The 460,147-nt window shown below is 39.3% G+C and overlaps 1 protein-coding gene and 2 long non-coding RNA genes across 5 annotated transcripts; 1 reads left to right on the top strand and 2 right to left on the bottom strand.

The window, feature by feature from the left end:
- Positions 1-47,833: 47,833 nt before the first annotated feature.
- DPYD (dihydropyrimidine dehydrogenase) lies at positions 47,834-380,120 on the bottom strand. Of its 3 annotated transcripts, none has more exons than XM_036387649.2 (23): positions 380,038-380,120; positions 357,725-357,835; positions 334,309-334,391; positions 289,479-289,566; positions 279,789-279,950; positions 270,510-270,706; positions 266,590-266,671; positions 264,093-264,180; positions 227,406-227,513; positions 224,210-224,379; positions 222,349-222,559; positions 214,091-214,275; positions 206,596-206,811; positions 175,848-176,012; positions 155,410-155,478; positions 152,899-152,982; positions 135,362-135,482; positions 134,378-134,497; positions 110,277-110,419; positions 91,613-91,792; positions 60,444-60,587; positions 51,919-52,059; positions 47,834-49,234 (listed from the first exon to the last, which is right to left on the bottom strand). In XM_036387649.2, the coding sequence occupies exons 1-23, from the start codon at positions 380,074-380,076 to the stop codon at positions 49,064-49,066; spliced, it is 3,078 nt and encodes a 1,025-aa protein (XP_036243542.1). In that variant the 5' UTR covers positions 380,077-380,120; the 3' UTR covers positions 47,834-49,063. The 3 variants fall into 3 exon arrangements, 2 of the variants coding, with proteins under 2 accessions (XP_036243542.1, XP_036243543.1); XM_036387650.1 differs by lacking the exon at positions 380,038-380,120 and adding an exon at positions 373,941-374,007; XR_004980615.2 differs by lacking the exons at positions 47,834-49,234; positions 51,919-52,059; positions 60,444-60,587; ... (1 more) ...; positions 110,277-110,419; positions 134,378-134,497 and adding an exon at positions 146,959-147,077 and having other exon boundaries at positions 135,395-135,482.
- On the top strand, positions 323,030-330,620 carry LOC118689402 (uncharacterized). Its single transcript, XR_004980616.1, has 3 exons — positions 323,030-323,157; positions 324,512-324,579; positions 330,416-330,620. It is a non-coding gene; the product is annotated as an uncharacterized LOC118689402 (long non-coding RNA).
- Positions 380,121-392,155: 12,035 nt separating the features above from the next.
- LOC118689317 (uncharacterized) lies at positions 392,156-424,465 on the bottom strand. The gene is made up of 2 exons (XR_004980597.2): positions 395,250-424,465; positions 392,156-394,649 (listed from the first exon to the last, which is right to left on the bottom strand). It is a non-coding gene; the product is annotated as an uncharacterized LOC118689317 (long non-coding RNA).
- Positions 424,466-460,147: the final 35,682 nt, after the last annotated feature.

Below are 460,147 nucleotides of genomic sequence, written 5' to 3'. Positions count from 1 at the left end.
TCTTTTGTGAGGGCAGAGCCTTTGGCCAGTTTGTTGTATGTCTAATGGGTTCAGAGCAAGGACCATACTGCATGACTTGTGGGGCAGTGTAGAAACAGGCAAAGTTTTTCGCTGATTACCAAAAAAACCCTTTGGGGGCATTGAGAAGACTCTTGCTCTGGAGGATTAATATATTTTCTTGGTGGTGCATCAGTGTTTTCTGACTGAAATGACTCTAAACCAATAATTCTTTAGGTAGTGCAGGTTAAGAGCAGGAAGGATACAGGTAAACCTGAAGGAGGTGAACTTTAGGGCTTCCCCCCTAAATCTGAAATGTGGCACCAAAGCACCCAGGTAAGCACTCACCAGGCTGCTTCACTTACAACACAAAGATGCAGCTTAGCCCAGGGCCCTTGCTCAGAGCTCTTTTCCACTTGAGCTGAATTGTATCCACCACCTGATCCCACCTGTGCAAAGGGGGCATGGCTATTGATGGCATGGCTTGCATTGACCTTAAACTGAGATATTTGAATTCATATTTAGTGTGAGGAAGAAGCAAGACCTTTGGTGTTCACATGGCACACCTTCTGTGCCCGTGCAACCCAGTCTAAGGTCTGCCCCTAAATTCTAGCTGATTGCAGGAGTTCACGATTTTTCTGGAGTGTCAGGTTGGGAGTCTGAGTCTTGTTTTCAGAGAGAACTTTTGAAATATTTGTGGTTGGTGGAGAAGTTAACTCAGGCTGAGATGTTTTCTTTTTCTGTTACTCCTTCCAGTCAGATAACTAAATTGATTAAAAAGCTGTTTTTAAAACAGAGAATTACTCAGTCTTTTGTAGTTCCTTTTACAACACAAACGTGCTCAATAGAAAGGAGCCTAAGGTTTGCAGCAGAGAGAGATAGCCCTGTAATCTTTGTGTCTATGTGTGGGAAGTACTTGAAAATTGCCTCCTACAGACAGATTAGTGAATTGTTGGTAGAGGAAAGTTTCTTAAAAATTACGCTTTGCATAAACTTTAAATTGCAGAAAACATCTACTTTCCTGTTATCTCCATTATTTATGTACTATCTGAAACAAATGTCAGGCTGACACCTCACAAATTGTTTGCTACTGATTCTCCTATTACTTTACAGATGTTCCAAAAGTTTTCACACCAGCTTCTCAGAAAATATCCAAAGATGAGAGCAGGTTTCATTCTGTAGCATAATTGTTTTGGCAGGTATGAAGAAAGTTGAGTGGGCTGATCATGTGCTTCCCATCTGTCAGCTCATCACTGTTAATAGGTGCTTGAAGGAAAATTGCAGTTATTTCACACAGCACTGGAAGCTGAAAGTTCATATGTCAAGAAAAGATGGACATGGAAATAACAGACTTTTTTATCTACAAAAGACATCCCTGTGCTGCCCTGTTGGGGGTAGTTACCTTTTGTGCACTTGTGATCTTGGTCTAATATGGATTTGCTGATGCTCACTGAAAAGGACAGTGCCCTCAGTCTGGGCCTGTCTTCCTCAAGACATTGGAATGTAGAGCAGGATTTTTCCAGTAGTGCTGAGGTCCCCCTAAAGGCTGACAGAGAACTACAGTGCAGTGGTTTTCCTGATTCCTGGAACTATAGCTCATTCCTGAGTGCCAGCTATTGCCACCCCTCTCCCAGCTGCTGTGTGTATTGCTGTTTCTTACCCACAGAGGTAAGGGTACAGCAGTTTCACAGGATAAAAGTTCCTCCCAATGCATGTTGGACTCCATACCTTTAGTGGTTTTAATAACTAAAACATAAAATTTCCATCTCTTGCTTGTCTGAAAGCCATTCTAACAACCCAGTCAAACTGCCCACATCTGTGGCTTCCTGGGCTGCAATTTATCTCAGATGATAAATACAGAAAGCTGTGCTTAACCTGGATTAGAGGCATCCTGCAGTGCTGGAAACAGCTCAGTGCCTGCAGGTCTGGGTACAGTATGTTACAGCGAGACAGGGGCATGGCTGAGTTGTTAAAATGGCCAGTTTGCCATTCATGGTGCACCTGTCAAATGATACTTGTCTTGCTATTGGTTGTTAACAGCACCTAAGCAAGCTCTTCAGTGTGATTCACCTCCCCTAAATTTAGCTGCCTAAATATTAGGCATCTCATCTGAACCAGTCATCTACCCTAGTCTCAAAATTAGTCATCAGAGATAAGCAGCTCAACAGTACCTGTGTCAAGGGAGGTTTCTGGCAGAGATAGGGAGTTAAGTCATCTCTGGAGGTAACTGTTTTTCTCCATTCTTTCTGACTTCATTTAGTGACTTTTGACAGCAAGGCAAGGGAAGCTCTCTTCTTTGTTCTGTTTTCCAAAAGTATCTTTTCCATTTCAGCTATCAATATCCTTCTTTTTAATTATGAAAAAAAAAGTCTTTGTGTGTAAAGCATCACCTGGATTTGCTGCCCTGATTTTAAGTTATTGCCTTTTATTTTCTTGTTGTTTCTCCTGATTGTGAATTAGAATAATTTCCAAGGCTGGGTGAAAATGAAATGTTCTTTATTCTTTACTTAAACACATTTTTTTCCAGTAATCAATAGCACAACTGGAACTCTGGGTTTCAATGCTTTCTCCTTAAAAACATACCTCAGAGTGTTGTGAAGCTATACATCTTCCCTGTCAAACATTTAATTTATTGTGCTGTTCATTTATAGCTAGAGACTAGAGAACTACTGGTTGACAAAAGAGGATGGATGACTCTTTTATTGAGTCCTTATACAGCTGGCAGAAGATAGCAAATGGAGGAAGATGTGCAACACTCATTTCCAAACTTCTAATAAATTGTGGATGGATCACAAGGAATTTATGCTAAGTTAAATATCTTTCCAAAGGATCAGGAATTGACAAGCATTTGTCTCCTTCACTGTGGTTAAACTCAAGCATCAGAAAGCAGGTTAAGAAGAAACTTCAGTAGTGGTACACAACAGCTAATGTGGACATAGACAAATAAACAGCAGGATCCATTCCTAACTCACTTATGGGAGCTATTGCTTTATCCCTCTGAAGCTAAAGCAATTTTAGCATTCAAGCAGTTCTTATTTAGTGTTCTTTACCCCATTATATGTCAGTGCTCCTTGTCAAGTGAGGGTTTTATGGTGGTGGCCAGGTGGTCTCGGTGCTGCTCTGGGCTCAGGTTGTTGCTGTGTGCCCAGGAGGGCCCTGCTGGGGAGCGCTCAGAGCCCCAACACCTCTCGGGTATGAGGCACTGGGCAGCCCTCAGCCTCCGCTCCTGCAAGGCTCTTCCTCTGATCATTTTGATGCACACAGAAATCTTACCATGGCAGAAAAATACAGAAGCTTATTGGTTTGAACTAATAATTTCCTGGGTTTAATATCTGTCTGGGTTTCTGCAGTATCAAGTTGTAGGTTTTATCTTCAGTTTTGGGGACCTTTGTCACTCTGCTCCTTTACTTTTTCTTACCATATCTGAGCCCATCTTTCTCTGTATCTCTAATGATGTTCCACAAGAATTCTTTATTATTTCTTAACTGTGATATTTTCTTCTTGAGGGAAGTTCTGCTATAACATTTAAAATACATCTTTTTTTTTTTTATGATCTCTTGACTGCATATTATCAGTGGGTATGAGCCATGCAATCTGAGCTTCAATCTGCTTTGTTATCTAGTAGCAGTAGAAGTCTTATATCCTCCCTCTCAATCACTAGAGGGGAATGAATCCTATTTAGCCATAGCAATTAAAATGATTGTGATTGGTTTCAGGTCAGAAATCCTAATGGGTTGGTTGGAATAAGGAGCTGCATTCTACAACTCTCTAACCTTCCCGAATTCCTTGTGTTTCACTTTTCTTCAATTGATCTTTCATTTGTGTGTTTTAAGGTTAGTATTACAGTTTATGCACATGTGTGTAGTGTGTAAACCACTGGATAACCACTGGCAAAGAGGATTGCAGAGGCCATTATGCTCATAGGAGCTAAACAGAGGTGAATGAGTGCATTCTATAATAATTCTCTTCAGAATTTCAAACAGTGTATATGTGAAGTAAATGCAAGGAAAGTGTTCGCTGAGCTTTTTAAAACGAAGTGAAATTCCTGCTTGCAACATCTTAATAAACAGAAACAGGCTAAGACACATTTATTTTGGCTGCACAAAAATGAATGGCATTTCAATCAATAAACACAATAGTGCAGAGTAACTGAATGTACGTATGTAGCTACAAATGTCAAATACAGTAAGTATTTAGAAAGAAATTGAAAAAACTGGGATTAATGCATTTTTTTATTTTTTAGAAAATATACTTACATGGGTATCAATACTGACCATCAAATTAACATGCAGAATTAATAATGTGTGATTTGTTTTTGAAATGAAGGATACTTTATATATCACAACTTCCTTATTAAAGAGTCAGCCTGATAAAGTCATCCAAAAAGGCTCATAAATGGGACAGCACAAATCAAAATAATTACATTTAGTTCTATTATATTCAGAAAGGTTCCTGTGTAGAATAGGTAGAAGAAAGGAAAAGGAATGCATGGATGTGATATGATGTAACAGAACTCCCCAGACTTCCATTCTACCTGCACATCTGAGTACCTTTCAGGGAAAGTACTGGGTCAGACTCTGCTATTTAAAAGCTTTTAAATACCTTGTATTAAAAATATTTTGCACAGAAGGAGAAGGCTATGGCACTTTTAAGAATTAACACTTCAAAATATCTGCCTGCATACATCCCTGTGTGGAACACTTCTCCCATCCTGTCTTAAGAAGCCTTTTTACAGGAACAGTGTTTTCCAGCACAGATTTCTCTCCTCCAAGCTTCATGAAACCTTACATATAGATACATTTGTAGAAACAAAGCTCTAGCCTATTATCCAGAGACAACCTTTGAGTTTGTGGAAATACTCTCTGAAAAATATTTTCACTCTTATTCCCCAAAAACGTACCCTGCTAGTCTGTTCTCCATAGCTTTCTCAACAGAACAGCTTGCAAAGCCATTCTCATCCAGCAGTAATTCTGACCCAAACCAGCAGTTTTCAGTTTCCAGCGCAGCAAGGTTTGAGGTGAGGAATCAAAGTGGCCCTCCTGTGGCTGTGCCCAGCACACTTGCTGCAGTGTTGGCTGAACTGCTCAGAGGGGCTTTGCTGGCGTGGCCCAAGGGGAGGCCAGGCAGTGCTGGGGCACACGGAGCACTCAGAGAGCTCAGTTTTTGAATGTGCATGAGCACTCAGCAGGGCTCAGTTCCCATTCCTGCATGGCAGCAGCCTCCTGCTCCTCTGCCAGGGGCAGGGAGGTCAGCTGTGAAACATGGCCTGTGATGAGCAAGTGCAGCAAAGAACTGACACCTTGATTCCTCACAGATTCCTCATATCAAAGAACTGACACCTTGATTCCTCATATCAAAGAACTGATACCTTGATTCCTCACCAGACCTTGGCCAATATCATAGCAACAGGTCCCCAGCTGGGTAATAATTGGCATAGACTCCACGTATTACAGAAGGCTGATCAATAATCTTTATTAAGAAACCCGTTGCTCTTAAGGACTAGTTTGCTACAGGTGTAATTGATTGGTCCTTTTCTAAAACACCATCACCATTGGCTAATTAATTAATTAATTAGTTTGGTAAACAAATCTCCATAACACATTCCACATGTTCACAAGAACAGGTGCAGCAAGTTAAGATAAGAATTGTTTCTCACTCTTTTCTCTGATCTTCTCACAGCCTGGGTGATGCCTGGGAAAGTTGTGTTTCTCTCTGTGGCCAGAGAGCTGCTGCCACAGGCCAGCCCCACAGGGCTGTCAGCAGCACTTACTGCAGTGTTAATGAGTGCTCTGGTAATTAACTGCAAATTAGTCCTGCAGGTAAGAAGTCTCCAAAGGGGCAGGATGGTCTGCACTTACTCCTGTAAGGACTGGGTTTGTGCACTGTGAATTTATCAATGGGCATCATTGCAATAGCCTTAGGTACCCTGGATCTACCAGCACAATCTGAGGCCTCCACTATTCTACATTTTATGAAACTTGGTGCATTCAACATCTTTGCAAGGAAATTTCAGAAAAAAAGCAAAGCAGACCCTAGTTACTTCATAGATGCATGTTTGCACCTTTTCTTTCCATTTTTGAAGAACTGTGTTGAGTATATGGTTGCGAGAAGATCTGTTAGAATTAAACTGCAATCATTGTAAACAACAGTAAAACTTCCAGTATTTCTACTTTCCCTTTTCTGTTCCTTTTATTTTCTCAATAAATAACAGACTTGTTCAATAAGTGAAATAGACTGTTTCAGTAGACCATCATGGATTTTATTTTGGTCGTGCTTTTTATATCATGCTACTTTAAAAAAATCCATTTTGCCAGGCTGTTTTTCATTTAAGCTTATTGCAAATTATTTGTTTGTCCCAAGTACACCTTGCATTTAGTGCAATAGCTACCACTGAGTTCTTGATGGCATGGGGAGATAAAACATAGGATGGCTAGAAACTCAACATTAGTTCCTGAAATTCCTGTTACATCCTCCCCTACACTACCTCCCTTTTAGCCAGGTTTATATGCATTCTCGTATTTTTTCCCACAAGATAAAGTAAAAAAACAAACTTCCCCTCCTAAATTTCCAAGATGCACACCAGGGAAACACAGGAGGAGGTTTTGTTTACAGTGACATTGAGGCAACTGATGTTTTATTATGTTCTTGGTGAAGTCGCTATTTATCAAATCTATCCTAACTGCAGAAATATGCCTAAAAAAAAAAAGTGTTCAGTGATTTACACAGAGAAAACCTATAAGGTGTTCATTACCTTTTCATGAAGTTTCCTTGCTTGTCCTACGTGTGAGCAAAAAAACCTAACTTTATTTTTCTACCTATCTCAGTATTTCAGAGGCTCTCCTGCTGCACCCTTTCTGGTTTGATTTCCAGCCTCCAGCTGGCATGCAGAGCCAGGTCTTTATGAAGTTCAAGACCTTACATGTTGCTTTGGTGTCACAGCCATTTCCCGGAGTGGGTGATAAAGCAAGTCTGTGTCCATACACCAGTTATTGCACCCAGCAATGAAATTGTAGCATGTTGTTGAGTCTCAAGTAGAAGAAACAGAATAACTTCCCTTTGAGATGTTTTATCAACCACCCTTATCACACAAAACAATCTTTTCATTATTATAGCTTTTTTCGTTATTAATATCTTACTTTCCCACCAAATATCCACTGTGGTCTTTTTGATAATTCCATGTATTTGTCTCTCCTCCAGCAATACAAAATAACAAGAAAATTATATTTTCTGAAGGTAAGAGGAATACTTAAGTTTGCTACATGTGTTTTAACCTTGACTTAAATTTAAAAGCTTTGTTGCATGCATTTAGAATATTCACTTTTTGTTTAAATGGTTTTAAACTTTTAAAGGGTGAGATGGATTGTGCTTTTTTCCATTGCTGTCTTTTTGGTGCTTCTTCACATAGGGATGTATTTGCCTTTTGGGAAGTTGACAGTGTAAGTGGCTGACAAACTAGCTAATAAATCTGAGGTTAATAGGGTTGTAGACAGCCAAGTACATGGGCGTAGGAAGGATCACCAGCCACAGAATGCTGCACATCTCGAAGCTGTCAATACAGAGTATGAAAAATGCAAAGGACAAAGCAAAAGTAGAAGTTCCAGCTCATTTTTCTGCTTGCTGAAGCAATCTCTCACATCAGCATATGCTGGTCCTCTAGGGAAGGCATGTATTTAGGGTTTGATCTTGATTCTACTCATGCCAGGAAAAAAAGTCTCTTTTTTAACCCTAAGTGGAGAGGATCAGATTGCTAATAATTTCCCCCCCCCCAAAAAATAAAACCAGATAAAGTAAAAAGGCCTCAGGTTATACCAATATGACATGTCTCTGTAAGAAGTAGTACTCTCCACTGCTTGTGTAGAAATTAGTTTGAAATCATTTAGAGGTATTTAGAGATGGGTATTAGAGCCTTAAAGCTGATTATTCTAGTTCTCTTAATTAGTGGACCAAATGTTTGATACAGCTGCTGTGCACTCATGGTATTGAGGACAGTTTCCATCCCGAGGAAAAAAAAATCTTTTGAAGAAATTTTCTGTGCAGTAAATTAAATCCCTTGAAGTAGCTTGTGGCCAGAAATTTGAGTAAGTCAGCATGGGGCTCTTGGATTCAGCAGAGCTGCACTGATGGCTGTCACCTGTGATTGTCATTGAATTATGCAATGGAATTCTCTTAATGCCTGAACACAAGTATGAAATAGGAAAGGTGACAAGATGTTACCATTGCACCAAAACTCTTCAAAGAAACGACAGTTGCTAGAGCACTGCATCTTCAATACACTCTCCACTTGTCTGAAGCCACCATAAAAATAGCTGGCTGGAGACTGAAAGGTGTGCACATCACAGATCTGCCAGGGAAGCCCTCCCTGCTCTAGGCAGACTGCCAGGCTGCTCAGCTGGGTTCTTTGAAGGCATGATGCCCTGAAGGCTCCATTTTTCCATCTTCTTCCCTGTGAGATGTCTCAGATGTTTTTTGATCACAGAAAGACCTTGCCAAGGGGTTATCATTTCAAAGGGAGCCAGGATGCCACACACCAGCTGGTCTGGGGTAGCCTGCCTCTGTTCTCAGAGGTGCTGTGGACACCATCCCATCTCACAGCCTCCCACTTGTGGCAGAGCAGCAGCAGATCCTGCTGGCAGCTGCTTACAGCTGGGGAATGGCACAGAGGAGCAGGCAATGGGATCTGAGCTGGCCAAAAGGGAAGGCCTGGGAGAGCTCTGCTCTGGCTTGTCTTTTTCACAGGGTGGCCACCTGGCCATGGCTGAGCCACCACAAAGCCCATCCTCTGTGCCTTTGTGCTGCAAGGTTGAACTGGTGCCCTGAGCTGGGATTTCATCTGCTTTAAATAACTTTTTTTTAATACATATTAGCCTCATAAAGCCACAAGTTCTTATACAAAACTCTTGGTCTTTTAGAAGGGTGTGCTGCAGGAAGGTGCTGTTGGGAGGTGTCATGTAAACACATGTAAGAACGAGCTTGTGGTTTAAGTGCCAGCTTGGGGGCACTGAGGAATGACAGCAAATCTCAACTCACAGTGTTACCTGAAACAACACCTTGCCCAAAGTGCTTGGATGTGCCATTGACTGTGGCAAGGGTTTTTAGAAACCATCCAAGATCAGCTTATAGATGAATAAAATCAGGTGAAATTAAAGTCAGGCAAAGAAATGTGCTTGGAAGTGTTTCTCTCTGGCCCACAGGAAAAGGAGTGTTAATAAGCACAATAGTTGTATTTTCAATGAAACTTGGTTTGATGCTTAAAGGGGAGATAGATAATTAAGACTTCATCTTCCAAAATATTAAATATTGATTTGTAGACATTTAGCAGCAGGCATAAAGCTCTTCTGAGAACTGGCTGTAACTGTCTAAAAGATTATAAAAGATTTTACTTCTCCATGTAGAATTTAGCATTTATTTTTTTTATTTAAAATTTATGAAATGAAAGTAAAACAAATCAGGAGATAAACTTCTAGCCCTCTGAGTGTGTTTCAGTTCTCTTTGTGTGGCCTTGCACAGTCAAAATGGATATATGATTTTTTTTAAAGTTTGTATTGGCTTTTGGCTTATTGGAGTGTCAGGAGGTTTATAAGCTCCTCAACTCCAATTTTGATTGTTTTATCCAACTACTGTCACTTCTTATCAGTATTAAAGGCAGAAATCAAAAGCATGGGACCCATGGGAAGAAGTGTTTCAGATGTACACTGCTGCTCTTTTTTTGTCACTGTTCTGCACTGTGCCCCTCTGCTCCTGACAGCAAACTCACAATGAGATAAGGAGGTGAGTTTCATACCTCATTAATTCATTTGTGAATTAAACAAAGGTGTTTTTAGCTCAAGTGTGTATCTTTCCACCTGCCTTGTCCTTTCTTTATGACTTGTGAAAATTAGTCAAGTCCAGCATGTCCCATATCACACAGGGCAGCTTTGCTCTGGGAACCCATTTGCCTCCAGCCTTTCACTAATTGTACATTGGGAATCAAGACAATTTGTTTAAACAGGAGAAGAAAGAGCATTCCAGCTCAGCAACATCTTGCAGATGTTTCTCCCAGAGAGAAGGTAAGCCAGATTCACTGCCTGGGCTTGAGAGCTTAGCCCTGAGCGTGGCACTTGCTGCTCTGAGCAAAGGGCACCAGGTGCTGAGCTCCCTGCAGGGGCTGGGCACAGCCTGCCCCAGGATGCTGCTCTGCTCCCAAGGAGGGAGGTGTAGAAAGAAAACACCCCACAGGAAAGGGAAAGAAGAGTTAATTCTCACTAGGCAGTTCTGGGTGGAGTCTTTCCTTATCAGCTCAGCTATAAAGATATCTTCACTAAGTAAAACGAGTATTTTTAACTATATGCTCATGGCTCCATGGTCAATCTGTGTAGTGATAGCCAGGCTTGAAAATCAAGGACTTTATTCATGGTAAAAGCACTTGTGCAGTAACTTCTCTTTTTCTTTTTCTTTTTTTTTTTTTGAGATGTCTGTGCACTAGACATGAATTTTCACAGTCATTTTGTTAGATTTAACAAGTGTATTGAATTTAAGAAACTACATTTTCTGTGCTTTATTTGCAGTAGTTTCAAGTTGATCAAACCTATTTCAGAATGTTCTCTATTTTATGCAAACTCACTTTAAAGAAGTGTAAGCAAAATGCGTTCATTTCACCACTGGGTCAATTTATTAGGTTTTAAAAGTGCATTTCCATTCTACCATCGACACCAGTAAAGGGGAAAAGGAAGGAGCAATGACAGAAAATCTATTTGACAGAATAAATAGTTTCTTTGCACATATGTATGTATAGGTGTGTGGGTTTATATGGGTAAAGTAATGGTGATGGCACTGATGAAGCAGATGTGTTTTAGCATCATAATGACAAATTGTAAAAGATGACACATGTTAAAAAAAAAAGATGATGTTTATTGGAGACTTGATTATTTCCTACCTTCACCAAACAGAAAATTGACTGAGACAATAGAATCCAGCAAGTTAGAGCCCAAATTGAAACACTAAGTCATGTCTCCATGGCAAGTAAAAAGTAATTAAAAAAGGAATCACCAGTTTTAGAGGAGGGAAAAGAGAGAGGAAACACAATTAGAAGTCAATACTTAAATCTTACTTAAGCACTGCAATTGCAGAAAAGCAGATATTTCATAAATAAGATTTTGCAGTGGCACAAGCAGGGGGGAACGACACTAGAGTGAAGCATGCAAATTGTACATTTGCACATTTCTAGGTAAGCATAGAGACCAGATATTTTTGTGTCCTTGGGTGTTTATTACATTCCTTACCTTCTTTGACCATTTCAGCGGGGCTACAGACCCAGGAGGGACATACATTTTATGTTCTTTTCATTTTGACATTTTTATGGTTAGATGTTGTGCAGACTTAAATTTTTTTGTGCTCAACTTTAGCTACTTGGATCCTGAAGTCCTCTTATTTATCCTGTCATCTGTCATTGATGTAACTGACTTCTGTGACAATGTTGACAGAATTTATCTAAGAGTTTGCTGGATGGCACATTTTACAGAGTCAAATATGAATAAAAGGGTCCATCACCTGGGGGATATGGGACTGGAAGTCAATGGGTGTTGAAGGTGCTTAGTTTCACAAAGACCTATTCAAGAACTCACACAATCCCCTCTTACAGATTTATCTCTTTATATATGACCATGTTCATATTCCCTTCAGGTCAGGTAACAATATGTTGTTCTTCTTTTTTTCTTTCCTAAGACCTGGCAGATTATCAAATATGTACCTACATTTCTTTCTGACATTTCAGAAATGCTAAATATTGTATTCTGGTGATAATGCTTTCTGAAGAAGGAAGGAATGGCCCATTTAATAATGTATACTTCATTTACAGTTTGGAGTGTTAGCCAACTACTTGTGATGATACTTCTTCCAGTCATAATACTGATATATGCAGAGTTCTAACTACATTTTTAAATAGAAAAACAACTGAATGATACATTCAAAATAATTCATGGAGAGGAAATAGATGTATTTCAGCATGGGAGAATATTTATGCATTATTTAACAGCAATAATGTTTGAATTCATACATTATGCAAATGCCATTATAATCAGGAAAATGAAAGAACTTGGACTGCTGCAATATCTTTAAATCTACCATTAGGTACTTATTTGTGCATATCATTTAATACTGCACAATGTTACAGTATGTCACTTGAAGAGAGAAGTTATCAGAGACTAACAGGTTATAAAAAAAGTAAAGCTGATGAATCCTGATTGCTACCTTGATGCTAATGTCTATAAATTTATCAGCAAACAAGAGTAAAGGCTTTAATGGTGATTTACATAAACTTCTCTTCTGGAGATGAGTTACTGTGGTTTAACACATGGTTCCCATTTTGCATTGTGATCCTTCTCCATCCCCACCCCCACATGACAGACCGGCACACAGCGTGGGCTGACACTGCCAAATTGTATTTTCTAAATGGATCAGCAGCTATGTTCCAAAACTATCAAAAGCAGCAAGCCTGACCATATAAAACCAAAACTGCTTCTGTTTCCTCTTATTTTCAAGACAAAACATTAAAAAAAAAACCAGAAAAAAATAAAAAGAAAAAGCCTGTGATTTGGAGAAGAGCATTAATAGACCTGCCCTTAGTATTTAGTTCTGTTTACGCCTCTGCTTAACCAGATCCATAACCCCACACATTTGTTTATCTGTAAGTACCCATGCACTTCATTGCAGCAGTTTTGTGCCCTGTTTCCAGGCAGTGTGAGCTGTGGCAGGGGAAGCAGGGAGCCAGCCCAGCCCAGTCCTGCTGGTGGGCACTGCTCTCCCTGTCCCGTGCTGGTGTCTCCTGGTCTCTCCCTGGCACTCCTACTTTTGTTTCCTTAGTCTTTCTGTTCTCATCAATGGTTTCTTTTCCTCCTGTTTCTAAATAGCTCTGCCATTTCTTTCTCTTGCTCCCTTCAGACAGGCTGTCCCAGCCACATGGTCCTTACAGCCTGCCCCCTTCAGTAGTTCACAGGTAAATGAATTCATCCTCCAAATGACACATGAGATATCTGTGGCACACACTACTCTCATGCTATGAAGCAGAAACATGGCTAGTCAGACTTCTGTCCTCAAAAGTGTCTGGTGTATTTTCTCCCAATTTGAGCCTAAGGAGCTGAGGGTTCAGCTGTGTTCAAGTCATTCTTTGGAGCAGTAATCTCATGCTACACTTACAAGAATGTTCTCTCACAGTCAAAGGTGTGCATGGTGATGAAGCGAGAGCTAGACTTCCCCCCGTAGTTGATGAGTGAACAGCATTTCTTCAGAATTACTCATATTGCCAAACTCTTCATTTGGTAACTAATATTTCTGTTAATCATAAAAATGAGAGCAAATAGAACTGAGGAACAACTGTATTGGGAAAGTGATCTATTTTCTTAAATCATTAAATAAAGCTGGTCCATCACTTGTCCAGGAGGTATTTACAGATAAGGACAGCAGAGGAAAATTTTTAGTCTGATTTCCATGTGTATTTGTTGTGTGACAAGCAAAAAAGAATTTACATGCTGATGCAATCAATCTGGCACATCTCATAAACACTACTTTCCCCTAATAGCTCAGGAATTCAGAACAGATCTTGCAAATGGGTGGCATTTGGGCATAGTTTGGGTGCTCACCAATTTGAATCCAGTCAACAGCCTGGAATTTTCACAGTGATGGAGTCTTCCAGAAATGTTTACTTTTTATGTCAGAGTGGATGCAGTAGTGTTTGCTCCTCCATCATAAAGATTGCCAGGGCCTCTGCCATAAAATCTCTATTGCTAACAAGAAAACACAATTCAACCAATATATTGTGCTCCTGGCTAAGAACTGGCATGCAAGAATTCATCCTGGAAATTTTTATTTGCAGAGAATGATACTAATTTCTCTGAATGCAAAATAATGCATGAATTTCCTTTTGTTGAATATTAACTACTTTTTTTTTTTATGGCATTGTAGCAATCAGTTGTTGTAAAGCTGGTTGGGAAGAGAAGGGGATGTAGGATGCAGCAGTCACCACGGGTGCAGTAACCTGTGCCCACTCCAGTGCCAACTGCAGATCACCAGCTGATGATGAGGGAAAGAGGACTGCTCAAACTGGAGTAAGTATGTCCTGCCATGGCAAGTCAATTAATGAGATATTAACTTTTGAGTGGTTATAAGAGTTAAGGCAGACCTCCTGTTTTACTTGGTTTTGACAGTGCCAGCTGATGCTGGCTATACAAGAAGAAAGTGGGAGATGGTTATCACTGCAATTATTTTATGGCACCCTTGGATGGCTGCTGTGTTTGTGCCTAGGTGAAATGAAGTTTAAGTTCACCTCAGGTGGATTTCTGTGTCCACAGTGCCTGAACACAGTGACAAAGCCCAGCCTTAGACTGGACAAGGTTTGCATCACTTCAGTGCTTTCTCCTGGCTGGTGTGCTCCTTTTTGCCAAGCAGATGGTGCAGCAGTTTGCAGAGGCTGTCCAGTGTGTCTGTGTTTTCTCTGTCATTACAGGTCCTGAGATGAAATTCCAGAAAGTGCCAAATCCAGCCAGGCCTCTGCATGCCTAACAAGGATGCCATCCCCATCACAGAGGAGTGTAAGAACTGTGGCAACCCCTCAGCAGAGGAGCTTGGAGAGAGCAAGGGAGCCAGTGGTATGGTTAATTCTGAACCTGTCATGCTGTAGAAATCATCTCTTCTGCCTGAGGCAGCCCTGTTGTGTTGGCAGTGTAGCCAAACTGCAGCTGGAGGGAGTGCCTGCTTGGCTGAGACAATGCAGCCGCCTTCTGCAAAGTTACCAGAAAGTAACAGCAGAGCTTCACATTTCTACAGACTTGGGAGAAGGTCTTCTCAATTATGACCATAAACTCAATTCAACCAAAAAATGACAAAGTAACTTGTTTGGCATGTGGAAAAGCATCTCTGGGCTATCTCCTTTTCCCAGCATTTCCTCCTTTGGAGTAGGATTATTGCTGCCATTATTCCTAATAGTTTTTGATTGCACTGAGGACATGCTCCAAAAACCACTGAAGTCAACAGAAAAATTTCCTGAGAGCCCAAATCACAAATTTGTGTGGTTTTCTCAATTCAAGATTGTCCATTGTCTGGCCCCAATGTGCCAGAATAGGTCCAAAACACTATTTTTTCAAAACAGATAAATGAATTTCAACATTAAATTTGGCACTGCACTGACTTCAAAAGGATTATCCTAGTCACCTATGGTTCTGGCAATCCTCGCTTACAGCACAGTTTTACCATATGTTAAATTTTATGCTGATAGTTTGCATATCCTTATACTAAACAAATATGTACATTTATGTACAGTGTGATGCAGCAGTGATTTACATCTCATATGACTGTCTGACACTGTTTCTCCTAGGAGTGGCTGTACCTCCCCACCATGATGAGGAAAATGCTGTTTCAACCTAACAGAATATCTTAATTTCAGGTAGTCAAAATGTTTTATCTTTAACATAATGTTGTCTGCAGTTTGTGGCATGGCTTTCATAGCTTTGCTAATTCCTTTGGGTTTTAATTAAAAACATTCAGCTATATTTCCCTAAAACATGCAAATGCTGGGGCCCTCACAAACAGTATTAGTAAGATGGTTTCTTAATCGATTTTTCTTTTCGGTTCACTCCCATTTTATTGTGGCAAACACTGGCATTTGTCACTTCTTCCAGTAACTGATGCTTTCTCCTTTAAAAAATGCACATGTTGGATGCCATTCCCCTTCTCTGTTTGATAGGTGCATGGTGTCAGGAAGAGGAAGGTCGCAATGATGTTAAGTTTTCTGCTAAGCAAAGGATCAGAGCGTAAATGAAATCTTGAAAGCTGGGAAATGAGAATGTGCAAGTGTAAATAATGTATTAATTATTGACAGCTAGGAGACTGAAAAGTCCTGTTTAGTAGTGACATCTTCATTGTCACACTGCCTGACACTATCTCAGGTATTTTTTTTTTTAATAACAGGTTTTCCGCCCAAGATAGTAAATGTTTCAATTTACCAGTATAACTATTTATATTTTTCATTTTCTTTGGTTTTTCTTTATCTTACTGCAGTCTAGGTGCTTGGTGCAGGAGGGGATGGGGGAGAAGTTAATCCTTGTTTTTTATTGTGGCAAGTGATATTATTATGGTACAAAATAGATTTTTTTTTTTTTGTAATAAAAGAACAAAATACTGAGGTGCAAAAGGAGATTCCACTTCATTGGTTATTTATGGAAGTTAAGATATAGTTTAAGGAAAGAATTATGATAGCTAAAGGCTCAGTTTTGCCAACAGGCCTTCCAAGCAATGACTACTGCTTTTAATATATGCCAGAAGCAGAATTGGTTTCACCATGACTTTTTGAGTGAGACATTAGTTATAATAAGGAAAGGTATTTCTGAGTTAAAAGGCTTTTAATACTCTGCACTTTCCAGTCATTGCATAAAGTCTAAGAGTAGTAGTGAATTCCTTAGTATTTAAATTATTTTTGCTACAAATTAGGGCAGAAAAAATTCCCGTGATCCCAGAAAGGTCTGTGTACATTAACTGTTTGCATAAGGCTGCTAGATGTAAATAGCCAGGAGCTTTCAAATACTGAGATTTAAATTGGAAAGGAAAAAAACCCACCACAAATCACCAAACAAAAATAACAACAAAACACCTCCACCACCACCACAAATATCTCCTGATCCTTCTTTGCCAAATGACCTGTGAACTTTCCTCCCCTCAGCCCCCAGGCAAGGGGCTCCATTGCCCTTTGGCAACTCTGTGCCATCTCCAGGCCTCCTCCTGCTTAACCCCCCCTCATTGGCTTTGTCCACAATTAGATTTTGTTCCATCTGTGGATGGAGCACACACTGGATTGAGGAGGCTCCAGGCTTGGGCAGGAGCTGAGGAAAGCCATGGATCCCCACTCTGGGATGTCCCTGGGGCAGAAGGTGCTGCTGAGGGCTGGGGCTTAAAGAAAAGAAGAGGCAGCTACTTCAGATGCTCTCCACACCGTGACACTGTCTTTGCTTTCACCTTAATGAAGAGAACTGGGAGGCAGCTTTCAGTCAAATCCTCTTTCTCCTAAAAAATGCAGGTTCTGATCTGTGGAATTGCTTAGCAAATTTCTCTCAGCCCTAGTGAATTGATAGCGTTGATAAATCCTGTTATGTGGAGAACTGGAAAAAGTGGAAACATTTAATTTCACTGTTTTCAAAGCACTGTTTTATCACATTGAAAATATCTTCCATTTAAAAAGTTTGATTTCTTTGTTTAACAAACATTAATATTTTTACACAAGTTAAGATTAATGCACCATTTCACCTGCAATTCCCCACTTTCCAGCTGACTCAAGCCCTGCTGGTTTGGCCATTGGTTCCTGGAGCAGGGATGGCCGGACCAGGCAGGGTCGGTGGGAGCTCGGGAGCTGCTCCTGCATCCCTGCCCCGCTCCCTGCTGGGGCTCCCTGCACACGGCAGGGCCCGGGCAGGGATGGGTGTTCCCAGCTCCCTGCACAGAGCAGGGCTCCAGGCAGGGATGGGTGTTCCCAGCTGGGATGTTCCCAGCTCCCTGCACAGAGCAGGGCCCGGGCAGGGATGGGTGTTCCCAGCTGGGATGTTCCCAGCTCCCTGCACAGAGCAGGGCTCCAGCAGGGATGGGTGTTCCCAGCTGGGATGTTCCCAGCTCCCTGCACAGAGCAGGGCTCCAGGCAGGGATGCTCCCAGCTGCACCACCAGCTCCAAGGGGATCTTTTCAGGTGCTGGCATCAGGAGGGAAAATGCAATTTGCTCTTCGAGTCTGTTGTTGTTTACAGAACTTGTGTCTCAAACATTAAAAAATGCCATATGTGATGCTGAAAATAGAGCCTTCTTCCTCTGCCCAAGAATAGAACTTTATCAAAATGAAATTTCCTGCTCATTTGAGCCTGTCTCCATAGCAACAGTACCGTACACCTGTGATGTACAGGCAGAAGCTGCTACAACCTCTGAACCAGGCAGAACGAGCCTGCTCCATCCCCTGTGGAAGGCAGAAGTACATCTCTGATGTAGCCATGGCATGTTTTGCTATATGCTACCTATGCCTGGTCCCTATGTACAATCATTTTATTCAGGATTACCCTACTTACATTTGGTAAATAAATACAAATGTGCTACTTACATGAAGTTGTACACTAGCAAAAATTCAATCTATTCTTGTCCTGAGGGAAGACTTTACCATGCAAACATTACAAGAAATAAAGGCTTGTGCTCACATTTGTAAGAATTTCCTAATTCAAAAAATTCACAAAATGCTTCACTCTTGCAAATCTGCCAACCTGTTAATAGTACATCATTAGAAGAAAAAGCAACTGCATGCTGAATTATTTAAATATTATTTTAATAGTAAACTGGAAATAATTATGCACCTTTGGCTATTCAATATTGCAAATTGCTGCTCACTCCATAACTTTTAGTGAAATTGAACTCACCAATAAGAAACAAATGGTTGCATTTTAAAGCAACCTGAAATTATTTCCCCAGGTCATTCATAAGGTAGATCATTACAGAGAAACGTTTTCTTATGCAAATAAAAAATAGCCTGCTAATGCAATGTAAATTATATTTTAAGCTTCCTACATTTATTAGCTTATTTAAGAAGAAGCAAACTTCAAAGAAGGATTTTATTTGAAATACATGCAGAGTGAAAATCTCTGTAATGATGGCTATTGCTCACAGATATACTATATAACATATAGATGAATTGTCTTTTTCTGTCTCCTGACGTTTGTGTGTTCTTGTCTTTGCTTTCAGACCTGCCTCTCTTCCCCCCTTAGCTCAGCATTTCCCATTACTGAATGCAGGGCAGGCTGCAAGCAAAAGGAGTGAAATATGATAGATGATACATGCATCTTGGCAAAGTTCATTGCATCAGGTTGCCTGAATTTGTAATACTACTCCTTGAGACAGTGGGCTTGACTTTTTTCCCCCAGTGTTATTATAACCCTCATTTCTATACCAGCAAAAATGGGGCTTCTGCTCTCTGAGCAAAATTTCTCATCCTTTTTCAGCAGATGGGTGGACAATGCTGTTTTTCTTTTGCAGGGCACAGAGAAGCCAGGGTGTGGGGACTCCCCCTCATGCAGGCTGCAGCCAGCACAGGGCTTTGGTACAGCTGGTGACTGGATGAACAGGGAACTGATCTTTTATCCACACCTTAAGGACAGGAGGCAATGATCCCAAGTTTTTTGTGGTATTTGTAACAGCTATTTATTTTCTCTTTCACAACTGTGGCTGTTTTCAGATTTTCTACTAGGAAATATCTGTCTTATATAAGCTGCTAATACTCTGCTCTAGGCAGAACATGGTGCTTGGAGCTTATGTAGGCTGATTTCAGGGAAACTAGCAGCATTATTGATTTTCATTGGGCTTATTAGGATCAGTGTAACATGCACTTTTGCTATACTAGATTGTATTTGACTTTCATCATGAAATCTCATTACACTAAAAAGAAATGGAAACAAGCTATGCAAATAAAAGATTTTGCAGGGTACTCTAATGAAATTACTCTGTATCTGCAAAAACACACTTTGTATGTAGGTCATTCAAACCCTGAATGCTGCTGGTCAGACTGTTCTCATTTGCTTTTGAAAATTAAGAATAGATTCTCCAGCCTTAGCAGAATTATCTCAGATTTATGCTAACATAACTGAAGTTATAGCTTGATCCTTGAAGTAGCTGTGCTGTCTGAATTCTGATGTTGAGTCAGTGATTTACTAGGAAGGGGAACTTCAATTGTTTGTCTGCTTGCAGCTGGTACAGATGATGCTACAGCATTATAAAGGTGTGAAATCCACGTGGCTGTGGGCACACTCCCAAGCCCCCAGCCAGGATGAGGAATGAGCAAGGAGCTTGTTTGCACTCATCTGGCTCCTGTGGGACATCATCTCCTCGTGTTTCGCCTGTTGGCATCAGTGGAGGCAGCACAGCAGATCTTAGTGCAGCATCAGAGGCATAAAGTCCTCCCTCCTGAAGCTCAGAGGAGATCTGGTTGCCACCTCAGCTGCCCTCTTCCAAGAACAATTCACTGCCAAAGCTCACAAGTCCAAACCCAGGCTCTTCACCAGTATTGCTGTAGCTGCAGACAGTGCTCAGACTTTCTCATGTTCTGCTGGCAGGAGAAGGTAAGGTTGCTTGTGTGGCTCCTGCCCTGGGAGTGCCTGGACTGTTTGGGAGAGCAAAACTCCCCTGCTGTGGCTGTCCTGGTGCCACTGCAGCGGTGTGCTCAGGGCTGAGGATGGCAGCAGTGCCTGGGCCCTTCTCCATGGGGCCTGCACCTCCTCTCGTGGCTGCTCACTTGCAGGGCTGAGGAGGGGGAGGTGTTTGGTTTTGTGTTTTGTCGTCTCATTTTCTTGTCACTTGAAATTGGCAGTAGGGAAAAACATTCCTCCAAGGCCTCTATGTACTCTGTAAGAATGGATCAAGACTTCGGAGCTGTCAGGAAAAAATATCCTCCTTTGGCACGTTTTGATGGCGCCTCTAAGAACAGCACATCTCCTAATGGTCAGGATGCTTTTATTTTCATAGATGTTCTGCATCTGGAGACAGCAACATTCTTTTGAGAAAGAGAAAATGAATTTTGAAGAAGTCTGAGAAGTAACTCTCAGGCTTCCCTTCCTAATACATTAGTGTGTTTCTGATCCTAGAGGGTGAGCTACATGAGGTACCCAAATTAGCAGAAAGCACCCAGTTAAAAAACAACCTACAGGATAGATGCTGGGAAGAACAAATTCAAGATACAAAGCTGCAACTGCAGAGTTACTTGGGGAGTACAAATTTGGCATTAGTGATAGTCTGTGATTTAATGATATTGCACAGTCAGCTCTTAGGCAGTCTTGAGTCATTCCCTGTTGATGAAATGAAACTGTACCCTCTGCTTGGAATTGCCTCCTGTATTGTGGGGTTTTATGGTGAAATTTTGGTGTGGACTTTTTTTCAGGATTTTTCAAAGTCAGCAGCAAAATCCTAAAGGGGAAGCTCGCCTAATATACATGTGACAGTCTTATTTATTTGTCTCAAACTGCTGAACACAGAGGTTTATGGAAAAGAGCTCTCCTGTGTTGCTGACAATTAGTATATTTTTCACTTGCAAAATGGTGCTTTCTGCTAATGCTATGGTATAGTAATCAAAAGCACCTAATCCAGCTGATTAAAAATTCCCTGTTGGGTTGTGCTGACCAAATGAATACAGTTAGTAAGACATTTCAAGTAGGGAATTTCCTGCAAATACTGATATTTGTAGACCTTAAATTAAAATTATGATATGTAAAATTACATATCAAATAAAGGGAGATCTTATTCCTTGGTGCATCTAACTGAGGCACATTGTTGATGTGTGGCAGGAGAGATTTTATTCTATAAGTGCACGTAAGCTTTTCACTCAGACCTCAGCTTTAGAATCAAATTAATTGTGTGATCAAAGCATTTCTTTTTTACATCCTCCCAAAGAAACCTAGCAAAAAATAAGTCCCTTAAGTAAGTTAGTTCATGTAGGCAGTGGTAACAGGTGCTATGGGTTGTTGTGGAGATGTTGTTTGTTTAATATTAATCTAAAATAATTTAAATGGCATCTTAATAGCCTTATTTTATGTCTCTTATTCTGATTTTAAAAATCAGCGCATTCCCCTTAGTGCAGTTAATAGGGTCAGCCTGTGAGCCTGTGCTGGTTACCATGCCTTCAGTCATGTGGAATCCAAACAGCCATTATAATTTGTTTCTAAACAGATCAAGAGCTATTTACCATCTCAATGTTTTGTGCACAGCTGGGTGTCTGGCAAACATCCAATATCCATTAACATTTAAAAATTAGTCCCATAATGCATCTTTTCCGTGGCTTGAGGAGTATACACACTGACACATGTTGGGAACCAATTATATTTGCACCACCATTAGTCTGGCTGCATTCAACTTCCCAGTAAATGAGGGCTAATTTAGTTTCCAGAATGGTGTATCTTAAATTCATGCAATGACCTTAGCAAAAGCAGAGTATCTGAAGATATAAAGAGGAAGGAAATGTTCAGAAAGAATAATGCTTCCTTTTTTTCTGCCTAAACCATAAGAGTAGATTATTATGTGACTGTTTCCAGTATCCATGCCTGGCCTTAAAACCAGATTCCTTTAATTCAATACTGCTGAAATTCAGGAGCAGACTTTGGTTGGGAAGAAATCACACTAATATGGTAAACTAGCACACCCTCCTTGCTCAGATCAAACCTGCTAATGGACCTTTTTATAATAGCAATTTAGACCTGCCTGTAGCAGGTCTAACTCTTCAGGTTCCCAACTGATTTTAAGTGTTCTATTTTCCTACCAGCAGGAAAATAAGAAATACAGATTTCACAGTAAGTGCTGTCTACACTGCTTGTGAGATATATTCTAACAATGCCATGGAAGTGAAATGACCCTCACAATTGGCAGTTTGGCATAGAATCTTAATGAAAATGGAGAAACACAAACATATTTTGAGAAGTATATTTGCCAAACCTCTGCTGCCATGAGAAATCCCTTCAATAATATCAGAGGTGAAATGGGATGTCTGGCTTGGGGGCTGAGTGTGTGACACCCTTCCATGAGTGTGTCAGCTCAGCTCTCAGTGATGGGTTCTAGACTGACTTCTGCTGCTGCACGAGGCTTCTCTGAGCTCACCCAGCCCGTGGCAGGCTGCTTAATAAAGCTAAATTGCTCCTCCTAACACAACACTCTTCAGCAGCCTTTTAGAATTAAGAGCTGGGTTAAAAATAGTGTTTTTCCTTAACATTTATCTGAACCAGTTCGAAACTCAAGAAGGCGGGAATTTTCTAAATGGGAATTGTCTGAATTGCTGTATACAGCAATAGGTGCAGTGAGCCTCCAGGTGAGGGGTCTGCTTCCTCCTCCAGCTGTGCACATCTGCAATAACTCTGGCCTCTTGGCACAGTTGTTTGAAAGGAGTTAGCTGTAGGATTCTGTCTGGAGTGAGGCTGCAGCTTTAGAAACAGCTTTAAAGTTTAATGTATTGAAATAGTTATTTACATATGTTTAAGATGCAGTATTCAATATAAAAAACTAGTTCTCTTACATCAATGTAGTTCAGAGCTGGCCTTTGTCAAGTATTTCTTTATTGTATCAGCACCTTTTTCCTTTTACTTTCTGTGCAAGAAAGTATCTTTCAGTGAAAGGGCCTATTCTTGAAGCTGCCCTTTTGGAAAAGTTCATTGTACAGTCAGTATTTACAGATGCTGTTTATACTGTCTTCCTCTCAAAAGACATGGCTTTTTATTTTATTGCTTTCAGTGAAACCCATGCTTGTAGTCCCTGACAATAATACATTTTCATGCATCATTGGCAATACAAGGCTTCATTTAGACTATTGATTTACATTCTTATTGTATTAGGACTTGTTAGTGTTTCATACCTTCTTATTGTTTGGTGATTGACCTTTGCAGATTTATATTACATAAGCAATTAGCCAGTAATAGGTTAAATTAATAAAGAAGATTCCTATCAAATTTGGGGGATTCACAAATCTATCATGTGGTATAGTCCATTTCTTTATTTATATTCCACACAGCTGTAGTTATAAGCTGAATTCCAAGTGCAGTAAATCCTGCTGAAGACTGCTGAGTTACATGCAGGAAGAAGATGATGTGTGGTGTGTGTACAATTTGCTGGGTAAGTGTGTAGGGATGGGAACTGGCAGGAAGGTTGGACTGTTTTCTCTTTCTGTCTTGACAGTCTCTTTTGTTTTACAGCTGTGGATTTAACAAATAAAACTAGAGCTAATTTTAATTTTTAATTAAAGTCAATAGCTTATGTTCATTCTGACATATCTGGTACAAAGAAGAATAAAAGAAAATACAGAGAGAAACTTGAAAGAGAAATGCATTTCTTCAGCTTAATTATTTAGTTTCCAACTAAGAAACAGCTCTGCAGACATCGATTATCCTTCAGGGATATCTCAGAAGAAGTGAGCAATTAGCTTGATTTTCTGTTGAATATGTAGCTTGCGACTCAGTATGTGATCTATTAAAAAGATGATCATTCCTTTTAAACTGTGTCCTGATATACATGGAGCCTGTTGCTGAAGATAAAAGTCAGTGCAGTGATCCAGTGCCTCACCATGTGAGACACAGCTTTTCTGTCTCACTACACCACAGACAGTGGCAATTTCAGGTGTTCTCAGGACTGTAAGGGAAGGGTGAAAGAGGAAGGTAATGCTCTCCTGTTAAAAGGTAACCTGGGATACTGCTTAACACTTTTTACAGCTTCAAGCATGCTTTCCCATAGAAGCAGAGTCTAAAAAAAGGGCAACATTTCTCTGGTGGAAAAAAAGTCTCCTTGCACCCATTTCTGTAGGAAAGCAGCGACTGTTCATCAGCCTGGAGTCATGGATGGGGCTGTGAACGGAGATCAGCAGCTTGGGAAGTTCAGGCAAGGCTGCATGGGAAGGGCTGTGGAGAGGGGAAACAGAGGATGTGGCCCATCCTGCTGCCATCCAGCCTGCCCAGGGAGCTCTGGGCCTCACAGGATCAGCGCTGGGGCACCAGCCACACACAGCACCGTGTCCTGGCACAGACTGCACCAGGCACACAGGTAAGAAGAAAGTGGGAACTGGAAGGGATATTTGAAAGAGTTGTATGATAAGCACATTTTCTGAATACCATCAGTGGTGCAAACTTGTCTGTGAGTGCACGGACCCTGCTGCCATTCCCTGCTTCCAGATTGCTGCTGTGGGGTTGAGAATGCCCAGCCTGGGGAGCTGGGGTTGTGTGTCTGCTGGCACTTCTGCTGCACAGCTGGCTGGAGCATGTAAACTCACAAAGTGCCCAGATTTCACACAGGAAAAGCAGAGTGCACATTTCTGCAGTTCATGTGTTCAGAGATTTTTGGTTGCGTTTCTTTTGGTTGGTTTATTTAGTTTGGTTTGTGTGTCTTATTACAATTATGACATTCAAATTCTACTACAGGGAGATACTGGAGGGTTTGAGCTTAAAAATGAACTTTAAGTAAGTGACTTGCACAAGGCTGAAGTTTGCAGATGTACTGCCAGATTTCCTGTACACCTCAGCCCCACTTTGAGCACCTCCACCTGTCAAACTGTGCTCCTCCAAATGCACACAGAGCAGAAGCTCAGCCCTTGATGGGACTAAATTAGGAGGCACCTGTATTTCTGACATTGAAACTTCCATGGTATCTGAAATCTTGCTTCTGGTCATGTTTAAAAGTGCCACAGTCCTGTCAGGACTGAGCAGTGTGGTACCTAACATGTACCTTCATCTGCAACAGGAGCCCGATGCTTTAATGTGGCATGACAGCAAAACCTGGGTCTCATCCCTTCAAGGCCAGGCTGCTCTGAGCCCTTTCTGCACCTTCCCAGCATACTAATGGAAGGGAGGAGCAGACCTGAATTGGGCTCTCTTTCCCAGAATTGTGGCAGGATGTTGAATAATCCCCCGTTTGCCTTTCTGCAGCTAATTTCAAGGCCATATAAAAGAGGGCCCTGAACACTGGTGTGGCTGTCACTGGTGTGGGTGCCAGTGGGCTCCCTGGGGCACAGCCCCTCTGCTCCTGGCTGGGTTTCTCCAGCCCACAGCAGCCTGGCCTTCTCTGCCCCTGGTCCTGTGGAGCATCCTTCTTTAACCTCCAGTGCTCCTCCCCTCCAGCCTGGGATGGGCTGTGCATGGGGAGCCATGCTATCCAGCTGTTTGTCAGGCTGGACACAGCTCTTTTTGCAGGATTACAGCTAAAGTACAGCTCATCTATGCAAGAATAAATGTAAGAAATGCTTGCCCACCTCATCCTTTATTTATCTGCACTAATTATGCATCATGAAACCTGCTGGTGCAAAACAGCCTGGCCTGCTTAAAGATATATATAACAGAGGATAATCAAGGTGACATCTGCTCACTGCTTACATGTAGCCCAGCAAAAACCTCCTGTGTGGTTCCCAGGGCTAGATGCAGTCCAGAAGCAAATTAGGTATTTTCTTGTGGCCAGAAGCCCAGACTAATAAACTCTGCAGACCTAACTTTTCATACAGATGGGTTGTGGCTTCCTGCATTGTGTTCCCATTTGTATTGAAAATTACCCTGGATCTGGCATCACTGGATCTGTGCCAAGGCTAATCAGCCCATCCAGCCACACACTGGCTCCTGAACAGCTCCTTAAATCCTTCTTGCATTGCTGTCCCCAGGGCTGAGGAGCAGCCCAACCCAGGACCCTGAGCTTTTTTTTTTTTTGTTTGTTTGTTTTTTTTTTTTAATATAGTTTTATTTGTATTTGTATTTGGTTTATTATTTTAGAACCTTTGTGGCTCTGCTGGCTTTGGGAAGGTGCTGTGCTCCATGAATGTGGGGTAATGCAAGCATGATGGTCATGCCACAGGTTTAACCAGCTGAGCAGAGACTCAAGGAAAGGCTTTGTACTGGCCAGGAAATCCTTCCATCCATCCAGCCACCCTGGCACTGGACAAGGCTGAAGGGATTGCCTGTGCTGGGCAGCAGCAGGGAGAGGCACATTGCCATGGAGAGCCATGGCCAGGCAGGCAGTGCTGGGCTTCACTGGGGGTTTGAAGCTCACTAGGTGCATTGCTTCTGCAAGTCTTGCTTTCACATCTTAAACAAGGAACCAAATTAGTATGTAAGCCATTGCTCTGTGTTTATGTGAAGTGTTACAGTGGAAATGTTCTGACCCAGAGAAGCTGGAGTATTCATTTTTCTTGAATGCTTTTGTAGGGAAATAAAACTGTAGGTTATTTCTTATTGTATGTCTGAGAGGCTGCACAAGAGAGTTAAAATTGAAGGGGAGGAAGAATTTAAAGGAATAGGACCTCTGTCTGCTCAGAATGATTCCAGCTTAAAGATAGGACACTGCTACATTTTCACTTCAAGCATCACTTCATTGATATTTCTGACATTTTGGAGAAGCAGAGTGAAAAATACCCCAGAGACCTTTTCAGTCCATTGGAAAATATCTTCCTGCTGTTTTACCAGAGTACTGAAAGACATTTCATAGAAACATGTGTATGTGCAAACACATATATAAATATTAATCTTTATTACTGACAAAATGAGGAAAACAATATGGCAAACACAAGTACTCCAAATGGCACAAATCCATGGAAGAGAGTGAGTACCAGGAGGCTGCTTTTGTGTTGAATGGAAGTTCACTCATCTTAAGGCTGCCTCCAAATACAGAACTAACCCAAGAGTTTGGATTTAACACTGACTGGACAAGTTATATTTCTCCTTAATGAGGCTCAGCTCTGAAGATGAGGAGGAAAAGAAAAGGGCCAGTGTGATAAGCTGTGCAATGCAGTAATTGGATCAAGCAGAGACACTGCTGGCCTTTAGGAGAGGAGATCTGTAAGCAGGTTGGCATATGCAAATTGTTTTCTGCATAGGATTGCTTCCAAACAGTTTTTAGTTTTCTTCAAAAACAGGACAGGCAGAAAAACTGGTTAGTGGCTTCTGAAAATTTTTCATATTTTACTTCTCAACCTAGTAGGATGTGGGAGGTTTTTTACCCAAAACCAGCATTTTCATGCCTAAAAATTTATGATGAAATTTTGGAGCCATCCAAAGCCATTGGGAGCCATTTTCAGTGTTACATAGTAGCCTAAGGAGGTTTAGAGGCTTTGAGTTTTGAAGTTAAATACCTCCAAGAGGAGTCAGGTGGCAGCTCACAGGTTTAATCCTGGTAAGTCCAGAGCAGATGGGGGTCAGTGTAATATTTGAAGCACAAGTGTCCTCTGAGGGTCTTTTCTAGCTCTTGTCCAGAATTTGTGGAGAATATCTTTATGTGTAATAGAAGCCACGAATCCTTGTGCAAATATGAATTTTAATGATGTTGATGCCATGTATCCCTGCACTGTCTGTGGGAAGGAGGGAGGGGCTGGGGGGGAAAAAAAGCCTTTTTTGAAAGGCTTATTTTACTTCTTGTTATCCTTCTCTGACTCTGATAATAATAACTTAATACCTGTAAATTTGAACCCTTAGAGGTTTTTTTCCCCCCCAATTCTTCACTAACTTCATGAGCCCTTTGTTAATATTTTTTCCCTCTCTTCTGCCCAGCTGTGGCAGGAGAGAGCAAGGGAAGGACTCTCGTGGGTGTCTGGCATTTGGCCAGTGTCCAACCATGATGCTGATGATTATTTTTTTCCCCTTCATTACATATTAATTCGATTTCAGGAATAAATTTCATTGTGAAAACAGGATAAATTTAGTTTATAAACAAAACTGTTTGGGATAGACAGCTCTAATCCAGGTGAGACAGTGCAACTCTTTCCTAGGTTAACTTCAGTTCAGACCAGATACATATCAGTAAAAATCTGGAAGATAAGTGTCTTGTCCTGTTCATTTTATGTGGTAGATGAAAGAACTTACCTTAAAGGTTTGAATTTGACACCCATTTTTCTACTTGCAGCGTACTTCTAAGGCTGTGTCCTGCCTCTTGGCCTTCCTTTTATAGCTCAGCATCCAAAAGACTACAAGCTGGCCAAGGCAGAGTGATTGTTAAGAACATCAGGAAATCAAAAAAGTGATCACATTTTAGATTGGCAATATTGTAAGGTTGGTTTTTGTTTTTTTGGTCAGCAATTAGGAAAGCAGATTTTAGTGATAAAATTAGTGTTATGCTTGTTTAGTATGCCTATGATATTGTGGAAGAAAGTTTGGGACTGGTCAAACTGCAGCTATGCAGGGAATACATCACAAGCACATTGCTGGGCACTGCAAAACCTGCAGCTCAGAGCAAGAAATAGTAAGAAAGACCTCACCAAATGTCTGTGGCAAAATCAATCAAGTCAGCTCTGGCAGAAGGCTCAGGAACTTCTGCTGGGACTGGCCAATTCATCTGCTGCTTCTTACTGGTTGTTTATAGATTGCAAGGTTGCATCAGCTTTCTTAGCTCTCCATGCACTAAGAACTTTAAACATATCACAGAAAATTTTCTCAAAGCGCTGACAGTGTCATTCATTTTTTTTTTTTCATTCACCCACTAAATATAATATCCACTGGATAAAAATGACTGATATTTCTCAAGTTGCCACCAGCAAAATTCTTGAATCCCCAAATACCTTAACATAATTAAGTTATCTTCATACAATTTCCTCAGGGATCAGAATGGTACTACTACTGAATTTCCCAAGGAAACTCAAGCTAGATACTCATGCTACAGATGTGCTAACTCACAGCTTTTCCTCCTTTTGGGCTTTTCAACTATACCAACCAATTTCAAATAAGTTTGACAGTAAAATACCTCAAAGATATCAAATTACCACAGGCTCTGCAGCAATCTTTGATGCCATCACTCAGGGACACGTGTTTTACCATGTTTTACCATGTTTACCATGTCCCTGCAGCAGCAGGGCCTGTGGAAGGGGAAAAGGCCATGCTCAGCTCTGGGACAGGCTCTAGCTGGAGCACAAGCAGTGCCACAGCATCCTGGGATAAGATGTCAGCTCAGTGCATGGCTCCTGCTCCTGGAATGGCTTGTTCATGCATGAAAACCTATTTTCCAAAGAGACCTTAGTGACTTCCAGAAGAGCAGAACATGTCCATGGCTACCTCTGGATGCTGGTGTTGCCTCAGTATTTGTCTGGATACAAGTAGGCCCCAGCAAGGAGTCCAGGTTGTTCTGCAGTGTCTTCTCAGGTGATTCATGATGTCTTTGTAAAGGCCCTTGGCACTGAAGTCCTGCACAGGACTTAGTAGTGTTTCCAAATTCTTTTGGAAAAGAGAGGATGCATTATAATAAAGTCACCAGCTGGAAATATCTAGAAAACAGAGCTGGTTCAGATTAGGTTTTTTATAAACTCCAAGTTTTTATCAGTGGTTCAGTTCAGTCATGATGGTTTTTTTTTTTTTAATCATATGCAGTGATGCCATGCCTGATGCATGTAGTTAAGCAAGAACAAGGCTCTGTTAGAGTTTATTTATTAATGAGAAATAGCCAGATTGGCCCAAAACAAGGCGTCTCAGTAGAATTGTTGTGACACCAGCTATAGCTGTGTGTATCTACCTTGCCTAGATGTGGCAAACTGTTCTTGTATATGGACTTTAGTATACATATATGCAGAAGTGTTTGTGTGTAAAGCAATTGGGGATGCAAATCTCCACATGCTACTATAAATACCAAACAATGTATTACAAAAAGGTTTTTCCAATTAAAACCCTGTAAGAATCTTTTATTATTACTTTTTTTTTTTTTTTTTAATCTTACAGGGGGTATTGTCTCTGATAGAACACCTGGGATAGGGCTGCTTCAGCTTCCATTGTGATCCCCAGCCCGGATCTGCAGGACTCGGGATGGGAGGGCTGGCTCTGCCCCCCTCACGTGCCTCATGTTGCTCCTGCCTCTTGGCTTTTTCAGAAATGTGCCTTTCCTACATAGGTAGGGCTGATGTGCCATCTGTTGGGGGGATCAGCATCCCCACGCCACAGCCCTGCAATGCTCCCAGACAATGTAGGAAATGTATGACTGGAATGTAGTGGCTTGCATTTGCATTTCACACATTCAGCTTTGCTTCACACATTCCCCTCTCTCAGACACGATAAAGGCAGGGAAGGCTCTATTTCTTGTCAGCATGGATGGATGGCACCCCTAGAAGAGGATGCATTTGAAGCAATATGTTCTGCATCACTGACGTAAGCCAAGATGCTGCTGGGGCCGGGCAGGTTTGTTTTCCTATTCAGCGCTAGCGAGAGGGGCACTCGGGGACCTCGTGTCCTTGAATTTAAAGAAGATTGAAGTGTTGTATTGTTCAGAATGAAGGGGAAGAGGATGGGAGCAGAATGATGCTGCAGTAGACGGTAAACACTTGATTGCAAGAGCTGAATAGGCTTGGCCTACATTTTGAGTCTCATCATGGTCTCTTTTATTTCACTCATTTGTACCCCCGGCTCTGCAGTCAGTCCCAGGTTTACTCCTGCTGTTTCTCTCACAGTTTTCTTCAAATCTGCAGTGCTGAGAGGGCAGCTTGGCAGAAGAGCAGCACATGCCCAGACATTGTTTATGAATGAGGGATGCCAGGGTAGTAGTGTACATAAGATAATTTCTCCCTGTCTGTGTTGAGTCCTTTTAAGATTAAAAGTTGTCCTTGTGAGATTCACCTAGTAATCTCTAAGCCTTCATTTCATATCACCTGGCAGGGCTGCAATGGTCAGTGTGCAGAAACATTTCTGAATTTCTAAAAGAAAAAATGTATCTGTAGCAAGCCCTGTCCTTTCCCTTGCCCTACCCACGAAACAAATCCATCACTCTCTCTTCATTTCCCATTCCACCTGGGGAAGGCATCAATGTCGTGAATGCTAAGTACTGAACTCATTTGCAACTTGCCAGAGCTACTTCTGTTATTGTTTATTTTCTGCTTACCTTGGAATAGCTAACAAACAGGGAGTGAATGGAGGGGGGATGTGGGGGCAACACTTGCAGAGAAAAGGCATAGTAGTTCCCAGCCTAATTCCTTTAAATACCCAGATTTTTTTCAAATCAGTCAAGGGAGACCAGACATATGTAAAATTATAGTTAAAGTTAAGATGGGAAAAGAAAAATACTGGTGTATCATATCTAGCTGATATTTGACAGGAATGACTAATACTGATTCTATGCAAATCTGAGTTCCTTGCTGGAGATGAAGGAAAGAAATGGAGACAAATTTGATGCAATGCATTTGTAATAGAGAAAACAACTTTTTGATATATTCACAGGACTTGTTATATTTTTCTCTAGCAAAGAAGTCTCTAGAACTTCAAATTATAGCTGGGTTTTCAGATACTTTGAGGGAGTTTGAACTTTGTCTCTCTGTCTCCTGTCTCCATTGCATGGATTATTAGAATAGTAGCAAACAATTGTCATTTACACACCCTTTCACCCTTTATATACAAACCAAAATATTTTTTGTCAATTTATTCAATACCTTACAGTTGATTTGCAAGGTATCTGGTAGATACATCCTTGGTTCTGATCATCCTTTAGAATGCCATCTTAAAAATATATTAACTATGTTACTGTTTGATGTGTATAAGTGCATAAGCAACAGCATGTGTCAAACCAATTTAAATTTAATTTTCAAACTAAATTACTAAACAAAACTAAAAACTAAACTAATTTCAAACTAAATTTCAATCCACAAGTTCTGTAGGGATGGGTTTACAGCTAAACTTCCAACACGAATTCCTACAAATATTTCCCTGGTAACCACTGCCCCAATCACCCTTGCCATTTGTTTGCATTATATGCAGAATTTTGGAAAAAATTAAAAATATCTCAGTATAGAGGCTAATAATTCAAGTGCTCTCTGATTTCGTCTGTCCTTCAGGGAGTGAAGGCACTGCAGCATTTGCCTTTGGAAAGCTGGAGAAACTCCGAGATACGATTGTGTCTCTGTCAGTGAATTAAAAACTGAGAGGCTTCAGGCAATGGCTGGGTGGGATCTGGTTTGTGGATGTGATCCCTGGCTCTGCTTACCCCCTGGACATATCCTTCTTGTGCCTGTTTGGAGAAATGTTCAAGTCTGCATCAAACAGTGTGACAATGAGCAGGCCTGGAGGATGGACCCAAGGTGTGTGTGAGTGCCACCTTTCCTCCCTGCAGCGTGCCCCCTGAGATAGAGACTGCAGCCCACTGTGTGACATTCCTTCTGTGCCCTTCAGTGCCCCCTGTAACTGTGATCAGGGAGGGGAGGCCTTGAGGAAGGTAGCATGAGGCCCAAGTGGGACATGAGCTAGAGAAACAAAGGAGAGCTGATGGGCTGTAACTGGGATTGCTACCCTTGGCACTCATCCTGGACAAAACATCCACACGTGCCCCATGGCACAGATTGCTCAGCTGGCTTCTCGGTGCTCTGGGTTTCGTGTGTGCTTCCAGCCCTGGCGCTGCAGTGGGTTATCCTGCATGGCATCACATCTGGGGGTGATCCCCCTGCAGAGAGCAGGAAGGGCTGGGCGGTGCTCAGGGACCAGCAGCAGAGCAGGCCGGGGCAGGGAGAGGCAGGGCTGAAGCACTTCTTCATGGGCAATGTTAGAAATAACCAAATCTATAGCTTAAGATCAGACCTTGTCCCAAAGAGACAGGACCTTTCCCTCCTCCCTTTGCTCTGGAAGGCAGCCTTCCAAAGGCCTCACATTTTTTTCACTCTGTGTGCTCATTACTGCTCTTTAATGACCAAATTCTCACTCAACCATGAAATAATTTAGAAAAAATTGCATTAACAAGCAGACTTGCTAAGTTCATAATTAAGGTATTTTCAAATATTATGGGTGGAAATTAACTTACTGTGCTGTCTGTGGAAACAGTGCAGAAGGCAGCAGGTTGCCTTGTGGAATATTTATGAAATACTGGCTGGAATTGGCCAAGGACCTGGACAAGTCCAAGGCAAATGGGCACTGAGGGTGGAGCAGTGGCTGGGGCTGATGTCACTCACACAGTGCTGGCAGTGACATCTCCTGAACTGATGGCTTTCTCTTTTTCCTGTTTAATCATGTCTCCCCTTGATTGTGTGTCTTATAAGAGGAAAGAGCACCCTCTTTCCCTTTTTTAAAGGGAAACTGGTGGCAGCTGTGCTAGAAGGTCCTTCAACATCAGTACCAAATGTCTTGTTCCTCTGCAGCCTAAATATTGGGGCAGCTCACTTTCTTTATTCCCTCTGTCAGGAAAACTGGGAGTGGGGCTGGTCAGGACATGGATGAGGGAAAGGTTTTGGCAAGAAAAAAGGTGTTTTGGTGAGAGTAAATTGTTTAACGGAAATGGCAGGCTTTTGATACGTTTATGTTGGATAAAGACAAGAAAAGCCTAACTTAATGTTTTGTTTGGGTTATTTTTTTTCAGAAAAGGAAATGAAAATTTCACTTTTGAGTGCTTATTTAAAAATGACTTCTCAATTCAATATTGACTACTGTCATTTTAGGAATGGGAAATAATTTAAATAATCATAAGGAAAACATTAAAAAAACCCGAACAGATGTTAACAAACTGTATTGGTTTTGCATGGCCTGGTTTTTGGTAGCAGGAGGGCCACAAAATAGCTTCTGTGAGAAGCTGTTGGAAGCTTCCACCATGTCCTGCAGAGCCAATCCCTGATGGCTCTGAAGATGGACATGCTGCTGGCCAAAACTGGGCCCATGAGAGAGGCAGATAAAGCCTCTGAGATCACATATTTGAGAAGAAAATCAAAACAAAGTCACAAGCTCTGCTTGAGAGGCTGAAGAGTCACAGCACTGAGGGCATCTCCCCACTTGGAGCTGTATGGACACTTCCAGCAGACTTGCAGTGCCTGTGACCGGATGTGTGTGTGCATGTGGTCCATGGATACACCAGCAGGGAGTGGGAAATCTCACTGAAGGGGCTGGGACAGCAGCCATGTGGGGCCATCCCCTCACATCCCTGCTGCATCAGTCCATGGAAGCTGAGTGGGGAAGGCATTAGGGAGAGGGGTTTTAGGTGTATTTTTAAGATGTCAGTAGAAAAAAGTCTTTCATGTGAGGCTGTGCTGAGCCTATAGCAGGGTTAACCTTAATCACAAAAGGCACCCACACTGGGAGTGAAGATGCTGACAACATGTCAGTGAGATGTGATGTCAGGATGTGAAAGTTAGGAATGGACATGTGCTAGGTGACTACAGGCACTCATCTGGTTGTGTTTCTGTCAGGCTGGTTTGTGGGGAGAGCAAGAGTTAACAGCTAAAATTGTTTTATGGCCAGTACATGGGGTAAATAAGATTACTTATAATGAGATTAGCCTTGGACAGACTAAACCACTGATGAGTTCATCTTGGTCTGAGGCAATCCTGAGGCAATTGTAGCACCAGAGAGGATGTAAGTGGTTCTGGCTGTCCCAGTGTGCCAGGGCCATGCCAGGAGGTGGTGGCTCCTCCTTTTTGGGTGGAAAGAGAACTGCTGCAGGGAAGGGGTGGCTGTGAGCAATGCATCTTGCTGTGGGAATGTGATGCCAATGGATGTAAGGAGCTTCAAAGGATCATCTCTGGTGAAAACAGTGTGGTTAGAGCTGGAAATATTTGTGAGGTGCCCTGTGCTGTGCCCAGCAATGGGAGGTTTGTCAGCAATGCTCCCAGTGCTGGGCAGCAGGGCACACGAGTGGACAGAGGTGGGAGCTTTGGCTTTTGCCCAGAGGTGGGGCAGGGTGTGTGGAGCCCCTCCTGTGACCCAAGGGGCTCAGGCAGTGACCAGCACACTGGGATGCTGTGTCCCAGGGGGTGTTGGCTGGAATGGATGTTTCCAGGGGCAGGGAAGGGAATTAATGCAGCCTGAAATAAATGTAGCTGGAATGAGACACCTGACAGCATGTGTTTGTGCTATCCTTGAACAAACAGATTTTGTCTGGGATGGATTAAATTAGTTATGAGTTTAAGTAAAAGTATACAGGGAATAGGAAAAAAACCAACCTGGTAGCAAAGTCATTGCATATGCAGGAATAGTCCTGCATTTGCACATTATTTTCTCAGTGTGCTGCATACAGCTTCTCTAGAGGGGCGTCCCATAGAGAACAGCACCAAAAGGCATAAACCCAAACAAGGATTTAGGAGAGCAGGCCCAAACCTCTGCAGGGCAGACCTGGGGTGTTCCCACTGAAGGCACAGTACCACTGGGGAGAGGTGGACATGAACTGTGCAGACCTGGCCCCAGACAGGCTTGCATTTGCTGATGTATTCTAAGTCACCAATTCGGATAGCCCACACACTTGAACCATCCATTAGATCTCTGTGGTCTTATCTTGGTGTAAATTAAATTAAAATCTGTCCATGTAGTGCTGTTGCAATGCAGAACTGATATGGTGGTGGTTTCATGCCAGCTCAGTGTGATCCATCCAGTCTCTCCCACTGGGAATAGCTCAGATGTCTCCCTTAGTCCAAGGTCTCTGCTACAGTAATGCACAAGGCAATGGCAAATTACCATCATTTTAGCAGACACAAATTACATTCCTGCCCCTTGGACCCTTTGTTTCCTTGGCCAGATCTCACTGTCACCCATCAGCTTTTGGTATTCAAAATCTAAATAAATTTGCTAATTTTTTCCAATCAAATATGAAATGGTTATTCTACTTTCAGTAATCATTCTTTTTAACACATTTAAATGATCTTTTAACAGAAGAAAATATGACCTAGAAGTCTTTGAAGCCAACCTACTCTTTTCTTTTCCTGTTGCTTTTCACTAAACACAATGTCTGTAGTGCCAGACTAAAATTATGCTGCTTAAACTTGATAAAGTACTGCATCAACAACAAAAAAGGAAACTATGACAGAGAAATGAACAGAAAGCAAAAAAAAATTCATTGTATGCCAGGCAGTCTTTTCTTTTCCATCTCACATTATGCAGTGTGCAATGTGAAAAACTGACTCAGAGCAAACTGCTAGTGAGAGAGCAGGAGTGGAGGCAGACACAAAACTGCTCACAGACCAGATTAAGTGAGTTCACTGCCAGCACATCAGAGGTTTAAGCAAGCTGTGTCCCCCAGGGCAGGGAGGCCTGGCCAGGGTTCCCCCAGCCCCAGCCTTGCCCAGAGCATGGGGCCCCCTCAGCTGTACCTGCTCAGCCCAGGGCTGGGTGGGCATCGCTGCTTTGAGGGCTGCCAGAAATAGAGATGAACTAGATGGAACAGTTCAGCATATTAAATTGTCTCTGTGCAAATTGAGAGTGAGCATACAAAGAGGGAGATTGGTATTTGCTGTATTTCTCTTTCTCAGAAACACTATTAGTGATCTCCCACTTCAGCACTTCACTTGTTGGTTAGTCCCCATTCTCCAAATGCCACTATGTCACAGAGGGAACATCAGCCCAGAAATAATTAGTATGGCAATTTGGCACTCACTCTTCAAATTACATCTAGCAGTTGCATGTAAAATTGTCTGTAGAAATCATCTGGCTCTTACCAAGAGTTAGTTTAATAATGGAGTTTGTTTTGCTACTGCCACTGTTATGTTGAAGCCTGGTGGTTAATAATTGTTTTCCTCTCTTGCTGATGGAAACATCTTCTAGCAAAAGCAAGAGAAATGAAGCCTTTTCTGCTTTGCTGGAGTGAGGAGTCCTGACCTAATCTCTCTTTAAAATATAAGTGCTGATTGTGGCTCTCTGGGGAGAGCCACCCAAATGCTGGATTTCATGTACATTATGGACTATTGCACCTCTTCCTCTTACCACTAATTAACTATTAATTGGTGCAGAGACAATAGTAAGACCTCCTACTTCTTATGTGACTACTAAGCCTAAACTGGGCTATAATTTTTCCTGGTACAGAGGAGGAAAGGTAGCAGGAAAGACTGAAATACAACGCTCCAAACCTAGAGAGGAACCAGCTTTTCATTCAAGAAGATCCAATGCCCTCAACTTGAATGTTACTCATCTCTATCCTTAATGGATATTTCCATTACACTTACGAGAGAAATGTAGAGTATATTTTTCTTTCTGCCAAAAACCCCATCCTGAACCTGAGAAAACTTCTTCAGCAAAGGGGGTGGTTTGCCCCAGCAGGCACAGTCCCCTGAAAATGTCCCTGTCCAGCATGGCAGCATCATCCCAGCAGCAATATTTTGTCCAGCCTTCAGCAGATTACTAAGTGACTTAGCAATCAGCCTTTCCCAGGACAGCAGGAGGTTCTACAGCAGACCTTGCAGGTGGGATTTTAAGAGCAGGAATAATAGATAATGATGGGGCTATGTCAAAGGAAAATACAACATCCCTATAATGTGGACATTACAGGATTTCTGAAGCTGCTTTCAAAATGGGTCCAAAGAATATATCCAGCAGTGCAGGGCCTCTGGAAAAAGAAAACAGGCAGCCAGTGTACTAGATGGAGAACAGTAAACCAAAAAGAACAGGGTGGTTTGTGTGTGCATGTGTGTTTGTGCTTGTGCCTCTTGGGCTTTGCACACCCCCAGGAGCTTTTAGAGGATAGCAGGGACTGCCCATCAGCTGATTCTCTGCAGCTGAACATCACCACTGAATGCCAGGCAGTGCAGGTTGGTTTGGACACCTTTCCTTGACTCAGTCATTGGTTTAGTCTGTGACTATGCCCTTGGTGACACAGATGTGGTTTTGAACGTGTGGAATGATGAAAAGCTATAAATGCACACTGTGACTGTCTTCACATGGCAGGTTCTTTGGCTGTGTGCTCTGTGGCTACTCCTTAGATTTCATGTGTTGCATTTTTCCTCTGAATTAAAAGTAATTGAGCCTGATATCATGAGAGCTGTGTGGCCAAGGAGCTGGGTGGGGAGGGACAGAGGAAGTTGTGATTTTCACTGTCCTTGGTGTTAGTGTTTGCTTTAACTAGAGTGCAATTAACCAAACACCTGATGCTTATGCATTAGGGCACCTGATGGTGTTTATAATGGTACTAAGTTATGAGCACTCATGGAATGGGGTGTTGTTCTAATTGTCATACTTTTCTTCTGGCAGCCTTTAGGTCCCATTGGGTTAGTAGCTCCTATAATGATTATGACTGTCAAATTAAGCCATCTGTAAACACTAAAACTTGCAAGCTCTTACCAAATTCACAGCACTCATGTCTGGGAAAGAAGTTCTGCATCTTTTCAGCTGGCTGTCAGGAAAATTCTTAAATGGTTGGCATGTGTCTCAGTCCCTTTCTCCCAGAGCATCCTCTCGCTGTTGTCCCAGCCAGTGCCTCCACCCTGCTGCTCTGGGGGAGGTGGCAGGCATGGGGCTCCTGCCCTGCCACACATGGCTGGAGTGTGCTGTGCCTGCAGGGTGTCAAGAGGCTACCCTGAGTGGCAGTGCCTAATTTATGGCTCTAAGCAAGTCACAATGAGTTACAGCCTTCCCAGCAGTGAGGCAGCCCCCTTGGAACACACATATTTAACAACTTGAACACCAAGGAGTGACTTGTGCCTTAAGGCAGGCTGAATCCCGTGTCGGAAACCAAACAGGAGTGAAAGGCTGGGCTCACAGGGTTCTGCTCATCCTTATGCCTTGCAGCAGCCATGGAAGATGCTGCAGAGGCTGCTGAGAGTGGTGTCACCAAGCAAAGCTCCTTGTAGCTGTCTGCAGGCAGCCCTGGGCACTGTCCTTGGTGCCCTGCAGCAGTGACCAAGCTTCCCTGCTCATCCCCAGTGCCAGCCCACCTTCATCTAGACAGGTAAGCATGATGTGTAACCCACTGTGCAAACCAAAGGTGTAGTGTAATAACACCTGGTGTGTTGCTCACACCATACCAGCATTGTTAAATGCCTCCAGGCTGCTCTTCAAGTGCACAGACAGGCCAGGACAGAACTGCTGAGCAGAGGAGGGACAAACCCAACCTCACAGATGGGCTGTTGGAGCTTCCTTGGTTTCTGCCACGTTTAAAGGATCAGCTGGCTGATGTCATGGGCTTCCCTGTGCCAAAGCTGGGTCAGAGAAATCTGGGATGTGTCACAGGAACTGTAAGTGGTGAGACTTTTGCTTGCTTGTCACCATGGCATGGCTGGCTGAGCAGCTCAGAGCCTGCTGTGAGACAGGGCTGGGGCTTGGCTGGAAAGAAGCAGAGCTCGGGCCAGGGGTGTTGGCTGCTTGCTGAGGTTTAGCAGAACAGAGGAGTCATTGAGATATCCTGCCCTGAGACAGCTCAGGGCTTTGAAAATGCTTTAGGTGACCTTAATTTTGATTTGGGGTGTGCAGTAATGAGCAAGTGGAGTGATGAATGTGTAAAGCTGACAGAAGGCACTGGTGTCTGTAAAGAAATAGGATGTGCAAGGTCAGGAAAGGTGTGCAGGGTGATGTTTCAGAGGCAGTGAGCATGCCAGGCTGACTCATGAGCTGAGCTGTGCAATAATCACAGGTAATTATTGCACACCAGCCAGGAGAAGGATTTGCATACACACCACGCTGACCACAGGGCCCATTTGGGCTCTGGCACACTCCACTCTCAGCTCAGAGCAGACAGGCAGAGAGATGAGGAGCCATTTCCAAACAGAGCCAATATTCTGTTTGTTTCCTCATCCAGCTTCCAGACATGACACTGAGCCACGATGTGCAAAAGTGAAGAGACAGGGAGCCACTGTCTTCAGAGCAATGAAGGGCAGATGAGTGCCTGTATTCACCCCCTCAAAACATGTCTGCACTACAGGAATGAGCTTTTGAATCTACAGTGGGGAATTCTCCTTTAAGCCAATGTATTTTTTACTGAAATAAAAACAATGGAAATCCTGAAAAATAAGGAAGCCCTGTTGGACAAGACCTCTCAGGTTGTGGCTTACCAGCTAAGGGGCAAGGTAACACACCTGCCTGGGTCTCCTGTAAGAGAGAAATCCAAGGGATTCTCATTGTCCCAGGGGGCAGGTTTTGAGGCTATGTCCTTGCAATAGGAAAATAACCATAGTACCTCCATTCTGGTGCCATTAGGGCCCCTGTGTGACTTGGGTTTAATGTCACCTTCCTCTCCCTTGTCCTTGCCCAGGTATGTGGCTGGGTTGGTGCTGATGGCAGTGAGGGTATGTGTCGGTGTGTAAAGACACAGCACAGACAAATTATATATGAATGCAGAGAAGAGCACAGATTTTCTGTGTGCCTGTGAACAGACTCTTTGAAAGCAGGGCAGATGTACAAGCCTCGTGGTGAAGAGCAGGTAAATGTTCTCATGCCCTGGTAGGGGCTGCAGGACCCTCCTGCCTGCCCTTCCCTGTGCCCCACAGTGCAGCTGCCAAACCCAGCAGCTACAAGCAGCTCTGGCTGTGCATCTTAGGGATGCATCCATCAGTACCTCTGACACATTTCTCTCCCCAGCTAGGCTTTGAGATCTGTCTGCTGCAGACATGTTCATTGGAGATAGTTTTGGAGGTAACCAGCCTTTATCACTGTCTCACATGACTTGATTAGAAACTTAACTGTAAGCAATAATCACTCCATCCCATTTGTTGAATGTATAAAGTACCCAGCTGCCATTTTTAATGCATGCCAAGTTCTAGCAAAGGATAGAAAATTTTTGGGAAAAAAAAGAGTAATGTATATTAATTCCTGTACCAGTATTAACCTCTGTGTGGGGGAAAAAGTGTTGGATGCAGGGTTTTTGAAGCCACAGACTCTGTTAGCCAATATATGGAATGATGTTCTGGCTAAACTTACACCAGATGACAAGTTGCCCAAAACCAAAAGATGCAAAGGCTAAAAATCACCATAACATGTAGTAGTCCAGACTCTTAGCCTACAGCATCATAGTATATGAAATAAACATTGTTGCTGCTGGATTACTTCTAGAGAGCTCGGAGGATGCTTTGCATATACAAAGAGAAACAAAGGCATGAGGAGAATATGGCATCAGCACAATCTGCAGTGTGCACAGAGCCTCTGTGCTCAGGCTTTTTCTGTCCAGGGTAGGCCTTTCACCTTGCCAGCTACATAACTCTCTCCTTCTGGGTCTATGGGCATTTCTGAGACAATGATTGCCTAGGAGGCAGCACTTAAAATTTAATTCAGGTAGGGAAGGCAGCGCACATGAATGATACTGACTCTACTAGCCCTTGTAGACTATATGATTTATACATTCACTCAAGCAGCAGTGAATGAACAATATTATAGCAGGCAATATGCTATTGTGCTGTTACTTCTATGCCTTGTCTTTTTAATGAAGGGATTTATACCTTCAAAGTTAATTAACTAATTTCTCAAAATCATTTACACATCTGCTCTGTTTCCAGTAAAACTTAGTTTCTTAACTTCTGAGTTACATTTAAAAAAACAAAACAAAACAAAACTGAGTCCCCCTTTGTATCAGACAGGTTACTTCATTTGTAATGAGTTCAGATGTGGAACTGCTAATAATGATAGATTTCCTTGGGCTGAAATTTGGTGTGTAATTTTGCTGGAAGGACAGCAGATAAACAATGGCCATGAGCCTGTTGTAGTCAGTGTCCCATCACTGCTGCGAAGCAGGCTCAGTTTGGGGTGTCTGGTGTGTGCCAGGCTCTCCTGTCACTGGCAGACAGCAAGCTGGAGCCGGGGGATCTCCAGCTCCTGGCTACACCTCTGTCACCACAGCGCCCATGGCCACCTGGCACAGCATGCCACAAAGCGCGTTTCCAGCTGACTGTGGGGCCTGTTTTGGTCACTGCTGGCCAAACCCCGGCTGCCAAGGGAGTGCTGGGTGCTGTGGGGGCTCAGCCAAGCCCCACCTCACCCCAGGCCTCGGCAGAGTTGTGGAGTGAGCACAGCCCGGGGAATGGCAGCGCTTCAGAAGAGCAATGCGGGCAGGGCTGTCACTGCCCTGCTCTGCCACACTCAGGGAGCAGCCCTGCTTCTTTCTCCTGATGGGCGGACATCTTATTTTAATTAAACTATTATTTCAATAACCCTTACAGTGTGTGGGCATGGCTTGGGCAGCATTAAACCCAAAGTAAACAAAGAGTGTAGCACTCCATCTGCTTTTAACAGCAACCTGACTGTTTGGGCAGCACACAGAGCTGAGCACTGTTAGTATTTACTGTAGAACACCTTATGCCAAATTTAGCCTACAAGCTGATTGCAGGTTTCATTATTTCAAGCGATTTATTCTTTTCTGATGCAAAGAACACCTCTTCTCTGCACCAAATGCTGCTTGTGAAGTCTGCTTTTCCACTTAAGGGATGCTAAGCAGAAGCTAACCAATGAAATGAAGGTAAATTTAATTACAAAACCCATAACGTTCTTCAAAACCAACAGCTCACTCTCTCTCCAACAAGGAAAAATACAAATAGAAACCCTTTGGCAATGCTGAAGAAATATCTGGGGCTGAGGTGAAAGGGGCACAGCTTGACAAGTATGCTGAAAGCTGAATGTGGATTACCCGTGAGTGCAAAAATGAATAAATGTGTTTTATTCCATTATATTAATGAAATGGTTAATTCGGTTGCTATAGCAACAAGAAACAGCCATGCTAAAAAGCTAAAGGGCCATACATAATGCCAGATACAAGGTCTCTCTAATTCTAAAGCTGATTTTCTTAGCCACAATAGAAGTGATGTGTATTTTCAATATCATCAGCTTTTGCATCAAATCCTCAAGCTAATCCAATAAATAGGCTAGTAGCATAAAATAGCATATATGTTGGCACCTCATAAACTTACGAAAGGGGTTTACCTCTGCACAGTTCTCCAGAAGGATCCACAGAGTGCAGTGTGGGATGCTTTAAGAGCCTGCTCTGTGTGTGATGGTGAGGCAGCAAATGTCTTACAATGGGCAGCTCCTACACCCAGGGAGCAGGTGCCTGCAGGGGTAACCACTGCAGCACCAGCCCAGACACCCTCCTGATAGCTATTTCACCTTATGGAAAATAGACTTTATGTTCTTTTCACCTGCATTTCATGTGATTTTGTTAAATAATAATTCTGTAAAGTTTCAATGAGGAATCCTGCAGCACTTACTTTTGTTTAACATGAAAGCCATGGACAGGGTGACCCATGGTCTTGCCAACAGCCAGAGAACAGACTATAATTACTGAAGCCTATGCAAAGGAAAGAGGAGTGCCCACACTGCCCTTCAGAGGAGCCTGCACAACCAGGGCACCCTGGGACAGGAGGTGCTGGGGAGGGTCATGGCACTGCCCACCCCAGGGCTTCCACCAGGCTGGAGCCCTTCACCAAGCACGGGAGCACTTCACTCCTTTGGCTCCCTGCTGTTACAGTGAGATTTATCAAACACCATGTCACTCACTCAGCCTGTAACAAATGAAAGTCAATACAGCACACTCACAGGAGAAACAGAATTCACTGGCTCCCCTTGTTGAACTCAGACAGAAAATTTGGCCTCCTACACCTGCACAAGCAACATGGGTGACTTTTATCTGCAAGCCATCTGGTTTGCATGAGATTGGCAGTAATGTTCCTGAGAAACATAATTTCTCAACAATTGAATATAAAGCTTTCAGTACTGAGGCCTAAAACTGTCTGCAACAGGCAGAAGTAAAAGCTGTGATGATAAGTAGTCTCTAGTCTAAACAGGTGAGAACAATGTCCTTTAGGATGATAATTAGCTCCAGTCAGTGGCATGTGATTCTAATCAGCAATTGTGAGTGTGAGCTGGCCACTGGAGGCATTTGATACTGCTTGCCTCTTGCTGAAATGCAATAAAAGAGAGCTCACCACTGGAGGCAGAAACACTGAGGAGCAATGTTAACTGTATGACTATGCTGCAGTAAAAGGTTAGGTCTTACAAAAATACAAGGCAGATCAATGGTTGCCACTATTTTAGTCAACTTGTAGGAAAATCATTTATTAAGATTCTCCTGAACCTTACAGAATACCTCAAAACTAGATGAGAAACAGCTTTAAACTGCTGCCCTGAAGGGTCCTGGTTGCAGTATGTGTGGAAAGGGCCATGCAGTGCAGGCAGATGGGCTCTGTGTGACCTCCACCTCTAGAAGGTGATGCTGCAGTGGCCCTGCAGAGGAAGCCCTGCCGTGGGGTGCAAAGGCAGCTCCCTGCAGAGCACAGGGAATCTTCCTGCACCCACTACACTGCAGTGCTGAGGGTACATGGGCAGGTTGGTATTTCTGCAGCACCACAGGAAACCCTGGTAGTTCAGAGGTTGTTAGCATTTGTCAAGGGATAGATAAACTGAAGGGCTACAGTGTTCAGCTGCTGAGCAGAAAGAACTTTGCTCTGCTCAGGGCTGCCCAAGCTAATTCCCATACACTGCCCCACCATCCAGGTAGGTGTGCAATGGGAAAGCTTAATAACTTGCAGTTCTTTAATAGAAAAGGAACAATTGCATTTCCTTGTGGTAACTTTAATGTGCTTAAGCTAGAAATGGGGAGAGTGGCTTTCTTTGTGCAGAGGTGGTAAGTGTTCACTTGCCAGGCTGATCTCCAGCTTCACTGCTTGATAGCAATGAGATCTGCTCCCACATCACAAAAATCATGATGGGCAGATTCAGACTCTGAGAAAGGAGGGATAAAAGCAGGATCTCTACTCCTGGGCAAGGCAGCGTGGTCGTTCGCACAAGATCCGCAGACTAACCTGAAGAAGAATTATTAAAAATTGATCTCCCAGAGTAACAACTGCAAAGATTAGTTTCTCAGAAAAGAAAGGAAATGGCAACAGCGGAAACAAAGCAACCCAGATGGCCCATAAGCAGACTAATTATATGAAAGACCCAGAAGCAACTCTGAAGTTACCAATCCAGCTGCCGAGAGCGTCTGCCAGGTTGCCAGATGTTGCCAATGAAAACCTATCTTCCACAGTTCATCAAAGAACTGGAGCTGCCTGGTGAAGTGAAACCTCTGCCAATAAAATTAATATTTTATCTAAAAAATATTTTCTACTAGGAATCGTTGAAAAGTATAAAATTTTAACAACATGTCCAACCTGATGTTACAGTAGATAAATAATGAAACATACTTACAGAATGCATTGGCACGATCTTATTGACAGGAAATCTCCATGATTAGCAATTTTTTTTTTTCTGAGGCTAGAATCTTGGATTGTATTAAACAAAGTGGTTTTATGAGGCATGAGGTTGATGGAACTCAGCTGGGGTTTGGATAATTTGCCTTGACTCTAGCAGTCACTTTTGCCACCTTGAGATAAAAGGCTTAAAGACAACAAAGCTGGAGGAGCCAAAGGTGACAGCAGTGGGCACTGTAAGGTGGGGAGGCTGCAGAAATGACAGTGAGCCACTCTGTGGCTGCCAGGTCACCTCTCCCAGAGCTCTGTGTCCTCCAGGACACAACAAAGAGCAGCAGTTCTAGGTGTGTAACTTACATTGTGCTCCTGCTAAATTTTATGAACTGAACAAATGGATGGCTGCTAAAAAAAGCTTCCTCTAGCAACTGGTAAAGGATCTGAGCAAGCAGCAGTATACACATGCAGGGCTGCAGCACTGGACACACAGGCTGCCCAACAGATTCATACAAAGACTAGTTTTAATTTTGCTATGAGATCAAATGAATATTCCATTTTAAATCAGGAAATTATGTATTTTAAAAATCCTGTGTGATTTTTTAAATGTGTCTATATGTTGCCAATCCAGTGTCTTGGAAATATTAAGTCAGCTCATCCTAGAGGCCAAAACCCAAACTGCCTGTATAGTCCGTTAGTGAGGCAAAACATCTCTTTTTTCCAGTGAACATGGGTGCTTTGGGATTCACACAAGCATATTTGGCAGCTTTTTCAAGTAATTTTTGGCCTGCAGAGCATCCACTAAACATGGGGAGCATTTTCTGTTGAGGAATATGACATGAATAAGAATGTGCTACCAGAAGATGAGCACTTCTCTCATAATTTAATTTGTCAAATATATTTCACAGTATTTTATAATAATAATCAATAGCACAACATATCTAAAACCTGCAAGGGCTAGGGTTGGAGGATGTCAACCATCACGTCTTTAATAATACATAATTCCTTAAATGTGCAACTAAATCACTGAAATATATGAGCTTAATTTGGAACCTCTTACACTTTGAAAATTTATATCTCTTTTTTATTAACTGGCTACAGAATTTCCAGACCAGACCAGATTTCTCTAATTTGTTTCCTTGGCTCTTAAATGGGATGATTCCCTGACCAATGTGAAAAACATATAAACCCCAGGAATATGTCCTTTGTGGCTCTCTCCCCTGTCTGTTTACACCTTGCCTTACCCTGATGACTTAAGACATTCCTGCAGGAGACCTAAATGTGGCTATTCTCTGAGTTCCTGCAACACACAGATTTATTGCTGACTGTCAGAGTCAGAAACAAATGCATTTGGGAATGCATTTCCTGAAACTGTTAACTGACCTGACAGAACAAGAGTGGGGCAGAGGGTGGGTAGTAAGAAAGAGGCCTCTATAACATCAGTCCTTCTTCAGTAAACAAATTATAGCCTTGATTTTAGTCTTGATTCACAAAGAACGCCTTTACCTCTCCAAAGATTACTTCACAGCCACTGAGGAACACTGAATGTCCTGTGACTACTGAATATTCTTGGAAAAGCTCTGATTCTGCTGCTACATTCATCAGGTACCTGTGCTCAGATACTTAAATTAGGTCTCTTGGCATTGTCCTGTATTTCAAAGAAACCAAACACTAGCAGATGTGATATCTTCAGGACAGTAAGATAATTAGGTCTGGGGATGCAGGAACCTGCAGAGGCTGCCCTGCTCAGGCACAGGTCACACAGCACCTCTCAGCCACAGGGCTCGTGGCAGGCAGGATGGAGAATGGGAAGTACATGGTCACAGCCTGGCAGAAGACAGAAGATGCTACCTTTCCTTGCATCTGCTGTCTCAGAAGATAAAATGTTATTTGCAGACCATCTGATTTTGATGTCTCTTTCTGCCCCACTCAAGGGCATGGTGCTTCTTAGGCAGTTCCTCAGCAGAGGGACAAGCAGTACATGCAGAGACTCTCCAGACTTTGTCACCAACATTCACAAAACAACTTGTTCTTCCTGTGAGTCCACAGTAGCTCATGTAAGATAAGAAACTACTGCAAGACTAGGAGCTTTAAAGAAGTTGCAAGCAAATATTTTCTAAGCTGTATGACTGTCTGTTCCTGTTTCATCTGAGTCTGAAAAATCCACAATGATAAATAGGAAAATTAAAATTACAAAGAGAAAACTGTTAGTGGAGACACTGGACTTGAGCCTGCCAGCAAGTCCAGAGCACCAGCAAAACAGTGTTGGTGGAGCAAGGACACTAAATGAAATGACACTTGAAAATGTTCAAATTTACATTGTGTGTGTGGGGAGAGAAGGCAAAAGGAAGGCAAGTCAAAGGCAGACAAAGAGGTGCCAGAGAGGGGCAAAGAGCATGATACATTCTGCACTCTAGGCAATCAATGGAATAATGTACATGTGAGTTAACTCATTAATGGCTCCTGGAGTGAATCTTAGAGATTATGAAACACCAACTGACAAGGCTCTACAAGGAAAATCTGTTTAGTAAATGCAAAAAGAAAAATCACAAACACACCCAAGCTGGTTTCAACGTTTACTTATAATTCAGCGTTCAATTCATAAATCAAGAAACAGAAGCCAGGGTATCTTTTTAATCAAAGCTTTTGCTGCTCACAATATATGGTATAAGAAATTGAACTGATAGATCATTTATTATTGTTATGAAACGAAAGGCTTTATATTCTTAAGTGGAGTAAAGCAGACAGCAATATGTTCATATTAGAAAGTTCCTACTGTGAGTGAAAAATGGATCAAAATTGAGATACTGTTTAGTAAGGCAGCTAAATCTGTATTTATTTTTGGCTGTGAAACTGCTAGAACTATACACAGCACTGGCAGAAATCACCTTGCCAGTTTACCCTGTGTGTCTGTGTTTGGCAAACACAGCCTGCAGGGTGTGTAGTCCGTTTGTAGGCAATCAGATCTCTGACCTGAAACGTGTACATTCTGGAACATTAATTGGCACAATTAAAAAGTTATTTAGAGGATGAGCTTGGAGCAAAAAATGTTGCTGCTTGTCAGAATCCTGAAACGCAACCTGGATTTCCTAATAAGCCATTTTAACTGTTTGCAGAGATGATGTAAGTGTTCACTGAGGGGGGGAAAGTAAGATCAAGCCACCCATACAACACACAAATCTGAAGAGTCCAGCATGTGTCAGTGCAAAGCAAATTTATTCTATAAAGTGACTAGTGTGAAAAAGAATTAGAAAGGATTATAAAAATACACTACCATATGTTGTAGTAGTTGAAAGTGATTAATCCAGTTCTTAAATCCTATTTTAAACTCTCTTTCATTTCTGTCTATAGAAAAATAGAAGCCACATTGCTTTGTTTGCATGCTATGTAGTTAATTACATCTTCTAAGAAACTCTTTTAAAACTAAATGTAATGTTTAATTACAAAATGCTCTCCTTGAAAACAGTTAGCTTGTACATTGATTTGTAGTTCATTAAAAATGCTTTCTTAATTATATTTCCAGCCAGAAAATGCACAGAGATTAAAGAGACTATAGAGAAGTTTTGAAATCACAGCATGAATTGAAACAAGAAAGTTACACTTCAAATAGCGGACAACTGACAGCCACGACCACCTTTCTGTAATTTCAAAACTTAAATGTTGCAAAAATAATAATTGGAAAGCAGTTTTCACTGTACCATCTATCGGGATAACACGTTATATAGGAGAAGATTTGCAAGGGCTAATTAGAAAGCAAATCAATGGCATCAAAGCAGGGCGAGGCTGCCCTGGCTCAGCGCGCGGGGCTCACGGCCAAGGGCAGCCCGCGCTGGGGCTCATAGGGGGTTGTCCTGGAAACCATGCGGATGCAGTCGATGACAGGGCACACGCTGAGACACAGGGTGCAGCCCGTGCAGCTGTCACTCACCGTGGGCAGGTGGGTCTCGGGATCAAACTGGATAGCCTGCAAGCAGGAATGAACATTATTGATGGCACGCGCGGGAAAGGTCAGAGCTGCTCCCATCCTTGGGTCGGCATCTCCTGCGCTGCAGCACTTGGAGACACCTCGGTGTGACTCTGCACTGCAGCTATAGCAACTGCTCCACTGGCAGGGAACAAAACAAGCCCTCTCCAGACACTGGAATTAGAGAGGTGGGCCAAATTACACCTCGGCAAAAGCTCACGGGCCACAGGGACTGGTTACAAAAGGAGGAGTTTGCTCCACAATATTTAAACTCCCAGAGGGTATTTCTCCTTGATGGAAAGGAAGTATTTCCCAAGCTAGCAATGTGCTGGGGTCATTGGTTTAGAGGAGACACCAGACCACACCTGCACAGCTTCAGTACAATGCCCACCACAAGGCATTCTTTTGACTTTTATTCTCAGCACAGCATAAACAATCTAATTAATAAACAGCAGAGAAAAACACAGCTTATTGTGTCTCATGTGATTACTTTTCTTTGCAAATCTTTGAACGGAATATCAGAGTTTGGGGCAGGCAGAGCTTGCTTTAGTTCTCACGTTCCATGCAGTGAATCCTCATTACCAATTAGGGTGATAAGTGTATTTGAATGTGAAATAACAGTTGCAGTCTCAATGATATAAGTTCCTGGTTATAATGGAAATGGCAACTAAAAGGAAAAAAAAGCTTCACGAAACCACAAAATGTCAATATCTAAGAAGCAAGACTAGAAAAGTAAAAAATTTTAAAAAGCACCAGAAAGACTGAATATCCACTTTGAAGAGTTTAGGAGGGAAAATGAGACCTGAAAGTTGAACTCTGGCAAACAAGCAGTGCCTTAGCAAATCTCCCTGACCACTGTCAGCATCTGGGGGAGGCAGGGGAGTGATGGGATGTACTAGTGCTGCTGTGGGTTGGCTCCTAAGGCAGATTTGAGGCATTTGGGGTTTCATTTACTAGGAAGGCACAGAAGTTGCTGTAGCAACCAGCAAGGGCACAAAGTCTGTAGTAACTGCTCTGGATCTCTGAGTTTTACTTTAGCTTGAGCACAAAGAGAGCTCTGGCTTGTGAGTATTTAAGGAGGACTCCTTTCTTTCTCTCTCCCTAACAACAATGCACATCTTGAAAGGGAGTTCAAAGAGGGAGAGCAAGTCAGGACTACAGTGCTGACTTTAAATTAAGGAAAGCTTTTCTGCTGGAGTCATACAAGGTGACAGCTGCGTAGAGCAGCATGGATATTTCTGAAACAAAGGGAAGCATATAGCAGATGCTGTTTTGAAGGTGAGGGGGGTTGTTTTTGATTTATTTGCAATTAAGAATTCCTTTGCAATTCTGTTCAAGTAATTTCTTTTCAATTTCCTTAATTAAATAAGGAAAAAGCATTTTTCTTTAATTTTTCTTTTGTGCTTAGAAAACATTCTTGGGGTTTAAACTTTGGTTCTTTTGGTGCTGATTTTTATTTCCAGTTATAGAAAATAAAATCTACTAAATCTAAATCCAATATTTTGCTCTCTAAGGGCTATATGAAAAATATAATTCTTATGATAAATCTGATGTAAGGGGAAAGGTGAAGATTGCAATGTCAAGAAGAAATTTAGACAGTTAAAAGGCTACTGTAGTAATCTATTTTTGGAAAAAAACACCATTAATTTTCTTGTATCAGCGGAAAAAACCTTTGCTCTGACATACTTCTTTCAAAATGCAGTTGATTTACAATGGAAGACTTCTTTCTGTGACTTTATGTAGTTCAAGTCATCAGACCTATAATTGGTTAGACTGAATTCAAGACAAACAAAAACTCACAGCGTCCAGAGAATACTTCGTGCTCAATTAAAGTATTTGTTTTTGACAAGCTCATCTCAGACTAAGATGTATGGAAACACCCATGTAGAAATGACTGTTTGCTGCATATTGGATTCCATGAAAGTTATGCTAGACCATATTTTGATTTTCTTAAAGAGAATAATCCTCCTGTACTGTCTTTTCTACTGCAGACCAGTCCATCAGCTCCAGTGGACATGGCATGGAATGGCACCTAGACATGCTGATTTGTTTCATACAACTTGCTACCATATTGAGCAATCAGAAATACTTTGCTGCAAATAGGAGTCTCAGCTAAAAATTGGGCCATTTTCTGGTCACAATGATTTCTGCAAGCTTCAACCTGCTGCTCAAAAAACCCTGGCAGTTATCCTGGAGAAAGGATTTGTAACTCAATCAAGATCAAAACAAAACCCCATCTGCCTGAAACCTGAATTAGTTTGGTTACTCTGAGGGAACAAGAACTGGGTTTCTTAAAAAACATTTGGCAATAAGACCAGCCCATGTCTCCCCACAGCCCCTTGGTGGGAAGGGATGTGTTCTTCCTTTCTCTCTCATGAACCTGAAAACGATCAAGAGCTGTATTTACTGCCATTCAACTTGGGGCTTCTTCATTTCTTCCCCTTACAAAGAGCCCCAGTTGCAGTCAGGGCCCTGTGACAGTGACGTGATCTGTGCAGCCCCCAGGACCAGCCCTGCTTGGGCAGGGCTCGTGAGCCAGAGCCTGGGAGCATGATGGGCTCTGAATTCAACATTTTGGGCATCTGTTTGTACCACCTGCTCATTAACAGAAGGTGAATTCTTTCTTCCCAGCAGCAGAAAGATAACTCATCGTGCCTTTCTGCTAATTACAGCTGTGCTCTTACCTGGTAGCCAGAATCATTACAGGTCATGTAGCATTTGCCACAGTTGATACACATTTCCTCGTCAATCAGAGCCACAACTTGCTCTGTGTTGCACAGATCACCATATGTTCCAATATACTGCAGTGCTTTTCCAATTACATCCTAGGGGGAAAAAAAAAGTTATTGACTCGTTTATAAGGTACCTAGGCAGTCTCCACAGCTGCACTGGAGAGCTAGCTCTCTAGTACTTCAACAAGGAAGATTTGGCCATGCATTTTGATGATGGTTAGGATTTTTCTTATAAATTTCCAAATGGCTGACCTTCATACCCCCTCAAAAATACAAAGCATTTTCCATACAGGCACATTTTGAACAGTACTAGAAGCACACGTTGTGTACAAACATGTTCTACAAATAGGTTACATATTTAGTACATGATTTTGCATGTGCTGTCGTTTTGCCATGATTCGGTGAAACTTCAAGGAACAAAATGGAATGTAAACAGGAGTGACATGCTCTAATCAGATCATCTTTGGTCATTTCTCACTAGCACAGATTTAAGAACTCACAGCAAGGAAAAAAAAAAAACTGAGAGAGAACAACAATAGCTCTTCTCTCTTTACCAAGGTGCACAAATGACATGATCATCAATTTATTGCAAATACTGCACAGAAGTAAGCTCTGGGTCTAATCCTGCAAGATCAGTTAACTTCACAAGTAGGAACTTGCTGCATCAACCTTACACATCAGTGCTGCAAAAGGTGTATGCCAGCACAGCATACACCAAAAAGGAAAGCTCTGCTACATAAATTAAATGCAGAAATGAGTCCAACCTTGTCTTCCTAGTCTGCTAAGAACTTGAAAACCCAGCACTACTTTGAAAGAATAAGGTCTACCTGGTCTTCAGCACTTGTACAATAGTATCTTTATGCAAAGAGACGAACTTCTTTGTTCACTGGATGCAGTATTAGCATCTATGGAGTTTCTCCTAGTGACTGTTGAGTTAGAAAATTCAACCAAATCCTGTGCCCAGGAAGAAAGACTGGCAAATTGTACTATTTCTTGTTCCAGAAACACTCAAATGTTTTCTCTCTGCCAAACCCCACAGTTGCTGCCATGTGAAATACCTTGGTTGCATTCATTCAATACTAAAAGCCTTCAGTTCTTCTCAGCAACCTGCAGAGAACATTAATGCTCTTTCAGCATAAAACAGCTATGGCACATTGCTAAAGGCAGCATGATGAGTGTGGACAGATGACTGTGAGCAAGTTATCACAGCTTAATGAGTTAACACTCCTCACTCGAGCTGTGCAAGCTGATTTTGTGCATGGTCCAAAATCACTGCAAATTTGAAGTAAAATCTGTTTGCTTAAACTACTGTAAAAGGTCAATTAACTACTATGAAAGTGTTTCAGCTAATGCATTTTACTAGAAGCAGACTTGAACTCGAAGCCCTTTACTGACTCTACTGATGAACTATGGTAACTAAATAAAATGTGATCTCCTAGGAACTGCTTACACCCCCATCTTTTCATGTCCCGTTCTTAATCAGAAACATTAATGGATTTACTGGATTTACAACAGTTTTCAGGTGTTTGCAGTCTTCTGTGTCAGCTGAAATACTATAGTGGTAGACTTCAGCTCCAGTTTGTTTCAGCTCTCATGTAGGCTTGTCTGTCACCAAGCCTTGAATTTTGAATCTGCTACAGGTTTCAAAATACACATGTTTTTGTGTGATCTGCTGGCCCCAGCAATGCTAACTATTCTTGAGCCTCTCTTGTGTGTATACAGCCCCCAAACATTCCACTGCCACAAATCCACATTGCCTGCAAGTATGAGCTATGTGCTCAAGAATGTAAAGAAATTATGTAAAACCTGCACAAGATACAATGGAGTAGCTTTCCACTGCCTGCTTGTGTTGCAAAAGTATAAACAGGGGGAGATTCCTGATAGTGAAGAGCTTTTCAGTCTAAAAAGCCATATGTTTAAAAAGCATAGGTCATTTTCTCAGGGAGGTTCTGGATTCATATTTATATTCTTTAAATATTGTTTGGATGTTAACAAAACCCACAGAGCTCAAGTGGGTTGCAGAGATGTACTACTCCAGTAACCACGGAATGGAGTGTGTTGCTTATGAGAGAAGACAACAAGAACCTTAGAAGATGTTTAGCCTGGGAAGCTGATGGCAGAGCAGGAATATAATGTCTCTCTCTATATATACATCAGGGAGGAAAAAGGGCTATTTAAGTTAAATGAAAATGTTGGCACAAGAACACACAGTTGTACACCAGCCATGAATAAACTCAAAGCTAGAAATTAGAAGAGGCTTTTTAAATGGGAAAGGAGTGAGGTGGTTAATGCCCTTCTAGGGAAACAGTTGGAGGAGATGGGGAAGACAGTCCAAGGTTTAGGGTAGCATTAGATAGCTCAGGAAATTGTTGCTTGAAACAACATGATCAAAATTGATTTTTCCAACTACAAACTTACAAAGGGAATAACAAAAACAATGCATAAGGCATGGTGATTTCTGCATTTTTGACCAAGCCTCACTTCTCACAGCACACAAAAATACACTTTTGGGGACTTAGAATCCCAAATAGGGAGCATGATGGCACTTTAGAGGCCTGAAAGTGATTTCAAAAGACTGTGTCAATGATTTACTACTCATTTACACTCATTGGTGTTGTGTCTTTTAATCACTTCTTTCTCTCAAACAAAGACTGCAAAGTTTCAAGACATTATTGGCTAAAAAAGCAATGGTACTTAGATGTTCTGCAGGTGCACTCTTTTACAGCATCTCAGAGCTTCTTGTTTTCTCAAATCATAAATGCTTGGAACAAAATAAACAGTGCAGCAAGAAATAATTGGCTTTCACTGTTTAAAGCAGTTTACTCCAAACAGGAACTGTCTAAAATGGCACTATGGGACTCCACACTTGGTATATCTCAATGGCCTCCAGATCAAATTTGCACCGTTTACAGATTAATTTTTTTTTTGCCAACTGCCAGACCTGCAAACAGAAGCCAGGTACTGAAAGTCAAGCTGTGTTCTTTCTGGGCTTATGCATTAGCAGCAGCAATTTAAAAGAAAAAACAAACACCAAAACAAAACAACCCGAAAAACCTCCAAAACTGGAAGTTAAATCTGCACCTCTGTGACAGCAGGGACCTAGAGTACTCTTTTTAATGACTGTTGTGCTCTCCTCCTCTTCTCAACATAACTGAAAAAACTGGGAAAGGAATCTAGTCCTGCAACTGGAACTGTCAGGGAATTCAGTTGCTATGGAGAGAATCAGAGCAGAATCCATTAGTTTTATGTTACTAATGAATACAGAAAAAACATTCTTTTTGTCACTAAGCTAAGCAGATGTGGGTTTGAGTATAAACAAGGAGAAGATCTGTTCAGCAGGATATTAGTTTTGCAATTCTGCAATAGGTGCATTTTAATGTTAATGTATCAACCATTTTATGATGATTAGCTTTTCATTAGTCATCATATTAGTGAACCTCTATTTGTAAATACAATTCGTGGTTCAGCTCTGGTCCTTGTAGACCTGCTGTGTCCATGTTCATGCAGATGCTTTTGTAAAAGACCATGCTGTGTTCTAGAGATGATGAACATCACAGGCCTCTGATTAGAAAGCAATGCACAGTGCAGGTACTGCATGCCATGGAGCAAGTCAAAGGGAACACACATTAGGGAGGTACCTGCCTTCCACCTGATCTTTTTTGGCAATAAAGGTGAGACATGGCCAGAGAGCAAGAGATGAAAAGAAGAAACGTTAGAAATAAAGCTATGGATTAAAAAATAAAAAGTCACTAGAATCTGAGGGTACATGACCAAGGTCAATTTACAGTAAAGTAGCTTAAAAAATACATAAAACTAACTTTTCTTGAAAGATTACAGACACTTTGCCAATACTTAAAAAAGGCTACAAAAGGTACTCTGGGCTTTAGGGACCTCTAAGCCTTGTTTTCAGTATTACAGCTGCAATGCTACCTAAAGTGGGCCTTAAAAAATAATTCAAATCATAAAATCATACCATATCACGCAATATCCTGAGTTGGAAGGGACCCACATCATTGAGTCCAATTACTGGCTGTGCACAGGACAATCCCAAAAAAATCACACTGCTTGCCTTTGAGTCCACTTGTCCACTTAAATAAACCTTTGTGACACAATTCAATATGGTTTCTATAATGAAAATTATGCTTCTTGTATTGATCACAATTATTTATGAAGACTGTGAAGTAATAAATTAAAAAAGAAAAGTCTTAAAAAACCAAAACCCTAGTAATTTTAATGTTTGACAAGGCATCTGACAGAGGCCTGTGACACAAGAGAGCTCTGAAATTAACTAGCCATGAAGTGGCTAAACAGAGCAAAATGTTCAGAAAGGGTAAAGCATTAGCAAAACAAAGTGTCTCAATTTTCTGGTTTAGCTATGATGTTGTTTAATATGCTTGAGTGTGTTTCAGGAAAAGCTTTGAACCAGAAGACTGTAAGGCTGATAAATCCAAGGAACCTGTAGATATTTTATAGCACTAGATGAACAGGTACTATCACAGTGAAAAAATGCAGTTCGACAAGCAGCTTATTCAGCAAAAGTAAGTAACTTTTGCTGAACTTGCCAACAGATACATTCTAGATTAAAGAAAAACAGGGTGGGAGACACCACTGACAGCTCATGGAACTGTCCTGATCAGAGGCAAACTAGCCCCCATAACTACTGCAGTGCTGTTGTTCCAATTAATCAGCCATGATGTGGAATATGCAGCCATTCCAGGGTTACCAACAGAAGCAGAGTGCCCTGGAGCACTGGCCAATGACTAATGGGATGAAATTTAACAACTCCAAGTGCCAGATTCTGCACTAAGGACAGAGTAACACGAGGCAGAAATACAACCAGAGCAGAGGAAAGGAAGAGAAGAGAAGAGAAGAGAAGAGAAGAGAAGAGAAGAGAAGAGAAGAGAAGAGAAGAGAAGAGAAGAGAAGAGAAGAGAAGAGAAGAGAAGAGAAGAGAAGAGAAGAGAAGAGAAGAGAAGACCATTATGAGCTATTGCAGGGGAGATTATTTCTGTGATTCATGTTTTAGTAAATACTTGGGAGAATCAGCCTTAGACTCCCATAAATTATGGGAGACACATGCATAGTTCTACCTGAAATATGAAACATCTCCACACTTATGATGAAGGTTACAATATGGCCTTTTCCAGGCAGGCAAGCACAAGGTAAAACTGCTCATGTTAAACACACAGATATATGCCAGGAAGGATCCAAATGGTACAAAATAGTTATGGCAAAATAGAGCTGTCCTTACTTCACTATTCCTCACCTCCCAAGAGACTTTTAGAGATTTATCACAGCACTGGACTAAATGTGGCTTATGCCTCCTGCAGTGCTGGCTTTCAGACGGGTACTTACACACCAGCAAAGAAAGACTTGCATATTTGTATGTGCAAAAGACCATGTAAATGTATCTGTACCAACAAGGGTGAAAAAAATCTCAAACAAAAGGCATTTAAGCTTGAGGATCTCTGTGGATATTTTTCCAGCAGGTGGAACAGCATGTCATGCCCTAGCTAAGAGAGCTATGCCAGAATGTTTGAAATACTGAACAATCTCTACAGCCAGGCTTCCGGAATAAAAAAAAGGAGGAAATAAAATAAGCAGATAAATGGTGACTGAATATTGTGGTATGGGCCCTGAAGGACAAAGAACTAAATTATTAGGAAGAAAAACATGGGATCATGTAAGGAAAGAAATTAAAGCAATAAGGAGGCAACCTGAGGTAGGCAAATACATCTGTGGGAGCTGTACAAAACTGCAACTGAAAAGAAAAGATCCAGGGCACATAGCCATATGAGCACAATTTCTAATATTACAGACTAGTGAGAAAAGAATAAACAACTCTGCCAAATATCAAAATATGCAGTTTCAATTAATATTGGAAAATAGAGAAAAAAAAGCAATAAGCCATGTGAAAAGACATCCAAAAATAAATTAGATTTTGGATAATCACAGAGGGGTTTTAAATTGACAAATAAATGGCAATTTGAAAGCATGTGGAATTTATATAAGTGTTGGAATTTATATATCACCAACCCAACAGCCAATCAGATGGATGAGGAAATTTTGGTGAGGCATCAGGAAATTTGTAGCAACCCCCCAAAAATACAACCAGACAAAGGTCATAGCCCTTTCAAGGGCACCTATCTCTCTTTTAGGTACAACAATGGGGTCTAGGGTGCCCCCAGAGCACCCTAGAGCTTTCTCTTTTTCAGGCTGAACAACCAGAAGTCTCTCTGTCTACAGAGGAAAGTGCTCCTGCTGTTTGATCATCTTGGTCACTCTCTGAGGGCTTCTGTGTTGTGCCTGAGTTTGTCCAGGAGCTACTGTACACCTCTGCAGGCCTCTGGGAATTTTTCCCTGACTTCCTCTTTGTTGGGGTGCATCACTCCTGAGCCTGGGGGAGGTGATCCTTGAATATTACCAGTTTGCTTGAGCCTCTCTTGCCTCCAGGGCTTTATTTCATGGTCCTCTATCAAGCAGATCCCTGAAGAGGCCATATTCTCACTCCTCCCTGTGACTGAAATTGCTGTTTTTTCTGCTTTTAAAAGACATTATCCCAGAGGTGCTGCCATGGCTGCTGCTGGGCTTGGCCTTGGCCAGTGGTGGGTCTGTCCTGCAGCTCTGCCAGGCTCTGTCAGGCCCTGGGGAGCTTCCAGCAGCTTCTCACGAAGCCACCCTGCAGCCCCAGCTCTGTCAAAGCTGGCCATGCAAACCCAATGCAAGACCTCTCACTGGTGCCTTTGGCATTATGGTGAGCACATTCCCTTCAAAGGAGATGGCCAAAGACTGCCAGGAGTCTGCTTTGGCAATGCCTGGCTTCTTGTAAGAGTTTCAGGGTGAGCAAGATGATACCCTGATTTCTCTGGCTGAGAAGCTCCTCAGACACCACTCAGAAGTGTTCAATATCTGTGTAAACAAATGTGTTTGAGGGAATTCGCTTTCCTCTTCCCCTGCAATGGGCTGTCTTTTCATCTTTTTAATCTGTCTCCTACTACTTGGATCTTTTTTTGCTTTTCTACTTGGAGTTAGGCATAATAAATTATTGATCTCAATTTTTTAATGTGTTGGTTTTTTTTTCCCTGGTCTTCATGTCTGTTTTTCCCTCTTGCTAAACTTTTCCCTTCATTCAGTTTACTTGCTTTTGGATAGTTATCAGTTTTTTTTGTTTTCTGCTGTTTTCAGAAGGAAGCCATCTCATTGAAAATGCAGTTATTGGCTGTTGCTTCTTCCTTCTCTTTTTCCCTACATCAATACCCTCCCTGCAAGGAGAACAGAACCACGAAACCTCTGAGGTCAAGCAGGCTTTGAAAATGCTCATCATAGTGAGGAAAAAAGAGTAGATTGCTGTTCTTTGGAACTTTTTGTGTAGATATATATATATATATATATAAGAGAACCTCAGCACTAGAGGATGGGAGGGGTTTTCAAAAGTGTGACATAAATCAAAATAAGCAATCCAAAAACCTGAGAGAGGTCTACAGAAGTGGCAACTAATTAAATTAAACAGGAAGATGATTCAAAATTTCTCCTTGTCTGGTTCTGCCATCCCACCAGTTAGCTTGGAATACTGTAATATCAGTAAACTGCAATATTCTCTTGGGAATTATGTTGTTTTCTGAGCCACAGCTCATGTTTTATTTTATGCTTGTCCTTATTTTTTCAAGAATTCTTACACGTCTGCTCATGTACGTGTCTGATATTCTCCCATATATGATGAAGACAGTCCACAAGGTCAACAGACATAATTTTCATACTGCTTTATAAAAGATCGCCATGAGAATCCTGATTTAAAAAAAAAATATTTTTCCTATTCAGAGTTGGTGTTTAAGTGAGCTCTAAAGTGAACACCTAGAATAATTAGCTCATGCTGTTTCATTTTATTGATATTTATTGACTACCTAAGGGAAGGGAAAAGCTTCAATGTATGGATTATGCAGTAGATAAGGGTCACAGGTTTTATTTTTACCTTGACATTTACTCATTGTAGACGGTGGATCAGCTACTTAGACAAACATTGTCCAGCTTGAAAAGTTCAATCTCTAAACCTATGACACATCTTTTATATGTACTGAACACCAGCCTTTGCCATTGATCCTACATGAGGGATGGAGGCATTTAGCACAGTGCATGTAATCAAAAGGTATAATGCAAAACAGCTCATCCTGTAGCATTCAAGCTGAGAGAAATTCTAAACAGTTCTGCTTTGTTCTTCAAGGCATCACTCCTGCTTGATCTGCAACTACTGTTCCACTGCCAGAATATCTTCATTCTGAAAAATGACATTAGGGAAATACCTGTACACGTACATCACAAATCATTTCCCATCGATTTTGGTTAAAAGCTAGAAAGTCTGCATAAAGAGTTGTCTTTGATGCCCTCTAACAAGCTTAAAAGCAGTAATAACCAACTCAAACTGCTAGAAATGACTGTGCATGTCAACTGCCTATCACATCTTATGCATGTATTTTTGTTACCTTGATTGCTGGAATGGGTTTCTTCGGAACAAAGTGTTTTTTCTCAGGAAGCTCAGCAGCCATGTTCTGTGCCTTCAGTTTTATCTTGTTCTCAGCTATTATCTTTTTGCGTTGCTCCAGGTAAGGCCCAAAACTGGGCAGTTTCTGAAACAAAAATCAGTACACATGATTATGGTTTGTAAGTGGGTATAGTAAAAAGATGAGTCCTGATCCCAAGGGTGAGATCTCAGGTCCATGTTGACTGCAACTTGCTTCTTATTCAGGAAGCTGAAATTGAAATCAGTAAGCCTGCACCAGAGTGAGAAGTGAATAAAAATCAAATATGAACATTGAGATCTGACTTGGAAATATATACTAAATATTAAAATATTAATATCTCACAGCAGAAAAATAGCTGAGTTGCAGGTTAGCATCCAACAGTCTATTATTTCCCCATTGCATACTTGCTTATATATAAAAATGTATCATGTTAAATAATTCAAATGCTAACTTTATTTCTGTTTCATTTTATACTATGTGGAAAGGTATCATAAAAGTATCAGTTTACTTAGAAGAGTTCCACCAGTATTTAAGATTGTTTGTATCAATATCTGAATAAATCAATACATACTTTTAAAACTTACAAACATGTATTTGGCAGTGTGATAACAGAAGGCTGTTTTAACCTGTCAAAGTAAGGCTAACAAACACCAAATGAACTGAAACACATCATAATCTCCTAATTTTCCTCTATGTACAACTTGCAATCTTTTCTGGAACATTTAGTCCTTGAACCCAATTAAGCAAACTCCAGAGGAAGATTTCACTGAATTGCAAAACTCATGTGTCACCCAAGAACAGGAAAGAGCTGGATCAGTTTTCCTACAACACTCATCTTCCTGAACAAAAAAAAAAATCCTTTTGCTTACCTGGAAGAGACACGGACAACTGTAGTGTGCCACAATCACAGATTTAGGTGAGCGAAAAATAGAAGAAAAATGGACTTTTGCTTGATGCAATAGACCATGCCTTTCCTCCCATGAAACTAGTTCCCTATTCTGCAGAAGTATTTTATCCACCTAACTCAAGCCTGTTCAGAAACTACAGCAGTACTGCAGAAAGCAGCAGGTAGTAACAGGGGATACATAGCCTGAGCAGCTGCTGGCATTAATTCATGCTAATAATACAACCTCAAAGAGCATATCGAACAAGATACAGTACTGCCGTGCTTATCAATTTTTTAACAGGGAATTTCAATGTGAATTTTAAACCCCAGATTATTTAAAAATTTAAAAATTATTATTTTTTAAAACGAAGTAAATCCAGAAGAGGTTATCCTGCTCTTCTGCTAATCCTTAGGAGAAAAATTCCTCAGTGATCTCTGTCAGTCACCATACCCAACCCTGGCACCTCAGCTCCTTGCTATGACAAACAGAAGCTTCCTTGGCTGCTGGGTTTGGGTACTCTGAGCATACAGCCAGAGGGGGACATCCTTGAAATGCTCCCCTGCTTCCAAGATTTGGTTTGTGGTCTCAACACATTTTTAACAGCAGGTCAGCTCCAGGCTCACCCTGTCCCAGAGCTCTCCAGAGGTGCCTCCTGCAGGCTGGGACTGAGCCTTGCTCTGGGTCTCAGCCACAGTCTGAGCACAGCACGGCAGGATGGAGTGCTGCAGTTCCAAATGCAGAGCTAGCCTGAGTTTGCCTGCTGGCTGAGAGCTCTTATTTTGTCTGATCAATGGGAACTCTGCTCCTGCATGTCATGTTCAAGGCTTCCTTACAGGCATCAAACTTTCCTTTCTGTGCAGTTGCTGGACATGAAATGTTCTAGGACATCTTAAAATCAGGCTTTGAGAGTTCCAACAAACAACAGTGAGGTGGTGGCCTTACATACTGAAGTCAAATAAGGCAGCAAAAGCAGAATTATTTTAAACAGCAAAATAAGTAGAAGGAAGAATTTGTCTAATTCCAATCTAATCAAGAGGTACTAAAGCACACACAAACTCAATTCTCTATATGACTTTTAGAAAACCTAAAACTTTTCACAGAATTCTAGAAATTACAAATTTTGATAAAAAGTGTTTTTGTACGTCTACTAGGCAGAATCAACTAGAAATATATTTTTGGCTATGAATAAGTAGTAGCTGTGTCACGGAGGAACTATTTCCTCTCCATAATTTATGTGCTGATGCCAACAACTTTGGTTTGAGAGGGCAGGAGACCTGATGACAAAGCATTTTTGGATTCTTTCCTGTCTGGCCAGGAATTGAATTGCTGACTTTGAGAGTAGGTAGCAAAGCTAATTTTGCTGAGGTTTTAACTGAAGTAGTAGAGAGAGGAGACAGTTGTTCATGGCTTGACTGATTGAAGATCATCTTTGGGAACAACAGCCAAATCTTTGCAGAATAAATCCTTTACTTTTCTATATGCCAAATCTCTCAATTTCTACAGACAGAAACACTAAGAATATTGAAATTAAATAGGTGATCTAAAGAAAAGTGTGGAAAAAGAATCTATTTTTGTGAATAGGTGGAAAGTGAATTGCAAAGGTTAATTAATTTTCACAGTTGTGAGATGGAAGTATTTAGATTTTTATATCTAGCATAGCTGCTAGCTGGAATGTACAGCGGGCATTTTGAGAAGTGTGCAATGCCTTCATTTCCATAATTCAGATGTTTTGTAATGACATACATGCAGTTAAATTAAACCATATAATCCACATATTTTAAAAATAAACTATGATTAATCTACAAAACTGTCCTCCAACCTTCATATTGGCTGTGCACTGCTGTTTTTCAATCAAGAATTTGACTGCATGGAATTTAAAATAATTAAGGAAACATGTAGGTCTTGTTCCAGGCTTGGGCCCATACACAGTGTGCTTCCAGTGACTTCACAGAAGGTGACTGTGTGCCCATACAAATGGCCTGGTTATTTTGTGTTTGGGGTCTAGTAGTTCACAAGCAGCCAGGCCAAATTTCATTAAACAACACTGAAAACCAGCAATCTTTTCTATAGCAATAAATAATACATGAAAATGTAGCCTCAGGAGCTTAGGAAGGACTTATTGATGGCTCCCCTTATGAGTAATGCTCAGACATATGGAATGTTGAGGAGACTGCTTATTGTTCAGAGCTGCGGTTTCAAACATTCTGCAGTCAAAGGCCATATGAAATGGCAAGAAATATTTTAATGAAGTGTGTTACTGGATATAGCAAAGGTGGAAAAATGTTGAAATAACTGCAGAAGAGATGGATATTGAAGAGATTTTAAAATTAAATTTCCTCTAATCATTGTAGGGGACAACTTCCTGAGCACATGGGGGATTTAACAACAAAATTCCCAATGAAAGCACAAGCACAGAGCTTAGTGTGTTTAATTCTGTTTGCTTTTGTAATCTTTATACAGTAATTTTATTTTTTAAATTTCCAGACATTCCAGTGTCACTAAACTCTCCATACACTGGTATCTTTGTCAGACCAACATCTGCCTAGAAAAAACAATTAATATGAATATGTGGAGCATAGCAAGTGCTTAGAAGATTGCAACAAACAGGGTAATTAGATAATTCTTGTCTACTTATATATCTGTATCAGTGATGTCTATAGCTGCATTATTTGTATCCATCTGTCTCTATATAGACATAATTCAATGTGTTTCTGTGTTCTAACATCAAGAATGGAGTCTAAATAAATACATTCAATGGAATTATTTCATTCTTTATAATTGCATTATCACAAAACTTTAAGCTTGAAATATTTTGCTGGAGTATTTTACAGAAAGAAAACAAAAATCCAAATCCTCCCTCCGCCTCTGCTTCCAAAAGCTGCCTTTTAACTGATGAACTGTATAAATCTTCAGCAACATTGTGATTTTTGTTTCAGTACTTTCTCCAGGGATTCATCATTGATGAATTTATTCTTACCAAAAAACCTAAATCCTGCTCATTTAAAGATAACAGTATCTTCCACTAAACCTGTCTCTATTCGGATATAAAAAGGCATTACCCTGCCAATAGAGAACTGACAACTTAATGAATCAACAATGAAACCTTAAGCCAGAGAGCTTTAAGGTGAGTAAGTCTGTTTTGATTATAATTTATTCACAGATCAATCTAAAGGTAATTGAGCATATTATGAACTAAAGAAGGTGCTTGTTTCCTAATGGCTAAAAGTAGAGAGAATCCTCCACTTCAGAGTGCTGCAGTTTTCATGGGCACACCAGCAAGCAGCCTAAGCACCAGACCAGGCTGGTGAACAGGGCAGTGCAATTGGCATCAGATGACCCAGACTTCATTTCTAACTTGGAAACTGATCTGATCCTTACTCTGGGAAAATCCATGTTTGTCTCCATGATGTAGTCATGGGTTGCTTATCTGGAACCTGTCTGCTCCTAAGGGGCTGGATGCCATCTACTGTTAGAAGACACAGATTTCAGCTGGCACAGTGTATTGGGTTTGCATGGCAAGGTTTTGGTAGTGGTGGGCTACAGGGGTTCAGGGAGAGGCTTCTCCTGTGTCTGACTGAGCCTAGGGCAGCTGGCTCCAAGAGGGACCTGCTGCTGGCCAGGGCTGAGCCCATCAGGAATGGTGGGAGTGCCTCTGGGATAACATGAATACCTCACTAGCAAAAGGAACAGGAGGGAAAATGTGGGGCTGCTACTGAATGGAAAAAGGAACCTTGCAAGGGGTTGCAAAGGAGGCTGAGATACTGAACACCTTCTTTGAAGTCTTCTCTTCCAAATCCAGCCCTCAGGAATCCTTGACCCAGGAAAGCAGGGAGAAGGTCTGGAGAAAGAAAGACTTCTCCTCAGTAAAAGAGGATTGGGTTAGAGACCATTTAGTCAAATGTGACATCCAAGTCATGGACCCTGATGGGATGCACCCACAAGTACTGAGGAACTGCCAGAGACCATTGCTCGATCATCTTACAAATGTCATGGCAGTCAGGAGAGATGCCTGAGAACTGGGAGAGAGCAAATGCCACACCAGTCTTCAGAAAGGACAAGGAGCACACAGGGAACAACCTGAGGCTGGTCAGCCTCACCTCAAACCCTGGAAAGGTGATGGAATGGCTGATCCTGGACACCATCTCTAGGCAAGGGGAAGACAAGAAGGTCATCAGGACTAGTCAGCATGAATTCATCAAGGGAAAATAATGATTAACCAACCTGATTGCCATGGCCCAGAAGCCTTTTATTATATTTTCTGTCCCCTGTTCAGTTGAGGAGGGGGGCGATAGAGCAGCTTTGGTGGGCACTCAACATCCAGCCAGGCTCAGCTCACCATGCACAGTTAAGTGTCATCATAAACCAAAAATAAGCAACAGCCTCCTACAGTACTCAGTGGATATGAAGTGTATGCTAATGAGATGGCAGCAAAAAGGACACTAGAACACAGTAATTTTAACTAAAGGATTATCAGAGGAAAGTGGTCACAAGGTAAAGGAAGAACTTACATAAGTATTTCTAGGGATCACTGGCTAATGAACATTTTGGGTAGCAGTATCATTTAATGATGAGGCAAAATATTTTAAAAATACTGTTTCTATCATGTGTGAATTTCCCACATTGAATGTAATTATATCATTCCTTTTATACTTGAGTCTTGTCTCCAGACTAAGGTCTGAAAGTGTGTATGTGTTCATGTGCTCCAATACCTCCTTTGCACTTTCAGCATGTCAACAATTTTAAGTGACACAATGTCCCTCATGAATCTGGAAATGAAACTGAAGCCAAATTGTCTTTTATCACATACTTTATGTTTTTAAATTGTGGAAGTCTCTACTTGCACATAGCAAAAATAGGTGAGAACAAAAATAAAGACTGAAAAATATTTGACAAACTGAACTGATTAAAGAGAGTACAAATTGCACTGCTGAAATATCTTCTACTGGTTGCAGTAGAGATGCACGAAACAAAGGTCCACATGTTTAATAGCTACGTAAACAGATGGAAAATTGTCACAGCAAATCTTTGCCACACAGTAGCAAGCACTAGCGTGTTTTAGAAATCAAACAAGAGGTGACTCTTCTCTATGTCTTGTTTTTCTGAATAGATCTTTCTCTCAAATCTCTTAATCAACAGCTTTCCCTCAGAGGACAGAATAAAGGAGGAGAAAATACAAATTTTCTTAATGATTGGTAAGACAAAGCTGATCAATGACCTTGGCAGAATCACAGAGTGGCTGAAATTGGAAAGAATGTCTTGAGGTCATCCAGTCCAAGTCCCTGCTCAGAGCAGCATCAGCTACAGCAGCTTCCACAGTTTGTCTGTGGGAGGCAGTGCTGAAAGCCTTGCTAAAGGAACGCCCGCTGCCCTCTCATCTACCAAGCCAGTCATTTCCCCCCCATAACTCCGTGCTGACTACTCCTTTCCTATGAAGAACAGCTGATCTGTGGTTGGTTTTACTATCCTCCCCAAATGCCACTTTCTTCTGTAAATGAGCAGAAAATCTGGGCTTCATCCCTTTGCTGCCTCAGTGGGACTACATCTGGGAAGGTTTCTCACTGGCTTCAGAGAACTGGGAAGACAAACAGCAAGGCAGGTAAAATCTAAGAGGAAACACCAGGGGAGGCTTCACAGCCAAAGAAACTTCACTACCTCAGACACAGTTAAAGGTGTGAAGATTGCAGACATGAATTAATAGCTTTGAGGAGAGTAAAACAGGTGAATCTCTGAAGGTGGGAGCATGGTATGGAAAGCAATCAGATAAGGGAAACATTAACATTTAGGTGAGGTAGACAGTTGCCCTGCCCAGGAGCTACGAGAATTTAAATTAGGTTTGTATAGGTAATTTCATATGTCCACAGCACAAAGCTTTTAGTAAAGTTTAACCTGCATTTGTTCATGGAAAACCTTTATTTGTGGTGTATGAAGTTTTCCAGAAAAAGTTTAAATTTTAATATTTTCCCCCCACTTGATTTTGAATCCTTATTTATTCTTTCTAAAGTCTGATGTGCTCAAAATGGCTGCATATAATTAAATCCTCATTACATACTGTATGGGTATGTAATACTTGCAGTACATACTTTACACTATGCTACAATTTCCAAGCAGTGGTCTGCCTCCATCCTTTTGCAACTTTACAACAATAACAACAGAAAGATTACTGTAAAGTTTCCTGAAACAGTATCTGCTTTCTTCCTTGTTCTCAGAGAATACAATGAAACATGACTCCAACATTTCCAGAGAGAAAGAAAACACAAGGTCCCAGTGACAAAAGCAGCACCAGTAATAGCAACAAAATCTCATCACAATGTCAAGGTAGCTGGTGTTTCTTCTGGGAAAATAAACAAAAAACCAAACCAAAAACCCAACAAGAACAACAACAGCTGAATTCTGTTCCTCTGAAGGTGGCAAATAATACACATTTTCATATTCATAGATATATGGAGAGAATATTTTGCACAAGCTTTCCTCACGGGTAAGGTTAACTAATGAATGTAAAGCTTAATTAATGAAAACTATGTGTGGCAATGGAGAAAGTGAAGCTACAAATTGTTACCCTGCAAGACATTCTTATTCTTTCAGGCATTCAAAGCTAAATCCTCTTACATAGTTGCTTTTCTCAGTGTCTGTCCCATACACTGCCATGGTCAGAGCTGGCACTAGGGCTCATGTCAGGGAATCCTGCAAGAGTCCTCCCACAGGGCAGAAGAGTGTCATGCAGAGGATGGGATACTTTATCAGTTTCCACCTGATAGAGAGTTTCTTGGGCCAACATCAGTTGTTGCAGTCCCTGGAGCTGCTGTGGTTGCATTAGCAAGAAGCCACAAGAACTTTGTTGCTTGTGTTAAAGGGTTCCCATGGCTCTGTTTCTTAGAGGTGATACATTCCTGGCATCAGTGCCTTTAATGATGTGGGAATGCCATCAAAATAAAGGACAGAACACAACAATTATTCAGAAAAAAGACTCTGCCTTTCAGTTGGTGGTTTGTTTTTTGTTTTTTTTTTTTTTTGGAACTTTTATTTGCTTGGTAAACAGCCCTGTCTCAGTAATCTGCAATTACCGCCCATATACTTGTTCTGTAACCTCTGCTGCCCACAGCATGTGTATATACCATTGCATTTAGTTACTCAACTATTCTGCCTGCTCTTTAAACCATGATTATTTGAAGTGGGTGAGCTAACCCCCAGCCTTTCAGTAACTCTGAGTCTAAACAGAACAATAATGTGTGTTCTAGGGAAACACATTGCAGTGACCTCACCATGAGATACACAGTGCCATGCTTGAATGTGCAGATAAAAATATTATTTAAAATAACAATTATTTCTCCTTTTGTAATTTTTCTAACACTGACACAATTTTCTTTTCTAGCTCCAAATTAGAAATGAATTATTCTTCATGTTCTAACTCAAATGTTTGGTTTGTATACACCAAGTGAGGGAAAAGATTTTAGGATTATAGGCTTACTACAGTGCAGCAACAACTTACATGCTACAAATGTACCGAAGTAATGAAATATTCATCAATAAAACAAAAAAGAGTTAATATTTGAAGCAAGCTTAGACATTTACAATCAAAAACCAGGATGACATAGATGATAAAGAAAATGTTACCTTCTGGGGTAAAGAAAAGAAGATACTGATACACATTACTGTGCTACTTCATGAACATCTGGCAGTCTGTCACTTAATAGACAACAACATCTTCTCTAAACAGAAGAGACTTGAATTCATCAGGGATTCCTGTAGTACAGTATGTGCTTAACTTAAGTACCTGCTTTCTGTGATTTCCATAGATTACCATATTCATGACACTGTGGAGTGAAAGCATTCTTCTCACTCTCTAACCAGAACATGGAAAAGAAATTAAAACATTGGCAGGCACTTTGTCTCCAGTTTGTTGGACACGTGAGGAAAGGACTTTCCACCCATTTATGCAGATGAAATTCTGTCAGCTAAGCAGCAGCATAAAGAAGATGTCAGCAGAATGGCTATTAACAAATATGTGTCAGGCAAGTAAATATAACTGTATTCAAATGTGTTTAGGAAACAGGAATCCGTATCAGTTGAGCCTTAGTGTTGGAAAAAACTTTTTTCAAGCAAGATTTTTTACTTTCACTGATACCTAAGTAAAAATAATCAGTGCAGTATACACATTTTCATGTGTATCTATATACCATTTATACATATATCTATACATTCAGTTTATGCACTTCTTATATGAATGCTTTAAATCACATTATCACATGGAAAATGCCATTGGTAGATACTTTTACCCACCTTCTCCAAACTGCCTGGTAACTGAGTTGTTGAGACCACTGCTAAAATCATGTTTATTTGGATTTAACCATTCTCTTCTGGGGCTACATGTACTGATGGGATTGACTCCAGCAGTCCTAGAACTGTGTGTTTTCTAGGCCCTTTCAAAGAAGCCTCAGAGATGCCAGCTAGACTATTAAAAGGGAAGAATAAATCTTGTCTTCCAACGATGAGAAAGCATGGATATCCTTGCTGCTATAGTGGTTACCAACGGGCCACTCCATCACAGATACTGCTGACCCAGCAAGGTGAGCATTAAGCTGAGTTTGCCAATTCCACTTGTGCTAAATGAGCTGGGCCGGGCACCAGGAGCACCATAGCCCTGTTTGAGAACTCTGAGGCCAAGGAAGCTGCATTTAAGGTGCCTAAATGACCCATTTGAATCAGTTCAAGGGCTCCTTGAGCAGCTCAACATTTTACCACAGAGCCCACCAATTTATCCCTGTGGCCAGGAGGAGATGAAAAGAGCAATATCTCCATCTGCCTTAGCTTTTCCACTTCCAATCCAGCATCCCCTGGTGGAAATACAGCTCCAGACCCTGCATTACTCATCAATAGCCTATGTGTCCACCAGGGCCATAGAAAGCATTCCCAGACCAGTCAGTATTGCCCACCAGATTCATGCTCTCAGGGGAATGGGAGACTGAACAGAGAGGGCAACCTCCTCTTCCAGACTCTGGAGAAATTGAGATTCTGGAAGCCACTCTACAAGGCTTTCAGTACATTCAGTAAAATAACAAATGCTTCCCCTGTGTGCAAAGAAAGTGCATTTCCACCATTGCTGTATGTGTTTCAGCTGCAAATTTGCCTGTCAAGTACTTTCTGCTAGCAATCAAACCTTCCAAAAGAGGTAAGAGCCTACACTTTTCCCATCTGCTGGATCCTTTGCAGATTTTTGTTTTGATTTTTGTTTATCCTGTCTTTTTGTTTTGATTATTTTTTTTTTTTTTGCATGGAAGCTCCAGACTTATTACCAAATGTCTATACTGTAAACAGCATATAATTTAAATATATCTAGAAATAAACTCCAGTTTTCCCTGGTAGACTACACACTGCATAACTATACATATATTATTGAACTAATAGATTACTTAAATGCAAATCACTGCTAATAATTCCTATCTAAGCCTTCTTCCACTTCAGATTCATTGTAATCCATCTCTTATGGCAGATGAACTACAACACTTATCCTCCTCCTGCACAGACTACAATACTTTCCCTCATTCATCTCTCACACATGTAATCCTTCCATCTCTACTTCACACAATCCTAATTTAAATGTAAAGTATTCAGTGCAGACAAAAGAGCTCTAGTCAACTCTTGCAGTTATGACCAAGGAGCCTACTGCTGCCTTTTAGTCCTCATATTCAGTAACACAATGCCTTTCATCATCACCTCAATATCCTAAACTCACTAAATCTCATGCTAAGAGTCATAATACAAATAGTTCTAGCATTAATAGCAAGTACTTCTACCCTCAATAGTCAAACCTCCCACTTCAGTTGGTGAGAGGAAGGATGAGACAATGCTGAATAATCTCCTATGAAGAGTTTGGATATTCTGGTTTGATTAAGGCCTTTAAGCAGTTTTGAAAATGTGACAAAGCAACACATAACATATGACATTAAAAAAAAAGAATATAGCTAGATGAAAAAATTTGAATGGTGCAGTAAAGGAAAGTGATAATAATTTTTATAATTTCAAGCTATTAAAATTTTTAAACAGATCTGAAAGGAAATAAGTAATTGCTAAACACTTTAAAATTAATGTTACATCAAACTTATGAATCAAATACAAATAAGACATTACAAAAGAGAGCTTCACTAAACTGATATAACTGCTTCTTATATCACCATCAAGTAGTGAGGAGACACCAATATGTAGGTACTAAAGTAACAGACACTATATAAAACCCAAATGTATAAAACAGGGAGAGTCCTCATTAGAGTCCAAGTCCCCCACAGCGCCTCTCTTGCATATTTATCTGTCTTTTTAACAGCTAAAGTATCTAAAGTATCATTATATTCTGAATATGGCATTACAATGGTCATATATTCTAAAATGCTAATTTAATTAGATTTTCACTCAAGTCAATCAGAGAAAGAATTTGATTTTTAAAAATCTAACATGCAAATCATTAGAAATACAGATTACAGGCATCCATCACTGTACTTTAAAAAAACTATCTTGTTTTAAATTACTGTAATAGCTTTAAAATGAGTTCTGTTCATCTTGGTACTGCAAGACTTCACTGATTTGTATGCACAGTTAGGCTCAGAAGAATATGCATTCAGCCTGGCCTGCTATTAAGCAGAACCACAATCACATATTGCTTGAATAGACCATTCCCTTTTTCACCGCTCGTGTGCTCCTTGCAGATAAACAAAGGAGGCAGATAAACTTTACCTATCACTTTGCTCTGTGTACTCACTGTGGCTACTTGGCAGGTCAAACAGGTGACATGGCACAGGCAACCCAATAAATGCAAAGGAACTCCAGTGCTGATCCTGCAGAGCTTCTCCATGCGGCGCAGGGATTTACACTGGCTGAGCCTGGGCCCCCGTGCAGTGACTGGGGAACCAGCACCATGTCCCACTGGCTGCCCACAGCCAAGCCACCCTTCTTGGGCATGCACTCCTGGCTTCATCCCTGGAGCTGCACAGCTCCCATGAAGTGAGACAGAGCACACAGTGGACACATCTTTTGTGCTGCTTGAATAAACTGTCTTGTCTCCAGCCATTCTGCACTCAGTTCCAGAAAATAACCACAGGATAACCTCTTCACAAGTGAGTGATCCTGCAAGCCCTACAGAGCATTGCTACTGAAAAATGTGCCATATTTAAAAATCTCATCCTCATTTAAATCGTGAAAAAAATTATTTTTATTTCTTCACATAATTCAACTTGTTAAAATTATGCCAGGTATTTATAGTGATTCAATCTACAGTTCAAAAACAAATCATCTGTGGCCATTTTGACCATTAAGACAGAGAGGGAAACAAAATTTTCTACTTAGTGCAGCTTCTCTACATTAATGCTGTCTACCACAGCAGTGCTGCTCTAAAGGTCACAGATGACATAATTTATGTTATTATAGATAATCCATGTCATCTGTCTGCCTGACTCTTTTTCTCCATATTTTTAGAGGTGCTGTGTATTTCAATGGATAAAGCTCCTAGGAGAGCTTCAGTCTGAGCAGCTTACAAAGGCAGGGGCAGGCACCACACAGGAGAGAATCGCTGCTTCTCCTTGGGAAGGCTGGGCCATTTCTTGCCTCCAGAGAACACTCATGAGCATAAGTCTGTTCCCAAATATGCAGCCCTTCTGGTGCAGAGCACTCCAACAAGCCATGACACCACTGCAGGGCAAACTGCAATTTGCTGCAGTGGTAGCAGTGATGAGAAGTGGAGGAGATTTTTGTTGCCAGGTGATTTGTATGAATGAACGAGCCCAGGCTCCAAATGCCGTTTGGTAGTGGGACTTGCAGGGTGGTGCATCCTGACTGCAGCAACTGTTCAGTTGTCCTGATTCTGTGTACAGCAGCCTGGTAAGAACTCAGGGGTGTACATCTCAATCCCTTCCAGATGCTGAGCAAGGAGGGTCACTGCAGCTGTGGTTACTGAGGGGGTGCTAGTTCTGGCTTTATAAAATCCTCTCTAATAACTGATGGCCACTTTGTACTCATACCCTTTCTGCCCTTAGGACATCAGGATTGACATTTTCACTTGCCCACATGACTCAGTGCATGTGATCTGGTCTGCTCCCACACTGCTGGTGAGGTACAAGCCTCCTTGGAGGGGCTGTGCCCCGTGTGTGCCTCACACCCTGCCCTGCCTTGTGCAATGGAATGGCCTCAGCATTTACACACTGCAGTGCTGCACCGTGGGGTATTCTGTACAGCTCCTTTATGCAGGAGAAGACTCCAGCAAATCACAGCAGTTGTATTCATAGCATGCTTTTGTTTAGTAATCACCTCAGGAGACTGTACAGATCTGGAACGTGTGGAAAGGTATTGTGAGATGGTTTATGAATCCCACTAATCTTCAAACTGACATTTTTCAGGTGTGGGTCTGTCCTGCATGGTTTTTACTTTTTAGGAGCTAGGTAATAGCCTTTAGGAGGTCAGCAATTATCCCAGTGCTCCAGGAGTCAAATGCAATTTCATCTCATTTTATTTCATTTTAGATTTATTGCCTTGGTCATTTCAAGCAGATAGATGAGAATGTAATCATGATCAGCTACAGCTTTTGCTGTTCTGTTTCTGCACCTATACAGCTGTGGCAGTGATCCCAGCCAGCTCCATTAGTTCCTCTTTGCTGATACTGTTGGCATTCATCAACCACAGTTTTGATATCAAATTGCATTTTATTCCACTGGTATCCACACCAAGAGATGCTCAAAAGATACTGAGGTAGCTACAGTCTGTAATTCTTACATCTAATACATTTGCAAATATATTAATATTGCGTCAGAAACTGTAAAGTCTTTTTTAAGATGGAATTTACATTACCACCTGCAGGTCTGTGTAATGCCTTGTTAAATTGCTAAAAGACTATGCATATGAACAGCTTCCCATCTTCTCTACAGCTGGCTGGCTGCCCATCTGACCTGTGGCTCTGCAAAACCTCAGCAGTGAGACATGCTCTCCTTACTTTCACTTCCCTTAATGCCTTTTCTCTGAGTGCTGAGGACATTCTATCAATCAAGTGCCCTCCTGGCTGCATCGCTGGGTCCATTTCCAGCTTTTCTTTGCCTAGAAGACTTCCAGACCTTTAAAACACCATGTAAATACTTTGCTACAGAGGCTCTTACAGAGTGCTACCTAGTTCAGCTGTTTTCTGACTTTTTGTCTGTAACTTTTATTAATTGTTTGCCCCAATTTTGTCACATGCTTCTTTTATTCATGCACTTCATTTAGTTAAAAGCAGAGTATTTGTGAGTTATCTATACTTTTTGGTATTTAAATTTGTTCAGGTTTTTTTTTTTTTTTGTAATCAACATTGTCCTGCTGGTATTTTGATTGTTTCTATCATGTAATTTTTTGACTGTTTCTATGCTGTACATTTTTGTAAGCAGTTTTAGACTCCCAGAAAATGCCAACAAAGTCTCTGTTGTCTAGTATTTACTGATGTTTTAACTATCCAGCTGGCATTCAAACTCTTCTCTTCTTTAGTGCTGCTGCTCTTAGTTTAAAGTTCATGCTTCTGCAAACAGCACTGAAAGTTTATTTTTGATCTTCTGTAGTGCAGCAAAGCCAGATATGAGTAAAGTTGTATTTTCTGAGTCAGTTTGTTTTCCTGATGTGGTTAATTTTTCCTTTTTGCTACTGCAAGCAAGCTTTGGCAAAACACTCTTCTTGCCAATACAAAAAATCCCATATATGAGACAATTACCAGATTTCTCTTCTCTGCTTTGTGCTAATGCATTTGTGTTTGCACAAAATTTTTCCTTGTCTATGCAAACCTTTTCTGGGCAGTTAAGGGCTTGTCTCTACTCCACTGGTGGCCTCAGCTTGTGCCCAGGAGCCCTGCATTGCTGCTGTGCTGCTGCCTGAGCTCTGCACTCATGGTTTAGCTCAGACCAGAGCACACCTTTGACATGAATCTCTTCTTTGTCCCCACACACTGCACCTCACATCTTACAGCAGCAGCTGCAGAGAGCACAAACTGCATTTTATTTTGGATGAAATGAAACCTGAGTGAGTGTGTGTGCTCCACGGATGCAGCTGCAATGAGCTCCAGCTGCTAATGGGCATTTAGCCCATGAGAGCAGACAAGAGCTCGAAGTCAGTAAGAAAACCTGGGATGCACATGGTGTGGAGTCTGCAGCATCAACCACTTCACTCTGCAACCCTGCTCTTACCTGGCCTGTCTGTCTGCACCACTCCTTAATGCAAACAGAACCTCTGGGTGCTCTCATCTGAACCACTGCAACTTTGTCCCACCTACAAACTGAATTCAGCCTCTGGGATGCAAAGAACTCATGGGTTAGCTGCTTTATATCATTGGGAAAGACAGGGACTTACCATTTTTTCAAACTATCCACACTTGGGTAACACTAGTCACACCATACAAAAATATGTGTATTAGTCACACATTTATATCATTTCATTACATCCTATTATATCTTAAGATATTTCTGGAGATTTTCTAAAAATTCTGACTGCTTTTCTTGGTTTTGCAGCCTTAGGCTGTTAGAGCTTTTTTCTGAGTGCAATTTTCACTAACATCTAATAGAGCTCATTTCTGTGTCCATCTGTCCATCTTTCATGCCCAGTCACATACTGCCATTATCGGTCTTTTTTTTTTTTCCCTTCAGAGTCTTTTGCAAGATCCTCTCTATACCCACAGTAGTAAATCAGTGTCTGGGAATGTTCCTGGGCACAAGGATGTTTTCATCTATCCTAACAAAGCGTTACAGCATTTTTTGCCTGCTTTTGGCCTGTGCTGACTATCAGCGTCCCAGGCAATTCCTGGAGAGCCCTTGGAAGTCAGCATGCTCCAGGAGCCATTCCCAGCAGGCAGCCTGCCTGCAGCCAACCTGCTTTGGAGACTAACAGCTTCTGATCATCGGCACAGGCTGCTTGGTGCCAGCTGGCCTGAGCACCTAGGAATATTCCCGGGTACATTTAATTTGGAAGTACAGACATTTCTCTCCTTTCTGAAGTTAGGTGCCTATAGGAATCGAATCACTTCTGATGTCAGTGCCCAGGCAGAATGAAGTAAAACAGTGTAACATCCAACTAGCTTCAAAAAATGCTATTCTCTGTCATAAGGGACTCCCTGGAACTAGAGAGACAAAGCTTAATGCTAACCATAAAAGGTGTAATGGTATGGCATTATTTATCCCTGCATTTTTTAACATTTAAGAACACCTCTTTTTTCTCTCTTTTTTTCTTTTTTTTTTCCTCCAAAATAGGAGAAGTACAATTAGAGCTTTAAAAAAACAAGAAAATTAACAATGTTCTAGCATGAGACAAAGAATGAGCTGTATCTTCAACCTAGTCTTAAAGCAAATTCCTGCACCAGGAAAAAACAGGTAGTCCATGGCTACTTTACATCACACAGGGTTCCTTTCACACTTTTAAAAATGCTGTTGCAGTCTTAATTAGGAAGCAAAGCAATCTCAGGATGCTAAAGACTTTTCTTTTTGACACTTTACTGATATCAGGGACACTGATACTGACACCAGTATGGACAGATCATAAAGTTATAATATTTTGATTTAATACTCCTAAGTAAAATAATAGCTTTAAAAAGTTACTGTTTATGATTGCTTCCAGCTTGTTTAATATAATTTACCATCAACTGTTTATCCCTTAAGACAACTTTGCTTTAAAGTCTTTAAACATTTCCCCAACAAAAATGAGTAGATTTGAGGGATCCACTGACTCATTTTTTGTAACAATGAAACTGATCTATGTCAAATACTTGGCAGGTCCCGATGACACTACTGAGAGTATGGATCATATTTAAACACCAGCCTAAGCACCCAGTTTCCCTCTTCAAGAATGAGAAACATCTTGAGAATTATAATGTCTTACATTTTTCTGAAAATAATACAAACTGAATATTCACGGAATGAGTCTCGGGAACAGAACTGTGAACTCATTTTCATTTCCTTTCAGTGTTTAATTGGGTTCCTTTAGCTTGCCTCTAAGTGTCTATGTTTCTGTTCTAGAGGACAAAAGAAACCAGATAAAATGGACACTTGTTTCATATTGTCACCTTCCCTAGAAAAGGTTTTATGCCACCTTCATCATTAAAGTATCCCAGCAGTCTCTCTTAAGTAATGAACTCCACCTATCTTGCACATCTCACCTGCTCTCTCATTCTTGTTCTTTGGTATGGATCAGGCTGCTTGGTTTTGGTTAAGATTTTAATGATTTCCTTCCTGTAAAAACAAAAGCAAGTAGCAACACAGACACACTTTTGCACAGAGAAGGTAAAGCTGGAAAAGTGCCTTTTACTGCCAGGGTGAAAGGCAAGGGCATTACCTGAGTCTGAGGTCCTGTGAGAGCTTGTCCCACAGTCGTGTGCATGCCCCAAAGCCAATCCAGCCACCTTACACAGCACTGTTATAAAAGTGTGCTGCTGAAAATCCAGCGAGCCAAGGAGTGAATGCAGGGAGTCATGGAGTGTAGCCTTCCCTGGGATTTCAGCACAGAAGGTGCAAAGGATCTTTTTACTGACAGTGCTGAGGAAAAAAGCCAAGCATTGTTTGCTGTTCTGTGCCTGGATGGCTCATCTGGGGCTTCCACACCACACCACCACCACCACCACTCCTCACTGCCAGCACATGCAGGGAGCCAGGGAAAAAATGAAAAAAAAAATAGAAATGGAGGCAACAAAGGAGGTCAGTGCTTCACCTGAGATGGAAGATAGATCTTTTCTTCAGTGAGTGCTGAACCTCGCAGCTGAACTGCTCTGTTGGAAAATGCTGGAAATCCAGCCTAGAAAATGGAGGGAGGTTGGCCTGGTGCACTCACACCAACTTGAGTCTCTGAGCAGACATGCTGCAGCATTTTAAACAAGCTGGAGATTTCCAGAAGATAATTACAACTGCTGCTACCTCATACTCTCCATTCTTTTACCTCTTAGTAGAAGGTAAATCACAGTAATAATAAATCCTTCTATAGAAATGCAAAGCAGAACTAAGAATGAAATTGATGGCACAATTTTAATTTACCACTTTCATTGCTGTTAATTTATACACAAACACTCTGCCATAAGTTCCCCCTGGAAAATAATCCAACTCCTTTCAAGCATCCCCCATGAAGACTAGATACAGACACTGAGTTTCATGCTGTATTTTAGTATGCCTTAAAAGATTTCCTATTTTTTTCAACTTGGAGAGAAGAACATGCTCCTGTAGAAAGACAAAGCACAGCACGTTTCAACCTTTATTTGAAGTTCCTGATTGCTGTGATAAGGGTTGAAGAATAATTTAAGATATATCAGCTATAATAGATCACAGGAAAAAATTTCCAACGGCCTTTAAAAAGTCTTACTGTTCTTATGCATATAAAGCCATCTGGGGCACAAACAAAGTTGAACTTTCTGGCTGAGCTCACTTCTCAGCTTAGTTCCAGTGTAGATCACTAAGCCACATATTATATTTTAAAAATTCCTCAAGAACTTGGGCCCAGATAAACACCACAACATAAAATTTTCATGGCTATCCTGCCTGTTTCATGGCACAGGTCCACACATGGCCAGGACCTGGCCATGAGGATTATCCACTGCAGGGTTCATGGTTTGGGGCAGAGTTTATGCTGCAGAGAATCCCCTAGATGGGCACAGGGTGGCAAGTAGGGCATGGAGGGCCAGGAACAGCCACTGTGGAGCTATTGTGGCAGAGAAAACCTGGGAATATTTTGAACTTCTTTGCAACTATTTCTTAGAAAGTGAAAGACTATGGGAAAAGCTCAAATGTCTCAAACTCAGCTTATTTTGGAGGGGAAAAATCCCCATAGCCTCAATTTCTTTGTAGTTTTTTTTACTTTATTATGCTTGTATAATACCCTCAAATATACCATTAAAACTTTACAACCCTTTTCCAACAGCATTTGGGGTGTGGTCTCAAAAGAAGCATGTATATGAGCTGCAAGACAGGAAGAAAATTAAAGTACCCTTATTGGACTGAGGCAGAGACACTACAGGGTGTATGAGCTCAGATTTTGATGTATCCACCACTACCCATGCAATTCTTGAGTCTCCAAGTCTCACTGCAATTGCTTTATGGAATTGTCTTGTACGGGGCTGATAACACTGTACAACCTCTCAACGCTCGAAACTGAAAGCAAGTTGTGTTGTGGCATGGTCCCTTTCACAGCAGCAACTGTGCATATCCTGGCTAATGCTCATGGTCAGGGACTGCATCCCTTGTGCTGGAGAATCCCAAGGGCAGCTCACCCAGTCAGACACTTTACACTGAGCCCTTTATCTTTGGATGAGCTGGGGATGGTATTTGGAGAGCTAGACTCTTACAACAGACTGTGTTAAGATTTCACCTAAATACATCTCAATAAATGCTCGATTCTGCACTAAAAATTATATTCCCAGTGTGTGCTGAATTATGAGCCAGTACTCAAAATAGTGGTCAAAATCAGAGGCGTGCCCTCCCAAACTGCCATTTAGGAACTGGGCAACTAAAGACACAGTCTGGATGGAGAGAAACTGGTTTTTTAAATGAAGACAGAGAGGCAGACTTTCAAGCTTTTCAGACTGCATTTTGATCAGTGAAATGTTGTTATAAATACCTTTGCAAACTATTCATACTACGTAGACAAAAATAACTCAGCAATAAACAACAGAGAAATAAATTAGGTCTTGTGGAAAAATGTAAATACTGTTTTTCCTCCATCTGCTTTATCCTGGTAAATAAGTCCAAAATCCAGCAGCAGGCACAAGAGCCCACCCACAGACCAGGAACTGAAGGTCAAAACCAAGCTATGACAGAGTTGATAAGAAAATGGCTGCAGTCTATCAAATGAAAGATGATGACATTGTTGTGAAGAAAGAGAGGGAGCTCTGAAGTGTGAGGCATTTATTAGCCCTGTTTTGCACCAACCAAAACAGCCCTGAGGCTGTGCTCCTTTGGGTGCTCCTTAGGAAACAGTGATTACAAAAAGGCACACTCATGCTACAGTCACCAAAGGATTTTGGGTTGCTTCTGTTTTAATTGGTAACTTTAGAAGCTTCAAAATATCATTTTTCCTAATGGAAATGGTACCTGAGCTGTTTACAGTTTGGTGATACATTTTTAGTAAAAGAGAAAATATAGATATGCTTGTGCTTATAGAGCTTTCTGTGTTTACAATAGGTCTTCTGGTTGTCAATTTACAAATGGAAAATTTTGAAATGACATTTCAAAATGTCAGAAGCGCTCAGCATTTAAAAGAAGGCTCAGTAAAGGCAAGGAAAAATTGCTGGAGAGACTAGATTAGACTTCTGGTTTGCAGTTGGAAAACATGCCTTTTGGCATACATTTAGTATTATTATTAGTTGCAGTAGTGGTAGTAGTAATAAATATTCAGAAAATATTAAGTAATGATTAGCATTTAGGATAAAATGCCCTATGCTGTAATGATGGTTAATATAAATAAATACAATTATAGTTCATAGGTTCTAGACTTAAACTACTTTAAACCCCACTGCAAGACCTTGTCCTGGCTGATCTAAAAAAACCCCCTGTATTTCAGTGATATGTGTCTGCATTTCTCATGAATCCAGACATAATATATAAAGCAAGGTATTTTATGGCTTTTATATAAATAAATCATCAACTGGAAAAATACAACATAGTAATAGAAAGGAATGTATTAATTATTCCAAACAGTCAAACCAGAAAGACACAAAATGATTAAAGAAAGAACAGATACATAATGTGACATATCCTGACCAATATATGGGTTATATACTGACTTACTTACACTGGATAGTTCCAAGTGTGGAAATCAAAAACACAGCCATGGCATAAAATATAAAAGGAGCTATTTCATTAAAACTTGTCTGCTGAGTTGAATGAAGGGCAAACAAGGTCTTACCTGTCTGAGGATTAGACCCACCTTCTTAATAATAGCTAGGGAAGGTGCTCTTAAACATCCACCATCACAGCACACAAGTTCAATCAGCCTGAATGAGATCCCAAGAAATCAATAAAATTCTTGCCAGGCCACTTCAAACTATTACAGAGCCCCAGTGTGGAGTAACAGATTACAGGCTGGCTGTAATTTTTCCCTGGAACAACCCAAACGCAGTTCTTGGGCCTTAATGAGTTTTGTTCAGCATGAATAGGTCAGCTGAGTGCAGAAATCTTTTTTCTCAACTTCTCCATGTAGAAATGGTGTGCCACCAGCCCCATTCAGGTACTGGGGACAGTTGTCCTGTGCCAACGTGTGACGCGTGGACAATGGAACAGAAAGACATTTTTAGTCCATTTGTCCATAAAAAACTCAGGAAGTACAGCTTTGACTGTTGACACCCATTGACTAAGACACCCATGTGGTTGAATCAAAACTGCACAAGACGACAGAAAAACCTTCAAGGGCTTTCCATAGCAATAAAAATAAAGTAAATGGGAAAGGTCACAATCATGTTCCTTAAGTCTGATCTTATTCTTTAAATAAAAAGACATTTCAATTGCGTACTGTTAGATACTTACAGCTCCAGTGACTCACAGTAAGTCACCGTCTGAACACTTTATAAGGATCCAGTTGCTTCCATAGGTAGCCCCTATTGTACAGCTGTAATGTTGGAAAGGGTCAGGGTCAAGCTTGTGCAGACAGGAGAAGTCTGCAAGTCCAGCACATAGTCCTGGCAACCCAGAACTTCTCCCAGCAGTATTTCCATTAGACTCTCTGCATTGAAGCTTTACAAGTTCTCTCCACCTTTAATGTCAGCAGCACAGCAGGAAACCACCATCATTTCTACAAAAAAACTTTTCTTCCAATCAGGATAATTTTTCTCCTACTTTTCCTGAACACTTTTTCCCACCCCTCCTAATTTAACTCATCAGTCTCAGTTGAGTTTTCACTCTACATCAGAAAATCCCCCTTTCTTCACTGATTGAAAACGTCAAATGTTTATACATCACTGAGTTCTCCACCTCTTATGTTTACAGGACACTTTAGGACTTTTAGCTTCTTTAGCCTCTCCCCATAAATAACTCCTCTATACTTCTCATATGTATGTGCATGCCACTACACTTGAGGCTATTCTTATGGGCCAAATCTGTTCCTAAGAAAATTAAAAGATGTTCTTGCTAACTTCCTCTCAAAACTAGCATAAAAATAAAAGAGTTCTTGGAAAACAGGCTGAAAATTAATTCTAAGTCTGCTGTCTATGACCAATACCACCTACTTAATTTTGCACTTTTCTTGCATGGACATTGTGGGCCACAGAGTACCTTGCTATCCAAATAAACAGCTTTCTTAGATGAGAATATTAAAGGGAAAATGAATCTCTCAGAACGTAAAAGTCCAAGTCTTTTCTTGCACATCAATATGTGTGGCTGTGACTAGTACCATAAACAACATGGGGACACATAAATAAAAGCAGGTTTTACTAATAATAGCTGCCTATAGATACAGAAGGGGCCTTTCTGATTGCACAGATATTTCTAAGCCATCTGGATGTCTGTAGGATACAGCAACTCCGTGAGACTGTACCCCATGTAATACCAAGATTTTACCAGGGCTTAATGAACTAAAGATGGTTAGAAGTGCTGCTTAGAAATACACAATGTTGTTAATAACTGTCTTCTCTCACTAGGGGTAGATTCTAGAGGAAGACTTTTGTATCATCAGGTTCTCAGACTAGTAATTATAGCTTACATTTTGAAAGCCACAACCTTGCTTTCATGAATGCAATTTGCATCGAAATCTGCACTTACGAAATCAGGGAGAAGAATCTTGCACACATAAATTAATTGCCAACCCATTTTCTAGTGCTTGAACTGCAGACAATTAGCTATCAATCATTACTGACCTGGGCTTTACTCAGTGGGGACACAAAGAGTAAGGCTCTGCAACCAATACCAATCCCACAAATACTGCAGCATCCTAAACATCCCCAAAATCTGTCTTTACCTGACAAAGAAAATACTCTTCAGTAGGAAAAGCTGGTACAGAACTGAAGGTTGGAGAAAGAGGGAGGAGAGGGAGAGGAAAAGAGACCAATTGGCTCTCAATTAATATGAAAAAGCTGATCTCTGCCATTGAGGAAAATTCTTGCACCAGCAAGTGCTGACTGATTGTGATGAGGAATGCTTTATCACCCAGATCCAGACACTCTTTCACATGGTGATTATTATTCCTGTCATGACCCTCTGGTCATCAAGCCACAGTGTCTTTTGTCACGAAACAACTATCCAATAAGGAATAATCTAGGAATAAGCCTGTAGCATAATATCTCCTGCCTGCTTATACACACAGCAGGAGGAAGAAAATCTTCTTCCTGTGAGTTATTACCTGCTCTAATCCACTTTGGAAAATAGCAGTATTTCCTTAATTTTGTGAAGCATGCAAACATATATTTCACAAACTACAGCTACATGAATAGCTCAGACCAGAGCTGAAAGCAAATCTTAAAAGCATTCTCAGGTAATAAAAACAGTCCAGCATCACCATCAAATCCACAGCAGCACAGAAACTATCAAATATTCACATTAAACTTTATAAGAACACTCAAAGACTAAATTGCATGCCAACTTGCCTCCATGTTTAATTTCATGTTGTCTTCTATAAGGTTGATGTCTGGCCTAATTCCTGATGCCATTCTTGGAGCAACACCTTTGACAAACAGAGACAGCACATGTACAAAACCCCAACAAATACCATATACTACCTAAAACATTAGACCTTTTATATTAACATTGCCATCACCCATATTAATATTATCCAACTAAAATCCGCTTTAGAACTTATTTAACCTCTTCAATACACTATTTCTCTGGTTTTTCCTATTCAGTTCCTTGAGAAAGGGGCTACTCCTCTGCAGTCAGACAGTGTACACCACTCTGAAAGCATCCAGGGAAGAAGGGCTGGGAACCCTGCTCTGGGAGCAGAATGAGGAACCATTTCTGGCCACACAAGCCAGTTCTTTTTATGTCTTTTCTGTCTCTAGTGCCTATGTAGATCACCTAACACAATGGCTGTTTTGAATGGTTTTATCCAGCCTGCAAACTAACCCTAAGTAACAAATACAACAATATATATATACAACTGTACAGAATAAAAAATTAATGGTGTTAGAGAAGGATGATGCACAGAGACATTATGTGTGACACTGGGGAGGAAGTGGGGGTAAGTGTGCATGGTTAATATGAAAAGATGTCAAAAAAAATGAAGCATAATAATAGTGCAATTTATCCTTGCTAAACGTACTGCACTGTGCTATAATTAAATATGAAAACCTAAATTTATCTCTATGTTCGGCTGTCATTAACTTAACAGGGAGTGCACATGTTCTAATCTAATGGCTGATTTTTTTCTCCATGTGCAGCATATTAAAATGTATATTAGCCTCAAGGTGCATAAACACAAAATAATAGACCAAAGGTTTTGGCCTGTGGAGAAAAAAAATCCATGCTCAAAGGCCATCAAGTAGCTGGTGATGCAGGGGAGACACTCACTTAGCCTCATTAAGCCGAAGCTCTCTTTTGCTTGTCTTTTGTTCTGCATGACAGCAGCCTCTTTGTTGTATAATAATTCATTCCAAGTTCGTTCCAAGCTACCGAAACTGGTGAACTGTGGCCATTTTAATGAGCAGTATTGGTGGTATGCATAATCTGGAAGCCACGTGGACCAGGCAATCACAGAGCACTGCAGCCAGCAAAATGAGATACTGTCGAAATCACAAATTTGTCAAGTTGTTTTTGGACAGGGTATTATAATAAGCACTAAAATATGCATCTTATTACTCTGCATCTGCCAGTCAAAGATCACTGTAATGAATGCATGCTGCAGGGTATGACCAGGCCGTTTCCCTAAGTAAAACAAACTGCAGAGTACAAAAAAAGAATTATGTATTTTTGGCAGTGCCTGGATTTTTTTTTAATCCTTTTGCATCAGGAGTTGGATTTTCCTGGCTTGATGTCCACTGCCAGCAGTGAATGCACTAAAACTGCTACAGCCAAGGAGTTAGTGTGAAATACACGGTTTTCTTAATAGCCACATTTACTGCCTGTGCATCTGAAACTTTAAACTCCATGCTCAAAGCAAATTTAGCATACAGTACATATAAACCCCCCAGAGATTAAAGTATTTAAAATACACTTTAATAATCCTAGCTCCTTTTGTTTCATACATTTCTACTGCAAATGGCTTCACCGTTAGGGAAGATACATTTTACGTAACCTGCTCTCTCTGTGAGAAACAGCACTGTAGGTAATCACAACATAAACTTCCATAATAGAACAATTAGGAAAAAAAAAGATTTTGAAGTGGTCCTTTCTTTTCTACAAATTTGTCAGACTCATAATTGAGCTCAGCTAGAATGGCTGGGAGGTTCACCAATGGCAGCAAAGCTGGTAAAATATGACTTGTGTAGTGGGGTGCAGAGTCTGCTCTGCTGGCTCTCCCCGCAGAGAACCACCAGACTCTCACCTGAAGCAATGCCTGTGGAGGCCTTTCATCATCAGATGAGGAGCTGAAAGGCTAAGCGGGGAGCAGAAGGAAAGGACTTATTTCCTCATCTTCCTGCAGATAATGGTGCAGACATATTTTGGCAGAGCGTTATTTTTGGGCAACCCAACAAGCATTTGCAGCAAGAGTCCCTGAGTGTGCTGATGCGAGTTCCCATAATGTCCTGAAGTAAGAGGTTTCTTGATCAATACTGGCTTATACTTAAAAGGCTTTGTCTGGCTGAAAGCCATATTTAGGGTCCAAGTTTTAGCTAATGGGAAAGAGGATCAAACAGCTCTCTTGGGTTTGTGAGGCCAGGTTGGTAGCAGGGGGAGCTACTGGAAAGGCTTTTGTGAGAAGCTGTTAGAAGGTTCCCCGTGTCTGATAGAGCCAAGGCCAGCCAGTGATGGACTCATGGCTGGCCATAAGTGAGCCAGTCAGGAATTACAGTAATGCCTCTCTGATAACACATTTAAGAAGGAAAGAAAAATTATTGCACAGAGGTAATTGCACTTGGAGAAGAGAGGAGGGAGAACATGTGAGGAACGACTGCCAACAAATTAATTTTCCTAAAGAACAAGGAGCACTTCCAAAAATGAAGGGTGAAAACCTCTGCTCAGTGATGGTAGTCAGAGGTCTTGAAGAATCTGAAGGCAGACAAAACTCTATGATGCAGCAGTGGTTCTTGCATGGCTGAGTTCCCAAGGTTTTTTCTCTGCCATACAAAAGACTACTTAGATTTGACTGCAGTACAGTTAGAATTTAGCAGGTTTATACTGTTTGGAAGACTCAGATTTTAGTACCCATAGATAACTTTTAGGAAATGAACATTTTAGTCCAAACAGGAAGTCTGTTCCAATGGGAAGTCCATTCAGAGAAGAAAATCAGAAGGTTGCTAAATTTAAGGTGATGAAATGTCATTGAAGTCATACACTGTGCATATACAGCATCATTCTCTTTCATTTGCCTGATGAATAAAGCCATAAATGTCTATAATGTCTTTTTAACAGATACAATTTAAACATTTTTAGTATAGCACAACCTAAACAGTTGAGAACTACCCACTGAGTTCCTTTGGGGTATTGTAGATTTCTGGAATAAAGATGCTTAAATTATTAGTTTTTGTTATTTTTAATTTTTTTATCATTTAGACATGATTAAACAAATATCACTTGTTCGTAACTCCTGGTGCTGAAAGCAAAGTATGAAACATCCATATATATTCTTTTGCTATAAACCCACACCTACCAGCTGAATGCATGGCAAGATTTTTGTTTAGCTACCTGGCATATATAGCAGCCACTGCATAAGTATGATTTTTACAGCTGACATTAGTGGAAGTTTTTACAGAGACACACTGTACCACTTCTGTGATCACCAGCTGACACAGTGCATTTCTGGGACACAATCACCTCAGCTCTCTGGATTAAGATCAGTGAGCAACTAATAAAAGAGTCCTGTAACAAACAGACAAGGTGAGACAGTGAGACACACAGGGGATCAAATTGCACCTCTGGGGAATACTACACCATGTTCAGATATCTAGTGAGAACAGAGTTATCTTTATTGCTCCTGGTCATTTATGTTCCTGAGAAACTCGTGAACATTATTTTAAAATATAATTCTATTAATTTTGTATTGTAAGGAGACCAGCTGTGCCCTCCCTCTGGTTTATGCAGTCACCCTAATAACTTTGGGTTGTAAGAGTGTGCACTACATCTTAACTGTCTTCCTGACTGCATCAGGCACTTTATCTCAGTCCTAAATTCATTCTGAGGTAAGTGTGCTTTTACAGAAGTTCTTCCTTGAAGGAGTCAGTGAGAAGCACTCTGGTGTCATCCTTACTTTGCCCTTCTCTCATCTCAGCATCAAGATTTGCACACAGAGATTAAACCTGAGACAGGCTGACATATTTTATTCCATGCAAAGGCCACTAAGAGTTGATATTAATGACAGTCACCTGTGCCAAGGTTTCAAGTGTCAGGTCCTCCCACAGGAAAAAACCAAAAAAACCAACCCAAACCCAACTCAATAAACCATCTGAAAAGCAATGAGGAAGGAAGCCCAGAACTCTGGCTTTGGCCACCTTTGTTAGTCTGACACAGCATCTGTGCTAGGACTCTCTTCAGAGCTGTTACAGATAGGTTACCAGGAAAGAATGGTTACAGATAGGTTACCACAGGAAAGAATGAGTAAAATTGGTGGAGCTATGGAAACCTGTGTCACCCAGTGACTGGAAACCAATGAGGCTGGCATTCCTAAGTGGGAATCTCACTCCTGTTATAGGCAGTGTAGTACCACAGGTCACATCCTAGACCATGGCTCCAGCAGCAATTGCTGTGTTAGCAAAAGGGAAAAAGCTACTGAAAAGACTATCAGAAAATAAATACTGCTGGCTCAAAGATGATAAATTTAGGGTCTACATACAAAAATAAATAGATTCTGCAACAATAAAAAACAGAAAAAGAGCACTCAAGTTTCCAAAATATTTTCCAGTGCTGTGGTGCTTCTGATATTTCAAGGGCTATAAATTATCAGAAGTATTAGCTTCATTAATGCAGAAGGATGAACAGATACTAATCAACATGAATCTCTTTTTCAGCCAAAGCATTTTATGTTTGCTATTTAACTGCTTGTTATATTACACTATCTAGCACAGTACTTTCAATAGTCTCTCTGTTTAGGAAGGAAATTATTGTGATAAATATAACACCTGACAGTGATAACTGTTCAGTTTGTCATTTATGTGGTGACTGCATGGCAAGACAACTTCAGTTTGAGGTTAGGAGTACCATTTAGAAGAAGGTATTTATCTTTTAGTTTATTTATCTTTTAGTTTACTCTGGTCATCAAATACTACAATATTTCATGACAAAACTCCACTGTGTCACTCTCCTTTGGCAACACTCTGCAGTCAGGATCTGTTTGATGCTGAAACCAGGATGGACAATGAATTATAAAAAGAATAGTCCACCATTACATAAAAATACAGACATTAACATTCAATATTGCACTGTGAATCTAAACAGATACCATTATGAACATACTTTTCTGGGAACAGAATGGCTCCTAAATCTGTAATTTATTTAAACTGATAGAAGCTCAATGAATTTGTATACAATCAGAAAGCAAATGGTTCTTGATGCTGGTGAAAATAATTCTCCCTCACTTCCTTATTACTAAAATGTCAAATGTCTGACCTTCCTATGCCTGTGATTATATTTGAAAATAACAGTGATCTTGTCATGAAAAGGAGGATGATTCCTGTATATTTTAAAATCTACTGCATCAAAACCACAACATATCAAAATCAGCAGATTAACTTTTTTGTTGTTGTTGTTTTTGAATGCAAGTGTTCATCTGTATTTGCTGCTTAGCTTCTTAAGAGGTCCTACTGAAGAAACTGCATTTCCTCTCATGGTATATACCAACACACACTGGGGCAGATCCTTATATTTATAAGGCAGGATTTTGATTGTCACATTTTACTTCATCTATAACATATACATTCCCACACATTATTTTATCAATGAGAAAATATCAATAGGTTCTTTTCTCTGTTCCAAACAGAGAGTAAGGACATGCTTTTTAGTGAATTCATTTTAGAAAGAGACTCACAAACGTGTTAATGACTTGCTGCCAAGCAAGTTAGATATTTGTGTTTGAATTGAGATGAAACTACAGTACTTAACTAAATTTACTAGGCACAAGTACATGAAATCCAATATTGATAATAATTTATGAAAGTAAGAATACTGATTCCTACAATACTGCAAACTTAGTTTTATGATAACATAATTAGTTACACTAATAACACTGCTTAGGCACAGTCTTGCTAATTAGGATATTATAAATATTAATGATATCAAGTCTTTGTATTTGATTGCCCCTAGTAGGATCATTTATCACGGTATTTCCAGTTACCAGAGTTATATTATTTTTTTTCCTTTTCCCTTGAATGTTCATTCTTGGACAAACAGCCATCCTGAGCTTATGCCTAAAATGTATCAATAGCTTATCAACAATGCAGCCTGCTTAACTTTAAATGCTATTATTTAGTAGGAATGTTACAATGCTATAGTTAAGTGCTAATACAAATACACAATAAATTATATTCTGTATTCTTTTAAATGTCTAACAGAGCCAGCCACACAAGACTACATAGGGCTTTGTTTTTATTCTTTTTCATGTGACCTGTTTCAAGTTAAGATTCCTTTGAATTATTAAATGCTTCCTTAAAGCATATTTTCATGCAACCTTTTCTAAAGTTAATTATCAATGTAGTGACAGGCAAAAAAAGACTAAAAATTACAATTTTTTTTTCCTCATTCAAAAGGACAGGAGAAACATCTTTGACAATGGTTGTCTCTTTAGTAAAATACAAAGGTAAAACAAAGACAGAACACTGAGTGCAGCTTGAAAGAAGAATTACAACAAATCTGTAACATGATTTGGAAATTCTGTGTAGGTTTCCACAGGTGTTAAAGGAAAGAAGTTTAGCTATAACCCTTAGAGCCTGGTTTAACTGCTTAACATAAGTAGATGAAAATGAAACTGCTTATATCTTGGTTTATTTTTAAGCAGTGTATTATCCAGAGCTTTAGGAACAGGATTGTCTTTCCTCCTTGAAGGTAATGTTATAATTTTCAGAGCTCCACAGAGAACAACAACAATATAGGAGTCTCTAATCTCCTGCTAAATCCAATTCCAGTCATCAGCAATGATAAGCAGAGATTTGGAGGCGTTTGACACTCCAAATCCTATTCTTTTGTAATTCTTTACTTTTTACAACATTTTCAACAGTCGTACATCAGATTTTTGGAAGGATAATCAATAGGCATGATGTATAACTGAAATCAGTCTTCAAAGTGATCCCCTCTAGTAACCAGAAACAAAAGCTTGGCCTCCCTGCTGTGCAGGTATTTTGCTTAGAGCAGGAGGCAGCCGGGCATCAGCAGGAAGCCAGTTACACCTCCCTGCCTCTCAGTATGGATCAGCAGGTGCCCTGGTGGAGGGGTGAGCAGGGCTGGGGCAGCTGCAACCCATTGCATCTGTCAAAAATCTCAAAAAATGCTTTTGTATCAGGGAACTACTAGAGCAGAGAGGAAAGACAGTCCAGAGGTTAGGATTTCATGCTGACCGTCATTTACATTCCCATTTCAACACAGACTTTCTAGGTGTGAATGATCTTTCAGAATTTATTAAATAGTCTGGTGTCACCAATCCTCACTTAGAACTTCCCTGTCTTGCAGAGGGTTTGGGAATCAGCACAGATGAAAGACCATGAGATGCTCAGGTATGGTGACTGAAGGACCACTCCTACCTGATCTCATGATGCAGCTAACAGCTGCTCCTGTCTCAGCTGCTCAGAGCCAGAGCAAGAGGGCTTTTGCATGTCTCCTGCACGATGCACCCTGGCTAAAACACCCAGGAGCTTCCGGCACAATATTAGGATCAATCTGAAGTGAGTTGAGTTTCATTAAAACAAACAGTTCCCGAACGTTTTCTAATGCATTTTTAATTTTACATCCTATATTTTTTTAAAGACATGATGTTATGAATCACGTGAAGAGATCATATTTATAGTAAAAACGTTAGCCTGTATCAAGTAATTTCAAGTTTGTCTTCTTAAGCTGCCTACATATTTGTTAATATTCAGAAGGAAAATGACTTGGTGACTAATTGTGACAGCAGCAGTGATTAATCAAGGTAAGTAGCAGAAACTGCATACAATGATTATGGAATTACATTCAAAACAAAGACATAGTGTTACTATACAGGAATGGCAATAAAACAACATACCTTTCCCATCAGATCAGCAATTCTAGGTACTGGTTTTCCTTTCTGATGGCGCATGGTTGCAGGACTCTGTCCATCCCAGTCTTCAAGTTCCTCAATGCTTTTCAGGTAAAGAAGAGCTTGCAGTCCGGTGCAGTAGTCATCAATGACAGTGAAATCTTGATTTTGGATCGCACTGCACACCTACGAAATGCAAGTCAGTTATCAGCTCCATCCTGACAGAGAAGCATATGGAATTAGCAAGCCTTTTGGATTTACTGATTATCAGGTGACCCTTCCTGCAACCCACTGGGCAAGAACTACAAGGATTCAAGATTATTGTCTGATTAATCCTATGTCATGATGTCACCACTGCAGTTCAGGAAAGAAAGGGCTCAATAATACCAGTTATGCCCAGATTCCCCAGCAGCAGCCCTTGGACAAGACCTGAGGGCTGTTCAGAGATAAACCTACAAGCCCAGCCCCAGATGTGCCTGCTGGGGAGCTGCTGCTGAGCATGCCAGCACACTGACAAACCACCACCTGCGCTCAGAGCTTTGCCTGCAGACACTCAGTGGTACCCCCCAGCCTGCACAGGCATAACCAGCTAGGTGCCAGCCTGGCAAATCACAGAGCCACACACTTGCTGAGACTGGAAAGCATCTCTTGAGATCCTGTTATTCAACCTCCAGCTCAGAGAAGGGCCAACTAGAGGAGGTTACCCAACACTGTATCCAGTTAGGATTTGAATATCTCCAACTACACCTCTCTGGGGAACCTGGTTCAACGTTCAATCTCCCTTGCAGCTTTTTTCTTATATTTAAATGGAATTTCCTGTGTTTCAGTTTGTGCCCATTGTTTCTTGCCATTCCACTGGATAGCCCTGAGATGAATCTGGATCCAATGGAAGTGTCTCAGCAAACGGCCCTCATTAAACTGACCTGTTAGTATGGGGTGAGCATTGCCAGGCCCAGAACAGAACAATCCCCTTCTGCCACTCAGTGCAACTGGGAGGCCACTTTATTTTAGATACTTTAGAAACATAAATAGCAATGTAGCTTTATAAACATATAAAGTAGTGATCCCTGACCTGCTTAACATGTACACACAAAACTACAGACAGCAGAAAACAGTCTGACCATTTACATGGGTTCTTCCGGAGCATGTTGGGGTTATCAGCTCAGGCTTAAACCCACAGAGATCCCCAACCACACTAACAACTGAATAAAAAAAATCCCTGACTGTTGTCTGAATACTTCTCATTAGCTAAACTCTAATCAGCCATCAGTGACAAGGTGCAGGGTTGATTGAGTGCCATTAATTATCAGTCCCTGGAAATGCTCTGAAATTCCACATGTGTCAGTGTTTTCAGCCTCTGATTCAGCTTTTATTGTAAAAGCTGAAAGGAATGCTCCTGATAATACCTTGACTCCATGCACACACAGTGAACACAACAATGAAATAGCCACCTACTTTAGAACATGAATTGGTGCACACAGACACGCACAAACACATCCACACTTCTTCAATGTGGAAACACACTTCAGATCATAATTGACATCAACATTTAAAAAGCATTGGAAATACGCTATTGTTTTCCCCATTTCAGAAATGACAAGACATCTTGCAGTCCTGAAGACAGATACACATCATATTGGGAATACCTCATACTACTGCTGAACAAGAGAAAAAAAAGCTATAAAATAAGCACAATAACATTTTCTATGCAGTGCATTTACATTACAAAAAAAATCTGTTTCTCTGGAGAAACAGTGTGGGCATTAATTAGGCCTGTTATACCTTCCACAGGATTCAAGACTGTATTTTTTTTTAATGGCAATTATAGAGACCATCATAATTACTTCCCGTGCAGGTTATTTAACTGCAAAACTCCACTGATGTTTTCTGTACAGCAAGGAATTCTCTGGGTTTTTTTTAGTGCATGGGTAACACTTTTATTATCTACTCTTAAAAATACTAAAACTGCAAAAAAAAAAAAAGCAGTTAAAAGCCATGTCATGTCACTTGAAACAAGTTCAGACACTTTTGTCAAAATCCTGAAATATTTTGACAGGATGTATACACATGAGATTCACCCGAGGATACCTGTAATAATCTTATAAATAAAGAGGCTTTTACTGTTTTCCAGCTTGTGGTGCAGTGTTATGAACTGCAATAATATAAAAATGTGTGGAAGATAATAACACACTAAGAGCTAACTATTTGTCTTCTCTGTGATTCTATATGCAATGCACTATATGCACTTCTCTGGAAAGCCGAGAAAGTTCCAGAATTCAAGGCAAAATGCAACTTTTAAGAAAAATGTAAATGTCTGCACTAAAGAAAAAAATGCTATATGACATGGAAAGGCTTAGAACAAAGAAGTGGTCTCAAAAAATCCTCCTCTTCTGTAGAAACCTTATGATTGTGGTGCCCAATGATGTGGATAATTAGCAAAAGACATGCCTTCCACTAATTTCACTGGGATAAAAGCAAGTGCTTATGTTTATGGGCCTTTCCTAGAACAAGAGAGCTTCAAAGATTAACCCATACAAAACCAACTGCAATAATTTTGCCATGTATTTGGCAAATTCCAAAATTCTGAGCTTATATTGCACAAATCAGATGGTGAGATTCGTATTTTAGGTTTACAGTATCTTCCATCAGTCAATGTAGAAACCTTTGCTGCATTTTAAAAGGTGGTGAACAAAGTCAGGATAAAAGGTCGCCATGACCCATCAGCCATGACAATTCCTACACCACGGAGAGAGGTTTTTAGCATCATACCTGGCTGCCTCTGAATCACCAGTTTAAATGACACTGTGTCCTCTTTTCAGCACAAGAGAAGTGGCAATAGACCAGGTGAGACCCAAACTCAGGCATCTGGAAAAATCACAGAAGAACTGAACCGGCCCCTCTACACCTCATTAACGCCCTGCTCTGCTCCAGCTGCTTCACTGGGAGCAGGCACTGCCCTCCCTTGCACAGCACAGTGCTGCCGAGCCCCCTCTGCTGCAGTCCAGATCTTGCTGTACCCAAAATGGTGGCTACCACCTCTCATTTAATGTCTTATCAAACCACCTGAGGAGGAGATAAAGGTGAGAAGTGCTGTGTAAGGGCTGCTGTCCCTGCCTTGCACACCGATGGAGCAGCAGCAGGAACTGCAGCCAGCCCTGCCCCTCTCCTCAGCATCAGGCTGGTATCCACCAAGCACAGCGCTTCCCTTTAGACCCTGAAGCAAAAACCTGAAGAGCAGTAAGACTTTCTAAGTGAGAGCACAGCCCTGCTGTGTTGTGCCAGGGCACAGAGACATTGGTCTGCCTCCCGTGGCCGAGAGAAGCCACTCGTGGAGGAGTGCACGGAACAGAGCGCGCAGGATGCGCCGCTTGCGTGGTGCAGCAGCCCCGGCTCTGGCGAGCAGCAGGGCTGGGATGGCACCTGCTTAATGTCCCTTAATCCTAAATATTCCAAGTGGATCTGTTTAATGAGTAAATTAATATTCAGCTGTTCATTGACCTAGCTTTTCACCTGAAACATTTAGGTAGAAAGTATCTTCTGTGGAAGATGAGAGACTGGCCCTGTGGAACATCCTATGGCACAGAGTAAAGCCCAGGTCACAACAAAGCTGTCAGCTCTGCTGCTGACAAGTGCTGTCCTGCTGTCTTGCTTGTGTTGGTCTCTAGAAGCTGGACTAGAAGAGAAAGGTGCTACATCTTTCCAGTTTAGGAAGGTAACATAGTATTCATATTGCACTAATACAGAAGGAAATAAGTTTGCACAAGCTTGGTTTTACTGCATTGCCTGGCTCTGTCCCAGTAGTAGAACTATACAATTTAATTTTTAACATGGGATCTCCTTCCTGTTCTCCCAGATGCAGACTCCAATGATTGCCCCTTATATCACAAAAGAGGCACCTAGGCCAACATGCAATGTATGGTCAATGACATTATGCTCTCAGTATTCTGAAATCTAAAACTGCTCAGCATAAGTTGCTGTAAGCAACTGTAAGTTACAATTCTAATCTATACAGACATGTCTGAGATACTAAAAGACACAATACCTGCTTTGCTGCTGGTAAACAGCCAAATTATCTCATTGGGGAATGGGGATGTGAAATGAATCACAGGTTAAGGCTCTAAGTAAAACTATTCTGCAAAATGCAATGATGGGAGAGGCACACAGAGGTCCCTGCTGATGTTTTTCATAAGAAATACCTGGTCTGCTCTATTATTAAATAAATATAAAAAGTGAATTTACTTTGTCATAGGATCTAGACACATTACAAGTCTTACTTGAGGAACTGGAGTAAATTGTAAGGAGATTATTATTGTGTAAAATAATTTTTATGGGTTACAAGATTTTTATTGAACATTCACATGAATCTGAAACTTTCAATTCATATATTTTGAAGTAAAGTTCACTGCTGGTGACAACTACTTCTACATCAGTCACAAAACATTGTAAACGCCTTTGCTGTTAGCAGAATCATTACACAATAAAGAGATGCCAATTTCTGAAGTGTTTAGTGGGGCAAATACCCTGCACTGTTTATTGAGAGCTCTGTCTAAGACCTTTCAGTTTTGTTCATGGCTGTTTCTAGAAGCAATGGGAAAAATACCCAGACATTAAGTTTTATTTCTGTTTCACTCTCTACAAAAATGGAAGTGGTTCCTCTCCAAACTTTAGCATATCCTGAGGGACTGCATGGAGGACCTGTGCCATCCATGCAGAATTTGGACAGAGTGCCTGAGGCATTTCCAGCCAGATCACCCAGTAAAGCTCAGTGCACCTTCCCTTTGGGAGATCTTGTAGAGGAGAAATATTTTTCTGTAACACTAGAAGAGGAACCAGTGAAGTCCTCCTCAGGCTTTGCAGTCTCTTTTACCCTGCAACTTTCAGTTTTTACATAAACTCATTATTATATGGCAAAATCCCAGCTGGACAGGTGATGATGGGGAAAACAGTGCCAAAAATGAGCTCTAGTCCCTACCTACATTATTTCTATTCCATCAGTAGCTGGGATTTCAGCAGAGGCCACAGAGGAGATGCAGATCTAGACATGCTTGTGTCAGTTTTTCCCGACACTACTTTCACCCAACAAGAGGTATTGTGTATAATCTCATATACTGCTAGATCGCCTCAAAAGAGTGGAGCAGGTCAGAGAATCTAGACTGCTCAATAATGTGCTGTTTTGCAAGAAGACAGTAAATATTCTTGGAGTGACAAGACCTGTGTGAACAAAAATCCTGTTGTGCTCCAACTTGAAATTGTTTCAAAGCATTCTTAGAAGGCTTTGCAAGTGAGAAATTTGTTCTGGGAGTCAATAGCTTGGAGAAATTTTTAATTTTTACACCCCTCTGAAATATATGTATCTCTCTTCAGGATATGGGTGTAAAATAATTGTCACTTCTATGAAAACAGAAGTATCAGTAAGGAGGCAGATGGGTGGCAGTGATACATGGTCTAGAAGAAGATTGATGGGTATATATTTGTATATATAAATGCAAATCACATAGCTTTACTGTTCTACCATATTAGTTTCCATTTGTTGTAGCTGTACAACATCAAAGCAGTGATGTCTCCGTATACTCCATTTAGTGGTAATGTAACGGACTACCAAAAAAAAAAAAATCAAAGTGAGAGTTTCTAAGTAGTTTCCTGGCAATTGAGACAGCAGGCTCTTTCATCTGTGCTGTAACTGTGGCAGTGCATTGATTTAAACTCCTTCTGAGATCTCAAATGCTTTTATATTCGTAGGTCTCACTGGCTGCTTTCTTTTTGCCTTTTTTCCCCTTCAAATGATAAAATTCTAGCATTTAGCAGAATGCCATCTTGCTTCACCAGAAGATGGAGACTAATTTCAGCTTTGGTTCTAAACTGTACAGGTTCTGTAAATAAAATAGCTCTCTAAACGCCATTTGATTAAGAAATTGGCCTTTGACTTCACAATTTCTAATATTCTGACCAGAGCAAAGGGATAAACAACTATTATTCCTCTGAGATACCTGTGAGAGGGTTTACAATGCATTAAAAATTGTGCTTTGACATTAATTTGGTTGACTCTCTTTGAAATATTTTTTCTGGTATGCTCAAACCTTTCATGAAATGTTTACTATTTTATACTATATTTTCAATTTTAGCAATAATCATCTTTCTGTAGAAGCTTTCTTTTCCTATTAAAAATTCTTCCTGATAAGTACTCAACACATAAATTCACCTTCTTGTTGGAGAAACATTTATGAATGCCTGTTATTTAATGTATCATTGAACTACTGCTTTCTTGTTTAGGTTCTATTGATTAGGATTCTTGTGAAAAAAATCTGAAGCTGTGAATGAATGCAAGATGTTTCAGGAAGGACCTTATTTCTGCCCACCTTTGTATCTATGTGAATTGCCAACATTAAGAAGGCTAATTTCATTGTAGAGGGCAAGAGCATTATGATAATCTGGGTGAGGCATAGACACAATTTAGGATTTATTCTCAAAGGCAACTAGCAAAAATTGACTTGAATAAAGGGAGATCTTTCTGGTCCATGCAATCTATATGCTGCATAGCTCTTGCCTATGGAAATTAAAATGTGCATTTTCTAGCCCCTGTAAAATAATTTGGAGATCTGTGCCCAGATCTCCAAAGCAAAAAGCAGCAGACACTGCACAGGTTGTCTGACACAGTGCTCATAATAATGTGGCAAGATCTGTAGTGTGAGAGCATGCAGACAAATACAGTCTCCTCTGAGAGGCATTTCTGTGTGTACAACCTTCAGGATACCAATGTCTGTGGAAAGGCTGCCTCTATAACTATGGATCCTCCTCCTCATGTCTCGTTGAACAACCAACTTACCAGAACATTAAATGCGTAGCCTAAATTATCCTTTCTATCTAATTACTACTTCTGCTAGAGGGTTGTAGGATTAACAACATTAGTGGAAGTGGTTTATCAGACAATGTGGTACAATCTCGGGAAAAAACCTCAAGACTCTTTGTTTTGAAGAATGAATTTGTGAAAAGAGAAAGCTTCCAAAATATTGATATAGTACAGATGGAATGATTTGATTCACTCACATTAGCTGCCTAAATGACTCTAGAGATAGAGGTTAGCAGATGGGATGTTACTTAACAAGTCTTCAGAAACTGGATCGACGCAAAACTGAATTGGATGATAGCCTGATAGCCTTTTTAAAACATTACAGCTGAACTAATATACATGAGCTAATGAACTACTGTTTGTTTCAGAGTCTAGTAGAGCTTTCAGAAAGCAGTTTGAAGGACTGAAATATTACATCCATGAATTGTCTGAATTATGGGGAAAAAAGCCCACCTAATCTTTTTTACTGAGTCCTAGACTTAAAGTCCTAATAAGCGGAGGGCTTACTAGTGACACTTTGAGGGATAACACATAGAAGAAAGATTCAAAGATACTGATAACTCCAGGCTCTGAAAAGCATTCAACCACTCACAAAAGGCTTACGAAATCTATTTTGACAAAAAAAAAAAAGGACTGGATAGTCCTATGCCATGTGGGTCTCAGTAAGTCAGTGAAGTATTTCAGATATTTTGTTATACTTCAAGAAATTTCATCAGACAATCTTGAGATAAATCGTCATTCTAATCCGAAGTACAGGCTAATGTAAGTAAATAATGGAGCTCAAAATTACTTTAAAGGAAAAGGTCTCCAGCCCGTGCAAGACAAGCTTATGGGATAAACACTGTAACAGCTTGGATCCTCTCTACAACAGGTCCACAAAACGCTAACGTGGTGTCAAGCAGAGCTGAGCTGGCACTTAGAGAGCATCGAGGCAGGTAGGGAAATATGGATGTAGCAGCTGGGCAGCAGGAAGAGCCCCACAGCTCTGTGCTGAAGCCACAGCAGCCTTCTGACACAAGCTTACAGAGAAGCTTCCTCAGCACCAAGGGGATGGCTACTCTTCCTGGCAGAGAGACCTCAAAGTACCTGATTTTGGGGGCTGCAAGACAGATCTTGTTCATGTACTGCACTCCAGCAACCCTGGGCAGTCGTGAGTGGCCAACGATGAAGGAGGAGAAAAAAGCTGAGAATCCATTAGGCACTTATCAGATGATGAGGCCATGGCAGGAGATAAGAGCACTGTAAGGGATCCTTTAGGAATGTTATCCAATGCCTTAATTCCTAGCCTACTCAAACCTATTTTTCCTCCCTCCCCTTAAGTTCTCCAATGCCAATTAATGTATCTTCGATCTAAATAGCTAAGCTGGGTGTTTGGGAGTGGGAAACTGGTGCTTATCAAGGGACCCTGAACGATGCAATTTCATATCCCATGTCTCTGAGAGGGGAAATGCAGAATAAATCAAGAATTTTCAGAAGGCTCCCTGAGGTAACTGTGGGTTTTTTCCCTGTCAACCACCCCTAGAGGAATGGTTATATTTCCTTATCTCACTAAAGCATTCTGTCAGTTCTTGGAACTACAAAGTGAACCTTTATGCAGTAGGTGGGCACACACACTGATAAAAGTGCTGATCATGATCATCTTTCCTAAGAAAAAAAATATGATTCCACATGCCTTGAGCATTGAGGAGTCAGGGAAACAGCTTCATAATCAGCCATGTATAGCAAATTGTATCATTGTACTGCAGATCTACAAAATGAATGATAGCTTTGGAAGCAGATGAACTAACTCCCCTGTGTAAACAGTCCAATCACACATAGAGGTTCTACAACTATCTTTAAATACATGCTGAATATCACATCATATTTCATTTATTAACACCCAAAGGTCTCGCCTCTGTCTTAAAAGTACTGTTCTGGAAAATGAAATCCTTGAGCTCTCCCAGTGGCTCTGCAGCTGCTGGGACATCACCAGCTGTGTCAGGTAGATGTAGATTTGTTTGACCCATTTCCACAAGCCATAAACTTCAGCTCCAAAGAAGTTTCTATAGCAGGTGCCAATTAAGTCACTCAGATCTGGTAGTTTGATGATAAAAGTAATCAAGTATTACACAGCAGTTTGAGTGTTTTTATGTTTTTGTTTTCTGAGAGCAAGCCAACAGGAACACCATCATCTCTAGAACTGAGTTGGTCTGTTATCCCATTTTTAGAAAGGTGTATTTGTCAGAGATGAGTGTAGTTCTAGGAAAGCATGCTTTTCAGAAAAGAATAGGTGTTCTGAAAATCATGTGGAAAAGAGTTTCAGAATTACCAATATGTGCTGTTTGACAACATGGAATCTAATGGCTGCATTTAACTTGAAAATGTCTGTTTTGCAATCCAAGTTAATTGGAATGAAAAGGTCAAAACCAAAATATGTTGCAAAAAGATTGAAACAGATTTGATTCACCCAAATAATATTTTTGTCTTTAAATGTGTTAATTCCACACGTTTTTAGAATTTTGATTATCAGTCTAAACTGGAAAAGTTTTCCATGCTTAAACTTCCTGTGACAGAATAACTATTTCCTCATCACAGGCCAAAGCTGGTCTCATTAATGCCTAACAGATCCAGGGTAGACCTTCAGTGTTCACCTAGGACACGCTGAATCAGACACAGCAGGAACTTGAGATCTATTCTGATTAAATGAAATTTGTCAATGAACAACAGTTCCCTCAAAGAAATTTTCAACAAATTCTAATGAGAACTATCTACTTTGGAACACCCTCTTGTGACCAGAATTTTGAAAGCTGCAGACCTCTCAAAATCAAACAGAAAAGCAATTTTTCTATCTTGGAACCTCAATTCAGTCCTGCAATGATTAACCCCTCATCCTTGTGAGTCTTTCCCTCTAGTACTCTCACATTATATTTCAGCTAAAATTACTTTCATCCTCTATCAGCTTGCCTGTACGAATTTGTGCAGCAGCTGCCGTGTCCACTGAAGAGTGAGATTCATGTGAACAAAATAGTTCTGACCCTGCAAATCCTTCGTGTCAGAGATAAAAACCCACTTCCACTTTCCTCAGGGATTGTTTTACCTATCTTCATCCAAATAATAAATATAAGCAAGAAAAGCAGCAACATAACTGATGATATTGAAGGAAGTTAAATCCTTTCTTAAATGTACTGACAGCTTCCAAAATGACAGTTTAGAAAAACAATGCTTTCTCTGTTTCTTTTGTTCTAATTGCATGGATAAAAGAACCCCTCATCAGTCAGATCAAGCTGTGTCAGGGGGCTTGTGCTCAAACAGGAAAAAAATTATTGCTCCCTCCTTCCTGAGCAGAAAACCCATTTTTCTACCACTGAGAAAAGCAAAAGATCAGTGACCAAACTGCAGCTAGCCCAGCACCAAGCCCCAGCTGAGCTGCACAGCAGTGCATTCCTGTGCCAGGCTGGGCTCCAGGACCATGCCTGAGCAAAGCCTCTTCCACTGCTTGCTTCCCCTTTCTTCCTTTCACTGCCAGGTACAGCCTCTGCCTGAAAGATCAACAAAGCTGCTGTGATATAAAAAGGAAAATTTCTTAAACATGTGTTTTCTTTGTATGACTGACAGCGTTTCCAAGAACTTCTCTGTTGACAGAGCTTTGCAATACTGAATGTTTTTACCTTCTCCCTTTTTGGAAAACAAGTTCCCTGCAGTTACAACACATATAATATAAAAAAAAAACCAACAAAAAAACACCCTAAAAAACCCAACCCCACAGGAATTTTCCTAAGTAATTATTGGAGATGGCAGAAAGGAATGAAGAAACAGTATTTTCCACTATGCTTATCTTGCCTTGTATTTATTTTCAATATCCAGCTAGGAGCTGGCTACAGTTTCAGTTTCAATTTCCAGTCACCTCCACACGTACTCAAGGGAACTCAATCTACAACAGAGCTAGCTTCATGTCTGAAAACAACCTGAGTTGAGTAAAACAACTTGCCCATAATTTGGTTAATCAACAATTAACCAAGCCTCTTGTGACGAGTCAGCTCCATGTTGCATTTACTTTGTAAACTTTAAACAACACTCACTCGGTGTCAATTCACACCGTGTGCTTTGTCCACATGGAGAACAGCTCTGTGCCTGTTCATGCAAGAGAGCAGCAGCACAAGTCCACATCAGCAGTGTGAATCCACATCAAAAATAGGTGCAGCACTACTGGGCTTTCAAAGGACCAACAATACTGCGGATCCTTGGGAGAGATGGAGAAAAATATATTGCCAAAGCAATTATTCTTCCCATCCCCTCAATTCTGAAAGTCCCTGTGTTGCCAGACCCAGAGGAGCAGGGTAGACACCCAGGCAGGGCAGGAAAGGGGAGCAGGCCCACTGTCCCCAGGAGAACAAATCCCCTGCAGAGGCTGGGAATGACTGCTACAGGACAGCATTTGAACTGATGCTCGATTGAGACCTAATTGTTGGTAAATAATTACTGCCATACAGTGATAGTTGAAACTACTTTGCATGAGAATTCATTACAAGAATGACAAATAGCAATTGTTACAGAATAAGCTTTATTTCATTCTTACAAATTTATGAAATAACAATCCTATCTATGCAGACTTCATTTACTAGATGGTGAAATGAGCAGAAATAAAGGAAAACTAATAGGTAATTCCCCTAAGCAGCTCCAAATGTAGAACTAATGCAAAACTACAGAAAATAAAAGGCATTATTAGTGTTGAATTTACTCTGTAACTTTACAATGTGCTGATTTGAATACTGCAACTTTTCATAAAAAAGTGGCAAAAACAACATGTCAGAATCAATAATGAAAATCTGTTCTAATTTGATGGGGTTTTTAACTACTAAAAGGAAAAAACTTTATAGATTGTTTTTGTTTGACAAATTCTGATTTTCTTTAAAAGAAATTCTCACGGAAGATTCTCACTATCAATTAGCAATTTCTCTCCCAATAAAGGAGCAAGTGTGGCAGTCCACTAATTACTTTTTGTTTTATTAGCAAAGACAGACAGTTGAGAACAGGTTGAATTTCTGTAATTAGCACTGGGCTAGGAAAAAAACAGAAAATAATGAAATGTTTTCAGAAGCGAATGCTTGGATATGTCTGTTCCAACTCTTTTCTCTCTTTCACATTCATTTTTCTTAGGATTTTATGTCGACATGTTCAAACAGCACTTTGTTCCCTCTTTTGTTTCTGCATGTACTGCAAATTTCATCTCTGCAGAGAAGGGCCACTCCATTCTGTGCTGTATCCATTGAAGACTTTCCTCAGTGCGTGGCTCTGTGAGCAGTGGAGCTAATGATATCTGGCTTCCAGCAGCTCTGTGTCTCCTGGTTGGGTTCTCTGACGTCTAATAAGGTGTGACTGCCAATTAAAGCCTTTCCTGTGGCTGACACAGCGCTGTCCCATGCGGGCTCTCAGAGGTCTAATAAAGGTGAGCTCATAGTGTGCTTGTGCTTACAGTGAAGGAATGCAGCTACTCTCTCCTCTGCCTTCCTTTTCTGTTTCTCAAAATTTGTTGAGTAAAACACTCTCCATTCTGGCAAGTTTCAGTGAAAATGGCCACAAAAGCTCAATTGTGATGGAAGATACTCAAATGGATGTACAAATACCTATCAAGTTTCTTTGGAAATACAGTCTAAAAACTGCTCTTTCTACAGGAGACTTATCTCAATCTATGAGACACTTATCTCAATCAAAGGACTTACATCTGAAAAGTGGTTTTGCCTTAAGTGGCATTTTTTTTCTGAAAAATCTTAGTGGGCCTGAAGTACCATCCCTTGAATCTTGTCTCATATCATTTTGGTAGCCTGACACTGCATTCAGCAACCTATTCTTCCCTCAATTTTAATCACGAGAGAAGAATTAGGTCTAGCACCATAACTTCTCAGTGTCATGGACAGCTTAGTACAGAAAGTTTTTGCTCTTCTACCGCTAAAGCCACAGCCTGTGTCAGAAACCTCACAGTGCCCAGCTGGTGCCCAAGCATGCCTGTTGTTGGGCTCAGCAGCCCTTGGAGCACTCTGCCTGGCACAGAGCAAAGCCTGCAGCCCGTGCTCCCCCATGTGCTATGTGAGAACAGGCAGGGGGCACAGGCAGGGTGGGCTCTTTGGGAGTCAGGCAGGAGAAGCACAGCCTTGCTCTGCCACACCCATGGCACCCTGTGGCTGGCTGAGACTTGCAGCAATCCACCCGACTTCATTCTCCTCATGCAGGGCTGAGGCAGAGGACTCTGTCTGCATTCAAAATCATGGCTATTCATTGCAAGACAAGGTATTTTTTTCCCAATTATCAGTAGAAACTTAACCTGGAATTTCAAAACACGGGGCCAGCTCCCTCACTCCCCTGCTCTGCACTCCCATGATTTGAATGTCTTTTAGTTCTTCACTCTGCATTAAAAGGCATGAATAGTAATTCCAGGCTGAGAATTTTTTGGCCTGATCTAATCCTCACTTAACTAAAGTATCAGAGTCTTCTCTGGCTTCAACAGACACTGACATGAGCTAGAAAGGAGAGTAATGAAGTGAATGGAGAACCAGAGCTCTACTCAGCAGTTCTGTAGCCATAAAAAAAATTATAGAGTTCCTTACAGGGTTTCACATTTGCACAAATACAATAAAAATACTGTCTCATAGATCAAGTCCCATGATTTTGTGATGGAAAAGCCTGTTTATTCACACACAAAGGGCCATCTCCTGCTGCTATAAAAATCTCTCAGCTAAATGCTTCAGTAAAAATGCTGCTGAAGAAAAAATAATAATCAAATTGTCCTGAATCCCTTGTGACTTCTGTTCCAAAGTGGTATCAACAAGAAGGCTTGTTGAAAATATTAAAAATCTACAAGCAGTTTCACAAAAACCACTGTGCTTCAAGTTGGAGGGAGAGTTTATCCTACAGAGGCAAAACTCATCACTAATGCTTTCCTGTCATGGGCTGTCCCATTTCCAGAATGGTTTTGTTCTTCCTCAGATTCCCGAGGTCCCAGCACAGTGGTGCTGGGCAGGAGGGAAGGGCAGGGGCAGACCCAGCTCATGGCAGCTCTGGGGCACACGCCCACCTTCTCCCCTGGCTGAGAGATGAGAGGAACACGGGGCAAGGCCTGGAGGCAGCAGGGGCACATGGGCTGGACACAGCACGGTGAGGACAAGAGCACAGCACCCACAGGAACAGCACTGCCAGGCACTGCAGCCCAGCCAGGACAAGAGGGGGACGAGGGAGGATGAAGGTGGATCTGAAAAAGGGCTCAGGGCAAAGCCACAGGCTGTCCCACTGAGAAGCAACATACCATGGGTGGATTTTAAACCATTGCTTACAGACATCCATGTCTGCATCAGAGGACGGGTGTGATCTCCATACTTTGTGAGGAAAAGACATTTATTTGAAAGGAATCCATATTATTTACATGAAAATGACCAATATTCCAGGTAAACAAAGTATTCCATATAAGAATATAATGCTGAAAGATTCTACCATGAAGCAAGTATACTTTAGAAAGTACCCCTTTGTTCTACCTCTTTTTTTTAGTTACATCTGCTAGAAATAATGACTACAGAATCTCTTTCAACAAAAGGTCATTTATGTCAATGGACAGAACACAGAGGATCAGATCACCTGCTGTAATTGCAAATTAATGCTCTACTGCTAATGCATTAACTACACAATATTGATCTACAATTGAATCATACAGGCTACTGTGAAGTGATTTTTACTTTAATATTTTTATGCTTTTATTGCTTTTTCCATAATGCATTTTCTCTTTCCACTGGAATTTTCTATAATTGTTTCCCATTTTAATTTCCTGCAGCAAGATGACTTTAAAAAAAGTATGTCTCTTTCAAAACCTTGCAAAAATCTAACAAACCATCAGTGTGACATGGTAAATCACATAAATGTTGCAAAACATGCAAAAAAATTTTGATATACATCTAATTTTGATAAATTGGGGCTTAAAAAAAAGCCTATTTAAATTACAAATAAAATACCTCAGCCTCACTGGAAAATTGTAATAATGACATGTATCACAGAAAGGTGCTTTCTAGATATTTCTGGAGCTCCTGGTATACAATGAGTGCAGGATTATCTCCATATTAAAATTCTTGGGTTTTTTTTTTTTTTTTTTAATTTTCATGCCTGTACTGAAAAGCGTTGGTAGGTTCAGGTACGTTAAAAAACTATGGTGCCATGGATTCAGCTGAAGAATGAATGAAATGTTTCAGCATCTTTAAGGAGAAATTAAAACACAAGTGGGGTCTTTTTGCAAGTGTTTCTGAAGTCCATAAAGGGGAAGAATGCTCTGTTGAATTGCTATCTAAAATCTTCAGCCCAGCTACTACTGACTACAATAACCTAGTTTGTTTTCCATACCTGCTGCAAAATCCCTTACATCCAAACCTTTTTGTGAACAACAATAAGATGTTGTCCTCCATCTTCTAAAGGAGGGGATAGGACATATTTTGATTACTGAAACTCTCTCGCCCCATCATTTCCTAATATACCTGCTTAATACCACTTGAGGTGGTTATGGCATACAGCAAAATATGGCTTACCACCTGGCTCCTGACTTGCATTCCTGTGTCTGATGATTTTACAAATGGAAAATAAATCCCCGTGTTTTAAAAATAAAAGCAATTGGAAAAAATAATGGAGAACTGATTGCAGGTGAAATATCTGAAGAGGAAAACCTGATCTTGCTTTTAATGGAAGAACATTTATTATTCATAAACCTTTCCTCTAACAGATATGCTACATTGCAGTTAAATCAACTCACACAAGGCCTCCTTATTATCCTAGGCCATCAATGTCCTGCTGCCATGGCAGAGAAGGCACAGGACTTGTTGGGACACAAGGAAGGGAAGCCCAGTGGCCAAGCAAGAGCTGCTGTCCCAGGCTCTCAAGCTGGGCTCCATGGACAGATCAGTACAGCCTGAGCTGCTCTGCAGTATGGGACCATGTGGAATGCTGGATGATCTGGCAGCCCCTGCCCTTCTCAAGCACTGCTGGGTAACAGGGTGGTGAGAGCAATGACAGAGCCCAGTTTTAAGCCCCCGTGCCTGTTTGGCACAGCTGAGCACAGAGGCTGCTCCATCACTGCCAAAGCCCAGGCTGCCTTCTTCCTGCCTCTGGATCAGTCATAAGGCATCCTCATGGCTTTGGAAATGTGAAGTCAGATCACAAAATGTGCAGTGGTGTGTCAGTCTGAGTGTCTCTTCAGAACCACCTCCAACAGCATCCAAAGCAGATACTTTAGATAAGGCTATCACACACATACAGAATTCCCCCACTACAGTCCCACCTCCTACCTGCTTAACTCAGGGACTTGCTATGCAGTGCATCTTAAATACTGAATCATTCAGTAGATCTCTTTATTTGATGTTATCTACAAATTCTGTACTCACTCTGTATGTCAGTACTGAGAAAGCAGAAGTGAATGTCAAAGCTGTAGGCAACAGAGGTTGTGGCTGCTGAAGGAGCAAGTTGGGCATTTGATACCAAGGACATGTGTGAGATTGGGGTTCAGGGAAAAGAATATCAGCTGGCTATTTGTATGACCTTGTTTAGAAGGAAAACAATGGAAATGATCCTTATTATCCTAATTAGGGTCCAAAGGCGACCTGTGAAGAGGAGGCTGTCTTTTTCTATTACAATGTATCTCATCTGAGAAGCAAATATGTTTCAGTCCAGTCCCAGTAAGTGCATTTCTTTAACGACTTTCCATAGCGATTACTCATTTCCTTCTCCCTTCCATCTGTCCTTCCCATCGTAAGGGAAAGACGTATGGCCTGTATTCACAATCCAGCATGAAGCTTACTAAAGGTTTATTTTAAAATGGATGCAATTGAACTAGTTCAGATCCTTACCTACACAGCCACTTTACAATCTATTTATCTGAGATCAGTTTAAACTACTTCCCTACTTTAGTGAAACAGAAATAAATCATTCAAACTGAGGATATTTTTGATCCAGAGGAGTTTAAAATAAGTTCTAGAGATGACTTAAGTTAAACTGGTGAAACCTAAGAAAAAAATCAGACTTTTTTCAGCATCTCTGGGAAAAATTTGTTGAAAAGAGAAATTGTTCTGTATAAGGCAAAAGATCTCTATAGATCCAAGTCATTTGTGGAAGCCAGTTTCAGAGAATTTGATTACTACTAAAAAGAAAACAATAATTAATGTCTTGTAAATCAAATAGTCTTTCTCTCAAGCACTGACTGGGATGTCTGCATGAAATTATATTTCAGAATTTCCCATTACCATTGGGATAAATCAACAGGAAAGGAAAAGAATAAAGAAAAAACAGCTACACAATCTATATAAAATAGAAGTGCAAAAGGGACATTAAACCCCTTGATTTTTAGTCATCCAGAAACAGATACAGCAGACATAGAACAGAAAATAATTTCATTCTGTGTAATTCAGATCATGTAACATTGCTGCAGACAAAGTCATTGAAAGTGCAGCTCTATTAGCAATAACAAATTAAATGCATCTAGAGCACTAAAAACAATCCTTGCCAATCCTAATTTTTTTTGGTAGACAAATGCTGCCCTGCAATTTGCACCATTACTTAATATTTATATGGAAGAAGCTCTCAGACAATTGTGTACAAAAGGCCAATCTCTTATCTGCCCATGAAAAAGAAAAGTTTGAATCACTTTAATACAACTGAAACAAAAAAGGAAATGGTATTAATAAATCCAAGGAACATAGCAAGTTGATAAAAAAGGAACAGCCTTCTGCTTGAGCTCCCAGAGATGCTAGCTTTGATGTGCATTAAAAAACCAACCAGACCAAAATATTGAGCTGGCTTTTTTTTTTTTTTTGGTGAAACAGCAAACAAATGACTAATCGCAGCAGTCACTGTAGCTGTGTAAAAAAGATGGTCACACTGAATCTAATTTCAATGTCAAAGTGAATTGTGGGAATGAAACCACTCTAGTCATCCCATGGAGTGACACAAAGCCGATATTCACAGGCTCCACAGCTGCTGTTGTCTATGGTGGGACCCACAGATAAAGGGGATGAACATCTACCAGAATGTAACAATATACAATGGAACAATGGGACATAAAGACCACCTGCTCCTCAGCCAGTCTAACATGCATGCTGCAATGGTGCCCTGACATGCCTGGCAGAGGTAAGGGGCTGATTTTCGGCCAATTTCCTGGTGGCCTGTAATACGAGGCCACCAAGGCTTCCTACCGTGCCAGGGACACACCAACCATTCCAGTGTGGCCAGCAGCTAAAACCAGCCCTCAGGCAATGCAAACAGCCTGGCTGCTGAATGCAGCTGACACCTCAGTCCAGTGCAGCACCTCAGCAGTGGGTGCAGTGCTACAACTCCTGTTCCAATGAACATCCCTGAGGGACACAGATGCCTCATAAACCAAAGTTACTTTAGAGTGGCTCCCTGAGAGACCAACATAGTGCTCTTTGGATGCCCTCTCACCTTGAGAAGGCTCTTTGCAGAAAAGAAAAACTGAGAATACAGGAAGAACAGATAGGTCGAGCTAAACTTCGTGTCAACCTGGTTTGTATGACAAGAGAGAGAGATGTTTAAATTTTAAATCATTTAAGCTAGAGATAATAAGTACTAACAAACACATGGTTAGCTTTTTCCCAGATTGGTATTGGAACACCCAGAGTTCTCTTCTGGCAACTCCTCCCCCACCTCCATGTGAAATGAATGTTTCTTAGCAAGTAGCATGAAGTGAAAAACATGAAAATTCTTTTCAATGGTAGAAACTCCACACTATCTGAATGTCTGAAAGGAAGCCACATTACAATCTTAATCACAGCTACTTGAAGGTTAACATTTTAAAGAAAGAAGCAGTACCTGCAGGACAGAAGCCCCACTGTGCAGAAACTGAAGCCCAGCCTCAGCAGAATCGATGCCTCCAGTGGCCAAGATGGGAAATCCTGGGAGAGCCCGGGCGATGGCGGACACTGCGCGCAGGGCGATGGGGCGGATAGCATTTCCTGCAGAAACCAGGACACCCCGTTAGCAACATCCCAACTGGCCCTGGTGGAACCTGCACATCCCTCATGCTACAGCAACATCAGGAACTAACATCTACTCCGAGGTGCAGAGGTTAGATTCATTTATAAACTGACACCAAGTGGGTTGCAAGTGGTATCAATGCTTGTTCAGCAATTTATGCACGTGGCTGAATACAGAAAATGGCAGAACATTTGGATGAACAATGCAAAGCTAGCTTGACCATTTTAGCTGATGCTCAAAACAAAGACTAACAATGTCTGAGACAGGAAGCAATACTTTACCATACAGTACACTGTAGAAAAAGAGATCTATGTTTCTACATAAAGAATCGGGTTGATTTTTTGAACCTAAATGCTGTCCAACTAAGAGCAAACATCTCATTTATTTATGTTCACCTAAAAATTGTTTAAAAGTGCCATTTCACCGCACTTGACATTTAATATTTATTTGTTTCCCCTTCTGCATGTCTGTAGATTAAGAAAATTCTTTAAGTAAGCCCTCTCTAACAATTAATATGATAGTCAAGTTCTCAAAAGAAAAAAGTATATTCATTTATGGCAATATCTCCAAAACTGGAGCTCATATTTCAAATGGTACACAGAGGTTGAGTCAGACAATTCCCTGCTATATTTAGAGGATTATGATTAAACTCTTATTACACTGTGTCTGCAGTGCATTTGTTTTGACTACATTCTACTGATGGTATGCAAGTATTAAAAATATGCCTACAGATGCTGCTCATTAAATGATGGACAGCATAGATAGATGACACTTCCAGTTATTTTTGAGGCGAGTTGGTATTTCTCTAGATAACCTCCACATTATTAAAATTTCTACTTAATTTAGAGAAGCTTTAGGATAATTTGATGCCATCATTGGGCAATAGTGGAAGAGAGGACACATCACTCCCAGAGGACCTGTACAGCTGTGGCTGTCAGGTTGTTTTTCCCCCTCAGTACTGCATGAGTTAACAGCAACTAAACTTTATGCACATGAAAAGCACAGCCTAACCCACGATGCACTATTGATATGTTTTCAGGAAAACTAGAGCCTGATAGATAAAAATGTGAAATCTCACCAAAACTGCTTTAAAGAATCTAAGATCCCAACAGAACAGATGACAGAAAGGATCTGGAGGTGAGCAGGAACTTTCCCTAGGACACTAGGGACTATTTCCCATTGTTTGGTCAGGATTTAATGTAATGTGTTTGAAAGGAACAGAACAATTCTTTAAAAGAAGCTGACTGCTAAGTGTCCAAAGGGCAAATATTATGACATAATTCATGGTCCAGTCTTAGAGATATGCTTGAGGAAAAAAAAAAAAAAAAGGAAACTATGCTGTTTGCTCTGACAGATTTATAAATAAAGTCTTTTGGAAGGCATACAGGCCAAAACATACACTACACAGCCAAAACCACTGAAAGTAATCTCATAAAAAACAGTAGTTCAGGAAATTCTTCAAATATTCAGTTTTTGAAATTGAAGCTAGAAGTAAGCATCAGACTTGCTACATTGCTTTCAGCCTAACACAGCTCCAGAATCTCAGTGTGATGAGGTAGCTGTTTTTTAGAAAGATGAATAAATACAGACACTGGTAACTCTGAAATCATGTGGCTACAGGGAAATTTCTTCCCAATCTGCTTTGAGGCATGAAGGTTTATATACTTCTAACACCAATACAACTCTTAAGAATTTGCTTTCAATGGGTTTTAAAGGCTTGTAGACCCCTGGCCTTAAAGATACCTTGTAGCAAAGAGTTCCACAAGAAAATATTTCCAGAATATAATTAGCCCCCTTCTCACTTAAATGACTGTCTCTGTACAGTGGTCAGTTCAGGAAAATGACCAAATGTCAGCTTATTTAAGGTTTCAGCACAATAGGTAATCAGAAAAGCTTTCATTCAGCCCAAAGAAATCAAGCGTATGATTCAACAAAGTCTAGCAGAATTAGCAATGAGACTTAGAATTTATTATGGAACACAGGTACTTCTTAGTACTAGCTGAATTTGATATTTATAATATGAGTTATTACTTACATTTGGTGATTAGTAAATTAGTGATAAATTGGTATGATTGCAAAAGTATTCCATTCATTTATAATTCACCCAAATGAATTTAAAAACATTTCAGAAGTGCTTCTGATGAGAGTAAATAAATGGATGTAATGACAATCAGAGGGTTCACTAAGGTCTCACCATTTATCCCAGCATTTTTTTTATGAGTCTACTCATATGGAACAAGCACAACATAAGCTGAAGCTGTTCTCCCTTACATTTTTTCATCAACAGTTCAGAAGCTTCCCCCTCTGTAACAAAAGCTGCTGGGCTGGAATAAAATGTGATTTGCTTGTGATAGAGATTCGACTGCCTAATGAAATGGTGAAACAACCCACCAGATTAAAGAAAAAACCGATACAGACAACAGAAACAATGGTAATGCCAAGCTATTAAAAAAGAAGGCAAATCTAAAAAAAAAAAAAAAAGTAATGAACACTCAATTTGACTAACAATCTCTATGTTCCTGCATCTTCATACAAGTATGTAGGAAGGTAATAAATTCCATTATAGAGATTTGTGGAGAAGGAGTTTTTAAAAGGTTGAAATTAAGGAGATTTAATGCCAACTTTTAAAAGATCTGTTAGTAATAGTGGGAATTTGCAGAACGTTTTCTGATAAATCCAATGGTATTTAAGAAGCTGAGATCCAAATCCAGCATGCATTTGAAAGACAGCTCACATACTAAAAGATAAGCATCTACCACATAGTTTGACACGTTGGGATCTGTAATTCCACTAGTTAAGCACCCGTAGCTGAGGAAACTGCTGATTTGGTACTCTCCTGATAGACGTGCTACAGCTGCTACCAGATGCTAGATGTGGCTATCATTTACCTTGCTGTAAAATAATGAGATTTAATAAACAAAGTCCATTTATCAAGACCTCAGACAGGGGAGTGAGATATAAAAATGAAAGACAGAAAAATACCTCATGGAGATGACATGCTACTCTCTGTTGAAAGCTACTCTTTCAGGTCTCATTAATTATGGAACAAATATTTGCTATTATGGAAAGACATAAACAATTAAAAAAGTTTAAGATGGGAAAGTCCCTGACCTTTTCCTTGCATTAAAACAAAGAGCTTTGGCTTTCTCTATTGGTTTGCTTTGTTTTATAAAAAATAAGAATTTCCAGACTATCAGTGGAAGAAATCCAATAGTGAAAACACAACATGAAGGAGAAGCAGAACATACATCAAGCAAATGTCTCTCCCTCATCAGCACAGGTAGGCAGAGCTGCTCTTGTCCACTGAGGATAGCAGGCTGATGACAAACTGATGAAAGATAATACACCTGCTTATTTGTTTGTTTTTCCTTAGGGAGTAAAACACCCCTTCCCAATGCCACAACACACATGTTTTATTATGACTTCATAATTACTAGGAGTCCTGAGAGGACTTGATCTTGTCAAACACCAAAAATGTTCACTAGATTGAGGCTTGAGAGCCAAACTTTCTTCAGGAAGAAGAAAGTGGTGTTAAGTTTCAAGCACCCAGTAGGTTTGGGAATTCCTAGCAGACACAATTCAGATCTTCTGATCCCAGTGATCCAGCAATGGAAGAAAAATAATCTCAAATGTCTTGAATACTGGGCTACATTCTCACTTGCAATATATTGGAGCAATTTGATAGTTTATAGTTTTCAATGCGTATATGAGGTAGCTCTAATGAGGCCTTTAAGTAAAGATGATCCTAGTCCATAAAAAAACAGCCAACAGAGTCAATTCAGACTGGTACCACTGAGACTGAATCTTGAAACAGTCTCAGTGGTCTTTATCAAACACTCTATGAACAAGAGAAACAGATTTTAAAGGAAAGCAAACCTTCATGTCTTTGGATTGTATATCAAGCCAAACCAAATATTTGTTTCTATGGATACTAGATAGAATAAAAATGAATTTGGGTCAATTCTCCCCACTCTGCATTTTCAAGTAAAATTATTTTTTAATTTGCATTATATTATATTACAAATTTGAGATTTAAACCACTGAGCCTGAATATTACAAAGAAGAAGCAACTGATACATAATTTTTACTATTTAGTCATTGCTAAAGTCTGTGCTTCAAAAAAATGTAAGCCCCCAAATCTAAGCAACAACACCTTTCCTCTATCTGTAGATACCTTCTTGGAAGAAAACTGACATGGTTATATCCCAGACTGTTAAAATTAATCATGCTAATGAAAAAAATAACGTAATGGCAGCAAATAATAAGCTTGGATGAAAAGCATTATTCAAGGAAAATGGTCTGGAAAAGTTCAGTCATTATAGATATCAATCCAATGCTTTGGAAAGTAAGTAGGTAAGAAAGTTTGGAGATCAGGGAAAAAGCCCAGAAAACATAATTCTTTGTTAAGACATTTTCTGCATAGTGTATATGCTGTCTAATACTGGCAATCAAAGTACTTTACATAATCTGCATTTGCAAACAGTCCAGGGAAACCTGCAGGTTACACACAAACCATTTCCCTCACATTCCTTCCGACTGCAATCACTCTGCTCGCTCTTTCTTTCTGCCACCTGTAGGTGGCCACCATAAGCTACACTTATCAAATAACTCATTAGCAGGGTTTTCAATACTGTCATATCCAGATAATTAGCAATTTATTTAAATAACCAATTTCTGTGGAAATAATTGCCATGGAATGCCCTGAACCTACTTTTTATAAACTATAATAAAAGTGTTAAGATAATCCCTGACATTTGCAAATGCCATTAGTTCACCTTTCCTTTTGATAGTGCTATGGCATTATGTTTAAACAATTACCTGATAACGCGGCAGCTTAATGAAACAGTGTAGCAGACACATCCTTCAAAATGACCAGAGAATGCATTTATATGCAGAAGAAAACCCAGTGAACAGACGTGTTTAGAGACAAAGACTATCCACAGTTGTTATGAGAGCTGCAAATGGGACACACAATATTTAGTGCAGCAAAAAATACAGGGAGTTCCCAGAAAGCAAGAGCAGGATGGACCTTGCCACAGCTTAAATGTTGCACAGCCCAGCACTTCTGAAGATCCAGAGATGACTCTTCTCACCGCTCCCTGTTTCCCTGCCTGGTCAGTCCTTCAGTCCATTATTACTCATTAACAGCATTTGCCAGAATCACTAACAATAACGTACCATTTACTCAGGCTCCAGCTATTTCCAACTGAAAATTTTAGTTATTCATGTGCCAATGGAGAATTCAAGGGAACAGTCCTTTTATGGAACATCTCTACATCAGTCAGCCTGCACCATCAAACTAATGGCTACTCAAGGTTTCATGTTGTTCAAAAGTTGCGATGGGCAATGCACCAACTCTACCAATTCAATAGCAAAGGTTCTGCTGACTACAGAGAAATCAGGACTTTGTCACAAGACTTCAGAATAAAGTTAATGATCCTGCAGATTTGAAGGAACTTCTATCTAACTCTGCTATAGCAGACTCTTGATACCCTATCAACTGACAGGATTTTTGTCAGCATATCATGACTTCCTTGATATACTGACAGTGTGTCAATAGTTCTTCTGATGACCACTGACCCTTCCTGTTAATTTCAAAGCTTACATCAGATGTGATTCTATTTGTGATACAGACAGAATTGAATCAAACCTCTGAATGGAAAAAAGAGGCAATAATTTTGCTTCATATTTCCTTTAAAAAAATTTGTACTCAAATAGAAAAAAAACCCCTTGAACTTCCATAATCACAGAGAAAAATCAGTGTCCTTTTTAGGATTTAATTTTACCATTTTTAATTAATACAAATGGTTATTTATGCTCTTTCAGCTAAAAATTCAGAAAATCACCAGAGCTCTCATTCAATAAATGTTTAGTACTCATCAGAGAATTCTCTCAATTAAAAAAAGGCTAGAATCAGAGAAAGAGAGAGGGAAAAATTAAATTTTTCTTATCTGTAAATATTATTTATCCATGGAGACCTGGGGGAATTTTCACTCATATCAAACTTCAGTAGGAAAAACCAAGAGGACAGATACAAATTGTTTTGTGAATGCTGCAAGAAGTGGTTAAACATTTCCTAACAAAGCCATTCTCTCACTGAAAACTACAGATTCACAAAAAGTCGATACTTCTGGTCGTCAGCATGAAACCTAGCAAAGCATTTTCTGTTGCAATTCATCACATGTTCATTATTTAATTTCACTCATGGCTTTTAGTTTGGTTTGAGTTGGAGCTGGAAATTGTCTGACAGAACGCTTTCCATGTTCTTTGGGTGGCTCAGGAAGCCCTTTCTTTGCCTTGACTGCCTTGCTCTTGCTGCCCAGCCCGAGTCAGCTGCTCCAGTGTGCTGGGGCTGGCGCTGCTGCAGGAGGCCTGGCACCTCCTGCACTGCAACCCTCCCCTGGCCAGACAAACCCTGCCTGCTACCCAGAGAGTGCCAGTGCCAATCAATAAAACAAACAATGATACAACAGCAACGAAAAGGTAATAAAATAGTGCTAATAGCCAGGGTAAGCTCCTGACGCAATACAAGGACAAGGACATGTGAATAGACCAGCATAAGAGCCAACAACCATTTAGAAAATATTGCCCAGTTACCAGACGAGATCACTGCAGCCATCTCAAAGGGACAAATGAGTTCCTGCTGAATCTTTCCCCTCAAAAGCGTGAGTAGTTCACTTTATCACGGGGTAGGGCTTGCTGCCCTTTTATTCCAATGCAGAGACTGACATTTAACCTGAAGTGTGGTAGAAATGGTTCTGGCTGTTTACAGATTTGTTCAAAGGCAGCCTTGCCTCTGTCAGCCTCGGCAGTGCTACCTTTGTTTGAGCTGGTTTTAACCTCCATAACAACCACCCCGGTCAACACGACCCTGGAACCAGGAGGGGGGTGTGTGCCCACATGGCTGTGCCAGTGCTTTAGCACATACATAATTCTAACTGCAAAAAGGCAATTTAGTACAAGTAAGGACACACTGGAAGAGACATGACTGCCTGCTGAGCAGGGAATTGAGGTTCCTACACTGCATTTAAAAAGCCAAAATTACTGAAAAATGCAGTACAACAACTTTTCAGGCCATTTACAAAACCTGACTCATACCTTGTCCTGTTTAATAACCACTTGCCTAAGAAGTCCATCACAGAAAGGGATGCAGAACTTTAGAAACAATGGCAGACAAAAGAAACCAGGCCTAGACAACTAGAAAGCTCAGATAAAGTAGTTCTTTCTTGCTTTACATAACTCAAGTTAATCATTGTCCTATTTTGAGGTTTATCCATTTTATTGTCTATCTCTATTTTATCTATCTCATCCAGTTGCTATTATGTAGTAATAAACAATTTTATGTACCAATATACTTAGATCTATTTATAGATACATAGCTATATTAAAAACATGTCACAAACACAAATGTTTGTGAAACAAAAGACTCAATTTGAGTAGAAAACACTGTATTTGCCTGTGCATTAGTGTCTACATACATATCTACCACAGTATTATTACATATCCGTATAATCTGTGTGAGTATATATATACATGCACACTCAGTAGATGTATTTCCATATTCACATATACATAAAACAGTGGATGACACGTCCCCTGATAAAACCTGTTATTTCAACACTTCAAGTGAAAAGTGTTAAAATAAATGGCTCATCACATACAATGTGTTAAAATAAATGTTTATTTCAACACTATGTGTATCATAGCCATTTATTTCAACACTTCCCATTTCTCAAGACTCACACAACCAAGAGTAGGAGAACTGATAGCTATACCTAAGGTAGCTGAAGCACACAGCCCTACTCTGCTTGCCATAGGATGAGTAGGAAGTTACTTGACACTTTTTTTCCTCCCAGCAATAAATGGAAACTACCTACCTTGACTGTTCGTGGGGATCTGCATGTGCCTGTAAGCTGGTGGGCTGTGTCATCATTTGGAAAGAAGTGCCATACCAGAGTCTTCTGAGATATTTGGGAAGCAGGCTACAGCTGCCAGGGTAGGGTTGGGAAAAGAAGCAAAGCATGGGGCCCTTTGAGAATTTCACTTTGCTGTTTCTGACTCTGACACAAAAGCTTCTGGGCAGACAAAGATTTATGTGATCAAGAGCAAAACCTAGAGCTGTTCATCCTGAGGGCTGGATGGGATGTGATTGTTGCAGGACCAGCTATATTCTGGTGATCAAATTATGAGTTAGATATCATCTGGGTTCTCACTTTACCTGCAGAAAACAGTTTATTGGGAGGGCTCTTCAGCTCAAGATCTGCCTTAATTTAAATACAGAACCTGATGGGTCTTTGGAGCAGCAATCTTCCATCTTTAGGTGGTTTCCAAAGCACAAATATAGTCACTGGGGGCTTTGAGCAGTTAGGTTAGTGTCAGCAGCTGAACTTGCTCCTACAAGCTGAGCTCAGACCTTACATTATAGGCCAGTGTTGGCTAGCATCAGTTTCTTTCTCTGCTTTATTTTGGGAGGAAGGCACAAGAAGCTTCCATTTTCTGGAAGCTCCCACTGGAGCCAGAGGGCACTATGCCTTTATAGATCTAAGGGACAGAGGCAGGATAAGAATGAAAAAATTTAAATAATGCACAAAACCTCCACAAACCTTGAGTTCTCTCTGAGCAATATTTACCACTAACTTGCCTGTAGTGTTTTCTTACAGCTTTCCTCCTTTGAAAAACTTTAAAAGCATGATTAAAGATTTTCTAGGCCCTAGCAGGACAGTGTGGTTTTAAGAAGATAAACACTTGGAGAGGCATTCTCTTTTCTTTTTCTTGTACATTTTCTTCTCTGAAATTGGAGATCTGTTGGTCAGAATGGACAGAGCACAGACCCACAAAACAAACTAATGAAAGGCCAGTGAAGACTTTGCAACCAGCATGCCCTATCAGAAGACTGTTCTGCAGCCAGACAATGAAAAACTGAGACCACAGTTTCATCAGCTGACAAATAAATTCACTGCCTTGAGCCAAGCCACTTCACAGTGTTAGTTGCCTATATTCAAACATGTCTCTTCCTGTAAAATTATTTTCCTCCCCATGTCACTTTTGTCAGGTAAAACACTACAACCATTTTGTAGTAGAATAGTCTACAATGCAATTAAAGCTCTCCAGAAAAAACCCACAATGCTTTCAGCATTTCACTTTCTTCAGATGTGATTAGTTCCAGAAAGAGCAGGTATCATCACTCCTTTGTAGGCACTGCAGGTTATAAGATTAGTCCTCAGAGGTTGGCAACACATAATAAAAGTGCTTTATTCATAAACATCAATCAGTTTCAAGAATGGCAGTTGCTCATAGAATGGAAATATTCAGCTAATAACTACTGTAGACATTAAAACACTCTATGACAGATACGTAGTGCTCATTACACCAGAACGCTTTCTTATAATTATGCTTTCATAACCATGTACATAAGTTTCTAAATATTCAGTTCCTTGCACTTTAGTGTTTTTTGGGGTTTTTTTTTTTGGGTTTTTGGTTGTTTTTTTTGTTTTTTTTTGGGGCAGATATTAAAAAAATACTCTTCCCCCCAGAGGGTGGATGGACACTGGAACAGGCTCCCCAGGGCAGTGGTCACAGCACCAGCCTGACAGAGCTCAAGAAGCACTTGAAAAATACCCTTGGGCACATGGTGTGACCCTTGGGGATGGTGCTGTGCAGGGCTGTGAGCTGGACTTGATGATCCTTGAGGGTTCCTTCCAATTCAGCATATTCTGTGATTTTTTTTAATGAAATTTGGAGGACAACACTTAGTTTTCCATGAATGAAAAAGACTTCCCTCCAACAGAGAGGTGATACCTTGGATTTAGTTGAAGCCTTAGATGTGCATGGATGACAATTTAGAATTTTCTTTTCTTCTTCTTTTTTATAACCTTCACAATTATAGGAAATTTCATGCCATTTCTTTAGCTGAGAACGTACTGAAAGCTGAAGAGTCAGTGGCATAATGAAAAGCAAAATAATTGCTTGTCCATGCTGTGTAAACTATTTGTGGAATAAAGGAAGCCCAAACCCTATTTGGAGAGGCCTTTACTAGCTCTGGATATATTACTGAGAGTTGCTAATTAAAACATGGTTATATCAGTCCTGCTTGTGACCAGCCACACAACTCAGTGCTGATTTCAAGAAGAAATTATACACTCATATCATAACTCTGCTTTCTGCATTAATAAAAAATAACAGCATTAATAGGCCTAAATATTCATTTGTTTGATGTATTCAGAGCAACAGAAGGGGGTGCAAGGGAATTTAGTGTATTGCTCTGTCAGATCACTTTAATTATCCAATGAGGGTAGCTCAGAGGGTGAGTAAGGGACTTAATTGATGTACTTACTCATCCCCTCAGCTTCCACTGAAGAAAAATGGTAGCAACACAACTCCTAAACTGCATTTGTTGGTCTTCAGTGATCAAAGTAAAGGCCAATTAACAGAAAGCCAGGGGCCCACAAAGCGTTTGTTGATTTTAAAATACTGATGAGAACACACACTGCTACTGTTAAACACACAGCAGCAGTATCTGGCACTTACACAGTGCCTTCTAGGAGAGGATGTCCAAATGCTATACAAAAGTATAATATTTTTATCTCCAAGAATAAAAAAACTACACAGGCAGGCCTGGAAATGTGTGTAAAGAGAGCAATTCCACCTGAGCAGAAGAGGCAGCAGTCGGTCCTCCTGGTCACAAATCCCTTGTCCCAGAATGTCCTCTTACCCTTTTCTCTAAAACTGTTTGTAATTTAAAGGATAACTTTTTAGAAGTATGCTTTGTGAATCAACTCAAGCAGTCTCCTCTCAGAAGTAAATTACATACTAATGTGCCAAGCACCTTATTCTGTGGGTTTTCATGGATGAGGTGTTATGTCCATTCACACCACTGCCTCAAGCATGGAAATACAGGGGTTCACATAAGCACACAGGACTGTGGTTGACTGTTGCTGTCAAGCATAAAGGAATTATTCTCCATCCTTCCTGTCCTTCTCTAACCGAAAAGAAAACATATGATTCACTTTGGGGCCAGTATCTTTGGGAAAACTGTGTTTATTCTGTGTTTTTCTTGATTATGTACAATTCTTAGAATTCTGAAGGTTATTTTAGGCAATCAATGTACATACCAAAATGAAGATACTTGAGCTATTGCTGACACAATACTGTGTGTGGAAAACTCGAAGAAGAAGACTCACAAAAGCATAAATGCTCCATGTGAAACTCTAACACATCTGTTCAGCACTGGAAAGCCTGCATTTAAGTCCAAAGCACTAGAAAGCTGAGACAAGTGCATTTTTGGAATCAAAACAAATGATGGTAATTTAAGAAAATACTATGAAGCACACAAAGGCTGTACAATGCCATATGTTGCACAATGCATCTGGTAATCAATTTGATGTATATGCCAAGTTTACCAGAAGCCCAAATTGGCTTAAGTTCTTTGCTCACAAATTCAAAAAGTAAACTAAAAGCATTCCAAACATGGTGCTCTTACAATTAGTAAAAAAGTGGATTTTTCTTTTTACCTACAGAACATAAAAAAAAAATTAATCTCTTAAATTACCTCACATAATGAATACACATCCAAACTCCACTTTTGATCAATAGCTTTCATAGACCCACAGTTTTGGGACATGGTTTGTTCTATAGTTTAAAAGATAAATGTGATTTTAAAATTATTTTATGCTCAATGTTTACTTCTGGCTTGTAGGTTTGAAATCATGTAGGTTTTATGCTGTCATTTGTGATTCTATACACAATACACTACTGAAGATGTCATCAAACACAGACGTATAACCAACCTTGCAAGTACTGTGGTCCTAAATCAAATATGAATCCACCGTTACAGTATTAAAAATACAGCAGAAACCCCTAATTCAAGTGGGCAGTATCACCTATAAAGCCAAAATAAATGGTGTAGGATAATAGTTTCCAGACTTGGGTCACAGTGTCAATGCAGAGACTTGAGCTGTGCTAGCTGACCAAGCCTGATCTTGCTTGCTAGAGCATGCTTGTCAATATTTAGCTCCCAGAGAGTATGTCATGAATCTTTACAAAAACTAGCATAAATACAAAATACTATAGCAGCTGCTGTGATCCTTTTCCTAACACTGAGATTAAAATGCTGAAATTTGCTTTCAGCTTTTTAAACCAGAATATGCGTACCACATACCTACTGTAACAAGAAAGCGAGAAAGAGCATTAAGGGATTGCAATGCTGTTATTAGGGCTTTAAAAATACATAAAAACACCAGATGCTTACATTAAGTGATTGGAAGATATTTAATGCCAAGCTTAAAAATATCACTTTCTCCTGTAACATCAGATTAGAAAATGGACTGGGATAAAATAGCATACACCTGCATTTTCAAAAAGAGAAATCTAAGCTGCACCAGTAAACCCCACATCATTTGCTTGGCTAACCACTGGAATTTCACCACAAAATGTAGGTGCACACTGCCTTAGGCATTTGACAGCAGTACATATACTAATATGTAAGGAATACACTAACCTCAAATTTCTGATGCATCAATGGAGCGAGAAAGGAAGCCACCTCTGAGAATCCTTACAGGGATGAGGGGGAAGCCTGGGAGTCTCCTAGTGAAGTGCCTGATGCTTAGGGGATAACCCTCAGCACCTCTGCTTCCATCTTCTGTGCTCTCTGAGCTTGGCCATTCTGGGACAGCCCCAGAAGACTCAGGGACACAGACACACGTGGCAGTGGCACAGCTCAGGAGGGCAATGCAGGAAGCACAGGCAGAAGAGAGCACCACTGCTGCCTGCCTTCTGTGCTAGCCTCATTGGTGAGAAACAGAAAGAAACAGCAAAGGACAGAGGACACAGCCCTGGAAAAGCCCAAGTTTGCAAAAGAGACTAAGAGTGACATTTTTTTTAAGACCTTTTCACACTATCTGACTCTAACATTAAGCTGGGGATGTCTTCAGAGCGGCAAAATATTAAGCCTGAAAGAAAAGAAAAATAAACATACCGGAAAGAAATCTTTGTGCCAGCCCCACTCGGAAGGGAACTCCGCACTAAAACTCCCCACAACAAGATGGAGCAAGACTTTCCTAGGTCTGGCAGGGTTTACCTCCTTTCTGGATACCTGCCAAGAATTAATAATCTAAAATGTTTTTATAAACAAAGATGCAAACAACCTCTCTGTTATACCAATAAATCAGAATGTACCACATAGTAGATTTTTCTAATATTTCTTGACAAAGTAAGGTGCCAGGAGATCTTCCTTGGAAGTCTGAATTCTTCAGATCCACCTTGAGTTAAGTTCTGAAGAAATTTCTCCTCTTATACATAAAAAAAGGAACAGATTCTTATGAGAATTGTTTGACAGTACCTTCTCTGCAAGCACACAAAATTTATCAGTGCCTAGAATGAGAAGATTTCTCTGAGTACTCACTATTGAAAGCTAAGCAGCTCTTGAGCGGGCATGTATCCAAAAATTGGTGAAAACACTGCCATTTCTGGGGTACTCAAATAGGTGAGCAACTGACATGGCCTTAACAGCATAAGTAGAGCAATAGCTGACAGGAGTAAGATAAGCTGGGCCCAGCCAAAATCTGGACTGTAGTAACCACACATTCTTTTGGAATCCAATGGGTCTCAATAGGGTCATGAAACATTTGTGAATGCACAGACACTGCTGTAACACAGCTAGCTATGTCTTCACTGACATGCCTGCTTGCAAAAACCACACAGCTTTCTCCTCATTTTGAGCTGCCTGTAACAAGGTTCTTCACAGCATCAGCCTTACCTTGGTGCTGAGTCAGGTGTGGTACCACACATTCTAGGGACAGACCACATGCCATTAAAAACACCCTCTCTTTGTATCTGCAATGGATTTCTCATTCTGGAACAGTGGGACACTCTCCTCAACAGTTCTCCCTCAGCTCTCACTTAACCCAAACAACAGGGGCTCAATCCCTGACTATGAGTGTCTTCCGGGATTTAAATGGAATTTAGGGAAGATGGTTACATGGTGCATGTTAATAGGAAAGACAATTTCAATTATCCAGCAATGCAGAAACTGCAAATTGATCATAAAATAGAAAACTGAATTCCAACAGCAGGTTCCCTAAAAGATTTTGTAGGATATGTTTGTATATCCTGTATGTGAGCAGGACATTTATACAGCTCATTGTATACAATGAGGTGCTTGCATGAAAAGGCACATTAAAATGCAGATTCCCTCGCTGACTACTGTATATTAGATGCATTCTTTTGAAAGGTTAAAAAAAAATGTTCTGATGGTTGTGAAATACATTTATAAATGCTTCTGGTAATCATTTGCTAGGAATGAAGTGATACCCAGTGAAATACAAATCCAGAATCTACCCAGTAAAACAAATTGCTCTATTTTGTCTTCTGTATTTTACGTGTGAAGTTGGCATTAGGATTTATTCCTTATTCAAGCAGGATATTAGAAAATGCAGAATGTTAGCAGGATTTAGGTGAATAAAGATGTATTCCCTGGTGAGTTTATAATAAATCATAGCTAACCAGTGGTAGAACTTTTCAAAGCTACATAGAAGCAGGACATGAGCACTAATGAGGTAAGTATATCCTTCTAAAGCTGATTGGTGTAAACAAATGCCTTGCATTTAAACTTGTTCCAAGAATAATTTCTTCATTTTTTTTCTAAACCCCTGTATCTGATTGTCAAAATCTCCCGAAACAGGATTACTCCCAGCAAGCACACCTTCATGTAACTGTGAAACTTTCTCTTCAAGACACTGTGACCCATTTCTAAAGCACATCAATCAAGTTCTTTTTAAGTGGTAGGAATGGGGAGAGCCTCAAAATCCTCAAAGAGATGCACAAGCTGTTGAGGCAGCTGATCCAGAGGGAGGAGCTCACACACAATAGAGAGGTTGGGGTGCTTTGGCAGCAGTGGTAGGATCCCCACAGTGATGGGAGAAGACAGTAGTCAGTCAGCCTATTCTGCAAGCATAGCTGTCCCACAGAGAGAAGGGAGAACAGGAAGAAGCTCCAGGCTAGTAAATGTTAAATAAGAAGTCATTTTTCTAATTATTTTTTAGCTCCTATTTTGATTTTGATCTGTAAATGTGATGCTGTTTATTTTTTCATAAATGCAAAAATGCGTTTATTCTCCACATGAGAATATGCCCTCCACAGAATAAAGATGGGCTCTACAGACAATATATACCACTTAGTGACTAGAGCAAATCAATATGCAAAGTAATACTGAAAAAAATCAACGTGCTTGAGACACACCTGGTCAAACTCGGGGGTTTTAACCTCTGCTGATACAATTGTTACTCAGAATTGTTTACAAATTCTACCAGATTCTTGATTTGGTTTTGGGGTTATTTTTGAGGGGGGGAGATTATAATTAGAGCTTCTGCTCTGACTGACAGGTACAGTTTATAATTTCCACAGAAGGCACTTGTCTCATTGATCACTCTTAAGCACCACCTGTACCACAAGCCCTGCTGTTGATTCAGATATGGAACAACAAGTCAGCAGGAAAGATGATTATGGGCCCTGCACCGTCAGCAACACAGAGCTTGGAACATCGACATGAAATCACATGAACTGGATCCCTATTTACTTTGTCAGGTCTTTCCTCTGCCTCCTACACTGAAGCTCCTTAAACTCTCATAACAAGTATGCAGGTTTTAACCCACCATATACATACACTGCAACAAAGCTTCGTAGACCTACAAACCTGCTTGAACTCTGCCACTTGGAGCCATCTTTGTGCTCCAGTCCACGACCACATGCCTGTCACTTCTTCTGGAATGACAGAATGTACATGTGCATCACCTGCACACTGAGAGAGGAAAGCTTGGCCCAACCCTAATTTAGTGATCCCCAGAGAAAGGTCAGCAGCCAGAGCGACCCTGCCAGCCAGTCACTGGGACAGCACAGGGCACACAGTTCTCCCAGTTTAGACACACTTTTGTAGTCAGCAGTAGCCTTTCAGTTGTAGGAAAGGCTGGAGAGTTATACTGCATGCCATCACAGTCTCTAGACCACATTCAAGAATCATTTTGAAGTCAAAATAAATTTTGACTTCATTGTGACTGTCCATGGAGAGAGGTGAGCAAGACTGAGACCTGCTGAGACTTAATGGCAAACAAACCTAGCAGTAGACTTCACCACACTTTTCTTGATTTTTATTATTTTAATTAATGTCCATTTGAAAATTTTGATAGTATTTTCATTCCTGTGTTAGAATAAACTAAAAAGTACTTAAATGCCGAGTACTTTTCAAATAAATAATTCATAAGATACTGAAAGTAGATAAATGACCTCTGAAATTAATTATAGCAATCTTTTTACAACAGAAAAATTTCAGTTTTAAACACAGTAATCGTCAAAAGACATGACACAAAAGAGATTTTTTTGGGGGTGTGTCTTTGCTTAAAATTAGAAGAGGTGATCATAAGACACCTTTTCCCAGATCTGACAGACATGGAAAGAATCAACTCGTGCTGACAAAGTCACCACCACTGGGTTTGATCTTGCTGATATGACCAGAAGGAAAGATTTTCTGCTCCTGACTGACTTACACCTCCTTATCAGGTCATAGTTTACTTGTGGTACTTTCATCTATACCCATTACTGTAAATACAAGCTCCTGCTCCACCAACCTGCTTTGAAACACTTTTGAAACCTGCTCTGAAACATTTCTTTTACTTTCTCTATTCATTTCCATTCTTTGTTAATCAGACTGTGTCTTCAAAAGGCTAACTATGAGAACACTCAGTACTTAATCATGCTAATCTATAACACTATATGAACAGATTTCCCATTTTATCTTCCTGCACCCAGAATAAACCTTCATGCTCTTTTCCCCATGTTCTTTTTCTGCAATCTATACTATAGTGATTTTCTCTTATTTTTCTCATATTACGTCTGTGAAGAATTTATGATTTTATATGAATTGTTTTCTGACACATGCCTTTGGTTGCCATGAGTTAGACTCCATAGCTTAACACTTACCTGTTTATAAAAAACCCCAATCAACTGTGAAATGAATTATTTCAACTGTACATATTCCATATGAGCTCTGATATAAACAGTAAATCCAGAGTGTTCAACAGCAGCAGTTTAGAGATTAACCTAATTACAGGCTATTAAACCAGGATAATGTAGCCAATTGCATTTCTAGCAGCCTGCACAGAACAGCAACAGTTAATGATGATTTGATGGTTTTCTAGGACTTTGGAACAAATACTTGGCTTTTAGTCTGAGAGCAATGCTGGACATTCCTGTCTGATGCTTGGGGGATTCAGCCAACTAACAGATACATTTGGTGAAGAATCTCATTCTAGTCATGCCCTCCCTTCCTAATTTCCCTTTTCACTGTTTTGTCGTCTTTGCCTGTTCCTCAGGGAACCGAGTGATTGATAGCCTAATCCAATGACTGTATTACAGCTGCCTCAACTTGGACTCTTTTCCTTATCATTAGCAGTTAGCCTATGGTTAAATTCACAGCTCACTGCTTGGTACAGCCCCTGAGATTTAAGGGTCTGGCCTTTAGAAAATATTTAACATAAAATTGAAATCTTGACATACTGAGAATTCAGTTCTCTGCAAGGCTTCTTTAATTAATCCAGTGTACTGTACCATTGTTCTATATGAGGCTCTGACATGGTGAACTGTTACTGAAGCTCACAGAGATGTGTAATTCTAAATTAAACACTCACTTACATGTACCTACACTGCATTTGTTTCCCAAGTACATGTGCATGAATGTGAAAATTTAAATCCAATCTCTAACAATAATAAACCACAAACCAATTACACTCAAGGAGTAAAGACTCCTCATTCATTTCAAGCTTAGAATGAGCTTTTTTTCAAAGTAAGAGGAGGAGAAAACACAGCTTTGTTCAAATGTTCTGTGTAAAGACTCCTCCTTCATTCTTTCTCCAGGACTCATTTCATCTTTTGGTGAATGAAATCAATTATGATCATTTTTAATCAATGTGCTAAAAGTGCAAAGTGTTTTCTTTGTGGGAATGAAATTGGCTAGAAAATATTAAAAACTGAAAAAATATGCTTAGTTCTCTAACCTTATTTAGAGAATAATACTTATTTTAAAATAGCTATAGGAAGGATGTAGACCTTGATCTATGCTGTAAACCTTTGCCCTACTTCCAGTCAGTCGATGAGCTGCAAGCCTCTATGAAAATGGCAGCTGAGTCCCAGATGAAAAATTATGCATCTCATAAACTGCTATTCTGCTGAAATGTCAAGCTATGGCAGGGCTGTACCTCAAATTCAGCACTTGGCATTTTCCTTCTGTCTGCTTTGTTGCCATGAAGCAAACATGAACAGTGAGGATTTGTGTAGGGCAGGTAGCAGGCGAGCTCCCTGTCAAAAATCTATTATTAGGGCTCTGATCTCTCCTGCACAGACCAGTGATGGCAGTACACTAAGAGAAATCAGACTGCTGCAAGGACACGACAGAAAACAGAGGACTCTTTGTGAATCCTGACATAATATATGCAAATAAGGGCTTTTAATGGCTGGGCTACATTGAACAGGAATAATAAAACAAAATTAAAATTGTACTATGGCATATATTTGTTTTTCACCCCTTTCCACACTGTTTTATAAATATATGTTAATGTAAATAGTCTTTAACTCTTGGTAAATATTTATACTAAACTGGAGTGCCTAAGCATACATACATTTTGTTTTGTTTCCAGTGACGGGCAGCTTTTCATTCATTTCTATTGACCAAAAGCCACACTGCACTGTCACTGACAGAAATGTGATGAGTAAAGTGAATGCTCTTAGTTGGTTTTTTCACTTTTCTTTTAATCATGTGTCATTGAATTAAAATTAAAAGGCAGCCTTTATTATTGTAACTTCAACTTTTTCTCTTTCAATATAATTCATACATTTCAGATTAGAATATATGTCTCTATTAATAAAGTCAATATACATTTTAATTTAATAACTCCTGAAAAGCATTCCCTTAAATGCCACAATTGCTCTTAGACAGTGTTTTTCTGAAAAAACAGACAGCTCCACTAACTTCAGGTAGTAACTAAAATTAACTGTCTCTGCTGTTTTCCAATAATTTCCAATTATTCCTATGTTTAATGACTGAATCCACCACCTAGATATCCTCCTTCTGATATCCCTTGTGGGCAGCTATGAAGTTATAACACACAGCTTCCTGAATCTCTTTTTCTGGAAAACAAGCACATGTACTCGCACATGCTGTACAATAAATTTGTGCAAATAATGCCAAAGTACTACAGCATATAATAAATGGACAAAACAATAACAGCACACAGACATGAGGTATTTGAACTGCTACTGTAAAATACTGCAATATTTCTGAAACAAAGCATTAAAAGAATACATAGTGAGTGCACCGTAGAGAGATTTGCTTTTAACCTAAGTTTTTCCTAAGTCCAGTGTATGGTTTTATAAATTTATCCCCTAAGGATTTGGCTTCCAGACAAAAACAAAGAAACAAACAGATGACAAAGAACAAAAAACCATGGAAATTTAAACAGAAGCTCTGCTCTATTTTGCCTGCAATAGATATCCCATTGTGCTGCAATGTGATGTGTTTTATAAAACACATCTGGAATATGGAAGCACAGTATGAAAGCTCATGGAAAAAACCTTTTAAAAAAATTAAAATACATTTCAAAGAAAGAAATCTTAGGGAAGTGTGCAGCTGCTGACAGTATATTAACATTTCTCAGAAACCTGGCAACTTTTTCTGGTATCTATAAAATACCAGAACAAGCATTTTCAAAATAATTTACACATACACAAACTAAAACATGTCTTTCAGAGCTAGAGGTCATAATTCTTTGTGAGGATAAAACCCTCACCATTTGCCTCTTTTTAATAGACAAATACCTTGCAAATACTCTTCCAATGTATAGGAAGAACTCATGACCAAATCTCACATATTCTACATTCTCAAACCTGAAATACTGCTAGATCCATTTTAAAAGGTTCTTAATGGAAATCCAACTGTCTCTAATGCTGCAAACATATATGACAGTTACACTGCTTGAAAAACTGTATCTTAATTTTAATATTTTTTCTTTCATCATAAGGGCTTATTTCCTTAATCGTATTTTGTATGGACTTCATTAGGATAACTACACTTTTTGAGTAATGGGCAGTTCCTCTAAATTTATTTTTAAAAGATTATTTAAAAAAATGGTTGAAGACTGGGGAATCCTCTAAACACAATGTCCTCTCAGATAACAGGGCCACAAAAATCTGCAGGGCTACAACAGCATTTAGACTGCACTGATGCTCCACAGTGCAGATTGGAAATTAATTTTCTTTAGAAAACAAAAATATATAAAAATTAAAGTGAAATTTTTCCTGAAAAAAAAATAAATATATCCTTTGTCAGAAGGAAAGAGGTAAAAGTAGAAGAAAAACCTAAGAGATTTTATAAAGCTCAATATTTGTAGGGTAAACTTGGAATCCAGGAGGGCCCAACTATGACCTGGGCTCACACCTGGGATTCAAATCTGTCTCTCCTCATGTTCAGGTCAGCAGGCTGTGCTAGTTGAGTGTGTGTGCTGTGAGAGCTGTTTCACTTTGTATTAATAATTCAGTATTTGCAGGGAAGTGGAGAAGAGAGAGACTAGTCCGACAGTCTGGTCGCCAAACCTGGGATACCGGGATCCTTCCCTGTCAAAACCAGCCAAGAAACAGGAGGGTAGAAAGGAGGAAACAGGGATGCCTCTTGCAGCTTAGCAATTTTCAGCTGATCAAATTAGATCAAAACAGGAAGGTCACTGCCCAAGCACTGGCTGGCAAGAAAACACTGACTGTGACAACTCAAAACTAAATGGGGCAAACTTTTCTTCTTATTATTTTTCTTTATGTTAGATGAACCATAGGAAACTACGTGTGATTTTGTAATTTAAGAGGAATAACAAAAAAAAATATTCCTGCTTCAAAAATGAAGAAATGAACTTCCTGCATACAGCTGCTTCTGCATGAGGCAGACAAGAAGAGAAGGGATGAAGAGGCCAAGGGGAGATTTTATATGGAAAACATTTTTTCAGTACATGGCCACGTAGGAGGACATTTTTGATAACTGGAGGACAGGGACGTCTGTCAGTCAAAATGTTGGGCAGCTGCTGGGGCAGAGCACTAACCCATCTTTGTTATTTGCTCTTTGTTGGAAACTTTCATCAAACTCAGAGGAGGGAGTCTGCACTCACCTGGAGAAGGCAACCTGCACTTCTCTAACACAGTGAATTTATAAATCTCTTGACAACACTGGTCCTTTAAGAGACCAACTTCTTGTCCTGTGACCTGGTCACTGCCAGGGTCAGCAGAGACACAGGGGCTGGGTAATGCTGAGGGGCACCACTGTTGATCCAAGGTGCATTTCAGACCTCACCAGGACACCTCAGGGGACCCTGTGCTGAGACCTCCACAGGGCTGGGGCCAGGTCCCACCTCACCCACGGTCACACAGCACCATGAGTGTGGCACCCTGAGGGACAGAACTCCTGCCTCCCTCACTGTACCTCTGGGCCATGGGAGCATCACCGCCAGTCCATAATCTATGAGCATGGAAAAATCCAGAAAGCCTGATCCAGCTTGGCTGCGTGCTGTATCTGCCCAAGGTTTGTGCACGACAGAACAACAATGAACCAGCTGTGCTTTGGGAAAACACGCTGAAAATGAACCAGACTTATTGCTTCTATAATAGTGCTGCCTTTCACTTCAAAAATTAATTCTCTCCTGAGAGGAATTATTTGGAAAAAACAACAAAACCTTACTGACTCTATCAAATAATAAAATAAAACAAATGTATGCACATCAAAATAGAAACCCAATATGTTACGCTGTGAAGCGACTTTGATGCCAAGACCACAGAGCACTTCCCACCAAGCCTGTAGGCATGTAAGTGGTGTTCCTGCCATTCCACAGACAGGGGAAACAGAGCACGGAAAGGTCAAGTGTCTGGCTGCAGGCCACGTGTCTCCGCCGTGGCACAGCTGGAACAGGAGTACGGCCACCCTGCCCCTTGCTCTGACAAGATGACACGCTCTCCCACTTTTTGTCTGCTTGTAAGCGTGCTAGCTCTCCTGATTTAAAATTGCTTCCCTGCTTTTGGAAATTTGTATACTGCTACACCTGACTGCTGAGCAGGAAGTATTGCAACATGCTGCCGAGCGATTGACTTAATGGACTCTGTGGCTTTCTTTTGTGCAACGAGTTGTGGCATTGGGACCCAGTGATGACTCTTTCAAAACACAATAAATTGACAACACTTTCAGCATTTTAAATATTTTTTAAATAAGCAGATTTGCATCATAGGTAATGGTGCATCCTAAAATGTAATTTTCTCTCTCTGATACACAAAAAATTTCAGGAAAAAAATTATACTTACACACATACACACACACATATATATATAAATAAAATAAAGAAGTAACTTTTCTTTGGGTCCATTTAGTATTGTAAACCACAGAAATGCTCGACCATCCTCACAGCTGGACATGAAGGTGCCACTGTAATTTACATTGCATACATGTTTCAAATTTGTGACATAGACACACTTCTCTAAAATGCAGCCATTTTATAGATTTTATTAGGCAGAATTACGGTAGGAAGGAATATTCACAAATTGCAACTTAAATGAGAAAATGTGAATGGTGTTACTTATATAAAATACTACTGCAATAGTTCTTTTATTAATTTTTAATGCACAGCACCCACTGTGACCTCCTTTATTCTTTTCCTGTCAACATGGCAGGCTAGAGAAATTGAAATGGGCTTTAGCTGTTCTCTTCTTGTTCCCCTCTTCCTCCCATTTTGCATAATATTAAAATATAACATCTTATTGGACTGTCACTGTGAAACTATTATGCGATAGGCATAATGATTTTTTCTGATTGTTATCACTTTCTTACTTTTCAGCTTTCTCTAAAGATTCCAAATTCTATGTAGTTATCTAAGGCAATAACGCAATTTGCCACTGAATACACTCATCTGAATTAAAGTTTGTTTAAAAGTCATCTTTTGCTACATTTCCTATGGTTCTCTAAGGATAACACCAGTCACATAAAAGAAAGGATATTTTTGCCTCTCTGGTCTCCTCTGATTACTTTTTTGGTGTGAGGTAGGAGGTGGGTCCAATAGAATAACATTTGACTCAATTGGGAGGATGCTATTACTTCTTTTATGCACATTTACTGCTACTTTTATCACCAAGGAGACTAATCTCCATACCAGTAAAGCCAAGAAACTCACAGCATTGTCTTCAGGGCCAAGTTTGTGTTGTCACAGCAAGAGAGTTCACAGGGTCAATAGATTAATACATTAATGTGCACCGGCACTGAACTGGAGTGTAAAAGTTTTGCAGCTGGTTTGAAAATTAAACTGTGAAGCAGGAGTGGAAAATATGGGCTACACAAGATATTCTTGTATATCTTGAGGAATAGGCTACAAAAATATGCATACATTTGCCTAATACTGTCTATCATTTTTACCACAGTGGGAAGAGGAGGAAATAACCTCTCTGGAAAAGGTGCACTTAGTGGGAAGGAGGAAGGAAGGCTGGAGATTGGGCTATGAAACATACACTGCATTTGGATTGTTGATATTTCCCCCTGCGATGCCCTTTCATTAGCCTCTGTCTAACGTGGGGCCTGACAATTGTGACAGGATGAAAAATTTGAGGAAAAGCGAGGGTCACGAGGGAAGAGATTTCCTTCCCTCTCCAGTGACCCTATCACAGTATTCTGATGCAGTGCTTTACCATTAAGGAAAGGGCAACCCAAGAGCCTTCACACTTAATCTGTTCCATCTGTCATGACTTAGAAACATTGACCAGCAGTGAGCTTTAAGGACTCGGTGCGACTGCAGACATGATATTCTAGCCCACTACAAGGACCTCCTGATGTTTTGAAAGCCTCCAAGGAAGTACCATGCATCAAAAAGGGCAACACCTACCTGACATGCCACCATATGTGGTCCTCAGTCCTCGACCAACTGCTGGCCAAGGTGTGCTGTCTGCTTTCAGTCCCATCAGTCCTGACACAGTGTTGGTGGCTGTAACACCATCTGCGCCACCTGTGAAAGAAAAGGTCAGTCACTTTTTGTTAAATCATGTGTATAAGAACAAGAGACGATAAAATACTAAAGAAAACCTGTGAAACTCTGAAATAACTAGAAATTCAAATAAACAGCTGGAGAGCAAAAGCAACAAACTGCAAGGGGATGCACAGAAAGGTCCATATGACCAATCCTGGGAGAACAAATTTAGCACTAGCTTCAAGGCAGACTGCATCAGCTGAAAGAGCTGTAAGGGCTATAAGACAGCACGTGGAAATGCTGGGGCTGACAGGCAGATCTCTGCCCTTCAGCTGTGTGGGACAGAACCTGCTACAGCAGTTGTTCAACACCTGAAGTTACCCCAAAACAGTGGCCACCTCCTCCAAGCTTCTGTGCAGCAAGACAAAAGAAGCAATGTGATGAAGAAACAATTACCATGGTTCTAAATGATGGATTAATACACCTACTTGCAAACTTACTTTCTGCCACTTTGTGCATTAAACTCTAAGGAAAAAAAAATACATACCTTCAAGTAGTGTATTTTTGTTCTCTCAGAACACACACACCATTTTCACTACTTAATATAGGAACAGGGGGATTTACAGTGGTATGGTAAGCATATAAATATGACAGAATTAAGAGCGTACAGGAAAACACTATACAATTTATTGTTAACAGTCTAACATGGTTCTCTTCATATATTGCTCTATTCCAGATGCATGAACAAAATTAGGAAACCTTTGATCACTGTGCTTATTCTAAATACATCAAACAAAATATTTTCCTATTAGTTTCTGTTATCTGTTATTCCAGCAATGTTCCTATCTTACCCCATGCAGCAAATCAGTAAATCTGCACAACTTGTGCACTGGAGGCACTCACCTTCCTGCGCAGCCATTGCAATTTTCACAATATCAGTGACATTTGGGGTCAGTTTGGCAAAGAAAGGAATGTGAACAGCTTGTCTAACCCAGCGACAGATGTTTCGTACCAGCTCTGGATCCTGTTCAAATAGGCCAGATAAATATAGAACATAATTAAAAGTAGTATGAACAAAATGTATATTAAGGAAATAGAAAACTTTGCTCTAAGTGGCTATGCTGCAATTTTGTAAAATTGCACATCAGAACTGAGCTTCATCTCATTAGGTAACTTATTTCAGACACACCAAGTAACTGCAAATCCACTACAGAAAGGTTTGTGAAAAAAAGGAAATTTTTTTTTTCAGAAGACAAAGAGATCACAAAATGTTCCCTTCCCAGAGAGAAGAAAATACCATTTTGGATGACAGACTATTTTACCCATTTCTTTTAAAAAATAATTTTCAGTTTTAATGACTTACTCTATGTAAGGTACATTAAAAACAAGCATATCCTATAAAATAATGTGAATCTGAAGCATTGTCTGATCCTGCCTTGATCAGAACAAGGATGAATCGAGGTTGCAGGGCTATCAGAATGCAATTCAGCATTTCTGAACTCTGAGAATAACTTGGGATGGCCATAGTGTAAATGAAAGATCAAAATCTCTGTTAAAGCCAGAAATCGAAATCTTCAAGTGTTAGCTTTTCCGGATTTCCAGTCATTTACTTCTCTTATGGTATACATCTCATGTAGACAGTAATCAGCTACCCTTTCCACTGAGGACAGCTCAGTGGAACTAACACCTGCATCTGGCACATACAAGGGTTCTCGCTCAATGTAATTCTTGTTTTATTTTTCTGTGGGCAATTCGTAATGCTCTTCAACAAGTACCTTAAAATTTGCAATACTGATGCATGGAGAACCTGGTGCATGTTCTGGTTAAAAATTGAATGGTGCCACTACAAGATTCAGCACAATATTACCTGTGGGTGGGCTAATCAGTACTGCAGCAATTATTTACTTTTACTAAGTCTTTATCACTCTCTCAGATAATTAAATCTGTCATATATGAATAATCTTCTCCCATTTGGATACTGTAAAACTCAGAAAGCTGCACTGCTATGTAGTAACTGAGAATGGGATGAGACTAAATGAAATTTCATTTAAAACAATCCAGCGGACACCAAGGTTGCCAATCTAGTGAACACAGGAAATATCCCCTTGTTGTTTTTCCTTTTTACACCAATGGCTAAATACAAACAAAAACACCACAGGCTGTGTTCCTAGAAAGTACACAGTGCTTGACATGAATAGTAAAATCTTAAGACTTAGCTCTGGCATCCCAATAAAAGCGGTGCTCTCTCGCCCATGCAGCTGCCATGAAATATGCATGAAACGCTGCACCGGCAGTATGAAAGTAGTTGCAGCTTTGACTTTCATTTCTGTTTTGAATTTCCTTGAGGCCCAATGCAGAAATGAGAGACCCTCTAGAAGACATGAATTGTATATCCTTTATGTTAATTCTTCTCCTTAGAAATCCTTGTGATAATGTTCAGGATGTTGGCACCACATAACTCATTATGCTGACTTCGTTGTGCTTACAGTGCTGCCATAAAAATTCTTACTCTAACATACACTACTGCCTTAAAAAATGCAATTATTTTAAACCCCATTGAATAACTTTTTGGAGACATCTTTCATAAAACCCAGTTTTCATCCTACCTAAGACAATTTAACTAGTTCGTCTTTCATCATAAACAATAATTGTTTGATTTTTTCCCCTGAAAGTAAGTAAAGATCTTTATTTTCTATCAGTTCTATTTCTGACAAACCAAGATTAATGCAATTAATGCAATGGAATGGTCTTCTATTTCTCATGCTAGTAAACAGTTTAAATATCTGATTGCACAGCACATGATTAGAAAAAGCCCTTTTGAAAGGCTCACTTGTATCGGCCTTGGAAAACTGCCCATTTTTGGTCTCCATAAAATCACAGATAAATTAATAGGAAAATAATTCAAAAATTCAAGTGAAGGAGGTAAAATCTTTCACCCTATTTCACTTAATATTCCAGGGAAAAAAAATGAATGTTTAGTGAGTAAACACTGAAATAACAAAACAAAAATTAAAACAGTGCTCTGTTGTATAGTGAGACAGTTACTGATAGAAATTGGAAAGGTGATGAATTTTATACAAAAAAATTAGAACTCCCATTAAATTTGACAATTCTGAACTGAAACAGGTGTTTCTGAAGGTAATTTCCCCCCCATAATTTTTTATACAATTAATTTGCACATTAAATAAATCTCATACTGAAGAACATGCTGGTTAACTCTAAAAAATGTCAGTTTACCCTTGTGCCACACCCATGTGATGTATCTTGCTGCTTCCCTTTACAGTGTGAGTCCTACAATGGAGTTGTGCTGGAGCATCCAGATGAGCCTTTCTTCCACCCTCTTCCTCCTCGTTCTGCCTCCAGAGCCTCCTGCTCGGGTTGCTCCTGGTATAGTGAACACCAGAAAGGCACCTGAGCCCCCCCTCTCCCCTCCCAGCAGTGACACTGGGAGTGCCCAGTGGGCACAGCCTGAGCATCCCTGCTGCCAGAGGGATTTCTGTCATGAAGTCACTGCCTGAGAATACCAGAGCTTTTGCGCTCTACAGACAAGACAACTAATGTATTTGCAAAGGGGAATAATATCCTCACCACGTTTTGTTTAACTTCACGTTTTCTTCTTTAGATCATTAAGAGAAGTCATTTGTTAATTTATAAATTTTGTAATTTCCTACTCTATTTGCACTAAGGACTTGGAAAAATGCATTCTAAGCAATCAGATGGCTGAAACCAGAAGATATTGATGTCACTGGACAGAAAATTTTCATAGGAAATGAATAAACTACATTTGTATAATCCATGGAAGTTCACTGTATGGTGCACAACTTCCCTATAGAAGCTTCCTTGCCTTTAGACTAAGACCAAATTGCAGAGGTCACACAACAAAACACTTTTGAGAAACACTAAATTGATTAGATATAGAGAACTCATTTGTAAATGCAGTCCTTGACTAAAGAAATGCAGCTCAAAACTTCAGATTTCTGAGAATACTAATTTGACCCATCCAGAAAAGTTTTAAACTCAGGCACAAATTTAGCAAAGTGAGTAGCATGATACCAAAAACTAATTTTTGAGAGGTTATGTCCAAGCTTCCTTTTGCCTAATTCATTTGACTGATTGAGGACCTCCCACCTCCTTAGATTTCTGAAAGACTGACCCCAATTCACAAATCGCTTTATCCGATTCTTTCTTGGATTTATAAAACATTCAAGGATAAGCACGTAACTTGTGAAAGAATGAATCTTGAGGCCCACAAATGACATTATAAAACAGTCAGTGCTAATACAACACAAATATCTTTTTTTACTCCAATCTAAGTTTATGAAAGTGCATGCAGCTTTTATCGTTGATAAAGTGGTTGATGAAGCTTGCCTAGTCAAGAAATATTTTCTAAACGGCTTGATATGTAAAATGTTACTAGCTGTAAAAACAGCTGGGCATTTGTATTCACAAAACCAACAATATGAACTAAATAAAATATTATTCTGCTTAATTTAGTAGAGGATTGTACTGCTTTTGGTTCAGAGTCTACCATGTTGCTAAAAATTACCTTCTTTCATTACACATAACTGGGTTTGTTGGTTTTCTCTTTAAGAATGATACAGTGTGATTGTAACAGAACGTGTAGCATAATTTTGCACTGGGTGTCAATCCAGAAGAATGAACAAATGCTCCAATGGACTGTAACATCTACTGCCAGCACATTTTGTTTATCTGCTGTATTTTAATTTTTTTTTAAATAAATTCCATCTAAATGAAATCTTGGTAAAATTATCATCAGCTAAAAGGTAATATTGATTCATACACCATACCTACAAGAATCTGTTGGTAATTTAATACCATATAAAGTCTCTTTTGGTATAAGCTGTACATCAGTGTGTCTTCTGTCTTCCTGTTAATCAAATAATGCTTGTTTATTCCAAAGGCACAGGAGATTTGAATGTTACAGGGGTTGTCTTTTTACTTCCCTAAGCAACAGTACAGAATCATTTTTCCTGAATATTCATTATAGCCTTGGGCTAGATGAAGCTTTTAATCCTAACTACTCATTGCCAATGGGTAGATATACTAGAGGAAAAACAACTATTCACCTTTTTTTTCTAAATGATCACATGATAAGCTTAACTACAACCATAACTATGAGTATAAGTCCTCAGAAATTAAAGCAGCAAGTTGTCTACTGATTGCATTTGGCATCAGTAATGAGATGAATCCCCTGTCCTATCAGCCCCAAGGCAGATACATCCTGCATGTTTAAAAAGCAGTGTGAAAATGCTGTGCACAGAGTAGGTCACCTCTCCTTGTGTTTCATAGGAAAAAATTAAACCATTATGAGATTACCACAGAAATGTCTGGGTGCAGATTTTTAGAAATTTTTATTGTGACCTATTTTCAGTGTTCTTTCAGGGGCCTCATTTTTGCACTATCCTGTTACTGCACAATCTTTACACTGCATTCAGAACACTTCTCTGAGGTAGAGAATTACTATTATACCTGTTCAACAAATGGAAAGATGAGACTCAGATGGCCTGAGGTGCACCTCCACAAATCACCTTGCTTTGGTACCCAGTTCTGCAGAAGTCATTTGCATAAGGACTTGAAAAGGTTTGTCTGGCAGAAAACTGCACTTAATTCTCTGGACTACTTTAAACCATGAGATACTTTACACATTACCAACAGAAATATTTTTAATACTTGGATTTAAACAGATTTTCAGAGCATTGGAATTATGCAAAAGATAGAATTACAACTGCTTTAGGGTAACAAACGTGTTTGTTAACTATGCAAACACTACTCCGGAAGCACATGTGTGAGTGCATGGGCATCAACATGTGTGCATATATATAGAGAAAATACAAATAACAGTCTGAAAGATGTCATAAAAAACCCTCAAACCTGGAATTTTCCCTAAGAACTTCTTAAGGAAGTTTAACACCCAGTAGAGCACATTAGTTGATCATGTCTAATTAGCACTACAGATAATGGACCATGTCTTGCAATCTTCAGGCTGTCCCTAAATAATGGTGGCAGTTCTGTCTCACTAAGAGCAAGACAAGGACTTGTACAGTTGTGGAAAGAATGAAAATGCAGCTTTTCTCAGACCAAATCCTGACTCTGTACATGTATGAAGTCTTCATTACTTCTTCATTATAGACCACATTGATGATTTGTGTTGGTCCATTATTCTGACTCTGAGGATGGGAAGTTCTAGATGGCACAATGAGTGTTGCAAGATACAGCAAGACCTTGCATGTAAAGTCCTTAAACCTCATCCATCACTGACTACAATGACCTAAACAAAAAAGTTTCAGAAATTAAAATACTTTATCATATTTAATGCAAGAGTAAATGTAATCTTCCTCATTCACGTCAAATCTTTGCTGGCCACAAGACTATTCTGATGTATATTTGTTGCCTATGAGTTTTATGGCTAAATGCATTATTTCAACATGTTTGCAATTTTAAATGCTGATAGTAAGTTACAGAGGACTTATTTTTTATTAATTTAGCACAGATGAAGCAGACATAAGTTTTCTTATGTGCAGATAGGCAAGGGTAGGTAAGTGCAACAACAGTGCATCCTTCTCATGGCAGATTTTCTTTCTGTACTGGCTCTTCAGACAGAAATCTTGTATTTTTTGTTGCATCTATTAGCATTGGAGAAATTTTTTATATGAAAAAATGTTCTACAGTTAACTTTGCATTCTGAGCAGTCGATAGAGTTTTCAAAATAGTACCCATAGCTATGGGAAAAGAGGGAGAGCTTTTATGATTCCAAGAATGATGTAGCATAAGAATAAGAAAAGCTTTCTAGGTGAGAATTTTGCAAGACTCATCTGTTAAATTCAATACATATACTACTCTCACTTTACTGTTTCATTCAACAATAGTCTACTAGGGAAGAGTTAAACCTATCCTCAGTCAAATTGCTGTCTGATGGCCCAAGAGGACCCAAATGCATCCTCATCTGAAAAGCAAAAAAAAGGAGACGAGGATCTTCCCCTATCTGCTGGTAACCTCCATGCAGCAGGTCAACTTTCTAGAGCATCCTACTCTCTCTCTGAACATTACAGTGGCACTACTGTAGTGTGGAAAGGCCGGGGCAGGACGCATTTGGAGAAGCTTTAGAAAGTGAGTAATGTCAATTTGGGTAGACCCCTCACTATTCAATCCACTCTACTGGCTCAGTGTGTACCTGTGGATCTGCATCTTTTACAGAGATCCCATAAATGTAATGAGGATGTACTAGCCTGACAAGCTGTTAGTTTAAATGTGTCTATCCTGTACTTCTTGTCCAGAAAACCATTAGAAAATCATAACTTAAAAAAAAAACAACAAAAAAACCCAACCCTAATAACAGGAAAAACCCAACTCTGTGTGTGAAGAACTATTCCTTTGCTATTCATTAAAATATGAAGAAAAAGTAGAAGTATGGGAATTCCACCTTAAAGCATTGCACATCAGTATCTGTAGCCTTCACCACTTATATATGTATATATTTATGTGTGTATTTTAATATTTACCCTTTACACCACTATCTCTTCTCCTTCCTCGTTTGGGAGGCCCAAGACAGTCTTCATAAATCTGTCTCTCTCTAAACCTACACAAAATTTCCACAGTACCAAAACACAGAATTACAGTCAATCACTGTAGCAAGAGTCACCACTGCAGAATCTCATGGTTAGTTTTACTGCCTTCTTACACCCTAGAAAGGAGCGGTTTAAATTGTGCATTTGTCCCATTTCAAACTTAATTAAAGCTAACAATTTGTTTAAAGCCTGTCAAAATAAAGGAAGGATTTCCCAGGATAGAAGATGAATAACTCTCAGCTTCTCATCTGGAGTAAAAAATTCTTCCTCATTTCTCAGGAAATTTGACAGCTTTTGGTCAACATCTATTGACCGCAGCTGTCAAAAAGAAAGAAATGAAGCAGTTTAACCTAAGGCAGGAATAACAGTTTTCACAGTAGTATGTGAAGCTATCTATATATATTAGGAAAAAAATTTAAAAACTGGCCTAAATTACATCAGAGGCTTGGGTTAGCCTGGTCAGCCTCAAAAAATGTAGCTGCTGGTTGAGAGCTTATATCTCTCCAGCAAGAATCCATGATGTGATGTGATGTGAAACCATTGCCACACAATAAATTTTAGAGATAATGATAGAATTCAGGAATCTTTTCCAGTTAATACTGTATTGCTTTTTGTCATAAGATCTAAGATGTACTAGTTTAGCCAAAAAAAAAAAAAAAACCCGAAAGAACCAACCCCCCCCCAAATTCAAAATCTCATTAAATATCTTCTATAAAATGGTACAGGAAAATCCCTGTTCATTCAGGATAGCAATTCATCCAAAGATGAATAATTTCATATTTTGTTCTAGGAGAATAAAAATGTTTCATCCCACTTAAGCCTTCAGCTTTTATTAATTAATTTGCACTTTGAAACAAGAGGTCTTTTCAATGTGAAGGGAGGTTGTAGAGGTGGAGTTTTTGGAAGCATTTCTAAAAGATCAGAGATTCAGATGAGAAAAATTAAGCAAATTCCACATAGTTACCATTTCACTAAACTACCATAGCAACGATGTGCTCTGTGACTATTGTTCACTGATTTAATTCAAGGACATACTTATTTTCTACTCTCTTACACACTCTAAAATGCTCCTTTCTTTAAAAAAAGGCTTTTGAAACAAGTCTACTAAGTAAATGAAGACATTTATGTTGTTTTTACACAGCAAAATGTTCCCTTTATAATTTGAACAAAAACTGTAATATTTTTAAACTGAGAAGATATCATATGACTTATATAACTAAGCATGTCCTACTAGTGAAACAAGCACATTTTTGCTTACAAAATACTGCATATTAAGATGTTGAAGTATAGCTTGGAAAATTACCATTCATTTTTGCAGACTACGTTCATTCTTTTGGTTTTAGATTTATCAATTAGGCAAAAACATTACCACTTGAAAGTAAAGACGTATTTTTATCTTTAAATTTAATTAAAAAAAAACCCCAGCCTTACAGAGTAATGACTCCTGATTCATTATGTTTTTGCTAAAGTGAGAATTGAGAGACCTGAATGAACTTTCTTTTTCCTGTGGTAAGTTATAAGAACTAAAAAACTCCTGTCACCTAGCTCCATTCCTAGATGCTTGGACTTTATTAATTTAAAGTAAAGCTGCAAGCAAGTTGTCAAAATTTGATCAGCTACTCCTTCAGATCTGTCACTGCAAGTTCCACTCGGGGGAGCCTAATTGAGATTCTCCTTTTCTTCCAGTGATACCAACGTGTCACTGGGCTAAATCAAGTCACTCTGGATGAGGTCCAGGTTTTGGGCATGGCTGAACTGAGAAGACATAACTCTGAGACCCTGTTGATACTGAGCGAGGCAACAGTGGGCATTGAGAAAAGCCAACAAGAGACTGGGGCTCCTACTGCTCAAAGGAGTCACAGGCTCTCCTCAGACTGCTTTAAAAAACTGAAAGAACAAATTGGTGTACAATACAAAGAAACTTTAAAATCAAAAGCATATAACAAAATAAATCTTAAAAGACATATAAAGGGTTTCTATAGAATCAGAATTTCAATAAATGTTTCAATTTTAGCAGATCCCTTTCTCCCTTTTTTTCTTACTCTGCTTTGGTATCACAACTATTTCTCCCTATGTCAGCTCTTTAATTGTAACCTTTGAATGATGTTAAAAGCCCAAGACAAATAACCTTTGATTGCCTCACTTCATAAAAAAAAAATTAGAAAAGTACCTTGTTACAGTGTTTCTTTATTGTAGTACTCACTGGAGCTGCACAAACGAATGATGCTTTAGGTATGTCAAAAACCAGACAAAAATAAGCCAAACAAAAAGAACCCACTCCAATGGGTTTTCACTTACCTAATCTAAAAGCTGCCAATTTTAACATAGGTCAGCATCCAAACTCAAGAATACATTTATCAAAGTGCTGTGTGGGAGATCCTCTATGGACACCTTATTAGCAGCATGGCACTCCTACACCCCTTCTGGATAATGCTGCACCTCATGACTGAAAACCCGTGCGCAGACAAGGTCAAAAATGAGCTGGAGGTTTTTGATTTACCAGTATAGGAAAGTAGAAAACATATATTTGTGTTTGGAGTAAGAACAGCAATTAGAGGGATGTCAAGATCATGTACAACTGAGACTTGAAAGGTTGGTTGCTGCCTTTAGTCAGCTTTGTAATTACTCCTTTTTCGAATTACAGAAAAGCTTTTTGTTTTCTCCCCAGCACAAAGAGGAAAATAACTGAATTTGTTTCGAAAACCAATTCTTCTCTCTGTGAAGATGGTTGAGCCATAGTGTTTTTCCTTATTCTGAATGTTTGGGTTTTGTTTCACTTGTTATTAATTTGAAAATGTTATTCTAAGCAACCCGAAGAATTGGGGTTTTTTTCTTTCTAATTTAAAAAGTAACTATTAAGACATTTTATATTGCTCATAGTTACCTTACATGATAGGGAAAACAGTCCTTTTGTTTCATTACGATAGGTCTGTTAAAACTTTAGCAATGAGCATTTATAGCTATTGATTTTAATGCAATATTAAAGGCATTCAAGTCAGATGATTTTCTTTGGTTTCCAGAATAAAGATCACTAATAGTTGGCCTGAAAGGTTGATGCACGGTTGGCAGTCCAAATTACCAAATTATTTGTTCCAATATCAAGTGGCCTAAATATTCCAAGTCAAAAATACGAAACTGCACATTTACCATTAGTAAACTTCTTGGACACACTGGAAAGATTTATTTAACAGTGCTGGTCTACGCAAAGTGTTGACTAATAAAAATGCCTTTTTACCCCTGACAGAACAAAATATTTTATATTGGTTGCTTCTAGCCAGCCAAAATAATGTTTCTCATAGCACTGTAAAAAGTGGAATGCAGCATGATTAAATAATATTTCAGCTCTTTAGTTCATGCAGAGGTCACCTGCTAGAAGGCATAAGGTTTGATTAGGTTTACGTCATACGTGAAATATTCTAAAGGGAAGCTCAGAACTCGAATATGTGAAGGCTGCAGCTACAAATAGCTTTCTCTTGTGGTCAGGTAGGCAAGCTCTGTCCTTTCCTATAATAATAAGGTAGAAAATACTAAATAATTGAGGAAAGCATAAACCTTTGAAACACAAAAAGGGAATTTAAAACCTATGCTCTGAGAATTTGCCACTCAGTTTTAAAATGGTCATCAAGTGGGCATGTATTCAGATTTGGCTACTGTAAAAAGCAAGCTTCCCAGCAAACTAACTTTCCTAGGAGCCAAGGAAAAATTTAAAGAAATATGAGTCTAATCCTGAAAACTCTCGTGTAGGCAGTGAAGAGACAAGTTAATATATTGCTAATTAACTTTATCAAACACTGGCATAAAACTGAAACCATGGAAAGAAAAAATTACTAATGTGCACCAAGATAAACAATCTTAAAATATTTTATTTTATCTGCACAGTTATTTGCTGGTGATCACTTTGATTCCAGTAAATCCTGTCTAACAGATATCATGGTTACAAAAAACTGCAATGTTTCATGGTGCAATAACATATCCAAAGGCACATCAAAGGGCCTGGGCATTTGCTCAAGTTTTCTACATTTCCCTCTTCTGAAAACATCTCAGGGCATTAAAATACCATTTCAAGAACAAGTACAGGTTACTACTTGGTTTAAAATTTAAAAAAAAGGGTTGTTCCTTTATGGGAAGCACTCATTATATACTTCATTGCTGTTAGGCTACTGAAGTGTCATTAAAACAGTCAAGATCTTGAAGTGTCAATAAAACAGCCAAACAGTGCCAGGTCACTGATAAAGTGACCAGAGTAACCTTCTCTGTGACATCTGTCACCCATAATGTGAATTTCAGCAGAAATGATTCTATCATACTAAGACTGAAAATTAAGTGTAAATCCAAATAGCTTTCATATCTTCATGATTTTCAAGGAAACATAATCACTTTTACATTTGCTAAGGCATTCTGTAGAGAATGCCTTCCTTACATAAATATAAGTCACCACACATAATCAGTATTTCAAACCTTATTAACAGCCATAGCATGTCATTAAAAACTTTCAGCAAGTTGGTATGGCTGTTAACATTATTGCCGAATTTATAATCCCTTTTTATTTTCCATTTTGTCTTTTGAGTAATTCAATTAGAAATCCTTCAAAGCAATAACAGTGGATTAAATGTTGTCAAACCACAATATGAAATTACAGAATAGAGTTCTGATGATGAATTTATTAAACTTTGCATTTCAATTCATTTCTCCTTGAGTGTATAAAAAGCAGAATTCTTTAGACAAAACACCAATTAACTGTCGTACCTCATTATTAAGTATTGTCTCCTTTTAAAAGATAGAATACATGAGGACATAAAGGATGGATGAAAGAAATCCATTTAAATCACAACATTTAATTACACCTGAATCCTGCAATGGTGACAGAAAAAAAAATGAATTCTCAGGTACTGAAGGAAGGTGAATGTCACTTACCCAGGAGTGACCATAAAGCCAGCAAGCTTTTCCTGCTCAGATTTCCAGTGAAATAGCTTATGAATAAATTTTTACTTTTAAAGCAACTCAGCAAAAGGGTTTGGTTTATGAGGAGAGTTCTGAAGAATGAAGAAATAGAGAAAGAAGAGACATCTGACAACAGAGAAGATTAAAAACCAGTCCAAAGAGGTTAAACAACAAAACCAAATTATCATAAAGGATGATGTTGGACCATGATCAGTGTGGGACCATGAACATAAGTCCACAAAACACATCTCCTGACCAGCTAAGAAATGTGCTTATGTCTACATTTGTAGGAATTGAAGCAGGCAATCAGCTGCATCCCTTCTCCCTGCACATCCTAGATTCCCTCCCAGCAAAACAATGCCCAGTACAGCACATCCCTGCATACACACACAGAGTAACAGCACCACTGCCTCAACCAAGAAATCCTTCTTTCTCAGGAACTGAATTTCTTGCTTCTGTTGAGCTTTTCCCTCAGTTGAACTACCAAGGCTCCTCTTCATATCTATTTGCTTGGGCAGCAGGCGATTTCCCCCCTCTCCCCAGTCACCCAGTTTTATGGAATTTACAGTGCCTTTGAAACTCTTTGGACACTGAGAAACATGACTGAAAGAGGTCATTTGGTCAAGACATGCCCCAAAGCAAGAGAGGACAGTGGCAGATGCAAAGACACTGAGATCAGCTCGGATTATATTTGGAAGAACGAGCCAAAATGGATGACAGTGGCCAATGCAAGAGAACAAAAAGACACACAAGTCCTGAAACTCCACAGCAAACACCAACACGAACCTCACTCAGGCCGGTTTATACTGGATTTTGGGTGACAATGTCCACACTGCTGCTACAGCCCAGTGCAGCACCACTCTGCTGTACTTTGCATTAATTTGTAGCAATAACTGATATAGAAGAGAAGAGTAAGAACTAATACTGCCTGCAGGACTCAATGAATTATACTTAACCAGCATATTATTGTAGGCTGATAGTAGAATGTCACATGAACACAGATATAATCAAATTCTGTTTGGGGCATCATTTATTTAAAATACTTCAAGCTCCTTACTGGCAGAGCAACAGCGAATTAGCATGCTATGCTGTGCACTTCAATTAAAAAGCAGCCTCATCTTTCCCATTTCCAAGGTACAGCAGAGCAAATCTAATTGTGCCATGCAGTCAGCTCTCATCTTCGCAGAGTAACCAGGGCTTTGGGGTTTTTTTCTTTTTGTTTTTGACAGATTTGTCATCCTCTGAATGAGGCAATGTAGGCTTTTATGAAACTTGCCTCCTAATTGCAGGCAATAAACATAAGCACAGCCAGCAGCAGACACTGTAGCAAGTACCACTGAAGCAAAATGAAAATAAAGGTAAGAAAAGAACCACAAAGCAAGTTCATTTTACATATTATCTGAATAGTTAAACCACCAGAATCTGGATTTCAGTGCTCACAAGAGACATATATATTCCTTCTTCAATATAAACTAAAAAAAAAAAAAATCAAATCATTCCCCAAACCTAGGGCTTAAATGCTGAAATAGGCAAAGATTTTTTCTATTTTGGGGGTTAGAAGGTATGACTAATTAATGAGAAATAGTTATATGCCAGGATGCTATTAACTTTTGCAATATTTGCTTATAGCACTAAGGCTAAGATCTTTGAATATGAGATTAGTTGCTTTTGGCTTGAGACCTTGTTCATACTGATTATCTCACTCCAAGTGAACACCCAAGTCCTTTTATACAGCACTCATTTCCTATTCCTGGTACAAAGAATACAGTGCCTTTGGTGAGGAATTGAACACGGTGAATCCACAGAAATGGTTGTCTGAATGGACTCCAGGAGGGCAGGTACTGGAAGGTCCCACTTGGACTGGCACTAACACCACCACCATGATGTTGGCCACACCTTTGCCTGCCTGAGCCCTAAAAACTCCAGAGATGGAGAGCACACAGCTCCACCAGACAACATATTCCTGATCTGCATCAGGGTATGTGTTAGGGTATCCTTTTCCTTGTACCTTGTTAGGGTATTCTTTTCCTAATGCACAATTTCAAACATTCAGCCTGCAATTTGCCCCTTGTTCTACCCTCTGACATGACAGAGAATAATCCTCTCCTCTTTGTAGCTACTCTTGCAGCATCTTGTCACATCCTTTAGGTAGCTGTAAACTGCTCTTTCCTTCCCTCTGTGGTTTTTCACCGCCCACTAGGCCAAGAGGACTCACTGATAATTTTGAAGACTTTTGGTATCACTTGTCCTAATCAATCTGGTTCTAATGCTTCTTGGGAGATGCACATTACAGCTCTCAGACATGGGGTTTCATCTAGCAGGAATGCAAAGTAAACCCAGATTACTGACTCTATTTAACTATACATTCTTGGCAGAGCAGGTGAAGAGACTTGTTGACCTTCAGAACAAAATCAAAAAGACAAACATTTATATTTGTTGGTTTCACATGACATTAATAATTTTGAATATTCAATGCCACTTTTTAGAAGGATAAGTAAGAAAAAAAATTAAAACATCTTTGCATGGTTTCCAGTGAAGGACAAAAAGTGCACCAGAAATACAACACCACAAGTTAGACATTGAAATATGAGTGCTACTATCTCACATGCTTGATTTATTATTTTCATAATTTTATGCTAAGATTACTACAGGATTGAACTATAGTGGGAAAGTGACACTGTCATTTTATAATAACCTGCTTTTCACCATGTTGTCTTTATGTTTACTATTAAATGTTTTGTACACATGGGTTATCTGATTCAAGGAAAATTTGTGCATTAGTGGTGGTAAACTTAATGACAAATTCTATTACAATTTTTAATGATATCCACTTTTATACCATTGCAGATTGTTACAAAAGAATACAAACCTTAACTTTATTATCATTAATCAGCATTAGTAAATATAATTGACATTTTATACAGAACCAGCTTTAAGTAACTTATTGGCAGCAATACAGATACCTCTTAATATTACCCTCTGGCTAGCTACGCTGTTTGGGCGCCTGAGTGTCTGCACTAATGACTTGGAATTAAAATCAAATAAAAGCTGAGAACTGTAATTCAGTATAAAACAAACAGCCATACTTAGTACCCATTTTTATATATATAATTTGGATATACCAGGATCCTTTTTAATTTGTGGTTGATATAAAACAGTGAAAGCGTTTGATACTAGGCAACAAAATAGGATAGAGAAAAACAAATCTGATGTTCCCAGATTTCTACACTTACCCTGTGGGCACACCATAGGAATTGGAATGAGAAGAAAAAGTAGACAGTGTAATTAACCTTTCCTTTCCCTTTTTTTTTAAAACAACAACAAAAAGGCAAAACATGTTAGACATTATAAATAGTAAAAAATACAGATTTTTCTGCATTATTCTTCATCTCAGCAATTTCTGTAGTTTCTTGAGGATTTAATGTGCTTAGGCATGAAAGAGACCTAATCCTTGAAAAAAATTCCTATGAAGACATGGATTATGTTATCAAAAAGATTTAAGAAAACCTGCTTCACTGTACAACCAGGAAAGCTGCTCTGCCTCTCAAAGCCTCATGCCCTGACTTCCAGATATCGAGTGGTGGTTTTTTTCTCAGAGCATATCTGAGCCCTGTCTTCCCCACACCACCTGTGTATGACCTATTTGACTTCACCTCTGGAGGGCAGGGGGGGAAACAACTAGAATACCAAAATACTATCTAGTACTTTTGTGTCTTCTGATGGGGTCTCCAGGGGCTACCGTGCATGGAAGCCCCCAGAAGGGCTACTGATAAATCTTGTGGCACATATCATTACTTAATCCAGTTTATCCCCACCCTTTGCTTCAATAATCTACATTTAAAATCACTACAATTTAATTTTAGCCAACTCTGAGGAAGAACATCAGGATCTGGCTCTCTAAACATGGCTTGTTTTATTCACTCATTCATCTAAATAAGTTGATTCTTTTCTGAGCTCTCATTTTGATAAGACAAATAAGAAAACACAGGAAAACGTTTAGGCAAGAGTAGTATATATGAAACATTCCAAGGAATATCCATACTGTATGGGAAAGACAGAAATGTTATTATTATAAAAGCATACATGTATATGTAAAGAAATCTTCTTTCTTTATGGATCTGATCTCCTCCATGGAGAGTCACAAATCCACACAATAGCCCTGAGTGCTCAGATTTTGCATTTGCTTCTCTGATTTTACAATAGCTGAAAGATATGTAAAAACTCATGTAGCCAGACAGCTCCCTACTGACTACACATCTAAGCAACTTCACATGCATATATTACTCCAACCACTAAAAGCCAGAAATAACACATACATAATAAAAATAAAAAACCCCATGCTCGAAAGGAGCCTGTTTCAGTTTGGAACCTCCAGGGCTCTCCCTGACCAGACTGCACCTTCCACAGTGTCCTGCCTTCTCAGGCAGGGACACACCAAACTACTGAGTTATGCTCTGAAGACTGAAGGGAGGGAATTTCTTCAAGAACTTATAAACATGGCTAAAATAGCAATTTGTTTTTGAATGTAATTCAGGGAAAAAATTAATAATAACTATTACTGTTTTGCTACTGTTATCATGGAGGGCTTTTATGATTCTCTCCCATTTTTAATCACAACTTCAGTAAATGACCACTGGCCATAAAAAGCATCCAGATTACTTTCATTGAAAATAATAATCTACAGTATGGACCAGATTGACATAATTTTGTTCACAGAAAACAATAAAATGCCCAGAGCACCATGCCTGACAGTATTGCTATGATAAAGCTATGCTTGAAGTGTGTCCACTTGAAGTGTTGCACTGATTACAGTTCCTAGTGCCTCCCTAGTTTCAGAATGGGAATGGTTTAGTTACCCAACTACATCTCAGGTCTTCTAAATTTTGTGTTTAACTGGGCAAGGGAGGATGAATTAAGATGCTTACTAGCCCTCTACAAAGGGGTCAGGTGAACAATAATATGTCAGCTTTAGGGTATATAATCATGATTCCCATTCTGCATCCCCTTCTTCCTCTTCTTCTCCCTGTCCCCAAAATGTATTAAGATGGGAAATCAAACAGGCTTCATAACTCGGAAACTTTGATGGTCAAACTCTAGAAAATCTCTCCTGGTAGACTGTGAACCAGGATTTTTCAAAGGCTTTCATTTCACTATATTTGGGCATTTTTCAGAGCCAAAACAAATTTCAAGGCATGACCAAAACATGCAAAAATCTACAAACTTCAAAAGGATATTAGTATGAGAATGACAGTTTGTATGTGTGTATTTTCTTTTCATGGCCAAAACAACACACATTCTCCTAACTGAAGTCATGGGGTGTACTGATAAACTCTGCAACAGATTTCTGCATGGCAGAGACATCAGGCATGGATAATTCCAATCTCAACCATATAAACCAGCAAATCTATAGTAACAGAACACAGGCCATTACAAGAGAAGGTGTTAACTGTACACAGTACTACCAGAATGTATGGACTCTTCTGTGATTCTGAAATACAGTTAGGCTCATATGTTAAAAACTGTGAAATGAAATGCGTGTATATCTCATGTTCTTCAAAATCATTACAGATATATGCAGTAATTACTAGCTTGTGATTTAAAAGACATCTACAGGGCACTGAAATGGAAATCAACAAATTCTGTCTAAGTGCTTTTTTGAAATTATTTGTTTTCATCATATTCCTTGTCAAATACATAATGCATTTTTGTTCTCAGCAAAACTAAGCATTTTGTACATTCTCAGCTTCTTTTTTCCTTTCTTTTCCTCTCATCAATAAATATTTAAACACATTCAACCTAAAAATCTCAAGCTGGTAATCTGCAGCTTGCGTCTTGCCCCCTGAGGTGTAACTATCAATGTGGCAGTGCAGGATTGCTGGAGAGACACTAAATAGATTGTGGTTACAGTCCTACCTGCCCACAGGCCAGTCCCATGCCTCGCTCCCCCATACCATGAGGACATGATAAATTTAACTCCAGCGCATCAGCACCAGCAACCTATAAAACACGTGGAAGGACAAAAAATGAAAAATAAATTTCAAGTAATATACTCTTTCCCGTAGCATTTACTGTTCATGTTAAATAGATTTCTTCAGACATTTGACTTATTTTTCTTTTCTAAGAGAAAAAGCTATGATACCCTAGAAAAGAAGCACATTGATCATTAGAGAGAAAAAACTTCAAAAAACTGATGTGGTTTCCAGAGATTCTTAAGGAATTAGAGTAAAAAACAAAGTAAAAAGATACGAGCAGAATAAAGAGTTGGTTCTGGAAAATGTTAAAAAATTAAATGCAATTACAGGGCCTAAGAGCAGCACTAAGAGTTTTGGCAGGCAATGTTACACAGGTGCTGCTGTGCTCTGAAGAACTGTAACTCAGTAATGTTTCCTTTTTGCTTTAATGGATTCAGTCTCCAGATTTTCTGCAGGCACCTGTACTCTGCCATAGCTTTTGTCATTAAATAAATTTGTTTCTAAAGAACAAGAGGTTAATAAAAAAAAAGTCTAAACAAACATATTAGTCATGCTAATTCCTGCTCATCGCCCTCTATTAGTTACAATTAAAAGGGGAAGGAGCCGAGCTGTCCGAGGGCAGCCCACAGACATGTTCCTCTTCCTTTCTGAACTGCTCCGGCCTGACACGAACATCTTTCCTGTTGCCTTCCAGTGGCTCTAACTAGGGTTTTGTTCTGCATCTGCATTTTGTTTTGCTTATTGAACTGGAGTAACTTTGCCTGCTGTGTGGCCATGGTTCAGCAGTTCCCCAAGTGCGTGAGCAGGGAGAAGCCATCCATCACTCCCAGGACCCCTCCCCGCTCGGGCTGGCTCCCACAGCCTGGCCACGCCGGGGCTGTCGGCCTCCCTGACAAGCTGACCTTTTGGATGAATAGGTCGTCCTCCTGCTGAGACACTGTGCTACCTTCTGGGGCTTCTGCTCTTGTGAAAGCCACATCCATTACCTCCCAGGCAGGATCCTACGCGTGCGATTAAACATCCCTGCTCTTCAGCTGCGCATTCCAGGGCGCCCCAAACTAGTGCTGCTCTCCACAGGGCAGACACCAACAACTACCCAGAAGAGTGTTCTATCACACTGGTTACACATCATTGACTGCATTTAGAGAAACACTTCTTTTCTAAAGGGGTAACATAAATACAAGCACAGATTGGAAATAAGTGCCTTAAAGTTGGGCAGCAGTACTACTGGATTAAAGAAACAGGAGCAAAGGCACAGTAAAGCCATTCTTCCTGATCAGTTTAAGTGTGGCACTGCTTCTGTCAAGCATAGATTCCAAAATACGATTTCATGGTCAATTAGGTAAATACAGGTATAAATTGAAATAGTCTTGAAGATCACGAAGCTAACTACTGAAAATGTTTAATTTCACTTCCCTAAGTCCCCAAAGTGACTTTTTTCCTCATAGGTTTAAAATGCTGAAAGAAAATTGAGAAGTGTCACCCTACATAACCACAGGAGGGCTTAGGACACTGAATAAAGCAACAATGATGTTGAAACATTCTGCCATATGAAAACACAAATTCAAAATATCCACATCTCTATCCATACACATATAAAAGCATATTTATAATTTAAACATTTAAATCTGAGGTAGTGCTAGCAATAATGATGCAGTAATTTTTTTCTTTGCTCACATTTGTTAATGCTATGCTTTTAATTTCCTCTAGATACTTTATGTGGAAAACAGGCTTTAATTTAAACGTAAAAACTTTGCTTTCCATTCAGATATAGACACCCTTCTGAATGAAATTAGTGCAGTCCTGATAAGTATTTCTTATACTACTTCCTATGGACACAGGTACATGTTATTAAATAGTTTTTTCCTCAAATTGAATAGAAATTTCAGGTGCATTGTCTGTTTGCATTTCTGTAAGATTGCATTTATATTATAGAAAGCCTGCTGACTGCTATTATATATGCTGACTTTCTCAGCTATCATTTTTGAAAGTCTGTATTAAAACTAGAATAGCATTAAATGAGCCCTTTATACTTTAAATATTCAAGAGTTTTATATTCAAAATTTCTTCTGGTGCTGTCAAACTAGTGCGCCTCTAGGCAAGGTAAGATCAAGTTGGGCTCTCAAAGGTAGAATTAAATTTTATCAGGGCATCTGTCATAATATACAGTTTGCTTAAAATGCAAATAAAAAGTATATAGATTCAAAGACTAAAGGCTTTCCAGGTACTGTTTGAAATCCGAGGGACTATTTTTATGGAACAGATTTCCTTTAAATTTACATTTCCATCATTTTAATGAAAATACAGAATAAGCAAATTATAACAGACATGTTTTAAATTCTCATTTTTCACTTTGAATCTATTTCTTTCAAGAAATCCCTTACTGCAGCTCTTGTTTTCAAGGAGAATTTAAAACCAAAAATATGTGGAAACACATTTAGGAAACCATTACCTCAGCCATTTTTGAAAGTTCAGTCCAGTCCTCCCTGTTATAGCTGCACATGATGCTGGCAATCAGAACCTGGAAAGAGCATATATACATTATTGTGATACTGTACATTACTGTGACTCTAGACATGAACTGCACAGCCTGCTCATGGGAACTACCAGCTGTCTGCCACGAGCTAGAGAGTGAAATACAGCTGCAGACCTCACTGGGGACAAGAAACAGTGAACAAACTCATCTATTATATCCCTGGGTTTTGAAGAGGGTCTATCCACATGCACTCTCTCTGTCATGTGACACAGTGAGAACAGAGTCTGTCCTACACACAGAGCCAACCAGGACACTGTCAGACATACTTGTTCGTGAGGTCTGAGGAAGGAAGCTGTTATTTACTATTAATACAAATGACAGAAGTATTTTGACTATTTAGAGGTAGATAAGACATCAGTGCATGAGTTTACACTCCAATGTGGCAGTGTATAGACACACTATTCCAGCGGACTTCAGGAATCCAGGACACATCAAATCCAGATCCTGGAGTCTCTTACCATGCAACTTTAGGACAGTGAAAGACAGCCAGAACTATTTTGTGTCCCAGAGGCAACTGGGAAGAGACTTTCAGCATGTGGGGAAACTCTGCAGGAGTGGGAGAATGGCCCAGGGAAACTCCAGCTTTTGTTATTCCATGATGCACATTTTATTTGCTGTACACTGACTAGCCCCAGTTCCCCAGAGCTATTCTGTGTAATTGCCTTTCTTTTTCATTACACTGAGCACCTTTCAAGTCCAGATTCTGCCTCTAGCTGCTGGCTCCCTCTAAAATATTTCTTGAGGTTTATGTTTTTAGGTAAAATAAGATCTAACAGGATTCTTCAGTGTTTGGGGGGGCACCTAAACATACACCTTACCAGCTGCATATAGTGCTGTTTACTGTTAGAATAATGTTAACTACTCCTCTGGTCAATGCCCAGTTCAAGTGACAGTGCTAATTTCCATTTAAGACTAAAATAAAATAATGTGTTCTGGACTCAAAAGTTGAAATTATGAAGTTGACAGATTTGAGGTAAGATCAGCAGAGAAATCAGCCCACAAACTCCTGCATGAACAACTTCTTAGAAGGATGATGTTTGGAAGAAAAAATGCAACAGAAAACTATATTGCAGCAGCTAAAAGGTTAAATCAGAAAAGATATCAGAAAACTTAACAGAAGTCTACAAGCTCAGTCTGTGTTCAAAGAAAACACAAGGAGAGGAGAATAGAGAAGTGTCTGGCCATGCTCTTGTTTATTTGGCCTTCTTACATGAAACTTTCACATGAAAGTTTGATTGACAGGTAACGTGACATTTGATTTTAATCTTTTTGTTTTCCAAACAAGCTTTACTGTCTCATTAATAACTAGGGTTGGCTGAATCTGCCACCCCCTCATTTTAACACTTCTCTTGAACTTTCCCATAATGCTGAGGGTTAATGACTCATTCATTTCAAACAAATACTGAAAAGCGTGGTGTAGAAAAATTGTCCAACACACACAATTGCTGGAAACTGTAAACTCCCAAATTATGTGCATGAGAAGGAGGAGATATTTAGTATCTTCAGAAGGGAGGGAAACACACTTTGAAAAGTAAGGCAGGTATAGAGAAAATTGGACATGGTGAGGTTACATTCTAATAATTTAAAACAAAACACATTCCAAACATATTAATTTAAAAGGAAATACCATGTATCATCATCATTATTTCCATTGTTTTTCTCTGATGAGTCTCTACAGTGAACCCACCTACCTGCAGACTGCCCATCCACCCACCCACCCTCCTGGCCTGTTTGCAGGATGGCAGTCTGGTGAGAAGGGAAAAGTTTGATGAAGTGCCTGCCTTGCCTGCAGGTGCCCATTTGTGCTCACCTCTGGCATAAATGTAAGACCAAACTCTTCATTAAGCACACACAATCATTACTGCCCACGCTTTTATTCCCCTCTGACAGGGAAAAAGAGTCTCTCTCCTATACCATAATTTTTTAAATAGGGAAAAATCTTATATAGCTGTATCAGTCAAATGTTAATGAAACAAAATCTGCTCTGTCTCCTATTTGAATATTCAAGATAAATTGAGGGCTCTGAAAATAAACAGAAATATCTTTTAAAGGACTTCAATTTTTTAAAAGCAAAAATTGTGACAAATCTGTCTAAGAAATTATATAGAAAAATTTAAAGCAACTGGAATTTATCTAGAAACAGTATCTTGTCAAATTCATGCTTTTTATAAACCAACTAAAGCAAAAAAACAACCCAGCAGCTCAGACACTGACAACATGATAAGGATTTTCACAGTTGCATTCACAATCCAAAGTACATCAGAAATCTGCACAACTGAGCTTTAAAACAAACCAATTTTTTCATTGGGGAAAGTTGTAAGACAACAAGGGCAGCTGACTAGATTCATAAGTAGTTGAGTTAGGTTACATCAAGTGTTACTAATGAAATTTGAAAATTCTGCTGGGAGTGTACAAAAGAGGAGGAACATGATCTGTGATGTTTCCAAGAGCTGTTAATTAAGACAACATGTTTATTTAATATTGATAAGTTTTAGGATTCATATTTAAAATTAAGCCCATACTTTTTGACAGAAGCAGTGGTTTATAATAACAAAAATAACTGAAAACAAAAATTACATTTTTGCCATGACTGTTCACAGGAAAGCCATGATCTCAGAGGGAATAACGAAAATTTAAAAATAGTAGGGATTATTTCATGGTTTTTCCCCCCCTCAGTGTTCTCTTATAACTTGAAAAAAACTTATTTCCTAGGTAAAATAATATCCCCAGCACTCTGTGCTAACAAAACTGTCCTGTCTCAGGTGACAGCTCTTCCCCAAAACACCTTTACAGTCTCTTCATTTGGATTCAGTGCCCAAGAAAAAGAAACTATCACTGTCATGTGTGAACATTTAGGGAACTATCGGTGATGCCTGAGGTTCGGATCTACTCCTAAAATCACACACGGAAATTTATAAAGAAAATATAGACTATTATCACTACCTAAAAGAGAATAGCAAGGACAAAGTAAGAATTACAAGTGATAACAGGCAGAGGTTATATTGGAAAGTAATAAATGAGAACTGTATCACATTTCAGCTTCTATGTCTCTTCTCACTCATATTTTCAGTGCCTGCAATGCCATGTACCACATTACCACCCCTGCAAATTTAACAGCCCCAAACAGCTGCTATCTCATGGAAGTCCAGCACGTGGCCCAGCCCAGGAGCATCTGCAGAGAGCACATCCTTCCTTTTGATTCCTCAAATTTTCAGTGGCAACCTGACGTGAGCTTAATTACAGTGGTTTGAGCCACAAGTGTGAGGCTGCACACGCTTCCCAGCTTACAAAAGTAGACTCCTGACAGATCTTACAATGAAGCTGCTGCTAAAGTGTGGTAAGTGGTAAATGAGAGTTGACTAAATTGCAGCTTTGTCATAGCTCGAGTGTGGGCTGCCTGCAAACTGTGCATGATTGAGGCACAGTGGGACCCCCGGCCCATTCCTTATTCCAGACCACAATCATCGCTGGTGGATGCTGTTCCCCCTTCTCCTCCATCCAAGCTGCTGTTTTGCCTGTGGTGGGAGATGCTGCTGCCCCGCCCCACACAGCAGCCCTGTGGACTCTGTCCCTCCCTGACCATCCCTGTGACACATGTCACCAGACAAGGGCTTTTCACCCCACACTACGTGACTGACAATTTCTCCAAATGCCTATAAAGGGACAGATGCACCTTGGCAACACCACACACTGCTCTGTGTTCAGCGTTTTCCTGATCATTCATGGAACAAAGAGGTCCTCAATAAAACTTGCTTTTTGTTGGAGGGAAGGGAGGTGGGAAAGGGAGGGTATGTAATGTACCAGTTAGGACACCATTATAAGATGAATATACTGTAGCTAAAGCAGTAAAAAGTTACATTTCACACAATTCTGTGACTAATGCATTAGTAGCTGTTCTACTTAAAAGAACACTGACAAGGTACTTCTCATAATCCTTAAAATATTTTTCTCCCTGTTTATAATAATCCCCTGGAAACTTAAACTAGAATCTATTTCCCTTGTGAATGTTTTTTTTTCTCATCCATTATCTCTATGTGGATGTCTCATGAATGCAATAGAATGAAAAGAAATAATGATGAGGTTTGCCACTGTGTATGTTTTCAAGTGATCTTTCTTTCTTAGCACACAGAATTCACTGCAAGAGGTTGCAAAACAAAAAGAAGGAGGAAAAAAAAAACAACAACTGGGTCTAGTTTGGGCCACATCTATTTCAAGCCAGAGAGCAGTAAAATTCTACATTGACAATTACCATTTGTCCAGTACTGCTCTGCAGGGAGTAAGGGAGTTTCAGTATACTCAAACAGCCTGAAATAAAAGTCTCAGCTGTCTGGATTTAAATGTGAACACTGTCAATTCCTGCAAATTTAAGAAAAATTCTCAACATACAGAATGAAATCACAATCCTCTATCCTCATGCCTGTGATAACCATATTTATTTTGGTCATCACACACACTGGCCAGAGCCTATATCTGTTCTGAATCTCCTCTTCCAGGCCTGTGCATAATCTCTGTGCACTTCAGGAAATCCAGCCAAAATTTCTGCTTGCTCTTCCCTGCCTGTACCTTCTTATAGCTGCACGAGACTTGAGGGCAGTTCTCATCACGTCCATAGATGCAGTATCAACAGCAAAGAGCTGGCAGTGAGGGAGTAACAACAGCAACACAGGATTTTTGGGTTGTTCCACTCAAGATGTTCCACTTCTGAAGACTCACACCAACAGCCTTGCTCTCTAAACCTGCCTCTTACACAGCATCAGGTCCAGGATGAGTCCCAGCTGTGCCACATTGAGCCAGCAGAAAAGTTCTTGGAGGCTTTGTGCTATCCAGTGCCACCTCTGGCCACCCTCTGCTTTTCAAAATGGTCACTGGCTGATGAAATGATCCCCCTCAAAAAAACGGAGCAAGATTTACAATGTACAGAACACTTTTAACACCCACTGCACAAGACAAGAGAACAAGCACAGCAAACATTCTGTACTGCACAAATACACTCAAATGTGCAGTACTGAAAAACAACAAGAGCACAAACATTTGCTGCTATAAAAAAAACCCTCTGGAAACCAGCCTGATTTTGATGCCTGGTACACTCAGCCTGGTTTCTCCTTTCCTGTACATTCTTGTAAATTTTGATTTGTTGCAGAACTGAAATAAAAATAAGCTTCTTATTAAAACCTACCTAGAACATCAAATCCCATGCAATAAGAAAGTTAACAATTGTAAAACCTGTCATGTCTCTGAGAAGCAGAGGAATTATCTTGTTATCAATTTAATAATGGAACACTGAAGTAAATGATGCCATCCACTGACACTAGTAACACTGTCTCTCCTGGGAAATTCATGTTGGTAGGAACTGTCAATCTAGATGGATATGGACATATGAAACATTGTACCTTCAGTCCATAAATCTATTCTTTCTGCACTGTGTTAATAAAAAGATTCTGCATGATGATAAAGACAAGCAATGCAGAATGTCTTGACACTGCTGACCTGCAATTCTGCTCCTCTTCTCTCTTCTTTTTTCAGGGAATTTACTCTCCAGTAAATAATTTAACAATCTCTAACCATTCATTGTTTTCCTCCTTCACTTGCACTTAAAATACATATGTTTGAGTATTTGAAAATGAGACAAGTAGGGGATGTTAGTATGTTTATTATTCAGCTGTAGCATACCTTCGGAATAAAGCACTTTCTGTGCCTTGATACTTTATAGTGAGAGCTTCCATTTGTTTTTTAAAGGAAGGGGAAATTAGATACAACAGAGCAACACAAAAATAGGCCAAACATTATCAGCACACAACTAAGTCTAGAGAGATGATGATAAAAGTTTGAAAATGCTATGATTCGCTCTATGTATTACATAAAAAAGTCAGCATGAGCAGAAAACACCATAGATTCTAATCCCAGGCTAAATGGAGATGCTTATTTTTAAAGGTAGTCATTTTCATATGATGACTCTGCTTCTATCAATGAAATCCACCTATTTAATGAGATTATTTGATGGATTTCAGTGAGTACACTGGGCTACAACTTCAAAATCAGGCCTAGAGTTGTTAGGTTCTAACACCCTCAGACAAACAAAACCCAAAGGCTATGAACAAACCTTTTTCTTTGCAAAATAACACAACTTGTGTCTTTGATGGGAGCAGAAAGTTAATCAGGTTGTATTTTACCTGCAGAAAAACAAGGGATCTGCTTGGTTTTGTAAGTGCCCCTCTACCACTTCAGACTCAGTGTCAGCACTACCAGGGCAGCAGAGGAGCTACCTTGGCCCTGCTCACACAGAAATGTACAGGCACACATCACAGACATGGAAATGTGCATAAATGAAAATGAAATGTGACCTAATGAGAGTGCTGCTAATTCGCAATGCAACTGAAAAAAGGTGAATGGTCAAGAAAAAAAATATCTGATGCATCCCTCATGACTCAGGGCACTCTAATTAAGATGTGGCAACTTCTGAACACTGAAAAGGGAACCATGGAATAAGAGTTCCCCAAAGCCTATGTACAATGAAAGAGAATATAGCACCTGTATAGAGCACTTCAGGGAAGCTCAAATATTTAACATGACTAGAAGAAGTATGTCCATTTTATGACAGACTGTTGAAAATTTCAGTACTTCAGATAAACCCTTCAAATTACATTGAAAATTACCTATGTGGCTAAAGACTTCCCTGGAAATTTGATAGAATCTCTGGGATTTTATTTTTCATAGGAAACCTATCCTAGTTCAACCTTTAGTCTCTTTGATAATGAGTGAAAACAAATATATGAGTACATGGAAATAAAGGCTGAATCCAAAAGAAGAGTGAAGACAGATACTAATTTTTGGCACTGTTTCTTTCTAACAATGCCTGCAAGCCCCTGTGGAATTGGTAAGCCCCTGCTGTATTTCTGTGCTTTCCACACCGATTTAATATAAAGAGAAAGCAGAGGAGGCCAATACATTATTGGAGAAGCTAAGAGAAAAGGGATATATCTAATTCTATGATATTTCAGACACATGCTATGACCTGTAGCAAAAGCTTTTCACCAGGGTGCTGACACATTATTGATTCTCAAGACCACATAAGAAAAACAAGGCTGGCAAAAGGCTGCACAAATATGTGAATTTTTTCCTCCACCTTTAGAAATTTTTCTCTTATCAAATTCTCTGCCCAGATACACAAAGCCCTTTTAACCACAGTTCTTTGAGCACCTCACTAATTGTTGCTCTTTATTTTCACAATAGCACAGGCAACTCTCTGCAGGGTGCCCCTCTGAGAGGGGAAGCCAACTGGAGACAAAGATGTTCAGGCATGTAGGCTGCTCCCACAGAGGGAATGAGCAGCTGTTGACTGAAAGGAACCCTAAGATCCCCTCTAGACCTTGGCTGCCTCTAGATATATACAGATATATTTCCCCAATTACTCAGCAGCAAAGCTGCTTAACTTATTAGAAAACAAATTCAGCAGAAAATATAAAGAGACAAAATACAGAATTAATAACTTTGTCACAGTTTCCTAACCCCTGCACTCCGTCAGCTAGTAATTCCCCAGGTCAAATCTGTCTCTTTGCATCTCTGAGAAGTCCATCCTATCTCTTCTCTTGTTCCATCACCCCCCAGGGCTTCTTTTAATTCACTTCCTTGGGTTTTGAAATCTCAAGAAAGCTAGCAGTATCAGTGCTAGTAGAGAAGAAAATTGTGACTTAGAGAGCAGAGAGGAAAACCCCTCCCTTTTTACACTTCAGAGCCCTGTGATCTACTTCATCATGTGACATTGCCGGTGCCAGAGGGATGCTTGGAAGGACTAAACGATTTTGTCAGCCAGGTTGCATCCTCCACAACTCACCCACTCTCTCTCTCTCTGTGCACCATTATCCTCCTAGTGATATACTGAAAATTAGTGATAATTTACCTGAGTTTTGCAGAAAAATTCAGTTAGGCTTTTCTGAGAGGTGGGGGTGTGGTAGTTAAGAAGATGTGTAGGAACAGGCTATAAGGCTTGTCCCATCTTCAGGATGTTATCTGATGGCTTTGAATGCCAGCTTCATGAGGGAGACCTATCAGTCCCTAAATATTATTTGTATTTAAATGCTATATAAAAATAGTATAAAAATACTATTTCCCTAGGTATCAGTCTAGCTATGCAGCTTCACAAAGAGGAGAGCTTCTTCACAGTCCCACACCTGCCTGATCAACGGGCAGGCTCACCTCATGATCAGAGACAATCTGCAAATGTTCATAGGGCTAAAAGCATGCTATCTTTTCAATGGTCAAAGCAACACCAGTGGGATCCAACCCCACCAGAACCCTTCATTTGGAAAAAAAATGTTTCATGTATAAATATTTCTATAGTGAAAATTATAATAAAGTAGTCCATTATCAAAGACAGAAACTCTACTTTCTGTCAGGCGCAAAACTTTTCAAGAAGTGAAGATGAAAATCTGTGTTTTCTGTTGATCTATTCATATATATTTCCTACCATTCCCTGGTATTTCCCAGCCAGGCCAAAAATTCAGGGAACAACAGTGCCACTATGCACTGAACCTCCTGATGGCAGGTCTGCAGTGCTCCCATCTGTGGTATGATCAGAAAAATCTCATGAGTGGGTAGCTTTTTTTTCCTATGCAGACAGAAGAATTTACTTAAGTAGCTAGCTGTTATGTCTGATGACCCAAGAGTTTTTTGGCTACACTCCAGCAGCAAAGAAGATACAAAATTAAGGGCTCTAAGTTGGCAGTTACCTTCTGACTAATCTTTCCTCCTCAAGTGCCAGTTCGACCCACCTCTTCATATTTTAGGGAAGCTCATGTGAAGATGCTGAGAAAGTGAAAGAGGCCCTACTATTTCACTGCATATCTGGAAGTTTAATAAAATTGTTACCTAACTTGTTCAGCGTACTGCTATGTGATTGGATATTTTAAGGTTAAAATGCATTGAAATTTCTACAGCCTTATAGCCTCATTCAAATGATCATTCAAATGAAAGACCTAATGTTGGTGAGATTTTTATCAATGTCCCAGCTGTGAGTATGTGTGTTGCCAAAAAGATAAATCGAAAATAAATCATGTGAAGCGTGGATGCCTTTGGCAGAATCAAAGGCAAAAGTCCTACTAGGAACCAGAGGTGTGCTGAGAGAATGCAAATATAACACACATACATTTTTAATGCCCACCCTTTGCTTTAAGATGCACACACTGCACACAGGTAACAATTGGGGTACCTATAAAATCCCACAATCTTTAGATACTCTCATCTGAGCCATATATAATTTAAATGAAACATTCTGCAAGCATATTCAGATTTTAATACAGTTATAGAGAGAGAGCATAAATGTCTAGGTGGCCAAGAATGGCATAGCTAAGAATAAGTCTATCATATCATATTACACCGCAAGAAAAGTGAAGCAGATTTTTATAAATGCTGCCCTGAAATTTAGGAATAGAGCTTCATGATATTTTTTCCAAACATAAGACTTAAAAAAGACTTAAATTACATCCTTATGTATAGACAGAAAAATCAATGTAACTACAATTTTATAAAAAAATATTTAACATAAAAAGAAGTAAAAGAAAATTAAATTTTAAATAGATTAGGAACCCTGCACTTAAAAATGTGAGAAAGATGTAAAAATAACCAGTGAAAAAGCATTCTTCCTGAGATTTGTGCGACTGGAAAGTGTAGTGGCAGGAAACAGGAGAGAAAATCACTCTGTTGGTTTCTTAGATTGCATTTAACCTACATGGCTCACAACAAAGGATGTACTTAAGTCTCCTGTAAACCATCCTTTAAAATATTTATTTGAGTTTAAGTGTTCAGTAAATAAGTTCTTACTACTTCCTTCAACACTCAAAAGACACACACTTCCTTCAACACTCAAAAGACCATCTCCCCTAGCTCTGCATACAAGGTTTCAACACACAAGCAGGTTACTGCTGATTTATGAGTTACCTACCCTGGGCACACCTGCAGCCAGTGGCTGCTCTAGTGCTCTTTCAAACCCCATAAAATAGGAGGTAAGGCTGGTTTGCTATGTCCAAAATTGAAGAAATTCATATGAAGTTGAATCAGGCTGTATTTGCTGCAAGTTCCCAACAGGGGTAGTTACCACACTGACACACTGCAATTTGCTATCCCATGGTAATTGGTTGCCATGTCTGTGTTCATACAGCTGTATTAGACTAAGACTGTATGGAGAGAACGAGATTGCTTTTTGGATCCTGCTGGCCACCTCATTTTGCATGTTTAGCAGTTGCTCCTTTAAGCATAGTTCATTAGAACAACAACAACAACAACAAAAACCAAAAAACCCCACCACAAGAAAAAAAAAGCCAAAAAAAAACCCCAAAAAACAAAACACAAACACAAACAAGAGACAACCCTCACAAAGCTAAACAAAAAACCCAAACCAACCAAACAAAATAATTACAAAAATAAAACAGAGTGAGTTGAGATCTAGGATATAGAATTGTGACAGATATGAGAAGTTTAGTAATGAAGACTATGTAAAAGTTTATGGTCATATTTCTTAAACACAGTATGCATAAAAAGTTTAGAAGCTACCAGCAGTATTGAGGGTGTAGAATAAGATAAGTTCAGAGCCCACTAAGAATTCTGCTAATCTACATGTTCCTCTTGGTAGATAAAGAAAAGAAAAAACATCTTGGAACACTTTATTCCCACATTTCGCTCAGAATTTGAGATCTTTCCCTAGCCCCCCTCCCCAGAAAGCACAGGAGGCTGGGATATAGTCCAGCTGCTGTCAATCACACTGAAGAGCTGGCTCTAATTGTGATAGATTCAAGCATGTGCCTCTGCCTTTCTTGTCTGAGCTAGAACATGTCTGCAGAGAGCCAGCTCTCCTACTACCGGCACAGTTCAGAGCCGCAAACGCCGCGCTTGCTTCTCAACAAAAATAAACAGTTTGGTGGTAGAACTGCATCTACACTGGGTTCTGCCAGGACAGCAGCTAGATGCCATTTTATTTTTAGTATTCCTAGCCTACATAAGTATGTGAGCAAGCCTTTTAAATATAGACCTAGCCTTCATATTTTTCTTCATTAGAGCTCTAGCAGAATGCCTAAAATGTAAACCACACCACAGAATTTACAGAATATGGGCTACAGGAACAGCATACACTTACTACTTTGATCAGGTACACATTTGCTTTCCTATTATTATTGTAATACAAATACTGTAATATGAAAGATGAAAAAGCAGAATTATCTAAATCACATATACTCAGTGCTTCATAAAAGACTAAAACTGTATCACAGACAATAAAATGAATGTCAAAGGTACTGAGCATTTTAAAAGATCAAATTCTATAATTTAGCCAATTGCCTATGACAAACATGAAATGGAAATTAGGAAGACGTATTTAGGGGATATGTATTTTGCACAGGTAATCAGACTAGCAGAATTTAGCATTTTTACAAACTTTAGATTTTTATTTTGATGGGTTTTTGACTCTTAACAACTTTGAAATTTTGCCTTTATTTTTTTTAACATATATTTTGTAAAATTGCCATAAGGTCATTTTATCTCCATCCAATGGCATCTACATCTTAATATTAAAACAATAACTACCCAAAAAGGGGCATTTCCCAGGGAGTAATGACTGGCTGGGAGGAGTTGATGGCCTGAGGCACTGCTGAGGGCCATTAACCCTGGCCAGTTACTAATCGCCAGGAAATGCCCTGCACCAAGGTTGTTATTGCTATTTTAAGCACAGATTGAGGGGGCGAAATGGATATCTGAGCATACAGGGGGTTTAACACATGATACCATTTCCTTTGTTGCAGTTCATGGAGGACATTTCTACAATCTACAGTCCTGATACTCAACCAGATCACACAGGTCGTTTTAAAGCACTCCATTGTACACACAGTAACTCACAAACTGATAAAACAGTTGGGATTTTTAAGAGATTGTGTTTTCCCTCTAAATAATAGTCTGCATGTTCACACTTTAATAAGATGAACAGAAACATCCAACTCTTCATGTCACTGTCAGCAGAATTACATTCCAGAAATATCTTTTTAATCATACTGTCTTTATGTTTGGGGCATTTCCTTTGTCAATACTCCTACTTAATGACCGCTCACATATCTCTGCAGAAAAGAATTTTTAGCAGCAACTGCCAAAGCACATCCTGAAGCAGCTTCAGCTGATGCTAGCCATTAAGGAGTTTGTCTTTTCCAATAATCAAACAGATTGGTTCATTCTCCAGGAGATGGTTGGTGAAGTATTTCAGAAACTGCTTTAATTTTCCCCTACTTCTTACCCCAAGGCTAAAGTTTTAAAGATGTATTCATAGTCCACACAGACCTGTGAATTTTATATTTTTTTCCAGAGATCAATAAATCACTTTTTAAATCAAAAGTATATTCTTAGCATATGTCCAAATAGTCTTCTGCCTTATTGAACTACTCGCTATTTTTCAAACCTTATCCGTGACAGCAAAACAAACAAAACAAGTCATGACTTTATAACATGTCTAGGAAGAAAGTACAGTTCTGCACTAAACTAGTCTTCAACAAAGTTTCTCAACAAAGCACTAGTTTCCAAGTGCAAAACAAAAAAGACCTTCTCCCATTTTTCCCCAAAATCCTAATTTGTTATCACAAACATGTACATCTGAATCCTAAATTGACTGTAAAAATCTCACTGAACTTAATATGTGGTCCTATTTTCAGTTACAGATTGCGGTTTCCAGCAACAGATACGTGCTTTCCTAAAATAAAATTCCCTCAAATTGATGGCCAGAGTATGTGCTTACACTTCTTTGCCAGATTAATAATATTTTCAAAAAATTTAGAGTAAAAAAAAACCAACGCTGTATAAATATTGTGCAGCTGGGATCAAACATTATGACGTGTACTTCATGGTCATTTGAACATGCATGATCAAATACTGTCTGTGGGTAAATTTTTAGCACATTTTCTTGTATTACTGTATGTGGGATTGTCTGAGGTGACCTCTGGAAATGCAGCAAATCTTAGTAAATTGAAAGTAGCATTTGAATTACAAACCCCTTAGCACATCATTTCAGACTAGTACAAAATATATCTATATCTCAGCTTCAGTTCAAGTAATGTAGTTACATGCTAATCAGGTTGTCAAAATGTAACACAGGAACAATGGTCCAAAGGTTGAGACAGGACTGGGAGGCACAGAGAGCTTCTGATCCTGGGTGCAAACCTACGAGCTCCTCTTTGTGCAGGGACAGTGCAAATCCCGGGAATGGCTTACACAGCTCAGTGCCCCTTCTCCCACATGCACCAGCAGCAGCTCCCTAGGGCAAGCTCACAGTCGTATTTCCCTAAAAAGCTTGCCCAGCTTTTAAGAACTCTGTGGCACAGGAATTCCCTGAGTCAGAGGTGATGCTTTCAGATAGTTTTTCCAGTGGGTTTTTCTCAGCCTGTATGTACCTCTGGGACTGGCAATGCCCCACGAGTATGAGCTCCACAGCTGCTGAGCCATGTGGTGAAGAATCTCCTATCACTCATTTCCACCTATCACCCTTCTGGTTCCAGCCCAGCAAGATGTGAACCACAAAGTGTATTCGAAATGTGAAGGGAAAAAAAGAATCAACATGCTGACATAGTGATGGGTTTTGCTTTGTTTTCTTCCTTTCCTAGAAATTCTGTGTTTGATAAGCTTTATTTCAATGTTATTCAGCATTAAGCTGAGATTTTCATAGTGCTTTCTTACTGTAATCCTAGTATAGTTAGCTTAAAATCACTCACTGTACATATTTATCATTGGTTTATTCCATCTGCATACTACTTTCATTTTTTTCCCCTGGCAGTTTATTGGTGAGTCAATCAGTAATGCAAGATTCTTCATAAAGCTTTATGTCAGCTCTCATCTTTATCTCCCAACATAATATACTATTATCAGCAAAGTTTACATTCTTAAAATTTTCTCTCTTTTCCAGATTGTTAATAAACATTTTGAATAGCACAGAACACAGTAGAGATCCCTAAAGAATTTTCTTGCAGCTCTCTATCCACTGTGAAATTTGACTATTTATTCCTTAATATTGTTTCCCATGTTTAACTGGTTATTTGTTCATGTAGGTTTCTTCCTCTAATCTTAATTTCTTTCAAATATTTCAAATATATTTCAAAATAACTTAATTTCTTTCAAATTCCTCAGTGAAGGTCCCTACCAAATACTTCTGGAAACCCAAGCTCACTTTTATCATCTGAATTTCTCTTGATGTCCTCAAAGAACTTCTTTTTTAAGGCATAACATACTACAAAGGGAGCTCTTCACTCTTTTGTTTTTCTTTCTACTAGTTCTATTTTTTAGAACAGCTTTTACCAATTTGCATAGAAGGACAAAAGATGTTAACCCTGTAGTTTCCCAGATCTCTCCCAGAAAAGAGATTTTACATTGACTCCACACCACTTCTCTGCTTCTTTTCAAGGCTGAAGCAGAATCTGCTATAGCCAACATGACGATCAAAACGTGCTGGTAGATAAGATGATAGATGAAAATTTTCCTGTATTTTCTCTTTTTTTTTTTTTTTTTTAACTAACACCTAAGCCTCGTTGATGAAAATTTACACCACTATATTTTTTAGCTCAGACCCATTTCTATTAAGATTCCGGTCATGTGAGGCTTAAGCAGATTTTATGTGTTGTGGAAAAGCCTTTCTAAAAATGTTTCCTTCCCTATGAGTAAATGTGATCCCAAAGACACAACATATCAACATTTCTGTTACTAGCTTTTGGTTTTGTTCACTGTGTAAATTGGACTCTTGCTGAATTCCTCCTTGGACTGAACATGGAAAAAACGCATCCTGCTGGCTCACATAGAGCTGAACCAGGATCAGGAGCAATGGGAACACCCTCAGGAGGGGGAAAAGCAAAAGCTTCCCTGGAACATGCAGAGCTATGTTGTCAATGTGCCTGCTGTTCTTTTGGGGCAGCTTGTTTCCTTCTCTTTTCTAGGAAGTATTTTTCTTTACTTTTTTCATCCTCCCTTTTTCTTGTGTGAATGACAAAGAGAAAAAGGAAATGTAGCCATGTGCTCTGAGATCTCTTCCTTTCTAACCACCACAGTAGTTGCTGGAAATGGAGGAGTTATGGCCACTCCTGTGCTCCACACTCTCTAGGGCCAAGTGATTCCATTCCTGGACAAGGCAATGAGTGTGAGTGCCTTATTCCAACCTCACCTTCCCTTTTCAGCTAGGATTTCCTCTGATGTTAAGGGAATGGGCCTACTGCCAGTTTTCTGTAGTGAAAGGGATCTTTTCCATATGGTGAATTTAACAACTGCTGTGTGGGTTTTTTCACCTCCTACCAAGCATCCATGATGGCTGGCTTTGGGAAGTTTAAGCTGCAGCAATAACAACTTCTGGAGCTTTTTTAATGTGATTTGAGGGCCTGAAATTCAGATAAAGCAACCCAGGTAGCGGTTCTGTACCTCTGGGAGTGTGCAGGCTTCTAGGCAGCCCAGCTTGCGGTTCTCTCCCCCTATGATCTGTCCTTTTCAGTTGACATGGAGAACTGGACTTTCAGCAACGTCCTCTGAGAATGCACAGCACAGACCCTCCCCATTAAGATGATGGGTTGATGCTGATGTACCAAGTGAGGTCCACATGGACATGGCCCTATCTGATTGTTTAGAAATGTTTTATTTCAAGATTGTAGATACTGATCATGTCAAAATGTGTACAATTCATCACACGGAGATACAACTCAGTAGGTGTCTGGAGTACAAAGTAGCGTTTCTCTGTGGTGGAAAGGTAAAGCTATCTATACTAGGCCTAGGAAGAGCAAAACTATTGCTTTGTATAACCTGAAGCAAGTCCATGACTGATATCTCAAAATGCAAATACTATGTACAACATCCCACAGGGCTCTAAATACCCATTAAAAGCAAAAGCTATAATAATACCTGCAAAAATAAATTATTACTAATACCTCCAGTGAGAAAGCCAACTTTGACCTTCTCAAAGGAAAGCTGTGAAGCCTATAAGTCCTCTGTATCTTAAAATGTTTTCCACCTAATATCCCTTAATTTTAAGTCTCAAAGGAGTCTACAGCAATTTTAGATATTCTGGTCAATCCCTCTCAGTAACCAAATTACAGGGTCTACTATTAGTGCAAAGTTAGTGAGGAAAACGGTTTATATAAATAGATTAATGCTGCTCCCACTTTGTAGACAAAACCTGTTTTTAAAACCTGGGCTGAACCAAACGTGATTGATGTGGAGGACACCCCTTCAGGGATCACACTGGCAAATCAATTAAACCTCCCCATGCAAAATAGCCAAATAACTGTTCCAAGTCTGTTTCTATTCACCTTATGACTTCATCTCTTGGAACATTGCATGTTTCTGCACCAAAATTTATTTGTAGGAGCAATGCACTCGTATATGCCTGTTAACATTGTATTTTTCTTCCTCTGTAGCTCTTTATCTTCTCCTATCCTCACAGAGTAGAACCAAACCAAATCTGGTTTGTTATCCAAATTTTAAAAAAATTAAACCAAGAACCCAAAAAGATCAAATCCAAACAAAACCAGCAGCCTTATTTCGTACTTCTACAGTAGGAAAAAAAAAATCATCATATAAAAACTAATTGCACTATTCCAGGAGATTTAAAAAAAAAAAAAGTCCAAAAAATCCAAAACCAACGAAACCCACACAATACTACAAAGAAGATGGTTATCAGCCTGGGATCCAGTGATCTGTTCTCACACTCTCTAGCATGGCTACTTCCAACAGGTGCTCCTGGGACATTCTGAACACAATGTTAAACAAAAATACATCTTTAACAGTTTCAGCCCTGAAAAGCTGCTGTCTGCTGAGTAACTGTCAGAGAGACTGTCAGCAACATTCCACAAGCAGCAGAACAAACATTAAGACAAGAGTCTTCAGCTTAGTTTGGGGGTCCACGAGTACTTACTGCTTCTAGCAGAAGAGGTTTCTCAATTCAACACATCATGCCACTGATATCTGAATCAGAGATTCAGTGTCACAGCTGACAATCTGGTATCCCATGTACAGTCCCTAGAGTCATGCAGGAGATCAAACTCATTTGTGTTGCACTAGGAGGCCAAAAACTTACTTTTAAGACTTCAACATACTAACATAGCAATATTAAAAAATAATAAATTGGGCATCTTCTTTCAAGATCCCAGTTCTTTCTTGTGGTACAAATTTCTCAGACATTTGCTTGTTTGTGATGGACTTCTCTTAGTCTGTCAGGGAATGACACTTCCCCTGCAATCTATTTCATGGAGTGTCCTGTCAACGCCCTATTTGTACTACTGTGACCTCCTGCACATACTAATCAGCACACTGAGGTTTTTAACTTATTTGTTTACCTTATTATCATCTACTTGGCACCAGTTACAGGAAGGTGTAGAAAGACTATTTGGCAATTGTGTTCATCACCTTCTTAGTGAAACCTTGGTATACATTTTTCTGCAGAGAAGTTACTATTTTCAAACCTTGCTCTTTTCAAGCTTGTTCTCCTCAGTGAAAATGCTAAAGCTCCTTGCTTTACCAGGTCACCAAGACATACTGCCACCACCAGTTTTCACAGCTCCCAGCAAAGATAATGGCCAGACTGTAGCTATTGTCAAGTATGTGAATATAAATTTTAGCAGTAAGTTCTCCTCCTAGACTTTATAACTTTTTTTTCCAACTTTCTCAGCCACTTCCCAATGACTAAATTTTGTAGATGTTTGCTAACATAAAAGCAATTTTTTTTCCATACAGTTTTCATTCCTGTTCATATCATCAGGAGAGTTCTACTTGGCTGAATTCATATTTCCTAGGTAAATGAATTTCTTGAATGTACCATACTCTGTCATTTTTTCAGCTATGTTTTGGCTGAAAAGTACACCAATACACCATATAATCAGGTATCTCCTTGGTGAATAAAACATGAAAGTGGGACTTGCTGTGACATTAGTGTTAGTTCTTTCACCCCACTAACTAATGCACTTAAACCACTGTGTGTCTCAGTCATGAAATGACATTTATGCATTTCCCACCTGTGGTAGGTTGACCCCAGTAAGCAGCTTTTGATAATACTTTACCAGGGAACATACAAAATCCAGACACTTTATGCTTTCTCCTCTCCTTGGACCCTTACAATATTTTGTTCACTGCGGGTGGCACTGAAGCAAGTTCCTGGTGATGGCAGCTTCTCCCTCATCCACTTGAAGTAGATTTGGGGTCAAAGGGAGGAGCTAATAGAAGAGCAGAAACAGAAAGACTGCCAGTCAGAGATATTGGCAAGCTAGAAGCAAGAATCAGAAGACAGAAGAGACAAAGAATGAGGCCACCCACGACAGGGGTTGAAGACAGCACAAGGGAGATGCTGGTTCCTGATTTATAGAGGCAACATGCCACAGTTAATTGGCATTGCCCAAGGAGCTGTGACTGGTGGTCCTCCTCTGCACAACACATTGCAAAATTCAGTTTACATCCTAGCCTCTGCTGGGGGAATTAAGCTGTCCTTTATGGTTTGCTTCTTCCCAATGGCACGAGACAGAATGCTGTTGTGGATCATTTTCTAGTGAGTTGCCTATTTTGCTCATATCCTTTTCATCTGTAACATAAATCCCACACTAACTTGTATTTCACAGCAAAAGTAATTATGTGTAAGTTTTGATTTGCTTTTAAAATTTGCCAGAGTAAGATCAGTTTTTTTACTGTAATCACTTGTGTCCTCATCTGTTTGGCCTTCATTTGAGCAGAAAATGTCATTCTTTGCTTGTTAATTAAGTTCATGCAAACAGTTCTCAGAAACTGGTTTTGGTTGTAATAAAACACACAATGTTGAAAAACCCTTTCTAGAGGAGTGAACAGCAATTGGGTGAAGAAAATTCTGCGAGCTGTAATTATACAGAATATCTCAAAATAAGCACCAAGATACTTCTCCTCTGAACAAAATTCTGTTTTCAGTTAGCAACAAATTTACCATTATAATTATATGACAGTTCTTAGATGAGTTCACAGGCATGTGTTTAAAAATCCCTGTAAGCAATGCCAAGGTCTGCTGCTGGGTGCTGCTTCCCCTATGCCCACGCAGACATTACCAACCTCAAAGATGCCACAGTAGCAGCCATAGCCAACGTGCAGAGACTGAATTCACATTCTCAAAGTAATAACTCACATATAATGAGGGATGATCAGAAGATGTTCACCCCGGAACTCTGGAAGAGTGGGACTTCTTCATCCCACACACAATGCTAGGTCTCAGAAAATTCAAATCTTCTTTTTGAAATGCTCCTAGTGCTTTTCCTCACAGAAGAGAATGGTTTGATCTCAGGCATAAATTGCTGTGAGGGGGTTTTGGTGAAGAATGCAGTGGGATAGCATTCCCACAGCAGAAACGGCCAACAGTCTGCCTGCATGCAATATCCAGGACTTTTACAAAGGATATAAAAATCAAAATTAGGGAATAGGATATTATCTTTGGGTTCATGCTTTCATTATGATGGAGCTTAGTTACAGTAAATAAAGTTATGAGAATTTCAGCACTGAAACACACAGTCCATTCACAGGGAAGTAGGATATTAAACATGCAGCACTCTCACTGTCAATATTAAATGTTTAAACACTTTTATACTTGCTGATGTGCACATTTAAACACCAGGAATTAGAAAAAACCTCTTGATTATCTTCATGTCATAATATATTCAGGAATGTTCACTTATTTTGCTCATAGATTAAGCATGGAGGTAAAAACTTCAAGCCAGAAGATATGCAGGCTCTGGGATTTCTAGTTCTATCCATTCAAGATAATGATTGAAAAGAATTTTACTTTCTACCTTGTTGTCCTTATTCAGAAGAACAGTAGCTGAAAACCATTTATACCAGCTAGCTGGTGTCATTACTCCCAACAGTGATTATTGCCTTTCAGAGACAGATATTCCCCACAGCCAAACAGGCTCTAACAAAACTCTATCCTTGTAGTGAAGTTAACTTTAAGTATTGGGTTTTTTCACCTAGATTACTCAATTGTTTATAAAAATACTATAAGCATCTTTCTCATTTGGATTAAGAATGAAAACAACACTTATTCATTTTATGATCAAATTCAATTCAGAGTAACAATTCTTATTATAAATTACATATCGTCTTAAATACAAAATTATTCACAACAGAACTGCTGAGCATCCACAATGGAATCAACTCTTTCCCTTGATATTATCTCTAAACACCAGTCTAATTAAAAAATCATGACTGTCCTCTGCATGGTTTTTAACAATGTACTTGTATGTCAATAAAGCAATTTGCATTCTATTGAAAAGATACTAAATATGTGGGTTTCACAGACCTCTAAACTAGAGATTCTAAGTAAGTATGTTGCATCTTTATGATTAAGTGGCACTTACATGGTTTGGAAAGTCAGCCTTCAGTTCAGCAATGCTTTTACACCAATATGCTGCTGTTTTCTCGCTGATGAGTTCAATGTTTAGAAAAGACCCTTGGCCTGGGCCATACAGAGGACCTGAAGTAGTTCCACGCACAATCCTTGGAGAAACATTGGTTACAATATCCTGCAAAAGAGGAAATACTTTCAGATGGATTTTGCAAAGTGAGCTTTATGTTGTTGATGTGTATTATACAATATAAGCTAAAATGTACCAGGTGTTTTAAAAAAAACTACAACTATAGAGCAGTTCTCTAAAATAGCATATTTCCTAATTTAATTCTTTACAGCAGTGGAGAAAAATGTTTTCCCTGTCTGTGAAATGGCATGATAATTATTAAGAAAACACCAGTATTGTACACCTACAAAGCACCATACAAAATATTGTCCAAATAGTGCTTCTGTGTTGGGCAGAAGCCACACAAGACCTTATGTAGCAACCTGTGTGGGCCTCAGTCATGTCCCAGCAGACATGGGAACTATCCCCCCAAAGGTGGTCAAAGTCCATGTCCTACACTCCTGGGTGAAGCTCAAAGAGGTGCAGCTCTGCTGCAAAGGCATGGGCCAGGCACCAGCAAAAGTACAAAAGTACATCAAACTTCACAAACAAAACCATGTGATCAAAAAAAACCCACAAAACAAAAAAAGTTGAAAATAAAGATTAATATTGTAAAGAATGACATTTCTGAAGGTCAATGTGAGGTTAGCAAACAATTTTGAAACACGTTGTAAACACACAAAATGTTGACTTGTTTAGTAGTCTTAATTAAGCCACAATGTCACCAGATCTATATTAACAAAGAACCATAAATTCTGACATTATTTAAAACGAAAGAGAAACATAGATGGCAAAGTGTTCCTTTTGCCAATTTCCAATTAAAAATAATTTTGAGTAAAGGTCATTTATTTACAAACGTATCAGAATTATTTGTTTAAGTACCCCTCCTCACCATCTTGTCATTTTTAGTGAGATAACATGAACCTCTATTAGTATATAGCAATTAAGGTAAATTTACATATTTTAATTAAGAACCATCCCATATAAAACAATTAGGGTAATAGGCATACTAACTGGATTTCATAACATTTGGACGTTTTTCCAGCTAGATAGACAGGAAACCTTAATTAGCATTAATTAGCACTGATCTGCATATGTTTGATAAGGCATACCCTTGCCACAAAAGATTATTTATTCCTGAATCTGCCAAATGCTGCAGTTACAGAGGATAAAGGGACTTTTCTTCACATTGTATGTAAATTTGAGGCAATCTTAATTTGCTTATAAAGTTGAATTAATTATTATACCGTAAATATGTACTAATATTTTATATTGATACATAGTTATATGTCCATTTACATATGTAAAAATCATACAAGGTAATCCAGCCAGTTCATCTATTTTCAGACCTAGTATGTCAGGAACATGGACAAGCCATTAATTCCCCATTTTCCTATTATAATATTTTCCTTTCATCACAAAACCTTCACCTCCCTCTCAACAGTTAAGTTATATTTTCAGGAAAAAAAAAACTCAGAACACTTTCAAATTACAAAAACTGCAGTTTATGCAGAGGAACCATTTACATCAGGTTGCTCCACATTATCCTCCTGAGCATTTCAGTTCTTTTAGACTGCCCCAGAGGAGCTTGTGCTTTGGCTCCATCCCGGAAGGCTGTTGGTGCCCACTGGCCACGGTGCCCTGTGAGCACACACAGCCAGGCAGTGGCAGTCCCACCCGAGCCCTGCAGGCACACAGTGCACAGGGCAGCTGCAGGGGGGACCCACCCTGACCACACTGCCAGCAACCAGGGGCTGCCTTCTCCCCTGCTCCACAGCAGGCAGCAGCCAGGGAGCTACTGTAGCATGGCACTAAGCCTGAGCTAACAGCCTGTCTGCTGGTGGGAATTATTACTCCTGGGTTTAATGCAAATTATGATGATGTACGTGGTCTGCCTTCCATTTTGCAGCTCACTTGTGTGCATGTGTTTGCCAGATAATGCTTGGAGCCACCAATGGTCCCTCTTGTTATCTCACTGTGTGCAAGCCTTGGCGTTCTTTCACTCAGTTTCATTTTACTACAGGTAAGAATTTAAAGACTGAGATATTACAGCCTAGATTATACCTCTTGTGAGGCTCTCTCAAAGCCTCTGTCTGCTGCCATGTAAAAACACTCTGAATTTTTCCTATCTGCCTTGGGTCTCCAGGCAATCTCTTCTTCCTTCTAAAAGGAGAGACCCTGGCTTAGACTTTGCAACTGGTGCTGGTGTCCCACGGCTTTGACACAGATCTCTTTCCCAGATCTCAGTTACAGTCAACATCTGAGTGACAATTTCTCTCTCCAGGCTCCCACAGAGCTGAATCAGAGAATGCACAGACTTTGCAAACTGCCTCAAAAGCAGCCACTCTTCACTTTAATGACCACAAGAGATACACAAAGCCATATGAAATAGTAAACACACATACATCTCTCTGCCTACATTTCCTCACTGTTGAATTTTCCTCGAGATTTTGTGAGATCCCCTTTGGTGCTCAGGGACCTTCCCCTCCCATTCCCCAGAAGCACAGACATCAGTTTCTTCCAATGAAGAGGAGGCTTCCACTGCCTCCCCTCCGCCTCTACGTCTCAAGACCTCTCTGGTGTGTCCGTGCATCATTTTATCTTTCCTGACCCAGCCATTTCTGCTTCCAAAAATCCTTCCTGGCTTTGAAATCCAAACATTACCACCTGGCTGCTTTGTCTTGATTCCTTGTGGGAGGGATATGCTGTCCTTATTTAAGATCTTATTCCTCATTTGCCCCTCCTAGTTAAGAGTAAACTAGATGGAAAGAGTCTGTAATGACTGACACTCTGGCACTCCTCCTGTCTCTTGTTAGCACATGACAGCCCCAGGCACAGGGAGACTCACAGTTCATGGAAACAAAATGGAATTTATAACTTATGTGATGATTCAAGGAATCTGTCTATGTACATACAAAGTAAAATCACACAAGTGACAGAATAGAAAATTGTCTCTTTGAGATGAGTGTGAAATACCTACACAGAAGTTGCTTACCAACCTTTTCATCTTTTGTCTCCTGCCATGGCTATGAGAAAGCTGAACAAGGGAAGAGCTGGGCAAAGGATCTATTGGCTGGGCTTAGCCAACTTCATGGCCCTCGGTTTTAGGAATGAATTCCTAAAACATGGTACCACAGGTTGTTTCACTTTAACAGGAAATTCTGGTGGCAGGCCAATTGCTATTGCTGGCTCCAAACCCAGCAGGTGATGGCAGAAGAACTGAAGTAGCCCTTAAGCTCCAGTCCATGGGGTTTGTGACAAACCACCGTCTGGAGTTTTAATTGAATGCTTTCTTTTCCTCTTTGTAGGAATTGTGAGGCCAAATTCTGACACTGATAATTCATTTTCTTCTCTGAGACCCCAGTTTTTTATCTTTTACCCCAACTATGCACAAAACCCTTTTATTGTTAATAAAAATTACTGTGTGCATAAAAAGCCACAACAGAACTGAAGAAAGAAGCCTGAAAGGAAGTACTTCAGGGTTTGAACCTAAAAACTTTGTTGGGTCTAAAGACAGAGACGACCTGAGCAATGAGTTGGTCTGGTTCCTGCCTGCAGGTGACAGGAGAGGTCCACATACAGGAATAGAAGAATGGCTCCAATGTCCAAACAAATCAAGTATCTAACTCCCTCATTCAAAGGAGACAATATATGGTCCTTGAGAAAAACAGCACAGCATTTTCATGTACTCTGAAGACCAAAGATAGAAGACTTTTAATAAGGAGAAACTAGGGGAGAACAAAGCTTATAACTTTCCACACTAAAAGACAAAGCTGTGGGAAAAAAAAAACAACCTGAAGAAATAATTGGCAAAGATAACAGAAACCACATAAAATTACTTTGTTTCATGGGGAAATATTGCAATTCAATGTGGACATGCGGATTAGGGAAACTGTATTTGGTACTAGATTACAGCAAAAGAACCTGGTTTGGGGGTTAATGTAAATGAAGAGAAGCAGTGACAACAAATAGAATCAAGGGCTGACTGTGAATCACGAATATTTCAGTTACTGAATTTCTTCCATTGCCTCAAAAGCTTATTCATTTCTCCAGGAGAGCACAGCAGAAACAATCACACTAGTCCTGCAAATATCTCTAGTTCAGGTCATCACCAAAGAAAGTGGTGTCACACAGATAAAAGCACTAATATTCTGCTGCTTTTGGATTCCCTTCTCCTGCGTATGACCAATTCTGCTATTCTAGTAACTTGCGACTGACTTAATTTGCATTACACATATATTTCTGTTCCTGTTGATTAATTAATTAACACACTGAAAAGATGACCCAAGGCATTGATCAGGCTCCATTTTTCTAATAATCTCTGAACTCTGCAATCAGATCATTGAATTCTAAACTACTTAAGTCTAATGGGCTGGGAGATTTGAGACAACAGCTTAAATATAAAGTTGAGACACTCAGCAGCTTTTAGTCAGCTAAATTTATTTAGGCATGTATCAATATATCACTCCATACCTACTAGTCATTCTGGATTTTGCTTTGCTTCACACTGTCCACATTTGCAGTTGGTAATTGCCACAGATTTTTGCATTGTAAAATCTCAACCGTGCTGTCTATAATGACCAAAGAAAGCATGGGCATTTCAAGTTTTAGGACATCCAAAGGGTTGCTGGGCACAGCACTAGATCATGCAATAAGTACATGCATTGCATGTTCATCCTAAACCAATCAGCTGAGAAATAATTCACATTGTGAATATTAACTTTGTCATCTGAGGGCATGGAAGTTAATGACACGTAGAAATTAATCAAACCATTCACCTCTCTCTCAGACATATTGTTTTAAGGGAACAAAGAAGACAGCTCTTCATTAACTGAGTTCACTTTTTATTTCATAATCATGTCTCCTAGAAACTAAAAAAAATAAAAAAAATAAAAAAAGTATTTGGAAAAAATGTTTTAAGAATCCAGTTTCAGAAAAGCAGTCTCCCAAGAGCTCTGCCACCTCATGCCTGTTCAGTTGATGTAGTTATACCAGGCAAATACAATAAAAGACATATAATAATAGAAAAAGAACCAAGAGAATAAATCTGTATGATTTTTCATATCAAAGCTCTGATGTGTTCCTATTGATTTGCAGAGCTCAAAACATCCTTTTTCTGCCCAATTTTTTTTCAAAATATTTCTGCTAAAAGTATGTTGATGAACACTTGAAATAACAGGGTTGCTGTGGGGAAAAGACGGGTGAAATTAAAGAAAATTACAAAAATTGCAGTTAATGTACATGCTAAGGGGGGGATGAAACAAAATATAGAGAGGAGTGGAAAGTTACAGACACAGTTATAACAGTATGGAAAATTATAGGGAGAAAATGTGGTTGCTACTCCCCAGATGGAATGCAGTCAACGTGCCCAACTTCCCACTCACAATACACGCTCCTCCCAAACATAAAAAATAGTATAAAAGTAAGTTAAAAAAGGGCAGAAGATAGGGAATACTCCATCACAACTTCCCAGAACAGTCAGAGGGAGCCACCTTCTCCCCCACAGGGATGCCTGTTGGGTAAGAACTGTATTTTTATGTACACTGATTGTCTCAAGCTAGTTTTTGTTAGGAATTAGAGCTTATCCAGATACTGCTTTGAATACAATCTTGCAGCCAGATACTATCACCAGCAATCTTTGATCTTTAACCTGTGACAATCTTCTATTATATTAATAAAGAATGTTATTCTGTACACTGTTAGTGGGAGTTCAAGGGTGCTGGCAGGTGCTGGCAGTGTCTCACACACTCCATTGTGGAGCCCCAGGAAGGGCTGTCTCTTATGCTGTGTGACCCTGAACACATCAGTGGAGCTGCCCTCTGATCCAGTGCCTGTTCAGTGAAGGGTCCCCTTAATGGGACACTGACAGACTGGTGGGGCACAAGGGCATCAGCTTTCCTGGGGCACTGACAGAATAATCAAACACAAATGGTTTGAGAAAATCAACCCTTTTACATGGCAGCTGTTTAAGAGAACACCTGGCAGTTTTTATTGTGGATATAGAAAAAAAATTAATTGTAGCTTTTATTAATATATTAAGTAATTGTACAACTATTCACTCCTGAAGTACAGGTGTTCTGCAATGTAAATGGCTGCAGCACAATTAAGGTTTCAAATAAGATTTTTAGATTTTAAAAATAAATTTAATCACACTGTAAGAAGTGTTAACCTGAGTTTTCCTCACTCTGAGAGACTTCTAAGACACAGAGGACTTGCCTTGCAGTGTTGGCCCCCAAGGTCAATGAAAGTCACTTCATACTTCAAATTAAGCTTTTCTGAGCTTTAACATATGAAAGCAGATAGGAATTAGTGACCATTGTCAGTTTCTTTTCATTAATATGAGAAAAAAGATTAAACACAATGAGCAGATTACTATTTCTAACAAAGCTAATTTCTTTGACCTTCCTTTCTTCTAGGAAAGGAGGGCGTTATACTTGCCAAGTGGAGTATGCATCTGTACATTCCTGGGGTTGCTGCTCATTAAACGTCAAAGTGAGCACCAAAGCAGCCACAATGGCTTCTTTGTGAAGGAGAGATCTAAATAAATACCTTACTAAGGTAATTTAAGTCCAGTATTTCAAAACAGCATACTTAAAGTTACAGCGCAGTAAACTGCAATGTAAAAAACCACCTCAGATGTAAGTTCCTACCTTACTACTATACACCACCTTCTTTAAATTAATTACAAAGTAGAGTAGCTGAAGAATGCAGTTATTTAACCAAATTATGATGTGCTTTCCTCCCCAACATTTCAAAAATATATTGAAAAGGCTGAATAGACTTCAATATCTAGTATGTGTGAAATGTTTTTAGGGCTAATTTTCTAAATCCTTTAATCAACCCCCCAATATCAAGATTCAGTTTTCCCTAACTACCCTAGTTGAAGCTCCCTACTAGAACCTTATTACAATTTCACCTCTGTGAAAACATGGGGAGACTTTGCCTTTTCCTGCCTAATATCACAGTAGTTAGAGCATTCTGGAAATCTGGCTCACTGCTGTTTGCACACCCTCATAGATAGGAATGGCATCACAGACTTATGTCCTCGTAATTCCCTGCCAACTCTCACTCAAGGTCTTGTGATGATTTGCCTCTTCTGTGACTCAGCTGTCTAGCCAGACTGTGTCTAGTATCACCCCTTCTGGAGTTTTAACCATCCACAAAAGGCAAGTGAAACCTGAAGCAACAATACCACTGCACACAGCGCTGTTCCTGTACAATCTTCCCAACTTCTTCCTCCCCTCTCCATCACAACTCAGACATGCTCCACCCTGCAGGGTTTCTTTTATGAGGCCCAAAGCACTGACTCGCTGTCCTGAATTTCCCCAAGTCAGAATTTTTTCCAGCTGAACTGGAAGATAAATGCACAGTAAGGACCTCTACAAACACAAAACCATTCCAACAGTTACAAGACCTTATCTAGTACAGTAGGATTTTTGCAAAACATGGGAAGATTTACTGGCTTATGGAGAAAGGCAAGAAAATTTGCTTATGATTTCTGCCCAAGGAGATTTGATGAAGTCCCTGGCTGGCACGTTCCAGCGCACAAACCACTGCTATGTTGCACACAGTGCTGCCTGTCAATTTCTAACACCTGCATTTACCATTTTTTTACTGAGGGAATAGGCCAGACTTTATTCTTCCCATACAAGCACAAAACCTCATCTATGTCACTTTCTCACTCTCTCCTTCTCTTTCCCTCAGTGCACACAGAGGCATTTTTTAAAAATGAAAACCACCCTGACAGAAAAACTTATCTCAGAAGATCCCACCATGCAGAAACTGCTCTAATCTCTCCACCACCAGGTATGAAAAATATAGCACCATAAAGACACCTCTTTTTTTTCATAGCTTTTGTGAATGAAGTCTATACCTAGACCTCTTTCCTCTTCATTGCTCTCCTTTCCTTGAAGACAGATAGTATATAATGATAATATGACGTAAAATAATTATTTTTAAGTTTCTTCAGCAAAATAAGAACTGAATTTAAAAACATATTACTTCCTCAGCCTTCCAGCATTTTCACATTGGTGATTCAAATCATAAGTGTTCTGATCTCTCCACTAGTACAGAACACATCTTGAAAAGGAACCTTGCTGTAACTTACAATTGTGTTTCTTCAGCTTTTACATACAAGATCTTTTGTGCTATAGAGGGGAAAAGGATACCTTAAAATATTCTTTTTGTCTTTGATGTCTGTTTGTTCTGTGTTTGCAAAGATGAAAGTACCCAAATCTGTACTTATATTCCAGAAGTCTGGAACACAAACAGTGCTTGTAAATCTTCCTTAATATCTTACTCCATTTCTTGACTGAATCATCTGAGTTATACACACTATGTTTTTTTAAAAACAGACCATTACTTCATAAATTATTTTACAGCATTAAACCATCACATTTGTGTTTATTAAATCAATTTAACACTACAACTTCAGCAAGTAAGCTGGCTTTCCAAATCACTAAGTTAGCACAGAAAACTGCAGCCCCATAAGGGAAAAAGCAATGTGTCAGGACTTTGAGAAAAACTGCTGAACCACTCACATTGTGTGAAAGACAAATGACAAGTTAGAGGCTTTCAAGTTACCACATATTTAATGTTCTTCTATACTGTCTCATTAGTGCTTTAAGATTTAACCATGAGAATGCGTGACAAACTTCAAAATTTACAGACACCGAACTTCATTTCTACCTAAGCTTTTATCACTGCTGCTTGCTCAGCACACCTTCCTTACTAATGCAATTCCCACACAGAAGGCCATCAGTACCCATAACTTGTGATGAAGACAGCAAAATCCCAAGCTCTTTAGATAATCTCACTAGATCAGTGTATTAAATAAAAAAAAATTCTACTCTTTACTTTAGAATAATTGCAGAACAATCCCTTCCCCACTGTAAGTCAAATATGAATGGTTTGCTGCCCTTGCTTAAAAGAACAGCCAGACCCCAAACTTTGTTAATTGTGACATGAAGTTTGTCTCCAAGTCACAGTATTATAAACTTAAGCTTGCTAAAATAATAAATTCGGAGATGCAAATACAACAGAAATTAGGAGTAAAAGTAAAAAAAAATAGAATAGCAACTATAATGTTTATATTAAATCTACAAATATTTTCTAGTTGAGTTGTGTATTTCATAAGGAAATGAAGTATTTGATCTTTGCTAACAATTACACTTGGTTAAGCCATTTAAAAATGCCACTTTTTAACAAAACAAGGCCATATTGCTTTAAAATTAAAACATTTAAATTTTTTCGTCTTTTTTTTTACATACTTGCTTGTTTTCTAGTTATTAGAATATAAGGGTACTTTTACTGTAATTATGAAAGATACTTTTTAAAATGTATTATGTCCTACAGCACTTTGTCTTGACAAACAATTACTAGATATCACATTCAACAGAATACAAAAAGCAATTTCTATCACAAGGTTAAAATTAGTCTTTGAACAAAAGATGCTTTCAAAGCAAATCCAAATTCTCATCAGCTTTGTATCAGTTTCTCTGTGAGACAGGGAAGTGAGGGATGGAAAGAAGAGAAAGAAAAAAAAAACCTGAAGGACATTTTAAAAATTTCTTGCTAGCGATCAGTGTGAGCACACATTTTATCAGCTTTCTGATAAAGGTCTAAGCAGAAGGACATGATTAAATTTCTGCTGTCAAAATGTATTGTGATCAAAAACTACACCCATCAAAGGAGAGAGATGTAGAACTTGTAGTTTTTGAAGGAAAGTTTAATCTGTATGCAGACATTCACTTTTGGATCTGGTTTTGCAGTTCAGGGTTATTGGTTGGACTGGATGATCCTGAGGGTCTTTGCCAACCTAAATAATTCCATGACTGTTGGGTCTTGGTGTTTTGATATAGTAAACTACCTAATCAATGAATGGTTGCTTTAGCTGACTGATGGGAAAAATATTCAGTAATTGCCTTAAAACATTAATTAATTTTCAGTAAGAGGTCATAAGAACAGAAAAACATGATGCAAATGATGCAATGCTAACTATTTGAGGAGAAGAGAAGCACAAGGGCAAATAAAATATCTGCACTGATTGCAGCTTTTGATCTGTATCCTAAACTGGTATTTCTGTACCATGGCTTCTAAGGACCTGTGTAGATTCAAAAAGTTTGAAAATGAATGCATAATAACTGAAATATAGTACTTCAATCTCTAATGCTTACCCTTGGGACTACAGTGGATTTAGATCATAAAAACTTAACTTTCCTTAACAGATTAATTATTTTACAGACATCTAAAAATATTAGCGCATTTTCAGCTGTTAGGGAATATCATCCTCTAATCAGTGATCAAAACTTGTTGTGAAGTAAATGTATTTAATTGACCAAATAAAGGAGTAGCAATTCTTAAGACTTCTTTCTAGATGAGTGCTACTGAACGGTCCCCTGAAAATTGAATGAAAAGGCACTTATAGAAATGTGAGTCTAAGAAAATCAGTGAGGAAGCAACTTAGGTAAGACCCCTTAAAAAGAAATAAGACCCAGGAAAGAGGAGGAAGAATTCCATTACGTGTTTGCAGCAGCAGGTTTGGAAGAGTCACTAAAGGGAGTCATTCTTACAAGGAGAATACAAATTTTCTTCTTGTACTTGATGGGGAGGCCAAATTAATATATTTTTTCAAACATCATCATTAGAGAAAACTCAATGTTAGTTTCTATAATATTGTTTTCTAATTGCTACACAAATTACTGTAGGAAGGCAACAGGGCAGCAGCAGAATCGGGAGGCTCCTAACAGGATGACTTAGGAGCCAAGACACACTAGACCACAGAATGAGCTCCTCTACAAGAAAAACAGAAGAGAATTGCAGTTCATCTCATAATTCTAATGCTGCAATACTAATTGCTGCTAATTAGGCATGTAACTTCACACTGGAAAAAAGCAAAGAGGTAACTATTTATTTAAGAGACAATACTACATGGATTAAAAAAGCTCCTGTCAACAACTCTGGACACCTGTACCAAGCTCATTTATTGCCTAATTAAATATTAACATGTCCTGATAGAATCTGTGTTATAATTTTAATTACTGTTTTCTCAAAGGGAAGCCATATAATCAATGTATTTCTAGCTGTTCCTAGAGGCTGTTTTGTAAAACTCCATTAGTAAATTGTGAACTATCACTAAAATATTTTCCTCCAGATTGCTTTAAGTAAATCAAGACTATTATATTCTCCTAGGAGGAGGGAAGACTAGATACCTTCCTTCAGGGGAAAAATATATGATTTCTTCAAGAATAAAATTTTTTTAAGGACAATCATATTTAAAGACTTGTTAAAATTCCTGCACAAAGAATCAACATTAGGGAGTTACAGATCACCAAAGTTATATTTAAATTTATGTATAATCCAAAATATTTTTATTGCTGGATTGAGTAATTAGGATGAGAGCCACATTACTTCCTTCAAGCATGTATTTAAGTTTTCTGCTGGGGATGAATTGCAAATATTGAGGTATGTCTTGAACTTACTTATGTATTTTCTTTTTCCATTAGGATTAAGAATGCTAAATACTATAAGCATTGATTAACATTACTGCGTATTTTGGGGTCAGAAATGCAAGGAAACAATACCAATTCTATTTGGGATGCTATTTAAATAGCTAGGTACAAAACTTTAAAAGTATCAATTCTCCAGGTAGCACTAAATAATTTCAAGTTGTAAAAAAAGAGGTACAGGGAAAGTGGAAGTATTTAAAGGACTATTTTCCTTTACATCCCAATGATAATCTAACCATAGATTACTACTTTGATAACTGAGCTCTTGAACATTAACTTTGTTTTGAACATACTCCTTTTATCTTTTTCTATGTAAAACTCCTCTGGAAGTCAAAGGGTCTTTTGTAAGATCAGGGATTTCAAGGGTAAGCCACATTCTCAGAGCCTGATTATCCAGAGATCTGGATAATATAATCATGGGGATAAACAAACCATGAAAATATCAGCCCCTGTGCATTTTAACTCAGCATTTGAACATCTTGTAAGAGATTCAAACCAATTTTAATTCAGCTCTACATTTTAGAGAGGATCTTTAAAATAGATTTTGATTTTTACTGGAGATCTCATCCACTTTAAAATTCTTTAAAAAGCCCTAGCATTTCCCTCTTTGTACTGGCTACCTGAGTAAGGACGCACATAAGAGTACTGCATGCAAACTGTTAGATTTTATGTTCACAGACAAAAAAGTAGCTGAACTACTTTTCAGAACAGATTTAGGCTAAATAAAGAAAAACAAAATATTGACAACATTCTTTCAAAATTACTTTTCTATGAATCAACTTGCAAGGCATCTCAAACCTTGCACTACAAATTTAACTATCATCCTGAATTAGTTACCATTTTTTTAATGACTAACAGTTTTTTCTGACTCCCACCATCATGGAACAAACTCTACTGGCATATTTTGATTGATTAGGACACTGTACTTCTCTGGCAAGACAGCTCATACAGAACTTGGGATAGGATGCATACATGCCAGAGAGAGCATTTGGGAATGCAAACCCTGGGTGGACCAAGCTCAGGAAGGGTAGAAGCAGCATGCCCCAGTCTGTCATCAGGAGATCTGAGCTCCTCTGAGAGCACTGTGTGATCATCCATCAGTCATCATGAGGGGCACCACACATGGGCTCAATAATCTAGACAGGGAAGGCTTTTTCCACTTGAGAGCTTCAAAGTGGAGATTTCCGGCCTGATGGGCTGAGTCTGCTTTTCCAGACTGAGCTCTTAATAAATAAACATTCAGTGTTTGCAGATGTTATACCCTCTCTGACAGGCAGAAATCCATGTAGAGAAGTGCACACAGAATTTTTATGCCAAAGTACAAGCCCTGTTTCCCATCTGCTTGTGGCAGACACAGAGGCCCCATCTCAAGTCTGGTTTTCCTCTACATTCACCTGAAGTTTCCATAGCAGTCGCTTAGCCAATGCCTATTAACTTTTTTAAATGCCCATGAAAAATGACGTATTCTATTGGCTTTTAAAAATCCACCCTGTGGGACATAAAACAAATTTAATAAAGCAAAAAGATCAAAGCTCATTAAAATATTCTTGTAAGAACTGAAAGCAGCCATGATACATGGAAATTCCTAGCAGGAGCATTCTCCTATTTACCACTGAGGGAAAACATTATTCTAAGCTAAGCATGCCCTCTTTCATTAAATGTATACCAGGTCCCAAACCCCAGCCCTCTCTGGAGTCATTGCTCAGGTCTGTCAGTTAAGTAAATATGCTCATCAGAGGATCTAGCAGCACACACAGATAAGGCAGATATGAAGTCCATTTCCCTTGAAATCAATAGGAAGGTGGCTGTTAGACACTATAATTGAGTTAGGGTTTCATTTGGGAATCTGTGGTAAATGTTCCCACTATTACTGTGACAAGGGTGCAAGAAAGTATACGACAGCTGTGGCTGGATCTCTGGCACCATTAATGGCACAGCCAGCTGAGACCTGCTGCAAAAGGCTTACCTTACATGCTCAAACCTGGAATTCTAAGACTAAATCCATCCTCGGCTAGAGAGGGCAGCTTGACTGGGAGGCTCTCCGCTTATTCCAACAGAATATTGATTAAAGATTGGGCAAGGATTCAAAAGCCTTCTGATGCTAAACACAAAAAGTCAGGGACAAAGATATTTAAGGAGGAATAAGGGGTTTAGCCCCACAAGAAGTCCTTGGTTAGGGATAATTATAGTAGTGATAAATACAATGTAGGGATTGGTTTTGCCTCCTTTTTCCTACCATGGAACCATGAAGTTTAAAGCAAAGGTCACTGCAAAACATCACTAAGAAATAGGATATACACTTGCACATGCCAGATCACAGGAGCAATCTCACTCCAAGGGCAATGAAGCCAAGTTTGCACCAGAGCCAAGGAGAGCTCCAACACCCAGCGTTACCTCACACACCCAGGAATTACCCAGACTCTCCTCAGCCCAAAGCTTATCCCCACATATGGAGAGTCATCTATACAGCACAGCCAATGCTCACTTAATGGGCAAAACAATTAAGTATTTAGGCAGGTATAGACTGCATGTTTCTGGTTTTGGAGGCATTAGGCGTCTGGATTTTTACACCTCTGCTATTTTAGACAACCTTCCCCTTGTGCAGCCAGTACAGAGCAGGGCAGATTTTTCCTTTGCTCCACACCTAGAATAGGATGGATAAAATTATTTTGTGCACACTCCAGTACAGCATGAACTCACACGATTTAAAAGGGATTTTGTAAACTACAATGCAAAACACTGTAGGGCAGATCCCAGGAGGATTGACAAAATCTGGCAAATTCTTAAACTACACTCACACAAACTAGTTACTGTAGGACTGTATTGTAGTTGTAGCATTATTTTAAGATGGAAACCAACTGGGCATTACATAAGCTCTTTATGCCATACATCTTTTCACAATTTATATTCATATATTTTAATTTTATTTAAGCATATATGCCATATATATGCATATTTGCCAAATAAATTGCATAATAACTTAATTTGCATAATCCATACTTTAGTGTTGCATAATCCATACTTTAGTGAAGTTTTTTTTTTTAATACTCTTTAACCCATAGCCTCCTTAAGGGAAAAACCTGCTTAAAATCTGATTCACACCATTATTCTTAGGTAGCGTCATTAGTGTATTAAGTCTTCTTAACCAGGCCCATTCCTGCAATAATTTAATTTTCACAGTTCCCATCAACTCCAATATTCATTCCAATATGGCTTCACCGACAGATCTGAGCCTTATTGAAGTAATACCTTTTTACTTTTTTTTTTCTGTGACTAGAAGGGTTCTGAGAATGGCTAATTTCCTAAACATTGTACATGTACAACCACCAACAACCCAGTCCTTTGTGAAAGAATATGAGTTCTTTAAAAGTGTCTTCTCTTTCACTACAGCCATTCTGATCTGTAGTAATGTAACAATTTATTTGTGAAAATACATGCACCTACTTCTTATTTACACATACTGGATTTTATACCATGAATTCACCATGTTTTAATTATGCATCATTGCCTAGTGATACAGGAAACAGACCTCTACCCATCTTGATTGTGAAAACTAGCATCTCAAAAATTTTTTTCTTTTTAAAGTGAAGATAAGTTACTGCATTAAAAATAAATGAGGTATTTTTTGTCAGATGATTGGACACTGAGCACACATAAGAAATCACCAAGAGCATTGTGTGCTGGTCTACGTGCTAGCCTTGAGCTGCAGTTTATCTATTGCCTACAATTCAGGAGACAATAAGGTATTTTACCCAATCAGCTGATCAGCTGAAGAACTCAAAAGACTGAAATGGCTTTGAAATACACAGCCTTTTAGATATCAAATTACCTTTGGAACCCTCTACCCAGAAGTAACTCAAACAAAACCCATTTGAAATACTGCTTCAATATTCAAAAAAATCAATAATTTAAACCACAGGTTGAACATTTTTACTGCTTCCACAGCAGCCTGTCGTTTTTGGAAATGAAAATGCTAATGGCACCAAAGGGGAAAGCTCTGGCCAGCCAAGATGTGTGTGTGGATTGGCTGGAAATGCTGGCTTGCTTTTCCTCCCCCAGTTATGTTTACATAAGATCTCTTAAAATAAACAACTCTCATTTCCACCACTTGGAAAAAAAATATTTTTCTTTGTTGCACTTGATGTTTCTGTCCCTGAGAGCTCGGCAGTATCAAGACACTTCACTGTAAACACACGTTCTGAATGCAAATACTACATCCTCAATTATGCTATTAAGTCATATTATTTTGTATGTAACAGGCACTAGCACTGTGTTTTTGAATATCAGCAAGCACACTGTGAACTCCTGACTAATAGATAGAAAAGCATGAATATGGGTGATGCTGTATTCCAACGTTTACAGTAGGAGCAGGAAGCAGTTCAGTGCACGCTGCAAAAGCCAAACAGGTATGGATATTCCACTGCCCATGATACCTGCTCATTTAGAGAGAAATGGCTGGCTGGAAAAAGATTTCTTAAAAGACAGGGAACACACATAAGGAAGAGACCTAGTAGGAATGTGAATCCTTGAACAGGCTAGACATGGAGGATGTTGGAGACAGAATCAAGTCTCTCCTCTGCATAAATTTAACCATTACGTATATCTTTAGCAGAGTTTGAAATATGTCACTCTCTAGAAACTTTTATTTTTTATCATTTAAAATCTCATTAAATCCTTGCACTCCCTGGAACTATTTTTTAAAATTTTGTTAAAGGAGGAATGCAAGAAACACAAAACACACCACCCAAAAAGCAATTAAATGAACATCACAAGAGAGAGCTTATATATCTGGAGGTATAAATCTCCCAACACATAGTATGAACAATTTCTGTCAGGGTAACAAAGCATCACTTTTAGTATTGTAGAGAGGGGCATATGAAAGCAGTCATGAGATTGATGGTACTTGGTTTACCATTTTAGTACTCCACTCCCAGATATATTCTTACTTCATGATTATATTATCCAGTACTCTACTCTCAGATATATTCTTACTTAGAGCCTTCTCTAACCACAGTGTTAAAATAGAAATGAAAATGTAAATAATGTTATGAGAGTAAAGTTGCTCAAGTAAAAAAATATGTATTTATATATAGACAATATGATGGTGAAGTAAAAATTAAATTTGCATTTCTGTTTCTAGAAAAAAGAAATTGTTATATACTATTATGAATGTTCTGGCTGATAGATTTGTTCAAGTTTAGCCAAGATAAATGCAAATTTTTAGCCTAGAATAAAAAATGCTGAAAATATAGCCATTTGAGAAATGTGACACTCAAAAATATATACTCCAAAAATCTGGACATGGATTCCAATATTCTGTTCTTCTTAAAGGCACAAAAGGTTTCCGGGTATAAAACAAAAAAATTCACCAATGTCAAGAGAGAAATTCATCTGAGTTTGAATATACTCAGAATATAGGAACATAAGATTTTGCTTATTTATGTGTTTGAGACCTGTGTTACCTCCACGTGATATCACCTATTTCAGGTAATCCTGTCAGACATTAAAGTACACCTCCTACACAAGAGCAGCAATCAACTGACCTTCTGAGAACACTGTTCTTGGCAGCAGTATAAACTTAAACAGAATAATAAAAATCCAGTAGAAACGAGAAACCCCATATTCATCCTCTCCTCAATTCTTGCAAAGTTAGGGAGGAAAAACAAGCCCGAGTTTGTGCTGGAGTTAAGGGATTTGGGCTCTTACAGATCACCCTGGGCAGGAGCTCCAAGCACATGCAACAAGTGGGTTCTGTGAACTGCCAGCATCTCCTTCTGCTCCATCCCAGCACACCCAAAACAGGCAGTACAGGCTGGGGGCAGTTTTGATTCCCTTGGCAGAATTCAAGCCATGAAGTTCATCACCACTGACAATATTTGGATAGATTTAAGACCCAGTCCAATATAGCACGGGCTGGCAGTAGGTTAATCTTGAAATGCAAAGCATGGATACTCATGGCAAAGCTTCAGAAAATAAAAGGGGTGTTCAGAAAATAAAAGGGGTGTAGGCTTCTGGCTCTTATCCATTGTTGCAGCTACAGCCTGGAATGGAAGTATATCCCTCAGCCAGAAGGACTGATAATTCTCTTGCTGTAGCCTCTGGACGTTTCCTCTAACGATCCCAACATCACTCCTATCTTGTCTGGATTGACTTTTGCTCAGCATGCTTTCAACCATGCCCCAGTCTCCCACAAACACTTGAACAATGCAATCAGCTGCTCCAGCTAAATCAGCTGAGAGTTATAAAGCTGAGTTTCGACATATTGAAAACACTTCAATCAATGTCACTTCACTAAACCTTCTCTATGGCTTGATATACAGATTAAATAAAAGGGTGCAAACAGGAACCCTCCTGCACTGCGCAGGGAGAGAACCATCGCAGGCAATAAAGCTGAACACAACACTGACACCGCACCGACACCACGCTCCTCTCGCTCCATTGTTTAAGCATGAGGCTGGACAATGGACCAGGAAGATGCTTTGGGACTGACTGCATCAGGGACATTTGGGAAATGTTTCCAATTTCTATAGATTCCACAGACATGTAAGACAAACCAACAACTGCATATGAAAAAGATTGGTAGGTTTTAAACAAATTATTTCTAAAATAAGTTGGCTGCTGATGCTGTTTAACAGCAGCATTGTTGCCACACAATTTTTATTACAGACTGTCATGTTGCAATAGGGCTTTACACACATACATTTACTATACCATGTGAATTACTAGAAACATGCTTTTCTATGTTTGTGTGATTTATTAAAGCATAAATCATAATAGCATGTGCCAGAAATTCCTTTTGAAGGATATAATAAGGTAACAATTATCCTCTCAACTCCTTTCTTTGTCTTCAGAAAATAAAATGCATTAGAACATATCCATTTGCTGCCCCATGACAGAAAATGAAAGCAACTGTGATGGTTGCACTGTATGCTTTCAGTTCCTGCAGTTGGCTAGTGAAGTAAGCTTTGTTCCTGAATATGCTGTCAGAGGCAAAACAATAGTTTTGCCAATACTTATAAAGAATAAACCTTAAAAACAGTAAGACAAAATTAATTGAAGAGGTTTGTTTTTTCATACATGCAGATGGATGTGGAAAAATCCTACATATAAATATTAAATGTAAATTTAAAGTATATTTTATTTGAAGGAAAATTATGTACACAGGACCTCTCTGTATGGTTTTGACTTAAATCAGTGTACTTCACCTTTTTCATTTTATGCAACAACTCACAAGATCTGATTCAGGGGAATTGTAGCATTTTCTTCTGTGGAAATATACACACAGGAGCAACATTACAAGTATAGTTAAAATTCCCCTCAGAAAAGGTTTAAGGCCTTTTAGATTAGCCTGTGAGTGTTTGGAGTTGTGTGTTTGATGACTGGCACAGTGAGAATGTTTTTAGTGTACCCTGATTTTACCCAATTATTTTTGAAGGAAAAATCATAAACTAACATTCACTACATAGAAGGTGATACATAAAGGTGTTATTAACTGTGCAGGTAAGTAGAAGCAGCAAGATCACAGGATAAAATTGGCTTTATTAATTTAAAGAAAATATAATTTAATCTGTCAAATTTTGATTGTTTTAAAATTCTATTTCTATGGAAGAAGAAACATATGTGTGGTTTAAATTTAAAAGAAAAAAAAATAAAACCAAGTTTCAGTAGCAATCCAGAATTCAGCTGATTTTTTTCTTCTTCTTCCAGAAAGACACTGTGCCCAAACCACATACCCCAAATGCTTAGGAGAAAAATGATATGGATCTCTGAAACAAATGTGATTTCCAGGAATCAAAGTGGATATTAATTTTCACTTTTCTCAAGTGACATCAAAACATTCTTAACAAATAAGTACCTATATACATACACACCTTCTTTGGTTTAGCTCATGATACACAAAGAGCTATATTGTTCACAGATTCTGCAGATGCTAACTTAAAATTAAACCACGATGTCATGTGAAGACCCAATCATGTGTTGTGCAATTCTGATTCTGCAGGATATTTACCTTTGTAAATAACTTCAAGAAAGGCCAGCTACCATGTCATTTTACTGAATGAAAAATTTAGGTCACAACAAAGTCATGCTTGGCTGAATTTGATGTCTGTACTCCTGTACTGCCCAGGTTCTCTCTGCTTAATATTCCTGACCATTTCCATTGGCTTTGGGTAAGAATCTGGAACGTAGATTTCCATTAATGACATTATAGTTATGCACAGTGCGCACATATTTTACTCAGAGCACCATTATGACCTGCTCATACTCTGTCACATTTAGGGACAGACACAATGCCTATTAAAGTGCATTCAGAATGCCACACATCATAGTTATGATGGCTGGCAAGCATCCTTATTAACAACCATACTTTTTCAAGAACAACATACATACAGCAGTTCCCTAGAAACAGGATCATTCTGGGACTCCACTAAATAGATCTCAGTACCATAATTACTGCCATGGTCAAGTCACACAGTTTGGTGAAGTTCTGTACATGAGAATTTTGATACCCTATGTTTATCTAAAGTTCAAACTGACTAAAATAAAAGAGCACATGTCACTGCTTTTCTAATATTACATGCTTGATCCTTATTTTATTTACAGCTTCCAGCAGCTCTCGGCTCAATGCTGGTTGTGCTGGCTGCCACGTAGCTGGAGAAGGCTAACAAACCCCTGTGTGTTCACATGACAACCTTTGTGCAAACGCATCCTTATTCTGTCATCTACTGGCAGCGCGCTTCCCAGCCATGGGCTCTGCCAGTCCTTACCAGTTTGCCAATTACACAAGCTGCTTCCCAGACATCAGACAAAAATTCCATAAGACTGCTGTGCGAGCGTACCCTAATTAACCATCAGCTTAATTAGACAATTTACTGTGTAATTAGCAGGCAATTAGTCAACACCTCTCAGATCTTATTGACTGCTGTGACAGCCTTCCTTAGTCTACACATTCCCATACGCTTCCACGACCATGATCCCAGCCCTACCCTGTACAACAGCAACCCTTGCAAGGGAAGGGAAATCATATTACATAACAAGGGAAGAGGAAGAAAAATCAATATATAGCCTGTTCATTTATTGAACTGTCTTCTAGCCAAGACTTTCTTTTCTCTAGGAGTAGGAGGTCAGCTGCTAACAAAGAAACGTTCAGCTATAACATTAGCTTATGTCTTTTTCATTTGTAATGTGGTTAAGGAATTTCTTTTTTTTTCCTCTTACACCTCACTAAATCATCAAGTCAGGCAAGTAGAAGTTAAAGAAAAAAATTAAAACTTACTAACACATTGTAAGTTTAAATATGTGTTCTAGAACAGTAAAAAGGTGGTGATAGCTGCTTTTGAGACCTATAGCTTGCATTGTAATTACCTGCTTCATAGTTTAAAATGCACAAGGAAAGCCAAAATAAAATATAAAATGTCAATACTCAATAATAATTTAATAGCATTAGTGTAATTAAGTAGAAATAATTTGTGAAGTACTTTCAAGTATCCTCCACACAAATCTAAAGTTGTATGTCCTCATAATACAAGATGTGAGAAATTACAATTAAAGACTAATATAACATGGATATTAAAGGATTCCTAAAAATGTGTGTTCCTTTTTCTATAGACTGAAAATTGGATTTTGCAATTAGCATTGACAAGAGCTTTTTGGATAATTCTTAAAGTAGTAATTCCATAGTTCACAGAATGGAAACTCCTGGAATTAACTCTAGAGGATTTATTCACAAAAATCCTACACCACCTGACTGAAGGATAGAGTCCCACAATCACTATTGCAGTTAAAAAAATAGATAATTCTGCATCTCAAATAATGACAAGAAATGTTATTTAGAATACATTCACATACATATTTGGATTAGTAATAGGTATTTTAACATAAGAACCTGTCAGGTTTTTTAAACATATGGGGCTTCATTCTGCTTTTGCAACAATGTCAATCAGGACTAAATGCAATTATATCACCATGAGATTCAAAAATCAGCTCTTTGCTTTCTTAATGTCTTGTGTGGGCAAATCAGACGTTGAACACAGCCTTATCCTTTTAATTTACCAAGTGGGAACTCAAGACACGAGATGACTCAAGCACTTAAAGAGAAGTGTATCACCTGTACACAGAAGCTACACTGGTATAACCAAAAATTCCTTGAAAAATGATCAAGCTAAACCCTGTTAACTCGTGTGTGGCAACAATGCCAGCTCAGAGATAGTTACTTCATTTCAGCTAATGCCTGTAAAATTCTTAGCAGGAGCTGTACAGCACCATAAACATGCTTGACACCCATCTCAGCGTCCCCGCACAGTCAATTTGGGCCCACATTTCTGCAAACATCTTGCAAGACTGCGTGGTCCAAGCAAGAATCCTGGGGCAAGAGCTGCTGCATGAGGTGCTCCAGGTCTCCCCAGCCAGTGGTGCAGAGCAGAAAAGCAGCCACCCCACAGCAAGGCTGCCTTGTAAGGTGCCCAGCTGGAGCAGAAGCCACCAGCTGCTGCCAGGGATGACCCCAGTGCTGGAAGGTCGTCCCCAAGGCATCTCAGCCTTGGCATGCCAGTGGTCACAGGTGGGGACACAAAGGGTCCCCTGGGCTCTCGCAGAAGCCAGCCTTTGGCCTCAGCAAAAATGCTGAACTGTAAATCAGAGCAACTGAATCATGACAACCACTTTTCCTTTATTCCACTTCAGTATCTCAGGAGGCCTAGACTGGAGTCTAGACGGTATTCTGGATTTATTTTTATAATTAGAATGTGGAAATGAATGAAAAAAACCTGAGCTCTGACACATGCACTTAATCAAATGGGGAGAATCAAAAAGCCAATGACTTAACAGAAGGGAAACTTCTGTCATTCTATATTGACAAAATACAGATTTCATTTTTTCCTGAATGCCAGTGGTTAGCTTTTAAAGTGCATCATAATAATTTCAAAAAATAAGGAAGGCTGTAATTTATGCTGAAACTCGAAAATATTAAGTATGGCTTTATGCTTTGATTGTCATAGGTGTGTTTTAGATATAACTATTAAGAAAAATATCCTACAATCTTTTCTAATAAATTATAAAATATATTAATGCTACTTAAGAAAGTTAGATGCAGTTGGTTGGCACAAAACAAAAAGGTTTGCAACAAATCTCAATTGAGCATGGAAAATATGTGAAAATTCTAAATTTCAGAATTACACTTGCCAATTTCTAGCTTACATTCAAACTGCCCTTTTAGCTGAATTCCTTCCAGACATAAAATTATGTGAGTCATTTACAAGATCACCAACAACCTTCCAAGGACATAAAAACAACCACAGAAAAATGTAGCTGAATGGTATTTTACACAAGCATGTTACATATTTGCTTTTTAGAATCCTGTTTATTCAGGATGTGATATTCAAAAATGTTGAGTACTTCAGACACAGCCAACTGCAGATCCTCAGCAGTTTTGGAAAATCATGCATGTGTGCTCTCCTTGTCTCTCTTGATAAATATTTGCAGGTATTTTCAGAAGAATGAGGTAAATCAAACAAAATTAGTAAAGAGCAAAGCAGTTTCTTCAGGATAAAAAGAAATAGTTCTGATTCTTAACCAGTGTAAAATTTGCATCCATTTTGTTTGACTCACTGGGTAATAGTTGCACTATGAATAGAAATTATGTCCTCTCTCAAGTAGTGGTCACTATTAGAACAGCCCATATTATGCTGAGCAGGAATGAACACTCCTACTTTTGGAAGCTATGTTTTATATAAAGGCTTTTGTAGCAAAATCCTCAGTGTTGCAGTCTGTATGCTCTTTCAGCATTACACTTGAACTGCTCCTCAGTTATGCCAATCTAAGTGCACTATAAGTTTCACTACAATACACAACAGTTAGTTTTCAGATTAAAAAATAGCTTAAAGACTGATTTACAAGTCTTTTATACATAAGCTGCCTGAAATATCCAAGCTCAAGATTAATGTTCACACTTACACTTAGCAGGTGTATATGCACTCTGGCTACACTGTTTTAAACCAGACTCCAGAACAAAAAAAACAGGAAAAAGAAACAACCTCCAAATACTATGTAAAAAATCTCCAGATGTATAGAAACCAAACACTTTAGATGTAACTGAGAATCCTGCAGCCTACCAAGAACTAGTTTTAGACATGGATCTGGTTTAACCTTTGCTGGCCAGCTTTGTGTGCAGCTTTGTGTGAGGAAGGAAAGCCATTGCCAGCTTAGACTTTGTGGAACTCATGCCACGACCTCAAGGCATAAGGTATAAAAGTTCCAGCCACGCTCACTCTGCTCCATGAGGGTGAATGGCAGAAAAAGTGATAACATAGAAGAAAACTGCTGATCCTCTGTTTGTAAAAATCTGTCCTTCAGCACAGATGAGGTTTACTGACTCAACGTGCACCACCCCTGCATGACAGATCCCTCTGTCTTCCACTGATGAATTGCCACATTGTGCTCCACGCCTTGAGATAACAGACTTCTCCATGAGAGACTCCGTGCAGAAAAGAGACTCCCACTGCAGAAGAAGTGCAGCATTTCTGTGATATTTAATGCTACAGGAAGAGTGGGACTAAACATTTCCCCAGAGGTTTAATTTTTATCACGAATCTGTAAGAAGTTTTTCGTTTCTAAAGTGGTAAACACGATCACAGAGAGAGAGAGAGAGAAACTTTTTACAGATTGTTGCTAAACTCTTGCTTTAAAAATGCAGTTCGTTATCTTCAGCATTTGAAATATTAATAGGCCAAAATAACCAGAATTACTGATGGCAAAAACAGATTTTTGAATGGTCCAAAGCGCCTCACTTGCAAATTCACTGGTGTCAAGATGCACACGTGCACCAGTTTAAGGTGGGCATCTACCTGTGCAGACTAGAGCTGTGATAGGAAATGCCTTGGCTTATCAATAATAGCCAAGCTATTGATAAGCTTGTTAAAGCTCTCAGTCCTGGGATCTTTGGTCTCTTTTTCACTGTGTTCAAGCTGTGCTACATCTCTCCAGATGGATTCTTCCAGGGTGAAGATATGCCAAACCCCTACATAACCAGGGGTATGGGCTGATGAAAAAGAATGGTTAAATGCAGTCCTTTCAGTTCCTCGGACAGCAATTTTGAAGCTTTTGAAGTTATTTGCATACAAAGAAGTCTCCAGCCTTATTTAAACGGGGTAGGGTAAAACTAAGTAGAGAGATGAGATCTGATCCTTAAGTTAAACACAGAAATAGTTTTTCTCATGGAAAAAGGAGGAAAGTCTGTTTTCCTGCTACTTAGATTCTCATAATTATTTGTTCCCTTTTTTATAGCTAAATAACACATTTTCTGAAAAAAATAAAAGGGCATAACTACAGCATTTTAAAAGATAATAATTACATTCCATAGCACTTCTCTAGCATAGCCTTTTACCTCTCCTGTTAAACATCGCTGATTTTGTGCACTGATCTAAAAATACAAAAATTATAAAACAACAAAGACAGTATTTCTTATTAAAATTCTTTCAGAAATATTGAACAAAATGAAGGATATAACTCCTAAAAACATGAAAACAAATAATAACAATTAAAAAAAAAACCCGAACTTTTAAAACTTCTAAAACAAGAAAATAATTTAGCTTAAGAGTCTTGTGTGCTAAGGAATCCCATAAAATGGTCCTTTTTCTGTTCAAAAATGTAGTTAATAAAACTTGTCTAATGCTATTTAGTAGAAAGGCAAACAGTCCCTTTTATATTTGACATTAACAATCAGATCATTTGTCTCCCCAAAGAAAGCCCATACAGCTTTCATACAGACCACACAATAAAGAATAGTAATATTTCTGTTTACTGAGATATCAACTGGCATTTCATTGCAAGTCAATGGTCTATCTTTGCTACAGCATACTAGACCTCAATCTGGCATCTACAAATGTCAAGAGTATAAAAAAAAAATATAGGATGGAAATCAAAAGCATGTTCTAAATTCCTAAAAACCAAACAAAGTTCACCTAGACATATTTGCTGCAGAAATCAGTACAATATTCAGCTGTCAATCTTGAAAAACAATGAGGGAGCGATGCTGTCAGTAGGACAGGATAATAACATTTCAAGCAGATGTTCAGGCGGGGCTCTAATTCTCACTGAACTCCCTTGGTAAGCATTTAATTTCTTTATCATATGCAAGCTAGGCAAATTGTACTTCATCAAAACTGTATTGTGAAATATTAATATTTCATATTATAGCAAAACTCCATAGAATAACCTTTGTCATATTAAGAACATCAGAATTTCAAATGTCATGGTTCTGCATTTTAATGCATCTTAAATAGCTTTTTGGCTTGGCACCATAAATTATAACTAGTTTAATCTAAATTACTATGCTGTAATATCATACAAAAATATACATTTTGTAATACAGATTCACTTCTGTGAAATACTAATGTTATGGAAAACAATGCATCATTGTACTATGATTTTTTACCACCTTCAATTATGAAGCGAGGTGCACACAGTGCAAATGTAGAGAGAGAGAGCTAGCTGGAGCCTGAATGTGTATATTACAATAACAGCACATAGAAATGCAATATATACTGGGCAAATTAATTAATTCTCTGCCAGCAATCATTTTTATTTACAAATGGTTCTGAAAATGTATTGTAAAATCTACATCTGTAAACTGCATAAACATATTACGGCTAGAAAGTTTCCTCTGCTATGGTTTAGTTCAGATTTAATCTCCTTTTAATTGCAGCTTTGTTTTTAAAATCATCCATGCAACTTGCTCCATATGTAATGAAGAAAATTAAAGATTAAAAATGAAGTTAGTCTGCATGTTGATTTCTGCTGGTTCTCATAATAAAGGCAACTGTTTCTGCATTATTGAAAGCGACAGCATCACAAATCAATGCATGTCACAACAAAATAAAGACAGATGTATCTGATTAATCAGAATTAAATTTTAGAAGTGAAGGAAGCATCTAAAAATCAAAGCAAACATTTCTGCTAACCCAGTTGTTTTTTCATCTTTCTAAACAGCCCATACAATGCAGTGAGAGAACAACAAAGCCTGAATTCAGCTGATAAAACCCTAATTTCTGCTATAAACTCCTCGCTGTGGTAGTGAATATGGCATAGGAATGTACACACCTCATATAACCTTTGACTAATTTTGATACTATGTTTATAAAAACTTTCTGATTACATGTTTTAATACAAATTTTGTGTTCTAAACAATACTCACTAATAAATTCTTAGTAAATAAACCAGCTCACTATAACACTTCTCCTAAAACCCTCCCACTCACAGTTATGTGTCTAATTAATGCAGTATGTGTCATTCTGCGTGTAGTTTTCTGTTCATCTAAGCTCTAAAAGAGGTAATAATTGGTATCCATTTATTGTGGACTACATGATATGCAGCTCCCCCATTTCCCTTCAGTATCTTGCAAACAGAATTCACAAATAATGTTGCTGCATACAGTTATCTGAACAAGACAGAAATACTATTTGAACCAACAGAGCAATGAGCTATTGATCCTGCAGTCAAAAAGGGAAGACATGAATGTAGAAAAACGTGTGTGAAGAGACACTTCTATTCTGCTACCATTTGTCTTTCCTAGTGATTGTCCATTTCAAAAGCAGTTATTCCCTTTTTGGAGGAAATCAAATCTAGTTGATACTAAAGCAGCTGTGCAAAGATGTTTAATTTAATAAATAAAATTGTACGAATCACTATCTCCCTCCCAGATACCATCAGACACATACAGGTACAATCCCCTATGATGAATATTAGCTCTACACTATAATATCCAGCACTTTCTAAAGTATGTAGAGTGCGGTATATTTTGAAGTATAAATACCCTGAAGGCATTTCAGCTATTTCTTACGTTAGCTTTTTTGTAGGTTTCAACAATAGTACAGTAGTATGCAAGAACAAACTTTGCTGAATCACTCCCAGTTGAAATGCTTACCCTACAAACAGAAAATGCTACAAAGGTTGTCATGAAGACAATTATGAGCAAGGTACGCGGGTGTTTAAAAAGGGAGCGAGCACGGCACCAAACAGTGCGCTCTGTGCTAACCCCCTCGGGGCAGAATGTGAAGCTTTCAAGGTGAGCCCAAGACACATGAGGATTAGAAAGACTAGGGGAGTAAATTAGAGCCCAGAGGCTGAACTTCAGCACTGCTACCCAATAGCTCCTCTGCACAAGGCAGTACATGGGCTGCAGGGATCCCTGGCCTTGTGCTTTAGAAGAGCTTTCTGTGCTAGATGATGGAAGAGAGAAAAGAAGAAGTAGCTCATATGTAATAAATCCTGTGTCTTACCAGAATCACAGCTCTTCAGCCTGAGTCCTTTTTATCTCTATCCTTGGATCCCCTTCTATCAAGATTTACCATGCTTTTCTCTCTGACCTTATTCCATCACACCGTAGTTAATGCACGGAAATTTGTGATTGGTCTGTACATGCTTTTCACCACCTATATGTCACTCATTTTTGGCCTGCATCAGTCACTTTCCCGAAGTGCCAAAGGATGCCCATGGTAAACAGGGAATTCACTGTTTTCCCCTATTAGTGTCTAAACACAATGGCAAATTCAGTCATTGGTTCTGGAAAAGGGAGAATTTCTGCTGCTGCTAAGTTCCCCATGTCCACAGAGGCAGGTTATGCTTGACAAATCAGAAGGAAGCCCATCAGTTAAGCCTTACCAGGACAGATAAAATGAGGAGATGAGGGAAGAACACAGAATCCTGCTTGCACATACAATCAAGGCTGAAGTGGAAAAGCTTCAGCTGCCAAAAACTGTGTCTAGCAAGCTCTCTCCCTTCTCAGCTCTTCCACTCTTGGGAACTGTACTGTCTGGGGAGATGCTCCCCCTCCTCCCACCAACTCTGCAGGCTTAGATCAGGAAATCTTTGCTCTTGATCCTGCTGCGTAGTTTGCTTTGACTAGCTTTGACTAGTGCAGGACAGCTGAGTCTGAAATCCCCAATATTGGTACCACAGCCCAAGAGAGCATTCTGCTCCCTGCTAAAAGGTGTACAAGATTTATGTCTACATAATCAGAAGCTAAATTAGCAAAAAAATTATGGCAACCTATAATATTTCAAACCTTATGGCAACCTATAATATTTCAAACTCTCTATCAACAACTTGTTCTAGCATTAAGTCAACAAGAACAGGCTTTCTGTATACCCAGTTTATATAAGAGCTGCCATACCCCTACTTAGCTTTTCTTTCCATTTCAAATAGTTATTTTTGAAGTATTAAGTACCACGTTACTCTGATAAATAAAAGCAATTTTGCTTCTGCAGCACCTCTCAGCCAATCACCTGAAATCATGCCACGAATACACCTGTAGGAAGTGCAGTACTAGGAAGAACACAATAGTAGAAAAACTAGGCAGCACTTGGGTGGGACACAGTTCTACTAGACACAACACGATTCAATATCAGAATATTAGAAGGAAGCTTAAGCAGAAATAACAATCACTGAACTAGAATTCACTAGATAACACTTTTCTGAACTTACTAACTTAAATAATACTTGCAATATCTTATTGCAACAAATACTTAAAAAAAAACCCTCGAGAGATCTTCATCTGAGTCACACCTGCAGAGCATGGCATCCAGTGGAACACTTCGCAGGCGCCATTTCAGAAATGACTCAGAGTCTGCTGCTTAGTATAGCACCAACATCACTTCCTACAACATGCATGTCTTTCCTCCTGAACTCCCACCCAAGCTGGAACTCAGCCTGTGTCTGTTTAACTCTCGAGATGCACAGTAATCAACGTGCAGTCTGGCAGGACTGCCAGCATACCAGCAATAAAACTGATTAAAAAATAAGTCTCAGTACTTGCTATGGGTTGGCTGTAGTCTAGGCACAGAATAATTACAGCTGATGGTATGTTATACATGTAAGTCAGTTGTAAACATACTTGAATGACATTTATGTCCTAAAAAGTCTTTTAATAAGAAGCCCTGAGAAGTAGATTGGAATCTCCACTGCAATCCAGATGAACACTTACTTCCCCAGGACTACCTCAGGTGTAAGAGACAGCAGAATCCAGCCTGACTTATTTTACAGCATTCTGCAGCAGCACAGCATTTTGTTCTTGACCTTCCCCCTACTAGAGAGGCACCCACTATAGTTAATTCACCTATAGTACTTACCCATGGAAAGGTGGAAGAGGAACAAATCCACCTTCTCTGTTCTGCTCCATCCATCAGTACCTTTGTATATCCCCCCTCTGAACCAAGAATAAAAGGCCCTTGTATCCAAATTAAATTCAAAAGCTTTCTTCAGCCCACACTACTCTATGCTACTGGTTAACAATACATGGCTATTACTCACACTGTTACTGAGGCCTATGTTCAAGGATTCACCTTTTCTTCCTCTCTCCACAAGTAAAACCGTATCTACATCTCAGCTCAAAACCTGTTTCTTTTCTCTATGATCTGTTGATCAAAGTTGTTGTTTTCTTTCACTCTAAACTTCTTGCTCAGTCTCACTTCACCATTTTGAATGTAGTAAGAAGAAGTTGGAATTCTCCTGAATTCAAACAAGCAATTACACACTTAAAACTACAGAAAATGCTTTTTATAAGGTGCCACACTGAGCCATAGGCTTAAAGACTTAATTCCAACTCCTTCCTCCTCCACTACATGTTACTGAAGGTTGATGATGTCACTGTGTTTTTTCTCTTCATAGGCTTGGTTTTCTGCTGCCTCCATCCTTCTCTTTCACTTCCCACCCAGCCTCCCCCTTGCAGCCACATGATAACATTGCAGCTGCACCTCCAGTTCAATGGCTTATCTTGGCAGCCTCTGGCTCAGAATCCACCTTTCATGGGTTATGTGACAAAGCTGTTACTCATTCCCTTTGCATTCTGATCCTTCACACAAAACATTTTCACTGCAGCATTAAAAAAAAAAATCACTTAATTGTTGATTAATATTAGAAGTCGGAGCAATATAACGGAAGAATGTAACAACAAACAGAACCAGAAATTGTCAATGCACTGTGGAAAGCTCACAGGCTAGTTGGACTACACAATGCATCATAACCATTCCCTGCTATTTCATGCTAGTTGGATATAACAGATAATTCCCCAAAGATTCAGATTTTTCAAATATACAAAGATATGGTTACATGCAAAATACACATAAAATATTAAAAATATTAAAATATTTCCTCACCTTATCCAGGGAGAATGTTTTAGTGACAGCAAAGCCCCATCCAGCTTCAAATGCTCTTCGAATCATTGAAGAACTAGTAGCAGGGGTTGCACTGGCAATGCCAAAAGGATTTGGAAACTTCAGTCCGGCCATTTCTACACTGATATCCACTAAATCTATAGGAGTGTAGAAGAGAGGTAGTTCTGGAACTGTAGAAACTGCAACACCATATAAGGACTGTAAAAAAAAAAACAACCAAACAACACTAAACCACTGATTTTTTTTTTCTGGTATGTATTTTTATACAATTTATTATTAATCCTGTTAAAGGGGATAATTAATACATAATAACCCAAAGTTCAAATACTCTATTTTGTGTTCAGACTTGCAAATCAGCAAAACATGCAAACACTCACCTATGTAACATCTTCAGCCCAAACAGTCATCATGCTGAAATATTGAAATACTATGCTATGCTGGAAATAACACTGACAGTAACAAAACTAATGAAGAAGAAGTTACTTTACATCCTGTACTGATAAGCCTGGTTAAGTCCAAACATTTGTTCAGCCTTTCTGAAGAGCCATCTCTATTCCCTACATCAGCCAGTAACAGTGAGATTGAAAAAAAAACGGGTATGCAGACAGACCCTCTCTATTTCTCTCCTCAGGTTCCAATCTAAAAAAAGTATAAGAAATTGTGAAAAATGAGGGGAAAGCATGTGGAGGATCACTCAGCCCTAACTCTATGTATTCTGAACCTCTGAACATTCTTCCCCCACTTTGAAAGATTTTTATACAGCCTATACAATGGCATATCTATGCAAAACTAATTTTGGGTTTATATTTAATTGTAGTAGTATGAATATACTTCAAGACTGAAAAAAGTTAGTGTCTGATTGCCATCAAAAACATCATACACATTATGGCTGTGCCACCACAGTCACTATTGTTTTCATTTGAAAGTCTTTTCTCTGAAGAGTCAGTGAAAAGCATTCAGTGTATATGTTGAATCTAATAATATAAAAATTGCAGAGAGAAAAGCTTTTTCCATGTATGGATACTGAACAGCATCCTGATTAGCTGTGGTAGATAGAATTTAAATCTTTGTTCACTCAAATGGTTGACTCAATAAAATCACAAAGAAACAAAGCAGGAACTTCTAACACAGAGAAGCCCTACACTGTCTGTGTTCCTAGTAAGTCACAGCTAAGAACACAGCAGTTTCTTCCATCTTTTAAAAAGAAAACTTTTTTTCAGCAGGACAAAAAGAACCAGTACTTGAATTTTGGAGAAGACTTTCTGTAGCAGACTAAAAACCTCAGCCACTCAGAAATTGCTGCCTTTTGGGCTTTTTGATTTATTTTTTTCTTTAGGGAACTTATTTAATCAATTTTTACCTGTGAAAACTAAAAAAGCACAGATGGGATGAGGAGTTTTTTGTCCTTTTTTTGGTGCCTTTTGTTTCCTAGGCTGGTTTAAAACCTGAGAGTTCATGCCTGTTTTGTTTTGGGATTGTGTAGATTCCCCTCACACTATTCTGACCCCAGATCTTTGAATCTTCAGACAAAGAGGATACATTTTGGGGTCAAATTTTCTGATGGCTTAAAAGCACTGAAAGTAGTGGAATTGTCCTAGCCTGAATGATAAGAACCTGAATGGGTCCCTAATGGCAGACATTTTGAGAAAAGCTAATTTCTAAAGATCCCTACACTTGGGACCATACTCGCTTCAGTATCACGGCCTCTCTCAGCTGGAGACCAGTGCAGTTACACTTGATAAAAAGCCAAACATGCCCCATTTCTTCCTTCCTGAGTGCTCACTCCTTCTTCCATGTCACACCCCATAGGGCTATTTTTCTACACCAGGAGCATCTGAGTTCTTCCAAAACCAAACAGCCTGGCATTCTACATCTCAAAAGCTTTTGTTAACTGGCAAAAAAAAAAAAAAAAAAAAAAGGAGAAAAATGAATTTTGTCATTTTATTACTTTGAGTTTGATTTCATCCTTTTAATTTTTTTTTGTTTTACTTTTTCTTACCTAATATTTCAACTGCAAAATGTTGTTTGCAATGACAAACCAGAAAATCCTGGATCACACAATTCAACTTAAAGTGTTTTGTAAATGCCAGCACTTTTGTCTCCTACATATCTGAAAGTAGGGAAATCCATTGAAATCAAAACTGATATACTGAATTCTTACAAAAAAATCTTTGATTTTCATTCTTACAGAATGACATCAAAGAAAGACTTAAGGAAAATTGTCCAGTCAACTCCACTTTTGCGCACGTGTGAGCAATAAATGCAATTTTCTACTTTGAATTAATTTGCTATTCAGAATCGTTCAAATGTTCCCTGTGAATACATTTCAGTCTGAGGATTGATCACAAACAATTCACAGTTTGTACAACTGTAAATACAATTTGCTATAGACAAATAGAGGGTGCTGAATATGAAGCTGAAGTTCCATTGTACTGTTTCTTTGCCCAATCAGGACAATTAAATCTCTGAAAATTGTTCTCACCTAAAATGAACACTGAAAGTGATTCTTAGCAACCTTTCTGTGGTAAAACAGAAAATATATCCTATACAAGAAAAAACAAAAAATAGCACCAAAGCAGTGAAAGCACATGGTTGAAAATAACTCATGTATGAAATGCAGGAATAGGCCTTGCCTCCTGCATGCCATCATTCAGACCAGTCTAAAGCCACTTCCCAAACTGCATATAGGGGTCCATTTCTCCTGCCTTACTTCCCTTCCAAAGAGCAGAACCACAAAGAACTCCACCCACATGCACTCAGGCCCCACAGTATTTCCCCAATGATTTGCTAATGATGAAGTGACCCAAGCAGAGGTGGCATGGGGAGAAATACAACAGGTTTCAATGGAATAAACCAAGTATCTAAAACCACACAGGGGCAGGATGCAGCTGAAGGTTCAGTAGTCAGAGGCAATACATCTTTGGAGATTTATCTCCCTCCTCCTATCACTTCCTTTTTGCTGTTTCTTTCCTTTCAGCACAATGCTTATAAAATAAATATGTTTTATAAGCCTTGATGCATTGTTTTCTACAAAGCGAAATTTTTGGCAAACAGAAATAGTATATAGTTTCCTGAAAGTGAAATCATCTTTATAATGAAGGATTTCCTTGACGTTGCACAAACAAATAGGAAAAGAAAGCCTGCAGGCAAGAGTTTATTTATAATAACTCTTCTCTTGATTTTCAGAAGTAGAGGACAAAAAGTGTGGTCTATTCTTCCTCTCAATTTGATGCCAACCAGCTGAGCTACCAATATTGCAGGTACTTGCAATCATGACAATTTTTTGGAGACTGGAACATGGTGGTGAAAAATCCCCAGCACATTGCAAGCAGTGGGTCTAGTTCATCCTAAACAGGGTAAAGGACTGGCCTGAAGGCAAAAGCACAGGAGCTGCAGAGCAGGGCTGAGAGACAGGAACTCAGCTTTAGACCTGATGCAATTTTTGACATCACTTTTCTTTAGATGGAGAAAATTCCTAACCAGAGTGATATGGTCTAACTACATTTTCTGGCCTTTAACAAAGATAGACTGTGAAAGCAAGTAGTTGTATTACTGTTATTTTTCACAGAGAGCCTTCTCTACAAGTCCTAGTGCCTGGAAGAGTTTTCCTGAATACTTCCATCTTACTCTGGCTTTCTCCATTTTGGAGTCTGATCTTAAAACTTGTCTTTTCTCCCTTGCTTCTGCTATCCTCTCTCCATTAATTAACTTGGTGGTAAATATGTTTATATTATTTCATACAATCTCTGAATGGTTGTGGTTTGAAGGACACATGGGGACTATCTTGTCCAGCATCCTTGCTACTGCAGGTTTGCTCAGGGCTCGGTGCACTTTGAGAGAGATTTTCTCAGTTCCTTTCTGGCTTTCTTTCTGTAACAGACATATTGCTTCTTCAGGAGCAAGCAACTAAATTACCAGGCTTCCTGAATCTGCCTTTAATTCACCTTTTTTTGCAAATGGTGCTTTATTGCTGCCTGCTAGTGTTTCATACGTTGTTCTAGCTACACAAAGGAACATTAATTTTTTCCTGCAGTTATCCTGAAAAGAAACAGACAACCTAACTAATGGCTTCAAATTCAAGCTTCCTGGGAACCTCTCAATTCGGGTATTGATTATGAAATAATGTATATTCATGCTCAATAATGTATAAAGCATGCTCAAGGAATAGATGAGAATGGCCAATCTTGATAAAAAATCAACACTATACTCTTCAGAGACAAAGCCCATATATTTTCTGACAGCCTAGGTAAAGAAAAAAATAGAAAATATACAATAGTGGTTCAAAATAACATTGTGATGTGCCCAAAATTCATCTTGAATGATGTCTTACTGAAGTGCAATTTATATCAGTGGGGATCTAGGCCTCTATTCTCTAAATGTATCATGTACATTTCAGTCTAGGAAAAATATAAAAGAAACTTCCACAGTGGAAGGTTACAGTAAAGAAGAAAATAGATTTAAATAAATGAAAACTTACTGTGATTTAGAAAAAAAAGTCACTTTTAAAGAGGGATTTTAGCGAGAAGAAGATGGCAGCTTGACTGCCATATATGGGAAAATAGGCTACAGGTAAGTGCATGAATAGAGCAGGAGTGAAGCATTAGTGCTGGCACAGTCATCCGAGATGAAAATACTGGAACTGTCTTTGCTCTCAAGATAAGGCATAGAAAATTAAAAGTTAGTCCTTTTAATTTTTCTGAGTTACCCTCAATATAACTATTATGCTATTAAATCCATTCACACATCAGAAAGAAGTGAATGGTAACTGAGGCCTAGAAGAGAACAGCAGCCTATATTGCTTCTGCACAGGATCATAAAGTCACTGTTGGACAAAAGCAAAGGCTTACAATCCCCAAACTAAATAAATCACTAAGATTACTTAATTGAAATTTTTATGTCATTCATGGAATAACAAAAGAAGGTTGAATTGAGAGAAAACGTGAGTAGTAGAAAGTTGCATGAATTGGGCTGATTCTGTTTGGATCAATAAAAATTTGCAAGGAATGGTTCTAGAAGACTGACTGTATTTCCTAACAGGTTCTACTACAGCTATCCTTAGTTAGGCTTTGACCGGTCATGTTTATAGAAACTAACCTGACACAGCTGCAGGCAACAATTTTTGAGATGAACCTATGCCTCATATAGTGGGAGGAATATGTTAAGAGGCAGGAGATATTTAGGCAACTAATGATGGAAAGTTTCCAGCATAAGAGCAGCCAAGAAGCTTCTGTAAATAACTCTCAGTATTGAACATAAGGCATTTCTGTTGAAGAGTCCTGGAGTCTGGATCTCACGCCTGACTTGACCACGTGCCAGAGCTTGCAGTGACTGGAGTTTCAGGGCACATATCAGCCCCATCTGTTCGCTTAGCCTTTTGCCTGGAGTAGGTTGGGATACAAGCAGCGTGCTGTTCAAACACTGCATTCTGCAAGTAGTCAGGATGGTAGGTTTGAGTTATACTCTTTGACATTGGCTTGGACTAGTTGAGAAATCCTATGGAATAGTTTCATTTTGATGAAGACTGACTGCATCATTTATAGATCCTGGTGCTGAGATAGTTGGTGATTTCGGAAATGGCTACCTACTCCTTAACTGAAACAGACAGTATCAATGCATTTATTTAAAATTTAATGTGCACTTGATTCAGACGCTCAGTTCACAGGATGGTTGCCTGCTTTAGAATCTCACAGCAGAGAGAAAGTAAGGTGGTGTGCAAGGGTATTTTTTCATTTGCTTTTGGAAGTTTCCAGAATACAGCTCAGCTGTGAACTGAGTGCATGGGCATGCACATGAGCACAAAGGCAGGCACATGTGCACACACCTGTCCCTATAAACAGTAGGATAATACAATCCTTCTCTTATCCTTCCCTAAACAACTTCTTTAAAAACAAACTCCTCCAGTCACTAAAATTTCTACCAGCTCCAAACACTGGTGAAGTAAATTGCCAAATTACAGCATTTTGTACCACAGCAACCAGATTTTACAAGGGCTGCACATCCAAATAAATGCCCTTGGGCAACCCATTCATCTAACAGCTGGAAAGGTGACACTTGACATTTGGAAACTTTCCTGTGAAGATTGCTGTAAGGCTTTCCCATTAGCTTCCTGGTGAGATTGTAAGGTTGAATAAGCTGCCTTGAAACCTGCAAAGGGTAACAGAAATGCTCTAATATCACAAGTCTGCTTGATTTAAAATTCTAATTCTCAAGCCATGACTATTCAGATTTTTTTCCAAAGTATTAAATACATTGCAGAGGGGAAAAATAAAAAAAAAAGCTTTGTGGAGAAAGCAACATGATAAATGAGGGTTGCCTGTATTTCTAAGAGGTTGAATAAGGAGACAAAAAGAAGGAGATACCTTCTCTCCCCTGCCACAGTTACCCAAAATCACTGTGCATTGAGAAATTAAGCAAGCAGGTCAGGGATTAAAGATGTTTCACACTCAGCATTTTCATCGGGTCTAAGAAGGCAGGACACAAACAGTGCTTTACAACAAGTGCGAAAAAATATGCACAGATACTAACAACAAGCTTTCAGCTGAAGTATTTTTAGGAAGTGAAATCAGACCCCAACAGCATGAAATTGCACAAACATGCAATCAGAGAGGCTTTGAGCAGATGGATGGGGGAGAAAGACATTGAGCTGTTACAGTCCCAACTTCAGTTGTTCAAATCTCTTTATGTGGGAGAATGAATCATGTATCATGTTTCTCAAAAGTTCCCTGCACTATGAACACACTTTTTGTCAGTTGGTTCTCCAGGCTGTGTCTCTGTCTCGGGAGGTTTCTATTCAGCTCCTCTAGACTTTGTGCTCATCTACTAGAAAAATTAGGGCAGAGTCAGCAACATGCAAGGAGAACCAAAGGGAGACATGAGGTTTTTCAGGTTTGTATGTATTACATTTCTCACATAAATTCTCCTTTGCATTACTTGCCTCTGTGCATTTAATGTTTAGTTTTTGTCAAGCTCTTGTATCCAGTTCATCAGTCTCATCAGAGCAAACTTGGGTTCCAGTGTAGATAACCTGAGCACTCTGTAAACTGTTAGTAAACTAAAAATGTCTTCCTCGGGTAACAACATTGGCAGTAGTTAATTTTTACTTTATGCACTACTGGAAGATTTTACTTTTTAATACTTATGGAGCTCACTCCTTTTCCCCAATTACCCAATTAGGGCTTCTGCTTGCAGTGTCTGTTGTGCAGGGAGACTTACTACCATTGAGCAGAATTCAGAGCTGGGGCCAAGAACACGTTGCTTGAATTTTAGTGTTAAGATAATATAAGAAAGCTGAGTTCACCTACCCAAACTCTAATATGTGATCCAAGATGAATGAATATGTAATGTTCTAATCACCAGATAATCTAGGTATTATTTCTCAAAATTTGTATAATGAATCAAAACCACAATGAAAATATTTTTCAAAGTATCTAAAAGGAGATCAAACTGGGAAAGACAAAAGTACTTTTGAAGAAGTCACCTGTATGTATCTGTGCATGTACCAGGAAGCTTGTTTGCCATCGTTCACGGATTCCACTGTAGTGTTGGCAAGACCACCAACGTCACCCCCTGCAAACACCCAGGGCTCACTTGTTTGCATTGTTTCTGGGTCTACTTCAGGGAGACCCCATCTGTTAAACTTGATAGGTGCCATGGCCTCTCTGACTATAATTAAATAAATGAAAAATATGTTAATAAAAGAAAGAAAAAACTGTTGCTAAAATCTGTCAAATATTTGATGATAACAATAGGAAAATCGAATGCTGAGAAAGATATCTCTCATTAAAGTCAAAGCCATCCTGACTTAATATTCAAACTCAGAACATCCTGGAAGAAAGGCTCACTTCAAAACATGTTACACATATTACAAATGAAACCATAAAACCACAATCAAAATCAAATGGTTAGAAGAAGACAGTATCTTTTGTATCTTTTCACTACAACTTCTGAATTTTTTTAATGCATGTATTAAGAGACCCTAATCTTTTTCATGCTGTTAGGAAACAGCACATAGAGGCATTTTGCACAAGAAATATTATTTTCCTCCAAATAATGTGGATTTGAAAAAAAAAAAAAAATTTTAAGCTGCTTGGCATTATATAAATGTCATTAAATACACATAAATGCTCAAAAGAATATTCTGTTAATATTTTTTAAATTACTACATTCACAAGGCACTTCAAAGTATCTTCATTAAGAGAATAATCTTTTCAATAAATAGTTTTAGCAAATTTTGATGGCATCTATCAAAATAGGGGGGGGCTATATAACTTTGTCTGCAGTAACAGAACGTGCTACAATAAAATGCAGTTTAAAATTGCAATGTCCCTCAGGGACGTACCACTGGCAGATGCAGATTGCCAAGGTCAATTAAACTAATGTAGTTGCACTGTCATAAACGTAAAAGAGAAACCTGCCAGTTTAAGATGAAGACTTCTCCAACACAAAGGGCAAAGTCATGGTATTGTCCCAGCACACGCCTCAGTACAGAGCAAGCTTCAAATACAGCATTCCCACACATCACAGTGATGGGATTTTCATCCAAGGCTCTGTGTCTCCTTTCACTTCCATATTAGAAATGTATTTCAAAGTGGAGGCTGTGTATAATCAGGGGCAAAATAATGAAACAAGAAGCAAGACACAAACACTGTCACCTATTTGTCCCACCTACACTCTCCTCCTCAACCTTGGCTTTTACAAACATATCCAGAGGACTCAAAGGATTTTTTGCAACTTGTTCAGAAGCTTGAGTCAGAAAAGACAGTTCTAACTGAAAGCCTGTACCAGATTTTCTACCAGAAGTATTTAATCTATCTGCAAGACCTATTGCCTTCACAGTCTCTCCCACGTGGCATATACATGAGGCTTAAGTTGACAAAAATAATATTTGGGTAGCAACAAACTCAAAAACTTAAGAAATTGTGTCCTGTAAAAATATCTAAATTACTGAAAGATCACATGGAACACAACCTTCAGACTGAGACATTTTTCATCTGGAAAATGAGGGGTTTGGTTTGTTTGGGTTTGGGCTTTTTCTGTTTGTGTGGGTTTTTTTAAAGGAAAGAGTTGGCTGATAGCAGTTTTATCAAAAATCCTTCAGAAATCAATACATTAACTTTCTCTTTGTGCCTCAGACTGTGTGTACTTCAAGAAAGCTTTTGATCATCTTATATTTGTCATATATAGGATAACTTATTGCATCCAGTGGTACCATCTCAGCATGTGGTCTAGACGGCTCTCACAAGTTAAATATGTACAGGCTTGTAAAGACATGTTTGGAAAAAAACAGAGGAAAACTTGGTACGGGGGATTTAATAGATGACTTCTGTCTGAGACAGGACTGAACCACAGTAAAGGTTTCTGAGGACAATGTGCTGTCGAAAATGTAGTTTTTCAAAAGAAATTATGTAAAACTGGGAGTTATGACTACTTATTTCATTTTGTGGAAAAACAGGGTATTACTTCTGTTATCCTGTATCTATTACATTTCTCAAATCTCTTTGAATTGCTTTGTTCTAAAATAGCTGTCTGGACATAATTATACAAAACGCTTTTTGAGTATGAAGAATGCCCAACTTATCTTCACCTGAAACATCTCTCCAGGCCTGGGGATTTGTCTGCGTGATCAGTATTTTTAAAATCAAGAAAGAACATTTCCCTGGTGGCAAGGTTGACATGGTATCCAACTGCTATGTATTTCTTTCTTAAAATCTCCAAGATTTAGGTTATATAAAAAAAGGGCATGGTTCAAAAGCATTTTATATAAGAGTTCCTAACATCCTCACAATTTGGATCTGATACGTGGTGCAACTGAGAGTCTGAAGGAAGCACCTCCCAGACCACATGCACAAAGCAGGGGAGAACTTTTGCCTTCAGAAAGGAAAGTCCTTTCTCTGCCCCTGCAAGGGTGAAAGAGAGCCCAAGGGCCAAATGTGAGCTTGAACTATTGGTTCTCTGAACTGGTGTTTGACACTGAACAACAAGCAAATCAGATATTTAATGCTCGATGCATCATTTGGGACAGAGGCAAAAAGTATCTTTAAAAACCTTCACCCTCTCAGTTTCAGTCTTCAAAGTTAAAACTAACACATCTTTTCTCTTGAAAATTCAAACTGCAAACACAAACCTGTGTTTGTGCTGCCATCTCCCCCCCAGCCTAGTGAGATATTATATATCATTTGAGAAGATCCTTCTGGATGAAAGACAACATACAATTTAATTATTCTACCGCTATCAAGTGATGCTAACAAAACAAAAGAACAGTGCTGAATATATTTTCCAAATTCACTATATTCACAGAGCAAACAAACACAAATGGAAACACAGCAGCAAATTATAGCATTTGCAAAAACAATATTAAAATATAAGTGAATACAGAAAAAATATTTTAATTAACGAAACAAATCAAATGGAAAAGATTCCTCAAATAAAGCTTTAAAAGTGAGTCTCTGTGTGACTGCCATGACTAATTATGCATCTATGTAATGTGTGTTCAATTTGGGCTTATTTAAATAGCAGAAATGCTCATTAGCTGCAGTATATCTGTGAAGCTTCAATAAACAGTTTAATGGTTTTTATGTTTAACCAATTTGGTAAGTTCCTATAATTTTAGCTTTAGTAGCTCATTAATGCTATTTTTGATATCCATCTTACAGAATTCCTTTAAAGTGAATAGTAGAATTACTTCTGAAAAATACAAATATACAGTAACTTTCTTAATCTGAAATGTATAACTACAGCTGTTGCACGCACTAACGATTAACTGCTGACACTGCCCAGTCTAAATGCCCAGCAAATAAAGAAAGGCAGAATCATGCTTCCAACATCCTCTACCCCACTAGTGTCCTGAACAGGGTTAAAAAGTGGTTTGACTGGATAAAGCTAGGTCCAGCTATGGTGGGAGAGGGTCCTGCTGCAGGCTGCTACTGCCTTTGTTTTCTGTCACTAGCAAGCAGAAGTGTCTGATGTGTATCAACTCAAAGAGTAGAATTTCTGCCCTAAGTAAACAGGGCTTTAGAAATCATCTTGAAGCCACTTTTTGATATTGGGAATGGGTAATGATTTCAGAGCATGGCATTGCTGCACCCAAACTCATTCTGTAAACCTATTTGTAGAGAAAAATCCTATTCCAAATGACTCAGCAGGAAAATTCCTATCTATTTGAATAGGAATCTTTTGAACATATATAATTTTCAGTTTTAAATAACAATTTTTTTACAACTCTAGTGCCTCCTCAAAGCCTGTTGGTGGAAGGCAGATGCTGTGCTAGCAGGCAGATGCCAGGGCATTCCCAGCTGGGGTATCACAGCCTCCCCTGCCCCCTTTACTCTTCCATTAGATAGCCAAGGCTTCAGTGCTCTGAGGGCAAAGTTACCCAGCTGTCTGAGCAGGCTCTATGAAGAAACTCAACAGTCCCCCCAAGTTCCAGGACTCCTGGTTTCTGTGCCATTTGGAGTTCTATATTTGATCAAAGGAAAACGAAAATCTTTTTCACTTATGAGATCAGAGCTCTGAAAACTTCTTTTCCTTTGTTTCCCTAGCAAATGCTTCTCAAACTGTAGACATAAAAATTAACTATGAGTAGGTTAAATTATAAAATTATAAACGACTTGGGAAAAGTTATCTTTACTTTATGTTGAACTATTCTAGGGAAGCAGTAAGGATGGTGTTTGCTGCTGCAGTTTCCAAGAAAGATGACAGTTGTATTAAAAGTAAAATCAAAATATCTGAAAGTTGTGACTGATTCCTGGAATTATGAAATAAAGTTTTGCTCTTCAGTCAACGATGCAATAGCTAGCTACTACCAAAATTTTCATAAAACATATTTTGGTTCACAAATAACTTACTACTTCTGGGATTTTTTTACAAAGGTCGTACTTGGATTTTGCTTGGATATTTTTTCATTTCTCTTTTTTGCTGTTCCAAGAAAATAAAACAGACATTATCATGCTAAGATTCAGTGTTCTGGTTACATGTGAATTCTTCCTCTTTAATGCCACCCACTAAACAGAGTGTCAAACTAAAGTTAGGTTGCCAGTCCCCTATCCTGGCTTAGCCCTTTGCTCTGCACTGAATTTTGTAGCACATTTTCAGCACTATTTTCCATGCTTTCTCCATTGTTCTCACTGGACATTCAAGAAAATAAATCTGAACAAAGGCATTTGTTACAAAATCTTGCAGTCCTAAAGTATTGTTCCCTTTGCTTATCGGAAGGATTAGGAAAGGGTTATTCAAAGTTCAGACTTTAAAACCAATGGGACTGATGTTAACTAGGATGTAGAGGCTGGACACAGTATGAGGGAGCACACAGAATTGCAAGTGTACGTGTTGAGTAGCTGCAATTAGGAATGGTGACAGAAGATACTTCAGCAATTCACTAGCACATTGTAAGCCTCAAAAATAACAAAATAAGCAAAAAGGCAATAACCAAAGAAAAAGTACAAAATTTCTCTCACAGCTCTTTCTTTTGTGGGTCAGTTACGATGGCTTGAAGGCTCTGGTAAGCTGTGCAGTTAAAATAAAGCAGCCTGTACTTGCAAAAAATTTTTTCTTCAAGAAGAAGCAAAACATTTTTCTTACTCCATCTGCAGTAGTTGGATTTGAACAATGGCTTTTTACTGGTTTTAGTAAAATGGTAACCTTCTTAAAACAGTCTAGAAGGCAACTCCCTTGTTTCATCTATGAGCAACTCCAGGAGTATAAAATCAAACTAGGAGTCAATTTTTTTAAAGTAAGTGATGCATTTATATGATTCTCAATGGAAGGATGAATACCCACTAGAAATGCTGCTTAAAAACACCATCAACCATTTTATTTTAACAAAAAAAAAAGACTAAATACCTATTGTGAACACATGGAATCTCAGTTGCAAATTTAATAGTTACCAGGCAAGAATAGGAAACATCTTGTGGAGGATAATAGACCAGAAAAAACTTTCTAACCTATGAGCTATTTCTGCTCAGTCACCCACACACTTATGGCTTCTTACAAATCTTTCCAACATGAGCATCAAGGCTGCCCTGAACACTTTGTTGAACTGGGGCTAAGTCTAATTTTAATCTCTGGTTTTGACAGTATTTTCTTTATTCTTTTATCAGTAGAACCAGTTTTTATAGGATACAACCTGCTATCTTAGCCCATACCAATACTGCATTTGCAGTTCCCTGAGGTGCCATACGAATTAGGTCAATTGATAGAGCTCTTTGTATGAGCAGCAATTAACATGTTTATTCAACCTGCACCTGAGTCACCCAGTCACAGGATAATTGAGACCAGAAGGGCCCTCTGGAGGTTACCTATTCCATTCCCTTCAAAGTTAGATCAAGTTCCAAGTCAAATCAGTTTGCTCATGGCATTGTCCAGTTTTGAGTACCTCAAGTATTTTCATCTCTCTCTATTGATGGGGAATACCTGAATATTTTCATCTCTTGAATACAGAAGTGTTACTAAATGAATTGTACTTCATTTAGAAAAACCAATCAACCACAAAAACAAAAAACCACAACAAGACACTAAGATGATGTTTTGGTGGGGTTTTTTTTAATTTTTCATTTATTTTTGTTATGTACACTGAAGTAGTCTGGAGTTTTGGTTGTAATCGAGCTCAATAGTGAAAAGCAAATTTGACTTTCATTAAGCCTAAAAAAAAAAGACTTAAAAGCAACTGAAATGGTATGCTCAAAATAAGCACTTTGTGCACTCAAGTCTTAGTTTCTTTTCACTTTCATAACATCCAACACAAATGACTTGCATTTTTCCTTTTTATTGATTGCTTTTCTAACAGCAGTTTCACCCAAAATACAGCATGAAACTGAGGTGTTTTGCTCACCCCCAAAGTAAATTACTCTATTCTCTCATGATCAGCTAACTGCATGACTGTTCCCCTCCCATTTTATGTTCCTATTTAAAAACCTCTCAACAATTAATTTAGACTGTGAATGTGCCCTAGGAAATACAAGACTGGCACAGTACTATAGCACAGTACTTACTGGCTGCTTAGCACAGTAAATTCAATCTTTTAATTGAGATAATTTTTAACGTGGGAGAAAACAGAATCACTCCTGTATCGTGGGGTCTATGAATCACAACAAAATATATTGACTGAATAGGTTAATATTGATTTACCACATGAGATTCTAGAAACCCTTCCAAAAAATCTAAACACAGAGTTTTAAAAGCAAAATTACCACCAGAACCAACAAAATTTGCCAAAATTCTCAGTTAATCAACACCATCATCAGAGTATTTAATGAATCTCTTTAAAAAAGCCCTTAAAACCTCTTCTTCCTGCACCCTGGAGGTTAGACTGAGCTTTGAAATATGACCCACACAAATGACAATCTTTCCACAGCAATACATCTCCAAGAGGAATGGGAGTCTGTTCTCTCCTGTGCCCTGTAGAGCGGGAGGCAGCAGCAGGCCAGCAGGCAGCCCTGAGGAGTGAGCTGGGAGCAGTCACTGTCTAGAAACAGCCTAGGATGCAAAAAACTGCTCCAAAGCATTAGCAGCACACACAAGATAGGACTGCTCCTGGTGCTCACTTCACATGTTCCTCAAAATACCAGGCTGATCCTTTTTACTGTAGGAGAAGGTTTAGACTCTTCTCATGGTTGCAGGATGGTTTACCATTCTATACAACTGGATATGGAGCAGGGAGTACACCATTCAGGTTTAGAGCCTGCTTACATCACTTAGGATTTACCATTTTACTTGATTTCAAAGATTCACAAAAGTACATCATGCTAAAAATTCTGAATATCAAATTTTCTGGTCTTGTGCAATCTGAGGCACTTGCCAAGTCCTCTGTCAGAGCATTTATACCCAAAGGACCATGAAAACATGCCATGGGTTAATTCGCTGGCATGACCATGTCCTGGAGAGGCAGGCACATTGTTCACCAAGGCTTTCAGAATTTGCTAGCCTAGATGACCATCTCCAAGCCAAAGACCTTCTCATTCTACCAGTGTGTCTTCTGCTGAGTCAGTGTTTTTATTCTGAGGCACATTCAATGTATGTGCCTGAACTTCTAAAATCTAACCTAGTGTCAGAAGAGAACAATCTAAACACTGCTCAGTTCCCATGTTGTTGACTATATTCATGTTCATCTCTCTGCTAAATGGAGACAATTCTTCCAATCTCTGAAATGTCATCAATGTTCCAATTTCTGCATCTTTAATACAGAATGAAGTAATTGCTAATTTTTAAGACTAAACCTTGTAAAGTGCAACTAAGAAATATTGTGTAAGAGAGAAGTCTCAGTTCTCTTGTATATGCACAAGAAATAACTAATACCCAGACCAGCTGAACCAGAATAATGAATGTTTCAATGCCTGTTTAATTTGCAAAGTTAAAAAAAAGATATTTCAGAGATCAGATCAGTTCGGCTTAAAGATGTAACATAATGAGTTTCTCTAGAGTTAATTAATGAGACCAGAAGAAATTCCCAATAGTTTCTTTGAGATCCCACTTGTACTGAGAAGAAAAATATATGCTGAGGAACTGTACTTCAATGCTGAGTTCCAGCTCTATACAGCAATTTGCAGAGAACTGCTTAGTTACCAGACCTCCGAGTCTTTTTCTAAAAGGTCTTCCTAGGACAAACAGTTTGAAGGACAAACTCCTGTAAGAGGACCAGCAGTCACAAGCTAAGTAATCTCCAAAAGACGCATCTGACAAAACTGTTAAGGGACAGGACATGCAGCTAAAAGAGCAATCTGTATTTGCATTGGTCAGGGTTACCTTTATCATCGCTCAGAACGGAGCCAAAGGCACTGATCACCACGTTGGCTTTCAGACGAACAACCTGATCCTCATCCTCTCTCCAGCTTCCATCGCTGTCCTGCTCCGTTCGAACAAATTCCATAGCAACAATTTGTCCACCTTTAAGAACAACTTTCCGAGGAGAGAGGAAAGGCAGAAATTCACACTTCTCCTCTTTTGCAAGTTCCATCTGTAGAGTAGAAGCAATAAAATATATAACTTTAACATGCTGCATTTTCAGGGAAAAAAGCCCCAAACAAACCAACCAGGAAATATTTTTTGACTCAAGATGTTACCATGGATTCTACTACAGCAGAAATCAGCCTTGTCCAGTATGCAGAGAGTCATCTTACAGTCAGCTTCAGAGCCTCTCATGCTATCACATCAAGCAGTGGCAGTAAGTAAACTTTCAAGGCAAATATTTCTCAAATATTTTCTTATTTCTCCAATATATTTTTTTTTATTTTTCTGTTACTTTGAATATGTTTAACTTTTTTTAGGGCAAAAGATTTCTCTTACGTTAGTATCTGTGTCTTTTAAGAAGTGGCCTAGTATTAACTTAGTCCATGCCCTGATTTATGTTTACTATGATTTTAAGACTTTATTAAATGCTGACTAACGTGTACAAGCAACAGTTTTCTGAGTGACAATCCAGACTTAAGGATCTTCTGAATCTCTGCTGTGGTAAAACTGTTAAAGTCAATAATCTTCAGAATTTGACTGTCGCTATCTACACAACTTTTTTGAACATGTAATATCCCACCTGACATGATTTTATCATGGCCATTACTAAATGAAGCTACTTTTATTTTACTGTTTTCAAGACCCACTGCACGATTGGATGAGTAAAAATATTGACAACTTTTAGAAATTTACACAGGCTTCTATGAAAGATTTTGGTTCAGATTATGGTAAGAATCTGAATAGCACATGAGTCTGTGCAATGGCTTGGTAATCCTGTTGTGTCTAGAACTCTTGACTCAAGTGCAACAGAAGTAAATCATGCACCAAGAAACCCTCTATTACTTCCTTTGCAGCTCCATTTCCCTTCTGGAAGATCTAAGATGCCCATATTCTTGAACCAGAAGACCAAACTACCATAAATCTCATTATAAAGATGCATTAGATGGTGTGCTATTCTCAAGTATATAAAAGTGTAATGTACCAAATAAATAAAAACAGAAAAAGACCACCAAAATAAGAAAAAAAATCTGAAAAAACTCCTATTGTACATATAAATTGAGGAAGCAGAATAATTTCAAAATGTGCAGATGATCTAATAAATGCCAAACTACAAAGCCAAACTAAAACCAAATGGATTGCAATGCTGAAATATGTGATGAATAACATTGCTTCACTGTCATTGGCAGTGATTCAAAGCCAAAATCACTGCAAGTAATTTTCTCACCAGAATGAAGGAAAGGTAAGAAAGAAAGAAAGCCTTCTATAGGCTCATAAAGCAATGTCAGAATCACTGAGATTCCTTAAACAACAGCTAGAAGGTATCATTATAGGATATAACCATGATCTGAAGAGCTACCTACAATACTCTAATGGCTGTTTGATTCCAACATTGAAAATTTTAGTTCATTTCCTAACTTACAAGAAATTCTAACCCCGTTTGCAAATACATCTCTCTGCCTTGTCAGGAAACAAATACAACAGTGGAAAATTATTTAAACACAGAGTATACAAAGTGAGCCTCAGATCTTTAATAGACATTAACGCATTTTTATAACCAAAACCTTTAGCAGATGTCTGCTAAGTACCTATAGCATGCTTTCAGGCCACATAGAAGTACCTAATATGCCTTCTCAGAAATGCTGCTATTCAGTTTTACCTCTTCTGGGACAGCCCTGATATGAGTGAATCCCTTCCTGAAGACCACGAAGACGCGACGAGCTCCGCAGCGCAGAGCAGATGTTGCACAGTCAAAAGCAGTGTCTCCTGCCCCGAGTACAATCACAGTTCCATGGATTGGTGGCAATGGAGAGTGACAGGCACACATCCCTGAAAGATAAAAGGAAAACCCCATTTTCAAGTAGAGAAGCCATTTCTGCATGACAGCTCAAAAGGTACTTGTACTCAAAGCAGTGTAAAATTGCATCTTACAGTTTCCAAGCATGGAGTGTCACTATCAAATAATTCTGCGCTACTGAAAGACAGTTTCATTCCCCCTTTTAAGATATGCTCATATACATAATTTCATAGTCAGTACTCTAAACAGCTGCATCTTCCTATTGAGAAGAATTCAAATGACAACATGTTTGTAGGATTGTGGGTCGTGTCAGATTGAAACTAGAATTGTGAGATCTTTTTATTCAAAAAGTAAGTTTCTCTCTCATCAGATTCATCATCCTCCCAGCTAAAAAAAAACAACAAAAAACAAAAACAAAACCAATCCAAAACAACAACAACAGGACAAAACAACAACAACAACAAAAAGATGACCAGTTGTTGCTAGTTATAGTTTTGTGTGATAGTATACCAACATCAGTCCCCTCAGATTTCTATAAAGCACTGACACTGTTCTGGTGGTGACATGATTCTCTGAGGCTATTCATCAGCTGAACATGAAGGAAAAGAATATTTTAACAGCAATTCCTAGTTCTTCTACTGGAAGAAAATGCTTAATCTACAGTTGTTTTCGATAAATCATTTGTAAAAAGTTACATGGAGAAAATGAAAACATTATGTGTTGATCATCTACAGCTTGTATTTAATGATTCAATTAAACAAGAAATAGTTAAGCAAAACTGAACTGTGTCTGTTCCCTGGATGAGACTGCACTTTATCACATGTTTAAGTACAACTAACTGTTGATTAGGCAAATGGTTACAACTTGGAAAATACTGACATAAATCATACAAAGCTATATTCTTACCGAGTCCAGGACAGTTCCAGTCAGGAGGCACTAAGCTGGCCATTTACTTACTGTACTTTAACTCAAGTATCCTACTGTAGCAGATTTTCATATGTAATTGTGGAACACAAGCATTACTGAAGTAAACATTTTTATTTAGACATACATACTTTTCATTTAGACATACAAGCAGAGTGAGAAATTCCCCCGCTCACCCATGAATGTGGCATCACATTGGCTATTTATTTAACAGGATTCTTAGTCTGAAATTCTCTCTAAAAACTTTTCTCATTTATTTTTAGTGAACTTAATACTCCATACAAATTGATCAGTGGAAAAAACACAAGTGAAGCAGGGGGCTGGCAGCTCAGAGTGCCATTAGAGTGTGAGTGTAGATGGGATCAGTCAGAGCAGCCTGCTTTGCTCCTGGGAACACACTCCTGAGGTAAATTCACAGCTATGTATTTGCAAGAGGAAACCCTTTTGGAGGAAAGTGTATTAACAAGTGGCATTCAGAATTAATAAGCAGGCAGAATATATATTTTACCATGAATAAGTCTATTATGTCTATTATTTAGATAACTGTCACAGTGAAAAAAGGAGGATAGCGTAGGATGTAGTACGTGTATATTTTATTTTATAATTCCATGCCTTAAAGAGCAAAAGGTGCTATAGCTACAGACAGACACTAGGAGAATTAAGTAAAAGAGACCATGTTAATTAACAGACAACACCAAAGACCTATCTATTACTGTCAATCAGAAAAGGTTAGTTCTTCCAAGTTCATCCTTTTTCCCATTGTAGACTTAATATAAAAAAATCATATTATCATATTTGCTAGCTTATCAAGAGGGTTACTTTGCAATATTTTGAAATATGTGGACCACAGTATATAGATCCTCCTGCAGGCAGGTGACTTACAGTACACAACTGTTACATATCTTCTCAGAATTCTACAAGGTATTTTTAGTCAAATTGTTTCAAGAGAGTTTTGTTTTGCAGAATTTACTTTTCCTTTGTTAATCTACGAATGTGCTGCACTGCATATTCTCAATCTGTTTTAATTTTAAACATCCCTGTCTTCAAAAAGAAAACCCAAAAGTTCACCCTTTTCTCCCAAATCATTTAAGATTACTCTGAGCTTAAGAATACAGACAGAAATAAGCATTTGATAAAAACAGCTAGGAGATGGGACAGATGGGATGCAGAATTTCACTTCTGAAATTTTGCATCAAATGGGGTAATAAATGTTACTCTTATAAGCAGAATAATCTGCCATAGAATATATATTTCTCAAAATTGTTTAAGAAAAGTCCACTAAATAATCCTATATGATGCTAAAAATCAGTTTGTAGATAAAAGAAGTTATATTAAGTCATATGTAAAATACCACATTCTGTCCCAAGTAAAAAAAAAAAAAAACAAACTGTACACTGATTTCTTTTTTGTCTGGGGAATCTAGACCATGAAGAAATGTGGCATAGAAATCACATATTTGGGGCTTATGAGTTCATATTCAGGGACACTGAAAGCATCTGTACTCCTTAGGAAGCAAATGCAGCTATGTCTGAGCTCAAAGAAAGATGTGAAACCATACAACAAGACTGCATTTGGTGCCTATGAACTGAGTACTTTCTTATTAACTCCTGTCATAATCCTGGTGTCCTGAGTCTTAGACTGTAAGTTCATTGGGTAAAGAACGAGTGCTGATCTAAATGTGTCTATAAAGCCTGCAGCACATGACTCAGGATCAAGTAAAAGAATCTATCAACAATCTGCAAATCAGCTGCTTATGTAAGTCAGAAACACCTTTTTTAATATCAGATTTTTTCAAACCGTCTTATAGATACCATTTTTATCATGATACTTCATACAAAGGAGAAGCTTGTGTCATCTTTAGACTATAATTCAAACTAACCAATATAACTTATTAGGGGAAATTATTTGCCATAAATTTAGTTTACATGATTATTCAGTTTATAATCTCTGGATCTAACTTTCCTGACCATGCTCCTGAGGTTGCCACTCACCAAGAGAAAATCCTGTCCCAGACATATTCAGTGGAAAGTACTTTGTAACTGGATGTGCTGCTTTGTAGCCCAACAGTTTGATATAACAATAACTGCTAATGACTTATTGAATGTGATTACAACAAGAACACAGTACCACACACCTGGTTTACTTGCCATTGCTACCAAAGGTAAGAAGTCTTTAGATGTGTAGAATCCTTGATTCATTTTCAGCCCTTGGAATATACTCTCTCTGTTTGGTTCCGGCAAACCTGAAATAGATATTTTATGGCACATAAGAATTACACCGAAAATTTTAGTGACCAACATATATTTTGAATTACGTGCATGTTCTCAAAAACATCATCCATACAAGCACTTTCACAAACCCTTAGATGTTTCCAAAATAACATTGCAGATGATCACATTTGTAGTCTGCAGCTTACATAACTGGTGATTGTTTAATAGTACAGGCACTTGAAAATCAGGTTCCTTGACAATGTGTGTACTTGTATAACTCATAATAAAACAAATGCAGGGGAAGGGATTAGAGAGAACAGGGTGCAAAAGCAGATAATACAAATGAGGCAGTAACAAACAGCTTAACTGATGAGGGGAGGAGGGCAAATGGCAGTGCTGTAGGTCTGATCTGTATTTGTATGCCATAATTTTTACCATTCTTGATTATTTTCTCAAAACCTTGAAGTTCTGATTGGCTGATATTTATTCCTAGTTATCAAAACCACACATTTAGACAGAATCCATAGGATACAGGCAAGGATTTACCACACAACTATTAATAGCAACAAATACCTTTCAGTTAAAAGAAAGCAACAAAAAGCATCTTCCAATCACCATTTTGGTGTGAATGGTTGGACAGTGCCAAAGCCTAGCATGGCTGACACACCAGTTAAGCCATTTTATTCAGGGAAATGCAATCAGGGTATTTTCAACACGCTCAACTTTCATGTTTACATCTAAAACCCCATAATATTATCAAAAGTATGCTAATTGATGATTACATACTGAAATGGAGTAAATGTCAACAATTTTTGTAAGAAAACATACTAGCACTGAGGCATCCTGAGCAAGCAGGAAAAACATGAGCATGCAAAGCAATCTATGTTCCCTCCATTCTCAGGCACGGGTGGCAGCAGACTAATATTACTCCTCTTTGAGACACACTGGTCTGGAAAACCCTAACACAATTTTAGCATCTACAATAATGCAGAATTGCACGTTGAGGAGCAATTTTCCAAATAGGGAAGGCTTGGCGTCTTTTTCTATTAATTAAGCAACAAAAATCCGTCTCATTACAACATAGGACCAGAACTACCTAATGAGAAAACTCAGTACTTTTTCATGAGTTACCTATATGAAGGAAGTTTTTTGAACTTTTAGAACTCTGAATGTAGTTACTATATTACTAGAAAAATAAAATACATTTTTAATTTATTAGTTTCAGTGAAGCAAAACAAAACTCTCAGTGAATTCAAAATGCTTACAAGCCAAAAAGCAAATTTAAAAAATCCTGAAATTTGATCTCTATTTCTAAAGAAAAATCATGACTCAGTTGCTGAACACCCAACTCTGAAACCAACACTGATCTATAGTTGGATATTGAGAAAAATAAGGTTAAAAAAATAATAGCACATCCTGAACTTCAAGACCTTTGGATGCTGTACTTTCTGGGTAGACTGGAATTTCAGCTACTGAATAATGAATAATGGATATCTTAAGAGGCTGCCAGAAATACTCAGTACTATTGAAAGTACAATATGTATTAAATGCATTAAAGAAACTATTTTTAAAAGGGCATCGATTTTTCTCTATGTATTTATTGCAAAATCATCTATGGCAAGAAGAGCACCTCAGAAAAAGCTCTCAGTGACTGCCTGCAGGCAGAGGACAGAGTAACGCAACCATTCCTATTGAGATACCCATAAACCAACTCAAAGGCCTCAGTTTACTCTTGGGAGAAACACTCTTGTCATTAGTGGGATGTGCAGCCTGCATTAAAAATAATTTCCTTTCCACCTAATATGTACCTCCATTCAAACTCAAAGAGAAACTCTCAAATTATTTTTTCCCACTTATTTTTTGCTGCTTTTATCATCTCCTAATGAAAACTATTCGGTCTCTAACAGCATCAGTATTTTAGCTCCCATAGGCTGAATAAAGAGTATAATAAAGGAAGTGTTGCAATGTTCTTTGTCTAGGTTCATCACTAGTCTTTTCAGATTCATCACTGAAATAAAAGGAGTTGGATTAAGAGTGCATTGGGTTCAATAATGTTTAGCCTGGCTGATATGACCAAACAACTGCCAAAGAGGTAGTCAATATACGTGGCATTATCTGCTATTTATTTTACTATTTTCATTTTGCTGAAAACTCCCTGAAAAACAGTTTTGTGATATTTACACTTTAAGGAAATGCAGGGGATTTCTTCTTTTATACTTATAAACACTTAGCACAGATTGAAGCTCTTTGCTAAGCACCTGCTGGAAATTGTATTGTGCTAGATTCTGATGCATCTCTTTTCCTGTTCAGTATTTGCTATTCTAATGACTGCATTTACTTTTGTTAAAATAGAGAGATTTAGTACTTCTTCAAGCCACAAGGCAAGCTAAGAAAGAGACAGACTGAGGCAGACAGAGAAAGAGATCAAGAACAGATAAGATTCACTTTAGAGACACCATTTCATAATAAACATTCACCCCACAGAAGTATGCTTTACAGAGAGATCAAATATTGATAAATAGCCAACAGCCTCTTGGGAGAGAGAATATTCAACAAAAAATAGCTGTAGAGGAAAAATGCAATTTTGAGCAAATGGTTTTAGAGAAGAAATAAAATTTAAAAAAACCCAGTCACCTATGAAAGCCACAATTTAGGTCAAAATAATGAACCAAGAGAAACACTCTTTGAAGATAAATCAGAGAGATCCTTTAGACAAAGGTAATTCACACACTAGTACAAAATAGCTAAGAGCCACCCAACAAAAAATGCTTAGAAAAATATAAGGTCTTTTCCCTAGCTTCTAGGCTGAAGCCAAATAAGTCAGTTCTCTGTTCTCCAAATCCACTTGCAAGCCATCTAAAAAGATTTTTTTATTTATTATTTGCTACTGCGTGTTCTGAAAAATTCTGTCACTATCCCACATCTTCCATCATTAAATAATCTGTATCAATATCTAGTGATAACAATTATTTCCTTCCCCTGCACTGAAGAACAGCTCTTTTGAAGGGCAAGCAAGAGGAGGCAGATTAGAAAGGCAGCTCCCCTGGTGGTGCTTGGATGGGCTCTGCACACCCTGCTACAAGCAGAGGGCTGTGCTGAGCCCCCCATCTTCTGCAGCCACAGCCCTGGGCTTCCTGAAGCCTCAGCTGCTGTGCTTGCTGGTGCCAGGGAGGCTTCTGAAGGAGGCTTCTGAAGGAACTGATATCCAAACCAGGCAATGAAGCCTCATGGGCTGTGGAAAACTGCATTTACTAAGAATAGAGAAAGTAGAAACATTGTGAAAATAACAGCTTGCATGACAGATCTAGTTCAGCTTTGCAAAATCTAACCTAGACAGTCCCAATCTGGGTCAGGTGCAGCACAGAAAGCAATTCATCTTGATTCCTGATCCTCTGGTTTGCTGTGCTCTGCCTTCCATCTCCAGATGCTCCAGCTATCCCTCAGCAGGCATCACTACTCTCTTTGTTTCTTTCCTTCATTTGAACCCCACAACTCCTTCTCCAGTTTGCAATTCCACAGCTCCAAAGTCTCTCCCATCTATGACATACCATATACTTTCCAAAGTCCTCAACCACTACAATAGTGGCTTGGGAAAACAGTCTTTAACTTTCCCTTTTTATATCCTTTACATAGACATATAAATATCTATGCGCACATATGTATTAACAAAAACATCATCTGCCTCCTGTTAAGATCTTGTACTTTCTGTTCTCACAATACTGATGCATATACATTTTCTTCATGCACAGTCTCAAATCCATTGTTTTCCCTTTAAAGAAAATTTAGATACAATTCCCTAGTCCAGTTGAGGTATGAATTGCTAAATGATTAGAGTAAATTTGTCAGATGTACAAGGCAATGTACCAGAGGGATGCATAGACAATGTAAGGGCTTGGCTTGCAGAGCAGGGCACCAAGTCCACTCAGCTGCTGCACCAAGTAAATCCAGGCATGTCAACACATCAATCAGCTAAGTCTGCTACTACTTTAACTATGAGCCTGATCTGGAAAGGAAAACTAAAGCAAGTACAGGCACTGCATATCTACCTCTTGTTTTAATCAAATCCCCTCTCCCCAGCAACAGCTATGCTTCTGAGCCTGAACTTACTCATTGGACTACTTAAATCTGACATGGTTGGCCAAATCTGCAGTTTCAAATGAACTTCTCAACCGATCTTAATAACTGACAGACAAAATAAGCTCTCATCCTTGATAAGGGTTAAATACAGTTTTCACTGGGAGCTGACTAAAAACAGTCAGACAAAAAAACTCCAGACAAAAAGACAAAAGGGAGCTGAAGGTGAAGGGTAAATATACAGGAGCCATCAGGGACAAAACTAACTAGAACTTTTTTTTTTCTCTTTTTCCTCACATCAAACACTGAAAAGGTTTTTTGCCTTTATTTTTAATTGTGATAATACTGAATTTTGCAGGTGAATGCAATCTGTATTTGAAAATACCAAAAGCTACTTTTTAAAAGTGAAGATACTTCCTTAGTACATATTTTTTTATATTGAGTCTTTCAAATTTGTTTTGAAATTACATTGCACACATAAATTTATCCAAATTCAATAAAAAAGAAACAAAATGTGATTCACTGGCTATGCACATTCTTTTTTCTAACTTTTAAAACAAGGAAGCCAAACATCAAACCACATTCACAAATTTATGGATTATTTTTTAAATTTTCTCTTGCCTTACATCTGGAGCTAGAATGTTAGAGGGCAAAGACATCTTTCCACCTTTTTAACACCTCCATGTTTCAGAGTTAAACCAGATTTTTTTTTAAATCACATGTACAAGGAAAACTCCTCTTCTGTCCTTCACAGCCTCTATCACAGGAAATCCTAGGATTGGGTGGAAAGCCTTTAACTGTTAGATTTTACTGAGAATGAGGAGAAAAATCCATGAATTCCATACAAAACTGGAGAGAAGAACCATGGAATTGATTTTCTGCATATCTGCTCTGGGGGCAATGCAAATCTTCTGAAATATCATCCGAGAGACCGAGCCCAGACAAGCTGAGCCTGGCCTGTTACTCAGCAGGAGAAACTTGAGCACAGTCTGGCAAGGAGGCAGCACAGATCCTGCAGCAGCAGTTCTGCACCTCTGGCCAGGAGAAGGCTGTGCCCCTTCATGTGTCCTGGGGAAGGGAGCCATGGAAGGCTGATAACCAGAGACTGAGGTGAATTTTATACAGGAAATGACAGATACATTTTTTTTGTTAACCAAGTTTTTTTTTATTTTGTTCTTTTAATTTTCTTTAAAAGGATATGCTAAAGTAGTACAGAGCTACAGCAATTTCCCTCTGAAGGTAAATTCTAAATCCACTATTTGTCTTCTGGAAGAGTTCTTTTGAATTAACAGAAAAGCACCACTTTGTCCCATGTCCCTGCCTTTTTACACACTGAGTGTTCCAACTTGCTCCTTGTGAGCCCATACAAAGATATTTCAGATCTGTAGCAGATCTGATGACATTTCACACTTGCCCAGAGACTTGCAGCTACAGGTACCATATGGTTAGACTGTGACTACAAAGGTACATGGCACACTGTAAAATCCAAGCACATAAGCACTACTTTAATAATGCTGAATGCTCTGATCTTCTTGAACAAGTCTCCTTTGTGGGCTGGGGAACTGGAGATCAAAATCTATATATTTAAAGCAGTCTTATTTAATGTCACACAATCTGGGATACGTATAAATTGGACCATGAGTTTTAAATATGTTATTTTCTTGAATGATAACACTGAAACTGTAATCTTTCATAACTGTCAAATGTATAGTTTTACCTAGACATGACAGAAACTACTTGTATGCAGTGGGATATTCTCTATGTATTTGTTTCTAAGCCACCACATTCACCCACAGCCATACTGATCACATTGCTCTCCACGGGTCAATACTGCACAATTTAGAAATTATCTATATTGAAATGCATAATCCAAATACAGTGTGCCCCAGAGCTGATTATACTAAATATACCAATACAACCAATACAACCAATGCTATGAGATGCACCATACATGGAAAGACAACCATTGGTATCTAGAGAGTAACTTTCTTAACATATTTAAAGGCTTGGTACTGGGTATCTAGACTTACAGAAAAGATGCAAATACTCTGCAAGCACTCAGCTTTTCTCAAGGTCAGTCCATTAGTGATTAGCACTTCAGTAAATACTTTTGAGGCTTGTATTTGTTAAGAATCTCTCTCATTTTGCTGGACATTTTTTATATGGGGACAGCTTTGTTACTTCCTGTTGTGACGTTCAATAGAGTATGTTTTCTAGGTGGTTGATTTTTTTTTGTTTGATATGTATGTTGATGGAGATAAGTGTTTTAATTACTTTTTTAATGTCTATTCTTTTGTATTTTCTCCCTCCCTCCCTTTATTTCCTGCTGTTGAGATTACTGCCTCATCTCCACAGCAGGTGGCTTCTTTAAATTTGTTTTCTCTGTAAGCCTGGTAGATTAATTTTGCAATATAACTGCTCCTTTTCTGTAGTTTTTATTAATGATTTATTTTCTTTGGAAAATGTATGCTTCCAAGGTTTTTAGCAGTTATTCCCTAACAATGGCTAAAGGCCTCATTCATAGGAAATTAGAAGCAAAGGGAAAAAAGTAAAAGAACTACACTAGGGTTAGCCTTCTCTTACCCTCAAGTTAGAATGAGCAGTGTGTACAGCATATGTGAAAACACCTTTCACATCTACCAGCATGAGCCATACACAATCGCTGCCGTGCATTCTAAATTGAACAGCTATATCCATACCATGGCTTTTAAAAACATCTGAATAACCAGCTGAACCTGGAAGCAATGCAGTCTGTAGGTCTCACACCTTACTTTGTTGCTAAATTAGACACAGGACAAGTATCTGAACTCTTGCAAATGGTAAAGAAATAATTTTATTTAGCACTACATTTGTTCTTATAATCCAATTTGTCTTTGAGTACCAATTTTCCAAGCCCAATTTAGAGGTAGCCAAAATTCACCCGAGCTAGACATCAGAAAGTGCAGATGGGAACAACAGGCAGAGTTCAGAATCAGTCCATGTGAGTGATGGAAATTAGGATTATGACAACACAGTCAGAGTTGTCTGCCTAAGCATGGAATAGAAACCAGCCTTGTGGTCTGCCCTCACCACATCTAGTGATCCCATGATCACATCAGGCTGACATCTATACTATAATACTGGCCAAAGTGCCCAAAGATGAACTATAACTCATCAGCCTCATCAGATATAGACTCCACCCCTCATCAGATTTTTTTGTAATCAGTCCAGCCTTACTCAAGGCTTTAGTCTACCCTCTACAGCCTACCTCTAGTCTTAATTGCTGTTTTTAATTTTATTATGGTTAATTTATGGGACCTGTGCTTTGAATTTTAATAGGACAACACTCAAGTATGACTAAAATATTGTATTTTAATGAAAAACATCAGTGTTTCAAGATGATAAAACAAATATCAGGAGAAATGATGTAATATTTTTTCAAATCTCAGTATCTGGCTGTTCACAAGAAGATTGTGAACTCAACATTTTGAGCCCTAATACTCTAAAAGCACTCTTTTAAAATGCATATCTCAGAACTGAACCATACAGTATCACTAAGAGTTTTTAAAACATAATTCTGTACAGGACACACTAGAATTGTACTAGATTGTACAAACATATACAGATTTCTAAACTAAGAAACAGATGGTAATTCTGCCCTTTCTTCTGTGTTTGGAAACTGATAATGCTCCTCATATCTGAAGTTGAGAATTTTAGGAAGTTAGCTGGTAGCCCTGGTGAATGAGCTTGCTGAAATGTGAAGATCACTATGAAGCAAGCCTTATCACAGGGGAGGATGAATGCAGACGTCTGCTTACCTTCCCTCTGGTTCTGTTCTGCCTGGTGTTGTTTATTGCAGGACTTAAAGCACTGAAACAGTTTGCTATGAATCTTGATTTGTAGAACATAAGAGTTCTGTAAATTGTAATACAGAGTAACTGAAGAAACATCTGCTGTAAAAAATAAAGTGGTATATTGCTGCAAACCTTTCTTAAGTCATCTGGGCAACATTTATTATACTGGCGACAAATTTGAAAAGGTCACTAGCAAAAATGCATTTAGCAGTCTGAGTCCAATCCATCTCTACCACAAGAATGTATCATTCCACCCAGGAGCAGAGCTTGCTCCAGTCTGCTTACAATAGAGCTAAACTGGATTTTAGTCCTGACTGGAATTTGGTCACTTCCCATCATGGACTTGAGCTGTCATTTTTCAGAGCATTCTTGAACCAGGAAGGCTGAAGTTTAAGATCTGACATGCTGATGTTGTCAGCTCCTTTCCCTCTTTCTTCTACATGTTTGTTCCTAGCAGTAACCTGCCAAAGGAAAGACAGGGGGGCTGTGCTTCCTCCTGACACCAGCTGGGTAATGTTTGCCAGTGTGATACACTGCACCACTGCAGAGGATCAGAAACTGTCCCAGTGCTTACTTGTGTTCAGCAAACAGTACTGAGTGGCCCCAAAGCGAGATCCCCTCCTCAGGGACTGCCCATCAGTAACTTAAAGGACACCAAAAAATCTATCATCTCAGAAACCATATGCTGCAGTAAAATGATTTTTATCCAGCATAGAAAATCAAAATACGTGGAAGTGAAAGCAAAATAAACTGGATTGTGAGACTGAGAGCAACAGACTCCTAAAAGAAAGCAGAAAATACTACCATACCCATTTGCAATGGAAATAATATCTTTCCCAAGCAGACTCATTATAACTTAACTGTCTAATATGCCCTGTTTATAAGGAGCCATGCTGGTATATTGAAATAATCTAAGCAAATGAAAATTTATAAAGGGAAAATCAAATGTTAACATAGAAAAGATCTCTTCATATTAATTTTTCACTTAAATCATGGAAAAAAATCTTGAAAAGCTGGATCAATAGAGGCTACATAAAATAAATACACAGGGAATGGATGAAATGAGAGCAAAACTGATGATAAACATTCACAAAGAAAAAACCACAAATACTTAGTTGGCATCACGAAGAAAAATAAATACTAAGCCTCTACACTATCACAAAGCAACAGCTGAAAAAAACCATCAATGGCAGCAAATTCATCCTGTAGAAACATGAGGAGTAATTAAGTCATTAATATTCTGGAATAACACCTTTGTCAGACCTCAGGCACTGTACAGCAAGGAAGTTGCAATGAGGTATACTGAGTCAACATCAACTTATACTACCTAAAATCAACCTGTTATATTCCTAATATAACCTATTATATTAGGAATATAATAGCCAATAGGGTGATATTTGTGTTGCAATTCTAAACACTGATTTTTATAATATTGTTTTTATAATATTGTTTCCTAAATTTGATGGAAGAGGAAGAATCATAGAAATATCTACACAGAAATACCTACAGCTTTGCACCCTGTATAACTTGCTCTATATGAAATATTTGTAAAAACTTATTCCTTTAAGAAGTAAATCCCACATGCTAAATAATATTTGCAAAATACAAATTTCAGGTCATTCCTATTTTTAAAGCATTACAAGGATTCATCTTTTTTTTTTCATATGTAGAAGTTATCAGTGTAATTCAGCAAGGTCTGCCAAAAAAAAAAGCTAATAAGTAATTAGCACTCTATGTGAAATTTCAATATAGGAAACAATTTCTAGGAAACAATTTTTTTTCCCCAGTTCTTTCTTAATGTATTATATTGTCTCATCTAAATCTTAGCATATTTTTATTTTAAAACATATATTTATATACTGGTTTTGTCCACATGAAAGAACAAAAAGGTACTCTAAAATGTATTCAGTAACTACTACTGTATCATTTGCCTACTCTGCATTTTTAATCACTTCAGGTAAACCATCTCTACGTATATTTTAAGATGATTCCTTAAAAAGACTTCTAAACATTATTCATTATCCTGCAGCACAGATCTACAACTGAAAACCTATCATCAGTACATTCTGATGAAAAGGTAATAATTAAATCTCTTTTTTCCCTTTTTCTACAGCACAATATTTGACCTATGATAAAAAACCCATCCAATCAAATTTCCATTTATTATTTCTACCTGAAGGGCTTTTCCAGCTCACACAAACATAAGTCTCCATTTGTCAGGTTTAAACTGTACCTGTCCCAGATGCTATGAGAATTCATAGCTCTTGTCCCTTAAAAATTACCAAATAGCATCATGCAGCATAACCCCCCTGCAGCCTCCCCTGACCCCTGCAATCAATAATATTCGTAACCTGTATGTGCACAGTTAAGGAGTACAGGAGCCCTGCACTATGCCAGTTAACCACATTGAGCTGTGATACTCAAATCTGCTCCCTTGTGTCTGCTGTGATCAATTTTAATCTCTGAACCAAGAATAAAAGAACGCAGCCCCTTGTTTCCAAATTCATCTGAAACGGATGTTATAGATTTGTAGGTCTGCACAGGAGCTGTGGATTTAATACAACCAGCAGCTGAAGGAAAAAACACATCTAAGCTATCATTCATTCTCATTACCCTCAGTGTATTTTGGATCTTCAGAAGCAATGGGAAACACAGGAAAATGCACATGTACTGACCCAAGGAAAGCTGAATTTGTTAAAATAACATCAGGTAACTGTTATTTGCTAGAGCTTTATCCATTACTGCCAGGTAAGGTAGAGGTCAGTTTCTCCATTATGATTACTTTGCTTAAAGGTTTAGTAATAGGCTGCCAATATTCATTTCTTCTGGAAATGTGTCATATACAGTAAATTAAGCAGAAATTCCCTAGAAATAATAAAGCCTAGCTCTGCTCAGTTAAAAAGAAACAATTATTATGGAAAAAAAGAATAAATCACGTTTCTGATGGTATTTGTTCTCTCACCTCCAAACTAATTTAATTTAAAAGCTGGCAAATTTGCCAGCCAATTAGCCTAATTAGACAACGGCATCTGAATGTAGAACAGGAAGAGAGCAACTTTAGAAACCTACTCCAGTAGAAAAAGTGCTTTTTGATTCTGTCACACTACCAGAATTCATGTTTCCACAGTTCTCGTAACTGCATATTTGGCTATATTGGCTCCTCATCAGCAGCTCCAGTGCCATGAATCATCTATCAAAACATTTGAGAAGATTTTCTTACTCATTTCTTTAAAGCAACATTCTGAAGAGACACTTTCAACATGATTAGGCTTCAGTGTTCACTATGAATTATGAAAAAAAGCACACAGAGTTTTATAATTGCAGGTGAATAATAAGTACATGTCATCAGAGGCTTTATCTTCTCAGATTGCCACACACTGTCAGTACAGAACACTCTGCAACAAATATGACATTCTCATAACATGCTGGAGGGTCAATAAGCATTCTCACTCAGGTCATTTACCCCTTACACATCAATGTCCTTATTAAGCACATATTTATCTGCCTTTCCTTTTAAAAGCAGCTGTAGCAAGGAGTTTCATGAAAACATTCTGTTAAACTGATACTCTCCTACACAGGTAGATCAGCTCAGAAACATTTCAGCTACTGCATAGTTATCCCTTCAAAGTTTTCCATACTGGAAGTAACTAAGCAAGTTTATGCTTTGATCAAGTCCTGTTCTGAGTAAGGGTAAATGACAGAAAGATTAAAAAACGTTTAGACAATTCATGAGTTCTATTAACTAAATCTGAATTCCTTTCTCAGAAACAGCATATGTGGCATTTCATATAAAATTTCACCTAAAGACAGAGTGTCTTTATTAACTCATTATGCTATTTTCATCAAGTGCCTGCATTTTCTGTGGGCATTTTCTACACTGATGACAGGGCACTAAATCTGAGACTTTGGGTCAAAAAGACAGTGTAGTTGAACCTCCAATACTTTAAGGCTACTATCTAGAAAACAGACAAAGAAATGGTGGTGCACATCTCCAAATGCCTCCTCGATGCCCACCAGTCATCAAGATGAAGTGAAACACAGTCACTGGAGATCATGGGTCACATACTTGGCTTATAGGTGCAGATACCTGCACAAACATTCACAGAAGCTTCCTCCTCCTCTTAAACTTATTCTTTTGGTGGGGAAGTAAAACAATCAAAATGGGAAATTTGTACTTTTTTTGAGGAAAAATGTTTTTTTGTGATAAAGCATCAGTGAGGTAGGACTGTATGTCTCTTTTCAGTCCATGAAGAGATTTCTATGACAAAGAGATGCCAGAAAGTTAAAATGAGACTTCTCAAATTACCTGCAGTGATGATGCAAATACTCCCAAGGGAGCATATGTTTCCTCTAAAAAGGCATCCAACCCATGCTAAAGCCAACCAAGGCACACAAATCTACCTGGGAGTGAACATGAATCCTTTATGTCTGCTTGGTGCAGAGTTTTTTATTTGCAGTACTACAATAGGAAGGTTCTCTCCGAACAGTTTCAAATGGTAACAACAACAAGATCAATAAATAGAAAATCAAGTTACACAGTCCCAATAGGTCCCTCTAACAAGGATTTCTCTCTGAAATGTTCATGCTTGTCTATTGCTGCTGCTTTTAATCCTTTCACACCAGTGGGTCCTACATGCTTGCATTAGTGCTAATGTAAAACAAATGAACATTTTATACGAGGATATCCACTCTCCCCAAGTAAAGTGGTTAATACCAAAGTAAGCTTTAAGAATGTAATTTATTTTCCCCATGTGGCTGAAAAACTACATGAGTTATTAATTTAAAAATTATTAGCATATAAAATTATTATTATCTCTGCAATTAATGTACAGTTCACTGACAACCTTTGGACCATTACAATTAAGAAAGGCAGCATCTTTAATGAAGTTACAAAATGCATTGTTTATTAAATAGTAAATTGTATCTTTAATTACTTTAAATATTATAATCCGATGAAAAATTATTTCATAAACCTCAAGACAAATAATGTCAGAGATGGAGTATGCATGCTGTTACTCTATGAATCCTAAGCAGCACTTTCAATTTGCTTACAGGTTTCTGTTGTATGTAAAATCTGGTCTTCAATTTTGAGTGCCTAAATCCAATGGCACTAGCATAAATCTAAGATGCAGCTTGTGCTATTTGTTTGTTTTAAAACAGATTTAATTTCTTGTCAAATGTAGAATTTGGCAGTTTAGTAAAATGCAGCTTTTCTATTAATCCATGAGAAGAAAACTGAAAATAAATTTCTGTGAGAGAAACAAAACCAGGCTCATTGAAACAATGACTGTTTGGGGATCTATGGAATTATATGGAATTGCTGTTGTGTTTTGAAATAAAAGGTAACTTTTGTTCAAAACTGTCAAAGGCTTTGAGAATATGCTATAATGCAAACATATAAGCACAGACTAAGCTAATTTTAAATATTCAATTTTTTAAACAAAAATTAATCTCTGCACACTGTCACCTTTTGCGCTCTGTCCATAATTAGACCTACCTACTTGATATGCTTTCCACTATCTGAAATGGCTAAGAACTGCACAATTAAAGAAAAAGTTTAGTTGTTCACAGCATTAGGCCTTTCACTGTGCTTTGGATCCAGCCCAGAACAAAGTCAGTATTAAAATGCATTGATTTCTAGATCACTAAGACAAAATTAATACATTCCATTTCAATTATGTCAACATCAACTTATCACTGAATATTTTGACAGTTTGGAAACCCTCAGTTAGCTATCGAACTTTCCTGGGCTAATCAATAAATTAGGAAAGCAGATATTCTACCCAATTTTCTCTATGCTAAAAAATTGCTAAATTCTATCTACATCTGTCTTACCAGAAATATTGTCTGTACAAAGCACAAAGGAGAAACAACTCATCAGTGTAATATTATAATACTAAAACTGAATTTTTAAAAAGTATCAAACTTTTTAAAAAATATTCTGACAGCAGTAAAAAAAAAATTATATAATTACATAATTAGACACAATTAAAAAATACAACCATTCCTTAGAGTTGAAATGAAAATATGCAGAAAATCAAAACATAAAGAACTTGCTTACTTTCACATTAGTACAAAAATTTTTTAACACAGAAACACATCTAGAAACATAATTGGAAGTCTTCTATGACTACCCAAGTGCCAGAAGGAAATCCTACTAAGGATTTTTCAGCAAGCTGGGTAGTGAAAGTCAGATACATCTGTGAAAGCACTCACAATAAAATCAAGTTTTGAAAAAGGCTTCCCTGCAGAAGTATGACATTAACTGTAACACAGTTACAGGTGTTACAGACCAAACTGAGTACAGTGCCTCAAACAAACCCCTTCCAACATGTGCCCCTAAATACTCTGATTGATTTGGGCCTAAGTACCTTTGGGACCCATCCCTTGTCTGCCAAAAGATCTGTATGTCTGTACATTACTGATGTGGAGGAAAAGAACCTCAGGAGTGCCAGGAGACTTTCAGAGCAGGCATTCTCATGTATTTAGAGATGTTCAAAACTGGATATAGTCCTAGGCAACCTGCTCCAGCTGACCCTGCTTTGACCTAGGGGGCTACACTAGACAATCACCGAAGGCCCCTTCCAATTATTTCATGATTCTATGAAATGTGCCCTGGTTGAGGTCCTAAGCCAGGGAAAGATTTCTGAGTTTTTTATCTGGGATTTAAAAAATCCACTACTACAGTTAGGTAAAAGAAAAGTATTGCCTATTAGGGCATAGGTACCAGACACTCATAGAACAGAGAAATTCAATAGCTGGTGTGTTTCTGTCAGCTACAGAGCTCTCCAAGCTAGTGGCAGTGTACCTGGAATCAGACCCCTCCTTCCTCCACCCACACTACAAAGAAACAAAGGTCAGAGATGGAAAACCAGAAAACACAGATCTCACACAACTGTCAAGAGCTAATTTCTGAAATGTCTTCTCTCCAAAACCTCATTCCATCCTTCTAATTAGTACCACACATACTTTTTTTCAAAAAGCACATCTTAGCTACTCACTCTTTCTGAGCAAATGATGGAATTGGGCTTGCCTTATTCAACAAAATGACTCAATAACCTTGTAAAATCAGAGTGTAGGATAAGGACAACAGCTTAAAATCAAAAACTGAATACAATTTTCCTCCATTCACAGATTATTTCAGTTGTTAGCATTTAAAAACAACTTCCCAAAGATCACCATTTACAGCTGTGGATGTTTGTAACATGTAACAACAGTAATTCTATTTCTCATGTCATTTTATAACAGGTTACAACTGATACTGATCAATCCTGGAGCTTCCTGAAAGTCCATGGAAAAATTCCACCACATAGATGGAAAACTTGATTTGTACATCCACTGCCCTACTGATAAAATTATCTTTCAGAAGTACAGCATCACCAAATCAGTTATATGGAACCAAGACTTTTACACAACAATTTTAAATTATAAATTTGTTTTGCTTTACATATAAAATTAGACATAAAATGACGTTAATTAACCTTAGCAACAACAACAGTTGTGTAAGAGAGAGGGACTCAGATAAACAGAATCATCTTCTAAAACAAAGTCTACCTCTGATTCTGAATTCTTTATGCCTGATTATAGTATACATATAAATAGAAAACAAGTATTCACTTAAGCATTCAAATGCAAAATCAAATCTTCGTGTTGAAGGTACAGCATGTGGGATCAAAGTTGGTTAACCCTGCACTGGCACTCATGTCACCAAGTATATGCACAGATACAGCTCCATACCTTTAAGGACTCATCTTCCCAAAAGCTCATGCCCTCCAATTTTTGCAGGGAGAGATTACAATTACAGAAACCCTTGATCCTGAAATCAAATGCTGAGCAGATATACATTTATATGTCAGACAACTTTTTTTTTTCCATGCTCATCTCTATCACCAACTTAAAGAAAAAAGCCATTTCCAGAGGCTCATAGCTCAGGAATAAACATAATGAATTAAGCTATATTTCAGAATATCTGAATAAAAACCTGTTGAAGGGGCAAGAAGTGACAGTTTCTAAATGCAGTCTTTGCAAGATAAAGCATTATTATTGATGCACCATAGGGGAGGACACTTCACTATTTACTTATTTATTCATTCAATCATTTACACAGATCATTCAGAACACTGGGCTGAAACCAAAATTCCTAATTGCATACATTTTACAGAATGGGGGAACATTTATTATTAAAGGGTAAATCATACATCCAACTAAACACCTCGGAAGAAATTAACAGAACTACACATTCAGCAAATGAAGCCTTGAGAAAGATGCCACAAATGGAATGGTGTTGTGACATTAATGAAAAATGGAAGAAAACATAATATTTAAAATTTCTGAAGCCTTGTAATTAAATGTATAGCAGATGTAATGCAGAAATTCTGACCAGACAGAAGAGCCATAAAATTTATAAAAATGCAGGTATTGATATTATAGCAACACCTTCCTATTTTCACTGCATGTAGGAATGCAAATCAGGTAGGCAGACAGCAAGCCATACTCCACGCTTGGCTGCATGAGTTATTTTGATACCATGAGTAACAAATAGCATTTACTGTTTGTAGCACTTTCTATTTGCAAGGTGCTACATAAACAGTCAAGCCTCAAAATATCCAGGACCCAGATAAGAGATCAACATTTATCCCTGCATTTTACAGATGTGCAAAGAAATTTAAGTGATTTGCTGAGGACCATAGAATAGAAGCAAGGTTGTGATGGCTCCTGGGCAATTCATACAATAGGATTTCAGAAGGCTTGAAGAATGGATCTTCAAGCTTGGACTTTTATGGTGTGGGGAGCATGCAGACTACTTCCTGCCACCAACCGTTCTAGTGCAAGCACTGTCTGAACACTTATCCTGCTCAAAACTGGGGCGCTGGAGGAAGCCAGACCACCTGTGCCCCACACAGGGATCATCCAGGGTGCAGAGAGATGGGAGCAATGTCCTTGAAAGGCCACTCTCTACGGTCTTAGAAAGGCCTGTTGTACTGGGAGAGCTCCTCAATTACTAGGGACAGGAATCGAGCCCCCAACATCTATTAATTATTGCAAAATGCTTATTTTTGCAACTGTTTTCCCTTCCTTGCTTTAAGGAGATGGATTACATCTACAGACTGTGTCACACCATAGCTATTTTGCCAGTAGCCTGGACAGGTTTGACACAGGTAGAAAGACTCACACAAATCAGTAGGCAGCTACTACCTTTGTCTTCGGGAAAAACATGTGATTGCTAATATTAAAAACCAAGGAATAATATGCTGTCAAAGGGATATTCAGAGAGCAAATCAAAATTCACACTTAATTAAAAGTCTCCCTGTTTCCGCCGACTCCACACAGAGTAGTAAGACCTCAGCTGCAGAAGCCAAGCAGGAGGTGACTCTTTAATGAAGTGCACATTTGAATGAGATGGTCATTTGGTGTGAGCACAGACAATGGCAACCTTCCTTCAGGATTACTACTTTCCACTATTTGACTTTTTTTTGAATGTGTCTAATTATATAGCTTCTCTTACTTGTCACCTAGCAACCTTAGCTGTGATTTAATTATGAGGGGTTTTTTTAATATCCCATAATTTATCCACTGATATAACAATATGCTTGTTCTTTGAGATGAATAAGAAACATAATCAAAACTGGTGTAAAAATTCTCAGAAAATACTCATTTCCCCATCTTTGACTTACTACAGCTGACCAGTCAGGAGAGGTTTTCATGTAAATACCTTTTTTTAACTTTTAGATCTGACTTATTTGGTATATATGACAATTAATATTTTACGAAGGACAGGAAGGATCAAAACTCAGTAAAACACTTATTCTATTCAGCTGCTCCTTTTCTTTAAAGAGAAAGCTGACATCTAGGCTATCAAAGTAAGAAAACTATTGAAAATGTGGCCAGAACAACTATATGAGCTTGTGTTTTATTTTAATCTTTCCCATTTTTATCATCTTTATGGATAATCTAATGTCTTTCCACTTTTATTTCCCCTATGTGCCTTTTTTCCCCAGTTTATTTATCCTATCTACTTCTTCTTTCTTTTTATTTCCTTAATTTTTTTCAGTTTCCTTTTATTAAAGAAACTCTTTTCTCCCATTTATCTACTATTGTCTCCTCTCTCATTTATCTACTATTTTTTTCTTAACTGTCCCTCATTTTGTTCAGGGTTTTCCCCTTCAGCCTTTCCTTCCGAGGCACACACCACTGTTGTCTCTGGAGCAGCTGAAAGCAACAAGACTCAAAGACAGCTTGCCTAAGGGCCCAGGGATTTGTCAGCTACAAGATGCTTTAGAGAAAATGTTTTAGTTATTGCCTCAAAAACGCCAGAGAACTTAAAGTATGTTTTGTTAGTTCATTAAAATATAGACAATACGTATTTTAAAAAAATCAACAAAAATCCCCAAACACGAACAAACAACACAAAAAAATGCAATTACATACAACCCTCCCCATTTTTTAGCCAAGTAGAGAGGAGAAATAATACTTTGCATTTGATTATTTCAAACTGTTCCAATCTGTAAATTACTGCAAGGCATCAGTGGGGCTGTGGAACTGCCTCACTGAAGGTGTTTTGATGTTGTAACAGCTTCATATGGCAGTACCTGTCCTCCACTGCGATAGTGAAGACAGCATGGAGAGTATTCTCTGCCATTTCAGGTATAAATATTCCTGACACTAGTGGAAGATACCATATATGGTAGATATCCCTTTGGCTTAAATTCTACATTAAAAAGTTACACAGCAAATTTTATAATTTTTTTCCTACACAAAGTGCTTTAAGGAATTTTTTCTTGATACACTTTTCTCCAATATTAGAGTTTGTTGTACTGGAAGCATTTACTCTCATACTGAAATCCATGCCTGGTAGGGTAAAGTGGTGACTCTGTCTGTGGGGGTAAAGCCCCATTTGCTCTCTATACAGAAGGCAAGCTTGCCTTTAAGGAAACCTTGCTCATACTCCAGTCATTCAGACCCGACAGAGCAGGGCATGCGTAGTCACTCCAGACACTGCATCAGAGCTCTGGAGACATACCATAAATGCCAATGGAATTAATTACATTCTGTTAAGTGAAGTTTGTGCATAAGCTTTTGTGAGAACAAGGCTTAATGTTGTTTTTAACATAAAAACACTTTACAGAACTCCTCCCACACTTCTTAAAACTGCATCCCTAATTATGGAGTGTGGAGCTCTACTATAAGTGATTGATGTTGTTTTGTGTGTTGTTATGGAAACAAACCAAGTAGGAGTTTCTGATTTGCGTATAGAATTTTGAGTCAGATTTTACAGTAAATAACTAAGCTTTCCAGTGTATAAGTAACAACACCATATGGCCATTAATCTCCACTGAAAGACTATGTCCTCACTTGCCACTACTTGTTAAAACTAAGGTCTTCCGAGGAAGAGGGTAAAAATCAATGGACCTGCTCCATCTTGTCACTGGTCAGTGAACAACAAAATGTGGTTGTCTCAATTAAGGACAGCTTATAGGCGTGAACATTTGACAAACTCACTCAAAACATTCAAAAGAAAGCTGTTTTTTTACTTGAATTGACAAATTCTGCAGCTCACAGGACACCTGCGTGGGGATGCTGCAGCTATACACAGGAATTTATGGAATGGAAGTGCCAAATGAATGGAAGTTCAAATGAATGACATATCTAACCTAAAACGTCCTAATTTCTGGTACTGAACATGTGGGATGAGGGTACCTGCCAAACAGAAAAAGAAGACCAGTGCTCCTCAAAGAGCTTTCCATGCAATAAATAGGTTTGCAAAAAAGATTTCAAGTAAGTGTAAAAGTGAAAGCCACAAGAAGAATGAAAACATCAGAGGGGTATGGTTTAGTAAGAAAAACAGTGTTAATTTTGTGGGAGTTAAATAGTTAAATGACCTAGATAGACCAGATGATTCCTGTCCTGTCATAATCATTTTCCATTTGTGCACATAGAGATAAACTTCTGCTCTGCGTATCTGAATCCAGTCCAGCGCTGTGGCCGTCCTTTCTCCTTTCTCCCTTTCCTTTACACGTGTAGACTACTGCAATTCCACAAGAACCCTCTCTTTCACCAAGAGGCATTACTGATCACTTTACCTCTTACTTTGCACACTCCTGGACTCACTCCCTCATTTGGGTCCAATGCATGTTCACCCCACAAAACTGCCATTCTAATACTGCATTCATTCCTCATTGAAAAGTCAATCACTTTTGTCTCCAGAGGGCATGAAAACTTCCCTTACATCTCTGGAAGCAGCAGGAGAAGAATGGAAACTGCCCCAGCCCTGCTTCACGACCTCCTTATTCTGGCTGTTGATTCTACCACTGATCCCTATTTTTGTTGCTCGTATTTTTGCCCTGAGGAAGTGCAATGTCACTCTGGTTAGGGTGACAAGCTTCCTCGCCCCTTCCTGACCAAAAGTCACTTCTGCCTGGGAAAACACTGATAATGAGTCTCTTTTGACATTAGATATTTATGCTGCCCTAGTGCCCTTTGCTGCATCCCTGGGTGATTTCTAACCAGGCCTTAATGTGATCCCATTAGTTATCCTCCAGCTTTGAGGACATCTAATATCCACTCTGTCTGACTGGGTACAGCTATGGCCATAACCCCTACAGGCCTCTGCTGCCTCCTCCTAACCCTAACTGCTAATCCAGACATCAGGCTGGAATCTGGCTGAAGGATGTTGCTTAAATACCCTTCTTAGTGCATAGAACCACAGTTTGCCCCTCATCTAAATAAGGACTGCAGTGTCTTTACACAGAAGCATTCAACAGGACCAGGCAAAATAATCAGCAGTCTTTTGTTTAGGCATGTTTGCCTGACCCATGTGTTACAACCTTTGGGCCAAGTTTCTCTTTTTATATGGGAAGGGAAAGCAATGTCATTTAGATGGCACAGACAGTGAATCATAAAGACTTGTAAAATTACAGAGGCAGGTAATAATATTATAGGCTGCTTCATTAAGTGATATAATTGCAGTTATTTTGACAATAAAAATCCATTGAAATTAGGATTTGAAATACATATAAATGTAGCCATTGGGCTGTGCTTCCACAATCTCAGCTGAGTACTCAATTCTCATCCAAAAGTGAAACCAGGATTGAATAACCAGCAGCCAATGCTACTCCTCCATAGTAAGAATAACTAATACAGAGGGAATGAAATAAAAAGAGCTAGCAATGCATTTCCCCCCCAGCATATCAAGCAGGTTTTCATATGGAAGCAGTGGTCATCAATCACTACCTCATTACCAACCTGTCATCTGGGTTTAGGCTAAATGTATTCTGGCTTGCTGCCATACTAAATGTTCAATGAAACATCCTTAAGGCTCTCTACAAGTTCAGCTGAAGTCACACATGCTATACATCAAAAAGGAACATTAGCGTTATCATAGCTTAATAAATAGTGCCATTCTGGCAATGTAATCCTATGTTCTAGAGCTATCTTCCATTCCCAGTATTTTACTGCTTAAGTAAACAATCTTGCTGTCTTGTGTGAAGTTTATTTAGTGATAAATGCATGTAAAGATAATTAGTCACTGTTACAGATACACTTCCATCTCAGCTGAAGAACATGAGCAAAAATAGCACAGGATTTTAAAAGCACACAATGGCATAATGAACTTTATCTTGCAGCATTAGTTTATAATTCTTGCATATGGCAGTTTATTTTCCAGGTCTCACTGCACTGGAAAACAATGACAGCTGAAGGACCCCAAATCAGTGTCTTTTCAAAATAACAGTGGCTCGAGTAGAGGACTTTTGCATACCCCTGGGATGTAATACAGCCACTAAGATGACTGCAAAATGTATTTCAACATCTGTGACTACTACCTACTTTGTGAATAGCTCCTGACTTAAGGAGGGATCCTTAGTCACTCATTTCCATGCACATTTGAAGTACTAAGTCCTGAATCTGTTTTCAAATTTAAAAATGCCAATAAAACATACATACATATTCTACAGTGGCAGAAGCTTCAAGAGGCGCCAAAAATCCTAATAAGACATTTTTAGACAGATGAATCAGTTTATGAACTTTTTTTTTAAATAGTGAAAAATAATCTCCAAATTTAAGAATACTTTTTTGTCCTTGTATAAAATTCTTCCTTTGTAGACACAGAATTTGTTATGCAAGCAGGCTCTACTATTCTTTAACTAAAATACGAGAAATAGCTCCAATATGTTCAACCACAGATTTTCCAAATTATTTTAAGTATGTACCAGGAAACCTGCCTTGACTAGCGAGCTGGGCTTGTTCTGCGCAAAACACATGGAACTTAAATCATGGATTCAAACCCTTACCTACATGTGACACTGTTCCTTCCTGTTGTGCACCGATGCAACCAAAACAGCAGCTGGACCAACCCTTGACAGAGTCCGTTTCCAACATGTTCACAGATGCACACATACATGAGGAAAGGTAATCAATCAATTAAAGTGAATTCTGACAAACTGGAGAGAGAGGATGCTAAATGATTCTTTGGTCTGCTAGTTATTTCAAGCAAACATAACTTGCTTCATGTTGCATGCAAAAATCTGGCTGCATTAAAGAGTTCCATCCTTAATCATAACCTTAATTCAGTGGCATTTTAGAGGTCATCTAAAATGCAAGCCAGTTTAATTCAGAAGCTGCATGTAATCACTAAACAAAACAGCAAAGAAGGACATTGAAAGATGTGTTAACTATAGGGGTACTATGATTTTCTTGTGAAACTGGTGGACAACATGGAAAGGAGAAAATATCATGCTTGGCTTTCTGCATACTTTTTACGAAAGAAACCTGCAAATCGGCCTGCAGCAGATCTGACCTCTTCCATGCTTCACTGCTTATAGACTTAGCTGCCTGACCAAAGAATCGGGATCCAGATTTTTCAGTGCAGAAATTACCACATTGACAACATTTTTGACAGCTTTTTCTTCTGAACTTTCAATCTGGCTTCTCGACTAAATTATTGCAACATCCATGTAGCATCATTATAAATTCTACTTATCCACTTCTTTAGGTTTGGTGGTTTGGATTCTGGGGTTTTTTTCCCCTCTCCCTCTGTAAATACAAATGGGTCAGGATCCTGAGAGTGCTCAGAGGACTTAGTATCCAGCTGTTGATCCATATGTTCTCTAGGCTAGCACCTGCTGCAGAGATGCTACCAAGACCTCATAGTTGGCAAGCTGCTCTAACTCCACTCAGTTCGTAGGTTGAAAGGTCACTCCTTTAAGGCAGTCCATTTGTGGCTTCCACATTAAAGAGAGGGAGCTGTCACTGCTGGAGCTCTGTTTCATGAAATCCAGTGACAGTAAAACCTGATGCCTTCCACTTTCATAATAGCTTTAATTGTCTAGTACATCTTAAAAAAAGTAACTTCTAGGGCCTGATGAGAGGATGAGGCAACCTCTCCATGAACAAGAGAACCATCTAACTCAAAGCTATGACATTACTCAAGGACTCTAAGGAACTGGCTGGAGGCACAGTCCAAGGACAAGATTAATTTCCTTTTCTTTCTATTTCAGATATAATATGAGAAAGAACCGAAGATAAAGATTATTTTTTTCCTATTCTTTAACTCCCACTATATCAGACCCTGTAAGATGAAAACAAGATGAAGAACAGATCAAATGCTATGAATAGAATCTACCAAAATAGATCTTAAACAAAACTTCTGATAAACAATTTTGACCCTAAGAAACTAAAAATGTTATTTGCTATTCAGTACTAAATTACACACAAAAATCAGTGTCAATTTAGGTTCAAAGGACATTGCAGCGTATCATCCAATTTTACCAAAAATTGACACACCTTTTTTAAGACCTTTATCAGGTTATACTTTTTTTGCACAACATAAAAACATGTATTTTTTTGACTAGCATCTATACACATATAAATAACCAGTGATGAATCCCAAAAAGAAAAATATTTTAGCTGTCTACTGAATTAGAACAGAAAAGTAAGAAAGTGGATAAGATATATACACATAATAGGTGCAGATTTATGGAACAGCATCAACAGAATTTCCAAACATTACCCACTACAGAGAAGTGTTTCACAGTCACTGACCCAGCAAAAGAGGAGAAATTCAGAGAGCAGATTACATTTCCACTGCCCTACCTTTCCTATTTCCAAAACTAGAGAAAAGGCAGTTTTCTCTAATCCTGGAGTCAGGGCACTTTAGCTTGTCTGAACACACAGTGCAGTTTGACGGTGTGAGTCTGCACCAGCATTAGCTCCCTGTGCTCCCAGCTCCATGGCAGCTCTGAACAGAACCAAGGGAGCTGACACCAGATCGACAGCCACTGACACACAGCACAGAATAAGGTCACTTTATAAACCAAAGGTAGGCCAAAAGACTACCCAGCAACTACAAGACTAAACTGCAAGTACACAAAAGTAAAATCTCCATCTACAAGTCATGGTTCATTTTCAAACACAGCTTGAGGAGGGAGAAGAGAATCAGACATTGGTTCATAGACGTATTTACAGGAAACTTTATCAACTTTAATGACACTATCTTTTAATGACTCTACAAATGAATTAATTTTTCTAATTTCAATGTTAAATTTGCATCATTACATTCTTTCACTCCTATGACATTGCTAGGAGAATTCTTTCTGTTCACATGGACATTTGGAACAGCTGTGTATGATGCCAAATGCAAAAATTTAAGGGATGTTCCAGCATATTAAGTTTAACCCTCATTTCTGTCTCAATGATAGATGCAAGAATTCCAACTAGGTTGATTTTATGAGCCAGTTAAATGATTTGTATTCAGACCAACATTAAAAATCCCCAAAGTGACAAAGTGTACTTGAACAAAAATACCCTGCTTGTGACATATCCTTTACAAGTAATGTGTTTTCATTTTTCACATGTTGCATCTCATTTATTTTATTCAGGCACACACAGTTGAATCTACAAGATACAGTAAGCTTCCAATACCTTTGAAATAATAAATCATTTCTTACAGATGTTTTCACCCAGTGCAAGTCTGCTGCTCATTAATCAAACATTATCAGTATCTATCACTGCCCAGTGCTAAACAGGAAAGGCACCTCATTTTGAGTTTTGACTTTTATTCACTGGTTAGTCCCTGACCCTTCTTCTGCTGCACGCTTATTAGAAACACCTACTGCATGGCAGATCCTACTACTACATGGAGTTTTTGAAGGGGTGTTATACAAGCAGAAGCATTTTTTCTTTAAGAACCAAAGGAAACAAAGTCAGGCAGCTCTTCAAATTGGCAACACAAATGAAATCAAATTGTCTTCAAAGCTCTTTCCCAGCACCTAAGTAAAATATAACCATGTAAGCAAACTATTTCTGTTCTAGATCATTGCATATCTGAAAGGCACTATGCAAGATACATTTCATTTTTGATAAATTATTAAAATTTCATTTCAGAAAACAGTATGTAGGATACAATACATCATTACCAGCATAATCCTGGTGGGGAAAAACCTAAGAAAATGTTTCAATGTGAGTAAGAAGTTATCTGATTGAAAATTTCAACTTCCTTGTGATCATTGATATATTACTGGATTCATGCCAATAATGCCGAATAAAATCTGCATTATTTCATCTGCTCTATTGGTTGTTACACATATTTTTCAAAATGCTGGAATAGAAATGAAATTGGGTGAACCACACAACTGCAAGTGCTTAGGAATGAAGATTTCTACAGCTTCAAGAAACAGCCTGAACATTTGCCAGCAAGGAAACAGTATGGCTTCCCCACAGCATTTTACAGTCCTTTTCACAGTCCTTTTAGGGCAACATTTCAATCTTCCAGCATGATTTTAGAGAAGAATTAACTCAGTCAGGATGTCAATAGCCAGAGCCCAAAAGTGTAACCCTCAGCAGACCATCACACCACAATGCTTCCTTCCAGTAATCTATTGTGCTGCACATGATTCATATTTTTGTTATTGACCAAGTGAAAAATTAAAGGCAATAAGCATGCTTCAGGTGAAAAACTACTACCATCTCCTGCCACAGCAGCAATTCGCTCAACTCTCCTTTAACTAAACACTTTGTTTGCATATTCTACATCTTTCTGAATGAGTGTTGAATGCCACACTTGTATCTAGGATTATTCACCCTCTAAGGCTGATTAAACATATTCCATTCTTGGCAGGTCTACAGAAGGGACTCAGCTACGATGTGTATTTTCTATGCCTCAATACAATAAAGGGCACATTCAGCACATGCAAAGGCCCATATTTGCATCTGAAAAATAAGAACCCAACTCATCAATGTAGAGGTTGTATTAAGACTCTTATGTCCCAAACAATTTAAAGAGTGCTAACATTTCAGAACTTTCTTTACTTAGTTTTTTTGGTATTTTCACAAAAAACTGTGCACAAAGAAGGGATAGGTTGTAACAATTAGTGGTGATTTCTTCAGATTCTGTCTACTGCAGGAAGGAAATTTTTTTCATGCAAATTTCCACCAAGCTTTTTTATCAAGCAGCTACTACAGAAAGAAAACAGGCAGGAACTTTACCCCAGTGATTAGTGCAGAGACCACAACCAAGTACTTTATGCTTCATGCACAGAATGATCACTCTATCTCCTCTAACTGCAAATTTCTTTCTGCAAGAGACTTCATTCAGTCAAGAACTCAAACTTCGAGTGTAAGGAGACAAGCAATAAAAAAGTAAACAGAGGCTATGTGGTCGCCCAAGTATGTAAAGTCTTTTAGAGAACATTTCTTTTTTCTTTTTTGGAGAGACTCTTATCTAACTTGATAAAGTTTAACAAAATATAAATATTTCCAGATCACAGAACACGCTGAAGTGGAAGGGACCCACAAGAAACATTAAGTTCAACTCTTAAGTGAATGACCCAGGAAGGGCTTCAGGCCACAAACTTGGTATCATTACCACCATGCTCGACCAACTGAGCTAATCTCAGGGTCAGAAATTTCTCACAGATAAAAATTTGGCCATCATTTTTCACCTACAGAAGATTTGTGCTGGGCCATAATAAAACCATCAAGCCTGTATTTACCAACAAACAGAAATGAAATCATGTCTAAGTCACTCAGATATTGAAATAATGAATTGTGGTATTTCCAATGTCTAACTACTAAGCAATAGGTTATTTATAAAATTAGAATAACTGTTTCCGTTGGAAGATAGTTCTGTTCTCATTTAAAAAAATCCAATGTATTAGTGAAAAGGTTATAAATATCGTATTATTTAGAAATTATCTTTAATAATGCTTAATAATTGATTTTCAATTTAAATAACAATCAGGTACTGACATTCTACTATCTACTGAAGTGTTAGAATCTATTTAAACAAATGCATCACACTCAAATACACATCTCTTATCAATGGTCACAAATAAACAAAGAATAATTTCTAACAAAAACCATCCTATGAAATCTGAAGTGAGTTACACCATCTCCTATTACATCAACTGAACAGTAACAAACAAAACCTTGACAACTCTTAGAAATGCAGTAATACACTGCAAGTTTCTACTTGGTGACTACCATTTCAATACTGTGACAATACTAACATTAAAGATTAATTGGCTGAAATCTGCTGATCTTTCAATTCTTATTTTTCTTCCTTTTTCTTCCTATGAAACTGATCACCAAAGATCATTTGAGGGAATATTGAGTTATCACACTAGCTATTGAATGCATTTTCCCTTTCTCTAATGGTTCATATTCAGCTCAATACATTTTTAGCACAAATTAAGGAACAATAGCCCAGGATTTCCAGAATAAACAGCATCAAAAACAACATTTGGAAAATAATTTTCTCTGTTAGATAAACATGTAATTTGTATTAGCATTATCCAAACACTCTAAGTACTTAGTGTGCTTATTTCTGTGCTTTAGTCTTATAAACAATTTTTATTAAAAAATTTACAGTAAATTTAGCACTAACACACTGAAAACTCTAACAGTACAAAAAGTCAATCTTAATTACTACATGTACCTCACACCTTATGATGTCACCAAGTGTCAAATTTTGAATATGGTTTGATACTATAAAAATTACCCAGAAAACTATCTATGTGACTTTATGCACAAGGAATGACAAAGTTGATCTCAAATCTATAGAACACACCAACATATCACATAAACCCAGAGAAATATTTGTATGCCTCCTAACCTTCCATTTTGTATTCATAAATATATGCATTTGCATAGTTATTTTAAATTTCATACTAAAAGCAATGATATAAGAGGCCTATCTGAAAAGTATAGCTTAGAATAGTAAAGAAATAACTTTCAAGTATCATGACCATAGCAAGTGGTCCAAAAGCCTGGACAACCAGCATATATGCAAAAGCAGAGACACAGCAGCATAACCATTTCTACAGCTTAGCTAAAGATTACTTGTTATATTGCACATGTACCATTTTCTTCTCAGATATTTGCTCCCTATAAAAATGTCCATGGCATTAAACTAACGAAGGGCAGAGGATGTGCCTTCCCATGACGATGGAGGCTACTGCATTGGACAATACACTTACAAATGCTTCTGGAAGAGGAAAGCTTTCCAATTAATGTGTTGACTTTGAAGGAGGGGTGAGGGATGCCCTTGGGCACCCACTGCAGGCCATTACAGGACTCAGAAGGCCCTCAGACTGTGAATCCCAGTCAGAAACAGAATCACTAGTGCGTGTGCTCCAAGGTAAATGAAGAATCAAACTGGCTTCAAGCACCACCAGGGTCTTCCCCCAAAATGAGGTAACTGCCTTTCATGGTATCAAACTGCTCCTAAACCAACAAAGGCCTGACTCCTGAGCAATGATGAAAAGGGAGGCAGAGAACTGAGAACACAAAACGATCACTGGGTCAGATCGAAGCCCTGAGCCCTACCCATGCCCAGCAGTGGCTTCCAAGGCACCACTCTCATGAAGCAGAGAAGTGGCAGAGCAAGAAGATCTCCTAAAGCAATCTCTAAAATTCTTTCAAGTTGTACTACAAATTCACATAAAAAATACAGTTTTGTCTTAACTTTGTCCATTGAATTCATCAAGGGAATACACCCGTTGCTGAGCAGGCAGTGAAAGGCATATGAATTCAGGAACATTATATTTATGAGACATAAATATCACAGGAAGACTGCTTAAAACTTTATTCATTAACACAAAAAATTGCATGTCATCTTCTCACCAATAATTAGCACTAAGTAAGCGAGATTGAGATATTCTATTTGTGAAAAACATTTAAAAAAAATTAAATGCACCAAGCTTAAGTTTTTAACCAGTGTTTTACCTTTTGCAAACAAGATTTAGGAAAGGAACGAATTTCTAAAGCTCTTATTTAGATTTTGTATTATGCCAGTCCTCCTATACTATTAGGTAGAACAACATTTCAAAAAGTGTCTGATTACATTAAACCCATACGGAACCACATACACTTTTCTTACAAGAAAAACCAGAGAGCTCAGCTGAAGTAAAGGGTATGGATCAACTCACAAACTGCACTTTAGGAGGTTGCTCATTCTGTCTCTGAATATTAATGTGGAAGTAAAAAGATGGCAGCACAATTAATATTTGCACATCTAAAAGATAAAAGTAACTGAATCATGGAGTGAACTTCTGGAAACAACAGGCAAGCAAGCACAGGTCTTTTCTTTAGGGGTAAAGCATTCAAGTGTGTAACATCAAAATAGGAAAATATAACATCACAATTTTGTTTTTCTGTTTTTATACACCTCAAACATAAAAATGCTTAAAAATATATGCTTGAATTTTAAAAAGTGCTAAATAATGTTAGGTTACATAATCCACTAAAATATGAAAAAAATACTACTCTTAAAACAATAAGAATCAAACTAATTTTGTTATTATATTTAAATTATCAGTTCTTCAGGCAGACTGTCCAGCATCATGGAAAAATACAGGAGAGTGTTTTGTAAAACATACGCAGGATAGATTGTTATGCTAAGTAGCTGTTTTGGTAGGAAAGATAAGATAAGTAAGGAAGAGCAGAAAAATCTGTGTAATTTACAAATGAATATCATAAGGATGCCTAAGGGCAGTTTATTAGTATTTTTTGAAAGTGTCCTAGGACTATTAATAATAAATAAGCTGTTTTGTGAATCTTAGCCCTAAAAGCTTTCAACTGCCTGGTGCTTCCGATGTCTATAGAGGAATATTCCACCAATACCCAGAGCAGTACCGAGGAACTAAAGATCTGAAATAACAGTTTACTACAAATGCCAATAGTAGACAAAAATGCCTCGAGCATAAAAATTCTCAGATTGATGTACATGGTTGGTCTCCAGGAAAGATGCTGCATTGGGAATAATAGCAAGTTCAAATTCTTCCATGCCGTAGCATGTAAGAACAGGTTTTTTCACAGAATTCCTTTCTTAATGTAAGTATTTGGTTTTTAATAACAATGCTTTTTAGATTAAAGAGTAGCAGACAATAACAAAGATGAACAAGTTTTGTATATAGAACCAACTCATTGTATAATTCATTTAGAATATTATTCACATGGGACATGAAACAAGAAATGTAGTGTTAAAGAAGGAGGCATTTATTCTCCAAGCTGTGAGCCATGAGTTTAAGGCTCTCCAGGAGGCTGGTTATAAAGAACTCCTATACTTGAATGCACAGACTTGTACAGACCTTCCTTGGGACTTCCCTTCAGGCAGCTGCAGTTCAGTGAGAAGTTTTTATCCTGTTTTGTACAAAGTGCAAACACATCTATCACTGGCCTTCTCACAGAATCCTTATTTAAAAAATGTTTTTAAAATTTAATTTTAATATTAGTCTAGGGGCTGTAAGGCAATTATGAAATATTTTGAATTAGCTTTGCCCAGATCCTGCCACTGCTCTTCACCACTGCTGTTCTTCAAACTCTTCAAAGTACTCTGACTTCATGATTCATCTCAATTATTTCATTCTCATTATTTCTAATACCAAAGGCTCGCAACTTTTTGCAGATACATGAATTTGAATATGTCAGCTTGCAATAACAGAATAAAATTTCAAGTGTTTTCCCTAATTGTGTAGCCTTTAATATCTTCAACTGTATATGGATACCAATGCTTAAAAGGGCATTGTTGTCACCATTTAAAATCCTTGGTGAAACGCACTTAAAGTTTGCAAGATTCTGATACAGTCATCTCCCTTGTCTACAAGGAGCAATGAAATAAACCCAGAAACTATGCCAGGCACATGTTTATTTTAAGTAGCTAGCTGATCATGTTTCCAACAACATCATTCTTTCCTGCATGACCTTCCAAGGTATTATTTTCTTCCCTTAGTTGTTGTCTTTCATCTGTCTGTCTTTAGGCTTTGGCTTCCTTGCAGCAAAACCTATATAATCTATAAAGTGTCAAAATATTTATGAAATTATAAAATAATACAAAGCGATAGAAAAAACCTCCAACAACACAGCTGGTGATCCTAAGAGCCTAAGGCTGCACAACGCCTGTCCTAAAGCTCTATCATTCACCAAGGTGCACTGCCATTTACATGACTTGCTACATTACCACTGAGACAAACAGCTCTTCACCAAGGGCCTAACAGCCTCCCACAACATCACAAACACCAAGAAACACAAATCAACTCGGAAAAGCAACCAACTAACAGATAAATCCCTGATATATTTTCAAATAACTTTGTCTCTAAACTCCTCCTTTGCAGTAGGCAAGTGAAATTGCAGACGAAAAGAAAAAGAAAACTCAGAAATTCAAGGTAAACCAAAACCAGAGAAGCAAGCAAATAAAAGTCTGTTCACAACCTGAAATGAGAGCTATTTTGAACATGACATATTTCCTCCATAAATGTCTGTGCTGGCCATGGGCCTACGGGCCCCATATGCAGATTTCATGTCCTCCAAATTTAGTTTATGAATCAGGAGTACGATGCACAATTTTTTCCTATAGCACAAGCAAAATGAACATCTGTTCACTTTTTGCCATGTAGGTTTATATCTGTGTGGGTGGGTGTGAACAGAGCTCTTGATGTGTAATAGTCCTCCCATCTGCACACCAGGTGGCACTGCATAGTTAATCAGAAGATAATAACAGGCATGAGGAGATTACTTACTTTTTGGGAAGAGAGAGTAAATCAATCTCACAGGTTTTTTTTTAAAACAAGGTACATTAATGCTTGCACTTTAAAATCCTTTTTTTTCTGTGTGTGTAATTTCACTCCAATCAATGACATGATCTTATTATGTCATTGTTTGAATGTGATGTTAATTAACTATGAATTACTGCAATTATGACAAAAGGTTCACTCCACAAGGTGTTTCATGTATTTTCTTTTTTTTTTTATGTACAGTTTTAACCCTTGTAAGCAGGATATGCTATTTAGAATACATTCAAACAACAATCTGCTTAGATTTACTTGGTACACTCACCTAACCCACCATTTCACAGTATTTTATAGACCTCTGAATACTATATACAATAAAACTAACTTCACAGCAATTCAGAAGCACAAGATGGAGGAATAAACAAGCAATCTTCATTACTCAATGAGAAGTTAAGTAGAAACTTAGTGCTGCAAGTTTAAATCTACAAACACTGAAGTTAAAGTGTTTAAGCAATTTCTGGGAATGGGAGCTTTGGATTTTTCTTAAAAGGTCGCCAAATAAAACAATATTTCAGGGTATATTTTTATCTGATATTCTCTAAGGAGAATGTAAATGTTGTGAGAAAATATTAGAGAATAAGGCTAGAGGTTTGTGCAAAAGTCTGCAGAAAATATGTTTATGGTGATAGCATTTCCATGTAGTCATTTGAATGTCACATGAAGAATGTCCTTTAAATATTTAGTTCATTCATTTTTATTCAATTAAGTAGTTCTACAAAGAAACTCCTATGTATTTTCTCTTTCAAAAAGGATTTGAAATGCTTTGTGGAGTCTTAAAAGACAGAATAACAGAATCCTGTTTTCCAAAGAAGGCAGCTGAACTTCTAGAAAGTTGAGGAATAAAAGCCTGGTATTTCTGCATTTGCTCAGATAGCCATGAGAGACACATACACGTGTTTTGTTTTGGATTTTCTTATTGGTAAAAATCATATTCCCCTCTGAAAAGCCATGAAGAGCCACAGTAACACAAAGCGTTCAGACTGCTCTGCTCCCCGCAGGATACCCCTGGCTGCCTTCCTCTGCTGTCTCTGTGCTCTCTCCTCTAGCCCCTCACCCCTCCATTGATTTCTCCTTTTGCTCTCAGCATGCTTATTCTCTGTTGCCCTGAGTCTCTACGGTGTTTACAGAAGGCAGCAACTGATGCAAGACTTTTTTTTTTAAAGCAAAATTTTCAAACTGATTTGTCAGTTCAGTCACAAATTCTTCACAAACCCTTCTTATCAAAAGCAGAGCTGATTCAAGGCAGAGTACATTGAGTAATCTTTCAAATCAGAACAGGATAGGATTTTTTTTTTACTATGCTTACTTTTAGAGGTTGGTTTAAAAACTTTGACAGTTTAATTGGGAGACTTAATTCCTATTAATTAATGTTTGTGAGTAAAAAAACAAAGCCAAAAGTTTTGTAACTGAAGAGAATTGCAATTCTAAGATGAAAACTTTAAGGACTAATTTTTCATCTCTAAGTCTTAATTAACACTTTTAATTGCCCAATGAAATAAGTTTAGAAATAGCACCTACTTAAATGACAATGAAAAAAACCATTAAAAAACCACAGTAGAGACTCCAAGAATATTGTTTAGCTGCTACCTTTTGTTCCTTTAAAAATTATCACGCATACCATTGTCTATTATTAATTCTGATGTAAGAAACTGAGATTCATGGACTATCCCCTAATACTTGTGTTGGCTGTAATCTGAAACTGTGACTGCTGGAGAAAACCAGAAGCATGGTGTATTTCTTAAATTCCCATTGCCCAGCTGGATCCTTACTGCTTATCCAGGTAACTATGAAAGCTTTTTCTAGGATTTAGTCTTTCCTAGTTCAACATAGGCCTTCATAACCCCAAATTTCACATCAGTCTTCACAGGCTAATTGGGAAAGGTAAGATGGAGGCAAGGTGTGACTCACACTGAGACCCCAGAGGTTGTGCAATATTGGTGACATATACTGGCCACCTGCTTGTTTTCAAGTCTAGTACAAGGTATTTTTCTCAACTTTGAGCCAGTGACTAAATATCACAGACCTACTGGCTGCTGGAGAGCATCTTTCCCCTTAAGATAAACCATTGTAGCCTCAATGCTTCAGTAAGCAAAGAATTGAAGCAAAGCACACTCTTTTGTTACTATTCATTTCAAATAAGTCTGTTAACCTGTATCCTTCTGTGAACTTAGGAATTCTTTACCTCTCTTGTCAGAAATACTGCCAACAGCTGATTAGGGCACGCTTTTAACACCTGTCCAAACAGCTCTCACCAAAAGCCTTTGCTGTTCATTTCTCTTCAACATGGTCACGGGCTAGAATGCTCAAACCTCATTCACTGTGTTTCACCATCGGCAGAACCCGCAGTGGAGGGCACTTTCCCTACCACACACAATATTCCCACAGGCAACAGATTTTCCCTGATGCATAACTGTGTGAAAAACAGTTTTCAAAGTTCCCTTTGCAACTCCACCTGCCCTCAGGTAGCTGGTTATTTACAAGTGATCTTCTGTTTCATGAATCACACATGGACTTTTGTACAATCCCAACTGAGTGAATCTTGAATTCCAACTCATTTGCAAGACTAAAGGTGTACTCTTCAAAAATTCACATTGCTGTGAAAAAGTCCTCTCACACTGTACTCATACTATCAGGGATTTCATTTTCTTTTACAGGCTCATTTACTTCTTTTTTCCACTAACAAGGAAAATTTCAAACTACCATATTTCTTTTCCATCAAGGTACAAATTCATTCTGAAGCAAATTACAACAAAAAATAAATCTTCCATTTTATGTAAGTAGCTCCATAATTATTTTACCCCTATGATTCAGAGTAATGTTCAAATGTGGTATTTCTTTGAATATGTTTGTTCAGTAGGCAAAGAACACAAAAAGAAATGCAGTTCAGACTCATTATGGAGAAATGGCTGTTACTGATAGCTTATAAATGCTCTATTGCATTAATACTGTTAACTCCACAAATATGCAACCCCTCAGCACGTCCCCCCCCTCTTTCTGCCAGTATGCAAGGCCACTTTACTGTCCAGTGGCTTACACAGTACTGCAAAAGTGAGATGACAGGCAGACAAGGGGTACAGAAAGGGCATCATAAATGCAAGATAGTGTCCAATAACAAAACTTTGCAGGTACACATAATCCTTCATTAGCATTTATACACTCTGTTTCCTAGTACAATCAATGAACACATGCTTTACAGGAGAATTATGCTTCAGATACCTTGTCTTGTTTATTAAAACTCTGGCTGTGTCCCTTTACCTAATATCTGTATGGAAAAATGTTCTCTGTAGGTATATACATATATAAAAATATATTTCTAACCAAAAATATTTTATATTAGCATAGCTTTATTAAGGTCAGAAAATAAACCCAGATACATAAACCAAACACTCCAATTCTATGTGAAGTGCTCAGTGGTCACTTTTGCTGACACTAAACTGAACTGTTATTCTAAGCTTCTGAGTCAGAAATGCGAGGAACGATGCTGATGTTAAAAAAAAATGTCTGAAAATTGTTTCCTAAGTGCTAGACTCACAGAAAACAAATGCTCATGAATTAATTCCTCATTGGTGAGATTGTGCAATGTGGTTTGAAAGACACAGAGGAAAACAATAAAAAACATAAGTCACACCACTTTCTTCGTATACAATTACATCTAAATATGATACATCAGAATTCCTTTACGTGGAAGTTCCCTAACAATGTGAGGATTTAGGATTACTTAAATCACAACACTCGGTGCTATCATTACACAACAGAATAGACCTGCAAAGCTGATTATACTGCATAACCAGATGGTAAACAACAGTTGTCATTGTACTAAGAATTACATCTCTGTAATCAATAATAGGAAGGAGGAACAGTTGGCCAACTTGTTTCCTATTATGTTCACTTAGGCAACGTCTAGATCAATAAAGAGCATTAAGCCTCATACCAACTGTAGACAATGCCTGCTCAACATGCCTATCATATGGCAGCAATGGGTCCAGCTGTACTTCAAAATAATTGTAAATGGATAATAATTCTAATCTAACATTAAAAAGAAGCGATGATTCAAGCAGCAGAGAGGTGCAGGACTTCTCTAGTATATGAGAGAAGACAGACCTATGATGCCAGTTTTGTACAAGTCAAAATCAGCTTATTTTGTTAACCCACTCCATAAGTACATTTCACTACAGTCTAGCTGAAGGATGTGGCACATTTTAAATGGATGAAAGAAAAAAAGCAACCAAGCATGATATCACTGGCTTACATATAGACTCAGTAATTGTGTGGGCGTAGTAAGCTGTTCACAAAATTGAAAACTAAACTTGTGTATCGCTCTAGGCCAATATGGCAATTAATTACAAGCAAATTTTTAGTTCATCCATTTTAAACTATCTAAACAAACAATAAATCAACCCGTTCAGCTACATTCACATATTACTTAAAGATCTGTAACATAAATCTGAAAATTTTAGTAATCCTATTAAGGCCACTAATTTTAGCTTCCTGATTTTAAAATTTTTCTTATACTCCATACTTCCATAATGCACCAAATTAAAGCTTTCTCCTATCATGTTATTAACAAAGATACAAATTTCAGTTTATTCCTAGGCAGTCCTTCAATTTCAGTATGACAAAGCATGGGACCATGAGCTCTTACCTATTCCAATAAAGACTGCTTTATAGCCATCTTCTTTCAGGGTATGGAGTGTCATTCCATCCACTGCAAGGCCTTTCCTAAAAATTATCTGAAACAATTAAAGATGGTTCGGTAAAAATTGCAATTACAATGAAGCAGCACATTCACATGGTAAACTGACAAAGGTTTTCAAAATTATGCATGACATAAGTTTTGATTTAGACTTGCAATTGTTAATTCTAATTTAGACAAGAAACCGTGTCCATAGTGCAGTAATGATGTTCATTTATTGAAAGAAATAACTCCCAGAAATCAAAACACACCTATAATCTACACTTGTTTCTTATCAATTGCTTTTTGCTTCCAGAAGCAAAAGCTGCAATTTTTTTTCTGGAGCTATTCTCCACCACTAATCCTGCTCTGAGCAGCCACTGCCCAGGCTGAGCACCTAGAGGAGCTGTAAGTGTGAGACAAGGAATGGGGCTCTCTGTGTGCTCAGGAAACCAAGGATGGCAGTGCCTGTGCAGAGGTCATGCAACTGGAGATACACACACCTTTTGTTCATCACTCCTAACCCCAAGGCCTTTGAGCACAAAAAGCGTGTGTGATTCCTCTTCTGATATTTCATACTTCTTGACATAGGTATGTGTGTTTTTATCTCCACATCTTAGATTCTCTGAACCTGAATGTTTTCCCTCAGGTTTTTTTATATCACATGTGATTTTACTTCACAAAATGCAGTGCTGTTGTGTAAGCTCTCTACTTTGTGATCTTAACAGTTTAGCCTTCAAGTCACTGTGTATCTTGTTTGTTATTCAATCTGCCTATATTTTATTTAGTATACTTTTCAGGTCGGTGGGGAAAAAAGGCAGAGGTAAAATACAATTTACACTACTTAAAACACTGACTTACTTTGTCTTTGGAGATTTAGTATAAATTTTATCAGAGGTGAAAAGTCATGTACTATTGCAATCCTTATGAGAATACAGACTCCATCCTCACTTGCAACAAAAGACATTCCATAAATTGTCATTACATTTTTTTATCCTGTTGTGTACCTGTGTTATGAAAACCTAATGAAGGAATTTAAATAGCAATACTATTTCATGTAAGGATTCATAATACTTCTAGGGCCTAGCTCTGTAATCCTTATCCAGCTGACTAATTCTTACTAATTTCAGTGGAATTACTTGAATAAACAGCACTACTGAGCATTTACACAACGCAGCACTTTCCACCACAGATTTGAAATGCTTTAAGTAAACACCAGAAAATATTTCCAGCTTATAGAGGCATAAAGCTAAGGTACTTATTTAACCAACTTGCCAAAGGGTCAATTGCAAACCAGTGGCAGAGCTTTGAAACAAATTTACATTGAGATTCTCTGCTGCCCTCCAGAAGCACAGAGGACTTGCAGGTCAGGATGACGTGGTGGCTCTATCAGTCCATTCTGGAGACCTTGTCATAACACAGAGGCCCTGGGAACTGAGGCTGGCAGAGGAGTCCCAGGAGTCTATGCCCAGCAGTTTTGTCTAAAGGTGTCTCAGTGCTCTGTTTAACACCATCCCTAACTAAACCACCATTCTGTCAGTCTTTTTGAGGGTTGCAAAGGGAACTTTAAAGTAGAAAAACAGACCTGTAGCACTTAAAACCTTATCTTGCATCTTACTAGCATTTTTAAAAAAACCCAGGCAGGACAATGTTTTTACTCAGGTCTTATGACCAAAGTCTACTGCTTTTACAAAAAGAATCAACATGAAAGAATTTAATCCAAGAATTTCTTGCTTCACAGAAGGCTTTAGTAATGTGTTTAACATAAACTATCTCTCCTGGTACTCAAAAATTTGATCCAGTGGTACATTTGTAACTTCTATTAAAATGTGCAACAATTTTAAATACTATCTAAATCGTCAGCTCAAGTCCTAAATTACAATAAATCGCTGTTCCCATTATCTATAAACAACACACAGAATATTTAACAGAATAATGCATAACTATTGCTTTCCAAGAAGTTGAATAGATTGTTATTTTTTGTAACAGATGATCATGTTAACACTTTAATTTGATGCATTTTATTATAAGATTAACTTGGATGCAAGACTATATGATAACCCATTAGGAAAAAAAACTCAGGGAGAAGGAATAAAAGAAATATCAAATATGAATGGTTTAAGTAGTGCCAAACTTGCATGAAAAAAACTTGATTGAAAAAAATCAAATCATTCCAATAGCTACATTGAACCCCTAAAGCAATTTAGGAATTTGTTTCTTACAGACAATTAATCACATGCAGGCATTCCAGATGAGAACTATTGATTGCCCTTTTCCAAACTAGTGGCATTCAGACAGGAGACAGACAAATGCCCTGAGCAAGAGGAAGCATCTTCCTGCCTCTGTCTAGCATAGCTTTTAATCGTTCTTTACTAATGTGCATGACATTTTGCTGTTAATCTTTGGCACAGTTCTTGTTCTTTTTTTTTTTTTGAGCTATACATAGGCAGGACATATTTTTCATTACCTTCACTCCAAGATCCTTCATAAGCTCGGCTTCAAAATTCACTACATCATATGGCAAACGGAACTGGGGGATTTCAGACGTACTAAAACAAAAAAAAATGCTTGTAACTATTAGGAAAATATTAGTTTAAAATTTATTATTATTTGCTAAAATACTTATGATATACCTTAGTTAATTTTGACATATGTGAACGGAAATGTGTTGAAGTGTGACTCTTGACTTTTTTTAATTTTTAGAGCAAAAAAAAAGCATTATTCATCCACCAATGCTAAAAATATAGGCCAGAAAGGCAGTACCTTGAGGCCAACACTGCCCACTCTTGTAGGTGACTAATTAACATATGTTATGTTTGAATTCTAAAGGACTTCAGCTCCATTCCTTTTGTTCACCAGAATACATTAACACTAAGCTTAGGATACCCATTTAAAAAAAGACCTCAAGGCTACTGAAAGCAAAGTGACATAGCAATCTTTCATTAAGCTATCTAATACTACAGTATCAAATTTCCCATACAATTTTTTAAAAGTGGTACATATGCTATTTTGAGCTAGGGTATTTAAAACTGTACCTCCATTTCTACTTCATAATTTTAAATTATTTTTCAGGATGGACAAACATTTTATCAGTTGTTGATTTCGTGTCTGTTTTTTGACATAATGTTTATTAACCGGCATTTTTTCCTCCTGGGGAAGATTAAGAATGACATCTTCAAGTTCCCAGAATCACAGAAGGGAAAAACTGCAGTGCCAGTATAGAATCTCAGTTTATATCTACTGATACAGATCTAAAATAAATATATATTTATCTCCAGTGGAATTACATCTATATAGACCAGTTCTAAATTCCTACTGTAAAACATGTTGCAGATAAACAGTGAAGTTATATTTTAGATACTTTTGTTCAATGAAGATAAAAACCTAAATATGCAGAAAAGTAAAGGCTTCTCCCCAGATACTTCTAAGCTTCAAACGGTCTAATCTGTTTTCAAATTAATGAATCTGTAATATCCATAACAAAGCAGAGGCACAAGAGATTCACTCCAGCTTATTTTACATATTGATATTGACCACACATCTTTAGCATCTAACTTTGACAGGCCAGAAGAGTTTTATTTCTTTTAAGCTGCATCAACTTCAATTATATTGATAAGAAACTGGTGTTCTTCCTTATTTCTAATACTGCCGTTTTTACACCTTTCTTGACCAGTGTGCAATGAGAAGTGTTGTAAATATCAGATATAATGAATGTGTCAATACAACTTTCACAGGTCATGCTAAATAAAGGTGTCTGAGGCAGAAACTAATGTATCAATATGATTCTGCAACAGAGATTCAATAAAGAAATCTAATCAAAAAAGAGGAAAGTTCTATTTTCCAGGCCACCTATGATGTCTCCACAACATGCTCCCAGAACACCACTGGCTGTTACATCACTGCTGGAATTTGTAAACACTTTTTTTTTTGCTCTTATTAAACACTTCGTTTTATGCTGTGAGGTATACCCACATGCATGCACATTAACTGTGAAAATAGGCTTTTTATGAAAGTCACCTATACATCAATAATTTTGATGCAATTTCTTTCAGCAGCAGCAGGTCTCTGACTCTGCAATGGAGAGACAGAGGGGAAAAGGAAATGGGGCAGAGACGGAGGAGGGATGCAGTGGATGCAAAGTGTCCCACAAATTCACGTCAGCCTCAAATTTGACCCAAGTCAGAGGTGCTTGGTGTTTCTCAGAGACCTCAAATTACTGCTGCTCAAGGGACAATTCTTTGGCCTAGGGAGAGAAATACTTTGATACATTATAAAGCAGTGGGGCAGATAGGAGCAAAAGTAGTAAAGCTTGTTTATGGTCTCTAAGCAAGAGCATGGTGTGCTCATGCCTACTCTACTATAAAGCATAAATTTTACACAATTGGTGAAATGTAGGAAAACCCACCCATAAATATGAAAAATCCAGACACGTTCAGAGAAGCATGGATTTATGTTATATTTAAATATCCCACCACAGGAATTGCAATCACTACACACCTTTCTAGTGTCACAATATTATGAAAATTAGCTATGATGCAAGAAATATCCTAATTAAAAACAATGGGAAAAAACTTTAGGACAGGCAAAAACACTGCCATTATAAACAGCTGAATCCAAATACAAAATTGATTTGGTCTTCTTAGCAATTTGCAATAGTTTATGAAGCCTTGAAAACACGCTCATCAATAACCTAAATTTGTTAAAAGACATGTTGCAAAGACTTAGAAATGCAATAATGGATGACTGCTGCCACAGGCCAGCCCCCCTCCTGTTTCAAGATTAAAGTAAGGACAAAAGGAATTGATGCCCTTAAACCACACATGAGCATTTCTAGAGTGAATGGAAGTCAAATTTGACCTTGATTAATACATGTTAAGACTCAAAAGAAAGAAATACATTTAAAAATACACTCCTCAACCATTAAAGATACTAAGAGAACAGGCAAAACTCTGTGTAAGGCTTTTTGCATTAGGAGAAACAACAGGCAAAACAGTATTTTAAATTCAAGTTAAACCACAAAGAACTTAAGACCACACTGCTTAAAATACACAAGCATGTACTAAGCAACTGTAGCATTGTACTACAGCACTGAAGCAGCTGCAGGAAGTCCTGCATTGTATTGCCAAGTCCAGCCTGAGTCCAACCTGTCACCGAAAAGAGCCTTTTTGTTAAAAACCTCTTACTAATTCTGACTGCTTTACAGTAACAAAACTGATTTTAATCTGGCATTTATGACAACATGTGCTACTGAACAGGTAAATAGGTATTTCACATACTAAATTTGCAATCCTCTATGGTAAATAGTTCAAGTGAAACAGCTTCACAGTTAAATGCCTATGGATTAACACCTTGGTAATTAGGTAGAACAATTCTGAACCTCACTGGGAAAAACGCAAGTAATCGGTTCAACTTCTCCAGAACTGATTCTCTTTCTTGCAGAGCACTGAATAAGTATTTGACATTATGACATTATGGATCAATTTCATTAACCGCGTCAACTCTATTGATCTCAGTGATGCTGCATTAAGAAATGTAAGTGCATCACCCTTCTTTCTCTCTCTGTTTCATTATACTTTTTATTTTTTAAACACATTGTGTGAGTGCATTTTGTACTCTTGCACATCTTACATTGCAGAATTTAATTTTGATTTTGAATGGCTTGGTATCCACTAGTTAGTGTCTGAATTATCTCATACACAGGGATTCCAAAAAACCTACTAGATTTGATCACAGCCATTACTGCAGTGGCAAAAATTAATTTTCTAGTGTAGAGGACTGACAACATGCAAATACTAGCCAAGGGTTTACCACAGAGGAAAACTGAAAACGTACCTTCTTTTATGTATTTGTAACTTTTTGAAGGTTGACTTGCAGGGGGTTTATTTCACCCATATGGTATGGTCTGCTAAAGCAGATCCACTGATGGCTGATTGCCACTGTCACCTTTATTTACACAAGGTAGTCCAGGAAAGCATGCTAAAACAAAAACTCTCCATGAAATTACTATCTAAAGCATTTGAAACATTCTTTCACTAGGGATACAGGGACTTAATCTTGTTTTAAGGATAAGGGAAAATGGTTCCTGACATGATTTTCTAATATGTTAATTTGATCATAACAATTGCACCCTAGAATTTAACAGGTCATATGAAGCGACTGTAGGAGATAGCCACTAGATTTTCAGTTAAAGCTTGCCTTTAACTGTACCTCTTTTAACATGAATGATCAATTATTTAATTAAAAGGTGACTTTTACAGATCTGAAATCTTCTGTTCTCTTCCTATGCTAAAAGTCAAGTGATCATATATAAACTATGTATGTACAACAGTTTTTGCTATGCTTTCTACAATAATTGCAAACAGTGCTTTGTTATCATTGTTTTATTACCTTAAGCCCCCAAGGTACTCCTGCTTTTCAAATATGGTGATGTTTGAATAGCCTAGTCGAGCCAAAAAGGAAGCACAACTTAAACTTGCAGGTCCTGCACCAATAAGAGCTATCTTCACCTGATATGCTTCAGGCATATCTTCTAGAGGAGGTAAGGAAGGGTTTCTGATCTGAGGAATATTCATGGCTTTGAAAACCTGAAAAGCAACACAATCAACAGGTTAAACACATTCCCTCTTTAAATTTTATTATGACTGACATGATGGAAGCTTCTGCTAGTGCTGTCACATAGCTGATATATTATAGCAAACTCACAACATTATAGAGGATTTCCAAATGACATGATCTGTGCATTTGTGAGGGATGTTGGATTAGCAGGGTTTGGTCCTTCTATCGGTCTTTTTGTTTTAAAAAGCTCTGAAGTCAGGTTTTTCACTACTGTAAATTTTACAGAGAAGACAGATCCAGACTACCAGTGACAGAATAGCAATGCAAAGTCAGCCAGATGGTAGAGAATCTCTGCAATGCCAAAAAATTTCCCTGCAAACAAATTATTCTTACTAGTAGAAAAATACCTCCGCAAGTAATGCAAAGGATTATAGCGCCAGTAAGTATAGTGCTTCTTCAAGAGACAACCTGCATGATCCTGGAAAAATCACTTATAGCTTGAATTTTAGAGGTGGTAGGTGACAAATTTTAGGTGGGTTTGAAATGTTTTTTAGGCACTACACTTAGTCTTCAGTGCTATATTTTCATTGTTAACCTATGCTTTGGATGCCTCCTCTTAGACAATTTTTATAGGACTTGATTTCCATTTCTTACTTATTTAATTTGTTGACCACTTTTTACTTGAGTTTCCAAAAACTGTAGACACATGTCAAAGTTAGACTGTTCTCCCTAAGCCCCAATTATTCATTCACCTGCATAATGGTGGCGATCTGCTCCAATCTGTCCTGACTACTAAAAATACTTCGGAACAATCTCTGCCCACTGTTTTGTATTTCTATAGAACGCAATGCAATGGGCGGCTAACCTGGTTGTAATGTCACACAATTTTTCAGATTTGCATTAAATCAATTCTATACTCAGACATACAGGTAAGAGGTGAAGGCAGAAATATTCTGTATTGCCCAAGCAAGATTTCACTCTCCTCTGCACTTACAGAAATTGGAGAGAAAGGATTGAGTCTCTATCTAGTATGATCTACGAAACAAAAAAGAACAGACACACAGCCTTAGAGGCCACTAAACATCAGAAGCATGGAAGAGCACAGGTACATCTTCTTTTTACTTTAGGCATTAGGAGGAAATATCTTTAACCCAAGCAGAACATATTTGTCGCAGAAAAAATAATTCAGGAATGCATTGCATGGGGATTCTCAGTCATATCACAAATACCATCAATGTAGAATCTCAAAAACTACCAGAAGACCACACTGCTCCCCACCTATTTCAATGCAGAGCTGTGCTCCCTAAGTACTAGCTAGTCCTCTAAAATACATACACTGACATTCGTCTTAATAAATAGCATATTTAAACTATTTAGAAGCTTACCAACAGATTTTACTTTCCTTAGAACTCAAGAAGCAAAGGGTTTTCAAGTTAAACTTTGGCAATTCCACTCATGATTAGAATTTTTCATTTATATTTTGAATCAATGTTCATTTTCTTCACATGCACTTGAGCACTCATGCTAGGTAAACCAATGATTAGTTCCTTCCCTCTCTAAAATTTCTGTGTCAAACTCCCCCAGTCTTTGTAAATTGACACAGCGGTTTAACAAACTGCATGAAGCAAGAGACAGATAATTGTTTTAAAGAAAGAATCATTTAAACCTGAAAATTCATACAATATGGGAAAGTTTAATGTAGTTATTAATGGATTTCACAGGCTGAAAAGCTCATATTGTACTGTGAAACTAGATTATGATAACCCTAATGCAATGATATTTCTAAAATGTCTGCTTTGTTATATTCATAAGAAATTGCTTGAATTATAGCAAATTTTCATTAGTCTCATATAGTTGTTTAAAAAGGCTATTCTGTAACAAAAATTATATAACTTGCATATTTAATGTGCATATTGAACACTCTGAATATGCATATGCTTAACAAATTTACTACTAAATTTACTTTATTGTTAACATAACTATTTTTATATGTATTATTGAATAGTCATACCTATCTAATAGATGTTACACTGAAGTTCCACACTACTGTGGTGCAGTGTTAAGCTTCAGAAACCAAGCACTCATGCAGAAAATCCTCGGAGTTCAGGCTGAATGGTCAACTTTAATTCTGCCTATTTGCAAACAGGGTAAAACTGTCTTTAGGCAGCTCAGCCAGCTTGTGTGGCAGTATCTTGCCATCTGGAATTCAGTGGCAGTTTTGCATATTAAGGCTGGCAGGGTAACTGTGTGAAAATAGCAAACTGCTTTAATACATTTCAAAGGATTTTTATTCACCTCATGGTGAAGTTTCCCTATACTGTAAGTTACTTAATTAAATATCACTGAATTCCTCTGTATAAATCCTTTGGTGGCCATAGATGAGCAACTGGCAAGCAAGTGTTCAGTGACACATTACATTCAACTGTCCTTTCTGCTTCTAATCTCTTCAGACTATGTTCAGCATGCAGGTAAAATTTAATACTATTACCCTTCTCTCCACTTTTCCTTCAAAAACATTATTTCTTTCTTGCTGGGTGTTTGGATGGAGTTTTTCCTTTGTTTTGCAGGGCTTATTAACCAAGACCCATTCAGGAAAATGAGACCAAACAATGAATTTTGAAGCAGAGTCTCTCAGTGAAAAGCCTCAGTCATCATCCTCATGTCTGTCTTTCCTTCTGGCTCTCTCATACACAGATTAATAACAGACATTAATAACATTAGGCATTTATTCTTAAACTTTTTATCAAATATTACACAATTATCATTGCTTCACTGTCTAGGGCCTACTCAAATTAAACCCACATTGATTCTGTCCACTTCTTACGCCTCATGTCCATTAGAGTCCTCCAAGAGGATATCCCAGTTTATAAAACATGGAGACTTAGTCCAAAAGTGAGTTCCAATTTGACCAAACCAAAACAGGCAATCTATTCTGCTAAGTTCCAACAACTGAAAAAATACTCTCTTGAATCACACATTTGTAACATATTATAGTTGTCCTATTTTCATCACTTCACTGTGTAAAGGTGTGAGTGCACTTGCTCAATGCTCTCTACAGCATGGTTCTCTACAGTATGAAATCCAACAGTTTGCTGCATTCCCTATTGTAAATAAAACATCCTTTCACTGCAAAAGGGTCATGTTCCAAAATATTCAACAAAGAGAAAAATTCCAAAATACATAAAAATAATGCACAACATGAGTTTATACTCAGGTTCCACAACACGCCCCACTTGAGCCAACTACAGTGGTTTCAATTGTTGAGCAACTGATTCCAGTTTAAATTTCCTGGAAAGTCTTAGCCAAATCATTTTAGCTGCTTTTGAAAATGCAGATAGGGAAAAGCTTATTGTTAGCCTCATGGAGTAAAATTCTGGTTCTTTTCTTCACTGCACCACTCTTGTATTAGAATGTTTTGATGAAAAGATGTGACATTCAGCAAAGAGTAGCAGGTGACTCAGAGAAATGTATTTTGCTAATCAGATGAAAATAATTTTAAGGCAAAGTAAGCATGACTTACATGAGTCCAAAACATTTTAAACCATTAAAACAGGCTAGAACTGATATTCAGAATTTTTACCTCAAATTCTATACAATTTAAAGTAAATAAAATACCTAATTTCAATCAGTGTGGCACTTAGAGCTACGGTTTAGTTTACAAGGTGTTGTTTGGTCAAAGGTTGGACTTGATGATCTCAGAGATCTCTTCCAAACTTAATGATTCCATGATCCCTGGCAGTGTTCAAGGCCAGGTTGGAGGGGTCTTTGAGCAACATCATCTAGTGGAAGGTGTCCTTGCCCAAGGCAGGGGAGTTGGAACTAGATAATCTTTAAGCTCCCTTCCAACACAAGCCATTCTTCTATTCCGTGATTGCTTAAAATTATTTTTAGACTATGACAATGTACAACAAAACAGTAAATAGATTGAAAGATCAATCTCAGTGTTAAAATGTGAAAAACTTTTGCCTAATCCTACAAAATGAGACTATCAAAACATACTTTGCATATCCAAGATATACAGAGAAGGATGCATTTCAGAAGGACACACAGAAGGACAACTTAACCTTTTAGTAATACAAGTTTTGACTTGATAACTAAATTTTCTATATTCTTCACATATAATGCTTGGTTCCATGCTTAAAAGGCTCTAGAAATAAGTTTATCAGTAAGGTTTACAGTTAAACATCCTTCACTAAGGCAGTGAGATACCGGTTACTGACACAGACATTAGAACCTAGCTGGGATTAATTTTAGAGTGAAATGTATCAGTATACACTGAATTGTTATCACATTTTACTAGTGCACAGACACTAGAATACAGGCAATGAAATCAGGAACATTTAGGAACTTGTTTTACTAGTTTCACACTTTCCCACTGGTTTCCATGGATATTTTTCTGTAGGCTGGTTTACATTAATATGGGGCAGTTGAATATTTAAAGAAGAAAATCATATTCTGCACATATTTTAATGCAAAATAAAGCAAATTGCATGCACAGTAACATTCCTGAAGCTGTCAAATTACATGATCACCCAATTAATTCCATTTAATTGCAGTGGATATCATAGGATGCTACATGAAGAGTTTTTTTCCAAAGACACATGCTAGTTATGAAACGTTCGTGATCTTCCCTCCACAATTTAAGAGTTAAAGTTGCAATATTTCAAAATTTTATGGAAATAGGTGAGTGCTTAAAAAACAAGGCCCCAAAACATCTTATTAAAGACTTTTAAAACCTCCAGTATTCTAGTCCTAAGATACCCCATGGATCTAGGACATTGCAGAGTCCAAATCTCAACATTTAATGAATCTCACCACTAAATGGACGTAGCAACATTCATGCAAATGCATTAAAAAGTAAAAAAATGCTTAACATCTGTAAAACAAGCTGTAGGGAAGTTTATATAACTTGCCAAAATATCAGGAAATCTTTCAGCATTGGCCAGAGAAATCAGAAGTCCTCAGACTCATCCCCTGAACTATTGTAGAAAGCTACACCACTCCCTTCAGACAAGCCTGAAATTTTATTTATTATTATCATGGATTTTAACTTAAAGATATAATTACCTAAAGATGTCTTAAAATTAATTAATTAATTAAATAATTAAATGACTTAAAGATATAATTACCTAAAGGTGTCTTAAAATTAATGCTGACAAATAAAGGGTGTTTTCTATTTGTCCTGCTGTCTTAGCTCCCCAGAACAACCCTCCTCTTGCAGATGCAGCTCATGTATCCATGCCTGTGTTGATGCCCAGCCTGGCATCTCAAGGCTGTCCTACTGCAGAAGTGGCAGCCCCATGAGAGCCACCTTCTCCTCACAGCTGCACTACAGACTGATCAGAGCTGTCAATTTGCAACTCAAAGAGGAACCTAAGCCCAAGGGCACAGTGTGCCACTCCATGGCAATCCCTCAGGTAAGACATTTCTTCCTTGACTGTGGTGGGCTGAGGGAGAAGGGAGGTTCAGCACTCAGGTCCCTCACCAGAACACTCCTTCCAGCACAGGTACTCTGCTGAGCTGTCCCTAGGTGAGCAGCAGGTGAGCTCATACAATCCCTCTTTTTCAGAAAAACACGTATCTAATTTCCTTTTCCAATTTCTTTCTGCAGCAGCAGCAGTCAGACTGTATCTGCAAAGAGGAACAAATCGCCAGAACTGTAACTGGCACAAGAGCCACAGTACTAAATGATCTAGTGTTTGTATCTAGCATGCAGAGATGAAAATATTACATTTTCTATTTAGCTTGGGCTGCACCATTCAGAATGATTAAACAGAAACAGAAAAGAACCTTTATATTCAATAAAGTCTATCTAAAACCATAATAATTTGAGGGTTTCTTACTAATACGACAGCAGATAAGGTAATAGACCTCGTTTCTTTTCACTACAAGCTTGCAAACTTGTACTTGAGTAACCAGTGATTTTAGTTCATTTTGGGACTCACAGCCATATACCTCATGCTTATATGTACTGTCACTGCAATCTCAGTATATTTTCACTGAACTTGTGTTCAAAAAATGGATGTTGCCTGATTCTGGAGTACTTGGGCAAAGGAGACAGATAAAGGCATTAATATAATTTTGACCTGTGCAAGTAGCAGGTGTAACCTGAGCTTGACACTCGTCATTAATAATAGTGAGATTTACTCCATGTTATTCTCTAGATGCAACAGTTACCATGGTAACTGCATCCCAGTACACACATTCCCCATCACAAATACAAACGGACATTTCCCTTTTCCCCCTTAAACATTTAATTGTCAAAATCCACATTTTCTCAGGCTGGATTACCATTCACTTTGAGAATGAGCCAAACATAGTTACAAAACTATGAAAGGGCAGAAGGGAAACGCAGGCAGCATAAGGTGCCATTTTTTTTTACTGTTCTACCGTATGCAAGACAAATATTTTACAATTAGGGAGGTTTATCTGCAGTATGAACAGATGATCAGTCATTGTTCAGAAGCACAAACAGGCACATGTCATACCCATATATTTTCCATTTTAAATCCATATTCCTGCTTTACTGCAATTTTATCTATTATCTCAGCTAGCAGTTGTGCCCTTTATTATTGCTCACTCTCATAATGCATCAAGTGTATGATCCTCAGACTAATTCTGAGGGAAAAAAAAGCCTAAAACTGGCTTCATGCACAATGGAGTTTTCAGTAAATAAGCCCCTGTGGGACAAATATTACACCATGCATGAGAATCACCATGCAGCTCTCATTAAGACTAACACATGTTGCATGCCTAAATTACACAATTTGCTAAGTTACTTGTACAGGTAGAGCTGTGAACACGCTATCTGGGCCAATTCTTGTATGAACAGTAGCACCTTACAATTTTCTTCAATATTATAATCTATATTTTTATAATGATTTTTACTTGGAAGCACTCATACCATTATATTTTTTCAACTATACCTACTTTCACAGCAAAATTTAACTGAAAAGTAAAAAAGTACTAATTGCAAAAGTGTCTGCCTATTATTACTAATTGAGAGTGCTACAATATATACAAATTCTGTGTTGAACAGCAGTAAACCTAAAGGTTATTAACAACAATTTTTTTTCTTTTACATTTTTTATATATTAAATGTATAAAAACATAGATACTATGAAAATACTAAAGATAATTACATTTTTTGAAATGTTCTTTTTGTTGGACTGCCATATAGAACTATATAACAATTTTATTCTGTTAGAGCTCCTGAACTAACATAATTTTAAACAAACTTGAAACATTGAAAACTATTCATCCTCTGCAGTTTTCATATCCATCATTATGCTACCACTGGGGTTTTTTTAATAGAGTTCTGAAGAAAAATGGCAGATATTTAGCATTATCTACCAAGTCATAATTCCTCTCTATTAATCATACAATAAGAGCTAAAAGAAGACACAAATCAAATTATAACAGATATTACTTTCATTTGGTTCCTAAACAGTAATATTTTACTATTGTATTTATGATCTACTTGCCAACTGTTTAATCTTTTTTGTTTGGTCGGTTGGTTTCAGTTTTCTATCTTTGGTTTTGTGGGGGGGTTAAGGAAAGAAGTAGTCCTCTGCTTTGCAACAAATACTAGCTTTTTACATATACAGAATAAAGGCCACTAGAAGAAAAGCTAATAAAAGTGTTTCTTGACTGATAAAGCCCAACTATAAAACACACACACACAACTAACACAGTTCCGTGTCTCTAGTCTCATCCTGTAAATGAGAACTTGGAACACATTTGTGTGTTCAAATCTCAAGAAAAATGAAGTGGATAACTACTTAAATGACAGAGAGGAGAGAAGATTCAGCAACAGCTAGCAGAAAAGTTTATCAGGCGCTCCAGAAGATTTACAAGTCTCCTGGAGAGAAGAAAAGAGGGATACAAACAGATAAAAGGAGAACAGCAGCAGCAGGTAGTAATATTTGCTCATCAAATCATGACCCACAGCCATTGAGAAGAAAGTGTGAAGTCTATGCTTGACACTAGAGGAAAATACTGGTCTCAAACTTCCAGATTGATTTGCATTTCTATTTTGGTCTGTTCTACAAAGTTGTTTTTTTCCCAGGCTTTGCAAAGTTGACTGGAACTTCATTGTATGTTTGTAAATAAGATCAGCCAAATGGCTCATGATACAGAATAGGGACACGCACATTAGTTAAGGACTGTATAGAAATGTACAATCCTAACACGTGAATATGCTGGTTTTAATATAGCCATAACTCCCTCACTTTTATAGAGGCCAAAATAATAACTTTTACAAAATTTTGCTTCAGACAGATCAGATGAGGTAGCATCTGACACCTTAAGTGAGGTAAAAATTCTCCATGCCCTCAAAAGAAATTAACAAACGAGTAGTTGCCTCTTTCTTCAGACAGAAATTGGAGCATTAAACTACATAATCCCAAGCAATGCACAAGAAGCTCAACAAAAACCCATGCAAAGAATTTCTAATGTGAAGCAGCAGGTAACAACCTTTGCTTCAGTAGCCAAAACATGCACCTACCTTTATGAACTAGTAAATTTACATATATACACTGTGAATCTTACCTATATAAATAGATACACATGCACACGTATTTTAGGTCAACCTTAAACTATGTATTTACTTAGGTTTGGAAAATAAATAAAGTAAACACATTAAGAAGAAAAAATCATCTGAAGTTTATCCTTTGTCTCAAAGCCAGCACAAACACACATTAATTCTGCTACAGAATCTATCCTATGCCCAGAACAGTTCTACATCTCCTTAATATGCATTTACAGATACAGCTGCACTTGATCTTTTCCCCTATGCAGCCTACAATGGAGCAACATCCACAATTTCACCTGAAATAAAGTTTTCATTATAAAAGAAATTATCTCAACTACCAGTATGTCTAAAGAATCATCTTGTTCACAAATAATGTTCCTTATGTTCCTATAATGTACTGCATTATGAAAGTATTTCTAAGCATTTGAGTGTGCTGTAAGAAAAAGGATAACTATTCCAGCTTTCTATGCTTTAATTTTATTAGTATCAACTTTTCTTGAAAAAAATCATTACCAAAGGTAACCACAGGCAATACTCAATAGTACGTACAAAGAATTTAGGACATTTGTAAGTCCTACCTCAGTAGCAAACTGCTGCAATCCACCAATATTAATTGGTCCTTCCTCAGTGGCATACAAGTTGCAGCCACCAACACAGAGATCCGATGTTGGACACACCATTCCGCATGTCAGGCCAAGCGGATTGTCAGAAAGAATCATTTTGGCAGCACCATAGTAATTCTGAAGGAAAAAGAGAACGGAAGAAGAAATAAAAACAAGTCACATACCAATGAAGCAAAAATTCAAACCTTCAAGAGAGAATTTCGTAACAAAATAATATATAAGCATATGTGTTAAATAACACTGACATTACTGAAATGTACTAACATGTTATGCAAAATCCCATCAAAGATACTGAGAAGAAAGTCAGCAAAAACTGTGGATTATGCAAAGGTAAACTGTTGCTTTTTAGCTTGCAAAATAGTGAAAAGCATCTTCAGTCTGAGGTGGTTGTAGGATTTTTAGTAGCTTAACAAATCTAACTTCAAACATTACAACTGCTGCATTATGTACTTGAAAATATTCTCTCCATTTCTAGGTCAATTGGGCAGTAGCTGGGTTGCAACCCTTGTTACAGGATGACCAGAAAGTGCCAGTTATATTACCAGTTCTTTACAGCTCAGGAATGAAAATCTTATTTTACACATCTGTGCACACCATCTCTGTCGATATTCCTGTCCTTCACACCAGACCAGTAGAGCCAATTTTCCCAGACACATGATGAGAAGACTTCCCATGCAGCCACCTGCAGATATTGCAGTACTGAATTCTTTTTGATCTTTTTTTTCTCAACACATACTGATCAGGGCAAACACTTACTCTCCTGTTTCCTTAAATCATAAACCAGGGAACTAATTAAAGATGTTACCTACAACTCATAACTTCAAAGATTCTCAATATTCAGTGGGCTTCTTCAGAAAAGGAATAGTCACCAGCTATATGAGAACTAGCAAGGATTCTTTCCATACTAAAACTCTAAGGAATGGACTTTAGCAAGTTCCCTGTGTCCTGATGCCATGAGTGAACAACCTCTGGTGTTTTTTTCAGCTAGATAATTGTCTTAAGAAGAAGAATCAGAGGAAATGCCAGGAGTGACCTGAAGTGTCATTTAAAGAGAGAGAACTACTGTTGGCAGTTCTGCACCTACATTTATGAAATCATATTGTATCCTTTGCCACAAAGAGTAAGAATCCACTTAGGAATAAAAAGACCAGTGTCAAGATCTGACAATTTAACCAACAATGGGTAACAAGAATTTGGTTTGGGAGGTTCAAATTCACTACAGGCATATTATTAGACTGAGCATTCAATTCTCGAAAAGTTAAATCAGATCATACAGACACAAACAGAAATTTCTAAGAAAATGCCAACATTCAAGAAATGTATTTATAAACATAACTGGACTCCTTGCTTACAGCTGCTGGTCTGCTAAGGCAGACCACAAGCCTCTCTCATTCATCTGGAAACACAAACCAGCTGCCTAGACAGTATTAAATCCCATTGAAATTCTAATCCTGGCTGAACAGGCAACACCTTTATACAACCGTTCTGAAGAACCTTCAGCCATTTCCCCTATGGTGATTAGTGAGACATTTTATTAGCCCTAATTCTCATTTATTCCAATGTAAAGGAGTATTAGTTACAATGGAATTGTACATATTAGCAAACAGTTTTGTTCTTCCAGATTATTATACTGTTTTAATATCAGAGATTATTAGGGATGCTTAAAAAAACCTGTAAAGAAGAAAAAACCTGCAAGCTCAATTTGGCAGCAAATTAAAGAAGTCCAGCTATATTGGAGATGTCACTGACACAAATTTGCAGACAGCAGAGGTGAAAATCAATGGAGGAAACCCACATCTTTCCAAAGCAGCAATGAGACCAGCCTAGTTACCCTGCAGCATCTTAAGTGGCACTAGATGCCTGTTCCTCAGGCAATTACATCTAGCCTTTCCTTTCTTCTACTCTAAAGGAATAATTACAAATTAGTGCTGGTTATTTTTCTCACTAACTCAAAGACAAAGTGGTTTTCAATGAACTTTTGTTCTCTTTTATGTTTCACACATATTAGACTTCCAGTTTTCCTTCCTGTGTTGTCCAGTATCATTACATTTATTATCTTCAACTCTGGTTCAATGGAAACAAAGTGCATTTCTATTTAAGCAACCTCATTAAGGACTGTCTACATTTTTCAGCTTTGTAATTAAAATCTATATACAGACCTAGTTATTATGCCTATAAAGCAAAGCTGTTAAATATTCCTTTTTTAAAATTAATTTTCTTGCATCTTTAAGCATATTCTCACACTTGAACTGAGCCAATACAACGTCAACACAGCTGGCACATGTTACTTCTTTTGAAAGCTCAAACCAAACTTTGAGCACAGCTATGCTACAGAAAGACAGGGCACAACTGACTTCAGAGAGAAAGGCCCAGGGTCAGTAGGGGTATAGGACCAAGATCACAGTTTGTTAAGGGGATATCTAAGGAAATCTGTCTCAGAACACCATACCAGAATTTGGTAAAAAGGAAGCTGGAACTGAAGACTCAATAGGGGTAAGGCCAGCTACTGCTGAACTCTTACTTTGAGAGAAACATGATTGAGTATATGAAGATTGAGACATGATTTGGAAAGTTTTGAGATATTGCCGTCATGATCATGAGTTCCTGCAGCTGGCACTACTAGTGGTAGCATCAGAAAAAAAAGAACTGCATTCTCTTCAAATAAGAATATCAAAAACTACATAGTACACATTGCCATGCTAAATATTAAGACCTTAAATAAATTGTATCAACCGGTATGTATCTTCTAGTCTTAGCACGTAAAATAATTTTAATGATAAATTAAAAGACAGTCACATTTGAGAACAGCAGGGCAAGGCTTCTGCACTGCTTCACTACTGTGTTCCAACTGTGCTAACATGGGCACCTCTAGAGATGCAATGGAAGCACAGGTTTGGACTGGACTTGGTTTCATGGTCTGCCAAAACTTAACTACTCTGTGCTAATTTTACCATAGGTAAACTTACAACATTCTCTCAGAAGAGCCACAGTTCTCTTATTCTCCTTCTACCTTGCTGAAGATCGGTGTCAGCACTGTTCCCATTGCCACTGTTCCTGCTCACTCCCAGTGAAAGGATATTGCCATGTGCTGCCACCACAACTGCGCGGTGCCTCGAGAGCGAGTCCAGCTGCAAACCTCCTGCCTGCCAGGGCACAGTGCAGTGTGGAGGCTGGGCTCTGGGCAGGGCTGCATGGGCCTGAGTTGCTCTGAGTTGTTTCATCTTTTTGTCATTCTATTCTATTCTTTTCTGTCCTATTCTATTATTTATCTTATCCTTACAGTGAAATTATCTAACATACCAAAAAAATAGAAAAATGTTTTACAATACTTGACAAACACTGACAGATAAATTCAGTAAGTCTAGTAAGTTACACTGAGTGGTGTTAATGCAAACTGTGTTACAAAACTACAAAGCATGGTAGTACAATAATAAATGAGAGTTTATAGAATATGTATATTATCTTAAATGTTTAATTACACCAACATTTTGCTTATGCAGCTTTATCCTTTTTAAGCTAAAAGCATGTATTAATGATCATTATATTTATCAGTGACATTAGAAGTAAAATATTCATAGAATATTCCCTTTTAAAAAAATATTGATCACTTCATTTTACAAAACTAGTGTGTAGTAGGCTGCATATAAAATAGACATGCAGAGATGCAGAGCTGGCAGGCTGGTAACCACGCACATGTTGTACATGAGAAAGGATCATAATTAAAGGGAGACTGGCTTCATTAAAATGACACAGTTGCTTCACTGCATAGAATAATGCAAGCTACCTTAACAGTTTGGAGTAATTTTTGTAGATGTTTAAATAATAAGATGACTCAGTTGGCCAGTTTCTTACAGACGTCACAGAGGAAGCAATCTAAAACAAGAATTCTGAATTTTTTAATGAGATATATATCTGCTCCTGCCTTTGTTCACAGAATTTTTTCTCCTGTGCATTTCCATGGAAATAAATTAATCTAACTGGATAAGTTGTTTTGTGGTTTCCTACAACAAAATGTCAATAAATACTACATTGCTAACATAGGGAACAAAAAGAAGCCTTAAACAGATATCAATAATCGGAGGAAAACAGGCAGAAGAGGATCTCCACATGTATCATTTGGAAGCATTATACAATTTGCATGCAAATTAGACTGTTTTTTACTTGAAAAAAATCTATTAAAACACATAGGATCAATACTGAGAGACCAGAAGAAATTGTATTTACTATCAGGAAATGCTTATAGCATCCTTTCTTTCAATTCAATTCAAGACCTTTTTAAATAAATTCATTATGCCTCAGGATGTTTTGATATTGCAGTTTTCTAAAAAAACCCCTGAAGAATATGTATTATTATGCTTTATGTAATACAAATTAATACACGGACTTTATCAGAATTTGGAGACAGTGTGAATACTTTAAACGGAAAGAAGAAAACAGTCATATTATTTCTTTTTCATCTAGATTTAAGTTTAACAAAGGGAGACCTAGCAAAATACATGGAAAAATATCATCACCTCTTATTCTAGTTCATGTTCTGTGATGGCTTAAAAATTTACTCAAGATGTATTGGATTAAAACATTTCCACAGAGCGAAGAGTCACTTTTTAAAGTACGTTGTTATATAAGGAGCATTTTTCACACTGACACACACCAGTTCAAATATAACAAGAAACACCGTCAGTCTGTCAGCCCCCCCAAATATCTTCCCAAGAAGAATGAACAAAACATAACAGCAACTTATCAAATCATACATATTCTATATTATAATGCTGATGATTTTTAATCAATCCAGAAATCTTTCACATCATTTGACTTGTGTCATCATAACAGGACTGTAATTTCACACAGTGTCACTATCTTTTTATGAAAAAGAACGGAAGAAATATCTTGTACTGTCATTTTGTCCTTTGTAGTCTAGAATGTGAGAGATTCCTTAATTGACATAGTGTCATCGCAAAAGTCTATTCTACATAATTACACTACGGCGACTGAAACCAGCTGTCAGCCATTCCATTACACTAAGTACAAACAGACATCTCTAGAAAAGTCACTGTTTCATGTGCATCAATTTAACATCGTTCCTAATTTTTCTTTTAAATTATTTTTTTTCCTTACTATTTTATTTAGTGACCTGAAATATACTACGATTAACAGAGAAAGCTGAATAAAACAGCACTTTTGAAAAACCTGGGGCCTCAAAGTAGTACTTAAAGATTAATTTTGATTAATATCTGTATATAATTATTACCAGTCACCTAGCAGCTTTCTGACTTCCACAATCCTTCATTGTATTAACAGTACCCCACCTACAGTATTTTACATATGAACTGTGACTCGTCGTTTTCTACAGTCTTTGCAATGGCATATAGATGTCTTTTGTTAGTTTAGTCAGAGTTCCTCTGGCACAGAAAAAACCCCATCATTCTGTTTTTCTCACCTGTCATAATCCTATGTCTCTCAACACCCTTTCTCTGTGGCAATCTTCTCTTCGTTTATTTTCTCTTAGCAATTCCACAAATTTTTGTATCTTCTTTTCCTCTGTCTACACACTTGCCATTTTTCTTATTTCTAGTATATTACCACAAACACGGTTTCCTTTACTCCCTAAATCTCCCAAACTTCAGATTTGCCCTTATCCCTTTGAGTTCTTCTCTGTCTTCCAGTTTGTTCCCTCTCTGTTTTCTCCTTTGAAAAAAACAGAATTTCATTCTTGACAATCCCACACCAATTTCCTTTGGTTTCATTTAAACCTAAAGATTCCTCTGAAATCCTAAAACTTTCCCCTCGGTTCCACAGGTTTCTCTGTACTGCTCCTGACATTAATTTCTCCCTCCTCCATTTCCCTGCCAGTGTTCTGCACAGCCCAGGGACAACCTTTTAATCCAGAGGGCAGCATGGCTTTGCTGATTTTGGGGATTGGGTTGTTTTTTGAGTTTGTTTTCCAATGTGTAGTATTCATTTGGTTTGGGATTTTTTTGGGGGGCACTGGGTTCTTTGTTGTTTTTGTTCTTTTTCTAATGTTGGCCTCCATATAGTCTGTTAAAAAAAAATGATGTGTCAGTGCAAACCAGCTTATCTTTATCATTAAGGATGTGGGAAAAGGTGGTCTTTCAGAACACAGAAAAAGCTGTAGAGTCAACGTCAGGAATCACTGTATTAATGCATGGCTTGAAATAAAATTGTGAGAGCTAGTCAGTAACAAAGTGAGTTCTATGAGTGCAGATAACAAAAAAGATACTTCTGTACCCCCAGTTCTTCATTACAGACTGAGACTGTAAAGGCTGAGTCACTCATTCCTTATGCCTGTGCTGTGTAACAAAAGTTGATATCCCTGTGTGCACCAACAGTTGTTTTTCAATGCTACTACTCAAACCATAAGGGATCTGATAACAAAAAGCTCCAAGACTCTCCCACTGAGCAGTTCAAAGGTAAAGCATGTGAGGAGCTGCTGCTTTCTAAAGGGCTGCTTCTCTGGAACGGTTTCACTGAACAGGAGAAAAGCTGCCCACCCTAGAAGTGTTCAGGCTGAGAGATGCTTCTGGGAAATTGTAGGATTTTCTGCTGCTGTAAAACATTTGCTTGTGCCAGTCCTAAAGGATGACAAGTGCTAAAGCTCCATTTTACAAATTCCTTCTTGCTTGACATATCAACACAGGAAAAGGAGAGCATAAAATCCTAAAATCAGTCCTGGTACTACTTCAGGGGTGGGGGGAAGAGCTTCTCTTGCAGCAGCTGAACATGTTTGGACTTTCTTTAGTGTATTTTTTTTCTTTTTAAATAAATAAACAACTATGACAGCACTCGTTCATTATAAAGCAAGAAATACAGGTTTTGCAATGTGGTGGTATTTAAAGAGGACAGCTGGAAGTCAGAATTCTTGTTTGCCCTCTTCCGATGTTTGGAAACAAAAATAGTAACGTGTGCCTGGTGAATTTAAAGTCTGATCTCTGAGAGACACAATTGCAAGCGGCCTTTATGAACTGAGAAACACGAACTGGGAAGACACAATGGAATAGACTGTACCTTTATAAAGTGGAGTTGTAATCCAGTTTGTATGGAAAAAGAGAATGGAAGTTGTGGCCTAAACTCTACTGAGTCACAGCAGCTAACACAATACAGCGTAAGTGACATCCTTTCTCTCAAAGAGGCTCAAGGCTCATTGAGTCTGGCAATTCAATTACCCTCTCAACCCAGGAACAACCCTCCTCCCTTGTCCCTCTTCTACTTCAGAGCTCAGGTCTAATGGCAGAACAGCCAAAACAGCTACATTGTACATGGCCTGTAAATATCTAAAAAGCCTCAGGCTTAAGAGAACAAGAATCCCTGACCCTTTATGATTACTATAGCCATTCCCAACAAAATAAACCACATACAATAGAGCTTTTTAATATCTGACAAAGTAATTCATTTTCAGTTTACTGCTGTCTAAATAGTCTATATTAATAATGAATCATGTTTAAATAAATACCTACATGCAGTACTGCTTACACAAGGATAAGGACAGGGAATTTATTGAACACAATCTTCTCTAAACAAGTAGAAAGGTAACCAGCTGAAGCAAGTTTCTTAAGTGGGTGATGAGAGATTCAGACACGAATCTTCAGGAAGTCTAGAAAATGCACCCCAATTCCCTGAATCTATTTACCTCAAACACCTGAATGTTCTATGTTTCACCTATTTATTTCTTCTAAAAGCTATCATACATATTTATAAGCTTTTGGATTAGAAATGGAAGTTTATATGATGAAAACATTTATATGATGAAAACAGCAAAAACAAATTTATCATTTTGAAAATGATATTCAATGACATGCAAAATATCCTTGATCATCTTAAGCAAGAACTTCAGTGACAATAATGCAGAAATTCTCATCAAGCTGAATATTCAGACTGCTGAATGATAAATATCTAACTTATTATTTCAATAGAAGTTCAGCAAAACGCATAACAAAGTGAAAAATTACTTACTGGTTCCATTAAAAGCTATCAAAATTATAAATGATATGTTTTAGTTTTCAAAAGCACACTATTCTTGTCTTCTATCTGCTCTAAAAGTGTATGGTGCAGGTACCACCAAGCAGCAGAATGAAAGAGAGCAGAAGACACCACAGAAGCAGCCATGGTAGTGGGCTCTTACAGAGATTTGGCCAGGTCATGATTTCAGGTGAATAATTCAACTTTTGGTACCCCCCTCTCAACTTCATCCTGTACCTTTGACAGAAAGCAAGGAGTTTCAAAATGCAGTACTGTAGAAACAGCAGTACATACCTACAACTATAAAAAGATTCCATTAATAAAGTAAACCATAAGAATTTCCAGCAATTTTCTGAATAACAGAATTTGTTATGAGAGATATTTTATGGCAAAGGCATGAGAAACTAATACATCAAAAGGAAAATTCAACCCAGCAGACTGCAGTCATCAAGTCAAGGCTGGGTTCTCTCTGCGCTGTTAGTTTCCTTAAGTTGCTTGGGACATGAATTACAGGAGGCATAGCCATTGACATGGAGGCTACAAAACAGAATCATAGACTTTGGGTTGGAAGAGGACCTTGAAGACCATCTAGTTCCAAATCCCCTGCCTTGGGCATGCACTACTCTCCTGCCTTGTTTCTCAGCCCATTAATTCAGCTACTTGCTAAACATGTCCCCCTGGGGGTTTTACTAAATTCTAATTTTAGGAGGTTTCTGCTTTTGGTTTGGTTATCTGGCTGTTTAGTTTTAAAGCGAGCATTAGAGTTGTTGCAGAGAAATGCTTCCACAATCATGACATGTAAGATTTCTTCTTATAGGGTAAGGAGAGAAAGAAGAACATAAGACTGTACATAAACTCAAACTTGAAACTTGAATTAACAGAAGCAGTGCTGGTTTAGGCATGCAATTTTCCATTCTAACATCTTGAACAGCAGAAACCAAATATCCAACTTTTCAAAACTTCCTGTGTGTCAATGTTTCCTGCTGCTTACACAACAACCAGACATAAACACGAGGTAAAAGCAGCCACCAAAGCTGTGTTATACCTTTTATCATAAGTTTCAGAGTGGATACAGACGGTATTGATAGGTAGGGATAGAGTCCAAAAAGACATGCTATGATTAATCTAAGAAACTTTATATTAATCTATGAGTAATCTAAGATACTTTGGGTTCTCCACAAAAAAAGTTATATCTACTGAGAGAATAGTAGTAAGCTGCAACTCTTTTCTAGAGCAAGATATTCTGATAAAACACCGAGTGATCAAGTCACTTGCTCAGGGCAAAGTCAGTGTCTTACCCTGCATATGCAGCTTCCAGGAGGATTCAAAAGTCATCAAACAACCCAAATTCTGTAGGATTGATCCACCTCACTCACCATCTGACAGATTAAATCTGCCCTATTAGAATCAGTAAGCATGTACTCATTGGCTTCAGCAAGGCAAAGACTACTTCAAACCTTCAAGGCAGTTTACTAATATTATTCCAGTATAGCATTGCCAAAACACAACTCTCAAAGCTCTGCAGTCACCTCACTTTTATTGTCTCTGCTCTGTAACAGAAACACAGAATTCAAAATTAATCTGCCTTTAAATAACTTACCCCTTCCACCAAGTTACAAAGGGACATTATATGTTATCTCCTGCCATGTACAACTGCAAGCCTGACTTTACCTTGTTTGCAATACTTGTGATGAATGACTTGATGTCCAGATTAGTTGGGCAACTCTTCTGGCAGGGGGCATCTGCACACTTTAGGCATCTAGGAATAAAAGAAAATGTGTCAAGGAGACACGGAATACAAGTGCTGCCAATAGGTTTTCAAGTTAACATGCTAAAAGATAAGTCACAAAGAAATAATGCAAAAGACTTACAAAGAATTTCTGTTTAAAATCTCAAAGCACTACATAATCATTATTGACTGTCATCACACAGATTAGTTATGTTTTGTTGACTGTACTTTACATAGGAAGGCAGAGGCTACCATTTACAAGCACACAGACAACACCTGTTGAAGCCTTAGGAAGCCCTCAAATCACATAGAGGTAATTTTTTCCCTGGAATGCATGGTTGCTAAACTTCTGACCAGTTCATTTTTCTATTTGAAAACACTTGTGCTGTAAACCTAAATTTATTAACTAAGTTCTCGAAGTCTCATTATGGATTAAATGCTGAATGTTGGACCATCAGACCTACAAAAGCAACAGTATTTCCACAAAGGAAATGTGGTCAGATATTTCATACATCTTACTGTATGTCCAAAGAATAAGAATAGCTGATGAATTTTCAAGTCATGTTTCTATGAATTTCCAGTGATAAGTCTGTGACTTCTGAAAACAATTCAGAAATCTTATGCATACCCCCAGCCAAAATCCCTAAGACCTTCTTCCTGTCATTTCTAATGACAAAAGCTAACTAAGCAATAAGGAGACAAAACATCCTAAATAATAAGGACTGATTTTCTGTTTCTGCATAGTCATACATGGGGGTGTGATGCTCTGGTTGCTTGCACCCCTCCCATCTAAGGATTAAGTCCTCAGGACAGTCTACACAACTTGCATTAAGCAAACCTTAAAAAAAGATAAAAGTCAGTTGCAGGAGTAAAATGGTTCTCTATTAGGCACCAAGGTATTAGAACACAGCCTTGGTTTTACAGATCAAGGATTATCACAGGTCAAATGCCTCACTACTTGTCTCAGAATTCATTAGGTTATTCCAGATGCTCTTTGATATTGCTTTAGTAACAGTCAGAATCAATGTAAATTGTGGGTTTAACAATGTATGCAAAATGAAATAAAATTTGGTTTTTACATATTATTTGAGCCCAAATACATAAGTTCCACAAGTCTATCTTAATTATTTTTATTCAGTGCTAGGTAACAACATTGTGGAACTGAATATTTTAAAACAGAGAAAAGCTGCAAGAGGCCAGTGGACTATATACAAAGAAATTAAGATTACATTAAAAGGAAATTACTGGAGTACCTGCAACAAAACACTGTCCTGACTTTGTCAATCACACATATTAGGGGTTTTTTGTTGTCATTTTTACAGTTAAGGGTGGAATACAAGATAAGGAACAGCTAGTTAAGTAAAAGATTAATTAGCCTTTCATCTTGTTATTCATTACCATCTAGCTGGTTATTGCAGACAATATGGCACCAGAAAAATTTGAAGGCACATGTGGTAGTGGCTGTTTGGATTTTCTCACAAGAATAATCATTGAAAAAAGGCCCCAGAGCACATACTTAAAGTAAACAGGTCTCACAGGCTCCAAAGGACAGGAAACCTGCAGAAGCCAAACCTGGGTCCAACACCACACTGGGTTACAAGTTCAGCTAGGTGGGATGTCAGAAAAGCATCGGCAGGTTTAGCTGTGGCAGCTGAACAAAACACTGCCCAGCACTACCTGTGACAGGTACATGTTAAAAAGGTCTTAACAAGGAAAGGTGGAACAGGGAGACTTCAAAAGGTTGTGGTCTCTAAGCAAACAAGAATTCCTCTTCTTTAAAAAAAAAAAAAAAAGCAAAGTTGTAGTACTTGAAGCCAGCAAAAAAGGAGATGCACTAGACAAAATAACACCACTGTGAGGACTCAGATGAGCAGTTTGCCTGTGTAGGCAATAAGGAAATAACAGAACTCAAAATCATGCAATTAAGACATCAATTCCATTATGATCTTTTACTCTTCACTTTCCCCAGTGATGTTTTCTTTAAAATACAACAGTCCTGTATTCAAAATCAGAGGAAGCACACTGAACATAAAATGCATTCTGTGGATTACATATAAAACAATCTCATGTCAAAACTGCATGGCACCTGGCAGGATAAAAATGTGTACAGAATACTCGTTCAGACTAGCAAGCATCTTTACCAAATTATTTCTCTTTTGATTTTTGAGCTGCTTCACAAATAACAGCTGCTGAAAATGTCAGCTGCTGGGAGGGGCAGGTAACACAAACTTGAATGTGAGCTTTGGGGAGGGGGGGAGGGTGCCATGAATATGCCAGTTCAGACTTTCTCCTATAATAATACCATCTTCCAGGCACTCTGCACACTGAAGTGCACCAGGCTGCCATTAATCCCACTTATCACCATGACAGCTCAGTAATTACATGCCTGCTATAGCTAGGTACTGTAAGGTACTGTAGTCCTAATAAAACATCAAGCACTGTGCTGAATGCATGCTGGTGAGGTGTTTTATTAAACTTGGGGGGTTGATCATCAAGTGACATTAGGGTTGACCTATTTTTCTATCTGACAATAAATTATCCTTTGACCATACCATCACAGATATTACAGAGTGCATTTACTGTACAAAGGAGCAAAGGTATTGCATTCTGGTGAATCAGGCAAAAAGAATAAATAAAGTAGTAGAGTCACACACCAGAAAGTATTACATAAATTGCTGCAAGTGACTGATCCTTTTAAAAATCACAGGCAAAATACCCTGCTTAAGGGAGCACACCATTACCATGAGCTTCAGTTCCACATGCATATACCCCAGTGGAGAAACATTAAGCATTGTACTTACTTTCTTTTTCTTCAACCATCCTCCCATGCTGAGAAATCCCACCTTTCATTTTACAAGGTTATTTTATTACTATGATTTTGGTTCAAAATATTGTAAACAAATTAGAAATTTAGATTAAATGTTTCTAATTCACCTGTTAGCTCCTAGCAAATTAAATGAAGAGGTGCGTGCTCATAACCAAAAAAAACCCAAACAAACAACATTCTGGACTACCTATGGACCTACATTAATCTGAGAATATATATCTCAGCACTTCCTAGTAAAAATAAAGGAAAACTCCTACCAACTATCAGAAAACACCCTATATTATGGATTCTTCTGCCACTGCTCATGGAACATCATCTCCTTTAGAAACATAGGCTGCTTTGAATCTTAAAAGACACCACATTCACTTCACATGCATATTAATTTCCATTTCCATAAAGGGCAACACCACAGTCTTTGCACTGCAGAGGAGAAAAGCAAGTCATAGCCAAGATAATCTTCAGTTAATAGCTTTGTTGTACAGTTGTTGAAATATCACCCAATATTTTATTTTTAAGTTGAAATATCTGACCAACAGCCCCATTTCCAGGTATAGGCCAGCTCTTAACACACTTTTGCTTCCAAACAAAGGACAATTTAGTTGTATTGTTACAGTGAACAATTGTCAATGTAACTGGCAATAACATCACCTGAAGGGCAAGCACGTGAATGCTGAAAGACGAGGGGTGAAACAGATAATCTGGAATAATATTCCTCAACAAATTGTAGCTGATAACCCACCAAATCTTCATGTATCACAAAACAGAGCAAATAACCTTTATTATGGTTACTGCTGGCAGAGGTTTAGAAGCAAATTGAATCCTAATTCACTTCTGCAGGACATAAACAGTCATTTTGAAAAAAGGCTTCCAGCTCTAGTACTTGTAGAAATTTCTAAAACTTTATCTGCTACTCCAAGAAATAGCCCCAGTGAAAGTCTGTATGTACTTTCTGAGGCTTTGGTCAATTAACTTCAAGAGAATGGTAGAGCTAACTGCACCCAGTAAATAAGAGGTCAGCATGAACAGGAGACCCAACTTTGACCCAACCAAAGCTCTTCTTGGTTCCAAGTCTCTTGCACCACTCTAAACCCTGAGCTGGGGATAGTAAGCAGAGAGATAAGAAAGCTGCATGTCAGGAAGAAATGAATCTATTATTTCCAAATAAATCTAAATCCCAAGTTGAATGCCCCTTGCCTTTGATGGCCAAAGTGAAAAGCATTACAAAGCTTTTTCTCTTAAAGTTCAGTCCTTTAATGACTTATGGCTAATCCTGTAGCCATACTCCCCATTTGGTCTTGCTTCTTGCTGTACTGAGAGAAGGTCAAGGACAAACCTAAACTGAGATTTGGACATATATAGACTTGTTTAATAAAGGTAAGGGATGCCAGGATAAAGATCCACTATGTAAATGATAAGCCATTGGTGAAAACTTACTGTTGGCAGCTAAAAAAAAAAAAAGCTGCCATTATTTCCCTAATTAAAAACAAACAAACAAACAAAAAAACCACACACCCAAAACTAACATTCACAGATAAAAATCCCACATTCTTTTGTGTTTGTGTTCATTGCATTTCTCAATGGAGAGGAGAAAGGGATTATAAAGTAACTGGGAGATGCTTTGCCAGGTTTAAATATCAAAACACCGTAACAGTTGATACATGGGTCTGATGAGTACCAAAGACAAATGTTACAGGAATATTAGAAATCAAGAAACAGAAAAAGGAATTCTCACATGCGAGGCCAAGGACTCTGTTGTGCAATGTACAACACAAAGTACAGTTGTGGAAAGTATACTGTAGCAAAGAGCACAAAATCTTAAATTAGAATCAACTGTGAAAACAATTTTGGATTACAGAAAAAACAAATCTAATTACCAAGAAACACCTCTAGTATAAAGGGCACCAGAAACTGTACAAAACACAGCAATACAGACAAGTAGATATCTTGGTCCTGGATATTTAATAGTGGGTGAAAGGCAGCAGTCTTTTAGGTTATATTGCAGAATGACATGTGAAAAATTCTGTTTGTGAGAAATGCTTGGCCTGTTAGCAATGCACAGAAGCTGTAAGAAACCAAACATTCGGTATCATGTAAATTGGCAATACTAGCTCATATCTAAAGAAAGCAGGAAAGACTCCCACACTGTTCCTGTTGCCTCTTCAGTCACCTGAAGTCCTGTAAGGCTTCTGCAGATCCATAAAAAATGGCACTACTTCTCTGTCTGTAAGTTCACATGACTAGAGGAAGCAAATTTTAAATAGAGGCACTCTACAGGATGAGAGACAGATGTGGCATTGCTGCTGGCAGTTACAGGACTCATAAGGGAGGTGCTTTTTATCGAAAAGAAGAAATGATCAGAGTTGAAACTTAGTCTTTAGACACAAAACCTCCTACCCTAGTGCAGAATAATGGCACTTACAGACAAGGTTATTTTTGGACACTTAAGAGGTGGTGAATCATATGGACATAGGCTCCAAATCATTCTATTCATCAATGCCTCATCTTTCTCTTTTCTTTTTTGGCTCTCTACACAGCCGTAATTCTTTTCTTATCTACTTCTGAATCCCCTTTGAGTACAGCAACTCTCCTCTCCTCTTTGCTTCTGCTTGGCTGTCTTCCCGTTTTCTGTAGTCTTTCTTTCCCATTCATCTGAAACTTTTCCACTTCTCTGTCCTATAACTTTTTATCATCTTCCATCATAACTTCATTTTAACGGACAATGTTGATAATATAATAGAGGAGCCACTGTCTGTCATCAGGTATCAGTGACAGCGGTGTAGTAAAGTGTGCACCAGTCATTTTACAGTCCATCTTCTGAGTTGTTGTCAACTACCATTCAGCCCATCAGAAACCTCCATTTCTGCACTAAAACTGTCATTGCCTAATGTCATGTCTTCTGCATACTTTGGACAGAGCTATCTTGGTCTGTGATCAGACCCACAAATGGAGCCTAGCAGAGGAAAAGCAGGTTGGTGGGATCTCCTCTTAACCCCTTGCTGAGCAGTGGGAACACAGCCGGGCTCTGTCTGCACTGCACTGTGGGAAGCAGCCTGCTCCAAGACAGTTCATGGGAAGTTATATTCTCCTTATATTCCTCCTGTCATCTCACTGGGACACAGAATATTTCACCAATCATTTTGCAATATAACCTAAAAGATTGCTGCCTTTCACCAACTTCATGTATATAACTTGTATATATTACTTTAATTGCATTTCTCCAATTTATAATGTTGCTGAATGAAGCTGTTATATAAATTAGAGGGATTAAAAATAGAAAACACAATTCTGCTTACAGAATACTGCGGCACAAAGCATGTATATCAGCTGATGCCAAATCAGAAAAACTGTTCAATCCTATTGACCTATTAGAAATCAATTTTTTTATATTGATGGTGAAAGTAATTTTAACCATCCATTACAGCAACATTAATTCTAAGCATGGTCCCCTTTTTTCTTGTTTCATGGTAAGGATTATGAAATTGCTGTGTTTTCAACAGTATTAATCAACCATCAAAGTTCATTAAATTGTCCCAGAAAAACTATGTCTAGTTAAACGTTTTATTGTTGCCAACAAAATATTCTTATTGAAATATTGAAGTTTTTAGAGTTACAAAAACCAAATACTTAAAAGTCAATCTGCAACTTCTCTGTTAACACTTGATTACATTTCACACCACATATTAATTAGTATTTTCTCAACATCATAGGAACACAATATAGTTTCCTGCTTATGACAATAAACTTGATAGTACCCATACTATTCCAGTAGTGTAAAAGACACACAAGAAACCCACTTGTTGATAAAACACTGATAGTACCTATTAGACCTCGCACTGTGCTCTTCAAGTCCTTGAAAGCAGCAGTTTACCTGCCAAAGCAGCCACTTGTGGCCCAGCCACACCTGGCCTTATGGAGCTTTTTAAACGGGTACATTTCTGTTCACCACAACAGTGATCCCTTTCACATAAGAGACAGCTGTTACACAATGTTCAATATCCTTTTAATCCTCTATAGACCGCAGACAGAAAGGTTGACAGAACTGACAGTTTTTATTATGGCTTGTCCTGTACACAATAATCTTCTTTCGCCTGGACTATTCTCCCAGAAGTGTTACAGATTTTTTGACTTACATCAAGTATCCTTTCTAGGGTTTTTAGGAGATCAGAAATGAGCTTTATGTGGCATGACTCTTGTCCTGTGTAAATAACCTTTCCAAAATATTAAACACTTGTTGTCTTTTTATCTTAATGTCAACAAAAGTCCTCTGGGTTCACTTCAGGAAAGATACACTTCACAAGTTTAGTCAAAGACGTTTTTTCTCCCAAAATGCCTTAATCATCTATGCACATCTTACAAACACCACTCTGTTCAATATATCAATATCAGGAGTACAAATCTACCATTTATTTGCACTGAAAAAATTGATTAAATTTAAGAAAAACATTTTTAAACAATCTATGATACAATATAACCTAACTAAAATGCATTAATTGAAAGTTTAAGAAAATGTTCTCAATTAAAACTACAAACCCAGAAGAACTGGATTGCCTCACTACAGTACCACAATCAGTCTTGCAATTTAGGCATGCCAGCAATTCTATCACAATTAACAGAAGAGTGATTTAAACAAAGAATTTCTGTGGAGAATTAGTCTTGGGAAAGGCAATAACAGCATAATAAGCTAAAGCTTCCCTTTTTAGGATCTGAGCACCAAAAAATTCCCCAACTCTCTCTTTTTTATCAGCCTGCCATTATCCACAGATCTGACTGAATGCAGATCCAGAACCCTGCCACTCACAAGTCAGGCTGCACTGATCTCTGCCCACAATGCATTTCCCAACTCATGATGCTAATATTAGCAAGGAGTAGGGAAGGTGGGAGAAAAGGAGAAAAGAGAGCAAAAGACCAGAAGGGTTTTAGCCTTGCTGTTGGTGTCACCTGAATATTTGATCCTACACTGGGCATAATCTGGAGGCAGGCAAAAGCAGAAAATAAATCACTGAACTTCAGAATAAAACTAAAAACTTCAAAGGTTTCAGTTGCTCTTGCTTTCAGATTTGCAGCAACAAAAAAGAAATATCTGTTTTGGCTGCTACTACAGTTCAGAATTCCAGAGAAAATTGAGAGGTCAGTCACCTTTCCACTGCAAACCTGATAAAGATGCTTCTTCCAATGGAGGAGATAAGTCATTGACCTCAGCTGACCACCCTTTTCCAAGTTTTAAAACTTGGAAAGAAAGGCAGAGTTTCCTTAGTAAATCAAGCTCAGTCCTTCCAGACAATGTACACTCCAGTTCATTATCAGACTGCTTAAATGTGCTGTATTTTAACATATGTAGCCCCCAGTGGGACCCAGTCAGACCACTCAATTGCTTATAATGAAAAGGCTTAAGCAGTTTCTTAAGCCAGCCTCATGCAAGTCTTCAGAAGTGAGCTCCCGGCACTCCAGTGTCCTCACCCTTCCTCACTTAAAATTGCTGCAGCTTCAGATTTGAGATCCATGTGTCACTACTCCTGTCTTTTCCCTCTTTTGGAAACTGCGAGAATTCAGCAGAGGATTCTAAGATTTAATGTTCTGTCGAGAAACTGCATGTGTACAAGGACTGTCTTTCATCCTCTCTTTCAAATGAGGAGGTTTGTTTAAGATACTTTAATAAGTGATACTGTAACTTGTTAATATGCTCAGTAATCAAGACCCAGAAAAAAGGAAATCTGCCTGCTATTTCAGTTCTGATTTTCTACACTGCAAATAATTGGTACATTTTTTAGTCATAAGAAAATAATGTTACCCTGCTTATAATATATAGACATCTTTTTAAAAAGGTGGCATTTTCTTTCAAGCACTGATGTTTAAGATAATTATTTGGCTTTGCTTTCTACCCTAAATTTACTCTAAGAGTAAAGATTCAAAACCAGCATCCCCTCAGCAAATGGAAAGAGCTTCATGACACAATTACAGAAATCACAGAGGGAAACTAGAGGGGTGAGCACAGACTGAAAACAAACCCTGAACTAAAAATTACACTAAGAATCAATGTTGCATTCTTTATATCTTGAGTTTAAAGATGTAAGTAACATTTTAATAGTAGATAGCTGAAAATTCAGTCTTAATTATTTGCAAGAGGGAAATACACTAACTCATTAAGACTAAATGATTGGTCTTGTATGTGCTATATCCAAATTTTGCTATAACCACCTTCACTGGGAAAAAATTTATAATATTCATGCATTCACAGTATGATAATATGAATAAATGACATAGCTGAAAGTCACTGTCCAGACTTCACATTATGTGAAACCAATACATCATTTACATTTTTTTTAGCTGGGCATCTCCCCCAGCTAGAAAAAACACCAAACCAAAACAAAGCAAAAAAAAAAAACCAAAAAAAACCAAAAAACCCACCAAACAAACAAAACAAAATAAAACTGACAAAGCCTTTCTGTAGATCACCAAATAAATTTAACACCTGATCTCCTTGGTAGCAAGGCTGCCTAGAGAAGCACCCCACTGTATACTTGTACCTCTTCACAGCTTCCTTCTTCCAGTGCAGAAATCTCTGACATGCAAATCTCCAAAATGCAAACTACTTCAGCACTCTACCAGGCACCCCAAAACTAGGACAAATAAAAGGAACTGTAGTTAAAATAACAGGACCCAAAGGATCTAAAATATGAAATATATACAAGGATTTTGAAAGGATAACCACATGAAAATCTTTTAAAAACAGCTTGATTTCTGAGCACTACAGCATGGCCTTGTAGGTCAATGCATATTGGCAAAGAAAACTCCATCTACAAGCTAAACATAGAGAAGACTCTGGACTCTCAATGTCAAGAAGGCTTGGGCAGGGTAACTTGAGAATTATCAGTGTTTGCAAAAATAGGACAAATATTTGTTGCTAAAAGGAAGGCACAAAAATCTTGCATTTTAGGTTTTGCCTTTGTAAGCTAAGCAGGGAGAATTTTCACATCCTTTTAAGAAGATTATATAAAAGAAGTATTTGTCACATTTCCTCCCATACTGAAGTTAATGGCATAAGAATGAATACATTTTCTGTGATGGTTCAGCAGTTAAGTGCTGCCTGGAAAATATTAAAAGAAATGTTGGTTTGGTTGTTTTTTTTTCAGAGAAACACAGCTTTAAGAAATCTTAGGATGCATAAAAAAAAATTAATCTGTTGGTTCACGACAGTTTGATAGATCACTTGTTCTTGAATTTGTGGCATTGTTCTTTTTTGTACATGCTCAAATTGTTAGACCTACATCAAATACAGCAATCCCAGGACTGTAAATGTAGTGTGGCTGAAAAAGCACACTTTTCCCATTTTTTCCCAAAGGCACCGCATTTTCAAAAACCTGCTGGAAGGATTTAAATATTCTCTTTTGGTAGATAGTTTTGCTTGCTACAAATGAGCAGATGTCTGCCTTTTGGCAATCCTTTTTTATACAGTTATTTGAAAACAATTACAGAAAAATATTAAAATTTATATATAAAAAAAACCACCACAAAGATCTGCATTTCTCAGACTAGTCACACAGACATTTCAGAAAGCCTAGGAATCAGTACAAAATGCTTCTCCTCATTCACCCTCCATTAGTACCTCCTCTACACAAAATCACACAGAGTACACATTAGCAACTCCCCAACTGTTCCTGCATCCCAGACTTAGATGCTCTGATTTTAGCATTGCTCTTTCTAACCCAGAAGCATTAGGGTTTAATGAATGCATCCAATAACTTCCAGAGTTTCATACCTCAGGATTTGCAGGATCCTATGATATCAACACAACCACAGGTATAGCTTACTTACCAGTGTCTCTTTTCCTTAACAGTGAGGGATGCCAATTGTTTTCTTTACTCAGGTGAATGCCCAAGTCTGCTGGCTGCAAACTCAGACAGCTCATATTACATTTCTCAGCAGTAAGAATCCTGAAGCTCTGTACCCATGCTACAAATTAAGCCAACAAGAAAACCTCCCTGACAGCTACTACTGTCAGTCTGCTCCATTCCTGCATCCCTGGCTCCAGGATGTCAGGAGGCAAGGCTACCTATTGTTCCCCCTACCATCCTTGGCCAGGATCTGATCACAGCAGAATATATTCCAGTTTGGGGTTACTTTAGACCAGTAAGAGTTTGATTGTGAATGATGCTGCTGCTTTATCAGATTCCTTTCTGGCAGGACTTGCTTGGTTAGCAATTTTAAAAGCAGTTAGCTCACTTTCATGAAGGTATCTTGATATTGCCTTCCAAATTTTAAGCAGGAGAAGGAAAGATACTTTGTGTTAGAATCCCACTCCCATTTCAGGTATATTCAGGGGCTGTATTTTCTATGATGGGCTGGATGAAGTTAAACATTGCTCAGTCAAGAAAGGCTCCCAAAGATCCTAGAGCTACTTAGGTTTCATCTTCAGTCTCTGACTGAAGTTAGTCAGTTCAACAAAGATTATCAATATAAATTCAAACCCACATTTGGGTGTTTGTGGTGCTGTCAATATGTGTTCAAGCACGTAACATGAAGCAATGGAACAGAGGACAACAAATGCAACTAAAGAGTGTTTAGTCACTTCTAATTTAGTCAATGCAATTTGGTTTTCTTTTGCAAGCCTAGAATAGTGGAAAGAGAATTCTCCACTCTTTAATTTCCTATTTCACTAAGGATGTGAAATGTACTTATTAGTTCTCTTATGACTAGAAACAATTTCTTGGAAATAGCCTCTACTTATTGTTTTCTACACTGAAGTAATTTTTTTGCAAAACCAGATGGCATATTTTTCCAATCATAAGAAGTCTGTCTTTTTGGAAATGAAGACAGGAGTGAAGAACAGTAAAAGCTCTACCTTTTCTTCATCCCTTCATTTCCTTACTGATGACCAGTCTCTTTAGCCCCTTCAAAGAGCAGGAGCTTTTCAGAGAGACGGGAGTTTGACAGTTATCACTCAAAGACAACTTTTTTTAAAAAGAAATCAATTCCCAAAATGCAAAAAACAATTAAAATCAGAGTAATTAAGAGCAGAGTTCCTGACAGTATTTTGGAAGACCTCTCTACAAATCCATTTTGGTGCTTTACACATGCTAAGATCCAGTAACCTAAGTTATACTCTTTTGCTTACAAAACACAACCATGCAAAACTCTGTCCTGAATTCAAAACAAAAGCAATAGAAATATGCACTATATATTAGATACAGCAAAATAACCCTCTCTGGTTTCAGCAAAGAGGGAGTGACACTCCTCTGGAAAAATGCTCTACTGATAGCTCAGCATGATCTTTCCTAAAATATACTTGAATATGTTTACTAGCACTGTGCAAGATGATGTACTGGCAAAAACAGTTAACACTGAACCACATATGTCAAAACATACTAAGAACATTATGTGATACATTATTCTTTTTTTATTGTGTTTGTTCACTTGCTAATTTGCACGATTCAGTAATTCATAAAAGAGTCTCCCTATAATTAGTGCAAATTGGTGATTTTCTAGCACATAGTTAAAAATACATGTCAAATGTATACTATACTTTGCATGTTTGTTGCCTTTGAGAAGATGAAAAAATATTACATGGTCAAATGAAATTCTTGGGTGATTATTTTGAACCTGAAAATAGCTCTACACAACCTCCGAACACATCTCTCAACATCAGCCTGGTGAGAGTATATCACTCACCAGCATTTTTTTCTGCTTAGCATGAAAATATAAGCTATTTTTTTTCTGAGTTGCTTCTGATCACACTACTATTCACATATTTTGAACTGAAGTCATCTCTTCACTGGATGAATCCTATTACTGCCACACCAGTAACATTTTACCTGTCCTTCTCTAACACACACTTTTCCAATATATAAGCCAAAGTAATTGTGTAGAGATAAACCTCAATTAGATGCAGGTTCCATGAAAAAAATTAAACATCATATTTTGGTTTTAGATTCAGACAAAAAATCATTCAACTATAGTTCAACTATAGTATTGCTTTGCATGCACCAGCATTTTTGGAGGAAGAAGGGTTTTTCTTAATGCATCTACCTCACTACTACGGTCTGTGTACTATTTACACAAAACACACAATGCAAATAATATTATGAACATTTTAACTAAGTTTTATGTTCCAAAAGAACAAGATCCCAAGACTTATTTTCAGATGCTGTGATTTAGTGTTATCTTTCTATTAAGACAAAAAAATAACGAGTTCCAGCATTTTCAATATTCTTACAATATATGCAACGTTTGGCATGGGACTCAACCCAACTCAACCAGAAGAGCTGAAATTAGTTTAGTCGTCAGCCATGAATTATGTGTGACAAATGCCCTCAAGTATTCCATCCTTTTACATAGTCAGTTCATAACGGCTCTTGCTAGTATCTATTAAATATTTTATGAATTTATCATGAATATAAAGTATGACATTACTACCTTATTCTTTGAGAAATAAGAGATTCAATTACTGACACACTGTATGCAGGGGTGGGGAAATATAAGTGGGAAAAACGTCGATTAAGAAAACGAAAACAAAAACCCAACAGCAGCAAGCATTAACCAAACACAAACACCTTGCTAGGCCAAGTTTTCATGCCAAACCTATTCCAAGTGGCCAAGTGTGTCAGAATGCTACAGACGCCAGTCTGGGACCACTACTTACAGCACAGAAACCTACAGTTGGCTGTAAACCTACACCTGTGCTGAAAACACACTAATATTAAATTTGCTGATTTTTCAGAATATCACATTCTCCTTTTAAACAAAAACAGGTATTTGAGTCATATTCCAAGATGAAAATGTTTAAATTTGCATAGTGTTTCATGAACATGTATGCTCTATTGTACTAAATCATTATATTGGTACATCTTGTGACAAACTTATCTCTAAATACTGTTTTAACACAGCTGGTCTGAATTTTTCTGCCCAGCTACCACCTGCTATTTCTTTAATAGAGACCAGCAGCATTTTTTGTAGGCTCAGAACCCAGCCTTATACCATAAACTAAAAATAGGTGACACAACTTTTACCTCACTAACCAAGAGATAAAAGCACAGACACCTGGACCTAGTGTCATGAATCAATGAGCCACTTTTCAAAAATATTATTTTGAAAACCATACATGTTTTGCTAACATAAAACTTAGCTGCATTGTGACTCCTGTGATTAGTGTTCATCCTGAAAATGGTCTGTTACAGTTTTGAATGCAGAAATCTAGTTCCTTAAAATATAAGGGTCTTTGATTTGTTCAGCATCTCAGCAGCCCTAAGAATACAACTGACTCTCAGTGTGTTGTCCAACCCTCAGCATTGTTCAGATCTTCCTTGGGGAAATGGGCCAGGTGAAAGCAAAGCCATAACCCTTCACTTTGAATCTGGAAGTAATAAAGCTAGGTCAGTGCCTATAACCACATACGAAAGAATTAGCTCTGTCCATTTCTTATTCTGCCAGTTAATTTAGGCTCAGTATGAGGTTGAGACATTCTCTCACTCTTGCTTTGTACTCCTCTCCCCATCCAGATACAAGGCAATGAAATATTATTTCAGTTTTGACAACAAAGGACTAAGGTACAGAGTATGTTGGCAGTTTCAGCAGCCTGCAGCACAGAAACCACTTGTATCCCAGCCTCCCAGGCAATACCAGAACCACCAAGCTGTCCCTCAATCCTGGGTGCTCAGCTGGACCATCAAGTTCGATGATATTGTCTTTCTTAGGTTAACAAGAGTTTTCTGAAAATTTTTATTTAAAAGCTACAGTGATAAAGAGAATAACTCCCAACCTGTTGCTCCAAGCAAACAAAATCATGCTCCCGGGAAGTAAATGAGATGTCTGTCTTGAACTTCAGGGTACCACAAGGCGAAGTTGTAGCAACATTTTTGATACTTTTACTTTGTATTTATTCTGAAGAGTGAAGGCAATTCAGAAGTTCCGTGGAATTTAGGCTGCAACTGAACATCAGCAAGACTGCTGAGTGTCAGATGAAGAATTCTCCTCACAGACATTAATATGAATGTAAAAAAGAAAAGTTTTATTTTTCGACTTCTGTTGAAGTTGGAGGCCTATTGGTTAGACATTTTTAAAGGAAAAATAACCTGTAAACAGAGCCACTACATTTAGAACTCAGAGAATCAGTTCCTTAATGACATTTTTAAAATTTCCTTTGATAAAAGAAAATGCCTTAATAAATAATGTCAGGTTACATCACTTTTTTTCATATCATACATTTGTGAATGAACACTGACTGGAGCACCAAGGTAATTGTATTTAACATTTGCATGAGAATGAAGTGAAATACAGTTATTAAAAAACCCCTATATTTATGCATGTCAAAAGAAACAGTTGTTTTCTAGTATAAAATCTCATAGTATAGAACATATCTTTTTTCAACTTCTGTTAGATACAGATGAAGCCTCAACAGTGAAGATCAGCATTATGGCTTATAAAATGCTTTTTATATTTAGGGTGAAAGAGATGTAACTTGTGAGACATTTCAAGTGTCTAAATTGTGGTTTTTTTTTTTTACTACTCAGAGAGGTCTTGCGACCAGCACTGTTAGAAGTCCACAAAAATTTTTGAAGATATGCCAAATTCCTGTTATTATTAAAGTAAATTCATATTTAGTATTTAACACTTTCAGAAAACTAAGTAGTCTTATTTGTTCTTATTATGGTTCTTTAAACAAAATGCACAAATTATGTTTGAAATTACTGGTAAACAGGAAATACTGAATATCTTCACACAACCACAATATTCAGTTCACTTTACATTGTCCTCCACTACACGCAAGTACAGCAGTAATTAATGCAATAAAGAATATACTCTCACACTAATGAGAAATCCTACAGAGGACTTTTTGAAGTGTCTTTCCCCTAATGATTCTCTGATCAACTTGCAACAGCAGCCATCATACAGAGAGTATCTAGTAGGTTCTGCATCAGTTTCATGACAAAAATAAGGTGCAATTTAGCATGGGTACATATTGCATCATTACCTCAAATAATCATTTTATTTTACATCTAAGTTCTGGGGCTCTGTGTTAGGATTGTTTTTAAAGAAAAAAAAAAACATGAAGATTAATGTATGTTAACAGACTACGTTCAAAATATACTGAACAAAACAGTGCTCTGTACATTGTGATTACCACATAGAATAAAATTATTTAACCTGCTCAAGATATCACCAAACATATTAGAAACAGTATTAAAATGAAGCTCTCAGGTTTTTTTCAGTTAAATAGGAATCCAAACAATATTCACAGTTTCTTCCCACAAAGTCACACAAATGTTTTCCAGCTGTATGAAACACTTTGAAGACATTCTGAATGGTAGACTATCACTTCTTGTCTGAATTTAATGTTAGGTAACTTTCTTGCTACACTGTTGTCTCTCAGTAGTCACTGCACACTGTAATAAAAGAAATAAGAATCCCTTGTGTTGATAAAATACAGTATGTCTGAAGAGAGCAAGCATGTGTACATCTGTTTAAAATAGAATGCACAAATCAAATGTTTTATTTGGATTGGGGCTAGCATAAATCAGTAGCTAACAAAAGAATTAGTGCTATCCCGAGGCTGCAGTCCGTAAAAAAACAACTTTGAAAAGAAACTATTCTGAAGGAAACCTCCACTCTTACCTGTCATACAAAGCATGCACCTGTCTGATGCACATAGTGAAACTGAAGTTTGACTATGGTACCTAATAGTTCTATTGAATGACTCCAAAGTTTTTCAATAAAAGGGAATTTGTTAGAAGGAAACAAGACCCTTCCCCCTAACAAGACTTATATTCCCTCAAAATACTTTAGCAATCTCTAAATTAAACCATCTGTGGTATTAAGAGAGGCTCGTGGATGATAGGCCTCAGAGTTCTCCTATTTTTAGCCAGCATATTATCATCCTGATAATATGACATCTTCCTGACAGAGCCACACTGCCAAAAGGCAACTTAACCACAGAGAAGAAGCCCTCCTGCCTCTAACCATCAGTCCCATCTGAAAGTTGCCTTTTAGTGCTACAATTTCGAAAGTACTTCCAGCCTACAGGGAGCCAAGCTAGGTGACAGAGGGGGTTTTAAACTTGCAGTACCTAGCGAGCTGCAAAGTCTGTGTTTCAGTGAAACTCTGCACTAAGAGGGGATAAAGTCTCCAATAACGTCCTTGGAGCAGTGTGAGGGAAGCCTCAAATTACAAGACATTATATGGAGTGCAGAAGAAATGCAAGAAGCTAAATTTTCAGCTCTTTTTGAACTGTTCCTAAGGTCAGCAGCTACATTATCAACTAAAAGTTTGACTTATATACTGGTTGAAAAAAAAAAACCAGACAAACAAAACTACCCAACAAACTAACACATTATTTTGATCTATAATACATAATGAAAGCCTACCTTCCCTTTGAATTTTTTCTCACCTTTAAAGTATCAATGCTTGTGTAAACAAAAAAATTACAAGAATGAACACAATAGAAAGTTCTTGCCAGCTTTCCCCTGCTCCAGAAAAAGCCTGGTGATGCAGAGGATGCTTATAAGATGCTCTCAAGGTAACCAGATCCAAGCCACAGCAGAGTCAGGAATTACAGAGCAGCTTTTCATTTGAATGATGAGCCCTTACCTTGACTGCCCAGCACAACAGCAGTGCTGTACTGCCACATTCAGAAGAGCAGCATCACCCTCCCAGCTAATTAAAAATCACTGGTCCTTATAAGTCTCTCTAAAATAGGTACATGAACATCTTAAATGCTGTCTCAAACTAGGCAAACACTTATACTGGTAAGTGGCATGCAGGAACATCCTCATGAGTTTCTAACAAGTTTGCAGGAAACCAATGCAGTTACTCCCCATTCCAGAAATGAGTAGGTAATACACAGATTTCAACACTAAGCATTTATCAAGAACCATTATCAAGAACAAGAAACAAGGAAATACAAAAACAAAATATGCCCAGATATAAGTCATAATTAGATGTATGAGATGAAAGCCGCTGCCAGTTAACAGAAGATGCACACAGTGTAGGATTCTGGAACCTTCAGTACATGAAGTGACTTAAGAAAAATTCCTCCCAAAAGTGGTTCTCTTAAATCTTAAAACTAGGCTTTCCTGGAAATACCTCTACCACAAAATGCTACCAGAAAGAATCTGGAAGCTGGACAGCTATTTACCTCTAACTGTACATACTTTTCATATCCTTAGTACATCTTAGATAGGGAAGGAATCACCCACATTGAATCCTCACACAGCCAGTCCTCACAAATTTCACCTGCGTTCTACCCTATCATAGCTAGAGCTGCATTTCTAGGTCAGTTACACATAAGATTCATCCTTTTCAGCCATTTTTACAGAGCCAAATTTTGGTGCTTCACCCTCTGCTATGCAAAGTAGCATATGAAACTTTGTCCCAGAGTACAGAAAACATACATCTCTCACAACACTGAGTAAAGAGATGTTTTCCAGATCTTCTAAAATGAGCACTATGTGGACTGCTCACAGAGGAGTGTACCTTGCATCCACTGTCATGACCATCCAGCAGGCAAGTTACAGCCTAGAGATTCATTTATTCTATTTAGTATTAAATTATATGTGTCAGGATTGTAAATGAGCTTAGGAACTCTCTGATACCTAAAGTCAATAGGTTAGAGGTTTACCAAGAATTTCATGTGTTAAATATGCGAGTTCAAATCCCTGCTCTTCCTGATTTTTGAGTAAATGCCTGAATTTAGAACATTCAGCTCAGGGCTCAAATATAAGTTGTCTGATAATAGTTGCTGTGAAACTGTTTTGATTTTTTTTTCTATTTTCAGATGGAAAAGCAGAGCTTAAATTTATTCCTTCATGAGCAAGTGCATAGTGGTAACCTTTGGTAAAAGGAAGGCATGGCTCTAGTTTGTCTCTGACCCTGTCAGATATTTAGCAACTTAACTCTTAGCAGCTAGCATCTTGGCTGTTTATTTGAGAATTTCTTACATACACCCCTACCTACTCTGTCCATTCATTTAGTGTGTGTTAGGAGCACGAATATCCAAGTTGGGCTCAAGAAGTCAGCTTTAGTTAACTTTGGGTCTTCAAAGCTCAAGTCTTGCTTTTGAAGATGAAACAGCAGTCAAAAATACTGCTTCAATACTTGCATTTTGAATTCATGGAAAAGGAATAGCACGTGCCTGAAGACACAAAATAAAAGCTAATTTTCTGAATGAGAGGTTATACTGCTGAATGTAAGATTAGAAGGTAGGATATTTTAAAATATCCCTTAAGTTTTGGAATGGTGAGAAGAGCCAATCTTACTTCTGTATCTTCAAGCCTGAACCACTACGCAGGGTCACCTAAGTGATTTGTGCAAAGGTAATTGCCATGTGTGTGGCAGTGCAAGTGGGTGCACTGCAATTCTCAAGATAACTGTTATCATTCTAGTCCTGTTTGTGTTGAGGTGAATTAGAAACAGCTCAAGGGGATATAATGTAGCATGGCTGGGCTCAGTTTAGACTTCAAGGCCCCTTAGGTTGTATCCACAAGTTTTTTTCATCATTCACATCTCTCTGTTTTTCACAAATGTAAGCAAATGAGAGAGGATAACCACAGGGAGTCTAAGAGCTGTGTTAAAAATTACATATCTGTCAGGAACCCCCCAAGAATCTCTCTCCCTTGGGCATATTTGAGCTCTTACTCTTCTTGATTTAATAATTAGATTCAAAATCTTGAGATGCGAGTGGATCAATAACTGAGTGTCTGCCTGGGGAACTGACTTTGTCTCCTTTGAAGTAAAATGAGATTTAGTTTTGTATTCTCTGAGTTTTGAATACGCTCATCTTCTAACACCTTGTTTTATATTATAATTTCAGTATTAGCATAAGTTATCAAAATAATTCCTCTGGATACATTACTTGGCCCTGGACAATGGGAGAGGGATTTTATGATAGGAGCCATCCCAGTATCATCTCTGTTTTAGACTGCTGTGGAGACTTGAAGCAATGTAAGGAATGACTGGGAGCTGTGTATGCTGCTTCCCAGTCTGATATCACTGTGCTGAGGATCTGAAAGGCCCGATGATTGCTTAGGTGTATGCGTTATTAGCGTGGAGGATGTGTGGTGTACGGATGTGCTTATGAAGTGATCATCTCACTGGATCTACTGGACAGAGACTGGAAATGCATTCTGCACTAAAGAGCAAGAACTGAAGCAGACAGATCCAGAAATACTCTGCATAGCAGAGCCATGAGTGAAAAAGAAATAGTACAATAAAGCAGTGTTCAAAAAGGGAGAGGTATGCCTGTCCTCTCCACGTGAGCCGAGTATGACAATGTGGTACTGAACAAATAATGGTGGTATCTACAAATTCACTGATCTGTAAAATCTATTGTCTCCTTAGTTTGTGTATCACTGCATTGAGATCAATGGGTGACTGACTGTAGCAGATTGACAGTTGTCAGCTTTACCTATGTTTACAGACCGAGGTAAAGAAAAGAAGTTGATCTTCTCTGCCAAGTCAGTAAGTTTCATAAGTGTGTTTTGCATCTGAAAGACTGCTCCCACTTCCTGGAAAATCTTTTAAAAATCCTGATGTCTAGAGATTTTTGTGGAATGGTAGTCTGAAATCTGGTTTCTTTTTTGTGTAGAAATGGATTGACTTGTAAGACTATAAAAAAATTTGAAGTTCTGAGTTGTGTTGGTACATGGCATTAGTACTGCACTTTTTAGTGTTCAGGTTAGTTATTGTAGCACAGTGGAAATGCTCAGAGAGTATTTCTGTGGAGTTAGGAAGAGCCTAACAGCAGTTTATTGCAAGAACAAGGAAGATTGTTCTTGCTGCACTGATTTGCAGCAAGATTATTAAATATTATGGGACTTGCTAGGCTATGCTGTTATTGCAGTGGATCTGGGAGACATATTGAAGTTACCAGCCTTTCACTCTGTTTTTATTTCATGGCATTCTGGTGTTGTGAAGTTGAGGGAAAGTTGAGTACTTCTTCACTTTTTGTAACTCCTGATATTCCTGGGCATGTTGCTGATGAAAAATACCTCTCTCATGAATGTGTACTGGGGTGCCAGGGCTTTGGAGAGGATTTGAGTAAATACCAAATGAAAACCTAGGAGAGATGAGACTGCTTTTCTACCACTGCAGTGTAGTTTCTTGATATTAATGTTTATTTCCATGCAGACAAATCGAATGGGACTTTAACCTGGAAAAGTGATCATTATTGTTAGTATACAATTGTAAAAGAAATCCCAATTAATGCATGCCCAATATTTTAAGCTTTTGCTTGTTACTTTTTGTGATTGTGGTGTGGCATGGTATGGCCTTTATAGGGGAAGGGCTGCAGTCTTTTCTTTGTACTGATCCTGCTGTATTCACAGCTCTGTAACTCACTTTGGGGAACTTTGTGGTGCTCATTTTGCAACTGGGATGTGCTTTCAAAAAGGAATAAACTGTTGGTCCTTTGTTCCAAGATTGGACAGGTGAAGCATGAACAGTTGTCTGTAGTGTCCAGTATATCTTTTTTGGGTTCTTGTACTAATGTTTTCTCATTAGTGCCTACCTTTTTACTTACAGTTAGTAGACCCACTGAAAAGAGAAATAATGAAAATAAGTTCATGTGTAATAAATATTTTTCAACTTTTTGGTTGTGGTTTTAAACAACAGTCCTGTTAAAATTTATGTGTTTAAATCAAAGATATTGCACTGTTAGACAGAAGTTGCAATGTCACCATAAATGGTATGATTTTGTTAGCGGTATATCTGCCACATGAAACAATTGCCAAATCAAGATCTATACCCATGTGACAAAATTAAAAGCTTTAAGTGCATCTCACTAATGAATTCTGATATTTTTATCATATGGTAAGTCTGTTCTCAATACAGAATTCCTAGTGTTACTTATAAACTGTATTTGATAAGAGGGAGTGTAGGTTTGTACAATGCTGCTGTCTGGTGCAAGTTGGAATATGCCTCCTCCTGAGCAGACAGCTGCTGCAGTAATGTCAAGAAGACTCCATGTGGCTTCTCCAGGTGCTACAATGCCTGAAGGAGGTGAAACTTCTACAGATGTTAGCATCTGCAGCAGAATAGGGCTCTGTTGATTAAAACTTGAATAGTCTAACCACCTTAGCAGGAATTACCCAGAGTACTTGTGCACTATAGAAATGACATTTTGTTTTACCGATGGCTTCTTTCTTCCTCCTCCTCCCTCTGTGTTTTAAAATAAATTATCTGTTTCTTCTACTGGTAGGATCTCTTGACTTTTTTTTTTCTATATTGTCAAACTATTGAATACAGTCATACTTTGACCAATAAAAATATTTGGATTAAACTATTTTGCACTAGAATTAGATATACATGTGGGGACTACATCATTTGTACATCTGGCTTGGTCAGTCTGGAGGGACTGAATCAACACGGAACAGGAAGAGCCTATTTGGAAACCTACTACAGAGCGCAGTGCTGAGAAGCTCTTTTATGGAAGTGCAGCCTTAAGTACTCTGGCAGCCTTTAGGTGCTCTTGGGCTTTAGAAAGGTAAAGTGGCAACTCCTAAGTGACTTTAACAATTCCCCTCCACTGTCTCATAACTACCAGGTACTTTATCTGACCTGGTAATTGAAAAGATATTCTCACATGTTCTTAGCCTCCTCAATATAAAAACTGATTAAATACTCGGTTCATTTCTTTGAAAAATACTATATACTGTTCAATAAACTTCAAAAATAGATATATTCTGTTGAACAGATGTGCAGCATTTCAAAAATCCCATTTCCAGGGAAAGAAGGTCCAAATGGATACTTCCAAGGATGCAAACTAGATGCTGTATTCAATAAACATATCTATTTCTGCTTAGAATGATACAAAGCACTACAGACACTGTTTTGGTGCTATATATGGTACATTACTCATCCTGAGAAATAGTTAGCTGAGTATTTTACAAATGGAAGAAAATAGCTACTTGCACATACATTTGTGATTCAAAGCCTTCATTTAAGCAGTGACACCCATCCATCTGAAGTATGCAGTGGTGCATGGTTTTTTCTAACAGTTCTTTACATACAATAAGAAAATCTAAATATACAACATGTTTATAACATAGCAGGCAGTCTTTCTAGTACACCAGCCCGATGCTGATGTTGGAGGAGCACCTGACAGCACATCAACCATTCAATCATTCATTAATATACATCTCTGCAGCTTTCAGGAAGAGACAGAGGATCTTCCCTTGGAGACCAGCACAGCTTGACTCTACTGATGGGTGCCTAGTTTGACCTCCAGATCTCTGGGGAGCATTTCATACCACAAAAAGATTAAGAACTGATTAACCATCTTGTTTCCTCAAAAACACTATAGAAGGCATATAATGAATAAAACCCCCAGCTTTTGTATGTTCATATTGCCCGTAATAGTAAAAATGATAAAAAAATATTTTGACATACTTTTTTTAATAGGTTGCTACTATTGGTTGCAATTTGGTTTTTCTCTCAGCTGTTCACCTACAGATAATGCAACCGACACGAAGTATTCAGACATTTTTATAATGCCACGAAATCTGACAAAATCACACTACCACCACTATTATTACAACCTCTCAAAAATTCAGTGTATCCATGATCCAAAACTAGTAACAGAGTACAAGAAAGCCATGCAGGTTTTACATACTTCCGTGTAAGCATCTTTTGGTTTTGAGGCACAGAAAAAGCATGCTTTTCATGCTGAATTGCTGCAATGTTCTTGTTAAAAATCACCATCTGTCAGAGATTATCCTGTTTTACACAGAGGGAACATGCATTAATTATTAATCCTACTCCTCACAGAAACGTACTCACACAAGATCAGGACTATCCATGGTGTTACAGGAGTATTAGTGTTCTTAGAAGGTAGTCTCTGGATGAAACTCAGGATTGATCCATTGAGAACTTCCAGCAAATGAGCTGCTTCAGGGCAGGTCACTGGCCACGTGGCAGGGCATCATCTCAAAAGAAGCAACAGCTGAATTCCTATGGCTTGAGTCTGTTTCCGTGAACCAACATCAATACAATATACAGCACAGATATTACCTTTACTGACACAAGCACTGTGGCTCTAGGCTGCGCACACACTGAAGCTCATGTTCAAGACTAAGCATAAGAATTTGCTTTCATTTAAAATTAAATGCAAGAGCAAGAGCTTTCTCAGTGCTGGCCAAAGTGCTCAGGACTGAGTCTTCCATGTGTGCTGAGGGAAGGAATTCATAGCTGTAAAAGCAGCACACTGATGTGCCAGATCTGATTTATCCACCATGAGTATCTCAAAATTGGCAAAATAGGAAGACAAAGCAAGCTTGTCACAGTTCTTAGTGAAGGACAAAGAAAAGGGTTCATTCTTTTCTAAGGAATTCCTTAATCACATATGTCCTAGAGAACCTGGTATAGATCACATTTCTGCTGTAATACAGTTTTACCTGTTTGGCATTGTTTGATATACAATGCCATACACTGCCTTCAGTTAAAACTTCACTACTGCTGAACTTGTTGCCTTGGTCAGAGGTAAACTGACCAGGCAAATCACTTCACCATGAACTAACTTCTTGCAGGCTTCAGTATTTCAATGAGAAAAAACATTATAAAAGACTACTGAGCAAAGTAATTGCAGGGCAGAGGGGGAGAGAGAGAGAGAGATATAAAGAAATTTATATCATATAGAAGTAGCTGGTATGAGACAACTCTTAGTACCAGGCTTTATTCAGAACTTCAATCTTATAACAAAGAACAAAACTGAAAGTCCATTCTCCAAACAAGAAATAAGACTTGTCAAAAGGACTTTTCTGGCTAAACACAAAATATACTAATGTCCATAAATCTCAAAACTTTGATGCAGTTTTTAAGGTAATCTCTAATGTTACAATGTCTATACCTTTCTGAGCAAGGAAGAGGTTAAAAATCTTGCTTTCTGAAAAACAGAATATTTTCCACTGAAAAGCTGCCTAGGCTGCCAAGGATGGAGGGATAGTACTCCAGTTGGAACTCATTACAGACAACATAGGAGAGCTGATCCAGCTTTTTATTTACTGTAGAGGCAGAATGACATGAACATCTTTCTATGTAGACCTAGAAAAATATGTTGGCCCTGAAGCCAAGGATCAGAACATTATCAACCCTGCCAAAATGAAATAGGTTATTTGTTTTTTTAATTTAGTGAGATTTGGCACTGATTTATGTATTTTTCCCTGGAGGAACTATTTATATTCTTCAGAGCACAGATGATAATTGTTAATTTTCAGTGGCCCTGCATAAAGAAATTGTAGGTTTATTATTTTGAAACAAGAAGACCACAGTTTTCAATCTGATAAAGAGCCACCATTTCAGTCAAGCCATTTTAAGTCTTTTCCAGAAGGTGGAACTTCCAAGGAAAGCTTTTTCAAGTAAGAACATGGCCACAGTGCTCTCAGTGTCAGCACCTGTGACAAACAGGAAGGGACATGCAAATTTCACATTACAAGTTCACCTTCCATCAAGTGAAACATTGCTATGGACTTCTCTCATTCTCACATGGTTCATTTTTTTCCCAGTCAAAGCACAAAGCAAAAAGTGGTGTCAGTTGTGAAAACATAAAAACAACAGGTATCTTAGATTCTGATGCCCTTTTCAGTAAGACTTCTGAAAAAAGATTTTACTCACCTTTACACACCACCATTCCAATACCACATCCACTTAGCCGTCCTTACAGTGCATACTATAGCTCAGGTTGCATTTCCTGTTCAGATTAGGCTGCCTGTGTGTGACAGGGGTCATGAGAACCTGTCAAGGGACCTTCCCAGGACTCTGCTTACAGACCTGACTTCAGAGGCTTAAAGTGACCATGCAGCAGCAGAGTGACTCAGTTATTATGTCGGGTTTGACCCTTTATAAACCATCACATCCTAATCTGCTTCCCTGGCAGTCAGGGCTGGATCTCAGTTCTCAGGCTGCTCCTGTCGAGAACTTTGACCACTCATCAATCACACAGAGATTGAAGAAGAAAATGTAAGATCAGTCTGAAAAGCTACCACCTTTCCTACAGCTATTCCACAAGCAAAGGAAGGAAGAATACAGTACAGGACTTGGCTCCTGTACAGGACAGGACAGGACCTCCTCTTCCCTAGTGAAGAGGTAGTGGGACACATAGGGAAACTACTAAAAAGTAACCTGGAGACAAAAAAAAAAACTAGGAACAGAAAGGGACAAGGTTAGCTGCCTAACACCAAAAAACACTCACTCCTATCTCCCTATTAGGATATCTGAAACTGGTCATCATGGATGAGGGGAAAGAAATCTATCAAAATAATCACCTGAGATCATCATCTTACTTGAAAACACAGGAAGAGATCTAAACTTCCTTGCTCTTTTAAAACAATATCTATCTCAACATGCAGCACAAAATTACCATTATTTGTCTAGTAAAGCTAAGAAACCATAAATAAATGACACCAAAAGCAATAAAATAATTGACACTACCTATTTTGCAAGAAAATTATTCCTGATTTTTGTTCTATGGCAAGCCAGAGAATTTTATGCAAGCAGTTGTGATGGTAGGTTGTAGTTACACTTTAACAGAAGAGTCTATCATATAGTTCAAAATTACACTCTTACCAAAAAAAAAAAAAAAACCACCAAAAAAAAAAGTCAACAACCTTATTTTATTTACTTATATTAAAAGAGTTGTGAATAAATAACACTTATCCTAAACAGTGTCTGGGTCATCAGGTATACAAAACACATAATTTGATTTTTCTAATGAAATCCTACTTCTGTTAAAGTCAGGCCTGTTCCTAATCTTTGATAATTGACCCAGCTGCAACTACTTAGGGGTAAGATTACTTGCTACACTATCTTTATTTTCTTATATTCTATCCCCCTACATATATGGGTTAAAGATTACTGCACCTGGGCAATAACGTGGCATCAAATATTGACTTAGCTCTTCAATGCATAGAACCAAAAAAACTGAATGGAGAACAGAGAGAAAATTTTTAAACAATCAGGTTTTTCAGAGTATTATCACAAAGCCTTACTAATATCCATATCAATTAGTGACCTCCTCATACTGCAATAAATATACTTGTCAGCAAACCACTAGAAAGAGCAACAACCATATGATAAACCGGAGTCTTTCCATGAAGCCAGTCCATTAATTACCACACACTTTTCCACCATTATTCATCACATGGATAATAAATGAGCCATAACATAAGGTTTATTTATCTTGTGATTACTTCCCCCCAGATCATCAGTTGCAGAGGTTTTATGGTACTGCTACACATTCCATCAGTGCAAAACCTGAGCAGATTGTGTTGATCCAACAAAAAAAAAAAAAAATCCAGAACAAGAAAGAAACAGAACATTGCTTTTCTATAGACAGACTTACAACTATCAAACTACTGAAAAATACCCCAACTACTGCAGTTCAAATCTTGGTGATACAGTACAGACAGACATTTTAGAAATGCTCACAGACACAGACAGCTCCCTCAGAATGTTGTTCATATTTACTCCTTCACAGAAACGGGCTCATCAAGCTGTTCAGTATTTCTGTTCATACAGTGAAATAAGAACTGAGGAAACAGATTCCTTTTGGAAGCTACTTGCAATTTAAAACAATACTTCAAAATTAATTAAAAAACATTCTTTTGCAAAAGAATATCTGAAAAGTCATAACTAAAATGAAATAATGTTTTCTTCAATTTCATATTTTATATACCACAAAATATAAAGTAAGAGTTTAAATTGGGGGGAAACATCAGAGAGTATCATTACATTACAATTATTTGTCAATGAAGTTTCACTAAGCTCTAAAAAAGAATAAAACTTGCCCATCATCAGATTTTTGTCCCTCAGGGAAATTTATCTTGCTCTCAATTTTTATAATAGTGAGTTATCTTACACATATAGATTTTCTCTTGGACGATTATGGACTTATTTAATCAAGTTTCATTTGTTCATTCTTTACATGCAATAGTAGCTGTGATATTTTTTCTAAATGGCACATCTCAAAAACATTATTTCTTTAATGTTTAAACATTACAAGCTCTTGAATTCTCAGCAATTTTGAAAATCTGGTCATTAGCCACTTATCTAGAATAAAAATCTTGAAAGCTTCTTATGGTGATCTATCCATACATAATTGCAAGTTGCACATCCAAGCTCTCCATAGGAATTTTAGAAAATCTCAGTCTATGGGTAGAAAAATAAAAAAAAAAAAACCACCTCAAGGATCTTACCTTTCTGAAAACATGTAAACTGCCCTGCAGCCCCCAAAGCTTGCTTACTTCTTTCTGGTTCTAAGCAAGCACTATAAGGAGCACCTGTGCCAGTTCCACCATACAATCTGACCTGCTCTTCTGCCATCATTAACCCTCAGCAGCTGTTTTGCTTTAACCAGGGTCCAATGTCCAGGGCCAAGGATACATTCCATCTTATATACTAGAAACAGCACCTTAACCTTGCTCCACTATTTTTTTTTTCTACTTGTCAATTAGAATAAATGTAATCAAACATCTCTTTGCCTGTCCTTTTTACCAAACCAAAATGGCAGCAAGGAAACATGAAAACCTCCCATAATAGAAGTAACTAATTCAAAGCTCCCTTTTTGAAGGAACGTTCCAACTCTCATTCTGGAAGCAACGAAAGAATAACAGTGTGTTTATTATTCTATTAAATTATCGCTTATTTGCAGATCTGATTCCAGGTGATAATAGACAGACTGCAATGGATTTTGGTTTTTAGTCTCTTAAGTATTGCTTTTCTCTTTTTCATCTTTCTTTTTTGTGAAGATATAACCATATTTAGCTTTTAATTCAAAGCGGAGCTCTAGTTTATAGCACATAAAGATGTTTCTGAAGCACAAAGTACTGAATCAGAGAAAGGAAAGCACATCCCATCCTACAGTGCTGACATGAGTTATTTGCATAGTTGCCACAAAAGTAATAATTACACTGTAACTCAATAGGAACAATGGTAATTTCACAGTAGCTCATGTTGTTGTTATCACCCTATATCCTGATAACTGTGAAATTAATTTGTGGCACCACTGTATGTGTCAGCTTTAAGCTGTTCCCTAGGTAACATTACGCTACCATAGAGAAGGAATGCTTGGCAGTAAAATGGGTAGCAGCAGATTGATTATACCAAAAGAATCTTCCCTCTACATACAAATAACTTGGCAATCAGAGATGATGATGAGAAAAAATCCTCCCCACTGCTTTTTTTTCTCACTTTTTTTTAATATATTAAAAATGAATAAAAGATTATTAAAGGTATTAACTGACTGTTATCCATCCACTGGAGGAAAGGTAAAATAAAATCAGGAAACTAACAGACTATACTTAGTGCCACTGACCCATTGTTCCAACTGCAGCCAAGATGCAGTAAAAAAAAGCTGAAAGTTTCCTTTCCCTTCTTGCAGTAACTTCCAACATTAACCATCAAACTTTTTAAACTAATTTTAAATATTAAAGCAAATAAAGCACTAAGACATATGCAACACTGCAGTAGCAATGTAGGTTATGCTTTCAGAAATATTCCTCACTTCATCTAAATGGTACAGTTCTTTCGCCTCTGAACACTCAAAATTATTTTGCACTACTACTGTCTAAAAGGAATTCCACACTAAATATAAAAGACAACACTGCCACACAATGCACAGACATAATTACAAATTTACTGGTGAAAATTCAATGCCACAATAATTGAAGGTCTGGAAAACATTAAATTGTGAAATTTAACAAGGGAATTAATGAGTGATTCATAACAATAAACAAAACACCAAGTTTAAATTTTCCAGTCATTCTGCTTTGTACAGCCATTGGTAGGAGGCTTTGGATTCAAGAGAGATGCTATTTAATTTCATAGAATTTTGATTTCATTTTTTATTTCTAATTCAGGCCTGCTTGTAGCCTTCGAAATGCATACTGTAATGACTTGTTCTCTCACTGTATGTTTGTTTGTCTGCAAGGAAATAGGTGAAGAAAAATCACAGCATGTTACATATACTGACTCAGTGCTTCAGCTGGAGTTTTGTTACTGAAAAAGCAGCACCATCTCAGTGTCAGCACTAGTCATCAAAGCAAAGCAAGGTGTTGAGCAGATACTCTGATCCAGGATATCCAGGGACAAGCATGTTTTGTCACTCTGTGGTTTTGATCTTTATCTTTGACTGATCCTCTTTTTGTGATTGCTGTCCCCAAAACCCCTGACAGGTAATGTTCAAATGTGGGGAGGTGGGTTGGTTGGGTTTTGGTTTTTTTACAATCCAAAAGAGAGCTTTCAAAGCTATGAAAGCAGCTGTAAGAGCCTAAAACCAGCTTGGACAATCCCAAATGTGTATTCTTCATTAAATATTGGCACTTACTATGCCAAATTATGTCACTACTGAGAGGAAAATTTTGACCACCCCATACTTAATTATTCATCAGAAAGGCACTCTGATCATTATCACCATTGACCCAGGAATTCATCCTATATCCTTTGCCAAATCAGCATGTACCCTCGTCCACTCAACACGCTCTTCTTTCACTCCCCACTGCGTGAGGCAATTCTCATGCACAAGGACCCTTAAATGCTGACAACATACACAGCAGACATTTGCAGTCAGCAAGCTCACCATATTAACTGCACGGAGAATTTGTTGATTCTCTTGATGCTAGTAGGAATTACTATGGGATATCAGTAGTGATTAATCCCCAAATTCAGTCCCATTAATAATTGTCCGCAGTTTGCTTTGCTGAACCTGTGCAGATCTTGATGCTCAGCTAGCTCAGTAGTCTTTCATTTTTTTCCCAAACCTGATACTACCTCTGCCTGCAGGAGCATGGGCCAAGGCTGATGGTTGGCTGATTAACCGCTGTGCATCTCCTCTGCTCTTTATTTTCTTTTATATACTCCTCACATGTCAGCATTGAAACAACTCCCACCAGCTGGAACAAACACACCCTCTGGAACAACAAACACTGTCAATGACAATGAACCTTCCACTTGCTGGATCAGGGCTGCCAAAGGCATTCAGAAATGCTTCAAGAAAGGTATATGTATGTATTTAACTAAAGACCTTTGGAAAGCTTTAAACACTAGTAGTAATTATTATCTTTATTGTATGCCCAACAGAGAAAATGTCTCTGAGCAAGAGGTGTCAGATACACTTCTAAGAATACTGACTGAAAATGAGCAGTGGGGATTAATAACAAAAAAAAAGCCTGAGACTTAGGAATTTTACTTTTGTAATCATAAAATTAAACCAGGTGCAGTACAGCTGATATTTTTACCTATTATAGCATTCAATAGCCTGTTTGGAACTAACTGATGTACTCTGAGCTCTCTGTGGTTCACAAAAAGAAAACCCAATACTGTTTTTAGTATGCACTGACACCCTCTGTTCCAAGATTGCGAGTGAGGCTAAAGATTAAACTCCTTAATTGTGAACTATTTGCTAATGCTCCAAAAGCAGCGGCTGCTCCTCACCACATTTGAAACATTAAAATATATACCATAGAGCTATTTATAAAGCCACTGCCATGGTATTTTAAATGTATATATTTTGCTGAGGACTGTTCAAAGCTGTAAAGAATATCAATGTATCTTTAAGACAGTCGCAGTGGGTTGATGCCACAGTGCAACAGTGATATTTACTGACTTGGGGAATGGCTTTATAGCAATGTGAAAACTAGTGAAGAATAACACCAACTGCAAAAATTCTGATTCCTATCCAACCCCCAGGTCTCTACAGCAAAATGACTACCAAAAAAGATGCCTCGACAGTTCTGGTTTCTCCCAGCTGCCAAATGGCTGATACATTATTACTTTCCACACTTCAAAATGAAAGGAGACATTCTGTTGCTATCATGCATATATTTTCAGTTAAGATTTTTGTTTTAGATATATTCTTCCTCAAAAAATAGGACATTTTTTGAGGAACAATGTACATAATTTGATCTAATTAATGGAGTACTTCCTTCTGATTTCAGAAGATACAGCAGGATTTTTTAAAAGGGTGTACACGCTCTCTAACCAGACAGAAATTGCATTTGATTACTAAAACTACAATGCCATAAATGTAGCACCTACAGAGAAACTTTTTCAAATATCTCTAGAATACCATAATATCTCAAAATTAAAATGTAAAATCCTTGTAATGAAATGACATCAAATACATTTCACAAGACAATTGTCGCATACATTCAGCGTGAGTTATTAGCTGGCACGCGAAGACTTGGAATAATTTCCATGGCACTTCCATCCAACTGTAAGCTTGACGCATTACCTTGGAAGAATGCCACGTTTCCCGCTGTGCTAAACTTACTGAAACAAATAGGAAAGCAGCATTGCTGTGTTACATCCCTGCTTTACTATTGTGTAATTGGACCACACTACAGGAACAGCACTTTATATTACAAACATCGAGTTACCATTATCAACTTGTGGCTTCGTGCTCCCAGCACAAAAGCAATGAATTCTTCTTTTACATCAAGAATTAAATGAGTATGATAGAAGAGAAAATATTAAGAGAAATTGCATTTCAAGGCTCTGTTTTCAGTTTTAGTTTTAAAACAAAATAAATTTTATGTGTTATGACACTGTTATACTAGCAGGAGAAAGAATAGTTAACACTCCCAATAGCAAAAAGATTACTCAGACCTTTCCAAATTAGAGGAAAAGTCTTCATTCATCCAATATACCCAAATAGAATAAAGGAATAAAAATTGATCATAGAAGCAGGGAGTTAAGTTTTACACTTACTGAAACAGATCTATTTCAACTAAGAAAAAGGGGAAAAGATTCATTCTGTATAGTCCCTGCTCATTAAATGCCTTCCTGTAGTACAAAAGGAAAATCAGGGATTTCATCTGCAGTTGGGTGAAGAGTGGGTCTCTTTCCTCTGAGGTGATAACCAGCCTTTCCCTATGATTCTGCCCGCAGAAGGATTTGTGCCTGGAATGGCTACATCTCTAATTGCAGAAGACACCTGAAAATGACTGTGTCTATGAACAGTGTGGCCCAGAAGCAGAGGGTTTCTATAACAAAACAGCTGGCATTAAGCCTGACACAACCCTGCCTGTAAAGTGCTTATTTCAGCTTACTTCTAACCTAGTCCTGTAGGCTTGAGCAAATGTGTTCCTGAAGCTTCCCTGTGCCAGCCACGGCAGGGACAGCACGGGAGCTCTCACCTGCCTGGGGCAGCAGCGCATCCCCGCCCGGCACGCACTGCCCTGCCCTGCCGCCCTCGCACAGCTGGCACCGCTGTCTGGAGGTGACACCGAGCACCTGACAGGCAGGCTGTGACTGAACGTGTGACTCACCCAGGAGCCATTTGTGCTCCTCTAGGTACCCAGAGAGAAGCTGTGCCACATGCTGCTCAGTGTGCAGCTGCACCTCAGCACAGGCTGAAAGATGCGCTCAAGAAACGTCTTCTCTGTAGGCTACTGCAGCCACACGGCCAGCAGTTCTCAGCCATGCTGCCACAGCTCTCTTCAGTGGAACACACTCAGTGCAGCCACAACCTCTTCTAAATATATAACCATTCCTGGTAAAGTATTTTTAAACAGCTCTGTATGGTTCTTTAATTACAAGAACAATTCCCAGCCCAATTAAATATTTAATCTGAGAAGCCACAAGGGAACACCCTTCAGGACAGAAGAGGGTTAACAGCACCAGCAGTTGCCATGCAAGCAAATTCGCAATGGGAAGACTGAGGGGTGGATACTGTGAGGCACAGCCCAACATGTAACAGCCAGCCATGAGCCAAGCAAGCCACTGTAGCTCCCTGGGAACAGAAACTGTTCTGCACGTGCTCAAGTGCATCTTCTCTTCATTAGAAAACCACTTTTTGCTCAATCAGGAAGATACATCAGGTAGGATAAAGAGAAAAGTTATTTTATAATTTTTTTTTTTTTGCTATTTTAAAACACTCCTCAAAGAGTGTTTTCTTGTCTTTTTGGTAATACTGTCAGATATCAATTTAAAAATGTTTTTCTTCATTTGTCATACTAACAATTACAAAGGAAATGCTTGGTTAATACTAATTAATGACCACAAATGTGGAAAAATTTTCAATAGGCAAAATAGCAGTAAGAAAAGTATTTGGGGCATTGATCAGTACCATTAAACACTACTATTTGATAGTAGCAATAAAAGTAATAGTCTTTATAAATATAGCAGCTGTAATAACTTTATTAAATTTAAAAAGTACTATATATAGTAATAGTAATCCCTAATTTTTAATGTGGCAATAGTAGAAATATTTAATACTATTAAAAATAGGACTTTAAAAAGTAGTCATACTATTTTAAAATAACTTACTTGTTTTAAAAGATTATTGTGTTGTTATGGCATTAGATTATAAATCAAGCCTTTTTAAGTATTCTGATGGAAATCACTTTATAGTTATTTCCATTACATTCCATTCCATACACAGATCAACTATTAAAATTCATTTGAATTGGTGCAATTCTATGGTGATATTTAGAACAGGTCAGGATTTATTTTATAGAAGAGACCTTTTTTTTTTTCTTCCTGGGGACAAAAGAAACCCAACAAAACAACCAACAAACCACAAATCGCCTTAATTTTTGGTATTGGACTAAACCAGAACTAAATGCTGAACAACTTAAATACACTTAATACATACAAATTGAAGCCTTCTGCAAATGTCTGCTCCACAAAGAACCTTGTCACTGCCAATACTCTGTGCACCTTACAAAGCACACCCTAGATAAGCAGTCCTGGGCATTCAAGATGGCAGGAGGCGTCGCTCCAGAAGAGTCTGTTCCTTTATTCTCTGCCACAACTCTTATGTTTGTCTCACTCTGTAAGCAGCTTCTCTGTACAAACTGTTGCCTGAGATCCTAACCTTCCTCAGTCCTAGAAATGCCTTTGAGATTTAGTAGCCTTGCCTTGGGCACTAGCAGGGAAAGCCTCTGGGTGGTGTCCTGAAAAACAAAGTGGTCTAGGGCTTAAATGGCTGCCCATCAACTTTTCAACAGCAAGCTCCAATGAAACAGATTCCTATGTAAAGTATCTTTGTTCTGAAGAAATAAGGATGGGAAACGGTTTCTGTTAAATTTCGTATCCAGTTAGTCAAATGTATGGTACTGATTCCAGTGTATCTTAACAAGTCCAATACACTTTACAGTCTTGCTTTCAATAAACAGGTTGATTCCATTAGAACATTAAATTTAGATAATCTTTTCTTCTTTTCCCAAACAGCCTCGAGTAAATAAACAGGATTTAAATTCAGAAGTCTACAGGGGAAGACAGATTAATTTTGATGGAAGGTAAATATCTTAGGGCACAGCTGGACCCACAGTTTAATCTCTGAAACACCCTCACCCCAACATACAAAACATTTCTAGGAAAATGGATGTTTGCTCTTACATCCAAAAACCGCCACAGCCGGTATAATATAAAACTGGAGCTCTTGAGAGGCAGCAAAAAAGGTAAGTAGCAGTAGTTAATAACAGTCATTATAACCAAGGGGTTCTAAACACATGTCATGGTTTAACCCCAGCCAGAAACTAAGCCTCACCAAGCCACTCATTCAGACTCTCCCGATAGAATAAGGAAGCGAATTGGAACAGTAAAAGTGAAACCTCACGGGCTGAGACAAAATCAGTTGAGTAGATAAAGCAAAAGCTGCATACACAAGCAAAGCAAAACCAGTGTAACGCATTCACTATGTTACACTGGCAGTCTAGTGTCTTGGGAAGAGACAAAAGACCATAACTCTGAATGTCCACCCCACCCTTCTTCCCATACACCTCCATACCTGTCTGGGATATCCCTTGGGTCAGCTGGGGTCAGCTGTCCTGGCTGTGTCCCCTCCCAGCCACCTTGCTGTGGGGTAGGGTGAGGAACAGGAAAGGCCTTGACTCTGTGCAAATGCTGCTCAGCAATAGCTGAAACATCCTTGTGTTATCAACACTGCTTTCAGCACAAACCCAAAACACAGCCCCAGAGCAGCTACTGTGAAGAAAGCTAACTGTATCCCACACAAATCAGCACACCACCATAATCAGAAAAGATAATGATTACCTGGCAACAATCAACATACAATGGAAGGACACACTACCTAATAATGCAATTTTCAATGAAGATTGTATTTTTTCCTCAAACCCTTAGCCTTGCTTTGTATCCTGAACTCCAAAGAGAATGTACTACTCAAAGACATCCATTCCAACAGAAACTCCAAGGACGACAAAAAAGGAGGAAATCTTTTTTCAGGCTTTTGAGAACTACAGTAAATGTCTGAAAAGAAATAAGTGCAGATATACGTAAAACAGCATTTGTAAAGACAGACTGGTTTCTAACTGTAGACAAAACTGTTGGAAATGGCCTTTGTTAAATACATGTGGAATGTGGCACTCTCAGTAGACTGGCTACAGATTAAACTAATGATTTCTAAATAAAACAGCATGAGCTTCAACATCTTCCACTAAAACATCTGACTTCTTTGTCAAAGCTGCAACACACCCAGCTTCTGTATACATCCCCAACTTTCATTATGGTTTAAAATGGTAAAATGCAGCCTTCTACCTCAACCATCCAAAGCCCTGCAACACAAAATCAAGCATCAATAATCTACAAAAAGCCATGGCTCACAGAAAAACCACCAGAAGATTTTCTTCACTCATATCTGTACTTTTTTTTTTTACATTTATATTTCATGAACCAAAACCTTTTCTGAAGTGTATAGGCTGGTAGTCCATATTTTATACATTGTCTCTCTGGCAATTCAGAACACATTTTCCTGAACGCTAATGGTAGCAAAGAAAACATTTCAGAAATATTTTCAAACTTTGCATTTTACAAAACAACAAAGAGGGAACCCATGGAGTGAACTCCAAATTCTGCAGTGTAATTTTCTACTCTGTTTGCACGAGTGGCTGTTAGTCACTGAAGAGTGCGATGCTGCACCCCCTGCACGCCACCTTTGGAGTCTTTGTGGTAAACCATCTGTCACAGTGGTTTTCAAAATCTCTTTACCACCAACATCAGAAAACATCTCCTGCAGGTTGTCAAAAACCAAATTTTGACTGTTATCCAATTCTTTTCTTTAAATCATAAAACTAAATGGTTCAAAGCCAAAACTAGTTCTTCTCAGTGGAAGTGACACAAAGTAGGTCGTTTTTTTTCCTCTCCTCTCTGAAATATTTCTTGGGAATACTACACACAAATACAGAAACATTGTATTTACCATACTCAGAACAGACCCAAAGCATATTTCAATATACATATACATATATATACATACATATATATATATGTGTATACTGAAATATACATATACATACATATATACATATATATACAGTAATACATATAAAAGAGCACATGAGAAACATAGAAGATTTTATCAAAAATGTTCATGTAAGATGCTTCCTAAAGCACATTTCAGTATATCAACAAAAGCAGCAATTATAATGCAGTTTCCAAAGCTGTAAATTTTATTTATTTTGCTATTTTGCTCACAATGCTTTTGTTCTATATCCATGTACAAGTTATATAGGCTACAAGGCATAATTCAAACCTCTGATGCAAAGTAACTGCAAATCTACATTGCCAACTGGAATAGCAAAAAAAATCAATATCCTTTCATATTTGCCATTCAGAAACATAATCAGTGAAAGTTGTATTTGTCAGTTTATCCTGGCTAGGTGACTAAAGGAACATTCAAAGGAAAACAATCTAACTTATCTTAATCTCCTCCTCTGTAATATCTAAATAAACCAGCCTATCACTGGACCAAAAAAAATATGTAACTCGTAAATTAAAAATAAGAAATTAAATACAATACTTTGAACAAGGAAAGTGCAGCAATCAGCCGACAAACTTGGAAATTCTTTTCAGTTTTAAAATTTCTGGGGAAAGTATTATGAAGCTGATATTCAACAGAACAGTCTATCACAATCAAGCCCAAAACAAGGTACTTTATAATTTTCTTGATTTATATAAGGCAATTCAGTTACATTCTTTAGTGCCAAAGTTAAGCATTATCACTAGTTCCACAAAATTTTCAGTGACACCTGAAAAAATGGTCTTAACACATATCAGAACTTTCTTTTTGGTTGCAAAATGAAATATGAAGTTCTTTAACTTTCCATAGAAATGACAAAGACAATGCAAGTTATAATAATTATCACAAAAATATTTACAATAATGTCATGGGTTCCTAAATATGTTTGGTGTTACAGCTCTGCAGCATCTGTCTATAGACCAAAATTATTCCATCATGGCCAGATCTGAGCAATTCATCCCAGGCTCTCAAAGGGTGTCTAGTGAGTGACTCAGAAGTTAGTTAGCCAACAAAGAGCACGGTAAAATTGCATGGGCAGAGCTTAACAGTGCCTTGTTAATGCCACTAAACAGCTTCTAGCACATAAGCAGCTTGGTTAGTCATAGCTCTCCTTATCCAGGGCAGCCTTGCACGGCGAAGGCATATGGCTAATGCTTCGTCAGTGCAAGTGATGCTGGCAATCTGTTTGATCTGTAATGTAAACTAAGAATGATAGTGAAGTTCTGATTTCAAAATGGCACTCAAAATTATAGCCACGTGGGTTTTTATAATGGAAGTACTATCAAAAGTTCTCAAGTGCTTTAACATTCTGCATGCATTTCTATGCAACACCAAACACAACTAGAAACACTAGCATTTTGCAGCATCTCATCTCCATATGCTATTAATCATATGGTAAATTTATAAAATTTTGAAGATGCATATATAGAAAATAAATTCCAAGGAGAGTAAGTTAAACATTCCCTCAACTCCACAGTTTTATGGGATTTTTTGTTTTCACTCTGAGAACACCTCTGCAGCTAATCTTTTTAGGGAATATCTCTAAGCCAAATGCAGTCTAAATAAGGGTCTAAATCAATAATCCAATCAGTGGCTTACCTAATTAATATGTCCTCTGTGAGAGAGGGTGTTTGTTTCTCGGTGCTGAGATAGATATATCAGAGGAACATGAGCTGGTCACCCAAGATGCAAAGTGTTGTTGCAGTTTGGAAGCAGCACAACATTTTTGTTAAATACATTAGAATCAGTCACTTGCTTTTCCCCAAAAAGCATGCCCTAAGCAGCATTCAGGTGATTGCACTGGAGATAAATGTAAATATAGAAGAAGGTAGAAGAGAAACTTCAACTTACTCCCTCAGTCCCAAATAAACACACTAACACAAGGCTAGTGGCTACTTTCATAGCATCATTAAGTTTGGAAAACATCCCTGAGATCATTGAGACCAACCTTTGACCAAACACCACCTTGTCAACTAAATCACAGCACTAAGTGCCACATCCAGTTGCTTCTTGAACATTTCTAGGATGGTGACTCCACCACCTCCCTGAGCAGCCTGCTCCAATGTTTGACAACTCTTTCAGGGAAAAAATTCCTCCTGATGTCCAACCTGAACCTTCCCTGGCACAGCTTGAGGCCATGCCCTCTTGCTCTATCTCTGTTTGCCTGGGAGAAGAGGCCAACTCCCATCTTGTTAAACCCTCCTTGAGGGCAGTTGTAGAGAATGGTAAATTCTGCCCTGAGCCTCCTCCTTCTCCAGACTAAAGCCCAGCTCCCTCAGCCACTCCTCACTACTACGTGTTTTGTAGTTTGCACTGCAGACCTGTTTTGTTTACATGTTTAAATTTCCAGCTTTTACTATGCAAACTAATGAATACTTGTGAAACCTTGGAACTTCTTACACTGCAATTTTCTTGGGTTTTGCCCAGTCATAGAAACTATTTGTCAAATACATCTGAGAGTCTAGACCATATTAAAAGAAGCCTGATTATTACTAACCCCAGCTTGCACAGTTGTCAAGACAACAGTGAATATCATCATTAACAGAAACTGTTTCTAGCAAACTGGAAATCACAGTTGAAGCTTCACTCCCTTGTTCATATTATCTAAAACCATATGCAAATATATGAATGCAAAAGAAAATTCTAAATGAACTTTGGTATCTTTTATACTGATTTAAACAGATAAGCAAACTTTCCTTTCCCATTTCAAAGTATGAATAAATATGTTTCGATTTTCCTTTAATAACAAGAAGACTACACAAAAATACTCAGCTTTAATTTTGACTTGCAAAGCTTTCACACATACTCAGTGTTCACAAGACAGACCATCTCCATATCCACCTACGAGTAGGACCCATTTACGTATTAACACCTCTCCAGCCTTGCTGATTGCTCACTGCCTTAACCCACCATGGTGGCTCACCAACTCAGTCAGTAAGTAAGCAACTGCAACACTAGATTCAGAAAAAGTTTGCTTTGAAATGCTATGGCTTCATTTGTCTGACACCAGGATCATGAAATGTACACTAGACATGGGTCTAGAACGCATAGTAACACACATACAGCATTCAAAATCAATCTACCACCTACTGAGTGAACCTCCAAAGGGTTGGGCTGCTGTTGACAGGATGGAGGAACAAGCCTGCAGAAACCACATTAAAAAAATACAAACAAAAACCAACAAACAAACCCACCATGAAATCCTGCCCCCAGGGAGGAACAACCCCAGGCACCAGTACAGGCTGCAAACAACCAGCTGGAAATCAGCTTTGCAGGAAAGGCCCTGGGGGTCCTGAAGGACAAGACAAACCATGAGACAGTCCTTGCAGCAAAGGCCAGCAGCATCCAGGGCTCTGTCAGGTACAGCATTACCTGTAGGTTGAGAGTGGAGAGTCTTCTCTGCTGCCCAGTACTGGCGAGACAGATCTGGAGTGCTGGGTCCTGTGCTGGGTCCCCCAAGGCCAAGGGAAAGGGGGATGTACAGGAGGGAACCCTGCAAAGGGGCACTGAGGTGACTGAGGGGCTGGAGTGTCTGTCATATGAGGAGAGGCTGACAGACCTAGGGATATGCAGCCCGGAGCAGAGAAGGCTCAGGGGGGAATCTTACCAAATGTATAAATATCTGATGGGAGGAAATAAAGACAACAGAGCAGGATTGCTCTGAGCAGTCCCCAGCAAAAGGGCAAGAAACAACAGGCACAAGCTGAAGTGGAATTCTGTTTTTTAAAAAAAAAAAAAAAAGCAGGGTTGGGGGGAGGGTGTTGGAAGCTTTTTTTGTTTCAGTTTTGCTGTTGTTTAATGTGAGAATGTTTGCCTAGACAGTCTGTGAAACATCCATCCTGGAAGATGCAAAAAAAACTTTGTTGGACACAGCCCTAAGCAACCTGCTCTACTTGACCCTGCTCTGAGCTGGAAAGACAGTCCAGACCAATAATCTCCAAAGCAGAGTATGCACAAGACAAACCATGTCAATGTGGGAAGAAAATATTTTCTGTGCAATTAATAAATGATTTTTTTAATTAAGTAGTCTTTATGTCATCTTTATCTGTCTTTTTTTTTTAATTTCCATTCTTGGGTGTGTTCTATAAGGCACATAAAATATTAGAATAGTGGCAATACATGTACAAACACACAAACATGGGGCATGCATGCTCAAAAATATTTTGCTGGTCTGCAATCAAAAAAATGCAGAGACCACATGTTTAGATCATCTTGAACCTCCGAATTTCATCAATTCTGATTCTCTCTCTTGATGACAACAATGAATGCCTGGACACAGAATGAACAGATTCAGCAGGAAAAGGAATTCCTGCCTGCTGATTTCTGCTGCTTTTTGAAATTTGTCCTTTTTAAACCCAGTAACTCACTAAACCTTATCTTAGTAATTTATTAATATCTAATTTAACATTAATAACTGAGTTTGGATTCCTGCCACACTTCTCCCTAAAGTTACCTTATAATTTGAGGGGGCATGGGTATCATTATTGTTTGCTTAATTTAAAGACTCCTCAAGGCTACTCTACACTAGTTTCCCTAGAAATGCCTCCTGTAGCAGTCCACATTCTGGTTTCACCACCTATGAAAAGACTCCCAGTGTCAGCACCCAGCTACACCACTTCCTGCTCCTCAAATACTTATCTCCTTGTAGCAGAAAAACCAGTCTAAAAGCTCCTTTAAAATTCTAGATGCATTTTTACTGGTGATTTGGATCCAGATTTTTCCCACTGATTATATGTTAAAAACAAATTGAGCTTTGTTTAATGAAATAACAAAGTGCTTTTACTTATGCAACCTGACATTATAGGTATATAGTTATATTTTTCTGACAAGTTACTACATAAAATAACCAATTAATTTATCATATACACATTCAAGGTAAGCAAGCAATAGTCTGTCCATTTATAAGCTCCAATTCAAAAAAACTAATGGATTTTTATTGTTTACTTCAGCTTTGCAGCTGCATTAAAATATAGTAATAAATAAAACATTTGGAGTACATTAACAAAATAAGCAAAACATTAAATGAATTGAATGCTTTATGGATTTTATATGCAATCACAAGTAAATCAAATTCTTAGAATACCACTCTTTATATAGTGAATAATGGCAAACTACTATCAGCTCATTATCTCATTCAAAATCTAAAATAAGTGTAAAGTAGTAGAAAAAGTTTGTAGGCTTTGTGATAATTTCAAAACCCTTCAAAAAGTTTATTTTGCATACATCTATATATATAAACAAGAAAGATAATTTTAATGTAGTCCTCAATTTGAATACTGAAGAGCTGGAAACAGAACAAGATCCTTCTTGGATATTAGTATTTGTTTATGCAGAGCACAGTGATACTCATAGACTAGAAGTGTACTGAAACCCATATTAAATTGGCCATTTTTCTCAAAGATGAAGTTAAAATGGAAGGTCCTGTTCCAAACAGGAGCATTGGGAAAAAGTGTTCATTGTCTTTCTCATCTGGCAGACCAGTAGTACCACTCTGGGAAATCAGAGAGGACTTGGGCAGACTGCCCACTCAACTTAAGGCTCATCTGAGATCCACATATATCCACTTAGCTATCCAACTAGGATTTTTTTGTTGCTGTTGCTTTCATGCCCACATGATTTTAGTGCTTTTGTGCAACATGCAACCCTCTCCACAACTTCCCTTAGCCAAAGGAGGCAGGTACCTCATAATACTGAGGTTAGCAAATCTATGTCCTCCCACGCCTGGTCCAATGTCCCCTCTTGTCATGGAAAGGAAAAGTGAACTTCAATCTATAAAAATGTACCATTTGAATTACACACATACAGATAATCTTGGGATCCAAACAGAAAAACGCAGCCACCCAGTAAATGAGGTGACTATACAGCAGAAAGAACAGTACAAGCTAAAACAACAAGTGTCTTTCACACACATTTAGAAAAATATGTACACCTACATGCAGATAACTCTCTAAATTAACATTTTCCATCTTTCATGTGGCACTCAAGTATGTTATAAAAACACACAACAGTATAAATTTAGTAAGTCAGGTATTTTCTTTATCTCAAAATAAAAAAGCAACTAAGGAAACAAACAACCATACAATACTGACTGCAATTAAGAGAATTCCAGCACTGCACAATATCTGTCACTCTTCACAATCAATAACTATTTCTCAGAATGGCTTTTACACTAGCAGAAATAGCCAGGATACAAATTTATGAGATAGTAAAGTGCTTTTGCACAGCAAAGAATCACAAGAGTCTTCTAAACAGGCTTTGTAACAGAAACATGACCTTTGAAATGCCAAAGCTCCTCTTGCTATTCAATGTTGATCACGGAAGAGCTGTCAGCTCCCAAGTTTTTTAAATATTATCCCTGCTGAGTCATGTATTGCAAAACGTCACAAACCTGAACACTGTTACAGGACAGTAACAACCTGAAATCCAATTTGTTGGAAATATTAAAGGCAGCTTCATTTGCCAAAAATTCCCCATCTTTACTTTAAATCACTTTCCATTTTCTGACACTAGAATGCAAGACTTACATATGCAGATGACCAAGCACATTGGAGAAAACCCTAAACATATGAAGTAACACAAGCATAAAGCAAAAATCACTATTAGAAAGGTGAATGGCATTATTTTTACAGTTATTTGCAGCACTGGTAGTTGAAATGTTCAGAATACTTGTAGGTAAGAATACCTTTTCAAACAGTCAGTGCACATGAGACGAGCATCATGAACGTAATTCAGGCAAATCAAGTCATTCACACACATCTATAAATTCTAACGGATAACGGACACAGTCAAAGCAAATAGGTGTATTTATTTCATCCAGTAGATTCTTAGGGGGATTGTTGTTTTTACTTTTTACTGCACTGGTTCAAGTGTAAGAAGTTACTCTGAGATGAGGCAAATGAGATGAAGCACTATGTTTGCATCATTACATTTTACTATCCAATTCCAAAACCTTTAAAAGTGAAGCTTATATAATTTTCTGATTCACAGATAATACTATAAATAACATCTTCCTGATTATTTGGTGAGTTACTTTAGAAAACCTGTCTTCGATTCCACCACCTTTCTGCATAGCAATCACTCCCTTTTCCAGGCACTGTATCTGGCAGGACTTTGGAGTCCTGTACCCAGATACTCTGCAGTGCAAGTAAGGATGGCAGAAAATTCATCTTCTGCGTAATTTTAACCTCCTCTAATAAGTATTAAGCATAAAAATATGATATTAAACAAAATATACATCTCTACAACACATAAAGGACCTGACAGATTCTTACATTCCATTATCAAAACCAAAATCACATCATTTTGGTGATAAAATCAGAGTACACAGGAACTACATACATAAAAATCAAATTCAATTTAAAGCAAATACAGGTTTGTTCAGACACCATTGTACAATTGCTTTAACACTTACAGAATTTAGATGAACAATATTTTCATTCACTCACAGTTTAGTATAAATATAAAGCAAGGCACCCCTTAAGCATTTTAAATAACAAATTAAACATTTACATTTTTTACTGTGCAGTCAGGCTTAACATTTATGCAGCTTCAAAACCAAAGTACAGCCTCAAGGGAAGCCTCTCCACTGACAAATTAATACCTTAGAGAATAGAGCTGAATGGTGGCAATGAACTCATTTGTTCCCCCAATAATGAAGAATGACTCTTTCTTTACCACATCTGTGACTGTTGCTATGGTGACCCAGACTTACCTCATTGCTTCTCGAAGTGCTCCTCGCTCACTAAGAGTCGTGTGCTTGATGTCATCAAAATTATTTTCCAGTTTCTCACAGTTCTGCAACAAATGGACATATCCATGTAAGGCTCTTAAACAGTTCATTGTACATGTATTAACAGTATTCAGCATCACGCAAACAAAACTGATTTATACTATGTTACCTCAAATTATGAATTCTGTTTTAATTACATGGGAGTCATTAAAAAGACATTGAGAACTCAGAATTAAAGTAAACATGAATCTTATTATATGGTTGTCATGGAAATCATCTTATAAATTTTCCATAATGAAATGTATAGAATTTTTACTTTTTCTTCTTTTTTTTTTTCATTTATCTGTGTGTGAGGCTACAATGCTACTATAGCACACAAATAGGAGAACAGAAACCTAAATGAGCATTTTTTATTATTATTGTAATAAAATTTATAAATTACATCCCAATAAAACAGGCAGGGTTGTTGGAAAAAACTAGTTGTATTTAATTCCTATTTAATTTTTAAAACATAACAGAAATTGAAAAGCTTAATTGTTTACAGACACCTCAACTACAATGTTTCTTCCAGATTAGAGCTAAGCAATATTTATAAAAGTAATATGAAACCAACAATTTTGTAACAATAAATGAAGTAAAACTTTGATATATTCTGTAAATTATTACTAAATGTGTGACTGGTTCCATTACTTCAGAGCACTGATGCTTTTCTTCTGCTGCCACAAAGACAGTAAAATTGATTCAGAAGATGCTGGGAAGTGCAGTAATTTGTGTCTGTACAAAGTGAGTCTGAAATGACAGTGAACAAGAATTCTCTAATCATCTGCATCTTCCATAAGATTTTTATATTCTCTTGAGGCTTCATCAATACAGGAGGCTTTTAGGTTACCCCTGTTCTACACAACAACTTTCTCCAATACCAAAAGTTACCTCAAGGAGGCATAATTTTGCCATATGGGTTTAAAAGAAACCAGTTGCAAGCAGAACAGCTCCTTTTGCTAACAAACTCGAAGGCAGGATTGCCAGGCTCTATATGTAACCATAATTTTAAAGAAATTATGGGCACAATTATTTGGTCATATTGCTTTCATAGTATTTAATAAGTGACTTCATTTTTAAGACCACATCTTAAAACTAGTTATAATAAATACAATAGGAGTTATCTATTGTTTTTTTCTTATTTGCATTGATTCCTTATTTTTATAATTACATTCAATCTGAGGCTACAAAAGCATTACTGAAAAGGAAATTATTAGACTCTTATAAATGACCTAGCAACGTATTTTATCTTGCCCAATTAACATTTAAACTATCATTATTTTTAGATAAGATTACAGATCTTTTAATACAAAGTTTTAATGTTTCAACAATACATTTCTGAGCAGAAAAATTAACAGAGCTACACATATTTGACATATTTTGACATCTTTTTTCTCCTTTGTAAAAACTACGCATGTCACAGTAAGTCTCGTCCCACAGTTAAAGTGATTTGCTAATTTGTTTGTTTATATTACAGTGAGTTGTCCTTTGCATAGCAAAATCACACTTCACGAGTCAAAGAGATTGCAAAAGAAATATGGAAGCTGTACAATGAAGTATTCCATTAATCAGATCAGCATACACTGAGCTTCGGCTCCAAGCACATACAGGCAGGCTAGTCATTTAAAATATATAAAAGAAATCTAAATCAACAATACTAATTAATGAAGTATTCTCAATTCATCAATACTAAGATGCAAGTATCTGTGCAAGCAAAATTAAACCTCCCATCCTCCAGGAAAATAGAAGCCAGAGGAAATATAATTTGGAATATTGCTCCAAGATCCATTGTTCACTAGCACCTCACTGCAGATTCAAAAAATCTGAGGAGCACACAGTTCATTGTTGTGAACTTACTTCTACCACTTCTGAGAATTGTTTCTGGAGAGTATTTTTCTCAGCTACTTTCAGCCAAATAGCTCTCATGCAAGGTACAGTAGTTGGACAGCAAACCATAGAGTCACTAGAAGAAAATGAGCTAAGAAAGCTCAGAAGCAGACTGAGAAGGAGCCAGAAGCAAACTCATGAAGGAGAATGATATCATAGGACCATGACATCAGTTACTGCATTTGTCCTGACTAGGAGAGTAAGCAACTACTGATCATACCCACTGCTTTTCCACTCATGCAAGCATACTTGATCATCTCAGAGGAAGGAGAAAAGGGTGTCTGAAATACCAAATATAAGCATAGTCACAGGTGCATAGAGGGCACTTCATGTGTCTGAGTGTCAGCTCACATGCAGTATTGTAGATCATCTGAAAGGGTATCAGTTTCTGAGAAAGGCTTGAAATGAAATTATAAGCATGAGAATACTCTGAAGAATATGTCTGGAAAATGAGGAAACTTCAGTAGACCATGACCAGGGTGAGTTTTACATTCTGAAGTATTAAATCACTAGCAAAACCTGAGTTCATTCTATTATCCATGCTACCAAACAATTCATATGTATAAGCACATTGCACAGGACAGTGTATTTTGGCCCATAATACATCACAATACATTTAAATCTAATGAGCACTTCAAGTCCAAGGTGTTTCATTTTGAGCAACAGCTAAGTAAAAAAACCAAAACTCAAGCAATGAAAAAAATTGCTTTTGGTGGCTCACTGCCAAGTGATTTTTTTGTGAGTATAGATACAGTCTAGAAGTTTTAACTCTCTGATTCAATAATTATATAGCAGTCTATATGTTATCGCCGTTGGCAGATCTATAGTTCTGCACAATACTAAATTAAATATCACCCTTGAAAAGTTTGGGAGGAAAAATAAGTACAGAGTTGCAATTAGGGACATGGTCATCATAAGTCAAAATGCCATTACACAGAAAAAAGCCACAAAAGTCTAAATACTGCTTCTTATAGGATTCTAGGATAAATACTTGGAATTCTTTTAGTGAAAAAGCAAGAGCAGGAAGTAAGTATTTCTATTTTATCTATAAATAAATGGCTTATTTATCATATGAGATCTTAAGCTTCATGACAGCTAGTTAAAAATGGAGATGTGGACTGGATATTCACAACTATCTGTGGCATGACACACAGCAGACTGGTAAAATGTATAACCAGAAATGAGAAAGATGAATAATGAGTGTATGAAGATGAGGAAGAAGGAAGATTAATGAACAAGTTGAAAAGCTTTTCCTCTCATAATCACAAAAATATGACTTTTCCCTGCTACAATTTATTTCTGTTAATAAAATAAACTGCAAGCTTTGGGAGCAAAGACTACGTATTCACAATTCTGTATTTTCAGATATTTCAAGTGACAAGTCCAAAGTACTCTGACACTGGCTGAAGAAACCATCTAGCTCAAGCAATAGAAATAAAGAAACCCTCAAGGTTTTAAATAAAAACCTGGGATATTCTGGCAAAAGTGAAGTCACACTCTTTAAAACCCATCTCTTAACATTGATCGGCTTAGCTTTCTTACCTATGTTTTTGTCTTGGATGAAAAAGCCCTCTTTGTTGACTTATTGGAAAAGGAATTCTTCATTTGAGTCAAATGAAGAACCTAGCAGAAGCAGCTCAGAAACCAGACTAGCACAGCAGTCTGCTGCCTGGTGCCACCACTGAGGATGTCCCTAAATGACAAAAGCACTGCTGCCTCTGCTCTGCTCAGAAGTAAGAGTCAGTCTTGGAAAACCATAACTCAAACTTGCCCATTCTGTGATACAGTAGGGCTAAATATGACCCCACTCCCATTGAAATCAACCATAAATCTTCCAAGCACCAAAGCAAGAGTGGAATGACAATAAGCCATATCCTGCTACTTTAAATCTATCCTGAAATACTTCACAGAAGACTTTCAAAATTACAGATAATTTCTCTACACAAATTTTGAGATAGTTGAGAAATAAAAATCTTTTGTACTGACAGCAGTGTAAGACCTATTCTAAGGCAGCCTGCACCACTGAGGTTGAGTAGATCTCTTATCATTGTTGATACACTGCCAAATTCAAAGCTCTACTTGAAATACCATCTCTCTTCTATGAAAGGTTTTTAAGGTTAGTACAACGAGTGTTGAATTCTCAGAATCCATTGCTTCTGCATAGGTTTTAGAAAATTTTCTTAGAAAGCCTGAGTAAATCTCACACTTTTAATGTCAAATTTCCTGAGTATTAAACATAAGGAATGTACAGCAATTGAAAGACAGAACAGCTCTTACCTATTCAGTTCAGATTTGCTATTACCACTACTGCTAAAACAAATTCATTTTTCCCATTTTCTTCTTTATAACCCATGAGAAAGGTTCCTAGAGTATGTTGTGTCAATTTCCTACTATTTATGCAGACAAATTTAATTTATTAAGTGTATTTGTACCTAAATTTCTGAGTCCTTAAAATGAGACAACCTGGTCCAAATTCTGAAGGATTTACCAACTCATTCTGATATTTCAACTCATTATGTTTAAGGAGGTAGGTTCTCAGAAGAGATTACCAAAACTGTTGAGGACCTACAAAATCTACTGTAAATACCTACATCTGGGACAAATTCAGCAGGAAGATTTCCAAAGATTGGTCCAAAAAGTCCTTAAAACTTCAAAATCCACATATGCTACAAGGGTGACCACATCAGCTAGCTCTTTTGAAAATGCTGGCCATACTATAGAAGTGACCTCCTTTAACAAAATAGTAACAAAAAAGCTGATTATTTTGGGGGACTGTGTAAAAAAGTGTAGAACGCTGATTTTCACTTATTGATAGACATGAAGTGTTAACACAAATATTACTTATTACAGAAATGTGAATTATTTCATCAGCAGAAAACTTCAGAAATAACGAACTTGTGGTTTATAAACCTAAAGCAACACTATAATAGTAATCCAAACTGTAATATATTGCTGCAAGGATAATTATTAAGGGAAAACACAGCTGACATTTTCTGATTTATGCACACAATCAGAGATGGAGTCCAAGGACTGTGACATAATTATCTTCATGCTAACAATTTTTGTAAATCTCTTGACAGAATTTTAGCTAATTTTAAAATGCCTTCTGAAGATTAGCACTTAAAACTGTTGGGGAAAATAGCACAATTTATTAGCAAGGGTATAATTGTAAACCTTCCAAATACTCATTGTGAATATCATTTAGACAGTAACTCCTGCTTTAGCAGCTGGTATATAAGACTCCAGTTTATGGAATCTTGAAACAACAGAGAGAGTAGAATCTAATTAAACAGGATTACATGCCAAAGAAAAATATTAAAAACAGACTAATAGTCAATTGTTATGAATTTGAAATAGCACATCTTCTTTTGATGTGAGCTGTGCTTTATTTCAATGAAACCTAAATATCCTTAGCAGACTCCTCTCTTGATTTGGACCAGACTGTCTTTCTACACTGAAAGACCAGACTGTCTCTCTACACAAAAAGCTAAATGATTCCATTGATCTTCTCTCAATGACTTAAGCTCCCATCTGCTATAGGGTAAAATGACTTACATATATTGCATTTATCCTAATGTTATTCAAGAGTCAATAGCTGCATTCCATACGGGAAGCCTCCTGAAACCGTCTTCATACTGAGCAACTTAAGAAAACTGATGCCATTTGCCAGAGGGCCTTACCTTAAGAACAATCTTAAAAACTAAACACATAAAAGGACTGTTTGATCCTATTTGTAACATATTACCATCTTTGCAATGTCTGGTTACTAAATTCCTTCTTCCTATTTGCTGTGACTCATTCTCACAGGGTTCTTTTTTCAAAAGGGGGAAAGAGCAGCTTTAAACTGCTAACTGACCAGTTGTTCACAGAGGAAAAATAGATCTTTAAAAAAAAAATTTAAATACATACATATTCCTAATATCAGCAGAAAGTATATTGAGCCCTCAGGTATTTACATAACATTTGGCTGCATGCCATTCATAATACATGAACATTTGTTATAATATTTTTTTCATTATGTGATATAGCCACATTGTCCAGACAAGCTCTTAAAAAAGTATAGATATTAGTACATCCAAAAAAGCAGAATTCCAAGAGAAAACTAGCCTAAGTGTTAGTAATCAAATAAGAATCAATAGAAACATCATTTCATAGAATTGTGGGAGGCTTTAATCAATGCCTTATTAGCATAACCATGTTAATTTTCTCAGGATTTTTTTAGCAGTATATTAATTTAAGGCACTAAAAACAGCACACATGCAAACTCAAGAACAAGTATCACATTTTCTCCACAAACAGGAGATATATTGCTAATACAGAACTGATACCAGGAAATACTGATGCATGTGCTGTTTTCTGAAACTGCAAGTGTGGAATTTTGGTAATAATTATTACAGAAATACTACAGTTAAAGCAAGTGTAAATTCTTAAATGAAAGCAGACAATTTTGGATTTTTTTAACTTTTCCCAGTTCAAAATACGGCACATTTAATCCTTAAAGACAGGTAATCATATAGAAGCTAATTACTTGTTAAACATAGTTAACACTCTAGTTTGCAATTTTACTGGTGCTGTGAAAGATGTTCAGTGCAGAGATGGCATTCTGCTAACTTCCTTTTCATGCTGTTTCACGCAGAAATTTCAAGTGGCAAATTTATCACAGCCTTCATGCTCACATAAGGGTATGGTATCTTGCTTGAATTCAACCTGCTGTTGTCAGAGCAGATGCAGACACCACGTGTTTTGGCAATGGATAACACATCAGATAGTAGTGATACACGGAGGGTGAGAAAAAACATTCTGAAAGGACCAAGCATTCAACACAAAAAATAGTAGACCAAGGAACTCAAAAGAATAAAGAGCTACAAAAGATATGGAAGAAACCAGAGGCACAGCTGGAAACAATAATGGAGCAGAGAACACAGGTGATGCCACTAACTAGATAGGACAATTTATAGTGCTCCTTTCTCTTGTGACTCAGCTTTAAAAGACAGGAAAAAAACATGTTCAGGGAGGAAAAAAAAAAAAGGAAAACCTTTGCCTCCCACATTTCTCTTTCTCTTAGCAAAACAAATGTTAAACTTAATCAGCAGATGAATGAGAAGACTTGGCAACAAACTACTGGTCCCCCTGCATTTGAAGGGACAGTTACAAGACTGCTTCCCTTTATGGGACAGGGTTCTGCAGCAGGGAACAATACACATCATGAATATCAAAAGCTTCATCTAAATACTGTTTCTTTTTCAATATGTGGTTGTATTCTTGCTTTTTCCTCTCGGAGAGCCTGGTATTCTCAACATGAATTTACAATCTAATTCTTTAAGAGCACTAAGTTTAAATAAAGAGACACAGACTCTTCACAGAATTTCTAAATATACTATTTCTACTTGATAGTGAAAATATAACTAATGACTAAGAAAAAAAAATATCCCAAATGCTATACTTCCTTCCCCTCCTATTACTTTCACATACCTCAACCCTGCTTGCTCTTCCCCTGGGATTCTTTACTCTGCTTAGGTAAATATTCCCTTGACTCTTTGAGATTAAATAAAATGAGACTATGCAGGTAAAGACCAGACTCATATTGAGAATTAACATTTACAGAGCTCATAACCTGGGAAAAAAGGAAGAATCTTTAAAATGTAGGTAGAACTGCACTCCTACGGAACAGATTATGTTCCTGACCTTCAACAAAGACTATAAGGAAAAACATACCCAAAAGTCCTTGCTCTTTTAGAACCCAAATGATCAAGAATTTAAGGAATTAACTCCACATATTTGAGAGTACTAACTTAGAGGATATCTCTTATTTTTCATGCATAGCTAAAGAACTATCAAATATGAAAGTTTTTTAAAAATTAAATTTACAATTAAATGCTTAAACACCATCCTGAAACAGTATAGTCCTGCCTTATGTAGTGGAAAAAAAGCAAATTATATGTAACAAGCTTGCTTCCTCAGCCCAGGATGCCACCTCTCATCTCCTACATGGCACATTTTATTGTCCAACAGCAGTATTGTTCAGACAGGCCACAACAAAACATTTTTCTTTCATCGTGCTGTTGCCTCAATATTTAAAAAAAAGTAAATAAAACATTTCCCAAACAGTTCTGCAGAAGCTAATCTGTTTCAGCTATTTCTCATGGTTTCACATAAGATTCTTGCCAAAAATAACTTGGTTTGGGAGGGGTAGAGTTAATTTTCTTCACAGCAGCTGCTCTGGGGCTGTGTTTTGGGTTTGTGCTGAAAACAGTGTTGATAACACAGGGATGTTTTAGCTATTGCTGAGCAGCACTTACTCAGCATCAAGACCCCAAGCAAGGAGACTGGGAGTGCACAAGGATTTGGGAGGGGACACAGCCAGGACAGGTGACCCCAGCTGACCACAGGCATATCCCAGACCATATGGAGTCTGCTCAGCACATAAAGCTGGCGGAAGAAGAGGGGAGGTCCAGGTTGGTTACTGTCTGCAATATGGTGTAGTGGGCATGGCAGTATGTAGCCAAGGTTGGAGCTGATCATCTTGGAGGTCTTTTCCAACTTTAATGCTTCTGTGATGGTGTTTGTCTTCCCATTATGTGCAATGGAGCCTGGCTTTCCTGGAGGTGGCTGAACACCTGCCTGTCACAGGAAGTACTGAATCAATTCCTTGCTTTGCTTGCATGCGCAGCTTTTGCTTTTTTGCTTTACCTACTAAACTGTCTATGGCTCAACCCAGAAGTTTTCTCACTTTTACCCTTCTGTGTGTCTCCCCCATTGCACTGGGGGGTCAGCAAGTGGCTGTGGTGCTTAGCTGCCATCTGGGGTTAAACCACAACAGCGAGGTCATACCAAGGTCCTTGTCTCCTAATCTTACAGATCACATCTTAGATCGTGTCTTTCTACTGCCAGTTATAGAAACACGTGCACTACCCCCTTCCATGTACTACTTACTAAATTGTGTGCTCCTAATTCTCTCCAACAGACTTCCATAAAATAGTATTCAATATGAGTTTATAGAAGAGAAATTACAGCCTATTTTTTTTTTCTGAAGATATGTGATTTGTCAACTCACTTATTTATCTTCTCCTGGCATGTCTCCTGTCACCTACAGTTACTTCTGAGTTAACATATGAGTCAACATATAGTTAAAAACATAAGAGCTGAGGTAACATTTTGTTGTATGTTTGCATATGGTTTCTATAGTTCACAAATGAACTTCATATATTTTTATTTAATAATCATTTAATTATCTGTCTGGTAGAAGGAGTGGGAAAAATCCTATCCTCTGTCTGCTTGGCTTAGGAGAAGAAAACAGCAACATGTGAAATACTTCAGTGTTGTGACTGAAACAATTCCACACAGAATATTATAAGATATCATCAGGTACCTGACCAGGTGAATTATCCAGAGAAGAGTATATACACTTATATTCTGGGTTATTGTGTTATCTAAAATTAGCATCACTATCACATTGCTACTTAAGTAGCAAAGAAATAAAGCAAAATATGAAATTGAGACTAAATTTCCTCAGAGGAATAATTTGAAATATTCAATTCACATGAGAAGTGTCTATCCAAGTCAAAGAAGTACTAGAAAAAAGGTTGCAGACATAGAAATACAACCCTTGTATCAAGACCTTGGTGCAGTTGTGTTACATGCTGGCATTGTGTTTCAGATTTTCCATCACTATTCTTCAGGTTTTCATAAGCTATGATAAAAATATTATAAATCAAATAATTGAATCATATTAATAATATTAAAAAATTTCAAGTTCATTTACAAAGTATGGAAACCATATGCGAACACCCAACAAAATGCTACCTCAGCTCTTATGTTTTTAAGTCTGTTAACTCAGAAGTAACTGTAGGTGACAGGAGACATGCCAGGAGAAGATACATAAATGGGTTGAGAAATCACATATCTTTGGAAAAAAAAAACCAGGCTGTAATTTCTCTTCTATTTCAATTTTCTTTGAGATTGAAATGACATGTGCTGAGATGTCCAGAAAAGCCAAGTATTTAAGCACATTTTATATTCATTGCCATCTAAAATAGCCAAATCAGATATTCTGATTTAGAATTTTCTAAAATCTTCCTTCTGTTTTCAAAATACCATATAGAAAAAAATTGTGCAAAAACTACAATAATTACATGCATCCCTTACTGTGCTTAGCAATGACTGGTATCTCAAACCTCATTGCAAAAGATACAGTAAGACAGTAAGGCCTCAGTCTCTGTAATATACACAAATTAGAAAAAACAAATGGAAGTGCAAAATAAAAAAAGGAAAGCATGAATAAGAATGCAGAAAGACACACAAAGCTGTTTAATAGTCAACACAACTACTTATTTTTAAATATCATGCATCAAGCTGAGTTAGTCAAAACAAAAGCTTACACTCACTGGTAAGAAGGCGGAAAATTAAGTCTTGGTGGGGACGGTGTACGAAACAACCAAACAAGTAGGACAGTACAAACACTTAAAATGCTTTTGCCCTCTCAAAAAAATTCATAAAATCATAGGTATGAGGCTATTACAATGGTTGCAAATCCTATGAAGTTGTAACCATCTGTTGTGCCATCTACTTACAGACACACAGGCATAATCAAAAATTAGGGAAAACTGCTCAAATAAGTGCAATCTTCTTTGAAGATACCATGCATGTTTAACAAGCTTTAGAAAATTCCAAAAGAAATTTAAGAAAATAAGTGGTATTGATTTATTTTCCCTAAAAATTACCTGAAAAATAACTTTCCTATACACAGAAATGAACAGGGCTTATATGTAGCTACATCTTTCAGCAAGGCATTCAAAAGAGCATTAAGAGAATGCTGCTGTAATGCTGCTTGTTTATTCACATGTAGCTTGAGAACAGCATCCAGGATAAATATATTGCCTCAGGTCTCAGTTCCATTTACTGTGTTAGAGAGAAAAGCACTAACTACTCAATACCTCACTATGGCACTATGCACTCTTCTGGTTCTGTATCCCATTTACTGTCTTCTTTGTAAGGTTTTTACTTCTTTGGAAGCTTTCATATCTCAGTCTGAATAGTTTTCTTCTCCCAAAACCTTCTGGCCTGTCTTCAGACAGCTCAGGCTGCTGTATTCCTCCTCTTGCTAGTATCTTGAAAATTGCTGTGTTCAAGCTGAGGTGAACAATATGAACATGGCCCAAGCCAAGCACCTTCCCAGCAATTCCCAAGCAATCAGGGCCATACAGAGCCAGGATACACCAGAAGAGAACTGCAATGCAAGACTCCTAGATTTGAATTTGGCTTAGCACTGTTTGGAGGAGACCAGTTCGGGTCCCACAAACAGTGTTCAAGACATTTGGGCCAGGTAGCACAGCTCCTGAGCTAATTAAATGGGTCTCTCAGCCAGGCTGGCTCTGGCACAGAATTTTCCTCACATTGTTATGCTATTCAAGCCTATAAATGGCTCCAGCTACTGCAGATGAAGGCCTTTTAGCTCCCTGAACACTGCACAGGACAGACCTGCCCCTGCTTATCGTGTTTAAGTCAGAGAGTATGAACAACCCACTCCCTCTGTGCAACCAATGCTTGACCTAACACCCTTGGTATAATCACCCACACTTTTTCAATAAAATGCAATAACCTGGTTTTGAAAATGCTATTTCCAAACAGACAGATTGAATAATTTCTAAATAACACTGAAACTCTTACTTTAAATTATTTTTCCTCTCTGGGAAACATATTGGACTTATTAATCAGTCCCCAGCTCCTGAGTGTCACTGCTACTATTGCATATGTGCAAACAGAGTAATAGGAATGAACAGGATGATACAAATCAAAAAGAAACAAAAATCATCATTCTTTTAACATCATTACCAAATTTCTCCCTTTTCTTCTTGAAGTAATTTTTATCTCTAATTTTTAATTCTTATTCCTATGCAGCAAGCTCCCTGTTCCCCTTGTGTATAAACTGTTTGAGCTTTCAATTTTTAATTTTTCTTCAATAGTGCCCTATCTTTTCTATTCTCTTTTTTTCATAACTTCATTTTTTTTCTCTCCTGCTCTTATTTCCTCATGCTTGTTTACTTTTTTCGCTCCAGTCCCTACTAATTATTTCATGTCTCTTCGTCGTTTAATTATGTGTCATGGCTTTTCCTTTCTTACATTTTTATATTGCATTCCTTTATTCCACTCCTGCAGCTCTCTGATTTCTATGTGCTTGCTTAACTATTACCCAAATGGCTCCAAGCAGGACACACTCAAACTGAAGAATAAATAAATTAAAAGAAAAATACTATCTGTGGCCATGCGGTGTTGCCTAGCAACGCCCTGTACCTCTCCACAGCTTTTCTAGAGCCCTGGTGGCAACAGAGCTTTTCAGACTTATTGCTACAAATATATGCAAGATCCTTCTCACATTGTTTGGCCATTCACTAAAAAATAAATGCAGAGGAAAACAAATGAAAAAGAAAAACTCCAGAGAAAGCATCAGCAACAGCACAAGAAATGGCCACCTACTCTGATGCACACTGCCCTCTTGTCTCTAATGGACTCTGCAAAACACGTGCAACTTTTATGTTATTGCTGTTCACCAATACTACTACTGTTACAATCCTTGAGAAACAGATTGTAAACAAGATTTCTTATGTAATTAAAATGTGTTAAATTCAACCAACTCTTATATAGTCACTGTGGATGCAATAGTGGCTGAGATTCACTGGCCTCTTCTGAAAGCTTTACACTAAAAAATAAAAGACAGCCTGCAGATTGTATAGGGTCGGAAAAATGATGCGAGCATGGTCAAAAATGAAGTGGAATTATAAGGAAAGTGAGGTTTGTCCCCAAAAATTATAGATTCACTATTAAAAGATTTTCAATATGTATTACTTCTAATTACTTCAGATGTGACAGAAGTGAAAGCAAAGTGAATTCTCCTCCTAACACTTCTCTTTAAAATGCAAGTTTGTGGGCTCCGTCCTGAAAAGTTAGAAACAAATGCTCATTAAGCCCACACTTTTCAAAGTATTAATGATTCAGCATGAGCTACACTGAGTTACAAAGATACTAAGCTAGCTTCACCAACAGTCCCTTTTGTTTTGTTCCACAGCAGTGAAAGACTTCTTTCACCAACCACCTCTGAGAAAGAAAGTGGATGAAATGACACCTATGCAAGGGACTGAAACTTTAAGGATATTTGGAATCTTAGGAGGGGAGTCAAAAACTAGAAATGCTAAAACAAAAGGTAGCTACATCATTTAGCTAAGGACAAACCTACAACGAAGCACCACAAAATGATGAAAATATTTACATTGTATTTCTGAAGGGCATCAAAAATCAGCATTCTTGCTTGGAAATTTTATATATAGCTAAATCAGTCTCAAAGCAATTTCATGTCTGCATAGCACTTGCATCAGTAGCAAGTGAAAAGAAAGCAGATCAGAGAGCACATACCTTAAAAAGATATTTAACAGCGTTAATCTACATCTATCAGCTACAACTTGTTTCTTGGTAAAGACAGGCTGTAAATGATCCACACAAATAAACAAAGGACAGAAATTAACACTCAGGTACTCAATTAAACCCATTCCCCAAGTATTGTAAAAATAGAAGGCTGAAGTAAGGCACATAGAGTTGGCTAGAGAACATAGAAGAACCCATAGATCATACACTCCATAAAACAAACATAGGCATTGCACAGTCAGGCACTTAAATGTAAAATGCCTAAAAAAGGTTTCAAAACTTTATCTGGCTCCTGCACATATATGCAGCAAACCCAGTTTTAACTACACAGTCAGATACTATTTTACATAGAAATGTTTCATGACTTAGAAAACACAACAGAGAGGGCACACCTAATCATTAGCCTTTCAGCATTTGGGCTCAGTGTGCAGCCTTGTTTACTGGCCACTAACCAGATCTTACTTGAAGGCAGACCCATTTTTCCCCATGAACATTCCAATGACACTCACTAGGTATCTGATGTGATTCAAATGCAATTTATTCTACATAGTCCCCACAGTCCAAAACATTAAAGCATAGAAGTCTAGTCTAGAGACTAGAAGTGACAACTTGGACAATCACAATTAAGCTCTTGCTTTCACATTCAGTTCATATTCAGATTTTCTTACCCAGTTCATGGAACCATCATCCTCTGATCAGCTAAATCCTCTTCTTGCTTAATTCCAGACATTAGGCTCCTAGTCATTCTCATCTTCAGCCCTTGGCTGTACAGCCTCCTAATTGCACTATTAAATTTATTCTTATCTTTTTTTATTCTAAACTTCAGTGTCACACAGTCCTTTATGATGTTCTAGTTCCTTCTGTATTGGCAGTGCCTGTCGACTTTCTTGTAACATGCTCCTAATATTTATGTCAAGCTCATTAATGAAAATATTAAATCTTATGAATCTGAAGACTGATCCTTCAAAAAGCTCTGCTAAACGCCCAGCAGATCTTTTTTAAGCAATTCTCACTCTCATTTCCCCTCTATCCAGTTCCTTATCCATGCTCTATTCTAATCTAAGCAGATGACACTTTGTTATTACTTGGCAAAAATAAAAACCCAAAATCCTGGTTAGTGTGTCACGATTTATCCCTAAGAATAAAGCCCAATATGCCTCATCCTATCTTCCATTTTCCTTAATGCATTTAATAAATCTCTGCTTCAAAATTTTGTTTTCAAAGTTTTGCATGATGCCAATACAAGTCCAACAGAGCAAGAGTTGCCTGTCAGTTCTCTGTCTTTTAGCACACACAAACTGCATTGCCTATTCTTTAATCAAGAACTTGCTCTACTACAAAGCTTGTAATTTCACATGTCAATTTTTCTGTGATATTTTTTTATGGATGTTGTACTGTTCTTTTGACTTCAAACATAAAACACTCCAAGTTTTCTTTCTGGCCTGTCTGGTATAATTTCCACTTCTGCACTTTTCTGCCCATTTAGCCACCTCTTGCTTCACTCCCATTTTACTGAAAGTAGGACAACAATTTACAAAGACTTCAGACAACACCTAAGATCCTTAATCCTATCTTCACACTGACTTTGCTTGTTCTTTTATTTCTTTTAGTTTAAATAGCTTAAGAATCTTCTACTATTTGTTTTATATAGCTGAATAACCTTTTAATATTTGTTTTAATTTCTTTCACCCAGAGTGACTCAACTTGACTTTTGAAAGTTCTCATTTTTTCCTCTGCATTTCCTGCTTTGCCAATCAATCCCATTTGTTTCAACTCCCTATGGCTAATCCTCATAGTCTTCACTTTTTGAAGTTGTTTAACAGTTCAGTGTGAACTATTCTTTACAAATTGGGATTCAAATTCCAAATAAATTTTGTATATTTCAAATACTAATAATCTTCTCAAAATTAATGTCTTTAAATTGTTTACCTTATTCTATACAATTTATATTGAACTTAAAAAAAAAAGATTGATGAAAATTATATTCTGTATTTATTCTGTGACTTCATCCACTTGCTAAAGGGATAAAGTCCATTCAGATTCATACCAGAATGGGTAAGATTGGCTTGAGTTGATACTGTTTTTAAAATTCTGTATTAGTGTTTCTGATTAAATGACTGTTATTAACAAAGTCTGTCAGTTAATACATCAAAGAATACTTGCATGCTACCATTATTAAGATCTGTGTTTTAAAGGTTACATTTAAAAAGTCAAAGGATCTTACAATCAATGACTTACCTCTGTAATAGATTACAATCAATTCCAAGTGCAGAAAGCAGCGAGGGTAAAAGAATGAGGATGGTGAACTTCAGAAAACATAATTTCTGGTATATCTCCTGAGAGTTATACTGATCAGTAACGGAAAGCAGGAGAAAGAGCAAACCCTACTGAAATTCAAAAGGGGGAACTATTCCTAAGCAAAGCAAATAAAAAGGAAAAAAAAAAACATAACCCCACAAACAAAACAAAACAAACAGGAAACAAACAAAACAAAAACTCACCCAAAAGAGTGTTCTTAGCACACCTTTGTGATCATATCATGCCTCCCCCCAATGGCCTGGAAATCAAAATCATAAAAGCAGGGAAACTGACACATACCTAGAGTAGATAAATTTCTAAGTATAAATGAACTGCATAAACACTGTGGGAATAAAACCAGAAAGTTATGCAAATTTAAGTTAAAAAGGAAGAGGAGAAAACTATAAAATGATAGTAAGAAAACTGTTCTATATACATGAGAAGCAAGAAGAAAATGAAGAGAAGTATAGATTATGTGCAACAGAGCAAATAAGTGATGCAGAATAAACAGCCCTCCCTGCTTTCTTCATGGAGATAGCACATATAGCCATAACTACAACTAAAAAAATAAATTTTTAGCAGGAACATGAGATTGCAGGCTTGAGCATGGAAAAAAAAGAATAACTTTTTCTTTTTAATCAGACTGATTCAGCTCATGTATCACTGAGTCATCGAGGAACTAACTGAAGCAATGCATGGAGCACTATCAACTGCACCCACTAGAAGGCTTGTGGTTCCAAAAGAAGAGACAGACATAATGCTTCCCCTTACAGAGGGAGATTGGGGGGAGGGGAAAAAAGGAAAAAAAAAAAAAGGTGAAAACAGAAATCATACTCCCAGGCAGAGAAAATGGAGTACATATATTAAAACTTACATTGTGATATAAAAAGTGCCAACACAGCCATGTAAAACTGGCCAAGAATAACTGGCAGAGTAGATGTGGCAAATCTGGAATAGACATTTTTCTCCCCCAATTATTCCACAGCACATTTTCACAAGCCAACTAAAAATGTAGACTAGACTAAACAAATATCCAGTGAGTGTGCAACTAACTGAAAAACAACTAGGTTCTTTTCTATCACCAAAAAATAACCTGAATCAAAATGATTCATGATCCACCCAAGACCTAAGTGACTTGACTAACTGGAAAAAAAATTAATGTACTAATGGTCTCTACTGTCATAATGTTTGGTGGAATAAGGGAAACAGGGAATGAAGAAATACTAAACATTTCAAAAGGCAAGAAGAGAATTTCAAAATCAAAGCAAATTAACAAGTCAGAATTTGGGCCATAAATACAAGATAATCCAACACTCTTGCAGAAGGAACAGCACATGTCTGATGGCCTTCACTGTGAGGGAAGTCTAGTACAGGAAAGAGCAATCTTGGTTTCAGCATAGGCAAGAGTTTACAAAAGCAAAAAAAAAAGGGTGGGAGTAGAAGGTCTGAAGAAAGATAAGCTAGTCTTGATTTTTTTTTTTTCTGTTTTCAAAAACAAACCAGCATAAGAAGGCATCTTTATCTCCATCTAGTAACCACAGGAAAGTATACAGAATTCTACATCTGAAAAAATATAATACTAAGCAGAAGTTGAAAGTTGACAGTGAAGATGGTTTCTGATCCTATCCCTATTCTGATTTGCTCAGTTTTAATGAAGGGGAATGAATTGGACTTACCTAAAATTCAGCACTCTAAGAAGACAAGCATTTTTCATTTTTGTCATACATTGAAGTGCAAAGCTAAACAATTTGCAACTCTGAAACACTTCCATTTTGAATTGGTTAAGATCAGATATATACCTGGAACTAAATGCTGCTCACTAAAAGGTGAATGCTTCTCTATAGAAGAGGAATCATCCAACATCAAATAAGAGGAGCACCAAACCTGAAGAACTCTGAGCAGCAGCAGCAGTTAAAAGGCTGGAGGTGGTTTCGCACAGCACTCCAGAAGAGCCATGGGGTGAGAAGGAACCTTTTGCACAGTACTAAGAAAGCATTTGGCACAACTTGCCATCACCCAGTATTTGCAATTTAATACACAGAAAATGTACATAAAACCACTAATTTGTTGCATCCAGGCAAGTTAGGAGATATTGAGATATTCTAATGGAAACACCTCAAGATACTGAAATGCATATAAAGCATAAGATTCAAGGAAATTCATAATATGCATTTCTTAGACCCACTATATGTGATATCATATATAAACATGTAAACCACTTTATTCCAGTGAAAGGGTTATAAATGCCAGCATATGCTATCGATAAGAGAAAATGCAGAGTAATTAGTTAATCTAAAAAATGCATGAGTAGGAATTTGACTGCTAAATGATTAAACTGGTACATTTTAAAATGCGTATTAATATTTAATTATTGACACTATGAGAAAAGAGAAAATCTCTTGATGTTACTTCTCAGCTCTTTCTGATACTCAGCAACACATGTATTATTCATACGAATAGTTTGTGCATATACAGTCAATCACTAGTTAAATAAAAGAATCATTCTCAAATTCCCTAATCACCTCAATAGATCCTAACGCAATATTTTCCACATTTGGGAATCAGAGCGTTTTATTTAAGAAATCAGTCTGGCCATGATGAATACAGCGCAGCTCGAGCAGACATCAGTTCAAAGAATCAGATGTCAAAGTGCTCCCTCTAATGTCCCTTAATCATCACACCAATTAGTGGTTGAATAGTGATGTGATTAAAGAGACTGCTGCTATCCTATACCTATTCAGACTAGTAGAATTCTACATATGTTCTACCAATTAATGTTTGAATAGAGCAGCGATTAGAGAGACATCTGCCATTGTATACCCATTCAGAAAAGACCTAAACTTGCATATTCATATGCAATGAAGACAAAAATAAATATTTGCAAAGGTAAACTATACGTTTAGATTATAAATATAATTGAGTTGATTTCCTTTAATGAGTGTTCTCTATTTTACAATATTTGGGATTATTTTTTATTTATAAATATAGAATCTTTCATCAATACATGTCTAGAGACGGACAAATTATTCCCTGAAAAAGCATTTATTCACTAAGGTTCCTGATTTCAGGCCTTTGGTGTACTGGGTTTCATATCTACTTGTTTGTAATTTGCACTATTTCTGCTTCAATCCATCAGTTATTTGTGAAATGCTAATTTGATTATTCTGTAAGCATGATACATTATTAGGCACAAAAGTCATGTGAACTTTTTCCACTTCACTGGAAGGCAATATTTAGAGTAACACACTGATTGTAGCTGAGAAAGATCATCTTGTTTACAGATTTTTCAATGCAAGCTTGGACATGGGTGCATCAAGAGTTACTTACGTACGTAATTCTTTTTTAAAGAATTTCTTTATACAGATGCTCATATATAGCAGTGACAGCCACAGAAATACTATCAAAGTGAAAAGAAGTTAGAAGTTTTAGCAAGCTCTTATTACTACTGTTTTAAGAAAGTACCCTTGTCCTCTGAACTTCAAGAGCAACATGAGCTGTTATATCTTGCTATGAATTGCAGATCTCACGCTCCATCATTAGCACAAAATGATCTCATAGTTGCAACTTAATGTTGGACAGAAAAAGACAAGGTGAAGAATTTGGTTTTCTCTAATGGCTGGAAAGAATTAGAATATAGTTAAAGTCTCTTTCTCAAAGTGAGCCCTTGCCAAAAAGGAAAAAAAAAACCAAAAAAACCCAAAACCAAAAAGAGGTGAGCATCAAAATTATTTTGTTCGTGGAAGAGAGGCTCTTTTTGCACAATGCTGATCAGGCTTAGCACATGTAAGAACAAAGAACAATGCTAATACTGCCAGAAAATCAATACTGTTACAGGCTATGGCAATTAGCTACAAACCAATTTAAACCCCATTTCCTTTTCACCTTCTTGTCGTGTTGAAATACTTCCAGCATTTCCATCTGGAGCAAATGTTACAATTATTTCTAAATGCAGAAACTGAAGCAAGTCTGAATACATAGGTGGATCTATGTCAACTTCTCACCTGTCCTTAGTAGGTATCTACAAGATTTCATTACCAAAAAGAAGGCTGGACTAGAATATCCCACTGAATTCTCCAGTGACAAGTCAATTTATAAAACTTGTGGAGGTGAATTTCATTTAAATTACAAACCTGCACATGTACAAGGTAGAACAAAACTTGTCCCATAATACTTAGAAACCCTATTGATAAAGCAAGGAAATCAGTGTGCTGGGTGCAATGCAAACGCACACAATGTGTGCCCCCTGGTTAGTGACCTAAATGTAGGTAAGCACAAAATACACACCGAAATACAATTATAAAGAGTTAGAAACCACAAATAAAAATATTTACCCGAAGTCTAAACAACCCTGAACTACTTAGGAAAGACCTGAAATCAAAGCAAATCCTCACAGTTTCACAGTTGATCCCTTTGCTTTTGTTCTATCAGTAAATTGATGATCTAATGTGACCTAAATTTTGCACCCTTCTTTAATGCTTACTATTAGAACAGCTATTTCAAAACTCTTCTACTTTTAATTTTTTCTGGACAACAGAAATCTTTGTTCCCCCAGATAACTAGAGGCATGAGTACATACCCCTTTTCAGCATGACTCATAAGAAATAAGACTGTTAATGCTTAGGTCTAACACTGTTACTGAGGGTGACACAGCAATAAAGAGTTTTCCTACTCTGATACATATCTCTGAGTTCAAATTTCTGAAGGAAAGCTGGCTAATCTTGCACCTAAAACTAAAAATAATTTTGTACAGCAACACTTGGTTGTTAACATAGTAAATAAACAATAGCACTCATTGAAAGCATAATTGAACCTTCCTTTATGAGAATACTTTTCCAATGCTGAGGAAAGATATTGACATTCCATTTCCACTTCAGAACTAATTAAATGGGCAACCCAAAGTGTCTCAGAGCAGGCTAGGAGTTAAAATTTCGCTTGTGTAATTATTCTGAAGAAATATGTAAGTCTGCCATCTGGAAGTCTATTAGACATTACAAAGTCACTGTGTGCATGCCTCAGCAGATGCAGCTTTTGTTCAGAGTTTTGAGGGCTGTTAATTTAATTAGTTTTGTATTTTCATACTCCCACCTTCCTTTCAACAGTAGTTCTGCAAAGGCAGCATCAGAACAGCTTTAAAAGAATCCAAAGCTAAAAGCCAAATTCAGATTTTAAGGAAACGGAAACAATAAAGTTCATATGGATTTCAAATGGAGATTGATCTATTCATTAGCAGGCCTAAACATTATTGCCAGTGGCTCTTTAGACCAAAACAGAAAACTGTGTTCAGTGGATCCTTTCCTACATTAGCTTTCCTAATTTAGGGAGGCAATAAAAGGATTCAACCATTTTATTTTATTTTTTTATTAAAGCCACTCAACAACAATGATCTGGAGAATGTAAAAGGTCTCATTTTTTACTGATGTCTTTTATGTAATGGGAGACCAGACAAATATTTTATTTTTTCATTTTTCAGGGCTTTTTCTGCTATAGTAAGGTAATAGTAAGCTATGTGGTAAATCTTACACAGTAAGAGTAAGCTACATATCTCTGAGCAAAAAAAAGTTTGTCAGTTTTAAAAACTTGGATCATTACCCATCTAGAAATAAGGACTAGCCCTTTACAGTTCCTTCTACCACTTTACATTTCTTATAATAGCTTCCAAACCAAATAATGTGATGTTTCTACCAAATAATACATAATAATGCAGTATTGAAAGTATCTGCTATGAAAGTAGTTATATCTGCCCATATACACATTTGTTTCTTTCTAACTTTTAATCCTGTAAACTGTATTCCATGAGCAGATTCCTGTCAGGACAGGGTGCTAATAACTGCACAGATCTCCAAGCAGTACTGCAGAACTATAAAACCAAGTTGTTTATTAGACTGCAAGCCTATGCCAAAACATCATCCTGCAATATTTGACAATGTTCAGAATTTCTCTCAACTGAAAATACAGACAAGGCACAAAAGCTGGCAATGAACCCAAATCCATGGTGTTTGCACAACCCAAGAAGCTCAGACCTTGGGAATCCAGAAATATTTGAGACACCATGAGGTACACACATACAGCTTACAGCAGGAACACAGGAAGAGAGACAATTTCTAAAAAACCATGCACTTTCAAAATCAACAGCAAATATCAAACACTTTATGAGTAAACTGAATACAAAAACCAAGCAAGGCTGACATGAAGAACAGCTCAGGAATGACAAAGAGTGACTTAAAAGCCTAGAGGCTTTAGGAAATGTGCATTAACACACCCATTAGTACAATATTTCTGTGACTTACAGTTTAACTAACCAGAATAATTTACATTGGAACAGCTAATTAGGCTACTACACAGATACCCAGCTGCCCTGCTGCATGGATACCTGATCTTCCTAACAGTTTCTGAAAGCAGAGGAGTTTACAGCCCAGTATTGATTTCAGGTCACCTGAAAACATGACAGTGAACTGCAGCTGCCCAGGAGCCACTCGCTAAGCAGCCCAACATTCTCTGCAGCAGGACCAGACAGTTGTGGGCAATATCTGCATCAGACATCTCAAAATAATCATCCAAGTTCAAAACCAGAAGGTTTTCATGTACATAAGTTTCTAGTTCACATAACATTATCTATGCCAATAAATACATGAAAATAGGAATAATAGCTATAGCAAAAAAGAGATTCTTATAATCAATACTATAAAACAGGAAACTGCACTAAGAGCATTGCTGAAATGCTAAGGATATCCTATCCAGCAAATATTTGTTGTTCCTACTGGATTCCATGATTTTAAGAAACTGAGGAACTTTCTGGTATTTTTGATTGGGTTTGTGTTTTGTTGGGTTTTGGATGACATCTTTTTAATTACAAACATAATCAATTTCCTACCTGAATTTTCCTTTTTAGTGGGAGGTGTTTTGACAGCACTATGAAAAGACACCACTATCCTTATACTCATAAGGAAACTAGTACTCTACCTAAAAGGTTTCTGAATTTTGAGGATTATGTAAGACAACCTGTAGGAAGACAGTAAAAACAGTACAAAACTTCTAATCAGATGAGGGATCAAAGAGACATAAAAATTCTGATAGGATTAGTCAAATATCACACTGAGACTAGGAATTCAAATACCTAGAGAGAAAATGATGATATGTAATGGCAGAAATACAGAAGAGTATAGACAATTTACAGCAAGAAATTTATTTTGGAATAAAGAAAATTTATTCCAAAATCAACCATTTCCTGAAAATTACAATGCACAAAATTTAAATTCCAGAGTTATGTTTTAATCTAAGATTTATGTATTTATATAAAATAGGTACATATGAAAGGCTCCCCTACTTCTGTAGCAAAATAAAATTAGCTTTAGAAGTCTCAGAAAGGATAGTGAAGTGCTGCTCAGCCCAGTGTGATTCTTGGAAAACAGAAAGATAAGGAGGAAGTGGCAGAAGAGGCTACCCAGGGAAATCAAGGGGCTCAGCACAGCTCAGGATGTGATACTTGAGAGGGATCAAACTCCATAACAAAAGGCACAAAAGTTGTATCAAACACTTACTAAAATCACCAAAAATGAAAAAAGTATGGACTGCAAATAGGTTCTGCAAATAAAAGAGCTCATCACAAAGTAACTCTGTATCTACAAGAACAAACTAGAAGCCAAATGTGGCTACTGAATAACACTAATTTATTTCTCCCACAGCTGTGATTTCAGCCTCAATGATTGTTCCAGATGCAATGATAAACATGTTCCAGATGCAATGATAAACGTGCACTTACTGAACAGTTTTTGTCAGAATTCCTTTTCCATTGCTTCTTGACTAATTTCTTTGCTGCAGTTGAGTGAAGAGTTGCATGTGTTTGTTTTCGGGGATTTAAAGCCAGAATGTTCTGTGGAAAAAGAACAAAAGACATTAAAATATAAATTCAGATTTCCATGAAGGTTCAAAGCCTCTTTACACACTTATTTAGTGCTTTGTAAAACCAAATGCAATTCTTCCACATTATAGCCCAACTCCATACTAATTTGTTTAGATTGCATTGTCCATGCCACTTAGATGATGGATATTTAAAGACATTTCCAGGATTCCTAGAAAACAGAATTATATTTAGCAGCTTTAATAACGGTTTCCATTCCTAGATATTTTTTATGTACAGCATGTAGAAACACATAATTCGGGTTCATTGTATCACTCCAAGTAACATTTGTAAAGCAAAACAAGCAAAAATATTTTAAAATATCTGGGTTATTTCTGAATGTTTCATCATTTCAGTATAAACTCCAATTTCCCCATCAAAACAATCTCCTTCTAAGCCTAGTGAGCTGATGAGTTAACTCATTCATCTTCAAATGCTTTTATTTGCAAGGACATAAATAAATCTCAGGAATGTAGCCATACTTTTAAGTCATAGTGGTGGTCTGACAACACAGGCGGAATCAAGTTTGCAAGGTCTTGCACTACCCTAATGTAACTCAACAAATCAAATCAAATTTTTGGAACCAAAACTCTTTTACAAATTAGGCAAGTAACAGATTTCTATAGCAAAAGCAACCTCGTTAATTTCAAGGGATGAATATGAAAGGCTTCCAAGAGACAGATCCAGGCTCAGGTCTGTGATGGAGAACAAAAATAGGCACATTGTTGCTTGTAACTTCTGGAATTCGTTTGCAAGTTTACCTATAAAAAAGCCTTGGCTTTAGAACTACATGTCTCCACTCCAGTGAGCAGAGTGTGTTTATTCTGTTACTATATGTCAAAGATGTGCGAGACTGACTTACAGAAACATGATGAGTGTGATGAGGTTATGAATATTATATTGTGATTCTTCCTAATTTTAAAAATCTGCTTCAGAGGGTGATAATGATGAAACAGTCATCTCTTGAGCTAAGATTTTATTGCACTGATTATGGGGACTTCTTATGTCAAATATGAAGGAGTCACTTTCTACTCAACTACTTAACGCCTTACTCTGAAGGTAATGACTGGTAATCCAATTTTCCCTCAAACCAGAAACCTCACCTCTGCAAACAACAACATAGCCCAACACAGTCTGACGCACAGAGACAAAAAGTGAGGTACAACATTCAAAAAACATATAGACTATTTAGCAGCCTACATGCTGCTGACTTTCATTGGATGTGCCCCTGTAATTCCAGCAGCAAAGACTCTGCTGCAGTTCAGGGTGCTCCCCAGATGAGTACCTCAGGCAAGATGTGGCAACCAAATGCATTCAGTGGTTATTTATGCCAATTTATTTTGCCCTTAATTAAAACAGAGCATGGACATCCACATAAGGGATATCTCAGTGGATAGTTGATTTTCTCAGGATGATCAAACTCAACTGTCAGACCATTATCTGACTGTTGAGTACCCAAATTACCCAAGCTGGGCAGTAGGTTCTGCATCACATAAAAACTTCAGCAAAATTTTGCCTACTCTCTTTTGTAATTGCTTAATGCTTGGCCATGAATATTATTTTAGCAAACTGAAATGAATTGCAAATTTCTAGCAATAAACTGTAACAGATGTACTCCACTGGGTACAGCACCAGTTGGTTTAAAACATGGAACAAATGGTGGGGCAAGCCAAGGACGGAAGAATCCCCATATGTTTGCTCCTGTTGGAATTCTGCAGCAGGAGCATGGCTCCAAGAGCAACAGTTGCAGAAATCCAAAAGGACTACATAGCACAGCATGTCCCAGAATTAAATCTGAAATAAAACTGGCACAGAAAACACTAAATCACATATAAAATATAAAAATTGCTGGTATTTCCTCTACATAAATAATATACTACCTGCTTAAATCTTGGATTGCTGACCAAAGTGGCTGCTCTAGCTAGGGGTCCCTGGTGTTTAAGAACAACTCAGAAGTTAACTGCTTAAATGGGAAAATAATGTAAATGCTCTTGGGTCAGTTGAACTGTCTGAAGTGAAATTAGTGAGGGTGTTTTCTTCCTATTCATTTCAGTTCCCTGGTTGGCTTTTCACAGCTTATGGCTAGTCAGACATTTAGTAAAGTTAACAAATAAATTCAGATGGGTCACTCAGTAAGTGCAAAATTACTGAGAAGAGAAGAAAGTTCTAGAATAGATATTGCAAATAACAATGAATACACACAACTAAACAAAAAAAAAAAAAAGAAAACAAACAAAAAAAAAAAAAACCAAACACATGGATATGCAAGAATGGAAACCTGAGACCTCCAGTCTCTCAAACACACTGGTCATCCAAGCAGGGGAAGAGTTCATTGGTGAAGAGAATTATTTGAGCACCTGCAATCTTGCTTGTCTGAATCCCATGCTTATTCTGCCACATAAATTCTCATTCTTGACAGATGAGCTGTTGTTTGATATCTCCAGATGTTGAAAGGCCAAGACTCAAGCTCCCCCACAGTGGATGCAGGTGCATAATGCATCCCTTTTCAAAGTACTAAGAACTCTGGATTTCACATTAAGATGCTATTTGTACAGTAATGCAGAACCTATGAATTTTATCTTTACAGTTTTACATAACTGGCTCCATTTATTTCATTAATAGTAGATATAAATCCATTATCATTAATGGCTGCAAATCAGAATATAAGGATACTTTACTTCAGTAGAAATCCATTGTGGTACTCTGTTGATCAAGAAAGAGACAGAGCTATGGCTAAGGACACAGAAGTGAACTGAACCCATGTTGAGTTTGTGACTCTTGGTGCAGAAGCACAACACTGTGTTGAGTTAAAGCTGCAGCTCTGCACAGCACTGATGATTATGGGCACCACCAAAGTATTATATTTTCCTTCACTATTGCCATAGATTAATTTGAAGACTTCACTTCAGTAAAAAAGCCAAGGAGCCCATCTCTGTGGAATGCAACTCAAATATATTCTGCAGATGACTTGCTCAAGTATCATTACCTTAAGGAATTCCTTTAATAATTACCCATGACAATTATTTCTTTCAGGTCTTTTAAAAGACAACAATTATTAAAAGCTACAAAACACAGAAGAATGGTTCAATTTCAGAATACATCCCGTTCTAGAAAGGAACATATTTGTTATGTCTAATAGATATCGATTTAGGTTGCAAGTATCCTAAAATGCAATAAACTACTCATATGTAATGTGCATTGAGAATGACTAGCATGCATAAGTCATAGCTACAGTTTTTAAATTTTGAGAATTTATTGATAGATGGTTATGTTGATCTGTGCCAATAGCAACATAGCTTCTGAGATTAAACTTACCATAAGCCATTCATTAGATGTTTATTGCCTAGCTTCTACTTTAAATGGCATGATTAAGAAGTCTACACAAAAAATACTAGCTCTAATTTTCACTATCATTATTAATGAAAAGGCTGTAAAAGTTTTAAAACAGCGTGTTATATCACAGTGAGTAATTTATCAGGAATTTGAATTTATTTTACTCCAAGTAAGTGATTTCAAAGCAGTCATCCAGGACAGGATACACTCTCCAGCTGGGAGTCCTGTCTCTGATACAGCACTTTCAGGTAAATCAAGACAGGCTTGGCACATGCTCTGCAGTGATGCAACATAAATTTCTAAAGACATTTCATTTTGCTTTTAATTTCATTAAAAGCACTTTTTATTCTCATCTCATAAAGCCACTCTTTTCCTGAAATTGGAAGAAGCTATTTCAATTAAATGTGATTCTTAATTAAGTGCATGTTCTGCAAAATAAAATATAAAGTTATGGAATCACTTTTCTCATTGGGAATGCTCCAAAGCAGTGGGGACTGGGGGGCATGCAGCAGAGAGGGGATGTTGTTAAGAAAAAAGTAGGATTTAGAACAGAGGTGGGATGTGGGACTGCAGTAACTTTAAGACAGTCATCAAAAAGTCCTGTGAGTCTAGCAGCATGTTTGTAAATTATGTGAAATTAATTCAAATTTTGAAAGCTTTTCTTTAAAGCACTGTGGTGCGAAATATTTGGCTTTATATTTTTCTCCCCAAAAGTAACAACTTTAGCAAGGTGTCCTGCTTATGTGGACTCTATCTCTGATTCAAAACAATAAACTTGGAAAAATTCAATGGTTAAAGTTCACTCTTCTTCTGGAGAGCCTCCTACTGAAACCAATGAGTTGCACCAAGAATATTTAGTGCTCAGTAATCCTCATATTCATTACTGCTCATTCAAAGCTAGAATAAGGATCAGAAAACCTATCTTCAGGCTCTGTCACAGGTTGTGATATCAAAACTCTGTAAAATTCTAAAAAGACTAAGTAAATATTTGCTTGTTTCAAGGATTCTGTGGACTTCCTGTAGCTTGTTGAGAAAGTTTCCTAGGAACAGCCCCAAAACACCTCCTGAAGTTCACCACAAATCAATAGGTGTACTGTCACAGTGAAGATGTGGAAAATGCAACAGTTCACATGCAGACTGTGATCAGGAATAAAACAAGGTCCCATGTGTCAGTCTCCTTGTTTTAGCACACAGCTCATTTCCTTAGCCCAGCGCCTGCAGAACACTGGCTATATCCTGATTTAATCCTGTTGCTTCACAGAGCCCCCTCAGCTAAACACTTTTATATACATCAATTAAAATTCGGGAGTAGGCCAGGCATGCTAGGGAATGCATGTGGAGAGCAATTTAACCCACCCCATTCCATTAATCTACCCAATTTCCTTAAAAAGAGTTGTAATCTCCCTCACAGCAAGCAATATTAAATGTATTGCAAGATACATATGCTCACCAAGTGAACATAATGAGAACATATTTATTTTTTCTAAGAGTAATGAGCATACTAAACAATTAATTTCAAAGCTATGCAAGTGTTACTTCACTGACAGAAACAAATACCTGGGGCTTTTACACTAATATTTTCTAGTATATCTGAATATGAAACTAATGGTATAATTGCTCTTCAATCAAAGGCTAAAGAACTCAAACGTATTTGTTTTCATGAGATTAGATGAATCACAATAAGGAACTTTGTTGAAAAATCACATCAGTGTAGAAGATGACCAAGGCATGAATTCAAACCCAGCTGGAAAAAGACTCAACTTTCAATCACAAGACAAATTTCTTCTTTGAGCCACACAAGCTCATAGTTTCAAAATGGATCAAGAACTAAGGCCAATGGATGACCTAGTGATAAGCATGTGCTACCTGTGCGCTGCCATATACCTGTAACATAGCATTTCAGTGCTATATCTCCATCTTCACATTTCCCCATAAAACAAACTGCTGATAGCAGAATAAACACTTTTCTGATTTCTTGCACCCCTTGCAAAGCCTCTAAATCTTAGAGAATGACAATTTACCCTGTGACACCCTCATAGCATACTAGTATCCTAGAGGTGTAGTCCTAGATCCATTACTAGGTACTTAGATATTGGGATTTTCAATTTTACCACTACAGAATTTCATGGTCCTCAGATTTTCCCACAATATATAAATACTACATCTTAACAAAATGAGCAGTTTTCTAAATCACTCCCACAAAAGTCGGGAAAGTCTTACTCATGAATACATCTATGTTAACAAAAGTGTGTTAGACTTCATGCACTTTCTGTTACATAACAAAGTTAATGCATTACACATGAGCAAAGCAGCAAAATTACGCAGCCCTAAGCAGGGTTTACACAATCGTGCTGTAAACTTTAACTTTCAGATTGAGTGCTTGATTTCTCTAACTCAGCAATGCGTTTTTGTGCTAGGTATTACTGTAAATTCTAAAAGGTTTATTAAAATGAAACCCAAAAAGTGTTACTTGTTTCCCATAGATACCAACTACTCTCCTCTATGGGAAGGGCTCTGGGTGGTAAATTATGCTCTTGGAAACTCTGCATGCTACCTCCTTGACACAACTAATCTCTGCAGAAATGCATTGACCTCACAGGGAATACCAAAGCAAATACTCACCCTCCGGGCTTTACTGGAGTATCCAAGTAGTACCAGTATCAGTGAATTATTCATGCATTTAACACAAGCATATATAAATCAAAACCACACAGCCTAAAGCAGGCTTAAACTTCACCACAACACAGGATCATTTCTGAGGCTCCTCCAGGGACACTACTACTGTGTAACATGATCATCATTATAGTTTTTGCACTATAAAAAATACATCCAAAAATATTAGCCTTTACATACAAAATTCAGAGAAGACATAGCTGAGCACAGCTCTTGTCAATGTACTCAGCATTGAATTCACTATATGTATTCATTTGGCTGAATAAAACATTACTTAATTTACAGCCTTTAAAATGCAAGGTTTTGAATTTTTTTAAAGCTATCCCTCTACACACAGTTAATATTTTAGTAATTTTTCTCCCTAACTGGACATCAACTTTAATCATCCAACTAATTGGCAAAGTGCAAAAAAACCCAGAGCAACACACGTCACAGCCTTGATTCTTAGCTTCATGACTGCTGTTACTCTAGAAGTAAGCACATACATGGTCTCCAGTCTGCCATACCCACTACATTCAAAAGTCACATTTTTTCATCTTCCTAACAAAAACATCTTCCTCCCTTACAAATCAAAACTTAAAGCTTCAGAAAAATATTAGGTTTGCATCACAGGTATATCAGAACTTTTCCTTTTCCTCAGTGTAAAATTGATCTATGTCTCAAATGCTTGCACATTAAATTGCTCTCTTACATGAGGAATACAAATGTTATTTGATAAGAGCTCACTCACACAGTCATTTATTGAAAGGATCACTGCAAAAAGGATCATTATCACACATATACATTTACATCTCACTTCTATTTTTCTACAAGACAAACAGATCACAAGGCAAAGCAAGCTCAGTTGCCTTTGAAAATAAACTTTTTCAGAACCAATAAAAGGCTACTGTATCCCCATAATTGAATCTCTGAATTGGACCCTCAATTGTGAGTGTTTGCTTAAGCAAAACCCAAACCTGCATTAGAGACACGTCTGTTAATGACAAGCCAATGTTCTACTAACTTTTGATCAGAGGAGAGAAATTAGCAAAGTTAATACTGCTTAAGTTTAATCATTGGCAAAATCAGCGGAACTAATTTTAGCTGAGCAAAGCAATGTTCTGAAAACTTTGTTAAAAGGTGATTTTCAAAGTCTAATAAATGAACTTGAAACGCAAGGATGAGACTAAAAATATACATCCAAAAGATCTAGTACATTCAGTGCTTGAAACAAATGTGAACATTTGTATTTGTTCCAAGAACGTGCCAACTATATATCAGTACTGACTTTCTAAATCTGTTGCAACATGAAGAAGTAACAAGTAAACCTACCTTTTTGCAACTACTGTGCAAACTTCTTACAAAAATGTCAATAGCAACTGTTTAATACAATGGTAAAATGCAAAATTGACAATGGGACTATGGACTTTCTATTAACTTTGAGCATACACAAGAGCATCCTAATCAAAAAGGAAAAAAAATTAGAATGTAGAAATAAATGGAAATGTAAATGATTTGTTAATTGTGTCATATAAGCAATAGGTATATGTGAAGTCATATTATAAAATATTATTAAATGTCTGATAATTTAAAAAAAACCAAAACCACACCATATTTTCAAGCAACAAAGTCTGACAGCCCGTGCAAGAAAGGCAAGAAGAACCTGTTGCCGATTTCTCCTTTTTGTTTTAAAATGTCATTGTCTTCTTTTGCAGAAGCACACAGTGATGCTGACACCTCCAAGCAAAGAAACTTGGCACTCTGTAAGTATACAGGGACTCACATGCTAGAGATGAGAGTGGAACATATATTAGTAACAGGAAATATAGAAAATTCCTTGGAGTTCTTTACTCTTACAATTTTGATTTTCAAATCTTATGGACATTAAATACTGATGAATGTGTGGGGTGGAAGCAGAGGTGATACTCAAAATAAAATAATGAGATAAGGCTGCCCAATCTAGAAACATGCCAGCAAGCATTTGGATTCTGATCTATTATACTTTGTCTCATGCTTGTAGAGAAAACTTACTTTTAAATACTTATTAAAGATGTATGTATGTAGGAGCATTATTTTCTTATTCTTTTATTTATTAAGCAAAATTACACCTCTGCTGTGAGACCTCTGAACAGGGAAGAACTATTTTTATCATTTGTAAGGTTTTCTAAAATTACAGCAAAATATTTCTCCTATAAACATACTGTAATGATTCTAAGGCTGTGGATTTCAAACTGCATCAAAATCTAAGTATTGGACTTTAGAAAAAATAAAATTCCCATCTTGCTGGCAGGTCCAAGTTCTCTTTCCTAGAACAGAAGATACAAGACCACAATGCTATCATTCAATTAGGATGGAAGTATTAAAAACCATTTGTCTCAGAGCAGCATCCCTTTGTTTGCTGTTTGTTATGAGCAGGAGCACATACTGCAGAGCAACAGGGAGAGCTGTAACAGAAGTAACATTTTTTAGAAATTAAATAAAGGAAAGGCACCCAGATTACTCTTCTGTAAGTACCCTCTTCCTGCACTTCTGTGCCTGACAGCTTCAGAAATGTGGATTTAATCTTTACTTCATGGAATCATAGAATGGTTTGTGTTGGAAGGGACCTTGAAGCTCATTCAGTTCCAATCCCCGTGATGGGCAGGGGAACCTTCTACTACACCAGATTGCTCAAACCTGGCCTCAAACACTGCCAGGGATGAGGCACCCACAACTTCTCTGGGTAACCTGTTCAGTGCTTTACCATAGAGACTGAAATATTATCGTTTATGACTTAAACATTTTCATGAAAGACTTTTGCCTATTACAGCAGAACTGTGTTACAAAAGCTAAAGAGATCACCAGCACAGACTGAATAGGCCTCTGAGAGGCCCTGGACCTTCACCGATGAAGATAAGATAAAGTAACAAGTCAGGGATGGGTACACTCACAAAGTACAAGCCTAATGGGGTGGAGATGATAGCCCCAGGGCTATCAGCTGCCAGGCTGGAACAAACCCTGGCACCAAAGGGTGGAGGGAGAGAGGCTTTGGGTGTGTCTTGGAAAGGCCTCTGGTGAGAGGCAGCGACCACCCATCCTCCCGTGGGCAGAGAAGCTCAGCTAAGGGGCCCTTCACCCCAGGAAAAGGCTATGCACAGCAAAGGGGCTGACATGGCCCATCAAAGGCCCCCCAGAGGGGTCCCCAGACCCTGCACCAGAGCACTGCAGCATGATGCAACAGACCCCCCCCCCGCTGCAAGGGACAGTGTCAAACTGGCCCCCTGCAAGGGAGGCACGTGGGCACTCCCACCTGGCCCACAGCATGTATTAATCCAGGGAATTCCACACTCTTCAGCATGTGGCATGAGGCAGGGGACTCTCACCACCAGGTGGAGGGGAGCAACAAGACATGACTGGGACCTTCGGATGAGTGATACGCTTCCACCTAACCCCAGTCACTCTCTCCCTGTCTCCCCAACCCCCACACACACTTTTCTTTCTTTCTTTCCTCTTTGGCTCTTCTACTATTAAATAAAACATACCAATTTTTTCGCACCAACATCTAACCTCATTTGGTTCTAGTCTAATTTTTGGGTATATTTTGAACATTCTAAGTTCTTTCTGGTTTATACACAGAGACAGCTTTCTTTGCCTTTCTGGGTTTAAACTGAATGCTAACACCCTCACAGTATAGAGTTTCTTCCTAATACCTCATCTAAACCGATTCTTTCAGTTAAAGCTAATCCACCTTGGCACACCACAACATGTCCTTGTTAAAAAAAGTCCCTCTCCAGCTTTCTTGTAGGCCCTCTTCAGGTACCAGAAGGCTGCTCTAAGGTCTCTCTTGAGCCTTCTCTTCTGAAAACCCAACTCTCTCAGCCCATCTTCAGAGGAGATGTATTCCAGCCCCGTGACCATTTTTCTGGCTCTCCTCTGGACTCACTCTAAAAAGTCCACATCTTCTTTACGTTGGGGACCTCAGAGCTGGGTGCAGTACTCTAGCTGGAGGTCTTACAAGGGCAGAGTAGAGTGGAAGAATCACCTCCTTCAACCTGCTGGCCACATTTCTTTTGATGCAGCTCAGGATATAGTTGAGCCCTGTTGCCAAGTCACACTGAGCTCTTTCCACTCAACTTCAGGTCAGCTCTTCTTTTAGCTATTGTTTGCTCCCTTTTCCTGAGTCAGGGCCAATATTCACAGACATGGAAGCTTTGTAAGTAAGGGCAGGTGACTAACTCCAGGAGTGGAAGTTGCACAGCCAATTAAGCTTCTTCTTACAGCACCTGAGAAGGGGATTCACAGCTGCCAGTATGCCAAGCAGGACTCCTTAGATGACTCTGACAAAACACCACAGAGACAGGAGGTACACAACCACAAGTTGTTCTCTCTTACCCTCCTGGACTTATACACCAGCCTCTAGGATGATGGCTCTCAGCCTGAAACTCTACCTAAGTTTAAATACTTATCTGTACTCAAATACATGAGTTCCCAGCTTCCATTTGAAATATGGAAAAAATTGGGGAAGTGTCACAAATAGTTACAAGAACAGACACTTTGGTAAAATAGTCTAATCATTACTGGAGTCACCCCTGGAACAAGAAGGCCTCCATCCCCATGTTCCTGATCTGTCCTGCACAGGACGGAAGAAAAACCTGGATGATAAGTTGAACTGATTTGCTGTTCAGCTAAGATTACAAAAGCAAATCAGAGAACATTACAAGAATCCTGATCCAGCACTGTGCAACTCTAAAGACTTTTTATGTATTTTTCACTAAGAGCTCACTGATTAAGTGCATAAAGAACACTATACTGGGAGTTAAAAACTATCTAACTTTGTTTTTTTGCTAAATACTTCTTGGGGTTCCTAAATCAATTCATCTTATCTCCTCACCTAGTGCCATGATTTAGCCGCATGCAAGCTATTCTGCTTCACTGAAGAACCAGTTCTTATTCTACTGTCTTCCAGAATCTCTTTCTTATCATACCCTATCCTAACAAAAGCGTACTGGCCCTTCAGCTTAGTATTGGTTACTGCTGACTACTGAAACTTTACTCACACTATAGATACTTTCAGAAGAGATAATATTTTCATTTTTTTCTGTTCTGTATTCATTTTATTTCTACATTTCATCACCAGCATTCTAGAACAGCTTCTGTTGTGGTTATCTTCTAGGTTTTTTTTTCTCCCAACTCTTTTGTCACTATCTCACTTCCATCTGTTTTGAAAAGCTATGTTCATGCTTACTAAAATCTTTCAAATTTTGCATTTCGATTGGAACTGAAAAAAGGGCAATAACAAACACAACTTTAAAACAGAAACAGAGTTAAGTCTGGGAACCACTTTTAGTCTCCCATCTTGTGCTCCTGTAGCATACACACACATCCCCACACAAGCGTGTGCATAACTTTGCACAAGCCTACTTTGTCCCTCAGATGCTGCAGTCTGTTGAAATTAACAGAGAGGTTCATCTTAGCACTGATGAACAGATTTGCTAAGGCTAAAATTAGATCTCGTATTCACCCGTATCATATTCCAAAATGTTACACTACACGTGATCCTTTGAGCACAGATGCTCACACCAATTACTGATAACAATCCATAAGAGTTAGTATACAGACCTAACTAGACACACCAAGAAGGACAGCAGGCTCTAATTTCATCAATAGAAAACCAAGGAAATCTGGTACTCTTTTCCATTTTTGCCCTGAGCAGTAAATCAGCAGTATTCTTCAATACTGATTTAATTTACAATTAAGATTTTTCCTTAATATGATGGCTACACTCTATCTCACAAACCCAATTTTTAACCTTAAAATGTGACATAATATGAAAACTGCTGACACAAATAATTGACTGCTTTATTATAAATAGAATACTTGAAGTTATTTTTAAAATGCTTCATAAATCCACATTAAGTCTACTTTATTGATTTTAGAAAAGTTCATTTTATTTTCATAGTCATAGTCCATGATTTGTGCACTTAAGAAAAAACACGTTTTTCAGTTTTAACTGTCATTGAAATATCTTTCATTTCAAAGATATCAAGAAATTATCACTATTCACTTTCAATACAAAGCCTCTTACACTTCAGCTGTCATTTTCAAAAAATCATACTGAAAATAGTGTTTCTAAGCAGAGTTCAGTTGCAGTGTAATAAGTAATAATTTCATCAATTAGCAGTATTCAGCATCCACTGAGAGTTCTCTCACTATTATTTTATTCATAGAGTCCTTTGTGGAAGTAGCATACTAAAAAGATCCATTTATCCTTCAAGGTTTTTCATAAATGTGTCATACATCTTAGAAAACAATTGGTTATTATTCTCGCTCAATCTAAATAACTATAATAACTTCCAGGTGTAAAACCTCCCTTTATGCTTCCAATCTTCTTTGCTCCCATTATGGTTCTACATTTTTAATAACTTATTCTAACATTTCTACCTACTTTCACAAATGAATTCTGGAGTTTTGCATGGATGCTAGACATGCCTGGATGGAAGGGTAGTCAGTGCATTGTTAAGAGCAGAATAGAGTTGGGTTTCATAGAATGCCCTTCACAATCAGTGAAAACCCAAGCATTTCATAATGAGCAAGATGCTAGTATAGATGCTAACAGTGCCACGGCTGGACAGGAAAATGCTGTGATTCTTAAACTCAGCAATAGTCTGCTTTCAGTGTACATTTTATTTCTCCTTCCCTGTAGATCCCTCCACATATTTATTAGCATTTTTTCCTCTCTCAGAAGCTCTTCCTGCCTTCTGTCCTTTCATCACAGGAGTGCAAAGGGCTCCCTTCAGAGCACAGTATTCTCATTCCTTAATTGACTGACAGAGATGCAATTGGGCAGCACGAGGACCTCTCTCAATGCTGTGCAGACAGCCCTGCACAGAGTGCACAGTGCAACAAAACATCCCTGCCTTAGGAGACATGCACAGCAGCCTGCTTCATTCTCTCCACATTGGCCAAATGCTTTGTTGACTGAGAAAAAACCCAGCCAGGAAAGTTCATTCCAATGGACGTTCCAATTTAAATAAGGCCTCTCAGAGCACAGTCAACAAAATCACACCAAAAACCAAGGCAAACATGCAGCAATATACTAATAAATAAACTAGGTTTCACAACAACTACTTTGCAAATGGAGTGGAGTCCAATCTCCATGATAAATACAAGCCTAATGACATTGAATGTGTGACTAATACTTGAAAGAAGAGTGTCCTTAGGAAGAACACATTAACTAAAATCAAACCTTCCATTTTTCCACCTTCTACAGTCTCAAAGGGGTGTGCACAGGTACCTCTATAAAAAAAAACCACACACATACACACACCAACAAGACATGTAAATCAGACAGGTTGGCTGCCTGGACACTTTGCTCCTTAATTACATATATAATTGTTTTTGAACCTGAAATTAAAATGTCAGAAGGCACCATGATTGCCTTTAACTGATGACTAGCATCCCATCTAAATGGAAATATTTAGATTCATCACCTAGATACCTTTTTAATTTGCTTTCAAATAGAGTCACAGGCAAGCATGTCTGCCTTCTCCCATTTGCACTGTTGGTGTCAAGTTGAACTGGAAAGGCCAACCATTTCAATGAACTAAAATAAACGTAATTTTAAGGTCAAGTCACTTGTAACACTTCAGGCAGCAAATGTCATACTGAAAATAAAATTGAACCTTGGCTTGAGCAGAGATGAAAGGTTTGGCATTTCAAGGACTTCATTGTGTTTATCACTTTAAATCTACAAATTAAATACCAACATCACATACATTAATATTTATCAAACTAAGAATGCTTTCTGAAATGATATCTTTAAATATTGGAAGCATTATTAAAAACAAAATACTCCTATAGGTGGGCTTACTCTTAATTCAAATGTCTCTGCAACACCTAAAACCACTTAAAATTCTGCACTGGTTTAGGAAGGCAGCTATGACTACAGTAAGAACCCAGATGTTTCACAGGAAGGTCTAAGTATTTTGACAGAGGAAATAAGTGAAATTGCCAAACTCACACCATAGCATAAGAATCACAGAATCACTAGGTTGGAAGAGACCTTCAAGATCATTGAGTCCCATGCCCTAATAGACCCATGCCCTAACACTTCAACTAAACCATGGCACCAAGTGCCACATCCAATCTTTTTTTAAACACATCCAGGGATGGTGACTCCATCACCTCCCTGGGCAGACCATTACAGTACTTTATCACTCTTTCTGTGAAAAACTTTTTCCTAATATCCAACCTATATTTCCCACATGCTCAACACATGCTGCCAGCTTAGTGTCATCCACAAACTTACTAATGAAAGACTCAATCCTCTCATCCATGTAATCAATAAAGATATTGAACAGAGCTGGCCCCACCACAGACCCCTGAGGGACACCACTGGTGACTGGCCCCAGCTGGATGCAGCACCATTCACCACCACCCTCTGGGTCCAGCCATCCAGCCAGTTCCTAACCCAGCACAGAGTGCTCCTGTCCAAGCCATGGGCTGCCAGCTTTTCCAGGACAGTGCTGTGGGAGACAGTGTCAAAGGCCCTTGCTGAAGTCCAAACAGACAACATCCACAGCCTTCCCTGCATCCACCAGGAAGGTCACCTGGCCATAAAAGGAGATCAGGTTGGTCAAACCCAGCCTACCTCTCCTGAACCTATGCTGGGTCCAATACCCTGGCCATCCTGTAAGTGCTGTGTGATGACACTCACTATAAACTGTTCCATCACCTTACTGGGTACTGAGGTCAGGCTGACTGGCCTATAATTACCAGGATCCTCCTTCCCACCCTGTTTGTGAATGGGTGTCACATTGGCCAGCTTCCAGTCATCTGGAATCTCCCCAGGGAGCCAGGACTATTGGCAAATGATGGAGAGTGGCTTTGCAAGCTCATCTGCCAGCTCCCTCATCACCCTGGGATGGATCCCATCTGGTCCCATAGATTTATGAACATCCAAGCAGCTCAGCATTTCTCTGACTGCCTCCTCCTGGATAACAGGGGGACCATTCTGCTCCCTGACACCATCTACCAGCCCAGGAGGACAGCTGTCCTGAGGACAAGCCATCTTCCCACTAAAGGCTGAGGCAAAGAAGTGTTAAGCACTTCCGCTGCCTTCTTATCTGCAATTACTAAGTTCCCTCCCACAACCAGTAGAGAACAAAGTTTGGCCTCACCCTTCCTTTTGCCATTAATACATTTATGAAACTATTTTTTATTATCCTTTATAAAAGTTGCCAAATTAAGTAAGAACTGAGCTTTGGCTTCCCTCATTTTTTCCTACATGCCCTAGCAACCCCCTTCCTGAGACACCTGACCCTCCTTCAGAACAAGGATGTTGAAAAAGTAGATTATTTCACTTGTGATTTATGATTTGGATAATATTAAGAAAAAATTCCTTTACATATCTTGATATAAACACTCCTCAAACTTACATGCTTTGTCATTTCCTCCTCACTGCATCTTCTAATTTCTGCTGCTAGTGCTGTTTTTTCTACTCCTACTTGTATCTTACATTCTTTGCCCTATGCAAGAGCAAAAAAAAATTGGAATCTTTATTATAGTTGTAAGAGTCTATGAACAGAAAAAAAGCAATTTAAAGTATAGACCCAGTCTGAATCACCTGTTATTTCATAAAAGAATACACCTGGCCAACTGAAAGGCAAAATGTTCTAATTTCAAAAAAGCATTATTATGAGAAGAAAACTGAAGAATTTAGTTCAATTCTCCCACTTACTACTTTAGCTGCCTTCTTCCCCAATCACAATTTGACCTGGATATTTTATAAATTTATATTTTGAATTATGGCATTGCATACTGCATTACGGAACTGCATAAAGACCAAGAGGGCAAAATGCCCCCCAAGATCTGTGTAGCCAGTCTCTGTTGGCAGGTTTCACAAACTGATGCTCTGCACATGTAGGGATGCCAGAGATTTATGCTGTGCTGATTTGCAAGAATTCTGCCCTTAGTATAAAAATGACAGCAAATGCAACTGAAAAGACTTTGAAAAACATGCCCACACAAACACCACCCTCTGAGCTTCTGATAAGGCATTTATGGCCAAAGGTGCCTAATCCCAAATGTTTGATTTCTTTGCCAAATCACATACTTGCCGAAGTCTCATATAAAGGCACAAATCCTGCTCTTCTCAAAGGCGGCAGCACAGGGCAGGGAGCAGAGTGTGTAACACTGTACTGATGAAATAAAAAAAGGAATAGAAATCATATGCTAATAAGAGGAGGGAGGTTGCCAGGCAACCAGGGAGGGAGAGAAAGCAGTTTTTGATTTGAACTCGGTGCTGTCAAAGGGTTAGCATAGCCAGAACAAACAGGACACATTCAATCCAGCTTGTCTGCAGCCACCAGGAATTTCATCTTTTCTCAATATTTTAACTAGAAGTGTGCTCCCAACTCAGTACCAGTTACTTTCGTGTTCCCTGAGTCATTTTACTGACACTGGCAAAATGGTATAGGATAGGATGGACAGTAGAATTTTTCAAAGTGTTAATTTGAAAAGCAGCAGCTTGTGTCTTTGGGTAGCACAAACTGCACCACACATGTACACTGGCCAACAGGATGGAGAGAGCCAAGCAATCTTGGGTCCAAGCAAATACCAGCCCATCAGACGCAGCCACACCCCTCTGGGCTGCACTGAAAACTGGGCAAGTCCTGCCCTGCTGCTAAAATTGCACTCTTCCAAATGCATCTCAATTGCCTGCCCTGCAGTGCTGCACTCTTGTCACAGCAGATCGGCAAAATCCTGCCTCACGGATATCAGCTTTCTATATCAGCATGTAATTACACTTTCTTAAAAGATGTGACACTAAGCAGAGGGAAGAATAAAATTCCAGTTTGGTCTACAACATAAAATCATCACAAAATTCATTTCTGTAACTAAAATAAAATCAATTTCAGTTCCTTCTTGTTTTCAGAGTTGCTAACTGCAGATTAATTGTAAATCTCAGCCATGAGAAGGGTGAGAATAGCAGTTCTTACATGAAAGACCTCACAAAAAGAGTAAAAATTTAAAGGATGGGGGAAAAATGGGAGTTTAATTTGAAAGTAACATTAAAACACAAAGGTTGAAGAAAAATGAAATGCACAAGTTTTGAAAAGGGATTTTTTTTTCCCCGACATAATTATTTGGAGGGCTTGACTGCTACAGACTGGCAGACTATCAACAGTAGAGGCAAGACCATACATAATTCCTTGAGCATCAACAGGATTTGCATATAAAACATGAAAAGAAAAAATGTTTCACACAGAAGACTTTCCTTCCTACTTGCCAGATCAAATTTTAACCTGATGAGTAAATCATTGTTCAATTCTCTAAGACCGACATGATAATTGTGGTCTACAATCTTCCACAAGGTCTAAGCAATCATGCTATAATTGCTGTTCCACTCAGCTAAGAGTTTATTACAATAAAACCACTAAAACAATGAAAAGGCTTGAGAAATTCGTTAGGCAAAACCAGCAAAGTTTTGTTTTCTCACTGACTGCTTGTGAAATGACCCTAGGAAGACACAGCCGTCAATCTGGAACAGCCATCTGATCATCACAACAAGCTATAAAGCAGTAGCATAAAAACATTCTACATATTAAAGCTTCATTATGGAACTTCAAAAAACTAGCAGGTATTTACAACAGAGAGAGATACTGTAATAAGTGGGGCTTTTAAAATAAAAGTTTAGCCTAGATCAAAGAAAGCTAGCTTCAGTTATTTATTCACATGACCTTTGCCTAACAACTTTGTGAGCCATGCTGACTAGTAGAGTTCCCCTGCTATCATGCTGGAGGTTTCCTGTTTTTTACAGTATTCTTTATTTTTCAATCTTTGCCCTGCTTCCCACTGTGAGCACACCAAGCCTAGCCCTCAGACATACCTTTCTACCTGCAACTTTTTCCACTGTTCTTGTCCATTTGCATTGGGAGAAAAATAAATGTGAAACTTGCCAACCTTCCTGTCCTTGCCCATGCTCGGTAACAGCTACTAAGTATATCCCAGGCAATGAAGAACTGCCACCGCTATCAAACCTGCTGCTTAAAACACTGTGGAATTTGCAGGCTGTACAATAATGCTTTCCCAAGACTTAGGAGCACTTCCCAAGTGACCCTTCCATGCAGCAGGAAACATGGCACAAGGGACTCTGCTCCCCGGCTGACTCTGGAACCAGCTGCAGGCCTTGAGTGCAGATGTGCTGTCTGTACCATCAGTGAGCTGCTCAAACAGCCCATAGCCTCACCCCACATTCATTAGGACATTCAGACAGCAGTGTAGAACTTGCTGCTGAAGGTACTCAAAATGAACAAACATGCTGCCTACTGAGCATTGAGGAACTCCTGGAGCCTCTTGTGTCCTCACTAAGGTCAGCAGCCAATGGACACATTAAGAAACAATTTCTCAGAACCCTGAAGTAACACCAAAGAAATACGTGGATGAATTATATAACTTTTGAAATTAAAATACATTATATAAGAGCCATTTATACTTTCTGAAGCTAAATGAAGAGAAAGCATAACATCGTTATAGTTCATTGTCCATTGAACATTGTTCATTGCATTTTAAGTGAAAGTGACACAAATTTACCCTGATAATACACAATTCCCTGATTGCAATTTCAGAGCATGGCTCTAGCCCTTTGCACCTTTCACTTTATTCTCACAAGTCAAGGTTCAGTGTTGGGGTGGAAACAGCTGTGACAGCATTCTAGGTACCCAGCTGCTGGTCTAGCAGGAAATTACCCACTCATCAACACCCAATTCCCCTTTAAACCTACACACACGATTCAGAAGGAAGGACAGATCTGTGAAGTGCCAACAGACTGCCTACCTACTGCAAGAACAATACTGCTGTTTCGTACTAACTTGTGTTGGGGGGCTGGTTTTCGTTTTCTCTGAATGTTTCAGATTTGTGACAACAGTGTGGCAAAGTGTCCCCACTCTGCTGAGAAGAAGCCCCTTCCAAAAAAGTGGGAGACCTACTCTTCTCCCCAGATTGTAGTCTGGGGGGCAGAGAGCTGGAAAGTATCCACAACCCAAACATCACCGAGTAAAGAGGAGAGACTGCAGAGCAACACTGGAATGCAGTCAGGAAAACACAGGGTGCAGAGAACAATGCTAAACTATGTCAGTCAAGATCCTGTTCTATTCATTTTGCAATTCATTAATTTCTGAATACTTGATTTCACAACTTTAATTCTTCAAAGAATCCTGAAGATTGCAATAGATGTAATTATATATGGTTTACACATAGTGATAGTCAGGAATCAGGTGAAACAAAAGAGAAGACAAAAGAATGGAAGACTTTCCTTCCCAGAGTATCATTGGGAAGTTCACATGAAGTCTGTAAACACTCTCTGGAGCTCAAATGTACATTTAACAGTTTCACATTATATGTTAGAAAGGAAATGCTGCCCTCATAGTGTAGATTTCAAAAGTTCTTGTAAAGATTTAGAGAGATAATAAACAAAAACCCAAGGCAAGTCCTTATACCATAAATCCAAGGTAGGTACTTTCACATGGAGCTATTTTTAAACAAGCTTTCTTTTCCTTTTGCTTAGAGTATCAGTGTCCAAGGAATATTAGCAGCACACTTTGATAGTTGACTTTATTTTTAAAAAGGCAATGTTTGGGGTTTGTGGAGTTGCTGGTAGTTGAGGGGAGAGTTGTTGTTTTGTTTTGGTATTTTGGGTGTTATTTTTGTTTTAGTGTTAAAAAAAATCAAATTGGAGAAAAGCATATAAATCACAACAAAAAGCATTTAAATCACAACACGCCTAGTCTTCCACAATTTGGAAGGCAGGTTTTAGAAAAAACAACTCTCTATGTAATTTATTCATTTTCTTTAGTTAGGTCCAGAGACTGAAGCTGCTGGCTAAGCCAAGCAAGAGGGACAAGATTCCTCAGGGACAGTTTCCTGGAAGTTTTCTTTTGTAAAATAACTTGGAGAATCATCCGTGATTTTAGCTAATTCTAGCACAGATTCTTGCCTCTTCTTTAACCAATGACATGTCTTTTTATCCAGCCTTAACTATTGAAATACATTGTAAAGTAGCACCAGGACTTAAGAGATCATTTTTAATATTTTAGTATAGAAATTTGAGATACTAACCATTGAGACAAATGTCATCATCATTTATACTGTAGCCAAGAAAGTGACCAAAATATTCAAGTTGTGCTGCCAGTGGTCACATTGATAGACTCCTCCACTCAACAAACAAATTACTGAAAATATTTATCTACAATGATAGGATTAGCTAGCAGGCACTGTCCCTACTTCAAAGACAAAGATAAAACACATTTTTTGAAAATGCAGTACTTCTTCCCCCCAAAAAATAAAGTCCTATGCTACAATGCTGCAATTAGATTATCAGTAATTATTGATACACTCATCTGTGAGACAAACCATACAATGACTAAATTTATTCGAATAGATGGGGGAAGGACAGGACAATACATTTGGTTAGAAGGAGACTGCATTGATTTCCTTGCTAGTTTAAAGGACTGCTGAAAACAAATATACAGTAAGATACTGACCAAAGTTTGTATCTGAAACCTCAGAGTAAAGTAAACACCAGCCTTTTAAAAATCCATCAACTCATCTCGTAAACCATGTACTACTGCATACTACTACCAACACAGGATCCTATCATAACATTGTTCTTTCAATCTGAGTAATAAGTATCTAGAAATGCAAAACAATGCTATACAAAAAATATTTTGCATTAAAAATTTAAGGAAAGTACTCAAAAACCCAAACAACTAAAATCAAAACTTTATCATAGAAAAATGAACTTTAACATTTGAAGAAAAATCCAAGACTGGCTGCTCTGAAAACACTGAGCTGGTAAGAGACAGTGACGATTTCATACCACAGTGTCTCCCTAATTGCCAGGAAGACTTCTGTGATAGTTCATTCTTCCTATCTATTCCATGCTTCAGTTTTATCAGAGTATCTGTAAGATCATTTCTGGACATTAGTCATGGTTTAAACAGCAGCTCAGCTAGGAAATGGACTGGACACAAAAACTCAATACAAGAACTAATGATAAAATTCAGTCACAACTGACGTAGAGATGTGTTCAAGTTTTTGCTGTGCGTATTTGTGTATTACGTCTGGGCCTCAATGATCTGCAACAGCCCAAACTAAACTTAACATTTTACACTTCAAGGTATACAACAACAAAAAGTTGTGTCAGGCTAGAACAAGACTATTAACCACAAGTTCATTTATTATTGCTTTTGTTTTACTAGACTCTTCACAAAGAGCTGAAGTTTACAGCCAAACGTGAGGTTCTGGGAAAGGTAGGAAAATGCTACCTTGAAGTCCAACCTTGCAACCTGGCTAACACCAGCGGGAGCTCACCACGTGTGCCAGGGCACCAGCCTTGGTCACACCCCACCTCAGCTCCGCCTTTCCAAGGGCACGTCCGGACCCTCCTTCCAGCGACCTGCAGCAAGGAATGTCACGAAAAACCTCAAGTGCCACAGGTGAGAACCCCTCTTGCAGCGAGGCTACTAGCCCGGCCCTCCTGCACAGCCTCCCATGCAATTGTTTTGGTCCGAGCAGACCGGGTGCAGTCCGTGAGCGCAGCTGGACCCGTGACAAGGACAGCGAGGAGCCGGGTCCCGCACAGCTCCTCTGGCCCACAGCCAGCCAAGGGACGCTGAGCCCGAGGCCATCGGCCACGGACCTTGAGACCGTCCAGGGCTCACCAGGTCACGAACCCCGAGCAGCCCCGCCCCTCAAGAACCATGCCAGAGCCGGGAGCCCGACCTGCCCCGGAGACGGGGCTCGGCCACATCCTGCCCTCGAGTTCACCGGGGAGTGACAGAAGGCGGCGAGCAGAGGGGAGGCGGCGGGCGCCGCCCCCTCACGGCCCCCGGCCGGGCGCCGGCCGCGCTCGCCGTGCCGAGGACGGGGGCACGACTGGAGCGGTGCGCCCGGCGCTGCCCCGACAGCCCCTGACCGCCGGGGCTGCGGCTGCCCGGGCAGCAGGACAGCCCCAGGGGCCGGTGCCGGGGCTGGTCGGCACGGCGCGGCACAGCACGGAAAGGGGCGGCGGGACGAGGCTCCGGGCACAGCCGGCAGGCAGCGGCGAGGGACTTCCTAACGCCGCCAAACTTTATCGGGCGCCGGCGCCGCCGGACACAGCCCCCTCCCCGCTAATGACAGCCGCACGTCCCGGCAGGGCGAGTGGGTACCTCAATGTCCACCGGGTCCCGGCTCAGCACACGAGCCATGGTGTCCGCACCGCCTTCCCCCAGCTCCCCGCAGTCCCGGAGTGGAAGGGAGCGGAGAGCGGGAAGAGGCGGAGCCGGCAGCCCGGGCAGCAACGCCCAGGTGGGCGGGCGCCCCCGCGCCGGGCCGGGGCCGCCCCGCCGGGCAGGGCAGGTGTCCCGCGGGGCGGCAGCGCTCCGAGCCGCGCGCCCCGGGCCTGCGGCAATGGCCACCGAGCGGCGGGGACGCGGCTCGGCAGCAGCGCTGCTCGGGGCTCCCCGCACACCGCCCCGCCGGGAACGGCCCGGGGCCGCGCCCCGCCGCTGCGCCCTCCGCACGGTCCCTGTGCCTCGCCCCATGCGCGCACCCGGCCTCCTGCGGCCCTGCCCCTCTCATCCCTGGTGGTGGCCGAGAAACTGCACGGGAAGGACCAAACGCCGCCCTGGCTGTGTTTATCCACTCATGAAATCCCACAGGATCAGCCTGCACGCCGCGGCTGAAGCCAGCCCTGCTGCGCCTGGGGTCGCCCTCCTGCCCAGCAAAGAGCGGTGACCCTTCCCAGGGTTACACCCTCCCAGCAGCACCGGCCTGGGCTGTCCCTGAACCTTCACCCTTCTCCCCGCAGGGACAGCGAGCCTTCCCCCTTGGGAGCCTCCCCTCGCACAATCCATCCAGCAGGTGGGAGTGGTGCGCGAAGGCCAGGTCACAGCCTACCAACATTGCAATTGTTTAACACTAGAAACGCAATATTTACGGTATGTAATATCACGGAAACAAACATTCTCGCTGCAACAAGCCTAAGAAGAGAAAGCAAATATTCTCCACTTCGGGAAGCAACAACACCTAAAGCAACCAGCCAACCAAGCACTGTAACATCTGTTTCTACAGTGCACTTTCATTTAGCCATGTCTATGATTGATCAAAATAAGGGCACATTTATCCCCGTTTCACAAGGATAGAGGAGTTTAAAACTAATCTTTTATTTTTTCCAATGTGCATGCCAGGCAGCTTCCTGGCTTCTTCCTCTCCTTAAAACATAGCCCAGATCTGCTCTTTATTCCCTTTACAGCACTCATTTTATCCAGCTAGCTTTTATTATCCACTCCTTAGTACAGTGTTAAAAAAAAAATTTAAAATGGTTTCCCACTCCTATTTACTTTACAAAAAGCTTGGAAAACTGTAAGTAGCTTCTGGACACTGGTGACCCTTTGGGTGCAGTAGAGAATTGGTTTGCCTTTTCCTTTCACATCTCCAGAGATAATGTCTCTCACAGAATAGCATGGAAATTTTTCTTTACCTTGTAATTATTTTATTTCTTTCCATCTCTGTAAATGAGCAGTTTAGAGATGCCCAGTGGAGGGTTTTTTTTTTTCCTTTGTAAGATGTGAAGAAATAAGGTTATGGTCTTTTGTGTCTCAAGTGAGAGCTATATTTTCTCAAGTCTTTGCTTCAGCACTATTGCATAACAATTCTTGCTGATTACAATCCCCCATGTAAAGCAGCTGAAGTGTTGGCAGGAGAATCAGAAGCAGGATCTCCTTCATTGCTAGTACTTATCTCTAACAAATCCAAGAGTCTTTGGTTCATTTCACTGATATTGACATTGCTGAGCAGCTCAGTGGTGTGATGCTAGCTGGAGTTTTCTAGTTGTGTTTGCTCCTGATCTTCAGCACGATATTGACTATGCAAGTACATTAGGTGCAAGTCATTTTCACAAGGAATATTTCAGTGTACATGAAATAAACTTCTTTGTGACCAAGCACTTGGAGTTTGCCTCCATTTGTTCTAAAGGAGCATTTACTTAGAAGAGACTAGCAGCAGGCACTGAACTCTCCATTATACACATCTTCTGTCTTGTTCTGCAAGTTGTAAATTCTTGGTTACCCCCATGTAATCTAGCAACTCAAATGAACCTGACACCCACAGGATTTTTACCTATAAACCAATAAACCATTTAGATTTCATGGAAATAGAAATTTTCCTGCAAATGAAGCAAAACTTACTCTGTCAATACACACAGGTCAGAGAAAGGGATTCTCAGACCTAACCATATTCTGCTTTAACTCACAGCTCCTCTTATTTCTGTTTCCATGTTTCTGCTGAGAATCAACTTACTGTCTTTAAAGCATGGCAGTCAGCCAGTCTGTATCAGCCTGCTGCTGTTTGCCAGCTTTCCCAGCAGTTTGGGAGAGCTGGCCTTCCGTGGATCGCCCATCTGAAGCCTGGATTCTCAGCTGTGGCAAATAGCACTTTTATCAGCACTGAGCATGTTTACAGCTGAACTTTGTTGCAGGAAAAAAATGGACAAAAAGAGGGAGACATGCAAAATATGCATCAAAATACAAATATTTAATCTTCTCTAAAGTAGAAGTTATAAGAAATTTTAGTAAGAGGTGTTAACACAGATACAGTTTGGCCTTTTTTTCATTAAGTGCTCAGCCTCTGATTTTAATTTTTTTCTCCTGCCAGCAGGATTTTTAAAGCAGCAGAATCAGAGCAGGGATACTAAAGACTTAGCTTTCACTTCTGACATGAAATGCTGTTGAGGCTTGGTTGAGTTATAGGCTTTTGAAAAATTGCCATTAACCTTTTGTTCCTGGTGCTCTTCAGGTAAAATTTGCTCACATGCCAAAGAAATAATTGCATGTGAACTTTCTCAGAAAAGCTCCAGGCACCCACAGCTACCAGAGCAGCTACAGCCTTGTGCTGGGAATGGTTGTCTCACTGGGAGGGCAAAGGAGGGCAGGGCAGCAGACAGGTGAGAAAAGCCATGTCCTTCAATTTCAAACAGTTCCAGGAACATAACCTGCAATCTAAAATGAAGGATTCCTCCTCCAGCCATTGCAGTACTTAATCTCCAAGTTTAAAGGGTAAACTGTAAACTCTGAAAGTTCAGCATTCAAATTCTGGCAGTGATGTATTAGAGAGCCTAGAGGTCTCCATGTACTGATATGTGGTACAAGCAGCTCCCCACTTTTTCATCAAAACTGCCCCTGCTTCACGTCAGTTCAAGTACTAGAGAGACAGACATTCCAGACTTTAATTTGCTGTGTAGTTGTACCTTGAACAGTGGGCACTCTTTAATCCCACGCTATTTTTATTCCAGGATTGGGTTCCTTCCTCATTGCATATGATGAAGAGTGATGGTTACAGTCTCACAGCTAGCATCTCCCACTATCTGAATGCCTGATTTAGCTATCCAGATAGCTCATTACACATAAGCAAGTTCACCTGGCAAATTCATGGGATTTGGGAAAGCCTGAAGTGAATCCAAGTTGCTATTTTACCTTCTTACTACTTATGACAGTGCAAAGATTTGTATTTCAGTTATTTGCTGCTTCTGCCCTCTTAGTTTGGCTTAACCAAATTCAAAGCTAATGTGATATATCCAGTATGCACATAGTCCAAGAGAAATTGGATTAGCAAGAAAATGCCATGAAAAATACAAGCTGCCTCTGAAGGCTCACAACAGCTTCTCAGATTTATTTTGATTTTTTCCCTTACACTAGGAGTCATAGTGGCAGTGGTGGTGACTTCAACATGACAAGGTAAGTCACTCTTAAAGCTGAAAGCAGTGCTGCTGATTCCAGTGCCAGATTCATCAACATGAGATTTGTGTTGCATGTCTTCAGTGTACTGGTGGCAAGGAGGAAACAAGTGTATACACATGAAAAAGTTGAAGTATGAAAGAGAGATTTTACTGTACTGTTTCTGAAAAGTGCATAAGTGAAGAGCCATAGAGTAACTCTGCCATCATTTGTCCTCACCCATCCTAATCCAATACAGGAGGACTTGAATTCAAGACAATTTAGGGAAACTTGCTCTGAGTACCTCTCCCAAATAGCAGCACTGATGTTGCAGTATGTAGTTACAACTTTGTGCATTTCTTCACCAGTTTAGGGAAAATGCTCAACTTAAAACATTCACAGAAGTGAAGACATGGACTGCCTTTCTAATCTGCTTATTTGCAGCTGGATTTAATCTTCAGTGCTCTTCAGAGAGGGCAACTACAGGATCACCCAGGGTATGGCACAGTGCAGGAGTACCAATGCTCTTTAGGTGTGAGAGACACATAATTATAAATTCTGTTAGGAGGAAGCTCTGACCATTAGTCAGACATAGCCTTTGGGCATGGAACTGTAAAGCAGAAATAGATGAATAAGTAACAAAATGGCCACCATGTGGGCCCAAATGCATTTAAAAACTACAAATGAGCTGTTCTTTAGTGAGTCCACTAATTTATTCCAGCCATCTGTATCAGTGTAAACAAAAGCTTGTCTCCTAAAGTGCTTAATAATTTCTAAGATGTAGCGAGGACCACAAGTTTCGACATGATCGTCTTGGGGAAAAAAAAATTAGGAAAAACGAACCCACGTATTTTCACACCACAAACATCTTATGATAACCACTGCCATACAATTCCAAGAAATACTAATAAGTAAGACTTGTTCCTGGCTTGGCATATTTTTTCCCATTTAAGTGCCATTAAATGTTTCATTAGGATATTTTAGGGGATAGAAAAATCTGGCCATTTTCCCCCCTCCAGTCTCCAGTGATGTCTACATCTGTAGACAAATTCTATATTTATTACTAAGCCTGAGAATTGCTAAATTGATGTGCTGGGTTTTTACTGCTCTGAGGGTCTCAGCTTTCCTGGGGCATTGACAGACAAATTAAACACTAAGAATCAAGTAAAGCTTCCCACACTAAGGGTTGAGGAAGTCTCCCCTTTTCACGTGACACCAGCCATTTTCACTGTCCCATAACTTCAGCAGTTGTGGCCATACACACAGTGAAATGTATTGCTCCTATTGCAAGACTTAAACACAGTTAAAAGACTATATATTGAAAATCACTTTCTAATAGAGACTATTGTCTTATATAGGTCTTTACAGTGCTCAGTGTAACAAACCTCAGTTGGAACTTGAATTTTTTAATAGTATTTAACAGCCATCAGCACTAACAGACACAATGTGAATGCTTTGTTTAAGCCAAGAAATGAAATGTTGCTGAAGAAAAAAGTTCTATATTGCTTTACAGTTTATAAAAATTTGCTGTAAAGTAACATAGTACTTGGGATGAAAATTAAATAGAAGCTTCCAAAGCACTAACCAGCACGTCTTTTGCTCTCTAGCTTTCATCAAATAGGACAAAAGAAACAAACACTTAACCAGGTTTTCCATGGGACAGTTCAAGAAAATCTCTTCCCTACCTTGCTATATAGATAGATGACTTTTACCCAGGACATTTACACTGCAGAGAAGAAAGCAAATTTCCACTTACAATCTCAGATGTAGCTGTAGCCCCCAACTGCTGGTGTGAGATGATGTATAAAGACTATTCACAATCTCAGCTGTTGACTGGAGAACTGATGTTCAAATAATATAAATTACTTCTAGTACCTCCCTATGTCCTTGGTGAACTACTAGGCTGATGGCAAGATGGCAAGCCAGTCATCTGTCTTGGACTGTTTTGAGTGAGTTCCTGTAGCTATTTCTGAACCAGTGAAATAGGCTAACTTTACGAGCAGCAACAGCCATTGCCTTCTTAGCAAGGTCAAAGTGAATAGAAAAAATTAATTAATTCCTAGCCAAGGTCCCTGCAAAATATGGGCAAGACATTAATCCACTGCCATCCTTGCCTAAGGTAGCAATTGTCAATAGGACCATCAGTCTGTGTTGAGGGATTTTTGCAGGAAAATGGACATAGTGCTCAAGCCAGCCTTTATGGGGTCTGAGTAGAATTTCACAGTATACCTGATGGCTTGAAAACAGGAAGAGCCTACTCAGGAGAAAAACAAGTCCCGGATGTGGGGCAAGCTAAGAAGACAGTGCAAAAACCACAGCAGAGTGCATGAAGGAGGAAGACTAACCAAGCAGCTGAAGGCGTGAGACACATGAAAGAGGAAGACTAACCAAGCAGCTGAAGGCTTGAGACACATGAAGGAGGAAGACTAACCAAGCAGCTGAAGGCTTGAGCCATGTGCACCCAGTTAGGCTTAACCAATCATGTGTTAGTTTGAGGCACGTGAACAGTAGAACACAGCATAAATATAGCTCGTTCTTGCAATAAATTGGCTTCATTTGATCGCATTGATCATTGTGTGATGTCCCATTGCTGATCCTCTGCAAGTCTGCATCATCATTTTCTCTCTAATTTAATCAAGGTCATATTAGATCACTACATCAAATCAAGCAGAATCAATTTGATTAAAAAAATCTGAGCTAAACCAGATTCCTTTTGGAAATTAACCCTTTATAACAAACAGTATCCATAAATGTAGGGAATCTTATTTCTACTGAAAATTACTACTGCTATAGAACACAGCATGATTTAAAAAAAAAAAACTTCCCTCTGCAATAAAACAAGATTGCATTGTCTAATCTCATGCCTAAATGTGTGTTTGTTTGTGTTTCTTTACTGTGTATTGCATATAAGTCTCACACTGCAAAACAACAATTTCCACAGAAACTGAAAGATATGTCTGACAAAAAAAGTAGTGTATTATGCTGGATGTCAGTTACCTCACAAAAATTTAGCTTTTAGCAAGAGGAAAAAAAAACAAATCATGGTGCTGTGGAACTACCCACTTCTTACACAAATGAATAAAAGGTTTTATGTTCTTCTGGCTTTTTTCCTCTTTTGGTTGAGTAGCTTTGTTCGGGTTTTGTTTGTGTTTTTTAAGATTATGTCCAGTAGATCTCCTTCCCAAAAATTCAAACCAATTATCACTTTAATTGCTGTATGCACCTACCCAAGATTTTACTCTAGCTGCACAATAATCTATTGCTATAGCAATTTTTGGCCATGCTGCATTCTACCTTTTTGCAGAATGGTTAGGTGGACAACAGCCAGCTAGGGAAATGTGATCTCCACCTGGCTGGGCCACATCTACAGTCCTTTTAGCCCCCACAGCAAATTCCTGCCTCAAGTATTCAAAAAATTTGAAAGACCTCTCCCATATGTCTCATAACACCTACATCAGTGGCTTCTATAGCCAAAACATCTTTTTTTTTAAGCTTGTCAAATATTGACAATGAGATCATATACCTATGCGTACTTGTAATTTCACACTCATTGCAGAGAGAACCTATATCACTGTCATTGGATATTTGTTATAAGCCTGAAAGGAGCAGAATATCATAGGACTTAAAAGGCTTTTTTTATTTTTTTAATCTTTTTTCTCAATCACAGAAGAAATTAATCATAATCCTACAAGCAAAGGTATTGTAAATGCCAAAGTCAATACAGCCTGACAATACTGCCTGACTGAGGAGCTCCCACACACAGAGCCAGGGCTGCAGCTGAACCCCGTTGTAACAGCCTGGCTGGCCCATCTGTTTGGTGTACACTTGCTTGTTACTCTCATCATCTCCTCAAACTGCCAGCTCTGCCTTGGGTTCTGTGCTTTGCAAGTACATCCCAGCCATTTAAAGATAACTCCCTCTGCTCCCAGTAAAGCCAGTGATCCCAGTAACACAAGTTTCCTTGGATCTGATTTTGCACTGCTTGAGTAACGTGACACCAGGCAAGTACTGCTCGCTGCAGACATAGTTGTGATCTTGTGAGGGACAAGCCTTGGCATCAGCAGGAGGGATTTGGAAGGATGCAGACTATGGCAGAGAGAGTATACCTGCTTTTGTTTCTTCCAGTGAGAATTTTTTTCCGTTTAAGTCTGTTCCTCCATCTCATAACATTTGCATAGAATGAAATGAAGAATACTAGAAACATTATGAATAAGTGTAACCTCAAAGTATTTTGGAATAGGAAGAATACACTTGGGACTTAGGTGCCAAAAGTTCTTTATAGATCCATGAATTTTGGTAAGCTATATTGTAGGGTTTATTTTTTCTTTTAAAGTGGAAATAAAACACTCAACAAAACCAAAAATTCATAGAATCCCTTTGGTCAGAACACATTTGGTTGGAGGAGAACACAGTTAGCCATTTAGAATTTCTACAGCCTAATTTATTTTTAAATATAAAATTTAGGACTCTTATCCATGGAATATGACTTTTAATTTCAAAATCAATTATGGGGGGTGTTTTATCTATCAACTATAAGATGTTGTATCTTAGCACCAAGATATTGTAATGAAACATTGCTTTAAGATTTAAAAATCTTTATATCACTTTATATATTAATTTTTAATTTCCTTTTGCCCATGATTGAAGGGACTGTTAGTTTTTTTCAAAGCATATCTACTACAGCAGAATGTCTGTCTAGGTGTTTGATGATAATTAGCAAGAAAATTAGCCTGCTAGAAATATTATCCATCAAAATACTAGTGAGTCCAAGGGAGATTGCAAACCCCTGTTGGAAAGTTTCTCAGAGACAGGCTACTTGGTTGCATCAGGTTTAAATCACATGAAGTATTGATTAAGGTCTTTCTCAATTAACTATTGCCAACTTAAAAGGCAAACTAGACCCTTCATGTCCCATTTTAAGGGAACATCTAGGTCCAGAATCTCAACTCTGTCAGGGCTGTTTTACTACACCACAGAAGCCTTGAGGCCTCCAACTAAGCTTATGGTTGCTATTCTACCATATCAAATACAAAGAGTGGAGAAAAGCACTCAAAATAAAAGTCTGTTTGGGCCAAGCTTTAGTATATAACACCTCAATTCCTACTTGACTATCTGAAGTTTCTACAATACAGATACCACTTCTGTTACCAAGATATACATCACAGTGGAGTTTGGGGTTTTTATTCATAACTTTTCCCCAGGCATACCCCAGGGCTGCATGTGTTTCTTTAATCTAAGCTTTTGCCTTTAACGTACCTTTCCCATTTTTTATCCCCTCCCCTTCTCTCCATTCTGCCACCTGTTCTTCATTCCCTTTGCTCATTTGCCCATCATCCATGTGGAACTTTTGCTTTTAACTCTGTCATAGCATCAGGAGCCCTTTGTTTTCTTACTCTTCTGTGATGAGCTGTTTATCTTTGAGTAGAAAGTCAAGCTAATTTTTGTTAATTTTCAAGCAGAGTATGGCTGCTTTTTTCAGTATTTATTTTAGTACATAATGGGTCTGCAGGACACAAAGCTGACTTTTAAGCCAAAGTAAATCTTAGGATGTTAACGAGAACAATCACCTTCTGTCTGATTGATCCTGAGTCTTAAGGAATGGACTACATCTGCCATAAGTTAGAATTATTCTCCTGGTTGGAGAAAAGCCAAAGGACTGGAAAATTTTAAAAATTTAAAATAAAAAAGAAAGAAAGAAACCCAAAACTCATAACCAAGCATCCTTCCAATAAAGATGCTTTGAACATAAGGAAATTATTCAAACACAATGCAAGATACAAATGGGTTCTTTACACCCCTGCTTATTTCAGGTGATTTCACAATTTCCAGGTAAACATAGAAAAAAAGAAATATGCTTGCAGTGGGAAATGTTTTTTCTTTCCCCACTTCTGTGGATGAACATTTAGAAATATTTCTTTCCTATCAAGTTACTCTAATCTGTGTTGCACTTCATCTGCCATTAGCTTGACTGCTGCACCAGGGTCTGAGGTGTATACAGGGTAACCTGCAATGAACTTCTTTTGCTCCCTAGGGAACTACAGTAATAGATGCTAAACTGTTGCTAAAAGCATAAGAATTTGAGCATCTGTAAGACTTTCTTCCTTATGATTAGCATGCATTGACATGTTCCTTATTATTACACATTTCAAAAAGAATACACTAGTCTTTTCTTTAGTAAAAAGGGTAATGAAAAAAGCTAAATTGCTTAGGATATAATATTAAGCATCCAGAAGTCTGCTTATCTCTGACAAACTCAGTGCAAATTGATTATATTCCAGAACTTGACTCAATATTAGTAAGCAAAACCAAAACACAAAGTCAAAAGGCAGATTCATCAAAGTGACTTTCAGATACACATTATAATCATTATCAGTTAAAAAGGAGAAAAACTCTGACAACAGGAATAGGCATAAAAGGAAAATGTTTGATAGCAGAGCTGGTGACTTTTTCTAATTCCTCAAAAGATAGAACAGTGTAAATACTAGTGAAGTGAGGGGGGAACATTTTTTTTTCTATGACCTCTATGTTATATGCAGCATAGAAAAACCATTACTACACTCTAAGCAAAGGTATCAGGAAAGATGAAAAAATGTGAAACCCCAAATTCTTTAAATCAGTTGCAAAACATACCTCTAGAATGAAGTTCACTAAAGCAGAACAATTTCAGCAGAAACTAAAGAACTGATTAAAGAAATCCTCTCCCCACACTGGAAAATGCCTTTCATCCACCAAGGACCTATGTCTGCTCACCTTGAGCTTCATAATCCTTTTGCATCTGCTAGGCACTAATTGATTTCATTGAGAGCAGGTGACTTAAATTAGCAAATTTAGCTCCAATTCATGACTAAATATGGAAATGCCTATCAGAGACAGTGACTGTTTTGTATTTGTTGTAATCTCCCCCTCCCTGTGGCACAGTAGATGCAAAAGGGAGACTAAGCTTTTTATAATTTTTTTTTTTTTGTAATATGAGTCATAGAGGAGGGTAAGACCCTTGTGCTTTCCCCTCGCACTCTGCTCCTTGCTCGAAGGGGCCTTGCTCCAGAGCCTGCATGCAGTGAGTGTACAATACAGCAGCTCCAAATTCCTGACTCACCACCTCCAAAGTGAGTGTAGGCAGCATTAGGATATATCCATGTGATTGTGTGAGCCAGGTGAACACTCAACAGCTGTTTTTTGTGCATTATTCCCAAACTCTGCCCACAGAACCCAGTGGGATAATGTGGACTGCAGTACTGCCCTATGGTTGTACAGATGTAGCATCCATTGATTCTTCCTGCGTCTTCTTTTGACATTCATACTCATCACTCTTCAAATTACATTATATGATGGGACCTGTTGCAATCTACTTCCCCTTTTATATCTGTTTCCAGTCTATAAACAATGTTTGACAGCCTCTGTTTGCCTTCTTAGTAACATAATAAAGAAAACTGAAGTGTGAATACTCTTTTAAGAACAGCAAGAAGATAATTTTATTTCAGAGACTCATAGCATCAATTATTTTAGCATCTGCTTCTTTTAATCTCATAGATTTGGCTATAGGTGCACTTGTAAAACCTCTACATTGTGATACTAGAAACATCCATGGGTTTACCCTGGCTGCCCTCATTCTCTAATAAAAATATGTGATCTCTCAAAATTCCATGTGTATATAAATGACCGTTATAAATGCTGGTTTTAGGGAAGAGTTTCCCATGGTATTTTGTATGCAATTTTCTTCAAGTCTGTGGGACATTCCACCTTTCTGCTCTCCACAGGATTGCCACATGCTAGGCAATTGAGAAGGTATTGGTAAATAATTATGAGTGCCCTTTTGTGTCAGCACTTTTCCTGACTTTTATTTATTTATTTGAAGAATATTACAGATACACTATCAAGGACTGACACTGTTCATCTGGTATTTTTGACATAAACAGAGAACGTGACTTAAGGCTTTCTGATAAATTCTATAAAATGGATTTCTTGAGCAGAATAATGTGTTATCTATGGGTATTTACCCATGAAAGTAGGGACTAAAATTCTTATTAGACATGTATCTTTTCCAATATATTTCTATCAATGCACTGATTTGGCAAATATTTAGACCCAAAGGTCAGGGCTCTTCATAAGTCCCATTGATTTGAAAGTTGAATGTCTGCCCAAGATTAAACACAAATAGGAATGCTATCCTAAATCAATTTATTTAAGTCTGTATGTAAGTGCTCTGTTGAATCAGGGTCTAAAGTCAGCAACATATCAGGAAAGATAATGAGTTTGGGCCAAATATGTGTATTAACAGCCAAAACATACAATGAGACAAGGAGCGTAATCATTACTTGAATTTGAACCAAATGTATAAGTTAACCAGATCTTTACATTTCATTTCTTTTGAAGCTCTTAGCTTAAATCTAAATGGTGAGACAGGTGACATTTACCTGTACACACTGGGATGGTCCTTCCATGTCTTCTGCTCTGCACCTGGATCTGCTTCCCGGAGAAGTCACAATATTAGCAGGAAAGACAGTGCCTGCCTGAGTTTATCTTGCTAGCATGGTAAAGAAGATACACCTAAACCCACAAGCTTGGGGTTGAAATCTTGTGTTTTCAGCAATGTCTTCAAACAGAAGTTTATTTTGAGTTTCTTTATAAAGCAAGTAGAATGTCATCCTAACAAACACAGGAAATTATGAATCTGGCAGAGCACAATGTAGATCAAAATGGTTTTAATCATTACTCCCTGTTTTAATTACTACTTGACACATTATCTCTATTGTCCTTCTACAAGTCTGTCTTTTGAATGAAATATTAAAGGCGAGTTACAGCTGAAAATATATGCAGTCTAGAAAGAAAATGGCTTTGAACTATTTGAAATGATTTATTGTCCACATTTCTTTATGAATATTTATTTGCCATAGTGAAAGCAATTCAATAAAGAGAAAACATGAGGACCAGTTAACTGAACATTTGCATACTCTAACAGTTTAAAAAAGGGAAAGAAAAATAGTATGCTGCATTAGAATGGTGTTAATGTTTGGTTTTCCTGTTTCCTGTAGTTCATTAATATGCAAGATTCAGATCCTGAAGAGGAGATATAAAAATAGCCTACAAATAAGTGTCCCCAGCCTTTATATATTCCCATTCAGAAGGAAATAAACATGTTTGTAGAGGGATTTTCAAGGCCAGGGTGGAGACTATAATTTTGTTTCCATACTGCTTCAGGTAGCTGGCTGTAAATCTTGCTTTTTGCAGCAATCACATGTAATCGGAGTCCTCATCTTGCCAGGACCAGAGGTCCCTCATTCCCTGGCACTCCTCAGAGGAGCAGCTGGCTATCAAAAAAAGACATGAGCACACTGATTATTGTAGTGTTTAAGCATGGCTTTGTGCACCAAACCCAAGACCACACACAGTGATGCTTCTTTTCTTTGATCCTCAGTGGAGGAACAGAGTTTTTCATGATATGCACTCTCATTTCTCCCTGCCTGAATTAATTTCATCGACCAAAATGCTCTATGTGTTAGACTTGGAATGAACTTTGTTCCTCAGAGCTTCTTGGTGATATTCTGATACCCAGTCACAGATGGGGCCTTGACAGATTTTTTTGTACTGATTTTCATGATTCCTTTTCTCTTCTTCATCTTTTTTTTTTTTTAACCAAGACTGTTGCTGCTAGAGAATTCACATGCAAATGGAGATGTTGACTGGCACTGTTTCACAAGGAAACTTGGTTGGTTGGTTTTTAGAACTGATAAACTGAATAGTATATCAAAGAGTATTTGGAAAAGGATAATCCTAATATATACAATAGTTCTTGAGAGGGATGGTTATAGTAGTAAAACACAGACAAATATATTCTGTATTTTAGACAAATACGGAATTCTCTATGCATCAATATTCCATTCTTCTGAATAAAAATGATAATAATACTATTTATTTATAGTAATAATTATCATTATTATCTCCCTAAAAGCTAGCTGTGAGGCTAATCATTAATATTTTCAAATTATTTCATAGTCCTTAACTAGAATTTGCCCTGAGAGTACTAAATATAATAATTTTCTCTGTATGCCTATTTCATTTTCCTTTGGAAAAAACCACACTCGATGTGTTGTTCTCTTTACATTTGTCTATGTAAAACATTTTAAAATTCCAGCTGTTGGGCTTTTCTAGAAGTTAATAACAGGAAAGTTTGACATTATTGTATTTATTGCTTATTTCTTCCTCTTTCATCATAGTCTTTTACCCCCACATAGATATCACAATGTCATTATCATCTGGGAGCTTGTTACTGCATGTACAAATAGAGGAGTTGAGACCTACACTTGTTGGCTATTTCCTTGCCTGAATTTGGGGTTGACAAGTAACCACACATTGTTTCTCTGAAGTCAGAGCTCTCTTGATGCACCATTTTAAGTGTATTTTGTGTTCAGGGAGTTTAAGGTGCACACAGTTAAATGCTACCCCACAGTACATGCCTGGATATATTTGTAGGTATCTCAAATGTTTTCTTTCTTCTGCAGTTTACCAGGTTCTGCATTTATTGGCAAACGTGGTTCACTTACTCACAACTGAAGGTACCCAGATCCGTTTCCTCTAGTTGTTATCTGTTGGATAGCTAGACTCTAATGGCTGAAATCTACATCTACCAACATAAAAGCCACAGGATATGACACTGGTATCTTGTGGTTCCAATCAGCCTCCTGGTATTATAGCAATACTTTTATTTAACTGTGTTTCTCCTGAGTTCAGCGTGCTCAGCCTCACTGGCTGTTTTGCATAGCATCTACACTGTATATTGTGATAATTGAAAACTCAATACAGCCTGGAGGCAGCAGCACAACAGGACAGGAGTGGGCTGGGGCATAACTCAGAAGAATAAGGCAGACAGGCAGCAGCAAGCAGGGCTGAGCCAGCCCCAGACATCTCCAGCAGCAGTCGAGCTGGGTCAGGCATCCAGCAGCTGGGGTCCCATGGCATGTGGCAGCTCTGGGAGCAGCAAAGGCCCCGTGCAGTGCCTGGGATGTCCCTCCATCTGCCATCGTGGGGCTGTCATCTGGGAGCACAGACCATAGACAGAGTCCGAGGCTCACCTGGAAAATCACAGGGAACAGATCAAAACCAGATTTATGGCCATGCACTCCACTGACAGCTCCCATCCTGCACATGCCCTTCCCAGGGTGTCTCCTGTTCCTAAAATGTCATCTAGGCATTAGCAGAGAATAGGTCAGATATTTTTTCTAGTGTTTCAGAAGAGTAACATATATCAACAAATGTCACTTGCTATTTGAATGCTCATCATCAGAATTAAAACAAATTACTTAAATTAAATGACTGGAGTAAGCCACAGTATTTCTTCCTATTAGCCTATGTAGAAAGAAAAAATGCCTGGAGTGTGAAAAGGAGAAAAGAAGAAATTATGAAAAAACAACATGTGGCACGGAGAACATAAATATTTCTTGCCCGTCCTCTTGGCTCTATCTATGAAGATTTTGTCCAACAACCCCAGCCAAAACTATTTAGTGAGTGATTTGTGTGTCTGGCTGATGGAAGGCCCAGTTGTCTCAGGGGCAGCTTTGCAGGGTTTCCAGGAAGCAAACAAGTAGGTCTCTGCAGTGGGAGTCATGAGCTCTTCATGTCACTAGCACACCTGAGCTGATGGGAGGGCTCAAAGGAGTTGGATGTGGCCCTACCTTGTAGCTGCACCCCCAGAAAGTTGCTGATGTTAGATTGTCTCCACAGACTGAAGATCAACAGCTTTCCATGAGTCATTTGGCGAGGCAGGAAGGAAGGTGGACTAGTCCAGGAAACTTGGGCTGTAGGACTGTAAAATTGAGAGAGGTTGAAACATTCCACCCATTGGGGTTCTCCCTTAAAAGTATATTTGTATAAGAGATTAAACCACCCAGTATGTCTTTATAAACACACTTAAAACCACCCTGAGGCGGAGATCCCTCTGGTTCCTGCCCTCCCTGGCATTCTGGCCTTGCCCTCCCTTCTGCCCCAGTTTGCCAGCCCCAGCAGTTCAGCTCCCAGCCCGTGCCCAAAGCCAGGGAATGCCCTGCCCAGCCCCTGCAGGACACCCACACCGTGTCACAGGCCTTCACCCACCACGGGCTCTGTGCCACCTCCTATCCCCAGGCTCTGCCCTCCAAACACCTCTGAGGCACAGCTACAGCCGGTGGGAGTGGGAATCTGGGTATGTGTTCATGTCTTCATCTCCAAACTTTCTGCTTGAAGTGCGGCCTTTTAGGGCTCTATGAGATCTCTGCATTAGGGGTGTGATTATGTATATTTCCTGCTCATAGCATAGGGTTAGTTAAACATTTTTTCTAAAGTTCTTTTAAATTCTCTGGCAGTGGCATCTATTATTTTCCTCTGACTCTTCTCTTACTTTCTTCTTCTTCTATTTAGTATAAGGAGTCATCAGTGGTGAACTGATTATAAGAAACTAATTTACATCATCAGTTCAGTAGTAGGACATATGTCTTAAATCATCTAAGATAAATACTTTTAATTAAGCAAATGTCCTACTCAATTCACTGTGGACAATCCCATCATAATGGATATTGCTTCTGCATGCTAAATCTTAATCTTCATCAATACTGAATGCACAATGCAAAACCATTATAAAAAAAGTAGGCTTACTGTAATATTGCCATTTTGGAGCTGCCAGCTTTTATATTCATTAATATGATGACAACAGACTCCTGGCTAACAAATTTTACTACAGATCCGAATTTTTATCAGATATGTATATGAGATCAAATCTATGCTAGCATATTATTTGCAGTTTTTATTAAAAAGTTAAACTGGGATTATTATAAACTCTCTGCGGATTCCTTAATAAAAAAAAATTAAAGTTAAAATGGAATGAGATTCCCTGGAAGCATTTTAAAAGGCTGTAACAGCAGTAAAGTCAGCAGGCACCACACAGCACAAGGAGGTATTTACCAAGCAGAAGATGAATGTCTCTCTTCACCAAGAGTCTAATGGTTTTACTTTATATGGATTTGAGAGAGAGAGAGAGGAGAAAGCAAGAAAAACTCAAAGCTAATGCTTTCCTAATCTAAGACATCATATCTGATCAAAGCTTTCAAATTCTGATGTAAACTGACTTCTTGTTCTTGTGACCAAAATCTCCTATCTTTTTCCCCCTCCCTCCATCTGTTCAAGCTTGGATTTGGAAGTTCCTTCTCCAAAGGAAGAAAGCCTGATCCCTATTGCTTCAGTTGTGGTGTTGAAACCCATTAATATTTCTCTGGCAGATACCCTGACCCTGGTGCCCTTGAACATGCTCAAAAAACATAGGGTATTCCTGAGCCTTTGTCCCTGAGAGGATTAACAGGGTTGTCCTGGAGCCAGCCTGAAGGTGTTTAATAGGTAATAGGGGTGGGCTTCACAGCTGACTTCAAGCTTTGCCTCAGGCCGCCCCTGCTCAGCAGCACAGATGCAGCCATTGAAATTAGGGGGTAAAGCATGGCTCTGTGTATGAGTCAGATGTGAATCCTCAGAATCTGGTGGAGGATATCTCCAAATATATCCTTCACCCACCAGGACAGGCCTCCCAATGGAGGGTTCAGGGCCTGGAGATCCGTGCTGCTTCTGCCACTGACTTCTCCTCTGACCTAGAGAGTTAGTTACTTAAGCTCTCTCTCCCTCTCTCTTTCTTTCCTCTCCTGTGGCTTATAAATTGTCTGAAGGAGAGACTGCAGCACTCTGTGGGGTTTTGCTGTGCTTAGCCAAGTAGGTCCCGGTCTCAGTTGGGTCCTGTGGCTATATCATGGTAAAAGTAAATAAATAGATAATAGAGGTAACAACAGTTATTTTTTGTGTGTGAACAAGAGGATCATAATGGAGGAGAAGCCTATTCTCTGAGTTTTTTTATCTGCAAGTTAAGGTCTCTCTTTCCTTACTCAGCTGGAGAAGATGCTGCTTTCGTAAATCAGACAAAACTTATCATGTAAAGTGGAACACATCTCTGATTATACTGAATACTATCCTGTCTGTAATTTCCCTTGCTGCTACAAAGGACACAACATGATTAAGCTAAGGAATGATAGATTGAACATCATGTGTCAGGATGGTAAAAGACTTTTCCTATGTAAATAAGAAATAATCATAAAAAACAGTGCAAATACACAAGAAAGTGTTTTAACATATTATAAACAAGCCACCCTGCTGTTGCCTTATATTGTACTATTTCCTATATTGTATTCCTTGCTCAGATTGCTGTGGATACTTCTCCTGCAGCATGCAATATTTATTTTTAAAAACCTACAAAGTGTCATGATTTTTTAATGATGTGAGTATCCTTCCTCCATAAGCTCATATGTACTGTTACCTGCTCAGTCTGTCATCTCTTCTGCATTTCCCTGGGTGGGTCCAGGTCCTCCCAGTGATATTTCTCAAATTGTAGATCTGTGTGCAGTGCATGTTCCCGGAGCTGTTAAAAGCGTTTCTACTTTACTTAATGAGAGTGTTTAGCAATACCAGCCATCACTCACTATCTGGTATACACCAGGTACACTGCCCAGGGGCAGAGGGGGCATTATCCCAGTTTTACAGACCAGAGAAACAAGGTGTTGTGTTGCATTTGGCAGCAATTAGCCCAGAACATGCTGCAGAACACCCAGATGGGAGAAGGACCAACACACCTTTAGCTCACATTTTATTCTTTAGTGTGTTACTGCTTTTGTTTCCTCCAATATTCCCAGTTGCAGTTTGCCTCCTAACAGGGTTTCAGAGAATGAACACAGTAGCACCAAGGGCTTTTGCAATAATACATTCAGATACTGCATCAATGAATGTGTGTAACTTTCCTAATTTTGAAGTGTGACTTTGCTATTGTGTATGGTGCTTAGCAACTTCTACTATGTTTCTGATGATTTCTGGGTCTGCTGCCAGTAATATGATGCATTCCTAGCCAAATTAGCATGTGATATTTTGTGCTCGTACTCCAGTGGTAAGGTCTGTTTGCTGTTTCCATATAGATGTATTTTTGACAGGAAGAGCAATTCTATAAGCCCAGGATGAAAAGCCCATCCATTGAATTGGTACCACATTACCATGGCAACAATATCATGCTAATGAAATTGTGACTGTTGAACCTGTTTTATGGAACTTTACAAAATGGGCTTCATAAAATGAGAAATCTTGTTGATTTGAAAACGTTTCAAAGTATGAAAACCTGAGAAACACATGTGCTGTGACTTACTAATCATGTTATCTTCATTTAAGATAATACATTGCTCTTTGTATGAGGAATAGTGCTCTCAAAAAATAAAATTATATGGTAAATCTCTGTTTGTCCAGTTTTTAACATTCACCATAGAAAGACTTGCTCACCTCTGTGCCCTGGTTCACTGGTTCAGTTGGTATAGGCATGAATTGAGTCATGCAGTTTTTGCTGCTTATTTGATCTCTCTCAGAATCTGTAAAATTTACTGCAGCTGCAATAAACACCTTTCTGTAAGAAAAGTGTGCCTTAATTTATATAAAATTATTCCACAAAAACATATCCTTTTAGATTGAACCCTACACAGAGAAGGGCTGGTAGTAGGAATGCACTCTTCACTTCCCACCTCCCTTCTTTGTCCATTTGGCAGTTTACTGTCCTGTAGACTCCCAGCACAGAGGAGAGAGCCACCCCAGCTCTCATTCCTCAGGACAGCAGCTCTTGCTCTTGCTGAAGGCAGGCTTTGATAGTGGGCCTACATTTAAACAAAAAAATGCTGAGCACTCAAATTTCCTGGTCATTTATGTCTCTGGACAGGCTTCTGGGGAGGTGCCTCACCTCTAAGTGTCTGGAGCTTCCACACCAAGGTTTCCACAGCAGGATTTAATTTTTACATCTATTATAACAGATAATAGGTAATATTCCTCTTTGTTTTCACTTTGGGAATAACAGTGTGTCTCACCCTATGCAGTCCATCTCCTAATTTGCCAGGTAAATCAGAAGAGAAAAGCAGGTGTGCCAACAAGCATTGAGCTCAGTGTGCATTCACCATGTGGTGTTGTCTAGGTATTTAGTAGAGACAACAGGGGAAACACTGCTCATTTCAGTCAAGTCCTGATCTGCATGGCACAGAAGTCAGCAGAAATCTTCACAAACATTAGATTTAATAGGCTTTACATCAGGGCTTTAAAGGGCTGTTTCTGAAAGCTCCATGTTTGATCCTATTTGGAAAAGGAAGCCCTGTCTAACATTTCATTATTTCCATGGTTTTTGGGATAGCAACACACCAAATTTCTGACTTGATAGAAATAGAATGTAATGTAATTTCCCTTAATATATATTTTGCACTGGCTGACAGTTTTATTAAGCAGAAGCAATAATCATCATTATTCAGTGTAATAACCATCTCATTAAAAATGGTCTAATTTTCCCTAATTTTAATTTACCTCTCAGACTAAGCTGTTCTAAAATTACTGAGGTGCCTACAGTTCAGTTTCATAAGACTTCAGCAGAAACATAAGTCTTCAGAAAGCAAATACTGACTTATTGCTACTAAAATAGTGATATGCCAGACCTTTGTGAGAGAAAAGGAAGTAGAGAAAATTCAGGTTAGGAAATTGCTATATCACTTTTTATTTCCCTACTGTCTTGTAAGTAGCACTTTCTGCAAGCAGTTTGCACAATGATAAATGGCACAGTTGCCTTCAAGCCTTGCATGCACTACCCTTTAATAAAGGACCTGGCTAAGGGTCACTCCAGAGAGTCCTGGTAAGGGGGAGCTGACAAGCAGAAATATTTCTTGGAGCGACAGAGAAGGAATGAAGACACTGATCAAGTTTCATTATCGTCCAATGAAAATAGGATGTAAACTGTGACATCCAGGCAGATTATATCTGTCAGGCAAGCAGATGTGAGCAGAAAAATGTAGATGCTAAACCTTACCTAACAGGCTTACTATGTGGATTATTCTCAATGAGCAAGGCTATATTAAGTGTGGCCTTGTATGTAGCTATAGTTAATATACAGGATATAAGAAACATGCATTCATAAGTAAAGCTGGGGACATTCCCAGCTGTGCTGAAGTTAATGCTCTTTGATATACTTTGGAGCATCCTAAGAGCACTTTGAGTGTCATGTATTTCCACAGACATCATAAACAGCATTAGGGCATTTATACAGCTTTAGTTCCAAGATTTCAAAGGGCACTCTGTTTTCTCTAAAAATGTGCTCCAAAAATTCTATACTCAAACAGCACTTGTGCATGTAAACTGATATAACAGCTTAGCTACTTGATTTGGTTGTGCCAGTTCTGAAAACACATTTGATCAAAAGCATTTTGTTGCAATCACAGGGATAAGTAACCTCATATGAACAAGGAAGCACTTTGCAGGTTATATTATAAAATAGACAAATTTTCTAAAGGTTTGTTTATCATCAGATGTTATTCTGTGTAGTTCCAAGTCATAAAAAATAACTTTTTTTGTTTGCTGGGGGTTTTCTAATGTTCCCCTAAAATAACAGAAATGGCAGTCTCTTATGTGGAAGCACTCTACTTATGAAATCTCTTCTCTTTGACATTCAGAGCCTTTTTCAGCAGTAGTATTCTTTGCTCAGCTACAAGAACACAAAGTACAGCGGTGAAAAGCATTGCACTATTATCCCAAGATAATTTGATAGTCTGTAAATGTATTTTCCTGCCTATGGTTCCAGACATTATGCTCTCATTTGAAGTAATCATTTGCAGTTATTTATACAATTCAAGTTAGCCCACATTGGTTTCACCCTGAACATTTTACCTGCATGGTACAAACATGGCTTATTTGTGGATTGTACAAGCTAGACTAGATGGGTGATTTTTGCAAGGCACACTCCACCAGTGGATGCCTACTGCAGACAGCCAGCTCCTGCCAGAAGTGCTGCAGTGACTCACCAGGGCTGCCTCCTGCCCACGACAGTGGCACCACAGCCATACATCTGCAGGAGGCTGCTGGACATCTTGCATTCTAACTTCTGACAGAAAACCATGGCTCTGATCTGATGTGGTCAGTAAATACAGCATGGCACCTTCCAGAAGTACTTACCCTGCTTTTCTCTTTTGACTTCTGTGTGGGATGTGAAAACTCACCTTAAATTCCTCTTGCATTTCTGGAGTTTACCATGGTGTTCTCCCCAAAGCTGGAAATGACTGGTCCAGTTGTTTCACCCCTGATGCACCCACATTTCAGCATTACACAGTTTGTTTGTAGAATTTGCAAGGTTACTGAGTGTGGACACAAGGATTTGGTTTTGCATGGGCTCAGAGTTCACCTCCCTTACTCTCACCTGGGAGCCTGTGCTGGGAGCAGCTTTACAGAAGTGACAGTAATTTACTGCTGGCTCGTAACTGGTCAGCAATGGATGGAGCACTCTGTGGTGCTGGCAAGAACAAAGTCTCATTTGAATCCCTGGGGATCCTCCTCTGGGAGCCCAGGGTAAGGAGGATGGCAGAGGAGGCATGCACTGGTAACATCCACTGAGCTGCCTGCTCTCTGTGGGCATCAAAATGCTCAGCAACACAAAAGACATAAAATTGTCTTTTTCACTGTCATACATTCCTGAGTATCATCACAGTTCATATCTGATATGGGAAAAATACTAATGTCAAGGGAGTGAATTACAGAAAGGTGCAGTTCTGACTTGGGGCAGTCAGCAGCCAGGCCAGGAGCTTCCACCTCTGCCTTTCTGCTTCTCTATCCTCAGCTAGAGTGGCCCCCAGAAGGTGTCTTAGTGAAGTGTGAAAGTTACAGTTCAGATTAAGCAAAGGGGGACAGTAAACATTCAGAAATGATTGGGTCTCTCCTCTCCCATCTGTTCATGGTATCTTGGATACTGTTGTGATAATTCAGTCAGTTTCTTTTAAAAAAAAGTTTAAACACCCCAAACAAATATGTAAAATACTACTTCTGTTTTGCTGAAATCTTTAAAGTCTTTTATTTTGAGAGAAAAATTAATATCAACATGTCTTTCCAGGACAGTGTCATTTAAGAACAGCAGCACTTTAAAAAGTGCAAGAATCCCAGTTTACCATCCTGATGTCAGTTTATGATAACATTTATGACATTAATATAATGGATTATGACCTTTCTTGGCTTGTCTGACTGACAGTTATTCATATATAACACAGTACTTATCACCTTGGTCCTTCCATAATAATAATCCCTTCAATTTTCTGAGCTGTGTCATCAAAACATGTCCTCATAAGTGTTGATCTCATCTCTGGGAGAGTAGCACTAGGAGCTCCTTTTGAGCTTTATGTCACCTAAAATCTAGAGGGAAATTGAAGACCAATTGCAGAAAAATACCCTGTCTCTAACTTTATCACACAGTCTGCATAATGGCCCTTATGATTTTAAATGATTTACTGAGTCCTGTCAAAATGCTGTGCCTTTGTGTGGTGGAAGTTACTGAAGTTCAGCAATGCCATTATTCTGTACAACCGGAGTAATCTTGAGGAAATACACAATAGATGGTGTGCTACAATTACTTACCTTGACCTTCTTATTTTTTTTCTTTAATCTCCTCAGGATAGACAGAATAAAATATATTTTCTTCAATATTTAGAGTGAAAATTTGCTGTGCAATTTGTCCCTGCTTTCCTCATAACCATTTTTACTAAACAGGGTGTCAAGATACTCTTTTTAGATTAGAAGTTTCACATGAATTATATGTAAAAGGTGAAAGAGGAAAGTGAAAATATTGTATGCTTCCAAGAATTGACCCCTTAGAAAATACTAATGTTGTTTGTGTGGATAAGGGGTCACTCAGAAACCCTGGATTAGACACCAAGGCCTGTCACAGCCCTGCTCTATAACTGTGCCCCTTCCCTGTTTGCACTGGGCCTCCCAGGCTGCTCGCTGGGCACCAAGACATTCCCGGCCATCCTCTGAGCATGGCACTCAGGCTGGGGCTGTTGCTGTGGCAAGCAAAAGATGTTCATGCCTCATGGTCAGGTCTGCTACAACAAGCTGATCATTCAACTCTATCCAAACAAACCTGGGAATTGTGTGAAACACCTCACACCAGCAAAGCAGGAGTGGGAGCAGGGTGCACAGAGATGACTCCTGCATCCCCTGAAACGTGGCAGACTGTGAGTGCAGCCACAACAGCATGTGGTCTTTACATAGTACAGACCTTCTCATGCATGTCAGGATCCTTCAAACAATAAATATTTAAAAGAAACATTATGTCTTTAAGCCGGCTGAACGATTCTGTATGCCTCAGAGCCACGCAGAGCTAGGACAATCCCAGCGGGGCTCTGCTTCCACAGCCAGGCAGGCCTGCCTCTCTGGGAGGGCAGAGGCTCTCCAGCCCTCACTGTTTCCCTTGGGCTGTGCACCACTGCCACTCTGGCACAAACATCCCATCCAAAGGAATGTCAAGTTCAAGCAAGGACAAGTTTATAGCAGTGCAAGGCAGCCCTGGCACATATCTGTGAGTACTGATACCTCTGCCTTCTCCTCACTATTTCGTCAAGAATGTGACATGCTAACTTTTTTTGTCCCTAATTATTATTTTTTAAAATAAACCAGCACCATGACAAGGCAGCTGCATGCAAGGCAGGAGTAATGCTGCTCTGTAGGCAGAACAGAGGTGCTCTGGTGCTCAGCTGTCACCTTCTGAAGCTGCCTTCAACATTCTGAAGGAAAATGGTTTGTCAGCGACATCCTGGGCTGGCTTTTCAGGCTAGGTGCTGATGAGCAGCCATTTCTATCCCTGGACCTGGTGATTAGTTTTATTCAGCTGAGAGACAAGTACTTGGACATTTGTCACTGTTTCTTTGAAAAATGTGTCCGTGTTTTCTTGGGCTATCAAATGGGACATATGGAAGCTGGATTCCATCTTTCATTAGATCTTGGAAATTGTGTCCTCCTGAGGCAATTAATTAGCATGATGTTCTTGGCTGCTAATGTTTGATTTCAGATTTCAGTGGCAACAGATTTGGCAACATAGATTTTGTGAGAATGATCTAATGGTTTAGGTTATTAGCCGTGGCCTCCACACAGCTTTCTTCAGCTCCTCAGCTTCTGCAGAGTTCCCTTAGGTGTGCAGTCCCATGGTTTCTGTCCATGTCTTAGCTCTCTCTCTGAAAATTAAATATAATAGCACTTTCCTGCTTCACAGGACAAGTGCAGGACAGATTGCATCTCAGCAGAGGCAGGAAGCACTGCTGCAATCCAGCTCCATGATGGAGAAGCTGTTCTGCAAAGCTTTTCTTTGATCCTTCCACAGTTTAAGGCAAAATCATTTACAGTAGAAATTTGTTGAATGAACACATGTCTATTTGTTTACTTTCAGTCTGCCCACTGTAGATACCTGCAGGCTGTACACACCTTTATCTTTGGAAAGGACATCTGTGGCAAAAGGCTAAGTGAGCTATTTGATGTAGGTTCATAGGTAAGGTATAGCCCCTCAGCTGATGTGATCATTTCCAAACTATACTCTTCTGAAATCAATGTGATATTCAGCAAAACCACACTTCTGACCTATGAATACAATCCAGAGATATAATCTAGACTGTTTGCTTTGGTTTTATTACCTCAATTATATTCATAATCTTATATAACAATTCATGGCTAGAAAACAGTGTTAGTTACAACTCAAAAAAATTTTACGCCTCTCTCAAAGGGAGACCCAAGCAAAATACAAAATATCTATCAAGTACAGTTATACAGTAGCTAACACATCCTCCATGAGGTAGAACACATGCTTTTCTTTAGTATCCTCTACATAACAGAGGGCTGAATTTTCCAGGGCAATGGAGAGGATGAGCCTATTTCAGAACACCAAAATGCAAGTGACATTTTATAAATACATTTGTTAGCACTGTTGCAAATGACTTGTTGTGTGTGTAGGAGCTCACTTAAGTGGTCATTACTGTATGTGATTTGAACTCACAAAAGGCATTTCAAAAATCTGTTTGAAACAGATGTGCTTATACCCTGCATTTGAAATAAAATTAGTCCATTGTCTCAATTTAGGTAACCTTTGCAGTCACTAATACACAATCAGAGATACAATCACACAGTTTTTAAGCATGTATGAAAGGCATTAGACAGAAAAAAAGAAGATAAGAAGAATATATCACTAAACAGTATTTGCAATGTTGGATATTCCTTCCAGATACTCATTCACATTTAAACAGAATGAGAAAATGCAAAACATTAAATGTAGCATTGCCTGTTTCACTTGATGGAGCTGGGAGTTCTAATTCAAACATTCTGAGATTGAACTTTACTTTCATACCTGCCAGACAAACTTTCATTAATTAAAACCAACAAAAATACAAGCAGGATAGCTGAATAACTGAAGTTGAATTTATCCTGTATATCCAATTTAATCATGGCATGCTTTTTTAAACTTTTTGCTACTACCCTTATTATCCCATGCCATCTTATTGCAGTGCTTTTTCAGAACCCCTTATTCCTCCCATCAATTCAAGATCCATTTCCACACACCCCGCATTCACTTCCACTGCTCTGACTTTCAAGCTGTGTCTTTTGCAGACCACCAGGAAGGAATTTGCAGAACACTGGCTGAAAGACACTTATTGTCCAACTAATAAGGAAGGTTGAAATACCATTAAAATTCTGACTTGTGCTGTAAAATGCCATGAAATTCTGAGTTATGGCTCTGCCTTGAATCCCAGGTTGCACAATTGCACTGAAGTGCTGCCGAGTGATCGCGGGCTGCCTGCAGCAGCTGAACCACACAGGCACTTTGGACCACTGCAGCTTTTTGCTCAGGCTCCTGATGGCTTTCCTGGGGGCTGGTCACCATTAAGGCTACACAAGAAAGCACCAAGATAAAAATTTAAGCTCTGAATTACTCTGATAGTTTTACTTCAGCCCCTCACATACTGCTGTCTCTGAAGCCATAGGACCTCCCTTCCCATTCAAATCCTTAGTTTTGGCCTCAAAGTTACACTTGCCCTGAAGTTATTATCAGATTACATTGGCAAAGTAAAATGCCTAAAAAGTGAATATTTTATCAATTGGTTTCAAAAATTGAGGAGAAAACATATATAATATTTCATACTCTTCTTTTAAATCATTGATTTGAAAGCCTTTGGTGAGTGGGTATCACATCTATATGATGGGATCAAGAATTTCACTTGACACATGGTTGGTGTGGTGGAGCCTTAAGATCTGCTGTATGGATGGGAAGTATAAGTTTGAAAATTAAGATCCAAAGAAGCTTGAGAAAAATCCTTATAATTAAAAATTGAAGAACATTGATCTGCATTATTGTCTGAAAATTGTAAATCTTTCATTTAACAGGAGAGCTGCTTTCTAATTTTTACACAAAAATCTTCAAAACCATTGGCTCTTTTCTGTATGGGTTTTAAAAATATATTTAACTGGATATGGCATAAATATTTTTTGCATGTTGGTTATGGGGCTAAACTAAGCAATAGCAGCATAAGAGAAAAAAAAACTAAAAAGCCATCTATGGCAGTGGAATTGCTTACAGAGCCAACAGCCAGCCTAAAGGGAGCTGCCCTTATGACAAATGTCCATGCATGATGTAAACCTCCTTTTTGGTGATGGTGTAGTAATTTCCATTGCAAGTGGGTATTACATTTTTAATTGATTCCTAGCAGCAAAGTCTGTAACCTTCACTGATACGTGTCCATTTCACAAGGTTATTGACTTTTGACATATCTTGTTAGATGTTATGATGAGACAGATTTATTTTTTTGCACAGATTGATGTCTATTGATATTACATTAGTTCATCAAGGTTACAAATCATACTGCATTGCACTACATTTCACATTTTCTGTATCATGACAAGAGGTTTATAATATTCACTCTGGGACATATAAAGCGCCTTTCACCCATCCCTTGGATAAATAATTTAAGAAAGTGTTGGGAAATCATACCTAATTAGTAGGATCTGCACTCAATAAGTGCCTTTTGATTTAAATTGTATTTGTATTTTGATAGCTATTGATTTTAGGAGTAGGAGAAATGAATAATACGTTTTGCATTTCTCCACTGTTCACAGCAATAATCTGACAGAAATAATGGAGGAACACTGCTGGAAGAGGCCTCTTTGGGGACCTGCATGCCTTTCCCTAGAAAGCCCATGGGACAGTTAAAGGCACTCCTGTGTAGAATGGCCTGATCCCCTTTTCTCCCATTGATTTGCTGCATGATCCTGGACAAATCACTCAGCCTCTCAAAGGCTCTCCTTTTCCATCAGCAAAATGGAAACAGAATGGTTCCTCATCAGTTCTCAGATGACCACAAGACACATGGAGAAAAGCAACAGACACATCCAAGCAGGCATTATACACATCCTAACTGGCACTGCCACATGGAGCATGGAGCCAGCAAGTAAGGCTTCCTGTGGGCACAGGAGAGTCTGGTTCCCCACAGCAGGACCCAGGGTGTCCCCGTGGGCCTCTGAGAGAGCGTGGTGGAGCTGGGCAGCACACAAAGAGCACACCCTGCCAGCCTCCTTCTGCACTCAGTCCTGCCAGCAGGAGCGTTCTGGTCGCTTGGGCTACTCGCTTTCCTGGCTGAATTGATACCAGACTAATTTGGTTTTCTTTGGATGCTAATCCCTCAGAGTGAGAAGAGGGAACAAGGTGAAGTTGGTACCATGCAGATAAGCTGGGTAACAGGCTGGTATCTTCCCGAGGCAGTGCAGCTCGGCGTGCAGGTAGGGAAGGCTGCTTGCATGAATGGCCAGGGGTGAGGAACACAGACAGACAAAAACATCTCTGAGGCTGAAAACAAATCAGAATATATAGGTATTTACAAACACTGATTTCCAACACCCCAGCAGCTGTAACAAATGCAGACTTTATGAGATAACCATAATTAGAGAAAAGCTTTATTTTTGGTTTGGTTTTTTTTCACCCAGTATGCCAACTCTGATTTGAAAGGAAAACCATAGGCTCAACTGTGCAACACAATAAACCATGGTATCAAAGCAAGCATCAAAGTGGCCCCTTGGCTGCTGGCAAACAGTACAGTCATAAGAAAAGAGACAATGAAAATACAATAAGTAGAAATAGTGCTTTTTTCCCATAACATAAACACCATAGACATTCTTTTAATACAAAGAGAAGCAGGATCCAATGTGACAGCTTTATATTTGCCAAGTATCATGGGAGGACTGTTAAATACATCCTCCCCAAACCAAGCCAAAGGAGCAGAACGAGCCAAGATGTTCTCGTCAGAACAAAGACATCCCTTTTCTTAGGTCTCAGACAGTTAGCAGGATTAATTTTGCTTATTATTTATTTCAATCATCTCCATATCAAGCTAGCTTCAGCAAGATGTGCCAAAATATCTATTAGTGCCTGTCTATATGGGTACAGTCCACTGCCCCAAAATCACGTTATGGTCTTCAAAGAATGGAAATTATATTTAAGACTTTTTTTTTAATATATAACTTTTAAAAAAATTCTCAAGCAGACAACTGAGTGCCAGGACTGTGCAACTCTGAAGCAGAGGGGCTGCTGCCACATGGAAGAGCAGACGACTCATATGTGTTTGAATCCTCAGCCTCTCACAGGGGGAGATTTAAATAATGTGTAGTGGATTTCTTTGTGATGCTTTTCCTTCTTTCTTTTCTCAGTTAATATTTTACATTCTTTTAGAAGTATTACCTGTACATTAAGCCCTATATTCATGTAATCATGAAGGACACACAACTTTTCTGTCTTGCCCTTCTACTTTCAAGCAAATATACAGAAATTGAGGCCTGACAACCCACAGCTGAGGTGCTCAGGAGCAAACAGCTGAAAGCATAAGAATGGGGCTGCTCAAATATATTTTTACCCTTCTCTCATTAAAGTTTCATCTGAAGAATTTTTGTGGGAGCCTTAGCCAGTAAAACAGCACCCTTCACTTTTAGGTTCCCAAGCAGCAGAGGCACAGGGGAAAACAAGTATCAGATACACACAATCTTTCTTCTTATGCCTGCTGTGCCCTCCCAGATGCAGTAATTCACCCTTTTCATATCTTTTCGTAAAAGAAAAGTAATATTAATTATCCTGAAGTATTTTTAAAGAAGATGAATATTAGAGAAGTTCTTACTTATTTCACAAGACATTCTGCTTTCCATGTAAAATGTAATGATTTTCCATGTAAAATTAATGATTGTAATAAGTTTCATTTTAAGGCAGGTCCCTCCTGGGTAACCTCTCTAGTAAAGTCTGATTCCAGGTGAAGCCAATACTAGAACCATATTTGCTTTTATGAATGCTGAAATGGTCCATGAATCTCAAATAGTATTGCACCCTCTGTTTTATAAATATTTTATGTGTTTTTCTTCAGTAAATACATATATTTTGCTTTTTGAATCTCAGGGCCCCTTTTGAGCTGTGTGGCTCTTAGAATGTTAATAGAGAAGCAGCAACATGAAACTGAAAATAAATGCTTTTAACAAACAGGGAAAGTCTATATTTCACCAAGGAAAGTGTGGTCTAAAATAAAACAGACTCCTGCAACGTCTAAATCCTGCATATTTTCTGCAGAGCATGCCACAGCTATTGACATGCTGTTGGTTTTATATGTCCCAGGATGCATGAATTATTACTGTCATTTGACATTTTATATTCCTAGTTCCATAGCCTATAGCAACACTTACCATCAGCAGTGGCAGACTATAGCAGACCTCTGGCAATGCCTCTTATTGATCAAGCACTGCTCACTGTTTGCCTGCTCAGTAATGCAAAGACATCCTAATTCTCTGAGACAGAAAACCCACAAGTTACTTCATTTGGGATTTCTAGCCCTTTCAAGAGACCCAAGACACGAAACACAGATTACAGATACCTTCTCCCCCACTGGGAGGCAAACTGAGTTATCTCACAAGCTTTAGGTACTACAAAAGAAAGCACATTGCGTGGTAATGCTGAAGAGAAAAGCAGGATGCTAACGAAGGATGCTAATATAACTGGTTATGAAAGGGACCTCAGGAATGAGAGAGATGTTCTGCTGAGAGTCAGTGGAGTTGTGCTGCCAGCTTTATTAACTTCTTTAAAAGGGACCTAAACAAAGTAATACAGTGAAAAATTATGTCAAAGGTGCTATGATTTGAATAAAGGTAAATTTTCCCAGCGCTTACATAGGTGAAATTCCCCCAAGACAGCAAGAGCCTGAGTTCATGTAAACAATTAAATAGAAATTGCAGATCAGAGGGCAGCAGAACATACCAAACTGACCATGTAAAGACCCAGTGCAGCAGCGACTGGTTTCTGGGCCTAGCAAACACACCCCCCAACACCCTCTTGAGTCAAAGGAAAGATGACCTACCCTTGGCATGGGGCAAGTCCTGTCAGGTAATGCAGCTCACAACAGCAGCATATCAACCTCAGCCCCTGCCTCGAGGACCTGTTTTATCACCTTCTCCCAGTCCACACTCTTCCCCTCTCTGATCTCTCTCTCCTCCTTCCAGGGAGCAGCCAGGGCCCCAGCATGGCTGCCCTGCCCAGCCTCTGTATGGAGCGGCTCAGAGGGAACAGAGGCTGTGTCCACCTGCTGCCCAAGGGGCTCCTGAGTGAGTCACCTATGTGGGAGCATGATGGCCAAGCCCTGACAGAGGCAGGCTCCATCTCTGCACACCCTTCCTGCTCCAGCAAGTGCCATGTACAGGGGCAGCTCTGACCCACACCTGGGACTTCTGTCAGAGTTGTGACAAAGCCAAGGTAAGGGACATGTTTAACCTGGCCAGCCTGAACCACCAGAGAATTTATGCAAGACCAGCTTGGCTTTTGCCAAGATTCACAGCTGCCCTTCCTCAGGGTGAAGTCCCTGGGCAGCATCCTGGCCCCCTGGGCCCTCCTCAGGTCACGGCTCGGGTCCCAGAGCCCACACATTCCCAGGGCCAGCTGTTCACCGACCCAAACACTCCAGGAACAGTCCACCCACGTTTGCTTGGCTAAGGACCAGCTTTGATGTGATGCTTCTGTGGGGAGTGTCCATCCCAGCATCCAAGGGTACCCTGTCCCAGCTGGTTGTGAATCCCCATGTGGGGAGAGGGCCTGAGGGCCTTCCCTGGTTCTGGGGACCCATCGGACCCAACTCTCAGGGTTATCCAGATCTTGAATCTGACCCCTGCAGCCCAACCCCATCAGACTGTGGCTTTGCTCCTCACTTTGGTTGCAGAGACAATGGCTGCAGCACCCTCCTGGCATGCTCTGCTGATCTTCAGGAAAGGGCTTTTCCTGAAGCTATTGCTTTTTATCCCACATCTCTGAGCACAAGAGTAAGCCTGAAGCACAGCAAAGGGGTTTTCTGCTTGCATTGCCCCTTTCTGTTCATCCTCTCCCACCCCCTCCCACTGTCTGGTCCTTCTGCTTCCCTTGCCTGTCCCACCAGTGTTACTCTGACATAAAGAGCTTCCAGCATCCTTTTTCCCTCACTGAATCTCTTGGATCATCAGGTCATGACCATTTCCTCCAAACACTGACTGCATCTGCTGCCTTAGCACAATGATGGAGTTGCTTATCCAGTCCAAGCTTGCTACAATGAAAAGTCACACTTTTTCAATTTATCCAGTGATTTTTTATGATCACTTGAAATACAGCAGCACAGCTCTGCACCTGTAACATCTTCAGAGCCACTTAACAGCACAGCCAGAGAGCACGACTCCAGTTGAGCTCAGCTGAACACAGAAGGTGACTTCTGATGCTGGAGCACTTCATCACTGGGGTAAGACAGGCTGGTGAGGCAGGCAGCATTTGACTTGCAAAGCCTCTTTCTTTGACATCCTAGGAGGGCAGCAGGGCTGCACGTGAGTTAAACCCTTGCCAGCAAACAAAACATTTTGCTTTGCCAAAAAGTTACAGTGGTGATTTTGTTCCTGTCTTTTGAAGGCAAGATTGAATCGACAGATCCTGTCAGCTCCTCAGCCAGCTTGAAGAGGGCTGCTTAATGACAAAGACCATTGGCATTCACACATTCCCACCTCCTTCAAGGCACAGCTCCTCTTTGGTTGACTTCTCCCAGGGAGAAACCAGTTTTCTGCCTCACCCTTAGAAATGATGGAAGATGCAAACTCCAGGCTAACTGCTTCTCTTCTCTGCTTCATGAGGCTCAGCCCACTGGCCTCACATTCCTGTGGTCAAATCTGGCAGAGCAAACATCTGGAACATGCAAACAAACCCCCAGATTCAGACATCTGGACAGGGAGGGTGTTTGTGCTGCAGTTCATCATCACTAGGGTGGGAATTCCAAGCAGGACAGTCGGAGAGACTGCTACAGGTACTGGACAGGACATCCACAGAAGTGCCACAGACTGCAGGGCCAAAAGCAGCCGTGGTGCCTCATGACAGTGCAATATGTATATAGGTATTTAGGTTTAGAAATATACATACACACTTACACACATGCTCAACTACACTTTGTATGTATGTATAGGTGCACATGATGGTATCCTACATTTTCAGTGCATCATGTGCATCTGTGCAAAAAGATCACAACTCCTGTGGACAATTTATCAGCTGAAATGGGAATTTTACACCTGTCAAAATCCTTAATTTTTAATCTTTCAGTGTTTTTTTTGCAATTTGGAAAGAGTTTAATTTTTACTTATTGACATCAGTGCACTTTACTGAGTGAGAAGCACTAACGCCTACCATGGTTTCCTCTGAACCCTCATATGAACAAGCAGAATTATTCCATTTATGCAAACACCAGATGTAGCAGTTTTAATAAAATCAAATGCCTTTAAATAAAATACTTCATATAATTTGATTTATTTGTAGTCTTGCCTCGAAGATTAAAAATACCTACTGTCTTCCCATGATCAATAATCCAATTTTTAAGGGGCTGTTACTTTCATTATAAACATATAAAAGTAATCCAAGCTACTAAAACCCTGTATACAGACACATTGTAAAAGCCAAACTACTTTTTACCCAGCAGGCAAAAAAAGAGACATAAACAGGTCTGAATTGTTGCAGACATAAATATTTCAGACAGACTAGAAAAACCTTTGGGAATTTGAGACTGTAATTAAGCCCCTTAGCAGACCATTCAGTAAACCACAGCCTGAAGGACCCTGTGGTGGGACCCAGTTGTGGAATAAGACATCAAAAGGGTGCAAAAGGCAGCACACCCACTTCACCCAGGGGCTGTTCACCTGTCACTAAACAGGTCACAAAGTCAAGAATGGCTTCATGGGTGTGCCAAAAGCATTCTCTGCACCTGCGTGCAACATGGTGTGCTTCAGCTGACAGGAGAAAAGAGAGAAGACACATTTCTCCTTTGTCTGCAGCCAGCTGAGATATCTTCCTCTATTTCCACCTCTTTCTGTCCACCTCCTTCATCCCTCATCCAAGCTCTGTAAGTTTCCTATTATTCCAGACATTAAATCAATTTGTGTAAAACTATTACTGTTGTAGATGGTCTTTCTGTCTTCCTATTGCTCAGTAGGAAGCAGACTTGGTGGTGCCACCCTAACTAATGAAAGTATATTTAAGAGCAGCTCAAACCCACTAAAAATTAGTAGCTTGATCCCACAGACCTATACTCAAGCCTTCAGCCTCCAGCCTGGATTGATCACTGTGGTGTCCAAGAAAGTGCTCTTGGCAGACTCCACACTGTCTCGGATGAATCTTTACATACGTTAGTTGCATTAAATAAATCATTATCACTGCACCAAACTACTTTCTGACCTCATCACATGTTAAAGTTTCAGGACCTGCTTGGGACTACCCTGCATTGCTGATATCTGTGAAAGTGCCATCCCCAGAGTCACCCTGAGCCAGACACTGCAGTCAGGCTCACTCAGCAACTTGGAAGCACAGCAGTATTTCTAATGTCCCAGAAACAATTACTGCATCATCTCTCTTTATGGCTTTCCTGGAATATTCTTTATGTTCTTTGGTTTGTACAAATCACTGTGTCTAGGATGTTAACTCTTCCTGCTCAGACCCGATGGGTTATTCCTGCTCAGTGAGGAATGCGTGGACTTCCTCTTAAACATGACTTCAAAATTGCATTGATGATGAGGAAAGCAAAGCACAAATTGTGATCAGAGCTTTTATCAGATCTCTACTCTGTGTGAGGGTAGGCAGTATTTCTGATTACCAGAGGATAAGTGTGCTGGTCTCTCCAAAGCACAAAATAAAGATTTATAGAAGATATGCTCTTAACTCTTGCCAACCCAAGTTCAGAATTCATTCTCAACTGGTTGGAAATGCCAAGCCAAACTATTTCAAATCTTATCTTAACCTAGCTTTTTATGAAGACTGAATCTCAGTGACAGGTCTGTTTTTGCTATCAGTAGTAGGACACAACTCCTCAGGTTGCTCTTTCACAAGGACACTATTAGTTTACTCCATATTGAAGTTTATTGGGCTTTGGCTTTTTATAAGGCAGCAGCAAGTAATTGCATGGAACACATGTTTTCATTGTCCTCATCTGTAAATCTGTAAGAGGATGCAATGAGGGCAGAGACAGTGTATAAACACCTTATAAAATAATCTTTGGCCTTTGATGAGGATGCATTGATTTGAGTCATCTGGTTATCACTGAATCTTTATATGAAATCACTTTATATGAATGTATATTTTATTTTAAATACTTAGCTCCTCTAAATCACAATCACTGACTTTCTTTTTTCTGACAGTAGCAAGAAACATCAGCTAGCTCTCCTCTTAGAAAAAAAAAAAAATAAAAAGAGCCCAGTGTGTGGCCAGATAGGACATAACTTCATCTTTTGTCACGGTTTGGTAAACAGTAAACCTGCTGAGATTTAGCTGGGAACTGGTGCTTACTCATGCTCCTCGTGGACCTCAGGCCAGCTGAACGTGGATGAGCACCAGATAGAGCCTGTGACCAGCAGCAGCTCATTAGGGCAGCCATGGGCACATGAGCCCTGCACTCTCCGACTTTTCATTCCCTTGTCTCCTTCTGCTTCTCTCTCCTTTCTGCTTGTTCTCCCATTTCCTCTCTTTGTCTACCATTTCCAGTCATTCCTCTCCCTTGTTCCTCCTCTATCTTTTCCCTTTGCTTAGGTGTTCTGTCCCTCTCCTCTGCTCCTTTCATGAGAGGAGAAGTGGGAAATGCTGTAATTTAGTGCTGATTTCTTACCTAGCCGGAGACAAGCAGCAAAGAAGTAAGTAAACAACAGGTATTTTGTTTGAAAATGCCACAGGTCCTTTAGGACCCCAATTCAATCTCTCCAAAAAAATAAATCAATTGCAATTTTTAATAGGCATCAGATCTCAACTCAAGGTACCACTCCTTAAATGCAATAATGAGTCAGCTCGTTCTAGAAGTTGCTGCATACAGAAAACATTTTGCCAATTATTCATGAACAATTCTACAAAATTAATCACAGCCATTATTTAGTGTGCTCTGTCACATCAACTTTGCAATTATTCAATCCCCTTGTTTTTACATACCTATTCAAACCCTGAAAAGAAAGACTTCCATTAACTTAAGCACATCTTTCTGAACTCTTTAAAATGCAGTAAACTCTTGGTTTTCTGCCTTAAGTCACACAAAGGACAAGGCAATAAGAGCTAACAAGGGTTCCCACTAAAACATTAGAGAGACTATGATGCTACTTTCACGTTTTTGATATAAGATAGGGTTCTGCACCTAAGATTTAATGCACACAGAATATTGCAAGTACAATGACATTTGGATAACAACATTTAGAGGCATAAAATTACAAGTGTACTGACATGTTTTTTGTGCTTCCTTATAGCACAGAAGCTGCTGCTCTTTGTCCCCCACATCCCTTGTGTCAGAAGCAGCCCAATACTAATAAATCTTGAATACAATTTTGAGATTCATAGCAAGGGCTGCAACACCCGGGTGGAATTTATAAACAGGTCTTAAAATTGTTTCTGCGTCATGCTAGAGCACAGACACAGAAGGAAAGGTCTCTGCCCTGTTACTGGGCATCATAAATGAAAATAACTTCCTTCCTCTGCCTGGGATGGGATCCCTGGTATGTACAGCTCTATCTGGACGTGAAGGGGGGCAGGTTCCTGACTCTTGCTGAATCACCCTGGGCAGAATTGCACGTTCCTTGTGACCAGTAGAGATGGGGCAGCCCTGCAATGCTTTCTTCTAGCTCACTTGAGCAACCAAAGATCTTTTTAGGACACTTACTGTAAGTATTTATGAGTATTTATGTAAGGTAAGGTAGCAGCAGGGCTTTAAAATCTGGCAGTGCATAGAATTCACAGGCCTCAAATCTGCTACACAACTAAGATTTGGGGTTAGATTTCTTTTTAGGCATTTACATAACCTCAGAAAGTGCTTTGCTCAGAGCTGTCAGTCAGAGACGTTCCAGCATAATTTCTAAAACATTAGGAAGTTTCACACCCAATGTACAGCAATCTGTTTGGATCCAAAAACTAGAACACGCTGTAGTAAACAGTTTTTTCCCTGATCTCATTTCATGTAATTGGGCAGGAAAACCGAGGTATCAGAGGCTTGAATCCTGCCTGGAAGAACAGCGCAGGGCAGGGAGGGTGCAGGATGGGTTCCAGTAGTGGATTGTGACTCCTCAGCTCATCAGACCAATTCCCTCTTCCTTTCCTCACCCACTTGGCAATCTGGTGTCCCCAGCTTTTCACCAAGCAGCAAGTTAACCCAGAGAACTGCGGAGATTTGTTTAATGCAACAAAACCTTTTGTCTTGTGAATATCAGGCTTAAATCATTGTATGGATATATCCTCCGCAAATCATACTCAGAGCTTCGGAGTAGCTGTTTGGAATCCATCAGTAGAAAGATTGGAAGTTCCTAAAGAAAGAGGTCCTTAGCTGCAGTTTCTTTAACCAAGACCTCTCTCTTATGATTTCCAGTGAGTTCCTACTCTCATATTCTAAAGGTAATACCAAATTTCTGGGTGAAAAAAAAAAAAACATCAACTTTTAAGATTGTATTAGTCTAAATAATATACGTATAAATATTTACTGTAGAAAATAATTTCCTGGCTTCCTCAGTTTCCTTCCATGGAAACCCTCTTACACCACACTGTACTTTATCCGTAAGCAAGAGGAAACCCAAGGCCGAGAGCCGGGGCCCCGCTGGTGCCACGGAGGCGCATCCTCGGGCCGGGCCGGGCCGGGCCGGGCCGGGCCAGGCGGAGCCGCCGCTCGGCTCCGGGAGCAGCGCGCAGGCCGCGGAGCCCCGGCTGCGGCTGCCGGCTGCTCACGGCGGCATCCCTGCCCGGCCGGGCACAGACCCGCTCCCCAGAGCGAGCAGGGCTGCTGGAGCGCTGGCTGTGCCCAGGCACCGCTCCCTGTGCCTCCAGGCAGAGCCGCACTAAGGCAGAGCAGCGCCGACACAGCACCACACCCCGAGGAGCGCGGCATGGGACAAACCCGGGGCCGCGGCAGGGCCTTTAGCATGTGGTTATCTGTTCTTTTTCTGCGGGATTAGGTTGTGTCTGTTCATGACAATAACCCACCACGCTGACCACCGAAGCTCCCTGAGCTCCTAAAAGTCCTGGCCCCAGGTGACCCCACCGGGCCCTCTGTGAACCCCTCCCACCCACACCTTGTGCTCAGCAGCTCCTTGGATCCATTAACCTTTAGAGCATGCACAGAGCTGTTGTCCTGCCAAGAACTTTTCCTTCCATAGGAAACCCGTTTTCCCCCCTTTTTTTTCCCCTTCAGCTTAAAGAAATAAAAGGAAATAAAGGAAAATAAGGGGATTGTGAAATTCTATTTACTACCTGCACATTTATGTAGGGGAAAACATTCTCACTCAGCACTACTCCAGCTTCCATGCTATTGTAAAGGTACTGTGCTTTACTCTGGGGAACTCATAGTACATTTCATACTGCCAGCTTCCTACAGCACCTAACTCCAGGCAGTGCTGGAATACTGCAGTTATTCCATTCACGTGTGCCTGCGCATACAGGTGCACACCTGACTGTAAAACACAGCTGTATTCTTAAAACAAACATGTTGAAATTGCATCATATCAACAGAGTATCTTTTGGCTTGAAAAAAGAGTCATCAATTTTATATCCCTTATCAATCATGATATCTAAATTTGGAGCATCAGGTAGTTTACTCACTGTTTTCTCAGTCAGCCTCCTGTATTTTCAACAGTATTTTTCAACCCCAACACCGAGTGGAAGAGCAACTCATGATCCCACATGTTAAAAACAGGAGCAATTGCTCATGTACCCTGTGCAGCAGAGCTGCCATTCCAAGGGGAAAGGCCTGACAGCCTGCAGCTCTCGTGCAGGTAAGACTCCCACAGAGGGGAGCATGACTGCATGTCCCTAACACTGTCACACCAGTCTCACTGTTTGGGGACAGGCTTTTCTGCATTGACAGCACTGAGGTATTTTGCTGTAAAGGAAGAGAAATGGCTAAAATACCAGACTACCCAAAAGCTGTCAATAATAATAAGAATAATAAGTCAGATCAGCATGTTTTGGTTTTCTATATAAGGGTATGTTAAACTATCAAAGGATCATACCAAAGGATCATACCTGGCTCTCTGTACCAAAGAGAGCCAGGTGATGGCTCTTCCCATATCTCAGATTAGATGGGGGGTTTCATATTCTAATACTTGTGCTATATGTGTATGTTTTAATGGCCTTTTTAAAATGCTGCAATTGAGGCTCTAATTGGGGTGGCCCAACCCTCAGGCCTGTTTCAGCCAATTCTCATATAACATCACAAACTCAGCAGGGTTGCCCTGCATTTAGACTGCTTTAGGAAACTTTGGTTCCCGTTTTTCATGCTGTCCTGTCTTTTCCCCACTTGCACCTTGGCACAGGGAGCAAACAGAGCAGCACAGGCTGTAGTGTGCTCCTATACTTGGTTCCCTGAGCACAAAGCAAATATGCAAGAACCTAGAGCAAGGATCTGTCCTGAAAGAGGCAGATATGGACTATGTCACCAGATAGAGGAAGCTGCAGAATTTTATTATTTTTTTTACCCTGCAGGAACTCTGAATCAAAATATCTAGAAAAAGTGAAATTTAGTAAAAAATGGATCATCCTTTTCACCATTGTTTTCATCTCCTGAATCCTTGCAATAGCATTTTGGAAAGAGCTTCTCTGAGAGACAAAGAGGTTTTGTCCTGAGGAGCCACTGCCCAGCAAGAGCAGACCCCCCTCCTGTCACCCCCAGGCAGCAGATCCATGCATGCCACCCCACATCCTGGCTTTCCCTGACCCTGTGCCCAGAGGACCCACAGTGCTAAACACTTCATCAATTCACACAGGCATCAGCATCTGCCTGACTCCAGACATCCAAGAAGCACCAGGAACAGCAGACATTGCAATGTTTAAATTTGCTAACAAATAAAACAGCGCATGGCAGCAATGTTCCACATGAAAGGTAAAACTCACAGTTGGAGCAGGCTGTAGGGTGGTGGCTCTGTGCACACTGCAGACTCCATCCTGCTGGGAGGGGACGTGACAGCTGCCTGAGTCTCTCCTGTGGGGGTCAGCTTGGACCTGCCTGTGGCACAAGGGATGCCACACAGCCTGGCCATCCCCCTGCCACCAAGGCAAGCCACAGCTGCTCCTGCCATCACTGGCTTCATTATTTCCAGCCATTAAAGCATTGCTCCACAGGCTTGGATTTTCATGTCAGAATCTAGGAGCTACAGAATAACCCTAGAAAACCAAATAATATCACCGAGACCCTCTTTCTGACCCAGGGCAGAAACAATTTTGATCCCCATTTGTCCTCTAGCAGTCTTTTCCTTCAGGTGAGTGGCCCACAGTGCTTCACCACAATTAACCGTGGCCGTGGCTCTTAGTAGCAATTTGTTTCCAATTACCTCCTTCAGGCAAATCTGAATAATTATCACCAGTTTTTTCACATTTCTTTCTGCTGCCAAGTCTGTATCAAAGTGCTCAAAGCACATCAACTGTCGATCCTGCAATATTCCAAATAAACAATTGTCTGCCCCTGGTGAAGGCCAGGGTAGCCCAAACCCTGTGGTGCTTTGCCCAGCACAGACCCATGGGTGTGGACAGAGATTTCTCCCCAGTGAGAAGTGCAGGGTTAGTGCCACAGAGCCACCCTGGTGTCAGCTCTGCTGAGTCCAGGGGAAGTGCACACCCACTAACAAAGTCACTGTTGCCTGGGGCTGCAGTGCCAGCAGGGGAGTGGCAGCAGCTCCCGTCCCAGCTGAGCCCTCTGAGGTCCTGACTGGTCTCAATCCAAAGGGTGCTCACACAGGCTTGGACACACACTGCCTTCCATCCCTGGAGTATCTCCATCACTCTAAGGTAGCAGGGACCAAACTTCAGCTGATCCTAACAGTAGTTCTTCCAAGGCAGGGAAATGAAGGAAGCAAACTGCAGCACACTGTGGATCCTAATTGCATTTGCTCTGCAGGCTCTGAAATGTCAGTCAAACAAATATGCCATTGCTTTTACTGCTCTGCAGTTGCCATTTACTATTTTACTGGGAAATTGTCCAGGAAAGGGATACTACCTAGAAGGGACCATTATGCTAGCACTGGAAACCAGCAATATTTCTGAACAACCCCATGGGCCCATTATCTGTTCCTACGCTGCGGAAAGACAAGAGCAGCCAGAGTGAGCCAATTTGTGTTTGTGGCAGCAACTGCAGCTGCAGAGGGGATGGAGACAGCCCAGGACCCAGCGGGCACATCTGAAGTGGTGCATGCTCTGGAGCTGAGACAATTCACACCAAAGAAGAGCATGATTCAGTGAGTGAAGAAGGAAAAAAACCCACCTTAAATGAGTTCTTTTATGAGCCGGAGTTTCATTATGCAACTTTATCAGAGTTTATGAGAACTGGAGCAAACAATACGAAGATGCAGAACATGCCCAGTCTCCAGCTCTATCAGTCCACAAACCCAGTAATTTCCAGAACATGCAGAAACCATAGGGAAGATGGGAAAGCCCCTTTCCCTAGGAACAGCCCCTCTAAAACCATCTCTTATTCTCTCACAACGCCTTTTGCCCTCCAGAGAGCTCAGTTCCTGCTATAGGCAGCTCCTTGATATTTAACTACCACTCTCCTAGACTTAGAGTGAGTGATTGAGATACTTAATATGCAGAATCATTCAGAATCACCCCATTTTACCACTGCTTTATTTCTCCTCCAAGTCAAAAAAGCATAAGAAAGGCTACTCAGCCCACTTCTGCTTACTGTAATTCCTCACCCACTCCCCACAAAGAAACACAGATCTACCTGGACCAGATCCCATTGACTTCTAAGCAAAGCTCAGTCTGTCTGTCTTTCTGTCTCTTCAGGTAGTTGGTCCCAGAGGCAGTTTCAGACCTATTTATAGGTTCAACCTCTGTGGGCAGGGTGAGCAGGGGCTGTGCCCAGCAGAAGTGAGGAGGAAACCATCCACTGCCAAAAAAGGCAACTCCCACCCCTCTGGAAGTCACCTTAGCCAGGAAAACGTGTGCCCTTCACATCAGCACCTGTGAAGTCTTGCTGTTTGCAGAAGGTTCAGCAACCGTTTCATTTCTGCCATTTTTTGGTTTTCATCACGTTGTCTCTGGCACTGAAAGCACAAGTGGATCAATGCTCAATGCTTGTGTCAGGGCACCCTGTCCCTGCTACTGAGGCAGCACTGACAAGGCCACACAGTGTCCTGCAAGCAGGGACAGGAATGGGACAGCACCAGCAGTGCTGTGGCTGTTCCCTGGCACAGGGATGACTGATCTGCTCTGAGCTGGCAGCTGCATTCTCTGCCTCACAGGGATGGACACCTTGAGCACTCACAGTCCCTTCCTAATTCTTTGCATACTTTTTTGGCTCTCGGTATAGTTTCTGCAGACATCCAAGCTGAATGAACATTATTTTTTTTTTCATTTTAAACAAAACAAGTGCCATGTTTTATCACCCCTCTCTGTCTCTCAGATTGGATTTCTTAAATTCACATGAGTTACGCATTTTCATAAACCACATTGGCCGCAGTAAGCTGCGTTGGAATCATCATTTAGAGAAGTGAAGATTTAATTTCATGGTGGAATTAAGGTTGACATTTCCTTTTTATTTACACTACACCAAGGATTAATAAGGTTACTATAACCTTAATCTTTGATAGCTCAACAATAGAATACTCCGGGATTACCGCAAAAGCTGGATTTTAACTCTTTTAATCCCATTATTGTTGATAACCTTATCAACACTGTGCTCCACCACAGAGGTGGAGTGGAAGGATCTCCGACTCTGAAATTCCTTACCACAGAGCAACACTCATAGTTTAAAGAGAAGAGCCAGAGGCAGTTGCCTAGTTGATGCCTGCAGTGAGGTTCACAGTTTGCAGTAGGGCTGCAATGCTGCTTTTAAGCGCCTTGTCAGAGATCTTTGCCAAGAAAAACATTGGTCCAGTGGCATATGTTGGTGGAGCAATGCAAGGTTGCTCTAATTCCCTTACTTTGTTTTTCCCTCCTCCCATGCGACAACTACTCCAAGAATCAGACTGCCAGTCTGGCAAGTTGAGTTCCAGAAACTTACTGCTAATTACCATGTTTACAATTCCCAACCTGTCTGTTGGTGCCAACAATCAAACTGCATCCTCTTGAGTGCACCAAAAGACACTTGCTGGCAGTAGTTTCCTAAGGTTCCAGGCTGGCTACATTAATTACTGTTAACTTAATTTTTGGGTATTGAAAAGCAGCTTTAATTAGCGATTCCATGGATCAAAATCATCCTTTTATGAGTTTCAAGGAATAGCAGCTTGACTATAGACTACTTACCAACCTATGAGTCTTTTATTTGGAAACACAAGTGGTAATAAATTTATATGTGGCCTGATAAATAAATTAGGCAGAGGTTCAGTAAAAATCACACCAGGAAACAAAAGGTCATGCCTACCCTTTGAAGTAAAAGAAGCAGCTCTAAAAAGGCAGGTTGGATATATTTTCTCATCCTCAGTAAACATTTGACTGCACAGAACAAACCACTTTCTGAAGGTATATCACTGAATCAAAGTATTTAATTAATTAAAAGAAAAAGTATGTATTTTATTAACTCAGTGAAAAGAGCCCAAACTCAAATAACTGCAGGGCACAGCCTGAGCAGAGGGGGTCCCCTTTGAGCCCTGTGAGTCCTAGCCTGAGATTCCTGAAAGCTATCTGAGTACTCATTTGGGATCCCTTTTTGTTGAGCACACGCTTCAACCCTGCCAGAGTCAGCAGAGCACAGAGGGCTGTGCAGTACCTGGGAACAGGCTGCCTGCTAGAGGTCTGTGCCTGGGACCATGCCTGCAGGGCCCACCCAATGCCCTCAATTCCCCACCCCCAGCAATAAATTTCTAACCTGGATTTTCCATGGCAATGGGATTCAATCTCCATGATGCTGGCTTTAGAATGTCGGTCAGTTGATAAGAACTGCACTACACTGAAGATGCTTTTCTCTGTTCACTGCCTGGCATGGAGCTAAAAGACAGAGAGCAGAGCTACCCCAAGCTCTGCCCAGATGCAGCTTGGTGCTGCTGGGGTGGACGGGCTGCTGGCCACAGCACAAGGCTGCTCTGGTCACTCTGGCAGCATGTGGATGCTGGTGCAGCCAATGCCTGTCTGTGCTGAGACTGCAGTCAGTCTCATCTCTTAGGGGTACTTATATCTGCTCATAATAACACTGGTCCTACCTGGCTGTGTAAAGATAGGCCTAGGTGTCTGATTTAAAGCCCCTTTTTCTAAAAACAGTCTAACTGGTGCCCTTACAGGCTACAGTGAGACTGTCTTTTCTGCTCTGCAGCAGATTCTCCACCATCTCACCAAGACCCAAGACATCAACCAAATTCCCTGCTCTCCTGGCAGTGTTTCACAGGCTGCCAGCCAGTGCCAGGCTCCTGCTCTTGCACCACAGTCCTACTCTGTGAGGTTGCAGTGGGCTACTAAGGAAAAGATAACCCAGGGCAAGATTCAGGCATATGAAAAGCAGTGTGGGGTAGGGGAAATAGAGCCAAAGCAGGGAGTAAGCCAAGGAGACAGACATTAAAATCAACAGGCATTTTAACTTACAGGGGAAGAAGGGAAGGAAAATGAGTCAGTGCTCCCAGAGGAGGCAGTCTGAATCTACTCTGATCCTAAAGCAAGAGAGTGGAAACAGGCATTTAAGAGCAGTTAATTTATACAAGGTGTAGTGCATATATCGAGCAAACTACCAAAGGAGGCAATAAACCTGCATCTTGGAGAATGGTCTGAAAGGAGTTGGATTGGCACTTTAGAGAAAAGAGATATTTGAGGCTGCAAAGGCAAGCAGCAGTGCACGGAGACACACGGACACAGCTCACGTGGCCCATGCTATTGACGTGTTTTCCCTCCCCAGCCCAGCCTGCTGAGCTTGATTACTTACATCTTGTATAACTTACATAGTCTAAAGAGAGTTGGCCAATTTCCACTCAATTTATAATTTAGCAAGCAGAGGAGCTTGATACTTCTAATTTACATAAAACTGAAAACAAAATAGCTTCAGAACATATGGGCAAAGTACACAAGAGCCACAGAGGAAAGCAGGAGTGAAGAAGGATATGGAGCAAAAGCACTGTCTGGATTGTGCTCTGCTAAGGTGTTCTGAATACCTTATTTATGATAAATGTCTCACAGACAAGCCAGTTTTCATCATCACAGATATGTGTTGGTGGACAATCGGCACACAGACGTACCTAACCAATGCCATAACGCTGAATGGGGCTTTTTTACTGCATCCTTCTTTTTCTAGGTAAAGAAATATTGTTGAAAACCTTCTGCAAGAATATGGCAAGACAGTATCAGTGTGTATGAAGGTAGAATTGCCTTCCTCCCATTCCCTCTTGGACATGTCCTTTTCTCATGAAAAAAGGCAGGGAGCTCTCACCCTGTGGGTAAACCTAAGTCAGCATTCCACTGCCTGGGGAGCAGCAGCTCTTGTGACCATTTCTCCTGCGTTCCTCCTCCATGACTGCCGGGTTCTGGCAGAGCCAGAGAAGGCATTCTCTGAGAGGAGACACCGCCTGCCAAGCGTGGAAGCTGGTATTCCTCCTGTGGCATGGTAGGCTCCAAATCGTGCCTCTCTTCTCCATTTGCCTGAGGAGTCATCCTGGGTACTAACAATAGACTCCATGGAGGCTGGTGGAGCTCAGGCTGCCTCACCAACTTCTGTCTGAATTCAGTCATTTCCAGTGAGCAATGTATAAATAGATGCTGCCTCATTATTGATGTATATTGTGCAAAGGGTTTAGCCAGGGATGAAGCTTGCCTGCTTTCCTTTTATGGATGAAAAGCGGGATCCCAGAGCCTTTATGTGAGATCTCTGCACATGTCAATCAAACCACACCAGAAGGAAGATTCTGTGCTCTTAGGTCCATGTTAAATGGCAGCCACACGGCCACAAGTCCATGGGAACAAAATGCATGTGTGTGCATGTGTGTATAGGCACATTTACAAATATGCACAACAAAACCAAATGAAAAAAGAATTCTAATGGTTGCAGCCTAATTTTTCTATTCCTTTTCAAATCCCAAGACCGGGCTGTAGTCTGGGCCACTCTGACACAAATCTCATTTGACATCGTCATAAACCACTGATTTACACTAATGGAAGAGTTAGCCTCTGATTTAGGAAGCAGACCTTAGCAGCTGGCCCAAGCCTGAGCATCTCAGCCCTGCAGTCTGGCTGTAGCACATTGATACTTGCCAGCTAAATTTGATCAGGAACTCTAGTGAAGGCGAGCTATCGATATTTCAGAAAGCCATTCCTCACACTTCTGAGCAGCAAACGGCCCATCACTAAGAAGGCCAGACCCTTGTCAGCATGAGCTGACTTATATGAAATGAAACACTGACCTCACTGCTAGCTCCAGAGTTAATCTCAGAAGAGAGATTTTATTAGAGAAAGCAGAGCTATTGTTCTGAGCCTCTCTACATGGCACATGTTTAAGCTTAGCATTCAAGAAATGTGGAATACTTAAAAGAGAGTGCATTTGATAAAAACTAAAACCTGAAAAGCCTAGCTAGGTATTGTGTGTGTGGATTTATTTATTTGATTTGTTTTCCTTGGATTTCTCATCCTGCCCATTCAGCATTCTTTCCCCCGTTGGAGTTTTTCCTCCCTCTCTACCAGGGAGGCTGGAACAGAGTGAGCAGCACTGCCTCACTGCAGCTCCAGAAAAAGAAAACTAAACATGTCTATGTTCATCTCTAACCAAAGGTCTAGACTGGTCCTGCCTCCTTTGCTGGTAAGAATTTAAATAGACAGAAATGACAAGCATCTAAACAAGAAGAGCAAAAGGGAGTGGGTTTGGCTCTTGCTTCCTAGAGCAGGGACTTGCAGATGCAGCTTTCATCAAGGGGTTCTTTGAACAACTGAAGGCAAATGGATTTATGTTATCACATGTGTGACACATGATAGGACAGCCACAAGATGTCATAACACAACAAAGGACAATGAGAAGTAAAACCAGAAAGGATTGTACTGAAACCTTGAAGGTAATTTTGTTACTATGTTCTGCATAACTCAGACCCTGGCAAACACTTGGGGAAAAAGGTCTCTTTCTTAAAAATGGAAAAATCACGACCTCTTAAGCTGAGGTCTGAGAAAGTTTCCACTGCTCTCCTCTATAGTTCAAGACCTTCATCAAAAAAATTAGGAAATTAAGTGATCTTGAGATTTCTAAAATAAAACCTGTTGAGACAGAAAATCTCTTCCATCCCCTCAAATCTTTTGCATACATTGTGAACAGGAAGAGAGACAGCAAGGCAGTGGAGGAAGGTAGGGGAACAAGAAACAGTTTTTACCATAGTGGTCATTTTTAACAACTAGATCATCAAGACTGTAATAAGTGTTGCTCCAGTAAAACAGCAAGCAATAAACTGTAAAACAGAAGAATTCATCATGGCAAATTGATGAAGAGGTAACATGAGATGCATTTTCTTGGAGTAACTAGGTAAGTTATCTCCTGAAGAATGATTGTTAAAGGAAGAGTTTCCAGATGGTGAGAAGGATCAAGCCTCCCCCTGATTTTACTATTTTCTACTAAATTGAAGAAAAAAAAATCCTTAATAATGCAGTAATTGCCTTTTTATTTGATTTTTTATCGGCATCTTTTAGGAGAATGTGAATATTTGCACCGCTCTTACTATCAGATAATCTAAGAGTAGTCATATGAAATCTACATTATCTATGTAAATGTCTCTGTAAGATGCAGTGAGATGGTTCTTTTTTTGGTAACAGGCTGCACAATTGCATGCTGTACTGTTCTGGTTCAAAATGTTCCTCTTTCTCCAATTAGAGAAGACCAGCCCCATGTTGATCACTTTATCTTTGATTTCCAATGATTTAAAAGATTGGCTTGACCTGTGATCATTAATAAACTTTGTGGTATTGTCCTGATTTAGTAAAGGAACCGCTAATATTACTAACAAGGTCATGAATCAGCCATTAATATTAAAATCAGCTCTATTTTTCCAACATTTCATGCCTCATGCAATAATGTGAAAGGGGTGTACATTGCTTGCAACTCAGATGAGCTGATACAGAACAACACGGTGGTGACAACTGATCCCAAAAGAGATAAAAGATCTACTTAATCTGAAATACTCTTGAGTAGTTTGGAAAGTGTAAGTTACCTCTTGTGGGCCTAGCCCTTTCTTTCTAGTGGTATAAAGCACTGAGAAATAATCGGAGCCATTTCAGCTCCACGGAGCTGTGCTGCAGCAGTCAGAGGCAAGAAGGCCTCCCCAGACAGCTCTCCAGTCCTCCCAGGTGACTGCTGCTTGCTGTGTCTTGGCCAAGTTAATTTTACATCTCCTAGGCAAGGGCTTTCCTGCCTGGAGATTGCTCTGTTGCTTTATATCATCTCCACTGGCTAGAGGGGTATTGGGTTCACTGAAAGGAAATGTTTCTTGATAGCCATGCCGCATTTTCTCCATACATAGCTTCTAGGTCTATTTGCACACACCAGGCTACACTGCTTTCCTGCTGGTTTCTGCAGGAGAACGATTTCAAAAGCAGGATACTCATTTCATTTATCTATATGGGCATTATTATGTAATTTTGGCTAGATATGTAAAGTCATATATATATATGTGTGTGTGTATATATAAAAATATATATATAAACCACCTTTCAGGTATATATTCAAGGCTCTTATTTTTCCCATCAATCAACCCGCTCTAGTTTCTGGAACATTTCACCTAATATTTTGCTGGCTGCTTATAACTAGATACTGTTTTTCCAGGAAGCAAACTACCAAACTTGTGTAATGTTCCAGCTCTGGTTTCAACACTTCTGGTACATACTTCCAGCGCCACACTGCAATGCCTCCTCACCTACAGTCCATGGTGCCTCACCTCTCCTCTGCCCTCTGACTCTGAAAAAGCTGGGTCACATCTACCTTCTACCATCACCTCCTAGACTCTTCTCTTTACCTTCCTCAGGATCCTCTCTGTCCTTTGCAGTCAGACTCTTTCTATCCCCTCTATGAATTCTGGCTTGTTTTTTTTTTACTTTTAGACTACTTATTTTTGGCCTGTCATTTAAATTTCTTTTGAGTCATTGTTATTATCGAGCCAACATTTATAAATAGCACTATGCATTGCAGGTATGGGATAATCAAGTCCTTTGATTTTTGAGCAATTTGGTTACTAAATGATAGCAATAAAAAGCATGTAATCATCATGGGCGTTAGCCCAGGAAATGTTTCTACCATTAAAGCTTTCAGGACGTAGATGATGATTCTGGTAAAAATTTATGGCTCTTAATAATGAGTGTTATGATTTACCAGTACAACACTAAATGGTGAGGTGTCATAACAGCTATGGGTAATACCTGGGGGCGATGCTTTTCAGAAAAATAGTAATCTATTAAAAGGAAGAGAAGAAAAAGCCTTTTGTGTATGTAAAGAGGTGATCTATTTTAAAAAAGTGCATAAAAATTTGTTGTGTACATTATGGCTAGTGTGATGTAAAAAGGCAGAGAAAAAGGCTAGTTAGCTTTTTCTCACAGCTGCAAAGTATGTGTGGATGTATAGATATTACTGTTTTCAGCTTCCTCAAGAAAACCCTATGAACACTAGAAGCCACCTAAACTGACACGAAAGACATTAACTTGTCATGGGAAGAAAACTTACGCTCCCCTCAAAATCATATGTAGTCTTAAAAGCAGAAAGTAAAAGCATCTGCGTAACTGTACACATCTACATGCAACACTGTGGGCATTTATTTTAGGCAAATTTGCAGCAGCAAGAGGAATCATAACACAGGCCATAAATACGCACTGCAACAGCACGGCCCCTGCTGAGGTAAGTGGGTGTTGTGCCTCTGTCAGGTCTGGGAGAATGGGGCTTTTCTGCTATGCTCTAGCCTCTCTGAATTCAGAGAGGGGTGCCTGCGTGTATGTATGTATATTTATACTATTCAGGGATATATACATACATAAGGGCTGTAGTTTTAATTATTTCTGGAAAGAGCACCTGAAGTCCAATGGCAGTCCCCAGCACTTAATCTAGGGTACTGCTAAGCAGAGAAATGCTTCTCACTAAGGGCAGACCCAGGCAGGGCTGTGACCCTGCCCGCCCAGGACAGCAGGGACCAAAACTACTCTTTGTACTCCCACCCCTGCCATGGGGCATGATGTGCCCGTTGTGCCCGGGGACACGGCCCTTGGGCAGCTCCCTGCTCTGGGAAGGGTGAGCAGGGTGGGGGACAGCCAGTGTCACAGTGTCACCTGCACTGCACCAGGGCTGCTGCCACACCAGCATCTGCTCTGCCACCAACCCCCTGTGCCGCTCTGGGGGCCCTGGCGTGACAAAGACTTACCTATGGCAGCAGCCTCCAAGGCTACTCCAGCAGAGAAAATTACCCAGAGATATAAATCTTCATAGGATTATGGCCTTTAAAGACAAGGCTAAGTTCAAGTAATTATTTTTGGGGTAATTTTTTAATTTAATTTTCTACCAGGATGCAGATTACAAAATCCATTTTAAAACAGAAACTTAGCATTCTGAATTAATTAAATATGCCCTCACCAAAATAGCTTTTAAAGCACAGTTGGTGCTGCCACAAACCTCATTCTAAAATGTCTTAGGAATTGCTCATACTGGTACGATTAAACCCCCTTATTTATAAAGTAATTTCTTACTATGTTCCACTATAAACTTTTAGAGTAATTTTTTCCATTAATGAAATATCATTAAACTACTAGAGGCAGAAAGGTTTTAGAGTTATTTTTTTTAGCACACAGGATTTGCAATTTCTAAAGCAAAGTAGGAAGTGTAGCATTGTAAAAAATCTGTTTCAGTAGGGGTCTAATCTTTCCCACAGTGAAATCAATTGGGACTTCACTATTGCACTGGATAGTAGGATTTGGCCCTAAATATTTTGGATTTAATGTGAGCAAGCTTGCTTTCCTGAGCAGTCCTGTGGAAGCTGCATGCATTGCCAGGATCAGACCCATAGTATGAACAGTCACTACTTAGACGTCTTCTGTTCAGAAATGACCCCTTCTGTCCTTCTATGTGTATATGTGACAGACCTGTGGAACTGCTAATAAATGGGGGAGTCCCTCTGAGGTCATGCTATTGGGAAACATCATCCAAGAGTCCACACTGAGCATTTACACAATATTCTAGAATCATTTTGGCGAGCATATCCAGTATTTCTCCAGTCAGATCCTACACTTTCACTCTTTTAACCCACATAGCATAGCAATTCCCAAAAGATTTTGGAGAAGAGAAATCTACAATCATCAAAATGTTAATTTTGACAATGACAAAGAGTACATGCATTAAAAATGCATCAGCCCTGTCATTAAGGCATTATTCAGCAAAACCATCTCACCATGCTTTACAGAAAGCAACTAGAAGAAACCCAGTATAAAGAACCATTTGCTATGCTTGTATTTACGAGTACCAGTCCAATACATACTACACAAGGTACTCAACCAAGCAAAGAGCAAACAAATCCACGCCCTTTATGTGATGAAATGGGAACTCTTAATAAAATTCTAAGTCATGACTCAATGGAAAACGTAAACTAAAAGCTCTGTAAAACCAGAGGAAGGTTTGTAATACAAACCTGGATTTTAAAATAGTGTTTCCATCGCTGTTCCTGCAGCACTTGTGAATGTGGCTGTGTTACGGTGCTGAGCTGACTATGATTTAGCAGCTGATTGTGTCTTTTTAAAGCATAACTTAACATTATTTCTGAGGCTGTTGAACATACTAAACTACAAGGAAAAAAATCTGCTTTCAAGTGGTATTAGAGAAACACGAGGATCAGAGTGCTAGCATCAAAGATGTGTCTAAAGAATAACAGATCCACACGTCTGTGTTACAACGAGCGCTCCACTCACTACTAAAGGCAACAGACTAAGATTGCTTTGGCAGTTGTTGGAAATTATTAAGTAGAACATCGACAGCCTTTCAATCTCTAAGCAAGAGACAGAGACGAAGACATTCTCCATCAGCCCACCTCGCACGCTCAATGGTCACCCCACGTCTGGCTTGTCCACGTTAAAAATCATTCCTAGCCCCATCATAGCTGAGGTTGGGGAAGGATGCATTCAAAAAGTCTGTCTTATCACAGGACTCCTGGTCTTGCTTTAAAATGGCTTCTGATCTAATTCACTTAAGGCTGAAATTTGGTCTCACAATTATGACTTCCTGGCAACAAGACCTGGGATGATATGGGCATGTGGAGAGGCCTTGAATGGCAGAACACAGGCACGATCACACCCTGCTCCTTTTCTCTGCCAGGCTTGTGGGCAGAGGAGCAGGGGGAAAAGACCAGAACTATGAATGCTATGCCTGGATTTTCCTAAGCACAACATCTGAAAGACTGATCAGGGTTTTAACGAAATCCTGTACCCTGTTGCTGAGATTGGACAGGACAGGTGCACTTTTTCTGTGTTAAAGCAATGGGGCACATCTTGGCCAGTTATGGGAATCAACATCCCTTAGTTGTGTCTCCCACCTCTCCAGCTGCAAGTAGCATTTGAGGAGTCCTGAGCTCTAGAAAAGGACACAAATAAGCCACCACCTGAGCTGCAGAGGGAAAAAAACCCCTCAGCTTTGGTCCTGAACGTGTGTCTCAATCTGGAGCCTCAGAAGCTGATAAACTCTGCTGGGCTGGAGCTGGTGTGAAGGTGGATTCCTAACCCTGCCCTCCCCAGGTTGCAGGGTGAGGATAAAAGAGCAAGAGGGGCATTGCTCCCATTGAAAGCAAGCGGCCTCAAACTGCTCCCCAGGAGCAGCCACCGCTGGATGGCCGAACCCCTCGGCAGCCGGGGAAGAGGGGCTTCCCCGGGCATCGGGTGCTCTGGCCGTGCAGGTGTCCCTCCCTAGCGCCGCTAGCACGGGGTGCTCGGCACCTCCCCGCCCGCGGGCACCCCCAGCCCCGCACGGTCCGGCTGCTGCGGGCCCGGGGCCGTGCCCGCCGGCGGGGCGGCAGCCCGGGCTCTGCCGGGGGCGCGGACGGAGCCGGGGCTCTGCGGGCACCCCGTGTCCCGGTGGGAGGGAGCCCCGGCAGGCGAGGCCGGCCGCCTCGGATCCCCATCCGCGCCCCACGCCGGAGAGGGGCGAGGGGCCGCGGACGGAGCGGGCTGGGGCTGCCGACCGAGTGCCGGGGCACCGGGGCTGCCCGGACGGGGCGAGAGCCTCTCCCCGGCCCCGGAGCAGCCGAAGGAGCGCTGCCCGCGAAGGCGCAGCCCGCAGCGCCCGCGGCTGCCCCGGCCACCCTCTGCCGAGGAGCTGGCCCAGCCCTGGGCTTGCTCCCACGCACACACACACTCCGGGCACCCCCTCCGCAAGAGACAGGGCGTTCGAGCTCCCCCCGCCCGGGCAGAGACACAGAATGAAACATTGCAAAGCGTAGGAAAAGATGGAAAAGGTGCTACCTTGGCAACTAGAGGAGGTGAGGAGCCAGCTGGTGGGCTGGGGGCGGTCGCGCTGCCTGCCTGCCTGCCCGCCGCCGGTACTCTCCTCGACTACGCGTATTCTTAAGCAATAACAACGTAATCCGTATTATCCACCCAAGAATACCCGTCACCGAAGAGAGTCAGAAAGCTGCTGCTGTTGCTGCTGCTGGTGGAAGTGCTGCACCGGGACAATAAATCCATAACTATAATTCGCCTCCAGAAGAAGGAGAATCCACAAGGGTTGCCAAGCGATCTTGTCCCATATCCAGTGGACGCTGAACCTTCCCATCCTAAGGAAGCGAACGAGAGGAGTAGGCATTTAATACAGACACGTACAGTCCCTCTGCTCTCCTGCTCCCTTACTGGAGTGGGCAAGAGCTTGCAGGCGAGATGAAAGAAAATAAATCAAAGTAAGGCTGACTTTACCTGGTGATTGCTTGGATTCTTTCTCTGTGCTTCTCTGGTATCCTATTCCCTAGCTGTATGCTCCATCAATTCTCTCTGGGAGCTTGCGAGAGATGTCATACGCAGCAACAGATTCCTGTAAAAGAGATGCACGGTTAAGCACACAAATATTACAAATCTGTTTGCATAGGTGGGCTTGGGAAGGCTCCGATAAAGCAGCAGACACGCCTGAGAGACTTTTCATCTGGGCTTTGGAAATGCATTTTACAAGTCCTGACTCACACTGACTCGATGTGCTACCGAGAGGAGGGAGGGTGGAAAGGAAGGCGATGGAGAGGGAAAAAAAAAATCAAAGAAAAAAATAGCAAAGGCTCGATCTCAGCAGAGGCACTCCTCTGTCAGGCCTCCTAGACCCATCAAAATCTAAGGCGAAAAAGGCTTCAAAGTACAGATTGAGCGCACTCCGCTCCCCGCGTGTGCCCGAGCGGCGGAGCCGGGCGGCTGCGAGCGCCGAGCCGGGCAGGCGGCTCCGCGGCGCGGGCGGGGGCGGCGGCGGCGGCAGCAGCGCACCTCCGCCCTGACACCTGCCGCCGCCCTGCCAGGGTTTGCAAAAGGCGAACCGGGGGAAAAAAATAACAATAATGAAAGAAGTTATTTCCGAATGGCGCCTGCGGCTCTGCCTGTCACCCGGAGCAGTTCCCTTATCAGCAGCGCTCGTGCCTGGGGGAGGCGGGAGGGGGAAGCTTTGTCTGATGATCTGCCGCGGTGATAATAAACGTTTATTGTTCGCCAACTAAATAGAAAGGATCTCTGCAACGTCATGGCACTGCACACTTCACCTAGCGCTAAGGAACTTCTCCGTGCTATTTCACCCCGGCTCTTGATGCTAAGAACAGCTTCCGTGTGAGTGGCGGGGAGGGGGCAATGAAATTAGCACCGCACGGTCCGAACCCGCGCAGAGCAGGGGTACTCCGCACTTCTTCAGCCATGAGTAATTATGCAGCACACACAGCCCTCATTATCCACTGCACTCGGTGACTGACCAGCTTGTTGATTAGATTCCAACTGAAATTAATACAAGATGCTTGCTTTTTCTACAGATTTCTTCCTCAACATGAGCCCTTGCCTCCGTTGACGTATTACCACTATGCTTCCTATGAAAACATACGAGAAGACAGCATTTGTTTTGTATCACAGACTCTTACTTGAATTTGAAAGAAATGAGAAAAACAGTGAAAGAGAAAATAAATACTTTGATAGCTACATTATCTTAAATAATTTAAAAATTATTTCCAACACACTCTCCTCTATTTTAATCTCATTTTAGGTATTATTTCCTGTATCCTCTAACAGAGCAAGCTTTCTAGTCGTATTCTAAATGGCAGCTGGAAAGTAAATAACAAACACTGTAATTTTTCCCCGCTGTGAAACTGAAGGCTGTAACCCCATTAGCTGGCATTGGAACTCAAATAACTGATGTAGTGGGTTTCCTTCAACTTGAACAAAAGCCGTTTGAAAAAGTGAAATGTACCGAGTCATGGCGAAAACAGTCTATACTGATACCCTAGACTGATATTCTCCGAAATTGGGAGGCGCTCCACAAATGCATCGAGAATTAGGCAGAAATCCAAACTTTGCGTAGGGCTGGGGGTTTTTTGTTTGTTTGTTTTTTGGTTTGTTTTTTTTTTTTTTTTTAATATTAAAGAATGCGATTCTCGGGGAAAAGCAGCCCCGCGCGGCGCCAGCGCTGTGCTCGCTGTGTCCATCTGACACTGCCCTTCCCCTCCCCGAACAACAGCCCCCCCACTACTCCCGCTAATGCAGCGCCTGCCGAAACTTCCCGTGCCCAGCCCCGCCGCCGCCCGCACCGGCCCGGCCCGCCGCACCCCCACCCGCGGGCCCCTCAGCACCCGCGGCCGCGGACAGCGCCGCGCCGCTCCCGGGGCCGCCGCCGCCGCCGGGCCCTGCCAGCCCCGCGCCCCTGCCCGCCCCGGCCCCGGCGCTCCCGGCGGCCGCACGCCCCGGGCACCGGGGCACCGAGCCCCCGCCGCGCTGCCCGCTCGCACCTTCTCCGCGCCGTGCGGGAGGTGCCCGTGGCGGCGCGCCGCGGCACTAAATACCTTTGTTCACCGGCTCCGGAAAGCCATGTTTATCGGCGCTGCCGCCCCGCTCCGCGCAAAAAGAGCCCGGGTGTCGGAGCGCCAGCCCGGCGGGGCCAGGGAAGGGCCCCGGGGAGCACCTCCGCCTCCTCTGCCGTGCCCGCGGAGGGGGACGCACACACCGCACACACACACGCACACACAGAAGGGAGGGGGATCGGATGGAGGGAATTAAAACAATTAAGCTATCAGCAGCGAAGGTCTGAGCAGAGCTCGGGCTCTCTACGAAAAGCAAATTTCAGAAGGGGGAATATTGATCCCATCCGTCAATAGAGAGGCGCGATGTCTCTCCGTGTGAGAAATTGTTCTGATTTAGGGGGCTCTCTGGTCAAAGGGGAGGGGGCACCGGGGAAAAAAAAAGAAAAAAAAAAAGAGAGAAAAGAAAGGAAGAAAACATTCATGCCTGCTCAAAGGGAGCCTCTTTTTAAAATTGCTGGAAGATCGCTCCTTTTGCCACCTACCCAAATAACCACCAGAAATCCACCTCTATTGAAGCGCTTACCCTTTAAATCCAGGTTTCGAGCAGAACTCCAACTGTGTGTAAAGCCAGGGAGTCATCTGATGTGTGATGGGGAATGGGCTCTAGGCAGCAGAAAGCAGCTTTCTCTCCTGGTGCCGGATTACCATGTTAACAAACCCCGTGAAGGGACCCCGGCGCCTCTGGCTGGCCACGTCTCGTTGCTTTCACACATCGGCGGCTGCTCTTGCTTCCCATGTCCCCGGCGATCGCCTCTCAGATGAATGTGGGCTTCCAGAAAAGGAGTCGGGGGGGAGAGGAGGAAAAAAAAAAATCGCCTAATGCAATCAAATCGATCTGATCTACACCATCTGTCGCCTGCCACTACACACAAGCGTTAAAATAGGAAAACGGGAGACACTGACAGCTCAGGAAGGTTCTTCTGCAGAGTTCATTTTTAGCAGAGCATAATTGGGTATGGACAGCATACAGTTACCAAAGCTGCTGTTAACCATCCAGTAGAGGATCCCAAACATGCTAATGGTGGATTAATTGAGGAAGATCTGACGTGCAAGCTTCATAGTCTCTTATTCATGACTTCCCAACGGGAAAGGACCAATGCCGTGTGGGACTATGGTAACACAGAGTCAAAGAGCTGCTAAGAAAATGGCTCTGTGTTCATAGCACCTCTCTCTGATAACAAACATATGTCGACCAGAACCGTTTAGCAGGATGGGGAAAATGAAATTTTCTTAGCCGAGGTTAGCAATTCCCATCGCTTGCACTTAAAGACAAGTGAAAAATGGACTGCGGGTCTAAGGCGCTTTCAAGTGCTGGTCTCAGGCTTTGCAGCCAGTGAAAGCAGACGGATCCTGCTCAGATGTGGGGTTAAACCCCAAATTCCTTACTTCTTACTGTCACCAAAGCGCATCCTTAGCAAAGCTCTAAACAAGTAGCTCTTCTAATTTCATCAGGAATGATGCAAGGTCGAGTTAATGCCAGGAACCCTTTTGACTTTTTCCAGCGGGAATGGGGCTTGGGCAAGACATTTCCGATCACTGAAATTTGACATAATCTCAGATAAATATGATTGAGGGGGGGCAGGGAGGGGGCGGCGAGTTGGGAAGAGTATGCATCCAGACCTGCGATCACCCCTGCTGCCAACACGCCAATTTGGTCGCGTTTTCTAGTCTTTCCTGAATTATGAGGTTATAGAGCCTTATGTATAATTATTAAAGCCATGTATGTACACAAGCCACAGACGCCTACGGCAGCCGCATCTACACGCACCAACGGGGAGACAAAGTGAGCTCTTTTCCACTCCCTGATGCATCCATTACCAGCGGGGAGGAGGACTACTAGGGCAGGCGAAGGCGAGTTCCCATGCGCCCGCCCCGAGCGGAGGCTGCGGGCCGGGCCGGAGCTGTCCGCCCGCCGGTGCTGAACGGGGCCCGGCCCCGCACACAATAGCCCCGCTCCGCCGCGCAGGGCGCCGGGCGCCTGCCGCCTCCTCCCACAAAGTCTGCGCGGTCGCCCTGACAATCGCTACAACAATTAGGAAAGTTCTCCTTCGTTTCCATCTCTCCTGTCTGAGTTGCAAAGAAAAATAACGCAAATAATACGAATCCAAGCAGCTGAATGTAAACGTTCCGGTAAAAATTATCATTTAGGGTAATTGTGGAGTCAACCCCATGATTTTCCTGGAAGTTTGTGTTAATATCTTTAAAGAAGTCTAACAGTTACGAATTAGAATAGCCTTAAAAACATAGCCTAAAGACAAACCAAACACTTTACCCGATCTTTTGTTTCAATACACGTTAATTAAGCACTGCTGCCTACCTACACGGCATTCTCGGGTCCCGGCCGCGGCGCCGAGCCAGCGAGCCCCGCTGCCTTTGTTGGCATTTGCGTCCAACTATTGCCCTCTGCAGGTCAAGTCCCAGCCGCGGCGAGCGCTCCGCCGCTGTCGAGCGCCCCACGGACGGAGCCGCCGGGCTCGGCGCCCCCGGCCCCTCTCCGACAAAGATCCAAATTTTGTTGGGTTTGGTTCTTCACCACGAGGGCTCAGACGTGTTTTCTTTAGGAGGGGCTACGAGTGGGGAAAGCCGGCACCAGCACTGCTCAGGCCGCCCTCAGCCTCCATTCCAACCCTGGCCAGGAGATGAGAAGACTGAAAAAGGCGAAGTGCCGCTCTGAAGACGTGTCGTTTCCTTTCTCCCCTTGTCTGCATAAGACTACGGCAAGCTTCCTAGCAAACCCTGCCCTTCCCCTGGGTTTGCAGAAAAAGCAGGAAGAACCCAGGACCAAACAGGATTGAGCGGGTGGCGACACTCAGGATCCCCCCGACTTCTCCAGTCGGGCAACTTTTCTTCGGGCACAACTTCAGAGTTTGCTTCTCTCACTCCCGATCCCGGGGAGACCTCACGGGAAGCCAGGCGAGGGGGCAGCCCGGCAGCAGCCCCTCCCTCGGCCCCAGCCCCTCAACCCAAAGGGATGCTGCTTCCTGCTCCTGCGGGGACAGCGGGAACTTTGGGCACCGCCCGGTGCCGCTCCGGCAGTCACGCTCTGCCGTGCCTCCGCACGCATCGGCACCGCTTACACGGTAACGAACAAAACGCTGTACCAGAGAATAAAACCCCAACCAGCCTAGTGTTACGGCGTTGGGGTTTTGCTACTTATAATTCAGGAGATTCGGTGCCTAATAAAAGGTGGCCGCTCCCTTTCTTTTTCCCATCACACCTACACACGGGTTCGTAAGGACCCGCTCTATTACCCTCTCTTCGCTTGCTGCCCGGGGTTAACACTGCACACGGGCTTCGGCACAGACCGCCTGCCCCCGCGGGCTGCCTGCGCCGCGCTGCCGCCTATCACCCTTTCGCATATGACGGTGTTTTCCCGGAGCCGCAGCGAGGCGGGGAGGGCGGCTGGGCTGCGGCCAGGCGGCGGCCCCGGTCCCTGCCGCAGGCGGCCCGGGGAGGGGCAGCGGCCGCGCACCCCGCGCTGCCGCAGAGGCGGACACGCGCCGGCCTTTTGTCTCCCGGCAGCCGCCGCCCATCCCGGCCGGGTGCTGCCGCTCCGCCTGTCCCGCTTTCCCCGGCCCGAGCCGTGCCGGGCGGAAGCTGCGCGGGGGCGTTCCGGGCCCGGCCGGCGCGTCCCGCACCCGCGGAGCCGCGGCAGCGCCGCCGCGGTGGGGTCGGCGGGCAGGCGGGGGGAGGGCGCTGCCGGGGGCTGCCGGTGCCTGCGGAGCGGGGCCGGGCCGGGCCGGGCCGCCCCCGGGCTCAGCCCGCCTGCGCGGAGCGGGGCGGAGCGGCGGGGACCCCTGCTGGCCGCGCACGGGGCCGCAGCCGGGCCGGGCCGGGCCCCGCCCGAGGAACGCCCGCCCCGCCCGGCCCCGCCCGAGGCGATGTCCCCACCCGGGGTGACGGCAGGGGACCAGGGTGTGGGCACAGGCAGGGCAGGGAAAGGAGGGGAGCCGGGTCAGCCGCCCCTTCCCGTGGCAGGACAACGGAGGTGCGGGGCTGCGCCAGCATCTGCACTCTCCTGTTCCTGCAGCAGGAGCGGTCGCCTGCCCTCGGGAAGGAAGGCACTGCCAGCAGGCTCTCGGCAGGCGTCCCCTCCAGAGGGCTGCGCCGCGGGGGTAGGGTCCAGCCTCTGCACAGAGGCTTCAGCCGTTCTAGAAGAACGCTGCCCTGCCACTTGCCCCTGCCACCACCCCACTCTCCCATCCTCAGCAGCCAACACGAGGAGTTTCTTGTTCAATGTTACTTTGACCTGTTCCAGGTCTGCTCCTGCATCGGTTCTTGAGAGCAGGGAAGGATTACCTGGAAACGTTGAATAACATCTCAAGTGCGAGGCTGGTGAGATAATCAAGGAATTGAAGAGACTCTGAACTGAGGAGCCTAAAAAACAAAATACGCATGATGGAATTTGAGACAGAAGTAGCCAGTCACAATGTTTTTCCAGAACACCACCTGGTTACATCCTGGTGGTGTCCTGGCTTTTACCTGGGGACACTGGACTTGCCTGGAATGATAGTCTGGTTCTCTGGTTTTCTCAGGCATGATACCTAGTTCACAAACTGATTGAGATCCATTTGAAAGCCCTTACTTTCTCTGGCCCTACTATTCCCCTTGGAAAACTGTTCCTGAATCTCATAACTTGGCTTAAGATTTCCAGGCTGTGTTTATTAGGGGCCCGTTTATATCCATTTGTTCAGATGCCAATTTTGTCCTTGAACTTAATTAGTTCTGATATTTACTTCCCTCACAGTGTACTAATATTCCTTCTCATAATTTCTTTTGTTTAAATCAAGCTTTTCGGTCTTGTCTCATAAGATAGAATCTTCATTTCCCTGATTATACTCATATCCTAGCAACTTATAAAAACTAGGTCATGACCAACACCCAGAAATTACGGTTTTCAAAAGGGTTCATTATTCTATCCATTTTCAGTTTGACCAAGACACAAGTAAGGAGAATGATTAGCATAAGGTCAGACAAACCACAATTCTCCTGACTTCAAGTTCTTTTGTAATCTATCAGGGACATGAGTTCTGAAAGGCTTGTGGTTTATAACTTGGCATTACATCAATGCACATTTATATACCTATATATCATTTCCTGGAGGGGAAGAATGGCCTTGTAGTTAAGAGGGTACATTAGAAATCTGGAGACGTGGCTTCGAATGCCAGGTCTGCCATAGGCAACAAAGGTAACTTTAGCTAGTCCTTTAGTCTTTTGCCACATTTCACCACTTTTAAAATGGAAACAGCAATCTTCCTATTCTTGCCTCTTTTTCTTTTCCATGTACTCATTTGCACATTAAGGTCTCAGACCAAGCACCTCCTTTCTGGGTACTGCTGGTGCCTGGCACTTTGAAGTTGAAATGTTTCTGTAACTCTTAAGTAGCAGTCAAAAATAGACAATACTCTTAAAAAGTCTTTAGGCTCTAAGGGTCTATCAGAAAAGCTTTTAGTATCCATGCTAGGGACTGGAATTCCTGAGGTCTTCAGCCCACTGATTACCTTAAAAACCACTCTCTGTCATTAAACTAAGCCCAGGGACCAGCGGTAAGGCCAGAGACATTTCACTGAAAATCTGCATCCTGGCTTCTGGTTTGCAAGTCTCTGCATGGTTGAAAACCGAGTCAAACCTTTTTATTATTATTATTACTATCATTATCATTAACTAATTAATTTAAACATAGGTGCAATTTAATGCATTTTCTTCACCATTTTTCAATTCAGAAGGCAATTTTTATCAGCTAATACTGTGAAAAAACAGAACTAGCTTGGGAAGCCCCAACAGCCCCATAGCTGGAGTGGTTCTGGTAACAACAAATGCTATCATTGCTCTTCCCCAGCAATCCAAGTACAGAAGGTTGAGACTGAGCACAGAAACAGAGAGCACTCTGTTGAGCTGAGGTGAAGCAATGATATTTATGGGAGTAATTATCACAGAGAAAAACTGGAAAAATATGATTACAGCAAATTGTAACTCACTCAGATATGTTCTTCGTTGTTAGAAATAGCTCAGCTGAGACCAAACCAATATGAACAACAGACTGGGAGTGTCAGACACTGATTCTCTGGAGGCTGATACCATCAGACCCTCTGAGCAGAACATGATCCAGCTTTAACATATTAGAGAGATTGGTGTCAGCAGCCTGCATCTCTTCCCAGCCATTGTACTCACTTAAGAAACCTAACAAAATGTGAGCTGCTGGGCTCCCCACTGGAAAAGCTGACCCCACTGGAGATACTGTCCCTACAGACCACTGGCAAGAGAGGCATCTGTCTCTCAGAACTGGGCAGTTCTCCTCCACAGCAGTTGTAGCTGCTGAGTGCTGCGGGGCAGCCTGCAGAAGATGCTCAGGTTTCAGAGTGCAGCTGTGTAAGTGAGCAGGGTGACACGGCCACACTCAACACCCACCTCTGAGCTGGCACTGCCTTCCCATTTGGTTCCTTTCTGGGCTTCAGCCGCTCTGTTTGACAAATGTGTGAAACCTTCAGAGAGCTTCTCTGTGGGTGCAGCCATGGACTCGCCTCAGCATGGGGGGAGTGAGGAGCACCCTGGCCAGAGGATGGCTTCTGCTGGAGGAACTACAACTGCCCAAAACCTGTAATGGGGTGTTGAGTCTCAAAGGCCTTAGAGGAAATGAACTATAAATTCTGCAAGCTTGGAGGCTTGTGTTGAAGGAGAGGATATAGCAAAGAAAAGGAACCTTCAGAAGCTGTGACTGCTCTGTACCATTCTGTGAGGCCTGTGTGTGCAAGGGTCTGAACACCACTTGTGCAGACAGACTTTGCACTTTCATATTCACTTGAAGTCCTGGCTTAATGCAAGTCATCTGCATCATGGTAAATGTCTTGCCAGTCAATTATACCTGGGGAGGGACTTTCACCACACTTTCATAGTTGAATGTTTTACAGATTTCATCTAATATCTTGCAACCGATGTTAGAAATTTTTAGAAGCAATAACCAATATTGTGTAAAAACAAAAAATATCACTTAAAGTAGTCAATTGTTAAATGTACCTACCCCATGGACCAGATGCATCAAAGAAGTTCTTCAGGTGTCTTGAGAGCTCTTGCTGCTCTTGATCTGTGAGAAGAATAATAAATGCTATTTACCTTTTAATTAAAAAAAAATACCTTGCAAATTAAAGACATGTTCTTGCACATCAAAATTTAGTTAGCATCCATTTTTATTGTGCAGACTATGGCTCTCCAACAACCTATTGAGCCCACAGACATCTGAACACTCATTGCTGCTTCCCTTTTCCCCTACATTTTGGGCATGCGTTAGATTTTGTCACATCCAAGGGGGAAAAATTCTGTAACTAACTACTAATGCTTAAGCAGATCTCCTGCTTAATATTCTTTCTGCTTACAAATCCCTCTAAATATATTGGTGTGTCCTGACAAAGGCAGAGGAGCAGTTTTGGACACTTGTGTGACATACGTCTTACTATCTTACGTAGAAAATTTGACAGTGAATGACAGAACACCTTAGAGGGATCTAAGAAGATGATAAAGGCAACAGCTTTCACATGAATACAGAGTCTAGTTCCTAACAGTTACAAGCTTTTTTTACATGCATCCTTGTAATTTGACATTTATAATTCACTGTAGTGCTGAATCTCTGTCATTTTCTCACCGTCAGGTTCTCTATACGTGGACGTACATGTCCTTTCTAATTAGTATACCTATTTGAACATTTAATCTCATCCCTCAACCTTATTATGCAGTTGCATATTGATCTGTTATGTATCAACAAATTATTTCAGTATAACATATACAGTTCTATGTTCCTTCCCTCTCAGAACAGGTGCCTGTATCCTCTCTTTTCCTGGTTGCAAACCCATTTTGTAAAAAAAAGCACAGTAATTCACAATGGATTTAATAATGGGTAAAAATAAATATCCTGCAATCCTGCAGAGAAACATTAACCCTTGAGATTATATATATGCACACACACAGAGTGAATCTTTTACTGTGCATAGCATCTTCCTCATAGGGAGCACCTAAGACCTTTTCCTAGGCATTGATGCCTTTGCAACACTGGTAAACATTAGACGTATTTTATCCTTGGAGAAGCAGTACAGAAATATTGCAGAACTTGCTCAAGGTAAGCAAAGAAAACAGCGAGACAGCTGCAGACAGAGCAAGCCCTGAGGTCGCAGCTCCTGACCTGAAGCCCACTGGAAAACACAATCAATATGAAAATCAGGTTGCATTTGCAGGCCCCCGTTGCAGGACTGACCTTTCACTGCTCACTCATCATTTTGCATTAGTAACTTGGGTGGTGCCATGCCATCGCCTGATATTCCTGTTTATTAGTTAACTTAGTTGAGATTTAATTCAATTGAAATGAAACCTTCTCCGTGTCATGTTAAAACAGGCAGTGGAGGACACACCTTTTATTAACAGTCATACTGACACTGAAGTCAAATAAAGGATTTATTTTAATGTTTTAAATGCTATGGCTTTGTATTTGAATAGGGGATATTCAAGAGGCTGTACTGCCTAGAGCACAGAATTAAAACTTCCCTTCTACTGGTATTTAAAAAGATATCTTAGGGAAATATTCAAAGCAAACTTTTTCCAGCTTTCAGCTGGGAAAAAGTGTGTTATACACAAATACTGAAAACCATTTTAAATGCTGTTAACGCAACTTGTGGTTTTGACAGATAACAGGTTTACATTGAAAAGAAAACAAAAGCCAGTAGCAGATCAGAAGAACTCACCCATATAGTTTAGAAGAGTACATAGTGGGGATAAAGACTATTTTAAAGAAAAAGAGAGCAGGCACATGGATGTCAGTCTGTTGTTCATACTGTTCAGTGAAAGAGCTGGGAATGTTACAAGCAACCAGCTCTGTCCTGACAGCCTCAGACTGGGAACCCAGGGCAGATCCTGCGCTGCCTCCTCTAAAGGTTTCCCATTTAGTCATGCAGTATTTTCAGTGGGGAAGGAAATCTGCTCAGGACATTACTTTCACAAATATTGATCTTTACTTCTGCTGATGCATAAAGCAGATGTAAGCAGGACAAGAAAGATTTTGTTCATGTACTTTTTTTTTTCCTTGGGCCTAATTATTGATCTGCAAAGTTCCACTTGGTTTTCACAAGTATAATACAAGAAATGGAAGAAACTAAGTTTGTTTTTGCAGCTCTCTAGCCTGAACATCTTTTTCAAATGACCTTGATAGTGCTGGTTGGTAGTTTACCTTTTTATATGGCTTTAAGTTTCTTCTAAAATAGAGTCCTAGTAGCACCTAATAAAAAATTATTCTTATGAAGAGATGCCCTGGAAAATATAAATAGCATCAAATAGCATCTAAATATTCCTAAATACAAAATGGAAAGCAAGTGATTAATTTATTCATTTTAAATTTAGAAGAAAATATATGCATCATATTTTATATTTATACTCTCACTGTGCTTGTATACATATATATATGTTAATCTTTAAGAATCATACTAGAAATCTCTTCTCTCCTTTAATATCTGACTTGGGAAAAATTCCTATTTAGTTGGTGAAGATTTTCAGTAAGCAGAAAATGATTAAGGATTTTAGAATATGTTGCCTGGGTCAGAAGTGTCTTTGGAAACAAGACAAGTCTGTGAATTTTGAGGATTTTTTCCACAGCAGCCGAATATGAATTGGAGGGCTTCCAAATCCAAGAAGAACAATGCATTGCCACAGCCTTACTCACAGAAAGCCATGGAATAGTCCCAAAGTAACAGCCAGAAACACTATAGCTTCATTGCAAAAGTTTGTGTAGCTTAAAAAGTAGGGTAAGAAGTTTTTCCATGAATGTGAGTATGTTTTTCTTTGAAGATAATGTTTTTTGATTAAGAGTTCTGTTGGCCCCAAGTCCCTGTTCTGCTGACTTTTTTGCTTGGTCAGGCTTCCCATTGCCATTTCTGAGATCCGGGAGTGTGAATCTCCACTTCCAGCATCCTTAAATGCAGAGTTCTTCCAGCATTTTGTTAACATAAACCAGGCCACGAAACAAAATTACCTCTTGAATTCTGCTTTGTGGCAGAGAATCTGTGCTTTGCCCTGAGGCAGGTGAGCTGCCCACCGGGGATCAAACAGCCAGGCTTCTCTGAGCCCATGCCTTAGCTTAGGTCTCTAGTAAAATCAAGTGCACTTTGTACTTGTGAACATTTACATACAGTACACAAAAAGTGCTACAAGAGAAAGCTCAGAAGTGTGAGCCAATGTATCATTCCCTTTCATATATGTCTCCTATTTTCTCATCCTATTACTTCAGATCAGCTCTAATCTCATATCTAAACAGTCAGTCCAAAGGGAAAGTGCCTATTTACAGGCTGGATTAAGAGCTTTAACAAAAGGCAAGGCAGAAAGCCATTCATTTACCATATAAGAAAAATAATGTCTTTGTATTTTATCACTTGCCAGCATCTTCCAAACCTTTTCTTTGTGTTGCTCCCCTTCCAAACAGAAAGTAGATTGGGAAGTTCCTGTTTTGCAGAATGGATCAAGAACAGGAAAAAACCATATTGTTCAACTTTCCCTTTTTGCCTCTAATAGGTTTACTTTTGCTTCACCCCTCAGGGCTCCTGCATATGTGTTTAGCTGAAACCCCACACTGCTGCCATGTTAGACCTTTTGCCAAAATTTTCCTGAAGAAGCAGGCATTTGGAAGAGAACAAGAATGGAAGATGAGGGAAGTGCTGGAGTGAGGGAAAAGTTAGTGTTCCTCAGCCAACCCAAGGAGCAGTCCCTATCTAGAGCACAGGCAAAGAGAGGAGATGCCCCAGGCACTGGTGGAGGGGAGGGACAGGCAGTGGGCAGAGAAGCACATGGCACAGCAAGAGCTGCAGCAAGAGTGAACAAAGCAGGTTCAGTCGTGAGGGGATAACAACACATGGCATGAGCATGGAGGGGAGCAGGGAGCCTCTTCTCTCAGGCAGCCACCACACAGCACATCCTGCCAGGACCTCCTCAAACAAGCACTGCAAGGCCCCAGGGCTGTAGCAAGAGAGGGGGGGAAAAGGATTGCTCCATCTTGGATTATTTATCTTGGGGGACATACTAAGATAGGAAACAATCAAGGGTTAGTTTAGGATAATCAAAACTTTCAGTTTTTGAGATATCTAAATGTTTGCTTTAATTTCTTTTTCAATCTGTTTGCTATAGCACTTTTTGAAACAAAAGCCATAATTTCCAAATAGCTGAAGTTGAACATTTGTAATTATTCATGAAAACAAAAACCCTATTATTTTTTAATAAAAAAAGAATCAGACTTTCTTGATAAAACGGAAGTCAGAAGTAAGAAAGGATGACCTTAAAAAAATTCCCAATGATATACCTGAATGGAGAAAAACTGAAGGCGGGTAGAACAGAGTGGAGCCAGAGGCAAAGCATTACTTTCTGAATCTTTACTCAGGCTCATACCCACAGCCCAGCTCAGATTTGTAAGGTTTAACCTGGGTGAGCTTATAAACTCAAAAAGTTCCCATTAACTTTTACTCCTTGCAACTTGCCCCAAGCCTGCCTGCAGCTTTGCTGAGCTGCACCAGGGTCTCCACCTTCCAGCCCCAGACACTGTCTGGGGATGGGGGCCCTTTGCCAGCACAGCCCTGGCAGGCCCTGCACCCCCTCATTTTTTGTACATACTCTGGTATACTCCTTACAGCTCCCTTTCTCAACCCCAGCACCTTTCTTCACCTTCTGGTAAAATTCCTCTGCTCCAAACTGCACCACGGCAGGCAGACTCAGGCAAAGTAATTCCCTGCCTAATGGCTCTTCAGTGTGTGTATTAACCCAAATCACCTGCCTGAGCCACCCAGGGTGAATGATCCCTCATTACCTCTGCTCTGGGAGATGGATAACACCATCCTGAAAGCTCAGGGTGGGTTTCATCTCTACAGACATTTCTGTGATAAAACAATTAATCATGTCATCCAGCATTTTTCATTAGAACATCAGTGTGGGCAGTGTATTTTTAATAGTGTTCATTTCTCATCAGTGCCTGTTTGGTTCATCTTACCTTCTCACAATTAACTGAATTACCAGTTTCAGAGACTGCAGGGAATTTCTTCCATGTTCTTCCATTTTTCCTCAATTCATCACAACATTGGGAGGGATTCTTGAGGCATTTTGTTCTTTTCTGAAATATGACACTTCAGCAAACTTTATTCAAGAGAATCCCTACCCTAGCATGTGGATACTGACCTTGTTGCCACCTAATCTCTTTTAATGGCTTGTTACTGTTGTGGCATTTGATCTCTTGCTCTTTATCTCATTAGCTAGGAGGCTCAGATCTGTGTTGGAAGGCCCGTGGTACAAGGTGTGGTGTACAGCACATACTCAGTAGAAGAACACACTTGACTGCAGCAGGAGGGGACTGGCTTAGATGGCCAAACTGGTCTCTTCCCAAAACTTCCCAAGCACCTCTCCCATCTTCCACTCAAGATGATGCAACACCTCTGGCTTATTCCAGTAGGAGAAATACCAATCCAATATTATGGCTTATGCCAGTGGGAGTTGTACCAATCCAGGATTAAGGCACATCCTTCCTTCTTTCTTCCAATTATGCATGAAGAGGCACACAACCAATGGGAGCTCCTTCCCCAGAAACAATAAGAGAAATCCACCATTTTACTATGCTTTCCCCCTCAACACACATAGCTTCTCTTCTGCCTTTCTTAAGTCACTTGTCTTTTTGCAAAACAAGAGGACTCATCACAGCTTTTAAGTGGCCACAGCCACTGCAATACAAGGTAGTGCATTCCACATTAAATCAACATTAGAGTGAGGAATGAATACAATCTACCCAACAAATACTTTATTGTGAAAATTATTAAAATTCATAGCTTAGAGGTGTGAATGCTTCTTTAAGAAAGGTACTTATGTTATCCCCAAAATAGCACCAGTATCATGTGATGTTCCAGTTGCTATGGTTACCACAAATTTGTTATTTAATAGCAAAGAAAATAGATGCACAAAACATGCTAATTATAACTGGTACAAATTTTTCTAAATGTTTTATATGAATATGCATGCATGTTTTATGCATAAGGAATAGGAATGCCCTTTTTCAAATAATTCTTCAAGTTTTTAGAAGCATTTTAGTAACTGGCAGGGAAGTACATTGTGTGGCTCTCAGCAGCAAAGAAGAAAGTCTGAAAAATTGAAGATGGGCACTTTGTCTAAAACCATGCAGTTTTGTATTCAAATAGCAGAAGAATCCTGAAAAATGCAGGAGGTTTAAATTTGTTGAACCTTGTACTTTCCCAACTGAATTTGCATTGTTTCTTCTTCATTGCAAAGAGATTGAAGTTCCTGAGAAACAGTTGCAGGACCATTTAAGTGAAATTGCATTTTATGAAACTGTAATGTTAATATAACCCTGATACAGAAACCAAAGTGCTCCAGTCACTGCCAGAATCAATACTGCTCGATACAACTACAGCCTGGCTCTGCCTGCAGCTCCTGGGCTCCCACCTGTGTGCAGCAGTGCACTGGCTCCACGGGCTGGTCCCTGCAGCTCATGGCTCCCAGCAGGATGCACCTCGGTGTGCCCCACTGCTGCAGGCTCCTGCTGCAGGGCCCGGGGGGCCCTCCATGGGCTGTGAGCTCAGGTGGCACTTGGCAGAAGCACAGGCTGTGAGCACAGCATGGAATGATGCTGCTGTGGACTCGTATCTATTGCAAGGAGAAGTACATGGGCTGGCTTTTGTTGTGCAGAGGAGAGATGGAAGGGACATGTATGCAAACGGATCTGGTATAATTCCCTTTTCCTTTCTGTTCTCCACCAGATGCTCCCAGAGGTAAGTCTGGGGGACAAATGCATGCAGTACTTTAACTGCTGGAACTGTAAAACTCACCAGCCCGGCAGGGTCCTGGGGCGGAGCAAGACAAATCATTCCTTTCCTTGGGTAGTCTGTGGCCGTGGTGAAAAGACTCTCAAGCCTAAAGTAAACAAAGATATGATTGTGAGTGGTGGGAAGAAAGTAACTGGCTCCAGGCTGGTGCTGGAAAGCTGCCAGCAGCGGCCCTGTGTGCAGAGCCAGATGTTACTCAGGGCTCTGCTGGGTTGGTGCCTCACCACTCACCCAAATTCCCACCTCTTCCCAGAGAGAGGAGGGTGGTGCCATGCCTTTGGGGCAGCAGTATCATATGGCAGACTCTGCCGCACTTGGGGGTCATTGCTGAAAATGTCACCACTGTCACTTGAAATCAAGCCCTCTCCTCTCATAGAGGTTTTATCTCTTCCCTTACAAGGCTGCACCAGCCGTGGGCAGAATTAAAGTTGTGTGCATGCATTGTGCTGCCAAATGGCCGTACTTAACGGCACCCACACCGAAGGCACTTATTGATGCTGCTGGCTGCTCCCTTTCACACCCAGAGCACATGCTAGCTGGCTGCTCTATTTCAGATGTTGCAATGTCAGTGGTACTGACTGAAAAATCTTCTCTGTGGCTTGCTGTCATGCCGTGATTGATATCAGCTGTAACAAGAAAAAATGTTATGGCACTGTAATTCTGCTTGATGCAAGGTAGTCTTTGATCTTTACCATTTTGCAAAGATTATAATACACGCTTTATTTGATAAATAATACCCTTTCACCAGAGTCATGTAAAGTGGAAGAAAAATTGGCAACTAAAGTTTTGAAACTTCTCTGGTGCAGGTGTTGATGTTTTCAAAGCAAAAGGTTAAATAATAGGATAAAACCCCACTTGCCTACTTATAAGCAGACGTGACTAGTAAGAACTTACTAGACCAGCCCTTTTGGGATGGTTCCTGTGCTTGCATGTGCATCATAGCAGTGGCAGGGCGCCAGCTCCTGGCAGAGGCACCGCAGCCAGGAGAGCAGTGAGGGAGCTGGGGGCTGCTGGGCCAGCTGTGACTCCCAGCCTCACACAGAAGCAGAGGGGGATATTCACTCTGGAATATTCTCTGTAGAGAAATTCACCCAGAGAAATTCAGAGCTGTGGGACCCACACAAATAACAATGCTCACTCACTCAATCTGAGTATGAAACGGACCCTCAGACAGGGATGGAGGCCCAGCTCTTCCAGCCCCCAAGGACAAGCAACAGACAGCATTTGACATCCCTAACACAATTCCTTCAAATTAGAGCTCTTTAGGTGAGTTGGGATTTAGGTTTCCAAGTCCCTTTCTAAAGATTCTAATTTTTCTGCTTTTTAATTTGTGATTATTTGGATACAGCAAAAATGAGCAAACCCCAGCACCATAGCCATGAGAAAGTGATCTCATCAGGTAATCATTTATTAAAACATTTTAACCAGCTGGTATGAATATGATTGTCAGTGGAAAATGACAGGGAAATATGTGCTCCCATCTGCACTACCAAGCCAGGAAACATTCCAATGTAGGAGTTTTTCTTCATTATCATTGCTCTTCCCTACCCAGAACAGTGCACCTGAGCATGAGCCCTCGGTTCGTGGGGCCTTGGGATGCGAGCAGGAGCCTGAAAGGGGAGATGGAGCCCCAGGCACCAGGTCTGCCTTGTGGCTTTGCACTGCTCTAGGCTGCTCATTGCAGACCAAGACCCTCACACAGCCTGGGGGTCAGTGCAGTTTTATTTCACCCAGAGGTGGACAGCCCTCCATGCAAACCTATTTACAGCTGAGCTCAGATTTCCGGCAGGGGTTTGCCAGGGCTGTCTCAAAGGAATGGGCACATTGGCAGTGGGATTTAGCATCCAATGGTACTCTGCCAAATCCATGAAAGATTTTGCATGGCAAGAACAGGGTGTAACTCCAAGGCCATGATTATTTTCCATGTAAATGTCTGTTTCAGTTTGTGCTTAAATGATTATCTGTCATTGATTTGTGTGCCTAACTACAACTGCTTCAAGCTGTTTTCAATTATTCTCTTCTCAATACGATGCGATCCCAAGGATTAGCCATACCGAGTGCCACAAACCACCTTGCAGCAACAGAGTCATAAACTGAAGAGGATAGAAAGGATTTTAATAGGAGATTAAAAGGAAGAAGTGACTCACTGGATGAGAGAAAAGAGGGAGTGCGCAGGCTTTGACTGCAGGAGAGCTGCTTTGTGATGCCTCTGAGTGCACCGAGGACCCCAGGTTAATATAATAATTCTTCTTTCCTTATCATGCAGGTCTCGGGTAATGATTTCATAATTAGGGGTGTACTTAAAAACAGGTTTTAAATGAAGCATGTGTTCTGTCTTTGCACTAAGAGGAGGTGGCTAGTTGCAGGGTAACATTGCACACAGCTTGCTTCCTTGCCTGCTGAATTCTCTGCAAATTTTATGCTTCTTTTTCTGTCTTTCTAATTGAAAACCTGCACTTTTGGAGAGAAACTGAATTTCTCCTTGGCAGTTTTCTCTTACACCAGGATTGATATTTTAAGAGTAAACAACATTCATCTACTCCAAATCCTGTGTCCCCTGGAGGGGGTAACCTGCACTCTCCCAGACCTAGCACGCAGGTGATACACAACACTGCTGCCAACAGCTGCTCCAAGGTTTATCAGCTAGGATTGGTAACACACTCCTACAGCAATCAGGATCTCAGAGTGCTCCAGTGTTTCTCTTTACACATACTAGGAAGTCTTCATGTACTTTTGTTGCTGAGTAATTAACTAATTGTTGCTGAGTAATTAACTACCTACACTCCTGCAGTAGCCCTTTGTGACAGTGTCCCTCAGCTGGGAAAATGTAACTGTTACTGACTTTCTAAGAACAGCCATTAATATTCTAACTTTCAACCAATTTAAATATTTGAACTTTCTGAGTGCTCAGTTGAGATGAATAACATGGAGAGGCACACACAGATTAAATCCTCTATGGCTTCTATCAATACAGAGAGCAGAAAGAGAAGTTATTTGTCTGACATACAAATATATATATATATATTTGTAGCAGATAAAATCAAATGTGTTATCACTATCTGCACTCTGCTATGTATATTTTAAAACATTATGAGTGGATAGGTACATATACAGCAGTAGTTTACAAGAGATAAGCATCATTAATTTCCACACAGCTATATGTTTTCATGGGCTTCTTAACCTTTTAATATTAAGTAAAATAGCAACTACAGCGCTATTCTATATCCTTGGGAATATCACAGTTTTGAAACATTTCTGTTTAAAATACAGAAAATGCCACTGCAGTAAAGATTTGGAAAGCAAGGTACATGGCATAGGGAGCTGGGGATTGGGTTCCCAGCTGATTTTCAGGACTTGCTTGATCTGAATTGATTGAAGCCCCAGAGGGAGGCACAGTGCCAGCAAGAAGAGAGGTGTCTGCAGAGCAGGATTCTTGATCCAATGCCACCTGCCAGGCTGCCCTGGCAGAGGCTTCCTACCTGACCAGAGTTTCTGGGCATTGGGAAATCTGGTGACAATGTGGAGTGGTAACTCTTCTTCTGGAGACAGCTGTCTCACCTTGTATGACAAACTATTTCCTTTTCTAGGCCAGCATTCAAAAAGCTGTCAGATCACTTTAATCTGTTGAAATTTGAGCAAATTCAAATAAAATATGCCAGTCTCCAAAGTAAAGCCAAACTCTAAATGCCCCAGTACTGAATCTACAAGATCAATAAAAACAACAGGGATGTCTGCAGTAGCTTTTTCAGAACACAAACTAGTTGACTCTAAACAGAGCTTTTGTATAACTGGACTTTTCCCATGGTACACCATATCCTTGTAATCAGTCTTCAATCTCTTCTCTAACTTTCAATAATAATAAGATGCAATGAAGTTTGCCCAAATAATAATAATTAAAAAAAGAGTATGCACAAAAGACCAATCATCCCCATAGGGCAGTGGTGGAAAACTGTAAACCCAGATGTCTGATGTTCTCCTGTTGCAGTATCATAGGGGGAGTGAATTATTATTTTCCAAAAAAGAAAGGCAGCCAGCTGAATCCCAGTATTCCTGGTGAGGTTCAACACATCACTACTTTAAAACTGAAAAAACAAAATGGTCTGAATAGAAACAATTAGTTGAAAGGGCATGGTAAATAGCTCGAGTACATGTTGGAAATCCACCTGCAAAAGTATTTTAGAACCTATCAAGCTATGCTCTTTGACCTTCCATGCAGCAGGATTGCATCTTTTGTGTCTCAAAGTTCTCACTGAGAATTACCATTTAAAAGAAATTGCCTCATTTTTACCCAGTCTGAAGTGTACATTGGTAAAGAAGAATTTCCTGAATGCAGGTAAGTGAGCCTAGAGTTGTTTTGACACGACTCAAAGGCTGTTACAGATGTAACAAAAAGAGATTAAGAGATTTATCTTACCTTGTGACTTGTACTTGCTTATTAAGACACACAGTAGAAAACCCCAGAGGCATCGAGGTGCTGGGGGGCACAGCAGGCAGCAGGGGGGCAAACACACCATCATGGAAAGGGGATTAGAAACACCTCTCCAAAGGACCCAAGGGTGTGTATGTACAGTGAGTGAATCAAACCTCCAAGTACCCAGCTCCCTTCTGCACTGAGAGAAAGCTGCTGACACCAAAAAGTGACTAAACACTGAAAGAGACGAGAGACAGCAAGAGGGAACAGAAAGAGATGGGATGCTCCTGCTGCTGGGGGCAGCCCCAAGCTGCTTCAGCTGTGGCTCTTGCTTATGCAAAGCTTGCAAGATGCGATGAGGAGGCTGGTGGAAAGATGGGGAGGAGAGAGCATGTGTTTCCTCCAGCACCTGAAGTGCACCGGTGAATACAGAAATGCTTCAGTAGAGACAGACGTAGGGCACAGCCTGCAGTTCAGCAACCTGAAGTACCACTGTGAAGAGACAGCAAAAAAAGAATGGTCAAAGTACTATCACTCATCCATGTTCCCCACAGCAATGGCAATGTTTTGGGCACTGCCAAGGTCTCCCCAGTAAAGGCCCCTCAGGAGGCAGGAATACTGGCTGCCCTGGCAGGGCTGGCTCCTGCCCACCCCCACTCACAGTGGGCCTTCTGACTGCCAGTGCACATCATCCTTAAATAACACAGCTATGGGAGTTCTTTGAATTGTCATGAAAACACCAGAAATGGCTCAGACTGATGCCCAGATATATGTATTTCATGAGAATTGGGTCATTTGCTTGAGAAAATTCTTGAATTGAACAAGCAATTTATAAAGCAAAACTTTCTTTTTTTTTTTGTACTGAGTGCCTCATCACTGGAAAGCAATAGAGAGCCCTCACCTTATCACAGAGCTCCCCTTCAGTCCCAGCCCTGGGGCTGCTAGATAGCTCATTCCTGTGATATACTTTAACAGGTGTCATTCCTTTTTAATAAGTCCAAACAAAACAGTTAATAAATCCAAAGAGATTCCTATCAGTATATCTCTAATTCTTGGCTTTCAGTTCTTCAGCAGCGCTGATCATCTTCTTGAGACTCATGGCATTCTCATAACTCTCTTGAAATAATGATCAGCGTTGCAGGCTTTGATTCAACACTGACGCGACTTTCCTGCATGTTTGGCTGCGCAGCGTCTGCCGCTGAGTCACATCTGATTTACACTCAAGATAAACGACATCATCCAGGGTAGCCTCTGACTCTGACAGGAGCACCCACTAATCCACATTGCCAACAGGGTTTTCTATCACCATCAGTCTGGAGCATGCCAGCCTGGCTTTGGTCTCCATGGAGATTGTTATGAAATATATTAATCCATCATCTGTTGGTTCCCAAAAGGATCTTTGGGAGTTTAGCACCTCCATGGACCTCACACTCCCTGAAAGAGGCACTATGGATTTCTCAGGCTGTGGATTTCTCAGCAGGAGCAGGAAGGACTCTTTAAGAAGTGGTCACCTTTGCCACGGCTTAGGGGAAATCTCTGTGAGAAGATAGCTCTTCCCTGTGTATACAGTGAATATATCTTTCACAATTTTTTTCCTTTTTTTTTGTTGGCAGTCTTTAACACTTTTCTCCTCCCACTTTCTGGTGACATTGCAAAATATCCACACTAAAGTGCATTCTGTTAGCAAAGTAAAATGGCAAAATGGTGTATTTTAGGTGGAAGTGTAAATAATATACTTGCAAAACCCAGAACCTGAACAACTGTTCATGGGAAAGGCAGCTATTTCACACCCACTGTAAATGAGAGCATTGTCAGGTATCAATATGTGCCAGAATAGAAAGAATTTAACAACAACAAAAACAAAAAAACCCAAACAAACAAAAAAAACCCCAACAAAACAAAACAAAAAAAAAACAAAAAACCCAAAAAAAAACCAAAAAAAAAAACCCAACCAAACAAAAAACCACCACCAAAAAACTAAAAAAAGTCAGTTGAAATTTCACAGTGCAAACATGAAATTTCCCAAAGAGGCTGTAGTGTCATGCTAGCAACAGGTGTGGCTTGCACTAGGTGGATCACAGAGAGCCCCTGTAATCACCCTTTGCGCAGCAGGACCACCACCAACTGCAGCATTGGCCTGACTGGACCCTTCCATCACAGGAAGCTCCCAGCAATGTCCTCTCAGCTTTAAATTCAAGTTTTGTTATAGAGTTTGGTACTGAATTTTGAAACTCACAGCATCTGAGGCGGTGGGCCAGGGAGGCTTCTGACCTCATGTGATGAATAAGTTCCCCCAACATATTCTGCAAATTACGGAATATAATAGCTGAACTTTACTGTGATTTCACTTTATATTTACAATGTATCTTCTCTTAAAGATGAAAAATTAATAGTTTAAATCCTATTCTCTAGATCAAAGCATCTCTTCGTTGTTCATAATGAAACACTTTGACTCTTACCTAAGTTTTCTGTTCAGACTGTCCAAGAATTCAAGTGTTTCATTATAACAGAAGTGGGGGATGCTTTGATCTAGAGAATAGGAGGCTTCAGATATCTGCTTAATAGCTATCAAAGCTAATTATTCAAATAAAAATAATAATATAGAAGTAGAGGATAATAAAACAGTAGAATATTAAATAAGTAATAAAAGGGCCTGGGTTGATAAATACCATGCCATATTCTCACACTAATAATATTAATGAAGAGTAACTGCTTATATTATCGTAATGTGTATGAGTATAATGGATTGTACCCCACGAGACCTGATTATGGGCTGAACCTCAAACTATTAGGAAAAAGAGAAAGATGCTCCTAAAGCCTTACAACATGAGGCAAGAGACAGAATTGGGGCACAGCAAATAAATGGTGTCATACACAGGGAAACAGAGTGATAGTGAGCAACTGGATAGGCAGCAGCAAAGGAAGAGTTCAGCTCTAGTTAGGAAAAGAGAGAGACTTTTGTTGTGGGATGGGGAGGAGGGTGCAAGGCGGCTGCTTGCAGGATGGTCCCCTCAAAAGGAGGAGGAGCTGGGGGTGCAAGTCTGAGCCCCCAGCATGAGGGCAAATGGAGCTGGCATCAGGGTCGCCTCAGCTGGCAGTACTTAGCAGCTGTTGATAACTGGATCCATACTGTGATACAGCATGAAAATGAGGACAAACAGGTAACTTTTGGTGCAATGCTGAAAGAGGAGAGGGAAGAAGTTTGGACATAAAAATGGGAGATTGATGGCTTAAGAAAATAGTACTTAGAGTGTCATTTTAAGTGGGCACCAAAAGACCTATGTTGCATTTGTCAAGGCTGGATAAAAAATGTGTTGCACTAATTGAGACACAGAAGATGCTAGACAAGGGCCTCAGCCATGGGGATGGACAGGAAAGGCAACACCTCAGTGATGCTAAGAAGGAGCAGTCATTGGGATTATGCCATATCCTGGATGTGAGGACCTGAGAAAGGATCTGAGTCAAAGATGGCGCACAAATTATGGGCCTGAGTGACAAGCAGGGTGGTGAGGTTGTCTGCTGTGATCAAAGAGGGGACTTGCAGGGAAGACACGAACTGGGGAAGATTAAAAGTTCTGTCTCTTCCACATTGGGCTTGAGTTGACAGACTGTCGTCTACATGAAATGACAGGGAAACAAGCCCAGAGATGAGGCTGGACCGAGGAGACAGGTTGGGAGCACACAGGTAGATCTGCAAGTTAGTTGCACAAGGACAGTAGCTGATGGTGTGCTTGCAGATGAAATTACCCAGAGATACAGGAAGGTACAGAAAGAGAAGGCAAATAGGACTAGGTTCGGTAAGATGAGCACAGAAAATGATAACGCTAGTGACATAGCATAAAATGGCACTGAAACAATAAATACACATGAATAATTTAATTCCAAAAGTGCTTTTCATTTTTATCTAATTTTCCCAAATAGAATTTTCCAAAGGTTCATTTGAAAAATACTTTTTTTGGGAAGAAAATGTCATCAAAATTAACGTGATTTCATTAATATGTCAATTTTGACAAAAATCTTATTTTGCAGTGGAAAAATGTTTCAACAACCGAAAACCCCCAAATTCAGAGCCATTTGCTTTTAGCTCTAAACATAGATCCTACTACTGACAAGTACCATCTTTCATTATCTTCTTTATGTCTCAAACCACATTAAAAAGAGTCTAGAGGTTTTGCTGATTCTGTTGTAATCAATCCTGTCACAGCTGTTATTGGATTTATCTCGGGATCTGAACACTGGCATTTTTCATTGTTGTTTTACATTTTCTTTATGACTGTACAGCTATACAGTCAAGAGTTTAAGAAAATCTAAAATATGCTAAAGTCAACAAATATATTCAACGACTATAAAATTATCTATAAAGCTTTCTTCCAAATAAACATGGGAAATTTATTTACTGGACTTTAATGAAATGCAGGTCAATCCAGGTATAAATTAATTTTAAAATTATATCCGAGTAAAGGGGGCTCATACTTACCTGGTTTCATTTGGTGTATAAGTTACTTTATCAAAATAATAACACACAAGTATGGCAGAGCCAAGTAACACCATGAATGAAGTCAGGCAAGATTCTTACACTGCTCAAACACCCAACTAAACCTGAGTGTCACATGTGCCTCAGCCTTTCAGAGCCCTATATAAAACTGCTCAGCTGATGCACAGCACTGCTTATAAATCATGCATACATCTTGTAGGCTTCAGTGCAGTAGGGACAATAAAAGGGAATTAAGATGCTTAATGAGGTGAGATGCTTCTATAAACTGGTGCCTGTCTTTCCTTATTTCTCACATTCTTTAGGATGTAATTTTCTTTCTTTTTTTCCTATCTTTCATCATTTCTCTCACTACCAAGTATCCCAGGTTTTCCTACCAAAGGATACGATTAGTTTCAGCATTAGGCATATACAAAAGATCCATCTTCCCATTTCAGGTAGTATATGTGTCCTTTCATAACATTACCAGCCTCCCTGTATGTGTTATGCAGGTTTGCATGGGCTGTCTCTACTATTGCTGTGCTATTTCCCCAAAGCATACATAGCTGGTTAAAATTCCCTGACCAAAGCTGCCCTCCCTGCATGCCAGGGACAGAAGCTGATGTGCCTGGCATTGCCTGTGACCTGCTGCCCCCTCATTGCCCGTGTGCCATTAGGTGGAGTCACATCTAATGTCACGTCAGTTGCGTCATTAATAAAATGACAAAATAATACTTGAATTACCACTCTCGGATGTGGTTTACTGGAGCATTAATACATTTCTTGGGCTACTGAAGTCATTCAGCCTTTGCAGTCACGGCTCACAGTGCACTCGATGTATTATTAATGTCCCAGTAAAGCACACCCTGTTGTGTCTTAATGCTGTGGCATAAGATGCCTGCAAAAGTAAACAGCTATGTAAAGCAGGGAGTGATGGCTGTTAGGGAGATGAATGGGGGGCATTACGGCTCCGCTCACCGTGCCTGTGGCTCCGGCACGCGCAGGGATGCCTCCGTAAGGTTTCACTGTGTAGATTCTACTGAAGGCTTTTTCCTGAGTGTTTCTAAACATCTATTATTTATAAACCACTGCTGCTCTGCATGATACTTCATGGGTAAGTAAGGGAAACATTTCCTGCCCTGAGGAGCTTACGCTGGCTGCTCTGGGTGCCCTGGCCATGCTTGGGGCCAGGCAGAGGTGCAGGCAGGACAGCTGTCTGCACACAGCCCCCAACCCCACTGTGCCCACCTCCCCTCATGGGCCATACCCGCCCCAGCAGGGAAGAGCCTAAATAAACAGAGGAGCCGCATCGTTCCGGGCTGCTGGCATTTCCATACTGCTTATGCAGAGTCTACATCTGAGATAAGCTGTACCTCTCTGAAACAAGTGCTCAGATAATCTGTATCCTCATGTAATTCGCCGCTATGCCTGCTGCTGCAGCTGCTGCTAGACAATTTTCTCCCTCCAAAAACAGCTGTGAATCCAGCAAATTTCTTCGGTGTTGGAGGACAGAAGCAGTGGGTGGGAGGGAGGGAGCCA

Source organism: Molothrus ater, chromosome 9 (genome assembly GCF_012460135.2).
Source record: "Molothrus ater isolate BHLD 08-10-18 breed brown headed cowbird chromosome 9, BPBGC_Mater_1.1, whole genome shotgun sequence".
In the NCBI taxonomy this organism is placed as follows: domain Eukaryota; kingdom Metazoa; phylum Chordata; class Aves; order Passeriformes; family Icteridae; genus Molothrus; species Molothrus ater.
This window is presented reverse-complemented; position numbering and strand designations above follow the sequence as displayed.

Coding starts and splice junctions, on each gene's coding strand:
- DPYD (XM_036387649.2), bottom strand. CDS start 380,076: ATGGCTCGTGTGCTGAGCCGGGACCCGGTGGACATTGAG. Junction 279,951..289,478: donor TCACAAGTATTGCAAACAAG/GTAAAGTCAGGC, acceptor TTTTTCCTTCAG/AATTACTATGGTGCTGCCAA. Junction 152,983..155,409: donor AACTTTCAAAAATGGCTGAG/GTAATGGTTTCC, acceptor CGTGTTTTATAG/GTTGCTGGTGCTGATGCGCT.